Source organism: Saimiri boliviensis, chromosome 3, assembly GCF_048565385.1.
Source record: "Saimiri boliviensis isolate mSaiBol1 chromosome 3, mSaiBol1.pri, whole genome shotgun sequence".
Taxonomy (NCBI): Eukaryota; Metazoa; Chordata; class Mammalia; order Primates; family Cebidae; genus Saimiri; species Saimiri boliviensis.
In genome coordinates this window covers 81,784,393-82,280,024 of record NC_133451.1, presented here as the reverse complement: position 1 = coordinate 82,280,024, position 495,632 = coordinate 81,784,393, and the positions used below count along the sequence as shown (strand labels likewise).

General features: G+C 38.0%; 2 protein-coding genes and 1 non-coding gene across 18 annotated transcripts; 1 reads left to right on the top strand and 2 right to left on the bottom strand.

Moving 5' to 3' along the window:
• Positions 1–99,307: 99,307 nt before the first annotated feature.
• LOC120363766 (U6 spliceosomal RNA) lies at positions 99,308–99,410 on the bottom strand. The gene has a single exon (XR_005579213.1). It is a non-coding gene; the product is annotated as a U6 spliceosomal RNA (small nuclear RNA).
• A 10,554-nt stretch (positions 99,411–109,964) lies between these two features.
• Positions 109,965–115,102, bottom strand: TIGD2 (tigger transposable element derived 2). The gene is made up of 2 exons (XM_010334797.3): positions 114,729–115,102; positions 109,965–114,546 (listed from the first exon to the last, which is right to left on the bottom strand). Exon 2 carries the CDS (start codon positions 113,638–113,640, stop codon positions 112,063–112,065), a length of 1,578 nt encoding a protein of 525 aa, XP_010333099.2. The 5' UTR covers positions 113,641–114,546; positions 114,729–115,102; the 3' UTR covers positions 109,965–112,062.
• A 135-nt stretch (positions 115,103–115,237) lies between these two features.
• Positions 115,238–482,317, top strand: FAM13A (family with sequence similarity 13 member A). Of its 16 annotated transcripts, XM_010334792.3 has the most exons (25): positions 166,036–166,300; positions 166,430–166,480; positions 191,244–191,433; positions 199,846–200,055; positions 234,031–234,208; positions 296,576–296,729; positions 313,678–313,761; positions 365,283–365,446; positions 404,105–404,146; positions 419,873–419,914; positions 422,559–422,738; positions 428,486–428,672; positions 441,285–441,361; positions 441,727–441,769; positions 450,037–450,184; positions 457,944–458,157; positions 458,646–458,787; positions 459,494–459,575; positions 460,365–460,585; positions 461,220–461,303; positions 469,009–469,104; positions 470,594–470,677; positions 476,583–476,779; positions 477,264–477,365; positions 480,006–482,317. In XM_010334792.3, exons 2-25 carry the CDS (start codon positions 166,454–166,456, stop codon positions 480,130–480,132), a joined length of 3,075 nt encoding a protein of 1,024 aa, XP_010333094.1. In that variant the 5' UTR covers positions 166,036–166,300; positions 166,430–166,453; the 3' UTR covers positions 480,133–482,317. The 16 variants fall into 16 exon arrangements, with proteins under 16 accessions (XP_010333091.2, XP_010333094.1, XP_074252539.1 ...); XM_010334789.3 differs by lacking the exons at positions 166,036–166,300; positions 166,430–166,480 and adding an exon at positions 115,238–115,568; XM_074396433.1 differs by lacking the exons at positions 166,036–166,300; positions 166,430–166,480; positions 191,244–191,433 and adding exons at positions 217,224–217,276; positions 231,392–231,538 and having other exon boundaries at positions 199,965–200,055.
• Positions 482,318–495,632: the final 13,315 nt, after the last annotated feature.

The following is a 495,632-nucleotide window of genomic DNA, read 5'->3' as shown; positions in this document are numbered from 1 at the left end:
ATTTTGCTCGGTAAAAGTTGAGAATAAGGAAGGAAACAAAAATAGGCCGCTGCAACCAAAATAAATGTCACAAAGTCCATGTGGTAAAGCTCATTAACTTATCCCAGAGGGAATCCCTCAGACTCCTAATCAGAGCCTATTCAGTCTAATCCTTATCACAATATCAGATAAGAAACAGCATGTTGAAAGCAGTAAAATGAATAAGAGATGTAATTAACAGATTCCAGGTAAGGAAGAGACATGAAAGCTAGAAAAATTAGTCTCACAAACTGAAAAATACAAATCTGTAGGATAAAACTACCTAGAGGAAAATACCTCTATGCTCTAATATCAAACGAGTATAATAGTTGATGTTCATACATTCTAAGAACACCTTTTTGTTCTTCTTATACCCCACTTAAAATAACTCCATTACAGTACTCCAAAAGGCAAGAATCAGCAACTCTGTGTTCCCATTTGTAATCTTTTTTTTTTCTCAAAGACAACTTTCTGCTTTAAATATCATAGTACCATTGTTGGAAAACAATTGTTTTTGCCCAACATGAAAACTGAATATAGGAAGACACTCAGGATTTTATGTTGAAGACTCCATACATTATAAATCAATTTTTTATGAAGTTCAAGAAGAAGCAAAACAAAACAATGTGTTATTTAGAAATACATGGTGGAAACTTTTTTAATGCCAAGGAATAATAACCTTAAAATTTGAGATAGTGCTTCCATCCTGGAGGTAAAAAGGAGAAGGAATAAGCAAATAAGCCTATTTAAAAATGGGTAAAGGAGTTGAACAGACATTTAACCAAATAACATATACCAATAACCTATATCAATAAGCCAATTGTCACATGAAAATATACTCCACATCATCATTCATTAGGGAAGTACAAAATCAAAACCACAATGAGACACCTTTTTTTTTTTTTTTAATTGCATTTTAGGTTTTGGGGTACATGTGAAGAACATGCAAGATTGTTGCATAGGCACACACATGGCAGTGTGGTTTTCTGCCTTCCGTCCCCTTGCCTGTATCTGTCATTTCTCCCCATGCTATCTCTTCCCACCCTCCCACCCCCTGTCCCTCCCCCATTTCCCCCCAATGGACCCCAGTGTGTGATGCTCTCCTCCCTGTGTCCATGTGTTCTCATTGTTCAACACCCGCCTATGAGTGAGAATATGCGGTGTTTGATTTTCTGCTCTTGGAGACACCTTTTTTTTTTAACCTACTAAGATAAGCATAATAAAAAGCCACGAAATAATAGGTCTTGCTGTAGATGAAGAGAAACTGGAACCTCATACGTTGCTGGTGAGAATATAACACAGCACGGTCATTTCAGAAAACAGCTTATCAATTTTCTTTAAAAAGTTAAACATTGACTTACCATGTGATCTAGCAATTTCACTCTTTTTTTTGTTTGTTTCTTTTTTTTTTTTTTTTTTTTTTGAGACTGAGTCTCAGTCTGTTGCCCAGGTTAGCATGCAGTGGCATGATCTCAGCTCACTGCAATCTCCTCCTCCTGGGTTCAAGTGGTTTTTGTGTCTCAGCCTCCCAAGTAGCTGGTAGGCGTGAGCCACCATGCCTAATTTTTGTATTTTTAGTAGAGATGGGGTTTCATCATGTTGGCCAGGCTGGTCTTGAACTCCTTACTTCAGGTGATCCACCTTCCTCGGCTTCCCAAAGTGCTAGAATTACAGGTGTGAGCCCCCATGCCAGGCCAGCAATTTCACTCTTAAATGTCACAAAAAGTTGCACACTAGTATGCATGGGAGTATTATTCACATTGATCAAAACCTGGAAATAACTACAATATCCATTAATGAGTGAACAGATAAAATGTGGTCTAGCCACAGAATGGAGAACTATTCAGTAATGAAAAGGAATGAAGTGCTAATATACACCATGGATAGACCTCAAAAACATTATTCTTCGTGAAAGAAGCCAGACACAAGAGAACAACCACTGTGTGACTTTATTTAAATAAAATGTCCTGGAAAGACAAATACGTATATAGAGACAGAAAGTAGATTAGTGGCTGCCTAGGACAGGAGGTGGAAGTAGGGAGTAACTATAAACGGACACAAAGGATTTTTTTTGAATAATGGAAATGTTCTAAAACTAGATTGTGATGATTGTACAACTCTGTAAATATACTAAAATTCACTGAGTAGTATGCTTAACATGGGTGAACTTTATGGTATGTAAATTATACCTCAATAAAACTTTTTAGAAAACATAACAGTTTTTAACTTTTTCCTCTTTAACATTTTAATCATCTACCCACATTACTCAAAATTCTTATGAAATGTTTCTTAGTTGAAGCAACACATAACTATGCTGTTCATCTCTTTCTAGTTTGCATAATTGTCAGGTGGAAAGGAGAGACTTAATTACCCACAAATTACTCTCATTATCATCCCTACCAATTTAAACAACCGCAGTGCACTTATGAGTAATGTCACTAAAAATGTGCCAGTTTGCAGTCCCACGAATAACAAGAAGTAGTGATGAGTAGTGACCTGTGCACCATTGTCCATGATCACATGGGCACCTCTAGCTTGCAGCCCTGCCTCTGCCTTAGATCATACCACAATATATTCACACTTTTGAATCTTAAAGTCAAAGAATGGAAGTTGACACTAGCTCTTTTATTTAAAAAAAAAAAAAATCAGAAAAACAAATGCTGTATGGTCTCACTTATATAGGGAACTTAAAAATAGTAAACTAATAGAAATAGAACATAGCATGGTGCTTGCCAAGAGGTAAGGGAATGGGGAAAATAGGGCAATGTTTGTCAAAGTGTACAAACTTTAAGTAATAAGATGGGTAAGTTCTGGGGATCTAAATCTAATATACAGCATGGGGACTGGAGTTAACAATACTGTGTTTTTACTTGAAATGTTCTAAGAGAGATCTTAAATGTTCTTATCACAAATTTTCTAATCTATAAAATATATACAGAGATAGTATATATTTTTAAAAATACATGCATAGATAGTCCACCTATAGAACAAGATAGAAAAGTAGATGAACATGGTTAAATGGCATCAAATCCTGTAAGGACAAATAAGATTAACTTGGAGAACTTGGCCAGGTTTAAGATTTTCTATTATATTTCCCCAGAAACTCAGGTGCATGTTTCTTACACAGTTGTTTTTTTTTTTTGTTTGTTTGTTTTTTTTTTTTTTTTTTTTTTTTTTTTTTTTTTGAGATGGAGTTTCACTCTTGTTACCCAGGCTGGAGTGCAATGGCGCGATCTCGGCTCACCGCAACCTCCGCCTCCTGGGTTCAGGCAATTCTCCTGCCTCAGCCTCTTGAGTAGCTGGGATTACAGGCACGCGCCACCATGCCCAGCTAATTTTTTGCACCTTTAGTAGAGACGGGGTTTCACCATGTTGACCAGGATGGTCTCGATCTCTCGACCTCGTGATCCACCCGCCTCGGCCTCCCAAAGTGCTGGGATTACAGGCTTGAGCCACCGCACCCGGCCACACAGTTGTTTTTAATGGAGACATAGTCCTTAAATGTATATCTAGTGTACTATTGTTCTATGGGTTTATGGATATTTGTTCATTTTTTAAAATAGGCCATTGGGAAAGCCTTTTAGAAAGAAGGCCCATGATGAAAATGCCTTTGTTTATCCCTTTTTATAGAGCAGGTTATCATCAGTTCCTTCTACCCTGCAAAATAAAAAAATTACTTGGGAAAACACAGCACAGACTGGCATATTTGTTCTAATCACTAGTGTGATGCAATGAGGCCAAAGCCGGAAGACCAAGCAGAAAAGCCACTGGAGTGTATTATCACTGAAATGCTCATGGCCTAGTTTTCTATTACTCGTGGTGCAGTGGCAATACAATGTAGCAAGGGAACAACATGAATTATTTTGTTCTTTACTTATCACTTTCTGTTCAACCTGACAGAACTGACTGCAGGAAAGAAAACAGTAATGCAGAGAAAATTCTGCACTATCTAACAGGGTAGTTTTGATTGAATAAGTGTTACTAATCATCTTCCATGTATCCTGGACTGCATTAGTTTTCAGTATTAGATGCTTCAACTCCTCTCAAATATCCTCCTCTATCTTTTGATAAAATTCTATTCCTTGGAGCCTGGAACAGAAAAAGAACATTAGTGGGAAAAGTGAGAAATCTGAATAAAACTTACTGTTTAGTGATAGTGTTGTACCAATATTAGTTTTCTAGTTGTGCCAAGGATATGTAAGATGAGGGGGAAATTCTTCATATGAGGGAAAATTGGGTGAAGGATATACACAAATTCTATGTGTATTGTTTGCAAGTTTAGGGGAAAATAATAACACTCATAGATTTGTGATTGGAACACAGACTTCTGTTACAAAAGACAGATTAACGAGAGAAAAACAAACAGAAGTTTGTTAACATGTATATTTCATATACATATGGAAGACACCCAGAGAATGAGTAATGCTCAAAGAGGTGGATTTGAATTCTGGCTTATATAGCATTTTTAACAAAGAATAGTAAATTCTAAGAGAAGTAACAACACAAAGGACAATAACTTTCAGTTTCTATGGACAGCAACATGGGGAAAGGTAAATACATGGCAGATAAAGGCTAGTGAGTAAAGACTGTTAATATAAATTCCTCTGGTATCATCTCCAGGCAGATGAGGATCTAAAGCTGTCTTTAGTGGTTAACCTCTGTTCTTGCTGGGGAGAGGAACAAAGGGTAGGGCCAGAATACCTTTTGTGTTTATAAATCTATGTCCAGCTTTTAGGCAAATAGAGGGAGGGCAGAAAGCTCTGCTGTATCATTTCTTAAATGCCTTCAACTCAACAGTCCTTCATGCTATGGTAAGGCATATTCTGGTCTCCCACACAAGTCTTCTGTAAATCCAAATATACAGCTATGTGTCATTTAATGACTGGGATACATTCTGAGAAATGCATCATTAGGCAATTTTATCATTGTACAAACATTATAGAGCTCACTTACACAAATCCAGATGGTATTGCCTCCTGCACACCTAGGCTATATGGTATAGCCCAGCGGTCCCCAAATTTTTGACACCAGGGACCAGTTTCATGGAGGACAATTTTTCCACGGATGGTAGTGGGGAATGGGAATGGTCTCGGGATGAAACTGTTTGACCTCAGATTATCAGGCATTAGTTAGATTCTCATAAGGAGCACGCAACCTATATCTCTCATGCGTAATTCACAATAGGGTTAGGATTCCTATAATAATTTAATGCTGCTGTTAATCTGAAACAGGAAGTAGAGCTCAGGCGGTAATGCCGCTTGCCCACTGCTCACCTCCTGCTGTCTGACCCAGTTCCTAACAGGCCACAGACTGGTACTGGTCCATGGCCCAGGAGTTGGGGACTCCTGGTATAGCCTATTGCTCCTAGGCTACAAACCCACATGGCATGTTACTATACTGGATACTGTAGGCAATTGAAACACAATGGTAAATATTTGTGCATTTAAACATGGAAAAAGTACAGCAAAAATATGGTATTATAATCTTATGGGTATATCATTTATGTGGTCCATCATTGACCAAAATGTCTTTATGCAGAATGTGACTATAATAAGTACTTTCTAAAGAAAAAATTTCAGGAAAGTTAATAAACTCAGAACAATGGCAAAAATTCTACTCCTCATATTAGACTTATTAACCAATATTATCTTCCCCATGATGTCTGCTTCTGCACCCTTGGTTAGAAGTAAAATTTTATAGCATAATCTCTCATGGACTTTTAAAATTTCTTACAGTATATATCACAATCTAAACCTTATCACTGATGTATATGTTTAATCTCACCTATTAGGGAGACAGAATGTGTTAAAACCCGAAAAATATGCATTTAAATCCTAGTTCGACCAACCTTGGCCAAATGACTTACTTTCCCTAAGCCTTGGGCACTTCATCTTTAAAAAGTGAGGATAAGGAGTTAACCATAAGTTATTGGGAAGATTAGATGACATACACATATAAAGATCTTTGGACAACAGCTGGCACATATCTAATGGCTGAAAATACGTATTCTATGTGGTTCCCATTACCATTATTATTAACTAAGTTTCTTGGCACACGGACATTCTTGTTGAAGTTCAAAGAAACTTGAAATGTGGATGCTCAGAAATGGGTTAGTGAATTGAAGTGGTTTCAAGTATGGTTTTTCAGGTTTATATGTTTCTCAAACATTCTCATTTTACCAGTGTTCTGCTCTAGATTAGTATTGTCCTTTTTATACAATTTTCAACTCTTGAAAGTACACATTTATATTCTATCTAGCCCATCCCTTTGAAGTTTCTTGTCAACCTATATATAGCAAATAAAAGACTTTTTTCTCTACAGAGATATTAAGTAAATACTACATGTTTCCCTTTTCTATTTCTCTCTGTGATGCAGGATCTTACCTCCCATTGCCAGCTCACTAGCTTGGGTCCCATTCTTGGATCTGTCAGTACCTTTTCAAGGGGACCTTGCTCAAAACCCACAGTGTTTGCACAACTTCGTTAAAATCTTCTGTATTAGTCTGTTCTCATATTGCAATAAAGAAATGCCTGAGACTTGGTAATTTATAAAGAAAAGAAGTTTAACTGGCTCACGGTTCTACAGGTTGCACAAGAAGCATACTACTGGCATCTACTCAGCTTCTGGGGAGGCCTCAGGATACTTACAATCATGTGGGAAGGCAAAGGGGAAGCAGGAGTCTCACATGGCAAAAGCAGAAACAGCTGGGGGGAGGTACTACACACTTGTAAATGACCAGACCTCATGAGAATTCACCATCGCAAGGACGACAGCACCAAGAGGATCAGGAGAAATCCACCCCATGATCCAATCACCTCCCACTAGGCCCCACCTCCAACACTGGGAATCACAATTTGACATGAGATTTGGAGGGGACACAGATCCGAATCGTATCATCTTTATTCCAAAATTAACAAAATATACTTTATTTATTCTAACCCTATTTTTATTCCGACCCTATTTATTATGTGCATTGGAACTTACCAAAAAATGAACAGCACTGGAGTGACACAGAAGGACAATTCACTTACTTATATATGGATATCCGGAAAATGTTTATTAGCCTAAGCTTAGTTGTTCTCTCATTCATTTGTTCTTTCATAAAGACTTATTGAACAGTGACTACCAGTCACTACACTAAATACTGAAAATACAAACTACAGTGAAACCACAGCCCCTACCCTAAAGGAGCTCATATCCTCTAGTGAGACAAATTTGTAAACAGCTCATTATAATGCACTGTGGAATGTGCAATAATAGAGATGTTACAGAACATTACGGGATCATAAAAGAGCACTTCAATCTGGGGAGAAAAGGAGTGTCATATCAGATAAGGCATCCTTGGAGAGATGATGATTAAACTGACTCTAAAACAGTGCTCTCAGCCATAGTTTCCATGAAAGTCACCTGGGAAAACGATTTGTTAAACTCTGATCCCTGTATTTTTTGATTAACTCACATAAATTCTATAGTAATTGACCTGGGGTGTTGCCTATGCATAAGGACTTTTTAAAGCTCTAATATTTCAAGGAATGAGTGGAAACTATTCAAGATGAAGACAGAGAAGGTGAGAAAGGGCACAGAGAGCAGCTATGCCAAGCAAAGAACAGTGTGAGCAAAGGCACTAAGGAAAGAATGAGCTTGGTAAGCAGGAAAGGCATTCTAAAAAAAAAGGTTAAAAAAAAACACGGCATGAAAGTTCAGACCACAGGGGTGGTGAGAAATGAGGCATGGGAGATGGGCAGGGATCCCAGTGTACTGCCTTTAGGACAACAGATTTAAGGCTAGGAAATGGCATGGTCAGATTTACATGGTGGATAACTTACTGTGCTAGTTGAGAGGAGGCAGGGAGGTGAATCAGGAGATCCAGGAGAACCACCATTAAGAACAGACTCTTGACACAGCATTTGGGAGAGATTCCTAAAAACTGTTTAGGAAGTCATATTAGATGGCCTCAAGTACTGTTTGAAGTGCCGAGTGATGTAGAAAGAACAATCTGGTGAACAGGTGGAAGGAGATTAACACCTACTGAGATAGAGAAGATAATAATAGCCGTATGTTGAGGAGGAAATATGACATGCCTGTTTGGAACACAGTGCAATTGAGATGCCTGTGGAGTGTTCAGGTGGATGTATTGCATTAGGCCACCTGGTCCAGATTCAAGAATGGGTGAGAATATTGACTTGGACTCATGCAAGGTTGCTTCTGCTTGGCTCGCTTCTGAAGCAACAAATGAGCAATGCAAAGATAAGGATGTAACTGGCTGACAAAGCTCCCTGTCTCTTTTATCTTAAGGAGACGAATTTGAAAAAGCACTGTCTTAGCAATGTATATGGAAATTTTGCCCACTAGGACAAAATAATTATGAATCTATGGGCTTGTTGTCTTTTGTACTCTCAGTCATGCCAGTACCAGTGACTTAGGTCATATTTAAAGCCACAGTTCTGCTATTCCACAAACCACATCACACAGGCCTAATATTTGAGATATGGGCCTTGGAATTCTTGCTGTGTTAGCACTGGGGAAAACACCTTACCCACCCAAGTCAATTTGGTCATGTACAACTCTAAGATTCTTTTTGTTATATCTCAGTGGTCAAGAATGTTTAGAGGTAGGGGGATAAGAGCTAAGCCTCCCTAAAACTTCAATGCCAGGTTATAAACAAATCAAACTCGGTAGCACAGACAGACATTTATTAGTGTTCCAGCTAGCCATTTTCATAACAAGCCACCCTAAGACCTAACGGATTGAAAACAATTTGATTATCTCTTACAATTCTGAGATATCACCAATCTCAGCTGGATTGCTTGTTCTTGAGGAGTTTCAGGGGTCATTCCAGTTGGGGTTCTGGAGGATGGATTGAACTAAATATCCAACATGACTACTCACATGGCTGGTTTTTGATGCTCACTTTGGCCGAGAGCTCAGCTAGGGCCAGAACACCTATGCATATTCTCTCCATGGGGCTTGGGCCTCCCACAGCATAGCAACTGGAAACAGAAATGGCCAGGCCAGTTATGGGCTATGCCCAGAACTGGCACAGAGTCATTTCTGCCATATTCTATCACCAGAATGCCAACAGGGCTTCTCCAGATTTAATGGGGTAAAGAAAGAGGCTCCTGTATCTTAATGGGAGAATGCCAAGGTCACAGCTTTCTGGGGAAGATACAACCTGTGCTGGCTGGCTGTGGCAAATACAATCTGCCACAAATTAGCAAACAGGCACAACACAGACATGCAACCTGTTCTTTAACAATGATGAGAAAAAATGATAAAGTCTCAGCTCTTTGTCCTTTAACTCCAAAAATACTTTTCATGAAAAGCTTCACCTGAGGCAAGTATAAAGCCATTCCAGAGATAGCCTTTGGCTAGCATTTGTTTTAATCATATGGTATCAAAGAATCTGGACTGCCTGAGGCCCACGGGACACTTCAGGCCCTTGGGAGCCAGCTTAGAACACCATTCCAAAGGTTACAGCCTATAGATCTCATTAAACGCTGGTATTCTATTTATGCAAGGTCAGTGAATGTCTCTAAAATATTCATATACATACTTCTGTACTACCTATGAGACAGTATTTTAAAGCAACATGCAGATATCATAACAAGGTAGTAGGACTTTGCCATATATGTCTACTTGGGGGCCACTGAGAGTAAATTTGTTTTTCACCCAGCACAAATGCACAGTAAACCACGGGATAAGAACATCTGGACCTCTGCAGAGAGCTTAGGATTGGAGTTTTTGATTTAGTAGACCTCTGAAAATAAATTGTTGACCTCATTTTTACCTATTTTAAAAAAAATGGGAGTGGATGAAATAACTCAGGAAGGGTGAGCACAATGAGGAAAGCAGTGATTATTGGTCAGTCCCTTGGAATCACCAAGATATAAGAGGCCCCCAAAGGAAGAGGAACCCTGCAAGGGGTCAGAGAAAGACTGTGGCGTTAAGGAGAAACTGTATAGACAGCCTCCAGAAAGAGGGCCAAACAGTAATTTAAAATGTATTAAGATGGTCTATTGAAATAAGAATTAAGTTTGTTTGTTTGTTTTACTGGCATTGGCAACTGGAAGTCACAAGCCATTTTTGCAGATGTGCTTTCAGTGATTTATGGTGAATTATTCAGAAGGCAGGTAACTGGGTTTTGAGAAGTGAATGCAAGACAAGGAAGTGAAAACTGGCTCTGAGAATGTTTGATTATAAAAGAGAAGTGGAAAGCCTCAAGAGGGACATGGGATTGAAGGACAATTTTTAGACAAGGAGAGACTAGAGCATGTTTCCAGGTGAGGGAAAAAGAGAGAGAAACAGTGAAGATGCTGTAAAAAGAAGACATTTCCTATTAGGTTTCAGAGGAGAAGAAAGGGAAGAGATACAGTTAAAGTTTAAGAAATTGTCTTAAGCCTAAAGAAAGAGAGGAAGGAGATAGATGCAATTAAGTATGGCAAAATAAGTGACAAATTTATGAATTTTAAATCTGATCTTATTTTTATCTCCAATTTTTCTCTCCAATGATGTGACCAAGAATTTGTGTTCTCTTTCTTAGGGACACTTGCATAGCAGAAGCAGAAAGCAGAAGTCTATTGAAGACAGACTGCCCTAGGTTTTTGTGTTTGAAAGTTGAAATGCACTGAGAGAGTCAATACTAGGTCATTTATTTGGCAAGTAGGGAGACAGGCTGAGTAACTTTAAGAGAAGAGGCTGAAATAGAGAAGAATGGTGATGGAATTTTCCTCCACTTGGGAGGCATGAAGGCGTTGGCTTGTCTGGAGAGAAACCTATATGATGCTCCCCACCGCCACTGCCACCCACTCCCCACTACCCAGTCTTTGAAAGCATCTCCGGAGATGGCTGAAACTCAGAGGAGAATGAGATGTGGCCCATCTAGGGATGCTGGACAGAGAAGTACTCCTCCTCTCAGAGTAAAAGCCGAAGGTAGAAACAAAATAATGGGGCTGCCAGGCTTCAGGTTTGGACCCTGAACTATCAACAGCAACCATAGCAGATGAAGTTCCAAGGGGCCAGACCCTACACAAGTTCCTAGGATCTTCAATCAACCTCCGGACAAACATATAATTGAAGTTTTCACAACCCTGGTGAATGGGAACTCAAAGTCAAGCTTAATTTGTAATTTAGTTTCAAAACACAAAGGAGAAAAATTTAAAGGAGCAAAATCATGCCTTCTGCTCCATGTCTATCTTAAGTATGGCTCAAAAGTTTATAGACGAAGGAAGTCAGAGGAAGATTCTTCATAGAGCTTTTTTTTTTTTTTTTTTTTTTTTTTTTTTTTTTTTTTTTTTTTTTTCTGAAAGGAAACCAAGATTTCTAAGACTGAGTAGAGAGCATATGAAAGGGGTAAACTGGGGAAAGGTTTTTAAGGTAACTGAGGAGCATTCTGACCCAGGACTTCCAGGCAATGTTAAAGACCCCACCAAAAATGAAAATAATGACTTTTTAGTGATGTTAGTCAGATAAATTGTATGATTGTTTCCTGCAATCCATAGCCATTCTGGCCTTGGAGTCGAAAAAATGGGTTGCTGAATTGCTCTTGAGCTGGGTTTTGCTAAGAGAACACAGCAGGAGAAAAATGTGCAAAGTAAATAAAGGTGTAGGTGAAAGACTGCTTTTTATCAACTATTATTTGCAGACTGGCTTGGGAAGGCAGCCAGCCAAGAGGAACCGACAGCTTTGGGGAAATACAAGCAGAAATTAAAAGCCCGAAGTTTCCTGGAGGATGTTATGGCGTTGTTTTGATTTGGTTTGATTTAAAGTAGAAGAGCAGTGCTTCCGTCACTTTCATCACAGTCCAATATGGTAAAGGCGGTTCTCCTTCAAAGCTTTCCTCCAAAGGTGACTCAGTCCTGAGCTGCTTCTATCTTGTAACTCTGCCCAGTCCTGGAGATCTTTACAGCCAATCAATGGAGAAAAAATTAAAAAGTAGGAAGCACCCATATCCACACTTAACTGTTTCAGGTGGGAAGTAGCACATTATAGCCACGTATACTTCTATTGACAGGGACTCAGTTGCAACCTAAATACAAGGAAAATTTAGTCTGCCTTGTCCCCAGAAAAGGAAGTTATATGGTAAACATACATCAACTCAGCCACAGCAGCTGTGGGAGGACGTGGACACGAAGATTTCTAATATAAAGCAGGTCCCTGCAATGACAAAGTGCCAAGGAATGTTTTGAGCTATTGGATGAGCGGCATTTGAAAAAGACCTAAAGGCTAAATTGCCGAATGGATAGTTGAAGTGAATGCTGTGGTGCGCTGCCAACATTCCCCAGGCTGCTGAGAGATAGCCCTCAGCTGCAGGCTGCCTTTGGAATTTCCTTGGCTGAAAAGAGATTCAGCTCTTCCAAAGCCATGTTCCCTTCTTGGGAAGTCCTAAATCCAGTGACTGGGTAACATAGTTTTATAATTGCCTGGCTCCCTCGCCTCAGTTTGGAACAACTCTGAAACGTCATCCTATCATCAGTTTTTTATTGGGTTTTTGAGGTCTCCATCAAGACCACATCGGAACTTAGCTCCTCCCTTTGCTTATATCAGAATATCAGCTCCTTCCTTTGCTCAATATTTTTCCTTCCTTTCACTTTCACAAGAGATGATACCAAGAGCAATCTCAATAAACCTCCTCTCTGCTAATCTCCATCTCAGAATCTCCTTCCTGGGAAACTCAACTTGTAACAAATGTCAAGACCACCTATACAATTTGTGGGACCCAGAGAAAAATGAAACTGCAGTCACTCTGTTAAAAAATTAAGAACTTCAAGATGGCAATAGCAGAGCATTCTACCATATGATAGGCCCTTCTAAGCACAGTTCTATATGACTGCACAGGCTACATACTCATGAAGCTTGCTATGTAAGAATCTAGCCAGCTAGCGTATCTGTATTAGTCCATTCTCACACTGCTATAAAGATACTATCTGAGAAAGGATAATTAACAAACAAAAGAGGCCAGTGTGGTGGCTTGTGCATGTAATCCCAACACTTCGGGAGGCTGGGGTGGGTGGATCACAAGGACAAGAGATGGAGAATATCCTGGCCAACGTGGTGAAATCCCATCTCTACTAAAAATACAAAAATTATCTGGATGTAGTGGCACACGCTTGTAGTCCCAGCTACTCAGGAAGCTGAGGCAGGAGAATCACTTGAACCCAAGGGGCAGAGTTTGCAGTGAGCCAAGTTTGCACCACTGCACTCCAGCCTGGTGACAGAGTGAGACTCCATCTCAAAAAAATAAAAAATAAAAATAAACAAATAATAAACAAAAGTGGTTTAATTGACTCATAGTTCTGCATGGCTGGGGAGGCCTCAAGACACTTACAATCATGGCAGAAGGTAAAGAGGAAGCAGGCACCTCTTCAAAAGGCAGCAGGAAGGAGACAGAGCAAAGGAGGAAGAGACCTTATAAAATCATCAGATCTCATGAGCACTCTCACTATTACAAGAATAGTATGGGGGAAACCACCCCCATGACCCAGGCACCTTCCACAAGGGCATCACAATATCTATCTATCTATCTATCTATTTTTCTATCTAACTATATACTTTAAAATTTCCAATTGCATGAATTGAGGCAGATGGTCAGCTAGATACCAAGATGTTGAAAAAACATGGACAAAAGGTCAGAACATCAGATTATTGTTAGAAATGGGATTTTCGAGGCTCTAACTAGATGCCTAAGCTTCACAGTGATAAAACAGCCAGGGTCTGAAAGCAAGGGTCAGCCAGAATAACGCCCTTCATAACTTTTTGGTACATGAGATCTCGGAGAGCAAGTTGCTGCCTGGAGCACTATTCTCTGTCAAGAACCAAACCCAAGAACGACAATGAGGAAGACACAGCAAGTTGACTAACAATTATGTGCATTTTTTACAGTTATGTAACCTTATCTAAAAAATAATTGGCTAAAATATAATTAATCTTGTTCACTGTACTGTGTCCATTTTCTATATAGATACTAGTATAATAATTGCAGTGCCATCATCCCAAAATCTTGACATCTGGAATTATGACAATATCCAGTCTAATAGGTTTTGATCCATTAAACTGATATACCACTTTTGTACAAAAGGCAATTAATTTTTCACAATAAATGAGACTTAATTATAATTACAGGATTGCATTTAAGTGTGTAAATTCTTAACTACAGGAAAGATTTTGGATATAAGAGTATTATTTGCTCTTGAGGATATGCTCATCCCAGCCTCATCTGTTGTTTACTTTTTAGTAAATGTACAATACATTGAAATTGCAGCTTCCAAAAAAATGCTATTAAGCTAATTATGAAAACAGTCTGTATAATACTAGAGTGGTACCTCTACATATCTTTTATCTACATTACAAAATTAGCACCTCTTTGAATGCCTTTGGCCCAGACCGAGAGATTACGTAAGCAGCAGGCATGACTTCCCATCATTTTGAAGATAAAACAAGGCAACCGATAACTAAATAACTTGTCCAAGGACAACGGCAGGAACTGCTGAAGTGCTCAGAATCTTAAATTTATAATTCTCTTAGCTAATGTCCACAGTGTCTACTTGGCAAGCTTTTCTGTTTCTCCTTCACTGGAGGGGAGGGGAAAACAGTTGACCTTTCTTCCTCCAAGAGAAAAAAAATATTTGCTAAACATGCTATCAAAAATTCAGACAAGTGTTTTTAACTGATAATGTGGAAGTACACAGCAGTATATGAGTGCCTATAAGCTGCACTCTTGCTAAACCTGGGGTTAAATTTGATTTTTTAAAAATTTGGGGCAAACTGATATTATGTGCTCCTGACCTGAGGCACTGACAATGAAATACCAATTTTGTAATATTCCTGCAAAAATGATTAAGTTGAATATAATGATAAAGAAACAATCAAACAAATCCTAGTTGAGAGAAATTGTGCAAAGCAATTGACAAGGACTTTAAAAAAAATGCCAATGTCATAAAAGCGGAAAAAAGTGTCTGGGAAACTGTTTTAAATTAAAAGAGACTCAGAGAAACACTACAAGTAAATGCAAAGAATGATCCTTGAGTAGATATTGGATTCTTTTTTTAAGATACTAATAAAGAACATGGTTGGAAAAAGTAGGAAAATCTGAATAGGAGCTAAGATATGGTTTCGCTGTGTCCCAGCCAAATCTCATCTTGAATTGTAGCTCTCATAATTCCCATATGTTTTGGAATGAAGCAAGTGGGAAATAATTGAATCATGGAGGTGGTTTCCCCCATACTGTTCTCATGATATTGAGTAAGTCTCATGAGATCTGTTTGTTTTATAAAGGGAAACCCCTTTCACATGGTTCTCATTCTCTCTTGGCTGCTGCCATGTAAGACGTGCCTTTTGCCTTTCATCGTGATTGTGAGGCCTCCCCAAACACGTGGAAATGTGAGTCCATTAAACTTCTTTTTCTTTATAAATTACCAAGTCTTGGGTATGTCTCTATCAGCAACATGAAAATGAACTGATACAGGTTACAATTATATAATAGTATTATATTAATGATAAATTATGTGAGTGTAGTTTGTAGTTTTGAATAATTATCATGTATAAGAATTTCCTTTTTCTTACAAGATACAGGCCAAAGTATTTAAAGATGAAGGGTCATGATATTTGCAGCAAATTCAAAAGGGACAGCAAATAAATGAATAAACATACAGAAAGAGAGAGATTTAGAGAGAGAGAGAAGCAAATCCGAACAAAAATTTCAACAAAGGAAAATGGAGCTGAAATTCAACTCATTGAACTATTCTCACAACTTCCCTTTTAAGTTTAAAGTTTAAAACACACACTTGAAAAAGTATTAATGTGATAGGGCTAAAAGATCTCATGTAAATTTGTATTTTTATCCCTAGATAGGAGAAATTTTTTAAAAAAAATTTTCTGGCCAACTTATATCTGGTTCTCTGTTACTTACCTGCTCATATAAGAACATAAATTTTTTCATAAAAATATGTGCAATACTTTTTGAGAACTATATTGTTGGAATATTTGTACTCTCCAACCCTGATGTTGAAATTTGATCCCCAATGTTGGAAACGGGACCTAATGGGAGGTGTTTGGGTCATGGGAGTGGATCCCTCATGACTAGATTATTGTCCTTCCTCAGGGGTGAGCAAAAGTTCTCACTCTATTAGTTCCCACAAGAGCTTGTTAAAACGAAGGGGCCAACACTCCCCACCCTCTCTTGCTTCCTCCCTCACCATGTGATTTCTGTACACACTGGCTCCACTTCACCTTCCACCATGAGTGGAGGCAGCCTGAGGCCCTCACTAGACATGCCAGTACCATACTTCTTGTACACATGTATACAGTCTACGGAACCAAAAGTCAAATAAACTTCTTTTATTTATAAATTACTCAGCCTCATGTACTCCTTATTAGCAACACAAAACAAATTAGGACAAGAGCCTACCACAAACCAAGAGCTGTTCTTGGTACCAAGGCCACTGCAGTAAACAAAACAGAAAGTAATGCTGCCCTCAGAGAGCTTGCACCCTAGTAGAGAGGCAGATAGTTTTCAGATAAAGAGATAATATTCATTTGTTTGTTCAACAGGTATGTTTTGCTTGTTCCTGTAATAGGCACTGGGCATTTAGTATTGAATAAAAGAGGTTCCCTCCCTTTTGGAGCTTATCTTCTAGGGGTGGGAGAAAAAATAATTAAAAAGAGATAAATCTTCCTTCTGGGTACACATCCAAAAAAATTAAAAACAAGCTCTCTAGGCCGGGCGCGGTGGCTCAAGCCTGTAATCCCAGCACTTTGGGAGGCTGAGGCAGGTGGATCACGAGGTCGAGAGATCGAGACCATCCTGGTCAATGTGGTGAAACCCCGTCTCTACTAAAAATACAAAAAAAATTAGCTGGGCATGGTGGCGTGTGCCTGTAATCCCAGCTACTCAGGAGGCTGAGGCAGGAGAATTGCTTGAACCCAGGAGGCGGAGGTTGCGGTGAGCCAAGATTGTGCCATTGCACTCCAGCCTGGGTAACAAGAGCGACACTCTGTCTCAAAAAAAAAAAAAAAAAAAAAAACAAGCTCTCTAAAGACATTCTCGCACCCATGTTTATTGCAGCGTTATTCACATAGCCAAGAAGTAGAAGCAACCTAAGTGTACATCTGCAGATGATGGACAAAGAAAATGTGATGTATACACACAATGGAATATTACATAGCCTGAAAAAAGAAGAAAATCCTATTACATGTTACAAGATTGACGAACCTTGAAGATATTATGCTAAGCAAAATAAACCAGCCATAAAAGATAAATACTATATGATTGACTCATATGAAGTATCTAACATGGTCAAAATTATAAAAACAGAAAACAGAAAGGTGGTTACCAAGGGCTGGAAGAAGGGAGAATTAGTGTCTAATGCATTTAGAGTTTCAATTTTGCCAAATTAAAGTTCTAGAGATCTGCTGCACAACAATGTGAATATACTTAACACTACTGAACTGTACACTTAAAAATGGTTAAGATTATTTTTAAAATAAGAGACAAAATACATGGTGGTAATATCCAGAATCTGCAAAGAACTTAAACAAATTTACAAGAAAAAAACAACCCTATCAAAAAGTGAGCAAAGGATATGAACAGACACTTCTCAAAAGAAGACATTTATGCAGCCAACAAACATATGAAAAAAAAATAATCACTGATCATTAGAGAAATGCGGATCAAAACCACATTAGGATACCATCTCACACCAGTTAGAATGGAGATCACTAAAATGTCAGGAAACAACAGATGCTGGCAAAGATGTGGAGAAATAGGATCACTTTTACACTGTTGGTGGGAGTGTAAATTAGTTCAACCATTGTGGAAGACAGTGTGGTGATTTCTCAAAGATCTAGAACTAGAAATACCATTTGACTCAGCAATCTCATTACTGGGTATATACTGAAAGGATTATAAATCATTCTACTATAAAGACACATGCACACTTATGTTTATTGTGGTACTATTTACAATAGCAAAGACTTGGAACCAACCCAATGCCCATCAATAATAGACTGGATAAAAAAAATGTGGCACATATATACTATGGAATACTATGCAGCCATAAAAAAGAATGAATTCATGTCCTTTGCAGGGACACGGATGAAGCTAAAAACCGTCATCTTCAGCAACCTAACACAGGAACAGAAAACCAAACATCGCATGTTCTCACTCAGAGGTGGAAGCTGAAAAAAGAAAACACATGGACACAGGGAGGGAAACATCACACACTGGGGCCTGGGGGTGAGTGGGGGGCAAGGACAGAGAGTGCATTAGAACAAATACCTAAGGCATACAAAGCTTAAAACCTAGATGACGGGTTGATGAGTGCAGCAAACTACCATGGCACATGCATATCTATATAACAAAACTGCACATTCAGCGCGTGTATCCCAGAACTTAAAATAAAATACATTTTTAAAAAACATAAAAATATCAACTGGTAATATGTACTACAGAGGAAAATATAATGAGTAGAGAGCATTAGGAGCACCCACTGGGAGGGCGAGTGGAAAAACGTGCTCCAGAGGACAGGGTGCTAGGAAAAGGTATGCTATACTTAGGGTGGCCAGAGAAGGTCTCACTGATGAAGTGACCTTGGCGTCTTGGATTTTTTTTTTTTTTCATTCAATCCACAGAGGGAAGAGTGTTCCAAGTAGAGAAAGCAGCAAATTCCATGCCCTGAGGTCATTCATGGGTGACTATATTCTAGAAACAGCAGGGAAGTCAGCGTGAGGGGTGCAAAGTGTGTGTAGGGATTAGAGACTGTTGATGAGGTGAGAAACAAATTGAGGGAGGAGAAGGGCACAGATGGTGTAAAACCTAGAAGCCATTTTACGGAGATGACTTTTACTCTGCGTGACGTGGGAAGCCATGAGCAAAGGCAGCAGCAGGCAGAGCAGCTAATAAACCATTAAAATAATCCAGGCGAGAGATGGTGGCAATGTGGCAGGGATAGACAAAAAGTGTTTGAATCGAGTTATGACTACACATGCTGGAAAGGCTGTCATCTACCGTCCCACAGTTATTCCTTTCCAGCCTCAGGGGGCCTATGTTCCTCTAAGTATCTAAATGGAGTGATCTGCTCAGATCCATCCCACCAAATTTACCACATCTCAAATCTTTTTCATTTCATGATCCTACTTGAAAAGTAAAAATTATTTAATGTAAAGAATATCTTTAAAACCCCAACACTTCATACAGCAATAATCCAAAATTAATACTGATAAAATCGAAGGAGTCCTAGCAGTCAGAAATGTATTTTGCTGAGCTACCACGGCCAGAAAAAGCAAGCCACCTCCTTGCATTTTCCTGGGAATTATTCACCCTTAGTATGTCAAAGGAAATAGTCCATATTAACATCTAACCTTGAGGCATATGTAGTCAAGTGCAAAAATCTAGTTTCGTCTCCAGCTTTCATACTATTTGTTCATACAGCTTCTAGTATTTTTAGCACTGTTCCTTCACTATAGTGACAATGGCAGGAGAAAAACAGAGTTTACCATTTCAAAGCTGTTTATTTTAAATGTCTAACTAATAGTTAAATTATTCTAAGATAAGTGGTAGCTGTCCTGGCACATTTACAGAGCCTCCTGGGACGTTTAAGACAACATATCTTACTATGAGAAATTACTGGATAATTTCTGGTACAACCCCAAAATCTTAGAGGCTTAGCACTATAAAGATTTTTTGCATATACGTATAATCACAGTGAAGGTATTACTGGTTTTCTTGCTGTCCTGGGTAGCTCTACCCCAGGTGATGACTGAGCATTCCTTTCATTAGGTTGTTCCACATCTCTTAGTCCTGCAGTGCCAGACATATGAACAGTGAAAGATACAGAGGAAGATGTCACAAGATGTTTTATGGCCAAGTCTAGAATTAGCAAAAATCACCTTAGCCAGAATTCAGTCACATATTCACAAGCGGTAACAAGTACAGCTGCCAAGGTAGTCTTCCTTTGTACATAAAAGGAGAATGAAATAATTTGATGAACATATAGTATTTTCTGCAATAATTTCATCTTTTGGTCTTTAATACATTTTTATTTGACTTCTCACCTAACTCCAAAGTGCATTGCTTAATAATTCTGGCCTTGTTATTAAGAATCATGAAGATATGCAACCCAACATAAAATCTGTAACTTTTTTTTCCTGAAATTTCTCAGAAGAAAATGGAACAGACATGTAGTTTGGTTTTGAGAATCTCCCTTTCCAGCACCTACACCTTCAGCTCTAAGTCCTTCGGCTTCTCACAAAATGCCTGGAACCTAAAATGCCAGTGCCTACGAGGAATTTTGGTGAAGGTAGCTTAATGCATGGAAGCTGGAATATCAGAAAATCTTTCACATAAGATAGTGATCAAGGACCAAATGACAAGGGTTTACACAGACCAAGACAACATGTCTTCAAATCAATATTCTTTTCTTTCAAATTCATTTGTGTTTAACTATTTCACAGACAAACCAAAAATTATAGAAAATAGTATAACGAACTTCACCATATCCTATTATTACCAGGCCTTAAATTTTTTGACTATGTAATTAGTATGAAACAATATCTCTGGTTTTAATTAGCATTTCTCTGATAACCAGTGTGGTTGAGCATCTTTTCATGTATATATTTGCTCTTCGGTTTCTGTTCTGTGATCTTCCAATTCACAGCTTTCCCCTGCATTTCTGTTGGGCCATGTATGTTATTTTTATAGATCGTCACACTGGAATTTTGAGGTATTTGTCCAATATTTATTTTGAGGTAATGCCAAAAGCTTCATGGAAAGCAGGTGAGGATGCATCACTGCTGCAGTCTGGCCTTTCTCTTATAATCTCTAGCAATTCCACTCTGCCTCCAAACTCACGTATCCTATTTAGCAAAATAAAACCCTGCACGCAACCAGAACCACCTGTCTAAAAAGCAGCCTGGCAATTGCAATTATGCTTTGCTACTAGAGAGTGTAACATCAAAGTATTCCTTCCAAATGCACGGAGAACATCTCCATGAGAACAACTCTAATGAATATCACTTTCTCCATTTCATTATATTTCCAGGGGAATTTTAACGCAGCAATGATATTTCAGCATCCATTATAGTCTGGCATTTAGTCAGAACCTTAATCACAATTCTGATTGACAAAATCAAAGTTTGTATAAGAACTCACAAAAAACAGTCCAAGAAACAAGAAAAATATGTGAACAAAGAAGGGATCTTACGTGCTGCCATTTACTGGTGATATGATCTCACCATGCTTCCTGGTAAGTTTGTTGCATACCAGGAACCATGGTTTGCAAAAGTATTAGTAAAATCTAAGTAGAAAGAACCCCTTTCTCCAAATGTGCTTAAAGAAAACATGATAAACTTATCAAATGCTTATATTTTATTAAGCATTTTATTTATTGGAAGCTAGTAGTAATTCAGATTTCTGCATCAAAAAATGCAAAAAATGCAGGTGGCACAGAATACTTGATAAAGCAGTTGCCCTATCAAAGCCTGTTTTTATTCTCTTTTTATATGCACAGACATCATTTTATATTTGCTTTTCAGCGTAAGTATGTAATACGGTAACATATGTACCTTCAGGCCAAGTAACTTGTCTAATAAGACAAAGTTCTACTCAGCAAATCACTGAGGATCACACCACTTTAGCTATATTGCAAGAATTCTGTTGTTACAAAGATGAGCCTCATTTTGGATAGGAATATTTAAGCAGATGCATAGCAGAATCAGAAAATACATCATTTCTACAGATACCAATCTGACTTAGTTGCCTAAGGCAATACAATAAAACACAACCTCTTTATTTCAATCCATTTTATCTTTGATGGTGCCGTTAGAGAGAGAGAAGAAACAGGGATAAAGCCAGTGTGCCCTTACTGTTCATTTGTGTGCATCAGTGTTTTTTTAATTGCATTTTAGGTTTTGGGGTACATGTGAAGAGCAGGCAAGATTATTACATAGGTACACACATAGCAGTGTGATTTGTTTCCTTCCTCCCCTTCACCTGTATCTGGCATTCTCCCCATGCTATCTCTCCCCAACTCCCCACCCCCCACAATCCCTCCCCCATTTCCCCCCAACTGACCCCGGTGTGTAGTGCTCCCCTCCCTGTGCCCATGTGTTCTCATTGTTCAATACCTGCCTATGAGTGAGAACATGTGGTGTTTGATTTTTCTGCTCTCGTGTCAGTTTGCTGAGAATGATGGTTTCCAGGTACATCCATGTCCCTACAAAGGACACGAACTCATCTTTTTTATGGCTGCATAATATTCCATGGTATATATGTGCCACATTTTCCCTGACCAGTTTATCATCGATGGGCATTTGGGTTGGTTCCAGGTCTTTGCTATTGTAAACACGGCTGCAATGAACATTCGTGTGCATATGTCCTTATAGTAGAACGCTTTATCATCCTTTGGATATATACCCAGTAATGGGATTGCTGGGTCAAATGGAATTTCTATTTCTAGGTCCTTAAGGAATCGCCACACTGTCTTCCACAATGGTTGAACTAATTTACACTCCCACCAACAGTGTAAAAGTGTTCATATTTCTCCACATCCTCTCCAGCATCTGTTGTCTCCAGATTTTTTAATGTTCGCCATTCGAACTGGCGTGAGATGGTATCTCAGTGTAGTTTTGATTTGCATTTCTCTAATGACCAGTGATGATGAGCATTTTTTCATGTTTGTTGGCCTCATGTATGTCTTCTTTTGTCAAGTGTCTGTTCATATCCTTCGCCCACAAATAAGAAGAGGAAATGAGGCAGGATTTTAAGAGGGATTTTTTTTTTTTTTTGAGATGAAGTTCCGCTCTTGTTACCCAGGCTGGAGTGCAATGGCACGATCTCAGCTCACTGCAGCCTCCGCCTCCTGGGTTCAGGCAATTCTCCTGCCTCAGCCTCCTGAGTAGCTGGGATTACAGGCACACGCCACCATGCCCAGCTAATTTTTTGTATTTTTAGTAGAGATGGGATTTCACCATGTTGACCAGGATGGTCTCGATCTGTTGACCTTGTGATCCACCCGCCTTGGCCTCCCAAAGTGCTGGGATTACAGGCTTGAGCCACCGCGCCCAGCCCAAGAGGGATTTTACATTCAAAAAGCTCCACTTAGATGTGAAGGGTACCAAGGAATCTGCAATTTGAATTGACATGTGCAAGCCACCAAGCCACTGATATGCCTGTAAATCTCAGATCCATTCTCCTAAGATTGGGTCTCCTTCCAGAGCACCCCAGCCTTAGCATCCTCTATCCTTTGTCCACTGAAAGAGGACTACTTAGATTAAGCAAGGTGGACCCGGGAAACCCTGGCCTGGAGCCACGGTCGCCCTGGGACTCAGTAGTACTGTACTCATGACAGTGTAACTGGCCTCTCCCTCTCCATGACACTCTTCAATACTGGATGGATGCCAGGTTTATAACAGCAATCAAATAGGAAGTAGAATTTCATGGGGAGAAAAGGGAATATGAAATCATGAATAGTTTCATATCACTTCCTTTTGGAATATAATGTTTGTTCACTTTTATCTCAGTTAAGTAAGAACTTTGTTCCCTATCTATTAATTGGCAAGAGGTGCCATAAGAAGGTACCACTGACTGGGTGGCATAAACAACAGAAATTTTATTTTCTTGCAAGTTCTGGAGGCTGGAAGTCCCAGGTCAAGGTTTCAGAAGGGTGGTTTCCTCTGAGGCCTCATTCCTTAGTTGGAAATGGACATCTTCTCGCTGTATCTTTATGTAGTCTTTCCTCTCTGCTGCCTGTGTTCTTATCTTCTTATAAAGATACCAGTTATATTAGATTAAGGTCCACTCATATAACCTCATTTTACCTTAATTATCTCTTTGAAGACCCTGTCTCTAAACAGTCATATTCCTAGGTTGTAAGGGTTAGAACTTCAACATAAGAATTTGGGAGCACACAATCCATCCCATAACAGTTTCCAAGTGATTTTTTTTAAAAAGACAATGAATTTAGAAGTTTCTTTTTCAAACCTAGCATTAAGAAAATCATTCTTCACAGTTCTACTCCTGTTTCTTACTTTTCTGTTTTTTTCTGTTTTTTTTTCTTTTCTTTTTTTACTTTTCTTTTACTTCCTCTTCAGATTCTTTTTTTTCATTCCATCAAGTAAAGGTTGTACTAGTACCATCACACTAGAAGATGACAATACCCTCTCATCATGCTAAGAGGAAGCCAAACAATTATTTCTCCAACTGAAATAAATTTAAATGGTGACTATGAGTTCTATACCACCAATGTCAATAAGTATATATTCATCTATCAAAATACCGCAAAATGTTTGTTCTTCACATGAGGACACTGGCTTATCAGAATTTCTCAGAACACTAAAGTAGCTCATGTTAACTCTTCTAAATGATTTTCATTTCATTTTTTATTTTTATTACTTTATTTATCTTACAGGGCTTACAAGTAAATGAAAGAATGGATATTTATCCAGAAGGCTAGAAATATATCCATTTTCTCAGAAATCTCAATTTCCTAAGAAGCAGAGCTCTGAGTATTTTTTAACTTGATCAACTTCTTCACCCTCTCAGCTTTCCTCCTGCCAAGAGAAAATAGGTAAGTCATCTGGCCACCTGCTATAACCGTATGATCTGGTAACTGTTTTGCAACTAGTCTAAATAACTTAGAAAGGTAAACTAGACTTTGGATCTGAATGGACCATTGGAAAAAACCACAAGAGGTTTCTTGGAAAGTGCTGCCTAACTCACTCTCAATTATGCACAGATAACTGGCAGTTTTCCTGCTAGAATTAATCTGATTTAAACTTAAAGCAGCAGATAGAAGTTTAGAAGATGTCCATGAAATTTTTATTTCTCCAAGCTGATTCTAAATCTTTGATACGGTTTGGCTGTTTCCCCACCCAAATCTCATCTTGAACTGTAGTTTCCATAATCCCCATGTGTCATGGGAGGGAACCAGTGCGAGGTAACTGAATCATGGGGATGGTTACCTCCATGCCATTCTCAGGATAGTGAGTGAGTTCTCAGGATAGTGAGTGAGTTCTCATGAGATCTGCTGGTTTTATAAGGGGCTTCCCCCTCACATTACTCTGTACTTCTCCTTGCTGCCACCATGTGAAAAAGGATGTGTTTTTTTTCCCTTCCGCCATGATGGTAAATTTCCTGAGCCTTCCCCAGCCATACCGAATTGTGAGTCAATTAAACCTCCTTTCTTTATAAATTACTCAGTCTCCAGTATGTCCTTATAGCAGCATGAGAATGGACTAATACGAGTTTGTTGTTTACAAAACAGGATTCTTGCTGGAATAAAGTAGTTTTCACTGTTAGTTGTTTGGTAGGTTAAAGATTTAGTAAATTACAACATTTTAAACTTCGGGATGCTTTGTCTTGATGGCCCAGCAAAGCATTTACCTCAATGAATTAGCCTCCAGATAGTTACATTCAAAGATATTTAATACATAGGAAATGTATATAGCTCAGCTTTTGGTAATTCAGATTCCTTTTTTCACTTACTATTTTGCAGTTTCTGCCTTTCCTTTTACTTCTAAGTGATCAAATATTGACTCTAAATAGCTAATTACTTAAATCACTTTTCTTGAAATCATTTTGTTAAGAGGGTTTTGATTTGCTACATACTGAAAGGATCTATCGGAAATTGTTAAAAAATGAAACCCTTAAATCTCATGCTATGTTAAAAGAATATATTAAAATAACACTGTATCATGTCAATGTGGGGTTCATTCCAGTAATATGGTGATAGTTCAAGATGATAAGATCCATTTAAAATAACTAACCAGACCTTTAAAAATACTCAAGATCCAGCAAACAACTGGAATCATGCTACATGGTGAAAAGCTGAACATTGATTCTTAACCACAGCCTCCAGCCCCAGTCTGCCAGAGTCTATAGGGTAGGAATGGGGATGGATGGGAAAGAGATACATTTGAAAAATGTATATATTCAGTCTAAAAATTGTTTTCACAATTTTAAAAAGCACCATAAGGCAAAATTTGACAATATTTTCTTCAGTGTGAGATACACAAAATATAGAACGATAAGGTATTTAGGGGCTACGTCTTTTAATAAGTTGAAAAATGCTACTATAGTAAAATTTGAGTAATATCAAATTAATCAAAAATTCCAAGTCTACAGTAAAAATGGCTGCTCATTTGCAGTAGACTTCTAAATGCTAACTAATACAATTATACTCAAAAAAGTCAAGGATATACATAAAACGATACATATGCAGACGTATACATATAAGGTAGTAAAATACCATTATGGTAGGTAATATATTTGTCGAATTGAAAACCCAAGAAAACCTACTGAAAAACTGTTAGAAATAAAAAGAGGGCTCAATAACACAGTTATTATTTAAAATAGTTTAGTTAGTATTTATTTTAAAATACACTAAAAAATCAAAAACTTGCCTTTGTAAAGCAACAATTAGAAAATACAAAAAAGGAAAAGATATTATTCCCAATAACTGGATAAAACAAAATCTATGAACAGATTTAGTAAGATATGTGGACTATCTATGATTAAAATTCTATTAAAAGACTTGAATTAATAAAAAATCCAATATTCTTTGATTTTAAAAGTTGATAATTTAAAGATTTCAGTTTCATCCAAATCAATCAACTTAATCAGGTCAATGCAGTTCCTATACAAATTTCACTGGAATTTGGGTAGATAGGTGATACTGTTTCTACAATTATTCTTAAATTTCACTAAAATAACAAAGTTAGAGAAAAGCAGTCAGTATTGTAGTTTGGGATGCCACAACAAAGTCCTATAAACTGGGTGGCTTATAAACAGCAGAGATATATTTCTTACAGTTCTGGAGGCTGGAAATTTGAAATTAGGGTGCCACCATGATCAGATTCTGCTGAGAGCACTCTTCCATGTTTCAGGCTGCCAACTCCTCATTGTACCCTAATGCGAGAGCAAGAGGACTAGAGAGTTTGCTGAGGTTTCTTTTATAAGCACACTAATCCCATTCATGAAGGCTGTACCCTCATGACTTAATCACCTCCCAAAGTCCCCACCTCCTAAGACCATCACAGTGGGGATCAAGATTTCAACATGCAAATTTAACAAGGAACACAAATATTCAGCGTTATTAGTAGTGAATTCTCACATAGATATAAAAAACTACCTGGGACTGAGTAATTTATTAAGAAAAGATGTTTAATTGACTCACAGTTCCACAAGCTATAGAGGAAGCATGGCTGGGGATGCCTCAGGAAGCTTACAGTCATGATGGAAGGTAAAGAGGAAGCAGGTACATCTTACAAGGTTGGAGCAGGAGCAAGAGAGAAAAAGGGTGGGCCTACATACTCTAAAACAACCAGGTCTCCTGAGAACTCACGCACTCACTATCATGAGAACAGCAAGGGAGAGTCTGCCCCCATGATCCAATCACCTTCCACCAGGCCCCTCCTCTAACACTGGAGATTACAATCTAGCATGAGATTTGGAAAGGGACATAAATGCAAACCATATCATTGAGTCATAACAGGCAGTTTCCTTTTAGAAAAGAATAATGAAGTAGGGACCTTTGGTACTGGCTATTACAGGATACAAAACTAAAATCATGAAATAATGCATAAAACAATGCAGTCTAAGTTTAGTCAGATAGTATTGACAGAGACCCAATTCTATAAGAGAAATTAACATATGACAAAAGCTGTAACTTAAATCAGCGTTAAAAGATTTATTAATCAATAAACTTATCTTTATTACTGCACAGTCATTTGGGAGAAAAAATTCAGTTGGAGCTTTATCTTTTGCCAAAATGAATTCCTTACAGATTCAAGAATTAAAGCTAAAAAAGGATAAACTAATTTATAAATGAAAAAGACAAATATTTTTTGTGATTTAAGTAGTTAAAATGCTTTTTAAATGTGTCTGACAGATATTGACTCAAAAAAGTTTTAAATAACAAAATTTTAAAATCCTCAAAACACGTAAACAACATAAAGCGTAAAGGACAAACTAGGAAAACTATTTGCAACAAATATAGGGCAAAAGTTTAACATTCCAAGAACTCTTAACATATCTCTGAGGAAAACAGAACAATGGGCAAAAGACATGAATAAGCAACTTGGAAAAGGAGAAATGTAAGTGTAAAAACAAACATACAGCACAATGGTCGAATCAAGGCTTACAGCCAGACTGTATGAGTCTAAATTCACGCTTTGCCAGTGCTTAACCATATGACTTCTGACCTCTCTTTGCCTCTATTTTCTCACCTGTTTATTTAGTTCGAATTTGCCCATGCTCTATCTAAAAGGCAAACTTCTACAGATCAAATAGGGATTTTAGTTTAATATGAGGCTTTTCAAATGTTCATTTCAGGACACTTACTAACTTTAAAATATTTAGTTAGATATTTCTTGGTACTTTAATCAGGTCCAATAGAGAAACATACAAGTGTTCAAAGATAATATTTGAGTAATAATGGGAAGAGGGTGTTTATATTTTTCTTTTTGAGAATTCTATTTGAACTGTGTCGGTGATTCCACATCAACAGTGCCAAAGCCACATAGTTTCATTTCTGGGTTTCTGGGTTTCTCAGATGCTCATCAGAGTGCAATTCCATGGTGAGGGTGAGAGATGAATGCTGAGAACGCAATCCTCAAGAAGGAGGAGCTCATCAGAAGCTGATGCAAAGGTCTGCAAGTTAAATGAGCTTTCCTGCAGCTGGGTTAGATTTGGACTTGGGTAGAAACCCTGGGGGTTTATTCCATTCCATCCAGATAACTTCTGTTCCAGCACAAGGCCTCAAAGCTCAATCATGGAGAGCAGAGAGAAACCCATAGGTCTATTAACTGTCTTACTCTGGAATCTCTAAGTCATTGACATTAGCAATACGCATTGGAATCTTGGCTGACAATGGAATGATAGCTCCATATAATTGACAACTCCCATTCCATATTTTAACATACTTAGAACACTCAATTTAAACTGGATGTGATATATGTTCTTATTGTGCTGCAACCTGATGTTATGTCTGCTATACAATACACAAGAGCACACATGAACAATTCAGATATTGGTGATTCCTTTAGCACAGGAAACTTAACAACTTTTCCAAACAGCTAAACAACTTTAGAAAGATTAAAGTAGTAAAATGTTTTCTACGGGAATTAAAGAAGCCATTGTAACAGGTGTCATTTATTAAGTGCTTACTATTTACCAGGTACTGTCTTGAATGCTCTATATACATGTACCTGCTATTTGGAAAGTTATATAAACTTTCAGCCTTGAAATCAAATTAAATTATATGCCTATCCCAATTCCTGCCAAACTGGCTAGGAAATTCAATCTCAGTCGTTATTGATGGATACTTCTTTCTTCCCAGGATCACCAAAAAATATGTAAGGTTTATCGGATTTCCAGAAAATGAGGACCAATTTCTATTATGTGGTCCACTTTTATGACTGCTATTTATTATAAACTCTCATAATATTGTTCAAACACTTTGGTCTTTTGAAAACAGGCAGTTCTAGCATGACCATGGCAAGCCTGGTTGTAGGGATATTGAAAGGCTGGAAGTCTGGGTGCCGGGCCCGGCCTACAGGGAGCAGAGTGCAAGTTCCTGCTCATCATGGGACCCACATATCTCTGGGCCCTTCTCAGTCTAGGAAAAATCTTTCTCCTCCTTCCTGTCACTTCTGTTTTCCACTTCTTTCTGTAGTGTATTTCCCACAATGGGCTCAAGTTTACACAAACACAAGAAAAGCCATAAGAGGATATTATCTTCACACCCCATCCCACCATCTACACCAAAATAGAGGAATTTTATGTAGGCTGCTTTGGAGAGACAGAGGAAGAGGATGAAAGAGGAAATAAGAAGGGAGGAGATGAGAAGGAAGAAAGAAGAAAAAAACGGAGGGAAATAAACGGTAACCATTCTATTCCTACTGATTTCTAGGCATTAAGGAAAATTAAAAATAAATTAGTATCTTTATGCCATATGTATTGTCTCATTTAAGTCTCACAAACAACCCTATGAGGTAGGTACTATTTCTGTTCTTATTTTCAGATAAGCAAACTGAGGCTTAAACAGTTTAAGCATCTTGCCCAAGGCCATACAGCTAGTAAATGATAAAGCCTAAATTCAAACCCAGATCCATCCGATTCTAGAATCCATGTTATTAACCACTACAAATATGGCCTGATTAGCAGGAGCATCATGTAATTCTCTGAATAGTACATTGGACCATGAATGTCATATTATTTGAAGATCGCATTGTATCTAATCACATGCCTAGCTCATGGAAGGTACTCAGTAAGCATTTACCAATTTGGTAAAAAGTAAATAATAGTTTCTTAACACAATTTCATTTTTCCTAAAATGTGTTTTTTCTCAATGTGACTCCCCAAAACAGCACATCTAAAATAATAGGTTATCATAGGACAACCTGATAATATTAAAATTTATCTAACACATTTTTTCCTGAAATTTCAGCACTTTTTAAAGCCATCAACTACTAAGGGTCAAAAGATTATCCCGTAATTTCATTTTTGTTGATAAAAGGAGTAAAAAAGAAATCATTTGTTCAAGTTCACTGCAAAAATGTGGGCAGAATGGAAGGAAAACTGAGCTCAAAACTGTTTGTCTGTGCACTGTGAATAAAGTGAAAATCTTATTTACAAAGAGAGAGAAAGATACGTAATTGCTCCAGGCTTGTGGTAGCGAATTAATAAGCACTAGTCTTTTTTGAAAGAGCTAAAATGAAACTTTATAATTTTACATATTTTTTTAAAAGATAAAGACAGAAGAAAGTAAATCTGTGCTCTTTGAACTTTCTGTTCATTTGTATTCTGTTGGGAAGAAGCCAGTAAATATATCATAAGTTCATGCTGATCCTTAGTTGTTACTCCTTTCCATAAATTAAGTTCCAATCCAGGCAGGAAAATTCCTTTTTCCTGTGGTTCTACTGAGACTTCTGGAATTTCTCCAAGTGGCACTGGAGAATGTTTTATTGTCATTTTGGTGGCTGTTCCTGATTGATGAGCAAAGGTTGGAATTGTTAATGTCAATAATTTACAAGGCATTGCCTACAAATTTCTCAGAAATTCTCCATACATATTCCAATAGCTGCTATGTCAAACACATCCAGATCTGATTGTGGCTTGCTGATACCACGCAGCACTCGTATCAAAGTGCTTAGCAACTTCCCTAGCACCTTTTTAATTTTAATTTTGCTTTTGGCATTCTCACGGATGCAAACCAAGTAACTAAATGTTAATAAGGGATTACTAGCTTTCAAGACCACTCTTGGGCTAAAGTCCAAATTTATGCCAAGAAAGAAGGAAGTAATAATCTACCCTTTTAAAGGATCTTATACTTTTTGTTGTTGTTTACTGTGTTGGTTATATAGGTTGAGGGAATTCACTCTAAATCTTGTTTTGCTTTTAATCATTACTTGTAAAATACTTAACGTGCCATCAGAAGAACAACTCGTAGAGGCAACATTTTATAAGGATGGCGCTTAACTGAACTGTCAGCTCTGAGTAACAAAGCCAAGACTGCCATGTTCCAAAGTGTATCTTTAATTATATCTGACAGGTTTCTATAAGGACAAAAAAATTAAATGAGAATGATCCTAGTTAAGAATTGCTACAATAGGGCTGGCCGCGGTGGCTCACGCCTGTAATTCTAGCACTTTGAGAGGCTGAGGCGGGCAGATCTCCTGAGGTCAGAAGTTCAAGATAAGACTGGCCAATATGGTAAAATCCCATCTCTACTAAAAGTACAAAAATTAGCCGGGTATGGTGGCAGGCACCTGTAATCCCAGGTACCCGGGAGGCTGAGGTATGAGAATCGCTTGAACCCAGGATGCTGAGGTTGCAGTAAACTGAGATCAGGTCATTGCACTTCAACCTGGATGATAGAGTAAGACTCTGTCTCAAAAACAAACAAAAATAAACAAAACAATAAACAAACAAAAACAATTGCTATAATAGCCACAACCTTTATGTAGTTTATTATTAAATTAATTTTGGATATATTTATATTATACACAACAAAGCACAAATAATGGAGTGTGGTTCTGATATTAACTTCCAATTATCATAAGGATGCTGGAGGACTTGAGAACAAAGACTAACACACAGATTTGTTTATGTTCATATTTGTTCCAGATACCAGATATAAATATGGATACAGATACAGATACAGATATATAGACATAGGTGTATTTATGTATTTATTTATGTTTAGAGGCAGGGTCTCCCTTTGTTGCCCAGTCTAGAGTGCAGTGGTGCAATTACGGCTCACTACAGCCTCGCTCTCCTTGGTCTCAAGTGACCGTCCTGCCTCAGCCTCCCATGTAGCTGGGACCACAGGCAATTATAAGGCATGAGCCACCATGCCCAGTGACATAGGGTATTTTATTTTACTCCTCTGAAGTATTTTGCTAATCTTCTCTTTCTCATGAATCTTCCTCATAGACATTATTGTCTATTGTTGAAATGATTATTTCTTTGCATCTCTCTGACTGTAGTTTCTCAAAGTTTACTTTGTCAACTCCATCTCCAAAGGTGTTTGACTTCTTTTTCTGAAATACTCCAGTTATGACTACTACCTGTAAATTAACTTCTCTCTCTTTCTTTTGCTCTCTGTCTCTGTCGGCTACAATGAAATTACAAGAAGCCTACATTGGGAGAGTGTAGTAAGCGTCCAAACACTCAAGAATGATATACATGACTCAAAACCCTAGAGTCTAATTTGTACTCTTAAAAACTTGTATGGATTGAAGATCCTGTATTTTTATTACTTGCCTGATTCATGTTTACATTTGTAGGCTACTTGTATTGTCATATACTATTAATTAGTGTTTTTTAACATAAAAAACAGTATTAGGACTTATTCTATTTCCCTATATGCATGCTAGGACTCCATTATTGATAATACTTCCTCCAGTCCTTAAAAAGCAGTAAAATTGGAAATTCACTGGATATGGTTTTTGTTGTTGCCGTTGTTGTTTGAGACAGAGTCTCGCTCTGTTGCCCAGACTGGACTGCAGTGGCACAATCTTGGCTCACTGCAACCTCCACCCCCCTTCCCCAGGTTCAAGAGATCCACCCACCTCAGTCTCCGGAGCAGGTGGGATTACAGGCATGCGCTGCCAGCTAATTTTTGTATTTTTAGTAGAGATGGGGTTTCGCCATGTTGGCCAGGCTGGTCTCAAACTCCTGGCCTCACGTGATCCGCCTGCCTTGGCCTCCAAAGTGCTGAGATTACAGGTGCACACCACCATGCCTGGCTGTGCTAGATGTTTTTATGCGGAATGTTAAAGAAACAACTACAAGAAAAATAGCAATGGTTTGTTTTCATTTTAATAATTAAAGTCCTATTACTGTAACTCTCATGAGGTGTTTCAGCTTCTAAACATATCTTATTAAACAATTCAATTCATAATCTCCAAATATATACAAAGCATAGAAGTAGGGGCTTAAAAAAGAAAGATGAATAAGACTCACTTCTTTCTCTCAAGATCAGAGTCTAACAAAAGAGAAGATACATGCATAATAAAGTACAATTAATTCATCTTAGAAAAATTAAATGTGGAAGAGAATAGCAATAGGGATTGTATTTTATATAATATATGTGATGATATTTATAAAACTCAAGTAACTTGTTCCCAAATTCTTCAAGGCTTTGCTCAAAGGAGGCCTATACTAACAGGTCTAACTAAAAGCTGCAACCCACTCAAATCTATTATCCTGCCCTACTTTTTATTCTATCCAGTAGCACTTGCTGCCTTCTAATATACTTTATAATTTACTTATTTAATATGCTTATTGTTTATTGTCTCCATCCACTAAAATGCAAGCTACACTAAGGCAGAAGTTTTTACTTTTTCACTGATACAACCCAAGAGCCTATGACACTGTGCAGATTGTTCATGTCTAAAAAAAATTTGATGAACAATTAAATGAGTAAATGTTCTATGATTTGGATTAGATGCTGTGTGTATGTGTGTGTGTGGGGGGGTTATATGTATTATATGTATGCTACATATGAATATATTGTATGATATTTTATATATATCATATATCTAATATGTAAGACTAAGTGATATCAGAAGAATAAAAATCAAATGTAATTATTTTAAGATAATTAAAGTCCAAAACTTTTATATATTTGGTGAAATCAGTATATTAGGTTCAAATAAGAGAAAATTTGACTTAGATAACAAAATTAATTTAAGTATGAATACAAGTAGGCATCCATTACTGTGGATGGTTATAATAATTTATAAAATAATTGACATAATTGTCTAAGAAAAGTTTGAGTTGTCCTCTAAAATTTTGTACCTTGAAGTCCCTTTATATTAAAAAGTTTGGATTATTGGGCCGAGTGCAGTGGCTCACACCTGTAATCCGATCATTTTGGGAAGCAACACGGGTGGATCCTTTGAGCCCTAGAGTTTGAGACCAACCTAAGCAACAGGGCAAAACCCCATTTATACCAAAACAAAATACAAAAATCAGCCAGGTATGGTGGTGCACACCTGTAGTCTCAGGTACTCTGGAAGATGAGGTGAGAGGATCACTTGAGCCCAGGAGATCAATGCTGCAGTGAACCATCATTGTACCATAGCACTCCAGCCTGGGTGAAAGAGTGAGACCCTATCTCAAAAAAAAAAAAAAAAAAAAAAGGATTATTGAATTTTAGAGTTATTATAGTATCTGGGGATATTTGTTAATTCAGACAATTTTTTCAGAAGTCAATATCTAGATAATTTCTGAAAGGAAAATATCTCACATATTTCTTTGTAAATATAAAAACAACAGTTGCCCTTTGCATAATATGAGGTTTAGGGGTGCTAACCTCCTATGCAGTCAAAAATATACATAGGGGTCTGGCAAGATGGCCAAACAGGAATAGCTTTGGTCTGCAGCTCCCAGTGAGATCAATGGAGAAGGTGGGCGATTTCTACATTTCCAACTGAGGTACCTGGTTCATGTCATTATGACTGGTTAGACAGTGGGTACAGCACTCGGAGGGCAAGCAGAAGCAGTATGGGGTGTTGCCTTAACCCGGACGTGCAAGGGGCTGGGGAACTCCCTGCCCTAGCTAAGGGAAGCCATGAGGGACTCTGCTATCTAGACCAGATACTATGTTTTCCCCATGGTTTTTGCAACTTGCAGACCAGGAAATTCCCTCGGGGGGCTATACCACCAGAGCCTTGGATTTCAAGCAAAAAACTGGGTGGCTGTTTGGGGAGACACCGAGCTAGCAGCAGGAGTTTCTTTTTTGTACCCCAGTGGGACCTGGAACACCAGCAAGACAAAACTGTTCACTCTCCTGGAAAGGGGGCTGAAGTCAGGAAGCCAAGTGGTTATACTCAGAGGGTCCCACCCCCATGGAGCCCAGCAAGCTAAGATCCACTGGCTTGAAATTCTTGCTGTCAACACTGCAGTCTGAGGTTGACCTGGGATGCTCAAGCTTGGTGGGGAGAGGGGCATCCACCATTACTGAGGCTTGGGTAGGCAGTTTTTCCCTCACAGTGTAAACAAAGACACTGGGAAGTTTGGACTCCGTGGAACCCACCACACAGTGGCAAAGCCACTGTAACCAGACTGCCTCTCTAGATTCCTCCTCAATGGGCAGGGCATCTCTGAAAGAAAGGCAGCAGCCCAGTCAGGGGCTTATAGACAAAATTCCTATCTCCCTGGGACAGAGCACCTGGGGATAGGGGTGGCTGTAGGCACAGTGTCAGCAGGCTTACACATTCCTGCCTGCAGGCTCTGAAGAGAGCAGCGGATCTCACAGCACAGTGCTTGAGCTCTTCAAAGGAACAGACTACCTCCTTAAGTGGGTCCCTGACCTCCATACCTCCTAACTGGGAGATACCTCCCAGCAGGGGTCAACAGACACCTAATACAGGAGAGATCTGGCTGGCATCTGGCAAGTGCCCCTCTGGGACAAAGCTTCCAGAGGAAGCAGCAGGCAGCAATCTTTCCTGTTCTGCAGCCGCCTCTGCTGGTGATACTGAGGCAAACAGGGTCTAGAGTGAACCTCCAGCAAACTCCAGCAGACCTGCAGAAGATGGGCCTGGCTGTTAGAAGGAAAACTAACAAACAGAAAGCAATAACATCAACATAAAGAAAAACCCCATTTAACACCATGCAAAAATCCCATCCATGGGTCATCATCATCAAAGATCAAAGGCAGATAAATTCATAAAGATGAGGAAAAACCAGCACAAATATGCTGACAGTTCCAAGAACCAGAATGCCTCTTCTCCTCCAAAGGATCACAACTCCTTGCCAGCAAGGGAACAAAACTGGACAGAGAATGAGTTTGACAAACTGACAGGAGTAGCCTTCAAGGTGAGTAATAACAAACTCTTCCAAGCTAAAAGAGCATGTTCAAGCCCAATCCAAGAAAGCTAAGAACCTTCATAAAAGGGTACAGGAATTGCTAACTTGAATAACCAGTCTAGAGAAGAACATAAATGACATGATGGAGCTGAGAAATTTGTGAAGCATATACAAGTATCAATAGGCAAACTGATCAAGCAGAAAAAAGGATATCAGAGATTGAAGATCAACTTAATGAAATAAAGCATGAAGACAAGATTAGAGAAAAAATATTGAAACTGAAACAAAGCATCCAAGAAACATGGGACTATGTGAAGAGACCAAATTATGATTGATTGGTGTACCTGAAAGTGATGGAGAGAATGGAAGCAAGTTGGAAAACACACTTCAGGATATTATCCAGGGGAACTTCTCCAACCTAAAAAGACAGGCCAACATTCAAATTCAGGAAATATAGAGAACACCACAAAGATACTCCTTGAGAAGAACAACCCCAAGATGCATAATCATCAGATTCACCAAGGTTGAAATGAAGGGAAAAATGTTAAGGGCAGCCAGAGAGAAAGGTCAGGTTACCTACAAAGGGAAGCCCATATCTCTGCAGAAACTCTACAAGCCAGAAGAGAGTGGGGGCCAATATTCAACATTCTTAAAGAATTTTCAACCCAGAATTTCATATTCAGCCAAACTAAGCTTCTTAAGAGAAGGAGAAATAAAATCCTTTACAGACAAGCAAATGCTGAGGGAGTGTGTCACAACTAGGCCTGCATTACAAAAGCTTCTGAAGGAAGCACTAGATATGGAAAGGAAAACCCAGTACCAGCCACTATAAAAACATACTAAAATATAAAGATCAACCACACTATGAAGAAACTGCATCAACTAATGTGCAAAATAAATAGCTAATAGCATGATGACAGGCTCAAATTAACACATAACAATATCAACCTTAAATGTAAACAGGTTAAATGCTCCAATTAAAAGACACAAACAGACAGGTTGGATAGAGTCAAGCACCATTGGTGTGGTGTATTCAGAAGATATATTTCAGGTGCAGAGACACACATATGCTCACAATAAAGGAATGGAGGACTATTTACCAAGCAAATGGAAAGCAAAATTTAAAAAAAGCAGAGGTTGCAATCCTAGTCTCTGATAAAACAGACTTCAAACCAACAAAGATCAAAAAAGGCAAGGGCATTACATAATGGTAAAGGGATCAATACAACAGGAAGAGCTAAATATCCTAAATATATATGCACCCAATACAAGAGCACCCAGATTCATAAAGCAAGTTCTTAGAGACCTACGAAGAGACTTAGACTTCCACACAATAATAGTAGGAGACATTAATATCCCACTGTCAATATTAGACAGATCAATGAGACAGAAAATTAACAAGTATATTAAGGACTTGAACTCAGCACTGAACCAAGCAGACCTAATAGACTCTCTACCCCAAATCAGCAGAATACACATTCTTCTCAGCACTATATAGCACTTACTCTAAAATCAACCTCATAATTGGAAGTAAAACACTCCTCAGCAAATGCAAAAGAATAGAAATCATAAGCAGCCTCTCAGACTACAGTGCAATCAAATTAGAACTCAGGATTAAGAAACTCACTCAAAACTGCACAACTACATGGAAACTGAACAACATGCTCCTGAATGACTACTTGATAAATAATGAAATTAAGGCAGAAATAAATAAGTTCTTTGAAACCAATGAGAACAAAGACACAATGTACCAGAATCTCTGGGACACAGCTAAAGCACTGTTTAGAAGCAAATTTATAGCACTAAATGCCCATATCAGAAAGTGGGAAAGATCTAAAATTGACGTCCCACCATCACAATGAAAAGAACTAGAGAAGCAACAGCAAACAAATTCAAAAGCTAGCAGAAGATGAGAAATAACTAAGATCAGAGCTGAACTGAAGGAGCTAGAGATAAGAAACATCACTTCAAAAAAAATCAGTGAATCCAGGAGCTGATCAACAAAATAGATAGACTGCTGGCCAGGCTAATAAACAGGAAAAGAGAGAGGAATCAAATAGATAAAATGATAAAGGGAATATCAGTAAAAATGATAAAGGGGATATCACCACTGATCCCACAGAAATACAAACTATCATCAGAGAATATTATAAACACCTCTACTCTAATAAACTAGAAAATCTAGAACAAATGGATAAATTCCTGGACACTACACCCTCCCAAGACTAAACCAGGAAGAAGTCAAATCACTGAATAGACCAATAACAAGGTCTGAAATTGAGGCAGTAATTAATAGCCTACCAACCCAAAAAAGCCCAGGACCAGATGGATTCACAACCAAATTCTACCAGAGATACAAGAGGAGCTGGTACCATTCCTTCTGAAATTATTCCAAACAATAGAAAAAGACGGAATCCTCCCTAACTCATTTTATGAGGCCAGTATCATCCCGATACCAAAACCTGGTGGAGACACACACAAAAAAAGAAAATTGCAGGCAAATATCCCTGATGAACATTGATGAGAAAATCCTCAATAAAATATTGGTAAACCAAATCCAGAAGTGCATCAAAAAAACGTATCCACCATTATCAAGTCAGCTTCATCTCTGGGATGCAAGGCTGGTTCAACATATGCCAAACAATAAATGCCCAATGACAAAAACCACGATTATCTCAATAGATGCAGAAAAGGCCTTCAAAAAATCAACAACCCTTCATGCTAAAAAACACTCAAAAACTAGGTATTAATGGAACATATCTCAAAACAATAAGAGTTATTTATGACAAACACATAGCCAATGTCATATTGAATGGGCAAAAGCTCAAAGCATTGCCTTTGAAAACTGGCACAAGACACAGATGTCCTCTCTCACCACTCCTACTCAACAAAGTGAGACTGGGTTCCCAGGGCATGGGGGAGGCTCAGCTCCCAGATAGGATGTGTTCTTCCAGGCTCTTGGTCCCTTACTCACCCAAGAATGGGAGGGAAGACCCCACCAGGTACAGTGAGCAATTAAGTAAATGTTGGACCCCAAAGAGTTTTGCAGAAAGTGATTTAATTAGGCAGAGAGAAAAAGGAGAAAGAAAAAGACAGAGAGAGAGCAGCTTCCATGATGTTGTGGAAGGGGATCCAGAAAATGGAGTCTGCACTGATGAGAGAAAAGGGGACTTTTTACCTGGGAGTAATTCCCACCCCATTCAGGTTTTCTGTCCTATGAAAGGAGTTCCTTTAAACTTCCGCTGGAGTGATTGGTCTTTGATTTTTTCCTGCATGTGCAAAAGTCAAACAAAGACCTCTAGTCTCCCAGATGGAGACGTGGGGGGAGGTATGGTGCTGGGAAGTTCTTACCTTTGAAACTACGCCCTCTTGTGGACCCAGGAAGAGAATACATCCCCTCAATAGTATTGGAAGTTCTGGACAGGACAGCCAGCCAAGGGAAAGAAATGAAGGGTATTCAAATAGGAAGAGAGGAAGTCAAATTGTCTCTGTTTGCAGATGATTGTACACTTAGAACACCCCATCGTCTCAGCTGCAAATCTCCTTAAGCTGATAAGCAACTTCAGCAAAGTCTCAGGATACAAAAATCAATGTGCAAAAATTACAAGCATTCCTATATACAAATAACAGACTAACAGAGAGCCAAATCATGAGTGAACTCCCATTCACAATTGCTGCAAAGTGATTAAAATACCTAGGAATACAGCTTACAAGGCATATGAAGGATCTCTTCAAGGAGAACTATAAACCACTGCTCAAGGATATAAGAGAGGACACAAACAAATGGAAAAACATTCCATGCTCATGGATAGGAAGAATCAATATTGTGAAAATGGCCATATTGCCCAAAGTAATTTATAGATTCAATGCTTTTGCCATCAAGCTACCAGTGACTTTCTTCACAGAATTAGAAAAAAACTCATTTGAATTTCATATGGAACCAAAAAAGAGCCCATATAGTCAAGAAAATCCCAAGCAAAAAGAACAAAGCTGGAGGGAGGCATTATGCTACCTGATATCAAAATATACTACAAGGCTATAGTAACCAAAACAGCATGGTACTGGTACCAAAACAGATATATAGACCAATTGAACAGAATAGAGGCCTCAGAAACAATACCACACACCTACAATTATCTGATCTTTGACAAACCTGACAAAAACAAGCTCCTCCTGTCTGCAGGAGCTTGGTTCAAATCCTAGTTCTGTTGTTTAATTAACTGAATAATTTTGGGAAATTATTCAATTCAATGGGGAAAGGATTCCCTATTTAGTAAATGGTGTTGGAAAAACTAGCTAGCCATATTCATAAAATTGAAACTGGACCCCTTCCTTACACCTTACACAAAAATTAACTCAAGATAGATTAGAGACTTAAACATGAGACCTAAAACCACAAAAACTCTAGAAGAAAACCTAGGCAATAGGTTTTCTTTTCATTCAGGATAAAGGCATGGGCAAAGACTTCATGACTAAAACATGAAAAGTAATTGCAACAAAAGCCAAAATTGACAAATGGGATCTAATCAAATTAAACAGCTTAAGTACAGCAAAAGAAACTATTATCAGAGTAAACAGGCAATCTACAGAATGGGAAAAATTTTTGGAAATCTTTCCATCTAACAAAGGTCTAATATCCAGAATCTACAAGGAACTTAAACAAATTTATGAGGAAAAAACAAAACAACCCCATCAAGAAGTGGATGAAGAATATGAACAGACACTTCTCAAAAGAAGACATGCAGCCAACAAACCTATGAAAAAAATCTCATCATCACTGGTCGTTAGAGAAATCAACTCAAAACCACAATGAGATGCCATCTCACACCAGTCAGAATGGTGGTCATTAAAAAATCAGGAGACAGCAGATGCTGGCAAGGATGTGGAGAAATAGGAATGCTTTTACATTGTTGGTGGGAGTGTAAATTAGTTCAACCATTGTGGATGACAGTGTGAAAATTCCTCAAGGATCTAGATCTAAAAATACCATTTGACCCAGCAATTCCATTACTGGTTATATACCCAAATGATTATAAATCATCCTACTATAAAGACACATGCACATATATGTTTATTGCAGCACTATTTAAATAGCAAAGACTTGTAACTAATGCAAATGCCCACTAGTGATAGATTGGATAAAGAAAATGTGGCTCATATACACAATGGAATACTATGCAGCCATAACAAAGAATGAGCTTATGTCCTTTGAGGGGACATGGATGAAGCTGGAAACCATCATTCTCAGCAAACTGACATAGGAACAGAAAACTAAACACCACATGTTCTCACTCTTAAGTGGGAGCTGAACAATGAGAACTCATAGACACAGGGAGGGGAACATCACACACTAGGTCCTGTTTAGGGGTGGTGGGTAAGGGGAGGGACAGCATCAGTTGAAATACCTAATGCACATTGGGCTTAAAACCTAGGTGACAGGTTGGAGTGCAGCAAACCAGCATGGAACATGTATACCTGTGTAACAAACCTGTACCTTCTGCATATGCATCCCAGAACTTAAAGTATAATAATTTTTAAAACTGCATATAATTTTCACTCCCCAAAAACTTACCTATTAATAGCTTACTGCTGACTGCAAGCCTTACTGATAACATAAACAATTAACACATATTTTATATTTTATATTTGTTACATGATGGATTCTTATGATAAAGCTACACAAAAGAAAATCCTATTTAAAAAATCATGAGAGAAAATATATTTACTATCCATTAAGTGGAAGCAGATTATCATAAAAGTCTTCATCCTCATTGTCTTCATGTTGAGTAGGCTGAGAAGGAGGAAGAGCAAGGGTTGGTCTTGCTGTCTCAGATAGCAGATGTGGAACAGACAGAGGTGGTAGAAGGCAAGGCAGTAGAAGCAGGGAGATTTATTGACAAAGGTCTGTATAGAAGTGGACCATGCAGTTCAAAGCCGTGTTGTTCAACAGTCAGCTGTACTCCCAACCTGAATAGCCTCATCATCTTTGATTTCAGGCTCCATAAGCAGATAGTAGATTGTTTGATTCTTGGGTGTTTTATTTGTTTGTTTGTTTTGATTTTTCTTTTTTTCTTTTTAAAGGAAAGCTATTTAAAAATAATCCTTGTTAGTATAGTTATCATGACCAAATACAGAGATAGTATGGGGAGTATTAAATGTTAAGGTGCTTAAATATCCACTGAGGACCTTATTCAAATGCAGATCCCCAGGCACTGCTCCCAGAGAATCTTAGTATGTCTGAAGTGAGACCTAGAAATATAAATTAATTACAAGCTCCCTAAATGATTTGAGTAAAAAATTGATGAAACATAAATCTGAGACCAAATAGTCTGGATTCATATTAGTTTTATCTCATTTGATTAAGTAAATTATAATTTTTAGTTGATGGTAGCTCAAACTTCTCAGTATACATATTTATATTGCTATGCATATTTCACTTATTTAGAGGTAGTTTATTTTTATATCATGATGTAATGGAAAGAGCATGACAGTCTGCAGGAGCTTGGTTCAAATCTCAGTTCTGTTACTTAATTAACTGAATAATTTTGGGAAAATTACTTTATCTTGTTAAGCCTTATTTTTTCTGTTTTAAATGAATAGCAGCACCTAACAAACCCTTACAGAGGGTTAAAAGAATTAGCACATGTAAAGTAATTCATTCAATATCTAATGCAGTGAAGTACCAAAAAAAAAAAAAAAAAAAAAAAAAAAATCCAAATAGGCTATAAGAATTCTGCTCTATGAATTGTTGGACTGAATACTCCTACTTGAGCTTACTAAACGTTATCTTTGCATTTAGAACTATTTTGTATCTTCTGTGTTTCAGCTGGAACACTACTTTGCTATATGATTGTGCCAGTTACTTACCTATTTGCTCTCAGATCAATTTGCCTTCCCTCTCAGCTTTTTTCTATGCCATAGGAACCAAAACCTGGTAACGTTTTCCCAAGCTTTCTTCTCAACTTGCTTCTGGGTAAGCTTAGACAATAGAAGGCCCTGAGGGAAGACAGAAATGAAAAGAGAAGATAAAGGGAGGTAACCACTCCAGTAGGATCTCTTCTGGATTTCAGCTGTTAAGCCTGATGGCCTAGGCTTTGGAGAAAAAAAAAAACAAAACAAAAAAAAAACTTTTCCCATTGTCCCTCCAGTGCTGGGTTAAGAACAGCTTTCTGTAGTTGCAAATCTTAAAGTTGCCTCACCTTTCCCTGGGGGTGATTTCCATTTTAATAGAACATAAATGTTTTTAATATAAATGGTTTTTGTTTGGGGACTCAGATGTGCATTACAAATTTACAGAAATCTTTTAATAGTAATTGAAGTTTCAAGTTAGGCTTTATTCTAAGAAAGGCTTTTCAGAAACAAATTACTCTGTTAAGGAAGAGAAAGTCTATATATAGTAAAAGCCAGAAAATGTTAGTTTCTTCCTTTTCTCCAGAAGAAAAAATTTGGAACGGAATCGCTTCATCCACCAAAATCAAATTATCTTCAACTAGGATTGATCTTCAACTAGGATACCAAGAACACAATGGGGAAAGGATGGCCTCCAATATATAGTGTTGGGAAAAATAAATATCCACATACAGAAGAATGAAATTGGACCCTTATCTCACACCATATTCAACAATCGGCTCAAAATAAATTATAAAGATTTAAATGTTAAGACCTGAAACTGTAAAACTACTAGATAAAACCATAGGGAAAAGCCTTCTTGACATTGGTCTGGGCAATGATTTTTTGGCTATCACCCCAACAGCACAGACAACAAAAGCAAAAATAGGTAAATAAGATTACATCAAACTAAAAAGCTTCTGCAAAGCAAAGAAAGCAATCAACAGGGTGAAGAGACAACATACAGAATGGGAGAAAATATTTGTACACTGCATATCTGATAACGGGATACTGTCCAACATACATTAAAACAACAACAAAAAAAGACTCACTAGCAAGAAAAAAAAGTCCTATTTAGAATTAAGCAAAGAACCTGAACATACATTTCTCAAAGGAAGATATAGAAACGGCTAAGAGGTATATAAAACAAATGCTCAGCAACACTAATCATCTGGGAAATGCATATTCAAACCACAATGCGGTATCATCTCACACTTGTAAGAATAGCTATTATCAAAAAGATGAAAGATAAGAAGATGTAGAGAAAAGAGACCCCTTCGACACTGTTGGTAGGAATGTAAATTAGTACAACTGTCACGGAAAACAGTATGAAGTTCCCCAAAAAATTAAAAATAAAACTCCCATGGGATCTAGCAATTTCAGCTTCTGCGTAAATGTCTAAAGGGAATGAAATGAGTATATCAAAAACACAGCTGCACTTGCATGTTCATTGCAGCATTTGTCACAATAGCCAAGATATGGAATCAACCTAAGTGTCCATCAAGGGTTGAATAAATGAGGAAAGTGTGGCTTACATATACAATGAAATATTATTCTGCCTTAGAAAAAAATGAAATCCTGTCATTTGCAACAACCCTGGATAAAACTGGACATTACATTAAGTGAACTAAGCCAGACAGAGAAAGTCAAACACTTTATGGTCTCACTTATATGTGGACTCTTGAAAAAGTTGAATTCAAAGAAGCAGAGAGTAGAATGATTGTTAACAGGACCTGAAGGTAAGGTGATGGATGAGAAGATGTTATTTAAAGGATACAAGTTTCAGTTAGACAGTATTAATAAATTCTGGAGATCTGTTGCACAGCATGGTGACTACAGTTAATAAAAATGTACTGTGTCCTTGAAAACTGCTAAGACAGGAGGTTTTAAATTTCACCCCGTACAAACAAAAAAAGAATAACTATGTGAGGTGATGGTGATGGATATGTTAATTAGCTCAATTGTGGTATTCATTTCACAATGTATACAAGTATCAAAATGTGTCTATCAGAAATATGTACAATTTTTATTTCTGAACTATACCTCAAAAAAGCTGAAGAAACATCGATAAGAGAACATAAAATTGAAAAAATGTTTCATCATAATATTAGCATAAGTTTATTGGATTATGCTGAATTTTTCCAAATTGTACCATCTGTACAATGTCGTCAAAAATTTTAAACTCACTTTCCAGCTACTGGACTTAGCACCTGGACTGTATTTTTGGGCTGTGGCCAAATCTGCTGTCTTCAAGATTGCTTTACCTTGTGATATCCAACCATTCACAATTTTATCCTTACTCTGGCCCACTTTTAGCTGAAATTGCTACTATAGAGGTTTGAGATGAAATTTCTAATACTTCAGGACATTGTAGAAAGTAACCCAACACATTCAAGAAGTATATTACTTCCTGTAAAACTGACCTGCAAAAGAAAAAAGAAAACTATATTCCGTACTAAAACTACTAATACCATTTTCATAATTTGTCACTAATTAAAAAAATCAAAAAATCCATTGTTTATACTACCCTAAGAGCTCAAAATCATAAACTTATATATATTACTTCATGAAGTATGTATTATTATTTTAATTTTCAAATGAGGAACTAGCTTAGAGAATTTCATTAACTTGACCATTACACTATTTGTAAAGGGAGGAGTAAAGATTCAAACCCAGAGGTCTGAAATAACTCCAAAGCTCTTGCTTACCACCACTATACAGTCTCTGGGATGGCAAATACCCTTAATTTAATACTTCAGCACTGCCCAAATAAATATCATCCAGTACTATCCTTGGATCGCCAGTGTATTAACTAAAGCAAGACTCCAATCTCCCTTGATGTATGAGTTTGACCTGTTGATTTATGTAAGAGCCCAGAGGTTTCCTAATGAAAAAATTTTAACTACTCAAGAGTTCAAACACTAAAACACAAGTTTGAAACATGAGATACCACTACTTACCTATTAGAATGGCAAAAATCCAAACCACTGACAGTACCAAATGTTGGAGAGGATGTGGAACAAGAGGAACTGTCCTTAATTGCTGGTGGGAATGCCAAATGGTACAGCTACTTTGCCACACAGGTTGACAGGTTCATGACCTTGGTTTTTTGCCCAAATGAGTTGAAAATCTATGTCCTCACCAAAATCTGCACATGGATATTTATGGCAGCTTTATTCATAATTGCTAAAACCTGGGAGCAGCCAAAATGCCCTTCAATAGGTCAGTGGATTAACCATGCTGCATTCTATACAATGGAATATTATTCAGTGCTAAAAAGAAATGGAAAGCCATGATAAGCCCTGAAAAAGAACACAGAGGAAATTTAAATGCACATTGTTAACAGTCAGTCTGAAAAGGTTACATACTGTGTGATTGCAGCTCTATAACACTATGGAAAAGGTAAACTATGGAGATAATAAAAAGGTTAGTGGTTGACAGGGGTTACTGGGGAGAGAAGGATGTACAGGCAGAGCACAGAGGATTTTTAGGACAATGAAACATTTTTTAAGGTACTAAAATGCTTGGTCTATGTCATTTTACATTGTCAACACTCATAGAATGCACAACACCAAGAGTGAACTATAGACACAGCATAGTGGCTCATGTCTACAATACCAGGATTTCGGAATGCCAAGGGTGGTAGATCGCTTGAGCCCAGGAGTTCAAGACCAGCCTGGATAACATGACCAAGCCCCATCTCTACAAAAAATACAAAAATTAGCTAGGCATGGTGGTGTGTGCCTGTAATCCCAGCTACTCAGGAGGCTAAGGCGAATGATCAATTGAGCCCAGGAGGTCGAGGCTGCAGTGAGCTGTGAAGGCAACACTGTACTCCATCCTGGGTGACAGAGCAAGACTCTGTCTTAAAAAAAAAGAGTAAATTATGGACTCTGGGTGATAATGATGTGTCATTGTAGGTTCAATGGCTACAACAAATGTATCACTCTGGTGTGGGATGCTGATAGTTGGGGAGGCTTTTCATGTGTGGGTGCAGGGGTTATATGGGAAATCTCTATAATTTCTGCTCAATTCGTGAACCTAAAACATCTCAAAAAAAGTAAATCTATTTAAAAAGAAAGAGAAGGAGAGAGAGATGTGCTAAGGAAGCCAAATCAAGGGGAAGGAGAAATTTGAAGCTACAGCTTTGCTTTTGAAGTAGAAACACAAAGATTAAATTTACATTGATAGGAACAGGAGGAAATTAACACTGGTTTTAAAATAAAAGCCTCCTCACATAGAACTCTCTGTACTTCTTTTGCAACTTTTCTGTAAGCCTAAAATTAATTCAAAATAAAAAGTTTTTTAAAAAATCTACAATATGTTAGGCAATGTGTGTAATACCCCTATGTTATAAATATTATTCCCATTTTACAAAGACAGAAATGAAGGCCTGAGACGGTTAAGTAGCATGCAGAAGGCCTGCTAGAAAATGGCTGAGCTAGAATTCTAAATATTATGTCCCTGCTGGGAAGCCCCTCCGTTCTTCACCAGACCACACTGAGTCCTAATGGCAGCATGACAGATAGGGCACAAGTGTGGGAGCCTAGGAAAGCAATACTGGAATTTATTTTCACACTTGCCTCTTTTTCACTCAGATGGCTGATCAATAGAAATAAAAAGTATATATAGAATTCCATGCTTTATTGAGCAGACATTAACATATGATCACCATGCCTTGAGTCCCAAAAAGCATATCATGGCATTTTAAATGATTGAAAAACCAAGATGTTCTCTAAATATAAAACAGATTTGTGTCTTTTCAAAAATATTGAGTCCAAAGACTTGTATATAAAAGACTTGTATTACAAAATTAACACGAAAATCTTCTACTTATTTTTAAAGCAAAAGTAGCATCTTTCATTTTCTTTGACGCATTTTGTCTACGTATGCAGAAATAGAATATACAGCCTCTTCATTGAAATGTGCCCAATATGAAGAGCATCTTCCATGGCAACCATTAATTGTGAACACTCCTCCTTCTGTATCACAAATGGCACCTTTGACCTATTCCAGTACTTTTCCTCCTTATCCCTATATTCATTCCTAGGTCTGTAAAACTTAAATTTATTGATTCAAATACTATTCAGTGAACACCCACTGAATGCCAAACATTGTGCTCTCAAATTTCTTAAAATAACCATAAGGTACTTCCTGCCTCTGATGCTTGAATGGTGTCAAGACCTCTCTGAATTTTCAGATTTTCAAAATAAAGTAGTTCCAATAAAAGAATTCAGTGAAAGAGGCTCTCCCAAGATTTGTGCAAAAGAGGCTCTCCCAAGATTTGTGAATGTTAAAAAGATTGGTGATGAATATTTCAAAAAAATCATAATAGTAAAGTCAATTATCCCTGAAGTCACAATGGGTCACTTGCAGAATACTACAGTAACTGGAGAGAGCATACATTCTTGTGTGGAGGAAGATTCCCTGGGAGGTTCTGGAGCCTGTTTCAGCATTTGGTATAATAGGCAACATTAATGAAAGTACTGTATGCAATGTGGATGTTCAAAAAATCAGTCATTAGCCAGGGATGGTGGCATATGCCTGTGGTCTCAGCTGCTTGGGAGCCTGAGGTGGAAGGATCACTTAAGCCCAGGGAGGTCAAGGCTGCAGTGAACAGTGATGGGGCCACTACACTCCAGCCTTAGGGACAGATTCTGTCTCAAAAAAAAAAAAAAAAAAAAAAAAAAGTCAGAATTTTATAGCCGAAAGGGATTTCTGAGATCAAAGTAGCTAATTATGGTGAACATTTTCTCTCCTGAAAACACAGTGAGAGAAAATATCAGCAAAATGAATTTTCACACATTTATTACCATCAGAATTTTAAAAATCTGCTTCTTGGGGCATAAAGATGCTCCTATAATTTTGAAGATACACCTATAATTCAAAAAATGATACTTCATCATTTCAGAGCCTATTGACTGGAATGTAGTTGTGCAAGTCTGATATTGCTCTCTACAATTTTAGATGAGTTCATCAAGATAAGTTATATCACAAAAGACAGTTGACTTTTGAATCAATATTATGCATCTCCATCTACCTGAAATCGCATCTATTAAATCTCTTTTATTTCACTAATCTTTTATCTTACTAATAGTTGAACTCAGTGTTCTTCACCAAAAGCCTCATACCACACCAAAGAGAACTAAATTAATGTTCTAACTCAGCCATAAAGCAGGATCAGAGAATGAAGCATCGAGTTCTGTTGACTTGTATGAGTCATGCCCATTTTCAAATAAATGGAAAATCAAGAGCATCTCTAAGATGCAAGAGGAAAAGGTCAGAGCTTCATTTTAAATGCCCTGAGTTAAGACTAAATGTGAAATGTCACAAAATTCATTGCATGTATTATTTTACCTATTATTTTAGTAACACAAAAGCAGCTAATTTCATTTTATAGTTTCTAATGTCATGCTGGAAAGGATGCATACTAATCAGAGAAAACATTTGCCAGCCAGGAGTTTACAGCCAGTTCTGCCTAAATTAAAGGAAGAGCTTCCTAAGGAGTCACCATGGCTCCCACCTCCAATCCTGATGGCATTCAGGTTGTTCACTAGAAGAAAAATACTTGTTTAAAAGTTTTGAGGCCAGGCAGTGACTCATGCCTATAATTTCAGCACTATAAGAGGCCAAAGCAGGATGATCAGATAAGGCCAGGAGTTCAAGACCAGCTATGGCAACATAGGGGACCCCGTTTCTAAAAAAAAATATTGAAAAATTAGCCAGTCTTGGTGATGTGTGCCTGTAGTCTCAGCTACTTAGGAGGCTGAGTCAAGAGGATTGCTTGAGCCCAGGTTTTGAGGCTGCAAGGAGCTGTGATTATGCCACTGCACTCCAGTCTAGGTGACACAGCAACATCTGTCTCTAAAACAAACAAACAAGAAAAATAAATAAAAATAAAAATAAAGTTTTGAGCAGGAAGTACCTTAAATTAAGTAAAAGTAATTACATTTTAAGCTGCTAATTTAAAAAACTTTTTTTGTTGTTGTTTAAGTATATTCTAGCCATCGGACTCTAAAAGATAATCCAAGCATTTTATTTAATAGCACCTGCCCTGAGCTAGGCACTGTTCTAACAATTTTATTATTAACTTATTCATACCTTGCAACAACCAAATTTGGTAAATACTATTATTATAATCCCTGTTTTACAAATGAGGAAATTGAACCATTAGGAATTTAAGTAATCTTCCCAAGGCCACATAGCTAAGAAATGCCAGAGGAGAGTTTGAATCCAAGAAGTCTGGTTCCAGACAGAGCTGGCACGCGTGCTGACTCTTTCATGTGCTTTGTATGTTACAGGTACAACATATAGTTTACAAGAGATCATTTATTGTGTGTTCACTGAGGGCCAAATGCTGCACTAAGCTCTGTATGTGATAGATGTCATTTCATTCCTATCACCCCATGAGGTAAACACTGCATTTTACTGATCCTCTTCACAGATTCAAAGAGCCCACCCATATCCCTTGTTCATAGTCACACTGCCATTACTTGACAGAGTTGACATCTATTCCAGATCTAGCACTGTCCAAAGCTCATGATGTAACAGCTCCACTAAAGAGTTTTTCAGGAAAATGGCCAAGCAATCCCTTCATAAAGTATGAAAGAACAAGACGAACGCCAAAATTTTAAGCTAATGATACTTTTATGATGCTTTCTTAATACACCTTGACAAATAAATAATTCTAGAACAGGCGAGACCTTGAGATGATCTAAGTCCCAGCCCCCTCCTTTTACTGATGAGGACCTATGGCCCAGAGGGGTCAAAAAAACTCTCAAAATCACAGAGACGCCAGGCCAGAACCACTCTCCACTCAAGCTCTGTGCCAGAATTCCATGCCACTTTCTTCAGAATGCTGCATCTCAATTCATAGCAATTTATACTATAAGTGAATGCAAGTGTATCTATTTCTAAGATACTTTTGTTATCCCCTGTAGAGATAGGCAAATCTCTCTTCTTTGCTGAAATTGCCTTTTTCAGCTGTATTAGGATTGCTTAAAGGCCACTTTATCCATATTTATTGAAACACTTTCAATGATTGGACACAAATACTTGTTTACATTGTTTCCTGCTTCCTAATTTATCCTCCTGCATTTCTTTAAAAACATTCATTTACAGTCTTAGTCCTCTTTAAAGACATTGTTTTATTTGAAAAAAAAAAAAAAAAAAGATGCTCTCCTTAAACAAAGGCATATATTAATAAATCCCCCATGCTTTTTGTGATATTTAATTCAACCAAAAGAAGAAAAGCACTTTTAACTTAAGACAATTTCCCTTTTTTCCCATTTACTGTGTGGCCCAAGTTTATTTCTGTGCCAATTCTCAATATACCTCTTGCTCTCTACTTTCTCCGTGTATCCTTTGTGGTTCTGAGCTTGTTGGCTCCCTGCTTCAAATCCTGTCTGGGCCATCTGCCATGTTCTTCTGTACCTTGACCCAGGGTTCTTGCCTAGATGGGAAGAGTGGGTATGGGAAGCCACCTGCTCCTTTTCTCTCTGTGATGTTTCTAATCCTTCAGCAGTAAACAGAGATAGCACATAACGGCAGCAAATCTATGATAACTGTGCAAAGACAGGTAAGTCTCCCAGCTCAACTGGCTGATCACTCACCTAATTTTCTTTCTTAAGATGTAAGAATGCAGACCGGTGCTCCTTCTCGTGCAGCTTGCTTTGTTATGAATGTAATAATGGAGTTTAAAATTATAGCTTGGGGAGGCAGTTTGTGCCTAGGTAGTATTGCGCCATCTGAATTCTCAGACATTAAACTGACAGCCAATTTATTGAGAATTCAGACCTTAGAAGGACTGAGGTTGGGAAAGAGAGAAGGTGGATAAACAGGAGAAATTTCTCAGGGAAAGAGATGTAGTTATTAAGGATTCCAGAGGTTTAGTGGACAGATGACGGTAGACGTGTTAGGAGCGGAAAGTACCCGAGTTGCCCCAGGGCGAATCCATACGGAATGCAGCAACCTCAGTTCTTGCCTCCTCAAAGGAATTTGACTGAGGAGCATAAGGCAGAAAAAGAGACCGAGGCAAGTTTCAGAGCAAGAGTAGAAGTGTATTAAAAAGCTTTAGAGCAGTAAAGAAACCAACGTTCACTTGGAAGAGACCCAAGTGGGCACTGTGAAGGTCAAATGCGATGTTTAACCTTGATCCCAGGACTTCACGGGTTGGCCCACGCCTGGCGTTCCGCGCCTCTTTCCCACGACTCTTCCCTTAGGGTGGACTGCCCGCATGCGCGGTGCCCTCCTGAGCGTGGGAGGCGTTCCGGAAGTTGTGCGCATGCCCATCGGAGGCTTTCTGAGACGCCGGAAGGTCGTGCTCCTCCATTTTGTCTCTTAATGGGCTTGCCTGGGCTCCCTCGCCCAATATCTGAAATTTTATTGGAAGCCCTTTTTGCTTCTCCCTGGCACCTGCATTCAATTAACACTTTAATGTAACAGCTGTGGACCATCAGGAGATTGTCTCTCCCTGGCACCGGCTGCTGAGTTATCATTTTTAGAGAGGCAGTGTGGTAACTGTGAAATCATCACCAAGGATTGCCTGACATTCCTGGTGGGTGGAGGAAGAGCCCTCTTCTGCCACTTTCATGCTTGGCTAACTACCTGTAACGGATGGAAAAGGGAAGAAACGAAGGCGTGATTGCTCAGGAAGAAGGGAATAGAGAGGATCAAGGGCGTCAGATCTCTCACTGAGGCTGAAGAAAATGAAGATCCTATCTGCTTCTGTGTTCGGAATGTACCTGGAAGGCTGGCTGGTCCCCCTCAGTTTCTCTCACAAGCAAGCCGGGCCTCAGTGGCCATTTCTCCCCAGGGCCTCCCATGGCAACCAGACAGCAGAGTAGGAGAGCGTGAGAGGTTCAGTTCCCTTTGGCATTTTCTTTTTCTTTTTTCTTTTTTGAGATGAAGTCTTGCTCTGTCACCCGGCTGGAGTGCAGTGGCGCTACTTCATCCTCCACCTCCCGGGTTCAAGCCATTCTCCTGCCTCAGCCTCCTGAGTAGCTGGGATTACAGGTTCCCACCACCATCCCTGGCTAATTTTTGTATTTTTAGTAGAGATGGGATTTCACCATGTGGTCAGGCTGGTCTTGAACTCCTGACTTAACGTTATCCACCCGCCTTAGCCTCCCAAAGTGCTGAGATTACATTCGTGAGCCACGGCGCCCTACCCTCTCTGCATTTTTTAAGTGAACTTAGACTTGGAGAATTCGATGTCTTCATTACGTCTCTGACTGCCTGAAGGGGGATGGGCAGGCTGTCAATCAGGTGGCATTTGTCAGAGTCACAAATTACCAGCAAAGTGCCTCATAAGAAAAGCCTCGTGTTCCTTCTGCAGAGGTGTCCCCATTTAGGAAACATGAACTGAGGTAACCTCACAATATAAAGTTCTCACATATCATAGATACTTGATCATTTTCTTCTTTTTTAAACTTCAGAGAATTTTTTTTTCTGCTTCGCATGTTCTTGCCTATTACTAAGGAATTGAGACTTTTGAAATGTCATTGTCAGCATTTTCAGGCTATGATTTTCCTGTCTCATTAACAAAGGCCTCTTGTACTTTCCCTGCTTTCAGAAAGGTGAGAGCATTTGATTTATTCCTGATGTTCACAAGAGGCTTCGAACCTCAACCTCCCACTGCTGACTTTCTGAACTTGACCTTGGGAGGGTCTGGAAACCGGCATGTCTGTTTAGATAAGCCAGAGATAAGCACCCTTTTGTTGTGTTGCTCCTATCAAGAGCACTTATCTACAAACTAGATAATTTCTCCTGCTCTTCTAATTTTTATCTTAAAAGCACCTCTCCTTCACCCTTCAGAACTGGCACACCATATTCACCAAATGACCTTTTTGCTCTAGTCTGGAGCTAAAGTATTTGGAAACAATACCCCTCAGCTGGAAACTTAGACTAAAACTAATGTCTGAAATACTTAAGGATAGTAAGAGCTCCCTTCCTTGGATAACTGCTGTGTTAAAGGCAAAGAGATGGAACTTTCATGTATATCATCTCACTGACTCCTCACAACACCATGAGGTAGGTAGTCTATTTTACTGATGAAGAACTATGGCCCAAAGACTGTCTTTTGCTTAGAGTGTCACCCAGGTACCATGCAAGGGAGGAAGATTTGAGTATACAACTCTGATTCCAAAACTGCAGAACACGTTGATTCTGCCTCAAGTAGAATATACTTAAATAACATATTAGGACTATTAAAAAGGAGAGAATTTCAGTGGTAAGATGTGTCCTTTCCTCACACAGTAATACCTCCTCTCAGAGGAAAGACATTAAAATATTAATAGTGCTGGTGTGGTGGCTCCCACTTGTACTTCCAGCAATTTGGGAGGCAAAGGTGGGAGGATCACCTGAGACCAGGAGGCGTTTGAGACCAGCCTGAGTGACATAGCAAGACCCCAACTCTGCAAAAAAGTAAAAAATTAGCCAGGACAGGTGGTACAGTACCTGCCTGTGGTCCCACCTACTCAGGATACTGAGATGGGAGAATTGCTTGAGCCCAGGAGTTTGAGATTGCAGTGAGCTGTGACCATGCCACCACACTCCAGCCTCGGTAACAGAGCATGATCCTGTTTCTAAAAATAAGTAAATAAATATGAATTGGCAGTATTTCACTGTTGGTTGAACGAGACTGTCAGATTCAAGTGTGACATAAAATAGTGTTGGGAACTCAGTTTTTTCATAGATATTATTGGTATTATATAGATATTTCAAAGACACCAAGAGCCATGATTACCAAAGGCTTTTTTGTTTAAATACTAAATACTAGCTCTTTTCCTTTTAGCCTTGGTTTGTACAGAAAATGCAGAAACTGAAGTAAAGGTTCTCTCTTTTTTTTTTTTTTTTTTTTTTTTTCAGAGCCAGGACTTCACCATGTTGCCCAGGCTGGTCTCAAACTCCTGGGCTCCATGCCCGGCCTGAGTAAATGCTTTTTACTCCATTTAGGAATGTGTGTTTCCCCTCTTTTCTTTGCCAAATCGGTTGACTTCTAATAACATCTGGGTGAGTGTGTTTATTGAATGTGAGTATGTGATAGAAATAACAGAAGAAATCACAAGTAGGATCTGTCAGTATCTATGTGTGGCATTTCATATGTTCTGTATTAAATTCCACATCAACCCCACAAGCTAAGTGATGTTGTCCTTATTTTATGGTCCAAGAAACTGAGACTCAGAGAAGTCAAGTAGCTTCTAAGTGTCAGAACTTGAGTTCAAACATAGGGCTATCTGTTGTTAATTCAATAAATAAGGAAGTAAATGTAAAATATGGTTTATGACATATGATTTTAGGTCATGGTTTTCAGAATGCAAGAGTTATAATATCAGGCAAGATTTTATTACAGTACTTTATTTGGCAAAAGGTAGTCATGCTTCATTAATTTTTTTAAAGTCCATAACCTTGCTTTTGAATGAAATGCTTTGCTATTAAAGCTCTGGAGACCCTTGTTTAAACTTCAGTTAAACAGTTTACTTGAAACATGAGCATAATACTTTAAGCCTGGCACTGAATATTACAAATTGAAAACACCACCAAATATGTTGTTATAAACCAGGCTGTTTGTTTTGGGGTGATGTCGACATTTATAAACCACTTGCTGATAAAAAGAAATACTGTTTTATATGACAACATTGAAATATGTGCAATAGAGATTTCCACTCTTGCTGTCTATTGCCAGTAAATGAAAGCCTCTGTTCATTCATGTTGTGCTTAGTAGCTGTGAAAAAATCATTCCTATCCAAACCTCAAGCACACGGGGACAAAATAATTGCCAGTTTCAAGAACAAAAGAGCAGTTTGAAACCATCTGTTTGATAGTGGACTTGTTATATCAAAGAGTTCCTACTGGACAAATTTCTAAACGAGACAAAGGCAGCAGAAGGAGATAGAAAGTATGTATTTTATGTTACTGCGTCATTCCAAAATTTGTCACTAGGATTCTGAAAGTAACGAAAGCTGATTTTCTGTCCCCATTTTTTGTAATGTATGTTCTGTTATAAAAGGAAGCAATTTTACTGTTTCTAGGGTTATTTTTTAAAATTCTCCTCAACTATATTATACATGAGTTTAATAATAAACATGGCAAGAGAAAACGGCTCAGGTCTGAAGGCATGAGGTCAGAGTTTTAATTCCAATTCTTCATGAAATTTTAAATGTAAGGTATGATTGTGGCCCTCAAATGTCACAAACACTACCATGATACACACTACCCTGGCATCTTCTAGCTTCTTGGACTGTCAAAATTGGTAAGCCCTTATGGATTCAGTTTGATTTTTTAAGCCTGTGGATTTTAAAATTAGAGGTTCTGTCTGCTGCTAAACTCAGAAAATGATCTGTGAAGCAGAGTTGAGAAACAGTGATATTTTCCATGGTAGTTCCTCTAGTTATCTTGGATTTCACTTGCTGGGTATCTGTACTCTTTTTCTTGGCTCACTTGATTCCATGGAATCTAGCAGATGCAATGAAAGAATTACATTTACAGTACTCTAAATTTAGGAAATAAGAAGACCCTGAATTAACACTTGGTATGTACATATATTTTTCAAGTAACATCATGCCAAATAAACAGTAAATATTCTCCTTCCCATCCTTGCCCTTATCCACTCGATTTTCCTCTACTGTAGGTAGTTTACTGTACATGTTGAGTATCTCTTGTCCAAAGTGCTTAGGACCAGAAGTGTTTTGGATTTTGTACTCTATTTTGTGATTTGGGATGCTCCATCTGTATAAGCTTTCAAAATTTCTTTATACAGAAACAAGAAATGGCAAATATATATTATTATTTCCACCCTTTTATGTAAAAGATAGTATGCAATGCATAGTGTTCTGCACCTTACCTTAGAGATCTTTTCAACATTCAAATGGCTTGAGCATTCTTCTTTGAAGCCTCATAATGTTGCATTATATAAGCTACTATAATTTATTTCGCCAGTGTTCTGTTGTTGGGCATTTAGGTTATTCCCCATCTTTTGCTTTTACAAACATTCTGCAATGAATAATCTTGCATATGTCTTCTAGAGTATGTTCAAGTGTATGTGAACAACATATTACTAGATGTATAATCTCTGGATCAAAGGATTACATTTGTAGTTTAGTTACAATCACCAAGTTGCCCTCCATGGGATCTGTAACAATATACATACTGTGTTACCAAACATTCAGATATGTAACAATATAATAAATGAAAAAATGATATCAGTTTGGTTTAACTTGCATACCTTTAATGAGTAAGTTAAGTTAAGCATATTTTTATATGCTCACAAGGTGCTTGCTAGTCAGGCAAGGTGATATGCGCCTGTAGTCCCAGTTACTTGGGAGGCTGAGGCAGGAAGATCTCTTTAAATTTTTTATCGATTTATCTTGGATAAATTTTGTCAGATTTTTTTTTGTCTTTTTCTTATCTACTTCTAGTTTTGTATATGATAGGAAAATTACCACATCTCTAATATGAATTATATATGTTCTTTCAATATTTGTCTTTTGATTCTGCTTAGGATATTTTGCCATATGTTTATTTCTATGTAGTTAATTTTCTGAATTTTTTATTGTAGGTTATAAATAATTGAAAGACTCTCCCTTCAAGATAGCAAAATAATTTTTTTTCAAATATAGGCATATTTAGTTATGTATTATCAGTAAAATTGTATACCAGATAACATAAAAGATAAATTTGGATGTACACCAATATGGAAAGTTTTCACGATAAAAACATTAGTATGTAATATGTATTAAGTAAAATAATGTCCCTAATTCTCTTTCTTTTCAGAATTCAGTTTTATTCATAATTCAGTATAATGTGAGTAATGTAGTATATATAAATATAAAAGAGAAAACTTTTTGCATAATAACATTCAACGCAAATTTAATAGTTTAGTGATTTGTGGAATTGAATAAGAGTGATGTCACAAAAACAAATGTCCTGAGACTTAATTATTAAATTTCATAAAAAAAAATTCAGAAGATTAAAAAAAGATAAAGTTATTTAGCACATCATCCTCCCCTTAATAAAGATGGGAGTTATTTTCTTCATTTTAGTTTCAGACTTTCTAGTTACATGCATTTTAACAGATTATGACCTTTTAAAATTATTATTATTTTACATGGGCTAGAACTGTTCAGGACAATGGAGTGTGTGCTAACTCCAATAGATATGTCCTATTGGAGTTAGAATTTGCTAATTCCAGTAGGTAGATTGCTAATATTGGTTTTCTTTGCAAATCTTACACACTTAGAACAAAAGATCATTGTAGTTTAAACAAATAAAACGTAAAGAGAGGCCTGCCAACTGCTTGACAATGCTTATGAGCGACTGAAACATACATACGTGAGTTCAGCAGCCCTGGTGTTCACTGCCAAGGACTCTGTATCAGTCAGTGAATCCATTCCTATCAGTCAGTGAATCCATTCCCATCAGTCAGAACCCAGGCCATACTGGATATTTTGAATATTGCCTCTGCTCCCAGGGGAAGAAAGAGCTTTGGTAGCCATGGGTCTACTCTGTGGCTTCAGTTTTACAGGATCAAAAACTCAGTTTCTCCCCCTCATTAATAGTGAACTTTAGGAAATGGATTTTTTGGTATATAAACTTGCTAGATGTTTGTTGTTACTCTAGAAATTAAAATTATCTATTTACTGTAATAATCGCACTTACCAAGGGGTCTGGTTCAAAGTGATACAGTCACATTAGAAAAGAGTTCAGCAGTTCCTCAAAAAGTTAAACATAGAATTATCCTATGATCCAGTAATTCACTCCTTGGTATATGTCAGAGATAATTTAAGCGTATGTATGTACGCACTACAAAACCTGTAAACAATTGTTCATAGTATCATTATTCATAATAGCCAAGAGTAGAAACAACCCAAATATCCGTCAAATGGATCCATGAAGTGTGATATAGCCATACAATGGAATATTATTCAGCAACAAAAAGGAATGAAGTACCGATACCTTCTACAGCATGGATGAACTTTGACTACATTAGGCCAAGTGAAATAGGCCAATTGCAGAATACACATAATGTATGACTGCATCTATATGAAAGGTTCATTGCAGGCAAATCTATAGACTGAAAGTACTGAGTGGTTGCCAGAGGCTGGGGAAAGATGAATGGGGAGTGATTGCTAATAGTAGTGATGGTTGCACAGTTCTGTGAATATCTAAAACCATGGTAGTATGCACTTCTAAAGAATGAATTTTATGGTATTTAATTAATCTCAACCTATTATATAAATATATATTATATATACAAGTATATATATATATATAAAATACAACTATTCTCAATACCAGTTTCTGAAATACTATTAATCGTTCTTCTTTGGGTTCCTATTGTCAACCCAATAATTTATATAAGAAAAAGAATCATTTTCTAAACTAGATACATTTGGAATTCTTATTAGGCATAGTTCTCTCTAAATTTAGCAGCAGCAGCAGCAGCAGCAATAAGAACATTATGTTATAGGAGAACCCAAAGCTAAACATGAGACATGTTCCTGCCTACACTGTAATTGCATTCTGGTCCAAAGCTAATGAGACCTTTTTTTTTTTTTTTAACTCAAATATCTACTTTAAACTTTAGATTAAATTAATCCAATAGCATTAATAGTAAAATAAAACAGAGGAAACAGAATATAAATTAAATGTAAAGAGAGAAAAAAAGCAAAGGCAAAAGGCAAATGCAAGAGTTGGACTCAACACTCAAATAGGAAGAAGGGACTTATGTTGCCTTCAAGGTTATGTTTCAGGTCTCTTTTTCTCTGAAACATAAAACTTGTTACAGAAATTGTAAGGTTTTTCTCATGTTTCATAGTGGATTAGTAAAAAGATGGATCTAGAATCCAAGTTTCTTGATCCCTAGTCCAATATTTTTTCTTCCCACAATCATTTATCCTTTCAGAGTGTTCTCATGTGTGAGATGCGGATAGAAAGCCCTTTCCCAAGGCCTTTCAATAGGAATTAGTGAGGTAACACATGCAGACACCATGGTGGCTGACACATTGTTAGCCATTGTATATGGCTATATTGTATCACACTTTATGCATCCATTCGGTGGACATTTGGGTTGTTTCCACTCTGGCTATCATGAATAATGCTACTATGAACAATTGCGTACTGGTTGTATGGTGTGTACATAAATACATTTTAATTATCTAAGACATATACCTAGGTTGTATACAATCTACAATAAATATCTGTTGAATGAATAATCAAATGAAGGGGTGAGTAAATAAATAAATGTTTTGTTTTCTTTCCTTTCCCTTGGGTGTCAGCTCAAATTTCCTTCCTCCTCAGAATCAAATAAAGAAGATACAGGAAAATGTCTTCCTAGGTAGAAAGAAAAAATCAGGCTTAGCTTATTCTTTTTTTCCTAGATATATTAGATGATTTGTCTAATGTCCCATAGTTATGAAGTGGTTAAGGAAGAGTTTACGTGATTTCAATACCCTTAAGTTTACCACGTTAAACTACCCTACCTTTCAAGAGGTAGCTATCTTTAGCATATGAGAAGTTTAAATTGTGCTTCTTTTTAGTAAAAGACTAGATATTCTGTACATCACAGACATTTTAGAGTTGGAATACTTTATACTGTAAATTTGATCTGGAAAGAAACCAGTGAATCTTGGATACATCTTGTACACCCATTTCTATATAGAGGATGGAACTGAAAAAGCATTAATGCTGAAACTTAGCTTCTCCAGCACCTGAACAAATGGACTTGAACACAATGGGCATCTTGTTTTTCCAACCCAACTTGGGTTTCTCAAATTCTAAAAGTAGAAAATTTACCTGATTAATGTGACCACTTAATGTAGTGCAAAGAGATAAGCTTTGGAAGTTACTCAAGATTGGTTCTGAAATATAACCCACATCACTTATCAAATATATGATAGGAAAAGCCACCTAACCTGTTTGAGGGATATTCCTATCTCACACAGTCATTGAGAGGATTAAATAATACAATATGTGTGAAAAATATGGCAAAGTCCTGGCACATTCTAGGCACCCATAAATTATTAACTTCCTTCCTTATCTCTTCTATTGAGTATAAGACAAATAAAGCGTTTTAACCATTTGCATTTGTTTGCCTCTCTCACTGTTCTTAAGGCTTTCTCCTGTATGTGAGCATCTTGTAGCTCCTCTTACTGGGAGCTCTAGTAGTCTTCCTCTTTGAGAGTTGGAACTGTAACTCTCATTTAGACAAAATTTCTGTGAAGATGAGGACTATGGCTTTTCTTCCCTTCAAAGACATGGTAGTGCTTATATCTCTATCAGGTGGCAATTATCTGAATGTTTCTATTTTTTCCTCTGCAAACCTCATTTTAGTAGTAGCTGCTGTGAGTGGCATGTTAAGAAGGATTTTGCAGTCATTGGAACGAGTTTTGTGGTCCAGTCTCACCATGCCACAAAGGGAAAGGCAATAATGGCATTCATGCTGCAAATTAGCCATGGACCACTAAGGGAAGGGAGTTATGCCAAATTAATCTTTGAAGCCCTGACCTTGCAGCAATACCTAATGTAGTTCTTTATATGTAGAAGGTCTTCATTCTTTATTTCTTGACTGTATGAATAAATAAATGTACAGATGAAATCATCTGTGCCTGAAAGTGATGAATAGCCAGAAAAACTGGACAAAGTGAAACACAGATTCTTTAAAGACATTATCTGTTAAGTGGATCAGCAAAAATCAAGGGAATAAAGGGGACATACTGTCTATAAAATTTTATTTAATATTTGATGGATAAAATATTCCCTCTTTTAGTTATACAGGAGTAAAGGACGCATTGTTTCGTCGTTTAGTAATTACCCGTAACATTAATTTTTCCCACTATGATGCAGATCAGTTTTATTTATTTGTTGTGTCCATGGTAAAAAAAAAAAAGTTAACTCTGAGCCCACTTTTCTGTATAATAATCCCTCTGGGATACCTCCAAGAACATCTCCTGGAACCATATGGTACTGTTTTAGATATGGCATTATGTGTAGGAATATAATAGGGCCATTTAAAATTAAAATAACTCTCCAGGAGTGTTGTCCCAATGAGCTATTCAAGATGGTCAACTGAGAAAAATGAGGTGAATATTTGTTACTGAAAAGACTTAATATAAATAAAATTTTACATAGAGTCAGGGAGATTTAAAAATGCTATGCTGATGGCATTCTCTCTCTCTATATATATAATATATAGGTTATATATATGTATTATATATATTTTATTTTACATATGTAGATTATATATAGATTATATATATAAAATATACAGAGAATGCTGTCAGCATAGCATTTTTAAATCTCCCTGACTCTATATAAAATTTTATTTATATAAAGTCTTTTCAGTAACAAATATTCACCTCATCTTTCTATATATTATTTACATAGAGTACATATTATTTATATAGAGTCTACTACATAGACTACTACATAGATAGACTTTATATAATATAGAGTATTATATTCTATATAAATAGAAGCAGACGAAAAAAAGGTAGTAGAGAGGATTCCTATCCTTGCCCTTAGATGGGACTTTGGTGTTTCACAAAATGGATCATTGTAGAGGTTTGGTAAGTTGAAGATATGCCAAATCTAAAGAATCTTCTTCTATGTTGTCTCAGTGCGTTGCTTACATTGACTACATCAGAATTTATTTAGACAATATTAATATGAGACTATTTCTTTTATTTTACTTTAATATAGCCAATAACAATGAAAAGCTGTTTAAATGGATGAGGATTTAATGTTCTGATATGACAATTATTATTGGTATAAGTTTAGAAATTGAGGTACCTTCCGTGTATTGAACTTCTAGTTGCATAAAAGTGCCATCTATAGGTTGGGAATAAATTACATGAATAGCTGTGATTCTCTACTCTTGCAGAATCACAGTTAAAGAATCTGTAGTTGAGTAATGACTGTGGAAAACTGGGTTATGAACATTGAATTCATTATATTAGATCATTGGTAGTTAGCGATGGGATAGGAAACCACATATTCCATCACTTGACCAAAGTATATTCAAACTCTTGCTGTACCTACTGTTACTGTATGAACTTATTCAAATCATTTAGCTTCTCTGAACTTACGTCTTCATCTGTAAAATGAGTTCTAAGAATCACTGATCTTTCATATTGCAAAATTAGAAATGTTATATAAAGAGCTTAGTACAGTGCCCAGAGCATACTAGGAACTCAATAATGGTAGCTATTGTTATTTTATCATCATCATCATCATTATTATTCTCCATCTAGTAAAAACAAATGTTAAGTTGCAGTCAGCCTGTCAATTGTATAAGGTTTTAATTTCAATATTGTATTTTAAAGCAATAAGTAATACTTTTCAAAGTTATGTAACAATTATACAAAAAATATTGTGATATGGCCCACATGGGCAACATGGCAAAACCCCATCTCCACAAAAAATAGAAAAAATTAGTTGGGTGTGGTGGCTTGTGCCTATAGTCCCAGCTACTTGGGAGGCTGAGGTAGGAGGATCACTTGAGCCATGGAGGCAGAGGTTGCAGTGAGCTGAGGTTGCACCACTGCACTCCAGCATGGGCTACAAAAGGAGACCCTGTTTCAAAAAAAAAAAAAAATTATGGTAGCCAGCCTCCAAATGGCCACAGTGAGCTCCACCTACTGGTATTTTCTTTTGTAGTCCCCTTCTGCATTATACTAGTGTTGACCTATGTGACCCATAGGATATGGCAAAAGTGATATTATTTGTGGTAGGAAGGATAATAGCTCCCCAAATATGGCCATATCTTAATCCCCACATCCTAAGCCTGTCAATATGTTGAATATTATGTTACATGATAAAAAGAATTTTTCCAATGTGACTAAATTAAGATTTTTTTATTAGGGAGATTATCCCTAATAAAATACCCTGGATTATCTGGGTAGGCACAATGTAATTCAAAGGATCCTTAAAAGATGAAATAAAGTCAGAGTTACAGAGATTTAAAATTCCTATGCTGATGACTTTGAAGGTAGAGAAAGTAGCCACAAGCCAAAAAAATGCTGATGTCCTCTAGAAGCTCAAAAATGCAAGAAGCCTCTGAATTGTCTCCTGAATTCTGTAAAAGGAACATAGTTCTGTCAACACCTTGATTTTAGCTCAGTGAAACCCATTCAGGACTTCTGATCTTCAGAACTGTAAGATAATGTATTCATGCTGTTTAAGCCACTTAGTGCTTTTTGTCACAGCAGCAATAGGAAACTAATACAGTGTGTTACTTCCAGTATTAGATCATAAAAGATCGTGGCTTCTATCTTGGGCTCTTTGTTTCTGTCTTTTACATTGCTTATGCTGGAGAAAGCAAGCTGTAATGTAATAAAGAAACCCAAGTAGCCGAAGGAGTGGCCCCTATGGCAAGGAACTGAAGCCTACTAGCAAATGAGAGAACTTGGAAGGTGTTCTTCAGCCCCAGCCGAACTTCAGATGACTGCAGCTCTAACTGACAGGCTGACTGCAACTGCATGCAAGATTCTAAACCAGAACCACCCAGCTAAGCTCATCCTGGGTTACTGATGCAACAGAAACTCTAAGATAATATTAATATTTGTTGCTTTAAGCTGCTAAATTTCAAGATAATCTGCAACACAGCAATAGCTAATATGATATCCTTGTGTAGTCTCCACCTACATGGAATCAGGCTGACCTATGTGACAAGTGGAATCCTTCAGAAGTGATGTTATAAAACTTTTTAAGATAGGTCCTAAAAATTATTGCAGCTTCTGCTTTAAGCTTTTGGATCATTCACTCTGGAGACAAGCAGCTGACATGTCCTGAGGACACTTAAGCAGCCCTGTAGAGCAAGCAACTTGTCAGTCATGTGAGAGAGCCATTTTGGAAGTATATGCTCCAGCTCAAGTCACACCCTTGACAATTTCAGCCCTTCGGCCTTCAAGTCTTCCAACTGAGGCCCCAGACCTTATAAAGCAGAGTCAAACCCTGCCAACTGTGCTGTCTTTGAATGCTTGACCCACTGAAACTGTGAGATAATAATTATTAGTGTTTTCACTCACTTCATTTTGAGTGATTTGTTATGCAGCAATAACTAATATAAATGTATTAAATATTTAGTATATTCTAACTGCATTTTAGGAAAATATTTTTTCATGTCCATAATGCAAGTATGTTAGTACCTTTTCAAAATGATGATTGACATGTGTAAAACTATGTCAACACTTCTTTTCCTCTGACCAGAATCTGTGTCAATATTGCATAAAGCAAATATCAGAGAGAATTTGTGAAAACAAAGAAAACAAATTAATGTAGCAGGGTATACAGCAGACTGAATACTTGGTAGGAAAGTGGCTTCTGCTTTGGGTGTATGCCAGCTTTATTTTTTATAGTCACAACTAATAAGGTCAGAAATTTCTCTTGTTTATAACTAAGCTCAGCTTGCTCATACATTCTTCATTTAATTTGGTTGGATGTGGGAAGAAAATGCAGAAAATCATTGAACTTGCCAGTTAAAGGCAATATAGTCACTTCCTGAATAACTCTTAGCCTCTTGGGAACTCAGTCCTTTCAAACTCCAAACTTCATATTAGGACATCACCTCTTACTTGTCCTCCCTTTCCATAGTTCTCCCTAGAAAGGGGTTTGGATCTAGGAAGAAGCTTACGTAAAGCGTGTGTGGGTGCCCATCTAATGTCTGCATTGGCATGTCATCTTTACTGGCCCTTCTCTAAGCTGCAGCTTGTCCCACCTCATCTTGGAGAGGTCTCCATCTTGATTATATTGGCTGCTGAAGCACCTAACACTGATATAGCCATAAAACTCTTCTTTTGCACACTCAGTTCATGGTCCCCCATTTTCCACACTGCCCAAATCTTGTTCTTTCCCTCTGGAGCTCTATTCCACTGAAAATTTGCCATATTATCAAGTCACCCTGCAACTTCACAATAGCACCCACTCTCTTCCTGAAGACAGGACAAGCACAGAGGCTCTCAATTCTCAGACGTTCTTCACACCTCCCAATAAACTAGAAATTTTCTTACTTGTCTTCTGCATATTCTGGAGCAGAAGGGTACTTTCAGTGGAGTGGTCAGTTTGCTCAGGGAGGCATCTCTTCTCCAGCTAGTCTTTCAGAGTGAGGCAGAATTTTATAATACATTCTTGCTTATATGAGGAGAGCAGCAATTCCTTGTCTAGCTAGGGAAAATCATTTTTCCATATTTCGCATGTTCTACCGGGCCAATTAAGTATAGCAGGCCTAATTATCTAGTTATTCTTTGCAGGTAGAACTAATAACACAGGGAATTTGTAAATCCATCCTATATGTATTTAATATGAAACAATGCTGGATAAATGTTTTTAAATGCCTTCTTAGTCAAGCCTGCAAGCATACATAGAATGTTGCTTTATTATATACAGTAAAACATGTCCCCTCATATCTTCAGGAAAGCAGTATGCTATACTGCTTTGGCATACCACGTGGCCGAGTGTAATGTGTCAGACAACTGTGTGTATCACCGAGTTTTTGTCTTCCTGTCTTTGTGTGCCGCTGCTCATTTCTTAGCACTATGAAACAACAGTTAAAAACACAGCTTCTAGAGATAGAATTTCATTCAAATTCTCACTCTGCCACTTATTAGCCATGAGGCCTTGGATGGGTTATTTAGCCTTTCTTTGTCATTTTTTCATCTGTAAATAAAATGAGGTGGTTGGTAATAGTATCTACCTCACTTCATTGTTGTAAGGAATGAAATGAAATTATATTAAATCTTTAGAATGCTGGAAAACACTGAATAGTTGTTAGTTATCATTTTTCCCTTCTTTTACCTTTCCATTCTGTATTAGTGAGCCCTGGATGCCGTCACAAAATACCCCAGACTTGGTAGCGTCATCAACAGAAATTTATTTATCACAGTTCCAGAGACTGGGAGATCCAAAATCAAGGTCAGAAAGGTAGAGGCCTCCTCTCCTGGCTTGTATGGAGGTAGCCACCTTCCCACTGTGTGCTCACATGACCTCTTCTCTGTGCACAAGGAAGAGAGAACTTTCTCTGGTGTCTCTTTTTATAAGGGCCATGAGGCCCCACCCTCGAGATTTCATTTAAAACTAAGCACCTTCCAAAAGCCTCATCCCCAAATACTATCATATTGGGGCTTAAAGGCTTCAACATATAAATTTGGGGAGGTTTGTGGAGCTACAAACGTTTAGCCCATAACGCATTCCTCTCCCAAAACCCAATTTATTTCTCTACTTTGGCTTCCAATATCTTAAGTCAAAACTAGATTTACTAAGTGGCTAGAAACACTCAGTAAATGTTATGTATGCCAAAGTACTTGATTCAATAGAATGCTAGGTCAGATTCATTTTGGTGAAAAATATCTGGACCAGTCATGAGCTTGTACAGTCAGAAATAAAGAAGACCTTATAACCATTACCTATTCTACAAATAATGCTGGACGGAAACAGTATGACAAAATTCAATCGCTAAAAACAGTGTATCTATACATCTGGAGCCAGCTGCAGGCCAGAGATTAGACTGGGTGATTCTTCTGGCCTCAACTGGCCTCTCCCATTTGCCTGGGAGTAGACTGACTGTTGGTGGGGATCTCATTTTTCTAGGTTTTATCTGGCTTGGAGAATCCAGCTTGTCTTGACAGGTCTCATATACCATGTGTCTCTCACATCCTTCCAGCAGGCTAACTCAGGCATGTTCTCTCATGAGATCCAAATACAAGTAAGCTCAGTGCCCAGTCCTGAAAGCAGAAACGAAAAGGAAACACATTGTACTAGCCAGAGCAAGTCCCAAGAACAATTCAAATTCAAGAGATGGAGAAGTAAACTGTGCCTTTTCATGGGAGGAATGAGGAATTAGAGCCATTTTGCAATCTGTTGCACCAACAATCCTTTGGTCTACCCTCCCTTTCCTTTTTCAGTTAAAACATCAAATTTTAATTAGAGAGAGTATGGTATATATTGGGGGGAAGTTTTATGTATTACCCAAAGGGTAATTTATAAATAGTCTTTCTTCATAAGATTTTGGGTGGTTTTGTGTGTGTGTAGGGGGATAGGACTGTTTTTATAAAACATATTTAGGAATAGTTCTGAACATAATTTAACTTAATTTCTTTTTGTGTGTCTCAAACTGAGAAACATTTTTTACTAAATAGAAACATTTCATGTGTTCTACGTAATGCACAAAAAAGAGAATATTAATATAAACTAGAAGGCTGAAAGTATCAAAATCTATTTGCTAAAAATGTATTACTTTATCTTAGTGTTTACACACAGCATCCAGATATGACCAGGAATGAGGAATTTGATGTTTGGAAATGAAACAATGATGTGCTGCCACCTTGTGTACAATGCCTGTAAGCACCATCATTTGCCATTGGCATCTCTAGAATACGAATCAGAAACAAATACTGCAATGAAGGGAGACATTTTGTCCTTATGAAAGGTAGGGTTTCTTAATCTTTTGTGTGCTCATGAACTCTGACAACCTATGGGCTTTTTTTCATAATAATGTTTTTAAATGCATAAGATAAAACACTAGAATTAGAAAGAAAACTATATTGAAATGCAGTTATCAAGAGATTTAAAATGACGAATTATATGTGCGTTTGATTAACAGGTCAGTAACAAAATGTAGACTAGTAACTACTATAATTTTGAGCTGATAGTGTAAACATTTTGAGACGTCTGCAACAACAGTAATATGATACGAAAATTATGTCACAGGCTGATACTATTCTGGTCTGTTGCCTATGCTGTATTCATAGTTGAAAGATATGTTTTATTGCAGTTAGAAATTAGTGGAGAAAACTGGCACATTTTTTCCTATCTAAGTTCATGGGCCACTTGAATTGTATCCGTAGACCCCTGGGACTCCAGAGACTCCAAAGTAATCATTCCTGCCTCTTAATGTAGCTTACATTTGATCACTAAACAAGGAAAAACAACACATCTAAACTTTCCAAATAAAATCTTTAGGAAGACCCTATGAATCCATGAAAGTGTTCTTTAAATAACAAAGTATTAATTTTTCTCTTATAAGTACTAGTTTTATACACCATAATGTAATGAACTATTGGATATTTCTGATTTTTTATATTGTATATTATCAAGTATTTGTCAACAAAATATGTGTGTCATTTTATTTAATTTCTTAAGAAACTGTCTAAGTTACCTTGATTCTAGCCTAAGGTGTGTCTGGATGATTCAGTGGCCTTGTACATTTCTTTCTTTTTCCTTCCCTTCTCCTTTGCTTTCTTCCTTCTTTGTTCTCTCTTTCTCTCTCTGTCCCTCTGTCTCTCTTTCTCTCACACACACACATACAGACATTTTATTTTATTCTTCAACAAATATTGAATAATGAATTTAAATAATGAATATGTGCAGACAGCTGTGCTAAGCTTCATATAGTGGATCGTGATCTCAGAAGCCTCACAGTCATTCATAAAGTATCATGGCCCAGAGGCAGCTTTATCATACACCCAAAGAAGATTCAGCTTCATCCCATGGTCCAGGTGTGTGTTCAGCTCCATCGTAAAGGGTCATGGTTTCCACAAGACCCTCTGGGTCAGAGACAGAACTGACATAGGTTTCCATCTATCCTCATGTGCTCGAGTTCATACTGTGGGTTCCAGCTTGTTCTTGCTTTCCTCCACGTACCCTCTCTCTTCCCTTCCCTACTGCCTGCTCTGCAGACTTCAAACGCCAACATTAGACACGAGGGTGACGTGTTTACAGAGACTGCTTTACCAGCTCCCATCATTGCATAAAATCAAATCCCTATGGCAAATCTCTGTTTGTTACAGATATGTATATATTGTATATATTTTGTTATATATGATATAGAATGTATAATAATTCTGTCATAATTGTGTATTATATGTCATATAATATATAATTATATATTACTACATAGGATATATATATCCTAATGTAATTATTAGACTAACCACTAGTTTGTTTTATATATAAAATAATGTATAATATGTAATATATTATATTAATATAATATATAATCATATTAATACAATGTTATATATTAGTTAATATATAACATAACCACATTATATTATCAATATAATATATAATTTTATATATGATATAGTTATATACTATATACAATTTTGTTTTCTATATAATTATATTATGTATACAGGTATTGATTGACTTACGACCTATGCAACTTACGACCATTCGACTTTACAACCACAATCGCTAGCCACAACTGCTCTGCATCTGGCAGCGCAAGCGTTGCCCAGCTGGGCATACGACAGTGTGGACCAGCTTCCGGCAGCACTACCATCTCCGGGTGCACCATTTCAACTGTACATATAGCCTACTCAACTTACAACCAAATCGTGTTACGACTGTTCCGCGGTCCCGACCCTGGTCGTAAGTCGAGCACTGCCTGTATATGAAACAATCTCTAATGGTTAGTCAAATAACTACATTAGGATATATATGTATATATATATGTATATCCTAATGGTTCAGCTTCTCTGATTGAACCCTAATACAAACACTCATCCATATTTATATACTAACACACTGTAATAGCTGTCTAATTAATTTCCAATCCTTCTCACTTAAGGAACTGATCATTGCACTTAGCCAGGCTGCTAAAGGGACAGTCTCTGCTGATTCTCTGGATCGCTCCAGCCCACCCCAGGATTCCTTGCATGCCATATTGCACTACTGTCCCACAACATCCACACTGAAAGGTCTTCAGAAACAATCATCTTTGGTTTTCTCAGCCTGAGCCCTCTGTTCTTTTACTGTCTTGGTCGAGCATTCTCTTGGGCATGGTCAACATTCTCCTCAAGCTGCAGTGTTGAGAGGGACATTTGAAAACCTGCAAGAGTCACACTGGAGGTGGAGCCACTCACTCCGCAGCCCTTTGACATTCTCCACATGACACTATTAATTATGGCCTGGCAGCACAAGCTTGGGAGTACTCAGGCTCTTTACTATTTAATCACTTTATGTCCAGTATCACATGAGTCATGGCAGTTTTTATTGCTAATCCAGAATTTCCCAAAAAACTACACACTAGGGCAAAGTTATTTTCATAAAATCCAGTACATAGCTTTAGAACAATATTCAGTGGAAATATCTGCACATGGGTATGCTACAGAATGTTGATGGGACATTCTGTCTCAGGGTCAGGGCCATTCTCAAATTTACTCTACAGACATCAGGAAAGACTGACCATTTTATTTTGTGTTAGGAATGTACATTTTTTTAAAAAAAATAACTTTGTTACTGTAATAGCTCAACTATCACCTCCTGTTTGAGGTCTTCCTCAGTTCCTTCAGACTGAGCTAATGACTTTGTTTGGTATGTAACATCATTTTAATAAAAACCATGTTGTATAATGACTGGATGTTTTTCCAGCTCATCCATAGAATTGTAATCCTCTCAAGTCAGAAATCACACTTTCTTCACCTTGGTTTGCCTAGTCCCTAGTGTATTGAGTTTTATTAAAGTTTTGTTGAATGAAAAATAAAAGTATTTTTATTTTACTTCAATTTTCCAGGCTTGGGAAAAATAACTCATTGTTTCTTTTCTGTGTTACCAAATACACTGATGAACTTTAAGAATCTTTCTAAAGGCCAGGGCATGGTGGCTCATGCCTGTAATCTCAGCACTTTGAGAGGCTGAGGTAGGAGGAATACTTGAGCCCAGGAGTTTAGATCAGCCTGAGCAACATTGTGAAACCCCACCTCTACAAAAAATAAAAATACTAGCCTGGGAAAAATGATGAAACCTCATATTTACCAAAAAGATACAAAAATTAGCCAGGTATGGTGGCTCCCACCAGTAGTCCTAGCTACTTGGGAGGCTGAGGTGGGAGGATTACCCAAGCTCAAGAGGTAGAGGCTGCAGTGAGCCATGATCACACCACTGCAGTCCAGCCTGGGTAACAGAGTGAGACCCTGTTTCAAAAAATAATAGTAAAAATAAAACTTAAAATATTAGCCAAGGATAATGACCCTTGCCTATTGTCCTAGCTACTCAGGAGGCTGGGGTAGGAGGACTACTTGACCCCAGGAGGTTGAAGCTGCAGTGAGCCATAGTTGCTGCCACTGCACTCCAGCCTGAGTAACAGAGCAAGACTCCGTCTCCATAAAATGAAAAATGAATCTATCTAACAATTAAAATGCTTACTGCCATTTTCGACTCTCTGAATCAATGATGTCCAGTGGGACTTTCTGTGATGATGGCTATTATGAATTTGAAATGTGTCTAGTGCAATTAAGAAAGTGAATTTCTAATATTATTTCATTTTAGTTAATTTAAAAATAAATAGCCAGATATGGCTACAAAATCCCAATTGGTCAGCACAGCTCTGGATGCTTGGCATTTTGTAGACACTTCCACAGAGACAGTCTATGTTTCAACTCTGAGTCTTAAAAACATGCCACAGACTAAGCTCTTTCGACTTCTTCCCTCTGAGAGTGTTTTGAACCTAAATTCACCATACATAAAGGGAGAAAATGATCTCATTTCTGGAACAGATATTGATAAGATAATCTTTTTCTAAAACATGGCCTTGGAATTTAGTAGCATCATTGATTTTAGTTTTAATTAATGATCTTTAAAATGTTTCCCATTACATATTATATGTTCTGTTCATCAAAGCAATTAAAAACTTTAGTGAGGAGGACATTTTATGCAGTATAATGTTTTTTAATACAAAGTGAACATATTGTTGGACAAATAATCTTCATTTTATTCCCTCCTGAAAAAAAAAAAACTTGTCTGAGATTACAGAGCCATTCTATTGAAAGAACTATGCACAGTTTACTGAACACATTTGTATAAAACTGTCCATTAAAGACAAATAACAGGTTCTTAAATCAGTGCCAGTTTTGTTTTGGGGGTTATGTGAGAGGGTGCTTCTGCTCTTTCCTCAAAAATAGGCTACAGAAAAAAAATCTCTATAGAGATGATTAATTCATTCTGCATGTTTGATGTCTTTTAAGGGTTTAGTCCATAAAAAATACACTTAACTCCATTAAGAAGGAATTTTCAACTATTAAGCTATATAAGAAGAGGACTGTAAAACTGATAGTATAGCTGTAGCTTAATCATATGTGTTATTTGTTTGTATTTATCAAGGAATCTAGAAATCAAAAGGCAAGTGTTTGTTTATTTATGTTTAAACTTAGAAATTCTAATTTAAACCAAGGACCTCAAAAGCACTAGCTAAACAACTAGCCCCACAATGACTAAATTTAGAAACTCACATTTACAGAGCAATTCATGTGTTATTTAACTATAGACTTTTTAGAGTAAAATGAGATCCATTTTCAACAATATCACAAATGTGAAAACAAACTAATAAGATTCAAAGGAATTGCAGGATTAAAAAATACTAAGAATGAAATTTACTCTTTACATATTACCCATGATTTGTGTTTCTATGCTATTTTTAAGAAGCAGCTTAATGCATCTCTTATACAGACCTATGTTTGAACCTTATTTCCTTAGTTTACTCATATCCTAGCAAAGGTGCTATGCTTTGATTTATTCATCAGTAAAATGTAGATAATCATCATGACTTTTATATGGAAAACATTTAAAATATTAAGTACTCCATAAATATTAGCCATTCTCATTCAAGGCAAGAAGTCTTTTCTTCCATTTATTTCTTAAAATGTAAATCTCGATACGTGTGATCTTCTGTAATATCTTTTACTCTCTTTGAAGCATCAGCTATAGGAAGATAAATCGGAGCATTTACAAGCCTACAGAAAGAGCAGGGGTTAGAAAACTGTAATTGTAAATCAGACTAAAACTCTATTCATTGCCATATAAGTGGCATAAGAACGTATGTCAAAATAATTTTGAATAAAAATTTAATAGGAAAAGTGATGTTCTAGTAGTAAAGCACAGAAGTGATTGTTAATATTATTATATTGTAACTTGAAGTTGCTAGCTAGAGAGATACTCATTCAAAATTTGAAGTGTTTGTTGTGGCTGTTGCTGAAGTAACAAGAAGAGGAAAAGAGGTGAATCTGTATCCTACCCCAGAATTCTGGTGGAAGATGAACCATAGGAAGGAGAATTGGTGGTGACAGCCTGAAAGAAGAAAGGTGAGCAGACCAAATCTCTAGGGCCTGCAGGAAGAAAAGATTATACTGAAAGCTGGCTCCAGATGAGGAAGGTGACTCAAGTGCTTAAGCAGCAGGAGGGCCCATATGTTACCTCACAGCAGGGGGATGGGAAAGCTGCCCAGTCAGGGATTCTATCAACCTCATGATTATATAATGAATGGAAATATTCACCGGAGTTAAACAGACCTAAGTGTAAGTCTTGGCCCAACCATTTGTTAGCAATGCAACATTAGGCAAGTTTTTTTAACTCTCTGAGATTTATTTTTATTACTGTAAAATGAGGACAATAATTGTAATTTTTTACAGCTTTGTTGCTTTATAAAAGACATTTGTAAAGTGATTAGCACAATTCCTAGAAGAAAGTAAATTTATTTGTAAAATTTTATTTTTAGTCGACAAACAACTGTATGTATTTATGGAGTATAAAGTCATATACATATATGTGTATATATATATATATATATATATACATATACATATACATATACATATTATGGAATAATTAAATCAAGCTAGTTAACATATCTCACAAATACTTTGACCAACATTTCCCTGTTCCTAAATTTAAAATTACTATTTGAAGAAAATATTATTTGAAGATGAGGAAAGATCTCTAAGTACCTGTAGCTTAAATAGATATTAGTTAAACTATTAACTACCACAGAGAATCTGTGAGCTATGAATTGACTAATAGCCCTGGATAGTCATTCATAAAAGATGTTATGCCTTTTACCTTTTTAAAATCTTGGTAGTTTTTCTTAGATTCATTTTTATTTTGGTTTGTTGGCCTTTCTCATGACCTCTTTGCCCTGTATTTTCAAAGTCAGCTAAGATAGGATATGAGGACATAATAAAAATGTCTATGTGCTTCTGAAACTCAGGACCAACTTCTACCTGATGCCTGATTTAGAAATATCCCTTCTACCTTAGCCACCCAGATATTCTAAGAAAGCCTTCTGACCTAGGAATGCAGTGTAGACTTCACATGCCCTGGCTTCATGCTGTTAGGCCTGTAACAGGGACAGATAAGTCATATACAACCACATCCTATATAAGTACTTATCGTAAGTTTGTTTACAGCTTCAAGATAACTAGAAAATAAGAATTCTTCCCCAATAGTTATTTATCACGTACTGTTTCTTCTACAAGCTATAGTGAAGACTATTAAAATGATCCAGAAAAATCTAATCTTTTAAATGTGGTTAAAAACATTAACTCTCTAGTACTGAGAAACAGAAAAAAAAAAAAAGGCTGTAAGTACAGTCTTTAGACTGTGCATCAAAAGAATAAGTTACTACTTAGCCTCTGTTGACTTCGATTTCCTCTTTGAGAAATAAAGCAGTTGAACTACTTGATCTGTTAATTCCCTGCTAAATTAACCAGTGTGTGGTTCTATGACGGTGGTGGACACTTTAGGAGCTAAAGATAGGAGCTTAATTTATAGGTGCATTTCTCTCCCAGAGAATACAAAATATATCATTTTCAAAGATAGCAGTGGTAGTTAAAAAAGATATTAAGAAAGACATCCCTTGGAAAACATATGAGTAAGAACATATAAAATGAAAATTACTCAAGCAAAAGCACCTTGTAATTTTTAAATTTTATTTATTTATTTATTTTTTTGAGATGGAATTTCACTCTTGTCCCCCAGGCTGGAGTGCCATGGCATGATCTGGGCTCACTGCAAGTCCACCTCCCAGGTTCAAGCAATTCTCCTGTCTCAGCCTGTCATGTAGCTGGGAGTAGAGGCGTGTGCCACCATGCCCAGTTAATTTTTATATTTTTAGTAGAAATGGGGTTTCACCATGTTGGCCAGGCTGGTCTCAAACTCCTGACCTCAGGTGATCCACCCACCTCAGCCTCCCAAAGTGCTAGGATTGCAGACATGAGCCATCACGCCCCATCTATAACATTTTTAAGTCACTTGTTAGCTTGCTTTTCATTCACTGATTAAAAATAATTTCATTAATTCATTTTCACCTAGAAATTTAAGTATTTGTATCTTCCAATCCATAGTGCAAAATCCTCAAGGGGAAATAAAAAGGAATAATTAATTGTAGCCTCCTTGATTTTTGGTTAGACGTGAGGAAAAGTAATCAGAAAATGGATAAATCTATGTTATATTTATATGGGTTTCCTACAAGTGCTGTATCCAAGTACCAAGAGCTGGGTGGCTTACACCGACAGAAATTTATTGTCTCATAGTTCTGGAGACTGGAAGTTTGAAGTAAAGCTGTCAGCAGGGCCACAATCATTCTGACATTCTAGAAGAGAATCCTTCCTTTCCCTTTCTGGCTTCACTTTGTTTGCTGGTGATCCTGGGCATTACTGGCTTGTAGATGCATCACTCCAGTCCCATGGCCACCTTCTCCCTGTGTGTCTTCACATTATCTTCCCTCTGTCCATGTCCATGTCCAAATTCCCCCTTCTTATAAGGACACCAGTCATATTGAATTAAATCCCTCTCCCTAACCTGGTTAAACCTGCAAAGACCTTACTTCCAAATAAGGTAACATTCTGAGGTACTAGGGGGTTAGGACTGCAAAGTAGTTTTTGAAAGGTACACGATTCAATCAATAACAATCTTTCCCTCCTCCAGAATCAGTGAGTACGCTAGATTTAAAGTTGTGTCAATGACCAGGAACTGAAATAAACATCATACAGGACTTTCATCACTTGTGTAGGTAATATTGTTTGGTGTGTTTCAACCCAAATCTCATCTTGATTTGTAGCTCCCATAGTTCCCATGTGTCGTGGGAGGTATTTGAATCATGGTGGTGGGTCTTTTCTATACTGTTCTTGTGATAGTGAATAAGTCTCACGCGATCTGATGGTTTTATAAAGGGGAGTTCTCCTGCATGCTCCGTCTTGCCTGCCACCATGTAAGCCATGCCTTTGCTTCTCCTTTGCCTCTCACCATGATGGTGAGTCCTCCCCAGACATGTGGAACTGATGGCAATGGTGAGCTGCCATCATTTTTCTGAAAAAAATTATGCATAGATTTCAAACTTTTTTTGCACAAAAATAAATTCATACTAACTTGTCATAACATGTCTGAACAGGATCTAGTTTGAGTAACTAGAGCTAGGACATCAGTTTAAAAAGAGCCCCTTTCAGAGCAACATGAATTCTGTTGAAACTGAAGCAAGAACAAACATCACATTTATGATGAAGCTTGGGTGGAAAAATAATGAAATCACTGATGATTCATAAAATGTTTATGGCTGGATGTGATGGCTCACACCTGTAATCCCAGCACTTTGGGAGGCCGAGGCGGGCGGATCACAAGTTCAGGAGTTTAAGAGCAACCTGACCAATATGGTGAAACCTTGTCTCTACTAAAAATACAAAACTTAGCCAGGTATGGTGGTGGGCGCCTGTAGTACCAGCCACTCAGGAGGCTGAGACAGGAGAATTGCTTGAACCTGGGAGGCAGAGGTTGCAGTTAGCTGAGATAGATTATGTCACTGCACTCCAGCCTGGGCAACAGAGCAAGATTCTGTCTCAAAGAAAAAAAATAGTTTATGGGGACAATGGCCTAAAGAAATCAGCAGTTTACAAATTGATAACTGGTTTTAAGAAGGGATGAGACAATGCTGAAGATGTACCCCACAGTGGCAAATCATCTACATTAATTTGTGAGAAAAAATTAATCTTGTTCATGCTCTAATTGAAGAGAATTGATGATTAACAGCAGAAACAACAGATAACACTGTAGACATCTCAACTGGTTGAGCTTATACAATTCTGACTAAAAATTAAAGTTGAGCAAACTTTCCACCCAATGGATACCAAAACTGCTGTGCCTACATCAGCTGCAGGCAAGGGCAGAGCTTTCAAGGGAAATTTAAAGTGAGATCCAAATCCTGAAGCATTTTTTAAAAGAACTGTAACAGAAGATGGAACATGGCTGCAGACAAAGCACTAACAAAGCAATGGCTACCAAGGGGTAGAAGTGGTCCAGTCAAAGCAAAACCAGTCAAGAGCAAAGGTGACGATAATCATTTCTTGGGATGCTCAAGGCATTTTTCTCATTGACTATCTGAATGGCTAAAAACAATACCATCTTCTTATTAGAGTGTGTTGAGAAAATTAGTCAAAGTTTTTGGCATTTTAGCAGAAAAAATGCCCAGGAAACCTTCACAAAACAGTCCTTTTCTACCACAACAATGCTCCAGGCCATTTCTTTCATCAAACAATAACAATTTTCCAAGATTTTCACAGAGAAATTATCAGGCATCCAACTTACAGACCTAAGTTGGCTTCTTCTGACTTCTTTTTGTTTCTTAATCTTGAAAAATCCCTAAAGGGCACGTATCTTTCTCTTTTTCTCCCCCTAGTTTTTATTTACTTATTTTTTTAATTGTGTTTTGGTTCTGGTGTACATGGTGCAGATCATGCAGGATTGTTGCATAGGTACACACATGGCAACGTGGTTTGCTGCCTCCATGCCCCCATCACCTACATCTGGCATTTCTCCCCATGTTATCCGTCCCTGACCTCCCCCATACCCCCCTCCGTCCCTTGGCCCCCCCAACAGACCCCAGTATGTGATGCTCCCCTCCCTGTGTCCCTGTGTTCTCATTGTTCAACACCTTCCTATGAGTGAGAACATGCGGTGTTTGCTTTTCTGTTCTTGTGTCAGTTTGCTGAGAATGATGGTTTCCAGATTCATCCATGTCCCTACAAAGGACACAAACTCATCATTTTTTATGACTGCATAGTATTCCATGGTGTATATGTGCCACATTTTCCTTGTCCAGTCTATCATAGATGGGCATTCGGGTTGGTTCCAGGTCTTTGCTATTGTAAACAGTGTGGCAATGAACATGCGTGTGCATGTGTCTTTATCATAGAATGGTTTATAATCCTTTGGGTATATACTCCATAATGGGATTGCTGGGTCAAATGGAATTTTTATTTCTAGGTCCTTGAGGAAGCACCACCCTGTCTTCCACAATGCTTGAACTAGTTTACACTCCCACCAGCAGTGTAAAAGTGTTCCTACTTCTCCACATCCACTCCAGCATCTGTTGTCTCCAGATTTTTTAATGATCACCATTCTAACTGGCATGAGGTGTGGTATCTCAATGTGGTTTTGATTTGCATTTCTCTAATAATCAGTGATGATGAGCATTTTTTCATGTGTTTGTTGGCCTCAAATATGTCCTCTTTTGAAAAGTATCTGTTCATATCCTTCACCCACTTTTGGATGTGTTTGTTTGGTTTTTTCTTGTAAATCTGTTTTAGTTCTTTGTAGATTCTGGATATTAGCCCTTTGTCAGATGGGTAGATTGCAAAATTTTTTTCCCACTCTGTTGGTTGCCGGTTCACTTTAATGATTGTTTTGTTTGCTGTACAGAAGCTCTGGAGTTTAATTAGATCCCATTTGTCTATTTTGACTATTGTTGCCAATGCTTTTGGTGTTTTAGTTGTGCTATGTCCTGAATGGTTTTGCCTAGGTTTTCTTCTAGGGTTTTTGTGGTGTTAGGTCTTATATTTAAGTCTTTAATTCATCTGGAGTTAATTTTAGTGTAAGGTGTCAGGAAGGGGTCCAGTTTCTGCTTTCTGCACACTGTTAGCCAGTTTTCTCAACACCATTTATTAAACAGGGAATTCTTTCCTCATTGCTTGTTTTTGTCAGGATTGTCGAAGATCAGATGGTTGTAGATGTGTGGCATTGCCTCCAGGGTCTCTGTTCTGTTCCATTGGTCTATATCTTTGTTTTGGTACCAGTACCATGCTGTTTTGATTACTGTAACCTTGAGTTTGAAATCAGGTAGCATGATGCCTCCAGTTGTGCTCTTTTTGCTTAGGATTGTCTTGACTATGCAGGCTCTCTTTTGGTTTCAAATGAAGTTTAAGGTGGTTTTTTCCAGTTCTGTGAAGAAAGTCATAGGAAGCTTGATGAGGATAGCACTGAATCTGTAAATTACTTTGGGCAGTATGGCCATTTTGACCATATTGATTCTTGCTAACCATGAGCATGGAATGTTTCTCCATCTGTTTGTGTCCTCTCATTTCATTGAGCAGTGGTTTGTAGTTCTCCTTGAAGAGGTCCTTTACATCCTTTATTAGCTGTATTCCTAGGTATTTTATTCTCTTTGTAGCAATTGTGAATGGGAGCTTGCTCATGATTTGGCTCTCTGTTCATCAGTTATTGGTGTATAGTAATGCTTGTGATTTCTGTACACTGATTTGGTATCCTGAGACTTTGCTGAAGTTGCTTGTCAGTTTCAGGAGATTTGGGGCTGAGATGATAGGGTCTTCTAAATATACAATCATGTGATCTGCAAATGAGACAATTTGACTTCCTCCTTTCCTAATCGAATATGCTTTTTTTTCCCTTGCCTAATTGCTCTGGCTAGAACTTCCAATACTGTATTGAATAGGAGTGATGAGAGAGGGCATCCTTGTCTTGGGCCAGATTTCAAAGAGAATGCTTCCAGTTTTTGCCCATTCAGTGTGATATTGGCTGTAAGTTTGTCATAAATAGCTTTCATTGCTTTGAGATATGTTCCTTCTATACCTAGTTTATTGAGAATTTTTAGCATAAAGCGCTGTTGAATTTTGTCGAAGGCCTTCTCCGCATCAATTGAAATAATCATGTGGTTTTTGTCTTTGGTTCTGTTTATGTGGTGGATTACGTTTACAGACTTGTGTATTTTGAACCAGCCTTGCATCCCTGGAATGAAGCCTACTTGATCATGATGGATAAACTTTTTGATGTGCTGTTGCAATCGGTTTGCCAGTATTTTTTTGAAGGTTTTTGCATGCATATTCATCATGGATATTGGCCTGAAGTTTTCTTTTTTTGTTGAGTCTCTGCCGGGTTTTGGTATCAGGATGATGTTGGTCTCATGAAATGATTTGGCAAGGATTCCCTCTTTTTATATTGTTTGTTATAGTTTCAGAAGAAATGGTACCAGCTCCTCTTTGTACGTCTGGTAGAATTCAGCTATGAACCCATCTGGACCTGGACTTTTTTTGGTTGGTATGCTATTAATTGCTGCCTCAACTTCAGCCCTTGTTATTTGTCTATTCAAGGTTTCAACTTCTTCCTGGGTTAGACTTGAGAAGGTGCAAGTGTCCAGGAATTTATCCATTTCTTCCAGGTTTACTGGTTTATGTGCATAGAGTTGTTTGTAGTAATCTCTGATTTTAGTTTGTATTTCTGTAGAATCAGTGGTGATATCCCCCTATCATTTTTTATTTCAACTATTTGATTCTTCTCCCTTTTCTTTTTTATTAATCTGGCTAGCAATCTGTCTATTTTGTTGATCTTTTCAAAAAATAGCTCCTGGATTTATTGATTTTTTTGAAGGGTTTTTTGTGTTTCTATCTCCTTCAGTTCTGCTCTGATCTTAGTTATTAATTGCCTTCTTCTAGTTTTTGAGTTTTTTTGATCTTGCTCCTCTAGCTCTTTCAATTTCGATGGTAGGTGTCAATTTTAGATCTTCCCTCACTTTTCATATGGGGATTTATTGCTATAAATTTCCCTCTAGACACCTCTTTAAATGTGTCTCAGAGATTCTGGTACCTTGTGTCTTTATTCTCGTTGGTTTCAAAGAACATCTTTATTTCTGCCTTCATTTCATTGTTGTTCAGTCAATATTCAGGAGCCAGGTGTTCAGCTTCCATGAAGTTGTGCAGTTCTGAGTTAGTTTCTGAATTCTGAGTTGTAATTTGATTGCCCTGTGGTCTGAGAGACTGTTTGTTATGATTTCCATTCTCTTGCATTTATGGAGGAGTGATTTACTACCAATTATGTGATCAGTTTTAGAGTAGGTGCAATGCAGTGTTGAGAAGAATGTATATTCTGTGGATTTGGGGTGAAGATTTCTGTAGATGTCTATTAAGTCTGCTTGGTCTAGATTCTGAGTTCAAGTCCTGGATATCCTTGTTAATTTTCTGTCTCATTGGTCTGTTTAATATTGACAGGGGAGTGTTAAAGTCTTCCACTATTATTGTGTGGAATCTAAGTCTCTTTGTAGGTGATTAAGAACTTGCTTTATGTACCTGGGTGCTCCTATATTAGGTGCATATTTATTTAGGATCATCAGCTCTTCTTGATGCATTGATCCTTTTACCATTATGTAATGCCCTTCTTTGTCTCTTTTGATCTTTGTTTAAAGTCCATTTTTATCAGAGACGAGGATTGCAATTCCCGCTTTTTTTTTTTTTTTTTTTTTTTTTTGCTTGATATATCTTCCTCCATCCCTTTATTTTGAGCCTATGTGTGTCCTTGCACATGAGATGGGTTTCCTGAATAGAGCACACCAATGAGTCTTGATTTTTATCCAATTTGCCAGTCTGTGTCTTTTGACTGGGGCATTTAGCTCATTTACACTTAAGGTTAATATTGTTATGTCTGAATTTGATCTTGCCATTTTGTTGCTAGCTGGATGTTTTGCCCATTAGTTGATGCATTTTTTTAATTGCATCGATGGTCTTTACCATTTGGTACATTTTTGGAGTGGCTGGTACTGGTTTTTCCTTTCCTCGTTTAGTGCTTCTTTCAGGAGCTCTTATAAGGCAGGCCTGGTGGTGATGAAATCTCTCAGCAATTGCTTGTCCATAAAGGATTTTCTTTCTCCTTCTTTTATGAAGCTTAGTTTGGCTGGATATGAAATTCTAGGTTGAAATTTCTTTTCTTTAAGGATGTTGAATATTGGCCCCCACTCTCTTCTGGCTTGCAGGGTTTCTGTGGAGAGATCCACTGTGAGTCTGATGGGGTTCCCTTTGTGGGTAACCTGACCTTTCTCTCTGGCTGCCCTTAGTACTTTTTCCTTAATTTCAACCCCGGTGAATCTGACAATTATGTGCCTTGGGGTTGCTCTTCTTGAGGAACATCTTTATGGTGTTCTCTGATTTTCTAGACTTGAATGATAGCCTGGCTTGCTAGGTTGAGGAAGTTCTTCTGGATAATATCCTGAAGAGTGTTTTCCAGCTTGGATTCATTCTCTCCATCACATTCAGGTACACCTATCAAATGTAGATTCGGTCTTTTCACATAATCCCATATTTCTCAGAGGCTTTGCTCCTTTCTTTTCACTCTTTTTTCCCTATTCTTGCCTTCTCATTTTATTTTATTTGATCTTCAGTATCTGATATCCTTTCTTCTGCTTCCTCAATTTGGCTAGTGAAACTTCTGTATGCTTCACAAAGTTCTCGTGCTATGTTTTTCAGCTGCATCAAGTCATTTATATTCTTCTTTAAGCTGTTTATTCTAGTTAGCATCTCATCTAACCTTTTTCCTAGGTTCTTAGTTTGTTTGCATTGGATTAACACATGTTCTTTTATCTCTGAGAAGTTTGTTATTACCCTCCTTCTGTCAATTCATCAGATTCATTCTCCACCCATCTTTGATCCCTAGCTGGTGAGGAGTTGTATTCCTTTGGATGAGGAGAGGTGTTCTGATTTTTGGTGTTTTCATCCTTTTTGTACTGGTTTCTTCCCATGTTAGTGGCTTTATCTACCTGTGGTCTTTGTAATTTGTGACTTTCGGATGCGGTCTCTGAGTGAACATCCTTTTTGTTGATGATGAAGTTATTTCTTTCTGTTTCTTAGTTTTTCTTCTAACAGGCCCCTCTGCTGCAGGACTGCTGGAAGTATACTCCAGATCCTGCTTGCCTGGGGATCACCCCCGGGGACTGCAGAACAGTAAGAGTTTCTGCTGGTTTCTTCTTCTGTTTTCTTCATCCCAGAAGGGTACCTGCTAGAGGTCGGCCTGAGCTCTCCTTTATGAGGTGTCTCTTTGGGTATACGGGGGTCAGGGAGCTGCTTGAGGAGACAGTCTGTCCCTTATTTGAGCTCAAGTGCTGTGCTGGGAGCTCCATTGTTCCATGCAGAGCTGCTGGGAAGCTACTTTTAAATCTGCCACAGCAGAACTCATAACCACCTCTTTTCCCAGGTGCTCTGTCCTAGGAAGGTTGGCTTTATTTATAAGTTCCTTTCATGCTGCTGCCTTTTTTCATAGATGCCCTGCCCCACATGGAATAGTCTAGTCACAGTCTGCCAGCAGAGGTGTTGCTGAGCTGCCTTAGACTCTACCCAGCTGCCATGTGAACTGCCACTGTAGTCGTGGTCGCCTTTCCCCTAACTGAGCTGGACCATCCAGGGTCCAGCTGCACTTGCTGCAAAACTTTCAATCCAGAGCATTTCAGATTGCTTGTTTTGTGGGGGTGGTATCCAGATTGCCTGGCTCCCTGTCTCTGCTCCCTCCCCCTTTAAGTTGAATGGGCAGCTCTGTCTCCCAGGCATTCCAGGCATCAACTGAAACAGCTGCCCAGATTTGTGTGAGTTTCTGTGTGCCAACCCGGCACTGACTGAAGCTACCATGCTGAAAACTCATGGCGCTTTTTGGCCCTGGGAATATCCTGGTCTGTGGGCAGTGAAAATTTGTTTGGAAATGCAGTAGACACTCACCCTCTGCATTGTTCTTGCTGGGAACTGCACGCCAGAGCTGCTCCTATTTGGCCATCTTGAATTTTCCTCTCTTTAGTTAATTATGTCAGAATACTCCACTACATGGTTAAATTGTTGCATCCTACAATTCTTTATGAATGGGCTAAGTGGCTAGTATCATCACTTACAAAAGTGTCTTGAACTTAAATGGAGTTTATGTTGAGAAATAAAGTTTCTATTTTTAATTTTTATCTTTTAATTCTTTTTTTTCTGCAAGCTTGTTGATGACTCCTCAGACATCCTATTTCTTATAGCTCTTTAAGCAAGTTTTATTAATTATAAAGAAAAACTCTGACCAACTGTTTTGCATGAAAGATATTAAAAGATCATTGAGTTATGCAAAAATTGACACATGGGACCTAATTAAACTAGAGCTTCTACACAGAAAGAGTTTACTGTCAACAGAGTAAACAGACAACCTACAGAATGAGAGAAAATATTTGCAAACTATGCATCTGACAAAGGTCTAATATCCAGAATCTATAAGGATCTTAAACAAATTAGTAAGCAAAAACCAAACAACTTCATTAAAAAGTGGGCAAAGCACCTGAACAGACACTTTTCAAAAGAAAGCACACCACAACCAACAAGTATGTGAAAAAATTTTCAACATCACTGTCATTAAGGAAATGCAAATCAAAACCACAATGAGATACCAGATCACACTAGTCAGAATAGCTATTATTAAAAAGTCAAAAACACAACTGATGCTGGCAAGGTTGCAGAGAAAAGGAAATGCTTATACACTGCTGATGTGACTGTAAATTAGTTCTGTCATTGTGGAGAGTAGTTTGTTGATTTCTTAAAGCACTCAAAACAGAATTACCATTTGACCCAGCAATAACATTATTAAGAATATACTCGAAGGAATACAAATCGTTCTGCCATAAAGACACATGCACATGTATGTTCACTGCAGCACTATTTACAATAGCAAAGACATTAACCTAAATGCCCACCAGTGGTAGACTGGATAAAGAAAATATGGTATGTATACATCATGGAATACTGTGCAGTCATAAAAAAGAACAAGATAATATCCTTTGCAGCAACATGGATGGAACTGAAGGTCATTATCCTAAGTGAACTAACAAGAACAGAAAACAAAATCCTGCATGTTCTCACTTATAAGTGGGAGCCAAACATTAAGTACATATGAACGCAAAGAAGGGAACCACAGACACTGGGGCCTACTTGAGAGTGGAAGGTAGGATGAAGGTGAGGATTAAAAAATGGCCTAATATGTACTATGCTTAGTACCTGGGTGATGAAATAATCTGTACACCAAACTCCCATGGCACACAATTTACATAGAAAAAACCTGCACATGTACCTCTGAACCTAAAATAAAAGTTAAAAAAATCGTTACATTATGAAATGATACTAACTAGAAATAAGATGTTGAGCACATAGGAAATGGGCTAATAAACTATTATATTTTAGTGTAAGCTTATTGTATTAGTTAATTCTTAATGCTGCTATGAAGAAATACCTGAGACTTGGTAATTTATAAAGACAAGAGGTTTAATTGACTCACAGTTCCACATTGCTGGGGAGGCCTCAGAAACTTACAGACATGGTGGACAGTCTTCACAGAGCGTCAAGAGAGAATGAGTGCCAAAAGATGTGGGGAGCCCTTATAAAACTCAGATCTTGTGAGAACTCACTTTCATGAGAAAGTATGGGGGAACCACCCCAATGATTCAATTATCTCCACCTGTTTCCGCCCTTGACACACGGGGATTATTAGAATTCAAGGTGAGAGTTGGGTGAGGGCATAGAGCCAAACCTATCAGTTTTCTAAACATAATTTTTAGAGAATATCTATTTAACTGTAAACATAAACCATATTCTACAAATAGAAAAATGTAAAATGCATTTGTCTTGATGATAAAGAAATGTGCTTCCTAAAACTGCTTAGTAATTTATTCTTCTTCAGAGGGCTTTTGTTACCTTAGAGAATACAATTCTATTAGCCAAAGGTTTCTATCTATACCTCTCAGTAAAATTAAATTATTTTATAAGCCAAAACCATTAATTGCTTATAACATATAGGCACAATAAAATATAAATATTACCATTTATTGATTTGAGTATTCCTTTTAATTGGCCTTAAAAATTATGCATCAATATATGCTCAATGGTAAAAAAAATTAGATTTTTAATTGCAATTGCAACTTTCTTCTTTTAGCTTGCTTAAAATTTCCAATTGGGCCATTATTTTAAAACTACACAAAATATGTTATGATATAAAAAGTTTTGGCACAGATGTCTATGATGTTAGAGTCCAGTTTTCGTTAATATGCCTAAAGATTTTATCTGTGAGTGTACTGAGAGTCCCAAGCAGACTGATGACATACGTTCTTGTAATTAACAACTTACATCTGGTTTCTTGATGCTGTTATGTACACAGTGCATTGGCAAACTGCTGTGTTTTAATTCATGACCCATTTAGATTAAATTTAATTGCACTTATCTTTTAATTTCATTCTGTATTCTATGGTAAGTGGTACATTATTTTTCACAGATAGGCTATTATGTTTTTTAGAAATCTTTTATAAGCAGTTATAATTCTTGTTAAAAATGTAATATTCAGAAATGGAAGGCAGTTCAATTTTGCATGCAGTAACAATGCTATAGGCAAAGAAAGAATGCTTTCAGTGGCCATTATTTTTGAAGGTATTAGGACATTGCTGGCAGATATTTTTAGGAACTGAAACAGGTAAAAGTCATCAAACTAGTCATAATATTTTTCTAATTGAATACACATAATAAGATACATTTTTAGAGAAACAATGTTTTAAGCCTACAAATGCTTTCTGAATTAAATTCTAAAGGAAATAATATTATACTCTGCAGATTTCTTTCAATAGCTCAATTTGAATATTCTATTATACATTGCTGACTTTTTAAAACATGCAGGTGTCAAGAAAGTGCTGTAAATGAAACTGACCATTGTGACATTAACACATATCCAGTTAAGCCAGTTAGTAATTTCCTGAGCAAAATTGCTTTATTACTTGATCCCAAACTAGTACCATTTCATTTCATATTAGAAAAACTTTGTTTCATTAAAGACACACTATAATCATATTAATCTTGATTTATTATGCAAACCTTTCTATAGATTAAAAAAAAACAAACTTTGTTTCTTCAAAAGTGCCACCTTTGGTCTTAAGACAGGTTTCTGTCAACTAGCAGTATAAAAAGTTCAGCTTGTAAAAATAAAACTTGGAAGCTGGTCTTAACATAATTTGAGGTTTTGAGTCTTTTATTTTTCTATATCTGATACTAGATTCATCTAAAAATATGAACTGAAATACATTTAAAGTAGTGTTGGATGGGAGTCACGGGAGAAGAGAGGCTATTGTTTTGGTTTTATAAGAGACTTAATTAATGATATTACTGCCATTGGCAGTTTAGCATTTTCAGCTAAGTCATTTTGAATAGATTGCCTATATGCAACAAGTTTTCACTAACATGGGTAAATCCAGAGCATTAAGTGTTGGCCATTGTGATCACATTGTTGAGCAAATAGAGGGTGAAGTAGTAAAAAATCACAAAATCTTGTTCTGTGACCTGAAGAATGTTATTCAACCTCTTTAAGCCTTACTTTACCCATCATTAAAATTACTACAATAATGATATTTATTGAATTATTGTGAAAGTTAACTGAGCTATGTAAAGAACATGAATTAAAGCATAAAGTTCTTATATGATATATTATCTCATTGAAATGTTAATCTAATTTTATTTCACATTATTATGTGATTTTTCTTTCATGTTTTCCTGGATTTAAAAACATAATAATAATAATAATAATTTATGAAAATAACTCGATCCCAAAGCAGGATGCAAAATGACTATATAGTATAGCACTAAGATGAAAACGCCTATCAAGTCATACTTGTTACTGATGAAAATTACCCTTTATTGAGTGGTTACTACGTGCATGGCATGGTGCTAAGCACTTTACATAGATTTTTTATTTAATTCTCCTAAGTAGGTATTACTATTTCTATTTTCATAGATAAGAAAACTAAATAGAGACTGTAACTTGCCACATGTCATACAGCCAGTCAGTGATCAAATCAAGGGTTTTTTTTTTTGTTTTGTTCTATGTTTATGAGGCAGAGTCTTGTTCTGTTGCTCAGGCTGGAGTGCAGTGGCATGATCGTGCCTCACTGTAGCCCCAACCTCCTGGGCTCAGGCTATCCTCCTGCCTTAGCGTCCCAAGTAGCTAGGACTACAGGCATGTGCCCCACCACACCTGGCTAATTATGAAATTTTTTTGGTAGAGCCGAGGTCTCATTGTGTTGCCCAGGCTAGTCTGGGACTCGTGGGCTGAAGCAACCCTCTCTCCTCAGCCTCCCTAAGTGATGGGATTATAGACATGAGCCACCATACCCAAAATGTTCTTATTTACTATACTTTGCTCCTCTCCTGGCCCTGATTTTGAGTCCCAGTTCTAGAAATCAGGATATTTTGCCATATTTAATATCCAAATTTTTATTTCTTTTCTAAATATGTGAATGGTAGTCTTATACTATCCCTGTATATAAATTTTGTCTTAATAACCTAATAAAATTTGCAATTCCTCTAGGGCTAGAATCTAGCTTTTTAACTCTGTAATGTAGTTGGACTCTATCAGAGACTTCATACATCACATAAATGGACAGGTAGAAAAAAACCAGCAAGTAGCTTTATTTTTATTTTTAATTTTTTAAAGAGATAGGTCTCCCTCTGTCACCCAGGCTGCAGTGTAGTAGATGTGATCATAGTTCATTGCAGTCTTGATAAAGCAATCTTCCCACCTCTGCCTGGTGCATGTCACCATACCTGGCTAATTTTTAAAAAATTGTTTTTGTAGGGATGGGATCTCACTGTGTTGCCTAGGCTGGTCTCAAACTCCTGGCCTCAAGAGATCCTCTTATACTGTTGGCCTCCCAAACTGTTGGGATTACAGGTGTGAGCCACTGTGCCCAGTCCAGATGGCTTTTAGAATGGGATTCTGTGTTGGCAAGAATTGGATTCAGCTATCTGGCGCTTCAAAGTGGAAGCAAAATCTTTCCGCTTCATCACAAAATGTAACACCCAGAGAGTCAAATGAGACTGAACTGAGGCATATTTGAAGTAGCCTGGAGTTGCCTTTCTCAGTCTTTTTACCCTGGAGGAATTCTTGAAATAATTTTCCAGTATCAGGAAATCCTTATATAAGTGTTCTTATATCTGCTAATCACAGAATATTACTGTGATCATAAGTTATAGATGTAATAATACAATAATTGTTTATCCTTTTTTGAGGAATATGTTATCTTTTTCTGTGGATACCTTATTAGCTTAGTCTTTGTGTGTGCTTCTCCCTCCCCTTAAAAGACATCAACCCTAACAAAAGTTGGTAGTGCAGGTAAAGAAAACTTAGCTTCCCTTTTCTTTTTATTTACTACTTCATTTTTAAACTATATCCAATGTTTAGTCCAGGTCCTCCAAGAAACCACGATTGGATTTTAACATGTAAGGATTTTATTAAGGGAAATACCTGAGAGAAAAAACGTAAGGGAGACTGGAAGCCTGGAAGAGCCATCAGACCGCAAAGCACGTAGGACCCTGAGTCAGGGAAGAAGGAAAACACGTGGGGTGTGAGTAGCCTGGACAGCCGTGCAGTCTGAGGAAGGGTTAGCCAGGTTATCAGGGGGCCAAAGTCAGCCATCACGGGGGTCTAACGACATGCAGAAATGGCCTACCATAGCATTCCTGCTGAACTCAGTCACCAGCCAGGAGCCGTGTGGCCTTAGCACCAACCATGCTGTGGAGTGCAGGGCACAGCAGTGGGGCTGAGTTCCCTGTGGGTGGAGGTCTGCACGCTGCATTCTCATGGCCTCTGCGTCTCAGAAAGCCTAAAGGTTTGTCATCAACTCCTGCTCTACAAGGAGCTGAGAAGGTATGCTGTGTGCTATATGGTAGACGTTTGTTTCCCCCATTTAAAACTAAAAATGACTTTTTCCGCAAACTGTCTTTTAAAAAAAGAAGTTGTCTAGCTTACATTTCTTGAAAGTAATATTTTGCTTTTTCATAAGATATTAAAAAAACATATAAGGCAAACATAATAAATTTGTTAACTAGCAAGTTTAAGCCAAAAAGTTATAATTTACTTTTCTAAAGGTAGGCTTGATTGATTTAATTTGAATAAAAGTTATGTTGATGGGGGAGAACAACACACACTGGGACCTGTGGGGCGGGGTGGGGGGCGGGAGAGGGGAGGAACAGCATCAGGAAGAACAGCTAATGGGTGCTGGGCTTAACTCCTAGGTGATGGATTGATCTGTGCAGCAAACCACCATGGCACACACTTACCTATGTAACAAACCTGCACATGCTGCACATGTACCCCAGAACTTAAAATAAAAGTTGATTTTAAAAAGTTGTGTTGATTTAATGTTATTTACAACATGAAAATTATTAACAATGCAATGAGTACAACTATTAAAACTATAAGCCAACAGAATATGAATAAAAGTATACCCTAAGACACACTTTTTAATTAAAATTTCAAAAAATTATTTTCTTCCTGAGTAACATGATTAAGCTCAAGTATGAGACTAGCAGTTATAAAATTATTAAGTATATGTATTGACTTTTTATATCTCCTCTATACACCTATGCATAAAATTTGTTATTTTTGAAACTAGAAATGCAGAATAAAGTAACTTGAAACTTGAGTATTTTTCTGGTGCACAATAATTCAATTCTGAATCAAACTTGAGATAAACACACATGGATGAAATTTCAACTAAAATGAGTTGATATTTTTCCTTGCTTATGATGACTGTTAAACAAGTTGAACTTGTTCACATATATAATGAATTGGAAAAACTGCAACAGAATGTTTATTGCTTTATGATGACTAGCAGGATACTCTTCATTCGCAGAAATCCGGAAGTTGTCTAGGAGCAGATTAGTAACGCTTATCTTGACTGCATGATCAGATGGCAGCTTACTAAGTTGTTTTTCCTCTTTCAAAGTCAGGTTCTCAGACTGTAGAGTAGTAGTAGAAGATTCAGGGAAAAGGTCTTTCACCCTTGTGTTGAAAGAAAGAAAAAATACTGTGCCATTTTGTTCTGTCGTTCTTCAATGCGGCTCTCTACAAAACTTAAGTCTTACTAATATCTTTCCTAATTCTCAAAATACTCAGCAAAAGTTGGCCTACCTTGAAAATACTCATGCAATCCACCTGTTAGCTAACGCATACGGTTGCAAATCCTTCCTCTGCTATGTCACAGATTTCTATACATAGCAGGAGATGTATGTAATCTTTGTCCAAATAATAACATAATTTTTAGAACATTATGGAGTGAATTGGTCATTATTTAACAAAGTAAATCATTTTATAGCATCATTCAGAACTTTTATCACCTCATCTACAAGGGTATTTCTCTGTGAAGAAAGCAGTATGTTGTGACAACCTCAGATCCAAGAAATTCAACAAAACCAGGCACAAGAAAATTATAGCAAGACACAAATCAAATTTCTCCAAACTAACGATAAAGAGTAGATGCTAGCAACCAGAGGAGAAAGCCTTGTTACATACATAGGAACAAAGGTGGGGGTGGCTTCAGATTCCTCACCATAAAGAATGCATGTGAGAGCTAGAACAAATTATTACAGTTCTATCCTGGTTGAGAAATGACACGTATTTCGGAAATTCACATATCAAGAGCAAATGATAAAGAACAAGACTCCCAGGTGTCTCACGATATTCTTCCTTTTACCATTCCTTAATTCCTTACGTATCCTGTGGCTTTCCTTGAAGCTAGGCAGAGAGCTTCTTTCAGATCTTTATATTCCCATTGCCAATATGCGTTCCAAAAAATGAACACTACTTGGAAGCTGTCACTAGAAAACTAAAAAGACCATTATCATTTCCCTTTACTTTTATGCTACCTGTGGATTTTTATACCCAAGTTCGATTTATTGAGGAACACATATAAATAAGACATTGTAAAATATCTATCAAGTGTAAATACACTTACTAGTTGTAATAGACATGATATGAACAGAAACTCTTCAAAAGAAGACATTTATGCAGCCAACAAACACATGAAAAAATGCTCATCATCACCGGTCATTAGAGAAATGCAAATCAAAACTACACTGAGATATCATCTCACGCCAGTTAGAATGGCAATCATTAAAAAATCTGGAGACAACAGATGCTGGAGAGGATGTGGAGAAATAGGAACACTTTTACACTGTTGGTGGGAGTGTAAATTAGTTCAACTATTATGGAAGACACTGGTGATTCCTCAAGGATCTAGAAATAGAAATTCCATTTGATCCAGCAATCCCATTACTGGGTATATACCCAAAAGATTATAAAGTGTTCTATTATAAAGAAACATGCACACATAATGTTAGTTGCAGCACTGTTCACAATAGCAAAGACCTGGAACCAACCCAAATGCCCATTAATGATAGACTCAACAAAGAAAATGTGGCACATATACACCATGGAATACTATGCAGCCATAAAAAATGATGAGTTCCTGTCCTTTTTAGGAACATGGATGAGTCTGGAAACCATCATTCTCAGCAAACTGGCACAAGAACAGAAAACCAAAGGCTACATGTTTTCACTGATAGGTGGGTGATGAACAATTAGAACACATGGGCACAGGGAAGGGAACATCTCATACTGGGGTAGATTAGGAGGTCGGGGCCAGGGGAGGGGAGGGGCAGCAGGGGATGGGGGAGGTTTGGGAAGGGAGAACACTGGGGAAAATGCCAGATGTAGGTGATGGGGAGACGGAGACAGCAAACCACCAAGGCATATGTGTACCTATGCACCAATCCTGCAGGATGAGCACATGTACCCCAGAGCTTAAAGTACAATCTAAAAAAATAGTTGTAATAGACATAAGCGGAAGAGGTAGAAGTTCACATGCATGTTAGATATCCAGTTTATCCTTTACATTTTAATAGTCCTCAATTAATAAGCTAATTCAGATAATAAAATATTTCTTCATAATTATATAAGGGAATTATAAAGTTATTATCCCAGTTTGACTATAAAAAATGTGAGAAATTACTATATTGTGTGTTTGTGGGTGTGTTTAACTATGCAATACTACTTACTATATGCTAAGCATGATTCTAAGTGCTTTACAGACACTAATTTGCTTAGTCCTTATACCAATCCTGTGAGACAGGTCTTATGATTCTCCTCATTTTATGTTAAGACACAAGAGATGGAGAATAAGAGCACATGACCAGTGTGTGACAGGGCAAGAATTCTAACCCAGGCAGTCAGAATCCACAGTCCGTGTTCTTTACCACCTCACTATTTTGCGTTTCGACAACACAGTGTTAAATAGGGACAGAACATTGTGAGAACTAAATTTAGGATGCTAGCCAAGCAGGAGAAAAACCAAAGTGGCCACTTGCCAATCAGATGTTGTTTTGCTGCATCTGAAGCAACAAGACTTCTAGACATCTTTTTGTGGGAGTTTTAGTACAATCTTGTTTTCCCAGGCTCTGGTTTTGTAATCTCAGATAGCTAAGGGGGAAAAAACAGATTAGTTGAAAGAACTACACAGTCGCCTTCTTGTTTGTGTTAATATAAGATGGTTTAACATACGTGAATATTTTAACAGTTCAGCTTGAACAACAAAAAATAGCAAGGTTAGAATTATTTATTCCTTAGATAACAAGTCTGTTTCATATTTTGGGAAAACCATTGTTAGATATTTCATATCTTTTTTTTTTATAATGATTTCAGTAATGTCTACTAGAGGTAAAAGATGATGATGGAGTGAACTTTGAGCACAATTCCAGTTCCAAAGAAACCTTTCTTTCAGATTGAACTTTCGTGTGCCTAAGTAAAACTAGTTCTTCCTCCTGGAAGCCAAATAATTTTCCTTGCTACACTGGAAATGATCACAATTTTGTACTTTTGTATTCTTTTTTTTTTTTTGAGAGGGAGTCTCACTCTGTTATCCAGGCTGGAGTGCAGTGGCATAATCTCGGCTCACTGCAACCTCCACTTCCTGGGTTCAAGCAATTCTCCCACCTCAGCCTTCCGAGCAGCCTGGGATTACAGGGGCTTGCCATCACACCCAGCTAATTTTTTGTATATTTTTTACTAGAGACAGGGTTTTACCATGTTGGCCAGGCTGGTCTTGAACTCCTAACCTCGTGATCTGCCCATCTCAGCCTCCCAAAGTGCTGGGATTACAAGCCTGAGCCAACACGTCTCGCCCAATTTTGTATTCTTTTTCATTTATATGGATGCTCTATCCATCAAAACAGTATTTTCTTTATTGTGAGCGTATGATTGGGATTCCATTATGAGTGACATAGTAAGTATTAATATTAATCTCCTATTTCCAACTCCTAAAACTGTGCCTGGAACACAGGGGGTACTTAATAGTTGCTGAATTAATAAGTAATAGGAGAGTGGCAAAGGGAAAGGAGAAATTGGTCATTGTGTCTTGTTCAAAATACACAAATAAGTTAAATTTATTCGTATACCTTCATCATTCATATAAATATACAATACTGGTGAATAATAAAAGCTTTTTTATGCTCTAACACTACGTGTTAAGTAAAATTTTATTTCAATCAATATTATTCTATCTACTCTTTTACATTAAAGAAATGCTATTTCCACAAAGACATGGAGTCAACCTAAATGCCCATCAGTAACAGACTGGATAAAGAAAATGTGGTACATATACACCATGGAATACTGTGCAGCCATAAAAAAGAAAAAGATAATGTCTTTTGTGGGAACATAAATGGAAGCCATCATCCTTAGCAAACTAATGCAGGGACAGAAACAAATCACATGTTCTCACTTATAACTGGAAACTGGCCAGACATAATGGCTCACACCTACAATCCTGGCACTTTGGGAGGCCAACGTGGGCGGATTACTTGAGCTCAGGAGTTTGAGATCATCCTGGGCAACATGGCGAACCCCTGTCTGTACAAAAAACACAAAGATTAGTCAGGTGTGTTCTGTTTGGTTCCCTCCTGCAACCAATCAGGTTGGTCATGGCCAAGTCTTCTTTTGCCTAGAAGTATAACTTTGTAACTTCTCTTCAGAAACTTCTCTTCAGACGCTGATTGGTCACCTTCTGCAACTAATCAGACTGGTCATGAGATACTGCTTCATTTGCATATGGTGTACACCAAGTACCAATGGGAAGCCTCTAGAGGGTAGTTAAGTCCCAGAAAATTCTGTAACCAGACCCTTCAGCCACTTGCTCAGGCCCACTCCCACCCTGTAGAGTGTGTTTTCGTTTTCAATAGTATCTACTTTTGTTGCTTCATTCTTTCCTTGCTTTGTTTGCACATTTTGTCCAATTCTTTGTTCAAAATGCCAAGAACCTGGACACAATAGCTAGAGTTGAGAAATACTACTTTTAATTATATAATTATGCTGTCATTTTTTTAATTTGAAAAATGCATTGACTTGCTTTGTTGAGAAGAATTAAAATGGGCAGTGTTGTTTGTCTACAAATTGCATTGTATTTTTTCAAAATTACCTGATGTTGAAGTACATTCAAAATAATTGGATACAATAAATGCTGAACTTTTTGCACTACAAAGTCAAGAAGATGAATTATGTGTCTATGAATCTATGAACTCTAATAGTGTACTTTATCCCTCTTCCTCTTATCCTAGGCCCAGATCTCCAAGGGGAATAAACTATGTTAAAAACAAAAACGTAAAAAAAGGAAAAGTAATTTTAACTGACAACTGAATACCCTGTTTTCTACTTTTTACTTTTCAATAAGAGGTAGGGGTGTTTCAAGTTTTGCAGACTAGAGCTTGTCAATTTTAGTTAGGTTCAAATCTAGTTTCTGCAGTTGAAAAGTGAAATTAGAGAGAATTAGGTTAGTGTTAGATTTTTTAAACAAATTTGTTATTTACAGTTGAAATTAAATCTTAATATAATGCTAATGTTCAATGTGATTGATTTAGTATGTACTTCATATGCTCACTGTTTCTCTCCCCACCATTTTATTTTTCTCCATTACCATCATTAAAATCCAGCACAGGGAGAAGGGGATCATTAAATGTACATAATGGTTTCCTCCTCTCTCCTTTTCCCTTTCAACTCTCCCTTTTTTCTTATTCCTATTCTATTCTCCCCATTCTCTTTCCCTCGTCTTCCCGCTCTCCCTCCCTTTCCTGCATCTCTCCTTTTCCTTTAGTCAAAGAGAGAGAAGCAGACTTGGTATCTGGAAGTAGTAAAATATAACGATGGAAGAAGGCATTTCCTCATCACCATCACTAAGTTTTGTCACCACTGAAAGCTGCTAGAAATAGTCTGCACTTACCATTCTGATTTTTCATCTCTCATTATCTCTTATTTAATATTTTTAAACTATAAAATATTACGGGCACACAGAACAGCACATAACACATATATGCACAGTTTATTAACTGCCACTAACTATTCATCTGACTAGCTTTTGGATACTACACCCTTCCCTCTGATGATCCTGCTCTGACACTAGTCACAATAACTTAATTATAATTACTATATTGATCACTACGTTTTATTTTTCAGAGTCCCATTTAGTTCCTTTTCAAATCTGCTTTATCTTTTAAGTCTCTCCTATTTTAAAGCCTCCATTTAAAATAAATTTTGCAGCCAGGCACGGTGGCTCACACCTGTAATCCAAACACTTCAGGAGGCCGACACAGGCAGATCACCTGGGGTCAGGAGTTTGAGACTAGCCTGGCCAACAAGGCAAAACCTCGTCTCTACCAAAAATACAAAAATTAGCTGGCAGTAGTGGCGCACACTGGTAATCCCAGCTACCTAGGAGGCTAAGACAGGAGAATCGCTTCAACCCAGGAGGCCAAAGTTGCAGTGAGCCGTGAGCCCCACTTGCATTCCAACCTGGGCGACAGAGCAAGACTCCATCTCAAAAAGAGAAATTAAATTAAATTTGCTATTTTTTATATTCAATACCTAAACTCTTGCTACTTTTATATTCACTACACAATAAATCCAGGAATTGCAGTCTGAACAGATCTGGTTCTGCTTTCCACTGCTCCTGCTGGTGCTTACTCATTGTGCGTTGTGAGCTCTTATTCTCTGGAAGTTTATCCATGGAAAGTCATTGAGGCCCATATAAAAGTTGCGCTTCTTCACAGAGGATTTGAGTTTTCTCCCACCAATCTCCTGAAAACAGTACCATCTTAATTAAATTCTTAGCTTTTAATTAAGTTCCCACCAATAGAGTAAGTTCACATTGCAAACCTGCCTGTGGGGAAGATTCCATTTTCAAATTCTCGGGCAATATTTTTTTTTTTTTTTTTTTTTTGAAACGGAGTTTCGCTCTTGTTACCCAGGCTGGAGTGCAATGGCGCGATCTCGGCTCACTGCATCCTCTGCCTCCTGGGTTCAAGCAATTCTTCAGGCAAGATGTTTTAATTCCTCCCACCAAAAGCCAAGCTTAAAACAAGAACATTGTCTTGCTGCCTCTCCTGTGCTACAAGTTTATTTCGAATTCTCTTTCACTGTGTAGTCTTTTGTGGTCCCAACCTTATAGGAGGCTTCCTCCCGGGTTTTCATCTTGGACAGGGTCTAAATTATAGTTCCTCAGTAACTCCCACAGCCGTCAAAACAGAATCTGAAAACTACCAGGATTACGCAAAACCAACTTGGGTATTCACTTACCTTCTAGTCTGCTCACTTTTCTTGTGATTGTTTTAACTCAAAAACAAAAACAAAAACAAGGTAAAATTTTACTGAATAAAAGCACAGAGCAGTGCAATTATCCTGAATATACATAAAAGCTTGATAAATTTTTCACAGCTGAATACTTCTACATAACCAGTACCTACATCAAGAGAAAGAACATTAGCAATCCCTCCCTTGATCTCCTTTGCAGCCACTAACTCCATCAAGAATTATATTCTGACTTCTAACAGATGTAAGTTATATATGTATGTGTGTGTATTTGTGTTTTGCCTAAAATGGCAAAAATTTTCACTTCTACTTGTTTTATTTTTTTTTTATGTTGTCCACCTGATTTTTTAAGATTTATTATACTTTAAGTTCTGGGGTACATGGCAGATCTCACAGGTTTGTTATATAGGTATACATGTGCCATGGTGATGGTTTGCTGCATCCATCACCCCATCACCTACATTAGGTATTTCTCCTAATGCTTTCCCTCCCCAGTCTTCCCACCTTCTGCTATTCCTCCCCTAGCCCTTCACCCCCAGGGCCCCGGTGTGTAATGTTCCCCTCCCTGTGTCTGTGTGTTCTCATTGTTCAACACTCACTTGGGAGTGAGAACATGTGGTGTTTGGTTTTCTGTTCTTGTGTCAGTTTGCTGAGAATGATGGTTTCCAGTTTCATCCATGTCCCTGCAAAGGACATGAACTCAACCTTTTTTATGGCTGTATAGTATTCCATGGTGTATGTGTGCCACATTTTCTTTATCCAGTCTATTGACTTGTTTTAATCTGTGCAGATTCTATACTGTTTTGTCAGCCCAGTGATGCATTTAAAAATAATAGCATTTTCTTTTTTAAAAAATTTTAATTTACAGGGGCCATGCTAGTCTTCTCTGTATTGTTCCAATTTTAGTATATGTTTTGCCAAAGTGAGCATGTTTTCTTATATTATATCTAGTATTTTTAGTTGTTTTCAGCACAAAGATCATTCAAAGAATCTAATCTTCTGTACGGGTTGGTCAATGGCTTTCTTGTTGTTAAATCCAATGGACTTTTCTTAGTCCTTCTCTTAATTGCTCTCTGTGTATCACTTCTTTTTCCTGAAATACACTCTTCCCTGGCTTTCATGATCCTACACTCCTAGATAGTCTCTTGTTGCATTGATTTTATTAAGCAATTATTTACTGTAGTTATTTGAATAAATGATGCTCTCCTACTCCTTGACTGTAAATTCCTTGAGAACAGAACTTTTATCTTAATCATGAATACAGTGCTCAATATTGTGCTAATTCATTCTATCAACCAATATTTAATGAATATGTTCTATCTGCTAGGACCGTTCAGGGGCTGTATAACAAAATTTCCAAGGCATTTAAGGTTCCTATTGTCCCGGACCTTAAATTTGTTAGGGAACATTGTAGGTACTCAAAAAGGTGTTAAAATGAGTAAAACAATGAAGAGTAGCAAGAGGAAAGAAGAAAAGAGGAAAACTGTCAGCCACAAAAGAGGATAAGGTTATATTTAGAAGAATGGCAATAAAAATGGCCTCAAGAGAAAGTGTTAAAATTAGCTGCCTAAGGTAGGTATTCTAGAACCAAATCTAGGTTTAGAGTGTCAGATAGTGGCTGCGATGAGAATAAGCCAGCTTAACTGGAGTAGGAAAATTTAGAAATAGGAAGCTAAACCATCTCCAACTGCTTTTGAATATCTTGTTTTTTTTTTTTACCGCTCTGTGTACATACCTTATTTAAGGGCATTGACAAATAAGTGAAGATAATGACAATGACTGTGAGAAGTACATTTCATCATTCTCCACATCCAAGCATCTCCCTCAAAGGACAGGGACCTGTTCTCTCTCTCTCTTCCTCTGCATTTCAAACTTCTCTTTTATTACTTCTTCAAACAGTTACACTTCTGCTTCTCACTTATGTGTGTCTTCTCATTGTCAATTTCTATCTCTTGGCTCTCTGGAGTATCTTCTTCTCTGTATTTTTCTATTTATATTCCCCTCACTTTTTTCCTTCCCATCACTCCTGTGCCTTTATTTGTCTTGGTAAACTCTTTAATTTTAGGTATTGAAAGTTCAGTTCTTGACATTTTCACTTCTATTATTCTTCTTCAGTGATCATAGCCAGTTTCATGATTTAAACTAGCAACTCTATGTGGCAGAATTCCAAATCTGACTTTCTAGCTCCAACCTTTCTTTCTCTTTTATCGGTCTAGTCAACCACCTCATCAAGAGTTTAGGAACCCCTGCCATATTGGTTGAATTTCAGTGCTCTATGTAATATCATAAAAGTTCACAGCATATGAACATTCTTACCAACATTTACAAAATAGATGGCTCTTGAATTTATGTATGTATCTTGTTGACAAAGGCTAGCATTTTCATAATCTGCATTCCTGTCCCCCACAAGTCACCACACAGAATGTGAAAAATAAACATCAGTGGCTTTAAAAGGTGATTTGCTTAAATAAAAAATTCTTAAGAATTTAAGCCTTTACCTACTTTATGTTTGTTTTGGTCTATGATGCTTTGACGTTCATAAAAAACCCTTAAAGGAATACTATGATTTTTATTCTGTTGATATATATATAGTGTGCATTGCAAAGCAGAATTTATTAAAGTGAAAAAGTAAAGTATAAACTTTTGGCATATCAGCTCTATTTTAAGATTAGCACTCCATTCATTGTGAATATGAAATTACAGAGAAAGAATAAGAGAAAATTGACCCTATGTCCTAAAAATGCTAAAATGTTGAAATAAACTTTCCTGACTAGTTGATATATGCACTAAACCATTCTATAACTCAGGTTTCAACAACCTGGTTATTCCTTAAAATGCTATGAAGATAAAAGGGAAACATGTCAACTTAAACTTCATAAGACACTTTCAAAACTGTTTGCAGCAACCTTCAGAAGTCGGACAATGAAACAAGTTTCTTGTGAATAAGTACATTTATTAAATTTGACAATTGGTCATTTGACTAGTTGAATCTTGACAAACTGACCTATGCTAAAAGATAAGCTTAGGCCCATTACAATTTTAAAGAGTCTATTTGAACAGACAGCAATTAACGAATCAGGTAGCCCCAAATCACAAGCAGTTTGGGCTCTACCAAGGAGGCATGAAGAGAGAAATTTTATAAGGGGTTAATGAGAGCAAAACAAAGAAACTATTTTAGGTGGAAAGTCTCTAGTTAGAGGTTAGTTGAAGGTTTCTGATTGGTACAGCTCCTAATTAGAGCTTTGTAGGCAGTTTCTGATTGGTTGAGTTATTCTGAGTTGGGTTTCAGTTTGCTTATGTAGGAATCCAGAATGCAGCCTAACGGCCTCCTCATTTTTCAACATCTATAAAAACAGGCAGATAGAGGAAGGCCATCCTGTTTAGATTTTCTAAACCACCTTGGATCACAGAATTAGATGAGGTTGGGAAAGCTGCTAGAGAGGATTTGCCATGGTCAAGGGATGCAATGAGTAGCTCTGTGTCAAAGGCTGTAGTCTAGCTGGGGCCAAATGGGAGTCAAACTCAAACATGTAATGGGCTTATGACACCAATGAGAGCCAAGGAGAGGCAGTCTCAGCTAAGCAGTCACTAATGGGCAGTGATTAAGACAGTGAGAAGCCAACGCAGCTGACACCAGGTTTAGTCTTAAAGAGTAAAGGTCAGCAGGGCAAGTATACAGCCAGAAAGAGCACAAACATTTCTCCAAAGACTAGAGATAACAGAGAGGAGTTCAAGGAGAGCAACCGAGCCTGAAGATTTCACCTTCATGGCAATGTTGAGAGGTTGATGAAGCTGCACACCCCTTTTCCATATACCCACATGCCGCCTTGAGGAGAAAATTAGGGGAATGGATGAACCACCTAAGATACCAAAGATTTTTATCAGAGAGGGGCTAAACAGCACCCACAAAGTAGTATTTAAATTATCAGAGTGGACTAAGATTTGAAAGAGATTAGATATTTACAATTCTTCCCTTAGTTACAAATTGGAACTATGGGCCTTAGAAAGCCAGATTAATCACAGATGAAATAAATAAATTGTATTTCCCATTATATATATCCAAATTGTAGTCTGGATAAATTGAGGTAAAATTTGTGATCTTGCTGTGTTTATTGTTCAAGTTATTTATATTATTTTTTTATCTTCTTGATTGTCAAAGACAGAATATATTAAATAATTTCATTTCATTACATTTATCTTTCTATCAATTTGTCTTGTATGACTCATAATTTTTGTTTTATCCTTTTAAGTATTACTTTATTTATAAAACACAGCTTTATTATTATCACCATAATTATGCCTATCATTTATATAAGATAATCATTTTTTGTCAAACTTGCTTTTTGCTTAAAATTTTACTTTGTTAGTATATTGTCACTCCTAACTTTCAGTTTATTTGTTCTTTCTTTACTTTAAAATGTTGTGTGAACTTTTGCCTAAGATATGTCTCCTGTAAACAGCACATGGGGTTTTGGTTTGTTTTTTAGATGGAGTTTCACTCTGTCACCCAGACTGGGGTGCAGTGATGAGATTACAGCTCACTGAAACCTCTGCCTCCTGAGTTCAGGAGATTCTCCTGCCTCAGCCTCCCAAGTAGCTGGGATTACAGGTTTGCACCACCATGCCCAGCTAATTTTAGCATTTTTAATTGAGATGGGGTTTCATCATGTTGGCCAGGCTGGTCTTGAACTTCTGACATCAAGTGATCTGCTCCCTTGGCCTCTCAAAGTGCTGGAATTACAGGTGTGGTCCACCATGCCTGGCCTGTATAATTTAATACTAGAATAAAGTGTTAGACATTTCCCACTCTCCCTATGTTCATTAAAAACATTACCAGGCTTCTATTTTCCCAGCCCATTCTGGGTCTTTGTCAACATCACCTGGGATTTCTATACTCAGACAATATTGCTAAAACATTAGCATGGCTTACATTTTAAGGGTTTTTCCTTTCCAAGTTATTTTTCTTATTTTATATTTTTATAGTTTACATTTCTTGTTTTTGTATTTTATGTCTTCTGTAGCTGTAGTTACAGTTAGATACCTATATTTAAATGGTTTTGAAACTAACTGCCAGTTCTTTTATGAGGCTGACAGTTTCTTGTGTTTTCAATTTTGAATCTGCTAGAGTTTATATATTGTTTTTTTAATTTGAGGTAGTTTACATGGGTGGTATGATAAATTGCTGAACTGTTGCATAAGACAGAATAATTTTCTGTTGCCTTTATGCAAGAATAACAACCTGGGTGGGTATAAAATCATTTGCTTACAACTCTTCTCCCTTAAAATCTATGGAGAGTCATCAATGTCTTATAACACTTTGAGCTACAAAGTAACCTGAAGACAAACTGCGTGTGTGTGTGTGTGTGTGTGTGTGTGTGTGTGTGTGTGTAACTTTTTCTGACTGGATGCTTTGTGAGCTGCCTTGATAGTATAAACTGAACAATCTCTCTCCCTTAATATTTCCTGCTATTCAGTAATTAGTATTCCAGGTGCTTATTCCTATTTTCAGTTCAAGCATATATGGAATTTAATTTGGATTATTGCAGATTTAGAGTTTGGGTTGTTTACTTTCTGTCACCGCATCATTTTTATTCCGTGACCCTGTTACCAGTGCCCTGTGTTCTTGAGATCTCCCATGAGAGAAATCAAGAGAGATCACCAAACATAGCAACAAGAGTTTATTCAGCTTGTGCACAGGGGAGTTAGCACTGAAAGGAAAAGGGAATGGGCTAATCCCCGAGGGTAGTGTGTGGGTGTGTTTTATAGGGCCTTTCTACAGGGAAGGATTACATCAGGGCACGTATAGATGTTTTTCTAACATTTGTGCAGTGACTCAACATTCTTCTTCATACATTGTATGCAGCATTAGCACTATAAATCTCTACCCCAGGCATGATTTGTAGCATTAAAATAAGGAAGAGGTAACTATAGGTTGGAGTCAGTCTTCAGAGGCCTGGGGAAGTCCCTAGCCCCCTGAAGTAAGAACTTGCATTTAATGACTTCTTGGATCTGTTGTTACTGATTGCCTGAGAGTTAGGTAAGGTAGACCTTCAGTAAGGGGCTTTTGCTCTTTTCCTCCAGATCATTTTCAAACAGGAAACCAACCCGCCTGTTTTTCTCAACCTTATCTTCTGCATTCTGGGAAACCGTTTCAAGAGTCTCATGAAAATTACTAATTAAATATTTTACAATGCTAATCTTGCTCTTTACCATCTCCAATGAAGACTTTAATTCTGATATCTATTTTTGCTTTCCTGGAAAGTTGCTCATTTTGATTAACATACCATACCAAAGCTGAATGTGCATCTCAGCATGGCTTCATAGAGCCCATGGGTTTTTGCATCTTAATGAAGAAAAGTGCATGTTTTCTATAGGTTGCTTCTGTTTTGCAAAGAAAATCCACTGGCATGCTCTTAACTCTGAACTTTCATAGTAATTTTGGTATGTATCCTTTCTCCCTCCCCATGACACAGAGCTATCAGGGTATGTTATTTATTTGTTGGTTGAGGGATATAAAGAATGTCATCCACCTCACTATCCACTTGGGTGCTCCAAGATTTTCTTTCTTATCTAGACCTCATTTGGAGGTGGCTGTGAATGTCCTAAGCCAGTGTGTACTGTGGCTATGCTGGACTGAAATGGTATCTCGTATCTGTAATTGTTGGATGGGAATTTATTTTTAAAAATCTGAAGTATCCTGCAAATGCAATGTATGAAAATGACAGTACCCTGCAAATACATGGTTCCCAGTGCCATAAGAATGCTGTATACCCATATTGACTCCCCTTTACTCCTTATAGTCCTCTCTCTTGGGACATGTAATCTCTGAGTGGGGTATGTGAAATAGTGGAAAGCAGAGTTGGCTACCGAACTTGCAGGGCCCAGTGCAAAATGAAAATATGGGGCCCCCAAAGTAAAGGTGTTGTTAAAGGTACTAAGACACAAGCATTTCCCTGTCTTCTTCAGTCTCTCTTTGGACCTATCATGCTGGATTTTTAAATTTGCTATTTAATGTCACACACCTTTGGGCACAGGCACACTTGCTGGACAAGTGCAGACCTCACAGGTGCTGGTGCCTACCCTGCAGTCCACTGCCACACTAATGCACCTTGTCCTGGTTGGGCGTGGGAAAGCCAATCCCCCCTTCTCATGTGTCTTCCTTCCCAGCCCAGAGCACTGGGTGACTGCCAAGGGGTTACAACCTGTCAGAGGTGCTCGGTACCTGGATTGGGGTGAGTAAGAAGCTCTCCCTAGCCAATCCCCACCTGATGTACCACAGCACCATCAGCCTAGGGCAAAATAGCTCCTGCCATGCCTTACCCAATATGCCTCTGGGCAGCATGCCCAACCTCAACATCTGTGAATTTGTGCCCAGGCCCTTGCCAGGGGAGGAAGCTGGCAGTGGTCACCAGGCAGGAGTGCGGAGAAAGAAGCTGGGTGGGTTCTGCAGTGACAAAGGTCATGGGGCTGGCAGCTGAGAGCCTGTCCCAGGAGGCAATAGACGGGACCATGTACACCTAGGCATCAAGCCCCAGTATGTGTTCCATTGCCCCATCAGACTTCACTTTCCATCCTCTTTTAAATGCTTTACAAATCTGCTTATTTTGAAGAGCTGTTCAGACCTTTTGTCTTTTTCTGTGCCTGCAAGGGCATTTTACTAAGAAAGTTAAGATAAAGCACACAGATGATTCTTCGCCTGTTGATATTTTCACTCACAATGCTATTTAGACCTTAAGAAAGGTAAAGCAGACTCTTTCCTTTCCTTTCAACTACTCTGTACTGGTGTATCCAGCACCATGAAGCCCTGAGGCCTTCTCTATTCACTGAAACGGGAGAGCAGACAGGTACAGTATAAGGAAGTAAACGAGTTTTTTGTTTTGTTTTGTTTTGTTTAATAGCTGGCTCTAGAATTCTTTTAAGATGATGGTCTGTCAAGTAAAAAAATATTTTCTAAGCTGCCTGGGGTAGAAGGTGAAACTTAAACGTTACTTGAAGTGCTAAAAGTTGCTTGCTTGCTGAATTGAAGTGCATGAAACAAAGACAAATTTGTCTTGCTGGAAGTGGGAATGAAAATGTGTAACAGAAAGGGATTCTCCCCGAGATGACAGAAAGCTCTATGCTCTGGGTGATCTTTCTGTCTCTGGGAGATTCAAATTTACAGAATGTGGGATAATTTTTTTTTTCTGGGGTGAAAACACAGAATCTTAAAAATAAAAGTCAACACACTTCTCATTTCCAGTAATTCTTGTCCTTTAGCTTCACTGCTTCAGGGAAAATGCAAATAATGCTGAGAACAAAGAAGTCTTTGCTTAGCTTTACTTTCAAAGTAGACCAAAGACAGGAAAAAAAGAGTGCAGTAGAAACAATAATCTGGAAAGCAAGGCTTTCACTTGCAAGAGCCAGGCTAGTTCAGAAAGGAAAGGAAAAAAAAAAAAAGACTTGTGATTCTAAGAAGCTAAGAAACTACTAAGGACTGAAGGGGTTCAGGTTATGCCCCAAAAACATGCCACTTTGGTATAAGGATTATTTGAGCTGAAGGCAACTGAGAATCAACAAATGCAGGAGGTGTTCTCTGCTCTCCTCCTGCTTGCCTAAAAGTAGGGAATAAATTTCCCTTGTAAAGGTATCATCCTGTAACTGAACTCAGGTCTGGATATTCACAGTTTCAAAAGCCTGACACATGAGAGGCGAGGTGTGGTGAAAGGACAGCAGCTTTAATAAAATGCTAACAGTTGAGGAGATGCCCGGACTCAAGTCTCAAAATGATACCCCAAATTTTAAGGCTGACTGAAGAGTTTTATAAAGGGGAAACCTCGTATGGGAAACATGGAGGAATTGTGGAAATAATGTCTGCATGCCAAACATGCAAATCTTCATGTCATGTTCTGATGGCTATCTTGAGTTATTGTCCACCTGGAGAACTCACTGGTGCCATCTTGACTGTGACAGGTTGTAGATTAACCACCTTGAGGTAATCCGTAGCTGGGTCTCCAGGCCTGGGCTGTTTCAATATTAGCCCCTGGAATTTCTAAGCAATCATATAATTAGACAAGCACGTGTATGTTGGTCATAGGGTCATGGTATAAGGGAGTGTCCTGGGGGAAGGAGAGAAAGAAATGGAAAAACAAAAACAAAAGCAAAAACAAAAAACATTTTAAATGCACTTTAAGACTATTGGGAAGGGCTTTAAAATACATTTTAAACCTGAGACTCTTGGTTACAACTCCCCACTGTCAAGTTCCACTACATTTCTATGGAAAGGGGATGATGTGCTCCATCTAGCTACTTCCTGCTGAAACAGGGTGCAGTTAAGTGGCAGTGGAATGGAACCTCACCACTTGGAGTGGAAAATACTTTTGAGTCCATTGGCTTACAGAGAGATCTGCTAGGGCATCATGGTGAGTATGTAACAGCAATATGGTCTACAGCAGAAGAATAAACCTATCCCTTTAATCATGGCTGAAATTATGAACAACTTTTTTTCACCAGGAGCTACCTGATCCAAACCATGAGGAGAGTCATTGACTTAGGATATTGTGGGATAAGACAGCATTAATTTGCTTGTGCATGTCTTAGAGGGCTGAGGATTTGTTTCCAGAATTATCTAGGATGTACACACACTACTCAGTCTTAATTATAGTGCACGTTTCCCACTGTCAATTGTGCTTGAAGCTCCTATGGGAATATGACAACAGGTTGGCTAAATGTACATATTTAACAGGTTGCAGGAGGGGCTGTGAATATTCATGAAGGTGGTCCTGACACATGTGCATTGAACAAATATGCACATAACATCTGACTCATGTTCATTTTGGGGTGAGACTTAATATTTAGATGCAATAAAATTAGGCCCTATACATTAAAAGTTCTCTTCAGGGCAGAAAGGCACGCAAGTGTGCAATTTCTGTAAATCAGCTAGAACTAGTCCCTGGTCGGTGGTCTTTTATCAGGTTAAAGTTATTAAAGTCAGTCTTGTGTCTAATTAAATCTTAGTTAGAGCTTGTGGAACGGGAGCTGGGGGCCAGTTAGCTTATCTTGAGGCCAATGCCTGTCCAACTGCTAGAGAAAAAGAAAACCCTTGTGGCAGCTAGAAGACAGCTTACTCTAAGCGTAAGGGTGTCACTTAGCTCTTGCCTGCATGGTCTTACGTCCTGTTTATAATTTGGTATTTTGTTGTTACAGGAGTCTGTCTTTTCAATCTTATAATCTCTATAAGAGATTTTGTTTTGTTTTTACTGATGGGCCCCTGTGGTGACTGACAGCTGTAGTCCTGGGAGACTGGGGAACTCAGTGCTGCTTGCACACCTAGGCATACACCCCAGCCAGCATTCACAGAGATAGGTCAGTGCTCTGGATCTCAAGAGATGCCTGGGCTTCCTGGGGGTCTGCACAGAGTCTCTGTGAGAGAAGAGCTCCAGAGGCAAGACTGGAGACCAGGAGTTCTCAATGAACAGCTGTGGGACTGCTTAATAGCTGATGTTTATGACTGCCTGGAATGTGACTGCTTATCTTTCTACCCTTTCACATATGGAGAAACAGGTTCAGAGAGGTCCAGTATGCTGCCAAGATTATCTATAGAAAAGTGGAGAAGCTGAAGTTTGCATTCCAATCAGTTAACCTTCAACAAGCCTACTCCTTCTGCTTGACTAGTGTTTTTAAAGTCTGCAGATGAGGTATGCAAAATTAATTTTAAGTTTTAGTTTGCAAGTTTAAAAATAATTCTTACGTTGAACCTGAATTAGACAAAGACCGCAGTTGGCACATGAGACCTGTAATTCTGTAGATATTAACATGCATAGTGTGTATATTTAAAAAAAAACATGTTAATTTGTGAAAATATGAAGGTGATAGGTGAACGCAGCCCTCCTGAATAAGTCTAATTTTGGAGGTGCAGGGTCCTCCTTTGACTTCTAGTACTGTGTGTGTTTCTGACCTTGTGACTTGAGTGGCTGTGTCCTGCTTCATATCTGCTGTGCCACTCAGTCCACCACAATTCTTCCTAAATCCAGAAAATTCATGAAGTGACTGCACGACTGTCTGAAGACTGAATACAAAGAATCCCAGGACAATAGCTACGATATCATTCTGCTTGAATTGCCTGTGGCTTCTTTGACCCTGCCAACTCTATATTTATTTAGCACCCAGTTTTCCAACCAACCCCTGTATTATTTTCAGACTGAATTACGAAATAGTATTCACTGTGCAGTTTTGTAAGAAAAGCATGCTCTTAGTTACCAAATACTTTGCCCATTTGTTCTGAGTTCTGTTAGTCTCTCAGTTCTTCTGAAAAGCACGTGCATTTTAAAAATTAACCAATAGTCAGAATTATTAACCAATAGTCAGAATGTGTAGTTATTTCCTTTAAGGTGCACAGAGTCAAATGAGAGTACATGTCTGCTTTTCCAACTAGGGTACATATAAGGGGCATGTAATTAACCAAGATAACCACAATATATCTTTCTAAAAGGACTATTACAATATCTCAAGGAGGATAAGATTTTATTACAATGAAACATGGAATGAGAATGCACAATTCATATTAGGATTAATGATAAAACATGAGACTAAATCAGTTCAGTGTCATGATTGAACAAAGTTTTTGTTAGCAAAGAGCAATGTAGAAATGCAAAGGAGCGTTCAAATATAAGTCATTACCATTATCAAGTTTCAGAATTCTTAGTCTCCAGGAAGCCAAATAGCCTCAGGACTTTCCCTGCAGGGTTCTATTCCCTCAAGGCTATCAGGTAGGTCAAATTAATTGTGTAAATTGAGGAAAGTGTTTTAATAATAATGTATGAATTCTCCAAAAAAGTATATTCTTAGAGGTCTTCTGTAAAAGGTGCTCTAGAATCCAGAGCCACAGCTCAAAAGGCACTGATAATAATCCTCATGAAAGAAAAATCAAAAGCGGGCTAAATGACAAGCTCCTTATATATAGCTGGGCCCAATTACTATACTGTCTTCTATGACATTTCTTTTGCTTTTTCTACTGATCCTACTTTAGTTTGATAAAATATTCCAAGTGTCCTGCTTACTGAGATCTTATCTACTGTAAAGGTGTTTTATGACTTTGTTAAATTATGCCAATATTAGTAAGATTTTCTTTTATGAATAAAGCCAACATCTATTTATTTTATTAGCAAAGTGCTAACAGACCTGGACCAACGAAATTCCAATTCCATTTCCATTTCTTATATAACTCCACCTAAGATGTCTTAAATACCTGCATACATCACAAAGCCTAACAGGGGGTGGTCAGTAAGTGATTTTTCAGTTAGAGTAACCCTTCAGTTTTCAATGAAAGAAATCATTATTGTATTTCCTCTGAAACTAATTACTTGTATGTCTTTTATCTCACTTCCTTGGAAGGGTTTTCCTAATGCAGCAACCCCACTTTGAGTCATACACTGGATCGGTTTTGCCTACTACCAAAACTCGATTTCCACAATGGCAGTACTAACTAACATTCAGTGTTCTTCTGAGCTAGGCCCTATTATAAGCCCCTATTATTTAAAATCCGCATGTCAACTCATTTGCGCCTCATAGAACTCTCTGAGGCAGGTATTAGCTGTATTTAACAGACGGGGGGGTTAAGTCATTTGTCCCTGGTCACACAGCAGCTGCACTCCTCTACAGTGCCTCTCTCGTGTTTTACTTGATGTTAGTTCACTGTTCATGTACTAGTTCCACAAATTAGGGGTATGCTTACATTCTCAGCATTTGTTTTCACAAAAAAATGCTACATGAAAGCAAATGACATATATACTTTGTAAGCTTTCAAGTGTTACATAAAAGTCAGATACTTATTAAAGAGAAAACTACTGGCATCTATAAAGAACCCAAAAGACATATGATAAAATGTAACCCTTACCTCTTCTTCTTGCAATGGTTTGGGAACTGAAATTTATTTTCCTGGAACAGGAATGGCATTCTTCCCACAACTATTTAAGAACGAACTCTCTTATCAGATAGAAAAAAAAATGAAATACAAATCCTTTTTCTGGGACTTTTAAATCATACTTCTCTTCCTTTACTATACTCAAGAGATGGCTGATCTGAATTGCTCATTGCCCAAATACTGCTGGTACAGAAATGCAATATTTAAGGCTTTAGACTATTTTCCTTCTGTTCTCTGCAGTCGCAGTGAAATACTTCAAGCACAATTTTTGCTGAACTCTTCGGAAATGGGAACTTACCCCCAACATATTTCAGTTTGGAAGTTCAACTTCAAAGAAAGCCATAAAAATGTAAGTTTTATTCAGTGCCTAAAGTGTGCATGGGCCTTTATTGGACACGCTGAATTCAGGCACAACAGACGCAAGATCCCTGGCCTTGGGTACCTTATGACCTAATTAGTACAATACATATTAGAAACAGTAGAAAGACAAGTTACATGTCAATGCCCCATGACTAGAGTCAACATTAAAGAGCTGCATTAAAGTAATCCAAACTGACATCTAATCCTAAAATCATTTATAAAATGTATTTGGCTTTGGAATCCACAGGACTTCAAACAAGAGAAGTTTCACTGCAGATACGGTCACAAAGATGCAAATACACTGAAACACTTAAGAGCCTTATTAATGATTTTTGCTATTTTGGATCTTCTGTTTTTTTCTTATTATGGTCCGAAGCCTTCTTAGTACCAATTTATCAGACAGAAGCATGTCGTCTTGTTGTTCAAGATAATCCAGTAAATTTTCAGTCCATTCAAGTGCAGCTTTATGGCTAATATGCTTCTCTGGATTCAGTTCTGTTTTTCTACTCTTACTGGAAGGCTTTTGCTCAGCAGCCTTGGTCTGGTCCTCAGCACTTTCACTGTCAGTCAGCACCTGACAACTTGAGTCACTGCTCCGAGAGTCAAACCACTGATCAATATTCTCAATGTCAACGTGTTCACATTCTTCTGTGTTCTGTAAAACTGTTGCTAAATTGGCTGCTAAAATGGCTCCTTCATCAATGTTCATGCCTGAATTCTCTTCATTGCCAGGGAAAAGTTTTTTCCATGCTTTGGTTATGGTACTTGATTTTACCATGTTCCAAGCTCTTGACACTTCATAAATTGCATCCAACACTGTCAAGTTCTTCCAAAATATTTTTGGGTCAATTCCTTCATCCATGTATTTCTGGAGAAGTCCTGCTCGGTAGTATCTTTTTACAGTGGCTAGAACTCCCTGGCTCATTGGTTGAATCAGACTTGTGACATTTGGTGGCAAATACTTCACAATTATTCTGCCATCATCTGAACTCAACATTTCTTCATGTGGATGTGCTGGGGGAAAATCTAAAAGAAGCACTGCTTTTTCTAAGAGTCCCTTGGATTTCAAATGCTTCTGCACCTGTGGCACAAAGTACTTTTCAAACCACTGTCTGAAAACAGATTGTTCTATCCATGCACCTTTTTGGCTGTAATATGTCACAGGAAGGTTTGAAAGATCAGTGCCTTTGAATGCTCGGGGCTTTTTGGCCTTCCCCACAACACAAAGATTAAGTTTGTGTAAACCTGTGGCATTTGCACAACACATAATAATGATTCTCTCTCTGCTTGACCTACACCCAGAAGTACTTTGCTCAGTTTCCAGAGTTAATGTCCTTGACGGTAGACATTTCCAGAACAACCCAGTTTGATCAGCACCATAAATTTGCTCTGGTTGTAGGTTCTCCCTTTCAACAAATTCCTGAAAATTACCACAAAATTCACTGGCCGCAGTTTCATCTCCTTTTAATTTTGTTCCTTTACCAGAAGCCTTTGGAATACCATGGCGCTGTTTAAATCGAGTTAGCCAGCCTGATGATGCATTAAAATCACCTTCCATGCCCAAAGCATCAAAAAAGAACTTGGCTTGTTTTGCACAAATCGTTCCGGACACTGGAATCCCATCTGTTTTCTGCTGGTTAAACCACTCTATCATAACTCTATCAAGTTCCTCATATGTTGATGACTTCATAGATTTACGTTTGGATACCCCACTGGTAGGATCTGAACTGTTTGCATAGTTTATAATCCTTTCTTTGTTCTTTTTAATATCACGAACTGTGGATTCACCAATTCCATACACCACAGAAAGTTTTTTGAAAGAGATGCCTTCCTCAAGTTTCTTAATAATGTCAAGCTTGTCCTTAATTGTCAACACCACACGCTTACGTTTCCCCAACATTTTAAGTGTCTACTTTAGGTGATTACTAGAACAAGACAATTAACAACTAAGATTTGAATACAAAGCAACTACAAAATGAGGTTGAAAGATCCTCCTCCCACTTCTAGGACCTAGATGGATACTGCAGTGACCAATTTCCTGACCAGGTCTACATGAATGTTTACTTGCTGTTTTAAAACTTACAAGCTTTCTACAACAAAGCCTAGCTCCAATGAACTCTTATCTTCTCTCTTCCTTCCTCTTCACTTAGGGTTTAGGGTCTTTCATGAATTGCAATCACACTGGAGGTCAGAAACTGAACAGTTTCTAAACAGTACTATTGCATACTCAATTCTTGCTATCCTTGCAGGTAATGTTCTTTGCTAAATCTGCCACTAAATCTCAGGTGGAAGTATTTTAGGAAATGTGCTAGGGAGTAAACAGTTTAAGTCAAGAGAGGACTTGTAAACTTGACATACAAGAAAATACAATGGAAAAACTCACCCTCTGTCTATGTGGTCTTTGTCAAGCAGTGGATTGTATGGAATGCTGTCTCTCTAGGCAAGGACTCCGCTATAGGTTGCGCAAGTGAGTGCTTGTGGAAATCATAAGCAAGAGATGACCCGGACAGAAGGGAGCGGTGCAAATAAGGTGAAAGTGGAACAGGCAGAAAACTCTCTACTTTAAAAGCGACTTAAACCTACTGCATTTGGCAGCTGGAAAGGAGGATAGTGGACATGTGATGTCACATTACTAAAGAAAGCATCAATAAACTGCATCGGTGGAAATTAGGACCCAAGGTAGAGGCTATGGGGTGGAAGGCTCCGTGAAGATGATGTTACAATAATCCCGGTGAAAGACGATCCTCGATGGGCCAACAGAAGTAGTTCCTGTGGGGGCTGTATAGGCACTCGGAGGCTCCGAAACCTAAAGGAAAATACCAAAAACATTTTCCTTCAATTCAACATCAGGATCTGTGGCATTATCCACATCTATCCCGCAACTATGTTGAGAAAATTAACGCCTCCTATCAATGTGATAGCTAAACACGACAAATAATGCTTTTAGGCATCATCGGGGTGACAGAGAGAGGGACCTAAAGAGCCTACCTCCTGAAATTAAGAGGTCAGGAGAAGCCGCGCTAGCGAGGGCCGCTCCCCGCCGGGCGAGCTCCGGAGCGCGGGACGTCTTTCCTCCCGCGGAGGGAGCCCGGATTCCGCCCGGACGCCGGCGACCAGGGTGTCACTGCCGCCGCCAGCCAGCCAGCGGGCGGCCGCTTGGCGCAGGGAACGCCAGTCCGCCGGCCCCGGGCATCGCCCTGCGCCCGCCTGCGCGGCGCCCAGACCGCGCCGAAAGCAAATGGAGTCCCCCAAGGGAGGCTGGCACCGGTGGCGCGGCGGCGGCGACGGACGGCGGCGAGAAACCAGCGACGCCGCCGGAGCCGGAAGGCGGGGGATTAGAGAGCACGCGCGCGCCCCCGCAGAACGTTGTGCCGGCGAGGGGGCGGGGCCTGCGCGGGTGAGTGCACGCGGCCCGGGGGCGGGGACTCCGGCGAGCGCGCGGGAGGGGCGGGGCCCGGCGGAGGAGCGTCGGTGGGCGCCGCTCGGGTTTCCCTCCGCGCCTGGCTGTTTCGGGGCCCGACTGCCTCTCCGGCCGGCAGGGGGCGGCACACGCTCGCCTTGTCCTGGCGCTTCTCCCCGTGGCCGGGCTCTGCGGGCGAGGCTCTTTTCTCACCGAGGGGAAATTTTAGCACCTCAGCCCCGGAGGGCTGGGTGGGAAAGCGCAGGATCCTCGCGTGCCGGGAGCCGGCTGCGAATGGGGCAGGGCGAGCGCACGTGGGGCGTGTTTACAAACAGCAGCCGCGCCGCGGTGCGGAGGCGGCCGTGGTGTCGGAGCCCAGCGTCAGCGCGCGTGGACAGCGAGAGCCCGAGCGAGGAGCATGAGTCACGGTAGGAGCCGGCGGACGTGGGTTCGGGGCAGGAGCTGGGGCGTTCGCTCTGCAGCACCCAGCCTGGCAAGCCCCGGGTGCAGCGGGCGGCGGTCGGTCCCTGGTGCTGATGCTCCGGGACTCACTGTAGAGACGCACCCTTTGCAGAATGGGCAGCACCTGGGGAGGCGCCGTGGTTAATTTCCTGCGGCGCCTCGATGCCCGCGACTTCTTAAGTGGAATCAGGGAATTCCTCTTTGACCGAGATTCCCTTTATTTGTTTCCAATGGAGACACCTGCGGAACGGTCAGCGCCTTCCCGGAGGAGGGTGGGGCGCATCGCCACCTTGCAGCACCTGTTTCCTGGGAAACGCGGTCAGGCTGCCTTCCTTTCAGTCTTGTGTGTGCGTGTAACAGTTTGAAAAATTGAAAATTCCTCAGTGAAGCGGCTCTCCCGTCTGAACATAAATGTAACCTTTTCGTTAACACAAAGTAAGGTAGTAATTCGTCATTTCTTTGACAAGACCATATACTGTTTCTGGAATTTCAGAAACTTGGAGATGGAAATCAAAGCGAGCATACTGTAGAAAACAGATGTTGATTCTAAGCCTTCTGTTTGATTCCGCCGCCAAAACTGCTCAATTGCCTTTCTCAGCATAGCAGCCTTCCACTATCTGGCATGAGAGAAAATTATTTGATCTAGTTACGTTGTGAGGTTTTAAATGGCTTTTGGCAAATACCTGCTCTCTTCCAAGGTAGACCTCCCCTCTTCCCTGCTCTCCATTTGGCTTCCAGTCAGCCCCTTTCTGGCAATCCTGGTTGACTATTTTGGGTAGATTATAACTTACTTCATTGTAGTTTACTATAACTTTAAAAAAATTCTCTTTTTCCCTGATACTCGTAGAGTATGAAACACTTGGGTCTGCTAGAACAGCACTTTAATCAAGTGCCGTCCATGTGGAAATGAGGCAGCCTGTAACTAGATGTCAGCTGCTTGCCTGTCCCCCTCTCCCTCCAGTCTACTGGGGTCTCTCTGTCCCAGGATATTTAAATACAAAGGAATTCTGCGTCTTAGTCTTCCCCTCTTTTCCACAATATCTCTAGGGTTTAATTTTCTCCCAGATACCACTTGCATTTTTCTCTGTTTCTCCTGGATTTTTCAGTTTGCTGTTTTATGTCTTGCAGCTGTTCCCTTTTTATCACCTTGTGTAAGTTCAAATCTGGATACAGCCCACATTTCTTGATTTTCTCAAATTGCCACTTCACTCAAGGCAATTGTATTTAGTAGACTTTTACTAAGATTTTACTCAAGGCAATTGTGTCTTTACACAAAACAATTTTATTGGGTAAACTCTCCTTTTTTGGGGGGAAAGGGTGGCTAATTGGTGCAGACATTAAAGCCTAAGGGAGAGAGGACTTAGAATGTTAAGAATATGTAATGCATGCATGTGTATATACACATATACATGTATACATATATAAGAACGTACACACACACGTATTTTAGACAGGGTCTCTCTCTGCCCAGGCTGGAGTGCAGTGGTGGGACCATGGCTTGGGCTCTCTGCAGCCGCAAGCTTCTAGGTGCAGCGATCCTCTTGCCACAGCCTCCCTAGTAGCCGAGACTATAGGCTACAGGTAAATGCCACCATGCTCAGGTAATTTTTATATTTTTTGTAGAGATGAGGTCTCGCTGTGTTGCCAGAGCTGGTCTCAGACCCCTGAGCTCAAGTGATCCTTGGCCTTCCAAGTGCTGGGATTACAGGCATGTGCCATCCTGCCTGGTCAAGTATAGATCCTTAAGGTGGTGAAACTACTCTATATAAATATAATGGTGGGTACATGTCATTAAGCATTTGTTTGGACGCACAGAACATGCAACACCAAGAGTGAACCCTAATGGAAACTGTGGACTCTGTGATAAAAATGTTTCAAGGTAGGCTCATCAATTGTAACTGATGTTGCACTCTGGTGGGTAGTACTGATAATGGGGAGGTTATGGATGTGTATGGGCAGGGAGTATATGGGAAATTTCCCTGTCTTCTGTGGAATTTTGCTGTGAAACTAAAACTGCTCTTAAAAAATAAAGCCTATTTGTTAAAAATGTAGGCACAAAAAATGAAAATGTTGGGCGCCTAAGGCAACTTACTCTTTCTCATGCACTATACTTTCAGCACAGCACACCCCAAGAAGTTCTCCACTGGACACCACTGGGTACCACTGGGTATCCTATAATTCACTTCAATTCTGATACCATCTGCCTGGAGTGTTCCCCCAGGTTCCGATGCCAATTGCAAGTAATAGATTGTTGTCAGTTTCCAACCCAAGCTGGGGTCTGAGGGGAGTTGGTAGACGGGTGGCAGGTAGTTGAAAGAACCCTTGGGGGACTGTAAGCAGTTGAGATATAGCTTTATTCTCTCTTTGTCAGCCTTTGTCTTGGCCACCTGTTCCAGCTGCAGCCCCTCTCAGCACCAGCTCTGGGGCTTCTGCTACCCCCATGTGTGTAGCTGAGCTCCCTGGTGTGCTCACCGCTTGCTGGCTGCCCTCCAAGCCAACTGAGAGGTGGCCTCGCTCTCTTTTAGAGTTAGCAGGGCAGTGATATTACTCGCAGACAATACTGGCTTAAAGCCAGGTGATGAGTCCATCCATATGTTACATAATGCACGGGATTGTGTACCTGCGCTCCAATCCTGCTGTGTCATGCAGCACCAGATGTTTACCTTGGCCAACCTTGACTGCAGTGCAGCTGTTTCCCTTACACTTCACCTGCTAGGCCAAGGGAGTCCTCTTAGCGGAGAAATGTGCCCTTAGGGCACCATCATGGACCCACAGGCCACAGCAGCAGTGCCTATGTCTCCCAGAGGAGGGTTCCTTCATAGGCCATTTCCCTACAAACGGGCAATCACAGAGGCTGTATTAGTCCGTGTTCACACTGCTGATAAAGACATACCCGAGACTGGGAAGAATAAGAGGTTTAATTGGACGTAAGAGTTCCACATGGCTGGAGAGGCCCCAGAGTCATGGTGGGAAGCAAAAGGCACCTCTTACATGGTGGCAGCAAGAGAAGATGAGAGAGAAGCAAAAGCAGAACCCCCTGATAAACCCATCAGATCTCATGAGACTTACTATCACTAGGATAGCATGGGACAAGACTGGCTCCCGTGATACAATGATCTTCCCGGGTCCTTCCCACAACACGTGGGAATTCTGAGAGATACAGTTCAAGTTGAGATTTGGGTGGGAACACAACCAAACCATGTCAGAGGCCATACATTAAATACCCGAGCCCTACTCCCAGGGATCTGCGATCGCCAACCATCTGCAGTGGGTGCTTGGAGGGTCCATGGCCAAACCCAGGTTTTTGTTCACCCTGCTTTGCTAAAGTGGATGTCTGTGCCATCCCAGTCTGGGAGGTCATTACCCATGAACATATCTACCCCCCTATTGGGTAAGTCATCTGCATGATGACTGTAGCCCATCCTGTCACACTCATAATCCTGAAGGGAGGCACATGCAGCTGCTAACTGCTTCTCTATCAATGAATGCTGGAGCTCAACTCCCTTCCAAAGTTGGAACCAAAAGCCTACTGGCGTTCTAAAGCACTTCATGTGCTGCCATAGCCTCTGGCCAAAATCATCTGTGGTCATATGCACATTGAGTTCAAATGGGCACCCCCTGGTTAATCACTTGTAGGGCCTGCGCTTTGCTGAAGAGCTGGTTGGCTGCCGGAAAGGCTGTCTCAGCCTCATTATCCCAATCCCAGGTAGCCCCCTTTTTTGTCAACCAGTACAACAGTTTTATCTTCTGAGCCAAATGGGTCACAGATGCCCTCCAATAACCCAAGAGGCCCCCAAAAGTCTGCAGCTGCATCACTGTGGTGGGCTGTGGATATGCCTGAATTTCGTCTGTGATGGCCTCTGCTATGGCTTTCGTCTTATCCAGCCAGGTAACTCTTAAGAATTGGGCAGTCAATCCAGGTCCTGGGATCTTGGATTCATTAATGGCCTAACCGTATGCTGCCAAATGTCACAAGAAAGGCGCTGGCACTTCTAAATCTGCAAGAGGATCAGAGGTTAGCATAATATCAGTATAATGGAATAGGACATCAATATAATGGAATAGATTTGGACATTTCCAGGTGTCTAAATCCGTGGCAACGAGACCATGGATATTTGTGGGGCTGTGCATATAGTCCTGCAGCAACACTGGGAAAGTCCATTGTCATCCTTCCCATGTGAAGGTGAGCTGTTCCTGGCTCTCCAGAGCAGTGTCAATTGAGAAGAATGCATTGGCCACATCCACCACGTAGTGGTACTGTCCCAGTTCCGTTGTCAAATGGTACATCAAATCTGTGATAGATGGCACAGCTGCCAAGCCATGTAAAACATCCACCCCCAGAATATATTCAGGTATGGGAGAGACATACACAGTGTATAAACAGGGAGCCGAGTGGCCGATGCCAAGGCAAAAAGATACAGGTTTCACTTTCACTGACCAGCCTCCATAGCCATTTATGTATGCAACCTTACCTGGAAACTTATCTGGGCTCCCATAGGCAAGACTACAATCTGCACCAGTGCCTACCAATGCCAGCACCTGCTGTACATTGGTGGGGGACCAGTGGATTGCTGATTCCACATGTGGCTTCCGGTCATCTGGTATCCCCCAAGCCGGGCATCTCGACCAGCTCCCTAATCAAACACAAAAGGCTCTATACCTCTGCCTGTGTGTAAGTAGTCCTTGAGCCTGAACATCTAGGCAGGCGTTTCTGGAATTGCTGCTATGGGGACAATTGCCTCCACAAAGTTACCAGCACTTCCCAGGTGGGTAGGGGTTCCCTGGATGGTGCCAACACTGTTTGCCTAACTCCCACAAATCAGTTGGGGCGTAGGCACTATATGAAGCATATTCCACCATGGCAGGGGGTTCCTGGGCCTGTCCTTTGGGCCCAGGTGGCTGTTCATGCTCTATTTTCAGGTGGACCATGGGGTGAGCCTGCAGTGGGGGTTCTTCCTCCTCCGTATCAGACCAAGCAGGAGTGTCCAGCCAGGAGGGTGGGCTCGAGCTGGCACTTACAGCAGTTCCCACTTCTCATTCCAAACTGTGGATCTGGGCCTCCAGGTGTGTCTGAAGGTCCCTTACCTGTGCTGCGTCCTGCAGGGACTAGGCATGCACTGCCCATAGCGCAGTCAAAAATGCCCATCTGACTCTGCTGGCAAAGGCATGCCCCTTCTCAGTGCTGTGCACTTCCAGGTGTTTCAGCACCTTCATGTTCACAGGGGACCCGTCCACTGCTGCTCGTGTTTCCACTGGAGCCCAGCCTCACAGCATGGCCACACAGCCGGCCCAGGATCACTAGGGGCTGTGATTCCAGCTCCCCTTGGAATCCTGCCGCCTATAACAATTGTCAGGTTCCGTCCTGTGCAGGTGTCTGAGGGGAGTTGGTGGATGGCTGGTGGGTAGTTGAAAGAACACTATGGACACTGTAGGCAGTTGGGATATGGCTTTATTTTCTCTCTGTCAGCCTTTGTCTCAGTGATGCTTGCCCACAGACCCTCTCAGTGCCGGCTCCTGCCACCCCGTGCCTGTAGCTGCACTCCCCAGTGTGTTCACCATTTCCTGAATCCCCTCCTGCAAGGTGGCCTGGCTCTCTCTTACAGAGTTAGCAGTGCCGTTATATTATAGACAATAGTGGCTCAAAGCCAGGTGACGAGCCCACCCATAATGTGGTTACATAACTGTGATTATACAGTGCATGGGATTGTGTGCCTGCGCTCCGGTCCCACTGTGTCACGCAGCACCAGATGTTTACCTCGGCCTACTCTTGACTGCAGCACAGCCATTTCTCTTACAGTTGCCACCTATATGCTTCTGAAGGACTAGCTGTAAATTGAGGTTCCCATGATGCTCCTTATGTTCCATTAATTTGCTAGGGCAGCTCACTGAACTCAAGGAAACATGCTACTTACATTTGCTGGTTTATTAGAGGGGATATAACTCGGTACCAGCCAAATAGAAAGGGTACATAGGGCGAGGTATGGGGGGTGGGAGGCATGGAGCTTCTATCCCGTCTCTGGTCTTGCCACCTTCTCTGTACTGGATGTGTTCAACCTGGAAGCTTATCAGAGTTGATATTCAGGAGTTTTCACAGAGCTTAATCTCCAGCCCGATCCCTTTCCCAGAGGCCAGTGAGTGGGGCTGAAAGTTCCAACCTTCTTTTTTTCTTTTTTTTTAAATTGCATTTTACATTTTGGGATACATTTGAAGAACATACAAGATGGTTGCATAGGTACAACCTTCTAATCACTTGATCTTTCTGCTGACCAGCTCCATGCTGAGGGGCCTCACCCTAAGTCACTGCATTAGCATAAATTCAGATGCCATCAAAAGGGGGTGGATGTAGATGTCAAAAGACATCTATTCTGCTGAGATAGTACAGACATATAAATACTTTCTATGGACTTTGAATCATTGGTAGTATTCCTTATGCAAGATAGCTTTGTAATAGAATAGGACATCCCTAGGTAGATTTACATTCTTAGTTTTTAAGGGACTGCTTTTTTTGTTTTTGGTTTCCATTTACTTTATAATTGATTTTCATTCACTTGGAGATTTTTGTTTTATGATACCTAATAAGCTTAAGACGAGGACATGGGCCAGGTGTGGTGGCTCATGCCTGTAAACCCAGCGCTTTGAGAGGCCAAGGTGGACAGATCACTTGAGCTCAGGAGTAGCAGACCACCCTGGGCAACATGACGAAGCACCGTCTCTACAAAAAATACAAAAATTAGCCAGGTGTGGTAGTGCATGCCTGTAGTCAAGCTACTGGAGGTACTGAGGTGGGAGGATTACTTGAGCCCAGGAAGTCTAGGCTGCAGTGAGCCGTGGTCATGCCACCATACTCCAGGATGGGTGACAAAGTGAGACCCTGCCTCAAAAATAAAAGAAAAAAAAGACATAAAAATTTTTATCACAATACTATTTTTATTCTATGTGTAATAAACTTAGTATCTTATTTAATGCCAGTAATCAGTGGTTTGCACAAAAACCGTTTACTGTCAGCTACATTAAGGGACATAAAATATTAAGGGAAATTTTCCAGATAAAATATGATTTCTTCTTTTGGAGTATGTGGGGGAAGAGGGGTCTGTTAGGGCAGTGTGAGGGTGTATAACTAGATCGCTCACACACGCAGTTCCCGATAGGGTTCGAGCTTCTGTGATCATCTAATGCTGCCATTCATATGAAAGGAGGCAGAGCTCAGTACGTAATACCCACCCACTTCCCACTCACCTCCTGCTGTGCAGCCCAGTTCCTGACAGGCCACCGGCCAGACCATACTGGTCTGTATCCTGGGGGTTGGAGACCCCTGTGTTAGGGAAAACAGAATGTGAAATAGTTCTCATCAGTAAAATCAAAGCTTTTCCTTTGACATCTCTTTCAGCTCAAACATTTTAGTTCATATTATAGACAAGAGCCCTAATTAGAAAATATATAGAGAAAATATAACTAGCAAAAATATCCTTTTGCAGAAAGGTGGGAACACTTTTCCACTTGAAAATGTCTAGACAAAAGTGAAAGTTCTGATTACTCACTGGAAAATCCCAGATCTTTTTTAAAAAGTTGGTAAGTTATAATACTGAAAGACGAGGAGTTCTGAAACTCTTGAGTCATATCAATGCCAGTGGGGAACTTTTAAACTTTGTTTTGTTTTTTCTGTTTCTTGGTTGGCTGGTGGGTGGTAGGTTTTCAGATGGCTGGGAGCATAGGCAAAGGTAAGAGAATGAGTTCGCAGGAGGGTAGAAAAGATTTCATGGGGCTAAAAACAAAAGTGAAAATTATTGGTGGCAATGTTTAAAGAAAAGTTAGACTTGCTTCCTGAAAAACACTTAGCTATAAATTGAAGAAACCAGTGAATTGGCTGAGTGGGGTATGAGAAATATGAGTAGGAAATGTGAATGAAAATTATACGCACTGCTTACCTTTCCAAGCCTGCCCAATTTCCAACATTCATTAGAGGAGCCCTCAGTTCTGTCCCAGGTTGGTAAGGTCAGGTTAACTGAGAGCCCGTCACGCATCACACCACCCATTCTCCCTCTCCTCAGCACATACAGCTTCATATTTTTTAGCTTTTTGTGCTTCCCCTTTAGCCTGGGAAGCTTTCTCCTTCCTCTGTACATCTGTACATCTTTCCAAGTCCTACTTTGTCTTCAGAACCACATTTATTAAGGTTGCTCTTCAGACCCTATGGGTTGGAATCACCTGGAGTTCAATATATAGCCTTCCCAGGCTCACACCAGGGATGAAGCCTAGGAATTTCTATTTTCAGTGAGCATCCCATGCGATTCTATTACACTAAAGTTTGAAAACTTTTTATGGTTAGCAACTGTTTGATATAAAATTCCTCCCTTATATTCTTTTGGAAGGGAGCTTTTCTTCTTCCTCTTCCTTCTTATTAAATTATACACAATCTTTGAAGAAAAGGATGAAATACAGAAAAGCAAAAAGGAAAATAATAATGCCAACACATAGAGATAATTACAACGTTTTACTGTATATTTATTACTTTCTTTTTCTTGAGATGAAGTTTCGCTATTGTCACCAAGGCTGGAGTGCAGTGGTGTGGTCTCGGTTCACGGCATCCTCTGCCTCCCAGGTTCAAGTGATTCTCCTGCTTCAGCCTCTGAGTAGTTGGGATTACAGGTGCCCACCACCATGCCTGGCTAATTTTTGTATTTTTAGTAGCGACGGGGTTTCACCATGTTGGCCAGGCTAGTCTTAAACTCCTGACCTCAGGTGATTCAACCACCTTGGACTCCCAAAGTGCTGAGATGTCAGGAGTGAGCCACTGCACCCAGCCTCCATTACCTTTCTTATATCAATTTATCCCATAGTCCCACCTCAACCTCCTGAGTAGCTAGGACTACAGGCAAGCTAATTTTTATTTTTTGTACAGACAGGGTCTTGCTTTGTTGCCCAGGCTGTTCTCGAACTCCTAGCCTCAAGCAATCCTTCCACCTTGGCCTCCCGAAGTGTTAGGATTTGAGGGCTGATTCACTGTGCTTGGCCCTATATATATGTACTTTTATATATGTTCTTTGCAGTAATGTATTATATATATTATATTGTGATTCTTATTAGCTAAATACCACCAGGAACACACCTGTAACCAAAATTGGGCTTACTACTCTAGCAAGGGAGATTCATACCTTGGAAAACAAATACCTCATTAAGACGGAGTCAAGAGATGCTTATTGTAGGATTTGAGCTTAGCTAATGTGATTTTAGGAAAGGTCCAAGAAAAAACCTGTTCTCAACAGGGTGTTGTCAGAAAGGAGAAGCAATTTGGGTATTAGATATATTAATAATTTTTATCGAGGAAGCTGGAGGAACAGAGAGAGGCCAGAGCTGTCACTGGAGAAGTTATCCAGGAATGTGGAATGTTTGGTTATTTTTGTGGTCACACAGCATTTTCCCCCACTCCCTTGTTAAATTTCTATTCAAGCAAGATTATGAGGTGATCTTGTTTTTGTCTTGTTTCACCACAGTCATGGCAAGTCCTCCTCTGATGTTGATATTCTACAAAATTATTTAGGTTTCATAGGGTAAATACCATGCCTACCTTGTTTGTAGCATTCAGCACATCTCAAAGGATTCATGATCCAAAAAAGTTTAATAATCATTGCTAGATTAACTCATTTAGGCTCGCAGCTAGTTCATTTGGTTAGATGTATCATGATGTAATTCTACCTTAGTGAGATTCTCTTACGCTTTAGAAAGACAATTATAGTCATCTATTGTTTAATGATGGGGATGCGTTTGGAGAAATGTGTTTTTAGGCAATTTCATCATTGTGTGAATGTCATAGAGTGTACTTATACAAACCTAGATGTTGTAGCCTACCACGCATCTAAGCTATATGGTATAACTGGTTGCTTCTGGGCTGTGAACCTGTCCTGTACTGTATAAATCCTGTAGACAATTGTATTTGTGTTTCTAAATATATCTAAACATTGAAAAAATACAGTAAAAATATATTATTATGATTTTATGGGACCACCATCGTATACACAGTATGTTGTTGACTGAAATGTCATTATGTGACACATGACTGTATGTTAACACCTGCTTGAATGCTTGTCCATTAAAATAATCCCTTTAATGCTTCATGATAGTGTTTATCAAACTCCAATCAATTTTAGACAGCTTTTCTCAACTTTTCTTCACTCATACAAATCCCATACCATTAGCAGTAACACCCCATTGCCTCCAACACTCTTTTCTGCCCTTGACAACCACTAACATACTTTATGTCTCTATTCTAGATACTTTGTATAAATGAAATCATGTGTCCTTTACTTAGCATGTTTTCAAGGTTCATCATTTTGTAGCATGTGTCAGTATATCATTTTCTTTTACTGCTGAATAATATTCCACTATATAGATAGACGACATTTTATTTATTCTTTCATCAGTTCCTTGGTTTCTGCTGTTTGGCTATAAACATTAATGTACAAGTTTTTGTATGGATATATGTCTTCATTTCTCTTGAGTATATTACTAGGACTAAAATTGCTTGATCATATGGTAATTGTCTGTTTAATCTCCTGAGGAAATATTTTCTAAAACAGCTAGATTCTTTTGCAAAGAAATGTATGAGGGTTCCAAATTCTCCACATCCTCAACAACACTTGTTATTATCTGTCTTTTTTATTATAACCATCCCTGTGGGTGTGAAGTGGTATCTCACTGTGGTTTTGATTTGCATTTCCCTGGTGGCTAATGATATTGAGCATCATGTCATGTGCTTATTGACCATATGCTGTCTTTTTCTGGAGAAGTATCTCTTCAGGTCCTTTACCTGGTTTTTATTTGGGTTACAATAGTTCTATGTTAAATGTTGCAATTTACTGTTTCCCTGTTTGCTTTCTTAGAGGGGAAGCATAATAAATAAACTGAGAAGTATCTCTGTATTTAGCCCAACTGATGTTGAAGATACTGCTTATGATGTATTATCATTTTATTTTGGGATTTATATGATAAAACCTGGCTATATTTAATGTCAGGGAAAAAATTACCAGATGAAATTTGATTTTCTTCTGTCTGACACAAGAACTTGATGTGTCCATTTTAACGTTGACTTCTACAAATCCGTGTGCTTTATTTTGTGTTTACTTGCTCTACTAATTCATGTTGAATTCTTAGAACTTTTCTCCTATCCATTAAGTTCAATTTTAATTGTATGTTTTAATGGTGAGTCTCTTTTAATATTATAATTATGTTGACCATTGTTTGGAAACATGTACGGTAAACTAAAATTAAGAGACTTGACAGGCAGTGCATCTTAGTGACAAACCTTACGGGTTCCTGAAGCACAGTTCTTGGTTTGTACTTCTGACTGCCACCTACCAGCCATGGATCGTTGGGCTGGCTGTATAAAATCTTTCACTTATGGACAATGGGAATAAAGATCAAACTGATGTTGTTTGGTTTTGAAGAATGAACTGAAATGGTATATATACATTGCTTTGCAGAGTGCCCAACGCATAGTAAGCACTAATACTGGCTATGATTTTATTACTCCTTAGATCTTCCAAATCTCCTATCTCCTAAGATAAGGAGGCTTTGAAAAGAGATATAGATAACTCAAAGCCAACTATAGTGAAAAATACCAGATTAATTTATATACCCAGAATGAATTGTAGATTATTTACAAGAATGTATTTTATATATATATATATATATATATATATATATATATATATATATATGTAATTAAAAGGGCATTCACAAAACTACCTCAAAATTGTCTGCTGAAAATTCTCATTTCATTAATCCAAAACAGATTTACATTTTCTGCCTGTGTTTTAATCCTGAATCACAGCATATTACGTATATTGTGGTTTTGGCAGATTTATAGCCTGTCTAAAGGTATCTGAAGTAGATGACATACAGATATAAAATGTGTAATGCAATTGACAGTCTTCAAATAGTTACTCTTTTGGAAATATGTTTGAACTGTATCTGATTACCTTTGTTCTACTTCATATCATGAGGTTTAAACATCATAAAAATTGAAGATGGGGTCTAACTGCCATTCCTATTATTTGTATTTATTATATAACTCTTCTAAGCCCTGACACCTCAATTCTGAAAAGTAGTAGTAAATGTTGTCTCTTTTTTCTTGGATTTCCATATTTCTCCTCTTGCTTTGTTACATGTGTGTGTTTTCCCCAGCCCCCTTCTCTGAACATTTAAGCTTGTAGTTCCCCAACTTGCTTTTATCTTCAGCATTGTGTTCTATGTCCTTTGGGGATATAATAGTGGGCTTGTTTAAAAACGTGGAAAGTCCCTATCAGCAGTGTGCCAAAATACTGATTACATTATAGCTGTGGTTAGGAGAGGTTTATGGGCTTATAAATTCTTCGTTTTGAAATTGATTATATTTGAATTTTTTCTTATTTTAATTGGTAGTTTTCCATAGTGTTAAAAAGAAATAAAACAGGCTTATTTGATATACACTACTATAACACAGGAGTTAGTTTTGCACTAACCTTATTTTTTTTTCTGAGTTTTGTTTTAAACCAATAGGTGATTTTAGTTAATTTTGCATTGCCACTGTCACAAAAGATAGTTTTTTTGTTTTGTTTTGTTTTGTTTTGTTTTTTTCTAATGGATGATTCATATGGAACAGCAGGGCTTTACCTCCCTCCCTTCCCCACCTCCATTCCTTCCTTCTTTACACTGTCCCTTCCTCTTTCCTTCCTTTCTTCCTCCTTCCTCCCCCAACCTTTTCTTTTTTTGAGAAAGGGTCTCACTCTGTCTCCCAGGCTGGAGTACAGTGACAGAATCTTGGCTCAACCTCCCAAGCTCAGGTAATCCTCCTGCCTCAGCCTCCCGAGTAGCTGGGACCACAGGTGTGCACCACCACACCCAGCTAATTTTTGTATTTTCTGTAGAAATGAAGTTTCACCATATTTCCCAGGCTGGTCTTGAACGTCTGGGCTGAAGCAGTCCACCCACCTTGGCTTCCCACAGTGCTGGGATTACAGGTGTGAGCCACTGCACCCAGCCCCTTCACTTTTTTTGAGCTGAAAGATTTCCTCCCGTTTGTATAGTTTGATACTCCTTGATATAAGTGACTAGGAAATTGATTTATCACAATCTAAAGTAGGTAATTTCTTGGCCATCAGAGTTTTGCTATAACCCAATGAAGGGAAACAAACATTGTTGTATTATAAAACAATGATTTAGTGACAATTTATGTTCATAAATAACAATTGAAATTTTGTAACTATAGTAATATGAAACATTGTTACCAGTTAATATGTTACATTAACATATAAGCAGTTAACTGTGTAGAGACGAAGGGAAAACTTTCCTTTTACCCTCTGAAGGTTTGCTGAAAATCAGCAGGCCAAAGGCAGATTAATAGGTGAAATAGCATACAAGCTTATTAACATGCTTAGGGGGAGAACCACAGAGGGATAACCTCACCACACAATGGGGTACAGATGGTTATATATCCTTAGAGGAAAGAGATGGAGAAAATGTGGATGATTTTAGAGGGGTAGTAAATGATTTTTAGGGGAATTGAATTTTAGGGGAATTATGGGCTTGAAGAACATATAGTAGCCTGGGATATAATGTCTGTTGGGCCCACAGAGCCAATGATCTGTGACAAAAATCTGTCCAGATGTGTTAGACTTCAGTCTTTCTTCCAGTATGAGCTTAGTTAATAAAATCTAAAGGAAGGGATTAAAGGTCATTGTTTTCTTCTTTGGAAGAGTTGGACTTTGGGCAGATAACGGAACTTCAGGGATTCTATCCTGTGCTTCAAGAGAGTCAGAGGATTGGGAGAATGGAAGGGGAAGGGGCGATTGAGACTTTTTCTTCAGTTCAACATGTCAGAGCACTATATTTGGGATATCAGTTTCTGAGCCTCAACAGCTGACACATGAATGAATGCACAAGAGTCCTAAAACAATACCCCCTCCATCTTCCCTGACAGTCATGATATCCTATTATATTATAAATCATATGAGTTTTAAGGCTTTTAGAATTATGTTTTATTTATTGAAAAATCCACTGGAGAGGAGCACAGTGTGTGCAGTAGTTCATGGCACATGGGACGCTCTTAATAAATATTTGATTGTTAAATGAATAAATAGCTGCACTATTGAGTTTCTGTTCTATTCTGGTTGTACGTCTTTCTAGCGGTGTGATTTTATTTCTATGAGTTTAAAATGTGTTTCATCATAAAATGGAAATAATGGCATTTATATCCTGGCTTTTTTGCATGTTGATTGACTAAGATAATGTAGGTAAAAATCCTTGATTTTTGATACTAAAAAAAATAATTCTTGAGGACACCTCTATTACTAATATTATTCATGTATATAATGTTTTTGTCAGTTGTAATATTGGTCCCCAATTGCAATTGACAGTGATGTTCATTATACATCATTACCCTTAGCCATATCATAATTGGAAATCAGATCTGTTCCAAAGAAAGGGATTTGCTGATATTAATTTAGTGCATAAAAAATCCAAAACTCCTTTTTAGAAAGTAAAAAACAAAACCAAAAACTTGTAAGCTTCTTAACATACACAAATTTCAGTCAGAGAAGCATGGATTTAAAACCTGTCTTTGGGAGGTTCTTCTAAGATAGCCAAATAGGAACAGCTCTGGTCTGCGGCTCCCAGAGAGAGATCAACACAGAAGGCAGGTGATTTCTGCATTTCCAACTGAGGTACCCAGCTCATCTCACAGGGACTGGTTAGGCAGTGGGTGCAGCCCATGAAGTGAGAGCTGAAACAGGGTGGGCATTGCTTCACTCAGGAAGCACAAGGGGTTGGGGAACTCTCCCCTAGTCAAGGGAATCTGTGAAGGACTGTGCTGTGAGACGGTGTACCCAGGCCCAGATGCTACACTTTTCCCATCGTCTTTGCAGCCTGCAGACCAGGATATTCCCTCAGGTGCTTACACCACCAGGGCCATGGGTTTCAAGCACAAAACTGAACAGCTATTTGGGCAGACACTGAGCTACCTGCAGGAGTTTTTTTTCATACCCTAGTGGCACCTGGAATGTCATTGAGACAGAACCATTCACTTTCTGAAAAGGGGCTTGAAGCCAGGGAGCCAAGTGGTCTAGCTCTTTGGATCCAACCCCATGGAGCCCAGCAAGCTAAGATCCACTGACTTGAAATTCTTGCTGCCAGCACAGCAGTCTGAAGTCGACCTAGGATGCTTGAGCTTGGTGGAGAGAGGGGCGTCCGCCATTACTGAGGTTTGAGTGAGTGGTTTTCCCCTCATAGTGTAGACAAAGCCACCATGAAGTTCAAACTGGGTGGAGCCAACTGCAGCTTTCTTTCTCTGAAAGAAAGGCAGCAGCACAGTCAGGAGTTTATAGATAAAACTCCTATCTCCCTGGGACAGAGCACCTGGGGTAAGGGACAGCTGTGGGTGCAGCTTCAGCACACTGAAACATTCCCACCTGCCAGCTCTGATCTGAAGAGAGCAGTGGATCTCCCTGCACAGTACTCAAGCTCTGATAAGGGACAAACTGCCTCCTCAAGTAGGTACCTGACCCCCATGCCTCCTAACTGGGAGACATCTCCCAGCAGGGGTCAACAGACACCTCATACAGGAGAGCTCCAGCTGGCACCTGGCAGATGCCCCTCTGGGATGAAGGTTCCAGATGAAGGAACAGGCAACAATCTTCGCTGTTCTGCAGCCTCCACTGGTGATCCCCAGGCAAACAGGGTCTGGAGTGGACTTCCAGCAAACCCCAGCTGACCTGCAGCAGAGGGGTCTGATTGTTAGAAGGAAAACTAACAAATAGCAATAGCATCAACATCAACAAAAAGGACATCCACACAGAAACCTCACCAGAAGGTGACCAACATCAAATATCAAAGGTAGATAAATCCACGAAGATGAGGAAAAAACAGTGCAAAAAGGCTGAAAATTCCAAAAACCAGAATGCCTCTTCTCATCCCGGGTTCACAACTTGTCAGCATGGGAACAAAACTGGACAGAGAATGAGTTTGATCAGTTGACAGAAGTAGGCTTCAAAAGGTGAGAAATAACAAACTCCTCTGAGCTAAGGGAGCATGTACTGACCCAATGCAAGGAAGCTAAAAACCTTGAAAAAAGGTTAGAGAAATCGTTAACTAGAATAACCAGTTTACAGAAGAACATAAATGACCTGATGGAGCTGAAAAACACAGCACGAGAACTTCGTGTAGCATACACAAGTATCTGTAGCTGATTCAGTCAATCAGAAGAAAAGGATATCAGAGATTGAAGATCAATGTAATGAAATAAAACATGAAGACATTATTAGAGAAAAAGAATGAAGAGGAACAAACAAAGCCTCAAAGAAGTATGGGACTATGTGAAAAGGCCAAACCTACATTTGATTGGTGGACCTGAACGTGATGGGGAGATTGTGACCAAGGCTCAAAGCAGGCATCCCCAAACTTTTTACACAGGGGGCCAGTTCACTGTCCCTCAGACCATTGGAGGGCTGCCACATACTGTGTTCCTCTCACTGAAATGAAAGAGGTGCCCCTTCCTAAAGTGCAGTGGGGGGCCGGATAAATGGCCTCAGGGGGCCGCATGCGGCCCGCGGGCCGTAGTTTGGGGATGCCTGGCTCAAAGTAAAGGGATGGAGGAATATTTATAAAGCAAATTGAAAGCAAAAAAAAAGCAGGGCTTGCAATCCTAATATCTGATAAAACAGACTTTAAGCCAACAAAGATCAAAAACAAAAAGCAAAGAAGGGCATTACATAATGGTAAAGGAATCAATGCAACAAGAAGGGCTAACTCTTCTTGTTAAATGTATATGCACCCAATACAGGAACACCTAGATTCACAAAACAGGTTCTTGGAGACCTACAAAGAGACTTAGACTCCCACATAATAATAGTGGGATATTTGAACACCCCACTGCCAATATTAGATAGATCAATAAGACAAAATATTAACAAGGATATTGAGGACTTAAACTCACTCACCTCTGGACAAAAAGGATCTAATAGACTCTACAGAACTATCTTATCCTAACTTTTAAATAGCTCCCAGAGTGTTTCCAGAAGCAACTCAGATTTATTACCACATGTTCAATATATTGATTGTACAAATATGTACGTTAAGAAGCTTGCAAGGGACTGGGCATGGTAGCACATGTCTGTAAATCCAACACTTTGGGTGGCTGAAGCACAAGGATTGCTTGAGCCCAGGAGTCTGAGACCAGCCTGGGCTGTAACATGGCACAATCTCTATTTCTAAAAAAACTTAAAAATTAGCTGGGTGGGGTGGTACACTCCTATAGTCCCAGCTACTTGGGAGACTGGGATGGGAGGATCACTTGAGCCTCAGAGGTTGAGGCTGCAGTGAGCTGTGATTATGCCAGTGCACTCCAGCCTTGATGACAGAGTGAGACCCTGTCTCAAAAAACAAGAACCTTACAGGGTACACCAAACACACACACACATACACACACACACACACACACACATGCATACACATACACGCATACACACACGCGCGCGTGCGTGGGGTTGCGGGGGGAGAGAGACAGAGAAAGACAGAGAAGAAAAGATACTGCCTTGCCCTGTTCTTCAAGGAGTTTGGACATAAAGAAAAGTAGGTTTGCAAACAGTAATAATGCCATGTGCAAATGTTATACTAATGGCTTAAACAATGGATATGCACACATAAAGGAGTGGCATTAGTCAGTAGTGCTGGTGACATTAGTTCTGGGCATTGAAATGTGTTTATGAGTTCTCCAAGCAGAAAAAGGATACAGGGACTTTTCTACAAGGAAATGTAAGACCATGAACAAAGGTTCTGAAGTAGGAAAATATATATACCTTGTTTAATTTGTGGTACAACAATGTATTCGTTTCCTAATTGCTGTAGCGGTTACCACAAACTTAGTGACTTAAAACAATACAACTTTATTCTCTTATAATTCTGGACATCAGAGTCTGAAGTCAGTTGTACTTGGGCTAAAATCAAGGTCTTTCTTGACGCTTGGGGGAGTCCTTGACTTTTCCAGCTTCTAGAGGCCACCTGCATTCCTTGGTTCATGGCTTCTTCCTCCATCTTCAAGCCAGCAGGATCACATTTTCAAATCTAATAGATCACTGCCTCTATAGTCACATTTTCTTCTCTGACCTTCCTACCTCCTTCTTGTAAGGACCCATGTGTTTAAATTGAATCCAGATAATCCAACATAATCTCCCCCTCTCAAGATCCTTAACTGAATCCCATCTGCAAAGTCCTTTTTACCATGCAAGGTGATATATTCCCAGGTTCTTAGGATTAGGATGTGGACATCTCGAGAGGCGGGAGAGGCATAATTCAGCCTACCTCAAGCAAGAAGGCCAGAATTTCAGGTGTATAATGGAGAAAATGATAGTATGGGATTAGAATTTGAAAAACCTAAAAAGCTATGCTGAGAATTTTGAAGTTTCATCTTAATGTATAGACTGGCAACTTTTATTCTTGTAAAAGGTTAAAAAGATGAAGATGGATGCTCACTTTAATCTACATACACCCCAAATTCAAATACTATTACATGGTGGTCACAGATCCTCCACAGATATTGACAAATGGAGCATCTAGACTTAACAAGAAAGAGAAATTGCAGGAAAGTAGTATAATCAACTTTGTTTTGGAAATGTATGGAAATAAAAGACGTAGTTGGGTATCAGAGGAATGCTGGTGACATCTTGAATTTTAAAAAAATGGCTGTGGGAACAGAGGAAATAGATCTGAAAAATTTTACAGGAATAGAATAAATAGGAATGGTGATTTTCTGGGGAGGCATTAAAGAAGCCAGAGAAGACTACAGCAACCTTTCAGAAAGTATACATGAAAATGATCGTAATGTTCTCTCCCTACTGAAATTTTCTCTTACCATGTGACTGATATCTGGAGCCTGTGTGAAACCAAGAATCACTTTCTATTTCACAACTAATTGATTTGTAGGGTAATCGTATAATACATAGTCCAAAGTGGGGCGATTATCTTTATGACCATTTAAAAAATTTAAATCAAACTTATTTTTAAAATGCCAACTTAACAATGGTATTTCTATAAAGCTTTCATTATTAAGGTATAATGGCTTAAGTAATACAGTTTCCTAGACCAGAAAATGAGGAACAACCTGATTGGAAACTGAGGAATTTGAGGAGAGACAAAAAACTTCAAGTTTCTTGTGGTTCTGCAGTGGCACAATTATGGCTCACTGCAACCTCGACTTCCTGGGCTCAGGTGATCCTCCCACCTCAGTTTCCTGACTAACTGACACTACAGATATGCACCACCTTGCCTGGCTAACTTTTTGTAGCTATGGGGTTTTTGCCATGTTGCCCAGGCTGATCCCAAACTCCTGGGCTCAAGGGATCTACTCCCTTCAGCCTCCCAAAGTGCTGGGATTATAGATGTGAGCTACTGCACCCAGCCTCTTGTGGTTCTGCATTTATGCAGTAAGTTTATTTGAAGAATGAGTCAACAGTGCTGGTGCCTTGCTGTTATTATTTAGGATGCTGGAATGCTGGAAGAAAATTACACATCTGAAAGAGGAAAGCAATAAACCCCTTTTGGTGGATAGACATTTCTTATTGTTACTTAAGGATGTGATAGTCCAGAAAATCCCTGGAGAAGGGTTCCTTGGATTATCCATACATGCTTTCTGAAGGTCTTCATCTCATGAAGTGGATGACTTGCGTTGGAATTACAGGTGGAGGAATAAAGCTTGGTTGCCAAGGTGAAAATATATGTGGAGGATAGTGAACCATCTTTCCAGTGAAAACCGTCTTTTGATGAAGGACCACATGTGAATGTTGTTGTATGCTCTATTTGGAAAAGTTTCTGGTGACATCATGGACTTTGGTTTATGTTCTGGTGATATTATTATACTTATAAAATTATAGTTTTATCTAAGTCTGAATATTTAGTTTTTCTTCCATTAGTTCTTGTTTTTTAAAGTGTGTTTCATCCTCAAGTACAGAGTTGGACCCATTTAACTTTTCACCATATGCCTCCCTTCCTGCTTTTCTTGATCATGCCTTACAAAGGCTGGCATCTCTTAAGGATTCTAGATCATCCTTCTCTCTTTTAAGATGGCTAAACTTAAAAAATTGTATATTTCAAATCCTTTGGTAAATTGTATACCTGTGTGTTTTCTCTCTTTCTTTATATAGTTGGTATTGAGTGTAAATTTCTGCTCACAAATTAGAGAACTAACAAAATCCAAGTATCATTGACTATGTCATCAACTCCCAAGGAAATATGTGATGAGGGCTGAAATTCAAGTTTTCTGCTCCTGTGATCTTATATAGCTTTTTAAGGAGATGCTGAAGCATGATGATGATGAAGGCGACCACAGTCCCTTTATGACCCCACAGTTCATTGCTGAGCTGTCTTTGCTACTGTCCCACAAAACCACAACAAACAAGCAAAACAGCACAGCTCTGCTCAGAATCAAATCTGCTTCCGCATATGTACCATTCATTCCTCATTCAATTGTACAGATCCAGTCTTCCATCTGCTATTACTAGAATACGTCCAAAGTATAAAATGCTTTGAAGGAAGGGGACTCACAAAACTAGAATTATACATCCAGGGAAAATATTCTTCAAACAATGCAGGTAAAATTTAAAAATATGTCGGATAAGTGAAAATGAAGTAAATATGTCACCAGTAAATTCACACCAGTGAATGCTATTACTTCTTTTCACACAAAAAAGAAGCTTTTTGAATCAGTAGTCTGAGTAAGAAGATACATCCGCCAGGTATGGTGGCTCACGCCTGTAATCCTAGCACTTTGGGAGGTGGAGGTGGGTGGATCACCTGAGGTCAGGAGTTCAAGACCAGCCTGGCCATCATGGTGAAACCCCATCTTTGGGAAAAAAAAAAAAATAATAAGAAGAAGATACATCCTCACTGCTGTGACCAGACATCATGTAATCTATTGAGGAGCTGAATAGAGCAAAAAGGCAGAATAATGGTAATTTCACTTTCTCTGCTTGAACTGGGACATTCATATTCTCCTGCCCTTGGACTTTTGTCCTCCTGGCTCTCAGGCTTTCAGACTCAGACTGGGACTTATACCATTGGTGCCACTTGTTTTCAGGCTTTCAGGTTTGGACTAGAACAGAACCACCAGATTTCCTGGACCTCCAGCTTGCAGATGTCATATTGTGGGACTTCTCTGCCTCTATAATTGCATGAGCCAACCCTCATAATGAATCTCTTTTGACATACCTCTCTGTATATCCTATTGGTTGTTTCTCTGAAGAACTCTGTCTAATACACTTTTATTTCTAGCAGTTCATTGAAAAGATGTGCACTTTTCTTTACCCTGGAATATGTAGGGCCAAAGGTTAATGTTTTGTTATCAGCTTTGAAAAAATGTTAGTCCTTATTTTCTATTTTTTTTTTCAGATTAGTTCTCTTTTATAGCTCTTTCTGTGACTCTGATTGGACTAATTTATCTTATGTTCCAGGTTACTGACATTCTTTCTTTCTTTCTTTTTTCAAAGTATTTTGAGCTGTCTGCCTCCATTTAGAAAATTTCTACTGATATATCCTCAGGTTCACTAAGCCATCCTTCTGCAGTGTCCAATCTGCTATTAAGCCTTCCAATGAAGTTTTGATTTTTGATATTTTATTTTTTAGTTCTAGGATCTTTTCATTTGGTTCTTTTTTAAGAAAAAAAATTTTTTTACATAAAATATTATATTAATACTTCTTTTTTTACTAATTATATCCATCTTTTCCTGTAAAGTCTTTAAAATAATCTATAAGAATGTTCTTACAGTTATTTTGTGCATATTCTATAACTAGCCCTACTTCTGTTGATTATATTTTTTCTTGATTATATTTTTTCTTGATTATATTGTTGATTATTTTGTTTGTGATTATTGTGGGTTTTTTCCTGGCATGAATGCTTAAGTAGCACAGAGCTCAGCCCTTAACAGCTGGACTTCAGTGTCAACCCCAGACATGTTGTCTGTGGTATTCAAGTCTGCCTATTTAGATAGAAGTCTTGATTTCTTACATCTTAGGATCCTGGGGAATGGAAGGGCTCCTTATGACACCTGACAACAGTCTCTGCTGCTACTGCATTTGGCCTCAGCTCTCCCACAGCAGTTTTAAGAGTAAAAGGAGACACTATTGATAATTACATTGAGTCAACAAGTAAAAATGGGAACTTTCTAAGACAGACTGAATTAGTAGTCACTATTCCATTATTCTGGACAACCAACTTAAAACCGTTTTTTAAGCTTCTATTTCCTTAACTAGCATGGCATCTGTTTTGTCTCATACACAAAGTCAGTTATGAGTCTTATGAGTTCTTCCATCAAAATAAATGTGATTTATGCTTCACTATCTAAATTCAAATCATCTTCTTATCAGCTGAATTATTAACAAGGTCCATTTATCTGTAGTAAGTTTCCTTCTCATCGTAGCATATTCCAGACTTCCAGATTAATCTGGCACTACTTTTATTGAGCTATTCATTCTATTTAAGAACCCACCATGGTTCCTAATTGTTTATGAGATCCAGCCCAGATTTTTTAATTCTGATATTTAAAGTCCTTGCTGTTCATGCTCATGTCTATCTCTATGCTCATCGTGCAGAACCATATTGGAATGTCTTCTCCCTCTTCTGCCATCCTGTCTTAGTCTACTTTATGCTGCTATAACAGACTGGGTAATTTATAAAGAATATAAATGTATTTTTTCACTGTTCTGGAGGCTGGGAAGTCCAAGATCAAGGGTCTGGCATCTAACAAGGACCTTCTTGTTGCATCATCCCATGGTGGAAGGCAGAAGGGCAAGGACAGTGAGAAAGAGAGAGAGAAGGGGGCCAAGCTTGCCCTTTATAAGAAACCAACTCCTGTGATAACAAATCCGCTCTCATGATAATGGCATTAATCCATTCATGAGGGCAGAGCACTCATGGCCTAATCACTTCTCATGTCTCACATCTTAATACTATTGCTTTGGGGAATTACATTTTCAAAAAATGCTTTTGGGGGGACACTCAAATCATAGCATATCCTAATCTATGACTTTCTTATAAGACAGCACAACACCTACTTTCTCGTAGCTCTAGCTACTGTCACTTCCATCTATTACATGTTTTCCGTATTCTAATTCACAAGTACTAAGAGCGCAAATTCCAAAATTTATTATACAACTTAGTATATTGTATTTGCTAACTGAAGGATTAAAACCTAAGTGCCTGCAGGGGGCATGAGGTAATCATAAACTGTGAAGCTGGCAGAGCAAAGAAGAATAGGTAATAAGTGTTGATTGCTACCAATGGTAATTTCCACCTAAGTATATGAACTTTTAAATCACTATGTAGGTGAGACAAAATGGCCAAACAATGCCTCCCCAAGGCTTGCAACTTGTATCCTAAATTTTTAGGCATATACTTTGCAGCTCAAGTAACACACCATTTCCTGTATTCCAATTAGCCATAATTCCTAGAATGGTAATGAGTACATAATGTGCTTATAAAATGAGTAAGTTGAACTATAGCTTTAGCAATCCTATAGAGAAAATAACAAAAACTGTTTTCAAAAGAAAATGCAGCTGTTCTCTTGTTTACCAGACCTGAGGTTTGGGTGATCATCACAGATACAGTGCTTCCAATTCCTAGTCAACTCTCTTGCCAGTTTTTTTTAGGGGGTTGAATTCTCATTCTTATGTGATGACCGGCTTATTGGATTTGCTTTGGCTTCTAGAAGACGATAGTGAACAGTATTGAGCAGAATAACCTCAACCAAATGGCATGCCAGTCATTATGATTGTGGGATAAATAGGGATGGAAGGAGTACTAGTAGGCAAGCTAGTGAGGAAGTAATAGAAATGCAGGCCAAACAGGCTGGGTGCAGTGGCTCATGCCTGTAATCCTAGTACTTTGGGAGGCTAAGGAGGGTAGATTGCCTGAGTTCAGGAGTTCGAGAGCAGCCTGGGGAACACAGTGAAACCCTGTCTGTACTAAAAATACAAAAAAATCAGCCAGGTATGGTGGTGGGCGCCTGTAATCCCAGCTATTCGGGATGCCGAGACAGGAGAATCAGTTGAACCTGGGAGGCAGAGGTTGCAGTAGGCCAAGATCGTGCCATTGCACTCCAGCCTGGCAGACAGAGTGAGAATCTGTCTCAAAAAAAAAAAAAAAAAAAAAAATGCAGGCCGAACAATGGAGCTTAAATAATGGCCCATGGAATTGGGATGTCTAAACTATGTATTGTGTCAAAGAATGATGAGACCAATATTTAGTACCTGAAATAAAAAGAGAAAGCTGAATTTATGGACTATTGTAGTAACAGAAAAGCATGCTGGTCAGGCAGTCCCCTCTTGTCTATGAGGAATACGTTTCAAGACAGTGGATGCTTGAAGTTGCAGATATCACTGAACCTTATATATACTATTTTTCCTATACTTACAAACCTATGATAAAGTTTAATTTATACATCAGGCACTGTATAGGATTAACAATAAATCATAATAGAACAATTATAACAATGTATTATAATAAAAGTTATGCAAATATGATCTCTCTTTTTTTCTCTCTCTCCGTAAATATTACACAGATCACAGTTGATTACAGATAAATGAAACTGTGGATTGAGGGGGAGTACTGTATAAGGTATTTGGCAAGAGTGGAAATTAGGATTGTGAATTTTCAGGTGTTTAAGGAAACACCTGGATGGATTGCAGTTATCTGAAGGAGAGCAGTCACTCAAGTGAGATGGCTGTTGATTGGCTGGCACTCAGGGACATGTTTATCAGAGTGAGCACCCTCCCCCTGCCCATTTTTATGTTTTTTGGTTTTTTTTTTTTTTTTCTGTTTTTTGTGGGTTTTTTTTTTTATGCTCCGAGTGAGGCATGAAGTGAATCCATTCTTGGTTGGCCAGAGTGAAGGGTTGGCATTGATGGGTGGGCTTGCAAAAGTGAGTTTACTGAGGCAAGTTGCCACTTGACTGAACAGGTTTATAATTAGTTATGCTGTCTCCTTTCATGGCTAAAGAATAATTGATTTTTTTTTTTTCCAAGAGTGTGAGCTTCCCAATTACTGCCACGTAGGATGGGAATACATGTAGAATTCAGAACAGAGATTGGTCATCCAATTATGAACTGACCTTTTTCAGGGAAATCTTTCAAAGCATGAGAAGAAAGTAAGAATAGACCCAACTTCAGGTAACAGGGCTTTTGTAACCCAGTAGACTAGCAAACCCAAGACCTATTTCCTGCTATTTTCCAAACAACCTAAGTGTATAGACTAGTATCTCTATGTGAATATGAGGACTCTTATGCCCACTAATGTTCCTGAATAGCCTAGATCAAGAGTTGGCAAACTCTCTATGAGCAGTCAGACAGCAAATATGTTAGGCTTTGCAGGCCACGGGCTCCATCTCTGTTGCAGCTGCTCAACTCTGCCATTGTTGGTGCCAAAGCAGACATACACTACATAAACACATGGGTGTGGCTGGACCCTAGCCTAGAATGTAATCTTTCAGGCGTATCTACTTTCAAGATTGAAAAACCAAAATCTTAACTTCCTGATTGGTCAAAAGAGAGTACATAACTATTAAACAGTTGCTGACTGACTCCCATTCTGTCAGGTGGGATACTGCTGATTCTGGTCCAAGCTGGTATACTCAGTGAGAAAGAGGTGGGTTGGGGGCATAGTTGGGGCACAGATTGGCTGAGTTTGGAGGGAAAAGTCTCCAATTCCTTGTTTCCAGTGTGGCTTAGGTGGTTCACGATGTTGCTGCTATACCCACCCCTGTACCACCTCCCGTGATGCTTTCTGATTTATGCTATATGGCTGACAGTACTGACTCTGTAGGCCACTGCTCTTCTGAAAACCATTATTTCTACTCCAGCTGAAGAGATTTTGTCCTTTGAAGACTGATAGCTCTGCTAGCTAACACCATAAAACCTGGCTTTGAAGCATGTTTCACTGTTTTGGAGGCTAGAGAATAGCCTGGCTCTTTTAACTTCCTCCATTAAGAAGTACTCCCCAGTTTCCCCAGATCAGAGGCTGGTTTCAGTGACTGCGTCCTCAGGACCTGACACTCAATTGTGAAGTCACTTTGACTCCCTCCTCCAGGGTCCTCAAGGAGGACCTTCTTGAAAATTGGACATCCTTTGTCTTGCTGTGGTATTTCAGAATTTTCAGTAGTTATGAAACTAGCTCACCATAGTGGGCTGGTCAGAAAAGCACTTTTTAAATTCCTGCATCCTTTCTGGAGAAAAAGTAATAACTCGTATTTTATATCAGCAAATCTCTTGGCTATGGCTTGTATATCTTGAAGTTCTCTGTAAATCAATACTCAAGACTCAATATTAAGTATATGACACTTAGGAGACCTTTCTAGGCTTGAGATGTAACATTATTTGTGTACATTTTTGGGTCAGGAAAAAATATTTCAGACTCTAATTTCAGATATGTTCCATGGAAAAACAAACATTATTTGAAGTGCACAGTGTCTTTTAGTTAGTGCTTTTCATTTGATGGCCTATCCAAGGTGTTTTGTTTTTCTTTTTTAAGGTTTTGATGAGTTTTATTTAACAGGACCTAAAACATTGTTGTCATGGGGACAAAAATCTCTTTTTAAATTGCTTATTGAAACATTAATCATTTGAGTTCACAAAGATATGATAAAAATTTTATCAAAATACTGTTTATTTAGAAAAGCATTGGAATGTGTCTACCCCAGACTCCCAGTTCTCATTCGCTTTGACATGTTGACATATCTGAAACCCAGCAACTAAACTTGCTCTGACAATTGGCCAAGCAGATGGTGCTCTCAACCTGAGTCCCAGCACCGCTTTCCGTAGATCCCATCCAGCCTGTAAACCCAGTTCCAATGTCACCTCCTGCCACGTTCCAGATGGAACCAGGCACAATGTTCTCTGAACTTCTTTGTTTTCTGTCTTGTCTCTAACCCTCTGAATATCCCAAGGGACACTGTGTGATCCCGCCACTTCATCGCCCTTTCTATGAGCGTTGTGGGGCAGAGAGTGCTCCTCCTCAGGAGCCATCCCAATGCCAGTTTCTTGAGATGCCAGATTCCAGGCTGTGAGTTAAACTAGTTGCCTGTAGAATACTGGAGTGACAGGGAGCAGCTGCTGCTGTCAGGGAAAGTGTACTCCTACCTTGTGGTCTTCTCCCACGCACCCCAGCAAAGCAGCAGCCACGTGCAGAGGGTGTCTTGATCAATTGCTAGTTCACAGACATCAGCGTCCTTCAAGAAAAGGAGAGGACAATCCTTGGGCAAGATTCTTCAACCTGCCACTTATCCAGGAAGGATGCCTTTGGGGTATTTAGCTGAGAGAAAAAGATCAAGGAGACTTCCTTCCCCTGCAGTGCCCCAACTACTTCACTCAATTTCTTTACCAGGAATTGCAGGAGAACCCAGAAGTATAGATTACACAGCCTTAGGAAATTCCGTTCAGGTGATGCTGTTCCTGAAGAATTTCTTCATTATTGTTTTTACTATGCTGACTGTACTTTATTCATCACCTCCCCCTATCCTTAGTGGGAGTGCTTATTTGCACTCCTAGCACACTCAGGCAGTGGAAGGTACTCACTTAACCTTTGTTGAAAGACTCCTAATGTCAGCCTTATGAAATAATGTAATATTTAAAATAATATGTGTATACCTATTATAAATATTACATATAAATAATATATTAGAAATAATAAAAAGATGCATAACTATTAAATTACACCTGTAATCTCAGCACTTTGGGAAGCCAATGCAGGGAGATCACTGAGGTCAGATGTTTGAGATCAGCCTGTCCAACATGGTGAAACCCCATCTCCCACAGAAAATATAAAAAAATAGCTGGGCATGGTGGTGGCACCTGTAGTCCCAGCTACTCTGGAGACTGAAGCAGGAGAATTGCTTGAACCCGGGAGGTGAATGTTGCAGTGAGCCAAGATCACACCATGCACTCCAACTTGGGCAACAAGATCAAAACTCCATCTCAAAAAGAAAAAAGAAAGAATACTTTATTTTTGCAAGTGAAATGTAGTTATCATAGAGAATAATAATTACAGATAAAAATTTGGTAGGCACAGGACTAATTTTACTTTATAATAGTGTTAAGAAGTTATTAAAATTAAGATGATTTTAAAAATCCTGTCAGCCTTATGAAATAATATTTAAAATAATGTGTTTACCTATTATAAATGTTACATATAAATAATAGAAATAATAAAAATAAGATGTATAACTATTAGAAACAATGACAAGATGTGTAATTTTTGTGCTCTCTATGATCTGCCTCTACCCATAGAACACTGCTGACACCAAATGTGGGGAGTTTTTTCTCCACACAAACCCAATCTCCAGTACCAACTGGATGTCCTAGAATTCGGTTCAATTCTGGAAGCATCTGGAGTGAGTATCATAAGGGCTCAGTCCCACAAGACTGTTCCCACTTCAGATGTCAGCCTCTCGAGACTCCTACAAGGCTTCCTGTACTTCTTAGCCATAAATGGGAGATTCTTGTGACCCTCTGCTTATTTTTGATAATTTTCTAGACTGGCTCATGTAATTCACAAAAGCAGTTTACTTAAATTAATGATTTGTTATAAAGGATACAGAAAGAGATGCATAGGGAAAGGTCTGTAGGGTGGAGTGCAGAGCATGCCAGCCATGCCACTCTCTCAGCACCACCATGTGTTCACCGACCTGCAAGGTTTCCAAACCCCATTATTGCAGGGGTTTTATAGAGGTTTCAGCATGCAGGCTTGGTTGATTAAATCACTGGCTGTTGGTGATTGACTGAATCTCCATCCTCTTTCCTCTCCCCAGATGTCAGGGGTGGGACTGAAAGTTCCAATCCTCTAATCATGCCTTCAAACTATCCTGAAGTCATCCTGTACCAACCCCCATCCTGAAGCTCTAGGGGCCCCCAGCCACTAGTTATCTCATTAGCATACAAAATATACTCATCAATCCAGAGATTCCAAGGGTCTTAAAAGATCTTATGTTAGGAACCATACACTAAGACAAAATATTTTAACAAAAGATTCTCCTGCCACTCCATCACTCAGAAAATTACAAGGGCTTTAGGAGCTCTGTGCCAGAAATTGAGAGTTAAAACTTAATACATATTTCTTATTATATCACAATATCACATGTTCTAACCTGTTCTAACTTTACTGAATGTTTCTGAAACTTATGAAGAATTTATTGGGAAGAAAAGCAATAAAATTTTGAAAAAGATGGATGAGAGAAGGCTATCTATCAGATATTTAAGTGATATTTAATGATAAATGTATTTTTCAGTGCCACAAAAGAAATAGCACTTGAATATAAATTTTCTCAGCAAGGCAATTTTTACTTCTGAAGAAGGGTACATCTCATGGATGGAGCAATAGTGAGGGCATACCTGAACAGTGGAGGAGAAGGAGTTTTTATTCATGTCACAGGTCACCCTTACTGCTGTGTTGTTCCCCTATTGGCTGGGGTTGGACGGCACAGTCTAAGCTACTTCTGATGGACTGTTTTAAAGAGAGCAGGGGTATGAGCCAGAGTGGTGGGGTGAACAGTTTTGCTGGGAAACAGAGTTATGGAACAGGTAAATAAAGGTGCCTCAAGTCAAAGCAGGTGACCAGGGTGAGCCAGGACTCTAAATATGTGGATTAGGAGGGGGATGTGTGAGTGCGACATGCAGTTTTGATGAGAGGAATAGGTGTAGGTAACCAGTTCTACTGGTTAGAACTGGCAAGAAGGTTTGGTTTTTTTTAGTTTTATTTATTATACTTTAATTTCTGGGGTACATGTGCAGATCATGCAGATTGTTACATAGGTATACACATGCTATGGTGGTGGTTTGCTGCCTCTGTTGCCCTGTCATCTACATTAGGTATTTCTCCTAATGCTATCCCTCCCCAATACCCCTACCTCCTGCTATCCCTCCCCTAGCCTCCCACCCCCTGACAGTCCCCGGTGTATGATGTTCCCCTCCCTGTGTCCAGGTGTTCTCATTGTTCAACTCCTACTTATGAGTGAGAACATGCAGTGTTTGGTCTTCTGTTCTTGTGTTTGCTGAGAATGATGGTTTCCAGCTTCATCTATATCCCTGCAAAAGGATATGAACTCATCCTTTTTTATGGCTGCATAGTATTCCATGGTGTATATGTGCCACATTTTCTTTGTCTAGTCTATCATTGATGGGCATTTGGGTTGGTTCCAAGTCTTTGCTATTGTAAACAGTGCCACAGTGAACATACGTGTGCATGTGTCTTTATAGTAGAATGATTTATAATCCTTTGGTTATATACCCAGTAATGGGATTACTGGGTCAAATGGTATTTCTATTTCTAGATGCTTGAGGAATCGCTGCACTGTCTTCCACAATGTTGAATTAATTTACACTCCTACCAACAGTGTAAAAGCATTCCTATTTTTCCACATCCTCCAGCATCTGTGGTCTCCTGATTTTTTAATGATCGCCATTCTAACTGGCATGAGATGGTATCTCAGTGTAGTTTTGATTTGTATTTCTCTAATGACCAGTGATGATGAACATTTTTTCATGTTTGTTGGCTGCATAAATGTCTTCTTTTGAAAGTGTCTGTTCATATCCTTTGCCCACTTTTTGATGGGGTTGTTTTTCTCTTGTAAATTTGTTTAAGTTCTTTGTAGATTAGATTGCAAAAATTTTTTTCCATTCTGTTGGTTGCCAGTTCACTCTATTGATAGTTTCTTTTGCTGTGCAGAAGCTCTTAAGTTTCATTAGATCCCATCTGTCTATTTTGGCTTTTGTTGCCATTGTTTTTGGTGTTTTAGTCATGAAGTCCTTGCCTATGCCTATGTCCTGAATGGTATTGCCTAGGTTTTCTTCTAGAGTTTTTATGATGTTAGACCTCATGTTTAAATCTTTAATCCATCTTGAGTTAACTTTTGTATAAGGTATAAGGAAGGGATCCAAGTTTCAGCTTTCTGCATTTGACTAGCCAGTTTTCCCAACACCATATGTTAAATAGGGAGTCCTTTCCACATTGCTTGTTTTTGTCAGGTTTGTCAAAGATCAGATGGTTGTAGTTGTGCATTCTTTCTGAGGCCTCTGTTCTGTTCCATTGGCCAATATCTTTGTTTTGATACCAGTACCATGCTGTATTTATTATAGTAGCCTTGTAATATAGTTTGAAATCAGGTAGTGTGATGCCTTTGTTTTGTTTTGTTTTTTTTTTTCTTTTTGCCTAGGATTGTCTTGACTATGTGGGCTCTCCTTTGGTTCCATATGAAGTTTAAGGTGGTTTTTTCCAATTCTGTGAACAAAGTCATTGGTAGCTTGATGGGGGTAGCATTGAATCTATACATTTCTTTGGGCAGTATGGCCATTTTCACAATATTGATTCTTCCTAACCATGAGCATGGAATGTTTTTCTATTAGTTTGTGTCAACTCTTATTTCCTCGAGCAGTGGTTTGTAGTTCTCTTCGAAGAGTTCCTTCACTTCCCTTGTTAGTTGTATTCCTAGGTATTTTATTCTCTTTGTAGCAATTGTTAATGGGAGTTCACTTGGGATTTGGTTCTCTGTTTGTCTATTATTGGTGTACAGGAATGCTTGTGATTTTTGCACATTGATTTTGTATCCTGAGACTGCTAAAGTTGCTTATCAGCTTAAGGAGATTTTGGGCTGAGACGATGAGGTTTTCTAATTATACAATCATGTCATCTGCAAACAGGGACAATTTGACTTCCTCTCTCACTATTTGAATACCTTTATTTCTTTCTCTTGCCTGATGGCCCTAGCCAGAACTTCCAAAAGTATGTTGAATAGGAGTGGTGAGAGAGGGCATCCTTGTCTTGTATCAGTTTTTAAAGGGAATGCTTCCAGCTTTTGCCCATTCAGTATGATATTGGCTGTGGGTTTGTCATAAATAGCTCTTATTACTTTCAGATATGATTCATTGGTATCTAGTTTATTGAGAGTTTTTAGCATAAAGGGCTGTTGAATTTTGTCAAAGGCTTTCTCTGCATCTATTAAGATAATCATGTGGTTTTTGTTTTTGGTTCTATTTATGTGATGGAATACATTTATAGATTTGCAGATGTTGAACCAGCCTTGCATCCCTTGAATGAAGCCAACTTGATCATGAAGGATAAACTTTTTGATGTGCTATTGAATTCGGTTTGTATAACTGTCATGAAGGTTGTTTACTGAAACTAGGGACAAAGGAGCAAAGAGAACAAAGAAGTTAAACCCTAAAATGGAGAACAAAGAACAAGAGAGCATAGCATACTGACATCTTGATTCTTTGAAGAGAAATTTGGAACTCATTGTATTTAAAATTATTATATCACAATATCGCATGCTCTAACTTGTTCTAACTTTACTGAATGTTTCTGAAACTTATGAAGAATTTATTGGGAGGTAAACGAATAACATTTTGAAAAAGATGGATAATGAAAGAGGGCTCTCTATGAGATATTTAAGTGATATTTATCAATATATTTATTCAAACAATATGGTGGTACTGTAAGACTAGAAAGAAAAACAGATAAAATATATGAGCTTGAAAAAGACCCTGGTGTGTGCACATGTAGGCATTGTGTTTGTATATGAATTTCATATATAGTTTCAATAATATCAGAAATAATTAGAATATGGGAAATTTGCTCAACGAACTGGGCTCCATCATTTTGTTAGTATGTTAACCAAATGTACTATCCACCGTACATATACACACAATAGCATATATGAGAGTTTTATCTTTTTTCATTTAAGAGTCTAGTTGCTCTAGGATTGCAGTGCAGCTGTACTTCATAAGCTCATTCAAGGATCTAGAGTCCTTCCATTTAGTTATTCTGTCATCCCCTGGTACATTGTCCTTCTCAGTTATGGAAGCTAGGTTTCTAGCCCACCTGCATTGTAGCTTGTGATAAAAAGGAAAGAGAAGAAATGTGGAGTAAGGGAGTTTTCTGTTAAGCATGTGACACAAAAGTTGCAAATACTTATGCATTCACATTATGCTAATGAGTATGTGATTATGTGGCCATACCTACCTACATGAAAGGTCAGGAAATTTAGTCTGTAACTGGACAATGCGCTCAGCCACAGGTAACAGGGAGAACAGGATCCAACAGTATCAGGAAGATTGGATTCTGGAGATTATTAGCACATCTGGGTTATAATAGTTACATGAAAAGTAAAAAAAAATCAGTTTTGATCCTCATATTTTACTGTATTTCAAAGTAAATTCCAAATAGATATATAATCAAGCCATGTAATAAGCATCCAAAACTCAATCTCTCTCTATTCCCTTCCACTCAGTGTGGAAGCTGCTTTCCTGTCCTGGATTCCATCTTTCTGGATTCTCTCACTCAGTGTGAGAGTTAGCTGTTTCTTTCTCTCTCCTTCTCCTGTTTCTCTCTCTCTTTAAATAAATCACTTTCTACCAAAAAAAAAAAAAGCATCCAAAAGTATTAGTTTTTATTACCATTTTCCAGGTACTATACTAAGTGCATTTTATGGATTGCATTATTTAATCCATTCAGTGACCCTATGTTAAAAGAAGAACTTTAAACAAATTAAATTTGCTCTTAATTGAGCAAGAAAAAAGAAAAAAAAATGATTCATGAATTAAACAGCCCCCAGAATCAAAACAGATTGAGACTTCAGGGCTGCTACATGGTTGATAAGATTTGAGAACAGGAAAAGGAAAGTGACGCAAGAAAATAGAAGTGAGGTACAGAAACAGAAGGATTGGTTAGAGCTCAGCCATTTCCTTATTTTAACTTGTTTTGAACAGTTGACTGCCTGTGGCTCATTGAGGTATGGCTGCTGGAATTGGCTGAGATTGTTGTGCCTGTAGTACCTTATTTAACTGCTCCGTAACTTAACCCAGTAAAGTGAGTTTCCCTATTACTGGAGATTTATCTTTAGGGATATAGGGATATCCCATAAAGGAAATACATTTTCTTTCTTTCTTTCTTTTTTTTTTTTTCCCCCAGATGGAATCTCATGCTGTTATCCAGGCTGGAGTGCAGTGTTGCAATCTAAGCTTACTGCAACCTCTGCCTCCCAGGTTTAAGCAGTTCTCCTGCCTCAGCCTCCTGAGTAGCTGTGCTTACAGGCACACACCACCACACCCAGCTAATTTTTGTATTTTTAGTAGAGATGGGATTTCACCATCTTGGTTAGGCTGGTCTTGAACTCCTGAGCTTGCGATCTGCCCACCTCAGCCTCCCAAAGTGCTGAGATTACAGGCATGAACCACCACACCTGGCCAGGAAATACATTTTCTAATAATTTCTTTGCTACTGTGACAGCAGCAGCTTTTCTACTTGGGAAAGCTTTTACCTAATTAGAAAACATACAGACTATTACAAGAATGTATTGATACTCCAGTGAGGGTGGCAACTGAATGAACTCCATCTGTAAATATTGAAATGATCCATCAGGTAGTAGAAATACGCCACCTGAAGTCTTGATTGTTTTCCCTGGTTTATGAGTTTGACAGCCCAGGCATAGATTGTGAACTATTTTAGCAATTTGGGAATAGTCACCCTAATTCTGTCCATTCCATAATGAGTTACAGAGTACAGAACTTTTAACAATGGAAGCTTCAAAGACTTATGAATACCCACTGTGAGTCTACCCTTAACATCAAATTTACATCCATTTAGATACCAATTTTGTTTTTCCAAAATAAGATTAATTGTTGTGTTCATTGAATAGGTCATCATAAGAGAGTACACTTGGATCAATCTTATAGAGTTATTCAAATTACACAGTCTAACAGTTTCAGCACTAGCTGATTTAGCATAAAAATATGCTAGGACATTCCTTGATATTTAGGTGCAGTTTTACAATATGAGCTTTTATCTTAATGGCAATCTGTAACAGTAACAGGATAGCAGAAAGGAATTTATCTCCTTGGAGTCTGTTTTTGATGGGGGTTCCACAAGAAGTGAGAAACTCTTACTGTTTTCCGTAACATGCTCAAATTGTGTACTACTTTAAAAGCATGTCTACTGTCTGTATAAGTATTTACTGACTTGCCTTTAGCTATTCAAACAAGCTCTGGGGAGAGCAAAAAGCTCCAGAGTTTGGGCTGACTTAAATTGAGGAAGAGTTTCCTTCTCTGTTAGCTCATTTTGGGTGATAAGGACATAGTCTGCCTGATATTTTCTTGCTTAGTTTTCAGGATGGGACCCCTGAACAAAAAGTATTAGTGCAGGATTATCCAACAGAGTATTTTAATCAATGCAAGGGGCCACTATTTCTGATACTACACTTAACAAAGTTGTGGTCTTCACCATCATCAGGCAGAGAATAGAATAGCAGGATTAAGTAGGTTGTAGCATTTTAGATGGAGATTGGAAGGAGATAGGAGAAGAATTTTCTTAAGATGTTAGTTTAATTGCTGAAAAATGCTGAGTTTGGTTGGAATTAATAGACTTTCCACAGCATGTGGGACTTGCAAATTAAGTTCATTCCCTAAAATCAGCTCAGAGTAGGCTTCTGCCAACATGGCTGCTGCTGCTACTGCTTTTAACAATTAGGCTATGCCTTAGCTACTGAGTTTAGTTGCAGGCTGTAATATGTGATGGGCCTATTTTGTCCCCATGTACTTGGGTAAGAACTTCTAATGCCTCATTGTTATGTTCATGGACAAACAAGGTAAAATATTTAGTATAATTGGAAAGTCCTAAAGCTGGAGGCTGTTTTAAGGCCAATTTCATTTGGCTAAAGGCCTACCCATGACAATCTTCTCAAAATAAAGACTCTGGTATTGCCTTTCTAATGAGTTCATACAATGACGAGGCCATTAAGGAAAAATTTGTGACCTGGCAATATCCTGCAAGACCAAGAAAATCTCTTACTGTCTTTTGGTTGCAGGCTAAGGAAAACTTTAAATAGTTTTTATTCTCACAGCAAGAACAAATCATTTTAACAGTAAAGTCATGTCCCAAAAATAAACTTTTTGTTCTGAACACTGCAGTTTTTTCACTGAAACTTTGTGACCTTTATGCTAGTTGCTACAAAATAAATTGAGTCAATGTCAGAGATCTTTAGTGGGTGATTATAACAACAGGTCATCTACATACTGAATAAGAGTAATATTCCAGGAAACTACAGGGTTATAAAGTCCTGATCCAATATCTGGGAAAAACATGAAGAGGCTTTAATAAACCCATTACAGTCTAGGTGTTCTGCTGACTTTTCCAATAAAAGCAAACAAGGGTTAACTCTCTTTATGAATTAGAATGTTAAAGAAGGCTGAGTAGAGGTCTATTATTTGAACCACTTTAAATCAGCAAGTCCATTAGATGATAAAAGTATTAGGATTTGGGACCACAGGAAACCTTAGTATTATAATTTTATTTTCTGTAAATCTTGAACAAATCTTCAGCCTCATTCATTGATTTTTTAAGTGGTAGAATTTGACTGTCACAAGGACTGGAATACAGAATTGCAAGTCCTTGTTTAATTAAATCTACATTTGGTGAAAGCCCTTGAATTGCTTCAAATTTTAGTGGATATTGGGGTAATTTAGGCCAAGTTTTAGAATGATCTACTTGAACTTTTATAAGTTCCACACTTTTAATCCTTCCTATATCAGTTGAGGAAGACACCCATAAGCATTCTGTGTTTAAACTAGTTCAGGATTATTATAAGCCTAAATTTCAAACTTAAGCAATTTTGGCCTGTAAAGAGCATAATATTTCTGGTTCAGGAGAGTCAGGAAACTCTAACATTAGTCTCCCTCTGAACATTTTTTTTTTTTAGTTGAGACAAGGTCTTTTTATGTTTCCCAGGCTGTTCTTGAACTCCCTGGCTCAAGCAATCCTTCCACCTCGGCCTCCCAAAGTGCTGAGATTACAGACATCTGCCATCACACCCAGCCAGAGGAGAATTTTATATGCTCTTTTGGCTTTGAAAGTAAGTCTTGCCCTCGCAAGTTTTCTGGAGCATTATCACATGTAAAAATATATGTTTTTAAATAACTGACCCCAGAGTCAATTGGACAAGTTCAGATATGGTAACTTCTTGAGCATGTTTCAAAACTCCAGCACAGAAATAACTTTTTTACTCTGAGGGATTTGTTGATATACTAAAGTGGAATTTATGGTATATGAGGTGGCTCTAGTATCCACCAGGATTGTACAAGACTCTACACTTATTTTAACTTGTTTCTTTACTCAAGGGTATCATTAGGAACAGTTTACTGGAGAATACCTTAGAACCTCTTCAGTGGTGATTATCATCATGAGAGTTAAAATCTCTTGGGCTCTCTCTAGTGATCTAAAAGAAGGCTTATTGGTGGAGTGATACAAAGCTCGACAATCTCTTTTCCAGTGTACTGGTTGTTGGCTATGAAGGCAGACACCTTCACGTAAAGAATTTCTTATTGTAGGACCTCCTGATTGTGGTTTAAAATAAAAATGAGAAAGTCCCTTTAGTCTTGGTATCTGTTATAGTTGGAGTGACATAAGCGTATTAGCTTTTTGGGTTTTTTCTTGCTCTAGAGTCTTCTCAAAATATTCAGCTAAGGTCACCAATGTCATATTTGTAATTTCCCATGCTAGTTTATGTTTTTTAATTAAGCAGGACAGAATGCATTTTTAAATACAGCAGTTAATGCTGTTTTAGTCCCTGTAGGAAATACTCCTTGTTGTATTTTGAGCCCAGAGTGTTTCACAAATGGTGTTTCTAAGTGAATTCTATAATCTGAAACTGGGTCATCCTTCTTGCCTGCAAGATTGTATGATGGACCAATCAGTTTTTTTGTAGAAGAATCTGATGGTTTTCAGCAATTTTTCTAGCTCATTTTGGCCCTCCTCATGAGGAGGTTGTGGAGGGATCTTTAATACCTTCCTTACATTTATCCCATTCTGCCCCTGTGATTCATTTTCATGCTTCGTAAAGCCCTAATATCATGTGAGTAAACTGGCAAAGGTCAGGGAGTCCTGGATCATAGGCTCCTCTGAGGATTCTACATTCCTTAGTAAAGTTTGGAGGATTTTCCCATGGATGAAGGAAGTCCTTTACCATGGTTCTAAGCTTAGACCGTGAGTAAAGGTTATGGCAGAAAGGCCTGGCTGATTAGAGGGTCTTACTTTGTTCAGCATCTAACTTCTCTTTTCATCATCTTCAGGGTGAAAGGGTAATTTAGCAAAAAGGTTAGTGGAAACTCCGAGTATTTAGGTAGAGTTGGATAAAGAGGGAATGGCTGGAGTTAGTTCATGCAGAGTATAGTCCTCTTCTGTTTGTTGCTTAAGCTTTTCATTTTTTTTTTTTTTGCAAAGAATCTTTTAATGAGGCAGTTTTAAATTTATTTAGCCTTGTAGTTGCTCTGCATACCCATTAAATTATATAGCCCATTGTTTTTGTGGGTTTTTGGGTTTTTTTTCTAATATACCTTTCAAATAAATAATGCTATCCCAATTAAAACTTCCCCATTGTGGCTATCTTAATTTTAAGTTGTCTCTGGTAAGGTTAGCCCATATTTCTGAAAATGGTTAAGGTATGGCTGCTGGGATTGGCTGAGACCCAGCTATTGTTACAGATGCATACTCCTAAGTTAGGTTTTCAGCTTGTTTACCTACAAAGGTGGGTTGTGGTTTATTCCTAAGAACTCCAGTTTGTGAGTCTGGAGGCTTTCTCAGGGAAAATTTAGGTTCACTTAACATCCTATAAAAGAGACTATGAGACTGTGATGAGATTCCAGTTGATAAATGGAGAAAAAATGAATCAAAAACACTTAACAGAAAATATAAATGGCTAATAAGGATTTTTCATATCTTTAATTTTACTGAAAATAAAGAATGTAAGTTTAAAATAGTGAAACCATTTTCACTTACTAAATATTATGAAATATCAGGAAATATGTTACAGAATATTCCTACTTGGGTGGGTAGGTTGCAGTATAGAAACTGCCGGAGCCAGTGCATGTCAGGAGTGCTGGCCCACATCATGCTCTTTGTATTCCTGAAATTTCACTTTCAGGAATCTTTACTAGAAAATAATCAGAGCAAGGACAAAGCATTACTTACTGTCAGACATAGATAAGATAAGAAACTGTGTAAATGTCTAAAAATAAGAGAATGACTAAGGAAACTGCTGTGTGTACAAAAAGCAATACCACTTCTGATTTAATTTGCTGATAGTGTTATTAACAACATGGGAGCATGCATGCTTCTGATGCAATGTTAAATGAAAAAAAGTTGGGATATAAAATTATAAGTTAGATCTGAATTATGTTTTTTAACAAGCATAGAAAATACATAGGAAGTAGATATGTTAGTCGTTGAGGGTGTCCTGTGTTACTCTTTTTCACTATGTTTGCTTCTTTATAACAGATCTATGTAGGGGAGGAAAGATATCTCTTTCTCACTAATCCTAGGTTTATGGCTGAGGTCCCTGTAACAAAAGACACATTAACAAGAGAAAAACATAAACATTTATTTAATAAATTTTATGTGATATGGGAGCCTCCATAAGAATATAAAGACCCGAATAAATGATTGAACTTGCGTATTTTTATGCTAGGTTTGATGAAGTGTTGGACAATCATGGAGAACTATGACAGGACAAAGGGGGTATAATGGTAATAAGCTGGGGGAAATTTAGGAAGCCTTGTTTGTTCAGATCTCTGTGACTCTTTATCTTCAGAGATAAGGATGTTCCTTTCCTTCAGGTATAGGGAGGACACCTCTCACATAAGGGTCTTATGACTGCTTCAGGAGAGGTCAAAAAATCCTTTCTAAGGTCTATGATATATTTCAGCGGAAAAGCATGGGAGAAGCTGATGATGACCTTCCTGTCTCTGCAGTTTTCTCAGATTTCTTCATCTTAAATTATCCAAAATGCCAACGTGCCATATTTTGGAGTAGCATGTCCTGAATCCTGTTATCTGCATTTACTAATTGTAAAGAGTTTTTTTCTTTCTTTCTTTTTTCTTTTCTTTTCTTTTTTCTTTCTTTTTTTTTTTTTTTTTGAGATAGAATCTCACTCTGTTGCTCAGGCTGGAGTGCAGTGGCACGATCTTGGCTCACTGTAACCTCTGCTGCCTGGGTTCAAGCAATTCTCCTGCCTTAGCCTCCCATGTAGCTGGGATTACAGGTGCACACCACCGCACCTGGCTGATTTCTGTAGTTTTTAGTAGAGATGGGGTTTCACCATCTTGGCCAGGCTAGTCTTGAACTCCTGACCTCATGATCCACCCACCTTGGCCTCCCAAAGTACTGACATTACAAGTGTAAGCCACTGAGCCTGTCCAAGAGTTTTTTGTTTTTATTCCTCCCATCTCCCATTGGACTGATATGAGAGAAGGTATCATGTCTTTCATATCAGTGTCTGTAGAACATGTAGCTTAGCGCCTAGCCCAACGTCAGTAAAAATATTGATTGGGTAATGAGCTTATAGGTGACCTAACCTTTTTTGTTGTTGTTGTTTTAAGTTCTGAGATACATATGTAGAAAGTGCAGGTTTGTTACATAGGTATACACATGCCATGGTAGTTTGCTGCACCCATCAATCTGTCACCTACATTAGGTATTTCCCCTAATGCTATCCCTCCCCTATTCCCCACCCACTGACAGGCCCCAGTGTATGATGTTCTCCTCCCTGTGTCTATATGTTCTCATTTTCAACTTCCACTTATGAGTGAGAACATACAGTGTTTGGTTTTCTGTTCCTGTGTTAGTTTGCTAAGGATGATGGTTTCCAGCTTCATCCAGATCCCTGCAAAGGACATGAACTGATCGTTTTTGATGGCTACATAGTATTCCATGGCATATCTGTGCCACATTTTCTTTATCCAGTCTATCATTGATGGGCATTTGAGTTGGTTCCAAGCCTTTGCTATAGTAAACAGTGCTGCAGTAAACATACATGTGTATGTGTCTTTATAGTAGAATGATTTATAATCCTTTAGGTATATACCCAGTAATGGGATTTCTGGGTCAAATGGTATTTCTAGTTCTAGATCCCTGAGGAATCACCACACTGTCTTCCAAAATGGTTGAACTAATTTACACTCCCACTAGCAGTGTAAAAGCATTCCTATTTTTCCACATCCTCTCCAGCATCTGTTGTGTCCTGACTTTTTAATGATCATCATTCTAACTGGTGTGAGATGGTATCTCGTTGTGGTTTTGATTTGTATTTTTCTAATGACCAGTGATGATGAGCTTTTTTTCATGTTTGTTGGACACGTAAATGTCTTTATTTGAGAAGTTCATATCCTTCACCCACTTTTTGATGGGGTTGCTTGTTATTTTCTTGTAAATTTGTTTAAATTCTTTGTAGATTCTGGATACTAGCCCGTTGTCTGATGGGTAGATCACAAAAATTGTCTCCCATTCTGTAGGTTGCCTGTTCACGCTCATGATAGTTTCTTTGGCTGTGCAGAAGCTCTTTAGTTTAATTAGATCTGATTTGTCAGTTTTGGCTTTTGTTGCCATTGCTCTTGGTGTTTTAGTCATGAAGTCTTTGCTCATGCCTGTGTCCTCAATGGTATTACCTAGGTTTTCTTCTAGGGTTTTTTTATGGTTTTAGGAGGTGACCTAATCTTTAGGCTTTATTTTTTATGGTGGACATGTTACTTTTGTAATCAGAAAAAGAAGACAAAGTTTTTAAATATTAGAGAAATTTCTGTAATGATAATGTTCTTTAATAATAAGCCAAGTGTTCTAATGGGTAAATGGGAAGCATAAGTGATACAATCTAGATGAAGGGAGAAGAAACTTTTTTTTTTCTTTTTATTAATGGAGAAGATTATATCCATATTCACATCCCCATTCCCTTTTATGGGATTTGGATTGTGTTATTCTGTGTTGTGGAAGTAGAGCCTGCCCAGTGTTTTGCATACATGAATAGAAATGAAATGTACTCTGTTGTCCTGTGTGTTGCTTGGCATGCTTTGGTTCTTGGCTCTGTTGCAGGGAGTACTGTTTGGCTGTAGATACACAAGGAATATTAGATATGAGGGGAAGTATTGAAATGGGAGCTGTTTTGGGTTTTCCCTTTTTCTTTCACCTATTTCTCCTCGGATATAACTTTAGTATGCCTTTGTTACTGGTACAATTTAAAGCATTTTAAAGTTGGGGTAGGTGTAACTTCACATGTCATATTATTCAGCATTCTCTAAGTCTGCCGGATATATTTTTTAAAAAATTGAAAGATATCCCGGTTCTCTCACCAAAATTGACTGGACGGCTGGAGAGACCCACAGAGAGAAGGAAGAGCAGTGTGGTCCCGCAGCCAACCTGAGAGCCACACGGGGAAGCAGAACTCCCTCCCCGGCAGCCAAGGGAGGCAGTGAGTGTCCTCACTACCCAGCTGAGGAAACTTCGCTTTTTCCACAGAACTGTGTAACCCACGGATCAGAAGGTCCCACTGGCAAACCCACAGGGCCGGGCCTGATGTCCCACCCCAGAATGCACAGATTCTTACAGCCTCTCAGCTGGATCTGATTAGGCCTACCAAATTCCTGGGGTGAGGGGCGGGTCGTCCAGCATAGGCTGCCTGCTGCCTGCTGTCTAAGCCATTTGACCTCCTTGGGGGAGGGGCAGCAGCCAGTACTGGGACTCTCACTGCCTGACGTGCAAAGTTCCCTGGTCCAGGGAAGGGTAGCATTCCATTTCGAGAACTCCAGCCTGGCTTTTCCCCTGCTGGATCCAGGGAGGCTGGATAGCTTGGGTCCCAAGACTTGTCCCCACAGTGCAACACACCAGCTGTGGCAGTTGGTAGCCAGAGTACCTCTTCAGGTCTAACCCTGACCCATCCTTTCTCAGTGGGCGGGTCTTCCCTGTAGGGTCTCCAATAACTCCAGACAGAAGTTAAGGGAAATTTTGGATCTCCCGAGGGCTTGAGCCCACAGAGGGGAGGGGTGGAAATGGTCTCTATGGACTAGCAAACTTAGCTGCTCCTCCTGGTAGTTCTGAGGAATCCAGGCAACCCAGACACATGGATTTCACCTCAGCAAAATACACTCGCTCCACCAAGGGACAAAGGGCTTTATTAAATGGGTCCTGCTCCCCATTCCACCCAACTGGGTGAGAGCCTCCAATAGGGGTTATCAGATACCCTATACAGGAGTGATCCTACTGGCATCAGGTTGGTGCCCCTTGAGGTCAGAGGTCCCAGAAGAAGGAGAAAGCACCTATCTTTCCTGCTCTCCAACCTCTTTGAGTGACATCTCCAGGCATGGGAGCAAATTAGATGAATAAGGCCTGAAGCAAACCCTCAGAAAACTGCAGCAGCCTTACAGAAAAGGGACCTGGCTATTGAAAGAAAAGCAAGCAGAAAGCAACAACAGCATCATGAACAACAACAAAAAGCCCCCTCCCCCCCCCCAAAAAAAACACACAAAAACAACCCATCCAAGGGTCAGCAGCCTCGAAGACCGAAACTAGACAAACTCACAAAGAAAAGAAAGAATCAACAACAACAAAAAATGCTTAAAACCCAAAAGGCAAGAGTGCTGCTTCTCCAAATGATCACAGTCTCTCTCCATCAAGGGTACAACACTGGATGCAGGATGAGATGAATGAATTGACGGAAGTAGGCTTCAGAAGATGAGTAATAAAAAACTATGATGAGCTAAAGGAGCATGTTCTAGCCAAATGCAAAGAAACCTTGATAAAAGGCTAGAGGAATTGCTAACTAGAATAACCAGTTTAGAGAGGAACATAAGTGGAGCTGAAAAACACAGCACGAGAACTTTGTGAAGTATACACAAGAATCAGCAGCTAAATTTACTAAGTGGAAAAAAGGATATCAGAGTTTGAAGACCGTCTTGCTGAAATAAGACATGCAGACAAGAATAGAGGGAAAAATAATGAAAGGGAATGAAGAAAGCCGCCAAGAAATATGGGACTTTATAGAAAGACTGAACCTGTGATTGATTGGAGCACCAGAAGGAGATGAGGAGAATGGAAACAAGCTGGAAAACACACTTCAGGATATCATCCAGGAGAACTTCCCCAAGCTAGAAAGACAGGCCAACATGCACATTCAGGAAATACATAGAACACCATTAAGATACTCCATGAAAACATCAACCCCAAGACACATAATCATCAGATTCTCAAAGGTCAAAGTGAAGGAAAAACTGTTAAGGGCAGCCAAAGAGAAAGGCCAGGTCGTCTACAAAAGGAAGCTCATCAGACTAACAGCAGACCTCTCGGCAGAAACTCTATAATATAGCCAGAAGAGATTGGGGGCCAATATTAAACATTCTTCAAAAAAAGAATTTTCAACATAGAATTTCATATCCAGCCAAACTAAGCTTCATAAGCAAAGGAAAAATAAAATCCTTTCCAGACAAGCATGTGCTATGGGATTTTGTTACCATCAGGCCTGCCCTGTAAGAGCTCCTGAAAGAAGCAGTAAATGTGGAAAGGAAAAACTAGTACCAGCCACTGGGAAACAACAACAACAAAAAAAATAAAACTCAAAATACAAAGACCAATGACACTATGAAGAAACTGCATTAACTAGTGCACAAAATAACCAAATAGCACCTTGATGACAGGATAAAATTCACACATAACAATACTAACTTTAAATGGAAATGGGCTGAAATTAGACAAATGGGATCTAATTAAACTAAAGAGCTTCTACACAACAAAAGAAACTATCGTCAGAGTGAACAGGCAACCTACAGAATGGGAGACGATTTTTGCAATCTACCCATTTGACAAAGGGCTAATATCCATAATCTACAAAGAACTTTGACAAATTTACAAGAAGAAAACAACCCCATCAAAAAGTGAGCAAAGGATATGAACAGACAGTTCTCAAAAGGAGACAGCCAACAAACACTGGTCATTAGAGAAATACAAATAAAAACTACCATGATATACCATCTCATGGTCATTAAAACTACCATGATATACCATCTCATCACTGGTCATTAGAGAAATACAAATCAAAACTACCATGATATACCATCTCATGCCAGTTAGAATAATGATTACTAAAAAGTTAGGAGACAACAGATGCTAGAGAGGATGTGGACAAATAGTAATGCTTTTATACTGTTGGTGCGAGTATAAATTAGTTTAACATTGTGGAAGACAGTCTGGCAATTCCTCAGGGATCTAGAACTAGAAATACCATTTGACCCAGAAATCCCATTACTGGGTATATACCCAGAGAATTATAAATTGTTCTGTTATAAAGACACATGCACACATATGTTTATTGCAGCACTGTTCAGAATAGCGAAGACTTGGAACCAACCCAAATGCCCATCAGTGATAGACTGAATAAAGAAAATGTGACACATGTACACCATGGAATACTATGCAGCCATCAAAATGGTGAGTTCATGTTTTTTGCAGGGACATGGAGGAAGCTGGAAGCCATCATTCTCAGCAAACTAACACCCAGGACAGAAAAGCAAACACTGCATGTTCTCACTTACAAGTGGGAGTTGAACAATGAGAGCATGGACACAGGGAGGGGAACATCACACACCAGGATCTGTCAGTGGGTGAGGGGCTAGGGGAGAGAGAACATTAGGAGAAATACTTAACATAGATGACAGGGTGATGGATGCAGCCAACCACCATGGCACATTTATAACTGTGTAACAAGCCTGCATGTTCTGCACATGTACCCCAGAACATAAAGTATAATAATTACAAAAAAAATGTAAATCGGCTAAATGTCCTAATTAAAAGACACAAACTGGCAAATTGGATAAGGAGTCAAGACTCATCAGTGTGCTGTATTCAGAAGACCCATCTTATGTGCAAAAAGACACAGGGCTCAAAATAAAGTAATGGAGGAAAATTTACCAAGCAAATGGAAAGAAAAAAAAAAGCAGGGGTTGCAATCCTAGTCTCTGACAAAACTGACTTTAAACCAACAAAGTTAAAAAAGGTAAGGACATTACATAATGGTAGAGGGAACAATTCAACAAGAAGAGCTAACTGTTCTGAATATATATGCACTCAATACAGGAGCACCCAGATTCATAAAACAAGTTCTTAGAGACCTACTAAGTGACTCAGACTCCTACACAATAATAGTGGGAGACTTTAACGTCCCACTGTCAGTATTAGACAGATCAATGAGACAGAAAATTAACAAGCCTAATCAGGATTTGAGCTCAGCTCTGAATCAAGTGTACCTAGTAGATGTCAACAGAACTCTTTACCCCAAATCAACAGAATGTAAATTCTTCTCAATGCCACATGGCACCTTTTCTGAAATCAACCACATAATTGGAAATAAAACACTCCTCAGCAAATGCAAAAAACGGAAATCATAAACAGTCTCTCACTGCAATAAAATTAGAATTCAGGATTAGGAAACTCACTCAAAACCACCCATTTTAATGAAATTAAACAGTCTGCTCCTGAAAGACTTCTGGGTAAATAATGAAATTAAGGAAGAAATCAAGAATTTTTTTGAAACCAATGAGAACAAAGAGACAATGTACCAAAATCTCTGAGACACAGCTAAAGCAGTATTAAGAGGGAAATTTATAACACTAAATGCCCACATCAGAAAGCTATAAAGATCTCAAATTGACACCCTAACATCGCAATTAAAAGAGCTAGAGAAGTGAGAGGAAAGTAAACAAAAAACTAGCAGAAGACAAGAAATAACAAAGATCAGAGAAGAATTGAAGGAGCTGGAAACACAAAAAAACCCTCCAAAAAAATAAACGAATCCAGGAGCTTGTTTATTTTTTAAAAAATAACAAAATAGACCACTGGCTAGACTCATAAAGAAGAAAACAGAGAAGAATCAAATAGACATAATAAAAAATGATAAAGGAAATATCACCACTGACTCCATGGAAACACAAACTACCATCAGAGAATACTATGAACACCTCTATGCAAATAAACTAGAAAATCTAGAAGAAATGGATAAATTTCTGGACATATACACTCTACCAAGACTAAATCAAGAAGAAGTTGAATCCTTCCATAGACCAACAATAAGCCTGAAATTGAGTCAGTAATTAATAGCCTACCAACCAACCAACCAACCAACCAACAAACAAACAAACAAAAAAGCCCAGGACCAGATGGATTTATAGCTTAATTCTACCAGAAATACAAAGAGGAGCTGGTATCATTCCTTCTGAAACTATTCCAAACAATTGAAAAGGAAGGACTCCTCTCTAACTCATTTTATGAAGCCAGCATCATCCTGATACTCAAACTGGGAAGAGACACAACAAAAAAAGGAAAACTTCAGGCCACTACCCCTGATGAACATTGATGTGAAAATCCTCAATAAAATACTGGCAAACTGAGTTCAGCAGCACATCAAAAACTTACCACCATGATCAAGTCAGCTTCATCTGTGGGATGCAAGACTGGTTCGACATACACAAATCAATAAATGTAATCCATCACATAAACAGAACCAAAGACAAAAACCACATGATTATCTCAATAGATGCAGAAAAGGCCTTGGATAAAATTCAGCATGCCTTCATGTTAAAATATCTCAATAAACTAAGTGGAATATGTCTCAAAATAATAAAAGCTATTTATGACAAATCCACAGCCAGTATCATATTGAATGGGCAAAAGTCAAAAGCATTCCCTTTGAAAACAGGCACAAGACAAGGACCGCCCTCTCTCACCACTCCTATTCAACACAGTATTGGAAGTTCTGGCCAGGGCAATCACACAGGAGAACATAAAAAAGGGTATTCAAATAGGAAGAGAAGAAATCAAGTTGTCTTTGTTCACAGATGACATGATTTTATATTTACAAAACCCCATCATCTCAGCCTACAAGCATTCCTTTACACCAGCAATAGTCAGACAGAGAGCAAATCATGAGTGAACATAATCACTACAAAGAGAACAATATACCTGGGAATACAGCTATCAAGGGATATGAGGGACCTCTTCAAGGAGAACTGCAAACCACTGCTCAACAAAATAAGAGAGGACACAAGCAAATGGAAAAACATTCTGTTCTCATGGATAGGAAGAATCAATATCATGAAAATGGCTCTACTGCCCAAAGTAATCTGTAGATTCAATGCTATTCCCATCAGACTACCTCTGACATTCTTCAAGAATTAGAAAAAAACTATTTTAAATTTCTTACAGAATCCAAGAAGACCTTACATAGCCAAGAAAATCCTAAGCAAAAAAAAAAAAAAAAGCTGAAGGCATCATGCTACCTGACTTCAAACTATCTGACTTCAAACTATCTGAAGGCATCATGCTACCTGTCTTCAAACTACAAGGCTACAGTAATGAAAACAGCACAGTAATGGTACCAAAACAGACATGCAGACCATGGAACAGAACAGAGACCTCAGAAATAACACCACAAATCTACAACCATCTGATCTTCAACAAACCTGACAAAAACAAGCAATGGGAATGTGATCTCCTATTCAGTAAATGGTGCTGGGAAAACTGGCTAGCCATATTCAGAAAACGGAAACTGGGCCCCTTCATTACACCTTATACAAAAATAAACTCAAGATGGATTAAAGACTTAAATGTAAAACCCAAAACCATAAAAACCCTAGAAGAAAACCTAGGCAGTACCATTCAGGGCATAGGCATAGGCAAAAATTTCATGACAAAAATGCCAAAAGCAAAGGCAACAAAAGCCAAAATTGACAAATGAGATCTAATTAAAGTAAAGAACTTCTGCACAGCAAAAGAAACTTTCATCAGAGTGAACAGGCAACCTACAGAATAGGAGACAATTTTGCCATCTACCCATCTGACAAAGGTCTCATATTTAGAATCTTTAAGAAACTTAAACAAATTTTCAAGAAAAAGACAACCCCATCAAAAAGTGGGCAAAGGATATGACAGACACTTCTCAAAAGAAGACATTTATGTGCTCCAAAAACATGAAAAATAGCTCAACATCACTGTTCATTAGAGAAATCCAAATAAAACAGAAATGAGATACCATCTCATGCCAGTCAGAAGGGCAATTATTAAAACATCTGGAAACAATAGATGCTGGCAAGGCTGTGGAGAAATAGGAATGCTTTTACACTGTTGGTGGGAGTGTAAATTAGTTCAACCATTGTGGAAGACAGTGTGGCAGTTCCTCCCAGATCTAGAACCAGAAATATCATTTGACCCTGCAATCCCATTACTGAGTATAGACCCAAAGGAATGTGCTGCTATAAAGACACATGCACATGTATGTTTATCACAGCACCATTTACAATAACAAACACATGGAACCAACCCAAATGCCTACCAATGATAGACTGGTTAAGAAAATATGGTACATATACACCATGGAATACTATGTAGCCATAAAAAAGAACAAGATCATGTCCTTTGCAGGGACATGGATATAGCTGGAAGCCGTCATCCTCAGCAAACTAATACAGGAACAGAAAACCAAACACTACATGTTCTCATTCATAAGTGGGAGTTGAACATTGAGAGCACATAGACACAGAGAAGGGAACAGCATACACTAGGGCCTATTGAGGGGTGGAAGGTGAGGAGAGGGAACTTAGAGGACAGGGCAATAGATGCAGCAAAAGAAAAACTGACAGAAAAATGGTAACAAAAACAAAAATAGGGCAGTTTCCTCTTGGCTTACCTGAAGTGGCTATTTTAGCTATTAGTTCAGATATTTGGAAATTTTAAAATCTAACAAATTTTCTAGTGGCAGCATGTAGAATAGAAAGTTATTGAAAAGTCAGTTAGAAGTTAACTTTTCAGACTGCAAATCACATATGTAGAATTACGGCTATCTAGAAGTACGTTGTTTATTATCATATTTTTATAAGACAACTCAAATGTAATTAGAAGTAGTAACAGCTACATAAAATAGAGCATTTTATTTAAAACAATTCTGGAACTATTCAACCATAAAACAGGATGAGTTCATGTCCTTTGCAGGGACATGGATGAAGCTGGAAACCATCATTCTCAGCAAACTGACACAAGAACAGAAAACCAAACACCGTGTGTTCTCACTCATGAGTGGGAGTTGAACAGTGACAACACATGGACACAGGGAGGGGAACATCACACACCAAGGCTTTTCAGGGGGTGGAGGGCTAAGGGAAGGGATAGCATTAGGAGAAATACCTCATGTAGATGACGGTTGATGGGTGTAGCAAATCACCATGGCACGTGTGTACCTATGTAACAAATCTGCATGTTCTGCACATGTACCCCAGAACTTAAAGTATAATTAAAAAAAAGAAATATATATATATTAGTATATATATTCAGTTTGTGTGTGTGTGTGTGTGTGTGTGTGTGTGTGTGTGTTTGTGTGTGTATACTGGTTTCCTAATATCAAAAGAAAAAAAAACAATTCTGATGGAATAGGATGGAAGGAAGAAAATTTTGGTAGAATTTATTTAGCTGGTTTCTAGGGGCGTAGAAGAGAAAACGGCCTCAGAAAAACTGAATAATGTGCTTGCAGTTTTAAACCTGAGTCTGAATACATAAATTTTTCTTAGAGCTGTGTGGAGTCTGGGAAGCAAGTCTGTGTTTTCACTTCATGCACCGTTGATCCTATTAATGAATACCACCAGGTGACTGACAGTTTTCTGAGCAGAAGAAGCCTGCGTGTGGGATCTAGGGAGTCAGGTTTAAGAAAAAGATGTCAGCAACTTAAGACCCGTGTCACGTGACTCCCGCTATTTGCCAGCACTGAGGCTGTGGATCAGATTTCAACTCCAGGCAGTCCTTCCAACCATGTGGGTTCAGCCGAAAGAGAAGCAAAACCACTCTTCCTAAAATGTTAGAAGCTACTCTTTGCTTACCGTGGTGCCTTTGGATTGGGAGCTGTTTTTCACATCAAAGCCTATCTGCTGAATGGAATTTTAGTATTTTGCTGTCATTTTAATATTTTCATCTGGTTTTTCTCAGTTCTTCCAGAGGCTTCCTGAGAGAATGGGGGCAGGAGCTCTAGCCATCTGTGTAAGTATAGGCCTTCTTCTGTCTTCTGTGTTTACTGCCAGTTTTTAGGAGAGGCCTTTACCCACCTTGTTCTGATGAGATGTTTGTGTAACTTGTTTTTACTTCCTAGGAGGTGGGGGAAATTTTGTTATTTAACTTCCTGTCTACTCAGATGGGTATTAGACAGGATTTGGGATGGCATTCAGCATATTTGTGCACTTTAGTTTCCATAAAAGGTGAAAGATGCATGCTGAATGCATCCTTTAAGTCAACTTGATTTACAGTATAGCACTTTCAAGCGTTTTAAACTTTCTTGTTCCTGAAGAGTTAAATATGAATGCTTAATTGTAGTTCTTAGAAAAATCTTATGGCTAGCTTGAGAAAGAATTGAAGTAACCATTAATTTATTACTTTTGAGTATGTGTGTGATATTTTTCTGTTTTATATTTCTATTTTCGTTTAGTAATTCTGGAGTTTCTGTTTCAGCATAGTTGCTGAAAGTGCTGGTGGAAAAGCTTGGTTGAAGCTTGGTTTATAAGTGTTTGTGAATCCTTAAACTGTAGAAATGGTTGTTATAACACAATAGTATTAATAAATAACACTGAAATAAAATCATTGGGGAAATGTGCATATTTCTGGGGTTTTAGAATTTTTAGAATTCATGAATTTCTAAGTTATTCTGCTGGTGCTTGTACAAAACCTTTTGTAATAATCAAATATTGTCAATTATATAATTTACAGAATGCTGCAATTTAAATTTTGATTTCACTATATAGAAAATGCATATATCATATGGGAATTGTACATATTTGTATTTCAAGTTGCTACTGTATTCCATGGGGACATTTTATTTGCTAAAGCATACAAAATGAGAAATATCTTCTTCCTTATTATCACCTTAACTACTCAAAAAATCACACCCAGGTCAGATCCTTTTTTTTTTTTTTTTTTTTTAAGTTTCAGAAAGAGCTACAATTTGCTGTAGCTTCTGATGGCATTCTGAAGTGTTTAGAAATACCTGGGCAGTTTTTGACACATAGACACCAGATGGTCACCAGATGGTAGACTAGCCCCATAGATTAAGTTTTCTTAGTAAAACTGCAGAATGACTTCCTTGTTTCCAGGCTCAAATTTCAGCACCCTATGTTCCAGTCTGTCTTTCCTTTTAACCCTGAGACTTAGTAGCATCCAGGTATGCATGTGTTTATTTTTTTTTTTTAATCACCCCAAGGAGTTTCCTTCAAAATCTGATTTATCTATGTGTAAAATACTGACTTTTCTTTTACTGCAGAGATGGCCCTTCTGTTTTTCTAGCTTTATAAAAGAAACAATATAGAACTGAAAATGTGTAGAATGAGGCAGCAGATTGACCTGTTTGTCATGCAGATTGGTAGTCATCTCTGATTGTCTGATTAGATCTTTGCTTCTTTCCCTTGACCTGTAATATATTGATCTCTACCTTGATTGGAATGCACACTGACTCATGTACTAAACTTTATATTTTCCCTTAATTTATATCCAAAGTATGTATAAAATTTCAGTTAAAGTTGACATAAAAATTACACAGTTTAAGAAATTGTTCACTCTGGTAGATGAATAATTCTCAATCATTTCTACCCTTCACCTTAAGGTTGCCCTTTGATTGTGTTGTGTCCCAGTTTTACTGCAGGAGGAAATACTTACCATTTTCAACAGTTGTACCATAGCATGTCTGGAAAAAGATAGCTTTTGGAGAACAGGAAAATTTTTTTTTTAATATTGTGACAGAAAAGGGAGAGCTAAGTAACACATTAATGCATTCAATGAGCTGATATACTACTCTTTAGTTTGTGTAGGGGTGGAGAGTAAGCTTTTCCTCTGCCCCTTCTGCAGTTTTATTGAAATGACTGACAATAGATTAATAGGAGAAAAAGTAACAAATTTATTAATGTGTGTATTGATATGAGAGTCCCATAAAGATGAGATTCAAAGAAGGGCCAGGTGGTTGAAGCTTAAATGCCTAATTTTGGGGGAAGAGGGAAGTAGGGGGCTACAGGTAATTTTAGAGAAGTAGTAAATCATTTTTAAAGGAAATGAAGGGGTTCAAAGAGCAGTGGCCTGGGACCATGTTTCCCTGAGCTATGGTGAAGTGGTGGAAAGGTGAGGGGTGGAATTTCACTGTGAATGAAGGTTGTGTTATGCAGATAAAGTCTCCCAACCAATCTCTTGGGCTTATCTTCAGAAGAATAGATGAAAAGTTAGTGTGAATATGGTGACAACTTTTAGTCTCTTTTCTGATGGTTAATTTTTCTTGGTTATTTGATGAGATTCCCAGGAAGTAGGTCTTAAGACAGTTTCATTTGGCCAGGTTCTGTGGCTCATGCCTGTAATCCCAGCACTTTGGGAGGCTGAGGTGGGTGGATCACGAGGTCAGGAGTTCAAGACCAGCCTCGCCAGCATGATGAAACCCCGTCTGTACTAAAAATATAAAAATTACCTGGACGTGGTGGCATGGGCCTGTAATCCCAGCTACTCGGGAGGCTGAGGCAGAAAAATTGCTTGAACGGGGACCCAAGAGGAGGAGGGTACAGTGATCTGAGATTGCACCACTGCACTCTAGCCTCAGCTACAGAGTAAAACTCTGTCTCAAAAAAAAAAAAAATAAATAAATAAAAAGTTTCATTTCTTTTGGAAAGAAGCTTCCTGAATCAGGTAAGGAAATCCCAGAGAGAGTTGCTGTCAGTGCTTTAGGAAAGAAAAAGGATCAGCAAGACTGAGGGCAGAGCAGGAGAGCGGAAAGGCAGAGAGAGACCTGGGTTCTGAGGCTTATTTCTAAGGGCTATTAATTAAATGTACCGAGCACACCAGAGTACCATATTTTGAGGTACAGCTTTTTGAAACTCAACATTTGGGACTTAAATAGACATATATGTAGCAACTCCTTATGTATCCTGCTGCTGAAGATAGTAATACTTCAGACAATATGATGAGTACATAATGTTTTTGAGGTTTATCCACGTTGTAGCATGTATTGCCATATCATTTTTATTGTTGAATAACAATAAAAATAATATTATTATTGTTTGACTGTTATCAATAATGCTGCTAGGAACATTAATATACAAGTCAAGTCTTTGTGTGGATGTGGATTTTCATTTCTTTTGGGTCGGTTCCTAGGAGTAAAATTATTGGGTTTTGTGGTAATTTTGCATTTAACCTTTTAAGAAACTGCCAACCTTTTCCAAAGTGGTTGTACCATTTTATATTCCCATCAGTAACGAATGAGGGTTCTAGTTTCTCTACATCCTTGCCAACATATAGTATTGTTAGGGTTTTTTTCTTATAACCATTGTAGTGAGTTAGTAGTGATATCTCAATTTCTTTATGACTAATGATAGTGGGCATATTTTCATATGCATATTAGCCATTTGTATCTCTTCTTTGGCTAAATGTGTATTCATGTCTTTGCCTCTTTCTTATTTGTGTCATTTTGTTTTTATTGAACTATAAAAGTTCTTTCTGTTCCAGATACAAGTCCTTTACTGGATACATGATCCACTGGGCGTGGGGTCTTTGTCCTCTCTTCCTATTCACACCAGCCCCTTCTAGTGCCAAAGCCACTAGTTTTCACTGCTGGTTCCCCCTGTGGTAGCACTACTGACTATGCCAACCCAGCCCAGGGCATGGAGGGGTTGGGAACAGGCCTAGGCAAGAGTGCTGCAGACTCCCACTATTCTTAACTAGACTTCATCTCTCATTCATGAATAAATGTTTCTCAATTTAATTTTTATATCTTAGATCAATTTCTAGAGCCCTGAATTTTTTATTTTTATTTTTTTTTTTTGTTTACTGTTTTGTACAGTTTTATACATTTTTTAGGGGAGTATTTGCAGACCTCTTCACTCTTTCATCATGGAATTCAGCAGTAGGTCTTGACTTGTGTTTATATAGAGAATTTAACTTTTTATAATTTTCAATTTTCTTGTTATGATAGTAACACATGTCTGGAGTATAAAATGAGGAACTACAAGTAACTTAAGGGAAGAAAATAAAAATTATTCAAGATTTGACAACTCCCCCAAACTAATACTTAATATATTTATATATGTCCTATAGTTTTTCTGTGATCATAGGGAGTTGTAAAGGTAGATTATGCTTGACACGTGTTTTATAGCCTTCTCCTCACCCCATCCCAAATAACAGTATATTGCAAATATCTGGCAGTCTCTTTGTATCAGATATGAGTCTAGTTTACTGTTACTTGCTCTTCTCCTGTGTTCTGAGGCCTGGTTGGAGAGAGAATGACATATGAATAAGTCCCAGCTTTTGCTGGGCACTGCCAAATTGCCTTCCAGAAATTTTAGCCACTTTAGATTCCACGTATTCTTCTTTACAACATCCGTTTCTCTTTTTTCTTTTTCTTTAAATTAATTTTTTTTTATTACTCTTAGGTGTTTTTCTCAACTCTTTGAGTTACTCTTCTTTTCTTTTTGAGACAGGGGCTCACGTTGTTATCCAGGCTGCAGTGCAGTGGTACAAGCATGGTTCACTGCAGCCTCAACCTCCCAGGCTCAAGTGATCCTCCCACCTCAGCCTCCTGAGTCGGAGGGATTACAGGTGCATGCTTCTACAGCCAGCTAATTTTTTATTTTTTGTATAAATGAGGTTTTACTATGTTGCCCAGGCTGGTCTTATACTCTGGGCTCAAGCTGTCCTCCTGTCTTGGCCTCCCAAAGCACTGGGATTACAGGCATGAGCTATTGTGTCTGGCCGCTCTTGTCATTTAAAAAAATTTCTGTGAGTAGAATGGATAACAAATGGTACATCACGTAATGATTTTTGCCCATCTTCAATTACAAGGAATTTCATTATCTTCTTAGAATATCTATTCTGCCAATAAAAGTGACTCTTACTTCTTTTTATGTCTTAAAATGAGTCTCCACGTGACTGCCGTTTACCTTCTCCTTCTGCAGTCTGAACCACGTGGCAGCACTTTTAAAACCTAAAGGTGTTCTAACCTCAAACCTTCTCTTTTCAGTATAGTTGTTCCAAGTTCTTCTTCATTTCTTTTTCGTATTGCATGGTTATACTTTTATTTTAATTTTTATTTTTTGCTGATCTTTTCATCAACGTTTCCCAGCCATTTATTTACTGGTTAAAGTTTGTCCTCTGGTGGTTTGGAGAAGAAAGATTCAGATGCACAGTTTTCTCTTAGCCTTTGTTTGCTCAAATTACAGCTATTATAGTTGAAGGACAGCTCTGCTGATTATTAAATTTGCCTCATACTTTCTTTACGTAAATATTTTGTAAGCCTTTCATACTCTTCCAAAGTTAAATATTGTAATTTATAAATTTGAGGCCACTCTTATTTTTCTTTTATTACATAGTGACATGATTTTGTCTTGGCTATGTAAAAGATACTTTATTGGTAGTCTAATAATTTCCATATAATATATCTTTGTGTAAACTGTTCTGGGTTTGTGATGTGCCTTTCAATATGTAAACTCAAAGCACTTCTATTTAAACAAATTTTTTCTGAATTACATTTTTAAATATTCTATTCCATTGTTTGATTTTCTTCACTGGGGACTCCAAAGAGTGGAAATGGGGCATAAAGGGGCATCATTTAGCTGCTTTTTGTAGCTCTCAAATGTTTGTGATTTTAAAAAAATGTTTCATTATGGCCGGGTGTGGTGGCTTACACCTGTAATCCCAACACTTCGGGAGGCAAAGGTGGGCGGACCACCTGAGGTCAGGAATTCGAGACCCGCCTAGCCAACATGATGAAACCCCATCTCTACTAAAAATAAAACATTAGCTGGAGTGATGGTGTGTGCTTGAAATCCCAGCTACTCAGGAGGCTGAGGCAGGAGAATCGCTTGAACCTGGGGGGCGGAGGTTGCTGTGAGCTGAGAATGCGCCACTGCACTCTAGCCTGGGCGACAGAGTGGGGCTCTGTCTCAAAAAAAAAAAAAATTATATCTACTTTCCTCATTTCACTCTGCCCCTTACTGAGGTGAACGGTTTCTGCTCTTCATTGTGTTCTTATAATTTAGTCTTTATTTCTGAAATGTTTTTCCTTTCCTTTTCTCCCTTTCCTGAGTTCTACTGGTCTCCACTTCACATTCTCCTATTATCTGATCAATCTCCCCTGAATTTTTAAAATTTCTGCTTTGTGTTTTTCCCCACCGCCCCCCGAGATGGAGTTTCTTTTGCTCTTGTTACCCAGGCTGGAGTGCAATGGCACGATCTCGGCTCTCCATAACCTCCGCCTCCTGTGTTCAGGCAATTCTCCTGCCTCAGCCTCCTGAGTAACTGGGATTACAGGCACGTGCCACCATGCCCAGCTAATTTTTTGTATTTGTATTAGAGATGGGGTTTCACCATGTTGACCAGGATGGTCTCGATCTCTTGACCTTGTGATCCACCCACCTCGGCCTCCCAAAGTGCTGAGATTACAGGCGTGAGCCACCGTGCCCAGCTGCTTTGTGTTCTTTTATCATTGTGATCGATTCTTTAACTTTTTAAAATTGTGATTAGATATACGTAACATAAAATTTACTATTTTAACCATTTTAGGTGTATAGTTCTGTAGGATTAAGCATATTCACAATGTTGTGCATCATTACCACTATCCATTTTGAGAACTTTTAATCATCTTCAACATAAACTTTATACCCATAAAACAATAACTTACAATTCCTCCCACCTCCCAGCCCCTGCTAGCCATTGTTCTTCACTCTGTCTCTATAAATTTGCCTACCCTACGTAGGTGTCTCATATTAGTGGAACTAGACAATTTTGTTCTTTCATGTCTGTTGTATTCACTTTGCATGTTTACAAGGTTCATCCATCTTGCAGCATGTGTCAGAAATTCATTCCTTTTCAAGGCTGAATAATATTCTGTTTTATGTAAATTCTACCTTTTGTTTATCCATTCTTCTGTTGATAGATATTTAGATTGTTTCTACTTTTTGGCTGTTGTGAATAATGCTGCTGTGAACGTTGTTGAACAAATGTCTGTTTGTGTCTCTGCTTTCAGAGTATATACCCAGAAGGGAAATCATTGGACGATATAGTAAATCAATGTTTAACTTTTTGAGGAACCATTGAACTGTTTCCCATAGTGGCTGTACTATTTTATATTCCCATTGATGATGCACAGGGGTTCCAACTTTTCCACAGCTTAACCAATGCTTGTTATTTTCTTTCTTTCCTTTTTTATAATAGCCATCCTAATTGGTGTGAAGTGATATCTTACTGTGGTTTTGATTTGGATTTCCCTGAAGACTAGTGATGTTGAGCACGTTGTAATGCACTTATTAGCCACATTATGTCTGATTTGAAAAAATGATCATAGAAATACTTTGTTCATTTTTGAATTTGGTTATTTTTTGTGGTTGAATTGTTGGAATTCTTTACATATTTTGAATATGTATTAAGAAATATAAATTGCAAATATTTTCCCTTATTCTATGTGTTGTCTTTTCACTCTATTGATAGTGTCCTTTTTTGTTTGTTTGTTTGTTTGTTTGTTTGAGATACTCTGTTGCCCAGGCTGGAATGCAGTGGTGAAATCATAGCTCATTGTAGCCTCAGCATCCTGGGCTCAAGCAATTCACCCACCTCAGCCTCTTGAGAAGCTGGGACTACAGGTGTGTGCCACCATGCCCAGCTTGCATGCTTGCTTATCTATCTGTCTATCTGTCCATCTGTCTGTCTGTCTATCATATTTGTAGAGGCAGGGTCTCACTGTGTTGCCCAGACTGTCTTGAACTTCTGGACTCAAGCAGTCCTCTTGCCTTAGTCTGTCAAAGTGTTGGGATTACAGGCATGAGCCACTGCTCCTGGCCGTGGTGTCTTTTGCTGCCAAACATTTTTAGTTTTGATGAAGTGTGATTTATCTGTTTGTTGTTATCTGTGCTTTTGTTGTCACATCCTTATTAAACTTTTGTTAGTTCTTTTTGTTAGGTTATAGTTTCCATCTGCTTCTTAGCAACATTTTTTTGAGTTGTTGCAGGAATTTCGTGATGCATTTTTCTACTTAAAAAAAAAACCTGTTTCTATGTAAATGCTAGCCATTTACATTTTCTTACTCACGTTTGAGTGAGATGGACTTTTGCAGGTTAGTAGCAAGAGTTGCTTATGGAGTATAGTGATAACGGGTCAAAGTAGCCTTACAGGTTTCACAGCTCAGGAGGTTCCCCCCCACTGCTATATAAATGACTATTTTCTTAACACAGCACCTCTGTTTGCCCGTCTTTCCTTTGCCTCTCAGAAGCTGGCCTGGGTCAAGAGAGCTCTGATGCCTTTTCTTCATAAACTTGCCTCCCAAAATGATGCACTCACTATTAGGTAGTGTTTTTCTAATGCTTCCTGATATCTTCACCTTGGTGTGCCTGTACCTGTAGGTATTTTCTGTACCTTCTCTCTCTCTTCTCTAATCAGTTGAGTCTTCTTCAGCTCCTTCTGACAGTGTACTCTATCTTTCAGGTAGTAAGTATTCGTAAGATAGTTTGAAAACTTTCCACTTCTGGTCCTCTAGATTCCTGCCTCAGTGCTGATGTGTTATCTGCCATAAGCTTTCTGCATCCTTCGACATCACATATACAAATCAGAGTTTATAGCTTTTCTGTTACTTTGTCTTCATCTGTGTGGTTTCAGAAGAAGTGATAAGATTTTTATTGAATTTGTCTTTAATAGTTTCTTGAATATTCCAACAGTACTGAGTACATAGTCTTTTTTAATAGAATGTTTATAGTCTAATTTGAAGAAATTAGTTGAACTTAATTTGTGAAATTTAAGGCAATTTAAGCCAATTTAAGTAATTTTTTGGAAAAAGAAATCAATGGGCTAAATAGGAAAAAACATTAAAAAATTTAAATGGATTATCTTTTAAAAATCTTTTATTAAACTTTACTTTTTTGTGAATCTTTAAAGATTGTTGGATCTTTATTTTTCAGATCATAGACCACTTTGAGAGTATGATTTCTAAAATTATTATATTTTTATGTGCTTTCAGGGTTTCATGATTCATGGATTCTAGCTTAAGAACTACTGTCTTGGATCCGCAATGCACATAAATAACCCTATATGCTATGAAATATTTCTGTAAGTGTAACTAATAAGATATCTACGAAGTGCTTTGAGTTTTTCAAATTAATATACTAGATTTAGAAAACTGATTTTTAGACAGCTTCAGATTTCCTTGATTTAACAGTGTATTCAGTAAATAACTGACTTTCTGACAGAACACTATTTGAGGATTCTCACATAAAAGAAGTCTATAGGTAGCTATTCCAAGGTGGACATGTGGCTCCATTATGCCATCAGGCTACAAGTACTGTTTTTCTATTTTACTGTACTTAGAGCTTAGCTTCTGGGTTGCTACTTAATTACAACATGGCTATTGGGCATTGTATTTGTGATCTAGGCAGAAAACAGGGACATGGGGAAAAGACTGTATTGCTTTTCTTTTAAGGAGTTTTTCTGGTGGTTCCAGCAACTTCTATTTACATCTCGTTGATCAAACATACATATGTTCATCACAGATGTGCTGCAGTGAAAACTGGTTATGTTTTAACTGAGCACTTTGTTCTCCATTGCAAACAACATCAGTTTTCTTACTAAGGAAGAGAAACACCCATCCATAGGCAACTGCAAACCCTGCCACAGTATCTTTTTTTTTTTTTTTTTGAGACAGAGTCTTGCTTTGTAACCCAGGCTGGAGGACAGTGGCATTATCTCAGCTCACTGCAACCTCTACCATCCATGTTTAAGCAATTCTTATGTCTCAGACTGTGGAGTAGGTGGTATTATAGGCACCAATCACTACACCCAGCTAATTTTTGGTAGAGTTGGGATTTTGCCATGTTGGCCAGGCTGGTCTCAAACTCCTGAGCTCAAGCAATCCATCCACCTTGGCTTCCCAAAGTGCTGGGATTATAAGCGTGAGCCACGATGCCCAGGTTGCCACAGTATTGTCTTAAAGAATTGGTCACCACAAAGAAATTTTTAATCAATGTTTTCAGCATTGACGTTCTTCTCATTGTGTGAGAAATGCTTTTACATACATTACTTAACCTATTTATGTCTACTGTTCCATTATAGGAATGCTAAGCTTGTGGAAGTTAGTTATACCCTACTGTTCAAGATCATCACCAAAGTCTGATTTTCCACAAGAAAAATATGCAACCTCTGAAATAAATGGGTTAATTAAATTATCATAACAATTTTTATTGATATATAATGTTTGTACATATTTATGAGGTACATGTGATATTTTATTAAATGCATAGGCTGTGTAATGATCAAGTCAAGGTATTGATTGACTCAGCTGATGTGACTGGATAGGGAGTGTACTAGTCCGGGTTTTCTAGAGAGGCAGAACTAATAGGATAGGTATATGTATAAAGGGGGTTTATTAGGAGTATTGATTCAAAGGATCACAAGGTGAAGTCCCACAATAGGCCATCTACAAACTGAGGAGGGAGGAAGCCAGATTGAGTCCCAAAATCTCAAATTAGGGAAGCTGACAGTGTAGCCTGCAGTCTGTGGCCAAAGGCCTGAGAGTCCCTGGCAAACCACTGATGTAAGTCCCAGATCAATACGAGTACCTTGTAATGATCGAAGTATTGACTTGATTATCACACAGCCTGTGCATTTAATAAATTGTTTGTACATATTTATGAGATACATGTGATATTTTATTAAATGCATAGGCTGTGTAATGATCAAATATATATAAATACTTGATCACCTCAAGTATTTATCATTTCTTTTTTTTTTTTGAGACGGAGTTTTGCTCTCGTTACCCAGGCTGGAGTGCAATGGCACGTATCTCGGCTCACCTCAACCTCTGCCTCCTGGGTTCAGGCAATTCTCCTTCCTCAGCCTCCCGAGTAGCTGGGATTACAGGCAGGCGCCACCATGCCCAGCTAATTTTTTGTATTTTTAGTAGAGATGGAGTTTCACCATGTTGACCAGGATGGTCTCAATCTCTTGACCTTGTGATCCACCCGCCTCGACCTCCCAAAGTGCTAGGATTACAGGCTTGAGCCACCACGCCCGGCCGTATTTATCATTTCTATGTGTTGGGACCATTTCAAGTCCTTTCTTCTAGCTGCTTTGAAATACACAATATTTGTTAACTATAGTTATTCTATTCTGCTGTCAATCATTAGAATGTATTCCTTCTTTTAACTGTATGTTTGTACTCATTAACACCTCTCTATCTCCCTTATACTTACACTCAATAACACTTTTAAATAAATGTTATTACTGCAGTTTAACAGATGAGGAAGCAGTCTTGGGATAAACATTTTTAAAAGGTCAAAAGGCTGAATGTGAGGGTGATCTGTCTGCACTATCTTCCCAATGTTCCCAAAGATTGACTCAGCTGATGTGACTGGGTAGAGAGTGTACTAGTCAGGGTTCTCTAGAGGGGCAGAACTAATAGGATAGCTATATATATGAAGGGGGGTTGATTGGGAGTATTGACTCAAAGGATCACAAGGTGAAGTCCCACAATAGGCCATCTGCAAACCGAGGAGCCAGGACGCCGGATCGAATCCCAAAACTTCAAATTAGGGAAGCTGACAGTGTAGCCTGCAGTCTGTGGCCAAAGGCCCGAGAGCCCCTGGCAAACCACTGATGTAAGTCCAAGAGTCCAAAAGCTGAAGAACTTGGAATCCAATGTTCGAGGGCAGGAAGCATCTGGCATGGGAGAAAGATGAAGATGGAAGATGTAGCAAGTCTAGTCCTTCCATGTTCCCCCGCCTGCTTTTATCCTAGCTGTGCTGGCAGCTGATTAGACAGTGCCCACCCAGACTGAGGGCAGGCTTGCCTCTCCCACTCCCCTGACTCAAATGTTAATCTTTTTTGGCAACACCCTCACAGACTCACCCAGGTACAATACTTTACATCTTTCAGTCCAGTCAAGTTGACACTCGATATTAATCATCACAGAGAGCATGGGTCATCCTTCTTTATTCTTGTGCTTGCTCTTTTTCAAAGCTGCACATTTACCAAAAAGGCTGACATTCCCAACGAGGCTATACCAGTCGGTGGCAAAACCAGGGTTCAAACTCAAGTGCCCTAATTTTAGATCTAGTCCTTTCCCAATAATGCCAACCTTATCCAAGCTAATGTGATTGCCTATGTTTCTATAAAAGAGTAATCCTACAATTGTTATGGTTAATTTTTAAATTGCAATTTGGAAAGAACATGTTCCTTTTCCTCTTATACTGTCAAAAAAAATTGGTATAAGGTATAACTCTTTGTTAGCTGGGAGTCTCTCTCTTTTTTCCCCCTTTGCATTACCTTTTGTTTCCTCATGTCAGGGTGGAATTTGGGAAATCTGCTTCTATTACAATGTATTATATACATTATACACGAATTAAGATTATGTACTTTACAAATAAAATTATTTCAAAATTGATTATGCACTTCACCAATAAAACTATTTCAAAATTATTTCACACAGTACAATTAAAATTAAATTTCAAAATGAAATAATTTTATTTGTGCTGGTCTTTAGAGCACCAAACAATTCATACACATGATCTTCATTTTAGAGGTGAAGAAATGGAGGTTCAAAATAACTAACTTGGTGATAGCCACATAATTTTTTGTTTTGTTTTGAGATGGAGTCTCACCCAGGCTGGAGTGCAGTGGTGCCAGCTGGGCTCACCGCAACCTCCCCCTCCCGTGTTCAAGCAATTCTCCTGCCTCAGCCTCCTGAGTACCTGGGACTATGTCACACACCACCATGCCCGGCTAAGCTGGGAGTCTCTTTGAGGGGTTCCTATTTTTTCCAAATTTTTCATTAATGACAAAATATCAAGCATTCATAAAAGTTGAAAGACTAGTATAATGGACACCCTGTATACTGCTCACTTAGATTTAAAAATCGGCATTCTGTGATATTTGTACTCATTCTCTGTCTCTTTGTACACTTGTTTACACATGTGTCTATACAATATATAGGCAGGCATAGACACTTTGTGTTTGAAATATTTTAGTATTTGAAGACATCATTACATTGCATCCCTGTTTCAGCATGTACCTTATAAGAATAAGGAATACTATAGCTGGAATAAATTAGTTCTTACATGATAATGTTATTATATGTTATACCTAAAATATTTGAAGTTACTCCATCTAATATCCAACACATATTCACAATTTCTAAGTTGTCCTGATGAGACAATTCGCTGTTTTTCTTTTTCTTTCTTTCTTTCTTTCTTTTTTTTTTTTTTAAGAGACAGTGTCTTGCTCTGTCACCCAGGCTGGAGTTCCGTGGTGTGATAACAGCTCACTGCAGCTTCAAGCTCCTGGGCTCAAATGATTCTTCTGCTACAGCCTCCTGAGAAGCTGTGGTGGGAGGATTAGCCATCATACCCAGATAACTATTTAAAGGTGTTTTGTAGAGATGGGGGTCTCACTTTGTTGCCCAGGCTGGTCTTGAACAACCCCATGCCCCTTTTTTGATGTCAGTTATGTCTATATGAAGGTCTCAAACTCCTTGCCCCAAGTGATCCTTTTGCCTTGGCCACCCAAAATGCTGGTATTACAGGCATGAGCCACCACACCTGGCCTATTTTTTTGCTTTTAAAAATGAGTAGGTGTTATTTTTTGAGCACTTTTAGGTTTATAGAAAATGACTAAAAAGTACAGAGTTCCCACAAAATTATTTGTCCTTACTTCCCAGTTTCTTCTGTTATTAACGTCTTGCATTGGTGTGGTACATTTGTTACAATTGATGAGCCAGTGTTGATACATTATTATTAAGCAGATCTCATAATTTACACTAGGTTTCCCTGTTTTGTGTTATGCATTCTGTGAATTTGGTAAAATGTATAATGACATGTATCCATGTTTTTCTTCAACAAATGGAGAAACAATCAAGATTCATATATTACATTTGAAGGTTGTATATTTTTACTTATTTTAAACCTAGAATCAGTCTTTCCCTCATGACACTGATGTTTTGAAAAGTCCAGGATGATACTGTGTTAGAATGTCCCTTATGGATTTGTTTCTTTTTTCACAGTTTCTTAACTTGTGCTTCTAGCTTCTGTATTTTCTGTAAACTAGAAGTTAGATTTACAAACTAGTGAGCATCACCTTAAACATTTTTACCAAGAATACTTGACAAATTATGTGTTCATTATAATGCATCACATCAGGAACACATGATGGCAAGTCCTCTCATGACTAGCGATGATAAATTTGATCTTTTGGATAAAGAGTTAAGGTGATTATAGGCAGATATAACTGTAATAGTGAATTTTTTCTTTGTGATGAGACTGTAATCTGTGGGGTAATCTTTTTGACACTATGAAAACCTTATTCTCCAACGATCTTTCTTTTGATGTTTTGGCAGCCACTGATTATCCTTGCTTACATTATTTAGTAAGTGATTGCTGAGCAAAATGGTGGTTTTCTAATTGTCATTCCTTCTACATTTAACTGCAGCATTCTTCTGTAAAGAAGACCTGAACATTTTTACCCCTTTCTCTCACTTATTACAGATTCAGAGATTTTTAAGATGTTATGTTATTAGTGTATTAAATATGTTAAGGTTAACTAAATATGTTGTTATTTACAGTAGTTACTCTTGGCGCTCTAACTGTCCTAAATTTGGCCAGTGGGATTCCATTAACACTGGCCCATAGGCCTTCTGGATATATGCCCTTAGGCCTTGAGCATTTTTTTATTGCTTTGTGGAACAAGACATCTCAGGATCACCTTATGCTTTCCTTGCACTACTTTTATTTGGTGATGGGGTGGCTTTCTGTCTTATACAATCCTTGTTAGAGTTATTAGCCGTAGCTCTAGTTCCAAAGAGTCTTGAAGCACACGGTTCTGAATTTAACCAGCAATGTAATCTGAATATCCTTCAAAATACTTTAAATATATGGGCTTTAAATTTGTGGAGGATTCCCATAAGGAAATACAGGCCAATGATTTCAGTAGTCTAAAATTGGATTTTGTATTAAGTTAAACAGAGCTACATGCAGGTAATGTTGGCACCCTTGGGCCCTCCCAGAGCTGCCAATACTAAAGGTTCTGGCAATACCATAGTGTGTCATTATTAAAAGCTCAAACACCAGAGACTTAAGGATCTGGGATTACGTTCTGGCTCTAAGCCTTACCAGCCATGTGTATTAGTCTGTTCTCACATTGCTATAAAGAACTACTTGAGACAGGGTACTTTGTCAAGAAAAGAGGTTTAATTGTCCCTGGTTCCACAGGCTGTATAGAAAGCATGACTGGGGAGGCTTTAGGAAACTTACAGTCATATTGGCAGGTAAAGGGGAAGCAGGCTCATCTTACATGGCCAGAAGAGGAAGAATAGAGGAAAGAGGGAGGTGCTACACACTTTTAAACAACCAGATCTTGTGAGAATGGACTCATTTTACTGTCAACCTCCCTGGTTTGATTACCTCCCACCAGGCCCCTCCTCCAATATTGGGGATTACAATTTGACATGAGATTTGGATGGTGACTCAAATCCAAATTATGTCATTCTGTCCCTGGCTCTTCCCAAATCTTGTGTCCTTCTAACATTACAAAATACAATCATTCCTTCTCAACAGTCCTCCAAGTCTCAACTCATTTCAGCATTAACTCAAAAGTCGAGTCCAAAGTCTTATCTGAGACAAGGCAAGCTCCTTCTGCCTATGAGCTTGTAAAATAAAAACCAAGTTTTTTTTTTTTTAACCAAGTTAGTTTCTTCTAAGATATAACGGGGTGCAGGTGTTAGGTAAATACATCTGTTCCAAAAGGGATTAATCAGCCCAAACAAAGGGACTGCAAGCCCTGTGCAAGTTTGAAACCCAGGAGGGCAGTCATTGAATCTTAAAGCTCCAAAATAATCTCCTTTGGCTCCATGTCTTACATCTAGGCCACACTGATGCAAGGATTGGGCTCCCACAGTCTTGGGCATCTCTGCTCTTATGGCTCTATAGGGTACAGCCTCATCAGCTGCTTTCCTGGGGTGGTATTGAGTCCCTGCAGCTTTTCTAGACATAAGATGTAAGCTGTCAGTGGATCTACCATTCTGGGTCCTGGAAGATGGTGATCCTCCTTTCACAGCTCTGCTAGGCAGTGTCCCAGTGGGGACTCTTGTGTGGGGGCTCCAATCCCACGTTTCCGCTCTGCATTGCTCTAATAAAGGCTTTCCATGAGGGCCCCACCCCTGAAGCAGACTTCTGCCTGGACACTCAGGAGTTTTCATACATCCTCTGAAATCTAGGTGGAGGCTTCTAAACCTCAACTCTTGCCCACTGTGCACCTACAGGCTTAATACCATGTGAAAGCCACCAGGGCTTATGGCCTGCACCCTCTAGAGCAGTGGCCTGAGATGTATCTGGGGCCCTTTTAGCCATGGCTGGAGCTGGAGTGATTGGAACACAGGGAGCAGTGTCCTGAGGTTAAGCAGAACAACACAGCTCCTGGCCCAGGAAACCATTCTTCCCTCCTAGGCCTCCAACTCTGTGATGGGAGGGGCTGCTGCGAAGGTTTCTGAAACGACTTTGAGGCATTTTCCCATTGTCTTGGCTATTAACATTGGGTTCCTCTTTACTTACACAAATTTCTGCAGCTAGATTGAATTCCTCCCTAGAAAATGGGTTTTTCTTTTCTATCACATGGTCAAGCTGCAAATTTTCCAAACTTTATACTCTGTTTTCCTTTTATTAATAAATATAAGTTCCAGTTTCAGATGTCTTTGCTCATGCATATGACCATACACTGCAAGAAGCAGGCAGGTCAAATCTTGAGTGCTTTGCTGCTTTGAAATTTCTTCCACCCTAAATCATCTCTCATAAGTTCAAACTTTCACAGATCCCTGGAGCAGGGGCAAAATGCTGCCACTTTCTTTGCTGAAGTATAACAAGAGTAACCTTTACCCCAGTTCTCAGTAAGTTCCTCATCTCCATCTGAGACCTTCTCAGCCTTGGACATCAGCATTTTGATTACAACCATTCAACAAGTCTCTAGGAAATTCCAAACTTTCCCTAATCTTCCTTTCTTCTTCTGAGCCCTCCATACTGTTCCAGCCTCTGACCATTACCCATTTCTAAAGCTACTTCCACATTTTGTGGTATCTTCATAGCAATTCCCACTCCTAGGTACCAAATTTGCTGTATTAGTCTGTTCTCACATTGTTGTAAAGAACTGCTTGAGACTGGATAATTTATAAAGAAAAGACATTTAAATGGCTCACAGTTCTGCAGACTGTACAGGATACAAGGCTGGGGAGACCAGGAAACTTATAATCATTGTGAAGGCAAAGAAAACACAGGCATGTCTTATGTGTCTGGAGAAAGAGGAAGAGAGGAAAGGAGGAGGTGCTACATACTTTTAAACAACCAGATCTCATGATGACTTACTATCACTAGAACAGCAAGGGAGAAAACCTCCCCATGATCCAGTCACCTCCCACCTAGCCCTTCCTTCAACATTGAGTATTACAATTATACATGAGATTTGGGCAGGGACACAAAGGTAAGCCATATCATCATGTAAATTTGGGCAAGTTTCTTTTTCTTTGCACCCCAGTTTTCTTTTTTCTTTTCTTTTTTGTTTTTTGGTGGTGTACCTTAATTTTCTTATTCCAATGAAAATAGCTAAAAGTATATACTGGTAAGGTGGTTTTGAGACCTAGTGACATTAATTTTTTTTTTTTTTTACTTTTTGTCTTTTTAAATTTTAGATTCAGGGTACATGTGCAGGTTTGTTATAAGGGTATATTATGTGATGCTGAAATTTGGGCTTCTATTGATTCTCTCACGCAAACAGTGAATACAGTACCCAATAGGAACTTTTTAAGCCCTTTTCCCCCTCCCTGTCTCCTCCCTTTTTGTGTGCCCAATGTTTCACTCCCATTATATGTGAGAACATACTGTATTTGGTTTTCTGTTTCTGCATTTCTGCATTAGTTTGCTTAGGTTACTGGCCTCCAGATACATCTATGTTGCTATAGGGAACATGATTTATTTTTTATGGCTGTGTTGTATTCCATGGTTTATGTGTACCACATTTTCTTTATTCAATCTGCCACTCATGGGCACCCAAATTCATTTCATATCTTTGATATTATGAACAGTGTTGCAATAAACATATGAGCACAGATGTCTTTTTGTTAGGATGATTTCTTTTCTTTATTTCTTCTTTTATTTTCGAGACAGAGTCTTTCACTGTCACCCAGGCTGGGGTGCAGTGGCACGATCTCAGCTCACTGCAACCTCTGCCTCCCAGGTTCAAGTGATTGTCCTGTATCAGCCTACCAAGTAACTGGGATTACAGGTACCTGCCACCATGCCTGGCTAATTTCTGTATTTTTATTGGAGTCGGGGTTTTGCCATGTTGTCCAGGCTGGTCTCAAACTTCTGACCTCAGGTGATTCACCTTCCTCAGCCTCCCCAAAGTGCTGGAATTACAGGTATGAGCCACCATGGCCAGCTGATTTATTTTCCTTTGGTGTATACTACCCAGTAATAGGATTGCGGGGTTAAATGTTAGTTCTATTTTTCTTTCTTTGAGAAATTTCTAAACTGCTTTTCACAGGAGATAAATTAATTTGCATTCCTACCAACAGCATATAAATGTGTTGAGATTCACTTGTGGTAGCTGGCAAAATATTATCAAAATATTAGGGAAAGTTATAGATTAAGTCTCAAACTTTTTGGAAGGCCATAAGGTTTTACTCAGTAAAATGGTGTGACAGTACATTCATTCATCTGTTGTTAAGTCAGGATCTGCAGGGCAGACCTCTGCAGGTGGTGATAAATGTCTCATAAATGTACCCTTTTCTCTGTAACCCTTACAGCATCTGCTATTTTTTGACTTTTTAATTATAGCCATTCTGACTGGTGTGAGATGGGATCACACTGTGGTTTTGATTTCTGTTTTTCTAATGATGTGTGATGTTGAGCATCTTTTCATGTTTGTTGGCTGCTTATATGTCTCCTTTTAGGAAGTAACTGTTCCTGTCCTCTGCCCATGTGTGTATTCTTGTTCATGGGTGTAAATTCTTTATTGATTCTAGGTATTAGTCCTTTCTAGGATGCATAGTTTGCAAATATTTCCTCCCATTCTGTAGGCTGTCTGTTTACTCTGTTGATAGTTTCCTTTGTTGTGCAAAAGCTCTTTAGTTTAATTAGGCCCCCATTATTATTTTTGTTTGTTTCCTGCATTTGTTTTTAAAGACTTTATCATAAGTTCTTTGCCTAGACTGATGTCTGCAAGGATGTTTCCTAGGGTTTCTTCCAGGATTTTTATAGTTTGAAGTCTTACACCTAAGTCTTTAATTCATTTTGAGTTAATTTTTGTATATGGTGAAAGGTAGGGGTCCAGTTTCATTCTTCTGCATATGGATAGCCAGTTTTCCCAACACCATTTATTGAATAGTAGGCGGTCCTTTCCCCATTGTTTATTTTCAAAACATTAATTTTAACCAATGTACAACCGTGTCTGTGATACAATCAGTCTGTACTACATGTCAGCTATTATAAAAACTGAAGGCTTCTGAAATTTGTCCTATTTACTATATTGATGAAAGTCTTCTTTAAAGTCTTCTTTATTCAGGTCTTAATATCATAATTATTGATATTGCTTCTGATCATGTCTTACTTTGTATTAAAGAGACCATGAAATATGTAAATAGTTATTTTTTTCTGCTATAAGTATATGGAATTTGTTTCTCATTTCTAGCAAATACACTTATCTTTACGGCATGTGATTTTTATTCATACTACTTTCCGTTTGGAGGCAGTGTTAAGACTGTGGCCCCTAGACTCAGCTTGTTTGCCTGAGTGTGACTCATGGCTGCATCAAACTGGTGCACTTTACTGGCTTCTCTGTGTCTTTTGTAAAGTGGGAATCACAAAAGTATCTTCCTTACTAGGGTTTCTTTATTATAGGATTTAATGAGTGAAGCCATTTGACGTATTGGCAGCTCTGACTGGCATAGACAGTAAAGACTCGATAAAAGTTCAGTCATTATCATTCTGATTTTTTCTTATTTTTTAAAGCTTTAATTTTCTATTTTCTGATTATTTTAATTTTTTCTAGGTATTTTAATCAAAGAGAGAGAGAGAGTGAGTGTGTGTGTGTGTGTGTGTGTGTGTGTGTGTGTGCGTGTGTGGTTACAGAATGGAAATGAGTTCTGGCTAATTTCAGCACAAAGAAACTTTGCTGGAAGGTTACTAGAGCAGCTTACCAAATGGAATGAACATTGGAAGAAGGACCAGTGTCAGAAAGGGCAGATGAGGGACCATATCATAGCTGCAGTGATGCAGGTGGTAAATGCTATTACCCATCTTGTTAGAGCACTACAGTAGTGCCCATTTTCTGTCTTTATGATGAGCCACTCAAGCTTCAGTAGGTTGCAGGAGAAGGTATGTGATTCGCCTGGTTGGGAAACTAAGCTGTCTTTATTAGAGGCAAGGCAATCATTTTCAGTAGTATTCTTATCAGTGCTGTTCACAGTGAACATGCAATCTTTCCCCAAAACACAATCAGGATTTGTTATTTGGAAAAAGGACAAATGGAGACTAAGTGTCTCCAAACCACCAAATATTTACTACAATCAGTGCATTTTGTTAACTATCCTATTGTCCAACAAAAATAAAGGTATGCACAAGATCACCAATACTTAATTATATAAAAGTATTCTGGTATAAAACTCAGGAGATCTGAGGAGATCTGGGCTCTAGGCACAGCCCTTTTTGACTGAATCACAATTTTTTAGGTCCTGATTTTGTTACTACTAAGGCAATGGTGTAAGAATTAGAAGGCCCCTAAGGATTATTCTAAAAGTAAAACCTTAAGGTTCTCTGGTTGTCTTTGTTTTGTGGGAACCTATATTGTTTTTATACACACACACACACACACACACACACATACACATACATCCCTACCTATGAATATGCTCCAGATAGTCCATTCTTCACACTCAAGCGATGCATGGGAATTTATATGCCAACAAAAGTTCAAACAGTTAAGGTAGACTCAGAATACCTTCCTTAGTAACTTTGGTTGTTGTTTTAGTTTCTTTTAAGGCAAGAAAGGTAAGATGTTCATTTGAAGGGAGGCTTAAACTCTGCAGGTATTCAGATTACAAATTGATAGTGATGTGATTCTATTTGAGTACAGAATAATTTTAGTTTAGATGGACTTAATTATTAAAAATTTTTAATAATTTCTACAGTTTTTATAATTTTTAATAATTTCTACAATTTTCTTTTTAAAAATTTCTACAGTTGTTTTTATTTTTCCATGACTAGGAGACTATTGAATGTTTCTTACTCAAAAGGATATTTTTTATTTGTGTAAGCTGTTGTATATTTTTTAATAATATAGATACAAAGTAGTAGAAATATCTCATTATTGATCGCTGTTATATGACTCCTTCTCCTACTAAGATGAGCAGAATTTTGACCATAAGTATCTATGGTCACATGAAAGATTAATTTGGATGTCTCTGAAAATATAGTTAGTATGTTTCATTGTGTTTTTTTTTAAAAACAAAAACAGTTACTTTTTAAAAAGTGTTAACCTAAATTAATAACCAATTAAAAACAATAATCAACTCTTCCTTTATTACTGTGTGTCATCGTTTTTAACCTAATATTTGTTTTTCTTTAAGGTATTAGCCTGAATTAGATTACTAATTAGAAATAATAATCAGGTCTGTCTATATTCCTGTGATTACACATAAAGAAGTTACATAGTATGGCTCTATTTTGAGTAAACAGGTAGTTTAATTTGCAGTTACTTCAAAGTGTATGAGGTTAATTATGTCTCTAACGTGAAACCTTTCTAAGCCCCAATGCCAAGACTGCTAGTTCCCTTTTTAGAAAGATGCAGATCCTGTCTGCAATTCTCACCAAGACAGAGAATGAAGAGCAGGGGCTATTCACAAAAGAAATATTAATTCAAGGTTTTAAACTCAAGTAGACAGGATTTCTAAGAAAACCTTGTGAATTTCTAGGAATAAATCAAGGAATTGTGAAAGCTACATATAAAGTTATTTTATCTTCGTCATTCAAAGGTCATACTTACAGATTTTAGAAAATTAGAGAGGTACAGAGAATAGTAATTAGGTCATCAGAATATTAAGCAATCAAACATGTCTCAACCATGTTTGCCATTTTAAAAAGTAACCTTTATAGACATGTTTACCACAGGGATCATTAATTAGCTCTCCATTACTTTAAGAAGAAATCAGAATAATAATTCCTAGAAGGAAAAGAAGGAGAAAGAAAAGGATTATGACAATCAGTACTCAATCAGTGTGCCAGGCACTGTTCTTACTCCTTTACGTCAGTGTACACATTTCTACCTCATACATTTCTATGACATACGAACTCTTGGTATTCCCATTTTATAGATGAGGAAATTGAGGCACACAGAGGTTGTATGACTTGTGCAAGGTTATAGCTAATAAGAGTAAGAATGGGATTTGATCCAGTTTTCTTCCACATTTTATGCTCTAAACCACTGTGCTGTATGCTCTATGTAAGAAGATAAAATAAGATAAAATTTATATAATTTAACTTCACTGTCAGCTGTTTTTTAGTGTTACACTTAAGATTTTTTTTTTAAAGTTTTGTTATTACTGGTTATTTTTTTAGCTGCTTGCTCACCAGACATACCTGGTTGAAACTTCCCATGGATTCACTTGAAGGAGAATGATACATTTATAAACCTATAAGAAAAAGAAATTGTTAACTGTTACAAGTTTGACTTAATTAACAAAATCATAATTTCCTTGGTAACAGAAATCATAGTTTTTGCCCATACTACTGCTACTTCATAGTGGCTACCTCATGACTTACTTAATATTAATGGATATTAAACCTGTGTTGTAACTTTACATAAATAAAATGAGAAGGCAAGATTAGAGAAAAAGGAGTCAAAAGAAATGAACAAAGGTTCCAGGAAATATGGGATTATGTGAAAAGACCAAATCTACGTTTGATCGGTGTGCCTGAAAGTGATGGGGAGAATGAAACCAAGTTGGAAAACACTCTTCAAGATATTATCTAGAAGAACTTCCCCAACCTAGCAAGGCAAGCCAACATTAAAATTTAGGAACTACAGAGAACACCAAAAATATATTCCTTGAGAAGAGCAACCCCAAGGCACATAATAGATTCGCTAGGGTTGAAATGAAGGAAAAAATGCTAAGGGCAGTCAGAGAGAAAGGTCGGGTTACCCAGAAAGGGAGGCCCATCAGATTTACAGTGGATCTTTTGACAGAAAGCCTGCAAGCCAGAAGACAGTGGAGGCCAATATTCATCATCCTTAAAAAAAAAGAATTTTCAACCCAGAATTTCATATCCAGCCAAACTAAGCTTCATAAGAGAAGGAGAAATGAAATCCTTTACAGACAAGCAACTGCTGAGAGATTTCATCACCACCAGGACTGCCTTACAAGAGCTCCTGAAGGAAGCACATTAGCTAAATTTTCACTAAAGAAATCTGGCTTTCAAATATGACTTATAAAAGGTGCAGTTGTGTTAGTAAAAGTTGACCTAATTCTGTAGATTATACAATTTAAAATCAAATTGAGATGACAAGTATCCTACTCAAAGATTGTAGAATTAACTTGTAATTGTCTCATGTCACAGATAGCATTTATTAGTTTGTTACTATAATTGTATATAAACTGCACTATAACATTCATATAAATGTATTATAAATTAAGGGAGGAACATGGACCAAGAGCAAGGTGAAACTGTCTCTTACTAGTTCTCTGACTTTTACCAAATTACTTAACTCTGGTTTTTGTTTCCTCAACTCTAGATTAAATATAATGTTTTTACTCTTAGGATTCTTTAGTGACTGAATGATAGTGATTCAAGTCATTTAATAGTATTTACACATTGGTTAGTTGCTACATTTGTTCTCAAAAAGTGGAAGTTTCCTCTATTTCTGCTGCCTCTGCCCCCAAATAAAACTGTTGATGTTTTACTGTCTCTCTTTTCAGTGTTTGGATTTATTAACATATGTAACATTTATGTAAGACACATGATTTCAAAAATTTCTCTTTGTTTGGATTTTTATTACAAGGAAGAAACAAACTTTTAGGAATTTTTCATTGTGTTAGTAACTTGATGTAATTGAATCTGTTTCATTTGTATTTGTAATATATATAATACAATCTCATTGAAAAATTTAAAAGTATGACTCCCTAAATGTTGTTGTTTCAAAGATTTGAGGGCATTTTGAACCTTAGTAAGAACTGAGTTGATATGTTCCAAAAGACTACTGAGATATTTATGTATGTAATGAAATCAGGGAACCAGAATGGTCATTGTGCATGTAGAATGGTCATTGTAATGTTTTCTTCTGACACTTTAGCTTAAAGCTACCTTAAAATGACACCAGGACAAATTATTATCTTTGGAAACATCTCATTATTTCAGGATCTGCATGGCGTTTCACTGTTCTTATAAACGTTTTATTTTCCTGTTAACCAGGTGCTGCTGAGTCACACCCCTTGGTTACTGTAGTAATATATCCTAGATACTGCAGTGTATTGCTCCCTCCCTTAGCTACACACTTCAGTTGTGGCTTTAGGTTTCTCATTGCTTTTCACTCTTTTAACCATTATATCTGAGCAACATCTGAGAGATGTTGCAGATTTTGATTTGAGTTGAAGTAAAAATAAATGAAGACCACAACTATTCATCTTCAAACATATTTTAATTCAGGTGTTTCTGTTGTAACCATGCAACCTCCTGTGGTAAATATGACTGACTGCTCTTTTTTCTTCCGCTATTTTAAGCAAAGTAAAGCAGCGGTTCAGCTGAAAGAAGACATGAAAAAGATAGTGGCAGTGCCATTAAATGAACAGAAGGATTTCACCTATCAGAAATTATTTGGAGTCAGTCTCCAAGAACTTGAACGGCAGGGGCTCACCGAGAATGGCATTCCAGGAATAGTGTGGAATATTGTGGAATACTTGACGCAGCATGGTGAGTTAAGTCATTCTGTTCATTTTCACAGTCCTTGGATAAACAAATTATTTGTGTGAATTGTTTCATAATGTATGATTATGCTGTCCTCTAAAGTACCTTCATTAGAATATCAAATCATTGTGTAAAATACTTTTTCAGTTTAAAAGGGGCATTACTGCTTAACATTATCTTGACAGTACTAATTTGATTAACCATAAAGCGATCAGTTTAATTATAGAGATTTCTAGTTTGGAATGTTTCCTAGTTTTAAATGCTAAAATACACTGTTTTAGTATTATTAGAGAGTTTTCTAGATTAATTAAATTCCAACTGATAATTAATATTTTTTAATGTAATGAAACACTTTTTGGGTATCTCTTTCACCTGCGGTCAATCATGAACTTACTCAGTGCCTTGACTACCTTCATACACTTAGAAGAGATACCAAAACATTATGGTGTAAAGCTTACTGTGGGGAGGAGATGCTGTTTCACTTGTTTTTGGAGTGATAAAATTAAGCATGTAAAACATTTGGGGAATAATATAGTAGAGCATTATACAGTAAAAAGATAAATTATATCTCAGTTATTGAGAGCTGTATAGCCCACAGCTTTTTGATGATTTCGTTTAAAATAAATCGTAAGCCCAGATAATTTGAGAGAATGCTTCCATATTCCCTATATCTTTTTATTTATTTTTTATTTTTTAGAGATAGGGTCTTGCTCTGTTACTCAGGCCAGAGTGCAGTGATGTGATCATGATCATAGCTTACTGTAATCTTGTGCTTTGGGGCTCAAGTGATCTTCCTTTCTTAGCCTCTCGAGTAACTGGGACTGCAGATGGGTTCCACCACACCTGGCTGGTTTTTTTTTGTTTTTGTTTTTGTTTGTTTGTTTGTTTGTTTTTTTAAGAGACAGGTTTTCCCAGTGTTGCCCCAGCTGGTCTTGAACTCGTAGGCTCAGGCAGTTCTCCTACCTCAACCTCCCAAAGTGTTGGGATTATAGGCACCAGCCACCACGCCCAGCCATGTAGGGATTTTTAAATGTAAAACTTGAGGCTTCAAAAATATTCTGTACAGTAGTCCCCTTTATGCATGGTTTGGTTTTTTAAGGGTTCACTCTTACCTGTGACCAATCATGGTCCAAAAATGCTAACTGGAAAATTCCAGAAATAAACCATTCAATTTTTTGAGATGGAGGTTTGCTCTTGTAGCCCAGGCTGGAGCCCATGGCTTGATCTCGGCACACTGCAACCTCTGCCTCCTGGGATCAAGCAGTTCTCTTGCCTCAGCCTCCTGAGTAGCTGGGATTACAGGTTCATGCCTAACTAATTTTTTTTTTTTGTATTATCAGTAGAGATGGGTTTCACCATGTTGGCCAGGCTGGTCTTGACCTCCTGACCTCAGGTGATCTGCCCACCTTGTCTTCGCAAAGTGCTGGGATTACAGGCATGAGCCACTGCACCTAGCCAACAATTTATCAGTTCGAAATGGTGCAGCCTTCCGAGTGAGCATGATGATATCTCCAGCCATCCTGCCACTTGGGACCTGAATCCTCGCTTTGTCAAGTGTATCCACATGTATATGCTACCACCTATTAATCACTTGTAGTGGCCTCGATTTTCAGATCAACCGTTGTGGTATCACAGTGCTTGTGTTCAGGTGACTCATTTTACTTAATAATGGTCTCAAAGTGCAAGAGTAATGATGCTGGCAATTCACATATGCCAAAGAGAAGCCAGGAATTGCTTCTTTTAATTGAAAAGGTGAGTTCTTGACTAAGTAAGGAAAAAAATTGTATGTTGAGGTTGTTAAGATCTATGGTAAGAACAAATCTCTCCCAGTTACTCTATTTTATTGTTTGCTTATTTGGGTCTTGCTCTGTTGCCCAGGCTGGAGTGCAGTGGTGTGGTCATAACTCACTGCAGCCTCATATTCCACAGTTCAAATAATCTTATCACCACAGCGTCCTGAGTAGCTAGCACTATACAGGCATGTGCCTCTGTAACCTGCTAATGAAAAAAAAAATTTAGAAGCAGGTCTCGCCATGTTGCCTAGGCTGGTTTAAACTCCTGGCCTCAAACAGTCCTCCCACCTCACCCTCTCAAGTAGCTTGGATTATGGACGTGAGCCATTGCACCTGGCTCTATTCTGTTTTATTATTAGTTATTGTTAATTTCTTACTATGCCTACTTTATAAATTAAACTTTATCATAGGTATGTATGTATAGGAAAAAAAAAACCCAGTATATATAGGGTTTGGTGCTATCCAAGGTTTCAGGCATCCACTGGCCATCTTGGAACATATCCTCGTGGGTAAGGTGGGTCTACTCTATTTTGAGCAATTGGTTTCAGGCCATATCTTTCCAAGATTACAAATCCTTTCTCCCCTTCTGATAAGAATCCTTTATTGAAAATGAGTGAGAAGTGCTCATCCCATGTTCCTCTATAGGAACATTTATCAACTTTTGACAGGGACTCTATGACAAACTGTTCATTCTGCTGATGGTCAGATGTTAATTGAAAAAACATCTGTCTGCTCTGTTGACTAGGCATGTAGATGACTGATACGGTTCGGCTTTGTGTCCCCACCCAAATCTCAACTTGAATTATAATTCCCCTAATCCCCATGTGTCAAGGGAGAAATCAGGTGGAGGTAATTGAATCATGGTGGCAGTTTTTCCCATGCTTTTCTCATGATAGTGAGTTCTCACAAGACCTGATGGTTTCATAAGGGGCTCTTCCCTCTTCGTTCAGCACTTCTCCTTTCTGCCACATTGTGAAGAAGGTGCCTTGGTTTCCTTTCCTTCTGCCTTAATTGTAAATTTCCTGAGCCCTTCCCAGTCATGCTGAACTGTGAGTCAGTTAAACCTCTTTCCTTTATAAATTACCCACTCTCTGGCAGTTCTTTGTGACAAAATGATATTTTGCTCTGGAAAGAGCCAGGTTTCTGTTCTCACTCCATAGAATTTATCTCCTTATTGAAGGAAGATAAATTGCAAAAAGGCCAGATGCTTAGAAAACAGTTGCATAAAGAGTTTTACTCATTTTTAATTATTTTATTTTCTCTGCACACTGTTCTGCCATAGGTACATATCATGTCTTTAAGCAGTCCCATACTGATGTGCAAATGAATTGTTTCTAGTCTTCTGTTTTTTACAAACAGTGCTTCCATGACCAACCTTTAACATACGGCATTTCAAGCACATACGAGTGTGTGCATAGACTACTTCCTGGAAGTGGACTCCTGGGTGGTCAGAGGATATGTGCATTTGTGATGAACTCTATCAGAGTTGAAACAATTTAAACTCACACCATCAACATAGGAAAATTTTGGCAAAATTTGAATTAGGGATTTTCTTCTACCCCTCCTTAGTATACTGTTGGTTATACTTTAACAGGGTGTATTTGGGTAATGCAAACTAAACATTTTATTATGTTAAATCGGTCATTCCTAATGAGGGATGTGAAATGGAATCACTGGTGGAATCTTTTCAAAATGCACATGCATTGCCCACCTCATATCTACTGAACAGAATGTTGACTGGGCAAGCTGGGGTAGGCCTGGCACCTGTATTTTGAAAGGCTATGTAGTTAATTATTAGTAGACAAACACAAGCTCCTTCTTATAATGAAACTATCATGTTAATAAACCAAAGAACCTGTGTAAGTTTGAAGGGTAGTATAAAGCCTAAGGACATAATGCTTCAATTTGTTTTATTTAATTACATTGCAGGTTTTTTGGGGGGGTCAACAAATATTTACTGTGATACACAGTAAGCACTGTGTCAGGCATGGAAATGGGACTATAGGGATGACCGCTCATATAATGCAATTGAGGGAATGTGTTCTCTTTCCAGGTCCACAAGGGGGCATAGTTTTAAGGGCAAGAACTTGCCAGTGCCATGCCCCGCTCTCATCTCTCTCCGTTCGGGAGATTTAATGGTTTATGTTTAAATTTCGCAGGCACGGGAAGAAAGTAAGAGCCATTCACCCCAGTGGAAGTTTAAAGGAACTCCTTTCATTGGCCAAAGGAGCTTGGGGAGGTGGGAATTTCTCCCAGGATAAATTCCCCTCTCCTTCACCCACACTGGATTTCCAGCTCTCTGGAATCCTTCCCACATGGTGGGAACTCTTTCCCCTCCTGGATTTCCCCTCTGGGGTCCCCTTCCTCCCAGTGTGGAAGCTGCTTTTCCCAGTGTGGAAGCTGCTTTTCCTGTCCTTAATTCCATCTCTTTCAATTCCCTACCACTCAGTGTGGGAGCTGCTTTCCTCTCCTGGGTTCCATCTTTCTGGATTCTCTCACTCAGTGTGAGAGGAGCTTTCCTTCTCTGATTTTCCCTTTCTGGGAACCCTTCTCTGTGTTAGAGCAGCTTTTCCTTCTCTCAATCAGTGTGAGAGCCAGCTGTTTCTTTCTCTCTGCTCCTTTTTCTCTCTGCCTAAATAAACCACTTTCTACAAACACTTTTGAGTCCGGCATTTACTTTTACGAGCGCACTGTCTCCTCACCCATTCTTGGGGAGTGATAGACCAAGAACCTGGAGAAATGTCCTCTCAGGGGAACTGAGGGCTCCCCTGTATGCCTGAACCCCAACACAACACAGTCGTAGGTTGGTACTTTGCTTATGCTTTATTATTGTTTCTTGTAAATGCAGACAATTTAACAATTTGGCTTGAGGGTAAACTATTATTGTAAAGGAATTTTAAGACAGACCTATTTCAAGCCCTTTAAACAGATGATGGATATTTCCATTAAAAAATGTACACATTATAACATGTAAAGCATATAGTCTTTATTTATTTATTTTTTAAGTATATAGTCTTTAAACTCTTAAAATAACTAATCTTGCTGGCAGTGTTAATGGCTTCCTTCTCTTAGTTTAGCATGAAGATATTCTGGCTTATGCCGTTTTAACCCACGGTGTAGAGTCTCAAGTCACCACCAGGTGTCAGAATGTGTCTACATATTGTCATACTACCGTCTTGGCCAAAGTGTGCTGTTAGGCAAATTGTGATTTATGGCATATTCTGTTTCTAATGATTATATTCATACTATTTGAAAGAAATATTTCAGTTGTACTGAAAGAAAGAAATATTTCAGTATCTTTCAGTGGTGTAGACATTAACTTATATAATTTTTTCTTCATTTCTAAACCACTTTTAAGTTGCTGTTTTGTGATAATTAGCACATAGCTCCTAAAATCAAATATAATAGGATCTCTGGAATGTATGAGAGTAACTCTGCTTCATGAAGTCATCCAAATATCTCCTTTGTCTGAATATTTCTGTTATAACTTTCTAAAATTTTACAGTAGAAAAATTTAAGGTTATATGGTCTGGTAAGCCTCATGTGTGTATTGGATGTATTTATAGCCTCATAAGAGGCTCTAAAAAACTATGTGGATTCTTCTTAGAATGTGACATATTCATGTCCAGGATTGTAAACTTGCCCTAGTTGAACATCACTAATTATCATAAGAGTTGTGGGTGGAAGATATTCCTGAGGGAAAAAGAGTTGTTCAGGTAAGTGGGACAGAGACAGGAAAATATTGAGGAACATTAAATTCAGTCATTTTCATCTGTGCCTTTTATGTCTGCTAGCTTGGTCTAGTAGGATCAAGAGGCTCGAGGACCACAGACAGTTCTTGGAGCTGGATAGTTTTTTTGAAATTGCTGGAAGTATATTTATTTGGGGGAAGGTTCAAAAATCCTTGTTGGAAAAGTAAGGTCAAAGCTAAAAAAAGCCATCATGTGAAATCAGATCCAAGGGGCATTTGCTGGGCCAAAAACAGAAGGCAAGGTTAGGTGAAGCAGCTGGGTAAATATAGGAACAGGAAATAAAACCAAATTTTCAGGATTTCAGCTTTGACCAGGGATGGAGCCTTTCTGTTGGATGCTAGCTGCTTGATTGTTGGATAAGTTTCTGAAGTTAAAGATAAACGTTTGTGTAGTAGAGGAGACAGAGCTTGAAAGCTTTAAATGACTAAGCTGGCATCTCCCAATAGAATTTGATATTCCACAGAATTTAAGGGAAAGGTATATCATATTCATTATCCATTTGCTGCATAATAAATTGCCCCAAAACATAGTAGATTAAACCAATAGTATTTTGCATTATCTCCGAGTTTCTGTGGGTCAGGAATCCAGACACATCTTAGTTGTGTCCTCCGTCTCAGCCAAGGCTTCAGTCATATCAGTACTCAACAGGGGAAAAATTCCCTCTCAAGCTCATCATGTAGTTGTTGGTAGGATTCTATTACCTGTGAGCTGTTGACCTGAGGGGCTCAATTGTTCCCTGGTGGTTGGCCAGAGACCACCTTTAGTTCTTTGCCCATGGCCAGTAGCTAACAAAGAGAGGAGAGAGGAGAGAGAGTGGGAGCAGGAGCGGGTGGTAGATTGTCAGTCTTTTATAACTTCATCTCAGATGCAGCATGACATCATATTTGCTGTGTTCTGTTGTTAGAAGCAAGTCACGATGTCCAGCCCACACTCAAGTAGTTGGGATTACAATGGGTGTGGTACCAAGAGGTGTGGGGATCATAAGAACTATTTTAGAAGCTGTCACACAAACCAGCTGGTATCTCTTCCATTTAGGTGGTGCCCTGGTAATAGTCATTGTTAAATACTTTTAATATCATCCCTAGTGTCACAATTTTTGTCAGAATTGGAGCTAAAATTCATATCAACTTTTGACATTGATTTTTTTCACAGTCAAATAATATGTAAACGTGGAAGAACACAAACATCTTTCCAGACTTCAAAGTCCATGAGGGTAATGATAGTGTTTGAATTTTTTTTCTCACGATTGATTTTTTTTTTTTATTACTAACAATGTCAGCTGCTTATTACATGTTTATTCAATGAAAGAGCTCATAAAGTATTTTATCAGATTTTATCAAATAAAGTGTAATTAGCTTCCTCTTTTGCTTTAAAAAGAGCAGTACAATTACCAGGTGAGGAAAAGAAGCAAAGGCTGATATAAATAAGCAGCCTCTGAAAACTTCTGATAGGCTTCAATGCTTACGTCATTGCTAACATTCACCATTAGACTCTCAAGAACGTCAAGTTAAATCCTGGCCTGCTCTTTCTTAGAAAGATTGTTTCTGACATTTTCAAAGTCCCCTACTGCCTGAAACACTTGCTTACATGGTATGCAGCACTCTGAGCTGGAAATCATTATCTTCTGCCTAAACCAGCTACTCTCCTATCCCTACCCCCTAACCTTATCTTTTACAGTGTTTTTTTTTTTTTTTTTTCTTTATTCCTACTTTTCAAAACATTAAGATTATCTTTCAACCTTTTACCTCTCCCTTTTGAACCAAGTTGCCAAATCATCTTTATTTACTTCTTTTCCACCATAAACTTAGTTTACTACCTTAAAATAAAAGGTAGTTTCCATAAGGCAAGCCCTCTTCATACTCTACTTCTTAGCTAGCCAAATCTTCCTAAAACCCGATTGTATTTTGTCTTTTTCCTCACTTAATGCTCCAGTGACAAAGCCTTCACTCTTTGTCATAGACCCTTTCCTGTTTCTCCATTTTATTACCCCATCATTCTTTGACCAGGCACCCCACATTTTCCTTTGCCTGCCTACTTTTCTTTATGCTATCCTGTCTCTGCTTCTCAATTCATCTTTTTGTTTCTCTTTGTCAGGGGTAGATCAAGGTTTTGTGGGTCCAGATGCTTAATCTCTTTGAGACTTCTTTAAGAAAAAAAAAGATATTAAGAATACAGGTTTAGGGACAGAGCTTGTAAAGGGCCCAAGAAAATGAGGGGCCCTGAAGCTCCAGTTTCATTGGCTTCACAGCTCAACAGCTCCAGCCCCTCTGTGTTGCTTTAGCCAAAGGTTAAGCTGACCTCCTCCAGGAGGCTTCTCTGATAACCTCAGCTGACACTGAAATCCCCCATCAACTGACTGAAGGCAAGGACCTTGTCTTATATCACTTTAGACCTAGAGTCTTACATTTTGAATTTAGTGAATACTGAAAAACTATCACTTATTTCTTAAACTATTACACAGGTAATCACGTTTAGAAGTTTAAATACATGTCATTTAAAAAGTCGTTGCTCATGAAATGTTAAGCTGCTATTGGAACCCTGAATAAGTTTTTGTTATGCGCTATGTAAGATTATGTAAGTGAAATTTCTTATGTGCTCTGTTTTGCTCTATGTTTATATATGGCATAGCCTTATTTTTAGAGGCCAGCTTTTATACCAGTCATATATGATCTTTTTAGTTGATAGGCAGTAGATATGAGCATTTATTATTCTAAAGAAAGTTTTACAAAATGTGAAGACCACGCACAATGATTGATAATTGCAGTGTTGAGAGAACCATGTGCTGAGATTTCTTTCTTTCTGTTGTTATCATTCTTTACATTTTATGTCTGTGAGCAACCTATTTATTTTCTGTGTCTGCGTTGCTCTTCCAGGACTCACCCAAGAAGGTCTTTTTAGGGTGAATGGTAACGTGAAGGTGGTGGAAGAACTTCGACTCAAATTTGAGAGTGGAATGCCCGTGGAGCTCAGGAGGGACGGTGACGTCTGCTCAGCAGCCAGTTTGTTGAAGCTCTTCCTGAGGGAGCTGCCCGACAGTCTGATCACCTCGGCATTACAGCCACGATTCATTCAGCTCTTTCACGGTTAGTACAGGCAATCCGTTCAGAAGTTAAAACAGCTTTATTAGGCTGGGCACGGTGGCTCACACCTATAATCCCAGCAGCACTTTGGGAGGCTGAGGTGGAAAGATTGCTTGAAGCCAGGAGTTGAAGACTAGCATGGGCAACCATGCAAGACCCCCATCTCTGTTAAAAACAACAACAACAACAACAACAACAAAAACAGTTTTTAGTAAACAATAAGCTTTTAAATATTTAAAAATTTTTAAAAATTAAAATAAGCTTTTAAATACTTGCGGTCTTTCCATAAGCACCATGCTATGTTACTCTAGGCCCTCATCTCCTGTGTAAAATCATACTAGACTGATTATGAAACACCATTATTGCGTGAAATTTCTGATACCATTAACGTGAATGCTTCAGTAACATAATACTGAAAAGCCCTGATGCTTTTGGGTCAAAGACATCTTTTTCTGACTAATGACTGCCATAGAAGGAGTGAGACTAAGTATAATTTAGAAAACATTAGAGAACAATAAAGGACATATTCATTAAATTGTGGTTGGTTAGTGAACTTTCAGACTGAAAGCTCATTGGTATAATCATTTTTTTCTCATAAGCAAGATTGAGTCCTAAAATCATTGTGTTCATTTTGGTAGGTAAATATTGATTTTTGATTGTAGTATTAAGTGAATTTCATATGAAACAACTTGCCTTTTTTTTAAATTGTACTTTAAGTTCTGGGGTACATGTGCAGAACATGCAGGTGTATTACAAAGCTATGCACATGCCATAGTGGTTGGCTGCATCCATCACCCTGTTGTCTACGTTAGGTATTTTCTACTAATGCTGTCCCTCTCTTATCCTCCCACCCCTCCCGATACACTTTTCCCCATGTGTGTGATGTTCCCCTCCCTGTGTCCATGTGTTCTCGTTGTTCAGCTCCCACTTATGAGTGAGAACATGTCATGTTTGGTCTTCTGTTCTTGTGTTAGTTTGCTGAGAATGATGGTTTCCAGCTTCATCCATGTCCCTGCAAAGGACATGAACTCATCCTTTTTTATGGCTGCATAGTATTCCATAGTGTATATATGCCACATTTTCTTTATCCAGTCTATCATTGATGGACATTTGGGTTAGTTCTAAGTCTTTGCTATTGTAAACAGTGCTGCAATAAACATATAGTGCATGTGTCTTTATAACAGAACAATTTATAATTCTTTGGGTATATACCCAGTAATGGGATCTCTGGGTCAAATGGTATTTCTAGTTCTAGATTCTTGAGGAATCGCCACACTGTCTTCCACGATGGTTGAACTAATTTACACTCCCACCAGCAGTATAAAAGCATTCCTGTTTCTCCACATCCTCTCCAGCATCTGTTGTCTCCTGACTTTTTAATGATTGCCATTCTGACTGGCCTAAGATGGTATCCCAATGTACTTCTAATTTGCATTTCTTTAATGGGCAGTGATGGTGAGCTTTTTTCATATGCTGCTGGCTGCAGAAATGTCTCCTTTTAAGAACTGACTGTTCATATCCTTTGCCTACTTTTTGATGGGGTTTTTATTTTCTTGTAAATTTGTTTAAGTTCTTTGTAGATTCTGGATATTAGCCCTTTGTCAGATGGGTAGACGGCAAAAATTGTCTCCCATTCTGTAGGTTTCCTGTTCACTCTGATGATAGTTTCTTTTGCTGTACGGAAGCTCTTTAGTTTAATTAGATCCCATTTGTCTATTTTGGCTTTTCTGCCATTGCTTTTGGTGTTTCAGTCATGAAGTCTTTGCCCATGCCTATGTCCTGAATGGTATTGAAGAAGTTTTCTAAACTTCTTCTATGAAGAAAACTAAAGAAGTTTTCTTCTAGGGTTTTTATGGTTTTAGGTCCTATGGTTAAATCTTTAATCCATTTTGAGTTAATTTTTGTATAAGGTATAAAGAATGGATCCAGTTTCTGCTTTCTGCATATGGCTAGCCAGTTTTCCCAATACCATTTATTAACTAGGGAATCCTTTCCCCATTGCTTGTTTTTGTCAGGTTTGTCAAAGATCAGATGGTTGTAGATGTGTAACATTCTTTCTGAGACCTCTGTTCTGTTCCGTTAGTCTGTATATCTGTTTTGGTACCAGTACCATGCTGTTTTGATTACTGTAGCCTTGTAGTATAGTTTGAAGTCAGGTAGCATGATGCCTCCAGCTTTGTTTTTTTTTTCCTTAGAATTGTGTTGGCTATGCTGGCTCTTTTTTGGTTCCATATGAAATTTAAGGTGTTTTTTTTTTCTAATTCCGTGAAGAAAGTCAATGATAATTTGATTCAGAGAGCATTGAATCTATAGATTACTTTGGGTATGGCCATTTTCATGGTATTGATTCTTCCTAACCACGAGCATAGAATGTTTTTCCATTTGTTTGTGTCATCTGTTATTTCCTTGAGCAGTGGTTTATAGTTCTCCTTGAAGAGGTCCTTCACATCCCTTGTAAGTTGTATTCCTAGGTATTTAATTCTTTGTGTAGAAATTGTGAATGGGAGTTCACTCATGATTTGGCTCTCTGTTTATGTGTTATTGGTGTATAGGAATGCTTGTGGTTTTTGCACATTGATTTTGTATCCTGAGACTTTGCTGAAATTCCTTATCAGCTTAAGGAGATTTTGAGCTGAGAAGATGGGGTCTTCTAAATATATGATCCTGTCACCTGAAAATAAAGACAATTTGACTTCCTCTTTACCTATTTGAATATGCTTTGTTTCTTTCTCTTGCCTGATTGCCCTGACTGGAACTTCCAATACTATGTTGAATAGCAGTGGTGAGAGAGGGCATCCTTGTCTCACCACTGCCAGTTTTCAAAGGGAATGCTTCCGGTTTTTGCCCATTCAATATGATATTGGCTGTGTGTTTGTCATAAATAGCTCTTATTATTTTGAGATACATTCCACTAATACCTAGTTGATTTAAAATTTTGAGCATGAAGCGTTGTTGAATTTTTTCAAAGGCCTTCTTTGTATCTGTTGAGATAATCATGTAGTTTTTGTCTTTGGTACTGTTTATGTGATGAATTATATTTATTGATTTGCGTATGTTGAACCAGTCTTGCATCCCAGGGATGAAGCTGAGTTGATCATGATGAAGAAGCTTCTTGATGTGCTGTTGGATTCAGTTCGCCAGTATTTTATTGAGGATTTTTCACTTTGATGTTCATCAGGGATATTGGCCTGAAATTTTCTTTTTTGTTGTGTCTCTTCCAGGTTTTGGTATCAGTATGATGTTGATCTCATAAACTGAGTTAGGGACAATTCCCTCTTTTTCTGGAATCGTTGTTTGGAATAGTTTCAGAAGGAATGATACCAGCTTCTCTTTGTACCTCTGGTAGAATTCATCTGTAAACCTGTCTGGTCCTGGACTTTTTTTGGTTGGTAAGCTATTAATTGCTGCCTCAATTTAGACCTTGTTATTGGTCTATTCAGGAACTCACATTCTTCCTGGTTTAGTCTTGGGAGGGTGTAAGTGTTCAGGAATTTATTCATTTCTTCTAGGTTTTCTGTTTTATTTGCATAGAGTTGTTTATAGTAATCTCTGACGGTATTTTGTATTTCTATTATATCAGTGGTGATATCGCCTTTATCATTTTTTATTGCATCTATTTGTTTCTTCTCTCTTTTTTCTTTATTAGTCTAGCTAATGGTCTATTTTATTGATCTTTTCAAAAACACAGCTTCTGGATTCATTTGTTTTTTTTTTTGTTTTTTTTTTTTTGAAGGGTTTTTTGTGTCACTATTTCCTTCAGTTCTGCTCTGATCTTAATTATTTCTTGTCTTCTGCTGGCTTTTGAATTTGTTTATTCTTGCTTCTCTAGTTCTTTTAATTGAGACATTAGGATGGAAATTTTAGATCTTTCCTGCTTTCTCTGTTGGGCATTTAGTGCTATACATTTCCCTATACACACTGCTTTAAATATGTCCCAGAGATTCTGGTACATTGTGTCTTTATTCTCATTGGTTTCAATGAACATCTTTTTTTCTGCCTATATTTCGTTATTTATCCAGTAGTCGTTTAGGAGCAGGTTGTTCAGTTTCCATGTAGCTGTGTGGTTGTGAGTGAGTTTCTTAATTCTGAATTCCAATTTGATTGCAATGTGGTCTGAGAGACTGTTTGTTATAATTTCTGTTCTTTTGCATTTGCTAAGGAGTGTTTTACTTAGAATTATGTGGCCGATTTTGGAATAGGTGCAATGTGGTGCTGAGAAGAATGTATATAGTCTGTTGATTTGGGGTGGATAGTTCTGTAGATGTCTATTAGGTCCATTTAGTCCAGAGCTGAGTTCAAGTCCTGGATATCCCTGTTAATTTTCTGTTTTGTTGTTCTGTCTAATATTGACAGTGGGGTGTTAAAGTCTTGCACTATTACTGTGTGGGAGTCTAAGTCTCTTTGTAGGTCTCTAAATACTTGCTCTATGAATCTGGGTACTCCTGCATTTGGCGCATATATATTTAGGGTCGTTAATTCTTGTTGCATTGATCCCTTTACCATTATGTAATTCCCTTCTGTGTCCCTTTTGATCTCTGATGGTTTAAAGTCTGTTTTATTAGAGACTAGGTTTGCAACCCTTGAATTTTTTGGCTGTCCATTTGCTTGGAAAATCTTCCTCCATCCCTTTATTTTGAGCCTTCTTGTGTCTTTGCATGTGAGATGGGTCTCCTGAATATAGCACACTGATGGGTCTTGACTCTTTATCCAATTTGCCAGTTCTTGTCTTTTAATTGGAGCAAATAGCCCATTTACATTTAAGGTTAATATTGTTATATGTGAATTTGATCCTGCCGTTGTGATTCTAGCTGGTTGTTTTGCCTGTTAGTTGATGCGGTTTCTTCATAATGTCAATGGTCTTTACAATTTGGTATGTTTTTGCCATGGCTGGTACCATTTGTTCCTTTCCATGTTTAGTGCTTCCTTCAGGAGCTCTTGTTGGGCAGGTCTGGTGGTGACAAAATCTTTCAACATTTACTGTCCATAAAGGATTTTATTTCTCCTTCGCTTTTATGAAGCTTAGTTTGGCTGGATATGAAATTCTGGGTTGAAAATTCTTTTCTTTAAGAATGTTTACTGTTGGCCCCCACTCTCTTTTGTCTTGTAGAGTTTCTGCTGAGAGATCTACTGTGAGTCTAATGGGCTTCCATTTGTGGGTAACATGACTTTTCTTTCTGGCTCCCCTTAGCCTTTTTTCCTTCATTTCAACCTTGGTGAATCTGAGCATTATGTGTCTTGGGGTTGCTCTTCTCAAGGAGTATCTTTGTGGTGTTCTCTGTTTTTCCTGTATTTGAATGTTGTCCTGCCTTGCTAGGTTGGGAAAGCTCTCCTGTATAATATCCCGAAGAGTGTTTTCCAGCTTGCTTTTGTTCTCCCCGTCACTTTCAGGTACACTGATCAAATGTAGATTTGGTCTTTTCACATAATCCCATATTTTCCTTGTTTATTTCTTTTCAGTCATTTTTTCTCTAATCTTCTCATTTTATTTTACCAAGTTGTTCTTCAGTCTCTAATATTCGTTCTTCCATTTGGTCAGTTTGGCTATTGAAACTTGTGTATGCTTCACAAAGTTTTTGTGCTGTGTTTTCAGCTCCATCAGGTCGTTTATGCCCTTCTCTAAACTGGCTATTCTAGTTAGCATTTCGTCTAACGTTTTTTCAAGGTCCTTAGCTTCCTTGAATTGGGTTAGAACATGTTCCTTTAGCTCAGAGAAGTTTGTTATTACCCACCTTCTAAAGCCTCCTTCTGTCAATTCATCAAACTCATTCTCCATCCAGTTTCATTCCCTTGCTGGCAAGCAGCTGTGATCCCTTAAAGGAGAAGAGGCGTTCTAGCTTTTGGAGTTTTCAGCCTTTTTGTGCTGGTTTCTTGCCATCTTCATGGATTTGTCTTTCTTTGGTTTTTGAGGTTGGTGAACTTTCAATGGGGTCTCTCTGAGTGGAAGTCCCTTTTGTTGATGTTGAAGCTATTTTTTTCTTTTTGTTAGTTTTCCTTCCAACAGTCAGACCTCTCTGCTGCAGGTCTGCTGGAGTTTGCTGGAGGTCCACTCCAGCCTGTGTTTGCCTTGGAATCACTAGTGGAGACTGCAGAACAGCAAAGATTGCTGTCTGTTCCTTGCTCTGGTAGCTTCGTCCCAGAGGGGTACCCACCAGATGCCAGCCAGAGTTCTCTTGTATGAGATGTCTGTCACTGCCTCCCAGGAGGTGTCTCCCAGTCAGGATACATGGGGTTCAGGGAGTCATTTGAGGAGGCAATCTGTCTTTTAACAGACAGAGTTCAAAGGTTGTGTTGTGAAATCCTCTGCTCTCTTTAGACCTGCCAGACAGGGACGTTTAGATCTGCTGAAGCTGTACCCACTACCACACCTTTTTCCAGGTATTCTGTCCCAGGAAGGTGGGGGCTTTATTTATCAGTCCCTGATGGGCTGCTGACTTTTTTCAGAGATACTCTGTACAATAAGGATATCTAGTGAGACAGTGCCTGTAGCTGCTAAGCTGTGTTGGGCTCCGCCCAGTTCAGTTTTCCCTGCAGCTTGGCATACACTCTGGGATTGAAACCACTTACTTGAGCCTCAGTAATGGTGGATGCCCCTCCCCGCACTGAGCTTGAGTGACCCAGGTGGAGCTCAGACTGCTGTGCTGGCTGCGAGAATTTCAAGCCAGTGGATCTTAGCTTGCTGGGCTCTGTGGGTATGACCTGACGAGCCAGACCACTTGGCTCCCTGGCTTCAGCCCGCTTCCAAGGGAGTAAACTGTTCTTTCTTGCTGGCATTCCAGGTGCCACTGGGGTAGGGAAAAAAAAAAAAACTGCTGTGGCTAGCTCAGTTTCTGCACAAGCAGCCACCCAGTTTTGTGCTGGAAACCCGGGGCCCTGGTGGTTGTGTAGGTACCAGAGGGAATCCCCTGGTCTGCAGATTGTGAAGACCGTGGGAAAAGCACAGTATCTGGGCTGGAGTGCAGGAAATAGTCCTTGATGGCTTCCCTCGGTTAGGAGGGGGAGTTCCCTGGCCCCTTGCGCTTCCCTGGTGAGGCAGTCCCCCCACTCTGCTTGCCTCACCCTCCTTTGGCTGTACCCACTGTCCAGCCAGTCCCAGTGAGATGAACCAGGGACTTCAGTTAGAAATGTGGAAATCACCCGCCTTCTGCGTGGATCTCACTGGAAGCTGCACACCAGTGCTGTTCCTATTTGGCCATCTTGCCAGCAATCCTCCCCTCCCCCAGCCCCAAGATGGTGTTTCAGTCTTGTCACCCAGGCTGGAGTGCAGTGGAGTGATCTTGGCTCACTATAACCTCCGCCTCCCAGGTTCAAGGAATTCTCTTGCTTCAGCCTCCCAAGTAGCTGGGATTACAGGCACCTGCCACCACACTTGTCTAATTTTTGTATTTTTAGTAGAGACGGGGTTTCACCGTGTTGGCCAGGCTGGTCTGGAACACCTGACCTCAGGTGATCTGCCTGCCTCAGCCTCCCAAAGTGCTGGGATTACAGGCGTGAGCCACTACACCTGGCCAGGAACTCGCTTTTTAAGTGTAATAATTATAGGCATAGTCATTGTAGAGTTCTCCCTCCTAAGTGCTGTAAGAAAAATGATTTACCTTTGAAAGCCATTTCTTTTATTATTTTTCCCAAATTAGAGAAGAAAGGAGAAAATGTATTTCCAAAAGTGTTAGTTGCCAGATTAAGGATATTACCTAAAGCCACATTGTTTTACAGCAGTGATGTAACTATTCGCATGTAGTATGCTAGAGAGTAGAGTAAATGAGAAGGCCAGATAGGACAAGTAAGAAGGTGCCAGAAATATTTTACCCCATGAAAGACCATTGTGAAATATTAGCTAAAAGTAGTGAGGTTTATCAAAAGATGACACTAACAACCTCCATTTGCCATCCCCTAGGGAGGGAGTCTGTAGCTCCCCCACGCCCTCATATCAGTAGTGCCTCTTGGCCTGGCCTCTTCTCACTTTTCTGCAGCACCTGGCCTCCCGTGGTGACCTCTAGGCAATCCTTTTGGAAGATTACTCATGTCTTACTTCTTTCTTCAGAGTACTCGTGTGGTCCTCAGGAAACACATCTTTGCCCCATTCTTGAAATGGAGGTCAGTCGCAAGGCAGAGCCCTCTGCCTTCTCATGCTGCTGCCCAGGGCACCCATAGCCAGCCTTGTCTGCATTAGACTCTTTCAGGAGTTTTAGACTCTTGAAACTCCTCCAGTGTTTATCTGATGCCCCCTCACTTGGCTTGGGGAAGTTAGGGGATGCATTATATTTCTCTAACAGCTCTCTCCCTTTGAAGAAATCCTCACTGTCTAACTTTTAACTTCAAATTTTAACGTTGAATTTTCTGCTTAAATATTTTTTGTGGCTGGTTGATGGCCCAAGACCTCCAGACCTGGGTTTGGTCTCACCTTAACAAGTTCTATATAGCTCATCCAGCATCTTTGCTTAGAATGGGTGGGCCCATCACAACCTTTATTTTTAACTTTGAGACCTCAACCCTAAATTGTATTAATTTGCTAGGTCTGCCCTAAAAAATACCACAGACTGGATGTTACAAGCCTAAACAAGAGAAATTTATTTCTCACAGCCCTGGAGGCTTCAAGTCCGAGATCAAGGTGCCAGCAGTGTTGGTTTCTGCCAAGGCCTCTGTTCGGTGTGCAGATAGTGGTCTTCTCACTGTGTCTGCACGTGGCCTTTCCTCTGCATTCACTCTCCTGATGTCTCTCCCTCTTCTTATAAGGACACTAGTTCTATCGGATTAGGAACCCCTGTTATAATCTCATTTAACCTTAACTACTTCTTTAAAGGCCCCAAATACAATCACATTCTGAGATATGGAGGTTAGAGCTTCAACATATGAATTTTGGAGGGAACGGAATTCAGTCCTTAACAATGATGCAACGGGAAATATCCCAGAAGTTTTACCCATTTAAAACCTATTATTTTTTGTAATCTTAGCTACTTCATTTTTGAGGAAAAAAAGATTTTATTTTTTGAAAAGACATGAAATTACTGAATTATTAAATATTGTATTCTATTGAAAATAGTGATAAAATCTGAAAGCAGATTTTTCAGAACAGTTTGTTCTGGTCATCAACAGTGCTTTGAGGCTTTGTATGTCAGTAAGTGACATATGTTTGAGGCTTGCTCATTGAAAACTGTATGAATTTGTTCACGACATGTGTGAAGGTAACCATTCCTTCCTGAAGTTAACTATTCCTCCTATTGGGAGGCATTAAATCGTTTTTACAAGGAATATTTTGTCTGTAGGGATGGGAAGTTTTGAGATAAAGTTTGGAAAATTATAAAATAATGTCTACAGGAGCTAGTTGAAGATAAATATTTTGTGCTTAATGCAAAGTATTTACTGATCAAATATCTTTAGTATTCTTAATATTATTCTATAGTATTCCATCTTATTAAGTATTCTTAGTAGTCAAAAATCCTATACATTTCAAAGGTTTTATCACATTTCCAGAACAGTTTTTATTTGGTAGTAGAACGTACTGTTTTATTATGTTTATTACTATTTATAGAAATATTTTTGTTATTCAGGTCTTTGTGAGTTGTATTCTTTATGACATGGTTCCTCAGTGGTCAAAAAGCTGATAGGCATCATAAAAGCAAGCAGTATCTTTCTAAAAGCAAGACTCATCATTTAGTCAGCCTTTACGTTATGTGAGATTATGCACAGATAACAAATTCTGAATGGGCAGAGAGGTTAAATTTTTGCTATATTAGTATTATTCTTCCATTCCCTTAGAATCTCTGGTTAGATTTGAGACATTCAGTAAAGAAAGTACTATATTTAAGCATCAATGACAGAAATTTGTTCTGAAAAATATGTTATTAGGTGATTTAATTGTTGTGTGAACATCATAGAGTATACTTACACAAGACTCAGTTGTATAGCCTACTACACACCGAGGCTATACGTCATAGCCTATTGCTTCTAGGCTACAAGCCTATACAGCATGTTACTGTACTGAATAATACAGGCAGTTGTAACACAGTGGAAAACACTTGTGTATCTAAACATATCTAAAAATAGAAAAGGTATAGTAGACCTGGCCTGTGGCCCATGTCTGTAACCCAGCACTTTTGGAAGCTGTGGCCGGCACATTGCTTGAGCCTAGGAGTTTGAGACTAGCCTGGGCAACATGGCAAAACCTCATCTCTCCAAAAAGATTTAAAAACTAGCCAGGCATGGTGGCATGAACCTGTAGTCTCAGTTACTGAGGAGGAGGCTGAGGTGGGAGGATCACTTGAGCCTAGAAAGTTGAGGCTGCAGTGAGCCATAATTGTGCCACTGCACTACAGCCTGAGTGACAGAGTGAAATTCTGTCTCAAAATAAGTAAAACAAAAAGGAAAACAGAAAAGTTACAGTAAAAATATATTATAAAAATTTTTTAAATGGCACACCTGTATAGGCCATTTGCAATGAATGGAGCTTGGAGGACTGGAAGTTGCTCTGGGTGAGTCAGTGAATGAGTGGTGAGTAAATGTGAAGGCCTAGGAGATTATTACACCACTGTAGTCTTTGTAAATCTTGTACACTTAAGCTAAACTAAATTTATTTTAAAAATTGTTCTTTCTTCAGTAATAAACTGACCTTAGCTTACTCTTTTTTATTTTATAGCTTTTTAACTTTTAAAAACCTTTGATTCTTTTAAAATAATACTTAGCTTAAAAAGAAACACCTTGCATAGTTCTACAAAAATTTTTTTTCTTTGTTTAATTTTAATATTTTTCTATTTTTACATTTTTCATTTTTCTTTTTTTACTTTGTAAATTTTTTTTAAACTGAGACACAAGCACAGATGTGAGTCTAGGCCTACAGAGTCAGAATCATCAATATTGCCATCTTCCACCTCCATATCTTGTTCCAGTGTAAAGTCTTCAGGGACAGTAACACTCATGGAACTGCCATCTTCTATGATAGCAGTGCCTTCTTAGGGAATACCTCCTGTAGCACCTGCCTGAGTCTATGTTACAGTTAACATATACGTGTGTGTGTGTGTGTGTGTGTGTGTGTGTGTGTGTGTGTATCTGAGTCTGTTACAGTTAACTTTATGTATATAAAATTCATATATGTAAATAGAATGAGTATACTCTAAAATGCACTTTATATATATATGTGTATATATATATATATATATATATAGAGAGAGAGAGAGAGAGAGAGTATACTCTAAAATAACAATAAAATGTATAGTACAGTAAGTTTTCACTTAATGTTGTTGATAGTTTCTTGGAAACTGGAAGTTTAAGTGAAATGATATATCGGGAAACAGGTTTTACCACAGGCAGAATGATACAAACAAAAGTTAAGTTCTGATGGCCTGTTTCTGGTCACAAAATCATCACCAAATTTCTAATTGAAGACCCAGAACACTTCTGATATTAAACATTGAAATAAATATGAGGTGCACATATATTTAAGAAATGTTATTTAAAAATAAGAATTATTTTCTCAGTTTTTGGTAAATTAGTGAATGATGGCTGTCACAATGGTGCTGGGTTAATTCAAGGAATAGGTGTTTGCAAAGTAAAAATTGTCAGCAGCACCTCTTTCCACTACTTAGTTCAAAATCAATGACAAATATGGCAGGCTCACTGAGTGCGTTCCTACTACATTGTTTATTGTCATAATTTGTAGCATTATTGTCTACTTTATGAATTTTTATTTTACAATCATAGGTGTTCATTTATTCATTCATTCATTTTCTAACCTGCGTTTTTCATTTTAACATCGTGAGTGGCTGGAACCTGTCCCAGCAGCTCAGGTGCAAGGGGGGAATTTACCCTGGACAGGCACTACTGCACCACAGGGTGTACTCAACCCCATGCCCACACTCACTCAGACCGGGACCATTCAGATATGCTGATTAACCAATCATGCCCATCTTTGGGGTGTGGGAGGAAACCTGAGTACCCAGAGAAAACTCATGCAGACCTGGGGAGGAGGCAGAACTCCACACAGGCAGTGGCTGTGGCTGGGAATTGATTTTTTTTTTCTCATCAGCCTTAGAACAAAATGACCTTGAATGAAATGACATTATACCTGCTGTATAGTAACTACATAAACCAGTAACATAGTCGTTTGTTATTGTTATCAAGTATTATGTACTGAACATAATTGTGTATACCATACTTTTATAGAACTGGAAGCCAGTAGGTTTGTTTACACCAGCATCACCACAAACATGTAAGTAATATGTTGCAGTAGGATGTTATGATGGCTATGATGTCACTGGGCAATAGGAATTTTTCAGCTCCATTATATTCTTGTAGGACCATGGTCATATGTGCAGTCCGTCAGTGACCAAAACATCATTATGTAGTATGTGACTGAAATTGAGCAACTACTGGTATGTAAGCTGCCAAGTAGAGGGAATAATGTATGCATTAGGCGTCAGACAACATAGCCTCTATAAAATAAACTTCCTTCTTTCATAATTCAGATAGAAGATAGTTAAAAAGGGTTACTGTGTTTTATATATGTATATATATGCACACGCATTATTGTCTCTATAAAATAAACTTCCTTCTTTCATAATTCAGACAGAAGATAGTTAAAAAGGGTTACTGTGTTATATACATATATACATATGTGTGTGTGTGTGTGTGTGCGCACACACATTATTGTCTCTATAAAAAAACTTCCTTCTTTCATATTTTAGATGAAAGATAGAAAGGATTACTGTGTTTCTTGGTGGTTTATCCTGTCTGAGATACTCTTATAGTTAGTACAGGGTGGACGCTGCAACTGGGCACCCTGAGGCTGGGAGTGGTAAAGCTCTTTACAGATAGTTGAATGGGTTTTGCTTTTAATGCCCATTAAAAGCAAACGTTATGCTTGCTAGTTACAGTATTCTCATCTCTTTCCACTGTACATTAATATATAACAAAGTTGTTTCTACTGTATATTAATACATAACAAAGTTATACATCAATATATAACAGAGTTGTTTTGGCATAATTTCCTCAGGGATGGCTACCCTGCTTTCATAAATCCATCCTCATACTAACAGATTAAATAGTTTTCTTGGTATTCTGTTACAACTCAATGCTACATTTCTTTCTTTTTTTTTAATGTTGTTGCAGGCCTTTGAAGTATATCCTGTGTAAGGAGCAAGTGACTTCATAGTTGAATTTGCTTAAAATTTTTCAGATCAATGTACTCTCTCCCATGCTTTATAGGATGGAGTTCTGGAGTCCTAAGTATTTTTTCAGACATTTAGGCTAAACCAAACTGCCAGTGAGGACAGCCTGAATATCTGTAAGCATCCTTGAAACTTAACGTCTTATAGATAAACAATGACCCTCAATGGGAGAAAACCATTTAAATTCATTCATTTCTATAACAAATTATCCACTTTGGATGTGTCTGGTTTCTGAAGCTCTGAGATTGTATGGGTTTTAGTTACTTGCATGCCAGACTTTTATCAAAGAATTATATCTCGAGAACCTTTTTCTTCTTTCAGAGGCCTGACAACTCCTCTTAGAGGTTTAGATGACTCATATTTAAGAAACACACTCTAAGGGGCTTTCAGGGATCATCTTTTCTGATTGCCATGTTAGGCTTCTCTCTGACTGCAGCAATTCATCTTCCTTAATTGAGGTTTCTACTGTGATTATCTCAGCTCAGTATATTCTATGCCTTTGGATCTTTTATCCTCATACTGGTAGGGCAGTAGTATATGTACTTTTTGTTTTTGTAATCTCATGTGTGTTTTGGAAATAGGTGTGAATTGTAAGCCATAAAAGGATTGCAGAATCAGATTCATTTAAGATTAACTAGAAATATTTTTAATTGAGTGTTTCTAATGGAAAATTCTTCTCTAACATAAATGTGAGTAGTTCTAGATCGTAATTGAGTATTTTTATTGTTATTTGATGACTTGGAATTACATCAGTCCATCAGTATTTTTTAGTAACTTCTAAATAGATACTGGATAATGCAAAGAAATAAAAAATTAAACATCTTAACTTCAAGGAGTGTGTGATTTAATTGAGGAAGTAGAAGATATGCTGTATATATTCTACAATAATGCTTTAAATGAACAATGAAAACATCTAGTCAGTGGTAACTAACAAGGAGAGAAGAAAACCAGCCTGGATTATGGTGGTCAGAAAATATTTTTGTGGGAAAAATAAGATTGGAGACATAAGATTAATTGGATGGAGAAGAAAATCTTTTTAAGTGAGCAAAAACAATATAAGACAGAATTATCTGACAGAGCTATCTGTAGCTAGAAGAGATTAGCAAAAGATATGACTGAAAAAGTAAGTTGAGGTTAGGTGGTATAGGGTCTTGAATATTAGTGTTAAGAAATTAATGTTTATAAATAATGTTTAAGAAAGATCTCACATAATAGAAGCAGTATGTTAGGCAGTGCTGTGTAAGATGGTTAGATGGGAAGATGCTGAATGCAGGGAGAACATCTAAAAGACTAACAGAAATCTAGGTCGTGGTCCTACAGCCATCTGTATCAGATAAATAGTTGGCAATTGAAATTTTTAAAATTGTTGTAAATATATACATAACATTTACCATTTTAACCATTTCAAGTACAAATTAGTGGCATCCAGTACGCTCTCAGTGTTATGCAATCATCACAGCTATCCATTGCCAAAATTTTCTTTCTCATCATTCCAAACAGAAACTTATCCTGAGATTTTAAAGAAAGGTTACCAGAGACAGACAGAAAACATTAACAGGACATCATAGCTGGTAAGATAATGAAGATGGCCAGGCATGGTGGTGCACACCTGTAATCCCATCATTTTGGGAGGCCAAGATGGGCGGATCACTTGAGGTCAGGAGTTTGAAGCCAGCCTGGCCAACATGGGGAAACCCCGTCTCTATTAAAAATACAAAAATTAGCTGGGCATGGGGACAGGTACCTGTAATCTCAGCTACTCGGGTGGATGAGGCAGGAGAATATCTTGAAACCGGGTGGCAGAGATTGTAGTGAGCCGAGATCGCACCACTGCACTCCAGCCTGGGCAACAGAGCAAGACTCCATCTCAAAAAAAAAAAAAAAAAAAAAAAAAAAAAGAGGGTAAAAAGAGTCAAATTTTGAGGTTTTGAGTTGAGATGACTTGAGAAAGTGTGTTAGGAAGGGGAAGTCTGGTGGCCTGACCCTGATGTTCATACCCTTGATGAGGTCAGCAGAGCCACATGATGGCAGAGAGCCAGTTTATCAGACGATTGTGAAGACATACCAATGATCAGGAAGAACGTTATGAGGTGAGGTTGTAGTAGCACCAGGGAGAGCTCCCTGCAAATTTTGTGCTTAGGTAAGACCAGAGGCAACTATTATTCCTTTGTCTTCAGTTATTCAAGTCTTCTTTTCTATCTGTACCCAGTGTAGCATCTTTACATTTTACCATGCTTCAGCTCCTCACACTTGATCTTTTGTCCTGAAAGGAAGAGACAGTCTTCAACTTGCCAGAAACTTTCTGTGGCTGCCTAATGCTCCTTTCCTACCTCCAGGTGAATTCAGGACTTAGCCCAAAGGCTTTGCTGTCTGTTACACTTGGTAGTGTCAGCCTTAAATGATGAGATTCAGAAATTATGATTAAGTTTAGAGTTTATTCAGTACAAAGCTTGAGGATAGCCATTCAGGAACACAGACTCCAAAGGAATGGGGACAGAGCTTCAAAGTAGAGAAGTGAAGGTTTTACTTTTGTAGACAGAGACAGAGTAGTTTAGCAGAGTTGGAAAATTTTTCATACAAGGTTAGGATATACTATATGAAGCACCCCTGACATAACTATTGCCATCTTAGAAAAAGACTCCATTATCTATTTCACAGGACACATTGCCAACAAGGATACAATGTTTTGCTTAATAAACAAAAATAAAAATTGAGTCCAACCAGACATAGACACAAAGAAGCAGCAGTTCCTACCAGTTATCACCAGAGGACTCTGCCTATAAAAGATTAGGTCTTCAGCAGCTCCAAATGGCTATCTTAACTGACATCATCTTGTAGTCGCTCATGATTAAGAGCGACTGTTGCCGAAGGTTCTGCCACCTCAAAGACTCTCCCTGCAAAATCCACGGACCACTTGACCCAGACTAGGACTCCTTTGGTCTTCTTTACTCTCCCCCGACTGGTTTGTCAATCCTTTCTCCTATCTGTTCTTCCTCTTGATGTTAAATGTTACTTTGTTGTGGAATGTTTAACATATAGTATTTATATATTGCTAAAGTATGGTTTGCAATATTGACTGAGTTGTGGAATGGCTTGAGCCTCTGTCCCCACAACTCTGACTACCAAGTGAAGAGGAAGTACTAAGGAAAAATGCCTTCTTCGGGAATTGCATGTAGCTCATGGCTTTTGTGATTGGAATAGCATGAATAAAAGCCTGGCATTGTGGAAAGACACAGACATGTGTGGACCCGGTTATCTCTAACCTTGCATTGCTCATAACAAATACATTATAGCAGTGTGATTGATTATAGCTTGCTACAGCCGAAGGAAGAGTGCTTTAACATTCTATAAGGAGAGGTAATGGTGTTAAGAGGAGTCTTATCTCCTGTACCTTTGGGTCTTTCCTAATCATTTACAGTACAGGAATATGGAGGGAAGTTAATCTGTAATCAGAGAAGTAGAAATTGCAACTGCATGCTACGTGACTCAGGCCACATACTCATTCCTCTTAAGGCTCAAGTAATTTAAAGTTCCAACAGCTTTAAGTTTTAATTATTTAATTTCATAGTAGGATCTGCTGATTCCTTGGTGGAGACTTTATTAAATATGTCTCAGAGACCTAGTTTGTTTGTTTGTTTAAGAAAGGGGAGAGATCCTGATGTGACATCTGGACAACTGATCCTTTAATAAACGTAATGGAAGTTAACAAAGGAAGATTATTTGGGGGCCATGATGATAAGTTCATTTTAAATGGATGAGTAAAATGAAGGTTAGTGCTTATGAGAGGGATTAAGACTGAAGATGTTCATTTCATAGTCATCTTTGTAGACTCATCAATGTTTATATATATCATTCTGAGTATCATTTATGTTTGGACAATATTGTAGATATAAATAGATAACAATAAGCTGATTTTATGTTTCTTTAATCACAATTTAAATGCCTGCCTTTGGTCAAGATATTGCCCAGGTGCCTTACTTGTGGTTTTTTTTTTTTTTTTTATCTCCGTTACAGCTATTCCTACAAATATTTCATAGATAAAGAAAGTGAAGTTCAGCTAAGTGAGGGTAAGTTACCTGCCAAAGATCAAGCAGTAGATTGCGCAGAGTTAGGATCTGCCTGACTCTAAAACCCAGCCTTTTTATTTTATACTGCATGTATTAATCAGCTAGGCCACCATTATGGAATAATGCAGACTGGGTGGCCAAAACAGCAGAAATTGTTTTCTCACAGTTCTGGTGGCTGGAAGTCCAAGATCAAGGTGCTGGCAGAAGTAGTTTCTGGTGAGGGTTTTTCTTTCCCTGCAGAAGAGGTTGCTTTGTTGCTGTGCCCTCACATGGCCTTTTGTCTGTGCTGGAGCACTCCTGATATCTCTTTCTCATAAGAACACCAGCCCTATTTGATTAGGAGCTAATCCTTGTGGCCTCATTTAACCTTCATTACCTCCTTAAAGGTGCTGTCTTCCACTGTGGTTACATTGTGAGGTTAGGGCTTCAAACTGTAAATTTTGGACAAAATTCAGTCCATAACACTGTGCTTTTTAAAATTTATTGAATTTGATAAATGTTTGAGTGAAAAATAGTAAAAAATGCCTGCAATGGGATGTTAATTAGATCTTCTTTGGGACATAAACTATTATTACAGCATTGATTTGTTTCTGTCTTGGAAGTCCTTTCTTTGTGGATTTCTCCAGGTGGCTGCTTGAATGTGATCTTAACATGGTAGCTGGCTTCTCCCAGAGCGAGCAGTTCAAGAGAGATGGAAGCTGTCCTTTTAGCCCTAGTAGTCAGATAGAAGCACTCTACTCTGTTAGGAGCAAGTCATTAATCTGGTCTGTATTCAAGGGAAGGGAAATTAGGCTCCATCTTTTTAAGGGAAATGTGTCAAACTTTGTGAGCATTTGAAAATCACCTCACTTAGTTTCCCTGTTAAATGGAGATAATGATACAGACAGGAGGCAGGAGAGCGGGCTCCCTGGTGAGTGTTCCACCCTCAACCCTGGACCCATGGCCCTAAATTAGAACAGGCATTCCTATTTTTGTGCCCGAACGTTGCGTTTTGGTTGGCCCCACCCATCTATCCTGTGTCCATATAAACTCCAGACCTTGGCTGGCAGACGGACAAGTGGCTGAATGTTGAGAAGAGAAGAAGAAACTGAGTGTCTGAGACTATGAATAGACGTGGCTTAACTTTAGACCGCACGACTTAGGAGAGGAGCCCAGCTGGAGACAGCGGGGCTTCAGGGAAAGAGTAACTTCTTCCCGCACCATCATTTTTCTAGCTGTCCTTCCGTTGAGGATCACTTCCATTGATTAATAAAAAGTCCATACTCACTATTCTTCAAATCCATGTGACCCAACTATTCCTGGATGTCAGATAAGGACCCGGGTACCAAGAGGGCAGGCTATAAAAGGCTGTCACCCTGACTCTCCACTGAGCTGGTTAATACTTAGCCATCAATGGACAACTGCTGCTAAAAGAGCATTAATTATAACATACTCATAGATACTACAGAGGCCAAAAATGCTTGCCCTGGCCCTAGTACCTGCTTGCCTGCATGTTCCTCCTCCCACAAGGGATTTGAGTAAGCGAGCCACACTCCTGTTGCAAGTCCCACAAAGGGGTCCAGGGAAGTCTCCCCTCTCAATAGCAGTAGTGTCTACTTCCTGAGGTTATTGTGGATGTTGAAAGAGTTTATCCATCTAAAGAACTTGGAATACTGCCAGTTACATACTAAATATTTAATAAGTACTAAGCCAGTGCTTCTCAACTGTGACAACCTATAAGAATTGCCTTGCAAGGCACATAGACCAGTGGAACAGAGTAGAGAGCCCAAAAATAAGCTCACAAACCTACAACTGTAAGATCTTCGACGAAGCCGACAAAAACAAGCAATGGGGAAAAGACTCCCTATTCAATAAACGGTTCTGGGATAACTGGCTAGCCATATGCAGAAGACTGAAGCTGGACCTCTTCCTTACACTGTATACAAAATTCAACTTAAGGTGGATTACAGACTTAAATGTAAAACCCAAAACTGTAAAAACCCTGGAAGACAACTTAGGCAATACCATCTGGATATAAGAAAGGGCAAAGTTTTCATGACGAAGACACCAAAATCAATCACAACAAAAGTAAAAATGGACAAGTGGAGTCTAATTAAACTTGAGAGCTTCTGTGCAGCAAAAGAAACTATCCACAGAGTAAACAGCCTACAAAAGAGAAAATATTTGCAAATTATGCATCTGACAAAGGTTTAATATTCAGCATCTATAAGGAACCTAAACGAATTTACAAGAGAAAAACAACAAAAGGACATGAACAGACACTTCTCAAAAGAAGGCATACAAGCATGTGAAAGAAGCTCAACATCATTATTATTAGAGAAATACAAATCAGAATTGCAATGAGATATCATCTCGCACAAGTCAGAATGGCTATTTCTAAGAAGTCAAAAATTAACATGCTGGTGAGGTTGTGGAAAAAATGGAATCCTTATACACTGTGGTTGGGAGTGTAAATTTGTTCAACCATTGTGGAAAGCAGGATGGCAATTCCTCAAAGACCTAAAGACAGAACTACCATTCAACCCAGCAAATTCCATTACTGGGTATGTACTCAGAGGAATAGAAATCATTTTACCATAAAGAAACATGCATGTGAATTTTCACTGTAGCACTATTCATAACAACAAAGACATGGAATCAACCTAAATGCCATCAGTGACAGATTGGATAAAGAAAATATGATAGAAAATATGATACATACACACCATGGAATATTATACAGCCATAAAAATGAGATTATGTCTTTCATGGGAACATGAATGGGGCTAGAAGCTATTAACGCTTAGCAAACTAACACAGAAACAGAAAACGAAATACTGCATGTTCTCACTTAGAAGTGGAAGCTAAGTGATGAAAACTTATGAACACAAGTAAACAACAGACACTGGGTCTACTTGAGGATGGAGAGAGAGAGGAGGGAGAGGAACAGAAAAGAGAACTGTTGGGTACTGGGCTTAATATCTGTGTGATTAAATAATCTGTACAAAAAAAAAATGACATGAGTTTACCTGTGTAACAAACCTTCACATGCACCTCCAAACCTAAAATAAAAGTTTAGAATTTTCTAGAAAGCTTAGAAAACTTCCAGAGATCAAGTCACATTGAAGGCCAGTCAAGTCATTATTTTTAGAGATGGAACTTGGGCATCCATATTTTTAATGTAATCTCCCTCCCCAATGCTTCTGTCCCAACTCATCTCCAAATTTCACTCCTGCCCCTTGCTTTCTTGGTCATAAAAAGACAAGTCATTTTAGTGTGATTCTCTTCATTTTTTTCTGTTTTTAAGCTTAAAATTGGTCACTTTACCCTTTCTCTATTCTAACTTTCCTTTCTCTTTGAATATTACAAAAGAGTTACAGAAGAGTAAGTATACTTACCTGCCTAATGATTAGAAAGAAGGAAAAGGGAAAAAAGAAATGAATTCAACTTGGAGTGAAGAGGAAGATTTCAAAATCCTTGCCCAAATTAATGGAAACTGTGCTTGAACTTTCTGATTGTTGGCTAAGTTGATAAATAATACAACATGGGCTGGATGCAGTGGCTCACGCCTGTAATCCCAGCACTCTGGAAGGCCGAGGTGGGTGGATCACTTGATGCCAGGAGTTTGAGACCAGCCTGGCCAACATGCCAAAACTTCATCTCTATGAAAAATACAAAAATTAACAGGTCTGCTGGTGCATGCCTGTAATCCAGCTACTCGGAAGGCTGAGGCACTAGAGTTGTTTGAATCCAGGAGGTGGAGATTGCAGTGAGCTGAGATCATGCCACTGCACTCCAGCCTGGGCAACAAAGTGAGACTCCATTTCACAAAACAGAAAGGAAACAAGCAGACCCTGGCCAGGTGTGGTAGTTTATGTCTGTAATTCCAGCACTTTGCGAAGTCAAGGTAGGAGGATTACTTGAGGCCAGTAGTTTGAGACCAGCCTGTCTCTACAAAAACAAAACAAAACAAAACAGGAAATCCCTACCATGCCCTTTGGCAGCCTCAGTTCCTTCTCGGAAGTAATAAGTTTTAATTGGTTTAGCTGTGGCTTTGGTATTTGCTTCTATTTAATAACATAGTGTTAAATCTTGACTGCTCACTTTCAGATATTATCTCATCACTTCTGCTTATAAAACAGATGGAATTCACTCTGTTGCCTTGCCACTTACTCCAAACAATTTCTTCAGACATTCATATATGACAAATTTAGTTGCATTCATAATTAATATGTGACTTACTAATAATTATGTAAGAGGATATATGTGTGTGGATATTTTCTGATGTTAGTATTTGTCTATTTTTTCATTTACATGATTTTTTTTTCTTTCTTTTTTCTTTTTTCTTCACTCTGTCACCCAGGCTGGAGTGCAGGGGTGTGGGATCTCAGCTCACTACAACCTCCACCTCCTGTGTTCAAGTGACTCTGCTGCCTTGGCTTCCCAAGTAGCTGGGATTATAGGCATACGCCAATGTGCCCAGCTAAATTTTGTATTTTTAGTAGAGACAGGGTTTCACCATGTTGGCCAAGCTGGTCTTGAACTCCTGACCTCAAATGATCTGCCCACCTCGGCCTCTGGAAGTGCTGGGATTACAGGCATGAGCTACCATGCCCAGCTCACTTAACATAATTTTCTGTAAACTTGACGTAGTTTTTTTGTTTTGTTTTGTTTTTCCAAACTGCTCCAATAGCTCCACCGTTAACTTAAAAAAATTAAATAATTTATCCATTTTTTATTTCTGTGGAGGTTCCTCTTTGGGACCCTTTTTATTTTCTGTTCCCTCCTGGATTGGTTGTAGATGTCATCTTGAGTTTTCCTTCACCAGTGTTTTTTCCTGGACCTACTATTTTCTGGAGGCTTGTGTTAAACAATCCATGAGTTCCTTCAAATTGGAAAGTATTTTCTTTCGGTCTTATTTTTTTTCTTGTATTAGCTTTCCTGTATTAGTTTCTTTAAATGTCTTATCACTGTCCTTTCATTCTGTTTTCTGTGAAATTTCCTTGTTTATCTTCCAGCCAAACCTATTTTGTTTAAATTTTAGCTTTTCTATTTTTAATATCCAAAATCTTCTTGCTTTTGATTCCTTTTGCGAAACACTGTACTCTTGCTTTACTGCATTCTTGTCTTATTTTTCTGAGGATACTAACAATGATTTGTTGTTACTGTTGTACTTGTTTAAATTTTCTTCTTTTCTATTATCTGTTTGTGGGTTTTCTTTTTGTCTTTACTCAAACATAAAGTGATTCCTAGCTGTTTGATTTGAGGATAACATTTCATGAAGGGGATCAGGAGCTTGTCTCTTAGCATACTTCACTTTGGAGGGATTAGATAGAAAAACGAAAAATGTAGCTGTATCATTTGGGGAGGCCCAGATGTCAGTATGTAAACATCTTTTTCCTTGTCAGCAACTGAGTTCTTCAAGAGCAGGACTTGTTGTGGGAGGTGGGAAGGAGTTAGCTTGCTTCCCATCAGTAAGGAAATAATGGCCCCTTATTTCTTAGCAGACTTTTCACTAATCTCACATTTTTAAATGTGTTTCTCATGCTAGTCCTTAACTATCTTAGGTATCCAAGAATCCTCTGATATAACCCGGAGACTAAGCCTCAGCACTCCTGCCTCAGCGCCTGTCTGCCTGGACCCAGGCAGTGTTGGAGGACTCCCTGAGCCTGGCAGGCTTGTAAACAGTCTGTTTCCATTCACTTGCATCCACTTCCAAATGTCTTTAAAATTTCATACTCTTCTGTCTTCTCTGCTGTTCTTTTTTTGCCATTGGGTGCTTACATTATTTTAAGCATTATTTTACTGTCATTTAATTGGAGTCTTGGGAAGAAGACTAGATAAACACATATAATCAGTCTGTCTCTTTAAATGGAAATTCTCTCTTTTTTTTAACCCCCCCAGCTCATACTTGATTTTAAATGAGACAGAATTTTACAATAGCAGCTGTGCAAACATGCGAGAGTTAAGTGCCTGTGAATTTTATCAAATGCTTATGAGCATTTGTTAATTTAGACAGTAACTGTTTTTCTTTCTCTAATAATAGGGCCGTTTTAATCAGTACACTGGCTAATTGTAAATAAAGCTAATTTAATAAACTAATTTGTACCTAAGCCTTAAGGGCTTTCTCCTTCTTCATTGTATGAGAAACTCAGTAGGTATCTTGGAATCAAGCCTGTCTTTTATGTACACTATCATGCCATCTGTATTGTTTTGAGATTAGCTGAGTGGTTTTGACTTGCAAATTTTAAAGTAGCATGTGAATAAATGTTGGCCAAATACCAGTTATGAAGTGTCATTTCTTTGATAGTATGCGCTCCATAACAAGCATATGACATATTTCCTTCCCTAGGTTAATTTCTTCTGACTGAGAAGCAGCTTTTCTTTTGAAATTACACAAATACCTGTTTCTGTGAGAAAAAAATCATTATATTAAACTACAAAATTTAACCCTTTCCATTTTCAGTGTGTATCTTTTAAGTTTTCTATAAGCAATGCCACACATATAAACTATTCTTTTTTTCTAGATAAAGACTTAAACCCAGAGGAAAATTAAAGGGTTGACATCTACATATTTGCCCAAGGTATCACTCAATCAGCAGCACAGTCTCCACTGTAACAAATTGGAAATGTTGTGGCAGGAAACCCAGGTTTCCACATATGACTTCATACATTTTGGCAATATTTCAATTGAACTGCTCTCATCCGGATCCATGTGACAGGAAAAACCTTATTTGTGTCTATAACCACCCATGACCTCCAAGGTTGTAGGTCCTGATAACCAGATGATCTTTTCTTTGCTGGGTACACGTATGCATCTTTATTTTCCTTATATGGCCTTTAACTCTGTGAGATAGTATTAACTGGTGGGTGAGGTTATGCAAGCTTGGAAAGAGAAGCCATGACTGAGCAAATTATTCCGTGTAAGAACAACTCATCTTGAAACATGAGTGTGTGCATGCACATGTAAATTTGTTAAACTCTTTCATCTACTGTCATGTTTTAGGCTAGTCTCTTTATCCCTGAGGGCTTATTCTTTTTTTTAAAAAAATGTCATTTTAGGCTGGGCACAATGGCTTATGTCTAATCCCAGCACTTTGGGAGGCCGAGGCAGGCGGATCATGAGGTCAGAAGATGGAGACCATCCTGGCCATGGTGAAACCCAGTCTCTACTAGAATACAAAAAACTAGCCGAGTGTGTTGGTATGCACCTGAAGTCCCAGATACTCAGGAAGCTGAGGCAGGGGAATCGTTTGAATCTGGGAAACAGAGGTTGCAGTGAGCCTAGATTGTGCCACTGCACTCCAACCCGGCAGAAGTGCAAAACCCCTCGTCTAAAAAAAAAAAAAAAATTGTTATTTTAGTGGGATATTAGGAGGAAAAGTAGGTATACTCATCTTTAACTGAAATGATATGTCATCTTTATCTGAAAGGTCTCCTCTGACTTTATTTTCTCATGCTTGATTTTTTTCCCCATGCTTGATTTTGAAGTCAACAGAATTTCTTTGTAACAGTTTTACTGGTCTATAAATTAAGCACCATGAATAGACCTTCTTCAAGTGTACAATTCAGTGGTTTCTAATATATTCACAAAGTGCAACCAATACCATTATCTAACTTTCCAACATTTTTATGACCCCGGAAAGAAACTCATGCCCATTAGCAGTCACTCTCCATTCCTCCCTCCTGCAGCCACCCACAAAGGCCAGTCTACTGTCTCTCTGTAAACATTTGCTTCTCATGGACATTTCATAAATGGAATCACACAATATGTGGTCCTTTGTGACTGGCTTCAGTGATCTAGCATAACGTTTTAAGCTTCATCTGTGGTGTCACATATGTCAGTACTTTATTCCTATGGCTGGTTAATATGCTGCTGTATGAAAATACCACATTTATTTATCCATTCCTATGTTGATGGAAATTTGGCTATTTCAATTTTTTTTGCTGTTATGAACATCTATGTACAAGTTTTTATGTGGATATATGCTTTCTATTTCTCTCGAATATCTACCTATAATTGCTATGTTATATTGTAACTTTATTTTGAGTAATTATTTTCTAACTAACATAGTTTTTCGATTATGGGCTTGAAGAGGAAAAATGGGAGACCTAGCACCTCCAAGGCCAAGAAGAGGCCTATTGAGGATATTACGGAATTCATTGTAAACTGGGTGAAATCCTCCGTAAATTTTTTGGCTTTTTAGTGAGTCTTTTATGTTGGAAGAAGAGAAGACATAGTCAACAAGTGAGTTATTTAAAAAGTATACCACTCGTATTAATAGAAAATCTACATAAAAATATTAAAAATTTGGTTAAAGAATATCAATGGAAGGGATGCCAAATGATTAGCTTACTAGCCACCTATGCTCTGCCCTAATGCTGTCGAGCTGTTTCGAGCACCTGCTTTACTGAACCCATGGAAATAATCAACCTTTTACAATGAGTCCATAAACAATTTGAGGCCCTTAAGGGAGAAAGGAAGGGTAAGAGGGCATACAAATAGGCTTGAGTAACTCTGGGCTTGGTTTAACTCATATGACACCAAATCCACTTAAAGGCCACTTATAACTGAGCATTTAACAAGGAGTGCCTAGAAAAAAAAACAGCTGGCAGTAATATGATTTCAACTGAAACTATATAGTTCCTGTGCTTGGCCCATTTAATGTAGTGCTAGATTTATGGAGAAAGCCAAGTTTTATTAGCTGAGATGCTGCCAATACTGTTTCACATTAGCATTTTACATTGTTGGAGGCTCTCTGTCCTATGTGCTATGTTTCTGATAAAATAAGTTCTTCAGCTGCTAAATGCTTGTGTCTAACATTTAGTGTAGATATGAGGTTCCAGCTTTATACTGTAGTTAGACTGTTTTACATTTTTATGTATACCACCTGTCCCCACTGACAAGCATTCAGCACCCAGTAAATACTCCACAAAATGAATATGCTGAGATACTATTTAGGCATTATCAGGAGTTTGTTTGGTTATATGACTAAAGTCTAAAATATCACCTAATTCTTTGTTCTTCCTGCAGGCCTTTTCTCTTACTTGAACATTCATGTTCTTTCTGGGAACAGGAGGATCAGTATACATATTGACTAATTTGATAATAAATATACCTCTGCATTTTGCAGAATCTAATCAGAGTGATAAGATTTGTAGATTCATTAATAACCTCCAAGAATAGATGGTAATTTATTAATTTTTATTAGTCACTTTATTTTTTATTAGTCACTTTATCAGCTTGCCCTTTGAGAAATTTGTGTGAGGCCTTTGAGAGCCATATCATGGTCACGAGGTTGTGAGATATTTGTAAGAAACAACCCCTCCTTTTGCATAGGAAAATGAAATTATGTTGCTTACATAAGCTTCTCTTCACTCTAAAGAAGTGATTTCAGTCTTGGGGAATGAAATGCAGAGGTAAAACCCAGTCTGATTCTGTACAGCTGGCATTTCATGATTACTTTTCTCATTCTTCTGTAAATACATATTTGGAAAGAAATATAATTCCTGTTTCGTTTATTTTTATGTAGTTTATATTTTATGTCCATACAGCCTTCTATTAAAATTTTGTTTCACCACAAGCCCCAAGAACCTACAAAGCTATAGTTTATCACAAATTAATTAAGATTCCCACCTCTCCACTGCACAACAGATTTGCTTATTGATTGGTTGATTCAGGAAACGTTTCTTAAATATTTACATACATGAGACACAGTGTTACCTACTCTGTAATAATGATAACACTCATAGCTAACTTCGTAAAAGTAGGCTGATCAAACTGTTTGTTATGAGGTCCCGACTGCTTGGATTTAATTTGTAGCTCAGCTATTTGTTACCTGGGTGAATGTGGACAGATGAATCAATCTACTTCAGTCTTGTCATCTCCAAATGAGGAACTACTAGATTCATATTGCTACCATAACACATTACCACAAACTTAGTGGCTTAATGCTGTGCAAATTTATTATCTCACTGTACTGTGGATGAGAAGCATGTGGGCTCCACTGTTTCCTCTACTCCAAGTCTCACAAGGCCAAATTCAAGGTGACAGTCTAGGCTCCTGTATGATTGTTCTGGGGGACAATCTACTGTTAGACTCATTGAGATTGTTGGCAGAATTCAATTCCATGCAGTTGTAAGGCTGAAGTCTGTGTTTCTTTGCCGGTTTCTCAGTTTCTAGAGGCTACCCACGTTCTCAACTTTATGACCTCTGTTAATCTGCAAAGTCAGCAACAGCTCATTATACTATTAATATCTAATAGATTAGCAAGTTTTCATAAAACCCTTTATGAGGTTTAATGAGGCGGGAAGGGGGAACTACTTTGATAAATCTGGCACCATGAGACTAAATATTTTGGTTGTTTTAATAGTTGATCTTCTCATGGCTCTGAGATATATCATGATAGAAATTAGCCTTTTGCCAGTTATTTTATTTTCTTCTTTCCTTGAGGCTAAGATTATGAGTACAGTATAACTTCATGGTCATTGAAAAGTCTAGACATGTGAAAAACACTAGGATACATGTCAAGATTAGAGGTGGGTGTCATCCTGTGACATAACCTGTGATATAGCTATAGTGTTGCTGATTATAATTGTGATCTTTTTTTTTGTGGGAGCAAATTTTTGTCACATGGTTTGATTTTTGCTGCTTGAACTGGAACAAAAGTATTTATGGTGCAGTTTTCAAGTGCTGAGTAGATTTCTCTGTATGCTATGTATACTGTGCTAGTTGAATGTTTGCGTTTTAGCTTGAGCAATGGGTCAAATGTAGCCAACAGCAAATGAAAGCTTTCAAGAAAACTTGAATAACTTGACGTGGCACTTTTCACTAATGGAGAGAGAGAGTTTTTGCCTAAGAAAAGATTGATGTCAAGGAAAATGATGACTATTTCAATTGTGAGCCATTATTTCCATCTGCAAAGTTTTCTTCTAATTTTTGAACTTGGCCGGGCATGGTGGCTTACACCTGTAATCTCAGCACTTTGGGAGGCAGAGGCAGGTGGATCACAGTGTCAAGAGATCAAGACTATCCTGGCCAACATGGTGAAACCCCTTCTCTACTAAAAATATAAAAATTAGCTGGATGTGGTGGCACATGCCTGTAGTGCTAGCTACTCAGGAGGCTGAGGCAGGAGAATTACTTGAATGCAGGAGGTGGAGTTTGCAGTGAGCTGAGATTGCACCACTGCACTCCAGCCTGGTGACAGAGTGAGACTCTATCTCAAAAAAAAAATTTTTTTTGGACTTATGAATTATAACATATCCTAGTTTTTATTCCAATTTAATTCTAAAAATAACTACAAGTTTAAAGCTGTTAACATATGTTAATATGTCTGCGGAGATGCATTTCACTTCTGTTTCTGAGGCCCTTCTATGGAATTTTATTGCTGAGTGTACTTTCCCTGTGACCACCAAATGAGCTTTTTCTTATATTTAGCTATTATCTGTAATCTGATTCCTACCTAACAGTAATATTCCATCCAACTCAGCAAATTCTGTAAATGGACTAAATATTTCACATTTCTTTAAAATATATTTGAAGTATAGATGTACTATATTCCTATGCTGGTTTGTCTTACTGTGTGTCTTAAAAATGTATATCATTATTTAAAACAGTGTCTTGAGCTCTTTTAATATGCAAGATGTGGAGGGTATTTAAAATTTGGTTGAAACTCAACCACCATCTCTAAAAGAGCTTATGCTTGCCAGTTTATAGATTTTTTACTTTAGCTGCAGACATCAAGTACATTTCAAGGAGACCTTCCTGACAGTCTTATTTATAATCTCAATCACCAGCCTTCACCTTGGTTCAAGTACTCCCAATTCCCTTAGCCTTGTTACTATATTTATTGCCTAATGTGTCATCTGCTGGAATGTAAGCTCCATGAGGGTAGGGATTTTTTTGTTTCTTTTGTTTATGGATTTATCCCAAACACTTAGAATGGTGCCTGGCATAGAGTAGTCACTCAAGAAATGTTTTTGGAATGATCGAACTTATAACAACTTCCAACACAAGGCAAATTAAAGGTGCACTTAGAATCCACCCCTGTGTCTGACCATCCTACCAGCATCTGCCTGATCCAGGCCACAAGGCCCTTTCCTTCTGGATGATTACAGTAGTCTCTTAAGTAATCTTAATGCTTTCAACTGTGCCCCTGCAGTCTAGACTCAGCATAGCAGCCAGAGTGGTCCTTAAGCAGATTATGTCTCTCCACAGCTCAAAACCCTCACACAGAAAACAAAGGAAAACTAAAAGACCATGGCTTTTAATCAGATTTAATCAGACAGCAATGATCTGTCCTTTCCCTCTCTGCATTGTCTCCTGATTTCATCTCCTGCTACTCTCCCCACCCACCCTTAGCCCCATCCCCAGGAACTCCACCTCAGGAGGCCTTTGCATATGCTGTTTCCTTGCCTACTACACACTTTCTTATTTCTTTCAGCTTTGCTCAAATGTCACGTTATCAGAGGGGCCTCCCTGACCATGTTGAGTGAAATAACATCTACCCCAACATACTCTGCTTTCTTCCACTTTACCCTGCTTTCTATTATATGTGTAGATGGTAACATATGTGTTATTTCTAAGTCATAACATGTATGTTACCACTTCACATATATTTTAAACATTTATTTTTTAGTTGTCTGTCTACTCCTAGATTGGAATGTTTCATAAGGGCATGGAGTTTGCTTTTGTATTAGTCAGGGTTCTCTAAAGGTATAGAACTAATAGGATAGATGAATATATGAAGGAAGCTTATTAAGGAGTATTGGCTCACACGATCACAAGGTAAAGTCCCACGATAGGCCGTCTGCAAACTGAGGAGCCAGGAAGCCATTCTGAGTCCCAAAACCTCAAAAGTAGGGAAGCCGACAGTGCAGTCCTCAGTCTGTGGTTGAAGGTCCAAGAGCCCCTGGAAAATCCCAAGGGTCCAAGAGTGGTTCTGGTGTAAGTTCAAGAGTCCAAAAGCTGAAGAGTTAGATGTTCAGGGGCAGGAAGCATCCAGAACGGGAGAGAGATGGAGGCCAGAAGATTCAGCCAGTCTGGTCCTCCCGTGTGTTTTTCTGCCTGCTTTTATTCTAGCTGTGCTGGCAGCTGATTGGATGGTGCCCACCCAGATTGAGGGTGGGTCTGCCTCTCCCAGTCCACTGACTCAAATGTTAATCTCCTTTGGCAACACCCTCACAGACACACCCAGGAACAATACTTTGTGTCCTTCAGTCAAGTTGACACTCAATATTAACCGTCACAGCTTTGTTTAATGCTGTCTCCCTGGTGTTAGAGAATGTTAGACAGATGGAAAGTGTGTGATAAACATCATACATAGTGTGCAATAAATGTACATTTTGGATGCATGTAAATAAAAGTAGAAGCATTGTGAACTCTTTTATAATGTGAGACCTTAAAGGAATTATCATAATTAACAATATAAATACACGAACATGAATGGATAAGGCAGTGTTTATTGTATTTAGGTGTCCATAAATCAAAAAATTAAGCCATACCAAAGTAATAGGAACTTTTATTTTTTTTGTAGGCAGGGTCTCGTTCTGTCACCCAACCTGGAGTGCAGTGGCATGATTGTAGCTCACTGCAGCTTTGACCTCCCCAAGCTCAAGAGATCCTCCCATTTTAGCCTCCCGAATAGCTAGGACTACAAGCATGTGCCGACGTGCCCAGCTAATTTTTGTACTTTTGGTAGAGATGGGTTTTCGCTGTGTTGCGCAGCCTGGTCTGGAACTCCTGGGCTGAAGTAATCCACCCTCCTTGGCCTCCCAAAGTTCTGGAATTACAGGCATGAGCCCCCCCCCCCCCCGCCCCCGTCAATTAGTATGAGCTTTCTTTCCTGCAAGCATCAGAAGGCATCTTCCTAATAGACACATTTGTACCACCACTGCCCCCATGCTGCTGTCATAGGCATTTTTCTACAAGCCTCCTCTGAAGGTGTTGAGCAGTTATTATTCTCATATGTAGGAAATCTTATTTGTAGGGTTGCAGCAGGCTGGGAGTAATGGTGATATTTACCAGTTATTTCTGGAAACACTTTACAAAATGCAGATACATAATTAACCAGTATGAAAAGAGATGAGGCAAAATATCATGCTAATAAATTAAGGTCTTTACTGTGTTGTCAGTGTATTTGAACAGGGATTCAAGAGGCAAATTATAAATGTAGGTGTGCTGCTGTCAAAGCCACTGATGGAGAGAACACTCAAAACCTTGCCCAGTTGGTGAATCCAGGAATCTATGAATCCGTCTTCCATCACAGGAAACGGAAGGAGGTAGATATGAGATATTTCTTTCTCAGTCACTTTTGACTTTTGAGAATATATTTTGTGATATCTTCTGTGAACATAAAAGGATTTTATGTTCTTTTGCTAAACGTGAAACTCTCTAAATACGTCTGTCTCTCTTCCCATTATTTGGCAATTTTATTTCCTGGAAAAATTGTTTATCATATTTCAAAAATCAGAAAATGATGAAAATGCTGCTGCTTTTTCCAAGATGTTATTGTCATAAATTCATAACTATTTTGAATCTTTATTTTATTTGACCTGGTGTCTTTACACATTGCCTGCCTTATGGTTTGAGGTTTCATTTCAGAGCCAGAGGCCAGAGTCTGATTATCAAGGCTGTTGTAATTCTGTTGCTTGTATCTTTAAATGCTGAGAATCAGACCACAATTTAAACAGAGAGCAGACACCAGTGAAAACATCCTATAGACTCACTTTGAATTAGTCACCACAAAAAAGGCAGAACATTTTCTCTTGGTTCATTGTTTGTTTACTTTTATAATATAAAGGCATGAGAAATGGATATCTCCAATTAGTTCTTAATCATGCCAACTTAATTATTTTTATCTCTTATATATCCTTGCTAGTTAAAGTCATAGTGCAGTGGAAAATAGTCATCATAAATAATGCAATGTAGGTCACATAGGTAGTAAGTAGCAGAACCAGATTCCTCACCTCAGAAATGACTTGAGGCTTCATTCTGATCCTGTACTCTGAAGCCTCTCAATGTTACTGTGTCTGATTTGCTGTATATTTTCACTTCCTGTCTGTAGCATTATGTTATCCAGGTGATTTGTAACACTGATTAGTCCTCTGATTTTGTATCTCATTTCCCTCATTTTTCTGTTTCTTCTTCACTTAGCTGGCTAAAGCTGACTTATGTAGGCAGGTACAACTGCCTATTAATTATAACTGAGTTACATTTTCATTCTTTTAGATGTCTGTTAAAGTAATGGACTGTAGTCATTCCTCTAAACTGCTGTATTTTTTTTTATAAAATACTTTTATTTTCTTCCAAGAGAAAGAATTATACAAAGTGACAAAAAATTAGCAATTTCACTGTATTTAATAATGACAAAACAAATCTTTGAGACTTGAGAGAAACTTTCATATGTATGCCTATGAATTTTGGTATATTGTTAGACATTTTGGGGTATTGCTGGGTTATTAGTTTTTTCTATGAGAAAGATTTATCAAATTCTGAACTATATGACATGTTAGATATTGTTAAAGAAAAAGTTATTCTGGCTGGGTGCGGTGCGTCATGCCTGTAATCCCAACACTTTGGGAGGCCGAGGCAGATGGATCACCTGAGGTCAGGAGTTCAAGACCAGCCTGGCCAACATGATGAAACCCCATCTCTACTAAAAATACAAAAATTAGCTGGGCGTGTTGGTAGGCACCTGTAGTCCCAGCACTTGGGTGGCTGAGGCAGCCAATATTGCACCACCACACTCCAGCCTGGGTGACAAGAGCGAAACTCCTTTTTTTTTTTTTTTTTTTTTTAAAAAAAAAGAAGAAGATAAAGTTAATCATTCTGACACTTGTTAAATAATGGTAAGGCAATCTTTATTCAGGACTATTATGATAGCTAGAGGGACTCCTGCGTTGGGGTTTTGCAGTTGGAGCAGAGAGATTGGGCTCAACTTGGAATACAAGGGAAAGTGGGAATTATATAGCCATGTTGCAGTGTTGGGATAAACGGCAGGCAGTGGGTGGAAAATTACTGAGAGGAAACCTCAAGGGTGAAGAGAGATTATGGCTAAACTGACCTAACAAGTTTCTTGCTGAAGGCAGGCCAAGGTGATCAGACATCATTTGGAGGATGGTGGGAAATGAGTAATTTGTTCAGATACGGAGGGTTATCAGATACGAATGGTGGGGAATTTTGACTGAACCGACTTAGCAGTATTGTTACTAGAAGTGGACTCTTGAGGACATGCTCAGAAGAGGGCTTAGTTGAAAAAAGCTCAGAGAAGTCTGACTAGAGATTGGTCAAGGAGATAATCTTTGTCAAGATTAAAAAGTTATTTGGGAATTAAAAGTTTCCTTCAGTTTTCTCTGTGTACAGTATCCTGATCACTAAGTTCAGCATCCCCCAGGTGTCCCTTGAAGGTCTCTCATATCAGATTTTACTCAAGAGAATCCTGGTTTTAACAAACTTGAAGACAAAAATCAAATGGAATATTCTGCTGTGGATCAAAAACCTAACCATTGTCTTAATTTTAAGGAAGAAAACATAAAATTGAAACACAAACTCATTTTGTGCATTGAATAGACCTTGTGGGTTTCTAAATTTTTTTTTTAGATTTCTTGCATAAGTTAGTAATTCTTTAACATAAAGTCAAATATGCAAGGCCTATCTCAGTCTCTCAAGAGTTTTTCTCTGAATAAAATGTTAGACTTTATTACACTTATGGCTTCTGTTGTTGTTACTGTGAAATATACCTGAGAACATTTTTATTCTTTTTTTTTTCCAGATGGCAGAAATGATGTTCAGGAGAGTAGCTTAAGAGACTTAATAAAAGAGCTGCCAGACACCCACTACTGCCTCCTCAAATACCTTTGCCAGTTCTTGACAAAAGTAGCCAAGCACCATATGCAGAATCGCATGAATGTTCGCAATCTCGCCACTGTATTTGGGCCAAATTGCTTTCAGTAAGTTAGTGGAGTTTTGCTGTTAATATCGTCATGCCCTGCTTTGTGTTTAACTGTCTGAAATTACTGGGATGTAGAAGCACATTGCAGTTGGAAAATTCAGCCAGCTTATGTTGGAGAACAGAAATGTTGATTAGCAGAAGGAGAGGTAGTATGACATGGTGAATAATTTTTTAAGTAGTAATTAAGTTCAAATTGTTGCCCATAGATGGAAAATTTTGAACAGACTATGTCAGTAACAGAAAAATATAACCTGAGCTTCATTTACTTATTTTCTAGAAATAAACTAGTCTGTTTTAGTAGATTCTTTGTTGCTAGCCACGGGAACTTTTGTAAATCTTCATATTTATTCTCCTTATTTTGTAAAGTTCTTTAATTTTAGATACATGAAACATGATCTTACAATCCAGGGACTTTGCTTTTAACTCTCCTATTAATCACCTCTGATATCAAATACATTCCTTCTGGTTATGAGAAGAGAGATAGAACATTCACACTCTAAAAGCTCTCAGAAACTCAGCAACTTTTTTAAAAATATATATATAGCATGTCTACTTCTTCAGTCCATTAATCTACCAGCTTATTCAGCTGCCCAGAACTAGTAATATTACAGTCCTCAGAATGACTGTCTAAATATAAATTCTGGCTTAGATCCTACTGACTACAGGGTTCCAGGTCATTCACAGCCTATCCTGATTATACCTCTAAAGGTCTTAACTTTTAAATAATGGCATTTCATAGGATATGTTAGGGTCTCATGAATAAATATCTCAAATGCAGGATCCACTAATTTTTTGTCTTATTCAGAAACTCTGTGATAGTAAAATGTCTGTATTTGTTCTTTTTACTCATATCTGCCCAGTAAATCTTTGCTGACTTAACATATGAGAAAGGTATAAGTAGAAAACTGTTGAATAATTCTGAAACATAAATTCTAAAAGAGATAAAAATGAATTTGTAAATAGAATGTTGGTTTAATAAGCATTAAATACAGATCCATGCCTCATTACTAACTTGGAAATTGAACTTGATCTGGAATTTCTGATAACGTGCTCCAGTTAGTCAAGCAGAATATCAATAAGCAAAGAGTGTTTATTATAGGTTCTAATTAGCATGGTTTTACAGTTTTTCTATTGCTATAAAATATATATAAAATAAAATATACCAATTTAACTTGCTTTTTCTTTTTGAGACAGAGACTCAGTGTGTTACCCAGGCAACAGTGCAGTGATGTGATCTGCGCTGACTACAATCTCCATTCTCTGTGCTCAAGCAGTCCTCCCCCTTCAGCCTCCCAAGTACCGGGGACTACAGGCGCATACCACCATGCCCTGTTAATTTTTGTATTTTTTGTAGAGATGGGGTTTCACCATGTTGGCCAGGCTGGTCTCAAACTCCTGACCTCAAATGATCCTCCTGCCTCCGCCTCCCTAAGTGCTGGGATTACAGGCATGAATCACCATGCCAAGCCTTCATGTAGCTTTTAAAATGTATGTGGTATAACATTATACTATAATTAGTTTAAATTTTTAAATTTTCATGTCTGTTGTTACATCTTCTTTCTCTTTTCTAATGTTAATTTTGCCTTCTCACTGTTTATCTTTGCCAGAGTAGCCAAGCTTTTTGTCTATCATTATTCTTCTGAAAGAATCCATTTTTAACTTTATTGAATAAATTTGCCTTAACATGTTTCTATTTCATTAACTTCTATTTTTATATTTATCAATTTACTAGAACTTAATTGGTTGTTTTTCAAGCTTTTCCGGTTTTTATAATATGAAAAATTTCATTCATACAATTCGAAGGAGTGTGATGATTATACATTTTCTCAATAACTAGATAAAACAAATGTACTTTATCTCTGCGTATATATATAAATATGTATTTTTTGTTGAACCATTTGAAATTAATTTGCAGATATCAGCTATTTCACTATTAAATACTTAATCATGCATCCTTAAAAATGAGGACTTTTTGCTATATAATTGTAATATACTTATTATGCCTAAGAAAATGGGCAGTTCCATCATATCGTTTGAAGTGTCCACTCAAGTATCCCAATTTGTCACAATTTACCTTTCTCTGAAGAGGATCCAGTGGTTCCTCCATTCTCTTTGGTTGTTAGGTCTCTTTAGTATGTTTTCATAAAGAACAGTCCTTCCATGTGTGCACATCCCTACGGATGGGTGTTGCCCACACTGTTGTTTTGTTTGTGTTTAACTACAACATTTTTTTTTCCAACCACATTGACTTTTTAAAAATGTTTAACTTAATTTAAGGTTAAATTACAGGATTCATGTGCAGGATGTGTAGGTTTCTTACATAGGCAGATATATGCCGTGGTAGTTTGCTGCTCCTATCAACCTGTCACCTAGGTATTAAGCGTAGCATGCATTAGCTGTTTTTCCCGATGCGACCACATTGAGTTTTTAAGACTTCATCCTGTGGAATATTGTACAGTGTGGATTTGTCTGATGATTTTCTTGTGGTGTAGTAAAGTCATTTTTCCATCCTCTGAATCTACTGTAATCTGCAAATCAGGTATAAAATCTTAGTTATATTCAGATTAAGTTTTTTGGCAAGAATACTTTATCAGTGATATTGTATACTTAATATTGCATCCCATTAGAAGCCATGTAATGTTAAATTGTCTCACATTTATTAATGCTTAGTTGGCTTTCTTAGTTAAGGTTACCACTTTTAAATCTCTGTCGTAAGGCTGCAGCATTCCCTTTCCATTTAGCAAGCAATCTGTTGAGTGACTACTTGTGCATCATGCAAATATATATTCCTCCCAATTCATTCTCAGTTTGATTGTCTGTTGATCATCCTAGCCTGATTCAGTTTTTCTTCTTTTTGGGTTGTAGAATGTTGATTTTTAAATTCTATTAGCATTTTTTATTTTTCTGTTAGTGATATTTTTCTATGAAGAAGAGCTTTCCCTTGTCAGTGTGGAGTGAACAACATTAAATTTTTCTGTGCTCAAATTATCCCACAGTTGGCAGTTGTGGGAGTCTCTTTAGGCTGGCAACTGTGTCCTTTTGACAAAACCCTATAATAGTATTTCCTACCTTTCTAGCTAAAAATGGTGTCTCAGGATGGGATTAACCATTTCTCCAAGGGGCTTTGATTACTTTTATAGAAGAATTATAATTAGAAGCCAAGCTCTGGGTGCTGAGATATTTGCATCTAGGGCTTAATGACTTATAGAGCAAGGAAATAAGAAAGAAATGAATATTTGAGTGATGGAATGACTGAATGGAAGAAATAATGGATTTGTATTGATATTTTTAGTTTAATTTTAACATTATAATATTCTTTCTTAACTACTTTAATTTCATATTTGCAACTCCATACTCTGGCAGTCAAAATCTTGCTTTCTAAAAAATAAGAATATTTATTTGCTTTTCTCCACAATATACATAAAATGTGTATTTTATGTATAGATGTAAGTAAAATGTCACAAAATCAGGGAAACCACTGAGTAATGTTTAAGACATCCTTGTAGTCCATATTGTCCCTATATCTGGCTAAGAGTATACATTCAAAGTAAAGGGTGGTTGTCTTCGCCGTTTGGCATATAGTTGAGTTCACTTCTTTCAGTCCATTTCCAATTTTAGAATGCAGAGCTTCTTTTTCTTTTCAATGTAATTTTGTTTAAATTTATAAAACATTTACATCGTTTAAATGTGAAAATTGGCTGGGTGCAGTGGTTCATGCCTGTAATCCCAGCACTTTGGGAGGCCGAGATGGGTGGATCACTTGAGATCAGGAGTTCAAGACCAGCCTGACCAACATGGTGAAACCCTGTCTCTACTAAAAATACAAAAATTAGCCAGGCGTGGTGGTGGGCAGCTGTAATCACAGCTACTTGGGAGACTGAGGCACGAGAATCACTTGAACCCGGAGCTGAGGTTGCAGTGAACTGATACCATGCCACTGCATTCCAGCCTGGGCAATAGAGTGAGACTGAGTCTAAAAAAAAAAAAAAAAAAAAAGAAAAGAAAAGGCAGAAAAAAATGTAAAGAGAGGTATACACAGAAGTTTCCCTTTTATCATTATTCTTTCTATACTGTTCAACCTCTTGCTGTCTTTGGAAAATGTTTTTATTAGTTTCTGGCTCATACTTCAATGTTTCTTTTGGTAAAAATAAGTGTGTATATATAGTTATGTGTATTATGTGATATGTATATGTTTGCATTCTTATTTCTGTGTCTTCCTTACACTGTTCTTCACTTTGCTTTTTATCTGCGAATCTTAGAGATCATTCCAACAGTTGATTTTTTAAAATTCTGTATTTTGCTTTTATATTACTTCATTGCTTAGATGAAGTAAGTTTTAGTCAACAGGTACTTTTCTGATGGTCATTTGTTTCCACGCTTTTACTGTTACATATGATCCCACATCAAATAAACTTGTACATAAGTATCACCAAGATTGATTCCCAGAGGTAAGATTTCTGGGTCAAAGAACAAATGGCTCTATTCATTAGATAGTCCCAATTCCTCTCCACAGTGGATGAGTTAGTGTTACATGTTTATTAGCAGCATGCAAGAGTGTCTGTTTTTCAGTCTTGCCAAGAGGATTTTGCCAAAATTTTGAAGTCTTGCCAGTTTGTGATAGGTCAGATGTGGTATCCCAGTGTGGATTTTTTAAGAGTGTTATTGAGATACAATTTACATACCGTACAGTTTATCATGTGAAGTATATAATTCGTTGGTTTTGAATATGTACACAATTGTGTAACCATAACCATAGTCACTTTTAGAATATTTTCATCACCCCAGAAAGAAATGCTGTACTGTTAGCAATCACTTCCCATTTCTTCTCAATCCCTCCCACAACATCCTGGCTCTAGGCAACCACTCATCTACTTTCTGTGTCTAGAGATTTGCCTATTCTTGACATTTCATGTAAGTGGAATCATACAATATGTGTTCTTTTCTGACTGGCCTCTTTCATTTAGCAAAATGTTTTCAAGGCTCATCCATGTTGTAGCATGTGTCAGCCTATCTTTCCTTTATGACAGAATATTTCAGTGTGGAGATATACCAGTTGATGTGTTTATCAACTCATTAGTTGATGGGTATTTGTGTTACTTCTAGTTTCTGGCTATTTCAAATGTTGCTGCTATGAACATTTGTGTACATGCCCATGTGTGGAATTATGTTTTCGTTTCTCTTGGGTATATAACTAGGAGCAGAATTATTGGATCTCATGGTAACTGTTTAAAATGTTGAGGAACTACCAAAATGTTTACTGAAGTAGCTGCACCATTTTACATTCCCTCATATGTTTTCTCCCTCATACATTCTCATCAGCAATGGATGTGCTTATGCAAAAAAAGACTAAAAATAAATAAAATAAATACTTAACAAGGAAAAACAAAATCTGAGGACCTAACAGGAAAATGGCAAAAGACAAAAATATATGAAGAGAAAGACACATGGCCCTGTACATTCCCATCAGCAATGTATGGGCAAACCAATTGCTGTACATCCTTGTCAACCTTTGTTAATATCTTTTTTATTCCATTCCAGTGGGTATGAAATGCTATTTCATTTTGGTTTTGATATGCATATTCCCTGATCGCTAGTGACATTGAATATTTTCATGTGCTTATTGGCCATTTGTATATTTTTAGAGAAATGTTTGTTCAGATCTTCTGCCTATTTTTAAGTTGGTTTATTTGTCTTTATTACTGAGTTATAAGAGTTGTTTATATACTTTGCATATCAATTCTTTATCAGGTACAGGATTTGTAAATATTTTCTTCTATTCCCTTTTCATTTTCTTTATCATATCCTTTCAAGCACAGAGGTTTTTATTTTTGATGGAGTTTAATGTATCTGTTTTTGCTTTTGTCACTTATCCTTTTTGTGTTGTACCTGAGAAAGTTTTGGCTAACCAAGATCATGAAGATTTATTCATCTTTTTTTCTAAGAGTTTTATAGTTCTGACTGTTATGTTTAGTTCTATGGGGCTAATTTGGAGTTAACTTTTGTGAATGGTATAAAGGAGTCCAACTTCATTCCTCTGCATGTGACTATCCAGTTGTCCCAGAATCATTTATTGAAGATTATTTTTCCTCATTGAATTATCTCAGTGCCCTTGTCAAAAATCAGTTGACCACAGTTATTGGGGCTTATTTCTGAACTCCCAGTTCTTTCTATTCCATTGATCTGTATATCTGTCCTTACGTCAGTACCATGGTATCTGGATAATACAATAGCTTTTTAATGAGTTTTGAAATCATGAAGTATCAATACACCAAGTTCGTTCTTTATTTCAGAATTGTTTTAGCTAGTCTGGGTTTGTTGTATTTCTATATGAATTTTAGAATTAGTTTGTAAATTTCTACAAAAAAAATTTGCTAGTATTTTGATAGGATATTCTGTTGAATCTGTAGACTAATTTAGAGAGTACTCTATTGCCATTTTAGCAAAATTAAATTTCCCAATATGTGACCATGAGATATTTTTCCATTTATTTAGGTCTTTAATTTCTTTCAATAATGTTTTATGGTGTTCAGGGTACAAGTTTTGCAATTATTTTGTTAAACCTATTCTTAACTATTATTTCCTTTAGATGCTATTATAGATGTAATTGTTTTCTCAATTTTATTTTCAGATTGCTCATTACTGATACCAATATAGTTTTAATTAGCATGTATATTCTTATAAATAAGGCTAAACATTTTTACTTGTATTTAAGGGTCATGTGTCTTTCTCTTCATATACTTACTTGTGTCTTTTGCCATTTTCCTATTAAGTCTTCAGATTTTATTTTTCCTTGTTGAATCTTATTTATTTTTAGTCTCTTTTATTCATCATAATCACATTTAAAACTTTAATTTTCCTCTCAGTATTACTTTGTCACTTCATTTTCACTATTATGGTACCACTTCATATAATAGGTTAGGTTATCCAAGGTATAACTCTGAGACTAAGTTTTCAAGCAGAAGTTCCATTGGATAGTACTTTTTGGGACCATTCTTTCTTTATACCTCTAAGGAATAAAGGAAGGTAGGATTAGGCAGAAGTTGAACTGCCATGAAGTTGTAACATAGGGTTCATTAAGCCCCAGGAGACCTTAGAGGATGGAATTGTCTTTCAAATAAATCCCTAGTTGAATCAAAGTCTTTATTCTCTTCACCCCATTCCCATCAATCACTCGAGGTGAGCTGTGCCAGGGACATAGTGTAGTCTCAGAAGAGGGAATTGGCCATGAGCCATAAGCAGGCAACACTTTCAGTGGGATGGAGTGGGTAACGAATATTTATGGCATGAAGGAGACACCTGGGCATCACCTCACAGAGTCACAACATAATATTTTCTTTTAAAAATTCATTAAACTTTGGACTGTGAGCTATATATGTTGTATATTATTTTTCTAAGGAAATACACAATATCCCAGTTTCTAAGACAGAAGTCCACCTGAATACTTTATTATTCTTAGGAATTAGCAAGAATTGCTTTCCATAAGTTTTGATAGTTAATAAGTTGAGCATTGGATTTTCAGTGGTTTGGGTAGCATGTCATATAAACAGTAGTCTAGTCCTTATTCTGCCAATTGGTAGTCCTTATTCTACCAGTGCAGGTAGATTTGACCTGCACTGTTTATTTTCCTGTTAAATTTTCTGTAAAACAGGACCCACAGAGTTTGCTTTGAAACTTAAACGAGACTAAGAGAAAGTCTTGGTACAGAGTAAGCAATTGGCAGAGTGGTGTTGGAATCCATGTGCATTTAATTAAATACATTTAAAATTGCATTAAGGGGAAGATCAGGTTTTCTGGGCTCTACCTGTTGTACTACTTAATGAAGTGGGCTCTTTAGAAATATGAGATGGAAAACATGACTTTACTCTTAGCTCAGTTGCCATAGTTCTCACTTAGAACAAGCTTCTTACAGTATTGAGTATGATTGTTGATATTTAATGGAATAGAAAATGTTCTTGCCCAGTAAAATTTCTCAACACAAGCCAACTTCTTCAGCTTAGTACTTGTATCAGACAGTTTCTGACCTTTTCAGATTGCCTTGGCTCTACTAGCCTCCCAGAAAAATCTGCTGCCCTCAGGCTTGAACCTTTCTCCTGCCTTGGGAATGCTGGATTCTTCTCCTTGGCTTCTGCCTTATAGCTGGGTCAATCAGCCACCTGCTCAGAGTTTCTGGCTTCTGCCATCACTTTTGGACCTTAGACTCAGATCTTAATTCCTGATAGGGTATTAGACGGGTGGAATATGGCAACCTGGAACTCTAGATCAGTTCATCCCTTTAAGTTAACCTTGACAATGGGAAATAGGAGTCAGGAGGAAACATGATTTTTTTTTTCTTCCATTGGAACATATTAAGTATTTCTTCATCCCATGGCTTCTCCTTGCAGGTTATCTGGGGAATTCCAGAACTGCCAAGTAAAGCATCTGTCGAGCAAACTGTTGTATGCCTTGGTAGTTCTTTGTGAAAGAGTCACATATGCTTTACCTTATTTCACATCCCTGCTTGCCTCCTTTTCTCACTCACCCTGCCTGGTATCCCTGCTGTCAAAATAATACACCAACACCCTCATCATTGGCTTATTTTCTTTCAGTTTCTTGAGAATCTGCTTTAAGGCACTGTGCACCTAATGATATAGTGGATAGTTTTAATACATTAGGAAAATCTGTTTTCTTAACATTAGGTGAGAGGTTTTATACTTTAAGAATATTTAAGGATAACAGTGGGTATGCATGAGATTTGTAATATTAGAAGTACCTAAATCTTTTTTATCTGCCATTGTTTAGAGTGGATTTAAAAATCTGCTTGTTAAGTGATGTTGTTGAACAAACCAAAGCCTCGGCTTTTGGCTCTGTGTTTTTTTGTTTGTCTGTTAGTATTCTTGGCTCTTTGCATTAAACCCACTGTGCACAGTTAGTTCTTATGATTTGATAACATCCATGTCTTTAATCTCCAATAATTAAATTTCCTATTGCTACTGATGAGTAAGTCACTTTGATCAAATTCGGCTTCATACCTCTGCGTCCTGTGCCCTTTGTCTGTAGATACGTAAATTAATTATATTCCTTGAAACAAGAGTTTCAGTACTAACCAATAAGATAAAAAGTAATCTTGTAGGTATTCCTGAAACTTTCAAAGACAAATCAGTTTTATATTTTGAATAAAGCCTTCCACATTTTCTTCCATCTAAGATGTTACATTTTTTCTTAGTGGCATCACCTAAAGTGTTTTAAAGCTGTTGTTGGTCTTCAAGTCTTGCAGGAAAACAACACAATAAGTTAGGATTTAATTACTGGTGTAATGTTTACATGCTTTACATTATTTCACATCCCTGATTTCCTCCTATCCTTAAATATTTACACCAGTAAGTATAAGATGAGATCAGCTAAATTTGTAGACACTTATCTATGTGTAACCAGGTAAGTCTATAATGATGCTGTCATTTTATCTGCTAACCACTATTAAGCAGCTGTATTTGATTTGCAACCCAAAAGTTACTTTTAGACACTGGTAACTTGGATTGAAAAGTATAAATAGTCAAAATTTTAAAAAATTAAACCCAAGCTTTAGTCTCACATATTCATATAATTGTAACCTCTTCTCTGTTTGTAAAATGCAAGTTTTTCACTTAATTTTTAGCAGAACTGTATTTGTTATTGATATTATCTATAAATATGTTTTTGGAATATTGAAGAATGGGTGATTGGAAAGTTTGGCCTTCCTCTGCCTAAGTCTGCACCAGCCCTATCTAGCACCTACTTTATTGCCTGTAGTTTTATGCTGGCAATCCTACTGCCACTTGTAACTGTGATAATTGGCTTACCACTTACCATTTCTTTTTAAAATGTGTATAAATTCATTTTTATTACAAAAGTTACATATGCTCATGGCCAAAAAAATGTTTTCAGACAAAAGCCCCCACAGCATAAAGATAAAAATGAAAACCATCTATTATTCCGCTAACCAGATTTAATCCCCATTCACCTGTCAGCTTATGTGCTTTCATCTTGTTCTCTCTGCATGCTCACATGTATATTTATATTTATGATTGATTAAAGATGGGATAATAAAGCGATACCACTTTATAACCTTTATTTAAAAACTTACTATTGTTTATCATGGCATTTCTCATGCTTATACATATAATTCTACATCATCATTTTTAATGACAGCATAGCATTCTGATCTGTTGATCAATTGAATTTATTTAAGCCATTCTGTAAATTGCATTTAGAATGCAATTAGAAAAATGACTTTTTTTTCTTGGCAATAGTAATAATAGGTAATATTTACTGAGTTCTTACTAGGTTCCTGGTAATGTTATAGCTGCTTTTTATGTGTTTGTTCCTTTTTTTTTTTTTTTGAGACGGAGTTTCGCTCTTGTTACCCAGGCTGGAGTGCAATGGCGCGATCTCGGCTCACCGCAACCTCCGCCTCCTGGGTTCAGGCAATTCTCCTGCCTCAGCCTCCTGAGTAGCTGGAATTACAGGCACGTGCCACCATGCCCAGCTAATTTTTTTTGTATTTTTAGGAGAGACGGGGTTTCACCATGTTGACCAGGATGGTCTCGATCTCTCGACCTCGTGATCCACCCGCCTCGGCCTCCCAAAGTGCTGGGATTACAGGCTTGAGCCACCGCGCCCGGCCTGTTTGTTCCTTTTATCCTGAAAACCATACAAGGTGCAGGTGCTATTATTTTCTCTACCCATGAGGAAACTTGAAGCACAGAAAGTTTAACTTGCATAAGCTAACATGACTAGTGAGAGGATAGAGTCAGGATTCTGAATCCAGACAGCCTGTCTCCTCAGCTCCAAGCTCTTAATCACCACTCAATAACTGTTTCCCTTATAAACAGCATTGCAGGAACTATTCTTGCACATACGTTTTTCACACTTAACTAATTATTTTTTTTGGATGTACTTTTAGAAGCAAACTTGCCTGGTTAAACGGTACGTGTATCATCAAATTTGTGCTCCAGAAAGGTCACACCGGTTCATGCTATAAGCAGCAACATGTGAATGTGTTTCCTTTCTCAAACCTTAAATTCTCATGTTATTCTTTTTAATATTTGCCAGAATAATAAGTGAAATTGTTTCTTTTGACATTTTTGCTTATTTAATTACTGTAAGGTTTAACATATTTAAAAGCACATTTTCCCATGCAGTTCTTCAGTGTATTGCCTTTTACCCTCTTCTTTGAGTTTTCCTAAGCTGATGCTCATCTTTTTTATGACTGATTTGTAGGAATTCCTTTCCTTATACAACTGTTAATCTGTTGTGTATTGGAAATATTTCTCTGAGCTTATGATTTATTTTTGAACCTTGGAAATATTTCTGTGAGCTTATGATTTCTTTTTGAAGCTTTATAATTTTTGCCATAAGAAGTTTAAAGATTTCGTCAATTTTTTATATTGATTTGTGTTGCTTGGGTTTGATGTTACTCTTAAAAGGCCTTCTACTTACTGCAAGGATAAAAGAGAATTTATTTATATTGTCTCTTAGTTTATTTGCAGTTTCATTTTTCTTAGTATTTAAATCTTAAAAGTGTGGAAATTATTAGAAAAGGTATGAGTCAGTAATCTAAAAGTTTTTAAACAGTCACATATTTCATCTTAGCATATTTATAATATTTTAATATTGAGATCCCAAATCCTTGAGAAAGCGGTTAATACTTTGGAATGCATTATGACTTAAGGATTTAATTTTTCACTGAAACAATTACCTTGCTAACTAAACAACAATGAAGAGGAATTCATAGTCTACCAAGTAATTTGCAATGCCACTTTTGTTATTATATGAAGTTTCTAAATATATTTTGGTCTTATAGGGGCTCTGCTGCACTACTGTGTTTTATTGGCTTCTCTGGTGCTAGAGTCAAACCTTTTACATTTGAATATCAGGAAGAATATACTTCCACCGTATTCTTTTTCAGAATTTTCCTGGGTAATTGTATACGTGTTTTCCCAGAAGAATCTCATAATTATTTTCTAGATTTCAAAATTCCCATTGAGCTTTATTTGAATATAACTAGGTATACTTGAAATTTTTAATATTCAGTCTTTCATCTAATAAAATGATGTATCTGCCCCCACTTAGTCCAGTTTTAAACTTATTTATTTTGATTTCCTTAAATTCTAGGAGCTTGAAAAAACACAAAATTGTGAAGTATACAGTAAAAAATTACTCACTAAGACTATTATTTAGATATAATAGCTTTACATTTTAAATGTTTTCTTACAGTGTTTCCCTGTGTATACATATATTTTTTAATTTTTAGCAGTTATGTTTTATATACCTTTTTAATTGTGCTTTTAAAAATGCAACATTAGGTTCAAAATATTTCCTGTGTCATTCCAATCCTTTAGTTTACAGCATTTTTTTTCTTGTGCTTACAGCCAGGGATTTTTGCATAGAAGATGGCAGACTTCTACTTATTAAGTTCTGTGTGTATATAAAAAATGTATTCTTCAATTATCTCTTCCTCATGATAAATCCATAAGCAGACTTTTATGGATTAAAAAACTGAAGTGTAGAAAGTATTATTTAGGATTACAGAGTTAAAACCAAACTGATAATAATTTTTGAACTCTTCAAGTTAAAACTCAGAACTAGGCAAGAAAGTAATCAGTTACTTTTTAGAGAGGAAAAAAAATCCAAATTGGTACACAAGGATTTCTATGCTATTGTCTCTTGGTGAGGTGGTTATAGGTATTAGATGGAACTGTGTAAAACTGCCATTTTTCTAGTTCAAAATGGCCAAATATTGTAGTTTTATATAATATCATTTTAGAGTAATGTGAAGTCTATTATTCCTTGGGTTCAGTTGAGAACATGAGTTTGTATCACATAAGAAATTAAATATTACTTATTGAAGATGATATTTTAGATTATCCTCTAGATGTTCAGTTATTATTTTCTGGGACTCATGATGTTTTATAACTTTATATGCACCATAGATAGTCTTTCTCCAGATACTTAATGTTAGTAATGATGCTAAAGTCTTGGTTTTCAAAACGAAAAATGATTAGGATACTTTTTGACTTTGGTCTTACTGAAAAGGAGATAGTAGAATAACCTTAGATCTATAAATGATTACTCCACAAGCTAATTGCTTGATTATAATATATGTGGATTAGCAATCAATTTTATTGAAAAATATGCATTGTAATTGGAATTTCTGTATGAAATAATAATGTATTTTGTTATGTTACAAGGGAGCAGTGATTTTTTTCCCCTAGTAATCTCAGGTCAGTGAATTTTAGGTTAGTGCCAATATGAGAAATGGTGAATGAAGTAAGTGGTTTGCAGATGTTTCACCTCACCAGGGTGATGGAGAGTTTTTAGAATGTGTGAACTTCTCTCTGGAATATGCAGTGGTAACACTTTATTTACAGTTTTGTTTTCCATGGTTTCATCTCTTTGTATATCCTATCCACGCTGTATGTGCTGCCTGCCTGTTTGTTACTTAGTAGGCATCTTGCTTATCAGATTGGGCTGGTGTGGTATTTCAGGGTTTGTGTTCAAGTAACCCTTTTTTTTTTTTAACTTAATCACACCAAATGCAAGAGTAGTCATGATGGCATATTGTTGTAATTGTTCTTTTTTTTATTAGCTATTGTTGTTCATCTCTTACTGTACCTCATTTATAAATTCAACCTTATTATAGGTACATATGTACAGTGACATATTGCTTAACAACAGGGATACGTTCTGAGACTTGCATCATCGTTAGCTGATTTTGTCATTATGTGAACATCATAGAGTGTGCTTACACAAACCTAGGTGGTGTAGTCTGCTACACACCTAGGCTATAAAGCCTGTTGCTCCTATGATAAACAGGTGTACAGCATGTTACTATACTGAATGCTATGCCCAGTTGTAATACAAGGGTGAGCATCTGTGTGTCTAAACATATCTAAACAAAGAAAAAGCACAATAAAAATACACTATAAAAGATAAAAAATAACACACCTGTAAAGGGCACTTACCCTGAATGGAACTTGTAGGACTAGAAGTTGCTCTGGGTGAGTCGGTGAGTGAATGGTGAGTGAATATTAAGACCTGGGACATTCCTGTACACTACTGTAGACTTTATAAACACTATACACTTGGGCTGCACTAAATGTATAATAAAATAATTGCTCTATGACATTTTGATGGCTGTGACATCAAACCGGCAATAGAAATTTTTCAGTTTCATTATGAAATTATGGAACTACCCTCTTATATGTGGTCTATTGTTGACTAAAATGTCATGTGGCACATGACTGTATAGGAAGAAACACTTAATATACAGAGTTTGTTACTGTTCACAGTTTCATCCTCTATTCAGGTTCTTGAAACATACCTCCTGCAGATCACTGAGGACTCCTGCATCTCTCTAGTGAATAACCAGGCTTAGTTGTTGACCATTGCTGATGAGACCAGAGTCAAATGTTTCTTATTCTTGTAAATCCCTTGAGTCCATCATTCTCTGTGGGAATGAAGTGATTAAGCAGTAACGTCTGCTTGGCAGTTAATGGTCATCAGGAGAAATACATAGTCTATTGTAAATTCAAGATCCTTTAAGTCAGTCAGTGTTATTCGTTAGAAAGGCTCAGCCAAAACTCATCAGCACTACTCTGCTAATACTATTTTAAAAAATGAAACTACATGTTTTCTTTTAAACATGGTCAAAATCTTACTTGTTCCTTATATCTGTCTTAGGAAGAGAGCAGTCCAGTTCATTTTATTTAACAAAGGATGACTTAAGGCTCTATAAAATGGCTGGTGGGTGGGTGTCAACGATTGGCCACAAATTATACAACTAGTAATGGCAAGACTAAGAAGAAAATGTCTTCTGACTCCTGGGCTGGTGTTTTGTCCTTTAGAGCACACATTTTCTCAAGATAATACTACAGAGGTTACATATCACTTTATTTTAACTCATCATGGGTTATTTGTGGAATTAATGACCTTAATTCTATCATTTGCCTTGAAGTGGCCCATGTATGAATACTCTGCAGAGAAAGGAAATTCAGATTTTGGCAATTCTTTGTTCCTCACTTTCCATGCTTCTAAAAGGAAATTCAAGTGAATACAAAATCATTTTAGTAATGCAGTTTGGTTGTTGTCTGTAAGACTTCAAAATGAAAATTAGTACCATATGTCTTATTCAAGAGTAATCTTTGAAATGGCTATTAACCCTTTAAGCTCCTTGCAGCATCCTTCAGTGATGACAAGTAGAAAATTTAGGTGTATATCACAAAAATACATATATTGAGGCATGTTTATTAGGTGTTCACAAAATTCAGTGGCAAATTTATAGTCCCAACACTATATGTGGGAGTATGTGTGTGCACTTACGTAATAATCTCCAGAATTGTCTAAACCCTGTGTCTACCGTCTGCTTGCATAGCTATCTTTTGTTTTCTCCTATGAGGTTACTATGGAGATTCAGTCTTGGGGAAACAGGATTGTACTCTGTCCTCTCTTACTAATCAGCTTTGTGACTTTAAGAAAGTCACTAAATTTTTCTAACCCTCTGTTTTCTACTAGGTGATATATAAATTTGAGCATTAAGATTTTTATATGATTTTATTTTTTTTACAAGTTTTTCGTTAATTTACTTATTTGGTAAATGTTTTAACTTACCAAATATTTTTTGGGTACATACCATATGCCAGCAGGCAGTATGCCAGTTGTCTGCCAAACAATATGGTTCATGCCTTCAGGGAGCTAAGACTCTATGTAGCAGGAAGAAGGATCCTTATGTAATTACTGAATTAAACAGTTGTAATAAATACTGCAATGTTGTTAATAATGGGGATGCTAACTATGTGAATATATTAATGTCTATGCCAGAGAAGTAGCTTGTGTTTCATTCAAACTTATCTAACTGAATTCTCTCCTTTTAAGTACATTCTGCATATCCCATACTCTCTTCATCTCTTTCTTGTCTGGTTTTGATAACTTCTTAACTAGTTTCCCCTCTTTGGTCTCACCAACTCAAATCCAAATCCACACTGCATTACATTTAAAATATAAATGAGGTGGCTTCTGGTTCCTGGTCTAGAATTTAAGGAGCTTGTAATTATCACTCAGTCCTAACAACAAGTAAAAAGCTGAACAAACTGAAAAATCAACAACACTTCTTAGATTTAGAAGAGAATTGAGGTCACAGGACAAACAGGTGCCCCCACATTGGGCATAGACAGCCAGATGCAGAGAATCACAATTTACCCCAGTGGAAACTGTTAGGGAAAGGTAGAAGAAACTGAACTGTAATTGACAGATTGCTGGAAGATCCCAGTGGATAAGTCTGTGAGTTAACTCTAGGGTGACTGAGTCATCTGATGAACTCCATAATTTTGGGAGTTTTACCTCCTGAAACTCTACCCTGTTCTCACAGTGAATATTGGAGAAAAATCCCTTCATGCTTCTGACATGGGGAGGAGAAAAGGAACCAATTTGAAATATACTTGAGCACTGTTTTTCTTAAGGCTTGCCTTCAAGAAAGACTATTTAGCCAGAGCCTAACCTGCTAGGGATCTCTCAGGGCCTAACTGAACTGGGGGAAGGGAAATACCCAACTCTAGACCCATCTAGTCATCCTGTCCCATGTAAGGTGGGGGAGAACTGAGAATCACTTGTGAAATTTACAGTTGAGGGGCACAGGCTCACTAAAAGACTGGGACCTAATCATGGGGCTGTAGAACTCTTCCCCTTTCCCAGTATCTGGACATCACACTCTTAAAGGCCAAATTATAGCAGTTCCCTTTACCCAGTATATCATGTCCAGCCATCATGAAAAATATCACAAAGTAGATTAAAAGAAAAACAAAAACATAGGTTGAAGTGACAGAGCGAGCATCAAAATCAGACTTGGATAAGGCAGGGATGTTAGAATTATCATACTATGATTTCAAACAATTATATTAATAGGATAAGGACCCTAATGTATGAAGTAGACAGAGTGCAAGAACATACAGGCAATGTAAGCAGAGAAATGGAAATTCTAATAAAGAACCTAAAGAAATGCTAGAAATCAAAATCGCTGAAACAGAAATGAATAATGCATTTAAAGGGCTCATTAGTAGGCTGGGCATGGCTGAGGAAAGAATTTGTGAGCTTTTAGTTTATTTGAGTAGAAACCTCCAAAACTGAAAAGCAAAGAGAAAAAAAACTGAAGAATACAGACTAGAATATCTCAGAACCATGGAGTAACTATAAAAGATGTACACATAATGAGAATCCCAGAAGTAGAAGAAATAGAAAAAGGAACAGAAGAAATATTTGAAACAATGATGACTGAGAATTTTCATTTACTAAACCACAGATCCAATAAGCTCAGAGAATACCAAGCAAGATAAATGACCAAAAATTATGCCTAGGCTTATCATTTCAAATTGCAGAAAATCAAAGGAAAAAGTCCTGAAAGAAGCCAGAAGAATAAAACACTTTACCTGTAGAGAAGCAAAGAATTAAGCTCTGTATCTGACTCCTCTGAAACCATGCATGCAAGAAGAGAGTGGATAAAATATTTAAAGTGTTGAGAGACAAATCTTAAAGTAGAACTTTGTACCCTATATGATTATACTCAAAAGTGAAGGAGGCTGGGCATGGTGGCTCATGCCTCCCTGGGTAATATGTGGGTAATCCCAACACTTTGAAAGGTCAAGGTGAGCAGATCACCTGAAGTCAGCAGTTTGAGACCAGGCTGGCCAACATGGTGAAACCCAATCTGTACCAAAAAATACAAAAATTAGCTGGGTGTGCTGGTGTACACCTGTAGTCCCAGCTACTTGGTAGGCTAAGGCATGAGAATTGCTTGAACCTGGGAGGCCGAGGTTGCAGTGAGCCTAGATCACACCACTGCACTACAGCCTGGGTGGCAGAGTGAGATGCTGTCTCAAAAAAAGGTGGTAAAAGAGAGGCTGGGCGAGGTGGCTTATACCTGTAATCCCAGCACTATGGGAGGCCAAAGTGGGTTGGTCACTTGAGGTCAGGAGTTTGAGACCAAACTGGCCAATATGGTGAAACCCTGTCTACTAAAAATGCAAAAATTAGCCAGGCATGGTGGCACACACCTGTAGTTCTAGCTACTCTGTAGGCTGAGGCAGGAAAATTGCTTGAACTTGGGAGGTGGAGGTTGCAGTGAGCTGAGATCACACCACTGCAATCCAGCCTGGGTAACAGAGCAAGACTCAGTCTCAAAAAAAAATAAAATAAAAAAAAAAAATGTGAAGGAGAAACAAAGCTTTTTCAGACAAACAAAAATTAAGGGAATTTTTTGACAGTAGACCTGCTTCACAAGAAATGTTAAAAATTCTTAGGGAGAAGGAAAATGGTATAAGTCAGAAACTTGGATCTACATAAAGAAAGGAAGAACATCAGAGAATAAATGAGTTAAGGTTAAAAAAAAGTATTTTTTAATCTAATAGATAACAGTTTATTCAAAATAATAGTAACATGATGTATTTATGTGCTTATGTATGCTCACATGTAAGTGACATGAATGACATGATGCAAGCAGGGAAGAATTAAGATTATTTTGTTGTCAAAAGAGATGTAGAAAATTCTTGCACTTTGGTAGCACTCTGGTCTTCTAAATTTGATATGTGTAAATTAAAGTTTTCTTTATATTCTCATTATGTTAGGGTTTCAACTAGTTTCCTTTCCTTGCAGTAATTTGATATTAAAAATAGTACAAGTGTTCCAGGCACAGTGGCTCATGCCTATAATCTCGGCATCTCAGCAACTCAAAAGGCTGGTGGGAGGATTGCTTGAGGCCAAGATTGCTTGAGACCAGATTGGGCAACACAGTGAGACCCTGTCTCCAAAAAGTAAAGAATAAAATGTAACTAGGTATGGTGGTGTGTTCTTATAATCCCAGCTACCTGGGAGGCTGAAGCAGGAGGTTCTCTTGAGCCAAGGAGTTCAAGGCTGCAATGAGCCATGATTATGCCACTGCATGCCAGCCTGGGTGACAGAGTGAGACCCTAACTCGAAAAATATTTAAAATTCATACCTTTAGCAAATAAAGGGTCCATTTAAAAAAATGTCCCAGGCTTGCAGAGTAGTTCAATATTTTACTAATTCTAGAAAGTAAATGATAAATATAAATCCAAAAGACTGTGAAGACTGCCAAGTACATACTTGAATAAAGACAAGAAGCATCACTTGGGAGAAGACAGTTTGTTCATTTGTTGTATCCAAAAAATAATTACTAAGCCCTAATACAAGGTAACCGTCAATTAACTAAATACCCCTCTGGTGACTTCTGTGCTTTTTCAGAGAACTAACAGCTTTGATCATTTTTTTCTACTCTGTTATTATTTCCCAGTTTATGACTTTTATCTCATTTTCATTATCTCTTTCTTCGAGTTTATTTTTTGTTTCCTTTTCTAACTTATTAAGCTGTATCTATCCCACAAAGTTTGCTATCCCTTGTTTCATTATCACTCAGTTCTGAAATTTTTAAAAATTTTAATACTGACTTCTTTAACCTCTACATTATTTAGCAGTGTGTTTTATTCCAAATATATAGTTGTATTTATTATTACTATATTTTAAGTTCTGGGTTACATGTACACAACGTGCGTGTTTTTTACATAGGTATGCATGTGCCATGGTGGTTTGTTGCGTCCATCACCCTGTCATCTACATTAGGTATTTCTCCTAATGCTATTTCTCCATAATCCCCCTACCCTCTGCTATGCCTTCCCTAGTCCCCCACCCCCTGACAGGCCCCAGTGTATGATGTTCCCCTCCCTGAGTCCTTGTGTTCTCATTGTTCAACACCCACTTGCAACTGAGAACATGCGGTGTTTTGTTATCTGTTCTTGTGTCAGTTTGCTGAGAATGATGGTTTCCATCTTCATCCATGTCCCTGCGAAGGACATAAACTCATCCTTTTTATGGCTGCATAGTATTCCATGGTGTATATGTGCCACATTTGCCTTATCTAGTCTATTATTGATGGGCATTTGGGTTGGTTCCAAGTCTTTGCTATTGTGAATAGTGCCACAATAAACATATGTGTGCATGTGTCTTTATAATAGAATGATTTATAATCCTTTGGGTATATACCCAGTAATGGGATTGCTGCATCAAATGGTATTTCTATTTCTAGATCCTTGAGGAACTGCCACACTGTCTTCCACAGTGGTTGAACTAATTTGCACCCCTACCAACAGTGTAAAAGCATTCCTATTTTTTCACATCCTCTCCAGCATCTGTTGTCTCCTGATTTTTTAATGATTGCCATTCTAACTGGCATGAGATGATATCTCAATGTGGTTTTGCTTTTCATTTCTCTAATGACCAGTGATGATGAGGTTTTTTTCATGTTTGTTGGCTGCATAAATGTCTTCTTTTGGGAACTGTCTGTTCATATCCTTTGCCCACTTTTTGATGGGGTTGTTGGTCTTTTTCTTGTAAACTTGTTTAAGTTCTTTGTAGATTCTGGATATTAGACCTCTGTCAGATGAGTCGATTGCAAAAATTTATTCCTATTCTATTGGTTGCCGGTTCTCTCTAATGATAGCTTCTTTTGCTGTGTAGGAGCTCTTTAGTTTAATTAGATCCCATTTGTCTGTTGGCTTTTGTTGCCATTGCTTTTGGTGTTTTAGCAACAAAGTCCTTGCCCATACCTATGTCCTTAATGGTATTGCCTAGGTTTTTTTCTAGGGTTTTTATGGTATTAGGGCTCAGGTTTAAATATTTAATCCACCCAGAGTTAATTTTTGTATAAGGTATAAGGAGGGGATCCAGCTTCAGCTTTCTGCATATGGCTAGCCAGTTTTCCCAACACCATTTATGGACTAGGGAATCCTTTTCCCATTTCTTGTTTTTGTCAGGTTTGTCAAAGATCAGATGGTTGTAGATGTGTGGCATTCTTTCTGAGGCCTCTGTTCTGTTCTATTGGTCAATATCTTTTTTTTTGTACCAGTACCATGCTGTTTTGATTACTGTAGCCTTGTAGTATAGTTTGAAGTCAGGTAGCATGCCTCCAGCCCCCACCCCCTTTTTTTTTTAACATAGGATTATCTTGGCTATGCTTGCTCATTTTTGGTTCCATATGAAGTTTAAGGTGGTTTTCTCCAGTTCTGTGAAGAAAGTCAACAGTAGCTTGATGGGGATAGCATTGCATCTATAAATTACTTTGAGCAATGTGGCCATTTTCACAATATTGATTCTTTCTAACCATGATCATGGAATGTTTTTCCCTCTGTTTGTTTCCTCTCTTATTTCCTCCAGTGGTGATTTGTAGTTCTCCTTGAAGAAGTCCTTCACATTCATTATTAGTTGTATTCCTAGGTATTTTATACTCTTTGTAGCAATTGTGAATGGAAATTCACCATGATTTGGCTCTCTGTTTGTCTGTTATTGGTGCATAGGAATACTTGTGATTTTTGCACATTGATTTTGTGTCCTAGAATTTGCTGAAGTTGCTTATCAGTTTCAGGAGATTTTGGGCTGAGACAATGGGGTCTTCCAAATATACAATCATGTCATCTGCAAATAGAGACAATTTGACTTCCTCTTTTCCCAATTGAATACCCTTTATTTCTTTTTCTTGCCTGATTGCCCTGGCCAGAACTTCTAATACTGTGTTGAATAGGAGTGGTGAGAGAGGGCATCCTTGTCTTGTGCCGATTTTCAAAGGGAATGTTTCCAGTTTTTGTCCATTCAGTATGATATTAGCTGTGTGTCATAAATAGCTCTTACTATTTTGAGATACATTCCACTAATACCTAGTTCATTTAGAGTTTTAACATAAAGCACTGTTGAATTTTGTCAAAGACCTTCTCTGGTCTATTGGGATAATCATGTAGTTTTTGTCTTTGTTTCTGTTTATATGATACAATGTATTACATTTATTGATTTGCATATGTTGAACCAGCTTTGCATCCCAGGAATGAAGCTGACTTGATCGTGATGGAGAAGCTTTTTAATATGCTGTTGGATTTGGTTTGCCAGTATTTTATTTAGGATTTTCACATCAATGTTCATCATGGATATTGGGCTGAATTTTTTTATAGTTGTGTCTGCCAGGTTCAGGATGATGTTGGTCTCATAAAATGATTTAGGGAGGATTATATCTTTTTGCATTATTTGGAATAGTTTCAGAAGGAATAGTACCAGCTCCTCTTAGTACCACTGGTAGAATTCAGCTGTGAACCCATCTGGTCCTGTACTTTTTTTGGTTGGTAGGCTATTAATTGTTGCCTCAATTTCAGACCTTGTTATTTAGTCTATTCAGGGATTCTAATTCTTCCTAGTTTAGTCTTGGGAGGGTGCAAGTGTTGAGGAATTTATCTATTTCTTCTAGATTTTCTAGTTTATTTGCATAGACATGTTTATAGTATTCTCTGAAGGTAGTTTGTATTTCTGTGAGATCAGTGGTGATATCCCTTTTATCATTTTTTATTGCATCTATTTGATTCTTCTCTCTTTTCTTTTTTATTAGTCTGGCTAGTGGTCTATTTTGTTGATCTTTTCAAAAAAGCAGTTCCTGGATTCATTGATTTTTTTGAAGGGCTTTTTGTGTCAGTATCTCCTTCAGTTCCGCACTGATCTTAATTATTTCTTGTCTTCTGCTAGCTTTTGAATTTGTTTGATCTTGCTCCTCTAGTTCTTTTAGTTCTGATGTTAGGTTGTCAATTTTAGATCTTTCCTTGTTTCTCTTGTGGGCATTTAGTGCTATTTCCCTCTACACACTGCTTTAAATGCATCCCAGAGATTCTGGTATGTTATGTCTTTGTTCTCATTGGTGTCAAGGAACATCTTTATTTCTGCCTTCATTTCGTTATTTATCCAGTAGTCATTCAGGAGCAGGTTGTTCAGTTTCCATGTAGTTGTGCAGTTCTGAGTGAGTTTCTTAATCCTGAGATCTAATTTGATTGCCCTGTGGTCTGAGAGACTGTTTGTTATAATTTTTGTTCTTTTGCATTTGCTGAGGAATGTTTTACCTCCAATTATGTGGTCAATTTTAGAATAAGTGTAATGTGCTGAGATGAATGCATATTCTGTGGATTTGGGGTGGATAGTTCTGTAGATGTCTATTAGATCCACTTGGTCCAGATCTGGATTCAAGTCCTGAATATCCTTGCTAATTTTCTGTCTCATTGTTCTGTCTAATATTGACAGTGGAATGTTAAAGTCTCCTACTATTGCTGTGTGGGAGTCTAAGTCTCTTTGTAGGTCTTTAAGAACTTTCTTTATGTATCTGGGTGCTCCTGTATTGGGTGCATATATATTTAGGGTAGTTAGCTCTTCTTGTTGCATTGATCCCTTTACCATTAAGTAATGCCCTTTGTCTCTTTTGATCTTTGTTGGCTTAAAGGCTGTTTTATCAGAGACTAGGATTGCAACCCCTGCTTTTTTTTTTTTTTTAATCTCCATTTGCTTCATACATCTTCCTCCATTCCTTTACTTTGAGCATATGTGTGTCTTTGCACATGAGATGGGTTTCCTGAGTATAGCACACCAATGGGTCTTGACTCTTTTATCTAATTTACCAGTCTGTGTCTTTTAATGGGGCAGTTAGCCTATTTACATTTAAGGTACATATTGTTGTGCATGAATTTGATCCTGCCATTTTGGTTATTTTGCCCATTATTTGATGCAGTTTCTTCATTGTGGTTTTTACCATTTGGTATGTTTTTGCAGTGGTTGGTACTGGTTATTCCTTTACATGTTTAGTGCTTCATTCAGGAGCTCTTGTAAGGCAGGCCTGGTGGTGACAAAAATCTCTCAGCAGTTGCTTGTTGGTAAAGGATTTTATTTCTACTTCACTTATGAAGCTTAGTTTGGTTGGATGTCAAATACTGGGTTGAAAATTCTTTTCTATAAGGATGTTGAATATTGCCCCCACTGTATTCTGGCTTGTAGGCTTTCTGCTGAGAGATCCGCTGTGAGTCTGATGGGGTTCTCTTTGTGGATAACCCAACCTTTCTCTCTGGCTTCCCCTAGCATTTTTTCCTTCATTTCAATTCTGGTGAATCTGATGATTATGTGTCTTGGGTTGCTCTTCTCCAGGAGTATCTTTGTGGTGTTCTCTGTATTTTCTGAATTTGAATGTTGGCCTGCCTTGCTACATTGGGTAAGTTCTCCTGGATGATATCCTGAAGAGTGTTTTCAAACTTTTTTTCATTATACCCATCACTTTCAGGTACACCAGTCAAACCTAGATTTGGTCTTTTCACATAATCCCATATTTCTTGGAAGCATTGTTCATTTCTTTTCACTCTTTTTTTCTCTACTCTTGCCTTCTCACTTTATGTCATTAAAATGATCTTCAATCTCTGGTATCCTTTCTTCCTCTTGATCAATTCAGCTATGGAAACTTGTGTAGATCAATACTTGGAGAGATCAAACTTGGAGAGATCCAAGATGGCTGATCACTAGCGGCTCGGGATTGTAGCTCCCAGTGAAAGCGCAAAGAACGAGAGGATGCCACACCTTCACATGAATTCTTGTTGCTCATGTGCCAGGAGATTCCCAGCGGAGGAGCCCCACGGGTCACCAGTGTGACTCTTGTGACCAGCGAGGCGGTTTTGCCGGTGCCTTGGAGCGTCGGTTCTTGGTGCAGAGTCAGAAAAGCACCATCAATCTTAACGCCGCTGATTTAGTCAGTGCAGTGGGTTGCTCAGATTTCGGCGCTGAGAATCAATAAGTTGGACATCCACTCAGAAACCCAATTACAAAGGCGGTAAATACAAAGACCACAGATGGATAAATTTGTAACGAAGGGAAGAAAACAGCCAAAAAAGGCTGAGAATACCCAAGATCAGAACGCCTCTCCCTCAGCGGGGGATCACAGTTCCTCATCAGCAATGGAACAAGGCTTGATGGAGAACGAGTGTGTTTCAATTACAGAAGCAGGCTTCAAAATGTGGATAATGAGAAACTTCTGTGAATTAAAAGAACTTGTTTTAACTCAATCCAAAGAAACTAAGAACTTTGAAAAAAGATTTGACGAAATGTCAACAAGAATACACAATTTAGAGAGGAATATAAGTGAATTGATGGAGCTGGAAAACACAATACGAGAACCTTGTGAAGTATGCACAAGTTTTAACAGCCGATTTGATCAAGCAAAAGAAAGGATATCAGAGGTCGAAGACCAACTCAATGAAATAAAACAAGAAGACAAGATTAGAGAAAAAAGGATAAAAAGGAACGAGCAAAGTCTCCAAGAAATATGGGACTATGTGAAAAGACCTAATCAACGCTTGATAGGTATACCTGAATGTGACGAAGAGAATGAATCCAAGCTGGAAAATACACTTCAGGACATTATTCAGGAAAATTTTCCCAACCTAGTAAGGCAGGATAATATTCAACTCCAGGTAATACAGAGAACACCACAGAGATATTCCTCAAGAAGAGCAACTCCAAGGCACATAATCGTCAGATTCACCAGGGTTGAAATGAAGGAGAAAATACTAAGGGCAGCCAAAGAGAAAGGTCAGGTTACCCACAAAGGGAAGCCTATCAGACTTACAGCAGATGTCAGCAGAAACCCTACAAGCCAGAAGAGAGTGGGGACCAATATTCAACATCCTTAAAGAAAAGAACTTTCAACCCAGAATTTCACATCCAGCCAAATTAAGCTTCACAAGTGAAGGAAAAATAAAGTTTTTTTGTGAACAAGCAAGCACTCAGATATTTCATCACCACCAGGCCTGTTTTACAAGAGCTTCTGAAAGAACCACTACACATAGAAAGGAACAAACAGTATCAGCCTTTCTAAAAAAATACCAAAAAGGGCATCAATATAATGAAGAATTTACATCAACTAATGGGCAAAATAGCCAGCTAATATTAAATGGCAGTATTAAACTCACATATATTATTATTAATTCTAAAATTAAATTGACTAAATCCCTCAATCCAAAGACAGACAGGCAATTTGAATAAAAAACTAAAACCCATCTGTATGCTGCATCCAGACCCACCTCACATTCAACGATACACAAAGACTCCAAACAAGGGATGGAGAAGGATTTACCAACCAAACAGAGAGCTAAAATAAATAAATAAAAAGCAGAAGTTACAATTAAGCAACAAAGATCAAAAGAAGCAAAGAAGGACATTATATAATGCTAAAAGGATCAATGCAACAACAAGAAGAGCTAAAAATCCTAAATATATACGCACCCAATACAGGAATATGCAGACATACAAGACTTATAAAGAGACTTAGACTCCCACATAATAGTGAGAGACTTCAACATTAATATTAGACAGATCAATGAGACAGAAAATTAACAATGATATCCAGGACTTGAACTCAGATCTGGAATAAGTAAATGTAATTAACATTTATAGAACTCTCCACTTTAAATATACAAAATATACACTCTTATCAGTACCACATCATATCAACTTAGAAGTTTAAACGAAATGCTGGTTGGCTCCTTGTTTGTTATTCTCTTCCCTCATTTTCTTTTATACCTCCATTATTAAGGACAATTATAGGCATACCCATATTTAGATGGCATTCTAGCCCGGGCAATAAAGCAATACCCCCATCCTCTCTTCCTCTTCCTCTTTCTCTTTCTTCCTCTTTATTCTTTTTCTTATTTAAAAAAAGAAAGAAAGAAAAAGAAACTTGTGTATGCTTCACAAAGTTCTTGTGCTGTGTTTTTCAGCTCCATCAGGTCATTTATGCCCTTCTCTAAACTGGTTATTCTAGTTAGCATTTTGTCTAACCTTTTTTTTTCAGGGTTCTTAGCTTCCTTGCATTGGTTGAAAATATGCTCCTTTAGCTTGGGAAAGTTTGTTGTTACCTACCTTTTGAAGCCTCCTTCTGTCAATTAGTCAAACTCATTCTCCATCTAGTTTTGTTCCCTTGCTTGTAAGGAATTGTGATCCCTTGAAGTAGAATAGGCATTCTAGTGTTTGGAATTTTCAGCCTTTGTGTGCTGGTTTCTTCCCATCTTTGTGGATTTATCTACATTTGGTCTTTGAAATTGGTGACCTTTGGATGGGGTCTCTGAGTGAATGTCCTTTCTATTGATCTTGGAACTATTTCTTTCTGTTTGTTAGTTTTCCTTCTAACAGGCCCCTTTTCTGCAGATCTGCTGGTGTTTTGCTGAAGGTCCACTCCAGACCCTGCTCGCATGGGAATCATCTGCAGAACAGCAAAGGTCGTTGCCTGTTCCTTTCTCTGGTAGCTTCATCCCAGAAGTGTACCTGCCAGATATCAGCCAGTGGTCTCTTGTATGAGCTGTCTATCAGCCCCTGCTGGGAGGTATCTCCCAGTCAAGATACATGGGAGTCAGGGGGCCACTTGAGGAGGCAGTCTGTTCCTTATCAGAGCTTGAACGCTGGGTGTGCTGGGATATCAGCAGCTCTCTTCCAAGCTACCAGGCAGGGACTTTTAAGTCTGCTGAAGCTGTACCCACAACTGCCCCTTTGCCCAGGTGCTCTGTCCCAGGAAGGTGGGGCTTTATTTGTAAGTCCCTGATGGGCTGATGCCTTTTTTCAGAGATGCCCTGCCTAGTGAGGAGGGAATCTAGTGACACAATCTGCCTGTAGAGGTCTTGCTGAGCTGCCGTGGGCTCCACCCAGTCACTGTGTAAACTTCGCAGTGACTTTGTTTACAAAGGTGAAGTTAAAACTGCCTACCTGTGCCTCAGCATTGGCGGACACCCCTCCCACCATGGAACTCAAAATTCCCAGGTTGAGCTCAGATTGCTGTACTGGCTTCAAGAATTTCAAGCCAGTGGATCTTAGCTTGCTGGTCTTAGTGGGGGTGGGACCTGCTGAGCCAGATCACTTGGCTCCCTGGCTTCAGACTCCTTTTTTAGAGTAGTGAATGGTTCTTTCCTGCTGGGGTTCCAGGTGCCACTGGGGTATGGAAAAAAAAAAAAAAAAAAAAAAAACGCTGTGGCTAGCTCCTTGTCTTCCCAAATGGTTGCCCAGTTTTGTGCTGGAAACCCAGGGCACTTGTGTTGTAGGCACTAGAGGGAATCTCCTGGTCTGCAGGTTGTGGGGACCGTAGGAAAAGCACAGTATCTGGGTCCGAGTCCCAGCATGCCCAAAAATTCCCTAATGGCTTCCCCTGGCTAGGAGAGGGAGTTGGCCTCTTAGGCTTCCCAGGTGAGATGACGCCCCACCCAGCTTCAACAGTCCCTCCTTGGGCTGCACCGACTGTCTAACCAGTCCAGTCCCAATGAGATGAACCAAGTACCTCAGTTGGAAATGCGGAGACACCCACCTTCTGTGTCACTCTCACTGGGAGGTGCACACCAGAGCTGTTCCTATTCAACCATCTTGCCAGCAATCCCCAAGTATATAGTTGTTTACTCAACTTTTTGTTAAATTTTAATTTGTTTCTAGTTGAAGATCAGTCTATACAATATTTAGTTTTTGAAATGTATGAAAATTAAAATATGGATGTATCAGATATATAGATATATCAAATATATGTCAGATATTATATATTGTCTGTCAGAGATATGTATTATATCAGTATATATATATCTGATATTGTTATATATCAGCTATATAATACGTATATAATATAGCTCGTATATATCAGAGCATCTCTTTCTTGCTTCCAAGACCTTTATTTAGTGATATTTTCTCTTCCATGGCATTCAAAGCCTTTAATAATATGGTGCTTGTGTAGCCTCATCCCCTCTACTATTTTCCAAGAGCCATCCATAAGAATCTAAAGATGGGCACCTGTAATTATTTAGAGGAACATCTGGGGGCTGAGGTAGATTTTGGAAGTTGTTCATTTTAGTTTTTTGTCTTTTCACCCAGGTTTTCTCAGATGCAAAAGAGGCAGATGAAATACTGTTTTTTCAAGGGGACTGTCTAGTTCCAAAATTCTAGTAATTATAACAAGCTTTTCATAATCCTCATTCATTCAGCAAATATTTGTTGAGTGCCTGCTCTATGACCAGCACTGTTTTATGACTGAAATAGGGCAATGTGATAGCAAGAGGCTAGGTGACCAGGTTTGGTTGGGAGTCCAGAGATTGGCTTGTTGTAGAACTGATATTTACACTGAGATCTAAAGTGGAAGTCAGCCCTACAGAGAGCAGAAATGTGAGCAGGCTGGAAAATACTTCAGAGCATAGGCTTCAGCACTAGATTGACTGGATTCCAATCCAGGCTCTGGCATTTACTATCTCTATGCCCTAGGATGGTTTTTTTAGGCTTTCTGAGTTTCAGTTTTTACCTCTGTAATAAGAGCATAATAATGGTACCCAACTGATAGAGATTGGAGGATTAAATGAATTGAAACATGCAAAGTACTTGTACATAGTATATACTCAGTAAGTGGTTTTTATTTTGTTTCCAGGTGGAGGAAACAGTGCAAAAGTTCAAAGATGAGGGTATGCTTGGCATGTTCCAGAAACAGAATAGATCTGTAGTTTTTGAAAATGATAGCAAATTCACTTATATGCATTGTTCACATGTTTCTTCCAATCAGGGTGCCCTTATTTTTCCATCCTGACCTCTACCTGAAACTTTCTATGTGTCTTTCTGGTAGCCATCTTTTAGAGCCAAGTTGTTTGCATTCATCTCTTAGGAAGCCTCTCCTGATCATTTCTACACATGAGCTCTTCATCCTGTGTTGGAAAACAATCAAGGTCCTGGACTTCATTCCCATCTTTGCCACTTTAAAACTATGCTACCTGGACAAGTCACTTTTCTGATCTCAGCCTCATGTATTTAACATGGAAATTATGAAAATTATCCCAGAGTCTCGTCTTATCCTTTTAAATTTTTTATTTCCATAGATTTTGGGAAAACAGGAGGTATTTGCCTGAGTAAGTTCTTTAGTGGTGACTTGTGAGATTTTGTTTTCTTGTGTGAGGTTTGTGAGAAATTGATTTGATTTGATAATAAGCTCAGGTAGAAATTACGTGTTTTTTAATAACTTATAGTATTCAATGATACGACCTCTTTGGAACATCTTTTATATTGATGATATTATTATTTAATTTCCTTACAAATATTTCATACCCCCTTAGTTAAAATATATCTCCTTTGATAGAAAAAGCTGGTTGAATTCCTTTATGTGACCCCCAAATTCCTGACAGTATTATGGGCATTTATGTTGAAAAATAAATAATGGTTTGAGAATGAATGCAGAGGCAAAATTAATGCCATTCCATCCTTTAAAATAATTCAGGCAGTTATTTAAGCTCTTCTATCCATGAGTTTAAATACATGTTTTGCTGAATATGGAGAATAGGCCAGGAACATGAAGTAAGAAATACTGGAGGGAAAAATTGGGGTGAAAGAAAAGAGAAGTAATGGGATAGCAACCTCCAAACCACTTTTGGAAATTATTGTCTATGATTCCCTTGTTATTAAGAAAGAACAGTGTAGATCCTCTGGGGCACATAGGGCAGAAAAATGAGATTAGGAATAAGTGCCAAGTACTCTAAACTGAAAACAAAATATTTCATTGTAGAGTAAGTAATTACTGTATCCTCACCTGATTCTAGATCATAGCCAAGAAAGAATTTGAAAGCTTTTTTCAGAGTCAGTTTTACCTTGCTACTGATCCTATATTTTTGTACTTGCTAGGTTGGAAAACAATGGTTGTCTGCCCTCTACTTTTATCCCTAGTAGTTTAGAATTTAAGTGGTGCAAAGTTGAAACTTCAGAAAGGTATGCTCTGTCTGAGCAAACAGGAGGAAAAGTATTTCTTAATCAGATGATGACCTTTGTTTGCAAGTAGGTGATGTGGCCAAGAGTTGAATGCAATTTTAATAACTAGGATATTCAAGTCCCTGAGGCAGGTGCTTTGTATCAGAGTTAATGCAAATAGTTATTATTCTCTTCCCTTCTTGGCCATTGTACCCAAAGGCTTAGCAGTCTCCCATATTTAATCAACAAACCTTTAGTCAACATATCTTTCTAACTACTTGCTAGATCCTACAAATTGTGGCAGGTCTTCTGCGGAAAGGAATAGACAGGAAAAGTCAGTATGACTGTGGACAATGATTGTGGAAAGTAAACACACGCACACCTCCGCCACGGCCTCTTTCACTCAGCCAGTGTCCTGTATATGGCAGCACTAGGCACTGTTTACGGGACACAGTACCAGGAAAAACAAGTGTGAAGCTCCTGGTAATAAACAAGTATCAGCTGATTTCATCTCCAAAAGAATTTCCCCTCCTTTCTGTCCCCATTACCAACCTCCTGCCCACGGTGGGAATAATTGAACTGCTGATCCAAGTTTGATGTATTTGTTTTTCCTAATTATGATGGTACAGCGCTTGCCCACTGAGTTTTCTTCCCATTGCTCTTGCCAGTCATTTTTGCTGTGTTGCAAGGCAGATGGAACTCTCTCTTTCATTTCTATGATGAGCAAAGATAAGGCTACAAAGGGCTCACATTATAAATTAAGATAAATATGAAGACCCTGAAAATATTTGTAGCTGACCTACTAGAAGAGTTCAAATGTTCCACATGGAACTTCCCAATAAAAGTGCTTATAAAGGAATTTGGGACATTTTATATAGACAGCAGATGATCACATACAATCTACTGGTGGTTGTGGGAAAGTTCTCATTTTAAAAAATTAAATAAGAATAAGATTGTATAGAGGAATGAGATTATTCATTCACTGACTCTTTAATCGGACTTTGGAATTAGCAGTTCAGTTATTCTCATCATACTAGGCACCAAATGTATAGTGGATGAACCAGAGAGACATACTGCCTGCGTCAGTGAACTTATATTTTTGTGGAGGAAAACACACAGAAACACTGTATAAATAAATAACAATAATTATCATAATATTCACAAGTAACAGTGTTTATTAGATGTCAGGTACTTTTCTAAAGAAATTATATGTACTATCTCATTTCATCCTAATAACAACCCTGTAAGTTAGGTACTGTTATTTCAAATTTATAAATGAAGAAATAGACCATGTGAGTTAAGTAACTTGCACAATGCCATGCAGGTAGTAAAGAGCCAAGATTTGAACCTAGATAGAAGACTCTGAGCCTGAATTCTTGACATCTACACTATAATTATAAAACATAGCAAGGTCTGGGTTAGAGAATATTGAGATCAGGTGCTGATTTCAAGAATACTAAAGAGAAAGGATAAAAATTTTCTAGCAGGTTAAATGTCTACATTCTAGTTTAGTGACTGAAGTATTTTGTTTTGCAAGAGCTAAGCTAGTGACATTTAATTCAATATAACACTTCTGATTTAATTTCAGGAACTTTTTTGGTAGTTCATTGGAAGAAGCATTAATGTGATTCCTTTGAACATAGAATAGAACTATTCTATGGCCTATTCTCAGGACTAAAAATAATGAACATTGTAACTGAATGCCAGGGCTTCAACTTTAGTTGAACCTACATACTAGACTTAATTAATAATAAAGTAGGTAATAAATGAAATGAGAAAAATAAAATAGCTTTCTGTTGGGCATATTTAGCATAGACCAACCTCCAGGCAAAAAGGATTAGCCTTGGTTCCTCTAATGCTTTGATTATTTGACCATAGCAGAAAAAAAGTCAAGGTAAGAGAAGACAGGTGAAATTTGAGTTTAGTTTAGTTTTTTGGTGCCAATGTCTAGCACATTGTGCCTGCCATATAGTAGACTCTCAGTGCATATTTGTTCAAAATAGGAATGAGTGAATATGAAGGATCAGTTATTTCTTTTTTTTAAAATTGCATTTTAGGTTTTGGGGTACATGTGAAGAACATGTAAGATTCTTGCTTAGGTACACACACGCAGTGTGATTTGTTGCCTTCCTCCCCATCACCTATATCTGGCATTTCTCCCCATGCTATCTCCCTCCAACTCCCCACCCCCTGCTGTCCCTACCCCTGTATCCCCCCAACAGACCCCAGTGTGTGATGCTCCCCTCCCTGTGTCCATATGTTCTCATTGTTCAACACCCACCCATGAGTGAGAACATACGGTGTTTGATTTTCTGTTCTTATGTCAGTTTGCTGAGAATGATGGTTTCCAGGTTTATCCATGTCCCTACAAAGGACACGAACTCATCGTTTTTGATGGCTGCATAATATTCCATGGTGTATATGTGCCACATTTTCCCTGTCCAGTCTATCATTGATGGGCATTTGGGTTGGTTCCAGGTCTTTGCTATTGTAAACTGTGCTGCAATGAACATTCGTGTGCATGTGTCCTTATACTAGAATGATTTATAATCCTTTGGATATATACCCAGTAATGGGATTGCTGGGTCAAATGGAATTTCTATTTCTAGGTCCTTGAGGAATTGCCACACTGTCTTCCACAACAGTTGAATTAATTTACACTCCCACCAACAGTGTAAAAGTGTTTCTATTTCTCCACATCCTCTCTAGCATCTGTTGTCTCCAGATTTTTTAATGATTGCCATTCTAACTGGCGTGAGATGGTATCTCAATGTGGTTTTGATTTGCATTTCTCTAATGACCAGTGGTGATGAGCATTTTTTTATGTTTGTTGGCCTCCTGTATGTCTTCTTTTGTAAAGTATCTATTCACGTACTTCACCCACTTTGGAATGGGCTTGTTTGTTTTTTTCTTGTGAATCTGTTTTACTTCTTTGTAGATTCTGGATATCAGACCTTTGTCAGATGGGTAGACTGCAAAATTTTTTCCCATTCTGTTGGTTGCTGATTCACTCTAATGACTGTTTCTTTTGCTGTGAAGAAGCTGTGGCCTTTGATTAGGTCCCATTTATCTATTTTGGCTTTTGTTGCCAATGCTTTTTGGTCATGAAGTCCTTGCCTACACCTATGTCCTGAATGGTTTTGCCTAGATTTTATTCTAGGGATTTTATGGTGTTAGGTCTTATGTTTAAGTCCTTAATTCATCAGGAGTTAATTTTAGTGTAAGGTGTCAGGAAGGGGTCCAGTTTCTGCTTTCTGCACATGGCTAGCCAGTTTTCCCGACACCATTTATTAAACAGGGAGTCCTTTCCCCATTGCTTGTTTTTGTCAGGTTTGTCAAAGATTGGATAGTTGTAGATGTGTTGTCTTGCCTCCAAGACCTCTGTTCTGTTCCATTGGTTTATATCTGTTTTGGTACCAGTACCATGCTGTTTTGATTACTGTAGTCTTGTGGTATAGTTTGAAGTCCAGTAGTGTGATGCCTCCAGCTTTGTTCTTTTTGCTTAGAATTGACTTGGCTATGCGGGCTCTCTTTTGGTTCCATATGAAGTTTAAAGTGTTTTTTTCCAGTTCTGTGAACAGGTCATTGGTAGCTTGATGGCGATAACATTGAATCTGTAAATTACTTTGGGCAGTATGGCCATTTTCACAATATTGATTCTTCCTAACCATGAACATGGAATGTTTCTCCATCTGTTTGTGTCCTCTCTTACTTCGTTTAGCAATGGTTTGTAGTTCTCCTTGAAGAAGTCCTTTACGTTCCAGGGAAGCCCTGAGAAAAGGCAGCAGCACAATATAAACTCATAAATAAAGGCCTAACCCCCTGGGACAGAGCACCTGGGGAAAAAAAGAGGAGGGGGTAGTTTATGAGTTCGGCTGCAGCAGACTTAAATGTACCTGCCCAGCAGTCTGAATGAACAATGGAGCTCACAGCTCAGCCTTTGAGCTCCTGTAAAGGACAGACTGTCTCCTCTAGAAGCTCCCTGACCTCCATATATCCAGAGTCACCTCATAAAGGAGAACTCAGACTGACATCTGGCAGGTATCCTTCTGGGACAAACATAGCAGAAGAAGAAACTGGCAGCAACCCTTACTGTTCTGCAGCCACTGCATGTGATCCCCAGGCAAGCAGGGCCTGGGGTGGACCTCAGCAATCCTACAGCAGAGGGGCCAGACTGTTAGAAGGAAAAGTAAGAAACAGAAAGAAATAACTTCATCATCAACAAACTGGACGTCCACTCAGAGACCCAATCTGAAAGTCAACAATTACAAAGATGACAGGTGGATAAATCCACAAAGATGGGAAGAAACGAGCACAAAAAGGATGAAAACACCCAAAACCAAAATGCCTCTCCTCCTACAAGGGATCACAACTCCTCACCAGCAAGGGAACAAGGCTGGATGGTGAATGAGTGTGATGAGTTGACAGAATCAGGCTTCAGAAGGTGGGTAATAAGAAACTTCTGTGAGTTAACAGAACATGTTCTAACCCAATGCAAAGAAACTAAGAACCTTGAAAAAAGATTTGACAAAATGCTAAAAAGAATAAACAACTTAGAGAGGAAGATAAGTGAATTGATGGAGCTGAAAAACAAACATGAGAACTTCGTGAAGCATACACAAGTTTTAACAGCCGAATTGACCAAGCAGAAGAAAGGATATCAGAGGTTGAAGATGAACTCAATGAAATAAAACAAGAAGGCAAGATTAGAGAAAAATGGGTAAAAAGAAATGAACAAAGTCTCCAAGAAATATGGGACTATGTGAAAAGACCTAATCTATGTTTGATAGGTATACCTGAATGCAATGGAGAGAATGAATCCAAGCTGGAAAATACTCTTCAGGATATTATCCAGGAAAACTTCCCCAACCTAGCAAGGCAGGCCAATATTCAAGTCCAGGAAATACAGAGAACACCACAAAGATATTCCTCAAGAACAGCAACCCCAAGGCACATAATTGTCAGATTCACTAGGGTTGAAATGAAGGAGAAAATGCTAAGGGCAGCCAGGGAGAAAGGTTGTGTTACCCACAAAGGGAAGCCCATCAGACTTACAGCAGATCTCTCAGCAGAAACCCTACAAGCCAGAAGAGAGTGGGGGCCAATATTAAACATCCTTAAAGAGAAGAACTTTCAACCCAGAATTTCATATCCAGCCAAACTACGCTTCATAAGTGAAGGTAAAATAAAATCCTTTGTGAACAATCAAGTACTCAGAGATTTCATCACCACCACGCCTGCTTTACAGGAGCTCCTGAAAGAGGCACTAAACATATAAAGGAACAACCAGTACCAGCTACTCCAAAAACATGCCACATGGTAAAGAGCCTCAACACAGTGAAAAAACTGCATCAACTAACGGGCAAAACAGCCAGCTAGTATCAAAATGGCAGGATCACATTCACACATAACAATATTAACCCTAAATGTAAATGGGCTAAATGCCCCAATCAAAAGACACAGTCTGGTAAATTGGATAAAAAACCAAAACCCATTGGTGTGCTGTATTCAGGAAACCCATCTCACATGCAAGGATACACAAAGGCTCAAAATAAAGGGATGGAGGAAGATTTACCAAGCAAATGGAAGCAAAAAAAAAAAAAAAAACAAAAAAAAAACCAGGAGTTGGAGTTGCAATTCTCGTCTCTGATAATATAGACTTTAAAGCAACAAAGATCAAAAGAGACAAAGAAGGACATTACATAGTGGTAAAAGGATCAATGTAACAGGAAGAGCTAATGATCCTAAATATATATGCACTCAATACAGGAGAACCCAGATACATAAGGCAAGTTCTTAATGGCTTACAAAGAGACTTAGATTCCCACACAATAATAGTGGGAGACTTTAACACTCCATTGCCAATATTAGATCAAGACAGAAAATTAACAAGGATATCCAGGACTTGAACTCAGACCTGGAACAACCAAACCTAATAGACATTTACAAAACTCTCCACCCCAAATCCACAGAATATACGTTCTTCTCAGCACACATTACACCTACTCTAAAATTGACCACATAATTGCAAGTAAATCACTCCTCAGCAAATGCAAAAGAATGTAAATCATAACAAACAGTCTCTCACACCACAGTGCAATCAAGTTAGAACTCAGAATTCAGAAACTAACTCAGAACCACGCAGCTTCATGGAAACTGAACAACTGGCTCTTGAACGTTGACTGGGTAAACAATGAAATGAAGGCAGAAATAAAGACATTCTTCGAAACCAACGAGAACAAAGACACAACATACCAGAATCTCTGGGACACATTTAAAGCAGTGTATAGAGGAAAATATATAGCAATAAATGCCCACATGAGAAGCAAGGAGAGATCTAAAATTGACAACGTACCATCAAAATTGAAAGAGCTAGAGGAGCAAGATGAAAAAAACTCAAAACCTACCAGAAGACAAGAAATAACTAAGATCAGAACAGAACTGAAGTCAATAGAGACACAAAAAAACCCTTCAAAAAATCAATAAATCCAGGAGCTGTTTTTTCAAAAAGATCAACAAAATAGACCACTAGCCAGATTAATAAAAAAGAAAACAGAATAATCAAATAGATGCAATAAAAAACGATAAAGGGGATATCATCACAGATCCCACAGAAATACACATCATCATCAGAGATTATTACAACAACTCTATGTACATAAACCAGTAAATCTGGAAAAAATTGATAAATTCCTGGACACTTGCATCCTCCCAAGCCTAAACCAGGAAGAAATCGAAGCCCCGAATAGGCCAATAACAAGGTCTGAAGTTGAGGCAGCAATTAAGAACCTATCAACCAAAAAAAGCCCAGGTTCAGATGCATTCACAGCCAAATTCTACCAGACATACAAAGAGGAGCTGGTACCGTTCCTTCTGAAACTATTCCAAACAATCCAAAAAGAGGAAATCCTTCCCAAATCATTTTATGATACCAACATCATCCTGATACCAAAACCCTGCAAATACTGAGCAAGAAAAGAAAACTTCAGGCCAATATCCATGATGAACATAGATGCAAAAATCTTCAATAAAATACCGGCAAGCTGATTGCAACAGTACATCAAAAAGCTTATCCACCATGATCAAGTAGGATTCATCCCAGGGATGCAAGGCTGGTTCAACATACGCAAGTCTATAAACATAATTCACCACATAAACAGAACCAAAGACAAAAACCACATGATTATTAATTGGTGTAGAGAAGGCCTTGGACAAAATTCAACAGCCCTTTATGCTAAAAACCCTCAATAAACTGGGTATTGACAGAACGTATCTCAAAATAATAAAAGCTATTTACAACAAACCAATAGCCAATATTGTACTGAATGGGCAAAAACAGGAAGCATTCCCTTTGAAATCTGGCACTAGACAAGGATGCTCTCTCTCACCACTCCTATTCAATATAGTTCTAGTCAGAGCAATCAGGCAAGAAAAAGAAATAAAGGGTATTCAGTTAGGAAAGAAGGAAGTCAAATTGTCTCTATTTGCAGACGACATGATTGTATATCTAGAAGACCCCATCGTCTCAACCCAAAATCTCCTGAAACTGATAAGCAACTTCAGCAAAGTCTCAGGATACAGAATAAATGTGCAAAAATCACAAGCATTCCTATACACCGATAACAGACTTAAAGAAAGCCAAATCAAGAATGAACTGCCATTCACAAATTGCTACAAAGAGAATAAAATACCTAGGATCAGTTATTTCTAATACTCTAGGAAAAGGAGGGAAGGATATAGCTTACAAGGGTCTAACATTTTATTTTGGGAAAAGCCACTACCCAGAATTAATCTATCATATACTAAATCTCTAACTAGTTAGAATTTAATAAATAGGAGTCCAGTTTCAAAAATCACATTAGTGGCCAAAAAGTATACAATATGTCTTAACCTCATTCCTCCCATAATTAAAAATACAACTACCACATGATCCACTTCTGGATAAATATATCCAAAAGAGTTGAAAACAGGATCTTAAAGAGATATTTGCACACTCCTGTTCATAGCTACATTATAGTAGCCAAGAGATGGTAATAATCCAAGTGTCCATTGATAGATGAATGGGTGAGCAAATGTGGTATATACACACAAGCGAATATTATTCAGCCTCAGAAATCCTGTCACATACTACAGCATGGATGAACCTCGATGATGTTATGCTAAGTGAACTAAACCAGTCACAAAAAGACAAATACTGTATGACCCCACTTATATGAAGTGTCTAAAGGAGTCAGATTCACAGAAACAGTAAAATGATGGTTACTAGGGGCTAGAGGAGTGGAAAAAAGGAGAGTTGTTTAATGGATATGAAGTTTATGTTTACAAGATGAAAATGTTCTGGAGATCTGTCACACAATATGGATATAAATAAGACTACTGAACTATACACTTAGAAATTATTAAGATAGCAAATCTTATCTTGTGTTTTCTTCATAAGTTTAAAAAAGAAATCTTCATATAAGATAGTTTTGCCTATTTTCAGGTTTATTTTCAGTGTTTTCAAGATTTAGTGTTTAAATCACACTTGAGCATTTTTTTTCTTCCTTCATAGCATTTTAAGTGGATTGATACTTGCTTTCCATTCTGTCCTAGCGTCTGATCTTTGTAATGTAAAGAAGGACATTTTGTTTGAGAGAGATCTGCTGTAGTCTTATTGATAGATGACCATTCTAGAGTTGGGAGTGCTATGTGCACAGCAACAAACCCAGGGTCTACTTTAGATCACCTTATATAGTTATGAGTAATCAGCAGATGTCTTTCCTTTTTATGTCTCTCTCTCAGTGAAAGGCACTGTTTCTTTCACTTGGTCAGGAATGGCCTAATGCTCATTGTCTATAACAGGAATGCTCCAGCTGCTCAAACTGTAGCATTTATTATATTAGGCAAGGTCCAAAGTACCCTTAGTCTTGCCTATTCAATTATAAAAGGAAATAGGTGTTAAAGATGTAGAATTGTACTGTGTGATTTTCCCCCATTATGTCAGAAGAGCTCATAACAAAACTAATACCAGCACACAAAAACATATTTTTGGATTTTCTGTTATATATTTTGTCTTATCAGGAAGAGCAAAGAGGGCCAGGCCCAGTGGCTCACATTCCAGCACTTTGGGAGGCTGAGGCGGGTGGATCACTTGAGGTCCGGAGTTTGAGACCAGCCTGGCTAACATGGTGAAACCTCATCTCTACGAAAAATACAAAAATTAGCCAGACTCTGTGGTGTGCGCCTATAGTTCCAGCTACTCTTTCGGAGGCTGAGGCAGGAGAATCACTTCAACCCAGAAGGCAGAGGTTTCAGTGAGCCGAGGTCACACCACTGCACTCCAGCCTGGGTGACACAGTGAGGCTCCATCTCAAAGAAAAAAAAAAAAAGAAGAGCAAAGTATATGTTAGTTTGGTGATTCACTACATATTAGTTTGTGATTCATTATGTGTCAGTGTGGTGATTCATTACGACTATAAAAAATAGTCATAATGAATCACCACACTGACACACAATGAATGTGTCTGTAAAAAAAAAAAAAAAGATAAAACACTGCAGAAAAAACTACTTTAATAATTATGCTACCCAGTCCTTTAATCCTGTATCAAATACTGCCTCCTCTAGGAGGTCTTTCCTAATATTTTTAACCCCAAATCAAAAACTACATCTAGAAATACACAGTGACCTACCTTGCATTAGTTTGTATCTTTCTTACAGAAACATTCTATTAATTATGTTATTTATACCACAATATAAGCTCCTTTAGGGAAGGGGCTGTCATGCCCTTAACCATGGTATTCTCTGACGCATTTCCCACAGGCAAAGAAAGCATTTAAGTGTTTGGTAAATTGAACCAGCTGTTTACATATACATTAAGTTAACTGTGCTTATTATTCTCAGTCATATGAAAGAAATGCAGATCTGCTCTGTGAGTACGTCCTGTTACCTAACCTCACTCCGCAGATTGCAGCTAGTTTATGTTGACTGTTCGGAAGTTTTTGCTTGTGTTGAATGGAAGTCAAACCTGTTGAGTTTTTTGGCGCATAGGGAGTTGTTTACAACTTTTCTTTTTCTTTAGTGCTATTGTTCAGTGGGACCTGCCTGAGGAGTGTACTGTACCCCAAATTGTTTACACTGAGCATTCATTTCTTCAATGGCACACCCATCAGCTAACCTGTTTACCACTTGTACTTAAGTGGCTACCTGCAAGCTTGAAAACATTCTTATTTGAGTATAGTATGTTTCAAATGACAAGTATCTTACCGTATTATTTATAAGTTTTAGCAATAACTAATAGACTGTGTGGTCCCTAAAATATATAATCAAGGAGCTATGAAACATACTTGTGGGAGTTTCAAAAAAAATCTTTGAAAAGAGGCCCTTGTCTTATTACTCCAGGGAAATTTGCAACCATTCTATAGAGGTATTATCTCATCCTTACTAAAAAGATTTCAAATGGGCTGGGAGTGGTGGCTCATGCCTATAATCCCAGCACTTTGGGAGGCCGAGGCAGGTGGATTGCCTAAGGTCAGGAGTTTGAGACCATCCTGGCTGATATGGTGAAACTCCATCTCTTCTAAAAATACAAAAATTAGCCAAGCATGCTGGCAGGTGCCTGTAATCCCAGCTACTAGGGAGGCTGAGGCACAAGAATCACTTGGACCTGGGAGGCAGAGGTTGAAGTGAGCCGATATCACACCACTGCACTCCACCCTGGGTGATAGTGCAAAACCCAGTCTCAAAAGAAAAAAAAGAAAAAGATTTCATATGAAACTGTTAAGAATATTAGCAATCTCTCTTTCAGTGGCCAACTTGTTGTAAAGCAAGGGAGTATCTTATTAAAAGTTGTTTGGTCTGGGTGAGGTAACGACACCGTTATCACATGGTTAAGCTTCACAGAAGCATATGCCCTCAGCAATTTTACATTGTTTTAAGTAACATTAGTTTCATAAAAATGATACTTGCTTCTTGTAAATAATTAAAATTATCCCAAAAAGGCAAAAAGAAAAAAGCAAAAAGCACCTACTGACCCATCATATTCCTACTTTTCTGAACATCCTTTTAGAGATCTCTACACAGAAATTAAAATGTATTTTTACATATAGGAAATATTCATGCTATTGTGTTACTAATTTTGTCATTTAGATAATATGCCATGAACATCTTCCATATCAACTAACATTAATCTCTATACCACTGTTGTAGTAACTGTTGTAGTATTCCCTTATGTTTTTGAATGTGCTTAATTCTATCTTAATGAACATTTAGGTTGCTATCAGTTTGGGACCATTATGCACTCACACTTCAGTGGCCAGAAAGGTTGATGTGTATTCTGAGTGGTGCACATCCATAAATATTTCACTAACTTCTAGTCATGTGATGAAATTAAAGTCTCACAGTTTATTAGATGACTCTTTGAGTTGACGTACACATATACATTCTCTCCCTCTCTCTCTCTCTCTCTGCTCACCAAATAGCAGTGACTCCTGGTTGACAAACTCTGCAACCCCTTGTTCTCACCACTCTGGAGCTCCTCTCCAGCTGACAGCCCCTTACTCAAAGTACAGTGAAACTCCTTGTTCTGTGAAACTGTTTTCCAATGTTTTCCCCACCTCCTTTCTTTCCTCTTTGGAAAATTGTGTAAGTGCTGAGTTTTTTCTCTTATCCTTCCGCTTTTACAGACCTTGAATTGGTTTACTCTCCTTTAGTAAATCCCCTTCATACAGTTCAGTCCTTGTTATTGGTCTATTCAGGGTTTCAACTTCTTCCTGGTTTAGTCTTGGAGGGTGCAAGTGTCCAGGAATTTATCCATGTCTTCCAGGTTTACTCGTTTCTGTGCACAGAGTTGTTTGTTGTAATCTCTGGTGGTAGTTTGTATTTCTGTGGAATTGGTGGCGATATCCCCTTTATAGTTTTTTATTGCATCTTTTTGATTCTTCTCTATTTTCTTTTTATTAATCTGACTAGGGGTGTGTCTTTTTGTTGATCTTTTCAAAAAAACAGCTCCTGGATTTATTGATTTTTTGAAGGGTTTTTTTGTATCTCAATCTCCTTCAGTTCTGCTCTGATCTTAGTTATTTCTTGTCTTCTGCTAGCATTTGAGCTTTTTTGATCTTACTCCTCTAGCTCTTTCAATTTTGACAATAGGGTGTCAATTTCAGATCTTTCCTTGTTTCTCATGTGGGCATTTATTGCTATAAATTTCCCTCTAGACACTGCTTTAAGTGTGTCCCAGAGTTTCTGGTGTTTTGTGTCTTCGTTCTCACTGGTTTCAAAGAATGTCTTAATTTCTGCCTTCATTTTATTGTTTATCCAGTCAACATTCAGGAGCCAGTTGTTCAGTTTCCATAAAGTTGTGTGGTTCTGAGTTAGTTTCTTAATCCTGAGTTCTAATTTGATTGCACTGTGGTCTAAGAGACTGTTTGTTATGATTTCCATTCTTTTGCATTTGTTGAGGAATGATTTGTTTCCAATTATGTGGTCAGTTTTAGAGTAAGTGCAATGTGGTGCTGAGAAGAATGAGTATTCTGTGATTTGGGGGTGGAGAACTCTATAGATGTCTATTAGGTCTGCTTGGTCCAGATCTGAGTTCAAGTCCTGGATATCTTTCTGTCTCGATGGTCTGTCTAATATTGACAGTGGTGTGTTAAAGTCTCCCATTATTATTGTGTGGGAGTCTAAGTCTCTTTGTAGGTCATTAAGAACTTGCTTTATGTATGTGGGTGCTCCAGTATTGGGTGCGTATATACTTAAGATCATTAGTTCTTGTTGCATTGATCCTTTTACCATTATGTAGTACCCTTTTTTGTCTCTTTTGGTCTTTGTTGGTTTAAAGTCCATTTTATCAGAGACTAGGGTTGCAGCTCCTGCTTTTTTTTGCTCTCCATTTGCTTGGTAAATCTTCCTCCATCCCTTTATTTTGAGCCTATGTGTGTCCTTGCACATGAGGTGGGTTTCCTGAATACAGCACACTGATGGGTCTTGACTTTTTATCTAATTTGCCAGTCTGTGTCTTTTGATTGGGGCATTTGGCCCATTTACCTTTAAGGTTAATATTGTTATATGTGAATTTGATCCTTCCATTTTGATGCTGGCTGGCTTTTTTGCCTGTTAGTTGATGTAGTTTCTTCATTGTGTCAATGGTCTTTACCATTTGGTACGTTTTTGGAGTGGCTGGTACTGGTTGTTCCTTTCTATGTTTAGTGCTTCCTTCAGGAGTTCTTGTAAGGCAGGCCTTGTGGTGATGAAATCTCTCAGCAATTGCTTATTTGTAAAGGATTTTATGTCTCCTTTGGTTATGAATCTTAGTTTGGCTGGATATAAAATTCTAGGTTGAAAGTTCTTTTTTTAAGGAAGTTGAATATTGGCCTCCACTCTCTTTTGGCTTGTAGGGTTTCTGCTAAGAGATCCACTGTGAGTCTGTTGGGCTTCTCTTTGTGGGTAACCTAACCTTTCTCTCTGGCTGCCCCTAGCATTTTTTCCTTCATTTCAACTCTGGTGAATCTGATGATTATGTGCCTTGGGGTTGCTGTTCTTGAGGAATATCTTTGCGACATTCTCTTAATTTCCTGGACTTGAATGTTGGCCTCCCTCGCTAGGTTGGGAAAATTCTCCTGGGTAATATCCCAAAGAATGTTTTCCAGCTTGGATTCATTCTCTCCATCACATTGAGGTACGCCTATCAAATGTAGATTAGGTCTTTTCACATAATCCCATATTTCTTGGAGGTTTTGTTCATTTCTTTTCACTCTTTTTTCTCTAATCTTGCCTTCTTGTTTTATTTCATTGAGTTGATCTTCAATCTCTGATATCCTTTCTTCTGCTTGGTCGATTCAGCTATTGAAACGTGTATGCTTCATGAAGTTCTCGTGCTGTGTTTTTCAACTCCATCAAGTTGTTTATATTCTTCTCTAAGCTGTTTATTCTAGTTAGCATCTCATCTAACCTTTTTTCTAGGCTCTTAGTTTCTATACATTGGGTTAGAACATGTTGTTTTAGCTCAGAGAAGTGTGTTATTACTTTCTGAAACCTGTTTCTGTCAGTTCATCAGACTCACTCTCCATCCAGCCTTGGTCCCTTGCTGGTGAGGAGGAGTTGTGATCCCTTGTAGGAGGAGAGGCATTCTTGTTTTGGGTGTTTTCATCCTTTCTGCGCTGGTTTCTGCCCATCTTCGTGGATTTATCTACCTGTGGTCTTTGTAGTTGGTGACTTTCCGATGGGGTTTCTGAGTGGACATCCTTTTTGTTGATGTTGAAGCTATCTCTTTGTGTTTCTTAGTTTTTCTTGTAACAGACAGGTCCCTCTGCTGCAGGACTGCTGGAGGACCACTCCAGACCCTCCTTGCCTGGGGTTCACCTGAGGTGGCTGCAGAACAGTAAGGGTTGCTGCCAGTTTCTTCTTCTGTTATCTTCATCCCAGAAGCATATCCACTAGATGTCAGCCTTAGTGCTCCTTTATGAGGTGTCTCTTTGGATATGGGGGGGTCTGGGAGTTGTTTGAGAATACAGTCTGTCCCTTTTAGGAGCTCAAGTGTTATACTGTGAGCTCCGTTGTTCTGTTCAGAGCTGCTGGGCAGGTACGTTTAGGTCTGCTGCAGCAGAACTCATAACCATCTCTTTACCCAGGTGCTCTGACCTGGGAAGCTGGGGCTTTATTTATTAGTTCCTGACGTGCTGCTGCCTTTTTTCAGAGATACCCTGCCCTGCAAGGAGGTAGTCTAGTCACAGTCTGCAAGCAGAGGTGTTGCTGAGCTGCCATAGGCTCTGCCCAGCTGCTATGTAAACTTCCTTGCAGTTTTGTTTACAGAGGTACAGTCAGAACTGCCTCTGTAGTGGCAGTCTACCTTAGTAATGGCAGTCTATGTCAGTAATGGCAGACTGCCTCTGTAATGGCTGACTGCCTCAGTAGTGGCAGACTGCCTCAGTGATGGTGGACACCTTTCCCCCCACCAAGTTGGACCATCCCGTGTCCAGCTGCACTTGCTGTGAAATTCTCAATCCAGAGCGTTTCAGATTGCTGGTCTTTGTGGAGGTGGGACCCGCTGAGCCAGATCACCTGGCTCCCTTTTTCAGCCCCTTCTTTTTCAGTTGAATGGGTGACTGTGTCTCCCAGGCCTTCCAGGCACCAGTTGAAACGGCTGCCCAGATTTATGTGAGTTTTTGTGTGTAAATCAGTGGCACTGGCTGAAATAGCTGTGCTGGAAACTTGTGGTGCTTTTTGGCCCAGAAATCTCCTGGTCTGTGGACAGTAAAAACTTGTTTGGAAATGGCGGTGATCACTCACTCTCTGCGTTGTTCTTGCTGGGAACTGCTGTTCCTATTCAGCCATCTTGGATCTCCCTCCTCCCCCAAAGTCTTAACTCATTTCAACATTAACTCAAAAGTCCAAAATCTCATCTGAGACAAGGCATGTCCCTTTCACCTGTGAGCTTGTAAAATCAAAGACAAGTTATTTAATTTCAAGATACAATGGGGTTTAAGTATTAGGTAAACATTACCATTCTGAAAGGGAAAAATCAGCCAAAAGCAAGTGTGAAACCCAGCAGGCAGTCATTAAATTATAAAGTTTCAGAATAATCTTCTTTGACTCTGTGTCGCACATCCAGGGCACACTGATGCAAGAGGTGGGATACCAAGACCTTGGGCAGCCCTGCCCTTGTGGCTTTGCAGGGTATAGCCACCATGGTTGCACTCACAGGATGTTGAGCATCTCTGGCTTTTCCACCTTGAGGCTGCAAGCTGCCACTGATTTACCATTCTGGGGTCTGGAGAGTGGTAGCCCTCTTGCCATAGCTGCACTAGGCAGTGCCCCATTGGAGACTTTGTGTGTAGGCTCCAAACCCACCTTTCCCCTACGCACTGTCCTAATAGAGGTTCTCTCTGGGGCCTCTACCCCTGCATCAGGCTTCTGCCTAGACACCCAGGTTTTCTTATACATCCTCTGAAATCTAGAGAGAGGCTGCCAGGCCTCCTTAACTCTTGAATTCTGTGCGCCTGCAGGCTTAACACCACATAGAAGTGGTGTTAAGCTCTTGCTACAGCTTGCTTTCTCCAAAGTGTCAGCTCAAGATGTGCTTAGGTCCCTTTGCGACATGGCTGGAGCTGGAGTTGGAGCTGGAAGGGCTGAGATGCAGGCAGCAGAGTCCTGAGACTGTGCAGGGTAGCAGGGATCCATGCCTGGCCCAAGAAACCATTCTTCTCTCCTAGGCCTCTGGGCCTGTGGTAGGAGGGGCTGCCAAGCAGATCTTTGAAATGGCTTTGAGGCCTTTTGCCCATTATATTGGCTATTAGCACTTGGCTCCTTTTAGTCATGCAAATTTCTGTAGCAAGTGATTGCTCCAAAGCCTGTTTGAGTTCATGTCCTGAAAAAGCCTTTTTAAATCCTCGGACATGTGGCCAAGCTGCAAATTTTCCAAACTTTTATGCTCTGCTTCCTTTTTAAATATACATCCAACTTTAAGTCATTTCTTTGCTCTGACATCTGAACATAGGTTTTTAGAAAGAGCTAATCCACATCTTGAACACTTTGCTCCTTAGAAATTTCTTCCGCCAGATACCCTAAATCATTACTCTAAAGTTCAAACTTCCACAGATCCCTAGGATATGAGTAGAATACAGCCAAGTTACTTGCTAAGGCATAACATGGGTAACCTTTACTCCAGTTCTCCGTCAATTCCTCATTGCCATCTGAGATCTCATCTGCCTGGCCTTTACCATCCGTATTTCTGTCAGCATTTTGGTCACAACCACTTAACAAGTCTTTAAGAAGTTCCATATATTCCCTTGTCTTCCTATATTCTTCTGTACCCTCCAAACTCCCAATCTCTGCTTGTTACCAAGTTCTAAAGTCAATTCCACATTTTCAGGTTTCTTTATAGCAATGCCCATCCTTGGTACAAATTTTCTGTGTTAGGCTGTTCTCACATTGCTATAAAGTAATACCTGAGACTATGTAATTTATGAAGAAAAGAGGTCTAATTGGCTCATAGTTCTGCAAGTTTTATAGGAAGCATGGTGCTGGCATCCCTCAGCTTCTAGGAAGGCCTCAGCAAGCTTACAGTCATTGTGGAGGGTGAAGAGAGAGCAGGCACACACGGCACAAAAGCAGAGCCAAGTGAGAGATGGGGGATAGGAGGGAGGTGCCACACACTTTTTTTTTTTTTTTTTTTTTTTGAGATGGAGTCTCACTCTGTTGCCAGGCTAGAGTACAGGGGCATGATCTCAACTCACTGCAACCTCTGCCTCCCAGGTTAAAGTGATTCTCCTGCCTCAGCCTACCAAGTAGCTGAGACTACAGGTGCACACTACTGTGTCCAGCTAATTGTTGTATTGTTAGTAGAGACAGGGTTTCACCATGTTTGTCAGGATGGTTTCAATCTCTTGACCTTGTGATCCACCCACCTCAGCCTCCCAAAGTGCTGGGATTACAGGAATGAAACACTGTGCCCGGCCTATGCTATGTGTTTTTTATGGTAACTTTTTTTTAAAGAGTCAAGGATAAGGCAAGGAGAGGGAAGTTTCTTTTTGGAGTAATGAAAATGTTCTAAAATTGATTGTGATGATGGATGTACTAGTCTGAATATACTAGAAGCCATTGAATTGTACATTCTAAATGGGTGAGTTGTATAAGATGTTAATTGCATCTCAATGATGCTGTAAAATATTTATTTACAAAGGCAAGGAGCTGAAATTCAAATTACTCAAGTTTGCTACTTTTTTTTTTTTTTTTTTTTTTGAGATGGTGTCTCACTCTGTCACCTAGGCTGGAATGCAATAACATGATCTCAGCTCATTGCAACCTCTGCCTCCTGGGTTCAAGTGATTCTTCTGCCTCAGCCTCCCAAGTAGCTGGGATTACAGACATGCATCACCACACCAAGCTAATTTTTGTATTTTTAGTAGAGACGGGGTTTCACCATGTTGGCTAGGCTGGTCTCAAACTTCCGACCTCAGGTGGTCCATGCGCCTCAGTCTCCCAAAGTTCTGGGAATACAGGCATGAGCCACTGTGCCCGGTCAAGTTTGCTACTTAAAGAAGCTTTTCTGTGGTATTCAGTGGACTCAGGTTTAGAATGAACTACATGTACCTATACATAGTACAGAACAAAATAAGAATAATATGGTATTCTTTCTTGGTACATTTTCACAATTTTAACTAAGATGTATGATGATCCTGCACGTTTATGGCCTTACTGCTGTCAAATAGCATGAAGCTGGGCATAGAATGAAATTTCTTTCAAACTGCTATTAAAATAACGTTGAGACACTGAGCTGTTTTCTCTCTGTTTTGATAGCCACCGTTATGCAACCCCACTGAGACTTGCACATGTATCGATACTATAGCAATGAAGAAACCAATTTTTTCTTTATTTTTAGTAATGTTATGGGCTGAGCTCTTGGTGAAGAACATCTGCTTCTTGGTATTTCATTTCCCTGACAGGCCTTGCCAATGTTTCTTTAGCCCATTTGGAAGCATTCTGGTTGTTCCATCTCAAGGGCGGTTTATATAAAAGATTGCTGATTTGAGGAGTATTACCATTAGAAAGGAAAGATGTCATATATGTTATTTATTCTAATACAAATGATAAGAAAAATGAGTATATTCTTTACACTGTATTTTACACTGTACCCTAGGGGCGTGTTGCCTGTTGCACATTTATATACAAAGAGGAAAGTAACTTTTTAAATAAGTTGAAAAGGAACTACTAAAGTATTAATAAGTTCAACTTCTAAGAGTACGTAAATTTTAGTTCCAAGTCATGCATAGTACTAGGCTCTTTTGGAAATATAAGATGAGTTGGACAGACTCTGTGCCCTTAAGATACAATGCAATGGAAATAAATACCCTCACAACAAATTATGATATATAAGAGACTCTAATAAATGCTGCAATCGAATATTAAATAAATTCTTTGAAAATAAATAAGAAGTAATTGATTTTGATGGGAGAGAGGAATAGGACTTACTTAAACATTGGAAGATGTACAGGATTTAATAAGTAAAGAAGGAAAAAAAACAGCCTCATGAGTTGTGAGGTTGAAAATGTATTATTATGTCTTAGACCCCAACATGCAGGGGAGAAAATAATGAAAAATAAGACTCAAAGTTACTTGAGGCATTCAAACTGCTAAAAGTCTGATCCTAGTCCCCTTTGGTAAACATAAAATTTGTAAGCAATCTGAACATTAAGACTTATATTCTCTTTTAACCATTAATTTGAAGTTTTTATAAGCAAGGTCCTGAATGTATTTAAAGGAAAAATTAGATTTTTTTCCCCTCTTATTTTAAAATGAGAAGTTGTCCTGAAGTTGAGTTTCTACAATTTCTTTCATTTTGCCAAAGTTGATAGAACTCAGTCTATCAACTGCTTATTTATTCAAGAACTGGTGATCTAAAGTCATCAGAAGTCTACCACTCAACCCACCCCATTGTCTGCTTCTCCAGAAAAGTAGAATTAAAGAAACGGAAGGGATCCAATATATCATCTAGGACAAAACCCAGATTTTTTAAATGAGAAGGTTTCCAGAGGGGTCCGGTGTCCAGGGTGACACATATAATAAACAGCAGCAGGAGCCCAGGGGCACAGTTGCTCTGGCCCTTGAGCTCATTGCTCTTCCCAGCCTACAGCATAACAGAGCACCTGGCAACGGGATTTACACCTTTGCATATGAGCCCCACTTCCCTCTACATGACTTCTCTTGTAATATTTTAGTTGCTCTGTCTAATTCAGGTTCTCTGAAACTTCGCAGATGCCCTGACTGCCTATGGGCCCTACAGTTTAATAAGAGCTGTTGGCCGTTAACAGAATTGATAACTCTTCTAGAATGGCCACCATCGAGTTATTGACCCATCACTGTTAATGGAATGTGCTGCTTTAACATCAGCCACATCCTTGTATAAAAATGGGAATTACAGAAAAATTCACCCAGATTTTAAGTTAGACCACTCTTTTTCATGCAGAATAAATCAGCTCCTTTTTAATTGTGACTATTTCACATAAATAGTATACATCTATCTTCAAGATGCTGGCACTGTCACTCTTTATTCTGGCAGTGGATTAGAAAAAGCCCATACACCTCTTTACTTCGGTATTATTCTTGCTTCTGTACTATTGATAGCTTTTCTGTAAGACACATAGGAGTTACTCTTTGTTGTAATATAACACAGAAATGTTTTGAGAACTAAAAATGACAGTAATTATATTCCAATTATGTACTTCCATAAATCAATTAAATGTAATCTGATTTTTAGCTGGGCATGCTGGCACAATTAAATATATCAGTTAAATGTGATCTGACTTTTAGTTGGCACAATGGCACACACCTATAGTCTCAGGTACTCAGGAGGCTGAGACAGGAGGGTTAGCTAAGCCTAGGAGTTCGAGGCAGTAGTATGCAGTGATCACCGCCGTACTCCAGCCTGGGCAACATAACAAGGACTTACCTCTTAAAAAGAAATTCTCTGATTTTTATTATTGAAGATTTAATAGTAATTATCCCTGAGAATAATAATCACATACTACTTTTATACTAATTTTATTGAAACCATGTGTCTAAAATAGATTGAAACATATCTAGTTATCCAGTATAAAGTGTTTAAAAGTTACTTATCCACCCAAATGATTGGTAACTTAATTTCAAACATAAGGATATTTGAAAATGTCTGTGAAATTAATGTCAATTTTTCCAACTTGACCAAAATATTGGTTACTATGTAGACATGGTTGGGTAATTGTTGATGTAGTACTGGAGAGCTTTCACTTGTGATGCTTTATGTTCTATAGTGCCTTTGAGAAGCACTCATGAGTTGAATTAATAAGTGGAACTGTTTATAAACTCTATAATGTGAGGGAAAACGGAAGCTGACATACATAATATAAATTGAATTCTTGGAAACAACAACATCAATAATTCCTGAGAAGGGGAAACTTGCCAAGGGCGGGGCCAGGTTCTGGAACTTTTAGTTTCCATTGCCTCACCTCAATTCTAAGAAAGATTAGGAACTTTCTAATTGAATGTTATTGTTTTAAAAATCTTCCAGCATTTTGATTATACTAAATTTTTATTTATAGCATGTTAAGGAATATCAGACCATCAAAATAGATTCAGAGACAGAAGAGTACAAATTTGGAAACTTTTACATCTTTTAAAATGATTATTAAACCTGGCCTCACGTAATTGCTTTCAACAATAGATTTTTTTTTTCTTTTTCTGGCAAGGAACTACATAAGGGAAAATGTTCCAGTGTGTCGGCATTTTTTTGAAAAATTGCAAATCAAGTAAGGACATAGTATGTGCATGGAATCTATGTCGACAAGATGAAGCAATTTGATCAGGTGATAATGCAATTAGGTGTATGTGGGCTTGGGAGAACAATAATTCTAAGAGTATTGATTAATCAAATGATGCCAGTACCAAGAGGGGTTACAAATGAAGTATCTTATTGCTCTCTATTTACCTACTAGGCCTTTTTATTAATGACTTAGATTAAGACATAGAAGGCTTATACATATAAAAAGTCATCAATAGAACAAAGCTGAGGATTACTAATATGTTGAATAGCAAGGTTAGAAATAAAGATTGAAGAAAACTACATGTTAGTTTTTTTAAAAAATTTTATTATAGGTAGAAAGAATGTCTAAAAACTTAGCAAATTGATATTTACAGTGAATAAATGTTTAGTCTTGAACTTTGATTTCAAGAGAGATCAGGACTAGAAAAATCTAGTTTAATACAGTTTGTAAAGCGTTATTTTATAGAGTCAGTTTTCCTGAAGTAGAGTTTACATTCTCAGGCAGTCATAACCACTACTACAATTAAGAGACTGGCCAGGCCTGCACGGTGATTCACGCCTGTAATCCCAGCACTTTGAGAGGCTGAGGTGGATGGATCATCTGAGGCTGGGAGTTCGAGATCAGCCTGGCCAACATGGTGAAACCCTATCTCTACTAAAAATACAAAAATTAGCCAGGGGACGTGGTGGGATGTACCTGTAATCCCAGCTACTTGGGAAGCTGAGGCAGGAAAATTACTTGAACCTGGGAGGTGGAGGACCCAACGAGCAGAGTTCATACCACTGCACCCCAGCCTGGGTGACACAGTAAGATTGTGTCTCAAAAAAAAAAAAAAAAAAAAAAAAAAAAAAAAAAAGATACAGGCCATTTCTATCATTCCATACAGTTCCTTCATGTCCCTTTTAGTTGACTCCTCTTACCCAAGCCACTGGCAACTACTGACTGTTTTCTGACTCCATAGTTTTGCAAAGGTTCTTCACTTAACTTTTTAAGATTTTGACCTTCATAAGATCTCTACAACATTAATATTATCAATAGTTCTGTTTTACAGTGAAAGAAATTAGGGTTTAAAGTTAAGCAGCTTTCCAAAATCTGTGCTGTATGAGTTGTGGAGCCAGGACCTGAGCCCACAGCTAGACCCTTGCTCCGAGAGCCCTGATCTTTTCTGCATTTTTTAGTTACCTCCAGGTTGATCTTATATTAGGAGCCAGTATATTGCTAACATTCATAGCAATATGCGGGAGGGACTAGAGTGGTATTTCTCAATCTTTTTGCATTATTATTCTTCTGAGGAGCCTTTTAAAAAGGCTATTTTTCCCCTAATCATTCCTTGCCTCCATTAATTTTTAACACCATTGATATAGTGTATATCTATGTATACTGTATGGCTGTACTTAATAGATAACCCGTGTTCATAATTTCAGCCTCTGAGGACCAGCCTTTCAAGGCCTGAGAATATCTATTTATGACTTTCAATTTTACCGATCAAACCACAAAATTATAATAAATTTAGTGTAAAGATTTCAATTGGCTGTATTTGGGATTCTATTATCAGGCAATACTTAATTCTATTGTGACAGAATAAGTGTTCTAAGAAATCAAGCAGAGGAGGTTGGCTTGATAGACAAAAAAGACTAAAGAAAGCAGAAACAAAGAAAAAGTGGATTGGTAATTTCAAAACTATTTTCTCTGTAAGGCAGGTACAGGAAGATAAAAAAATAGGTTAAAGATCAGAACAGAGAGAAATTTATTATTATGCCAATTGAAACTGGCCTGTTTGGGAAATTAGGCTATCTCTCTCTCCTGATTTTTCTGGCTGTCAGGTAACAACTTAGTTATGTGAAAGTTTAGCATGAGTGACTTCATTTCTGTGTGTTTCTTCTTGTTGTTGTTATTTTGAGGCAGTTCTCTCTGTTGCCCAAGCTGGAATGCATTGGCGCAATCACATCTCACTGCAATCTGCCTCCCAGGTTGAAGCAATGCTTGTGCCTCAGCCTCCCAAGTAGCTGGGACTACAGGTGCATGCTACCATGCCTGGCTAATATTTTATACTTTTAATAGAGATGGGTTTTACCATGTTGGCCAGCCTGGTGTTGAACTCTTGGTCTCAAATGATCTGCCCACCTCAGCCTCTCAAAGTGCTGGGATTATAGGCATAAGTCACTGCACCCAGCTGAGACGTCATTTTTGAATTTTAGGCTGGTCTGCTTGGGCCTCGTGCAGGAGCTTAGTCCACAACAATGGCCTCCTGTAATTTTTATTTAAGAATTTTCCCCTTTTGTTCAGGCCAAAGCCTGACCTATTGACCTAGTCAATAGTGCTACTTCGAGTTATGCTAGGTTTCCGGTTTCAACATGTCCTTCATAGCTTATGGTATACCGATCTTGCATTTCTTTGAGTTTTGCCATTCCGGCTGAAGAGACTCCATTTGGCGTTTGAAGGATGGCTTTATGCAAGCACTTGAAAGTTTTTAAGGGGATACAGTGTACTAGGGAAACTGCTACTATTACTTTCAAGAGTATAGTAACAAGGATTTGGAGTATGCTCCTTAGCCAGAGTCCTCATAAACCAAACCAACTAAAATCAAATAAATAAAAAAACGGAGCCAGACAAGGAGTTTACCTGTTTTAACCAAGCAGCCTGTTGGTTAATGTTTTGTAACTGAGTCTCTCCAATACCAGCATATTTATCTATGTGCAAGAAATGTCAGCAACTGCGCAGATTCCTCCTGGTTCAGTTAGTAAGCAGTAATTTTTTTATTTTCCTTAATTTTCTTTTTGTTTACTAACTACCTTTTCAAATAAGTAGATAGTAATTCTATCATCTGGCATTCCAGGAATGCATTAAATTAAAGCAGAGGGTGCTAATTCTATAAAAGAGACCACTAGTACAATTTGAACAGCCACGTTAGTGATGTGGCTAGTTTCCAACTGGGTGCACATAGGATCTCTTAGGTTGTATAAATATGTGGGTTTGAGATGAGAGACCCAACCCCTTCCAGTTACCCCCCAAAACTACTGACTGGGGAATTCTAACTATAGCTTTGTCTTACCAAGAGAAATAAGTAGACCTAAGCAAGGAAAAATTAAGAAGCATCTTATAACAATAGGGAGAGTCTTATAACAATAGGGAGTCTCATTCCATCTGTCTTGGGAAGAACACCATAGCATGAAGTTGGCAACATCTTGTCCTGATTTGCAGTTGAATGTCTCTGGTTGTGCCAGTAGGCATTATAGGAAGCTCTCCATGTAGTTCACACATCAGGCATGAGGCTTGTCCCTTGAAATTTATGTTGAGTTGTCCAATTTAGCCGTTTTTGTTCTTAGCTTTAGCCAGATTTTGGAGGAAGCTGGAAGAAATTAGGATCCAGTTCAGTCTACGGGTGATAATAAAAACTCAAAAGCAATGAACAGAGCTACAATCTAATTACAGATATAATGTAGTTTTCTTTTGAAATATAATTTTTCTCTCTATAGTTACCCCCATTTCTACCAAAAATAATCAGTGTAATACTAATTCATTTGCAAAATAAGTCATCTCATAAAAATTGGCCTGAGGTATTTACATCAGTGCAGCAAGAATAACCGTAGAGGCTCCTTTTACATTTGCTTTGCTAGAATTTTGACAAGGGATCTCAGATTGGACTATTTTTTTGGCAGGGGGTAGAGGGGACAGAGTTTCTCTCTTGTTGCCCAGGCTGTAGTGCAATGGCATGATCTCGGCTCACTGCAACCTCTGCTTCCTGGGTTCAAGCAATTCTTCTGCCTCACCCTCCTGAGTAGCTGGCACTCACCACCACACCCAGCTAATTTTTTGTATTTTTAATAGAGATGGGGTATTGGCCAGGCTGGTCTAGAACTACTGACCTCAAGTGATCCACCTTGCCTCGGCCTCTCAAAGTGCTGAGATTATAGGTGTGAGCCACCATGCTCAGCCAGATTGGATTTTAAAAGCATCTTAACTCTGGGAAGTCAAATCAACGCAGACATCAGACTATGCCTGCAGCATCTAATATCTTGAGGTTCCTGGGCCTGCCGGGAAGTGGCAACTTTTTACTCACTGGCTGTAAGGCAGGGAACCCTTGAAGCCAGGCAGTCTTTCCACATTTTCAAATATGACATGCCAGTCAAACCCTTGGTAATAAAACCAGTGTATCCAGTTACATCATATTATAAAAAGAGCACTTTTTTTAAAAAGAGGAAATAGGGGCTTGCTCTGTCACTCAGGCTGCGGTGTAGTGGTATGATCATAGTTTGCCACAGCTTCAGACTTCTAAGCTCAAGAGGTCCTCCCACTTCAGCCTCTGGGGTAGCTGGAACCATGTCATCATGCCTAGCTAATTTTTACAATTTGTTTTTAGAGATGGTGTTTCACCGCATTGCCCAGGATGATCTCAAACTCCTGGCCTCAGATGCTCCTCCCACCTCAGTCTTCCAAGTACTTGGGATTGCACGCATGAGCCACCGTGCCCAGCAAGATCAAATTAGCAAATTCTTATTGAACTTCTGCAAGTAATCATATTGCTATAGAAGTAAACATACTTAGGATAGTTTTTGAATTTCAGAGGTATCAGGAAGGGAGGAAAAACAAATGTTTCCATTTTTATTTGCAGAAGTATCCTTTACCAAATTGCTATAAACTATAGATAGTTTAAAAGAGAAAAATGGTTCCTTAAATCTGAAAAAACAAGACACTAAAAGAACAGCAATGTTTCAAATTTTTTAAAAGCTGTAAAAATTCGTAATTCTTCAGCAGTTCCTTTAGTCTCATGTAATTAATTCTTGCTCTATTTGAGCTTAGCTGGCAGTTTCACAAACCCATCAGTTTCTTCATTAGAGGTCTAGAAATTCTTACCCAGTTCAGTATTATCTCAAAGTTAGCAGAAACCTGAACTCGCCAGAGTTCCTCCCATCTTTTCTGCGAACCATCTTGAAGATACAATGCTTTAAGATTATAGTTGTTTATAGAAAGGTTTTAAAACAGCATCAGAATAAAGTGATTAACTATGGACAAGATTTAAAATGGTCATGTTAAAACCATGATGTGAATGCTTTATAAAAATGATAGAATTGACAAGGAAGTTTGGTTATTTCTGTTTTAATGTGAAGGCCATGTTAAAACCATGATGTGAATGCTTTATAAAAATGATAGAATTGACAAGGAAGTTTGGTTATTTCTGTTTTAATGTGAAGTTATGTGCTGATAGCACAGCAGATTTATAGAATCGTATAGTTTTTAGAGCACGTATTAATAACAGTCAAATAGAATTCAAAGATTAAACATGATTTCTAATTTGACAATGTTTCCACATATAATTTAACATTTTAAATAAGCCTAATTGATTTAATTCTCTTTTGGACTTTAAGGGGCCCTTCTGGAATGTTCAAAAGTTAGTTTTTGATCAAAATGACTTAATTTTTAATTCAATTTTGGGAAGTTTGTCAAAAATAAAAGTTTAAAATATTTATCAATAATAGGATCACAGATCACTGTGAATAATAGGAAAACCTTCACTCTTTTAGTAGTAGTTAAGTAGAGGAGATTCAGTTTTCCTAAGTAATCAATAACCTAAAAAGGAAAATATGAAGCACAGGGATTGTTTTGATAAACCTCAGATACTTTGTTTTCTAGGCCGGTTACCTAGTAGTTCTCACCATTTTTTAAAGAAGATAGGCAATCAGAGAGTTAATAGCCTGTGAATATTCAGGCAAGGTAGAACAGAAGGCAGCAATAGGCACGTGGGCTTTACCATCTTTGGGCTTTACTATCTTGCATTGTTAGCTTTTAATAGTCCTCACAATAAATTTCTTAAAAAGCAATTTTAGAATCCCATTGTTTCTTTGACATTTCTATTTATTTATTATTTTATTTTTTTGAGATGAAGTCTCACTCTGTCACCCAGGCTGGAGTGCACTGGCACGATCTCAGCTCACTGCAGCCTCCACCTCCTGTGTTCAAGTGATTCTTCTGCCTCAGCCTCTGAGGTAGCTGGAATTACAGACATGCGCCTCCATGCCTGGCTAATGTTTGTATTTTTGTAGAGATGGGGTTTCACCATGTTCGCCAGGCTGGTCTCCAACTCCTGACCTCAGATGATTCCCCCACCTCAGCCTCCCAAAGTGCTGGGAATACAGGTGTGAGCCACTGTGCTCAGCCTCTGACATTTCTAAATGTCAATTAGGATAAGAATCCCATTCTCTCTGCCTGATTCAAGAGGCTTGGGATTCAAGTGCACCTCTTAGAAGAACAATCTTGTTCATCTAGGATATTCCATATCATGGCCATTGTAATTCTGAATTTAGTAAGATTTTGCCACTTTTGTAATTCTTTGCAGCTTCTGGGGCCATAATTCTTATACATGAAAAAATCAGGTGTACCAGAAGGCAGAGTACGGAGATCTTCAGAAATTAGGGATCTCATTTTTATGTTGGATCTTGGGTCTCAGAGCCAAGATGGCTTTGGCACTGAAATCTCAGCATACAAGAAAAGAAGAAATAAAAGAGCCCTCTGCAGTAATAACCACTTAGTGCAGCAGACAGTAGTTACCTTAAAAACTGCGGCTTTTTTTTTTTTTTTTTTTTTTTTGCAGTGACTCTTCAGTCACCACAAACCACAGGTTGTGTGCCCTGCCGTAGCACAAACTACCCAGTGGTACCCTCAAAGCCAAAGAGATCAGAGTACTCAAATGCAAAAGAGAACAGAGCCCAGACCTGAGAGAAACTTACACATGATTCTCAGGGCTCCAGAGGGAGGACAGGAGACTCCCTGCTGCCACCACCACTTAAAGGGGAGGTTAGCAGCATCTTCTCTGTGTTCCTCAAGGAGTCTCAGAGACATCAGTAACCTTCTTCATTCAGGTCCTTTCACTGGTCATCTTATCTGTCAGAAGACAAAATTACAGCAAATTTAGTTTAAAGATCCGAATTGGCTTTGTTTGCGGTTGTAGAATCATGCAGTACTTCATTCTATCAAATAGAGTAAGTGTCCCAGTGAGTCAAGCACAGAGGTTGTTTTTTGGGGCGCAGAAAAAAGGCCTGAAGAAAGCAGAAGCAAAGAACAAAAGGTAGATTAGTCATTTTAAAGTAATTTTCCTTGTAGGAACTGGAAGACAAAACAATAGAAAAATAGCTGTTTGGTTAACATTAGGTTATTTCAGGTTAAGAATTAAAACAGAAAACTTCACTATCACGCCAGTTGAAGCTCCCGTTTGGGATGTTGGATGTTTTCTCGCTTTCCTGATTTTAGAAAGTCAGATAACAACTTAGTTTTGATTTGGTGATGTGGAACTTTAGCATGGTGATTCCATTTTGATTTTTGATCCGGTTTGTTGGACTTAGTCCGAAACAGTGGCCTCCTATGATTTTTATGTAATGTCCCTTTAGATTCTTGGTTCTGCCTTCTGAGTCATGCTTCATTTTTTAATGAAACTACTCATGTTTGCAGCTGAGTAGTTTTATCAACTGCTTCCTGCCACTAGAAATTTGGGGGCTCCAACATTGTCGTTTCGTTTTAAATCCTTACTGTCCCTTTGATTCCACATTGGCAATGTTTTTGCTGAAATAAATGTTTCAAAAACTTTGTGAGTATTCTGTGGATGTTACATAGATTCCTTCGTTATAAGACATATCCACACCTTTTCCATCTTTAGCTCATGCTATAATGGCTGAGGGACAATGCTTTTGAATTCCTAGAGGCTCCCTGATTTCGTTGACAGGATCTGTTAGGCACACCCTTCATCACTTGAAAGGGACCTTTGCCTGACTGCATAATACGAGGTTTTGATCTTTCTCAGGTTTTAGCAAAAGTCTATATAGTCACACTCCCAGCCTTTTTTATAGAGTCTGCTTTCTTAACAGTGCATTTCTTAATTTTAGTGTCTTTTCTATTGGAGAGTCTGAAAATTTTTAAAATCATGTCCTGTTTCATGTTTGTATAAGTTCTCTCAATTTCTTCGTCTTTCTCCTCTTGCATTTTATTGTAAGTGGTGAGAAGAAACTAGGTGGCACTTTCAAACCATTGCTTGGAAATAACATTAACCTTGTATCTAAGACCATTGCTGACAAGTTTATCTTTTCACATAACTGCAGGATACAACTTCCCTAAGTTTTCTGCCGCCATCACAAGGGTCTCCCTTGCTCCAGTTTCCAGCAACATATTCCTCATTTCTTTGTGAGCCTTCATCAGTGGTGTCCTTAAGGTCCAGGAGTCAATGAAGAACTGGTTCAAGGCATTTGAGGCCTTCTGTATGATGCTATCCAGTCTCCTTCCACTACCCAGTTCCCAAGTCACTTCCACATTTTAGATATTTGTTACGACAGCATCCCTTTTCCAGGTACCAAACTCTGCATGGTAGTGTAACAAATTACCATACGTTTAGTGTCTTAAAACAACAAACATTTGCTAGGAGTCAGGAATCTGGACACAATTTAACTGAATCCTCTGCTCTTGGTCTTACAATGCCAAATTCACCGTATTAACTGGGATGCATTTTCATTTGAAGGTCTTACAATCCCAAATTCATGCTATTAACTGGGATGCATTTTCTTTCTTTTTTTTTTTTTTTCTTCTTTTTTTATTGCATTTTAGTTTTGGGGGTACATGTGAAGAACATGCAAGATTGTTGCATAGGTACACACATGGCAGTGTGGTTTGCTGCCTTCCATCCCCTCACCTGTATCTGTGATTTCTCCCCATGCTATCTCTTCCCACCTCCCCACCCCCCCGTCCCTCCCCCATTTCCCCCCAATGGACCCCAGTGTGTAGTGCACTGGGATGCATTTTCATTTGAGATTGGGGAATAATTTGCTTCCAAACTCGTTCAAGTTGTTGGCAGAGTTCATTTCTTTGCAGCTGCATGACTAAGGACCCTGGCCTCTTACTGTGTTCTTATGGCTGTAGCCACCCCGATGTCCCCATAGTTTCATGCCACGTGACCCTCTTACAGCCATCTCACAACTTGGCTGCCTATTTCTTTAAGACCAATGAGAGAATCTCTCACTTCAGTCTTCTAAGACTGAGTTTCAACCATTGTAGCATAATCATGGGAGTGACATCCTATCACCTTTGCCAAGTTGTATTGATCAGAAACAAGTCATAGGTTCTATCTACACGCAAGTGGAGGGGACCTTCGGGTGTGTGTTCCAAGATAGTCTAGTAGATTAAATAGTATCCCCCAAAGATATCAGGTCATAATCCCTGGAATGTGTAAATGTTAAGTTTTTTGGAAAACAGACTCTTCGCGGATGTGATTAAGATAGGGATCTCAAGATATAAGGGTTATCCCGGATTTTCGAGGGATGGGGGAGTGGACGTGAATTGCAGTCACGAGTATCCTTATAAGAAGGGGGCAGAGGGATATTAAACACACATAGAGAAAGCCATTTGATGATGGAGCAGAGAGAGATTTGCAGATGTTGGCCCTGATTAAAGACTGGGGCGATGCACCTATAGTCAAGTCATGCTGGCAGCTACCAGAAGCTTGGGAAGTCAAGGAACAGCTTCTCTAGACCTTTCATAGAGAGTGTAGCCCAGCCGACACCTTGACTTTGTCCCAGTGATAGCGATTTTGCTCTTTTGGCCTCCAGAGCTGGAAGATAATTCTGTCTGTTGTTTTAAGCCACCTAGTTTATGGTAATTTTGGTACAACAGCCTCAGGAAATTAATACAGAGAATTAGTAAATGAGACCTAAGTGGTGCTTTTTAAATGCATTTCTCTGGTTATTCAGTGAAGCTAAGTATCTTTTCATAAGATTATTAACTGTTCTGCAACATTTCCATCTCATGTCTTTTGTCTCTTTTTCTTTCGGACTTATCTTACCTATTGATTAGTAAGAGTTCTTTACATACTGTAACTACTAATCTTTGTCGGTTGAACATGGTACTGAAGAAGTTTATCTTTTTAATATGTAAATTACCTTTTTACCTTGTTTATGGGGTGTTCTGCATTCAGATTTATTTTCAACTATTCTTATTGTGAAGAATTTTAAATATATTCGAAAGAAGAGAGAATAGTGTAATAGACCTTCCATGCGCTCATCACTTAGCTCAACAGTTATTTTTTTTCCCTAGGAGTATTCATGTCTACCTTTAAGTTTTGTGCTTTTTGTGCATTATCTAAGAAATCTTTAAATAAAGATTGTGTTACCATTATTTGTGTGGCTAGTTCTGTTATGAAAACCCTCACTTTTTTACTTTTACTTTTATATAAATATATGTAATAATTTTTAATATATTCAAAGGACAACTGGCCTCAGTGTTCATCTCTATCTTCTTCCTGAACAGCCTATATTTTTCTTATTCAGCCCAAGCTATTGATTCAGAACTTGGGAACTCACCAATTACCCCAACAACGTCATGCATGTTACGGTAGAGCTTGAAAATCCCATGCATCCCTGTAAGAAGGCTAATTATGCAGGAGATTTCAAAATATAAGTCTGCGTCAGCTAGCAGGCATTGTTGTTTTTACTAATTCCTCTCTTTCTTTTTCCTGTTTCTAGTGTGCCTCCTGGGCTTGAAGGCATGAAGGAACAGGACCTGTGCAACAAGATAATGGCTAAAATTCTAGAAAATTATAATACCCTGTTTGAAGTGGAGTATACAGAAAATGATCATCTGAAATGTGAAAACCTGGCTAGGCTTATCATAGTAAAAGTAAGCAACTTGGTTTTTAATTTTCAGTATTGCTATAATTTTGGACAGAAGATTTTATTTATGTTAATTCTTTCTCATAAAAATTCCATATGGATATAATTCTCAGGTTATTATTCCTAGGTATAGTGAGTTCTTCTTATGAAATCTATTATTTCAAATGTTTATTTAATTGAAATATAGCCTCTGAGTTCAAGAATAATAGCAGTTTTATGTTTTCTTGTTGATATAAAGTGATCTCAAAAACACTTGCATGAACCCAGTGTTCTGGTCCGCTGGCCGCACCATTCTTACTATGGAAGCCTGATGTTACAGTGGGAGTAAGAGCATATGGCTGTGTTCAGGAGTGCCAGATTACTAACTGGATTGCAAATTCCGGAAGACAATATTATTGTATCTTTTGTCTCCTTTGTGTCTGGCACAGTTTCAAGCTCAACCTCAGATTTTAAGTCCCATATATTAGTTTTTGGTAACAATCATCAGTAAAGGAGACTATTTTAAAAACCTATAAAGGAGTCCTTTACAATACCATCTAAATCTTTTTATACATTGATAATTTTATAATATGCCCTGTATATATTAGTAAATGCCTGTAGGTCTCCAAAGACCTAGAATTGAGAATCAGAGGGTAAACATCCAAACAAATCCTTCAGATATGGGAAAAGAAGGAAGGCATTTTATTTCTTTTTCATTTATATTGAGGCAAATCACAATAGAGCAGGTATGAGATTTCCTCCAGAGGTTTCTTGAAACTTACTGGGTTTATAGACCATAACACATTCTTGCTGATTCATACAGCAATGAATGATAAAATCAGAGGCACTTGGTTTGCGCACTTAAAGGAGTATTTTCATCTCTTCTCCCAGTTGAGGTCATGACTTTGAAGAAAGGTTAAAATGGTATGAGCATCAAGTAGCATCCTACAAAAGGATCTAAAACTAGATTTTCTAGTTTGCTCAGTTAAAATGATAAAATGAGATAATCGGAGACTATCAGTTGTAAATCTGAGTTAGAAGTAACACGGTAGCTGAAAAAAATGTGTCGGTGATTCACAAGAGAAAATAAGAAAAAACATCACTTCAGTTTTGCTTTAGAAAAGTTAATAAATGATTTCTTAAATAGAAATAAATCCCCCTCAAGTTTATTTCTCTGGTGCCTGTAGTACTTTAAAAAGAATCTCTTTCTAAAATGTTAAAAGGTGATTAACTTTGTTTCAGCAACATCTCTGAATCACATATACCCCATTCATATGTACAACTATTAAAGAACCCATAGTGATAATGAAAAATGAAAAACTTAAAAATCTCTTGTAAACACTTTAACATTCATGCCTTTTTACTAGGGCAGATAAAATAATAAGGTGAACCCAAACTATAATGGAAGTAGATAAATATAATCTCAGGCATGGCAAACTTGCTGTGATAAAGCTAATTGCTGGAATATGCCAGTGGGAAGTTGAGATGGTTTGGATGTTTGTCCCCTCCAAATCTCATGTTGAAATATAGTCCCTGGTGTTGGAGCTGGGTCCTGGTGGGAGGTGTTTGGATCATGAGGGCGGATCCTTCATGAATAGCTTAGTGCCATCCCCCTGGTGATGAGTGAGTTCTTGCTGTGAGTTCACACGAGATCTGGTTGTTTAAAAGTGTGTGACACTTCCCCCGCCCCCCACTCTTGCTCTCACTCTTGCCATGTGGTGTGGCTGCTCCCCTTCATCTTCTGGCACGATTGGGAGCTTCCTGAGGCCTCGCCAGAGGCAGATGTTTTGTACGGCCTGAGGAACCTGCTGAACCGTGAGTCAGTTAAACCTCTTTTTTTAAATAAATTACCCAGCCTCAAGTATTTCTTTGTAGCAACACTAACAGACTAACACATATGTTATTTGTTGTTCAAATAAAATAACATCTAATGGGATCTGTGGAAGAGTGCCCTGCTTGGAAATGCTTGAGTGACTAGGTTTGAGGCTGGTAGAGAATATGGTATGAGAGTATAAGGTAAGACACATAAAATGATAATTCTGTGGGAGCCAAATACAGACATCTTAGGTAGATAAAGAAGAATATAAATGCTGTTCTTTTAATGTAAGTTTCAGATCCGGCCTATACAGGTAAATGTCATGATTAGAAACTACATTTATAGTCTCTGGAAGTGTCATTCTGCCAAAGCAGAATTTTGATACTTTTTTTTTTTTTTTTAACTGATCTTGCTGGTAGTCTCTTCTTTGAGAAAGTAAAGAATATGATAAGAGGTGTGTTCTCTGGATTTATCATCCAGTAAGGATGAAACAGAAGTTATGGAAATCATTTTAAAAGGATGTGCCAGTGCCACTTTAGAGTTTATAGTAATAAAAGGAGAATATGTCAGCCACAGTTAAATATGTAAACATTGACAATGCTTAGAAAACAGATTTTTTGAAAATTGTAAAGATCATAGAAACATTAGATAGAAACTAAAAGGTAGATGGGTTTAAAAGAAATTGAGTCTCAGAATAAAATCATTCATATACTGAAAAATAAGAAAAATGAGAAGACAAAGAAAAGTTATCTTTCTCTTCATTTTTTCACTAGTTCAGTTTTTACAAGGATGAAAATAAAGATAGGAAATGGGGGCAAAGTAAATGGTAAATACCCAAGAGTGACAGGAACATCTAATATCTGAGTTGAGAATAAGGTGAGTCTCATGAAAACTACTTAGATATAGCACATTTATGGGGGAAAGGACTAGACAAACACAATGACATACCTCTGTATATCCCAGTTTGGAGAACAGAGTCATAAAGTGTTGAAGTTTCGTCGATATTCTTGCATGCTAAATGGAGATTTGGGCCCAGAAAAATATGTTTAGTTGTATTTGTACCTAGATGAAGAACTTTGACCAGAGTATTGAAATATGGAGTCCTTTTCTGTCATGGGCTATCAAAGCCTAATGTCTGTTTCTGTTGAGCTGACTGGTCAGTAGCTGCAAAATTGATCATGGCTTCTACAGCACATTCATCAGCCTCACTTTAAGGCAGACTTCCTCTGTCTGAAGGCCAAGGCAAATAAGAGGAAAAGTTTTTTGTTTTTGTTTTTGTTTGTGTTTTTGAGACAGAGTCTCACTCTGGAGCCCAGGCTGGAGTGCAGTGCTATGATCTCAGCTCACTGCAACCTCCGCTTCCTGGGTCCCAGTTCAAGCAGTTCTGCCTCAGCCTCCTGAGTAGTTGGGATTACAAGTATATGCTACTATGCCCAGATAACTTACATATTTTTAGTAGAGATGGGGTTTCACCATGTTGGCCAGGCTGGTCTTGAACTCCTGACCTCGTGATCTGCCTACCTTGGCCTCCCAAAGTGCTGGGATTACAAACATGAGCCACTGTGCCTGGTCAGGGAAAAAGTTTTATCAGTATGACTTTCCCTTGTACTTTGCTTTCCCTGCCATTCTTTAGGAGTGAACCTAGATCCCTACAGATTTTTTCCAAATTCTGCAATGATTTGGCCATGTTGACCAGATCTAGTTACTCAGTGAAGGAAATTTTGGATAGACCTCTTAGCACTTACATAGCACTGTGACATGTGGAGAAATATGAGAATGTGTATGTTGGCCCTTGGCATTTTAGCCTACACTTTGTTGAATTTGGCAAATAGTCTTCACAGTTAGTGGTCCACAGTTGTGGCCATTTCTTGCTTCACTTAAGATGGAGCTTTCTTTTCTCTCTTTCATTATTTTTGTTTTTCTAGGTTTCAATAAAGGAATTTATATAGAAACACTTTTATTTTGACAAAATGAAAGGTCAAGGCTTTTTTTCTGAATAACTCGGTTAGGAGGAGCACATCTTTCCAGTAGGCATCTAACAGCCGCAGTTTAATTTCTCCAGCTGCAGCATAATTCTAGATTTTCTCTTCAGAAGATATTCTAAATCCAGACATTAGTGAAGCCCCGTTCAAAAACTAACTTAATCATCCAGATAGTTACATACACAAAATTCAGTGAGAAAAGTATGGTTAAAATAATGGACCATGAACTGTAAATTGAATTCATTAAATCTAAATATTAATAATTATTTGTTGCCTACTAGGAACAAAGCATTGTTCTAGGCACAGGGAATACAGCAGTGAATAATAGATGAAAATATCTGCCCTTATGATTCTTATATTCGAATGGAAGCACAATAAACAACAGCCAACAAAAAAAGAAAAGAAAATATGTAGTATGTCAGATGGTGATATATTCTGTAAAGTAAAATAAAGCAGGGAAGGGCAGGAGTAGAGGAGTGGCATTTGCTTATTTAAATAGGATGGTTAAAAGGCTGCATTGGCAAGAAGACATTTGAATAGAGACTTGAAGGAAACAGTGGACCAAGCCATGAAGACACTTGAGAGAAGAGTTTTCCAGGCAGGGAAAAGAGCAGTACAAAGGCCTTGAGGTGTGAGTATACATGGTGTGTCTGATGAGCAGTTGAGAGGCCAGTACAGTTGGATTACCGTGAGCAAGATGGAATTGAAAGGAAATGAGGCCACAAAGGAAACAAGGGATCAACAGGTAGTGTCTACTCATAGATCATTTTAAGGATGTTGACTTTTACTCTAAGTGAAGCTTTTAGTCAGTATTAAGCAGAAGAGTGCTATATTTTAACTTCTGTATTAAAAAGAATTACTCTACGAGGCCCTTGAGAGGGATAGGCAGAAGTAGAGAAACCCATTTGGAGTTTATTGCGATAACCCACATAAAAACAATGGTAATTTGGACATGGCTGATGGTAATGAAGATGATTAGAAGATCTGAAGGTAAGCTAGGATGTGCAAGAGCAATACAATTGGAGGCACTAGAAACTGTAGTTAGGCTAAAGAATGTTTGAGGCAGAAGTAGATGAACAAGCAAGCTAGAAAAATAGGGGCTGCAAACAGGAAATGGGAGGTTTGCATTATTGATTTTGGAGGTTGAGCTATCTGGAGTGAAAATAAGACTTAAGTTGGCCAGGCGTGGTGGCTCACGCCTGTAATCCCAGCACTCTGGGAAGCCGAGGCAGGTGGATCACGAGTCTGGAGTTTGAGACCATCATGGCCAATGTGGTGAAACCCCGTCTCTACTAAAATACATTTAAAAAAATTAGCTGAGCCTGGTGATGTGGGCCTGTAGTCCCAGGTACTCACGAGGTTGAGGAAGGGGAATCGCTTGAACTCAGAAGGCAGAGGTTGCAATGAGCCAAGATCGCGCCAGTGACATTTCTTGCTGGCTCCTTTCTCCCCGCTATTGTCACCCACATTCCACACAGAACCACCGGCATAAACTGCTTGCTCTCAATCTTCATGGCAATGTCTGCTTCTGCTTAAGTTGATGCAGGTCCAACTGAGACATCTCTAATTTTGTCCCCTTTATGAAGCCCTCTCCATCCTCCAGGTACAGTTAATCCTCATCTCCTTTGTTGACTTATGACACTCTCTTTCTCCTTCTGTTTGAACATTCTGCCTTGGATAAGTTGTGTTTTTTTTCCCTCTTGTGTTGCATTGTGATTTTTTCAACGGTGAGAACAACATCTTATATTTACTTAGACATTGGCTTTTCTCTTAAATTGTAAATCAACTCATAGATTCTTGTATCTTCTAAAACACGTATTCTAGTTCTTTATATTTATTCAAGGCATCCATTCAATTACAACACATTTATCTAAGTGAAAGTTAACTCAGATTTCCTTCAAGAAAGTCATAGTAACTATTCTAGGCATTAATATTTGTTCACATTTCTAGTGCATACAATAGTTTGCTTCACAGACTTCCAACTACCTAATTTGCCAGGTGAATCAATTCTGTGCACTCGTTTTTGAGACATGCTGACTGCTGTTCATAGCAATTCTGAACACTTGTGACTAATAGATGACCCATTTATACACCTGCTCAATACCATTTTTACTGTATGCTAACCAGGAGTCAATCATGTTTGTTTCCAAACCTGTTTATGCCAGTTACTATTTTTTTATGACACATATATAGTTTAGTTAAACAAATGTAGTGTGAATACAACAATATAGTTATTTATGGGAAAACAGTGTCAGAGTAGTTAATGGAAACTTCTGTAAGAGATTCTAAAACCGTGGTGGCTTAACAGAATCAAAATGTATTTCTCATTCACTTTGCAATCCAGTGGATTCAGGAGCCCTACTCATCTTAGACCAGATTTCATCAAAGTTTGCCTTATCAGGGAAAGAGGAGGATGAAAATAATTTGGAATATTTTTATGGTGAGACCTTGAAGTGGCCTGTCATGTGGCTCCCAATTTAACTGGAAGAGAGGCTAAAAATGGTTTTCCTGATGCCCAGAGGGAGAAGATGAGGAAATGATATGGTATACACAAAGCATTGTCACTGCTACAAAAGCTCACTTGAATACTTAGGAAAGACCTAATAATGATTCAGGGCTTTATGTCTTCACTCCACATAGTTGGTACATTATGGTTGTGGCTGGTGCAAGAAAGATTGTACACAAAAGATTATTTGTTATGATTTCCTACTTTAGTTTACCTTGGGACTTCCCTAACTTGCATTGTTTTCTGATCTCATTAAATAGGAAGGACTCTTCATGAGAGGCAGTATTCTGTGCAGATGAGAGAGAGCAAGGTTTTAGAGACAGATTGTGTGGCTTCAAGTTCCTGTGCTGCCACTTATTAGGTGTAGGACCTTAGACAAGCTACTCACACTCTCTGTACCTCACTTTCCTTACATATGCAATTTGGATAGTAAAAGCACATACTTCATAGGGTTGCTGAGAGGATCAAATGAGTAAATGTGTAATAAGCACTTAGAAGAAAGCCAAACATGTAGTAACTACTATATAAGTGATAGCCAGTGTTGTGTTTATTTTGGTTATCATTACCATCAATACTACACGATTTAAATTCAAAATTGTCTCTTGAGTATCCACAATAATAAATATTTGTATAACTCAAAGTACTTCCTTTAGTTGAAAAGAACAAAAACCAACTCTGGGTAAAATCTGACAAAAGAAAAGCAAAGGAAAGGAAATTCTACAAACCATACTTCCCAGAGGACATTTACTAAGACAGCTATGGGGTTCTGGGCAGCAGGCAGTGTGAGAGCTGAGTAGTGTCTTCCAAAGACTGCCACTGGGAGAGTCTGCTTTAGCTGTTCTTAGTTTTTGAGTCTTCTCATTTCTGGTCAAAATTATAGTGAATAGGTATCTGATTGACTTTTGAAAGTTCCTGGAAGACATGCCCAGCTGTTCATCAGAGATATACTTTTATTGAAATACTACATCCGATTGGAGAAGAGTGGTTTCCTAAAACTACATCTTCCTCCACAGAAGGGAAAATGAGTATTGGACATGCAAAAAATATTAAATGTCTGCTTCTGCGACATAAAGAGAGAAAAGACTGAAAAGTCCTTTAAGCATCTGAGGTCAAGGATGGAAAATGGGATAAGCACATAAGCACTTAGCACAAGCAACAAGTGACCCCAATTATAATGTACATGTAGGGTAGGTATGACAAGAAGAGTGGATTGAAAGGCTTTGGATGGCAGGAATAAGAATTTAAAATCGAAGATAGGCAGTAGTAATTTACGGTTCCCAGGAAGGGAGTAACTTGGAGTCTGCTATGGTTTGGATATGGTTTGTTTGCTCTACCAAATCTCATGTTGAAACTTGGTCCTCAACGTTGGAGGTGGGATCTAATGGGGGGTGTTTGTGGATTCCTCATAAATAGATTAATGCCCTCCCTTGGGAGTGAGAGAGTCCTTACTGTATTAGTTTCTGCAAGAGCTGTTTCTTAAAAAGAGCCTGGCACCTCCCCCTTACCTTGTGATCTCTACGCAGCTTGGTTCCCTTTTGCCTGCCTTCATGAGGTGCTCACCATATGCAAATACCCAAACATAACTTTCCAGAATCATGAGCCAAATAAATCTGTTTTCTTTTTAAATTACCCGACTTCAGGTATTCCTTTATAGCAACACAAAACAGACGAAGAGTAATAAAGTAGTAACAATTAATTTGGCATCCATGTGTAAGATAAACTGAAGGAGGGGAGTCAGAAGGGGTTGTTTTTCACTCATCAGTCTATTCAGCTATTCAAGCATTTATTGAATGCCTATTAGCCGGGCAGTATTCTGTGGGCTTTAGAACTAGCAGTGAGTTTTAAAAATAATACCTGCTGTCATGAAGTTTACCTTTTAGTAGTGTGGGGCACAGACAATAAGCAATTAAGGAAGTTACTATGTCATCTAATGATAGATTCTGTAAAAAAAAAAAAAAAAAATTAAACCATGATAAACTCTTGAAATTAATGGTACTGTATATGAATTTGTGAGAGAGAAGGGAGCTGGGGAGCTATTTTATGTGGAGAAGTGAAGGAAGTCCCCTACACTACGCAGCATTTGAGTGCCACCACTCAGTCGTAGCACCGGTTGCCATTTTCTGTACGGCAATTCTTAAGAGACTTAAACACAGTTAAGGTTATAATTGTGTTTCATAAGGCATCTAATTCATAAGATTGTACCTGTGAATATTATTGTTGCAGTTCGTAAAGTAATTATAATGAGTTTGAAATTCTATGCAGAATTTGACTCCTTTTCAGCCTCCCATTTCTACTTCCCTAGGCCAAGGCAGAGAATTACAGAGTTTTTCCCAAAAGTATATAGTGAATATCTAGAAAGTGCTATTTTAAAATTCAATTTATTCCTTTCATTAATATAAAGATAACATTATATTTCTTTTGAGTTTTAAGAAAACTTACTTTTTTTCAGTCAATCAAATTGAGATTCATTTTGAGATTACAGATGAATTACAGAAGAGATTTCTGTGGGATTGTAAAGAGTGGTCTGTAATCTGCCAGTCGTATGTATTGGACCCTGGTTGTGTGCAAAGTAGCACTGTTCTACATGCTTTTTCCTGTAAGAGGCCTCGGCTACCTCAATTTGTAATCTTCTCAGTAGTGCTCTCTGTCATCTGCTCTCTAGATCACCAAATCTGACCAAATCAACTGTTGTGAGTGTGACCCCAGCACACAAAATGTAGTTCCTCCCTGTCATAATGTAGCTTCTTTTACATCTACCCTCACCATCTGAAATATGAAAATGCTTTATTATCTTATTCCCAGTATCATAGAGAGTCCACCAAATTTCTCAAATGGTTGGAAATTAATACTAAAAGGAAGGGAAATGTAGAAGTTGACAGTTTTATTTGTTCATTCAAAAAATATTTATTAAATATACACTAAAACTAGAATACACTGATCAAATATCCTTGCCCCTCATGAGCCTTAAAGACTTCTTGGAGTGATAGACAATCAGTAAAAAATTTAAGTAAATACTGTGGTTGAAATGAAGCCTGTTAATAAGAGAAGAGCATAGTCAGAGGAGCCACCTTAGATGAGGTTGTTAAAGATGGCCTCTCTGAGGAAGTGACATAGGAGCTGAAAGATAAGAATGAATGCACAGCTATGCTACAGCAGTGTGAAAAAGCATTCCAGGGAGGAAAGAATAAGAAGTGTGAATGGGCTGGGCGTGGTGGCTCAAGCCTGTAATCCCAGCACTTTGGGAGGCCGAGGCGGGTGGATCACGAGGTCAAGAGATCGAGACCATCCTGATCAACATGGTGAAACCCTGTCTCTACTAAAAATACAAAAAATTAGCTGGGCATGGTGGTGCGTGCCTGTAATCCCAGCTACTCAGGAGGCTGAGGCAGGAGAATTGCCTGAACCCAGGAGGCGGAGGTTGCGGTGAGCTGAGATCGCGCCATTGCACTCCAGCCTGGGTAACAAGAGCGAAACTCTGTCTCAAAAAAAAAAAAAAAAAAGCGTGAATGCTGGAAGGCAGGAAGGGACTTGGGGTACTTAAAGATAGAAAAGGCCATGGTGGCTGGGGCATAACAAGGGAGAGGGCAAATGGTATGAGATTAGAGATGTAGACAAGGGCTAGATTATTGGGGCTGTGTAGGTCGTGGTAAGGAATCTGGATTGTATTACAGGAATACAATGGTATGTATTAGAAGATGTGTCAGTGGAATGATGTGTCATTGGAATATTTAGGGTAGAGAAGTGACATCATCTGATTTATATGTACAAAGCTTGTAGAAGGCAACATGTTTGAAATAATTTAGGTGAACAATGATGGTTATGATTGGAGTGGCTGTGCACGTAGGAAAGAATAGACAGATTTCTGTTTATCTTGAGATAGTACTGACTGGACTTGGTGGGCTAGATGCAAGAGGTATGGGAAAGGGAGGAATCAAGTTGTATTAAGTTAGATTAGACACTGTCTTGAGCAAGTAGGCACCATTTGCTAATCTAGGGTAGACTCAAAGACTGTCAGAATTTTTTACTGATAATTTACAAGCTCAAGTTTGAATATACTATGTATAGGGTTGCCAGTTAGGCAGTTAGATATAAATAATGTGAGCTCAGGAGAAACATCAAAGACAGAGATACAAATTTGGGCAACATTATATATTGGTTGTATTTAAAAGGCATGAAGGTTAATGATTTCATTATATCATTTGGAAAAAGAAGACTTCTCTGTATCAACTCTTGAGTCACTCTGACTTCCTACATTCATTTATTTAACACATATTTATTGAGTTCTTACTACACCAGGCACTTCTCTATGGCATTGTGATCACAGTAGTGAGTAAAAGGAGACCAACTATTTGCTATTGTAGTTGTTGTCATCATCTCCTCCCCCTCCTCCTCCTCCTTTTTTTCTTCTTCCTCTTCTTTTCCTCCTCCTCCTTCTTCTCCTTCTCTTTTCTCTTCCTCTTCCTCTTTATTCTTCTTTCTTCTCTCTTCTGTCTTCTTTCTTCTATAGGGTTTCTGTCACCCTGGCTAGAGTATAGTGGTGTGATCATGGCTCACTGCAGGTTTGACCTCTTGGGCTCAATAGATCCTCCTGCCTCTCAGCCTCCTGAGTAACTAGGACTACAGGAATGTACCACCATGCCTGCCTAATTTTATTTCATCGTTTTTGTAGAGATGGAGTCTCACTATGTTGCCCAGGCTTAGACTTCTGTTTAGTAGAGTAGATATGTAACTTTTTTGTATAGAGGAGGAGCAGCAGCCAACGACCCTATATGGAGTTGGTCAGGGTGAGTAGGAAAATGTTTTCCCCCTATATGATGAGTGTGTTTGTGTGCATGTGTGTGTGTGAGTTTTTCTGTCTGTGTGTATGTCTGTATATGAAGAAAAGAGGTGATTTATTATGGGATTTGGTTCACATGATTTTGGAGGCTAAAGAGTTCTATAATATGCTGTTTGCAAGCTCTAGTGAACCAGGGAAACTGGTAGCAAGGTTCAGTCTAAGTCTGAAGGCCTGAGAGCCTGGGAGACTGCTGGTGCAAGTCCAGAGTCTGAAGGCTGGAGAACCTGGAGTTTTAATGTCCAAGAGCAGGAGAAGATGGGTGTCCCAGCTCTAGGAGAGAGAGAAAATTCACCTTTCCTATGCCATTTTGTTCTATATATGTCCTCGGCCAATTAGATGGTGCCTGCCCACATTTGGTAAGAGTGGATCTTCCTTACTCAGCCCACTGATTCAAATGCCAGCCTGTTCCAGAAACACCCTCACAGATATATCCAGAAATAATGTTTGGCAACTCTTTGGGCATGTCTTCATTCAGTCAAGTTGACACCTAAATTTAACCATCACAAGCCACCTACCAGTGAGGTCATGGAAGCTAAGAGAGGAGAGTAATTTAAAAACAGTCACCTTCTTCAAATATTGATAAGAACATGAGTAAGATGGAGGCAGAGCTGTGACTGTTTTGGCAGATTCAGTGAAATAGACAAAGAACAGATCTTAGGGCATTGAAGAATGATTTGGAGGTGAAGAAGTAGAGACAGTGAGTGAAGATGGCTGTTTTATAGGAATTTACTATGCAGGGAAGCAAAAATGTAGGGCCACAGCTAATGGGAGATGTAGGATTAAGGTATTCTTTTAAAATAAACAGAAGCAATGAGCTGTGACTCCAGAGCATGCTTGTGATTGATAGGAATGATCTTAGTGGGGAGGGAGGGAGAGGAGATCATTGAAGGAGCAACTTTTGGGGAGGTGAGAGAGATGAGATCCACTGTGCATATGGAGGGAATTGCTCTTCGATACAACCAGTCTTATCTTTCATTGCAATAACAGGGAGGGCAGAGAGGAGGGAATGATTTCAGCCAGGTTTGTAGATTTGTTGATGTGACAATGAGTAGCTTCTGCTCCGATGTTTCCATTTTTCCAAAGATTATGAAGCAAGAATGGAAAGAAAGGGGTTTGAGAAGAGAGGAAAAGGCAAGAAATATCATCTTGGAAAGTTGAAAATCAAGTTACTCAAGAAGTATAGCAGAATTGCTGTACCTGAGGGATGGCCCATTCAGAGTTTGTGGTCGTAAATTTAATGTGAAACCAATCAACCAATTCTATAATTTTCTTCCCGCCCCTTTGAGTTGCACTATTCCCAGCACAGAGAAAGCATATAGCTAGATTCGTCCAACATTTTACTTTCGTGAGGTGAATACAATTATTGGCGACTGGAGGGAAGAGATGAAGGGTATTAGCAAGAGAATAAAGGATCATAAAGGGAATTTAAGAAGGGAATTAAGAAGGGACTAAAAGCTGGAGTAATGCCCAGGGTGTTGTGAAGGGGATTTTATCCGTTCAGTTTACTCAGTCACATAACAATTGAGCTCCTACTGTGTGCCCAACCTAGTTATAGGTTCTGTGGACATGATACATTTATGAACAAGACTGACCACGTGTTCTCACAGAGTAGGGTGAGATGGACAATAAAGAATTAAAACCATAAGTGTAATTCAAAGTCAGATATTTCTAAGGGCTATGGAAAAACATAGGGTAAGGAGACAGAGAGCAAGTGGAAGAGGAGAGAGGTGGTGATTAGAGAGCCCTCTCCAGGTGCCGTCCTGGGAAGAGAATCTGCTCCAGTGAAATTGAGCAAAGACCTGAATGAAACAAGGAAGCGAGACTTAAAAGAGCTGTGAGGGGAGTAGTGTGCAAGGCTGAGGGGGCAGTGAGTGCTTTTCTGTCTTTAAATGCCATTAGTAGTTGAATAGTAATGCAAAAGAGGCCATGATAAACAAGGTATTTTTTCCCTTCCTTATTGTATTTTTAATTGGTGTTCTCATGATACCATGTCACAGCTGGTTTAAGCAAGTAGGTGTTGTGCAGAGGTCACTAAAGTGAGCAATCATCAGTCAAAAGTCTCATGTAAGTAGACCAAATGTTTACAATAAATACAAATAGACCCTATATAATCTATTAATGTCCAGTTTGGCCCTTCATTCTCCAGTGCCCAGCATTGGAATACCACCCATTCCAACAAGTAGTAAGATTCAGCTGATGTTCATTGAATACATATCCATGCCTACTTACAAGTTAACACTCAGAAACTCACTTTTTCCAAAAAGTTCTTCTAAAGGAAAAGTTTGAACACAAACCCAAGGTCTCTTCCTTGTTCCTTGAGAATATGCGAACTTTTACATGGGTTTGTAAAAAATTTAGAATTCACAAAGCATTGAAATTCATCCTTATAAAGTATATAATCTATGGTTTTTGAGTGTTCACAAAATTGTACAATCACCACCATAACCTAATTCCAGAATATTTTTATCACCCTTAAAAGAAACCTTGGCCGGGTACACTGGCTCGCACCTGTAATTCCCAACACTTTGGTACACCAAGGCAGGTGAATCATGAGGTCAGAAGGTCGAGACCATCCTGACCAACAAGATGAAATCCCGTTTCTACTAAAAATAGGAAAATTAGCTGGGCATGGTGGCGCATGCCTGTAGTCCCAGCTACTCAGGACGCTGAGGCAAGAAAATCACTCGAACCTGGGAGGCGGAGGTTGCAGTGAGCCAGGATTGCACCACTGCACTCCAGCCTGGCAACAGAGCAAGTCTCCATCTCAAAAAAGAAAGAAACCTCATGTACTTCAGACCGATTAGCAGTCACTCCACGTTCACCACTCCCCCCAGCCCCTGGCATAACCAGTCTTTCTGTTAGTAAGTATTTGTCTATTCTGGACATTTTATATAAGTGGAATTACACAGTATATGTCCTTTTTGTCTGATTCTTTCACTTAGCATGTTTTCAAAGTTCATGTTATAGCAGGTGTCAGTACTTTATTCCTTTTTATAGCTAAATAATATCCTATTATGTGACAATATCATGTCTTGTTTATCCATTCATCAGTTGACGGGCATTTGGATTGTCACCACTTTTAGGCTATTATGAATAATGCTACTATTGCATTTGTGTATATGTTTATGTGGACATAAATTTTCAACTTTCTTAGGTGCATATGTACAAGTATAAATGGCTTTATAAAGGCTTGTAAAATGTTTTGTCTTAATACTTCATACTTAACTGCATAATATATGTTTTAAAAGAATACATTGTCATTACATTATTTGCTTAGGCTACTAGTTGAATTATTTAACTTTTTTCCAGAAAACTAAGTACCATGGGGCTTGCAGGAAGGTGTTACCTGTGTCCTGTGGCTCTGCAGCCCCCTCGCTCACTGCTTGCTGCATGCAAGGGTAGGGGCTGCTGTTTCAGTACCATTCTGATGGGGCACTGGGAATGCAACTCTGAACAGGTGCTGGCTTGTCTTTTCATCAATAAATACTGCTTATTCCTTGAGCTGGATATCTTAACTGCCAGTTCATTCTCAGACTGCTGAAGTTTACTTTGTCTGTGTTGTCTGAGTTTAAAGTCATAAAACAAAAAATAAACATGATTCATGTAGGTGACATTTGCAAATAGAAGTTTAGAAAAAATGTTTTCAGTCTTATAGGGAAAAGTTGACTGTCAACATTGTGCCTTTTGAAATAAATGAATATAATTCCAGCAAATTTTAAATCATAGAGACAGGGGCAGAAAATAGAATAAAGAAATACTGTCACTTCTCTTTTATGCTTAAGGAAGAAAGAATTATAGGCATTTGTAAACACTCAGTCATAGATAAAAATCAGATGTTTCTATTAATTTCCCTTAACAGTCAGCCTTGTTTCTTTTCATCATATTCTAGCATTTATATACCAGTAGTTTAAAAAACGGGTACAAGCATAAAGCATAATTGTGTTATTCAAGCATAGCCAAATTATGCGATAGATTATGCAGTTGGCTCTCCTAAATGCCATGCTGGATATAGTTTATCCCTCTCACAGTGAGTCAGAAGCGGGAATGGGTTCATTCACCATTTCCAGAAAGCAACTTACCACCAGCAGGTGTTGTAACTGGTGGGAAAGGGTAGGACCAGAAAGCACACTTATTTAGGGATCTTAGAATTGTACCCTTTGGTACTTACACAGGGCTACGTGAGGCCACAGGCAGCTGAAAGGGTTGGCAGTACCTGCAGCTACTCCCCAGCTTAGAAGAAGCCTCCAATCCCCTATGTGTCTGGGAATGTTTGTCCCTAGCACAAACCTGAGAACAGGTGCTGTGTACTGCTTTGTCATCCAAGCATGAGTCTCAGCTTTGCCACCGTCTATGTGGTCTTGGACATATCACCTCAGGATCCAAGTCCCTCATCTGTAAAATCAGGGAGGCAGACTAGTTGACCTTTGAAAAACTCTTTTGGCTTTAGAATGCGATGGCTCCACAACTTAGTGGTTTAAGATGTCAAATATAGTGTGTTGGAGATGAATAACATGTAACAGCTGTAAGAGCTCAGGCCCTAAAGTTATACATAACGAACTTTGAGTCCTGTGTGACCTTGGGCAAGTTAAGTGAATTTCTGTAAGACTGCGTTGTGTTAGCCTTAAAAAGGAGATGATGATGACAGTTGCTAGCTCATAGGACTATTGGGGGTAAAAATGGCATTATAAATGCAGAGGCTTTAGCAGTGCCTGATAGATCATCTTTGATAGATTCAATCTTTGGTCATAATAGGTAGTGTTGTTACTTTCTTTAGGGACATTTTACCCTAATAATATATTGTTCCCTTTAGAAATAAGTGAATATAATTCCAGCAAATTTTAGTAATATTGTAAAGTATGTAGACTAAAATTATGTTTAAAAGATTATGATGAATTAGCTGTAGACTAAACTTTAAAAAATGTATAATTTAGATTATTGAATGGCAGGAATATTGGGGAAAAATGGGACACTGAGAATTATGGAATAAGCAAAAACAAATCTGACTTTCTCCTTAGCCTTCTCATTGTCTGTATAATTTTCCTTTTATGTATTCTTTTCCTATCTTAATTTGGAGATGGAATCATCTATGGAAAGCTTATCCAAGTTAATGGCTATTTGAAAGTGAGGCTCTGCATTATTGAAACAACAAAACTAACAAGATTACTGTCATTTCTGTTTATCGTGTAGGAATACAAACTAATAAATCTATACAGTTCTGCCTCAGCTGCCGCCTTGTAATTGCTGCCATTATTTTGGCAAATGTTTTGGCGTGAACCAAGGACTTAGAGGTTTAATAATTCTGGAATTTAATAATTCTGGAAACTGATACGCATATATTCTTCCACAGGGCATTAATAGAAAACTATCACTATTTAATAGTTGTTCGCTAGATTATCTGAAGGAATTTGCTTAAGATCAAGTATGTAAAGAGTCAGAACCCATCTGTAAAATGTGGGGAACATTGGCAACTTTACGTTTGTTGGTTGAGATATTGAAGATTTAACTATTCACTTCTCAAAACAAGAACAAACTGTCTAGAGTGGATATATATGTGATAAAATGATATAATAGTGCAGATAAGATTTTTAAAGATTACTTCTGAATATATATACTGTATATCTCCCACCTCCTCCATCACCATCTGATCTTATTTTATTGTTGTATATGACAAGTGAGAGGAAGTTTTGACCCCTTACTCCAGTTTCACCAGCTTCTAATGTGAACAACTCAATCCAGAAATGCTCTCTCTTAAAAATTTCTTTTCACTTCCTTGTAATTTTTGGTTAGGGTAAATGTTTTTTAATCCCTAATGTTTCCTTTACACTTCTTTTATAGGAAGCCAGTTATAGGAACTCCCTGCCCATCCTTTTAACAAGAGGCTTAGAAAGAGACATGCCAAAACCACCTCCAAAAACCAAGGTAAACTATGTTTGCTCTTTAGGCGACCATGTGAAATCTTTAGCATGGTTCTTGGTTTTTGTTGTTGTTTGTTTGTTTGTTTGTTTGTTCTGAGACAGAGTCTTGCTTTTTCATCCAGGCTGAAGTGCAGTGGCACAATCTTGGCTCACTGCAACCTCCGCCTCCCGGGTTTATGAGGTTCTGCTGGCTCAGCCTCTGGAGTAGCTGGGACTACAGGCATGCACTGCCATGCTCAGCTAATTTTTGTATGTTTAGTGGAGACGGGGTTTTGCCATGATGGCCAGGCTGGTCTCAAACTCCTGACTTCAGGTGATCTACCTGCCTTGGCTTCCCAAAGTGCTGGGATTACAGGCATGAGCCACCACACCCGGCCAGCATGGTTCTTTATGCTCTACGATTTCCATGCTCTGTTCCTTGCATTTTCTTCAGCCATTTTGGTTTTTTGTTTCTTTGCTTTTTTTGGGAAGTAGGCATGGGGGAGCGTTGGGAGAGGATCTGGTGATATAAAAGTACTTTTGGTGTAGTACATTTAATCCATGGTTGTATTCAGCCACGAATTCTTAGGACATACCTATTATTTAACAGACAGTGCTAATTTTTAGTAGATGGTTTTACTTCTGCTTAGTAACAACTGTTTCTGCGGGACCGTGCCTTTTGCAGGAACATGGATGGAACTGGAGGCCATCATGCTTAGCCAACTAATGCAGGCACAGAAACCCGAATGCCACATTCTCACTTATAAGTGAGAGCTAAATGATAAGAACTTCTGAACACAAAGTAGGAAACAACAGACTCCAGGGCCTACTTGAGGGTGAAGGGTGAGAGGAGGGAGAGGAGCAGAAAAGATAACTGTTGAGTACTGGGCTTAATACCTGGGTGATGTAATATGTAATATGTAATATGTACAACAAACCCCCATGACACAAGTTTACCTATGTAGCCTTCACATGTACCTCCAAATGTAAAATTAAAAAAAAAATTTTAAAGAAATATATAAAAAGTAAAATGCCAAAAAGTTCACTATTCAAAAAGAAAAAGGACCAGCCTGGTCAACATGGTGAAACCCCATTTCTACTAAAAATACAAAAAAAATTAGCTGGGCTTGGGTGGCATGCACCAGTAATCCCAGCTACTTGAGAGGCAGAGGCAGAAGAATTGCTTGAACCCAGAAGACAGAGGTAGCAGTGAGCCAAGATCATGCCTTTGCACTCCAACCTGGGCAACAAGAATGAGGAATAGGAGAGGAGAGGGGGAGGGGAGGGGAGGGGAGGGGAGGGGAGAGGAGAGAAGAGGACAAAGAGAGGAGAGGGGAGGAGATGAGATGGGATGGGAGGGGAGGGGAGGGGAGGGGCTGGGCTTTCTAGCCTCCAACATAGGAAATAGTCAAGTGCAATAGATCTTCCTAGGGTACTTCTAAGCATAATAGAAATGCATGAGATTTCATTTTCCCTTCTGGGGGTAAAGTGTTCAGCTGTGATTTTTAAAAACATAAAAATCACTTTATTGATGTTTCATAATTATGAAGTAACACATAATCAATGGAAAGTATTTACATAAATTTTAACAAAAAAATAAGATGATAGATATGATAGAATAAAGGTGTTAATGTGTAACATTTTGTCTCCCTTAGTAAGAAAAAGATCCAAAATGCACATAGTTGTTTTGCCAGTGAAAAGAAAAACTTCTTATTTTCTTCAACTTTTATTTAAGTTCAGGGGTACATGTGCAGGATGTGCAGACTTGTCACATTGATAAACATGCACCTTGATGGTTTCCTACACAGATCTCCTCCCATCACCTAGGCATTAAGCCCTGCACCCATTCATCCATTAGCTATTCCTGATGCTGTCCCTCCCCCAACACCACCCCACAGACAGGTCCCAGTGTGTGTTGTTCCCCTCCCTGTTTCCATGTGGTCTTATGATTCAGCTCCCATTTTTAAGTGGGAACATGCAGTGTTTGGTTTTCTGTTCCTGCGTTAGTTTGCTGAGAATAGCAGTTTCCAGTTCCATCTACGTCCCTAAAAAGGAGGTGATCTTGTTCCTTTTTGTGGCTGCATAGTATTCTGTGGTGTATGTGTACCACATTTTCTTTATCAAATCTAACATTGATGGGCATTTGGGTTGATGCCATGTCTTTGATATTGGAATAGAACTGCAGTGAACATACGTGTGCATGTATTGTTATAATAGAATGATTTATATTCTTTTGGGTATATAGCCAGTAATGGGATTGCTGGGTCAAATGGTATTTATGGTTCTAGATCTTTGAGGAATAACCATATTGTCTTCCATGGTTATTGAACTAATTTACACTTCCACCAGCAGTGTAAAAGCATTTCTTTTTCTCTGCAACCTCACCAGCATCTGTTCTTTCTTGACTTTTTAGTAATAGCCATTCTGACTGGCATGAGATGGTATCTCATTGTGGTTTTGATTTGCATTTGTCTAATGATCAGTGAAGTTGAGCTTATTTTCCTGTTTGTTGACCACATAAATGTCTTTTGCAAAGTGTCTGTTCATGTCCTTTGCCCACTTTTTAATGGGATTTCTTTTTCTTGTAAATTTGTTTAAGTTCTTGTAGACTTAATATTAGATCTTCATCAGATGGATAAGTTGCAAATATTTTCTCCCATTCTGTAGGTTGTCTTTTCACTCTGGTGACAGCTTCTTTTGCTGTGCAAAAACTGTTTAATTTAATTAGATCCCATTTGTCAATTTTTGCTTTTGTTGCAATTACTTTTGGTGTTTTCATCATGAAATCTTTGCCCATGAGTATGTCCTGAATGGTATTGCCTACAATTTTTTTGTACAACTTTTGCAGCAAATGTAAAACCCAAAACTATAAAAATCCCAGAAATATTTAATCCATTTTGAATTAATTTTTGTATAATGTGTAAGGAAGGGGTCCAGCTTCAGTTTTCTACATATGGCTGTCCAGTTCTCTCAGCACCATTTATTAGAGAATCATTTTCTCATCATTTGCTTTTGTCAGTTTTGTCAAAGATCAGATAATTTTAGGTGTGCAGTCTTGTTTCTAAGTTCTCTATTCTATTCCATTGGTCTATGTGTCTGTTTTTGTACCAGTACCATGCTGTTCGTTTACCAGTACCATGCTGTTTTGGTTACTGTGCCTTGTACTGTAGTTTGAAGTCAGGTAGCATGATACCTCCAGCTTTGTTATTTTTGCTTAGAATTCTTTTTGTATGTTTGGGTTCTTTTTTGTTTCTATATGAATTTTACAATAGTTGTTTTCTAATTCTTTGAAGAATGTCAGTGATAGTTTAATGGGAATAGCATGGAATCTATAAATATTTTGAGCAGTATGTCTATTTTCATGATCCTGATTCTTCCTATCCATGAGCATGGAATGTTTATATTTGTTTGTGTCCTTTCTGATTTCTTTGAACAGTGATTTGTAGTTCTCCTTGAAGAGGTCCTTCACTTCCATTGTTAGCAGTATTCCTAAGTATTTTATTCTTTTTATAGTAATCGTGAATGGGAGTTCATTCATGATTTGGCTCTGTTGTTGGTGAATAGGAATACTATGAATTTTAAACATAGCTTTTTTATCCTGAAACTTTGCTGAAGTTGCTCATCAGCTTAAGAAGCTTTTTGGGTGAAATGTTGGGATTTTCTGGATATAGAAGTATGTCAACTGCAAATAGGGGTAGTTTGACTTTCCCTCTTTCTATTTGAATGCTCTTTATTTCTTTCTCTTGCCAGATTGCCCTGACCAAAACTTCTAATATGTTGAATAGGAATGGTGAGAGAGGGCATCCTTGTCTTGTGTCAGTTTTCAAGAGGAACACTTCCAGCTTTTGCTCATTCAGTATGATATTGGCTGTGGGCTTATCATATATAGTTCTTATTATTTTGAGGTATATTCCTTCAATACTTATTTCATTCAGAGTTTTTAACATGAAGTTTGTTGAATTTTATCAAAGGTCTCTTCTGCGTCTGTTGAGATAATCATGTGGGTTTTGTTGTTGCTTGTTTATATTTTGTCTTTAGTACTGTTTATGTGATGAATCACATTTACTGATTTTCATATATTGAACCAACCTTGTATACCAGCGATGAAGCTGACTTGATCATGGTGCATATGCTTTTTGATGTGTTGCTGGATTTGATTTGCTAGTGGTTTTTTTTTGACAATTTTTGCATTGCTGTTCATCAGGGATATTGGCCTGAAGTTCTCTTTTTTTGTTGTATCTCTACCAGGTTTTCATATCAGGATGATGCTGGCCTCATAGAATGAGTTAGGGAGGAGTCCCTCCTTTTCAGTTTTTTGGAATAGTGTCAGAAGATCTTCTTTGTACCTCTGGTAGAATTCTGCTGTGAATCTTTCTTGTCCTGGGCTCTTTTTAGTTATAGGCCATTTCTTATGCCTCAGTTTTAGAACTCATTATTTGTCTATTCAGAGATTCAATTTCATCCTGGTTCAGTCTTGGGAGGGTGTATGTGTCTAGAAATTTATCCATTTCTTCTAGATTTCTAGTTTATATGCATACAGGTGTTTGTAGGATTATCTTATGACTATTTCTGTGGGGTCAGTGGTGATATCCGCCTTATTATTTCTGATTGTCTATTTATTTTTCTTTCTTTCTTTTATTCTTTATTAGTCTAGCTAGTGGTCTATCTAATTTTTTTTTAAAGAGCTCCTGGATTTGTTAATTTTTTTGAAGAGTTTTTCATGTCTCTGTCTCCTTCAGTTCCACTCTTGTCTTCTGCTTGCTTTGGGCTTTGTTTGCTCTTGGTTCTCTAGTTCTTTTCATTGTGATGTTAGGCATTTGGTGCTATAAATTTCCCTCTTAACACTGCTTTAGCTGAGTCCCAGAGATTCTAATACATTGTTTCTTTCTTCTCATTAGTTTCAAACAACTTATTGATTTCTGCTTTTAATTTCATTATTTACCCAAATGTCATTCAGGAGCAGGTTGTTCAATTTCCATGTAGTTGTGTGGTTTTGAGTGAATTTCTTAATCTTGAGTTCTAATTTGATTGTACTGTGGTCTGAGAGACTATTTGTTATGATTTCAGTTCCTCTGCATTTGTTGAGGAGTGTTTTACTTCCGATTATGTGGTCAATATTAGAGTAAGTGCTGTGTGGCAATGAGAATATATATTTTGTCATTTCTGGGTGGAGAGTTTTGTAGGTATCTATCAGGTCTGCATGATCCAGAGTTGAGTTCGGGTCTTGAATATCTTTGTTAATTTTCTGCCTACATAATCTAATATTTCAGTGGGGTTTTAAAGTCTTCCACTATTTTTGTGTGGGAGTCTAAGTCTCTTTGTAGGTCTCAAAGGACTTGCTTTAGGAATCTGGGTGCTCCTTTATTGGGTGCATATATATTTAAGACAGTTAGCTCTTCCTATTAAAATGAACCGTTTTCCGTTATGTAATGCTCTTCTTTGTCTTTTTTAAATTTTTTTTAGTTTAAAGCCTATTTTGTCAAAAACTAGGATAGCAACCCCTGCCTTTTCTGTTTTCCATTTGCTTGGTAAATTTTCCTCCATCTCTTTATTTTGAGCCTATGTGTATCTTTGACAGGAGTTGAGTCTGTTGAAGACAGGATAATGATGGATCTTGACTCTGTCCAGGTTGTCATTCTGTGTTGTTTAATTGGGGTGTTTAGCCCATTTACATTTAAGGTTAGTATTGTTACGTGTGAATTTGATCCTATCATCATGATGCTACCTGGTTATTTTACAGATTTGTTTATGTGAATGCTTTATAGAATTACTAATCTATATAATTCAGTGTGTTTTTGTAGTGGCTGGTTACAGTTTTTCTTTTCCATATTTAGTGCTTCCTTCAGGAGCTCCTGCAAGGCAAGCCTGGTGGTGACAGATTCCTTCGGCATTTGCTTGTCTGCAAAGCATCTTATTTCTCCTTTGCTTACGAAGCTTAGTTTGACCAGATATGAAATTCTGGGTTGGAAATTCTTTTATTTAAGCAGCTACCTCATTTCTCTGGCTTATTAGAGTTTCCACTGAGAGGTCCACCATTAGTCTGATAGGCTTCCCTCTGTAAGTGACCTGGTCTTTCTCCCTGGATGCCCTTAACATTTTTTCTTTCATTTTGACCTTAGAGGATCTAATGATTATGTATCTTGGGGTTGATCTTCTCATGCAGTATCTTACTAGGATAGCAACTCCTGCCTTTTCTGTTTTCCATTTGCTGGTTCTCTGGATTTCCTGAATTTGAATGTTGGCCTGTCTTGCTAGGTTGGGGAAGTTCTTCTGGATGATGCAAGTTTTTCAGCATATGAAGTATGTTTTCCAACTTGATTCCATTCTCCTTATCTCTTTCAGGTACCCCAATCTGTCATAGGTTCAATTTCTTTACATAATCCCATATTTCTCAGAGGTTTTGTTTATTTATTTTCATTCTTTTTTCTGTATTCTTGTCTGGCTATCTTATTTCAGAAAGGGAATCTTTAAGCTCTGATATTCTTTCCTCCACTTGGTCTATTCTGCCATTGATAGTTGTGATTGCATTGTGAATTTCTTGTATTGTGTTTTTCAGCTCTATCAGGTCAGTTATGTTCCTCTCTAGCCTGGCTATTCTGGCTGTCAGCTCCTGTCTTGTTTTATTACGATTCTTAGCTTCTTTGCGTGGTTTACAACATGCTCCTTTAGCTCTGCGAAGTTCTTTATTACCTGTCTTCCGAAACCTGCTTCTGTCAATTCAGCCATCTCAGCCTCCACCCAGTTCTGTGCCTTTACTGGAGAGGTGTTGCAGTCATTTGGAGAAGAGATGCTCTAGCTTTTTGAGTTTTCAGCATAGAAAAACTTCTTTAATCCAAAATGTTTGATGAGAATTTGATCATTTATTTGTCCATGCAAAAAAGTAATTGTATTAGTTTTATAGCCTCTTACTTTTCTAATCTTTAATCTTCATTTGAATAGAATGCTACTTACTTAGTATATATAATACTCCTAACTAGCCACCATGACATTTATTTCTTTTATTTCCATAGGTTTTGGGGGAACAGGTGGTATTGGGTTATATGAGTAAGTTCTTTAGTGGTGATTTGTAAGATGTTGATGCACCCATCACCCAAGCACTATACACTGAACCCAATTTGTAGCCTTTTATCCCTCAACTCCTTCCCACCCTTTCCCCACAAGTCCCCAGAGTCCATTGTATTAGTCTTATGCCTTTGCATCCTCAGAGCTTAGCTTCCACTTATGAGTGAGAACATACAATGTTTGTTTTTTTCATTACTGAGTTACTTCACTTAGAATAATAGTCCCCAGGTTCCATCATATATATGTATGTGTGTGAGTGTATACATATATATACACACGCACGTATACACACATACACACACACCCAGTTTCTTTATCCACTCATTGATGGACATTTTGGCTGGTTCCGTATTTTTGCAATTATGAATCATGCTGTTATAAACATGCTTTTAGTTCTCTAAGGAATCACCACGCTGTTTTCTGTAGTGGTTGTACGAGTTTACATTCCCATCAGCAGTGTAGAAGTGTTCCCTTTTTACTACATCCATACCAATATCTGTTATTTTTTTATTAGCCACTGTGATATTAATAGAGCTACTTTTTTTCCAGTTCTGAGACAACATATTCTTCAAACATGTTTGAATTCACTGTAGGCAAAGTTTTAAAAACTCTATTTTCTGATTTTAATAAGAAATAACTATAAAAATAATTGTAGTTTTATTTTCTAAGACAATTCAAGAGCAACATTGACCTATTATTTAGTGTTTAATTTATGGCAAGATTATATGGTTTATTTTTAAAGAAATAAAACCGCCTTTTCTTATAAAACTTATTCTGCTTTTATTCTTTTCTAGAAAATTATTTCAACTCTCTATTAACATTTCTTTTCTTGACTCAAACTATTTTTGTGTCTTTTTTACTGAAATATTTGCATGTACAAACTTACAGATGATTAATTCAAATGTATGGTAGAAATATGATTTACCATACATTTAGTAAACATTAAATGTCAAAAATATACTAACTAAGCAAATTCATTTTGGAAAAAATCGTGTGATTTGAAGAACATTTTTAGATAACATTTGCTTATTAACTCTATATGTATTGACTACTTTGAGGTGATGAGGCCTTAAATGAATGACTTCTAAAATAAAATATACTCTTGAAACTGGCCATAAAAATGTTTTGAAGCAATTCTGTTACTCTCATGAAATTAGTCTCATTTGTAATATGTTAGTTTTTTATATAATGAATCATAATTAATCTGCACTTACTGTCCTCCCTTTCATCTATCTGGCTGTATGGTTTGTGACCAACTAATTCAATACAGAAATTACTTCATTGGTTAAGCCTTGGTTTGTGACTTTGTCTTCTTTGTGGCCTTACATGGATGAGTTTAAGTTAACGTGAGCAAACTAAGCTCCACTTAGTTTGGGGTAATTATCTTTGTAATTTCAAATCTCAGAAATGAGGCAGAGCATGTGAACTATAAGAGATTATTAAGGTACTAACTCTGTCGCCAAGATTTTATCTTAAAATCTTTTTTCCTCCAGTTGATCTTTGAAAGCTAAAACTGAGAACACCTTCAAAATATGGTTAGTGTGTTCTTTCTAGGGTGACTTAGTGAGCTATGAGAGGGATGCATATCCTTGGTATTAATGGTACTCCATTTGGTGTCCATTGCTGTCTTCCTCAGACAACTCTAGTTACAGCTGTATTTGCCTTGGGCAGCGAACTATTTCTGATCCCTATATGGGCTAGAGATGTGAAATGGTAATTCATAAATGGCTTATGTCCATTAGCTCTGGAAATGTCTCTCTCATCTAAGCCATCTGCCCATACGTGTGTTCCCTCTGCCAGCTGGTGTCTCTGCTCTTGAGAGATGAGAAGTGTTATGTTTCTTTTCCTTAGGTAGGAAAGCCACATCTTAATTTGAGTCCAGCATGAAAAAGATGATACCTCTATTACACAGTGCCATGACACTTCTGGATGAGTAATGACTCCCAGCCCTGCTAATTCAAAGACGTACTCGTGTAACTATTCCATGCCCAATCCTGCATAAACTATATATGCCAACAAATAATTGGAATGGATGACACAGAAGAGAATATCAAGTAGATTTTTAGATTAAAAGATATAGAATGTAGAAAGACACAGCTCTTTGTAACTTAATATAGTTGTTAGGAGAGGAGACAAAGTCGTCTTCTACCAGACAGAGGTGCTATGGCTCTAAATAAGCATCATAACCCCTTTTCTTTGCTCAATATATAAACCCTGAAGAGAATCCAATGAACTGAGGGAAGAAAACAGTCTTCCTTCTCTTTTCCCTTAGGGTATGCTCTAGACTTCACACTATAGTTGCTGCGTTCTTAACCTTATCAAAAAACTCAAGGTAGGTCATTGTCTGAGGATAAATATAAGATTTATTCAGTGCTAGGATGAAAGTATAAAATAATGATCTATTTCCATTTTGGCTTTTATTAGGGGATAAAAAATGTACCAATAAAAATTTAAATTATAAGCACGTGATAGTTTTGGTTAGTTATTGGATTCTCCAAAGCTTTCATAGGTGTTTCTTTTATTAAACAGAGTCACATTAACTATAAGATGTGAGCTAAAGATAATGTAGTTGTCAAGCAACCAGTTACGGAGTAGAAACAACTGTTAATTTGTTTTACTTGTCAAAGGTTAATGTTTCCAGGAACCATGAAGAGATTTTATTCAATAATGAGATTAGATGTCACAGTTATCTTTTCTTAAATGCTTTTTAAAATGCCTGTGCAAAGTAAACCAGATTCTTAAAATAATATAAGATTTTGAGAAAATTTAGTGACCATATCATTTTTCAATACATAGTTCACAAAATGACTTAATAAACATTGAATTTTACCAAGTTTCCAAGTTATTGTAAAATCAGTGTTAGTGTGCATGCATACATTTTATGTTTCCTTCATTAATATATACATTATAATTAGTATTCTGTTTTTTCCAGTTAACATTATTTATGTTATGGGTTTCCATGCGTCAAACTAATTTGTGTGCTTATTGTTTTAGTAAAAGTAATAGTCGTAGTAGTAATAGAAATAATAGCAGTGATAATGATAACTAACATCAGTCAAGTTCCAAGCATTGTACCAACTACTTAATGTATTTTATCTCATCTAATCATATTTCATGTGTTACCATATTTAGCCATTTTGAATATTTGAGACTCTAATTTATCATTAGTATAAAAAACAACTATATAAGTGCTATAATAAAGAATAACTTTTGAATATGGAATAGTATTTTCTTAGATTTTATTATCTATGTTACAATTAAAGGATATGAGTAGCTTTAGAATTAAAGGGTATGACTAATCTATCCCAATGTACCATCTTTCCTCTCTCAAAGTAACACTATTTAAAAATTAAATTAGGCCAGGTGCGGTGGCTCGTGCCTGTAATTCTAGCACCATGGGAGGCTGAGGTGGGTGGATAATTTGAAGCCAGGAGTTCTAGACCAGCTTGGCCAACTTGGCAAAACACTGTCTCTACTCAGAATACAAAAATGAGGCATGATGGCACATGCCTGTAATCTCAGCTGCTCAGGAGGCTAAGGCACAAGAATTGCTTGAATCTGGGAGGCGGAGGTTGCAGTGACCCAAGATCTCCATTGCACTCCTGCCTGGGTGACAGAATGAGACTATGTCTCAAAATAGAAAAATAAATTAAAATTAGTACTTATCATTTTCATGTGTATTATAGGAACATTGCATATCTATATATCTATACATAATATATGTTATAGTTTTACAGGTTTTAAAACATTGTGTAAAAATAGTACACAGTGTACTGTGACTCCCTTTTTTTTTTCTATTCAAAATGCTGTCAATGTTAACTTTCAGTAAGAATATGGTTGTTATTCTAAGTTTTCTCCAATACTTAGATTGTCTCCAACATTTAAGTCACTTCCAATATTTTGTTATTACCAACATTTCTAAGTGACTAATTTTCACATGACTCATCCTATGCCCATGTGGAAATATTAGATCATCAGCATGTGCATCTTTAACTTGTCAGGTAATTACAAATGCCCTCTTAGGATGTTGCATCAACTTACATGCTAACATCTGTATATGATTGCTTCCATTTTTCACGTCCTCATCAGTCCTTGGTAATAGGAGTTTTTGTTGTTACTGTTTTTCCTCAGCCTAATGGCTTTAAGATGCATCTTGCTATTGCCTTAATTTGAATTGCTCTAATTTCTAGTTGTGCCAGAGACACTGAATATCCAAGTGTTTCCCAGCCCTTTGCAGTTAGGTGGGGCCAGTCAACTACTTACAGTGTTACTTCAGGAGCAGAGAATTCAAAAGCTTGTGCATAACTCTTGAACTGTATCTTATTGTACAGCAACTGCACAGTGCAGCATGGACCTTTTAGTTTCTTTGTGGAGCAGAGCCCCCTGTCAACCTGCATTGGATCTGTGTCATGACCAAAAATAAACCTGTTTTGTGAAGCTACTGAGGTTTGGGGTTTAATTTGTAACCTCATCATAATGAAGTCTATCCTGATTAATACAGATGGACAGCTTTTCATATGTTTATGCTGTCCTATGTTTAAGCTTTAATCGTATCTGTGATGATTAATTTGTGTGTTGCTTTGTTCTGTCATTGACAGTTTTACTATTGGATTATCACTTTTATTGATTTGTAAGAGTTTGCTTGTTAGCTGTTATCAGTTGTGTGTACCTTTTGTCAGTTTTTTCTATATTCATATATTTACTATATTCATGTTGAATATAGTACCTTAAAATGTATTAAAGATTTTTAATGTAATCAAATAAATCAATGTTACATTAACTAAAAATAATGTAGTATCAGCAAAAAATAATAAGCATTGTTTATTCTTTTTCAAATCTTTTATCATTTAACTTGTTTTCTTTCTTTTGGTTTGTCCTACTGTGTTGGTAGCGCGTTTAGCACAAGGTGAGGTAAAAGCGGTGATAGCATGCCTCCTTAACTTACTCCCTGATTTTAAGGGAAAATTTCTACATCTGGTTTTTAAATATGATGTTGACACTTAAAAAATAATTATTTTAGAATGCCACTTAGTGGACCTTTAATAAGGACTTGAAATTATTCAACCACTACTTTTATTTTGTATGAAAGTAGTTAGTGTCAGTATTTTTCTTGTTGTTGTTTCTTTCTCTTAAAAGATAGGATCTTGCTCTATCTGTGGCCCGGGCTGGAGTGCAGCGGCTCAGTCTTGGCTCACTGAAACCTCAGCTTCCTGACTTTAAATGATACACCTGCCTCAGCTTCCCAAGTAGCTTAGACTACAAGTGACCACCATACCCTGCTAATTGTTTTATTTTTTGTAGAGATGGGTTTTCACATCATTGCCCAGGTGGGTTTTAAACTCCTGGCTTTAAGCAGTCCTCCCACTTGGGCCTCCCAGAGTTCTGGGATTACAGGCTACGCCACTGTGCCCAGCCAGTGTGGTTTTATATCTGTTTTCCTTTATATATCTACTTATTACTGGGTTTATGACATTTGCTGTATTTGGTAGGTATGCTTTATGATTTTAAGGAGGCTCTTTCATATCTGCAGTTTGCTAAGAGTTTTTGTCTTAAATTAGTTAAATTTTAACAATGTTTTCTTCTGCATCTGTTAAGATAATTGTATGGCTTTTCTCTTTTACTCTTTTATTGTGAGGAGTTTTATTGATAGATGCTTCTAACCTTCAGCCAGTTTATCACTGGAATAAACCAGTTCTCAACCTGGCCTTGATACATATTTTTAAATATCTTATGAGTTTTGAGTAGCTGATTTTTTTTTTTTTTTTAGTATGGTTGTATCCATGTTTCTAAGTATGTTCTGCTCTGCATACTTTTAGGTATAAATGTTGTGTAGCCTAATAAAATGGATTGGAGAGAGTTTCTCTTCTTTTCTTATTCTTTTCTTTTTTCTTGAGGCAGGGTCTCACGCTGTCACCCAGGGTCTCACGCTGTCACCACGCTGGGGTGCAGTGGCATGATCACAGCTCACCGCAGCCTCAATCTTCCATGCTTGTGCCTCCCACTTCAGCCTCCTGAGTAGCTGGAACTACAGGCATGTGCCACCACACCTGGCTAATTTTTTGTATTTTTTGTAGAGATGTGGTTTTGCCATGTGTTTAAACTGGTCTTAAACTCCTGAGTTCAAGTGATCCACCTGCCTCAGCCTCCCGACGTTCTGAGATTACAGGTGTTAAGCTGCTGTGCCTGGCCCAAGTCTCTTTTTTCTAATCTCTGAAACAATTTAAGATTGAAACTATCAACTGCTTTAATATTTGGGAGAACATACTGATAAAACTTTCTGGGTCTGGTAGTGTTTACTGGTTTATTTGGTCTTGATGTTTTTCTTTTCTATTTGTTTTGGTAAATTGGCTTTTAACTAATAATCAATTTCTTTTATGGATATAGGTCTATTCAGATTTCTGTTCTGAATTTGTTTTGAAATTTGAATTTTCTAGGAAATTGTCTATTTTCAGTAATTGAGTTTATCAACATATTTTAATGTTAGCTCTTATTTGTACAATATTCTATCTGTAGTTATAAACTTATTTTCATTTGTAGTATTCTCTCTTGGAACCTTCTCTTTTGGGCTCCTGATTGGGCTTGCCAAAAATTTGTCTATTTTAATTATACTTTACAAAGAACCAGCTTTTATTTTTGTTGATTCTCTGCTGTATCTTTGTTTCCTGTTTCATTGATCTCTGATTGTTATTTCCTTTCTTCTCTGCATCTATTGTCCACATGGAGACCTTCATTTTTTTCATGTCTGTCAGCTTTTCCTCCATAGATATGTATTTTAAATATGGTTCTTACGTGTTGTGATATTGAAGGTTAATGATCAATTCCATGAGTGTATTTGCTCTATCTACAAAAGTCTCTTTTGATGTATTGAGTGTCCTTTATAACATTAGAGAGCTCTCCTTTAGGATAATGCCATTTCCTCCCCTTCTTTCTATTTGTTTTTGGTAATACTTCCAGAATGCCAGGCACATAATGATCCTCAATAAATGCTCAAGAGTGAAGGAATGAATGAATCAATTGTGTTTTTTTATTTCATGTGAACATGGTGAATGTTACATTGTGTGGGCGGTGGGGGGAATGGAATGTTGCTCTTTCAAATATCTACTCAAATTTATTACAGTTTTTGTTTAGAAAGGGTTCAGTAACTATTACATACATAATGCTCTATAGAATTTAAGATTTTGCGGTTTGTGTGTTTGTATCTTTCTTTAATTTGTTTGAGCTTTTCTTACTAATTTCCCGTCTGCTTTTTTCACTCCCATGTGTTTATGTGTATGAATGTGTGTGTATTTCATTTAGTAGAGAATGCTCCATCTTTTAATGGAAGTAGAAAACTACATATTTTGCTGTCTTCCCTGTAGGTGCCAGGCGTAAAGTTCTCTGTTTTCTCTTTTGCCTCTTCCACTATCTTGGGAAATCACTTTGCAAAGCTCTCTCTGCAATGCTTGGTAACATAAGTTTAATGGGGGTGGGGGAAGCTTTGTTGATTTGTCATTAGAGTCCTATATATGACTACATTTTCTCATTTTCTATTATAAGCATATTGATAAGTTTCTTAGGTCACTGCTAATCTATTTGAAGAATTCTTAGAATCTCATTAGAATTAATGAAAGGTAAGTTTAATTATTTGGATAGGATTTTTGCATGTTTTGTCAAATTTTATAACATATATCCTGTAATGTTAAAAATTAATACAAGGTTTAATAGTAAGTTTAAACAATAATGCAAAATATGGCATATCTTGGTATACCTAATTTCTTAAATGTTAATAATTTAGCTCATTTAACCCCTGTTTCTATACTTAGCATCTTTTCAGATGCTATAAGTAGTTGTAACCCTAGGCCAGGGATAAAAGGGACTCTATGAGAATCTCTACATCAGTGCTGCTGGGAAATCCAGTGCATATCCAGCCTTTTCTCCCTGTTTCTGAGGATCCAGTTTCCTGAAAGACTGGATTTAGATACCTGACCCCTGACCAGCCCTGTACCTGAATCATCTCCTCTCACATATCTGCCCTGCTTTGATAAGCACCCTGAAGCTTAGGCTCAGTTTGAACATTTCATCCCATCTATTCTGTGCCAGATGCTGGGACACAAAGGTGAATAGCCACTGCCTCTTACATTAAGCACCCAGGCTGAGCTGGAGACCAAACAGACATACAGGCAACTACATGAAAACATCACATGTGCTGAACTGATTTTCTGACCTCCAGTCTACCTTTGGTTTACATTCCTATTTGGCAAGAACCAGATTATCCTGGTTGCCTTTATTTTTCAGTAACCCTAAAGTTCACACTGACCTCTTTATTCCAGTTTCCCTTCATTTTCTCTGTTATACAATTATGACCAATGCCTACCCAAGGTTTTTAATGCTAACTGCCATAACAAACATCCCAATTATAGTATAGGCTGCATTCAGAATCAGTGTATTTCTCAGTTCTTCCACAGTCTGATGCAGGTAGAGTGGGATTCCTAAGCAGCAAGACCCTAAGCAGTGATTCTGGTCACAGGCTGCTTCCATCTTCTTCTACCTGTGTCATCTGCAAACATGGCTTCTGAAATGGGTACTGAAAAAAAGATAGAAGGCATGTGCAAAGTTCACAGGTCCATAACTGCCACAGCACAGAAGTGATACTTGTCCCTTCTACTTACATTCCAGAACTCAGTAGCATTCTTGGAAGTCTGGGAAATGTCATCTTCCAGTGAGCACAGAAGAGGGAATGAAATAGGGGTTGATGAATACGTAGTATTATTGCCACAACCTTCTGTTCACCACCTGTATTTTTCCATTTATTTTATCATGCAAAAAAACAATTTACTCCCTCTACAAAGATGAAGATCTAAAGAACCAACCAGTCATTACAACCAGCTTACAAGACCAGAATTGCTTGGTGATACACAAGTACTCCATCTGGTCTAGACATGGCTCTTCTTGGTCTGAGAATCTATGAAATAAAAAAACAAATTGCCTGTCCCTCCCTCCACACACACATTGCCATATACAAATGGAGCAGTGTAACCACACTGAACAATCCCATTCACACCCCAGTAGACACACACACACACACACACACACACACACACACAAGATAGAGAGAGAGAGAGAGAGAGAGAGAGAGAGAGAGAAAGAGAAAGTAGTAGAGGTTCTTGATTAGACGTAAATTCTGTTTTCTGCGAGGAATTCCATTGTCTATTTTCTTTCTGGCCGCTGCCTTCACCCTCTGTGATTCCTCTCCTTGCCATTATTCTGAGAGTGGGTATAGGAAGTGTGTTCCTTCAACTGTGCAGCTTTCCTACTGTTCATGAAAGTTTGGTGATTTGAAGATTGTTTTAAGCCTTGAACAACAAAGGCTTGTTTAGTCTGGGCTGATTTTTTTTTTTTCAATGATAGTAGTGGTGGTTGCTTTTAGTTGGTTTGTTGTGGCTTGAAGGAAGTTGACAGTTAAGTTCACTCAAAAATGTTAAAATTGGCTTCTGATCTGTTTGCTCTCAGTCAGGTCCACGTACCAGCTATAATACCCAAAGTAGCATTGTCTTTTCCTCTGCCTTCCAAATCCTGAGAGAAATTCACTCACTGGAAGACATTTACCAGAATCCTACCAGCAGAAGATTCTGGGAAATATAGATTCTGGGCTTTAAGCCTGGCAGTACAAAGCTATCTTATAAAAATTGTATGAAATTATATTTCAAATAAGCAGAATAAACCATGTGTGTTATTAAATCAATTAGAGCTAGCTTCATGAAGGAGACAGAATTTAGATAGAAAATTTAAAAAGAAGAACTGGAAACTGGCCAGAGGAAATATTTCAGTTAGAATGACATAAGCGAAGAGTATAAGGAGAAAGTGAGCATCATATGTTTTGATCAGAGTTGATAGACCAGACTATAATGGGTAGAAAGTTGATGAAGGGAAGTATTAGAAGATACATTAAGAAAAATAGGCTGCAGCCAAATTGTAGAATGGTTTGATTTTTTAATTTTGCATAAAGATTGCCTTGCTGTCTGACAAAATTTATTAAACAAAATAAAGAGCAAACAAACATAAAACAAATCCAGAAAATAAAAGGAAATTTATTTTCTTGTCTCAGAGAGGTTTTAGAAAAATAACAAGAAAGGCACATATGGACCAGGTGTGGTGGCTCACGCCTATAATCCCAGCACCTTGGGAAGCCAAGGCAGGTGGATCTCTGCAGCCCAGAAGTTTGAGACCAGCCTAGCCAACACAGCAAAACACTTTCTCTACTAAAAATACAGACAAATTAGCTGGACATGGTGTACGCATCTGGAATCCCAGCAACTCAGGAGGCTGAGGCAAGAGAATCATTTGAACCCTGGAGGTGAAGGCTGCAGTGAGCCAAGATCACACCACTGCACTCCAGCTTAGGCAACAGAGAGAGACTCTGTTTCAAAAAATAAAAGGCACATATGTGAACAAAATTATCATAATTATCAGAGACTTATTTTTTCCTGGATCAGATGACTAGAGAATGAACAATCTTTGGCTTCAAAGTCTTACAAATGCAGCTATTAATAGTAATGTATCCTTGAGTTCATTGAAGAATATTTAGTTATCTCAGTATTCTATTTTATTATTATTTTTTTGCTTGTAGCTTATCTTCAGTTGGAGTTTTCAAAAATTTATTTATTTTTATTTCCACTGGTTTTAGGGGGAACAGGTGTTGTTTGGTTACATGAATAAGTTGTTTAATACTTAAACTTCTGAGATTTTGGTGTCCCCATCACATGAATGGCATACACTGTAACCAATGTGTAGTCTTTTACCCTCAGCCCATCCCACCCTTTCCTCGAGTCCCGAAAGTCCACTGTATCATTCTCATGTCTTTCCATCCTCAGAGCTTAGCTCCCACTTATGAATGAGAACATAAGATGTTTGGTTTTCCTTTCCTGAGTTACTTCACTTAGAATAATGGTCTTTAATTTTATCCAGATTGTTGTAAATGGCATTATTTCATTTCATTTCATGGTGGAATGGTATTCCATGTGGATATATGTATACACACACATACACACCATAATTTCTTTATTGACTCATTGATTGATGGGCATTTGGGCTGGCTTCATATTTTTGCAATTGCAAATTATACTGACATGGGTGTGCAAGTATCATTTTTGTTTAATGACTTCCTCTGGGTAGATACCTAGTAGTGGGATTGCTGGATCAAATGGTAGTTCTACTTATAGTTCTTTAAGGAATCTCCACATTGTTTTCCATAGTAGTTGTACTAGTGTTCATTCCCACCAGCAGTGTAAAAGTGTTCCCTTCTCACCACATCCATGCCAGCATCTATTATTATTTTATTTTTTGTTTATGGCCATTCTTGCAGGAGTAAGGTGGTATTAGATTGCAGTTTTGATTTGCATTTCCCTGATCATTATGTTGAGCATTTTTTCATGTTCATTTGCCATTTGTATATCTTCTCTTGAGAATTGTCTATTCATGTCTTTAGCCCACTTTTTGATGGGATTGTGTGATGTTTTTTCTTGCTAATTTGTTTGAATCCTTGTAGATTCTGGTTATTAGTCCTTTATGAGATGTATAGATTGTGAAGACTTTCTCCCATTCTGTAGTTTGTCTGTTTACTCTGCTGATTGTTCCTTTTTCTGTCCAGAAGCTTTTTAAATTTAATTAAGTCCCATCTGTTTATCTTTGTTTTTGTTGCATATGCATTTGGGTTCTTGGTCATGAAGTCTTTGCCTAAGCTAATGTCTAGAAGGAGTTTTCCAGTGTTATCTTCTAGAATTTATATGGTTTCAGGTCTTAGATTTAAGTATTTGATCCATCTTGAGTTGATTTTTGTAAACGGTGAGAGATGAGGCTGGTTTCATTCTTCTGTATGTGGCTTGCCAATTATCCCAGCACCATTTGTGGAGTAGAGTGTCCTTTCTCCACTTTATGTTTTTGTTTGCTTCATTGATGATCCATTGACTGTAAGTACCTAGCATTGTTTTGGGGTTCCCTGTTCTGTTCAATTGGTCTATGTGCCTATTTTTATACCACTACTGTGCTGTTTTGGTAACTGTGGTCTTACGGTATAGTTTGAAGTTGGGTAATGTGATGCCTCCAGATTTGTTCTTTTTGCTTAATTTTGGTTTAGCCATGCAGGCTCTTTTTTGGTTTTGTATGAATTTTAGGATTGTTTTTTCTAGTACTGTTAAGAATGATGGTAGTATTTTGATGAGAATTGCATAGCATTTGTAGATTGCTTTTGGCAGTATGGTCATTTTCACAATATTGATTCTACCTATCCAAGAGAAGAGGATGTGTTTTCATTTGTTTGTGCCATCTATGATTTCTTTCAGCAGGGTTTTGCAGTTTTCCTTGTAGAGGTCTTTCACCTCCTTGGTTAAGTATAATCCTAGGTATTTTTTTTTTCTTACAGCTATTCTAAAAGCGGTTGAGTTCTTGATTTTATTCTCAGCTTGGTCGCTATTGGTGTATAGCAGAGCTACTGATTTGTGTGCCTTAATTTTGTTTCCTGAAACTTTGCTGAATTCATTTATCAGTTCTAGGAGCTTTTGGGGAGTCTTCAAGGTTTTCTAGATACACAATCAGATTATCAGCAAACAGCAACACTTAATTCCTCTTCAGCACTTTGGATGCACTTTCTTTCTTTCCCTTGTCAATTTGCTCTAGCTAAGACTTCCAGTACTGTGTAGAATAGAAGTGATGACAGTGGGCATCCATGTCTTGTTCCAGTTTTCAGGGAGAAAGCTTTCAACTTTTCCTCATTCAGTATAATACTGACTGTGGGTCTATCATAGATGGTTTTATTATGTTATGGTATGCCTCTTCTATGCCAATATTGCTGAGGATTTTAACAATAAAGCAATGATGGATTTTGTCAAATGCTTTTTGTGCATCTGTTCTGTTTTTAATTCTGTTTATGTGGTATATCACATTTATTGACATGCATATGTTAAACCATCCCTGCATTCCTGGTGTGAAACCCACTTGATCATATTGGATTATGTTTTTGATATGCTGTTGGTTTCAGTTAGCTTGAGGATTTTTGCATCTATTTTCATCAGGAATATTGGTCTGTAGTTTTCTTTTTTTGTCATGTCCTTTCCTGGTTCAGGTATTAGGCTAATACTGGCTTCATAAAATGATGTAGGGAGAATTCCCTCCTCTATCTTGTGGAATAGTGTCAATAGGATTGGTACCAATTCTTCTTTGAATGTCTGACAGAATTCAGCTGTGAATCCATCTTTTTTTTTTTTTTGGCAATTTTATATTACCATTTCAATATTGCTGCTTATTATTGGTCTCTGTGCAGAGTTTCTGCTTCTTCCTCATATAATCTAGGAGGGTTGTCTAGTTCCAGGAATTTATCAATCTCCTCTTGGTTTTCTAGTTTATGAGTATAAACGTGTTCATGGTAGCCTTCAATGATGTTTTGTGGTTTTAGTTATAATATCTGCCATTTCATTTGTAATGGAACATATTTGGATCTCCTCTCTTCTTTTCATAGTTAGTCTTGCTAATGGTCTATTAATTTTTTCAAAGAACCAGGTTTTTGTTTCATTTATCTTTTGTATTTTTGTTTGTTTGTTTCAATTTCATTTAGTTCTGCTCTGATCTTTGTCATTTCTTTTATTCTGCTGGGTTTGAGTTTAGTTTGTTCTTACTTCTCCAGTTCCTTGAGGTGTGACCTTAGAGTGTCTATTTGTGCTCTTTCAGACTTTTTGATATAGTCATTTAAGGCTATGAACTTTCCTTTTAGCACTACCTTTGCTGTATTACAGAGGTTTTCATAGGTTGTGTCACTGTTATCATTGAATTCAAAGAATTTTTAAATTTCTGTCTTGATTTCATTGTTGACCCAGTGATGATTCAGGAGCAGATTATTAAATATCCATGTATTTGCATGGTTTTGAGAGTTCTTTTTGGAGTTGATTTCCGGTTTTATTCCACTGTGGCCTGAGAGTGGACTTGATTTTCTTAAATTTACTGCTACTTGTTTTGTGGCTTATAATATGACCTATCTTGGAGAATGTTCTATGTGCTGATGAACAGAATGCATGTTCTGTAGTTGTTTGGTAGAATGTTCTGTAAATATCTATTAAGTCATTTTGTTCTAAGGTATAGTTTAAATCCAGTGTTTCTTTGTTAACTTTTTGTCTTGATGACATGTCTAGTGTCAGTGGAGTATTGAAGTCTCCTACTATTAGTTTGTTGCTATCTTATCTCTTAGGGTGTGGTAGTAATTATTTTATAAATTTGGGAACTTCAGTAATATATATATATATATATATATATATATATATATATATGTATATTTAGAATTGTGATATTTTCCTGTTGAACAAGTCCTTTAATCATTATATACTGGCTCTCTTTGTCTGTTTTAACTGCTGTTGCTTTAAAGTTTGTTTTGTCTGATATAAGAATAGCTAATCCTGCTTGCTTTTGTTGTCCATTTGCATGAAATGTCTTTTTCCAGCCCTTTACCATAAGTTTAGGAGAGTCCTCATTTGTTAGGTGGGTCTCTTGACGATAGCAGATGGTTGTGAATACTTATCCATTCTGCCATTCTGTATCTGTGAAGTACTATTCTTTTTTTTTTTTTCTTTTTTTTTTTTTGAGATGGAGTTTCATTTTTGTTGCCCAGGCTGAAGTGCAGTGGCGCAATTGTCCTGCCTCAGCCTCCGGAGTAGCCAGGATTACAAGTGCCTGCCACCACACTCAGCTGATTTTTTTTTTTTTAGTAGAGACAGGGTTCACCGTGTTGGCCTGGCTGATCTCAAACTCCTGACCTCAGGTAATCCACCTGCCTTGGCCTCCCAAAGTGCTGGAATTACAGGTATGAGCCACCATGCCCGGCCTAGATGTGAGGTACTATCATCATGCTATTTGTTGCCTAAAGACCTTGTATTTTTGTGTGTGTGTGTGTGTGTGTGTGTTTGTTTTGTAGGTGGTATAAGATTTATGCTTTAAGGAGGTTCTATGTTGGTTTATTTTGAGGATTTGTTTCAAGATTTAAACCTCCTTTTAGCCTTTCTTGTAGTGCTGGCTTGGTAGTGATGAATTCTCTCAGCATTTGTCTGTCTGAAAAAGACTGTATCTTTCCTTCCTTTATGAAGCTCAGTTTCACTGAATATGAAATTCTTGGCTGATAATTATTTTTTTAAGAAGTCTAAAGATAAGCCCCAATCCCTTTTAGCTTGTAGGGATTCTGCTGAGAAATCTGCTGTTAATCTGATAGGTTTTCCTTTATAGGCTACCTGATGTTTTTGCCTCACAGCTCTTAATTTTCTTTCCATCATCTTGACTTTAGATTATCTTGTGACTATGTCCCTAGGTGATGATCTTTTGGCAATAAATTTCCCAGGTGTTCTTTGAGCTTCTTGTATTTGGATGTCTAGATATCTAGCAAGGCCAGGGAAGTTTTCCTCGATTATTCTCTCAAATATGTTTTGCAAAGTTTTAGATTTGTCTTCTTCCTCGGGAACAACAATTATGCTTAGGTTTGGTCATTTAACATACTCCCAATCTTTTTGGAGGTTTTGTTCATTTTTTAAAAATTCTTTTTTCTTTGTCTTTGTTGGATTTAGTTAGTTAGAAAGCCTTTACTTTGAGCTCTCAAATTCCTTCTTCTGCTTTCTTGATTCTATTGCTGAGACTTTCCAGTGTATTTTACATTTCTCTAAGTGTGCCCTTTGTTTCCAGAAGCTGTGATTGTTTTTTTATTTATGCTATCTATATCACCGAAGATTTTTTCCTTCATATCTTATATCATCCTTTTATTTCATTGAGTTAGACTTCACCTTTCTCTAGTGCCTCCTTGATTAGCTTATTAATCAACCTTGCTTCACTTGGATTTTATATTTTCAGTATTCTAATTTATTAGAGAGGAATAATAATACACAATAATATAGATAGGTGTGACTGAACTATTTATGATATGCTAAACACTGAAAAATACTTCTCATATTACTTCATTAATGCTCGCAACACTATAGAATAAAAATTCAGTCGGAATAGCCTTGGTTATACTTCAGTAATAATCCCATTATCTTAATGGCTTAAGACAACATTTATTTTTCTTGCTCATGCTGCCTGCCCAATTTAGATTAACAAGGAGGCTCTACTTTTGCTTGTCACTCGGGCCTGGCCTGACAGAGCAGCCCATCGCAAATGTAACCAGTTGCTGTAGCTGAGGAAAAGGAAAGAGTTTTGTAGGACCTTGCATTAACAATGAAATGTTCTGGTGGGGCCGGGCGCAGTGGCTCACACCTGTAATCCCAGCACTTTGAGAGGCCAAAGCAGGTGGATCACCTGAGGTTGGGAGTTCAAGACCAGCCTGACCAACATGGAGAAACCCCATCTCTACTAAAAATACAACATTAGCAGGGCATGGTGGCACATGTCTGTAATCCCAGCTACTCAGGAGCAGATTTCTGTGAGGATCAAATATATTAATAATATATCTAAATAATTGAGTATCCTGCCTGGAACTTAGCAAGCATCTAGGGATTAGTGAAAAGGTCTTTTTTGTTCTTACTTCTTAACCTGTGCCTCAGAGACTTTCTTAAGTGCTGAAGCTCTGTTTTGCTTTTATAGTGGCTGTATTAATTGTTCTCCATCGTGACAGCAGCTATTCTCAGCTACCAATATTAGATGTGTTTTGTATATAAAGGTGTCTGGTTACACACAACTTCTTTTTCCCAGCATTTATTCTAAAGACCGTTTGATATATCAACCATGCTGTTTCGAACAGTTTCCTATCAGGCGAACCTACCAAGCTCACAAAGTAATTAGCTAAATAGACACTTGTAGGATATCCTAGGAATCTAACACCTTACCTACAGTGTGGATATTGCTATAGAAAATTACATGTTAAGTTTCATACTATCAGCTTCTATATGTTTAAACTTTTTGCTCATTATGATAACAGATGTTTATTCAGTCCCCCTACACTATTAGGTGCAGATATGACATTTACTGGGGATTCTTGTACCCAGAATTTGTAGGCTTTAAATAGCCTATAAATGCTAGAGAAAATTCTTAAGGCAATCACTAAATATTGTATTAATTCTCACAGTCCTAAATTGTTAGCTGTACCTAGTAATTATATTGAAAACCAATATTGAGAATGTTTAAGTTTACTTTTTGCCAAATGTTAATAAGGTGAATTTAAAATAAAAAAAAAACAGAGGTCTAGATGTAGAATATAATTAGACTTTGACTCCTTTAAATTGATTTATTAAAATACCATATATTCTAATTTAAGACATGATAAGCAGAAAATAAACAGGCTGATTAATCTATAAAAGAAAAGAATGCATTATTAATATAGTGCTCTCAATGACTTTATCTAATTCCTATTTCCAAATTCAATAAATTACTGCTTTGATAAACAATTCTTTTACAGAAATAGAATCTCAAAAAGTACCAAATTTCTGTAACTATAATATATTACTCCCCAGGAGGGAATGAGCCAGCAAGTGTTCACAAAGAGAAAGAATATGTTCATTTCACTAAGTAAACTCAGAATGAATACCACCATTGGTCTCACTGCGAGGGGCCTCATTAAGGGCTATGTACAACATAAGAGGAGGGAAGTAGAAGATTCAAGGAAAAAGTGGAGGTAGACTGAGGCCTTTGAATAGGAGATTGGTACTCATAAATTTAAATCTTCTTTAAAAACATTGGGGCATTACTAAAGATATTTTAGTTAACTTTTCTTCATTATAGATATAAAATAACATTGCAAAAAGGCAAAACCCAAAAATGGTCAGTAGAGGAAAGAAGCAAAGAGCCACCTTCCCCTTCTCTATCTGGATTAATATAATCTCTCATAGCATTTTGATGTATGGTATTTTGCCTCTTTTCCTATACATGTGTGAATATATTTGAGAAAGATACATTCTGATTTTACAAGCATTTTATTTTCTGGGTTTTCCCCTTAACATATTATAAGGAGTTTCTACATTAGTTCTAACTTTATAGTAACAATGATGATCATTCCCAGACTGCTATATTTCAGATGGATTTTGTGTTATAATGTTATTCAATATGATAAATACTCTTTGGTCAAACAATTTTAACATAAGATTTGTTTCTTAGAATTATTTCCTCAGGTTAGATTACTAGAAACAGATTGACTAGTGCAAAGGTTATAAACATTTTTGTAGTATTTAAACCTAATGCTAAATTAAATTTTGGTAAAGAATTATAAAAATTTACTCAGCCACTAAAAAATATGATGGTGTCAGTTGCATACATCAGACTCAATATTAGGTATTATAATTAAACTTTATGTGTGAACAAAAGGACCAAAAGGAAGACCCTGTTCTGAATTTATTACTTTATTGCTAATGATACCATTTATTTCCATATATAAGCTTACAATTTATATTTCCTATTTTGTGAAATATTTGCCAATTCAATGTACTCTTCCCATTTAGTTCTCAGTCATAATCTCAGAGTTTTTGCTTAAGTAGCTGTTTGCATTAATTATATTTAAAAAATATTGGCAGTGAACATTTATTAATAAAAAAGTGACATGACCAGAGCGTAGCCGTATATTAAGAAGGCTAATCTGACTATGGTCTATTGAATGGATTTAGGAACAGAATGACCAAAATTCTATCTTACATTGTTTTTTATTATTATGTTGGTCTTATATTGGACAGAGTTACTTTTTATTCCCCCATTTCACTAATACTAGAGTGGTGATAGTGTACTTTTCACAAAATATCTTCATCTCCAGTTAAAGTTTTAGTTGTTGCTGTTCTTTTTTTTTTTTTTTTTTTAACAATGAAAATGTTTAGTGACTTTAAGGAAAAAGGAAGCACAGAGAAATAATGTGCTTTAAATCAAAGAGTTTTAACAAGTTGAATTTAAATTGCCAAAGTATCAGTTTAGAATTAATCATGGGTTTTGAAAGCTGATACAATTAGAATGTAAGTTATATAAATTATACATATTTTGTGATTAGTTCTATTTCATCTGGGCACATACTGATTTTGCTTTTATATTCTGAATAATTCACCTTTTTAGTTCTTTTGTCATTTCATACAGTCATGTCTGTTTTGATTATCTCTTTGTCATACCAGACATTTAGACTGAATTATTTTTTCAGTATATGTTATTGTCTATCACATACCAGGTATTGAACTAGAAGCCAAGCATTCAGATATTGAAGTTGATACATGAAGTCTTCATACTAGCAAGCAATATAAACTAACATTCAGATGTTTAGTTAGAAATTGTGTAAATTGGGCTGGGTGAGGTAGCTCATGCCTGTAATTCCAGCACTTTGGGAGGCCAAGGCAAGCAGATCACCTGAGTTCAGGAATCCTAGACTAGCCTGGCCAACATGGCAAAACCTGTATCTACTAAATTAGCTGTGTGTGGTGGTGGGAGCCTGCATTCCCAGCTAATCAGGAGGCTGAGGCCAGAGAATCACTTGAACCAGAGGGCAGAGGTTGTAGTGAGCCAAAATTGTGCCGTTGCACTCCAGCCTGGGTGACAAGAGTGAAACTCAATCTCAAAAAAAAAAAGAAATTGTGTAAATTTTTTAGAAGGAAAATTAAGTGCCCTGAGAATATATAACAAGGGTGCCTGACTTGAGCCTATTCATCAGTGAAGGTCTTTTGAAGGAAGCTACCTTTCTTTTGAGACCTAAGCACGTGGGAGTAGTGAAGAATGGGGGTATGTGCATTTCAGATATTGTCACAGCATGTGATAAGGCCACAGGACTGGATAATGGCAGGGAGGACACTGCAGGAGGCTAAAGCCTGAAGCAGGAAGTACCTGTCTCCAGAAAGGCTAGAGAAGGAATGTCAAGAATTTGAGAACTTCTCCAAAATGAAATGAAAAATCATTGGCAAATTTTAAACAAGGACAACTATAATTAAATTTCTGCTTAAAAATATAAATCTGGCTTCTATATGTTGAATATAATCGGAAGAAGACAAAAATGGAGGTGAGAAAACCAATTAGGAAGAGTTGTCCAGGCAATGATATATGAAAGGCTGGAATGGATGAAGATGAAGTAGACTTATTAGAGATAAGGACAACTCTCAGTTTCCTGGTATGGGTAACTAGCTGGTTGAAGACCACATATAGTCTAATGGTTTGTATCCTAGCCATGCTGTGGGCTCCGTAACTTCTTTGTGCTTTAGTTTTACTATCTTCTAAATGAAGATGCTGATTGAAGATTCTGACTGAATATATGTTTGGAACTCAGAAGAGAAGTCTGGACAAAGATAAAAATTAAGAATTATTGGTGTAGGGATGGAATTCAGTGCATAAATGAGGGAGCATAATCATCTCGGTACTATAATCAGCAAACTAAGAAGGAGGAAGGTGATTACGGCTATGCCTGCGTTGACGTCAGAGAGAGATTATATATGTACTGACTAGCCAATATAGAGCTTAAGTGTTGTAAAAGAGTACAAAGGGAGGGAGGCATGTGAGAGAATGTGCATGTTTATAGACATGCATAAATCTTGGTTTACAGGGTGCGGTGTTTCTAGGAACATAGCAGGCAATGAATCTGCAGAAATAGTTAGGGGCCATTTATGTGAGACCAAAGAGTATGGATTATAGATTGGGAGGTGAAAAGCCACTGAACAGTTTTAATCAGGGGATAAGATCAGATCACCCCTAGCAAGAGAGAGAGTGGATTGAAAAGGAAATGGATTAGGAAGCTATAGTCCAAATGAGAAGTGGGAAGGGCCCAAACTAAAGTGTTAGGTATGGTAGGAGAGTAAAACAGATAAAAGCTGGGACTTAGTGAGTGACAAGGAAACATAGAAGGATGGCTTCCAGATCCAAGTGGATAAATGGTTCACGCCTTCATCAAGGTGAAAGCTAAAGAAAAAGTCATTTATTTGATGACTGGGAAGAGGATGAGTTATTTCGGGGCATGGAGTCTGTGAGATTTTAAGATAATGTCAGGGCCACCACTCATAAAGTACTAAGACCAGCAAGGAAATTTTTTGTTAGAGCATCCATTATAGAGTTGGACAAGGCAGATAAAGCACAGCAGAATGTTTATTGATTAGAAATTAGCAAAAATGGAAAATCTCAAGCGGGGGAAGATGGCTGAAAGGAAGCTTCTGCAGAGTGCATCTACCACTGAGGGAGACAGAACCAGAGCAATATCCGTGTCTCTGAGCGAGGTACTGGTTTTGTTTTAAAGGGAATAGTTGTACCGCGGGATTAACCCCCAAAAAAGGCAGCAAAAGCAGTCCAAAGGCATCCAGCTGAGGCAAGGTGGGGCACTGCCCCACCTGGAAAGTGTATCAGGCAAGGGGGGCATCACCTCCTTAGTTCTCTGAATCAGATACAGCAATTCACTCTGAGACTTCGGCAGCACACAAACCCGGAAAACGCCACCTTGCTGAGAACCACCTGGAGTTGCAGACCCGGGTGATAGCCCAGGCCAGCAGCCCCAGCCAGACCGGTGCCTTATTAGTGCAGACCAGGGCAGAGATTTGGACTAATACCGAGAAAGCTTGCAAAAAGAAACAGCCCGTCTCACAGAAGGAAGAGTTGAAAGCCGGGAGGGGATATGACCAAACAGGCCCCTCCCCCATAAGATCCAGCAACTAGAATCCCTCTCCTGGGAGAGTTTTGCAGTTAATACATCCTCCACCCAGGAACAGCAGACTTGGCAGAGCAAAAGAGCCCACCATTGGGAAGGTGGAGCTAACCCTACCAGTACGGAAACCAGGCAAAGAATATACAGCAGCCTGGCTGAGACAGAGGCAGCCCAGCAGCACCTCCACAGGCAGACAGTGGACAGACTGTCCCAAGTAGCACACTGACACCTGCGTTTAAAAAAACAAAGCCTCACACAGGAGAAGTAACCCCAACTTTAACAGAAGGATATCCGCTCAGAGAAGATGGGAAGAAATCAGTGCAAAAAGGATGAAAGCATCAAAGTCCAGAACGCCTCTCCCAATACCATTTATTAAACCGGGGATCCTTTCCCCATTGTTTGTTTTTGTCAGGTTTGTCAAAGATCAGATGGTTGTAGATGTGTGATGTTGCTCCAGAGGCCTCTTTTCTGTTTCATTGGTCTGTGTCTCTGTTTTGATACCAGTAACATGCTGTTTTGATTACTGTTACCTTGTACTATAGCTTGAAGTCTGGCAGGGTGATGCTGCCAGCTTTGTTCTTTTTGCTGATTGTCTTGGCTATGTGGGCTCTTTTTTGGTTCCATATGAAGTTTAAAGTGGTTTTTTCCAGTTCTGTGAAGAAGGTCATTGGTAGTTTAATGGGGATAGCGTTGAATCTATGAATTACTTTGGGCAGTATCGCCATTTTCACAATATTGATTCTTCCTAAACATGAACATGGAATGTTTTTCCATCTGTTTGTGTCTTCTCCTATTTCCTTGAGTAGTGGTTTGCAGTTCTCCTTGAAGAAGTCATTTACTTCCTTTGTTAGTTGTATTCCTAGGTATTTTATTCTTCTTGTAGCAATTGTGATTGGGAGTTCACTCTTGATTTGGCTCTCTGTTATTGGTTTATAGGAATACTTGTGATTTCTGCACATTGATTTTGGATCCTGAGACTTTGCTGAAGTTGCTTATGAGCTTAAGGAGAGTTTGGGTTGAGACGATGAGGTCTTCTAAATATACAGTCATATCATCTGCAAATAGAGACAGTTTGACTTCCTCCTTTCTTAATTAAATACCCTTTATTTCTTTTTCTTGCCTCATTGCTCTGGCTAAAAATTCCAATACTATATTGAGTAAGAGTGGAGAGAGGGCATCTTTGTCTAGTGCCAGACTTCAAAGGGAATGTTTCCAGTTTTTGCCCATTCACTATGATATTGGCAGTGGGTTTATCATAAATAGCTTTTATTATTTTGTGATAGGTTCCATCAATACCTTGTTTATTGAGAGTTTTTAGCATAAAGGCTGTTGAATTTTGTTGAAGGCCTTCTCTGCATCTATTGAGCTAATTTTGTGGGTTTTGTCTTTGGTTCTATTTATGTGGTGGATTACCTTTATGGACTTTTGTATGTTGAACCAGCCTTGCATCCCTGGGATGAAGCCTACTTGATCGTGATGGATAAGCTTTTTGATGTGCTGTTGCAATCAGTTTGTCAGTATTTTATTGAAGATTTTTGCATCTATGTTCATCATGAATATTGGCCTGAAGTTTTCTTTTTTTGTTGAGTCTCTGCCAGATTGTGGTATCAGGATGATGTTGGTCTCATAAACAGATTTGGGAAGGATTCCCTCTTTTTGTATTGTTTGGAATAGTTTCAGAATGATTGGTACCAGCTCAACTTTGTATGTCTGGTAGAATTCAACTGGAACCTGTCTGGACCTGGACTTTTTTTGGTTCGTAGGTTGCTAATTGCTGCCTCAACTTCAGTCCTTGTTATTGGTCTATTCAGGGTTTCAACTTCTTCCTGGTTTAGTTTTGGGAGGGTGCAGGTGTCCATGAATTTATCCATTTCTTCCAGGTTTACTGCTTTCTGTGCATAGAGTTGTTTATAGTAACCTCTGATGGTGGTTTATATTTCTGTGGAATTGGTGATGATAGCCCCTTTATCATTTTTTATTGCATCTGTTTGGTTCTTCTCTCTTTTTATTAATCTGGATAGTGGTCTGTCTATTTTGTTGACCTTTTCAAAAAACCAGCTCCTGGATTTATTTTTTGAAGGGTTTTTTTGTGTGTGTGTCTCTATCTCCTTCAGTTCTGCTCTGATATTAGTTATTTCTCTTCTACTAGCTTTTGAGTTTTTTTGATCTTGCTCCTCTAGCTTTTTCACTTTTGACAATAGGGTGTCAATTTTAGATCTTTCCTTGTTTCTCATGTGGGCATTTATTGCTATAAATTTCCCTCTACACACTGCTTTAAATGTGTCCCAGAGTTTCTGGTATGTTGTGTTTTTGTTCTCATTGTTTTTGAAGAAAATCTTTATTTCTGCCTACATTTTATTGTTTATCCAGTCAACATTCAAGAGCCAGTTGTTCAGTTTCCATGAATTCGTGTGGTTTTAAATTAGTTTCTTAATCCTGAGATCTAATTTGATTGCACTGTGGTCTGAGAGACTGTTATGATTTCCTTTTTTTTTTTTTTTTTTTTTTTTTTTTTTTTTTTGCATTTGCTGAGGAGTGATTTACTTCCAATTATGTGGTCAGTTTTAGAGTAAGTGCAATGTGGTGCTGAGAAGAAAGTATATTCTGTTACTGTGGGCTGGAGAGTTTGGTAGATGTCTGTTAGGTCCAGTTCTGCCTTCAAGTTCTGTATATCCTTGTTGATTTTGTCTCCTTGATCTGTCTAATGTTGACAATGGAGTGTTAAAAGTTTCCCACTATTATTGTGTCGGAGTCTAAGTCTCTTTGTAGGTCATTAAGAACTTGCTTTATGTATCTGGGTGCTCCTGTACTGGGTGCATATATATTTAGGATAGTTAGCTCTTCATGTTGTATTGATCCTTTCATCATTATTTAGTGTCCTTTGTCTCTTCTGATCTTTTTCGGTTTAAAGTCGATTTTATCAAAGACTAAAATTGTAACCCCTGCTTTTTTCTCTCTCTCTGTTTGCTTGGTAGATCTTCTTCCATCCCTCCATTTTGAGTGTACGTGTGTCTTTGTGTGTCAGGTGGGTCTCCTGAATACAGCACACCAATGGGTTCTGACTTTTTACCCAGTTTGTCAGTCTGTTTCTTTTGTTTGGGGCATTTAGGCCATTTACATTTAATGTTAATATTGTTATGTGTGAATCTGATCCTGCCATTTTGTCACTGGATGTTTGTTTTGCCCATTGGTTGATGCAGTTTCCTCATTGCATCATTGGTCTTCACCATTTGGTGTGTTTTTGCAGTGGCTGATACTGGATGTTTTTTTTTCTGTGTTTAGTGCTTCCTTCAGAAGCTCTTGTAGAGCAGATCTGGTGGTGATTAAATCTCTCTTTAATTGCTTGTCTGTAAAGGATTTTATTTCTCCTTCACTTATGAAGCTTAGTTTGGCTGGATATGAGATTCTGGGTTGAAAGTTCTTTTCTTTAAAGATGTTGAATATTGGTCCCCACTCTCTTCTGGCTTGTAGGGTTTCTGCTGAGAGATCCTCTGTGAGTCTGATAGGCTTTCCTTTATGGATGACCCAACCTTTCTCTCTGGCTGCCCTTAGCATTTTTTCCTTCATTTCAACCTTGGTGAATCTGACAATTATGTGACTTGGGGTTACTCTTCCTGAGGAGTGTCTCTGTTATGTTCTTTGTATTTCCTGTATTTGAATGTTGGCCTGCTTTGCTAGGTGGGGGAATTCTCTTGGATCATATTTTGAAGAGTGTTTTCCAGCTTGGATTCATTTTCCCTGTCCTCTTCAGAAACACTAATCAAGTGTAGATTAGGTCTTTTCACATAATCTCATATTTCTGGGAGGCTTTGTTCGTTTTTTTTCACTCTTTTTTCTCCTTTCTTGCCTTCTCTTTTTATTTCGTTGAGTTGATCTTTGATCTCTAATATCCTTTCTTCTGCTTGATCAATTTACCTATTGAAACTTGTGTATTCGTGAAGTTCTCGTGCTGTGTTTTTCAGCTCCATCAAGGCGTTTATGTTCTTCTCTAGGCTGGTTATTTTAGTTAGCATTTCATCTAATCTTTTTTCAAGGGTCTTAATTTCTTTGCATTGGGTTATAACATGTTCTTTTTGCTCGGAGAAGTTTGTTATCAACCATTTTCTGAAGCCTCCTAATGTCAGCTTGTCAAAATCGTTTTCTGATCTTCTTGGTTGCCATGCTGGTGAGTCACTGTGATCTCTCTGGGAAGGAGAGGCATTCTGGACTTTGATGCTTTCATCCTTTTTGCACTGATTTCTTCCCATCTTCTCCGAGTGTATGTGCTTTTTGTTAAAGTTGAGGTTGTTTCTCCTGTGTGAGGCTTTGTTTTTTTAAATGAAGGTGTCAGTGTGCCACTTGAGACAGTCTGTCTGTTGTCTGCCTGTGGAAGTGCTGCTGGGCTGCCTCCGTCTCAGCTAGGCTGCTGTTTATTATTTGCCTGGTTTTCTTACTGGTAGGGTTAGCCCCACCTTCCAAACGGTGGGCTCTTTCCCTCTGCCAAGCCTGCTGTTCCCGGGTGGAGGATGTGTTAACTGCAAAACTCTCCCAGGAGAGGGACTCCAGTTGCTGGATCTTGTGGAGGAGGGACCTGTTTGGTTGCTATCTCCATCCCCGCTTTCAACTCTCCCTTCTGTGAGACAGTTCCTTTTTGCAGGTTTTCTCAGTATTAGTCCAAATCTCTGAAACTCCAGGTGGTTCTCAGCAAGGTGGTGTTTTCCTGGTCTGTGTGCTGCCAAAGTCTTGGAGTGAATTGCTGTATCTGGTTCAGAGAACCAAGGAGGTGATGCCCCCCCGATCCTCCATGCCTGATACACTTTCCAGGTGGGGCAGTGCCCCACCTTGCCTCAGCTGGATGCCTTTGGGCTGCTTTTGCTGCCTTTTTTGGGGGTTAATCCTGCTGTTCAACCAGTCCCTTTAAAACAAAACTGGTGCCTCACTTGCAGACATGGATATAGACCCCTTCCTGACACCTTACACTAAAATTAACTCCAGATGGATTAAGGACTTAAACATAAAACCGAACACCATAAAAATCCTAGAAGAATACCTAGGCAAAACCATTCAGGATATAGGCATAGGCAAGGACTTCATGACTAAAACACCAAAAGCAATGGCAACAAAAGCCAAAATAGACAAATGGGATCTAATTAAACTTCAGAGCTTCTGTACAGCAAAAGAAACAATCATTAGAGTCAACTCGCAACAAACAGAATGGGAAAAATTTTTTGCAAGCTACCCATCTGACAAAGGGCTAATATCCAGAATCTACAAAGAACTAGAACAGATTTACAAGAAAAAAAACTCATCCAAAAGTGGGTGAAGGATATGAACAGAAACTTTTCCAGAGAAGACATATACAAAGCCAACAAACATATGAAAAAATGCTCATCATCACTGGTCATTAGAGAAATGCAAATCGAAACCATATTGAGTCACAACCTCATGCCAGTTAGAATGGCAATCATTAAAAAGTCTGGAGACAACAGATGCTGGAGAGGATGTGGAGAAACAGGATGACTTTTACACTGTTGATGGGAGTGTAAATTAGTTCAACCATTGTGGAAGACAGTGTAGTGATTCCTCAGGGACCTAGACATAGAAATTCCACTTGACCTAGCAATCCCATTACTGGGTATATACCCAAAGTATTATAATTTGTTTCTACTGATTGTTTCTCAAGCACAAGAAGGCTGTGATGTGCCTTCTGGAGAATAAGTGGAGAACAGGTATATTAGATAAGCTTTGTTCAGGTATGAGTTACAGCACTGTTAGTTGTGAGTTTGGTGTTAATAAACCAACAAATATATTAAGTAAGGGGTCTTTAAACACAGAAAGACATAAAACAACATTATGTCTTGATCAGTTTAGAAAAATGTGACCAGAGGCTCACAGGAACCTATATTCCCTCTGGGGGCAATGATTCAGTATTTACTAATTTGGTGTTCATGGCAACTTTACGGAATATAACTACCACACATGATGAGAATCTACTGTATATTAACTAACTGCTTTATGATATGCTATTCTATGATACATGTATTTACGCTTTCTCCATATTTAGATTATGTTCAACTTTTTAATTATAAAAAAATTTTAGAGGCGGGCAGATCACGAGGTCAAGAAATCAAGACCATCCTGGCCAACATGATGAAACCCTGTCTCTACTAAAAAAAATACAAAAATTAGTGGGGCATAGTGGTGCATGCCTGTAGTCCCAGCTACTTGGGAGGCTGAGGCAGGAGAATTGCTTGAACCCAGGAGGTGGAGGTTGCAGTGAGCCGAGATCATACCTCTGCATTCCAGCCTGGCGCCTGGCGACAGAGCGAGACTCGGTCTCAAAAAAAAATTTTTTTTTTAATTAACATTTCATCAGGGTATGTAGGTATGAGTGAAATATTAAGGTCTCTACACATTTTCGATAAGTGTATGTGTTGCCATATTTGTCTCTAAAACATTCTATTTAGTGGTATTTTCACCAGTGAAGTATGGAGGTTCCAACTGCTCTACAAACTATCAGGCATAGGCTACTATCAACCTTAAATATTTACCTATACCACAAGTGTGGATTGGTATCTCCTTGATTATGATATAAAATGTTCCTGATTTCCATTGGAATTGAGGATTTTTTTTTTGTATTCTGGACTGTGCATAATTATATTTGAAAAGTTAATTACATAAATACAGTTGGGTCAGATTTAATAATTTAAAATAAATATAGAATTTTATGCACAAGGTTGGCCCTTTGATGATTATGTTACTGCTCATAAAAATAGAAATGAAAGGGTCAAGCACGGTGTCTCACGCCTGTAATCCCAGCACTTCGGGAGGCCAAGGCACGTGGATTACTTAAGGTCAGGAGTTCTAGAACAGCCTGGCCAAGATGGCAAAACTCTTTCTCTACTAAAAATATAAAAATTAGCAGAGGATGGTGGCATGCGCCTGTAGTCCCAGCTACTTGGGAGACTGAGGCATGAGACTCACTTGAACCCGGGAGGCGGAGGTTGCAGTGAGCCAAGATCGTGCTGTTGCACTCCAGTGCCTGGGCAATACAGTGAGACTCCATCTCAAAAGAAAAAGAAAAAACAAAACCAAAAAACAAGAGAACAAAGGAAAAGTTGAAAAAAAAAGTGGCCCACAGGCCAAATCCAACCTACCATCCCTTTTTGTCAATAGTTTTGTAGGAACACAGCCATGCCCGCTTGTTTACATATTGTCTATGGCTTCGTGCTACCGCAGCAGAGCTGAGTAGTTGCAACAGAGACCATATAATCCATGAAGCCTAAATATTTACTATCTGGCCCTTTACAGAAAATGTCTGCCAACTCCTAATGTAGGAGCATAATGTCGTAGATTGATGTAAACATCTGAGTTTTCATCATCACTACTCAGTCTCATGATTTGCTATTACCATTATCAGACACTAAAACTCAAAACTTATATGGTTGAAATTTTTCTGTATTATTTTGGGCCTATTTTACAATTATATTGTCATTTTACAATGTACATATTAACTATAAGGTATAAAGTATTGACTATCTGCAAGCAGATGAATTTATTTTACTTCAAATTTATATTCCTTTTTGTTTAAGAATTTTCTCTTTTTAAATAATTTTGCCTAACAGACCAGCACAATGCTTAAAAATCCCTTTAATTAAGAAATCACACCGTTTGTTCCTTTACCTTTTCATCTAATGAGTCACTTTTAGAGTGAATCATTTCTCAATATGGCTTCTTCTGAAATAGTGGCTAGGGTAAAAATAATAGCAGACAATATAAATAGGAAAAATAAATTTTTAAAAGTTTACTATAATTTTTATCAGTGTTTCTTCTGCTTTTATTTTGTTTTTGATTCATATTTGCTTATTCCAGGTAAATATGTCCCAAAGAATACAATTGTATTTTTTCGTAGATTCTTTTTCTTCTTAGAGTGGCTGTAGGTGAAAATTTTTCCTGATATTTACCACACATTGTTGATTACTCCTTTGAAATACCCTGTGATGCTCTGTAGTCACTTAGTAGCTAGATATACTTGGGAGAATATACTATGTATAGGTTTTTATGCCTGTAGATTTAATAGTTCACCTTTCAGTTTGACTACTTAAACTTATAAATGACAGAAGACGACAGAGAAAAGGACATTTTTTTAAAGAAAAACACTATTAAAAATAGCACATGCTCATAAATGAGAGTACAGAAACATAGATAACTTCTTGTGAAAAGATCACAAACACAATGAAAGGCTAGTAATCCTCTTGAGTTAATAACTCTGAAAGAAAGATTTTATTTAGAGAAGGGTTAAATAAATTTATTTGAAGTTCCACCAACATCCACATCTATCTACGAACACTAATCTTGTAAATGACTCTTGGGAGCCTTTCCTGTTATCCTTCTCCCTGATTGGAAATGATCACTTCAATTGTGTCCCACGTTGATATAACATTCTTTGACTACTTCTCTTTCTTTCAGTAGAGCATAAGCTCTTTCAGAATAAGGTTGTAAGATGTTCACCTTGGCATATCTAGATTCTAATATATTGCCTGACACAGGTAGTTTGTTGAATGAATGAATGAATGAATGATTTATTCTTCCTCTTGAATTCTGTTGTTGCAGTACATTCCAATTTTGTGTTTACTTCTTGATCTTAAAGACAACCCTGTTTGATTATCTTCTTCAGATTTACAGTTTGGATTCTGAGAACATCATGAAAATTTGAATTTGAACTTGTTTGTTCTCCGCTTCATGTTAAATCCTTTAACTGGAAACTTACCCTGATGACTCTGTCCAGGCCTTTATTAATTCTTCTTGTTATCAGGAAGCTCATATCCCTTTATCCCATTAAAAAAAAAAAAGAACTGGCCGGGCGCGGTGGCTCAAGCCTGTAATCCCAGCACTTTGGGAGGCTGAGGTGGGTGGATCACGAGGTCAAGAGATCGAGACCATCCTGGTCAACACGGTGAAACCCCGCCTCTACTAAAAATACAAAACATTACCTGGGCATGGTGGCACGTGCCTGTAATCCCAGCTACTTAGGAGGCTGAGGCAGGAGAATTGCCTGAACCCAGGAGGCGGAGGTTGCGGTAAGCCGAGATCGCGCCATTGCACTCCAGCCTGGGTAACAAGAGTGAAACTCGGTCTCAAAAAAAAAAAAAAAAAAAAAGAAAAGAAAAAAAAAACCTGTTTTTCTTTCTACATCCTCTCAACACTTCTGACAGCAAATATGTAAGTTATGCATACCAAGAAATTATCCAATTATCTGTAGACATGAACTGGGTGTCAAAATTTAACTCTATTTTGTCACTGACTGCCTAGCATTAGCGTAGACCCTGCAAGTGAAATGCCACAGGACTGTCCCAATTTCAGATGTAAGTCCCAGGTTATGACTTGTACTTCTCACAAACTGGCTATCTCAATCAGGGATTCCATAACTCCAACCTCAGGTTTGATAATTTACTAGAACAGTTCACAGAACTTAGAAAAGCACTTTACCTATGTTTACAAGTTTATTATAAGGGATACAACTCAGGAACACCCAAATGAAAGAGATGCTTAGAACATGGTATGGGGGAGAGCACAGAGCTTCGATGCTCTCTCTGGGCACACCACCCTTGCAGCATCTCCACGTATTCACTAACCTGGAACTCTCCAAACCCTATGGTTTACGCTTTTTATGGAGGCTCCATTAGGTGGGCACAGTTGATTAAATCACTGGCCATTGGTGATTGAATTCGATCTCCAGCCCCTTTCCCCTTCCTAGAGTCTAAAAGTTCCTACCTTCTAATCACATGGTTAGTTCCCCTGGCAACCAGCCCCCATCCTGAAGCTCTCTAGGGTTTTCAGCCTCAAATCATCTCATTAATATGTAAAAAGACACTCATCACTGCACAATCCAAGGGTTTTAGAAGATCTTATATCAGGAACCAGGGACTAAGACCAAATATATATGTATTTGGTCTGTGGCTCTTGAATGTTTTTAAAAATATAGCAAGTATCTGTTGCTATTGAATGCTTTTAAATATATGTATATATTTGTCATGCCCATCTTTTTGGCTAAATGAAGAGGAAAAAAGGAAAGAAAAACAGTTTGTTTTTTTTTCCGTGATATCTCGGTCAGAAGTCTTTCTTAATGATTATATTATTTATGTAGAATGACATACTGCTAACTAGCCTAGCAACTCATGGATTTACCCAAACTTCCTTATAAATTTTATTATTGTTTATTTATTTTTACACATTAAAAAAGTGGTTCATAATACGTGTACAATAACTTGGAGCTTCGGGACAGAAGAAGGAGGGACATGAGCACTGAGAAAGCAACTAATAATTGTCCATTACATAAGATCTCTTTAGTGAGCATCAAAGATACAGGATGAAAAGTATGTATGTAATCCAGGGCCTTATGTTTTATCAACAAAGATTAGTGCTTGGGCAAATTTCAGTCCATAAACTGGCCCTAGTTTTTTCTCCACGTCATGGACATAATAACTGTCATAAAATGCTTTGTTGCCTACTGAATACCGAATAAAGGTCAAGCCCGTTAGCATGGTATACACTGCCTTTAACAATCCGAGTCGAAACCAACCCTTTAGTCTCAACTCTTGCCACCATCTCTTTATTCCCATCCATGCCCAGTCATTTCAGATTTCTTATTTTATGCCTTTGGTCCAGCTGTTTTCATTATCTGGAAACCTTCCTTCCTCACATCTATCTGCCTGTGGCAGAATTAGTTATGTGCCTTACGTGCATTCAAATAACATTGTATATATACACATTACGTAAAAATACATTATACATTCATTATTTAACACCTATAAGTTTTTTCTAACATTTATCATAGCTCATATGTATATATTCATGCAATTATATGATTAATATTTGTCTTCCCCATTATACTAAAAACTCTAGAGTGCAGAAATCAAGTCTAATTTATCCTCTCTTGTATCTTTAGTACCTCACAGGTAGTAAGTGCTCAGTAACTATCTGTTGCTATTCAATGTTTTTAAAAGTATAAGAGATAGTGTGACAAAGTAGTTAAGAATGCTGTTTCTGTTATCAGATTGCCATAACTCAAATCCTAGACTCATTACTTTCTATCTGCGTGACTTTGAGCAGGCTCCTAAAATTTTCTGTATCTCTGTTCTCCCATCTTTAAAATGGAAATAGTAGTACCTGTTTCATAGGGTTTTTGAAATTGAAAATGCAAATAGATAGATAGATGTTTAAATATGATGCCTACCATATAGTAAGCACTCAACAGTTAGCTATTGTTGCAGTTATGCTTATTACTAGAGGTGGGAGTCCATGTACCTGTTTTCCTGCTAGACTACTTCTTTAAAAATACAGCCAGCATCATTAATGATGTCAGGGCCTACCTAGTTCAAGGCTCAGTGTGTCATAGTCATTTGACAAATGCTTATTAAATTGAATTGTTGTTGAATTTGAATAATACCATTTAAGATTAAGCCACTAGGATAGTTTGATAAGGACTTGTCTTCCTAAGTTCTACAGTCTTCTATTATTTTTATTAATTATGAAAATTAATAACTCTTCTATCATTTATTATCTGCCCAGTCTATTCCAGGCACTAATGATACATGGATTATTTCTTTTATTTATTTATTTTTTTTTTGAGATGGAGTCTCGCTCTGTTGCCCAGGCTAGAGTGCCGTGGTGTCATCTTGGCTCATTGCAACCTCCACCTCCTGGATTCCAGCAATTCTCCCACCTTAGCCTTCCAAGCAGCTTGGATTACAAGCATGTGCAACCATGCCCAGCTAATTTTTGTATTCTTAGTAGAGACAGGATTTTGCCATGTTGACCAGGCTGGTCACAAATTCCTAACCTCAGATGATCCACCCACCTCGGCCTCCAAAGATGTCATTTAATTTTTATAATAACTTGTGAGGTATAGATTTTTCATTATATAGATGAGGCAACTGAGCCTCGGAAAAGTTAAGGGACTTATTCCACATCATGCAGCTGGCAACAGAGAAAAAGAGGTTTTAAAGTCAGTTTCTTCCTGGTAATGCCTCATGGCTTTGTCACAATGAGCAGCACCCTCATGGAGGAAACCCCACTGACTCCTGGTCTTACAATTTCCACCTGGCTTTGAGGACAGGGTTCATTAGTCTCAGAGTTTGGCAAAAGGAGTGCAAAACATTCCATCAGCTTCCCTTGTTTACAGTAGGGCCTACATTAAAAGAAAGTTTGGATTATGAATAAATGGCATTTGTTTTATCCCTTTAATCATTTTTTGGCAGTCGTGCTCACAATACACATTCACAAGTACACACAGATACAAATGTGCTGTCCTGCTCCCCAAATCAGCACCTTCAGAAGAAGCTTTCAATGCCACATCCCTTCACTATTACTGAGGTAATGTGGGAGGTGCTTCTTCCCCCCAACTCAAATGTACCTTCACTTGTGGCTATATCAGATCACCAGATGATTGTGGTACTTACTGTTCACAATCATAGAAGAAAGAATGTTTTCTAGAAGTTTTCCAGAAGCAGCAGGTCAACTACTGCTGAACAGTGTAAGTCTTACAGCACAGAATCCTGAGTATTCTCCTCCTTCCCTGAGGCATTAATGCTCATTCTTGGGAGAAATCTGGCCTGCTTACTTTTTCCCCATAATATTTATGCTAGAAGAGTGAGGTAATATTTTTAAGAACAAATTAACCATGTTATCAAAAGCTGTTTTCATGTTTGATTAGTGCTTTGATAAACTTATTTAATTAGTACTCAGAAAAATGGAATGCAATTATTTTTTGAACATGTTATTTTTGCTCCACTTAAATATAAAGAAACCTGTAAGGAAAAACTAGTTATAGTTTTATAATATATAATTTATAAGTACATTGGTCTGAAGGATTTGACGGCTGTTTGTTTGAGGCAGCAAAGGAGGGGGCAAGATGCAACGATGGAATTACTGAATTTGTTTTATAGGGAAAATACTATTTTGAATATTCACTATTCGCCTCTTCTGTGTTCAAGACTTACAGGCCAGAAATACAAAAATGAAAAAGACACACTTGGAAATGACTCACTCTAATAAGGACAATATGTGTCAACAAGCTATTACAGCACCACAATAAAGCAACTAATAGTATCTGCCACCCTAAAGTCCCAGCCCCCTCTAAAAACACTATACCGACTCTTTGTCTGTCTTAGAAGCGGAATGCAGCTGGTGAAACCCACACAGCTAAGCTGAGGTCCCAGTCTAAGGACTTGACTCTCAACCTCAAAAGGGCCTTCATGCTGGCAGTCCCTGCTCCTTCTCCTCAAGTCCTTCAGGTTTCCTCTTTTGTAAACAACTCCTTCATACCTTCTCCTTGGCCCTTATACCTTCAATGTCACTTCCTTCATCCTTTCACACTCAGAGGATGACCTCATTTGCTGTTTCACTGAGAACATCAAGAGACAGCATCCACCTGCTCCCACCCTCCTGTCCCTCTACTGCATGCCTCTAGGCCCCAGTGTTCATCCTTCTTCCTTCCCATCTCCTGGACCGGCTGCACTTGGTCCTAAGATTGGCCCTCCCATGTGCGTGATCCCATCCCCTCTCACACACACAGGAACTCTCTCCCCCAGTGTTTCCTCCTTCTTCCTCCCCTCCTGGGTCATCAGTTTGATGTCTGTCTACTGAATCACTCCTATTTGCATAGAAATATGCTGTAATTTGTCCATCTTATTTGAAAAGAAAAATAGTTCTCCTTTGACTCTTTAGCCCTCTTTAGCAATCACCTCTTTGCTATTCTTCACAGCAGAACTGCTCAAAAAAATTATATAAGCCCTCCTTCTAAAAGGAGAAAGAACACAAAAAAAAAAAAAACAAAAAAAGAATTATTTAAGATCTCTGTTTTCACTTCCTCTTCTTTTGCCTGGAACCCACTCTAATCAATCCCTACTACAAAATGAAACAGCACATTGCTAAATTCAGTGGTCAGTTCTCAGATGTCATTATTCGCCCTGTCAGCGGCATTTGACACACTCGATCTCTCCTTCCTCTTTGTTGTAACAGCTTGATTGAGATATAATTTAATACTGTAACACTGACTCTTTTAAGGTTACAATTCAGTGGTTTCTCCTATAGTTACCAAGTTGTGTAAACATTAATCATATCTAATTCCAGAACATTTCATTACTCTCAAAAGAAACCCCAAACCCATTTGCAGTTACTTCCCATCCTCCATCCCCTGGCAGCCACTAATCTATTTTTTGTCTCTCTAGAGTTGCGTGTTCTAGGCATTTCCTGCGAGTGGAATTATACAATATATGTCCTTTTGTTTCCGCCTTCTTTCACTTGGCATAATGTTTTCAGGATTCTTTGCTCTGTCATGTATCAGAGCTTCACTCCTTTATGGCTGATAATGTTCCATGCTACAGATGCACCACATTTTGCTTATCTGTACATCAGTTGATGAACATTTGAGTTGTTTCTACGTTTTGGCTACTGTGAATAATTAAACTGTGAACATTAATATACAAAATGAAATGTTCCACGGCAAAATTTTATGTAACTAACAATGAAAATTTCTTACTCTTCTACCTTAATTGCTACACTACTCAGTTTAAACAATTACTTTTAGCTCCAGTTGTTTCCTGGTAAAAGACCTAAAGTCAGATAATTGAACAAATAATTTTGTAAAATAGCAGATGGAACTGTGTCAAAATTAATAAGGAACCTCACTCTACTACCATGTACAGATTTACCTGAGCTGCTTCTAAAAGGTGAGACTTCCTTGAATCCAAGTCTCAGGACAGATGGCTCTACCAGGCAGCCATATAGTTAAAGCCAATGTTGTTTCTTGACTCATTTTCTTACATTAATAATTCTTATGCTCTCTAAATTCAGATACTTGTGATCACTGTACCATAATTGTTTTTAAGTGACAGATTTTGAAATTGAATATAAATGAAAGTTCTAAAATAAGAGCAGTGTTTATGCAATTTAGAATTAATGTGTTTTATAATATCAGCTGATAACATTTCAATGTTTTTAGGAAGAAAGTAGATGATATCATTTCGTTTCTTATTCATTATACAAATGCTTAATGGTCACCTACTGCTTGCTAAGTGCTATTCTGTGAGGCAGGGCTATAGTGGTTAACAAAACCCGACAAACATTTCTGCTGGAATGGCGCTTTCCAGTTTGCAGAAGAGAGAGGAGGTGAGAGGGGCAGAGTTGAGGAAATCAAAGAACTAAGGGGTGTTACTTGCTTGGGCCACACTGTGAACCTGCACTTGATTTGATCTCTTATATTTCAAGATAAGCTTTTTTTTTTTTTTTTTTTTTTTTTTTTCCTGAGACAGAATCTCACTCTGTTGCCTAGGCTGGAGTGGACTGGTGTGATCTTCATTCACTGCAACCTCCACCTCCTGGATTCGAGCAATTCTCCTGCCTCAGCCTCCTGAGTTGCTGGTATTGCAGGCATGTACCACCACACATGACTAATTTTTGTATTTTTAGTACAGAAGGGGTTTCACCATGTTGGCCAAGCTGGTCTCAAACTCCTGGCCTCAAGTGATCTGCCTGCCCTGACCTCTCAAAGTGCTAGGATTACAGGCATGAGCCACCACGCTCAGCCTCAAGATAAACTTTTTTTTTTAAGTATAAAATTTGTTTTTTCTCATATATGAGTGATTTTTCTAACAAAGTTAAATTGAGTTATGCTGAAATACAGACTTGCTCTAAAACTTGGATCAAGATGATATTTTAATTAGTTATAACTCTGTTTAACATTGTCTCATTTTTACCATTATAAAACAAGATAAGCATGTGTAAAGAACTGCTCCCTTCCTAAAAATATATATTCCCTAAAGCATGTTAATAATTTTCTCAGAAGAAAAAAAAAAAACCTGGAGCATTAATTAGCTAGTGCTATGGCTGGCACAGAAGACATTCATTAAATTATCTATGAGAAGAGTAGCAGCAGTTTAGTAAACAAATCTCTTCTTTGAAAATCTAAATGAAACATTTTTTAAGCAAAAACAAAGGCTTTTTTCTGTCTCAGAGTTTTTTGTGGCCTTTAAATTAAAACTGTATATCTTGGTTTTTGTTTGTTTGTTTGTTTGCAAATTCAGAACTAAGCATCTCTTTTCTGGTACTTTGTTAATTTTACATTCCTTCTTATGAAAATTATGAATTTAATGAATGTGAAAGAGAGGTAAGAAGCTTTGCCGTCTTCCATACAAGTGACAGGTGGAGGAGAGAAAAGGCCAAAGATAATGAGGAGGACGGGTGAACTTTCTTTAGAAAGTCTGAATGTTAGAAATTAGTGCTACTCCTTTTATCCTTCTATCTCAATCTTTTATAATCATTTGAGCCTTGAGTATAATTTTCTACCATTTCCTAATCACTTCTCAAAGTACCTGATTAAAAAAATAAGAGTCCATGAAAAGAACACAGAGTTTGGGTCTTTTTTTTTTCTTTTTCTTTTTTTGGAGCAAGAGATGTTGAGACAGGGTCTCACTCTCACGCAGATGGGAGTGCAGTGGCATGGTTACAGTTAACTGCAGCCTCAACCTCCTGGGCTCAAGCCATCCTCCCACCTCAGCCTCCCAAGTAGCTGGGACTAAAGGTGGACACCACAAGGCCTGCCTTTTTTTTTTTTTTTTTCTAATTATTTTGTAGAGGCAGGGTCTCACTATGTTGCTGAGGCTGGTCTTGACCATCTGATCTCAAGCATTCCCTCTATCTTGGCTTCCCAAAGTGCTGGGATTACAGGTGTGAGCCACCATGCCTGGTTCACACTTCAGAGTTTTTGTACTTTCAAAATGCAAGTGCAACTGAACAGTGCTTAGGGTGACTCCTAAGCATAAGATAAAATATCTATTTATTGAGATAAAATATCAATTTATTATGCTTAAGCTTTTAAAAATTCCTTACTAACAATACTGTCTCATAATAGCTTACTAAATTATTATTTTAAATTTTCCTCCAGTTGACTCACAAGCACGTTACTTTTCTGGGGAGAAACTTAGAAGTGGAGAAAACTTCTACCCTTCCACAAAGGAAAAGAAACTGTCTAGTAAATGAATTCCCTCCTACTTCATATCCACTTAGCATGGCAGATAATTTGTACTCTATACTCTCCCATGAAGCAGAGAGACTATACTTACTGCTTACTATTGTATCATCGCAGCTATGTGAGGGCAATGTATAAAAATTAAATGATTGAGGCATGATATTTTAATGTCTTTTTTATCTTTTTTATTTTCAGTCACATAAATTTATCAGGGTAAATTTATGCCTAGTATCACATAATTTTTTTTGATGATGAGTTCCTTATTCAATTTTTAAAGATTAGACCATCTTAAAATATGTTAAGTGTTGACTGTGACAATTTGTTTTTTGACTTTCAAAACAAATTATTGTGTGTTTTAAATATGATGATCCTTGTTTTATTGGAGGCATATATCTACCTCCTTATGCGTTTTTTTATTTGCTAACCTAGGTCATCTTATATTATATGTCATAAAAAGTTCTTTACTGTATTATTTAAAACTTTGAATGGCTGAGTAATCCTTTACATGTGCATATGCCATAATTTACCTGTGACAGTAATTATTTAGAATGCTTACATTTTCATTCTATTATAAATAAAAATATGAACATATCTTCCATCTAGTTTTGTCCTCAAATTCAATTTTTTTTCCTAAGGCTATAATTGTAGAATGCTTCAGCAGGTGCCAGAAAAATAAATTTAAGAAAAGAAAATTTTAACTTCTAATACCCAAAAAAGATTTTTTAAAATGGTTGCATTGTGGTAGGTAATATGACTTTCATTTAAAATGCCATTTATTCTTCCAATTCCAACATTTAACATGTAACCAAGTATATAGACTAGTGATTAAGACAGGTACTGAGGCCTATCTGGATTCTGATGTTAACTCTGCCACCTACTCATTGGAACAAATCAAATTTTTTGTGCCTCAGTTTCCTCATTTTTCAAATGATAATAACAGATCCTTACTCCTTGGGTGATTGTGAGAAATAAATGCGCTGGTTTATGTAAACCTCTTGGAACCAGAATAAGTGCTCAGTAATTATTAACTATAGCAGCAGTAGCACCAGGATTTAAGAGAATGTTTTCTAATTTTACTGTCTCAAAGAATATTACTTTGTTTTTATTCTCATGGCATCTTAAACACTAAAGTTCCTTAAAAAATGCCACAATTAGAGCTACTGCACACCTGCAAATACATGCATGGAATGTGCTTTTTTTTTTTTTGAGATTCCTGGAATTGTTTGTGTTTTAGTTGTACACATAAATCACACAACATACACCTAGATCTTCATCTCAAATAGCCAATGGCAGAATTCTTATGAGCAAAATATTTATCATAGGTGGTCTGGGGTATTTTATAGTTTTTACCTTCAAGTACAAAAGTACCAAAATGACCAAATAAATGAAATGACTAAAAGAAAGTGTGGTGTGAGCTAGTGGATATCAATTATAACTACAGTGGAAAGAGAAAACTGGCCTCCCCAGTCTGTATCCCCAATCTGTGGCCATTTTCTTACTTCAGCCACGTGTTATGAGAAAGGCTGCAGGTGGGTCTCTCCAGCACATTCACTCCATTTATTACAGTAAAGCTGCTGGCATGATTTGGAGTCCCTGCCCATCAGGGCTTGCCTGAGCCTCATGGAGCCACTAGCAACTCTTGCCAAGACAAGGTGGGTCTAAATGGTCTCCTCAGCCCACTTGTGCAAAACTTACAGCTAGTGTTTGTTTATTATGTCTTAAAGTACCCGGGGCATAAAGAGAAGACAGAAACAAAAGAAAAGTGTGTAAAGAGAGATGTTGCCTTAATACAGATTTCTTCCTACTGTTCCCTCTAAAACAAGGCTTCTCAACTTTAGGACTACTTGACATGTTGAACCAGATAGCTCTTTGTGTGTGTGTGTGTGTGTGGCAGACTGTCCTGTACATGGAAGGATTAGTCACATGCCTGGTCTGGGCCCACTAGATTCCGCTAGCATACACCCTCATCCCCATCATGACAACCAAAAATGTGTCCAGACAAAATCAGCTGTACATGAGAAGAACCACTGGTTTAAACACCACATTGTAATGACTATAACAGCATGCCCACCTGTATCCTTGGCCTTGGCTAACTGGCACCATATTCCTCTTCAGATAATTCAGTGATGGAAAGGAACTGTGAGTACTACCAAGTTAGTGTACACCAATACTAAAATATATAGAATCTGAAATGGATACCCAAAGCATCAAAATAAAACTATCCTCTCTACCTACATTTAAAGGCCAAGAGTAGTATAAATTTGTTTTTGCTCAAATCATGTGTTTCTGAGAAGCCCACGTCCACCTGAGGGGAAGAAAATGGTCTTTTCTTTTTCCTCAAAGTCAATACATTCGAACTAAAGTTAATCACCATCAGTGAAACAGCAGGTTTTAAAATTATATCACATTATTTTCATTTTTCCTATAGTCATTTCTATAGTGGAAATGTAGTCTCCCAGGTACATCTTCAAGAAGATAGCATTAGTCATCTTTGAAAACTTTCATTGCCTTCAAAATGTGCATGTATCTTTTATAGTTCTAGAAGTCTGAGTTACAGAGCTACTGTTGTCCTAAAAATCCCATTCTCTCATCAACTGCATGTGGCATTTTCGCATTCTATACACAAGCCCAGATTTTGTATTACTTTAATATTTAAGTAATGAGTTTATATTTTAAAGTTCATGGTTAATGACCGTCATGTTTATGTTTTGTTTTTCTTTTTTAGAACTTAGATCATCACAAAAATACTCTTAGACAAAATATAGCTGATGTCGTTTCTGGTATCTGAGTTCTAGGTGATTTTCATTATAAAGGCTATTTGAATGTAACCTGACAGAATGGAATAAGCTGTATATTAACTTTTTTACCCTAGAATATTTCACCTTTACGTAAATGGCTAAATGGAATTTAGAGCCTCAAAATTATCACTGAACCTAAAATGTCTCTGTTTTAAGGTTCACTAGAGGGACAGAACTAATAGGACAGATGTGTGTATGAAGAGGAGTTTGTTAGGAGAATTGACTCAAATGATCACAAGGTGATCCCACAATAGGCTGTCTGCAAGCTGAGGAGCAAGGAAGCCAGTCCAAGTCCCAGAACCTCAAAAGTAGGGACGCTGACAGTGCAGCCTTCAGTCTGTGGCCAAAGGCCCAAGAGCCCCCTGGCAAGCCACTGGTGTAATTCTAAAACTCCAAAAGCTAAGAACTCGAAGTCTGATGTTTGAGGTCAGGAAGCATCCAGCACGGGAGAAAGATGGAGGCCAGAAAACTCAGCCAGTCTAGTCCTTCCACGTTCCTTTGCCTACTTTTATCCTAGCCGCCCTGGCAGCTTGGATGGTGCCCACCCAGACTGAGGGTGGGTCTGCTTCTCCCAGTCCACTAACTCAGATGTTAATCTCTTTTGGCAGCGCCCTAACAGACACACCCAGGAACAATACTTTTCTTCCTTCAATAAAGTTGACACAATATTAACCATTACAGTCTCCTTATTTTAACACTATGAAATGTTTCCAAACAACTAACCTTGTGCTTGCTTTAATATGGGCAAGGAACTAAGTCCAAATGTGAGATTTTTGGCTAATTAGTTTGAAATCTTACTGCATTTTCAGTGTTTTTATTGATTTTTATGTCTACTCTTATGACAAATAATCACATGCAAAAAGAGCTCCTTAATGAAATATATAATAGCATATATTTATACCTTCATGTTCTTGCTATTAACATTTCTTTTACAAAGTATTCTTTGTATTCTTGAAAATTGCTAAGAGAGATTTTAAGTTTTCTTACCACAAAAAAGTATGTGAGGTAATGCATGTGTTGATTATTTGTTTAGCTGTTCCATAGCGCATGCATATTTTAGAACAACATGTTGTATAGGATGAATATATATAATTTTTGTCAATAAAAAGATAATCTTGGCAAATATGGACGACAGAAGTGTTTTTGTAAGTTTATAATTTAAAATAAAATTGTCCTTGCTTTCCTGATTTTATCCTTGCTTAAGAATGCTCTACAAAGAAATGTCATGAAAAATTAATTGGCAGTCATCAGATTTGGGCAAATTTTACATGACAATAATAATAAAAACTAAATTTTATTGAGTATTCACTTTGCTCTATCCTAAGTTTACCTTTTTGACAAATTATGCTCATATATTTTGTTTGCATGTGTTTTTTTTTTTGGGTTTTGCAAATTAATGCTATTTTGATTGATGAGTCATAATTGTATATATTTATACATAACTTTTTATGTAATCTTCATAGAGATGAATTTCTTCAATATTTATATTCATAATCACACATTACTTTTAAAGATTATCTGTTTGACTAACCTCCAGGATAGTTAATGTCTTAAGAATACCTTGTGGTTGACAAGTGGATTGTTTCATAATAAATATTTCTTAATGGACTCAAAACTTTGCTAGACTTTATGGTAAAAATGTTCAGAAGAAGAAGGAGAGAGAAAGGAATAAATAATAATAGGAGGAGACTATAACCTCTATCTGCTGAGAACCCACTGAGGCCATATGACCTAGAAACACGTGAAAACTCAGATTAAGGTATCAGGCAATGTGTAATCAAGGGTAGACTATGTGGTAGGGTATTATGGAAATTCAGAGTTTGGAAAGGTCGTTAAGACCTGACGTTAAGGCCAGGTGCTATGGGTCAAGCCTGTAGTCTCAGCACTTTGGGAGGCTGTGGTGGGCAGATGACTTGAGGTCAGGAGTTAGAGACCAGCCAGGCCAACATGGTGAAACCCCATCTCTACTAAAAATACAAAAAAAAAAAAAAAAAAAAAAATACGCCACCAGGCTTGGTGGTGCATGCCTGTAATCCCACCCACTCAGAAGGTTGAGGAAGGAGAATCACTTGAACCCAGGAGGTGGAGGTTGCAGTGAGCCAAGATCATGCTACTGCACTACTCCAGCCTGGATAAGAGAGAGACCTGAAGTCCACTGAAGTTATCTCAGCCTCAAAGGAAGTTAGGATTGGTTTGGGTTTAGGCAGTTGACTGGGCCAAGGATGACCATATGACATTCCAGATGTAAGGACAAGCATGGGAAAAATCCTAGAGACAAGAAAAAGCTTCGAGTACACGAAATACAATTGATCCGAGGTTTCACATGTTTCCTACAATTCTGGCATGTTTTTTACATTTTAAAGGAAAAGAATATTGATTGTATTCAAATTTATTCTGATCTAAAATAAGAGAACATGAGGGTGTTTTGAGGGCTACAGGAAGTATAACTTTAGATATGGTCTGAGAAGTTAGTACCCCAGGATTCACTGGGGACATGTGTTGCCCATGCATTCAGAGATAAAAGAAAACTAAAAGCTCGTATTTTTCCTATTCATTACCTTAAACAAAAACTTATCAGGTCTTACTTTGCCCTACAAATCAGCAGATTCATGTTTTGCTTATTGGTAGTAAATATTTCTGAATGCCTTTCAGACATTGGCATCCTGTATTCTAGTGGTTCATTGGCATCCTTTATTCTAGTGGTTCTTAGCTCTTTTTCTTCCTGCCTCTTTCCAACTATTTTTTATTTCCTTCAACCGAAGTTGCCAGTCTGATATATTCCCATCATTTCTCACTAAATAGAATGATTATAAGGATGGGTGGGCCTGGGGAAGATTTCACTCAGAATAGAAATCGTCTGAGTAGGGCATGGGGTATAGAAGGATTGATGTTCTCCTTGGAAATACTTGTATCTCCCCTTCCCTGTGCCCTTTGCTATATAATTTTTATATGTATTTTAAATTTCATTTTTAGCTTGATATTTCTCTGGGGTGTTATAAATTGGATTATTGCAAAGTTGGAATAAATTGTCTTTTTTTCAAAAACTTAATTTGAAAGACTTTAACATTTATCTTGCTTTCCTCCACCCCTCTTTTTTCTTGTAGATCCCAAAGTCCAGGAGTGAGGGATCTATTCAGGCCCACAGAGTACCGCGACCAGAGCTTTCCGATGGCATTCCTCAGCTCAGCCTGTGGCTAAGTCATAGAAAATCCTGCTTGGAAGACATGAATTCAACAGAGGATGCTCATAGTGCCAAGTTGGCATCCAGGTTGGCATGTTTTCTTTACACAGTCCATGTTGCATTATCTGCTCTAATGTTTAGGCCCACATATATAGGTGTTTCTGCATTGATCTACCACTGGAGTTAACAGGACTTAGATCAGTAAAAATATTTAAAATTCACTCTATGTTTTAAGAATCTTCTGACTAATAGTTCTTATCACAGAAGCATTCTAGTTGTTTTGTTTTCTGGATTGAAACAAGTGATTTAATCAACAGTAGTTATGTCAGGCTCATAGTTAAAGTTGAATTGTTATTTTTGGATGCTTTTTCATAGTGTGTTCAATGGAAGGTATTATCTGCAATTTAGAGATCAAAGCTGTCACTAGAACCAGCTCTCACAAACCAATTTTGAATGTTGCTTTTTAACCATTATGTTGCACATTATAACTGAAAGCAGACTTCTCCGGTGCACTTGAAGAAAAAGGCCTGCAATTTTCTTTTCTTTCTTTCTTTTCTTTTTCTTTTCTTTTTTTTTTTTTTTTTTGAAAGAGAGTCTTGCTCTGTCACCCACGCTAGAGTGCAGTGGCACAATCCCCGTTCACTGCAACCTCCACCTCCTGGGTTCAAGCAATTCTCTTGCCTCACCTTCCCAAGTAGCTGAGACTACAGGCATGTGCCACCACACCTGGCTAATTTGTTTGTATTTTTAGTAGAGACGGGGTTTTACCATGTTGGTCAGGCTGGTGTGGAACTCCTGACCTCAAATGATCCACCTACTTTGGCCTCCCAAAGTGCTGGGATTACAGTCATGAGCCACCGCACCTGGCCACAATTTTCTTAAAATAGGTAAATTCGGGCTTGAATCTTATTTACTACTAGCTTGAATCTTATTTACTACTAGAATTTCTATAATTCTAGAAATTATACAAATTTTCATTTTAATAATATAGACCTTATAACCTATTTTTAAAATAAAAATCCTCCAGGAAATTGAAAGAAGACATTAAACAGAGAAATAATGTAATAAGGATCTTGCCACTTTGTATTGCCTTATAGAAGACATGGCATTTGAGCTGGATCTGATGAAGGTAATTTAAATGATGAAGATAATTTAGTAGGAAGAGAAAGAAGACAAGAGTATTGTAGGTATGCTTATTTAGGAGGTATAACAAGTATTTTGGAAATTGCAAACTGGAATTAGTTGGAGATAAGGCTGGAAAGGTGGAGTGAGGCCATGTCATTGAGGATCTTGAATGCCTGGTTCAAGTAGTTTTTCATTCTTTCATTTGTTGAACAAATGTTTGGGTGGTTAACCTCTTGTTCCAGGTACTGCTTTAAAACTGGAGATGCAGAGGAATGAACAAAACCAGTCAGGTCCCTGTGTTAAGGAATCGTACATTCTAATGAGGAAAGCAATAGAGAGACATGATAGAAAACAAGACTGCGAAGAAGATAATTTCAGCTCTAATAAATGAAAAGTATTAAGAAATTGTAACAATTTAATATAACAGACTGACGCAAAGATCATTTTAGTTTGAGTAGTCAGGGAAAGCTTGTTCTGAGACATAAAGAGGAGAAGAAAGTCTGTAAAAATCAAGGAAAGAGGATTCCAGGCAGAGATTATAGCAAATGCAAAAGAACAGAAATAGGAGAACCTGTATTTTGTCCATGAGGTAATAAGAAGCCAATGAAAGTGTGAGCTGGGTAGGGAGGTGATAGGTACCATGGGGACTTGGTATATTAGGAAAAGTAACCTTCCATCAGTGTGCAGGATGGACTGGAAGAGGCAGAATTTGGAGACAATTGCAGTGTTGGTTCCTTCAACAGATGTTAATCTTTATTAAGATCTAGTTATGTGGCAGTTACTGGAAAGACATAAATCTCCCACTTGGGGAGACAGAAGGTGAATGAATAAAAGTCAATAATTAGCCTTAAAGACACAATTACTACATTGCCTGTTATGTACTAGACACTGAAATCATACATAAGATTCAGGTGCTTCTCTTGAGAAACATAAAATACAATTCAAAATACATAGAAACATAAAATACAATTCAAATACTGTATAAAACACATACAGTTTATCAGGCAGGGAGATCGAGATAAGGGTGCCCCTGGAAGAAAAAGCAACAAGTGTGAGAACATTCAGGGGAGTGAGGACAATTCGGGGGAGAACTGCAAGTGTGACAGTGGATGCAGGACATCTGCAGGGCAGAATGTAGACTGCAGGGGAAGGGCCAGGTGAATCAAGCAACTAAGCGAAATAGGTCAGATCATGAAAACCTATATCCCATATTTGGATTTTTTTCTTGAAAATGATAGGGAGTAATTCTAAGAATATAACTAGAAAAATGATATAAATAGATGTGTATCTTATCAAAAACCCGATGACAACTGTGGAAAGGAAAGAAATAAGGAAAGATGAATGGAAATAGTAAGGGGTGTTGGGAGACCAGCAAGCAGGCTGTTGGAGCAATTCGGTGCAGGTAGGAGCCTTCACGAAGTCACTGTTAGTTACTGAGAACGAGCAGATGTGGACAAGTCTTCATTCCTTGAAGACGTGGGAGAGAATAGACTACTGCTCACAGGAGGGCTTGGAGTTTATTGTGTCACATCTGGGGTATTTAAATATTTTAATGAATCAAATGTAGGTAGGGGGGCAGAGCCAGTGGAGAGCTGATGTTGCAAGCTAGGAGGTAATAGAACAAGGACCTCCAGGAGGGAATCCAGAGACTATGTGGTCACATCTTGTGTAAGGCAGCTTGGGTGTTATACAACCCCAAGGACACTTTTCGCAATATAACCTCTGTGAGCAAATTGTGCCAGGCGATGCACCTTCTGCACAGCAGAGAGGGAAGGTCATAAGCAGTGGAAGAATTAGCCTTGGCCTATGAGAAATAGCTAAGAAAAGAACAAGGGGCACAGATACAAAATGCTAGTCCTCTTTGCAGTTTTCTTCTCTAGTTTAAAAACCTGAGTCAAGTGGCTAGGTGACAAGAGCTAGTGTCAATGTTATTTTACCAAATTACCTTGTAAAGAATTAATGTCAAGAAAGCCTTAAGTAAAATAGAAAAAAAAAATTTAAATATTTGTTGTTTATGTCATTTTTATTCATCCAATCAGAAAATGAAAATGAGTTTTTCGCTTCTAAAGTTAACAAGAAAAGAGCCTCCTTTTTGAGAAGGAATCAGTACTTCTGAGATCAAAATCAAGAAGTGAGATTATGGAGAGAAGGCACAGCTAACCATTGCTGTAGCAACTATTTGTTCTTCCCGTGGGCATATATTATCCCCAGTTAAAACAAATCCATAGCTGAATTTATAAATGTCTTATATATTTTCTAGTATGTTTGTTTGTTTTTGGAGACAGGCTTTCACTCTGTGGCCCAAGCTACAGTACACTGGTACAATCTCAGCTCACTTCAGCCTCGACTTCCTGAATTCAAACAATCCACCCGCCTCAGCATCCCAAAGTGCTGGGATTACAGACGTGAGCGACCATGTCTGGCCCAACTTTCTAGTTTCTAAATGTAGAGCCAGACAGCCTTAAAGGTCTAGATACAGCAACATCATTCATGTTTAACCTGGCACCTTCATCACACACAAACTTTTTCAAGATACAGTCGATCTTCCCGCATCTATCCATAGATCTACTGTATCTGTGAAGAGATGTTTACTTTTTAATTTGACTTAACTCCTTGTGACACAAATTATCAAAAGATAATTGGAGATAATTAAAATAAATTTAAAACTAAATTTCAAATTCTTTCTATATATTTGAAGTAACCAAATTATTTTAATGTGTAACATAACAATCATATTTTTATTTCAAATATGAAATTATGAAGCTATTTTCATTTGTAGTTACTTACCAGAACAACTTATTGGCTAGTTCATATATTTTAAATTAAAAAATGGGTATGTATGTGTACAAAATACACAGAGCCGGCAAAATCTTTCTCCAAATCTTCTACTTAATAATTTATTATTTGTCCCAGTCTTAAATTGTAGTATCACTTGGGAAAGTTACTAAAAGTCACTGAATTGTAGAAATAGGTAGGTTTTATGATATGTAAAATATACCTCAGTGATTCAAACAAATACAAATGTAAAAAAAAGTTGAAGTGAGGAGGGATGTGTTTTATTTTTTTTTAAATTTATTTATCATACTTTAAGTTCTGGGGTATGTGTGCAGATGGTGCAGGTTTGTTACGTAGGTATACACGTGCCATGGCAGTGGTTCGCTGCATCCATTGCCCCGTCATCTACATTAGGTATTTCTCCTAATGCTATCCCTCCCCAATTCCCCCAACACCTGCTATCCCTCCCCTAGTCTCCCACCCTCCCAGGCCCCAGTGTATGATGTTCCCCTCACTGTGTCCGTGTCTTCTCATTGTTCAACACCCATTTATGAGTGAAAACATGTGGTGTTTGGTTTTCTGTTCTTGTGTCAGTTTGCTGAGAATGATGCTTTCCAGTTTCATCCATGTCCCTGCAAAGGACACGAACTGATCCTTTTTTATGGCTGCATAATATTTCATGGTGTATATGTGCCACATTTTTTAAATTCAGTCTATCATTGATGGGCATTTGGGTTGGTTCCAAGTCTTTGCTATTGTGAACAGTGCCACAATAAATATACATGTGCATGTGTCTTTATAATAGAATGATTTATAATCCTTTGGGTATATACCCAGTAATGGGATTGTTGGGTCAAATGGTATTTCTATTTCTAGATCTTTGAGGAATTGCCACACTGCCTTCCACAATGGTTGAACTAATTTACACTCTACCAACAGTATGAAAGTGTTCCTATTTCTCCACATCTTCCCCAGCATCTATTGTCTCCTGATTTTTTAATGATCACCATTCTAATTGGTGTTAGGTGGTATCTCAATGTGGTTTTGATTTGCATTTCTCTAGTGACCAATGATGATGAGCTTTTTTGTATATGTTTGTTTGCTGCAAAAATGTCTTCTTTTGAAAAGTGCCTGTTCATATCCTTTGCCCACTTACTGATTTTTTTTTTCTTGTAAATCTGTTTAAGTTCCTTGTAGATTCTGAGTATTAACCCTTTGTCAGATAGGTAGATTGCAAAAATTTTTTCCCATTCTGTTGGTTGCCGGTTCACTCTATTGATAATTTCTTTTGCTGTGCAGAAGCTCTTATGTTTAATGAGACCCCATTGATCTACTTTGGCTTTTGTTGCCATTGCTTTTGGTGTTTTAGTCATAAAGACCTTGCCTATACCTGTGTCCTGTATGGTATTGTCTAGGTTTTCTTCTTTAACAAGAATGCCACTTTATTACAAAATGCTAGAATACAGCCATTGTTACTAAGTTAATGCTATCTGAAGAGAGAGTTAATGTCTGTTACATTTGAAGAGGTTTTGTCCTTCATGCTTTTCTTTGACTACATCAGAGCATGGTGGCGGAATAAAGATCAGGTTCTCATGAAAAATAATTCCTAAGGAGGGAGAGGCAGAGGGGGATAAGCTCTTTGTTTTTTCATCCTGGCAGGATTCCAAATTGTAGCTTACTGTACCGTAATCAAAAGTTATTGAAGTAATCAGTATTTCAGGCAGACATTAAAACAGAAAAAAAAAGCTGAAACATCTCAGAAGTTTCATTTAAAAAATCATAGTTCCATTGTTTGTAACCGGAAAGGTTAACCAGCTTGCTACGAGGATTAAAGCAACCTCTGTGACTCCAGGAAAATTGTTATTAGGTTTGAGTGTCAGCAGAAGTTCATGGCCTTTCAAGGTACCATAGATAAGTTAACAATTAATGAAAGTTTTGTACTCAGGGGTCTCATAAAGAGATTAATATTAAATGCTTTTATTTTCTGTAAAGAAATAGCTACCACTATGTCAAATATTTATCTAAAATAGTACGAAGAATACAGAGTTAAAGAAAATGTCTTTGCTTTTCTTACAGATGTGTTCTTAATTTGATAGATAATTGGGGGAATCATGATAAATTACTTTGCAATGTATATTAAAAATAAATCTTACCATGGGAGAGTGTGTTTCAGATGAGAGTTGTTCTGTTTTAAAAGTACTTTCTTATCTATTTATTCCTTTTCCTAATACTTTCTTGTTATCTAGGAAATACATTCTTCTTCAAAAATTTAATACATCACTTATGGCTAAATTCCCTTTGATTCTCTGGCTTCACGATTCTAATTCACTCCCTTCTCCCCCAGGGGTAACTGCTATTACAGGTTTGGTTATGTGTTCTTCTGGGCTTATTTCTATGTATTTACCCAGGAATGCATCTCACACATTTTTTCACTTTTTTAAAAAAATATTTTTTCATTATAGTAAATGTATTGTGGTACTTCACAGATTCTTGAAAATTCTCCTATTTCCTGTATTGACTCCTCTTGCTGTGATGTTCCTTCCTTCTTCGCCCTTCTGTCTGAAGTGCAGTGTCCTCAAAGTCTCCTTTCTAGGCTATCTGCTCTCTGTCTGTCTGTTGTTTCTTCCACGGCTAATCTAGTGCCACAGAAGGAACAAGTCAGAAATCAGTATCTCGGGCCTGAGCTCTGGCCTAAGTCTCCAGTGCTGCCAGACAGTCTACACTTCAGGATGTACCTTAAACTCACTATGCCCAAACATAACTCATTCTCATTTTTCTCTCTCAACTTTGCTCTATATTTCATTCTCCCAACCATCAGACTCAAATGCTTTTCTGTCATCAGTCACCAATCCTTGTCTCTTTTTTTTTTTCAGTGTCTCCAACATCGCTTGTCTCATTATTTTCCTCATGATCTCAACTGTAATATAGGTCTCCATCACCTTGTGGTTAGAAAATGATTACATTTTATCCATTCCATTAATATTACTGGATTCGTGCTCATCACACAAATTATTCCATTGCCTCTGTCTTCAACTCTTAACTCTATGTGATGGCTTCTGGTTCTGTATTTCCCATTCAGAATTCTCTGCTGAGTCTCACTCATGTCACTCTAACTAGCAGACATGTCTTCCCAGTCCCTCAGATAACCTAAACCCTTCCCCTCCTCTTTACCCCTATCATCCAGGCATAGCCAGCCAATTCCAAAATACTCTTTGACAACCTCACCGCTCAGTGTCTTTATTTGGCCCCACAGCTTCCTCACTCCTTACCATCTCCACAGACACTGGAGTTTAAACAGACTCTGCTCCTGCTCAGACCTATATGGTAGCTTACTTGTGCCTAGCCTACAAGGGACCCCTTGCTCTGCCCTCTACCTATCTCTCCAGGTGTCTTTTGTCCACCTCTGTGCTTGTCTTTCTTTCATACCTAGAGCCGGCCGAGAACCCATACTTTCCAGGACTATCTTGGTTTCAGATAATCTCTTCAAGATCTGATCATGTATCATATTTTGTCTTTATATTTGCTTTACAGATTATAATAACCCTATACATAACATTTTCTGGCTACATCACACTTTTGTCAGTCAGCCCTGTAACAGTAATCTCAGATCTGCAAAACGACCTTGCATGAAGAACCCATGATTCTGAAAAGGTTATTCATTTCACAAATATTTATTGAGTTAGATGAATTATAAAGGATCATATAGTTATTATAGTTTCAGGCTGAGATTAAATATAGGTCTTCTGATTATTTCCTACCTGATTTCTACCTTGAGTTCCTTTCCCACATAAAAAGCATGTTTTTATATATTCATTCCAACCTGATGATGAGTTAGTTCTGAAGGAGAGAGACTGTGTCTTAGGTCTCCTTTGTGTTCATTCCAGTACCGAGGGGGATGTGCTCAGTTGCTGCTACCCTAGTCGTTATTGTGATACTGTTATGTGTGCCCAAGGATTTGAATTTGAATGCCACTGTCAGATGAGAGCACTGACCTTTCTTCATCTAGCTGAGCTAGACCTAGGTTAGAGATTGAAGTCTGACTCTAAAATAATTGCATTTTTTAATGTGTCAGTTTCCTCTCTTGTGATGCTTGGAAAGTACTGACCCAAGGAAACCCTGCATTGCACACCCTTAGAGATGCTACAGAAGTCAGGACAGCCGTGTACTCTCATTGTCCCTGCACAGTCTCTGTCCATCCTGTTACATGTCTGTCAGTAAATGTGCTGCACATCTATCTGGGAGAAATCCATTGTTTTACAAGGCTCATAATATTTCTATGCAGCTCTCTGTACTTGTGGCAGAAAGTGTGTGCCTTGTGACACTTGTCAAAGAACACTGTATAATTTAATAATGTATTACAATAGTGTATTTCATGAGAATCAAAGTTTCAGCAGTATTAATAATGAATCAACATTTGACAACATTAACTGTAACCATTGCCCTTCAGCGTATCTAATCTGCAATGAAATATGACTGACTTCATTTCTGAAGTCCAGCCAGCCAGAAAAGCAGTCATAACTATCCTGTGTTTGTACTTCATAAAGGGCACTCCAATTACTTCCTGAACATGTGTTTGTTCCCTTACAGTGTTTCACTTTCTACTACTTGGAGCCAAGTTTCAGAGTTTTTTAATTGACTATTGAAGCTGAAATGAAGCAAGCATTCTTAGATACAAGATTTATAATCATATCATGTACAATATAATTTGAAAAATCACCAAATATCATAGCCCACTGCAGGGGCGGCTTCAGCGGCACCCATATGAATGAGGGAGCGTCTCAGGCTGCTTTGTGAAAAGCACAGCATGAGCTTCAGCATGCAATTCCCCTGAAGAGCTGCCATTTCTTGAGATGTTTCTACTTTCTGTCTTTCATAAGAAAGATGTATTGAAAGGTAGACTCAAAAAGGGTCCCAACCTCTCAAACTGGATTACAAGAAATATCTAACTGTATCTTTGCATGCAGCAGACCATTTTGTAATTTATTCTTGACTGCCGCTAGCTCCCATGAAAAATATCCCAAGGTCTTAGATAAACTATTTCATATAAGCAACTTATCTATTAAAAATATTTTCTAGGCTTTAACTTCAGTCTCTTTTTCAAATGAAAGTCTCTGATATTTCCCTCAGTAGTTTGATTTTTAAAGAACAAATTGTTCTCTACTCATTTACCAAAATCTGCCCTTCAGTACAATTGCTATGACTACTTGAGTTTTGACATTTTACTGGAATCCAAACTTCAATTAAAATTTTTTTTCTAATTTTGTTTCTAGTACGTGTAGTTGATGAAATGGTAGATAAGTAATGGTAAAGAAATTTATTGTCATATTGTCAGATCATTCTAGTAGCATATAGATCATCAAGTATATCTGGACTCTTGTGGTCTCAGCTGGATTTATTTCAGTAATTAAAGATAACAAATTATTATTGGACACAGCCAGGTACTGCATGTATGAACTGGGCCCAGAAGGGCCAGACAGAACTAAGGCGTGGTGTAGATTGTTGGGTGTCTACCAGAACATTAATTGAGACAAACATATACATGATTAGCAATAATATATAATAGAAAGAGGTTTAAAAGCAGAACAATGGAAGTGATATAAAACCAAAGAAGACTTGTTCAGTAAAGTTCAAGGTCTTCAAAGGTCTTTAAAAATCTGGCTAAGCCTGCCTTCCTGGCTTACACTTCTATGGGTCTTCATCCTATATCTGAGCTATATCACAACCACATTATTTCAAATGTAGTCGTTTCACACTTCGTATCTCTGCTAACATTTTCCCTTTTATCTGAGTGCCCTTCTCCCACTTTGTCAATAGTCACTTTAAATTTCTTCTTGCCTATGAAGTTCCCTCTAACTCTTGCACATTTTATATAAATAGAATCACATAATATGTGTTCTTTTGTGTCTCTCTTTCACTTAGCTTATGTTTTGAAGGTTCATCCATGTTGCAGCATGTATCAGTACTTCACTCTTTTTTATGTCTGAATAATGTTTCATTGTATGAACCACATTTTGCTTATCCATTCTTTGGTTGATGGACATTTGGGTTGGACCTACTTTTTGGCTATTATGAGTAATAACAGCATAAACATTTCTGTAGAAGCCTTGAGATGGGCATGTGTTTTCAGTTCTCTTTGGTATAAGCCTAGGGGTGGAATTGCTGAGTCATATGTTGAATCTATGTTTAACTTTTTTTTAAATTGCATTTTAGGTTTTGGGGTATATGTGAAGAACATGCAAGATTGTTGCATAGGTACACACATGGCAGCGTGGTTTGCTGCCTTCCGTCCCCTCACCTGTATCTGTCATTTCTCCCCATGCTATCTCTTCCCACCTCCCCACCCCCCCGTCCCTCCCCCATTTCCCCCCAACGGACCCCAGTGTATAGTGCTCCCCTCCCTGTGTCCATGTGTTCTCATTGTTCAACACCCGCCTATGAGTGAGAATATGCGGTGTTTGATTTTCTGCTCTTGTGTCATCTCTAGATTATTTATAATACCCAATACTATGTAAATGCTATTTAAAGAGTTGATGTATTGTTTAGGGAATAATGACAAGAAAAGAAATTCTGTGCATGTTCAGTAAAGAAGCACTTTTTCCCAAATATTATTGATCTTAGGTTGGTTGGATCTTAGATGTGGAAACTACCGATACAAATGGCCAACTGTATTCTTAAACGTTACTGAGAACACAAAGAAATTTAATTTTTGTGGGCTATATCTATTGACCTATAGATACAACTGAAAAATAAAGAGTTTTAGTATGAATTTATCACTATTTAAAAATAATCATTTTAACATAAATGCTTTTTGTTTGTTCTGGTTTTTTTTATTTGTTTGGTTTTTTTTGAGATGGAGTCTTGCCCTGTTACGCAGGCTGGAGTACAATGGTGCTATCTCAGTTCTCTGCAACCTCCACCTCTCAGGTTTAAGTGATTTTCCTGCTTCAGCCTCTCGAATAGTTGGGATTACAGGCACCCACCACCACACCCAGCTAATTGTATTTTTAGTAGAGACAGGGTTTCACCATGTTGGTCAGGCTAGTCTCAAACTCCTGACCTCAGCTGATCCACCACCCATCTCAGCCTCCCAAAGTGCTAGGATTACAGGCATGAGCCACTGCACCTGGCTCATTTATGAAATATAACTATACTTTTTAAATGAAAAAAATAAAGTGAGAAGATCTCATTGTTTTATGTTTTTGCCAAGCTCTAACAACTGGCTTAATGTTAATAGAAGACAACTGGATTCTCATATCTGCTTCTGTGTTAAATCTGTTGCCATATTTTGGAAAGCTTGACTATACATTCACAAATTAATCAGAGTGAAAAAAGTAGATGACATCTTAGTATTACTCTGATGATTTTTACCATGCAGATCCTCCCAAGAGAGTCTCAAGAACTTCCAAGAGTACCTGGACCATAATTTGAGAATTTCTGCTATACAGTGTAACCACTAAAAATACTTCTAAGGACTAGAAATGTCATAGAAATGTGTTACTGACTACTAAATGAAAAATAATGTTACAAAACAGTACATACCGCCTAATCTTTTTTATTGTGGTAATGTGTATATAACATAAAACTTACCATTTTAATCATTTTAAGAATACAGTGGTATTAAGTACATTTACATCATTCCATCTTTTGTAATTATATATGAATTTTTGATAATGAAAGAATATAGAATTTTATTAAACACTGGATATGGAAGCAGTGGGATTGTGTTTAATCTTGTCTGTGTTTTTAATTTTTTTCTACAATGAACATATACTGTATAATTTATAATACAAAAACAATTCTGTTTTAAATCAAGGATGGATGAGAAATGCTTCAAGGAGGAAGTGGTAATTGTCATATTTTAGAGAAGTTATGTAGAGTAGGATCCCCAACCTCCTGCCATGGACCAATACAGGTGTATGACCTATTAGGAACCAGGCCACATAGTAGGAGGTGAGCAGCAGGTGAGTGAGTGAAGCTTTATCTGTATTTACAGTTGTTCCCCATCGTTAGCACTACTGCCTGAGCTCCTCCTCCTGTCAGACCAACAGCTGCATTAGATTCTCATAGGAATAGGAACCCTGTTGTGAACTACACATGCAAGGGATCTAGGTTCCTGGCTTCTTACAAGAATCTAATGCCTGATGATATGTCACTGTCTCCCATCACCTCCAGATGGGACAGTCTAGTTTCAGGAAAACGAACTCAGAGCTCCCACTGATTCTACATTATGATGAGTTGTATAATTATTTCATTATATATTACAATGCAATAATAATAGAAATAAAGTGCACAATAATTGTAATCACTTGAATCATCCTGAAACCACTCCCCTCCGCCCCGCTGGTCCGTGGAAAAATTGTCTTCCATAAAACCCGTCCTATGTGGTGAAAAGGTTGGGGACCACTGATGTAGAGTGACAACTGAACTGCTTTCAGAGTTGGAATTGTGACATCAGTCATTCAGGGGATAAAATCCTCTGAATGGAGAAATCAGAATAGGCAGAATGTGAGAAGCTGAGAAAGGCTGAGTTTTGTTTTGATGGATGAGTATGAGCTAGGGAGGATATTCCAGGGTAGGAGAATAACCTGAACAGAAACTAGTGAAGGGAAAGCAGGGCATGATAGGGGGCAAAGTGATTCATTCAGCTTGGCCCCTACTGTGTGTGAGTCTGCAGAGGAGTAGAATACCAGGCCTGCTGAGCATGTATGGAATTTAGATTTTACACTGTAGGCTATGAAAAGCGGTCAAAGCTTTGTCACATGATTCAAGCAGTACCTGGGGAGATCAATTCTGTACAATCTGGATTTAAGGTGAAAAAGACCAAAATTAGTAAAACTTACTAGAAAAAACAAAGCTATAATGCAGAGATGAATATAAATTGAAATACGGGGAAGGGAGGGTGAAGGGGAATGGAAGAGAACAGTGGTGGTAATAGACTAACGGACAGGGAAGGAAGAGAGCGATCATAGTTATCTTGTTTAAACTCTTATTAACAACGTATTCATTCAGCTGTCACTTGGTTTGGCCAAATTCTGCACTATTTGTTTCATATAGAGTGATTTGAAGTCTAGAATGATACTATTTCCAGAGGCATTTACGGTTGTTAAAATTATTTCACTAGACTGTTTTTAGGCTATTAAAATTGGATTGATTTGTTTTAAAGTTATCTTCTTAAAGTAGTAATTTGGAGAATTATTGTAGAATTATCATTCATTTTTAATGCATTTTCTTCTACTTAGTATTTTTATTGTATATAGAGTATAAAACATGATGTTTTGATACACACAGTGAAATACTACAATGCATTTTCTTTATTTAAATAGTTAATTTCAGTGCCTCTTTGGGAATTCATTAGTTTTATTGGCTTGCTTTATTTATGTCTAGTTTATTTCCTAATTTATTTGAAATTTCCTTTTTCCCACTTACATATTTCCTCAACAAAATTCAGTGAGAAGAAAGATTTTTGCTTTTGAATTCTAATAATGCTCTATACATGAATGACACTAAGAAAAGTATAAACAATCAAATATAAACAATTATTTGATGCACTGGGTCTAATTTTCTGAATTTAAATTGGATTTTTATCAGGCATGGTGGCTTATGCCTATAATCCCAGAATTTAGAGAGGTTGAGGCAGTAGGATCACTTGAGCAAAGGCGTTTGAGACCAATTTAGGCAACATAGTGAGACCTCATCACCACAAAAAAAATTTTTTTTAAATAGCCAGGCTTGGTGCTGTGCACCTGTAGAACCAGCTACTTGGGAGCCTGAGGTGGGAGAATTGCTTCAGCCTGGGAGATGGAGTTTTCAGTGAGCCCTGGGTGACAGAGTGAGACTCTGTCTCAAAAAAATAAATTAGAATAATAAGGTAAATACATTGGATTTATTATTATTATTATTATTATTATTATTATTATTATTATTATTTTGGAGATGGAGTCTCACTCTGTTGCCCATGCTGGAGTGCAGTTGCATGATCTCAGCTCACAGCAACCACCACTTCCCGGGTTCAAGTGATTCACCCGCCTCAGCTTTCCAAGTAGCTGGGGTTACAGGCACCCACCACCATGCCTGGCTAATTTTTATATTTTTAGTAGAGACAGGATTTCACCATGTTGACCAGGCTGGTCTCAAATTCTTGACCTCAGGTGATCCATCTGCCTCAGCCTCCCAAAGTGCTGGGATTACGGGCACGAACCACCATGTCCAGCCTTGGATTTTAAAGCAGAATTTTTTAATGTTTGGTTTGTTTGTTTGTTTGTTTTAAGTCAGGTCATCTAAAATGCAACAGGAGTTTGACACCTTAAGGACGAATACTGTAATTTTTTAAATAGGACCTATTCTTTTTTTAATACTTTGATTTTTCAAAAGAAAAAGTTTAATGAACAAAATAAGGCAGAAGTCTTTAACTCACCTAGGTGCTGTTCATTTTTTTTTAAGTTCCAGGGTACATGTACAGTGTGTGCAGGTTTACACAGGTAAACATGCCATGGTGGTTTGCTGCATCTGTCAACCTATCACCTACATATTAACCCCGGCATGTATTAGCTATTTTTCTGGATGCTCTCCCTCCCCTCAACAGGCCCCAGTGCATGTTGTTCTTCTCCCAGTGTCCATGTGTTCGTCATTCAGCTCCCACTTATAAGTGAGAACATGTGGTATTTGGTTTTCTGTTCCTGCATTAGTTTTCTATGGATAATGGATTCTAGCTCCATCATGTCCCCAAAAAGGACATGATCTTGTTCCTTTTTTACAGCTGCATAGCATTCCATGATGTATATGTACCACATTTTCTTTATCCAGTCTATCATTGATGGCCATTTGGGTTGATTCTATGTCTTTGCTATTGTGAATAGGGCTGCAGTGAACATACATGTGCACATATCTTTAAAATAGAATGATTTATATTTTGGGGGGTATATACCTGGTAATGATATTGCTAAGTCAGATGGTATTTCTGGTTCTAGATCTTTGAGGAATCACCACAGTCTTCCACAATGGTTGAAATAGTTTACATTTCTACCAACAGTATAAAAGTGTTCCTTTTCTCTGTAACCTTGCCAGCCTCTGTTGTTTGTTGACTTTTTAATAATCGCTATTCTGACTGGCATGAGGCAATATCTCATTGTGGTTTTGATTTGCATTTCTTTAATCAGTGATGTTGAGCTTTTCTTCATGTTTGTTGGCCACATAAACATCTTCTTTTAAGAAGTGTCTGTTCGTGTCCTTGGCCCACTTTTTAATGGGGTTGTTTTTTTCTTGTAAATTTAAGTTAGACCTTTGTCAGATGGATTGATTGCAAAAAATACTCTCCTATTCTATAGGTTGTCTTTCACTCTAATGATAGTTTCTTTTGCTGTACAGAAGCTCTTTAGTTTAAATAGATCCCATTTGTCAATTTTTGCTTTTGTTGCATTTGCTTTTTGGTGTTTTCATTGCGAAGTCTTTGCCCATGCCTGTGTCCAGAATGGTATCGCTTAGATTTTCTTCTAGGGTTTTTATAGTTTTGGGTTTTACATTTAAATCTTTAATCCATCTTGAGTTAATTTTTGTGTGTGGTGTAAGGAAGAGGTCCAGTTTCAATTTTCTGCATATGGCTAGCCAGTTCTCCTAGCACCATTTATTACATAGGGGAATCATTTCCCCATTGTTTGCTTTTGTCAGGTTTATTGAAGATCAGATGGGTTTAGGTGTGCGGTCTTATTTCTGAGTTCTCTATTGCATTCCATTGGTCTCTGTGTCTGTTTTTGTACCAGTATCATGCTGTTTTGGTTACTGTTGCCTTATAGTATGATTTAAAGTAGTGTGATACTTCCAGCCTTGTTCTTTTTGCTTGAGATTGTCTTGGCTATTTGGGCTCTTTTTCAGTTCCATATGAATTTTAAAATAGTTTTTGCTAATTCTGTGAAGAATGTGAGTGGTAGTTTAATGGGAATAGTATTGACTCTGTAATTCTTTCTATCCATGAGCATGAAATGTTTTTCCATTTGTTTATGTCCTCTGATTTCTTTGAGCAGTGGTTTGTAGTTTTCCTTGAAGAGGTCCTTTACTTCCCTTTTTAGCTATATTCCTAAACTTATTCTTTATAAAACAAATAATTACTACTTCCTCTTTTTTAAAAAAATGTATTTTCACTTATTTATTTACAGGATCAATTCAAATAAAATCATTTCACTTCGTGTTAAAGCAAATTAATTTTACCAGCCAGTGTATTGACATTAAGAGATTTGTATGCTTGTGCTTGGTATTTCATGTCTCAGAAATATGAAGAGTTTATTTTATGTTTTGTGGACAGAATCAGCCAATTGGTTACCATATCACACTAAACAATTTTGATGTTTCTCCAAGGAAGCCCTGCTAAAGCCTGCTTCTCAGCTGTCAGGAAATATCAGTTAACAAGGTGAAAGTTCATGGGGACAATTTAAGGCAGCTGATCTCAGGTGTGGTAGCAGCTGTTGTGTGGGACATGACTTATTTTATGAGAACAGAAACACTATTATCCATACTCCCACGGGAGATTTGGAGAAAGTCATGCCCAGAGAGTCCCATTCCAGGAAAATGTGCTTGAAGCACTTATTTATTGGCAATAATCACTAACTGAGAGTCCATCTGGCAAAACTGTGGATTTTTCCCTGTCCCAGAAAGTTGGGGAACAATTACATAAGTTGTCTCAAAAAACTTATTTTAACTACTTTTTATAGAGAATTGTAGTCCCTCAGTTCTTAGAAGAAATTTACTTTAAAAAAAAAATCTACATGAATTTCTATATAACTTTGCTACTTCATGTACCATGAATAAATGCTTGTCTTTTGATTTGAAATCAGTACTCAGTCTTTCCGGGGAATGTTTTGAATCTTATTTTTGGTGTTTGAAGTGGTGGAGCTGGTTAGTCAGTGAGGAAGGGAACCCTGAATCGTGAACCTCCTGCTGTGGAGGCCTTTAAACCTATATCTCTCAGCAGCTCTTCCCTCCCCTCTTCACTGACAGCTTGACAAGATTTTAGAATCCGGATGAATGAACTGTGAGCCATTTGGGAGTCCAGCAAGCCTACTCAGATAGATTTTAATGAAGTAAACCCGTAACAGGTGTAAAAGCAAGACACATCATTCTGTAATCTTCTATAGACTGGATAAATATAATAAATGAGGAAGCACATTTTAATTATGTTTATTTTATTATTTTTATTTTGGTCTTCAGTAATGCAAACATGTTTATTTCACTGTTAAGAAAATAGTGGTAACTAACTACAAGTTCATTATTCTTATTATCCTTGGCCTGTTTTGAGTATCACTATTTGCTTTCTAAAACAAGCTTTTTTATACGGTTTTGTAATTATTCTTTAACAAAGACTTGAGTTTCCTTACATAAAACAACTCACATACCACCTGTTATTTCCATATATTAATTTTTTAAATAGGACTACAATTAAGAATATAATTTAAAACTTGATTTTCCATCATTTCTTCTTTGCACCTTCCTCTTTCTCCTAACACCCAAACCGCACCACTTCCTTCCCCAACTTCAACTGGCTCCTGCCACTCAATAGCAGGAAAGGTTTGTTATGGTCCAGTGTATGCCTCAGTGTTCAGCCAGCCATTATGTAAGACTGTGTAGCCATTACTGAATACACACACACACACACACACACACACACACACACACACACAGAGAGAGAGAAAGAGAGAGAGAGAGAGAGAGAGAGAGAGAGTCATCTAAAGATAAACCTCAGCTCAGAAGAAGGCTTCTTTATTTCCCATATCCAATTAATAATATGTATATCAGTAAGTAATGATAGTACTTTATTATCTTGAGGGGCTGTTGGATGGTGGAACAGGTATAGACACTGGCATTCAGATACTGGCTCCATGTCAGCCACTTACTAGCTGAGTGTTCACATTAACTGACTTCTTCATTTGCACATCTGTTGCAATGAGCACACCATAAATTCACAACAAATACTTGTTGCTTTACCTACACACACTCCTCTGGTTTCTTCTCCCTTTTTTATTGACATTTTGTTGTTGATGGTGATGATATTGTCCTGTAAGCCCAGAAATCCACTGGTGTTCTAACACAGTTTGCTGGAAAACTAGCTTACTCAGGATCTTGTATAAAAACACCAGAATATCTAAATTATATGTGTGTAAAAATCTTGACTTCATGATTCTAAACAACTCATGTTACACTTAGTCCTTACCATTTATCAATATCATGTATCTTTTGGAGGGCATTACTCCTTAGTGTGTTTTACAAAAATTGATAAGAATATGAGGAAGAACTCTTGCCTGAGACTCACTGTGTCACCTAGGCTGGAGTGTGGTGGCACAATCATGGTTCTCTGCAGTTTCGACATCCTGGGCTGAAGTGATCCTCCAGCCTCAGCCTCCCAAGCAGCTGAGACCACAGGCACACACCACCATACCTCGCTAATTTTCTTTTTTGTACAGATGAGATCTCACTATGTTGCTCAGGCGAGAAGCAACTTCTTTTCAAACTTGTAAGAAATAAATTATTTTAATATATCATTATATCTTAGGAAATAAATCTATCTGATTTGAAAACAATATCTGAAAATAAATTAGTGTGGCCAAGAAATGTTCTTGGTTCTTTGGTTGTTTTCAGTTGATGTTGAAATTAAAAGAAACATAGCCACATCATTTTTGTGGCTCTTGATAGGACAAGAGCAAACACAGATATTGCCAAACACTTGGAATCTGCTGAATAAGTTATGTAAGAAAATTAGAAATCTGCAAGCCAGCTAAAACATGGAAAAGGAAATTGACAACCTAGGAGAAACTGGGTAATGCAGAATGCTTAAAAGATTTCAGAAGTTTCGGATAGAACCTTACTTTTAGCACATCTGTGACTACACATCAGTGCATAACCCAGGTAGTTTATTCCTTAAGTCATTCATTTTTTCATTTGAACCTACATGTGGCATCTAGTTTATTTTATGGGTAGCCCTACAATGGAAAATGTTTAAAAGTGGACAGAATATTGCTTGATAAGTTTAAGAAAAGGAGCTATACTTCAGAATCTATAGAAGAGTAATTAATGTATCCATTAATTCATTCTGCATTTATTGACTGTCTGTTTTGTGTCAGGGCCGCAGGAAAGATACAGTTCCTGTTGTGGAAAATTTATATTCCAAAAGGAAGATAGTATGCACAGTAGACTCAATAATAAAACTGCAGGAAAAAAAGATAAATGTCATCATCGATATACAAAGGGCTATGAGTTTAAAAGGTCCAGAGATTTCTTTGGCCAGACATAGTGGCTTACACCTGTAATCCCAAAATTTTGAGAGGCTAAGGTGGAAGGATTGCTTGAGCCCAGGAGTTCAAAACCTGCCTGGGCAACATAGTAAGAACCCTATTTCTTCAAAAAATAAATTAGCTAGGCATTTTGGCATCCACCTGTGGTCTCAGCTACTCAGGAGGCTGAGGTGGGAGGCGTGCTTGAGCCCAGGAGGTATAGGTGGCAGTGAGCTGTGATGGTGTCATTACACTCCAGCCTAGACAACAGAGAGACTGTCTCAAAAAATTAAATTAAATTAAATCAATAAAAGACTTATTTCAATTTGCCTAGACCTAAAGTATAGATAGGATTTTGCCTGAAGGGAATGAAATGGGAAAATATTCCAGAGAGGGAACAGCATGTGTAAATATTTAGAATGGAAAAGTTCAGAGCAGACTTGAAAACAGTGACCCACGAATGGGGTTGTTTCCTTAGTGGAGGTTTCAGCAGCTGAACTGGAGAGGCAAGTTGGGGTGAATAGGTGGAGTGTTCTAATCATCATATGAAAAGGATTGGGGTTCATGTAAGAGGTAGTTGGGAGCTATGGAAGTTTTTGAGTACAGGAGTGCATTACCAGATTACAAGCATGGTAGAAGTTGACTTTAATAGTGAAATGTATTCCTTGGAGCCAGAAAGAATATTTTGAAAGTTATCCTAAGAGTACAGATGACCTAGGCAGATTGATTAAAGAAACATGACAGGGCAATCAGCAGATTTGGTTGAGGGTAGGAGAGAAGGAGTAAAGATGACTCATGGTTTGAATCTGATTCACAAAGGGAATAATAGCATCATTATCAACAAGGGCCAGGAGGAAGAGAAATTTGGAGATCAGATAATATGAGGTCTTGAATGTTTGATTGGGTTGATAATACTAATAATTCCTGAGCACTTAACTATCTGCCAGGCACCATTTTATGTATTTTACATTCCTGGTCTCATTTATTCATCAGAGCAGCCTCGGAGCTTTTCAACAACCTGCCCGAGTTTGCACTGCCTGTCAGGGGTGAAGTCAGGACCCAGTCCCCAGAGGTATAATTCCAGTGCCCAATTTATTGAATCCCTGTATTGAATGGTGTTGGGCTTGGAGGCAGGGCTTAAAAAAGGAGGAAAGACAAATGAAATAAAAGGCAAATGTTGCTCAGAAAGGGTTTGGTGAATTCCCAAGAAAGATCACAGAGAACCAAAGACTTTCCAAAAACTGAAGGTGAGTGTTGCAGAAAAGTCAAGAGGAGGAGCGGATCTAAGAAAAAGTGTTTGGATTTAGTGGTTAAAAGAGCCCTGATGGCCTTAAAAGCAGTTTTGGAAGAGTGGTAAAGATCGAAGTGCATTGGCATGGGATGGAGGAATAAGTAATTTATGAGGAAGTGGAGACAGCAGAGATAGATTTGGGGGAAGTCTGTCAGTGGGAAGGAAGAGGGAAATAGCTCTACAGCACCAGAAGGTAGGACTGCTGAGAAGCACTTTCTAATACTGAAGGACACTCACTTGGTTGCCTGCCAGAAGGGAGAAGACGGTAGCGAGGGGCAGATTTAAGATGTAGGAGAGACAAGGCTTCTTCCAGAGGCAGGAGAAAATGATGAGATCCAATATACAGATAAGAGACTTGAGTCCTAGATGTAAGGACCGTTTCTCCTAGACCAAGAATAAGTCAAAAAGAATGAGGCAAGATGTGTGTTGGAGTGGGAATGGGGGTGGTAGGTGGAGCAGAGAAGACCAAAGCCATTTGCTTATGTTTGAAGATCTTGACTTTCTCAGTCAATAGGCAGGTGAAATAATTAATGAGTGAGAGAGGTTCTGGTTTGTGGTGCTGGAGACAATTTGAAGCAGTTGCTGTAGGAATGCAGTGAACAGTCATTAAAGATAATGAAAAAGGTTGCAACACAGTATTGTGGTTCAAACTAAAGTTAAGTATTACGAATTTTTAGTGTAACTAGTTACCAAGTTATGAGACTTCCTTTTGCAATGTTTAGCACTCTGGCAATAAACAGCCCAGCTGGCAGGATTTATAAAGGGTGAAGAAGTAGAAGATGCTAGGGAACCCATTTTAGAAATAACTAAATGCTCAGGAGAGTCAAGAATAGGCCTTTTTTTTTTTTTTTAACTTGCATCCCAGTTGCTTTTATTGCACACTATCATCTGTGGACATCACAAAACAGTTGCAGCTAAACAGAGAGCTGAGTGAAAAAGGCAGAGGAATGGGGGAGGGAGAGGTATTGGAGGTTAAGAGGGATACACATTAAGAGACTCAGTGAGCGAGAAAGGTAGCCAGGGAAATGCAGTCGAAATATCAGCGTTTGAAAAATTAGAAGTGACAGAGGTCATGAATGGTACTTCCACTCCATGACTCTGAACTGACAAGAGGATGTCAGAAATAGAAATAATAAAGTTGTTTAAGTGATCAAGAACTCGGGCAATGGGTGAGGTAGAGTGAAGGGGCTGCAATCAGGTACAAATTCATAAATGATCATCAAACAATGCCCCCAAAATAGATCAAAAACCACAAAAAGGAGGAATTGTTATAAACGATAGACACTTGAAAAAGCATGTCGTTACTGAGTTACAACACTAATGAATTTTTTTTTTTAAAATTGACATTCTATGTAATATGACATATTAGAGGAATATTGATAGGGAGACAATTTATTAGGAAATATGTGAAATCTAATACTGAATGTAAATTACAATTCAGTTTAACATATTTTGAATGTATTGAGTGTAAATTGTAGCTTATCTTAATATATTTTTTTTAACGCTAGGTCCTTTATTGCTGAGCTTTTATGTCTGTTTTAGCCAGGTAGTATTAATGTGTCCATAGAATTCTGAGGACAAAATAATATGTATTTCTGTCACTTGAATGTTAACTATTTCTGAAAATATTTGTATCTTATGAGATACTTAAAACATTCTTGCCAGGCGCAATGATTCACGCCTGTAATCTCAGCACTTTGGGAGGCCAATGTGGGCAGATCACCTTAGGTCAGGAGTTTGAGACCAGCCTGGCCTACATGGTGAAACCCCATCTCTACTAAAAATAGAAAAATAAGGTGGACATGGTGGCGGGCACATGTAATTCCAGCTACTCGGGAGGCTGAGGCAAGAAAATCACTTGAACCCAGGAGGCAGAGGTTGCACTGAACCAAGATTGTGCCACTGCACTCCAGCCTAGGTGACAGAACAAGACTCTATCTCAAAAAATGAAATAAATAAAGTGTTAAGCAAGAGTTAAAGTCCTTTTTTAAAATAAAAATATGCAAATATACAGAACTAAGTAATATTACTAGAGATTCAAATTAGAATTTGTAAATCTAGAATCAAAAATGTATAGACAATTACAGTTAAAATAGGTTTGGGGTTAAATCAACTCCTTTTATTTTAAAAGGCTGATTTTAGTAACTGACAGTTTATCATTCTGTATGAAGATAGTTTTAGGATGCCACATCTGTTTCCATAAATACAGATTATTTAGTCAGACAATGAAAATGTTTTTATTAGCAGGTATAGCAAAGAAAAGTAGAAACCTTATAATAAATAGAACCCTGTGTTCTAAATGCAGAATTATGTGTGTTCTATATAAAAATGGGGGGAAATTACAGGGAAGAGGATACCTCGTGCCTATCAGCCCTCACTGTTTCTGAACATCATGCTCCTTCTCCTACTGGAAGCAATGGTCTGGAGTATGTTGTAATTTTTTACAGCTCACGATGTGAAAAAAACAATCTAATGTAAATGTATTTCTGCTATTGTTCTTACAATGTATAAAATCTATGGATTAGGAATTATGTTCCTTAAAATAACATCCTTATATTCCACCCCAAAGAAGAAATTGTAAGGGGAAGGTCAAAATTAACAAACATTCAGGTTTATAAGAATAAAATGCAGAAATAGTAAGTTGCAACACTTTTTATGAGAGTGGATTCTGATCCGTTAAGAACTTGGGCAGAGACTTAGGGCACGTACCCTCCCCAGAAGTCGAGCTACGTGCCCTGGGTGATGTCACCAGTGACTAGTAACCACCGCAGTGTAAACAAACATCAGCAGGAAATAAATGTGGGTAGGGCAAGGGTCTGGAAGCATGCTTTCCTTCTAGAAAAGTCTCATGCCTAGTGTTTTTGTTTTAAGGAAGAAAGAGGACACAGCATAACTCTTGCCTTCTGCCACAGAAACCTTTAGTTTTATGGGCAGTGTCTTTCCTTGACAAATGGAATCCTTGCTGGCAGCCTCTGTAATGTTGAGAAGTACAGGACTCTTGGCTCTTGCTGCAGTTATTGGTTGCTTGCCCCAGACTGACAATCTTGTCTGTGGAACTGCTCAGAGGAAAGTTTCAAGTTACCAGAACTAGGCAAGCCCACTGAGGAGCAGGAGGAGGAGGAGAGGAGAAGGAGAAAGAGGAGGAGGAGGGACCATTGAGGAGCAGAAGGAGTAGGGTGCGGGGGAGGAGGAGGAGCGCCTTTAGTGCTGCAGCAGCTGCTCCTCTGATTGGCTGAGTGGTTCAGCTGCTTCCCTGGAACAAAAGGTCAAAGTGGACTGCAGTGTAAATGTAGAGAAGCAGCCGATAAAATAGCATTGCCTGAAGAAGTTTGGAGGCTGAGAGCAGCAGTAGACTGGCCAACTGCAGAGCAAGTTGTTTCTCCAGCCGTGCGGTGCAGCCTTATGCCCCAAGCTCAGCTTAGCCACTGTAAGAAGACGTTCACTGAACAGACGACCAAACTTGCCGTGGAAGAGACAGTTGTGAGAGTCCCTTGCAAATTTACATACGAGAATGGCTTGTGAAATCATGCCTCTGCAAAGGTAGTATTCGTTCCTATTTTATTTTATTCTACTATGTATTTTTTTAGTACTATCAAGCCATATAACTGCCAATACTTGGCATCTTTTAATAACATGCTGCAAACTGTGTAGAGTCCATTGTACATATGGTTCCTTTCTAAGAACAGAAACATTTAAACATTATGCTGCTCTTTTACTGACATTTTGCCCAATTTATCTTTTTCACTTGATTATTATATTTAGTTATATCCTTCTCTGAATGGAAATGAATATAAGAAAATACCTTTGAAATTTGAAGAAAAACATAGACTGAGAAGTATAGTGAGTGCGTTTATAATAAAAACGGAATCAGCTTCTTAGCAGTGTTTCCACTAAGGCTATTTTAAAGGAAGTTGATAGGCTGAAGACCTTTTTAAATGCATCACAAGATTCTCCTCTTCTAGAGTTCAGCTCTAGCCAAGGATTTTCCATCACTAAGTGCATCATAATATGTGAGAATAAATGTTAAGGATAACATTTCCCCTTCAGTAATTCCAAACAGATTTATTACACAAATAGCATTTTTGAAAACTGGTTAAGAATGAGCGCAAGACTGTTTCTGTTCCTTCATAATTATAGATTGTGGGGCTGGGGGAAGCGAAGGAGTTATACCAAAGCAGAGAAAGGTAAATTTCAACAAAGGAACTTATGAAAAAGAACACTATTGGTGAACTAAGAAGTGAAGAACGTGGGCATGGAGAGGGCCTGAGAGCTGCCCAAGGTCACATTTTAGGATTTTAAAAATTACTTTTGCCAATCAGATTGTCCCATTTCAACTTCAACTGCTTTACATGCAGTGGCATTTGATTCCATAGAAATGCTTCATTTAGGAAAACTATAGAGGGTTTTATTAGAAAAAAAAATACTTAAAAATCAAATAGTGAATCTGGTTTATTTAAAGATTGAAAAAATACTAGACAAAAGCTAATTTTATTTTTTAAAACAATGCCACAAATATTTTACTGAATATGTTTTCGCAATGAAGAATAAGTTTTAAAATATTGTTTATTTGCAAAATGGTTTCCACAGACACTTACAGTGAGATAAAACAGTATACTTATTTTTCCTTCACTGTACTGACAGGGACACTATAATGGGAACCTGATAGGGGTGTCCAAAGAATTCCAATGTTAAAAATGAATAATCCAAGGTAGAAAGTGGTTTACAAATATATCCAGAATTTTTCTACATGAACTCAGTGAAAATGTCCACATGCTTCAAGCTGGCAAGAAACTAAAACTAATGTACACTTTTTGGAGTCATGATTTGGTTTCTACCTTTAAAGTTGAAGACTTTTTTTCCCCCTTATGATGACATCAGCTCTTACGGGTTTTAAGCAAATTGCATTCTAGATAAGAATATTGGCTACTAGAATATCTGTAATCACCACTTGATGCTATAATAACTTAAGCAGAAAATAGGTCTTTGTACTGCTAAAACATTGTTTAGGCAGTCAAACCAATTAAAGCTAAAATAAAGCCATCATTATTTTCTGGGATATTATTTTGTGTTTTTAGTCATGATTAATGAACCTAGTAGGAATAAATCGAGGAATAATTTAAATTTGCATTAAAGAATGTTGAGTTGTTACTTTTGTTTCTTTGCGTTACCTTTCTGAAGACCACTGTTGCATTCATTCAATGCTGCAATGTTTACACAGCTTTTAGAGTTTAATTTGACTGATTTCCCTGAAATCTTTACTGCCAGCCTGTACATACCTTTGATTATAAACCTCCTGAAGGTAAGGACCAGGTTTGTGCAGTTCTCTTTGTTAAGAGTACCTCGTGACTTTAAGCATTTATGTGGAAAACTTCCTTGTCCCTATGTGTAATTGTTTCTTCAAATCCCAGTTTGATATCTTTGGCTATCGATTTCTGTGACTCTTATGGTAATGATGACTGTTACTGACACTCCCCACCATTATGGTCCTGAAGCAGGAAGGTTCCAGAGCCTTAGCAGTATTCTTGGAATGAGTGCTTTGTTCTGTTCTGTTTAAGAGCACCAAGGGATATAAACTACATTGAAAGTGGATGAGTAAAAGAATAGCTTTAAATACCAGTTAAATAAATTCATGCTCACTATTTGTGTTTAGCAGAGAGTTCAGTGCTTCTCATACTTTGAGTGCATGAGAATTATCTAAGGAACTTATTTTTAAAATCAAATTCTTCCCGTTGCCCTCCTTCCCTAGACTCACTGCATCCAAATCTGGAAGTAGCAGGGAGAGTATCTGCATTTTAACAAGCTTCCTAAGTCTGATGCAGATGGTCCACCCATAGAGAAACACTGATCTAAATTCTAGTTAATGAATATAGTGCATATAAAGCTAGTGACAGCTGGCATATATAGGAATCTAGCATTATACTACTCAGCATCTCCAAAAAGCGTATTTAGTATCTGACCTTATGTGAGGATTTTTTCATAAATGATGCTTTCATTTCCTAAATTGTCAGTTTCACCCATAATAAAACATACTTAAGAGTGTTGTTTAATATTTTCTCTTTGATGGAACACTAACTACTCTACTGCCAGTGATCCTAAGGTAATTAAGACATAGCTCTGCTCCGAAGAGGTCACATGCTAGTTAGGATGCAAGCACATTACCAGACAATTACAGTACCATGTGGTAAATTCAATAATACACAGTATGATTAGCATAATACTAATAGAGATGTGCCTAGATGGGTAACATTATCCTGTGTTTTATTTAACCTCGTGTAAGTATCATAAGTATCTTATTAGGGGAATGTTTGTACCCTAATGTCTACTCAACAGTTTTCATAAATGCATCTTGAGCCTTTCTTAGCATATTGTGAGCGTGTGTAGAAGATACATTGTTACTGCTAATCTGCAGCCGAGATGAGAATAACAGATAAGGTTAAAAACTAAAAATGAAATAAAATGTGTGTCGCTATCTGTTTATTACTGAATGTTATTGGCAGAGTTTCCAGGATGGAGTTGGCTGTTTAGAAATTCATGATCTTTAGAAAAAAACATGGCAGAGGCTGAACATTTAAATTATGACCTTCTGTACAGTCCTCAGTTCTTAGCGATTCACTACAAATGGCTTAAAGACAGGATCTTATTAACTATCTCTATTGAGATAATTAAACAGTCCCAGTTGTTTTTACAATACTAAAATATTTACATACTACTTACAGTTAATAATAAAATTCAACATATTGTATCCACTTATATGGATATTCTTGCAATCTGAAAAGGTTCCTTGAGAAAAATAAAATCGTAACAAATAAAGGGAGAAACTATATTAAACTAAGAATTGAAATGTACGTTTTCTCAGGTGACTAAATTTACCTTCTGTCACTAATGAGATAATATGTTTTATCAGATCTCAGACTTAGTTTGTACCACAGGCTCTTTATATGTTTCGTATTTCATTGAGTTTTCTTCCCCTTAGATGATACTGTGAGTCTATAGGTAAGGATCTCTATTTTATGTATAGAAAGACTCAAGCAGTCTAAGTTACAAAATTTTTAACTCAGTCATGTCTATGACAAAACTCTCAACTTTCATAGCAGCATTTTGATTTGCTAGACTAACTTTTCAGTAAACTAACCTTATTTATATCCACAAGGGAAAATGATGACGGATAAAGTTAGGAACCTGTGAGTGCTAACGATTGATGTCAATTCCTTTGATTTCAGTACATTGGCATCTGCTTTCATGTATTGGCATCCTGTTCTTTCCTGGGTTTGTCTACCAAAGTGAGAAGCTGAAATCAATAATGCCTATGTAATTATTACTTTTTTCATGTAGCAAATAATGATATCCAGTGTATATTATCTAATATTTGTTTTATGACGGTGAAACACATCATAATTCCAAATTGCAGTGGCTCTTCTTCAGAAAAGACTTAAGGAAGAGGATTAATAAACATGTATTAGTGGCCCAACGTCAATAAGTTTCACTGAAACTTATCAGCAGAATTCATGAGCTCTTCCTAAGCATTGGTCTTTAGAATTTCTTTTTGCCAATGTAAACGTCGATAACATGGGAATGATATGGGAGTTCACCAGGGAAGAACCCAGGTAATGTTGGGCTAGCTTGTGAGTTTCTGTGTGGTGTTAGAGAGCCCTCTGCTGCTTGTGGACTTGACACCTTTCAGTTAATTTATCTAGAAGTCTGTTTTTCCTGACTTATTGGCACTCCTGGCACTGCTCCCTGCCTCCACAAACACAGTCTAGGAGGGAGTTAAAAGCTGCCTCACTTCAAATCTGGGCCAATGCCTTTGAGTTGTGTGTCTGAATTATTCTTCATCACCAAAATGTCCTATATTTGGTAGTAACAAGAAGTCATTGAGAACAAATAAAATCTCTGTGGGCTCTACCCTCACATGATGGTTGAATTGCCCATGCAGCCTAAATATTTGCTGATTACTCCAAATAAAGAACATAACATGAACTAAGGTGAGGATATTTTCAAATTTTAAGATCATCCTGTCTAAATCACTAAAAAAGTAAAGGTGTTAGCTTCCATGTATGGAAATTGCTTTTTAAAATTAAGGTGCCTAAGTAAGGAAGTAAGAATAATGAGGTGGGGGCAGGGGTGATTTAAGACATATGTTTTATAATACCTTTAGGGATCAAACTCAGGGAAACATGGAATCTTCTCATCAAATCAAAGAATAAAACTTGGGGAAGCTGGGTACGGTGGCTCACACCTGTAATCCTAGTGCTTTGGTAAGCAGAGGCAGGAGGATAGCTGGAAGCCAGGAGTTGGAGACCAGCCTGGGCAACATAGTGAGACTCTGTCTCTACAATTTTTTTTTTTAATTAGCTGTGCATGGTGGCATATGCCTGTAGTCCTACCTACAAGCTGAGGTGGGAGGATCACTTGAGTCCAGGAGTTTAAGGCTGCAGTAAGCTATGAGCATGCCACTGCACTCCAGCCTGGATGACAGAATAAGACCCTGTTGCCCTCCTCCCAAAAAAAGACTTCAGAAGACTTGACCTTAACTAGAAATAAAGAATTGAACTGCTTTACTCAGATCATATTAAATGAATGGAACTCAAAGGCTAAAGAAAAAATTAAGTGTTTAGAAAAAAACATAACCTAATAGATACCATTATTTTGCAGTCAGCAGAATGATTATAAAAAGAAACTAATTTTGCAGTCTGGGTTAAAATAACTCTTGAAACTAAAATTAGAAACTAAATGCTGGCTGGAGTAGACCATTGATACACTGGGTTTTATTTTTGTAAGTGACTTTCCTTTATTTTCAACTCCTTGATTTGACAGAAACCTAAGAGCCTGCCTGTTTCTCCAGCGTCAGCTTTCTGGCAGGTCACTGCTGCATCCCCAGTGCTGAATTCCCTCAGTTGCCACACCTGCCCTGCCGAGTTATTAATTCTCCTATGCTTTCAAAGCACATTCTCCTCTCTCTCTCTCTCTCTCTCTCTCTCTCTCTCAGCTCTCCTCCTGTCCATTATCTTTCTCCCCAAAATGCCTATGTGATCCTCAAAATTCACTCCCCGTGTGGCTTATCTAACTGAACCTCACCTAATCTGCCAGACAGCATAGTGCTTTAGAGTGGAAGGACCGGAGCTCTGACTTCAGACTTGGATTGGAATCTCAGCCATGACCGCCTCTATGGCCTTCAGCCTGTTAATTAACCTTTCTAAAACTTGTTCTTCTTATCTGAAAAATCTGGTTAGTAATTCTTTCCTCCATGATGTCTTTGGGGATTGAATGAGATAATGCCCATAAACTCTCAGCACAACGCCTGGCTTTTTATGGTGAGCTCTCAATCAATGGTAGTTATATATCCCTTTTTTGTAATACTAATTAATCAAATTTCAAGTTTCCATTTCTCTGCTAGTCTATAAATTCCATGAAGGTTGGGATTGTTTTCTTAGCCTGTGTATCTCTAGCACCTATCATAGATTCTAATAAGCAATGTACACTCAGAAAATGTTTCCTGTATGAGCACCTGCCTGTGGTTGTGGAAGTACCTAAAGCCCAGGTGTAAATTGAAACCAAACCTTTGTTCACTTTCCAATGGCTGTTCATAGCTGGTCATCATCCTAAAAAGGGCATAAAGGCATGATGATGTCACAAGCAATCCTTGACCCACTTTTATGTGCATAGTCCTCCCCTGGCAGAGGTGGGAGTGTTTGGGAGAGGATGACGGAGTAATGGGCATGCCATCTGTACATCTTTGTCTCCCTCAAGAATTCCACATTGAGAGTTAACAGTTTGGGAAATTAAATATCTGTTCAATCAAAACTGTATTAACAAACCCTTAATAAATTTGCAACGAGGTAATAATTGAAAGAAATTTAGCAAAAACCAATTTTCTTTTTCCTTCTTTCCTGCTACAGGTATCTCCATATTCGTTTGATCTTTGTCTCAGTGACTAAAGATTTGAAAATACTTAACTTACTAATGCTATAAAAGTATTTTCTCATCAACTAATTTTATCCCCCCAAAGAACATGTTATTGTATTTTATGTTCTAAATTACTGCCTCTGTAAGACAATGGTTTTATGTTTATAATGATGGTAAACATCACTTTTCTGAACAAGATCTCAAAGACAAATGAAAGGTTCCAGCTGCCTTGAAAATAGTTTGGGGACTAAACCCAAAATTTCATTAAACATCAAACAATCTTTGTGTTTGGAGTGAGGTGAAATACTTTTTTTTCCTGCTCTCAAGCCAGAACAAACAGATCCAATGTGTGTCAAGGCCATACTCAAGCATTACCTTGCCTGAACATATCCCTTTCTAGGTTCTCTGTATACCACAAAGAGTACAGTGTTCAAATTATGAGCATAGTGGCAGAACTTCCACCTCTCATTGTGCTGTTAGAGAAAAGAAATTATTTTCTTTAAGAATGGGAGAAAACCCATGGCACAGCTGCAGATTCATTAAGTTTTGAATAGAAGGGAAAAATAAAATTTTAAATAATCAATGTACAGATAATAGAGACTACTTCTAGTTGGCAGAATGAATTTTACAAATTATAAACAGGATGTTTGCAAAATATTTAATCAAACACTACTGTAAGCACTCAGCAAAATCTAGAGGATACTGATTTTATTCAATAGCCATTTTTACTAAGCACATGCAGTGTTCTAGGTACCTAGCTAGGTGCTGGTGTTACAAAGATATAGACAAATCTGGAAATGAGGCAAGCTTCTGAACTCATGAATTTCAGTGTTATGTGCTAAGCACTCAGTTATAGCTATGAACAAAGTGTCTTGAAGCCTGGAGGAAGAAGCAACTCCCTCTCCAGGGTGCTAGAGATGGCTTCCCGGATTAGATGACACTTGAACTGAGAGAAGTATTTACCAGGCAGAGAGAGGTGGAGAAAGGATTTAAGGTAGCAGGAACATGTACAAATGGAAAGAGTTGCAAGTGCAATGAGAGGTTTATAGAAATATGTTGGGCTGCAATTGGGAGGGACTTCATGTGCCAGATTTAGACATTCGGATTTTACCCCAAATGCAGTAGGGAAGTAGGAGACTCTAAGGATGAACCGGTGTGGAAAACAGGGCAATAGTATTGCCCCTGTGAAGGACTAATGCAGTGGAAATGGAAAGGAGAGATCTGACTCAAGATACACATCCTTTTTTTATTGAGACATAATCCATACCATTTGGTAATTGATCAAATATGGAGGTAAGGGATTGTCTTAGTCTATTTTGTGCTGCTATAACAGAATACCACAGACTGGATAATTTATAATGAACAGAGACTTGTTTCTTACAGTTCTGGAGGCTGGGAAGTCCAAGCTCCAAGGTCTCACATTTGGCAAGGTGAGACCTTCTGTCTCTGTCATCCCATGGCAGGAGGCAGAAGGGCAAGAGAGTAGACTCAGTGAGCAGGGGAGAAAGAGCCAAATTCATCCTTTTACCAGGAACATAGTCCTGTAATAACCAACCCAGTCCCACAATAACAGCATTAATCCATTCTTGAGGGCAGAGCCCTCATGATCTAATCACCTCTTAAAGATTCCGCCTCTCAGCAGTGTTTCATTCGGGATCAAGTTTCTAACACATAAACTTCGGGAGACACATTTAAACTATAGCAGGGATGACATGTTTAAGGAAAGCAGTCGGCTTATGAACACAATGTAAATATTACAACAAGGATAAGATTCTATTCTGTGATTTCTCCACATGTCTCAGCCCAGGATTCCCTGAGAAGTGCACTGTCAGTCAATCAGCAGGCAGTCATGGTTCAGTTTTCACCTTCTAGCTATAGAGAGAGATGCAAAAGAAATGGAGGCTAAAGCAACTCCTTTTCCCACCCACCCTTCCCCGCACTTAAGAACTCTGTTCCTTTCCCGCGTCATGCATAAAACCCTACCTCCATGCAGTTTCTTAGAATTTCTTATTGCAGGCTGTTAATCAGAAGGTCATTCAGAGGTGGCACTAGCTGAGTGGGTAGGATTGAAATGGAATGAGATGATCCTTAGTTTCCTCTAAGTATAATATTGCTTTGATTCTAGAAAACTACAGGTGATTAAGAATGCCACAGTTATACAAATAAGGAAAAGCCCGTGGAGGCCATGTCCTATGCAAAATGGTCTCCTTCACTGTCTCCCTCAGTCTCATTCTTGACACCATCCTGTGGTGTAACTAGGAAAAGACTATTTAAAAGAGATTTGGAGATATTCTGTCAGCTCCTCCTGTCCTTCCACAACCATGTCATCGTGCCCACTACTGGGCATATCCAGACCCATTTTCTCTCTGCTTTTCTTGCCATCTACACTCAGCAAAATCTGTACTACTTTGGCCCAGAGCTGATTCTGGCAGTAGGACAGAGAGAGTGTTTTCTCTTTGTCTTGTGAGAACATAGATCTTAATTCATCAGCATTCGTTCAGTGTGCATTACATAGCAAGCAAGGGAGATGTGTATTTAGCATAGTGTTCTGGAACAGTGTTTTTTAATGCTGTGGGTCATGACCTGTTAGTGGTCATAAAGCCAATAGAACAGGTTATGACCAATATTAATAACAAAATAGAAAATATTCCAGCAAACTAAGAATATTTTTTGTGAAATTTGTATCTGATTTATATGTATGTATACTGTCATGATATAAAATGTGTTTCTAACTGAATCATCATTGAAAGTTTTAAAAATATTGTATCTGGACTGCTTATGAGGATAGTTCACTTGAATAAGAGGTTAGATAGACTTTGAATACAGGCCTGGAAAACAAATTCCCATGTCAGTATGGGAAATTGATTTTAGTCTTAGCATTCCTGTAAATGAACTTATAGAGCACAACTTTTTTGTAAGATAGAAGCACGTTTGTTAGGCAGGTTTTTCTATCTGAATATGATCTGTTCCAGGCCTCTCCTTGGAAGCTTCACGTAGTTCTTTTGCTTGGGGCAGCATAACCCCAGTCTTCACATGACATTCTGCCTGTGTGCGTTATCTGTCTCTGTGTCCAAATTTCCCCTTTTTATAAGGACACTAGTCATACTGGATTCCGGCCCATCTTAATGACCTCGTCTTAACTTAATCATCTCTGTCAAGACCCTGTTTCTAAATAAGATCTGAAGTATGACGGATTATGACTTCAGTGTGTATTTTTCAGGTGACATAATTCAGCTGATAACAGTATACTTCAAATTTCCACTAAACAGACAAAAAACAGTAGAAATATTTTTCTATCTCATCAGAATAAAACGAAAATCTTTGGAAGTCTTTTTGTTTTGTCTATTTGTTTTGCCTTCAAAATAATACCTTACTGTCAGCCAAAAATTTCTGTTCTGTAAATACTAACAACTTTAGCTCTTTGCATTTAACCTTTGGTCAGGAAAAATCTATTTGCCCTTGAACTGCAATAATTTGTATTTCTACTGCCTAAGTGTTCTTAGGCACAAAGTGCAAATAATAAAACTATAAACAAGCCGCCTGGGCTTACAAGAAAGAATTGTAAAATACCCCCCACTTCCAACAAATTACAGCTGCAAACAGTTATGAACTGATCTGAAAACTCTTACATTTGTTTTCAAAAAAAAAAAAAAAAATAGAGATTTTTTTTTTTTTAAATGTTCTTGAATGGGGACAAACCAAAAAAGCAACAGAACAGAAGCTGCCACATACCTCCATAGTTGGCAAAGGGCGTGGTTAATGACAGACTGTGGATACATTGAAACTGCTCAAGTACATGTGTGGCACTTCATGTTTTGAGAACAAGGAAGGAAAGGAAATGTGCTAACTTCGCTTATCATTCTCAAAGAAAATTCCTCCCCTTACATTCTGTAGCATATGTGGAAAAAGCCTGAGTTCCTGAAAAAATGTTGACTTTATACTTTTCTTTTACTTGTCCCTCACTTTCTCTCTCTCTTTGGATCCTTGTTTTGTTTTTTAAGCCCCATAGATGGGTTTTCTAGTTTCTTATGAATGGGACCTAATTCTTAGCATTTACTGGTTGTCCTGTACTTTTCAGTGCTCAAGGAACCCTTACCAACTATTTCTTCTGCTCAAACCACTGAGAAATATATTTAAAGTGTGTAGCTAAATATGCAAATTATGTTAATTTTTTGGTAGCCAGCCACATTAACCAATTAGAAAGTTGAACTAATTGGAGAGTTAAAAAGGGAATTGAATGGAATGGTGGTTTGATCGAATAATTGAAGGTCCATTCCGGGTACTTGCTCTGGGAATTCTCCCAACGTTATTTGGTTTTTCTTAGACACATACAACACTATGCCTTTCATGATTTCCTTTAGCTTGCTGTGTAATTAAACTGATAGGCATTGCAGTGCATTCTGTGGCGTCAGTTTAGAAATTAGTGCAGTTCGTGAAGAGATTATAAGTCTAGGTGTCATTTATTTATGTGCGTTTACCAATGTCAAGCTGTATAAAAATAAGTTAGGACTCTGCTAAAACTTAGATAAAAATATCTAAGTTATTGGCATTCTTAGACTTAGACTATTATTTACTTCTCTATGATAAATGTTCTTCCCACAGGCAGTTATTTCGAGAATATAGTACCACATATCTGAGAGCATTAAGCGTAATCACAAAAATGAGGTGAAGGCCCAAATCTCTCACTGTATGTTTGATGCTTTTTTTTAAAATGTAAACGTCTTGTAATTGGCTGCTTAAGCTTGGCCATTATTGAGAGTCAGCAAATAGGAATAATTAAAACATGGAGTTGTTACTGGTAATCAAGGAGGAAATCGAATGAATTCTAAGTGTTTCCATTTTTCATTGGCCTAACTTTATGACACACACTTCCTTCTTCATTCATAGAACATGTGCTTATTTTTAAAAATTAAAAGTAAATCAGAATTACTTCTCATTTTCATGTTTAGGAAAAAATTATGACAAATTATGCTCAATTTAGAATTCAGGTGAAATCATTTAGTATCATTGAACATGACAGATTGACACAAAACCAAGAATAGGTGGAAACAACTTTGTTAAAGATGTTTTGGAGCCTGTGATAATAGTACAATATCTTTGTACAGCTATTTAAAAGTGGTAATTTTTTTTCAAATGTGCATTCTGGTTTGTACATTTTGTGGAAAATTTTATTTTCTTGATGTTATTTGGAAGAACTGTCCTTGGCCATTTTTCTTTAAAATTGCCTTTGAAATCAATGCATTAAATTTATTTCTAAAATTAGTTGGCTTAATCAATTTGAAATCAATGATTTAGTTGTTTCAAAATGTATGCCTTTGTTTAGATTCTATTACTAACTCCCAGAAAAGGGTACTTTTATGAAAGGAAAAAGATAAATATGCTTTTAGAATAAAAACTGATTTATTTACCCTAATTTCTTTCCAAATATAATTCTTGGATACTGTGCATTGATTGCTCCCCTGTTAACTGCTGATGGTTGATAGATGTAATACTGATTCTGTTTCATTTTATTTAAATTTTAATGCTTACATTTTCTTTTTTAAAACACTTAAAACTGGTCAAATTTCAGGGGTGTAGCCAAATTAAGAATTTCTTATTTTGTCTTCTATTGATGAATTTACTTGGTGCAAATGTAGCCAGAAAAATATTTGCTTATGATTAAAATCTTGTGTTTCTATCAAGAGACATTCTTGACATCGTGCCAGTACATTTTAATAAATTAATCACCTTATAAGTGCTGTCAGGCATAATGCATTACGAATGGACTTTGACTAAGGTAACGTAGAGTTGCCATAATCGGAAGCATGACAAGGAGCTTATCAAGTCCACGAGATCTTGTGGCTGCTGGAATGCAGACCAGCCATCGAGTGCATTTTCTTCACCAACCTAGTCATCCTGCCATATTTTGATAGGCTAAAAATGAAGGGAAAACATTGAGAAAAATGGACTAACATATAATACACACATTACTAGCTGCATCATCTAAATGAATTATGTACTCACTTTGAGACTGCTTTTCTCATCTGAATTTAAAAAGGAGCAAAAAGCCAGTACTATGGACAGTTTTGTGAGAATCTAATTGATATAATTAATGTAGGATCTGTGGTAGGACCTGGTCCGCAGTAATAATTGATATGAAATATTTGAGGGAGATAAAAGGAAAACAAGAATTGATTTTTATTGCTTCTGTTTGCTGCAAAGTTGTTTAGCGTGCACACACACACACACACACATGCAAATAGCTAAAACACATGAATAGCTCCGTTCAGAGCTCTGCACCATTTAAGTCATCTCCAAAAAGCACTTAAGAAAACCAAGTATATTGCTAATTGAATGCACATCAAAGAATGTTACAGTAAGCATGTTAGTTTTCCTTCAATTTGCTACATGTTAGAGTAAAGGATCTGTTCTGGGCAAAGAAAGTATGTAGCAAAACATTCATTTTACAAAACACGGAGTCCTTTCCTAGAATAACAATATCTCAATTTCTTGATCAGGAAACAAACTCAGTTCTAACATTTTTATAATTATTTTGTTTAGTGTTTTCTAGGAATATTTGGAAGTTAAATGTGTAAGTGACTTCTGTCAGGCTTACTTAAAAGTAGTCACCTCCTGTAATAGCACCGTTTCCAATGGTTTCTTCCCGGACACGTGGACAGTTCCCAGGTGGTGTCCCCTATAACTCTTCAGCCCTGCAACCTAATTCTACAAGCTTTGCCCTCAGCCCATCCACATGACAGCCCATCACTTACCCTCACCTGGGAAGAGTTAACACCATTAGTTATAAACACTAAGGTATTCGGCAACATGGGCATTAGAATGGCGATAGATACTGAAATTGGAAACCCAAATCATAAGAGAGTGAAAAACAGTGTGTCCATTTTATGTTCCATATTCCTTCTAAACTGTTAAGACCTTTTCAACTTCCAGGACAGGATTTTATTCATTTTTTTGTGTGTTTTACAGTATAACTCTGTAGTAAGAGTTTATTGACTGCAAGTTTAATACTATCAGTCAAAGCAGACTTTTCTCTTTTCATGAATGATACTTAAGAAAATTAAAAATAAGCAAAAAGGGAGAGAAGGAGAATGCTAAAGTTAACTAGTTGCTTTCCCAGATGCTGTAAGGTGGTGAACACCCCAGGTGATATTCAAGAGGAACCCTGAGGGTGCAAAAGAAAATATTAGATCTTCTCTTTTATTTAATATTTTATCTCTCTACTTTTATCTGTTTAATGATGTACATAATATAGATGTATATTTAGTCAGTTATATATTTGAAGGGAGTGGCTACTGAAAAGTTTTATGAGTGCATAATTTTAAAAGTTCAAAGATGACTCCAGTAGACAGCAAGAGGGAGGGACTCAATCTACGCATTGAGATCATTTATTAGGAAAAATAAAACATGCTAAAGAAAGGAAAACAAAATATAGCATATATTTTACATTTTAAAAATTAAAATTCTAGGCCAGATATGGTGGCTCATGTTTGTAATTCCAGCACTTTGGGAGGCTGAGGCAAGAGGATTGCTTGAGCCCAGGAGTTCAAGACCAGCTTGGGCAACATAGTGAGACTCTGTCTCTACAAAAAAGTGAAAAATTAGCCTGGCATGGTGGCACATGCCTGTGGTCCTAGATGCCCCAGAGGCTGAGGTGGGGGATCACTTGAGCCTGGGAGTTTGTGGTTGCAGTGAACCATGATAATACCACTGCACTCTAGCCTTTTTTAAGATACATGAAACCATGTATCTTAAAAAAATAATAATAACTTTCTATATATTAAGCTTATTATTTTTTGTGTGTTGCTTGAGGAACTTTAAAACTTTTAAACTAATTAAACTTTTTAATGATATTATTTGTGTGCTTTCATGTTATACACACTAGTTAATACTTCGTAACTGCAGAAGGACACAGAGCCCATGAGTTCGTGATGCTGTTTACTGATGTGTTCTTCATTGTTAGGGAATCATTCCTGAAGTGGCTCACTCTTAACAGGAGTGTTTTGTTGGTTGTTTCTTATTTTCATCATCATGTTAATTAACTGCAATCAGCTTTGTTGAGATAAATTCACATATAATTATTTTAAGGGCTTCTGTGTAATATACGAATACTTGAATTGGGCCTCTAGAATAAGGCAATAAAAAGCTTCCTCTTGAAAGTGTGCTGTGAATTACTTTTGTCTTAGCTGACCTTGAAAGACGCCTCACTTGCTGGTCTCCTGACAAGAAGTAATTGACCTTGGCTAGGTCCAAGGTAGAGCATGTTTTACTAACCTTACTCCATCATGAGATTGGTTTTAATGTGCTAAACCAAATTTTTGACAGGTAGAACATTTGTAGTAAAATTGACATGTTATATTAACAGACCTTATATTAACTCAAAATTTATTTTCCTTTTAGTTCACAGGAAGATGAAAGACCTATGTCACCTTTCTATTTGAGGTATTTATTTGATTTTTGTTGGTCTACTACAGGGAATAAAGGAGGGTTAAGGTTTCTTTGGGTTTATTTGCTCATTTTAGTTTCTCTCCAATAGAACATTCTTTACTGTGGCCAGACGAAGCCTGCTGGAGCTCTTCACCATATTGCTAATGCTGTATTTTCCCCTTTGGTTCAGGAAATCTTTTTTAAAAAATTTCTAATATAGTTGAAACAACTAAAGTAAGATATTTTATTTTAAACTTGGAAGTGCCAAGGTGACCATTTTAGTTTAAAAACTGATGATTAGGCTGTGCGCAAAGTTAAAAATCTCTGTTTTATACCTATGCATCTGCATAGGTTACTGGGGGCAAATGGGTACAAACCCACTCAGATAAAGCTTTGGATTGTGTTACATCATTTTCTGTGTCATAGCAGAGAAGGAAACTAGATATTCAGCTAGTTTTGGAATTCAAGATGATTTTCTAAGCTTATAAAGCCAGAGTAACAACTGTTAAAGCAGGTAAATTAACAGAATTCAAGATCACTTCTGTCTGGTGGTTGAATGCTGCACTGATAGGATTTTTTCAGTGAGTCATCTGAGATATAGCCTAGAATCAAGTCTACCTTTCTGTATTTCTTTTCTTACTACCTACCCACTTCAAAGGCTTAGAAAATATATTTGAGAAGTATATAGGCATGTAAAATAATGCCGATGTTGTTTTTTAAAATCTTTCCTCAAGTTTGAAGTCTGCTGCTTTTTTTTCTTTTTCGTTTTGTTGAGGCAGAGTCTCACTCTGACACCCAGGCTGGAGTGCAGTGGCGTGATCTCAGCTCACTGCAGCCTCTGCCTCCCAGGTTCAAGCAATTTTCTGCCTCAGCCTCCTGAGTTGCTGGGATTACAGGCTCCCAACAACACGCCTGGCTAATTTTTGCGTGTTTAGTAGACACGGGGTTTCACCATCTTAGTAAGGCTGGTCTTGAACTCCTGACCTTGTGATCCACCTGCCTCAGCCTCCCAAAGTACTGGGATTACAGGTGTGAGCCATCATGACTGACCTGAAGTCTACTGCTTTTTAAAGGAAATGTCAGGAGATACAATACAGATTTGTTTATTTATTTATGTTTGAATCTGACTTGTTGTAATAGTCCCAGAATGGACTTAGACTATACCACCAGTACTTCAGAAATGTATCATAGGACTTCAGTAGCCAAGTAACTGCTTTTTAGTAGTGTTCTACCCTTTAGTGACTTGCAGCATATTGTATAATCACTTTGTGGCAAGAGAGGGAACATTTGAGGTTTCAGTATGAGAGAACATGGTGGTCTATTTTTTTCATCCTGGTTTCCTGCCAACCAAATCAGCATATTCTGGTTCATAGGCTATCTCAACTATGCAATTCCTGTGAACACATGAGGATGTTGCTGAGCACGTAGTGAGTCTGGTATTTATTATATGAATATACACAGTCATATCAACAAATGATTATTATATATTAATGGAAATTTAGTTTTACATAGTATGGGATACTTTAGCACTGGATCATGCCAATTAATGAGAATCATTTCTCTGAATGCCCTTTTTTTTTTTTTTTTTTTTTTTTTTTTGAGATAGAGTCTTGCTCTGTCACCCAGGCTGGAGTGCAGTGGTCTGATCTCAGCGCACCATAACCTCTGTCTCCCGAGTTCAAGCAATGCTTCTGCCTCAGCCTCCAGAGTAGCTGGGATTATAAGCATGTACCACTATGCTCAGCTAATTTTTGTATTTTTAGTAAAGACAGGGTTTTACTATGTTGGCCAGGCTGTTCTCGAACTCCTGACCTCAGGTGATCCTCCTGCCTCAGCCTCCCAAAGTGCTGGGATTACAGGCTTGACTCACTGTGCCTGGCCTCTCCGAATGTCTTTTTATTACTCTGGGTAACAATCTTTGTTTTAGATAGCCTTGAGTTTTATTTTATTTTGACTATTATTTTTAAAAGTAGTTGGGAAAAATGGGTTTGTAAGTCTTAAGTCTTCACAAATAATTGTGTTTTTTTATAATGTTAACATTTCTGTAATTGTATAATATTTAACTAATAAAGTAGTCTTTAAAAAGGAATCCTGTACTTGGAAAATTAAAGTACAAGAAAATGTAATAAAAGAAAATCAGTAATACATTTACTGACTTTCCTAATAGAAGCTACTTGATTTTTTCAATGTTGATTATAAAAACTAAAATATAATAAAATTAGGGGGAAAAAGAATGAATATGCATATTGGCCCACATTTATGTAAAGGAAAAGTTATCAGCAGGCATTCTTTTCCTATGATGGAGATTTAAACTAAGTAGAACTATTTCACAAATGCAAAAATAGTAATTATTTAGACTGAAATTAGAATTTCAAAAGTAGGTTATTTTTCTGAATAACATTATTAGAAATTAAGTTCATGTAAGGTCATTTAACTTGTTTTATTATCAACTTGACTACAAGCAGGAAGAATCTACTGGCAAAACATTAACCTTCTTTTCTTTAAATTGCTTACATGGGTGGTTTGGGATATAGTTTTTTTTATTCTAGGATATAGAATTTAAGTAAAAGAAAACAGTTATTAATTATGATTAAGTTCTTGGTTTCTTGGACTGCAAACATGACATGCTCACTGATAATTTATAGTTTAGTGCGCATTTTTGCACTACTTCTAGTAATAGCTATGAATGTGTAAATATTTTAAATATATTTAAATACATTTCTGTAGCTTTCTTGTCTTCCATTCCTTTTCCTCCCACTTCATTACTTAGGGTTCCTTTGCTGCAGTGCTCACAGAGGGAGCTATTGCAAGACTCAAAATTGCATATGTTTTGTTAACATGATGAAAAACAACATTGGCTCTTTTAAATCCAAAATAATATTCACTGTGTTTCTGAAAAGTAAAAATGATTGGTAGCTGCACAATGCAATCTGCCATGACTAGGAACATTGAATGTTGAATGCTGTATATTGTATTTTGATAACATTGATTGATAAAGTGTTTCTCAGAGAAAGGAAAGGCCCAATCAAGACGTAAGACACATTTGCTGAGAGGGGTATTCACTGGAAGTAGGTCAAGCCACAAGCAGCCAGGCAGGGGACAGGGCTGGGAAAGCTTGTCAGCGGTGGGATATTCAGTTTGGTAGTTAATTCTGAAAGGTCCAGCATAAAGAGGGTGGAACAGTAAAACTCAGTAACTACAAGTCTATGAGTGGGCAGTCTTCAGACAGTGCAGATCAGAGGAGACAGAAGATGAGAGCAGAGAAGGCCTCCAGTCTCAAAGGAAGGAGGGTGGATGACCCATAGCGGCCCTTGGGTACAGAAGATCACGTGAAGATCCTGCTACTGGAGTGGAGAAGAGGTGGATTGTGTATAACAGGTCAGAGTCTGTGTCTGGGATAGAGGATACAGATGGAGAGCACCTGAAGAGGCCACAGTGCACGCTAGTGGAGGTCCCAGGACCTTGCTGTGGCTAGGGGAGAAGAAAGAGATTCAGGAAGAGGGAACCAGAGAGGCTGTTGCAGTTATATGTTGCTCTCATTATTACCTTATGGAATTTCAGTTTCTGTAATGTAATATTCTTATTGAACATTCATGGCTGAATCACATGTTAGTCTGCCATATACTTCAGTTGCCTTCAGTTCTTCCTGTAATAAGGTAGGGCTGTTATAAATAGACACACATATTTTTATTCTAAATAAAATATCTTCTGTGATAACAACTCTGTCATCTCTAATTTCAGTACTTCTCCAGCCTAACCTAAGTCACCACAGAGCCATTTGTCCTTTTTTGCAAAGGAAGGAAATAGTAGCTATCAATCTCCACCTGCTACCATTCTATGTAGCAAGTTAATTGCAGTTCTAGGAGCTCAAACAGTAGGTGTTATTGTTCCCCAACCTTCATCAGGGATTACCAGCCCAGTTGAAATGATTAGGGAAATGAAAGGGAAGAATAGGTTTTGCCAAACCCTTAGTAAGACTACAACAGAATAAACATGACCTGCGAACTTAAGGTGGAGAACGTTCTTGGCCAGGATGTTCTGTTCTCTTTTTATAGTCTGTGCTGGAATCCCAAACAACAGGGCTTCTCCCTCAGTTGCTCAGCTGAGCGTCAAAACAACTTGGTGGTAGTGTTCTTCTGTGCCGTGTTCCGCCTTCTGTTGTCTGCATTCTTTGGCCTGGCCTCCAATCAGATCTGTCTAGGATCTGTTGCTGCTCTGCTTCTGTTTCCCTGAGTTTTCAGTGTCTGCAAGACTGAGTTCGGATTTTGGTGTTTGGTTTTCACTAAGACTCAGGTTTTGCATCTCCACTTGCTGCTTCTCCTCATCTCTACCAGCTCCCACCTCTTCTACACCATTTTCATGCTCCTATGGCCAGGATCAGATCCCATCCTTATCCCATTCCATCGGACTTTTATCCTTGAATTCCTTCTTTACAGATTCCCGGATTACACATATAGCTTGCATACCTAGAAGCTGTGTTTAATGTGCTTTATCAAAATCTTAGGATATGTGCTTCAGGGGCTATATACTAGTTTTGTTCATTGGGCTCTAGATAGCTCACCTGGCTTCTGAAACTTGGTCCTTGCTTACCTAACACCTGTCTTCTAGCAGGTACACTGATCTTACTCTCTATTCCTTTTCTCATTTAGTGCTCCATGAAAATCCTGGAACTGACCATCTTTTAAAATCTCAGCCAAAGTTTTAATATTCACAGTGCAAAACTGAAGCTAAATTATTAAGTTAGCAGGTTTGGATTAAGGTCAGCTTTGGTATTTCATCTGTTTGCTAATTTTCCTGAAGGAACATCACATAGATTTATTTCTAAGTTAGCTGTTTTACAGACAGACCGACTCTTTCTAATTTGGTTAATTTTTGATTGCTAGAACCTAGGAACTATAGATTTTATCAGTCTCATAACTGTAAATTTATGTTAAAAAATGACTTTCGCTAAATTCAAATTAAAATATTACTTGATATTAGATGGGATCTGAAAATTATACCTTACCATTTCTATCCTGATATGTAGAAAACTTCTTTCTAAAGCATTTTTAGATAGCTTGTCTGAGGAATAGCTATCCAAACAACTTATCCTAGAATTTGTATGCTTGTGATTTTTTTTGTGTGTGTTATGCTTCATTAGCTTTAACTTTTAATAGTTTGTTTTTCTCCTTAAGAAGCATATTGTATGTTTTCTAAATGATTATTTTAAGGTAAAAACCCTTCATTATCACATGGGAGAGTTTTGGAGAAGTGTAGCATACCAGACATTGTATCTATTTAAAAGCCTGTTTTAGGCTGCTGACTAATAAGTGGAACAGACAAGCAAACTGTTTATTTAAGTATCTACTTTTTTAGCAAGATGATAAAGTCAGCTAGGTATCTGAATGTCTTTAGACACAACTATTTGTTAAAAATATTTGTTTTTCTTTTTATTAGAATAGTGTTTCTAAACTGAGGGGGCACATCACCTTTGCCTGTGGAGCTCCGTTGTTCTGTGGTTTTTTGTTGTTGTTGTTGTTGTTGTTATGGTAAAATGTAGACGTAAATGTTGCCATCTTAGTCATTTTTATATGTACAGTTCAGTGACATTAAGTACATTCTCATTGTTACACAACTATCAACACCAACCATCTTCAGAACTCTTTTTATAGCTTGTAAAACTGAAATTCTGTACTCATTAAACACTAATTTCTCATTTCCTCCTTTCCCTATCCCCTGGCAACCACCATTTCACTCTCTGTCTTTAAGAATTTGACCACTCCTGATACCTCATATGAGTGGATCTTATAGTCTTTGTCCTTTTGTGACTGGCGTATTTATTTACTTAGCATACCTCAAGGTACATCCATGTTGTAGCATATGTCAGAATTTTCTTCCTTTTTAAAGCTGAATAATATTTCCATCTATGTATATGTATGTACTACATTTTATTTATCCTTTCACCTGTCTATAGACACTTAGGTGGCTTCCATCTTTGGGGCATTGTGAATAATGCTACTATGAATATAGATATACACATATCTGTCTCAGTCCTTGCTTTTTTTTTTAGAGACAGGGTTTCACCATGTTGGTCAGGCTGGTCTTGAACTCCTGACTTCAGGTGATTCGCCCGCCTTGGCCTCCCAAAGTGCTGGGATTACAGGCATGAGCCACCACACCCAGCCTCAGTCCTTGCTTTCATTTCTGTTGGGTATATACTAAGAAGTGGAATTGTTGGAGCATATGGTAGTTCTACGTTTAATTTGTTGAGGAACTTCCATACTGTTTTCCCTAGCAGCTACATCATTTTGCATTTCCACAAGTAAGGTACACAGTTCCAGTTTGCCCATATTTTTGTCAACACTTGCTATTTTGTTTTTAATAATAGCCATCCTTATAGTTGTGAAGTATGTGGATTTCTTTAAAGATGTTTGTCTCATTGGCCAGGATTCTAAGTCTCAGGTGGTGCTAGATGTCTACACAGAACCAAACCAACAGTATTAACTGAGGAATGGCTACAAAGTTTACTACTGTTTATCATACAACTTTTAAGACTCATTATTAAGTTCTTGACCTGAGAATCACTAGTCATTTTTTTTTCATAGTAAGATGTAAGTACATGTTCTGGGTTTAATTCTAGCAATGTTAATAAAAATATTAAGCATATGTTTAGGGACAGACTGAGAAAGATAAATTATATACATGTTAAATGCTTTTCTTCATATCTGTTACCTCAGCATGATAAAGAAGAATTCACTTGTGGAAAATTACACCTCTATTTCCATTCTGCCTCCATCTCTTGTTACTTCATTCCTCAATTTCCCTTCCTCCCTGTGGGCTTCCCTTTGTAGAACTTCAGATTTTAATAAAATGTAAGCCACTAGTTTAAACAAGTAGCAGACTACCTTTGCCTGATACAATACTCCAAGCTTTCTATTTAAATTCCAATGATGATATAAAAGGCAAACCCTAGAGATGACTCTGTAGCAATGATAAAAAATAGCCATGTCAAAGATCAAATTATTGATGGGATGGATGGAGAAACATATTTTTACCTTGCAGACTTCATGTTCTGCCATCTAAACAGTACAGACAGCCACAAAGAGAGAAGGAAGGGAGGAAAAACTGACTTGGCTTCCTTCTACTGTCTATTGCACTAACCAGAAAAGCTAGTGACATTTCCTTAACTGAGTGGAAACCTATTTTCTGAACCATCTAGAGCCGAGTTGTGTTGTTATGTTTTTCACCTCTCTGCCCTCATCAGCTTTATTTCAATATCCATTCAGACAAGAATAGTCAGTGTACAAAACAATGGGAAAGAAAGGGATTCTCCTGGGATGCTCAGTCACCAAGCAAAAGCATTTTAAAAAGGGATAAAGGGAAGAAGATTATTGGATTTTTGTATGTGCTTTCAAGTTTATATGTACATATGAAAAAAACCCACAAAATTTGTTTCTCATTTCCCAGCATAATCATAAAATGGGACCAACCAGCAAGTCTACCTAAGTAGGCATTACAGATTATTCTAGGGCAGATTCATATACTGGCTCTGCAAATCTAAATCTAGAAGGGGCCATCTCCTCATAGCCAAGTGGACAATATATAAGCTAAGAGCAATCTAACTATCCAGGTTTTTGGAAATTGTTCTACCTAGATTGATCGTTCCACCTTAGGAACCACTAGACACAAAGAAACTATTTGGGACCTATGAAGAGAAATTATAAACTAAGGGAAAGGTTGATTTTCCTTGATGACTCAGCATAAACCCAGAATCTAGAGAATTGATTCTTATATAATTCAGATGAGAACTTGAGAAGTAATATTGTTAATCTTCTCAAAAATGCTCAAGGATACAAACCTTTTTGAAACATTAGTAGGAAGCCATTAAAGCAAAGTAGTTTTAGAATTGGAAGGCTGGGGATAGAGAACAGCTAAAATGAGGGAAAAAAAACAACCCTAAAGATGTTTTAGAAGATACTTTGAAAACTAAACAGAAATGATTAAAAAATCAGTCAAATATATGTTGAAAGAGAAGCCTGAAAAGTGCTTCTGGAATTAAAAGGGATGGGATAAAGATAAAAACATGTGAGAGGCTGGACACAGGAGCTCTCTCCTACAATCGCAGCACTTTGGGAGGCCGAGGTGGGAGGATTTCTTAAAGCCCGGAGTCTGAGACCAGCCTGGGAAACATAGCAAGGCTCTGTCTCTATAAGAAAATAAATAAATTGGCCAGGTGTGTTGATGTATGCCAGTTTCATGTGAGGCCAAAGCAATATGATTGCTTGGGCCCAGTAGTTTGAGATTTCAGTGAGTTATGATCATGCCACTGTACTCCAACCTGTGACAGAGCAAGACACTGTCTTAAACAAACAAACAAAAAACACAAAACTATCAGAGTAATAATGTTAGATGTGAAAGTCAGAAATTGAAAAGCCAATCTGAAATCTATGATTTTAATGAAGAAACATATCATAAAAATACAAGTATAGTGTATGTCTGGCTAACTGAGAGATAAATTTTTAAAAATTAGTAGGAAATAGGGCCAGGCGTGGAGGCTCACACCCGTAATCCCAGCACTTTGGGAGGCTGAGGCGGGTGGATCACGAGGTCAAGAGATCGAGACCTTCCTGGTCAACATGGTGAAACCCCGTCTCTACTAAAAATACAAAAAATTAGCTGGGCATGGTGGCGCGTGCCTGTAATCCCAGCTACTCAGGAGGCTGAGGCAGGAGAATTGTCTGAACCCAGGAGGCAGAGGTTGCGGTGAGCCGAGACCACGCCATTGCACTCCAGCCTGGGTAACGAGCGAAACTCCATCTCAAAAAAAAAAAAAAAAAATTAGTAGGAAATAGAGATCTGATTCTAAGCATTGGTAGAAGGGCAAAGAAAGTAATGAAGCTATAAATTTCTTATCTTACATAAACAGGAAAATAGAAGCAGGTGTCAAGAGGTTTTTTGAGTTTTTTTTTTTTTTCCTTGTTTAATTAGGTTGGTGCAAAAGTAATTGCAATTTTTGCCATACTTTTAATAATAATGAGAGAAGTATAGGCATGAGAAGCAACAATAGTAAAACTGTGCAGAGGATTTCTATATTCAAAATGCCTTCACAAGAGAAGAGCAATTGCGGAAACCAGAGGAAAAGCAAGTTCCCCAGTTAGCATAAAGCAAAAACAATACTAGAACAAATCTATCAGCTACGACAATAAATGTAAATGCATTAAATTATTTGAGAAAAGCTAAAATACTAAAAAAAAAAAAAAAAAAAAAAACGAAAACGAAAGAAACCTATTTGAACTATACTGTTTGCAAAAAAGTCATACCTAAAACATAGTGGCACAGAAAGATCAATAATAAAAAAGATAAACATATATCTGATAAATGTGAACAGCAACCTGAAGTGGAAGGCCAAAAAGACAAACTGTTCTTACTCTATTACCTAGACTTACTGTATTATCAAATCATAAAATTTAAAATCTTACATTAACAAGGATAAACAAGTAAACGCATTTGAAATGTAGGACTTATACATACAACTATATGTCCATAACAAACATAGCATTAAGAATTTGGTAAAATATATAAGATTTTAAATAAACGAGCACATATATACGTATGTGAAACTTTGCGTAGTACAAACAGAGCTCAATCAAGCATTTCTGCTACTTTATAAAAATTATTCAGCTATCTTTAAAAGTTCTCAAAGAGTAGAAATTATAATAGTGTTTACTAACCACAGTGTAATTAATAAGAAAAAACTTTCAGTCAACCAGTGAAGACTCTTGAAGGGGACAGGAGGACGGGGGATAACTCAAAGAGTAAATAAGAATCTCAAGTACATACTGTTTAAAAGAACAAAGAAAAAAGTATATGTCAAAATTTGTGGAATAAAGTCTAAACTTTATAAAGAGGTAACTTAACACTTAAGATTGAAGATAAATCAGCCACACATTCAGAATAAGAAGTTATAGAAGGGAAGAAAAAGCAACCTCTTTGTAACCTGAAAGTATTCAGTAATAATAGCAGAACACAAGCAGAACTGATGTTTGAATTTAGGAGCTGGTTCTTTGAGAGTAAAAATGAAAATTATGCAATAGAAAATCCTCTGATAAGCTTAAGAAAAAAGAGAAATGATACATTAATAATCAGAATTGAAGTTTACAAGTAAGGGTTATAACAATTTTTAAGGGATTAGAGATACTTCATGCAGTTTTAAACTAATAAACATGAAACCCTAGATGAAATGAAAATTTCTGCATTATATAAATTTGGAGAAGAAGAAAAATCTATTTGAATCTAAAAAAGCACTTTTAATAACTTTATTCTAATGAAATAACTAGAGGTATAGCCAAAGATTTTTTAAATAGCAGCATTATTTGAGAATAAAGATTGTGTAGAGTTTTAAGGACATACTCTGAAGCCAGACTACATAGATAGAATGGAGCTGTGTAAACTTAAATTATGTACTGTACTTCTCTGATATTTAATTTTCTATAAAATGGAAAAAGGATACAGTATATAATTGCATTTTACAATTTTGTTAATATAGACTTTAGTGTAAAAACTAAAAAACTTGTAATTTTTTTTGCTAAAACATACTAAATAAGTAAAATTGAAGACATCAGTAATTGTCAAAGGAGCTGTACAAAAGATGAATATTCTGATATTTTGATGGATTATATTTGATTTGTTAGAATAAATTTAATATAGTATTAAGATATAGCTGAGAAGAACAATTTTTTTCTTCAAAGCAAGCTTACCATTTAAAGGAATAGGGAATGTGAATTAGAGAAGGTGTGAGGATAAATATTTTCCTCCTTTTGAGTTATAGCCATGTGGTAAGTTTTCCATTTATATTCTAGTATATTATGCACAGTATGCAATTTTAAACCAAAATTTGAGGCTACCCAAAATGTCTCTAATGATGCAGAAAGATGATCCAACATTTATCAAAGTTAAATACCTATAAATGTTCCATTAAAGTTCTGCATATGATAATCATAGTGAGAATTTAAAGCAAAAGGAATAAATATTGAGGATTGAATTGTTTTACTGTTTGGCACTGTGAAGAGTGTACTAACACTATGAACAAAATTTAATTTAGAAAGCCATTATACAATAATAAATATGTGTATTGTTTTTTATGTATAATGTTGCTGCTGCATATCAACTTATAGTATTTTAAGATGATACTAAAAATACTTAATTTTTTTAAATAGACAAATTAAGAATTTTAGGCTATTTTGATGATTGTTCCATGATGTTCATCCTTGGGCTTATTTAAGCAAAGATCTCATAGTTGTCTTTTTAATCCTTGCTCAATTAAAAAAATAGAATAAATGTAAATATTATATCCTAGAGAAAACTGGTAATTTTTTAGACCTCATGTTTCATAATAAAACGATAATATTTTACAGGCAGGCTCTTATATGCCACAGAGGAGAACATACTGAAATAAGAGAATGCACAGAAAAGAGAACACATGATTTTTCAAGATGTCTGCATTTTGTAGATTTGAAACCTCTTTCTTTTTTAAATGTATGCTTTTTTATTTCAAATCAAGAGATTTAATTAAAGAATCACTTGTCAACAGGCATCTGTGCATCTTAGCACATGCAAATTTTAGAGACTAATATTGCTGAGCATAATTGGCTTAAGGAAATATAGTTTGGGTTTTGCTAATAGAAATAAAGACTAAAGATATTGCAATATGTCATAGAATATATTTCAGAGTAGGCTTAGAGTCTATTTTAAATGGCCATACCAATAGAATATTCAGTTGCATCATCACTAGCAGTAGGCTTAAGTTTGAATTTGGCAGTAGAGCTGGGATCTGCATATGAGTGAGCTTCTTTCTTTCCATTTTCAATTCTTGCTTTATCAACATTAGGTAATAAACCCTTCCATATCCAACTGTTGATAATGCATAAGTAGGAAATTTTCTTAGCAAATCAGTCAAGAATCCTGAAAAAAAACATCATTATTCTTGGCTGTCTGCAAAGGATAAAAAGCAAGCTACACTCAGATGAAAAATGAAATCTGTATCTCTCACTTTGGCTCATTTGCTTATTGTTTTAATGCTTATTGCCTTTTTTTTTTTTTTTTTAAGACCGAGTCTCGCTCTGTTGCCAGGCTGGAGTGCAGTGGCGTGATCATGGCTCACTGTAACCTCTACCTCCCATGTTCTAGGAATTCTCCTGCCTCAGATCCTCAGTAGCTGGGACTACAGTGCACAGCACCACACCAGCTAATTTTTTGTATTTTAGTAGAGACGAGTTTCACTATGTTACCCAGGCTGGTCTCAAACTCCTGAGCTAAGGCAATCTACTCACCTTGACCTCTCAAAATGCTAGGATTTCAGGTGTGAGCCACCATGCCTGGTCGCTTATTGCTTTTTGTCAGTGTTTTAGTTATGGAAGAAGTCTCTATTGGTGTCATTAAAAATTCTTTAAAATTTTGTTAAGGGTGAATTGTTAAGTACATCTCATAGGAACTATGGTGGTGGATACTTGACGAAATATCTAGTAAACCATAGTTTATCTAATACTATCTCATAAAACTCAATATACAATCATATCCTTTTGTAATGATTTAAACTTTAAGCAATAAGCTTGAATCTGAGATCGAAGAATTTTTTGAGGTTTCCTTTAGAGGTAAAAGAAACCATAGAAATCACTAGCCAGACCTTTCATTTTCTGTATGGAGAAACCAACCCAATGCAGCCAAGCTAACCAACAACCTGTCTATGATTTTGGCTAATCAACTGCAGAGCCAAGACGAGAACTTTCTTTTCTTTTTGCCAATGGAAAATATATTCTCATAATACTTTATTTATAGGAATTCTCTTATAAGAACCTGAACTTATAGACTAGTATAATATACCAGAAATTCCAAAGGACTATTAAAAACATCATACCTTTATTCTAAAACTGTCCTAAAATAAATATGCTAGAAAAATATGAATGTGAATTAATTACTTGGTTTTGTTACTGATGTATTCATTTACTTTTGTATTCTGAAAAATGCCCTCTACAGCTTATTTAGATGGTTCAGGTCATTTTTCTCTAAGTGTTGGAGAAATTTCGATGTGTTGACTTTTTCACTGAGGTCAACATGAGTTTTCTCATTTTAACACACCTTCATTACTTAGATTGTAAGGAATGAATGTATCACACCTTCATTACTTAGATTATAATATTTAAAAGTCATTATTGGGATATTTAAGTAATTGAAGTTTTAAATAATTGCAGTTGCAAGGATATGGAGCTTCTGCTACTCAGTGTCTTCCACAAACCAACAGTATTAGAATCATGGAGGAATTTATTAGAAATGCAGCCTTAGCTTCCCCTTCCCAAGACCTAGACCTGCTGAATCACAATCTGTATTAACAAGGTCCTAGGTGATTCCTATGCACATCAAGGTTGGAGAAGCACTTATTTAAAGAGAAACCTCAGAGCCTCATGCTGTTTGTTGTTTTTGTCTCTTTCTTGCCTTTCTCTCTTCACCCTCCCCTCATAGGAAATGAACATCAAAACATCAGGGTTTGCTTTAATAGTCAAAAAGAAGGACAGTTCAAAAGGATGTAGAAGGGAGGAGAGGAAATACATCTCTTCATTCTGGGATGGCATTTGGGACTGAGAGCCTAATGACATGTCTTTGGAATGTTTTTTAGCATCTAGCAGATCCACATTCTTTACTCTCTTCTGGGTTTTTCCCGAGTCATTACTCACATGGGTCCCTGCTCTCAAAACCAAGGTTGTGTAACTGTACTGAGAAATGGAGTACAGGAGTTAATTATATAGTGTTGAATTTACAGAGGGTGAACCACAAAGTAGCAAAAGCAAGGACTGCCTGTTCCAGTTAAAGACAGAAAGCAGAAAGGGGTTTATTGTTGGTTATGTAGCCTAGGAACCACGATGAATAACAGGCATTGTGAGGCAGAGGAGAAATTGTTGTAATTAAAAGCAAAGTAAAATACCTAAGGCCAGGCCTCCATATCCAAAGATAAGTGTAGTGAGTAATGGATTGAAAGACGGGCTAGTGCAGTGATTAAAAGCTTAGACTCTGAGCTATAGTTTTTCTTGGTTCAAATCCCAGCTCATCTTATTTCTTGGCTCTATGGCTGTGGGTAAGTTATTTAACCTTTCTAACCTCTTCATCTGAAAACAGGGCAAACAGTAGTACCTCTTCATAGTGTTGTTGTAAATAGTAAGTGAAAAAAAAAATCTGTGTAAAAAGTAGTTAACTCAGTGTCTGAAACATAGTAAGTACTCAGTAAGTCTTTGAGTGTTTGTATTTATTTACTTATCATCTTAATTATTTAATACTTATCTGAATCAGCTTCCCTTTTACCTAATCACATAATTTTATGTGGTTTTTCTGGGTTTCACCTGTGGTCTGTGGCCATAACAAAGAGCTACAGCTTTAACTTAAGAAAATTATGTTGGGCTGAAGAGTAAACATTTGTTGATCACCTCTGGGCTAATGAGTACTATGCAAGACATGATGGTGGTGGTGGTGGTTGGGAGTGTGATGAAAGAAAATGAGAAATATTTTACAATACCTTGAGGCATTTAAATTATACATTGAAAGAGATGAGATATATGCTTACATGAGGGAAAAACCTGATAGATGATTCCCAAGCAGCATATTCATATGTCGAAAATTATATTGTGTAAAGTAAAATGTTTGGAGTAATTGAAAGACAACTATCAATATTGGTCATTAACAACTTTGATTTTCTTTAAGTGTCTTCTACAAAGAAAAAACTATCAGAACTATTAGGTAGAACTGTAGTTTGATACTACCAAAGATTGTCTTAAATCTGCTTAATAATTAACTTTTCTTTTTGAAGGATAGGCACTTGTAAATATTGATTGAAAAGACAACTAAACACTAGAGGGCAGAATGTGAGAATGTAATGTATTAATACAATTAAAATAGCTGCCAGCCCCCATACTCATTGTAGTTATGTGAACATAAGTGCAGCCAGGAGGGCGAAGGTTCTGAAGGGTGCTAACCTGATAGTGTTTTGTAATTTTATCATTCTACTTTATGTTGACCACTTCTCAGTACTTTTAAAAGAATTCAGGCTTTAGAAAAATAGGAAAGTAATGAAAGTTTGTAAGTGTGCAACAAAAACATTATAAATTAGATGTTAAGCTGAAGCATTACAAAACTTGAGATGATTTCCATCCTAAGAAACTTAGGAAGAAAATGTGGCTTTGAAAAAATAGTTTAGAAATAGTCATATAGAAAACAATACTGGTTCCTTGTTCTGTAACCCTGTGGTCACCAGTGCCCTCTGCCTGTTCAGAGCAGAGTTTTAGAAAGATGTTCTGTCTTCTGGCCTAAGAGGAGAAGGAAGGGAATGGATTTGGGTTGGGGAAGGATAGAAATAGGTAAATTGGGTGGCAGGAAGGCAGTTGGCGACAACTAATATTTTAGGAAAATGAAAAGACCTTGAACTAGAGCTGCAATAGCAATAGGGTGACAGCTAAGAGACGGTTTTCCAAATTTAGTTATAGAATTGTCTGCCATGGACATATTTAAAGGGAGAAAAAGTCACTGTTAAAAGCAACCAAGGCTATCTCAATTTCCAGATACAAGCGACAATGAACATGTTTCATTAGATGGTTAAACATTGTTTGAGGATCACTTGGGACTGAGCTAATTTCTTTTGGCCTGAGGTCCCCTTCAGATGTTTGATTTGTCATCTCTGATTTTTCCTCTAACCTGACTTTCTTTCTGTTTGCTTTTCTGCAGTGCTCATGTACCCCAAGTCAGCAATGTGTCTACCACCGGAGAGTAAGTTATTTGGGTTGGGTTTTGAGGTTTGGAGTTCGTTTGTTTTTTTTAATGCCCTCTTCCACTTATTAAGCAGAAGAGAAAAAAAAAGCAACTCTAATGGTACAGTATTGGAAGATTAAGATAATAAGCAGCCAGTGACTTTTAAACTATATGGAGGAGAGGGCTACTTAGATATTCTTACGTGTGTATTCCTACAGACAACTCCAACATTGGAAAATATGAGCTTTGTGTTTACTTCATTAAAATAATGCCAGTATCAATTAATATTTACAAGTAATCCCATGTGCTTTGGCAGGCATCTTGCAGTGGAGAATATAATTAAAGGTTAAAGCATTAACCATGTCTTTACTCCTACTCAGTTCATTTGTCTGAGTCTACATTGACTGAGTGCCTGCAACATGCCAGGCGCCTCTTAGATGTGTAATGTCAAAGAAGCCATGGGCCGTCTTCAGGGATGTGACAGTCTAATAGGGATGCACAAAAGCAAATTAGTGATGGCAACAAGTCCCTGGTCCAGAGGGCAGTGGCAGAGCTCTCTTAATTATGTCATCACATGCCTTTTCCTCCAAAGTCTTCCATTGACACTTAGGCTAAATCTAAGCTCCAGTTATCAGTCCTTGCCGGCGCCTCTGACCGTATTGATCATTACAATTCAGCCACATGACCTGCTGTTCCCAGGGAGGGCCAACCTTATTGCTGCCTCAGAGGCTTTGTGTTCGCTGCTCCTCAGTCTAGCCAGAGCTTTCCTACCATTCACTCCTTGTTCAAATGTCATCTTATCCAGGATTCTATTCGTGACTACCCATATTCACTTGCCACCACTTTACTCAATGTTTTAGAGAACTTATTACTATTGGAAATTACATTTTTTTTTAAATTTCTCTATCTTGCCCTACAGGAATGTAAGCTCTGTAAACATACGGAGCTCGTCTCTCATGTTCATTGCTATCCTCCCTACCGCCTAGAAAAGTGCCTGGCATATATTAGACACTAAATAAATATTCATCGAATGACAGAACAGCTCCTTGCCCACATATGTTTCCATCACACCTACCTGTTCTCCTTACTTGCTGGGACGTGAGGAGGCCTTTTTGGAGAATCTTCTCTTGGCAAAGATCAGGTGTAGGAGGTGGGGAAGATGTGGGGTGAGAGGGAGAAGAGATAAGAGCTAGAAGAAGCACTAGTTAGAATGAATTTGGATCTAACAGGATGGATTTCCATTCTTTTAATTCCTTGTTGGGAGAGAAAACAGAGGGAAGGGCTGACTTCCTTTGGCTTTGTCCATTTCGAAGACATTCAAGAAGCGCACCAAGGCTGACATGTTCTTGCCTTTTTCCCTTCCTGATAACCTTTCTTTTGTGTCTTCTATAGCCTGGAAACAGTGCAGGGTTGTTCTGTTTAGGTATTTCAGTTTCATCTAGATGTTTGGTATGTTGTAAGAAGCCACCTCTGATTTTATGCATTTTATGGCTTCCTCATGAATATGTTATTTCTATATTATGTACATCTCTTATGTGTATATTAATTTACTCACAATCCTCTGTACTGTGATTAAATAATCTTGAATCATTTGAGACATGGAGTTCTATATATAAAAGTTCTAATGCCTAAGTTAATTGGACTGTACTTCCTCATTGTCTTAATATATTTTAATACAATTTGAATGACTATAAAACTGCATTTGAAAAATCTGAAATTAGTTGTCAAACTCATTTTACTTAGGTAAATGCTACTTCTCAGCCCAAGAATTTAGACTACATATATATATATATATATATATATATATATATATATATATGTGGTTCTTTTTCAAGCAGAGAAAAACATAGTTTGAGGAGTCTAAGCTAAGAGCTTTTCATACCAGCTTATTTGGAAGTAATGTGGTACTAAAAGAAGGTTTACACACCTTGAAAGATTCTATAGCTTTAACAATGATTCCATTTATAGCTTATCACGCATTCTTTTCAGCCCTTGTGCTTATCTGTTTTCCTCAGGTTGAACAAAGTAAATCTGTCCTTCCAACTTCAATATGTTTTGAGGTGTTTGCATGAATATAACTTCAATTATAAACATCACAAATTAACTGAATAGCAGTTAGGAAAGATTATGCCATGTTGTTAGAAGTTCTAATTGTTCTGGTGAGTTTTCTTCCCCAATAGCATTATTTTCATATAATTTTGTCTTGGATTCTAAATAGGCATCATAAAGTTATTTGTGCAGGTTTGCTTTTCAGATCACTCTCTCTTCCTCTGTAGAGTTGGTATGAAATTGCCTCTGTAAGAATAGGTCTATTATTATTCTGTGAGGGCAAGAAAAAAATCTTTTCTGTCTTCCTTATATTAATTGACTCCTGTTTCCGGAGTGCCTCATAATTGTTGCTAGACTTGCCATGAGCAGTTCAGCAGTACTAAATTCACAAAAATGAGAAACATTTATTAAACTGGCAGAATTGTTTTAGTTTTGTTTTTAACACATAATGCAGATATTTTTTAGATTAATGCCTCATCATCTCTTTTTGCTCGTGAAGTTTTAAAGACCTTCTGTTGGAAATACAGACATTCCCATAACTGTAGGCACATGTTTTTTAAGGCGATCACTAATGAACTTGACTGCTTGAATGACTCTGCATTCTTTTTGCCAGACTCTTAGAAAGAACCATCCGATCAGCTGTCGAACAACATCTTTTTGATGTTAATAACTCTGGAGGTCAGAGTTCAGAGGACTCAGAATCGGGAACACCACCAGCATCTTCTGCCACATCTGCCAGACAGCGACGCCGCCAGTCCAAGGAGCAGGATGAGGTTCGACGTGGGAGAGACAAGTGAGTTGGCGCTGATTCTTCCTCTTACTTGGATTTTCTCTTCTTTTTAAAAATATACACCCAAATTAGTCATGTGTTATAGTCAACCTCCTGGTTTTCTCCCATTTCAATATTTAGGTTAAAACTTGAAGAGTTTTCAGTTTAACCATTCTAAACTTAGCTACATTTGAAAATTCATAGGTGATCGCATAAATATTTGCTTTTCATCCAGACATTTGGTATGTTGTTGGAAGCCACCTCTGATTGAATACACTCTATGGCTTCCTTATAAATATCTTAGTTAGAGGGATTCCGAACCATGGGCAGAGAAAGTAACCATATGCTTGCCCAGAGGTTTTTTTTTCTTGCTAGGCAACATTAGGTTGGCTATTAGACTCGTTTATGAAGCAGCAGATTTCTCCATTATATTTATGTGATTAAATAGTCAGATGTCACTATAATACTCTGGTATTTGTTCATGTTTTAGTATAATAAAGGTTGGGCTGAAATCTACTCAAAAAAATGAAAAGCTTAAGTTCTTCATTATAATAATCACTAATTTTAAGGCATTCCCATAATATGAATATTAAGAATAGTATTACATAGAGCTTTATTGTCCATTAAAAAAGATTTAGCAAAATATAGATGAACAATTACCAGTCATATTATTTAATAATCATGATTTAAATTTTCAAGGAAAATAAGTTTATGTAGATAATAGACTATACGAGTATTGATATATTTTCCCTGAAAGTTCCAAGGTTATTTTTATTGACTGTAGCCGTTAGCCTTTCTGTGGTTGTTTTGAACTCCTTATTAAATGTCAAAAACTAAACCGAACCAGACTTTAATCTCCCGCATTCTTTTTCTTTCTTTTCTTTTTTAATTTTTATTAATATGTAATATTTGTAAACCTCTCATTCTCATTCTTTTTCACCTAGACTCATAATCTACATTAAACCCTTTGTGGAAAAAGGAAAAAAACTTGTTTTGCTTAAAGAAAAACACAAAAGATAAACAGTATACATAAGTCTCATGCTGTATCTCACTGAGTTGTTTAAGGGCTATATTAGGAAATGTAATTTTAGAAATAAAGCAGTATCAATAATATAACCCACTGATTTAAAATAAATTTTCTTGGCGCTGGTGGATAGAATAGTTGTAATACTCCATTTAGAAAAATAGGAAAATTATAATAGAGGAGATATTTACATTTCTCCTATGGCATTGCATGAGATATTTACATTTAAAATTAGCTACTGGCATGTTTATAAAAAGCATTAAGAAGTATAATTAGTTTGTATACTACCTCTAATGTGTTATACAGAAAGCACAAATTATTCTTATCTTCTGCCTCATTTTTTGCTGAGGAGTATGTAGCCACACTTTGCATTTTAAAAATATCCTCAGTGTGTCACGATATCCTGCTTTCCACCCTCTGTTTGGACAGAGGGCTAGCAGGTGGGAGTGGGAAGTCGTGGGGAGCAGGACAGAGAGAACAGAGAGTGATGGTGCTGATGGTGGATGCTTGGCATCTTGAATCTTGGAGTACAAACAACATCTAATCCGGCACACTATGACACAATTGTGTCTTCATAGTCCTTCAACTCCCAGCGCACACTGAATGGCTTCTCTTAGCTCTCCAGGTCTTTGGAAGAGTGAGACCCTTATCTCTCAAAGCCCCAGATCCGCTAATTTTGTCTGACCCAGCTTTGACCACAGGCCAGTAGTTATTTCCTACAACCCTCTCCCCTCAGCTTCATGCTGGGTTCTGTCATCCTTTCACTCGCCTTCCTTGATCCAGCGTTCTCATTCCACTTGTTTCCTCCCAGGTCTACTCCTTTCCTTTTGCTCACCTGCTTGTTTAAAATACTTTTCCAGCAGGCTGATTCTTTCAGTATCTCCATTTTGGTCTCAAATTTCTCTTTTAACTTTCCTTTTAATGAGCCACCATAAAGATCCTCTCCAAAATCTCCAGGAGAGTCATGAACATGTCATAAATTATAAGAAGGTCAAGAATCCCAAATACAGCCTATAGTCAATGGATTTGTCACAGTATATGCTTATATACAATTGATTCATTTAAGATTTGTCACAAGGCTTTACTCAAAAAATAAAGATTAAGCTAGGCTGTAATATTCTATTCAAAACTATAAGCATTATGAAATGGTTAAAAAGGATTTAGAAACATAGAAATCTGTATTAGTATCTATTATTTTGCCTCTAGTAACTTAGAGATGCAACCAATTAAAAATTGTTCTTGAAGAAGCTAGTAATGACTATATTTCAAGATGAGCAAAAGAGTCAGTAAAGTCATACTAAAGTCATTATGGCCAATTTTTGAAATAGCAGTAGCAAAGATAGACAAAGACTACAAATACTTCATTCATAGGTCGAAATGATTTGTTATTTGTCTGAATTCGTAAGGAAATATAATCAGACCTATATTACTGTTTGCTGCAATAAAAACATAAAAGTTTAAACATAAAATCTTCATTATATAAAAAGATTCAACTAAATTCATTTACTAAAAAAATCTACCATCTGCCAAGTTTACAGAAATGTGAAATTTTGGTCATGGGTATATGGAAGTTTGTTGTGATAGTTTCTCTACTTCTGTATATATTTGAAAAAATTTATAATAAATATTTTTTAAAAGCAAAGCATCATTTAAGTGAAAATGGTTTTCAATGTTCGAAAAACACAACGAATTGGAAAACTGATTCAAATATTTCTTTATTATATAAAGACTATATTAAAATTCTACTGCAAAGTGAAAGAAAAGCAGGCTATATTCAGGGAATAATAAATAGTTCAGCATTGCCAGGATACTAACTAGGTATGCAGGGGTGAGGAGAAAATCCTGAAAAAATATGGAAATAAATCTAGATAATCAAAGTGAGAGGTCCAGAAATCTAAGTTCAGTCAAATCCAAGTTATGTCAAATATGAGGCAAGTAATCTGACAGATTATTGCAGGAAGGAATTGAGTACACCTGCTCCATCTAAGATTAGATTTAAAGAAATACAACCATGTGTTTTAGACAGAGCTGTATCTAAATAAAGTACCTCCAAACTCTTCAACAGTGATAATTGAGCACCCAGTACGATAAGGTGCTACGATGATGAAAAACAGATACTGCACGCAGCCTCATGGATCTAGAGTGAAACTGAAATTAAAGTTCAACAAAATGAAGTAGAAGAGACGTGAATGCACATAAAAGCAAGGACTTTCCTTTGGGGAGTACAGGATTTGCACATGAACACAACAGCATGGTCAGATTTTCATGTATCTATTTTGACAGGATTTATTCTAGTCATTCATTTGCTATTCAAAAAGATCATAAACTTTGCTTTCTTGTTTTTAAAAATAGTTTTTAGCTATTGTCTTTAGTCTACTTGGGTTGTCATGATAAAATACAACAGAAATTTATCTTCTGACAGTTCTAGAAACTAGAAGTTTCGAGGTCAAGGTACCAGTGGTGTCAGTTTCTGGTGAGGCCTCTCACAATGGCATGCAGATGACCACCTTGTTGCTATGTCCACACATGCCCCTTCCTCTGTGCGCACTCTCCTGATGTTTCTCCCTCTTCTTACAAGGACATTAGCCCTGTTGGATTAGGGTCCCACCCTTACGACTCTTTTAACCTTTTTTACCTCCTTAAAGGCCCTGTCTCTGAATACGGTCACATTGGGGATTAGGACTTCCAAATGTGAATTTTGAGTGTACATAAGTAGTCCATAATAGCTTTCAAACATAAAAAGTCCTCAATTTTAAAGTTATAATTGGGGCCAGGAACGGTGGCTCACCCCTGTAATCGCAGCACTTTGGGAGGTCAAGGCAGGTGGATCACTTGAGACCAGGAGTTTGACAATAGCCTGGCCAATATGATGAAACTCCATCTCTACTAAAAATACAAAAATTAGCCCAAGTGGTGGTGCACACCTGTAGTCCCAGCTACTCAGGAGGCTGAGGCAGGAGAATTGCTTGAACCTGGGAGGCAGAGGTTGCAGTGAGCCGAGACTATACCACTGCACTACAGATTAGGCAACAGCGGAAGACTGTCTCCAAAAATAAAAATAAAAATGAAGAAAAAAGTTACAATTGGACATATACCCCAAGAGCTAGGTTAATGAGTACAAAAACATAATTAGAAAAAGACCTAGTATTTGGTAGGATAACAGGGTGATTAGAGTCAAAAATAAATTAATTGTACATTAAAAATATCTAAAAGAGTATAATTGGATGGTAACACAAAGATTAAATGCTTGATGGAATGGATACTCAATTTACCTTGGTGTAATTATGATGTATTGTATGCTTGGATCAAAATATCTCATGTACCCCGTAAGTATATACACCTACTATGTACCCACAAAAATTAAAAATAAATAATAAATAAATAAAAAAGAAACAGAAAAAAATAAGGCTAGGAAAACTATGAAGAGTGATAAGAAGATAGAATTAAAATAGTAAAACAATTTTTGAGTTTTAGAATTAGACCAAATGCATCCAGCCCCCGACAGGAGGTACTGCTCTCAGTGCGTGGAGGGGAGAGACTGAGGAGCGTGTGCATGCGTATTTGTGTTTCCATTTAGTCCCTATCAGCTTTTCTTCCTAGCTTCAATTACTTTGTGCTTAGACTATCTCTTACAAATGTGCATAAATCTTTTATATAATTTTACTAAATATATATATATATTCACATTAAAGTTGTAGGAAAAAAACTAAAATATAGTGTTAAAAATTACCAAAGATAGTGTAACTTTGAAAATATTATGATTCTACTTAATTCATAATTTTGCCTCTGTTACAACCTGTCCAAAGATATGAATTTAGATTGCAGAACAAATATTTAATGTTATCTTTCATTTTGGGATATGGTTGAGCCAATAGTAAAATATGGTATCTATTTTTACTCTTTAGAATTCATTAATTTCAAGATACAGTTTTAGGTGTTTAGGTACATTAACTTAGTCATACCATGAAGGAGAGTAAAATCTCATTTATTTGTTCCTTACCAAGCTGTGGTGCTGTGCTGATGGTTTCATTTGTGCCACGATATTGTTTCTTTTTTTTTTTTAATTCAGTTTGCTAATTTACTATTGTGAAAACCTATTATAGGAATGCTTAAGATATTAATACTTAAAACTGTTTCATGAACGTCAGATGAATTAAATTCTAGAATTATGGCATTTATAGACATTTATATCTACTTCTACAAGTACCTCATGAGAGATGTCTGTATTGGGAAGTAACATCCAGATTTCAGTTCAAATGCTTTGTATTCTATAGTTTTATTAATTTATATGATTCCTACTAAGATTCTTAAGAGTTCAGTGAGATTGAAATACACATTTCTACACTAAAATTGAAGATATAATTTCTTTTCAGATTTCTCTCCATACGTTGTATTAATTTGTAAACTTTAAATATATATATTAACATCTGTGAATAAGGAAATTTCTGTATAAACTTGCACTGGTCTCCTGTTTGAATACAGATTGCTTTTGGTGAAATACAAAAGCTGTCCATTGGTAGAAACAGCCGTTGCCAATTTGCCTCTAGGAATCATTTCTCTTTCAATGTGATTTATTTGGCACCAAGCAGTCCCAGGAGTGGCACTCTGCTCAGATTTTGATCAGATATGCAAACTGGAATTTTTGGGCACTCTTTGGATTTTCTATGTACGATATGATGTAGTTGGAATATCATTAAATGATCATTAGAGCTTTTAAAATAAAATTAAGCTTTTTTCTTAATTCAAGGGGACTTATCAACAAAGAAAATATTCCTTCTGGGTTCAACAACCTTGATGATTGTATTTTGAATACTCAGGAAGTCGAAAAAGTACACGAAAACACTTCTGGTTGTGTTGGAGAAAGGAGCAAGCCTAAACGTCAGAAATCCAGTACTAAACTTTCTGAGCTCCATGACAATCAATACGGTCTTGTGGTAAGTGACTGTGTCTATAAAATTTTACTTGTTAGGAAATATTACATCTCTTTTCTTTGCTTTGTAAAAAAGTAAAAAGCAATTTTAGTCTTCAGTTTTATAACATTATAGAATATGAGTTCTGAAAGAGACCTTAGAGCTACTAAGTATACATATTTGTATTTCTTTTTAATAAATACAAAAATTAAGGCTGAGAAATATTACATTGTTCAAAGGAACAAGAGACAGCACACACTCTGATTTCCATTTATTTCTTTCTCATAGTTTCAAGCATTTTTAAATTTTGTTTCTAAAATAAAATTGTTCATAAAGCATTTTTTCTTCTTGTTCCCGATTCTATTTGTTGTATCTAAAAGAATATGTTTTACAAATTAATGAATGAACTTAAAGCAAGGTGAAATACACAGTGAAAGAGGGTCAGCTATCTTCGTGTTCAGAAATCACTTCATGTTCAGAAATTTAGTTTCAAATCTAAACTCTTTTAAAGTATTTTCTTCCAAGTTAATCAGGAACAAAAAGAAATTAATCCCCTACATAGTTGCCTCAGAGCTGAATCCTGGATCATTAATTCAATGCATAGTATAAGTTTTTACAAGTGATTTAATCAATAGCTAAATACTTTTCAGTGTAGCTATTAACACTCATCATTCCTTTTCCTTTATGTGTTAGTTTCTCTGAAAAATAAGCAACAACGTCTGTCCCTTTAGCTTAAAAAAACAAAACAAAACAAAACAAAAAAACCCAAAATCTGGAGATAAGTTTTATAACATGACATGAACTAGAATCCCTAATAAAAATAAGCAATATCCTCTCCTACTGTTTGGTGTGCAGATCCTCTGATGTACTTTGTCTCTGACCAGTTTTTAGCTCCATGCTGGGTTTTTCATACATTCAACAAAATTCATGGGCCACCTATTTTCTCATTGTCAATTTCTGCATGTGCTCGGAGAAGATTTCTCATTTTTCCATAAGCAAAACATGCATAAGTGCAAATCGAGGGGTTTTCCCCCCATAATTTCTTGATGCATTGTTTCTGGAAGTAAACTAATCAGCTGGAATAGACAGAAATAATAATCATCATCCACCTCAGACTTACGTCTGATATGGTTCTCAAAATAAAGAATTTAAAGTTTAGAATCATGACACGCTTTTTTTTCTTAACACTGATGGTTTCATTTTTGTTGTTAAAAGTAAATATTTAAATTAAATGATATTAAGTTCACTAGCTCTTCATTTGGCCCATGGTTTGCTTATCTGCCAGAGAGAGATCTGGTGACTAACAGTCTGAGACTTGGCTTTATAGTGTGAAAAGAAGCTATGAAGCAGGCTTCTCAGTTTGAATCCCTTTTTACATTCATTGAGCCCATTAATTTTTCCACCAGGAATAGTGTCTTAAGTTAGTTAGATGGTAATCATTCATAGAAGTGGAAAAGTACATTTACTCCTCAGAATATTTGTTTACTGACAAAACTATGGACATGGTCTGTGCTGAAAACCATTGGGATGGAAGGTATTCCATTTGGGGTTTTTTATGTGAAAGAATTTGCTCCTACCTCAGTTGCCAGTTTCCGCATTCCAGGATTGTGCATGTCACATGTGAGCTCAGTGGACCGTGTCCTTATTGCAATGAATAATTTAAAACCCTGCCAATACAATTTAGAAGAAGAATTTCCTCATCTGTAAACTGAGGGTGTTCTCCAAGATGTTTTCTAACTCTCATATTCCATGAATTTAAAAATCTAATCTTTGCAAATAACCACAAAGCAAAGAGCCAGGGAACACAACAGCGACTAGTATTGAGACTACGTCCTGAAAGTTCAGTTGTGTATCTTCGCTTCCCCTTTGATTTTAACCTTCTAATTTTACTTTCCCCAACTTCCTCCAAAACCTTTCCCTAGCGCATTTTAAGTTCTTTACTTCTGAACAAACATTTGTTTCTATAGCTTAAAAAAATTATACATAATTATATGTCTTCTGTGTGGCAGGAAATAGTTTAGATCCTGTGGATACAGTAGTGAGAAAAACAGGTAACAATTCCTGCCTTCCTGGAGCTGACATTCCAGTCAGGGAGACAGACAATAACCAAGATAAACAAGTAAAGAATAAAGTATATTAGATAGTGGTAACAACTAGAAAGAAAAGATATGCAGGGAATGGGGGCAGGAACTGTGAGGGGGCAGGGGATGCAGTTTTAAAGGAAATAATCAGGGGAGACCTCTCCAAGAATTTGACACTTGAATATAAAGAACTAGAGGAAGTAAGGAAGCAAGGCTTACTGATGTCATGGCAGGTGCCAGGACTCTGAGGCAGTTGTTTTCTGGAGTATTCAAGGAACCACAGAGGTACCATTATGGTTGGAAAAGAGTGAACAAAGTGAAAGAGGTAATGGAAAGGCAGGGCAGATTAAATAGGTCCTCGAAGATCATTTAAGGACCCCTCCTTTATTCTGGGTGACATGAGAAGCCATTGTGTTCTCAGTAGAGCAGTGCTCTGACTTACTTAAATTTGGTGATGCTTTGTTGAAAATAGTAAGCAGGCAAGGGCAGAAGCAGAGAGACCAGTTAGGAAGCATTATGGTCATCTGGGTTTGAGATGATGATGGCTTGAACTGAGGTGATACAAAAGCCAGCCATATGGACTCTCGAGCTGTACACTGCACTGGTCCAGGGAACACCATTCCCATCAACTAAAACATGAATGGTTTCCCCTGGAGTTGTGCGCTGCAGTAGTCATGAGGTGGGGGTAAGAAAGTGGATGTATTTGAAGACAGAATTGACAAGATCATCTGATAGATTCAATGTGGGATAGGAAAGCAAGAGAGGAGTCAAAAGACGATTCCAAGATTTTTGTCCTGAGCAGCCAGGAGATTGGTGTTGCCAATTTACTCAGCTGAGGAAGACAGAAGTTTTGGGAATCATATCCTAAGTTCAGTTTCTGACATGGAAGGATTGAGCTGCCCATTAGACATCTAAGGGGAGAGAGATTAGAGAGGCAGCCGCGCTTATGCGAGAATGTCCTCCTTAGAGATATAAATGTGGGAGTCATGAGCATTATAAATGATATTTAAAGCCAGTACACTGGCTGAGATAACCAAGGGAGTGAATATGGATAGAAAAAGCCTTCACAAAAGGCCTTGACACAGAATGGGGAGACAAGAAAGCAGCAGAGGAAACTTAAGAAGCAGCAGCCAGAATAGTCAAAGAAAAATGAGGTAAGTTTGGTGTCTTAGAAGCCAAGTAACCAAGGGTCTCAAAAAGGAAGGAGAATCAGATGAAAACTGAGAGTTCGACCATTGAAATTAGCAAAATGTAGCTCTCTGGTGATCTTAGTAAGAACGGTATTGGTAGAATGATGGCAGCAAGAGCCATTTTCAAGAGAAGATGGTAGGAGAGTAATTGAAGACAGTGAATAATGGCCTTATGGTGATCTTGCTGGCCCAAGCACAGATAAAGAGGAGAATATGGTGTAAACCTGGAAAAGCATCTTACAGATTTGGTGTCTTTATGGTGAGAACTATCTGGCTCCTTTCTCCCTCTGTCCTTTTGCCTCTTGAGGATATCATGACCAGCCAAGACTGAGAGATGATAGATAATTCAGAGCTCAGAAATCAGGGGCAGGGAGGTACCAGTCTGGGTATCAGACTGCACTGCCTTATCTTGAATTATTGCCACAATCCCAACCTTTCCCTTTCCTTAAACCCCAGGCTTACATCTGTGCCCTTTCTTCTCTCTCAGAAGAAAACCTTACCTCCTCTTTGACTTTGAAGAGCTGAAATAACCGGCTTCTGTTTCTACTTCCCTCACTTCGCTTCAAAATTTCTCTAGCTCTCTGCCTGTTCTATTTGCTTACCTGCTCAAATGACAAAGTAAGTTTCCTAAATTATAAGGCTAACCTCTAAGGTGAAAAGTATCTTTAGAAATTCTGTTTTCTACATCCATCTCCCAGACCCCCTGACATGTACATACAAACGTATTTACACATACACACTTCTCTCGTAGCTCATCTCCACTGGCCTAGAAAAAAGTCTGTTTATCCCCAAACTTCCTCTCTAGGGCATGCATTTTATCCAATAATCCTACTTCTGCTACTTTGTTCTAGGTCATCATTTTTTTTTTTTAAGACAGAGTCTCACTCTGTTGCCAGGCTGGAATGCAGTGGCGCAATTCCACTCACTGCAGCCTCTGCCTACCAGATTCAAGCGATTCTCCTGCCTCGGCCTCCTGAGTAGCTGGGGTTACAGGCACATAACACTATGCAAAACTAATTTTTGTATTTTAGTAGAGATGGGATTTCACCATGTTGGTGAGGCTGCTTCCAAACTCCTGACCTCAAGTAATCCACCCACCTCGGCTTCCCAAAGTGCTGGGATTATAGGCATGAGCCACCATACCCAGCCACTAGGTTCATAATCTTAAATATATATATATATATATATATATATATATATATATATATATATAAACACATGCATTAATTTTTTCACTGCAAGTCTATTTATAATTGTGGAGAATTAGAACATTTAAATGTTCTGAAATAGACGATCGGATAAGTAACATTTGTATGTTGACTCAATAAAATATTCTGCAATGGTTCAAAATTCTAGTTATGAAGATTATATAATAAAATAGAAAATATTTGACAGATTATATTTTAAGTGCTTTGCATATATTCTCAATTTTAATTCTCTGAATAATCCATAGGTAGATATTATTCCCATTCTAAACATGAGGAAAATTAAGCACAGGAGATTAAACTAAGTCACACGTAAGCAGTGGAGCTGGGATTCCACTGTACTGCCCTACAATATAAGAATAGGTTATGAAGCAATATCTATAGTGTATGCATATATATGTATGAAATATTCGTTCCTCATTCCTAGGAAAAAGGACTAAAAGTATATATAGCTAAAAGCAATTGTGTGATTAAATTATGGTGGTGACAGTAGTATTACATGTAATTGTTTCTCTTCTCTCCAGATATGTTCTGTGTGATTATATGAATTTTAGATTAGGACATTTAATATATGAAAAATAAAAACAAAGTCTTTAGGTCTCTCATTTGTAAACAACTTCCTTTAGTTTCATGTACACTCTGAAATCTCAGTCGAGGTTCAAGAAAGGAGAATAGGTCTTGCAGTCATACCTGAATTTCAGTTCCAGCTTTTTCACTTCATAGCTATGGCAAGTAAAGCATGTTACTTAGCCTTTTACTTCATCTGTAAAATAGCAGTTTTTTGTGAGACTGTGTTTTTTTGGGAGACTTAAATGCAACTTAAATGTGCTAAAGAATAGGTAAAACTGAACACAGTAAATATATTTCTGCTCTCTCTGCTCTGATGGCCAGTCTCTTTCCTTCATGATCATCACACATTTTGAACAGTCTGTACTTGTTAGTTTCAGTTCTTCTATTGTTTGTTTGTTTGTTTTGAGACGGAGTTTCACTCTTGTTGCCCAGGCTGGAGTGCAATAGCGCAATCTCGGCTCACTGAAACTTCCACCTCCTGGGTTCAAGTGATTCTCCTGCGTCAGCCTCCCGAATAGCTGGCGTTACAGGCATGCGCCACCACACCTGGCTAATTTTGTATTTTTAGTAGAGATGGGGTTTCTTCATGTTGGTCAGGCTGGTGATTTCCCCGCCTCAGCCTCTCAAAGTGCTCAGATTACAGACATGAGCCGCCATGCCCATTCTTCTTTTCTTACTTATACGTCAATTCCTATGGTCTAGATTCCAACCGCAATCCCAACCCCAACCCCAACCCTGTTCTCTACAGAACCTTTCTTCCTGTCACTACTGGTCTTTTGTGCTATGGTGCCTGTGCTATGACTTCACCTAGTCCGTGGCCTCCTCAAGTCCTTGGGGTGTTTGCTGCTTTGTGGCTCTTTCTCTGAACCCTTTTCTATGACATTGACCTCTCCTTGTCCTCATAGCACAATGACTGTTTTCTTCTTTGTTGTATCCTTCCCTGGCTAATCTCCCATAAATCATGTTTGTATTTAAATGTTACCTAGATTTTTGTCTCATATCTCTTTTCTATCTGAACTTTGAAAGCTTCTCCAGTTTCATGGTTTCAATTGTCGCCTCTCCGCAAATGGCTTACAAATTAACATTTGATAGATTCTGTCTGCAGTTCACCCCAGTGAGTACTTGAAAATCAACATGTTGAAATCAAACTCATCATCTTTTCCTCAGCCTCTTTTCCTCACAAGCGTCCCATCTGATCAATAACATTATCTCCTTAGTCATTTTCTATGTCCTTTCCTTTTTCTTAACTCCATCCTTTCTTCAACATTTCAATCATTTGTCAAATTTAGCTGATTCTGCTTTTTAAAAAGCGTTATGTGCCTCTCCTTTCCCTTTTTGCATTGCCATTACACAACTGAGGCTGTTATTATGACTAGTATAGAATATTGAAATAGCCACCCAACATATCTCCAAGCCTCTGCTCACTTTCCTCTCCAGAACATGCTATCTGCTGCTACAAAACAATTGTCTACCTAATGCAGCATTTTTTAACTGTTGTTTTCAGTGTAACACAACTCAGCAAGAACTCCTATCAAAAACTACATACATGACCATGATTTTCCAGGTGGTGTCATATATAATGTAAAAAAGCCCAATAGTGTGAACCACTGAGTTAAGATTATTTATTCCTTCAATCACACAACTAACTATATGACAAACACTATTTTCAACACTAAGGACACAATGTGATCAAAACAGACACACAGTCTGCCTTCCTGAAATTTACATTCTTATAAAATGAGATACATAAGTAAGAAATATCTAGTCAGATGGCAATGCATGCTGTGGAGAGAAATAAGGCAGAGTAAAGAGAATGGAAAGTGGGAAGAGGTAAAGGATCACTTTTGTAGACAGGACATTCAAGTCAGGCCTCATTAAAAATGATGCTTGTGCAGAGGTAAAGGAGGTGAGGGAAAGAGCCATTAGGATATCTGGGGAGGGAAAATCCAGGCAGAGGGAGCAGCATGCTGAACCTTTGAGGATGGGCAAGAAGTGGCCATGGTTAGAATAGAATTGAGAGGAGCATTGTAGATGAGGTCAGAGATGCAGCAGAGGTCCTGATCACCTAAGGCTTCGTAGCCATTTTTAGGACTTCAGCATTTACCTTAAGAAGGATGAGGAGCCACAGAGGATTGAGAGGGGAAAGAAGCCATTTTGTAACATACCTTATGAAAAGATCCCTCTGGAAGTGGTGTTAAGTATAGTGCATGGGGTGATGAGAAATAGATAAGGATTAAAGTAAAATAATTCACATAATCTAGTAAAGAATTTAAGTAGGCAGTTAGATATATTAATCTGGAGGTCAACGGAAAGATAAAATAAAAATTTTGGAAGTCTTTGGCACACAGTTGGTATAAAAAGCTTGAGAGTGGTTAAGCTGACACCAGGAGACTGAGTACAAATGATAAAAAGAAAGGGTCCAAGGACTGAGCTGAGATACACCCACATTTAGGGGATAAGCTGATGGGAAGGTAGCACCCAAAGTGTCTAAGAAGGAGCTGCTGCCAATCTCCAGTGGAGCATGGAGGCAAGAGCCTCATTAGATTTAGGTCCACAGACAACCAAAAGAAAGAAATTGGAATATGGAGTGATAGTTCACATATATCTAGCTAACCCACAGCTACCTTGATGGGAGCTATTTTCGTGGGAAGAGGCAGGAAGAACCTGATTAAATGGGTTCAAGAAAGCCTAAGAGGAAATGAGTTGGATACTACAAGTGTGGAAGGTCTTTGGACAGGTCTTGCCCTACAGGGGTGAAGAAAAATGAGATAGCAGTTGAATAGAATACAACAGGAAGAGTTTCTGGAACGCAGTGATGTTACAGAATATTTGTGTAAGACAAGCCAATAGAGGGGGAGATGACGATGCAAGAGAGATCCATTGTAGCAGCAGTGTTCTTGAGTCAGTGATAGGGGAGGAACCTAATGGACAACTGGAGTGGTATGATCAGATATCACTTTGATCTAAAGACTGTCTCATCAAGAATTCCAACAGCTTTTCCCTACTTTGCATAACACCAAAGGTCTATCTTTGTGTTCTAACCGCAACCTACCCTTCATCTAAGAAGTGAATACTCTTCTAACTTGTATCAGTCTCTTCATGTTTATATACACATCTAGGATTCCTTTCCTTTGTGTACTATTGAGTAAGGAAAGAAGGCTATATATATTCAGTAGAAGCCATACTTCAAATATCCATAAAACCATCTGGTTTTTTACTTTCAGTAAGTATAGTATTCAATAAATAATGTGAAATACTCAACACTTTAATATAAATGGGCTTTCCATTAGATGATTTTGCCCAACTGTAGGCTAATGTAAGTGTTCTAAGCATGTTTAAGCTAGGCTAAGCTATGCTGTTTAGTAGGTTAGGTGCACTAAATGTATTTTTGGCTTATGATATCTTCTAATTACCATGGATTTATTGGGATATAACCTCCATGGTAAGTTGAGGAGCATCTGTACCTGGTGAAGCATTGCATTGGCCAGGTCTGGAAGCCACATATATCACTTTTCACATCCCATTGGAGAGAAGTTAGTCACATGGTTGTATCTGATCACAAGAGAGGCTGGGAAATGTATTGTTGCTGGGCACATAGCTACTTTATTATGGTGGAAGAAGTGTAGTGTGGGTTTGGGTGGACAGCTAGCAAACTCTTTCATAGGCATCTTTCATGATATCAGTAGTTCTTTTTGAATATGGATGAGCTTATACAATTTTGAGCAATAAAACATAAAATGTACAAAAGGGTACAAAAAGGAATTTCAATATGCCATTATTCCTTTCTTAATGAGGCTCTATTCTCCTTCTCTTAGAGCTCAAGGTTAGAATAATGAGCCTGTTTTGACTAACAGCATTCCTGTAGCCTTCAGATTGAGCTGTTTGTATATCGAGAGAGGCATTTGTGCATGTGTCCTCTATTAAGGCTCTGTCAGCATTTTACAGTTTTAGAAGATGAATTTGTTTTTGTTCCAAGTGTTTTCAAGTGCTTCAGTCAGTGGTCAGACAGGTTTTGAGCCTAGCTTTCAATGCCAACACAGAAAGGGAGAAAGAAAAAGAATTAAAAATAAATTCCACAATCTCAAATGAAATTTTATCAAGGATTTTGCTCTTTTAGACTTGAGGTTATCTTTCTAATTAAGGAGAATGGTCTTTAAAATTCAGTTCCTCTGATACCCCAAAATTATCAAAATAAACTATGTCATAGTGAATCTGTGTTTTGAAAGTCACTGATAGAATTTATAGGAACCAGATTTTATGGATTATAAACTATGCTTTATCTGGTTAAAAAAATTACAATGCAAGAAGCAATTTTATTAAATTTGACTTAAAGTCACAATCTGTTCTTTGCTGTTTTTTGAAAATTACCTATTACCTTTAAAATATTCTAAATTTAGAAGAGGAATTAAAATAAAAGTTAATGCAATAAAACATTTTCACAAGCATTCTATTACTTCAACCTCTAATCAATGCAAACATTAATGGACTACCCTTTTACTACACCTTGTCGAGATGTATTTGGGATGTAAAACAGTTTAAAGCCTTCAAAAGACAATGACTCAGTATTTTCTTGTAAGACAAGTATTATTAGATGGAGCACATTTGAAGGTCCAACGGCATACTTCTCAAAAACATTCTGCATTTCAGCATTATTTTAACCTGTACATCACATTTGTCCCTTCCCTCATCTTAGTGAAGTAGAGAGTCTCCTGATCTACTTTGTTATCTTAATCATTTCTCCCTAACCCCAAGACAAAGAATACAAATTAGAATCTATAAAACATTTTGTGCCTATGGAAATACATAGTTTTGTTACTGTACTCATAGGTATCTACTACCCTTGTTAGTTTCGTTCAGAAAACATTGCTTTTCCAGTTGTAACCTTCTTCAGGTGTTCTATTTCCAAGAGGTATAGGTGCTACGCAGCTACCTTAGGAAAGGAACACTGTGTACTTGCATGTTGTTTTAGTGAAACCAGATAATGAATATTCAGCAGTCTCAAATGTGTACAGAAATAACATTACAATTAGAATTACTGAAAAGCCTTAGAGCAGAATATTAAACAATATTAAAAATCAACCTTTGTGAATTACATCTACAAAACCTCAAATTGTTGAAAAGTTCTTAAACCTATTGATAAAATGTGTAAAAAGTGGTAGGGAGGGAGTTGAAGAAGTTAATACTTGTTTTAACCCTGGAGATTCGCTAAGCTTTCTCACATCTCACAACTGCTTTTTGCAAAGCTTTCTATTGTGTGACCTAACTAACTTTATTCTGTAGTTCCTAACACATGTATCAATTATATTTTTGTTCCTCTGTTTAGGTTAAAAAAAAACAAAACAAAACAAAAAAACAGTCTTCTAACAGCTTCTAACTGAAATATCTCTAAATTTAGATAATGCTATTATGGCCTATTTTCTCTTTTTTTCTTTCTATGTATTTCTTTTTTATGTTATTTATTTTTTTCTTTTAAGCTGTCTCCTACAGGAAGGATCTGAATATTTCTTAGCCTTGATCTGAAACTGTTTCATTCTTTGGAAATAGTCATTTACATATAATTATGAATGTATCATTTCATTGGCACTATTGTGAAATGATCTGAAGATAGGGGATTGTGCTTTACTTTGAAACTCATGTTTCAGAGCTTTAGGAAAACCTAATGCTATTGCAGTAGGTCTTACACTAAAGATTTTGATAATCTATTGAAAATTACCAATGAGAACTAAGATTCTTTGTCATAGATATATCCCTCTTTATCAGGAAAGTCACATTTGGGTAATAAGAGCGATTATTCTTGATTTAATGGGAACAATTTTATAAAGGCCTCTTCTAACTCAGACCTTAGAAGTATAAATATAATTGAATGTTATAATTTTTAATTTCTCAGATCCATTCTAAAATTATCTAAGTGTGTAAGTTGATGCTTAATATTCTAATGGCAGACACAAACACTGTATTTTCTAATTTTGGAACAGTGTCTTAATTGTGAACAAGTAACAGTAAAATATTTTCCTTGGAGATATTATAGCTTCAGAAACAACATCAACAACTACTAATAATATTCGTTAAATGTACCAGGCATTATTCTAGTACTTTACCTATTATTTTATTTAATCCTCCTGACCACCCTATGTTAACTATTGTTGCCACCTTCATTTTCCAGATGAGGAAATTAAGGCTCAAGTAGGGTCATACAATTGCCAAATGGTGGAACTGGAATTTTAACCTAGCTATTCTGATTTAGAGCTACCATCATAACTATTATGTTATGTTATCTCCCTTTATTTCTATTCTTTGATGGAGCCCAGGGTGTCAAACTGAGAATTCCAGGCAAATTGGCCAAACCAACATAAACAGAAAATAATACAGCTATCTACCAAGTCAAAAATTAGTTTTCTACTCTAATCATGTGTTTATTTTGTGGAGATGGTTGTAAATGCCAATTTCATGGGATTATTGTGAACATTAGATTTACTTAGTAAAGGGTTTTTTTAAATAATGGGATGTTATTGATATGTAGATGAACATATGTTGCATATATATAATTTACTTTGATGATACAGGATAAGTGGATTTTGCTTAATATCCTTTTAATGCAGATATAAATCTGAGTTCAACAAAATTCAGGTCCAAATTTCCAAGGCAGCTATGTTTTTGAGTTTACTGAATTCAGATATTCCCTTGTTTGCTTATTTGCAATCTTCCTTCAAGGAAATGGCTTACTTTTTCTGTGCCAGTCACCTGAATTATATTTAGAAAGCACTGGCTATATTCACAGAGGCAATCAAAAAAAACCTTACATATATGCCTCCTGGTAAGCAGTAAGCCCACCTGGTCAGCCAAAATACATACTATTCAAAATAGGTTTTCTGTTTTTATTTTTTCCATCTTAACTAATGTAAAGATTAACATTAAATATTGCAGAAAGAAAGGTTCTCAAATTTTCATTTCTGTTTATAGGTACATTACAGCTTAGGTATAAGCAACATGTCACTCTAAATCATATTGGCAGTATACATTGATTGTGTGTGTGTGCGCGCATGTACGCGCACGTGCATATATGTATATACATATATATACATACATGTGTATACTCCACCTTCAGTCTTACCAATATACACTGAATATATATAAAGGTGTATGTGTGCATATGTATATCTATGTTTTTAAACATGTATATGTATATATATAGAGAGAGAGTAAATGTTACATCATTTTCTGATTAGTTTCAAGGTCAGAGTCAGATTCCTTGATTCTAAGTCAGAGCCACCCTGATTCTCTAATAATCTGGGTTTTGCTATTTCACTATGCAATGTGTATAATACCTAAGAAAGACGCTATAGGCCACCATGATCATTTCTATGATGCTATCACATATCTTTGTTAAAGGAATAATAAAGTTCAATACACAATTCTGTGCAAGCATGATATAATAAACTGTCATAATTTTACTAGTTTAAACAAAGATAAAAAATAGGACTAGAATTAGTTTATATATATTATTTGATTTTTCTATTTTAAAGAAAGGAGGATCTGCATTACATATTTCTTACGATTCTTATTGGGCAATCAATAATGGTTCTGTTACAGAATATGGAAAGTCTCAATTCCACAGGATCTCATGAGAGAACTGTACCTGATGGTTTTGAACAGATATCTGATGAAAGGTAATTTTAGAATTTTCTCCTCATAATGTTTCCAAGGGCAAGAAAATGTTATTTTCATGTAATGCAATGTGAATTATAAGAACTAAAAAGAATGGAATTTAAGGACTATATGTTTACCAACAATATTTTATAGCAAAGAAAATGCTTACAATAGAAAATCTATCACAGTAGTATTGAAGGCAAATAACTATAGTCATGTTTATTTGTGTTTCCAGTTTTGCTTTGTTTTGATCTTCTGTTTTTGAATTTTATAAGTTTGGTTTAGAGCTACTCAACATACTTTTAAAATAAAATCATATCAATGGATGAAAAACATTGTTATGAAACAAGTATTTATGATTTTTTGTTATTGCTGTTATTTATAGCAAAGGAAATGAAAAAGATGGTGGACATAGTCAGCATCTCGAGGTGAGTAGCTAACAAGTAACATTAAGACTATGATGGGGCTGTTCGTATACTCTTGACTGTACTTCTGAAATATTAGTCTGTCAATAAGGGAAAATGAGATAAGTTAATAGGACTGTGATTGATTAGGAAGGCAAATACCAAGACTTACAGATTCCTTGAGAAATCATCAGAACTCCATTGTTTTCCTTTGTGAATTACTTTGTTTTGGTTATGATGATAAACTTTAATAGCATAGGGATTTCTTTTTAGATTTTCTATATAGTAAAACAAAACAAAAACCCAAAGCTACTGGTTTTATTTTCCACAATTTGATGCATTTTTTAAGTGATTGAAATATGTAGATTGTGAGTCTTAGTCACAAGGATTAGGTCAGGAATCTTCAAATTGACATAAATTCACTTGGAGTTACTTAATCCAATTTGCTGAGTTTCCTCCCTCATTTTAAATAAACAATGGAGAAAAAAGTCTCTCACCTCCCTTATGTCATCTGTAACTTCATGTTTCATTTGCTTTCCTGACCTCCCACTTGTCCTCTCAGGCGTCACCATGCTGACCTAAGTATTTGGTTTCTCTTGCTCGCAACTCCCGCTTCCATTCAGTCTGCTGAGCGTCATTTTTAATTCATGTACGTGTATTCAACCTCCAAATACTTCCAACTCCACATTCAATCTTATCCGTTTTGCTTTTCAAGAATTAAAGTTTTTCTTACCCTACTCTTAAACTCCGACTTTTGATATAAACAGAACATTCCCTCTAACTTAATAATTTTTCATTTCTGTTGGGCACTGACCTAATTCACTGATGGATTCATTCAACGACATATATTAAATCCTGCTAGGTACAGGTACTGTGCTAGGAGCTGAGATTTAATAACAGCCGGTATATTCCCCCATGGAGTTTTATAGCATAGCAGATTAAAAATCAGAAAACTATGGACTCTCTTAGAAAATTGTATTCTCATAAAAAAAAATTGTGTATAAAATTCCTAGAAATTAACCCCCGCTCCCCAAACACCCGAGCACACACTAATGCTGTAGACTCCGCATATCTCTTGTATTCTTGTCATATATACACTTCTTCACCCGATAACTTAGCCAAATAATAAGAGAGGAATGCTTCCTCTTTCTGACCTCACAGCTTCTGAGCCACTTTTTTCATCTATTTCCAACTCATTTATGCTTCCTTCTTGGGACCCAGGCAACAAGCTGACATTCTTGTCTTGTCTCTAGGCATCTTTTTAAAGATCATGTTTCCCCCATGATAGTGTCCTGTTGTGTTTGTTTTTTTATGTTTGTATCCTTTCACTGCCATCTTCCTCTGCTCACAGCAAGCACCTACTCTTCTGCTATCTAACACAGTTATAAAGAAAATTGCTTTGCCAGTCTCCTGGAGAGGTCTTCCCAGTTCTTTCCTTTGATGCCTGTTATGTTTTATTAGATAAAAGGGAATAAAAGTAACCTCTGTGTATGGACTTCATAGCATTAACTCATAAATTCCAAGTGGCACACAAACTAAATGGCAAATTAAACTGAATTCAGTCTGCCTTAGTCTCTGGTGGACAGCTCCCAGGGCAGGGGATGAATCATGGGGAAACAATCTCACATCCTTCTTCCATGTTCCAGGTCCTCTTCTTATGTGTGTCACCCATGTGCAACTAGCAGTCAGTGCCCAGTGCCACTGCTGCCACTACTGAGGCACTCACTAATGATAATCATTGTCATCACGACGGTTTCAGTTAGGAGATAAAATTAGGCGGTGAACTAAAATCTAGACTAAGCTCTCTCTGTCACCTTTCTATCACAGCTGCACCAGAGGAGAAAAATGAGACATCACTCCACAAGATGGGGGTGATTTCTACCTGTGAAAGCATGTGCTTTTCACTGAAGAAAACTTATTTTGTTATTATCCATGAAAGACAGCGAAAAGAGCCGTTTTCCATTTTGTAAAAGTTTGTTACTTACTACTTTTAAATATATGTAGTACTTCCTAAAACTTGTACCACTCAGTAGTTAATCTGGTTTTTTAGTTAAAACATCAATCATCTTTAATTTTCAGTCATGAAAAGTAAGTCTATACTTTGGTTACTCATCTTAGAGTTCTGTTTAGCCAGTAGTATTTATTTTGTTTCAGGTTTCATTGCATAAGATTGAGATGTCAGATTTTACATGCCCACTATTAAATATATATTGTAATATTTCCCATTTTGTTTTCCTTTAAGACAGATTTCAACCTTATTAATGTCATTTTAAAATCTCCTCGTAAACTCTCAGATTCATATAAGATAACATAGCATGTGACAGGTCTTGGGGAAAGTTGATTTCTTTCCTTTTTTTTTTTTTTTTTGGACTAATATTTTCATTAGAATGAGGAACATTTGTTTTCAGCCTCAGAAATGCTCTTTAGAGAGACAGGCAGAGGCTTCACTTAGACCTGCCGCCCAAAGACAAATGAACTTACAACTGTGACTCCATTTTTATATAATCAATTTGCAGCCTTAAATGTGTTTGTCTGAGAGTATGTGTTGAAAGTGAACGTGGGCTTATCCCTTTGTTTCATGTCTTTTTAATTTCTTTTAATTATACAACTAATCTTATCCAAAAAGATTCTCCTGAGATCTCAGATGAGCATTAGTCAATCAGAGTTACCCATTTCTATTTCATAAGAGTTCCTTATATGGTTTGGATTAAAGTTTGTTTAGTGACCCACTAGCAATGAGAAAAAAAGTTAAGAGTCACTTCGAAATGTCCAAAATTACAGTACAGTTTCTTTAGGTAGGTTCAGAAAGGCTGACATTTTAATAAAATATCCTGTCTGGGTGATATGAAATGACATAAGGAAGAGCCAGGCACACTGGGCATGCAGAATCTAGAGTCTTTGTTCTTTTGTTTATTTTTAAACCCTTTTAACAAACTACAAGTATCCAGAAGAGAGGTCATCCTTAAAACTAGCAATTTCTAGATTCTAAAAGATATCCCTGAAATTACAGATTTTCAGAGTTCTGTTTCCAAGGGAGTTTATACTTTATGCTTTAATTTAATCCCTTCTGATCAGTAATGTTTTATGATGAAAATATTTTATGCTTCTGTATAAAATCTGGAATATTAAAACTAAAACCTTACAATGAATCTCTGTTGAGAAGTCAGAACAAGTAAGAATTATTAACTACATGTAAAGGAATTACGTTATCTGGGAGAGATCATTTTATGTCAGAACTCTAAGGTCAGTGAAGTGTTAAGTTCTTTCAAAATATTTTTACATTCTTTATGCTTTCTAAGCCTACTGCTTAAGAGAGCTTAGAAGCATACCTTTGATAACAAACAAGACATTCATAATAAAAAATTAAGACTAGCTCCATATTTATTATCCTGCCAAAAATAAGGAAAGGAAAAAGAGACGAGAGAAAGAAGGAGAGAAGACAAGGCCTTTCAATCAAGACTGAGAATTAATATTAGTATCACAAGATCTCAAGTACAGGCTTTTATTTGACCTGAAAAAGCAAATTTCTGAAAAGTATTTATGGAGTGGAGGACTATTATTTTGACTTCACTGTTTTCATGGAAGCTTTAGGACTTTATTTTAATATTATAACCAGAAAAGTTAAAAAGCTCTATTTACTTCAAATTCTCTTCCAAATCCATCTAATAGCCAAAGTCCAATGAAGCTTTGCAGTTCACATGGATTTTTGAAAATTTATGTCCACTTTTTTTATTGTCAGGCCAAACAAAAAATGTTTATGGTTCTGTGTAGTTCTTCTGTTAATACTGTAGTTTCTTCCTGTGCAAACTGCATTAGCGTACTCTCTGATATTGTCATTCCTGGCTCTGATAAACTATTAGGCCACTTAACTATATCCTGTGCAGGGCAAAAGAAGGAATGAAACAAAAATTCACCAATTATTTGAAACCAGAGAAACAGCAGAGTCGAATAAAGTCTTGGGATAGAAAAAGGTAGGTCCAGCTAGACAGGGACAAGTCTTGGCAAAGATTAGACTGATAGCTTCATAATTAATGGCTCCTTGACCTGAATGTGAAATGTTACCCGAGGCCCCAGGAGACATGAGCTCTCTTCATAATTACCCCATAGCATCCTGTATTTCTTTTGTAACATACAGGATACTTGGCGCTTTTATGTTCAGTGTCTCTCTTCTGCACTAAATCCTTTATCCTGCTTGCTACTAAATTCCAGCAGTAGGAACACTGTATATATTCAGTAAACACTTGCCAAATGTATGAATGAATGAATGGAAAAGGGAAGAAGGGTATAATGGAAATAGCATTGTTTACAGTTTCTGTAGGCTGTTTTATACACGTTTTTTCATTTTAACCCTCATAGACCTTACAAAGTCGTGTTCCTGTATTAGAGAAAAAAAAAAAAAGCAAAAGTTCAAAGAAGTTTACTCAAAGTCTTGCAGCTTGTAAAGCTGCTATCTAAATGTGAGTCTCTGCCTCCAAAACCCATCCTAATATGTCATACTATATTGCTTCACCTAAGAGGCAAACAATTTGTTTCAGCACACATGGTGTGTTTTCATATAATGCAGCATTTTTGACAAAGTTTAGTATATGACATCACAGTACGAGGATCTTGGAGTTGAAAATTGTGAAAATAATTTACTTTCTGATTTAACAGAAGATATTAGACATGTAAATAACAAAATTTGAAACCAAAAATATTTTGATATTTGAGAATGCCTTTGATGTTTTAACCTTAATGACCTATTGGGAGATATAGACTAATGATAATCTTTGCAATACTATCTAAAGAGCCCTGTTGGAGAGGGTGAAGCAACTGGGCAAGATGCTGCACCCAGACTAGGCTACCATTGGAAGGCAGAGCAGTTTTTATGCTAGTTTTTATGGAGCCTGAAGAACTTCACCATGGGCCATAGGACATAGGACAGCATCCCCAGCACCCACATGTACAAAAAACCGTCAGCAGTCTGCAACCCCAGGCAAGGCAACCCTGTCCAGGTTCATAGACCAGCAGGGCCAAAAGTTGGGACTCGAGCAAGTAGGACAGCAGCCTCAGGGACTGATGGGAGCACAGCAGGACAGGACACGTGCATTTCCACATGCAGTTAGGGTGTGCTGGTCTTAGTGTGTCTGGGGCTGTGGCAGTTGGTGTAGGTTTGTGTAGGAGGGATCTCTCCACTGCTGTGTCACAAATCAGCCAGGAAGTGTAGCTCACGTAAGTTGACATAGGTCTATGGTGTGAATGACCTAATGCCTCATTATATGTGACACATCCTCACCTTCTGTTTATGGTGGCTCTGGCTGTCCTCTGCAAGATTCCAAAAACAGTGACCTCTGTACTACTTCTGAAATATAGAAAAACTGACCATGCCTCAGGGCCTTTGCACTTGTCTTCTTTCTTCCTGGAATGTTCTTTCCACAAATGGCCCACTTTCTCACTTCCTGTCACTTTATCCCAGAGACTGTCCCTGACCACGCAATATAAAATACAGGCCTCAACCACCACCACCGCCATCCCTCTTGCCTTGCTTTATTTTTCTCCAGAGCCTTAACAGTTTTTGGTTGATTAACTGTTTTCTCTGTAAGACTCATTAGGACAGGGATTTTATTTTGTCCACCATCGTTTCCCCAGTGTATGAAAAAACTGTCTAGCAAACAGCAGGTACTGAAAAATCATTTCTTTTGAATGAATAAGTTTTGTCTTTGTATCTGTAGCACCTGACATAATAGGCAGCACTATTATGAAATAATATTTATTGAGTATATAAGTATATAATATTTAGCCCAGCATATGAGGCTTTTCACAGTCCAGCATCTACTTAGCTGACACCCTTGTCTTCTGCCATTCCTCCTTCCTGTCCTAAGGGCTGGTCACCCTGAAACTCTTCTCTTGCTGTGACCAAGCGTGCCATGCTCTCACACCCACATGTGCACTTGTTATTCCTCCTTCCTTCTGTGTGATGAGCTGTCCTCCCTCAGCCCTCCAGCCCACACCTGTCTGCCCCCAAATCAAGGTTTCTGTTGCTGATTCATGACGGATACAGCAGTGGCTCTTTTCACTCGTACTTTTTCATAATACATTCCATGCTGTCTTCCATCCTTTGTTGTAATATGCTTCCCCTCAAATTGGAATTGTATTTGCCTTGTCTCTAATTCCCCTCTCGAGCAATTTTGAGGTGTGCCACGGTTTCATTCATTTGTTGTCATATGGTGTCAAATAGTAGCAGAGAAAGAATGATGGCTTCCATTTGTGTCTCTCCTGCCCCAGACACCATGCTGGGGGTCTTTCATACCTTCTGACAGATCTTCCAAAGAACTTTGCAAATTGGTACCACTAATGCCATTTTAAAGGTTAGGTAATGGAGGCTTAGAGAAGGGAAGCAACTCAGCTAGGTCACCGGGCTAGTAAAGGTCAGAGCCACCCTTCAAACCCAGGTCTGCTGGTAAGCAAAACTCTTGTCCTTTCTATGGCATTATGGTTTAAATGACTTGATGTGTATTCCTTATGAAGGAAATATGATACTTTAAAATCATATTTCTGGTATTCTTTTTTTGATGTCTGTGAATGTAATAAGCATTATAGATCTTTGTTGAGAAAAGGCTGAGTTGCTGTATGCATATATGCATATTCTCACTCTTTTGCTTCCCCCTGCCTGCAACCCCATCCCCCTCAACCCAGGCACACACACGATTGGTAACTGAGTGGCTTTGTAACGTAAAAAGCTGAGAACTGCATTTGGGCATTTAACCCTGGTCCGCTTAGGCTTTGGCTCAAGGGAAAAATACTTTTTGTGACATAAATGCCTAATCTCTTTTTTTCCCCAGTAAACAAACAGCATTTTAAAAGTATCTTAAAGCTCCAGATTTACTTGGCATTTCTATAAGACTTTACTAGCTCATCATAAACTGATTGATGATATTTCATTTTATCTCAAATGTGAAGAAAATATCAGTCTCCATGCATCATTTAACGGAAATATAATCTTAAAAAACCCTGGCTCTTCCCTGATGATTTCAAAGTAGGTTGGATAGCTATTAAAAGTGGCTGAAAGTCTTAAGTGGTGCTTTATTTTAAGCATCGGAACGTTTTTCATACATTAATGAAATCACTTATGATTTCCAGATGTTTTTAGTTTTTTCATTTAATGATAGTATATTTGCCCAAATACATTTCTAGTTAATCCTAAAGAAAATCTTTTGTACAGATCTGTGCCACTTAAGGAATACATTTGTAAGCCAACTGTTTCATAAACACTTTGTATATAATTGTATGAGACAGGGAAGAGTGACAATGGTTGAGTTTACAGATTGCCCAGAGAGCAAGGTTAAAAAAAAAAAAAATCAATTCCAGTGCAGTTTGTTTAAACATAAAATTAGTAACTTGAATATCAGCCTTTTGGGGAGGATTTCTTCATCCCTCAGAGGTCCTAGCCTACTGTGGGTGCCACCAATAAGCAAAACCAAGTGTAGCCAAGTATTTAATATTCAGAGTAGATGAACAGTAGGAAAACAAGTGACAGTTGCCTATTTGTAAGGCATGAATTATGCATCACTGACTTGCCAGCTCTTGACTTTTTACTTAAAAAAAAAAAAAAATTGCTCCCTATGTAATTTTGGCTCATTTCCAGAGCCCGTATTCTTTACTGCTAGCTGAGATGAGACGCCAAACCCCTGTGCTGTTTGAATTTGCGCAACAATGCTTTAATACCCAGACCTCCTCCATAAATAGTCTGTTCTCCCAATACTCGGCGAGGAAACAACCACAGGAAATCTGGGAGTGTGCAGCTAGCCCCGTTTAATTGATCTAAGCAGCCAGGGCCAGCAGGGGAGCTTTCGCGTACACAGCCTCTGTTCCTGGCTTGCAGGACTGTTTACCTAAGGAGCAAAGAAGTCCACCTGCGAAAGACACCATGTTGCTACTACAGCCTTAGCAACAGCAGTCCCCGGTTTTCTTTGTTGTTGTTTACAGTCTGGAGATCCATACTCCTTTAAGAAAACACCAAACTCCTTTCCCTCATTCCTGGCCCCAATCAGTAATCACCGAGACTGTCAGCTGCCTGCAGTCACTGGGAAAAGCAGCCTGAGGAAAGTTAAAGGAGCACAGATGGACAGTTGCTTTTTGCATGCAAGTGGCCAGCTAGGATCCGGGGGGCATCAAGCCATGATTATTTCTGTGCTGGATGCCTTAGCAGCTGTGGCCTGGGAGGTGTTCTCCTAAAGGAGTGGAATTGCTGCAGTCATCTTTGGGTTTGGGGTGAGCAGTAGATATTTGGGTACATTGTGCTGTTATTGCAGAGCCCCACAATGAAGATCCAGGAACATCCCAGCCTATCTGACACCAAACAGCAAAGGAATCAAGATGCCGGTGACCAGCAGGAGAGCTTTGTCTCCGAAGTGCCCCAGTTGGACCTGACTGCATTGTGTGATGAGAAGAACTGGGAAGGTAGGGTCGTTTGACAGGATGATTTACTATCAGAAAAGCATATATAAATAAGCACAAATGAGAGGCAGTAACCGTGCGAGAGTGTGGGTGAGAGAGAGAGCTATGCATGCAGAAGTAACAGCATTTCTAAATGACTGAAAATCCTTGACCTGGCATAGGAACACCTCAGGGTAAATGTTGCTGAGGGTAGTTGCAATCTAAGAAAGAAAATATGTTTGCCCTTTATCATAGTGTCACCTTGCAGGCCTTTTTTTTTCTTTGTAACTCACCAGGAGTGCTGATGTGTGCATGTCTTTCCCCCCGCCCCCCCATAGTACCAAGCAGAGTAATAGGGAACTGGTGTGCTTGTAGGCTTTCTACCCTCTGTAGCACGATCTTCCCACTGCTGCATGCCAGCCACCTGCCTTTCATGAAATCTCCTTCCCGTTTTTCAAGAATGCCGTTTTGGTTTGCTTTGTTTCTACGTTTGTTTTTATGGATAGATTTTATTTCAGGTTAGCAAATGTAAGGGAATTGCTTATCAAAAGGAACAGTGAATACGTGCGTCTTACTGAAAGCCTGTAATACAGTGCTTTAGATTGGGTTTTTTTCCAGAGACTTTCGGTGAAAACGTTAGAAATGTACTTGTGAGGAAGACGAGAGTATCCTTATCAAAACTGTGTTTCAGGGAGGATATTGCAGCAGTTTTATCAAGCTGCTTATCCTTTCACTATCCATGTGTCTGCATGCAAACACATACCAACGTGGATCCGAAATAAATGCCAATCTACCTCTATATAGTATGTGCGTTGGAGGCTTCGAGGAGGGAAAAAATGTGCACCTGATTTCAATACGGCAGGGTGACTTAACACAATGACTTGCCGGGGGGTCACAGCTGTGAAAAATCAGTCCCGTTTCAGCACCTGGATCTCCTTGTCTTCTCTCCCTACCCACTTTCCTGTCTCTTTTTTTTTTTTAAACCAAGAAATTATGTTAATGACCTTAGATAAAGGATCAAGGGAAGATCTGAAAAGACCACCAGGTGAAAAAGAGTAAACCCTATTATGCTTCTGGTACCCAGGGCTTTAGTGAAAACACACTGTTTTTTATTCTAGTTCCCTGACCTTGCAATCTAAGAAACCTGTTTTATTTCTTTTTATATAATTTGGCAGTGGATTTGCAATTTTTTTTCAGCTGTTTTCAGCTCAAAATGCATTCACTCAGCAACAAAATGCAGGGTTGTTTAATTTTTAATTTAAGTTATATATTCCTGAGTACCTTTCTGTTCTTTCATTTTTGAGTACTTTGAAATAATCACATTAGTTTTTAATTCATACATTAAAAACCTGTGTCCCCATCCCCCACAAAAAGTCCCATAGTAGTCACTGTTACCCAAATAAAAGAAAAATGCAACGATCAAAAAATACATGTTATATGTGAGTCTTAGTGATACGGTCTGCCATAAAGCTCTAGAGAAAAAGTAGGATTTTTGGTTAAAATTCAAATTTGCCACATTTTTTTCTTCCTCCTGAAATGGACTCAGTTTGATTATTTTTATCTTGGTTAGTCATAAATGTATCGTTTCTCCCAGCCACTTAAATAAGGCTAATATAAAGCTGAAAATACTCTTCAGAGTGACTGATAAAACCAGTTTATACTTTCCTTAAAACTATTTTATTACCATAAAAAATGTTCTTTCAGATAATTGGAGGAACCAACGTTTTATTTTAGAAATCTAGATATATTTTTAAAAGGTTATTGGAAAAAAAATACATTGCATTTCAATAGGCTTGGGAAAGTGAATTGTATATTCCAAGTAATTTTTGAAATCACTTGCTTTAGTTTGTTTTGTTTTTGTTTTGCCAGTTACTGTGTTTGTCATTGAATGGACATATCTTTAAAATCTACGTGGGTTCACATCAAAGCTATTCTGATCATTTGGTTACTGCTTTCAGTGACCTTTTTAGAAAGATTATGTACTTATTGTAACTTTCTCGGTTACATTATAGCATCAATATAGCTATAACTATAATCAAAATAAAGGAATTTTTGCATAAAATGAGAGCAGTAAGTCTGATCACTAAACTATCACTTTTTAAATAGCTAAAGTAAGAAACCAAATAGTGTCTTTCCAGTAAGGAATAGACTTTGCACTAATTTGTGGATGTGAAGCCGGTGCAACAAAATATGTAAATTAGAGTCATAATTACCAAAAACCATGTGAACCAGTATCCGCCTACAGGACCCCATCACCAGTCTTCAAGCCACCATCCCCTCTTTTTTGGTTTGGTTGCTCCTTCCCATCCCCATACCATAGCCCATACTCTCATTAATATAGAACTGTAAAATGTTAGGCGATACTGCAGAGGCGAGCACCAGCATGCTGTTCACTAAGTACTGCCCATCCACACGGAAATGATGTTCATTGGTTTCTGGGGCTCAGTATCAAGGAAACAAAAAGGGAAATAAAACTAATAAACAGATTCCATAAGATATGTAGAATGGGACCTTCGCAAAGTGAATGTAGGATCTGAGTCTGTTCATGCTTATTGGCAAATACTAAGCAAACTATGTTTTTAAAATACATATAGCTGTTTTAGGACACATTATTTGGTTTATCCACATGACTATTACTAGAATTTTCAATCTCCAGAGTTAAATGAATACACAAATTTCATGTACTACTCTGTGTTATTTAAAGTTCTTCAGAGTTGCATAATTAGAATGTTCCCAAGCAGTCAATTATGTTGATTCGAGGATACTCCTTGTGTAAGTACTGGAGTTTAAGCACTCAGCTACTCTATTCAGTAGGTCCTGATCGAATTAAACTTAAAGGGGCATTTTAAGCTGGGCATGGTGGTATTCGCCTGTAGTCCCAGCTACTTAGGGGCTGAAGCAGGAGGATCATTTGAGCCCAGGAGTTCAAAAGCAGCCTAGGCAACCTGGCAATACCCCACTTCAAAAAATCGAGAGATGGGTGGTATTTTTAAAACGATATAGGGTATTTCATATATCCAGCTCATCAGTTACTGCCTATTGGAAATAACTGGAAAGGAAATTCTTTAAAAGTGTCGTAGAAAAGCAAGAGATCTTAAAAGATCTTCCACTCGAACCTTCCTACTATATAGATAAGAATATTGAGGCAAAAGAAGCAAAATGATGGTTCAAGGTAAAAGTTTCCTCACTTCTACCTGATGCCTCTTTCTAAACAATGCCAGTTTTGTATCCTTGCAGGAAATAAATCAAAGTGGTTAAGAGTCAGCTTCCCTGGGGTCGGATCCTGGCTCTGCTGCTTACCAGCTTTGCAGCAAGTTAGTAAACATGTCTCGGTTTTCGCCTTAATTTCCCCATCTTTAAATAGGATGGTAACAGTATGTAATAATGAAGAGTAGATACAGTAGTATCTACTTCATAAGTTTATTGCAAGGATTAAATGAGCTAAAATATGCTAAGTGTTCAGCACAGTATGGACACATAGTAGGCACTATGTGAGTCTTAGTTTTATCTTCCATAAATGTTTCCAAGTATAGTTTCAAGAAAAATCAGCCTAAGTTTGCCTTCTTTCAAACCAGACCGCAGTTTACCAAATGGCCATGGACGGCTCTGAACACAAGAGGAATCAGTGATTACTAGGTCCTCTACAGATTTACTAAGGATTAACCATGTCATACCAACCTCCTTTCTTTCTTTGATAATATTAATACTAGATTCTATATTAGGGAAATGGTGCATTTGAAAAAACCTCGGCAGAGCCTTTGACAGGACCTTAGTGACAACCTTGTCAGAGAAGTGGGAGAGAAGACAGGTAGGGTAGTGAATTAGTAACTGATTAAGCAACTGTTCCTAAATGTGCAGATAAATGGATCAAAGTCAACTCAAATGGGGGTGTTCTCATCAGGTAAAAAGTCCTCAGCCCTATCCTGTTCCACATATTTATTAATGATTTAAATAGCTTGCTTATTAACTTTGCAAACAGGGACAAAGCAGATACATGAAATGTAGAGATTAAATTTGTGATTGATACAGCTGACCACTCTGGTTCTTTCTGATAGTTTACAAGACTAGTTGAACAATTTGATAGAACTACCATTGTTCTAAAGTTAAATTTTGGAACACTAAAGAATATTTTGTAAAATTCTTCCAGTAAAGAGCCTCCACCGTGAGGTTTATGTCTTTCTATGTCTGGGATGTGTAGTTACCTCCTAGCTCAGCTGAGCAGAAAGATGGTTACATCTTGCCAAGGGGTAATAATGGCTCTAAATAATATAGTTGGAAAGGAAATGTGGAAAACATCAGCCCCCTTAATTCTGTGCAGATTTTGGAGAAATAAATCATCTCAATCACTGGTTTTCTTTGCATCGTAAGTGAATCCAGCCAGCTAAGCAGAGAGCGGCTATGTCTCAGTGACCACGTTAGCATTATTCAGAGATATGTTCCCTGTTTCTACAGAAAATTTCTGCGATATCCATGTGTACTATAGTGTCTGAATTGGAACTCCCCCTTTTTTTTTATTATTACTTTAGTAGCAAACATGCAGCTTTTATCTGTTATTTCTGACCTGCTGCGATGTCAACTGACCGGGGTGGATTAATTTTTAATAGAGAGGCATGTCATACTTATGTCCAGAGTTCATTGTGGCAAGACACATGACTCAAAGCAAAACTAACTGCACAAGGAATTTTGGTCTACATTTGAAAATGCATTTATTCTATGTGTTGCTTTAGCAAGACAGTCCAGTGTGAAGCCTCACACCCCTCCTGTTTTTCTTTTTGAATAATTCTCTTGCAGCATCCCTGTCTCCTTCCCTGCTCTAGAGTCACTGGTTAAAATACGAAATATTTCCCAAGGTAGCAACTGGGAATGGTCCGTGATACATCCTCAAAACCGGCTCTCTAGGCAGGCAGTGCAATTGGACCTATTGTCTATCACACTGTTCTTACTTAGTTCTTTACTTTATTGTTGTTGTTGTAGTTGAGTGCCCACTATCAAAACAGGAGCCTTGTAAATGTTTTTAGATCATTTCAAACTAAAATGGGGAACAGTTTTATTGATTCCTTAGTTATATTGAACTGTGTATTACATGTCATTTTGAGTAGAAGCCTTAAATTATAAGACGATAGAATAACGGAAAAGAGAGAAAAGAGAATCATGTAAGCATTTTGTGTTGTACACATGAGAAACCTTTCACTTCTGTTCTACATGCAGTCTAATGATGAAACGTACCTATTTATTAAGGTTGAAATTCATATAGTCTTACATTTCTTATTTTAAAATAAGTGAATTCATTCACCCTACTATATGCTCTGGGAGAAAATGACACTGGTAAGCTGGAATTGCTTCAGCTGTGTATTTCCCGTACACCACTGGAGACACTAGGAAAAGGACACATTTGATCTCCCAGTCAGTAAAGCGATCCGTCAAGAATAAAGCCACAAAATAAAGCTGTGTTAACAAACAAGAAAACTGATGGACGGCCCTGTCATTAGCCACAGAGCATCAAAGTATGATTATTGAATAGTTCCATGATTAGCATTTCATAGTGAAGTCAAGATCACAGTTTATCTTATCACACACTCTTAAAATAAAATTTTTTATACACAGAGACCACCTGGTTGAAAACTTACAGATTTTGTAACATTTTTAAGGCGATATTCTGCTAGATTCTAACACATTAAAGAGCTTCAGGATGTAAAGTAACACCTTTTAAACTAAGTTTTTCTGAGTAGAAATGTCAAACTAAGCAGCACACCCATTGCCAATATCAACATCAGACTTTGCTTTGCCAAAGCCCTCTGTCCCGAGAAAAGCTTCATGCCCTGCCCCCAATTGCTTTGCCCCTTTGCCACTCTGCGGTGAGCTTACTGCCTGCTGCATTACTGTTCAAGCCATATTAACTCTTTCCCTTTCCTGGGTTTTAGTCCTTGCAGAAAATTACTTCTGCCTTATGAAATATCATGACAGTTTAATAGTTCCATTTTCTGCAGCTGACCTGTTTTATTTTTTCTAGGGGTTGCTTTCCACCCCCTCTCTCCTTACATCGCCTCTCAGTCCATTTTTTATTCTTCCATGTTGGTGGTTCTGACCTACGAGCAGACTGATAGTGTTAGTACAAATGATCAAACACCTCCTGTTCCTCTCTGGCTTTCGCCATGCACATCTACCAGCATGTTCTCTGCCACTTCTTGAGCCTCAACACATTAAGAATCGGTCTTTAGCACTGCTTTCATTTCTTAAAATATTTGTGTTTTTGTCTGCGTTTCCAGATAACCTAGTTCTCTTTACATTGTGACAACCTGTGGACCTCATTTCATATAAGGTTAATTTTTTTAGTGAATGTGATTATCTTCCCTATTATTCTGCGAGGTCTACAGAAATCTCAGAAAGTTGCCGCTCTTATAGAAGCACTTGGCACATTCTAAGTTGAAGCACTGCTCTGGAAGTCAGGAGACTTAGCTTCTAGTCCCAGCTTCTGGGGCTTCCGTTTTCTTATCTGTCATCTGCTGGGTTGGATCTATCGTCCTCAAGCCTGGCTGCACAAGAACATCACTTGAACAGCTTTTAAGCTCATGCATGTGTGAGAGGCACATATCTGGGCCCTCACCTAAATATTGTTGACTTGGATGATGTAAGGACCTGTGTGCTGGTAGTCATTTATGCTTCCCTGTGTGACTTTAATGTGTGGCCGGGATTGAGAAATCACAAGATTAGTTGAGGTATGAAGTTACACCCAGCTGTAAGTCTATGGTTGTAATATCTTTTTAAATAGCAGCCTGAATAAGCATATTTAAGATAGTTTTTGCACATTTTATAGTATGATAGTTAGAGGAGCAACTGTTCTGTGATTCAAAGTCTAGGAATCCTAGAAGATCATGGCTGAATTCCAGCCTTGTGCAAACGCAGTAACCTACAAGTAACTTTAAAGCATAACTCATTTTATAATGCAAACATTACAAATGAAATACGTTATATCTTGTCTTCTGACATCTATTTTTTAAATCTTTTAGATGGGATTTTTTTTTTTTTTTTTTTTTTTTTTTTTGGTGAGGAAAGGAACTCACTGAGGTAAGTCTTGCCGTAAATAGAAATAAACAGTTACCCTTTTCCCTCCCTAAATGACAGATAAAGATTTTGTGCTGAGTATGTTACTTTTTTGTAGCAGATTACCTAAACTGATTTGTACAGATTTGTCCTTTGTAAGGTGTTCTTTCTCCTCTGTTGGCTAATTTACGTATACATCTCACTCTGGAGTCTTGAGCAGCTTCTGAAATTTCAAGCGCAAAGCATGCATCTTAAATGTGCTAATCCCAACACACTAAGCAGAAGCACACAAAACAGCTTACTGGGTGACCTCAAGGGAAGTTATCAACTCCTAAATACATAGGCTCTCTCAAGATTGATGTGGTTCCTTAGCTTTCCTCCGCAGTCGTTTCAGTAAAGGATATACAGCCATGATGCCAAGTATCTTCCCGGCCAACACATTTTCTTTTCAATGATGCCATCAAGTGGAAGTTTTTATCACTGATCTACTGGGCTTCCTCGCTTCAAGGTTGCTCCTCAGGGTAGCCCTAGCAAATTCTCTTTGGAAAACAAGTGAGAATGGAGATGAGAGGTAGTTGATGGCTGTCAGAAATATTGGTGCTTTCAGTTGGGTCATTAGTCTGGACCTTAGCTGTAAAATGAGAAACGATTCAATGGGCAGCTTCCTAAAGCATCTGGGAAGCCTGGGAAATACTTGCGCTTTCAAGAACAACCCTGACCTCTTACCGCTCTCATTTTGCAGAGCCTATCCCTTCTTTCTCCTCCTGGCAGCGGGAGAACAGTGACTCTGATGAAGCCCGCCTCTCGCCGCAGGCCGGGCGCCTGATCCGTCAGCTGCTGGACGAAGACAGCGACCCCATGCTCTCTCCTCGCTTCTATGCTTACGGGCAGAGCAGGCAATACCTGGATGACACAGAAGTGCCTCCTTCCCCGCCAAACGCCCATTCTTTCATGAGGTGTGTTTCTCTGTGTTGCTGACAGGCAAATGCATCACCCTACGGCATGAGAAAAGATCGGTATGGCGCCGATGGCTGCGGAGGAACATATTTGAAATGCTCCATCCTAGTACACGGGCCGTGTGGTAGTTTCCCATTTGAGCTGTGGCCCAACTGCAACATCACATATTGAATTTTCTTAGCCTCCCCTTTCCAAAGTGCTCTCCAGTTCAACTCCTTTAGGCCCACAGGAAAGGTTGACATTCAGTCCTAGCCTTGCTAATTGTAAATGTGAGCAAGAAACGGCTAGATGTATTTACTAGGCGGGACATACCGAGCTCAAATGGATCAGTCCGCGGTCTTCCATTCAAGAGGAAGACGTGGTTTTGCCCCCGCCCTCCCCCCCACACACACACCCACATGCCACATAGGGTCCCACTTCCCCAGCGTCCCTCTCAGCAAGCAGTCACTGCTCCCAGGAAAACTGACCCAAGTCGTTCTCTTCACAGGCGGCGGAGCTCCTCTCTGGGGTCCTACGATGATGAGCAGGAGGAGGACCTGACACCCGCCCAGCTCACACGAAGGATTCAGAGCCTTAAAAAGAAGATCCGGAAGTTTGAAGATAGATTCGAAGAAGAGAAGAAGTACAGAGTAAGTGTCCCCTCACGCTGTTCTTCTCACCTCCTCCTCTCTCTGGGCATGCCAGGGTTTCCACAACCCAAAGAAACGACGAAAGGTTGAGAGAGACCTCTAGGAAATCTTACAACAAAAAGGCAGTAAACCCGGGATGGTACACCCTGATAAACCCCAGTCTTTTGTGTATCAGCATTTTTCTTGCACAGCTGTATTCTTACAAAAACAATGAAAGCTTAAGACTACATTTTTAAATTAATCAGTAAGCAGGAACCATAGAAATTGTGGAATGAAATCTTTTGTTTGACTAAAATTTAATTTAATAACATGTGCTGAAATCTCCTTAGTACTGAACTCATTCTGCTGTCAGCTCTGTACTCAGCATTTCCCACAGGAGTGGCAGAAAGGTATTTTTCTTAATGGTTGCAGGACGAAACATCATATACTCCTCCGTTTTCTACCCTGTTAGCCTTATAGGTCGAACCCTACAAATAATGGCAAGCATTTTCCCTCTGAAGAATTTTTTGAAAGCATCAAAATAACCAAATGTGAAAAAGGATAGTGGAATTACACTTGTGACATTTGCTCTGATTGGTCATGGTTAATTTTTTATTCTGATGGGGCTGAACTTTCCGTTCCTATTTAAAACAAAAATGATCATCAAACGTTTCTTCTTTTTCTTGCTCCAGTTCCAAAGCATTTACTCTAGACTTTCTTTTCTCAGCCTTCCCACAGTGACAAAGCAGCCAATGCAGAGGTTCTGAAATGGACAAATGACCTTGCCAAATTCCGGAGACAACTTAAAGGTGGGTAAAGTTCTGGAGCTGCGGCTTCTATACAACAAGCCCGATGCAGAATCTCTCACCTCCACTCCCACTGAGTGCCACTGCTCAGGCATTCCAGGTTCCTTCAAGATGCTTCCCAGCACTCTCAGCTACTCAGAGTGACCACTTCCTTGGGTCTTCACATGATCTAAGTCATAGGGAAACCAGATCAGCTAAGAAGCGAATTCTGCAGCATTTCTTCATTTCCCTAGATCACTAATAGAAGGATGATGGTTTCAAGTCAACCTCTCTTAAACACCTGTTTAATCCAAGTCTCCATTTGCCATGGTGGTAGGGGCAAACAAATGAACACAGAGATAAATCTGCAAAGGGTTTGACCCCCGTCCCTCAAAGATATTCCCATCTTTTCAGAGATAGAGTCATGTAAACAGCTAAATAGAATATAAAGTTAGACGAATTTCAGAATGAGGTATGTAAGTCATACAGAAAAGGTTGGCCAGTGGTTGGCCATTAGATCAGTAAATACCTTTAAACACTGACGAAAAAAGGATGTCACATTCTGAGAACATCATATAGGCTGGTGTGGCTAAAGCATTCTCAGCAATTAGTGTTAGAAAAACATTCCTCGTAATCAAAGAAGACGTTACTGTTATCTCGGGTTTTACATAATAACTCAAGGATTTCTACTGAAACTGTAACTAGATACCCTCTGAACAAAGAACTAGTAAGTTACTGATACCACAGAAAAACAATTTATGTTGGGCAGACATCAGGTCTCATGTATCTCTACCCCAAAATCTTCTCAACTAGAGTCAAAACTAAAGATATCTGAAGAGGACCTAACTCCCAGGATGCGGCAGCGCAGCAACACACTCCCCAAGAGTTTTGGTTCCCAACTTGAGAAAGAAGATGAGAAGAAGCAAGAGCTGGTAGATAAAGCAATAAAGCCCAGTGTTGAAGCCACACTGGAATCTATTCAGAGGAAGCTCCAGGAGAAGCGAGCGGAAAGCAGCCGTCCTGAGGACATAAAGGTGTGGTGATTCTGTGAAGTCATAAGCCCTGAGCCATTTCAGGCAATGCGGTAGAGACCCAGGGCACGCCACGTGAGTCCCAGTGGGAAGATGGTGCCTTGGTAAGCCCTCCACACTCTTAAGTGTCTAGAGAAGCCAATGAAACAACAGCAGAGTACGTAAACTGTGGATGCTTTGGTTTTTTACTACAGATTGAAAACAAAACTCTATTGTATATAGATCACAGAATGAACTTGTTTAGGTTAATAGCAGGTTTGGTGACTCTCTGAGGTAGAAGAAGGATTAGAGACAAACCTTTGGGACCATGTAACCTAGAACCGTCATCATTGTTTGGGCCATTAAGCTAAGCCCCATGTGCCTCACAGCCCTGCCTACCTCAGTATTCACCGCACCTTTGCTGCCACATGGGAGATCCAAGTGGCTGATGATGGTTCTGCTGTGCTGGCCATGTTTTTCCCAAGAGCTCGGGAATAGCCCATTTCTAAATGAACTTTGGCTAGAGCTAGGGAGAGCTGTTAAATGAGGATCCTTTTTAGCCTTGCTTTATTAATTTGTTTAAGTAAAGAAGTTGGAATGTTCACAAACATTTTCCTTCTCTTTCAATTCTCTATTCTCTATCCCTGTGTTTATACAGGATATGACCAAAGACCAGATTGCTAATGAGAAAGTGGCTCTGCAGAAGGCTCTGTTATATTATGAAAGCATTCATGGACGGCCGGTATGTGATGTGGTGGATTTTCTGATTGGGGTCAATTATCTGGCTTTCGAAGTAGATTTTCTATGTTCAGTATCTTGCAAATGGGGTTCACTAATGTTTGCTTTCTTTACTTTTAGGATTTATAAAGGAGGATACTATATATGTACACCGTAACTAAGCTTTCTAAAGGCTTAGCCGCTAAGAAAATTTCTAGCTAGTACATGCTGAACTTAATTGGGCTTAGTGAAAAAATTTGCTTGCAACTAAGTTTAGTCATTAATGTACTGCTTCAAAGGAAAGAATGGTGGAGAGGCCAGGGGTGGTGGGGACAGAGTACAGGGCATAAAGAGCCCTGGAGGTAGAAGACTTCCCTATCCCCCATAAGCTGTGACTTTCTCATCCATAAAATGAATGTAGTTAAACTACAGTGATCTGCCCTAAAATTCAATCTCTGCAATGCAGTGCAACTAGTGTTTGTCTATAAAGAAGTTCCAGCTGCCATTCAGGACTAAAAGTGTGAGGAATCCAAAATATGGCTTTGCCTTTTCTTAACAACAGGAAGCCTTTGAGGTGGCGTGCTATTCAGCAAGCATTGATTGAATGTTTGCTGTTAGCTGTGTGGGAGACAGTAGCACGATAGGGTTCTGCTGTCTTCCTTGAAGAACTTTTCATCAGACATCCTTCTTGTCAGTCACTCTTAAACCTTTTTTTCATAATGTTGTCAGGGACCTAACAAAACAAATTATTAAAAGCAAGTCTAAGGAAGCATGAAGTTTAGGTTCACTGATTATTTTTATATAGCCAAAATGTATAGATCTCTTTTTCAGTCTTGGCCATGACTATATAATGATAGTCTTTTCATCTACAATATGCTCTTTGAAATATAGACTGTTCTAGGATAATTCACTACACTCTAAAGTGTTGGGGGAGGGGGGTAAAGATTCTGGACTTCGTGCACCTAGTGGTGACCCCAATTCTCAGTGTCTAACACAAGACCTGACACATGACATGGGCCCAATAACTATCTGTAGAATGTCTCCTTGGTGGCATTTTAGTTCTGAATTTATCAGGTTTAAATGAAAAAAAAAAAAAAAATCCTGGCTCTGATGATGATTTATTCTGCTGGCCTGTCACTGCAATGGAAAAATACTCACACTCTGGGATCATGTTCATGTTTCAGCCAAGCTTTGTTTGGGATTTTTTCAAAGGCATTGAACCAGATAGTAAATGCTCTAAAGCTCAGATACATTGTGAAACTTTCTCCTTCTCCACTGGAATATTCAAAACATGTAGAGGGAGATGTGAACCTCTTAACCTCTTTTATCAGAGAGATGCCCCTTTTCCACAATAGGCTCAGAACCCTAAAGTATCCATCTCTCTAGCCATCTGGCAGGCCTCATGAAAAAGCTGTGTTTTCCTTCTTTAACGTTTCCTCTTTTCCGTCTGTGGATTTGAGTTATGACATTGATAGACACCTTTGAGGACTTCCTTGCACAAGTCCCTTAAGAGCTCACAGCTGTGTTCTACATAGACTTCACTTTGCTGCCAGTTGAGTAGTTTGTGTACTGTAGTATTTGTTGCTCTGAGTTGGGAACAGATTGTCTCATTCAGCCTGGACTGGGTCAGCGCACAGACACTGTGAGTGGTAGAATCAGCAGACCCAGATTCAAAACTCAGCCCCATTGAGATTAGATCTGTGACACTGGGCTGCTTAGATAACCTCTCTGAGCCTTGGTGCTTGTCTATATAATAGATATCTGTTATAGATTACCAAGGAGATTAAAGGATGTTACAGAAGACACAGAGATGTTTATCTGTATATATTTACATGTATGACGTCCACCACTGAGTAAGTGGGGTAGGGTGGCTTTTACTGGGTTTTCACAGTCAATGATAATTTTCACTTCTGTTACAATTACATGCTCTGCTTTCTGTGGCCTCCTTCTAATTAAATGATTAAATCAGGTGAAAGAATGTGTACTTCATAGCCCTCTTATCATTAAGAATATGAACTATTATTCTCGGCCCTGCTTTGTTATTCTCTGGTCTTTCATCACTCTTTCAGGTGGGTCTGGATTCTAGCATCTCATAGGGTGAGGAACAAATGCTCTAGGAAATTTGAGTGTCATTCATTTCTGGTCTAGGGCCAAATTCTCTGCTTCTCTGTTTGGAACATGATGCTCCAACCTCCTCAGAAAAAGCAGAGTTCATTTGATATCTGGCCAGTTCAAAAACAAAGAATAAACTTTTACTTCTTGGATTTGTGGTGTTACCATGGACCCTGAATAGTAAATACCATGTGGATAACACCCTTCTTAGAAGGAAAATACATGTACTTCCAGAGTTAAATTGTTGTTCCAATCCCAAATTTTTTAGAAAAGCAGGTGCTTAGAACTCAATGGATTTTTGCTGAGTCTGCAGATACTGATTTGAAAGGGCACTAACTACCAAAATCTCAGGCCAAAGCTATAATCAGCTGCTTCTGTACATTTTTAGCAAAGCTGTTTGCTGTATCAGGGCACTCTGCAGACTGTCACATATGTAAAAATAAAAACACTCATTTATATACAGGCATATAATTTCCTATTTTTATTAAAGTGGGTCATTTTCAATATTTAAGAATCTTCTCATCAAAAGACCATGTCACAGAAGTGCCATAAATAACTACATGTCACTGTATTACTGTCTATGTATCTACTTTTTGATGATAAACATAGGAGAGAATGGGTTACCTGATCAGAACTTCTGGTTCTTCCTCAATGGAGTATTTTAGTCTCGTATTTTTAAACCTTGAGGACACTAAAGACTGCCATGTTCAAATTTAAATGCAAATTCTGAAGGCATTTATAAATATTCTCCTTTGGGTAACTGCCGTTTTGGATTTTCTGATCTTTATACAGACAGCCTTCTATGATTACCTGATAACGAAGAGAGAGTTGACATTTTTCAAATTAATGGTCTGAGAATGCAACAGTTACAAGAATCCATCCCATTTTGTCTTCTCCTTCTAGCAATTTGATGATTCAGAGGTATACCCCCCACATACAAACTCAAACTACTTCTTGTTTTACTAAGGAGAGTTTGAGGATGCATAGTTTCTTGTCTGTGACATAATTTTTCACAAATTGTGCTTCTATGACACAGTTCATAAGCATAGATTTTTGTACATTCAATATAGACAAATTCTCAGCTTGGAAGGCAGTATTCTCTATCTGAAGACAATTTGGCCAAATCCTGTTAGAGAATAATGCTACATCTCTTCTGTATTGACTGAGCTATATTGATTATGTTGTATTGATGCACTATTCATTGAGCATCCCAAGTCCAAAAATCATCACGGTTAAAGATCCTACTTCTTATTTGTGAAAGAAAACTGGCCTGAAAGTCCATAAACCTGCGATCTTGACCCAGCTCTGTGGTCTTGAGCAAATTATTACCCCCTCTGGTACTTAATTTTATCATCTAAAAAATAAGACTTTTCTAGCTCTTAGTATTTCATAGTTCTAATTTTTCTTTATCTTCAAAGTAAATTTGTCCATCATTCTACCTTTCAGCTTTGTGATTTTGTCCAGGTAACAGCAACTCAACTGATGTTTCAATAGGGAAGTTTTACTTGAGGCTAAGACCAAAACCATCACAAAAGGTAAAGACAGACGAGCTGCTAATCAGGCCTTTATGATTTCTGTTCAAGACTTGCCCTAAATTAAATGTGGATAATTATCGGCTAGCATTCCCTTTATATTTTGAAATACCTGAAACTTACAGGGCAACCAAGTAGGGTAGTAAAAGACCAGTAAATGACAATTTATTTGAATCCTAAGGAAAGACAGAGTGGAAGTGTTGCCTTCTCCCTTTAGATTTTCACATCTAGATATTTATGTTTTTTGACTTATGTGCAAAAATGCATCTTAACAATAACCCTAGTTCCACATATTGGAATACCATTCAGCAGTATCACTTTAAATAAAGTTTTGAAGCCAGAGGAGTCAAAGTATTTTGAAGAGATCACATACTACATGCCTGGCCCAAAGTCATTTCCAAGCAATTAGGAAGCATACAGATTTTCTAATTTGAATTCTGTAATTTACCATTCAGGAAACTAAGGTGAACAGAAGGTCAATAGCTCATTCAGAGCCCTGTTCTTAGTGGGCAGCAGAATCCCTGAGCAGCTGATGAGTGAATAATAGAGATGTCAAGTGGAAAAAAGTATTCCTGTGGTCAATTTAATAGCTCTTTTTTGCCAGTTCAACCAAGGTCCTGCTTTGTTCATATGCTATTGATTAAATTTTGACCCTACTCACAAACCAAGCACTGATCACTATTATGATGGGTAAAAGTTGCAGTAATTTTTAGTATTACCGAGCCTTTGGCTTTAAATATATATCATGAAAATGATTATGATAAAAAGTAGTTATCTTACCTTTCTCTTACCTCAGACTTAAAGATCTTTGGTATTTTTGGTGCTTCTGTTAAATGACAGTGGTTTGGTGGAATCATGAGTTTTAACTCTCCATAGTCTAAAAAACTGGATTTTGTCAGATCACCCCCAGGTGATTAGTTCCTGGGGGTCACTAATTAAAAACATGAGCAATTTGTAGAAAATTTGGATATCAATGTCATGAGCCAAAGAATTAAGCCAGTGATCTTCCTCATCTACTCCAAGTAGAAAACTTTGGTTTTGAACAAAGAATAAGAAAGGAGATTTGGTTTCTGTCAAATTTGTCATAGCTGGTTGGTTTTACCTGCTAAGTCTTCTGCTGTAGTCCACAGATGTTGCTGCCAAATAACTAGTAATGGATGCTAGTTCTCAGTCGGGCTGCTGGCTGCTTCCTGTTTCTATTTTTGTATGCCTTTGGTTGCTCAACCGTCTATTGTTTATTTTGCACACTGTATTTCAGCATGTGTCATGTGCGGACATTAGGAGGTACCTTAGTCTCATCTGCAGCATATTATAGAACTTGTGTTTAAAAAATTATTTCATGTGTCCCAGTCCTGAATTCTGTCATTTTACATATGATATTGTACAAGTCATTTCATTTCTGTTCCTCATACTCATTTGTGGCTATTGTTGCACTGTTTTTGAAGTACAGGTTGGGTATCCCTTATATGAAATGATTGAGACCAGAAGTGTTTCGGATTTTGGATTTTTTTCAGATTGTGGAATATTTGCATTATACTGATTGAGCATCCCAAATCCAAAAATCTGAAATTCAAAATGTTCCAGTGAGTATTTCCTTTTGGCATCATGTCAGTGCTCAAAGAGTTTCAGATTTTGGATTTTCAGATTTGGGATGCTTAACCCATATAACATAAATACAGAAAAGAGCCCAAATTATAAACACATGTCTTGATGAAATTTCACAAAGTAAACACACCCAGGTAACCAGCACCCAGAACAAAAAGCAAAATGTTGCCGATCCCCCAAAGTCCTCGCTCATGTTCCCTTCCAGTCAGTACCATGACTCAAGGTTCCACAGAGGAAAACCACTATCATCCAACTCTGTGGATTTTTCTTATTTTTTACCTTTATGTAAGTGGAATCTGACATTATGTTTTGTGTCTGGCGTAACTGACTCAGCTTTATCCTTGTGAGATTAATCTACAAAGTTGCATATAGCTGTGGTTCACTCATTCTCATTGCTGGGTAGTATTCAACTTGGGGAGCATACTTTGTTTATTCTACCATTGATGGGCATATGGGCAGTTTCTAGTTTGGGATTATGGTGCCACCATGAACATTCTTACAGATGCCTTTTGATGAACTTAAGGCCACCTTTGTTTGGCATATACTTAAGAGTGGAATTGATGGATCATAAGTTCAGTTTTAGTAGGTACTGCCAAATAGTTTTCTGAAGTGTTCCACTCTTACCAGCAGTAAAGGAGGGTTCCAGATGTTCAACAACCTTGCCAGCACTGGACACAGTCTTTTCACTGCAGCTGTGTGGTAGGTGTGTAGTAGAGACACCTGTGGTTTGAGCCTTAGTCTTTTTCTGTAAAATAATTTGAGTTCCTTCTAGTTTCGAAAGTCATTGTTTATAAAATTATAAAACTCCTCATGGTATAGTAGATAGTAGAAGTGGGAAAATACCAGTTGCCCTTTAATTATCTGATAACAGAAGAGCAAGAAATAAAGGCTCTTATTCTTGTTTATCCAAAGCACACTTTCTGTTTATTGCTTTGAGAAAGGCAAATACAAAGGGCGACAAAGGGCAGTACATTTCTGCATAATCCAGTCATCTTTGAAGCTGAAGACTCAAAATAATCCGTAAGAGAAATCGTCAAAGCTAATGCTACTTGCCTTCCTTCCTCTAAAACTCTTGCCTTATTATGTGTAAAATAGAGAATGCAGGAGACAAACAGCTAACTTGAAACAAAGATACTTCATCTCATTCTGTCATTCCCTTATTTAAGTAACCAGTGGGACTGTATCTGTGAATCAGGCACACCTATTTATGTTTGAAATATTTATTCACTCATTTGACTGATATTTATGGAATATTTCCATGATGTCAGGCTGAAATAGGGATACAAAAAAATCCTGCTCTCAAGGAGCTACAGGCTCAAGGAGACACTTGTCAACATATCGCTACAGTAGAGCCTAAAAGCATTTATGAAATTACAGGGTATGCAAGGGGCAGAGTGTCGACAAAGGAGAGAATGCGTGAGTCTCCTAGAATGGGGGATGTTGGAAGAAGGCTGCACAGGGAAGTGGCTCTTGATCTGGAATTCGCCAAACAAAAGAGCAAAGAGGAAGCCATTGCAGGGCAGAGGGAATTAGACAAAAGTATTGAGACACCTGGTTTATTTCTGGAGCTTGAGGGATGATGGGGAGGAGAAACAGCAGATAGAGCATGAGGAGCTTCCAATACTATAGCAGGGAGCTGGATATGAGTCCTCCCCACTGCCTGGAGAATCAGTCCTTTAAACATTTTTAGCCTTGTGCCAGATTTTAAGGATACACAGATGAATCAGTTCATGTATTTTTCATCAAATCTTCCTTGAATACCCACTGTTTGCCAGAATCTTGTTCTTAGAAACATAATTTCATAGAAGAGAAAGACAAACAGATTACAGAACTACATGATACGTCTTTTTTTTTTTTCCTTGACAGTCTCGCTCTGTTGCCCAGGCTGCGGAGTGCGGTGGTGCAATCTCGGCTCACTGCAACCTCTCCCTCCTGGGTTCAAGTGATTCTCCACCTCAGCCTCCTGCATAGCTAATTTTTTTTTCTTTTTTTTTTTTTTTGGTAGAGATGGGGGTTTCACCATGTTGGCCAGGCTGGTCTCGAACTCCTGACATCAAGTGATCTGCCCACCTCAGCCTCCCAAAATGCTGGGATTACAGGCATGAGCCACCTGAATCCTGACCTACATGATATATCTTATAGCAAATATATGCTTTCACTTTCCCTGGACCCAGAATATGGTCATCTAGGAACTCTGAACCTTGAAGAGTTTTAAGCAGGAACCTAAGAATGATTCTAGTTTTGATTTAGAATAAGGAATACTACAATAGAGTGACTTCCACTGGTCTGCAGTTGAAGTAGGTAATCTAAATGTTTATTGAATAAGTACTATTATCAGTTGAAATAAATGTTGTGAGGGTGGTAAGACTACGTTGCGTCATCTGCAATTTCTCTAGAATTACAAAGGCCCAGAGCATGCTTAGACAGCTGGTAGCGACTCCCAGCAGCAGGCTTCTCACCGCTCCCATTCCTGCCTTTCAGGTAACAAAGAACGAACGTCAGGTGATGAAGCCACTATATGACAGGTACCGGCTGGTCAAACAGATCCTGTCACGAGCGAACACCATACCCATCATTGTGAGTAGAATACCTTCCTGTGCCTGGTACACCACCTTTCTGCTTGACTGGTCCCTGGATATGTGTATAGGGCCCTAACCTGCTTTCTCATTAAAGAATAGGCTTTCCTTGCTGAATCAGCCTTTACTATCCATGACCCACAAGCTTGAGCAATGAAGACTTTATCAAAGACCCCCGAGGCTACATTTATCAAAAATGGGCAATCTGAAACTGAAGGGATTTATTTTTTCCTTTTGGAGGACATGCTTTGCCCAAAAGGCATGTACCTCCATCCTACATGCTCGGCCAGAGACAGAGCACCAAAGGGACAGGACTGCGCTTTCTCCAGGCCTCTTCAGTAAAAAGTGCCGCTCTGGTCCCCAGGCCCTCTGTTCATAGTCCCTCCCATCCAACAGAGGGATAACTCCCTTGGGAATTGTGTCCAGGGCAAAAATCCCCTGAGAAACTCAAGAGAGAGGCCCTTCTTTTTGGAGGATGTGTCGAGGTGTAGGAAAGGAAGCTACTAACTGAAGGTGCTGTCAGTGGCCACCATCCCTGGACTTTGCGGCTTTTGGCTCCTGGATTTTGATTTTGTCAAGAGTAGAGAGCAGCAGCTTGCCTTCAACGACAGGAAAGTCTTCAGGGCCCGGCCACCTGCTCCCATCCCTCATCCCAGCCTCAGCGTTCCACCCCCAGCCTATGAGTGGGGTGTTCATCCCCTGTCCGTCTCTTAGGGAAACATTTGCCTCTGTTTCAGCACTTTCATCTCCTCTGCTGGCTTTTAGGCTCTTTAATAAGCAGACACAAACTCACTGTGCTGTTGCCATTGCAATACATATGCATTTTCGCTGCTGCTCCTGTCTGGCCCAGCCTTAAATGCCTTCTTATTTCTAGGCCTAGGATATTGTCTGTTTCTTTTAACAATGTATTTAATTTAATGGAGAAAGGAGGGTCCAGAGATCTCAGACCAGGTGTATATGAAGAAAGCCATTCTTTAGTGTATTCTGGAGGAAATGTCCTAAACTGACAAATAAAACAATTAGATCTAAGGAGTTGTTTTCATTCTCCAGGCAGGAACCCTTAATGCTCCTAAGTAGGATGAACATGCAACAGAAAAGTCAGCTTCCCTTTGTATTGCTTTCTGAGCTTACGTGATTCTCCTTAGCTGACTACAGCCGAAGTGTTCTTGTAGTTCCTGTGATTGGCGGGGGCAGCGGTGGGAGGCAGGTGTTTCTCCTCGGGTTTCTTCTGAGTGTCTGCCGATATACTCCTGTGCTGTTCTTGCTGTCCTGCGTCCTCCTTGATTTATGTGTGTGGGCGCTGAAGGGAAGCAGCAACTTGGAAAAAAAGAACTTTTCTTGTTTCAGATTTTCCTGGGAGTGTTTGGCAGGGAGGGGTAAGAATGCTGAGTTAAAAGTTAATAAATACTGGTGAGGTCAAAGGAGGCCGAGAGCTGGAGGGAACGGGAAAGGGGTTCGGAATGTAACCTACTTGTTAACACCTGTCACAGGGTTCCCCCTCCAGCAAGCGGAGAAGCCCTTTGCTGCAGCCAATTATCGAGGGTGAAACTGCTTCCTTCTTCAAGGAGATAAAGGTGAAGACCCCAGCTGCTAACCCATTGCTAAATCCGCACCAGTTCTCTCCTTCCCTCCCTCCGGTGAATGGAAAGGGGGTGTGATCGGGTCTGTTGGTGATGGCTTCTTGTAGCATTCCCTAAAAATCAGTAGCTGCATATAACCAGCTTTGAACAGTTCCCTCTAAGGAGTGCTGATTTCTCTAGTTTCATTTAGCTGATTGCTTTAGTCTCATTTTCTTTCCCTCTCTCTTTTGTTTGTATTGTTTGTTGTTTGCATTGCTTTTACTTTTCTTTCAGGGCTTATTATTCTTTTGGTTTGGTTGTCCGCAATGCTTTTCGTTTGGTTTTGTTTTCTGTATTTGGGGAATGGATTTTCTGTATTCCAGAATCTTAAATTAGTTCAGTAGACCAAGTTTAAAAAGATCTCATATACTGTTTATAGAAAAACCAAAATTAACAAAGGAAATATATATAAACATATGTAACAGTGAAAAATTGTAATTCTCCAAATATCTTCGTCTTTGACAGATCTGCTGGTACGATATTTCCCACTCTTCCTTCTTGACTTTCCCACAGCACATTTAGTCCCCAGGACTAATTTTAAAATCTGCTCTTAATCTACAAATGAGGTGCTGTGAATGACTGATAGCCTCTAGAACATATGTCCTGATTTTTTTTCCAGTAATAATTATGGATAATCCTTGTCATTAGTGGCTGCTCTTGCTAGAATGGGAGATGTAATCTGTGCCCATAGATCAGCATGTCTCTGTGGGACCCTGATTGGCCTGTACTAGGAACGGCCTCTATCATGTTTTTATTTCTAGGCAACTGAGCAAACTGGACTGCCTTCTACAGAACTCTAGAGATGAAAAATCAAAGGCAATCGTTTTTTAAAAATCAGTGATTGCTTTTCTAACTATCGTTTAACTCCAAAGCAAGAGTTAAGCCTAGAACAGAAGTGAGTTTTGAGAGTTTCACTTATCATATTTCTGTGACAGTTCCAAGCCTGGGGTGGTCACTTATGTTCTGTAGTTAGAAATGATTATTTCAGTATGTAGGGGCCTCTTGTCTACTGAGGGAAACCAATTGAGAACTCCATTTTCTTATCTGAGGTAAGGCACCATAAGCTATAAACTCTTCTTTTATGTATTCCTTTTCTTGCCTTTTACTGATCTTAATACTTCATGTGCCTAATTTTACAGTTTCAGGCAATGACTGTGCTCACTATATTAGCTATAACTTGTTTTATGAAATTGCTCTAAACACGGCACTAGAAATTGGGACCAATATACTATATTGTGTCTTTAAAAATTACAGCTATTTTCTTAACAATATGCCTTGATGTTAATGAAGACAAATTTTGTCTGGCTGATAATGTCACCCAAGAATTAAACCACGGTAATTGGAGAAATTTGGGTAATTGTGTGCATGAAAATTAGCATGTTTCTTTTAGCCGCGTGCAATAGAACCGTTACTAGATAAAAATGTGTTCTTGAACGCATCCAAAATATAAACAGTTAATAATGGTCTCACTAGATGAATTGAAGATAACCTAATGATCCTCTTTTTAAAAAAGGACATTTATCCCAAGTCTTATCCTTTAGCCTAATTTGTCCCCCCCCCCCCCCCACACACACACACACCAAGTATATTTTGGCTGTGGTTTATCTCCTGGCCCACATCATGGTCAAAATGTAAGATAATTTTGCAATGACTACCTTGCTTTTGTAAACAGTGCTGTCCTTTGGTTCGTTTTGTTCCTGTTGGCCAGGCCTATTGGAATGTGTCTGGAGTGTACTCATTCTTGGCAATTCTGATACAATTCAGAATTTGGTGGGTGTGAAGATAAGACTGTATCTAAGTGGTTTCTCCAAAACTCATCCCTGGTTTTAAATGCTTTTGGGAGGGAACCAGCTGTATAAGAACTAGACCCAGCTCAAGTTCTGAAGGCATAGATTTTCCAACCTAAAGAAACCTAGAGATCATCTAGTCAGTTCTAGTTCACATAAGAATCCCCTCTAAAATTTGTCCCTACGGAGAGATTCCATTCTCAAGCTCAAAAAGTCTACAGCAATGGGAGGAGTTAGGTTCGTCACTACATGAATATTAATAATAACTAACAACTTACACTATTGGTTTTATAATTATCTTTGTTAACTACATAATATGTAATTTTAAATGTATAGGTTTGATAAATACAAAAAATTAATGAAAACAGTTGAAATTATATTCATAGTTATTATCAATTTATTACTTTCTATACCCTAGGCTTAGTTTCCCCTCTGGAGCAACTTGAAATAAACATACTGCTTCTTCCTGAATTTACAGTCACCTGCCCTGCCCACTCTTATGCATACCCTGTGAAAATCTGTTATCCAAGTTCCTCCTACTCTTCCTTATGTGATGTGGGTTCCAGATCTTTCAGTGGTCTTATAGCTCTGCTGTGCGCACACACACCGGTTTATCAGTGTTGCTGTTAAAACTGATGCCCAGGCCGGGCGCGGTGGCCCACACCTGTAATCCCAGCACTTTGGGAGGCCAAGGTGACGGATCACAAGGTCAAGAGATCGAGACCATCCTGGCCCACATGGTGAAACCCATCACTACTAAAAATACAAAAAAATTAGCCGGGCATGGTGGCACACGCCTGCGGTCCCAGCTACTCGGGAGGCTGAGGCGGAAGAATCACTTGAACCCAGGAGGCAGAGGTTGCAGTGAGTCGAGATTGTGCCACTGCACTCCAGCCTGGTGACAGAGCAAGACTCTGCCTCAAAAAAAAAAAAAAAAAAAAAAAAAAAAAAGAAAAAGAAAAAAAAAAAAACAAAAAACTGATGCCCAGGACTGGACATTAATCTGCATATGGTTTTCTAGGACAGTAGACCAAAGACTAGTCCTTATATTGATCAGATGGCTGAGGCCCTTTCGTGCCTCCAATTTCTTGCCTATGCAACTGTCAAGGTATTGGGAATTCATTTTGGCCTTTCTGAGGATACGTTATCTCAGCCTCAGTACTGCTGACATTTGGGGCCGGGTAACTGTTGTGCAGCACTGCCCTGTGCTTTGTGAGATGCTTGCCAGAGTCCCTGGCCTCTACCTGCTAGAGGCCAGTGGTATGCTGCCACCACCCCTTCCCCAGTTGTGACAGCCAAAAATGTTTCCAGATGTTGCCGGATATCCCTGAGAGCACATATCACCCCCATTGAGAACCACTGCTTATGGCCCTGGCACATAGTCGACTCATACTTTGCTGTATACCTGTGCACTGCCACTGGTGTGTCCAGCTTTTCTTTTTCCTAACCTAATTATAGGACCTTGAATGTTTCCAGTTTGTTGCATCTTATACTTCTATTTCTGCTGTATGAGATAGACTAAATCTAGCTTTTATATTCCAACATGTCAGATATCCCTACTCGCTTCGTATTATCTATACATTTTGAGAATATGCTTTCTCTTTGTCCAAGTGACTCAGATACTGAGTAAGGCAGAGTCAGGTAAAGGGGCTGCTGGAGACTGCCCTTCAGGATCATGCCACCCTTCAGTCATTACTCAGCAGAAAACGGGCAGCCAGCTCTCCTTTTGTAGGGTCTGCTTACCTGGTTGTACATTGAAATCCAAATACTACATCAATCTATCAAAAAAGGAAAAATGGTTCACTTTCATGGCTCATTTTTAAGGAACCAGACTCGTCAGTTGACCACTGATTTCCCAATTGCTTATACATTATCTGTGTATTAATTCCTTCTAGAATCTACCCAGTATCCACAACACTTAAAATGATTGCCTTATTTGAAAATCTATTTTGCTGTTTTTCCTCATGATTTTCAAAGGCTACTGAGAGTAATTTTGTTACATTTATCTCAAAAAATATTGAGCGCTCACTATGTGCAAGGCACACTTTCACATTTAAGTTCTCTCAGAACTTTGGGATATAATTGATAAGACCTAGACACCTGAGTTCATTAAAGGTCGTTAAGTTCTTATTTGTAACTTTGTTAGCTGTCCAGGTGTTGATGCTCTTCTAATAGTAGTTTTTTGTAGTTCTCTTTTCAAACCGAAGTACCAGACTGCTTAACAGCCATTTACTGGCCATCTGCAAGCATGTGCCAAGCTCTGAGGACAGCAGTAAACAGGCCCCAACTCCTGCCTCCACTGAGTTACCTGACGGTGCTTCTGAACTGCCTTCCTTATCCAGGGGAGGGGCAGGAGGGGGAGCAGAAAAGTGATGGCCATAGCTGGTGTCCCAGGTGTGCCTTATGAGGTACCTGACATACATTATCTCTATTTTTATCCAAACTGTCGATGGGAAAAGTTATTACTCTTACTAAAAGAAAAAGAAACTTATTTATTTAAATTACTTTGTAATTCTAAAAATATTTTAACAATTTAAAATGAAAAATATATTACTGAGGCCTTCACTTCTATGGACCAAGCAAAGAGACTCAATATCTGAAGTCACAGCTGAGACAACCTGGAAAAGCCACCTCGATTTTGCCAATTTTATTTTCATAGCGATGCTTTGATCAGTTATATGATAATCCTTGTTTGTTTTGCTTTGTTTGGTTGCTTGTTTATTCACATTATTTCTCTTCAGAGGCACCATTATTAAGCATACCGAAATTCACCACGAGCCATTTGCAAACGTGTACTTTGCCCTCCAGCGGGAACTGCTGCTGCCTCCTAAGAGTTTTTTGCCTGTACTGGCATGGAAGCCATTTAGTTTACCTGTAATCATTGATGCTATGCATACTGTTGTTCATGTAGCTGTATTCTGAACCACTTTTTTAATTTTTTAAGATAGTAAGATATTCTCTGTGGTTTGACTACCTTTTGGCAGTAAATAACTTCTTTCGAAATCTTTCAGACCCTGATATTATTTCTTCCTTAGGCTTACATAGCCTTAAATTGGCACTAAGAATGCTAATTTGGCTTTATTATTCTATTTGCATTATCAGCACAGAGAATATCATACTTTTCTTGTATGCTGAAAAATACAAATGTGGCCCTTGGAATTTCCTTGGAAAAGCTTCAGTTTTCCTATTTCTTTTTCTTTTTTCTTTTTTTTTTTTTTGAGACGGAGTTTCGCTGTTGTTACCCAGGCTGGAGTGCAATAGCACAATCTTGGCTCACCGCAACCTCCGCCTCCTGGGTTCAAGCAATTCTCCTGCCTCAGCCTCCCGAGTAGCTGGGATTACAGGCATGTACCACTATGCCCGGCTAATTTTTGTATTTTTAGTAGAGACGGGGTTTCACCTTGCTGACCAAGATGGTCTCGATCTCTTGACCTCGTGATCCACCCGCCTCGGCCTCCCAAAGTGCTGGGATCACAGGCGTGAGCCACCGCGCCCGGCCCCAGTTTTCCTATTTCAATCATGAGAATATAATGTTTCAGTCTTCTTAAAAATTCCGTAAAATTTTGTGCATTAAACAACCCTAAAATATTTTCTAATCTCAATTCTTTAAAAGAAAGGTTGTATTGTTTGATTTCAGAAAGTGTTCAGACTCTGATTTTTAAAAAACTCTTTTGAGATACACAAGTAGTAGAATCCTTTAAAGCACTGGTTACTGGCGATGGATCCGGTACTATCAGAGCAGGAAATGTTTGGATCCTTTTGGTTCACCTCATTTAGGTTGTAAATTATGATTGTTGTTCCTTCCTATCCCAACCCTGACAACATATTAGTCACACTGTACACTCATTTTAAAATAGTTTTCCAGTCTGTTTTCTGTATTGAGTGGCTGTTGTTTGTGTTATTGTGTATATATAGATGTTAAATAATATATCTGTAATGTACATGTTGCTAAATGTAAATACAGAAGAAACTATATGGTGTCTGGATACTTAAGTGATTGTTAAATGATACTTGTAATGAAAGTATGCTCCAAAAAGTGACCAGATTTTTATTGGGTTGCTGTGTGTCTTCAGGAAGAAGAGGAAGGGTCAGAAGATGACAGCAATACGAAGCCAGTCTTCATGGTCACTCTGAAAACGGATTTCAGTGCACGATGCCTTCTGGACCAATTTGAAGATGATGCTGATGGGTTTATTTCCCCAATGGATGATAAAATGCCATCAAAATGCAGCCAGGACACAGGGCTTTCAAATCTCCATGCTGCTTCAATGTATGTCATTTTGGTGGTGGTGGTGAAATGTTTTGTTAAAAATAGCTATCTTAAATATTATTTTAGCCTGTGTATCTACATGAAGTAGCTGATAAAATACAAGTGACTACCTAGGGTGTATCTGCATAAAACAGTGATTCTTAAAAAATTTGCCTGTGCTTCAGTCCATGTTATTTGAGGGAACTTTTGAGTCTTGCTTAAACAACCAGAAGTTCTCTCTATAAACGGCATTGTGTGGTTCTGTACATCACAGCCCATCACTTAATATACACTGGGCATCCTAAGTAGCAGGAACCCCCAGAAGCTGGATCCGTTGCCAGCATGTTTGGCTTTCAGGAGATGGAAAACATCCACTTCCACGCCCCTCGGTGCCCCAGCAGTCTGCACTTGCCTCACCTTTCTGCACAGCTCCTGTTGAGTTGCACATTCATTACATTTACAACTCAAATTTCACTTACTTTCCTTAATGCTTCTTCTCTCTTAGACCTGAACTCCTGGAACACCTCCAGGAAATGAGAGAAGAAAAGAAAAGGATTCGAAAGAAACTTCGGGATTTTGAAGACAACTTTTTCAGACAGAATGGAAGGTACTGCCTGTCTTCCCTGGCCCGCCCTTCCCCACCACCTTACCACACACACCCATCCCTCTTGTTCTCCTGTCAGATCTGTGGAATGCCTTCAAAGGGGGGACTCTTCAGCATCCTCCCTGAAACCTGGTCCTTGGGTTTGTGCCCAGAAACCCTTAGAGATTGACCAAGATGATGGGATTTGTGTGGACCTCCCAGAAGAAATGCTCTTTGGATAATGGCAATTATCCAAAGACTAATGCAGATTCAGCTGACATTTATGAAATGAACCGGTCCCATCAGATTCTTGTCTGCAATGAGCAGCAGGAAACTGTGTTTCCAGCTGGTGGCACCAAGGCTTTTTTCTTAAGAAACTAGAGTTTAGCCAAGTGGCCATGGTGGCACACCTGTAGCTCTAGCTACTTGGCAGGCTAAGGCAGGAAGATTGCTTGAACCCAAGAGTTTGAGGCTGCAGGGAGCTATGATCCACCACTGCACTCTACCCTGGGCAACAGAGCGAGATCTTATCTCTGAATAAAAGGAACTAGAGAAACAAGGAAAGAGGGACCTAAGTATTACTGATTTTCAAACTCAGTTCAAAAATGAAGGTGATAGTTGCTAAGTTTAAATGAAAAATATGTATGAAAAGCAGTATGTCTACCTGGTTGATGGGTGCTCTCTCACTAGTGAGTTTCAAGGCATAATTTAATCATCCTCATAAATGTTATGTTGAGAAGTAGCCTTTTATGTTTACGAGCAACAGCACACAAAACGTCTTACCGAAAGTCGCAGCAGGAGCCCAAGGAGAGGACCAGGGATAGGTTTGCATCTCTTACACTGGAGTTAGGTTTTATCATTTTTAGATTGGTTTTAACCCCGATTACTGAAGCTGTGTAAGTATGGTTTCTCGAGTCCTCTTTTACACTTCTTCAAAGTTTGGAGAAATAAAAGCACCATAAAAAAACTTCGTTGGCTGGGCGGAGTGGCTCACGCTTGTAATCCCAGCACTTTAGAAGGCCAAGGTGGGCGGATCACCTGAGTTCAGGAGCTCGAGACCAGCCTGACCAAGATGAGGAAACCCTGTCTCTACTAAAAATACAATTAGCCAGGCATGGTGGTGCATGCCTGTAATCCCAGCTACTCAGGAGGCTGAGGCAGGAGAATCACTTGAACCCAGGAGGTGGAGGTTGCAGTGAGCCTGGGCAACAAGAGTGAAACTCTGTCTAAAAAAAAATTGTCATTTAAAATATATTGTATTTCAGTTTATTGTAACAATTATTGTATGAATTTACTTTTAGATCTCTGATTTGGTTGTGTGTCATACATTTTTATACCTAAATATTTGCTTTTCATTTCCCACCCATTGCAGGGTATTTAGAAAATATAGATAAGCAAATATAAGTCGTAATTCCCAAAATAATAGCCAAAGACAAATCAGAATTAATGGTTTGATGGGTATCTTTCCTCTAAGCATATTTTTGGTTTATCCTTTTTTATATTATTCTAGTAACATTATGTACATTATCTTATACATGAGGAACTACATAGAATTAAGTAAACCTCCCAGGTTTTAAGAAAATGTCAATGGTGGACATCAATCATCAGGAAACAGAACCATGAGGGACTTAGGAGATAAGCTCTGGTTCCAGGAATTCGTGTCTGAGGAGAGTGACGGCCCTCAGAGTGCAGCGGGGCCCGTGTGCCAGATGCTCCAATTCCTGAGCACCTGTTCCTTACCCTGCCCTCTGCTAAGAAGTCACTAGAATCCTTTCCTAGAACAAGGCACGGTATGAATAGATCGGTTGATTTTTAGTTCATTGAACAAATTAAGCCCATGCTAGCCTCCTGGCCCACTTTTGCCCTTTAATAATAAAGGCAGGAAACCTGTGTTTGGATGTTTGCCATGTGCGATTTCCCATAAAGCACAAAGCAGCAGCGCACTGCATGGTGTGGCCAAGAGCAGGTGAGTTATCCGATTTCCTCTGCTGGTTTCATCATGTTTAATGTACAGATAATGGCTCCATCTCATCAAGGTGTTGTAAGGGTTATATTAGATAATGGATACAAAACACTTAGCACAGGGCTTGACCTATATGCTCTCGAATACGTGCATATAAATATTATGCATGTAAAATTACTCAGTAAATTATAAAGGCTTATTATAATAGTATTATGTGATCCAGCTGCTGAATTCTAAGACTGTTTTATCATAAGTAGGAGTATTAACTATCTGTTTTTGGAAAAAAAAAAAAAAACCCTGTAAGTTATGGGTAGACCAGTTGCTAATTAAAAATTTAAAAGTTCACAAGATGAAATATATAAGAATGAGACAACACTAAGTATGAATAAAGGATTTTGATGTATGAGAACTCAATGTGAATTCATACTTAGCAGAGAGAGAATTTCTGCATTTCTTAGCCTTCCTGTCATACAAGTTGCCAGATTAACTATATAAAAACTCAGTCACATGATGTCTTCTGGGGGAAACATTTTCATTACTTGTCTAAATCCAGCTCCAGTCTTGAGACCAAGGGCCGCTTGGCAACACCGATTCTACACGTTGATAAACTGCAAAATTTCTACACAATAATTTGCCTGAGGAATAGTATCTCACAAAGACAGAAAATGACCCTCAGACCCCTTTTCCTTTATTTCCATTAGAAATGTCCAGAAGGAAGACCGCACTCCTATGGCTGAAGAATACAGTGAATACAAACACATAAAGGCAAAACTGAGGCTCCTGGAGGTGCTCATCAGCAAGAGAGACACTGATTCCAAGTCCATGTGAGGGGCAACCCCCGTCTGAGCATGGGGGCGCTGGCGGCTGCAGTGAGAGTTCCCTGGGAAAGAGCAGTTCTGGAAGGCAGCCTTGGAGCTGGCCCTGCAAAGCATGCGGCCCTTCTGCCTCTTGACCATTGGCATCAGCTCCTGTTTCCATTGCCTCCCTTAGAAACTGGCTGGAAGAAGACATTGTGACCTGACTTAGGCATTTTGTAATTGGAAAGTCAAGACTTCTGTGTGTGTGTGTGCGTGCACACACACACCCACCCACCCAAATAGTGGAGATTTCCTAACACTAGCAGATACAAAACACTACATTAGATGACACTCATCTACAGAGAATATGCACTGTTCTTCCCTGTATAACTGAGAAACATGAGACCATTCTCTGTCTAATTGTAGTTAAAAACAAGCTCAGGACTTGATTCTGTAGAGCAAGCTTGCTGTGGAGGGCCCTGCTCTCCTCACCCAGCTGAGTCTGAACGTGCATTGGAGCCCTATTTGCTGCCGCGGCCATTCTAGTCACCTTTCCTCAGAGCTGTGTGTGAAAGGAATTCCCCTTCAGCCCTCAGGTAGATGGAAGCTGCATCTGCCCACAGTGGCAGTGCAGTCATCATCTTCAGGATGTTTCTTCAGGACTTCCTCAGCTGACAAGGAATTTTGGTTGCTGCCTAGGACTGAGTCATCTGCAGAGGACAGACTGTAGCAGCAGCTGTATGAATGCTGACTTTAAAACCAGGTGATGGGGGAGAGCCTGGAGATTCTTTCCTGAATGCTGACTGCACTTAGCAGTCTCAGATTTTATCATCAAACACCAAGCCAGGCCAGCATGCTCATGGCAACCTGTCTGGTGCTGTTTCGTTGTGGCACTAGCCAAACATAAAGGGGTTGCTTAAGTGCTAGCCTGCGTATAAAGGCTCAGGGGAGAGAAAGGGCCTGTGTTCTCAGCCTCCTGAGTACTTAACAGAGTTTTATTTTTTTTTTAAAAAAAGAAAATCTGCACTGAAATCCCCAAACTGACAGGTAAATATGTAGCCCCGAAAGCTCAGCCCAAGGCAGAATCTAAATCGCACTATTTTCAAGACCATGTATTAAAAAAAAAAGTCATGCCATGTGGCCAATTATAATTTTGTCAAAGACTCTGTCACAAAGCTGTCTATATTAGACATCTTCGAGGGACCAGGGAATGTAAAACACCAAATCATCCATCTCTTCAGTGTGCTTGACGTCACTTTATGATTTGTTATTTTTTCACTCCTGCACCTGCGCTGAGGACAGTGGGTTCCGGGTCCACCTTTGCGCTTCACCGGGCCGAGCCCAGGGATCTGCTGGCCCACCATGGCTGATCAGAGAAAGTGCTTCAGGAGCTATGCCTTGAAGACGGGTGTTACGGGATGAACACAGCACAGACACCCTCCTGTATGTTTTGAAAGTTGTCTTCTTGAAGGGCACAAGTTTGTTTTAAGGAAAAGCTAGGGGGTGTAAAACCATACTGACCAGGTTTCAGTTTTTAAAAAGGGTTGTGAGAAACTGGCTGGTCCAGTGGGATTTACAGCAACATTTTCCAGGCTGAAGTGAGGTAGCAGTTCTCCTCTGTCAGCTGAAAGTTAAGTCAAGGATGGGGGGAAAAAGGAATGCCTTTACGTTTGCTCTGAATCATATGCAAGCTTGAGCTACATGCTGGAAGTGCCCTGGTTTTAATCCACACACAAAGAAGGTACATCATCCTACAGGTTTAAATGTACATAAAAATATAGTTTGGAATTCTTTGCTCTACTGTTTACATTGCAGATTGCTATAATTTCAAGGAGTGAGATTATAAATAAAATGATGCACTTTAGGATCTTTCCTATTTTTGAAATCTGAACATGAATCATTCATATGACCAAAAATTGTTTTTTTTAAAAATACATGTATAGTCTGTCCTTTAATAGTTCTCTTAAATAAGCTATATTAATCAGATCATTACCAGTTAGCTGTTAAAGCACATTTGTTTAAGACTATTGTTTTTGAAAAATATGCTACAGAATTTTTTTAAGCAACAAATAAATGAGATGCTAGTCATTGTTTTGGAATCTGTTATTTCTGCCAAAGGTAAATTAAAAGATTTATTCAGGAATCCCTATTTGAATTTGTATGATTCAGCAAAAGAAAACACCAAGTTATGTACAATAAATTGTGTATGGAATGTTTTATATTTTCCTTTGTAATTTCTACTAACTTATATCTTCATGGAATGGAGCCCAAACGAAGTGGGGTGAGCCCTGTTCACAGTGGATCTTATTTGAAGACATGTTATTGTCAGTGGTTTCTGGCTCTGCCAAGGTATGTTATGTTCCCCAGCAACCATTTCTGCAGCCCAGAATCTCAAGGCACTAGAGGCAGTGTCTTGTCTTCAAGCAGACAGAATGCTCTGGACTGGGGTTTTTCCTTTGCTGTCTTGGGAATGTGTGTTTATTAGAACATACCAACAAAATAAATGTCAAGTTATTTTGTAAGTGTACATAAACTTAATTATATAAAAGTTAGAGATGGCAGACTTGTAATTTTCACAAGCACTTTCATTGTGTTCAGTCTGGAGTAAACATTGAAATAGATGTTTATACTCAGTATGAGATCATTACTATGAGGTTTCATCTTTGAATTTAGTTCAGATTTCACTTTTTTATTATACTTTAAGTTCTGAGGTACATGTGAAGAATGTGCAGGTTTGTTACATAAGTATACATGTGCCATCGTGGTTTGCTGCATCCATCACTCCATCATTTGCCTTAGGTATTTCTCCTAATGCTATCCCTCCCATAGCCCCCCACCCCCTGGTATCCCTACCCTGACATCCCTACCCCGACCCCCCGACAGGCTCCAGTGTGTTGTTCCCCTCCCTGGGTCTGTGTGTTCTCACTGTTCAAGTCTCACTTATGAGAACATGCGGTGTTTGGTTTTCTGTTCTTGTGTCAGTTTGCTGAGAATGATGGTTTCCAGCTTTATCCATGTACCTGCAAAGGACATGCACTTAGCCTTGTTTATGGCTGCATAGTATTCCATGATGTGTATGTGCCACATTTTTTCTGTCCAGTCTATTACTGATGGATATTTGGGTGGGTTCCAAGTCTTTCCTGTTTTGAACAGTGCCGCAGTAAACATACACGTGCATGTGTCTGTATAATAGAATGATTTATAATCCTTTGTGTATACACCGAGTAATGGGATTGCTGGGTCAAATGGTATTTCTAGTTCTAGATCCTTGAGGAATTGCCACACTGCCTTCCACAGTGGTTGAACTAATTTACACTCCCACCAACAGTGTAAAAGCATTCCTATTTCTCCACATCCTCTTCAGCATCTGTTGTCTCCTGATTTTTTAATGATCTTCATTCTAACTGGCATGAGATGGTATCTCAATGTGGTTTTGATTTGTATTTCTCTAATGACCAGTGATGATGAGCTGCTTTTCATGTTTCTTGGTTGCATAAATGTCTTCTTTTGAGAACTGTTCATATCCTTTGTCCGCTTTTTGATGGGGTAGTTTTTTTCTTGTAAATTTAATTAAGTTCTTTATAGATTCTGGATATTAGCCCTCTGTCAGATGTGTAAACTGCAAAAAATTTTTCCCATTCTGTTGGTTGCTGGTTCACTCTAGTGATAGTTTCTTTTGCTGTGCAGAAGCTCTTTAGTTTAATTAAATCCTATTTGTCTATTTTGGCTTTTGTTGCCATTGCTTTTGGTGTTTTAGTGATAAAGTCCTTGCTCATGCCTGTGTTCTGAATGGTATTGCCTAGGTTTTCTTCTAGGGTTTTTATGGTGTTAGGTCTCATGTTTAAATCTTTAATCGACCTGGGGTTAATTTTTATATAAGATGTAAGGAAGGGGTCCAGTTTCAGCTTTCTTCATATGGCTAGCCAGTTTTCCCAACACCATTTACTAAATGGGGAATTCTTTCCCCCTTGCTTGTTTGTGTCATGTTTGTCAAAGATCAGACGGTTGTAGATGTATGGCATTATTTCTGAGGCCTCTGTGCCTTTCCATTGGTCTATATCTCCGTTTTCGTACCAGTATCATGCTGTGTTGATTACTGTAGCCTTGTAGTATAGTTTTAAGTTAGGTTGTGTGATGCCTCCAGCTTTTTTCTTTTCTTTTCTTCTCTTTTTTCCTTAGGATTGTCTGGGCTATGGTTGCCTCTTTTTTGGCTCCATATGAAATTTAAGGTGGTTTTTTCCAATTCTGTGAAGAAAGTCAATGGTAGCTTGATGGGGATGGCATTGAATCTATAGATTACATTGGGCAGTATGGCCATTTTCACAATATTGATTCTTCCTAGCCATGAGCATGGAATGTTTTTCCATCTTTTTGTGTCCTCTCTTATTTCCTTGAGCAATGGTTTGTAGTTCTCCTTGAAGAGGTCCTTCACATCCCTTGTCAGTTGTATTCCTAGGTATTTTATTCTCTTTGTAGCAATTGTGAATGGGAGTTAACTCATGATTTGGCTGTTTGCTGTTACTGGTGTATAGGAATGCTTGTGATTTCTTGCACACTGATTTTGTATCCTGAGACTTTGCTGAGGTTGCCTATCAGCCTAAGAAGATTTTGGGCTGAGACAAAGGGGTCTTCTAAAAATACAATTATGTCACCTGCAAATAGAATTTGACTTCCTCTTTTCCTGATTGAATACACTTTATTCTTCTTGCCTGATTATCCTGGCCAGAACATCAAATATGTGTTGAATAGGAGTTGTGAGAGAGTGCATCCTTGTCTTGTGCCAGTTTTCAAAGAGAATGCTTCTAGTTTTTGCCCATTTGGCATGATACTGGTTGTGGGTTTGTCATAAATAGCTCTTATTTTGAGATACATTCCATCAATACCTAGTTTGAGTTTTGAGCATGAAGAGCTGTTGAATTTTGTAAAAGGCCTTCTCTGCCTCTGTTGAGAAAATCATGTGGTTTCTGTCTTTGGTTCTATTTATGTGATGGATTATGTTATTGATTTGCATATGTTGAACCAGTCTTACATCCCAGAGATGAAGCCCACTTGCTCGTGATGGATAAGCTTTTCAATGTGCTGTTCAATTCAGCTTGCCAGTATTTTATTGAGGATTTTTGCATCAATGTTTGTCATGGATATTGGCCTGAAATTTTCTGTTTTTGTTGTATCTCTGCCAGGTTTTGGTATCAGGATGATGTTGGCCTCATAAAATGAGTTAGGGAGGATTCTGTCTTTTTCTATTGTTTGGAATAGTTTCAGAATAAAAGCATTCTACCTCTGGTAGAATTCAGTATGAATCCGTCTGGTCCTGGACTTTTTTTGGTTGGTAGGCTGTTAATTGCTGCCTCAATTTCAGACCTTGTTACTGGTCTATTCAGGGATTCAACTTCTTCCTTGTTTACTCTTGGGAGGGTGTAAGTGTCCAGGAATTTACCCATTTCTTTTAGACTTTCTGGTTTATTTGCATAGAGGTGTTTATAGTATTCTCTGATGGTAGTTTGTATTTCTGTGGGATTGGTGGTGATATCCCCTTTATCATTTTTTATTTCATCTATTTGATTCTTCTCTCTTTTCTTCTTTATTAGTCTGGCTAGGGCAGCCTATCTATTTTGTTGATCTTTAAAAAAAAAAAAAAAAAACACTAGCCCCTGGATTCACTGATTTTTTTTTTTTTTTTAAGAGTTCTTTGTGTCTATCTCCTTCAGTTCTGCTCTGATCTTAGTTATTTCTTGTCTTCTGCATTTATCTTGCTCCTCTAGTTCTTTTAATTGTGTTGTTAGGGTGTCAATTTTAGATTTTTCCTAGTTTCTCATGTGGGCATTTACAGCTGTAAATTTCCCTCTACACACTGCTTTAAGTGTGTCCCACAGATTCTGGTACATTGTGTCTTAGTTTTCACTGGTTTCAATGAACATATTTATTTCTGCCTTCATTTCATTATTTCTCCAGTAAATCATTCAGGAGCAGGTTTTTCAGTTTCCATGTGGTGGTGCAGTTTTGAATGAGTTTCTTAATCCTGAGTTCTAATATGATTGCACTGTGGTCTGAGAGACTGTTATGATTTCCATTCTTTTGCATTTGTTGAGGCGTGTTTAACTTCCAATTATGTGGTCAATTGTAGAATAAGTGCAGTGTGGTGCTGAAAAGAATGTATATTCTGTGGATTTGGGTTAGAGAGTTCTGTAGATGTCGATTAGGTCCACTTGGTCCAGATCTGAGTTAAAGTCCTGAATATCCTTGTTAATTTTCTGTCTCAGTGATCTGTCTAGTATTGACAATGGGGTGTTAAAGTCTCCCACTATTATTGTGTGGGAATCTAAGTCTCTTTGTAGGTCTTTAAGGATAATTAGATCTTTTGTTGCATTGATCCCTTTACCATTACGTAATGCTCTTCTTTGTGTCTTTTGATCTTTGTTAAAGTTTATTAGAGACTAGGATTGTGACCCCTGCTTTTTCTTTGCTTTCCATTTGCTTGGTAAATCTTGCTCCATCCCTTTATTTTGCGCTCATATGTGTCTTTGCTCGAGATGGGTCTCCTGAATACAGCACACCAATGGGCTTGACCCTTTACCCAATTTGCCAATCTGTGTCTTTTGATTGGGGCATTTAGCCCATTTACATTTATGGTTAATATTGTTATGTGTGAATTTGATCCTGCCATTATGATGCTAGCTGATTGTTTTGCCCGTTGATGCATTTTTCTCCTTAGTGTTGTTGGTCTTTACAATTTGGTATGTTTTTGCAGTGGCTGGTACTGGTTGTTCCTTACCATGTTTAGTGCTTTCTTCAGGAGCTCTTTTAAGGCAGGCCTGGTGGTGACAAAATTGCTCAGCAGTTGCTTGTCTGTCAAGGATTTTATTTCTCCTTCGTTTATGAAGCTTAGTTTGGCCAGATATGAAATTCTGGGTTGAAAATATTTTCTTTATGGATGTTGAATATTGGCCTACACTCTCTTCCAGCTTGTAGGATTTCTGCTGAGAGATCTGCTATGAGTCTGATGGGCTTCCCTTTATGGGTAACCTGACCTTTGTTTCTGGTTACCCTTAGCATTTGTTTCCTTCATTTCAACCCTGGTGAATTTGATGATTATGTGTCTTGGGGTTACTGTTTTTTAAAAAAAAAAATTTATTGCATTTTAGGTTTTGGAGTACATGTGAAGAACATGCAAGATTGTTGCATAGGTACACACGTGGCAATGTGATTTGCTGCCTTCTTCCCCATCACCTCTGTCTGGCATTTCTCCCCACGCTATCTCTCCCCAAGTCCCCACCCCACACTGTCCCTCCTCTATTTCTCCCCAACAGACCCCAGTGTGTAGTGCTCCCCTCCCTGTGTCCATGTGTTCTCATTGTTCAACACCCACCTATGAGTGAGAACATGTGGTGTTTGATTTTCTGCTCTTGTGTCAGTTTGCTGAGAATGATGGTTTCCAGGTTCAGCCATGTCCCTACAAAGGACACGAACTCATCGTTTTTGATGGCTGCATAATATTCCATGGTGTATATGTGCCACATTTTCCCTGTCCAGTCTCTCATCAATGGGCATTTGGGTTGGTTCCAGGTCTTTGCTATTGTAAACTGTGCTGCAATGAACATTCGTCTGCATGTGTCCTTATACTAGAATGATTTATAATCCTTTGGATATATACCCAGTAATGGGATTGCTGGATCAAATGGAATTTCTATGTCTAGGTCCTTGAGGAATCGCCACACTGTCTTCCACAACAGTTGAACTAATTTACACTTCCACCAACAGTGTAAAAGTGTTTCTATTTCTCCACATCCTCTCTAGCATCTGTTGTCTCCAGATTTTTTAATGATCACCGTTCTAACTGGCATGAGATGGTATCTCAATGTAGTTTTGATTTGCATTTCTCTAATGACCAGTGATGATGGCATTTTTTCATGTTTGTTGGCCTCATGTATGTCTTCTTTTGTAAAGTGCCTGTTCATATCCTTTGCCCACTTTTGAATGGGCTTGTTTTTTTTTTTCTTGTAAATCTGTTTTAGCTCTTCGTAAATTCTGGATATCAGCCCTTTGTCAGATGGGTAAACTGCAAAAAATTTTTCCCATTCTTTTGGTTGCTGATTCACTCTAATGACTGTTTCTTTTGCCGTTCTATTTTGGCTTTTGTTGCCAATGCTTTTGGTGTTTTGGTCATTAAGTTCTTGGCTATGCCTATGTCCTGAATGGTTTTGCCCAGATTTTCTTCTAAGAGTGTTATGGTGTTAGGTCTTATGTTTAAGTCTTTAATCCATCTGGAGTTAATTTTAGTGTAAGGTGTCAGGAAGGGGTCCAGTTTCCGCTTTCTGCACATGGCTAGCCAGTTTTCCCAACACCATTTATTAAACAGGGAATCCTTTCCCCATTGCTTGATTTTGTCAGGTCTGTCAAAGATCGGACAGTTGTAGATATGCTGTGTTGCCTCCAAAGCCTCTGTTCTGTTCCATTGGTCTATTTTGGTACCAGTACCATGCTGTTTTGATTACTGTAGCCTTGTAATATTTTGAAGTCTGGTAGTGTGATACTTACTGCTTTGTTCTTTTTGCTTAGAATTGACTTGGCTATGCGGGCTCTCTTTCGGTTCCTATGAAGTTTAAGGTTTTTTTTTTTTTTCCAGTTCTGTGAAGAAGGTCATTGGTAGCTCGATGGGGATAGTGTTGAATCTGTAAATTACTTTGGACAGCATCTCCATTTTCAATGATATTGATTCTTCCTAACCATGAACATGGAATGTTTCTCCATCTGTTTGTGTCCTCTCTTATTTCATTGAGCAGTGGTTTGTAGTTCTCCTTGAAGAGGTCCTTTATGTTCCTTGTTAGTTTTATTCCTAGGTATTTTATTCTCTTTGTAGCAATTGTGAATGGCAGTTCATTCTTGGTTTGGCTCTCTTTAAGTCTGTTATTGATGTATAGGAATGCTTGTGATTTTTGCACATTGATTTTGTATACTGAGACTTTGCTGAAGTTCCTTATCAGTTTCAGGAGATTTTGGGCTGAGATGATGAGGTCTTCTAGATACAATCATGTCGTCTGCAAATAGAGACAATTTGACTTCCTCCTTTCCTATCTGAATACTCTTTATTTCTTTTTCTTGCCTGATTGCTCTGGCTAGAACTTCCAGTACTATATTGAATAGGAGTGGTGAGAGAGGGCATCCTTGTCTAATGCCAGATTTCAAAGGGAATGCTTCCAGTTTTTGCCCATTCAATATGATATTGGCTGTTGGTTTGTCATAAATAGCTTTTATTATTTTGAGATACGTTCTGTCAATACCTAGTTTATTGAGGGTTTTTAGCATAAAGGGCTGTTGAATTTTGTCAAAGGCCTTCTCTTCATCAATTGAGATAATCATGTGGTTTTTGTCTTTGGCTCTGTTTATATGGTGAATTACGGTTATAGACTTGCATATGTTGAACCAGCCTTGCATCCTTGGGATGAATCCTACTTGATCATGGTGGATAAGCTTTTTGATGTGCTGTTGCAATCGGCCTGCCAGTATTTTATTGAAGATTTTTGCATCCTCTATGTTCATCATGGATATTGGCCTGACGTTTTCTTTTCTTGCTGAGACTCTGTCGGGTTTTGGTGTCAGGATGATGTTGGTCTCATAAAATGATTAGGGAAGGATTCCCTCTTTTTGGATTATTTGGAAGTTTCAGAAGGAATGGTACTAGCTCCTCTTTATATGTCTGGTAGAATTTGGCTGTGAACCCATCTGGACCTGGGATTTTTTGGGGGTGGTAGGCCCTTAATTGCTGCCTCAACTTCAGACCTTGCTATTGGTCTATTCAGGGTTTTGACTTCTTCCTGGTTTAGGCCTGGGAAGAGGCAAGTGTCCAGGAATTTATCCATTTCTTCCAGGTTTACTAGTTTATGTACATAGAGTTGTTTGCAGGGGTTGCTCTTCTTGAGGAGTATCTTTGTGGTGTTTTCTGTATTTCTTGAATTTGAATGTTGGCCTGCCTTGCTAGGTTGGGAAAGTTCTCCTGAATAACATCCTGAAGAGTGTTTTCCAACTTGGTTTCATTCTTACCGTCACTTTTAGGTACACTGATCAAACATAGATTCGGTCTTTTCACATAATCCCGTATTTCTTGCAGGCTTTGTTCATTTCTTTTCACTTTTTTCCTCTAATCTTGCCTTCTCCCTTTATTTCATTGAGTTGATCTTCAATCTCTGATATCCTTTCTTCTGCTTGATCGATTTGGCTATTGAAACTTGTATATGCATCATGAAGTTTTTGTGCTGTGTTTTTTAGCTCCATCAGGTTGTTTATGTTCTTCTCCACACTGGTTATTCCAGTTAGCATTTTGTCTAACCTTTTTTCCAAGTTTCTTAGCTTCCTTGCATTAGGTTAGAACATGCTCCTTTAGCTCAGAGAAATTTGTTATTACCCACCTTCTGAAACCTGCTTCTGTCAATTCATCAAACTCATTCTCCATCCAGTTTTGTTCCCTTGCTGGTGAGGAGTTGTGATCCCTTGGAGGAGAAGAGGTGTTCTGTTTTTTGGAATTTTCTGCCTTTTTGCACTGGTTTCTTCCATCTTCATGGATTTATCATCTATCTTTGGTCTTTGATATTGGTGACCTTTTTATGTGGCTCTGAGTGGACGTCCTTCCTGGTGATGTTGAAACTACTCTTTCTGCTTGTTAGTTTTCCTTCTTACTGTCAGGTCCCTCTGCTGCAGGTCTGCTGGAGTTTACTGGAGGTCCACTCCAGACCCTGCTTGCCTGGGAGTCACCAGCATGGGCTTCAGAACAGCAAAAATTGCTGCCTGTTCCTTCCTCTGGTAGCTTCATCCCAGAAGGGTACCCACCAGATGCCAGCCAAAACTCTCCTATATGAGGTGTCTCCAAGTCAGGATACACAGGGGTCAGGGAGCCACTCGAGGAGGCAGTCTATACCTTATCAGAGTTCAAATTCTGCACGGGGAGATCCGCTGCTCCCTTCAGAGTATCAGGCAGGGATGTTTAAGTCTTCTGAAGGTGTACCCACAACCACCCCTTTTCCCAGGTGTTCTGTCCCAGAAAAGTGGGAGCTTTAGAAGTCCCAGACAGGCTGTTGCCTTTTTACAGAGATGCCCTGCCCAGGGAGGAGGGAGTCTAGTGACGCAGTCTGCCTGCAGACACCTTGCTGAGTTGCTGTGGGCTCCACCCAGCTGCTGTGTAAACTTCCTGGCAACTCTGTTTAGACAGATGAGGTTTAAAACCACCTACTTAAGCCTCAGCAATGGCAGACACCCCTCCTCCCAATGAGCTCAAAAGTCCCAGGTGGAGTTCAGTCTGCTGTGCTGGCTGTGAGAATTTCAAGCCAGTGGGTCTTAGCTTGCTGGTCTTCATTGGGATAGGACCCACTGAGCCAGTTCACTTGGCTCCCTGGTTTCAGCCCTCTTTTTCAGGGGAGTGAACAGTTGTGTCTTGCTGACATTCCAGGCGCCACTGGGGTATGAAAAGAAAAGAAAAAAACTACAGCTAGCTTGAGGTCTTCCCAAACAGCTACCCAGTTTAGTGCTGGAAACCCAGGGTGCTGGTCTTGTAGGCAACAGAGGAAGTTTCCTGGTCTGCAGGTTGTGAAAACTGTGGGAAAAGCACAGTATCTGGGCCAGAGTGCTGGGAAAGGTCCCTAATGGCTTCCCTTGGCTAGGAGAGGGAGTTCCCCAGCCCCTTGCACTTCCCGGGTGAGGTGAAACCCCACTCTGCTTCAGGTCTTCCTCCTTGGGCTGCACCCACTGTCTAACCAGTCCCAAGTAGTTGAACCAGGTACCTCGCTGGAAATGCGGAGATCACCTGCCTTCTGCATTGCTCTCGCTGGGAGCTGTGCACTGGATCTGTTCCTATTTGGCCATCTTGCCAGCAGTCCTCCAGATTTCACTTTCTAAGACATGGAGGTGCAAGATTTAGGATAAGGGCCTGCTTAGAAGTTTTCCAAGACAGTAGAAGTTTGTCCTGTCCTGCTTTAAAATAATTAGGCACAATTTTGGTGACCTCCCAACTCAGGGAAAATTTCCGTGAAAGACCAAATTTCAAACTGGAGTTTTTCAAATTACCAGCTAGGATGTTGTCAGCTGTTAAGATAATTCTTCCATTTGCCTTCCAGTTTGAAGTCAAAAGATGAATTCATCTTTTGATGCTTTCCTTTCCTTCATTAATTTCCTTTTACTTTTTTCACTTGACACTTAAAATGTACTGAAGAATAGACTGGCTAAATGTATTTTCAAATTTTTATATATTCAAATTGTGCACACTGGCTCTAATTTAAGTGGTGACCAACACAGCACACACCAAACCAGAGTCACATAAAAATGCTGTGCACTGCACGATAGCACTGGCCACTTTTCCCAAGCAGAGATCATGTGGGAACACAGGTTTGGCAAATCACAACATAGGTTTGGCAAATCCTCCATCTGAAAACACCTATACAGTCATGAAAATCTCCAGTTTTTGTTAAAAAAAAAGGGGGGGGGGGGCTTCTAACAATATTTACATGACATGTAAGCACAAAGCATTTGAAATTACCACAGTCCTTTTTAAATATGTAAACTGAACAAAAAACATTTTATACATGACTCTTTTCTATAAACATAAAATATTTTAACCTGTGAAAAGTTCTAGAATTTCTGACAGTGTCACCAGGATCAGGATCTGACCTTTCCCTTCTTTAAGGAATTCAGCGACTCCCTGGAGCCTCTCAGAAGCCTCCTGAGCATTAAGTTTTTGTTGTTCTATCTCTAGGCAGTGCACTGGAAGGTGATGCAAGCTGGGCGTATGTTTCACGCATGTCCATGCTGTAGCTAGAAAAATAATTCATGCCTTTAAAATAATTCATAGAAAGTGCTGGAGGAGTGCAGAAATGAAGGCACTAAAGCAAAGTTTTAAAAATTAAGTACACTTCCAAAGTCAATGAGGCCATAATGGATAAATACATTAGCCATTTAGTATTCTGAAACTAATAAGGCCACCAGAAAACTGAGAGACTCTGGAGAAAGGCACATTTCAGTTATGTGGAGGGAGCACCTTGCCCTTTGCACCACCTGTTGCTGTCCCTGGCCAGGCCTCAAATAGCCTCAAGAGTTGGGCATCAGGAGCTCCATGTCCTACCTGACAGCTGAGGACACATGCTGCTATGGTGGGTAGGCATGCAGTGTCCTTAAACTATGTGCTGCTTTACCTCCTCTAAATTACAAAAAGTGGCATTAAAAATATGCTAAGCCTGAAATTTTAAAAGGCTTAGAGTAAGGTCCTGTGCTAAAACTAGGATTCAAATCCAGATCTGTCTGACTTCAAAGTGCAAAGATGCACTACTGCTAACACAGATGCAAGCTAATGCTGTTCTGCCGAAACAAGCTCACCCTGAATAATTTTGGTAACTCTGGGCTCCAAGGAATAAAATGCGGGCAGAAATGGCAAGCTGTATTTAGGGACTCTCATTTTCTTCAATATTGTGATGTTCCCCATTTTGAGGGACCAGAAACCGACACAAGCCCAGGTACCCTAGGTTCCACAGCCTATTACAAAGCCTGATGCACTCTGAATCCCCGCAACAATGTGTTCACTTCTAGTCCTATCATAGTTTGCAGAACTGTGACATACCTGAATAGAAATCTCAGGATGGAGACCCACACATTGGGGAGGGGTGGGGGGAGCTGAGGAGGAGAGGCAGGCCCTCCCAAAGGCCTTATTACCTCCTGTAGCCTTGGATTCTGAATCTTGTAAGACAAAGTGTATGAAGAGTCATCCCTGACTGGGTCAGCTCACCAAGGCTATATATACACAGAATTTCACAATTCAGTAAAAGTCAAAATTCCCAAAAGGAGTTTTAGAATCCTGGCGGGCACACAGACTAATGGGGCTTGGCAGGTCTGGGGCTGTTGACAGCTTGGTCCTCCCTCTTCCCCTCCAGCGACAAGGCTTAGACAGCAAGGGTGGCTCTGTGCTGTGTTGCAGCTGCCTGGGGGACAGCCCAGTGCAAACCTCAGCAAGAACTTGGCTCCGACACCATGAAGAACACCATGTTACTATGAATTCTGAAAATCATCATCTTTTAGATGTCTGGATTTTTTTTTAATTTCTGTAGAACAATTCAAAGATGCATAGAAATCTTCATTTCAAGCTTCTGATCTTACAGCTTTGAATATTTCTTGGTAAGCCATTTTGAGACACTATGATTTTCTGTAACTTACTTTTAAATAATTTAAAATTACCAGACAAGATGAGACAAAGGGGAGGGAGAGTAGAGGATATGTTCTTCCGTAGTAGCAAAGAGGAGTGTGGTTCAAAACGTAGATGCACATGCACATCCCTACCTGGGGATCTCGTGCTGTAGCTCCAGGGAGTGCCTGGCGTTCTGCGTCGAGGGCAAGCTGCCAGCTGCTGCCATGCTGCTGGTCCAAGGACCTCACTCGAAACAGAGGGTGCATACTGCATCCTAGGTGTTTGTGGAAATGAGCAGCTCCACGAATTAATGACAGAGACCAGCACATTTGACAACACCCACAAAGGCCAAAGGCTGTCTTGATGCTTGACATGCAGACAGATGGCCCACCTGTACTACCTGGGTTACTTACTCTCCAGAAATCTGTTTCTTTTTCTGAAAAGTGGTACCCATCTTATCAGGTAATTATGGAAATTTACTTAGATGACTATAAAGTGACCACACAGTAAATCCTTAATAGATGATGGTGGGTGGGGTGGTTACCTTCATCAGCATCAAGGCAAAGATTCTTCCTATCTTGAAGCCCAGTGACACATTCTGAATCCCTGCAAAAAACGAACTATTTCCTGGTATCATTTCCCCCACCATCACCCTCTATTTCTTGTTTGTATAAATCAGAGAATACAAGTTACTGCTAGCAGGATAAGCAAGATTCTATGGGAACATCATCCCATTCTCTTGGGGGAATAAGATAAATTGTGACTATTCTCCAGAAAATCACATCAAAACTTATGCCACCTTCTTAGAAAAATTAATGCTTGCTAAACTCGTTCTCTCAAAGAGCAAGGCAAACCCCTCTAAGCCGACTTCTCCCCAAAACATATTGGGAGGTCCAGATTTGCTCTGATATATAAAAAGAATGAGCCATTGAGATGGCAGCTGAGACCAACATGGAAATGCCTGAGTTGTGTGAAGGGAACAGAGTAACCTCTGAATGGGTTTCTAAGTCACTTAAGTGTCCTGAAATTTCTGTCTCGGGGTGTATTTTTAACAACTGAAAACTAAACATCCATTGGGAAGGGAGTTGCTCTGATTTTGGCATGCTCCTAAGCAACATACTAAATTTCATCAAGGCTGACACTAAGAAGGGACCTAGAGTCCTCCACTCCCTCATCAACCCATACAGGGAACAACCTGAAGGTGTCATTGCTGAGTCCAGCAATAGGGCAAGCTTTCCCATTCAGGTTACTTTGCAGTCTCACTGAATGAGGCTTTGCATCCCTCCTCTCATTGCTTCAGACACTTAGAACCTCCAAGTCTTCTCTCCGGTCTGCCAGTGACTTTAACTTGAGAGTCCTTGAACCCAGTTCACAAA

Coding starts and splice junctions, on each gene's coding strand:
- TIGD2 (XM_010334797.3), bottom strand. CDS start 113,640: ATGTTGGGGAAACGTAAGCGTGTGGTGTTGACAATTAAGGACAAGCTT.
- FAM13A (XM_010334792.3), top strand. CDS start 166,454: ATGGGGGCAGGAGCTCTAGCCATCTGT. Junction 422,739..428,485: donor GTTCGACGTGGGAGAGACAA/GTGAGTTGGCGC, acceptor TCTTAATTCAAG/GGGACTTATCAACAAAGAAA. Junction 460,586..461,219: donor GCCGTCCTGAGGACATAAAG/GTGTGGTGATTC, acceptor GTGTTTATACAG/GATATGACCAAAGACCAGAT.